The sequence below is a fragment of the Emydura macquarii genome, unplaced genomic scaffold, assembly GCF_026122565.2.
Source record: "Emydura macquarii macquarii isolate MOO-44397 ecotype Brisbane River unplaced genomic scaffold, CSIRO-AGI_Emac_v2 contig_2897, whole genome shotgun sequence".
NCBI classification, from domain to species: domain Eukaryota; kingdom Metazoa; phylum Chordata; order Testudines; family Chelidae; genus Emydura; species Emydura macquarii.
The window spans coordinates 56,429,945-56,950,739 of record NW_027133034.1 but is presented as its reverse complement, the minus strand read 5'-3'; the positions used below and the strand labels follow the sequence as shown (position 1 = coordinate 56,950,739).

At 42.0% G+C, this 520,795-nt stretch overlaps 5 protein-coding genes across 19 annotated transcripts; 3 read left to right on the top strand and 2 right to left on the bottom strand.

The window, feature by feature from the left end:
• Positions 1–36,428: 36,428 nt before the first annotated feature.
• Positions 36,429–108,815, bottom strand: ERCC8 (ERCC excision repair 8, CSA ubiquitin ligase complex subunit). Of its 3 annotated transcripts, XM_067568566.1 has the most exons (13): positions 108,678–108,815; positions 102,764–102,859; positions 102,489–102,590; positions 99,673–99,796; positions 93,085–93,166; positions 92,332–92,400; positions 90,446–90,512; positions 68,832–68,935; positions 66,455–66,579; positions 53,924–54,121; positions 41,172–41,258; positions 38,094–38,164; positions 36,429–37,532 (listed from the first exon to the last, which is right to left on the bottom strand). In XM_067568566.1, exons 1-13 carry the CDS (start codon positions 108,752–108,754, stop codon positions 37,523–37,525), a joined length of 1,212 nt encoding a protein of 403 aa, XP_067424667.1. In that variant the 5' UTR covers positions 108,755–108,815; the 3' UTR covers positions 36,429–37,522. The 3 variants fall into 3 exon arrangements, with proteins under 3 accessions (XP_067424667.1, XP_067424669.1, XP_067424670.1); XM_067568568.1 differs by lacking the exon at positions 38,094–38,164; XM_067568569.1 differs by lacking the exons at positions 36,429–37,532; positions 38,094–38,164; positions 41,172–41,258 and adding an exon at positions 51,314–51,726.
• A 205-nt stretch (positions 108,816–109,020) lies between these two features.
• On the top strand, positions 109,021–233,929 carry NDUFAF2 (NADH:ubiquinone oxidoreductase complex assembly factor 2). 2 transcript variants are annotated; one of them, XM_067568996.1, is made up of 4 exons: positions 109,023–109,294; positions 176,392–176,481; positions 205,427–205,467; positions 233,398–233,929. In XM_067568996.1, the coding sequence occupies exons 1-4, from the start codon at positions 109,168–109,170 to the stop codon at positions 233,650–233,652; spliced, it is 513 nt and encodes a 170-aa protein (XP_067425097.1). In that variant the 5' UTR covers positions 109,023–109,167; the 3' UTR covers positions 233,653–233,929. The 2 variants fall into 2 exon arrangements, with proteins under 2 accessions (XP_067425098.1, XP_067425097.1); XM_067568997.1 differs by lacking the exon at positions 176,392–176,481 and having other exon boundaries at positions 109,021–109,294.
• Positions 216,721–334,934, bottom strand: SMIM15 (small integral membrane protein 15). 10 transcript variants are annotated; one of them, XR_010923938.1, is made up of 4 exons: positions 334,845–334,934; positions 332,576–332,635; positions 244,388–244,479; positions 216,721–217,240 (listed from the first exon to the last, which is right to left on the bottom strand). XR_010923938.1 is itself a non-coding variant. In XM_067569002.1 (2 exons), exon 2 carries the CDS (start codon positions 237,138–237,140, stop codon positions 236,904–236,906), a length of 237 nt encoding a protein of 78 aa, XP_067425103.1. In that variant the 5' UTR covers positions 237,141–237,155; positions 244,388–244,406; the 3' UTR covers positions 236,507–236,903. The 10 variants fall into 10 exon arrangements, 5 of the variants coding, with proteins under 5 accessions (XP_067425103.1, XP_067425101.1, XP_067425099.1 ...); XR_010923939.1 differs by lacking the exon at positions 216,721–217,240 and adding an exon at positions 242,996–243,298; XR_010923942.1 differs by lacking the exons at positions 216,721–217,240; positions 244,388–244,479 and adding an exon at positions 330,177–331,237.
• On the top strand, positions 238,254–268,609 carry LOC137167040 (THAP domain-containing protein 6-like). Of its 3 annotated transcripts, none has more exons than XM_067568995.1 (6): positions 238,254–238,359; positions 260,245–260,361; positions 264,067–264,274; positions 264,977–265,096; positions 265,731–265,826; positions 266,712–267,112. In XM_067568995.1, exons 2-6 carry the CDS (start codon positions 260,282–260,284, stop codon positions 266,838–266,840), a joined length of 633 nt encoding a protein of 210 aa, XP_067425096.1. In that variant the 5' UTR covers positions 238,254–238,359; positions 260,245–260,281; the 3' UTR covers positions 266,841–267,112. The 3 variants fall into 3 exon arrangements, with proteins under 3 accessions (XP_067425096.1, XP_067425094.1, XP_067425095.1); XM_067568993.1 differs by lacking the exon at positions 266,712–267,112 and adding an exon at positions 267,483–268,609 and having other exon boundaries at positions 238,255–238,359; XM_067568994.1 differs by lacking the exons at positions 238,254–238,359; positions 260,245–260,361; positions 264,067–264,274; positions 266,712–267,112 and adding exons at positions 264,319–264,850; positions 267,483–268,609.
• A 377-nt stretch (positions 334,935–335,311) lies between the features above and the next one.
• ZSWIM6 (zinc finger SWIM-type containing 6) lies at positions 335,312–501,568 on the top strand. The gene is made up of 14 exons (XM_067568992.1): positions 335,312–335,870; positions 409,687–410,043; positions 436,767–436,915; positions 437,451–437,601; positions 454,803–454,982; positions 456,830–457,006; positions 457,276–457,422; positions 460,754–460,900; positions 468,948–469,208; positions 473,947–474,082; positions 480,339–480,496; positions 481,050–481,213; positions 496,710–496,791; positions 498,906–501,568. The coding sequence occupies exons 1-14, from the start codon at positions 335,360–335,362 to the stop codon at positions 499,766–499,768; spliced, it is 3,483 nt and encodes a 1,160-aa protein (XP_067425093.1). The 5' UTR covers positions 335,312–335,359; the 3' UTR covers positions 499,769–501,568.
• Positions 501,569–520,795: the final 19,227 nt, after the last annotated feature.

Sequence of the window (520,795 nt, the reverse complement as noted above, 5' to 3'; positions counted from 1 at the left end):
TGATGACAAAGAAAAGCTGCCAGAACATGCATCATGTGACATCAATCTGATGCTTGAAAATAGTCAGGTAGTATCATCATTAGCACCACCACATTCAGAAGGTTTATAAGAAGCAGGAGATGAATGGTGCTACAGTATCTGATTTTTGTCTTTTCAAAGATCAAGGCTTGTGGCCTGAAAACTAACAGATTCTATCCGTCAAAAAATTGTTCTATCTGGTGTCCCGACTTTTGAAGAAATGCGGAAGCTAGCAAAGTCAATGCCAAAAGATGTTGATGGGCATAATTTTCCTGAATTTCTTCTCAGATATAAGATTTCCAACAAGAGAGAAAAGATAACAAGAGACTGGCTTATTTGGAGTGCTACCAACCAAGAATGAGGGATTGTGGTATGTGTGTGGGAGGGGGCCCATGTTACAAGTTTGTACTGGGCCCAAAAAGATTATGCTTGGGCCCTGCAGACAGTAAGACAACAAATATCACAGAGCGACTATATAAATCTATGGTACACCCACACCTTCAATACTTCATGCAGTTCTGGTCGCTCCGTCTCAAAAAGAATATATTAGAAATGGAAAGAGTACAGAGAAGATGATTACAGGTATACAAAATGATTAAGGGTAAGGAACACCTTTCATATGAGGAGAGATTAAAAAGACAGGGACTATTCAGCTTGGAAAAGAGACTACCAAGGGGGGATATGATAGAGGTCTATAAAATCATGACTGGTTTGGAGAAAGTAAATAAGGAAGTGTTATTTACTCCTTCACATAATACAAGAATCAAGGGTCACCCAATGAAATTAATAGGCGGCAGGTTTAAAACAAACAAAAGGAAGTTGCTACAGTCACAGTCCACAGTCAACCTGTGGAACTCAGTTCCAGGGATATTGTGAAGACTAAAAGCATAACTGCATTCAAAAAAACTATATAAGTTAATGGAGAATAGGTCCATCAATAGCTATTAGGGAAGATAGTCAGGGATGCAACCCCATGCTCTGGATATCCTTAAGCCTCTGACTGCCAGAAGCTGGGACTGGACAACAGGGGATGGATCCCTTGACAATTGCCCCATTCTGTTCATTCTCTTTGAAGCATTTAGCATTGGCCATTGTAGGAAGACAGGATACTGGGCTAGATAAACCATTGTTCTGAACCAGCATGGCAATTCTTATGTTTTATTGCTGAAGCAGATACTCCTGCATTCAGCATTGCATCTGACTTTCTCCCCAAGTACCACTGTCATCTTCAGTGGCTTGTATCTGGGAAATAGTCAGGCAATTGCATGCGACAACTTCACTACTTAGGGTGAACTTGTTGTTCTGATCTGTGGTACTTTGGCCTGGGAAAAGGATTGCTGATCCTCTCTCTTCTTCTTTTTGTAATTTCTTTGCTGTGGGTCCAGAGGATGAAACAGGTTAAGATGAACAGGTGGAGGTTGGAATGGTAGCTCTCCTTCAGATTGCAGAGTACTATTTGGTTAATCTTTTAAATTGTTCTGGGTTTATTTTTTATAGGTTCCCCGCCCAGTATGACAAGTTTTGACACACTTCAGAGTAACCACAGGCAAAACAATGAATTGTGAGAACAGCCCTGCCAACAGTTGGCTGAAATTATAAAACCTTAAATATAGTGTTCTGGAGCTTTGAAAGAGGCTAATTCTTTAGGATTGTTAGTGTTAAATGAAATGTTACTTCTGCATTAGCCTCGGGCACCATATTATTATGTAGTAATACATAAATGCTGTTTTTCAGTGGGAGAGACTGATATCATTGAAACTTCTTAGTCAAGGTAGTAAACATCTAAGCAGTCAAGCAAGTACTGGGGGGCGGGGGCGGCGGTTCTTCCAGTCTTGGGGTTTCACACAGGTAGTACTCTGATGGCTAATGTGTGTAAAGGCCATTCTGAGCATGTCTATAACTGCTTCCAGGTAGCCAGATGAGCCTGCATAGAAATAAATAATTTTTGAATGCATTACCCAAGCATTGTGATCGTACAGTGCAGGGCAAATGTGATTATCCGATGAATGTAGGACAACTTTGCTCTTCAACCAGTTATACAGATTATAAAATCCTTTTCTCACACTCTTTGCTCTGGATCAGACTGTGGTGGGGGTGTTGGGTTTCTCTCCCATTTCTGCCACTTCCAACCCTTCCATTTTCCCCCCTCGCTACTCTTTCTCCTTTTTTGAACAGCAGCGCACCTGACTATTCCTCTCTGATTTCAACTCCTGGCTCTCTCCTCCTCCTCTCTTCCTCTCCTCACTGTCTCATCTTTGGTGACTTCAGCTTCTGTGTTGAATACCCAGCCACCCTTAGTTGCATGTTTCCTCACCCTCAGCTCTTCATTTGACCTGCAGCCCCGGTTCAACTTTCTCACTCATCAAAAGAGCCATTTACTCAACTTGGTCTTCATCAAGCTCTGCTCTCTCTTGCTGATTTTCCCCTCTCTGACCATCATCTGGTCTCTTTCAGCATTTCCCATAATCCTCCTCTCTCAATCCAGTATTCAGCCTTTCCATGACTTCCAGCCCCTCAGTGTTGATTTCTTGTCTGCTCTCTCCCGACCTCTTTTCCATTGATGCCATTGTTGATTCTCTCCATTCTCCTCCACTCTTGACTCTTTTGCCCTCTCTCCCATTGCAAGGTCTGCTCTGTCGACTCCCAGTTCTGGCTCATTTCCAACATCTGCTTCCTCTGCTTATGCTTTCGTGCTGTGGTACTGGGTCCTGTGACCAGACAGCCTTCCTCCATTACAAATCCATTCGCCCCTTATTCAGTTCTACCATCTTCCCAGCTAAAAGTCTCTATTTCTCCAATTTAATGGAATCTCACTCCTGCAATTCCAGCTGCCTTTTTGCCACCTGTGACTCACTCCTCAACCCTTCCCTCCTCCTGCCTCCACTTCTCTCTCTGCACAGGGGATATTACCAATATCTTTTTTACAAAACTGACAAAATATGATATGAACTTCCTCCTCCACTCAGTTCACCTTCTCTTCCCATTACTATCTCCTCCTTCTCCTCATCACAGATGAAGAAACTTCTCACCTGCTATACTCCTCTGACCTGTCTGACTTGCCCCAGTGATCCCATCCCATCTCCTGAACTTCCTTGCACCCACTCTCATTCCCTCCCTTGCTTTTTTCCTTAACCTCTCATTCTCTTCTGGCTTTTTCCCCTACAATATAAACAAGCTCTAGTATCTCCCATCTTATAAACAAAACAAAAAAACTCCACCCTTGACCCCACTTTTCTCTCCTTCATTTCTAAGCTTATTCAATGTGCTGGCTACAATGACTGTCTGGAGTTCCTCTCCTCCAATTCTATCCTAGACCCTCTCCAATGTGTCTTCTGCCCTTTGCACTCAATTAGAACTGCTCTCAGCAAAGTCTTCAATGGTCTCCTTGTGATGCGGTGTTCATCTCACACCAGCCCTGGGAGTGGCGGGGTTAAGGTGGCTAGGTGGGCCAATAAACTGCCTAGGCTGTGCCTGGAGGAGAAGCCTGGGAGCAATGAGCACTAATTAAAGGATGAAGATCACCTGGACAGGAAAAGATGGGGCTTGTATAAAGCCAAATAGCTGGGGGCAGAATGGAACTGCAGTGAAGAGGCCTGCAGTCGCTTTCTCAGAAGAGGAGGAGGAGCTTGGCCCAGAGGGAATGGCATACTCAGATGAGCGTGGAGCGTGGAGGCTGATAGAGGCAGTGTAGGAAGCAGTCCAGGGGAACAGCACCAATGTATGGGACAATGCTGACCTTAGCTGCTGATTGTAGGATACCTGGGCTGGCACCTAGAGAAGAGGGCAGGCTTGGGTTCCCATACCTGCCACGGGGAAGTGATACCACTAAGCGGCAGTGAATTGGAAGACTGCCTGGGACAGCTGGTTCAGAGAGACTTGAGTAAACACATGTAAGCAAGGTCTGAGTGTCTGAATAAAGGGGGGCACATCATTTGCATGGGCTTGGTATCTGCATGAGTACAATTAAGTACTTAGCATAATTTACCTAGGTGTGGAGCATAATGGGAAATGGTTAGCATGGCTGGGGTTGGGTTACAAACCACTGTGTGTTAACTGCTGGGGTAATGAAATGTTGTCCTGCAATTGTATGAACAGATGTCAGCAAAACTGGGTTTAGTCTGTTATGATAGAACACTTCACCCTAAGATAAACAGAGCTCCCCAAGGGTGGCAGGCCGACGTTTCAGCCTGAAAAAGGTGGAGGTGTCTCCTATTGAGATTGCAAGGGCCAAGTGAGAGGGCTGACCCAGGCAGGGAGTGACTCACCTCCCATTGTTAAAAGGTAGACTTAATGACTCATCTTGGAGTCTTTTGTCTCTTGAAAGCAGGGACATTTCCTGTATGACAGTAGAAGGTTTACCTATGAGCTGAAATCACTAAGAGCTGAAATCATTAGGAGCTGAAATCACTAAGAGCTGAACTTGCCTGACCACTAACAGAGCTGAGTGGGCAACAGGCAACTCTGGTGGGAGGCTAGCACAGTCGGTGCCAGCCCAGTCAACAAGGGGGGCCGGCACAGTTGGTGCCAGGCAGCCAGCGGTCGGCGGAGGGGCCGGGCACAGTCGGTGCCAGCCCAAGGCGGTCGGCGGAGGGGCCGGGCACAGTCGGTGCCAGCCCAAGGCGGCCAGCGGTCGGCGGAGGGGCCGGCACAGTCGGTGCCAGCCCAAGGCGGTTGGCGGAGGGGCCGACACAGTCGGTGCCAGCCCAAGGCGGTCGGCGGAGGGGCCGGGCACAGTCGGTGCCAGCCCAAGACAGTCGGCGGAGGGGCCGGGCACAGTTGGTGCCGGCCCAAGGCGGCCAGCGGTCGGCGGAGGGGCCGGCACAGTCGGTGCCAGCCCAAGGCAGTCGGCGGAGGGGCCGGGCACAGTCGGTGCCAGCCCAAGGCGGCCAGCGGTCGGCGGAGGGACCGGCACAGTCGGTGCCAGCCCAAGGGGGTCGGCGGAGGGGCCGGCACAGTCGGCGCCAGCCCAGCCAGCAGTCGGTGGGAGATCGGCGTGGTCGTTGCCAGCGGTGGGGGACTCAGTGAGGCCCACAGGCGATAGGAGACAGCGGCAGTGGGGGCCTGGACAGGCCTGTGTTGGACCGTTGCAGCCGACGGGGCGGAGTCACACCGGAGAGGTGGATAGTGCAACTACAACAGTCAGTACAGGGGCAAGAAGGAAGGGAGAGGCGAAGGACACGCCCTGTACTCTGGGATGGGTTTGGGCTCATTGAGTTCATGAACTCTGTTCGCACTGTTTCCCAAACCAGTGCGGTGTTATCTCTGTTTTGCTATTAAAAGGTTTCTTTCCACACTCAGACTCTGTGCTTGCGAGAGGGGAAGTATTGTCCTTTGGAGGGCGCCCAGGGGATAGAGTGTAATTTCCCAGGTGACTGAGTGGGGGCTCGAGCCAGTTGCTGTTGCATCATTTACAGGGACCCCTAGATAGAGAACCCGGCCCTTGCTGCGGCCGACGGGGTCTGGCAGAAGGGTTACACACACATCCCAGAAAGGGAAAATTACTGTGACCTGCTGAAGGGCCAAGCCGTGAAGAGAGAGCAGTCAAGTCCCAATAGAGAAATAGATATGGAGTGAGCACCCACAAGAAGAAGCATTGACTGGCAGAACAAATACCCAGCCATGGCGATCATGAAACTCCCCAGTGGTGACTAGAGTATCCATGATGCTCCTTTTAGCCAAACCTCAACCAGTACTCCAGTCTCATCTTCCTTGACCTGTCAGACACCTCTGACACAGTCAACCACAGTCTTCTTCTTAAACTCTTGTCCTCCTTGGCTTCCATGATGCTGTCCTCTCCAACTGCTCCTTCAGCAGGTCCTTTGGAGGATTCTCCTCATCCTCTCTCTTCAAATTTCTGGGAGGGTTCCACAGGGCTCTGTGCTTGGTCCCCTTCTTTTCTCCCTTATTTCTGGGAAATCTCATCCACAAACACAAATTCAACTACCATCTCTATGTGGAAGAATCACAGATCTATCTCTCTACTCCAGACCTGCTTCCTTCTGTTCAAACTAAAATCTCAGCCTATCTCTCTGACATCTCTTCGTGGACGTCTAGCCATCAACTCAAGCTCAATATGGCTATAACAAAACTCCTAATTTCCACCCTTCTTCCTGCCTACCTTCTTTCTCAATCACTGCACACAACAGTCATCATTCTATTCATCACATAGGCCCATAACCTGGGCATCTTCTTTGATTTGGACTTCTCTCCAGGTTCCCACATCCAGGCTATGTCTAAGTCTTGCAGATTTTTTTCTACATAACATTTCTAAGGCCTTGTCTATTCTACAGAATTTTGTCGACTCACGTTAACGCCGACAGTCAAAAAGTGCTTGTGGATGTTCACACAATACTCCTTCTGTCATTGAAGTGCGCCCACAGTTGGTGCTCTAACATCAACAGTGAGAGCAGTGCACTGTGGGTAGCTATCCCACTGTGCAACTCACCACCATCTGCAGCTAGGAGTTGTGGGAAGGCAAAGTGGATCACAGTTTGGGCTCAACAGCCCATGATGCATTTTTTTCCGTCCTAGCATTCCATGAGTTGCCAAATGCATTTTGCAGCAATTTTCAATGGCCCGTTACTGTGTACCAGCCATGCTTGACTGAAAGGATGGATCCTGCATTGCTCTACACTGTTGTGGTCACTATTATGAACACATCATTGATGGTCATACAAAATATCATGAACGCCCAATCTGAATAGGAATCAGAGGTGACTGACCTACTGTGTGGCATGCAAACAAACACCAGATTACTTGTGGCATTCACAGAGCAGCTGCACATTGTGGACCATCACTTTTAGGCATGAGAAACAAGCACTGAGTGGTGGGATTGCATCATTATGCAGATCTGGGATGAAGAACAGTGGCTGTAGAATTTTCAGATGCAGAAATCCACCTTCTTGGAACTGTGCATAGCTTGATCCAGCACTATGGTGCAAGGACACCAAAATGAGAGCTGCCATCTCGGTGGAGAAATGTGTGGCAATTGTCGTGTGTAAGCTGGAAACTCCAGACTGCTGCCAGTTGGTTGCAAATCAGTTTGGAGTCAGGAAGTCCAGTTGTGGCTGCGTTAACACAAGTGTGCAGGGCCATTAATCGCATTCTGCTATGAAGGCCCGTGACTCTTGAAAATGTGTGTGAAATAGTGGATGGCTTTGCAGCAATTGATTCCCTAACTGCAGCATGGTGATAGATGGCATGCATATCCAACTTTGGGCAGTGGACCATCTTGTGGCAGAATACATCAATAGAAAAAGATATTCACTTATGGCTCACCATGGGCATTTCACTAACATTAAGACAGGGTGGTCAGGGAAGGTGCATGAGGCATGCATCTTCAGGAACACTGACCTGTACAGAAACCTACAAACAGGAATTTTCTTTCTAGACCAGAAAATGGGAAATGTGATCCTGGGAGACTCCATGGCTCATGAAGCCTTATATGGGCAACCTGGACAGCAGCAAGGAGTGTTTCAGCAACAGGCTGAGCAGGTGCCGCATGATCGTAGAATGTGTGTTTGGCAGATTAAAAGCATGCTAGCGCTGTTTTATGGCAGATTAGAACTAAACGTGGAAAATATTCCCGTGGTCACAGCAGCGTGCTGTGCGTTCCATAATGTTTGTGAAGCTGAGGATGAAAAGTTTCCCCCAGGGTGGAACATGGAGGGGGATCCCCAGTGGCTAATTTGACCAACCAGATATAAGGGCTATTAAAGGGGCACAATGGGGGCTATGCAAATCAGGGAGGCTAGAGGCACCATTTTGACAATGAGCACCAGTAATGTGTCTTTCTATATGTCACTCTGCCATGGGCTTTGTTAACTTGCCGCCTTGCATGAAAATTTGGATGATTCCTGACCATGATTTGTACTCTGCAAATGATCCAATTGCCACTGTGTATTAATTTCAGCAGCAACCACCACATGTAGGACACAAATAAAGATTATCTTTCAGAGAATATGTTTTTATTAAATAACAATTAACAATATACACACAAATGCTTAGTGGGAAGGGAGAAAACAGTGAAGGGCAATGTAGGCTCTCACAGCTGTATATAAGTCCAACTATTATTTAGGAAGCTGTCCAATGGGGTGGAGTGAACAGGGTACTGAGATGGGCTGGGAGGTTGGAAGGAATGTGTGGGAGGAGTTTGGGGACAGCATGGCAAGTAGTTCTGTACCGGCTGCAGGGGCAAGCACGCATTAATTCTGTCTGCAGTGTGATTAGGGACTTCAACATCTCCATTTAGTCCTCCATCACTTTTATCATGTGCTCTTGATCCATGAAAATTCGCTCCTGGCTCTCCTTTCTGTCCTGCCTGTCCATTTTATACTTTTCATGTAAAGTATCTCTCAATGCCCCGTGTTCTTGTTTTTTGGCCTCTGAGGATTGATGCACCTCTTGAAACATGTCCTCCTTGCTCCTTCTCGGTCACTTCTTTATCAGACAGAGGTGCTCCGCCGGTGTGTAGGGAGTTCCCCTAAAAGCCATATCTGCAGAAACACAAGAAACAATGAACAGAAGCATGATTGTTATTGCACTCACAGCATTGAATCATTATAATAAAATACACCTTTTTCTCACTGTCCCCTGGCATGCACACAGCTTGGCGAACGCCCCAATATGGTGAGTTCAGCCCGAGGTGGGGAGTGGGTTCAAGATTGGGAAAAGGGTCTTGGTCATTTTCTAAGGGGGATCACTGCATGCAACTAGAGAAAATATTGTGAATTCTGCCACCATTTTCCACAGGCGGGGGGATCATAGAAGCCGATATCTCACTGATGAAGGTACGCAAGGGTGCATCTCCCGCATGTGAGCAGCTTCAGACTGGGTCCATATGCAGCTCACCTGTGTGTTGCTTTGTTCCCTGCACAAGTGATCGCTGATTGGCGCAGGAAAGTTTCCTAAAATGGGGGAAGGAATAAAGCAGCTCTGCCAAGGAATCTTCAACAGAGGATTGGCGAGTTTCTCCAGGAAAGTTTCCTAGAGACCTCTCTGGAGGATTCCTGTGAAATCTCGGTGTGCATTAACACACTTGTCTGATGCACAGGGGAATGTGAAACACATGCAAACACATCTAGTCTTGTACATTTCTATCCCTTCACCCACTTGTAGAACATAATAAAGCAAAGCACAGCTCTACCTCATATAACCAAGCAGCATCAATTAAAAAAGATCACTTACCAGAGCTCCCCTCTCTTGCATCCTGCATACCAGAGATGAAGTGCTGGGACTGGCTTGAACTCTCTGGGATCAAGAAGAGGTCCTGGTTCTCCTGTCACCTGTCCCATCTCATCCTCCAACTTGACTTCGTTGTCTATGACTTTGTCTTTGGAATTGTGTCCACTGTCTCCAGCCCTGCCAAAGTATCCATGGGGCTCTTGGCAATGGAGGCGAGATCGCCACTGAGGATGGTTTCCAGTTCCTTATAGAAGCGACAGATCTTCGGCGCAACACCAGAGCGATGGTTTGACTCCCCAGCCTTCTAATACGCCTGCCTTGGCTCCTTGATCTTCGCACAGCACTGATGCGTATCCTGTTCACAGTCCTTCTCCAAGATGCCTCAAGAAATCTGACCATAGGTATCGAAGTTCCGATAGCCTGCCCTGCCTCCTCTCCCCACATATTCAGCAGATCCAACAGCTCCAGTGTGCTCCAACCGGGAGAATGTTTGCTGTGTGGAGCCACCATGGTCAGCTGGGAAGATGCAATGTCATCTCTCCATGCTGAGCAAACAGGAAGTGGAATTTCAAAAATTCCCAGGCCTTTAAAGGGGGAGGGATGGATGCTTGTGTACCTGGCTGCAAAGCAGTGGAGTTTGAACTGCTGACCAGAGCGGCCAGGATGGGCATTGTGGGACACCTCCTGGAAGCCATTTACGGCAACATAACCATGTGCAGAGTCTGCCCTGACACTTTGTCGATATAACTTTGCTGCAAAAAGTTCTATGCTGCTGGTCGAGGTTGTTTTATTTTGTCAGCAAAACAGGAATTTTGTCGGTGGGAGAAGCATTGTAGTGGGTACACCTCCACTGTTTTGTCGACAAAAGCTGACTTTTGTTAACAAGACTCTGTAGTGTAGACCAGACCTAAGATATATCCTTTCCTATTCAACGGCCCAGCTGAAACTGTTTGCCAGTCTTTCATCATCTCAAACAGTCAGTCAGCACAGAGACTGAGTCACTGCAGGCTGTATTGGAAGGGTAAATCAGTGCAGCTGGGTTGTTGCTGCATGCCTGAGTGGGTATCACCACAGTTCTGTTGGAGGTGCACCTGAGTGAGCCACCCTAATTTGGCTGTGGGTTTGCCTCACGATTACAATTTGGTTGTTTAAAGTAATAGTGTGGATGTAATATACTTAGGCTTCTGTAAGCCATTTGACTTATAATTGCATGATATTTTGATTAAAAAAACTAAAATACAAAATTAACATGACATACATTAAATGGATTACAAACTGGCTAATTGATAGGTCCCAAAATGGAACTGTACATGGGGAATCATCATCAAGTGAGTGTGTTTCTAATGGACTATGCAATTCAACATTTTTATCAATGACCTGGAAGAAAACCAAAAAGGGGTTTGGTAAATACTGAAGAAGACAGGTCACTGATACAGAGCGATCTGGATCACTTGGAAAGCTGGCCACAAGCAAACAATATGTTTTTGAATACAGTTAAATATAAATTCATACATCTAGGACAAAGAATGTGGGCCATACTTAAAAGATGGGGGAACTCTGTCCTGGCAAGCAGTGACTCTGAAAAGATTTGGAGGTTGGGGTGGATAATCAGATGAACATGAGCTCCCAGAGCAATACTGTGGCCAAAAGGGCAAATGCAATCATTGAATGTATAAATGGAAAATCTCAAGTAGGAACAGAGGTTACTTTATCTCTGTATTTGGCTCTGATGCAAAATGCTGCTGAAATACTGTGTCCAGTTCTGATGTCCATAATTCAAGGAAGATATTAATAAATTGGAGAGGGTTTAGAGACAAGCCACGTAATGATTAAAGGATTAGAAAATGTGCCTTATAGAGAGAAACTCAAGGAGCTCAATCTATTTAGGTTAACAAAAAAGTTAAAAGGGGCGATTTTGATCGGATCTGTAAGTACCTACAGCGGGAACAAAAATTTGATAATGGACTCATCAGTCCAGAAAGGGTATAACATGATCCTATGGCTGGAAGTTGAAGTTAGGCAAATTCAGACTGGAAATCAAGTATAATTTTTTACAGTGAGGGACTGTTAATCATAGGAACAATTTACCAAGGGTCACTGTTGATTCTCAATTGCTGGCAATTTTAAAATCAAGATAGGTTCTAGTTCAAAGGAATTATTTGAGGAAGGTTCTGTGGCCTGTGTTTTGCTAGATGTCAGGGTAGATGATCATAGTGATCCCTTCTGGCCTTTGAATCCATGAATCTGACACATACATACAAGAAACAGCAGTGCCTCTGTAGGAAGGCGCAGTGGCCTTCCTTGGAGCCTGGGCCCGAGGAAGGGTTGTGACGCCCCTGCTGGGCAGAATTGGGCCTCACAGGCCAAACTATCTGGCAACAGGGGGGCAGAGCCTACACAGGAAGAAGAAGTACAAAAGGCCGGCATAGCAGCTCAGTAAGGGAGAAGCTGCTACCGGCGGCAGATGTGGTCTCTCGCAGGCTGCGGCCTAGGCCTGAGCCCGAACGAGCAGCCCATCAGAGCAACCGCCCCACGGAGTGGAGCCTCCAGGACCTGCCCGGCTTGCCAGGCCCCGGTGACTGGATAGGGCCACTGGGCCCCAGTGACTGGACTGGGCCGCCACACCCTAGCAGCTGGATCGAGCCCCCTGAGCCCCCTGGGAGGGAACTACCCCCCCCAGGCCAGTGCTGACCTGGAGGAGCTGCCTGACACTGGGGAACCCTGGAAGCTGAATGAGTTCGACGGACCGGGGGAACCACGGGAACCCTGTGACCTAGAGGAGCTGCCCTCCGCAGAGGAGTTCCCAGACCTGCTGCCGATCGACGAGGAGGGACTGGTGGGCCTGCCGCTTGCCGAGTACCCAGCGACCCAGAGGAAACGGGGAGCACTCAGGTATCTGGGGACCAGGGGGAGGAAGCTAGACAGCAGCTGAGCCAGGGGCTAAACCCCATCAGCGTGTTGTGGCTGGAGCCCCGCTGATTCAATGACAACAGCTGTGCCATTGACGGGGTCCTGGGATGGGACGCAGTGGAGACAGGTGGGCTTGCGTCCCTCTCTCCCCTTCCCTACTCACCCTGGGAAGAAGTGCTATCCTCTGCAGCTATAAACTGCTTCCCTGCCTCGCCCTGCCTGAGGGCCAGAGGCCATAGACAGCTTGCCAGCCCGCCCAGCTGGGGACCAGGGCTAAAGACTCGCAAACAGGCACTGATTATTCCCCCTTAAGGGAGGCGCTGGGGCCTTCCTCGGAGCCTGGGCCCGAGGAAGGGTCGCGATGCCCTGGCCGGACAGTACCACCAACTTACAGCCTTACATAAGCATAGCAGTGATGTTTTGAGAATCCCAGAGGCTAGGTGCTGAGCTGAACCTGAGCATTCAGTACTGAGAATAGATTTTCAGAGGACAAACACCATCCACATTCTGCTTTTAAATTCTCCTTGTTGTCGAAGTACCTAAAACTGAACCACACCTCCTCTGCTGAATAGCCAAAGGGACTTTTGAAAATTCCTCTGCACACCTCTCTGTGACTCAGTTTTCTCATTTGTAAAATAATAGCTATAATTATTCTCTATTAACTCACACAAATGTTGTGTCTTGGTCACCTTGTACTTTGGGTCCTGTTGTAGACATGCAAAGTATTATTATTGTTTTGACACAGGGCAGAAGCAGAACCGGCTAGTGTCAAGTGGGTCTTCACAGCCCACACACTAAAAGAGGAAGGTAAGGTCAGGAGAGCTATCACAGAACACCACTGAATGTTTTCTGTCCTTTCAACGTGGCTGCGGAAGTACTGTAGGAGGCTGTTTCCTATCAGTTCCTGACAATGCCATTCACCGGGTCCTATCTCCCTTGCTAACTCATTCCAGCGCTTAACTACCCTTTAATAAGAAAGTTTTTCCTAATATCTAACCAAAGACCAGGTCTACACTCAAAAGTTAAGTTGACCCAGCTATGTTGCTTCGGAGTGTGAAAAACCACACCCCGTGAGCAATATAGTTAAGCCATCTTCCTAACCCTCCCCCCCCCGTAGACAATGCTAGATGGGTGGGACTTCTCAGGGAGGTTGATTTACTGTGCCAATGGGAGAACACGTCCCATTGTGGTAGTGAGTGGTGACACTGAAGTGCTGCAGCTGTGCTGCTGTAGTGTTTCAAGTCACGTAGGATTGCCAACAGTCTCTTATTACAAGGGACATCCCTTATTTTTTCATCTCTGTATAAGAAGATCAGGAGTTGCTGAGAGCTGCAATAAGCAGCAAGACGTACCTGACAAATGTAGGTGAATATTGCTTCTTGCTTATTAGTAATAATAATGATGATGATGATAATAATAATAATAATATCAGGAGGTGGGGTGGGGTGTTAAGAAAACAGTTTCTTATTTTTGAAATACAATGTTGGCAAACATTGGTAGACAAGCCACAAATGTCTCTTCCTGCAGGTTAAGTTGATTTGCTTCTTGTTCTAGTTTCAGTGAGCTTAGATGATCACCATCCTCGTTATAACAACCCCAAGAACATACACAGAACTTTAAATTTGACCCCTTTTGGAGGGGCGCGGTCTACCCCTGGTTGGATCTCACTTTTTCCACCCTCCCTCCTTGGCCCAGGGAGGAGCTTGCTCTTCCCTCCCCCTTCCATCCTTGGCCAGAGCTCGTTCTTCCCTCACTCCCCACTCCCCATCCCTGCCCAGAAGGAGATCACTCTCTCCTCCACCTCCCCCACCCATGGTCGAGGAGTTCTGTGGCCTTGATGATTTTGGGGGGTGGGAGGAGTCCATGCCCCTGCTTACCCCCCCTTGTGCATGCCCCTGAACAGTTCTTAACATATTTGAAGACTTTCATCAGTCCTTCCTCAGACTTCTTTTCTCAAGGCTAAACATGTCTAGCTTTTTTAAACTTTCCTCGTAGATTATGCATTCTAAACCTCTTATTTTTTGTTGCTGTCCTCTGGATTCTTTCCAATTTATCTTTCTTAAAATGTGGCACTCAAAATTGGACACAGTACTCCGGCTGATGCCTTATCAGGGCTGAGTAGAGTGGTAACCATTTTCTCCCAGGTCTTACATATGACACTCCTGTTAATATGTCAGAATGGTATTTGCCTTTCTTGCAACTACATCACTTTGTCACATCTTCAAATTGTGATCTAGAATTACCCCCAGATCCTTTTCTGCACTACTACCAGCTAGTTAGTTACTGCCCATTTTATAGTTGTACATTTGATTCTTCTTTCTTAAGTGTAATACTTTGCACTTGTCTTTACTGAATTTCATTTTGTTGACTTCAGACCAATTCTCCAATTTCTCAAGGTCATTTTGAATTCTAATCCTGTCCTTCAAAGTGCTTGCAACCCCTCCCAGATTGGTGTCATGCACACATTTTATAAGCATACTCTCCATTCCATTATCCAAGGTATTAATGAAAATATTGACTAGTACTAGACACTGGACAGACTCCTGCCGGACTCTCTAGTTACAACTTCACAGTTTGACAGTGAACCATTGATAATTACTCTGAGTACCTTTTTTAAAATCAGTTGTGCACCCACTTTATAGTAATTTCATCTAGATCACATTTCCCTAGTTTGCTTATGAGACTGTCACATGGGATTGTGTCAAAAGCCTTACTAAAATCAAACTATATCACATTTACTACTTCCTGCCAGACATTCTGCCAGTAACCCTGTTAAAGAAGGAAATTAGGAAGGTCTGGCATGATTTGTTCTTGGCAAATCTATGTTAGCTATTATTTATCACCACATAGGTGTTGTGCATCATCAAAATGTAAGTCTGGGAGATATTAATTTAAACTTTGCTAGATACTAAAAATAATGGACTGAACAGAGACACAGGATTTATGGCTTATTACAACAATCTATAACCCATTTACCTTCACCCCCACACACAGCTTCCCCCACCCATGACTGAAGGGGTGTTAACAGGCCATTTCATTTGCATGATCCCTTGAAATATGTTAACTACTTATGCTAAACAATCTGTTCCACCTTGCATTTAGCTGTGACACTCAGTACATTTCCCAGGCCTGAAGAAGAGCTCTGTGTAAACTCAAAACTTCTCTCTCTCACCAACAGAAGTTGGTCCAATAAAATACGTCACCTCACCTGCCTTGTCTCTCTAACAGCCTGGGACCATCACAACTGTAACAACTCTGTGTACAGAAACTTATTGGACATTTTGTGTTCTGATGTATTGATTTTCCAACAGACATCTGGGTAGTCAAAGTCCCCCATTATTACCAGGTTTTGTGTTTTGGATATTTCTGTTATTTGCTCTAGAAATTCCTTCGCCACCTGATTTGGTGATCTATAATGGCCACCTATCATGACATCATCCCTGTTCCCTCCCCCAGATATTTACCCAGAGACTTTGAATTGGTCTGCCCTCTCATCTCCTGCTGGACCTCAGAACAAGGGTATATAGTCTTGATGCAACACCTCCTCTCTTTTTTCCCTGCCTGTCCTTCCTGAACAAACTATAACCCTCTATACCGGTATTTCAGTCATGAGATTTATCCCACTAATCTCTGTCATGGCAATTGCCATAATTTAGTTTATGTACTAATACTTCCAGTTCTTTCTGTTTATTTCTTCTACTCTTTGCACTTGTATGTACAGACATCTAAGATGTAGAGTAGATTCCTATTGTTATCCCTCTTGTTGCTCCTAATACTCTATTATCATTTTCCATCCTCACCTCCCAACATTTCGCCCTCTGTTAAGGTCATCTTTTTTTTTATATCTACCTGTGGCCTTTTGTCACCTTTCTCCTTTGAACTTCGTTTAAAGCCCTCCTCACTAGGTTGGTAAGTTACTGTGCAACTATGCTCTTCCCTTACTTGGTCAGATGGACCAGCTCCTCCCAGCAATCTTCCTTCCTAGAATAGCATCCCATGGTTAAGGAAGCCAAAGCCCTTCCCCATCTGCACAACCATGGACTCATCTCTAGGATGGGGATGTCCCTATCTGGGCCCTTTCCTTAAACCAGGAGGATGGATGAAACCACCACCTGCAACTTCACCGCCTTCATCCTCACTCCCGGTGGTCACTACTGATCTGCTCATGCTTGTAGCTGGCGATATCATGAGTGCCCACATGGAAGAGCAGCTTCGGGTGGAGGTCAGAGGGATGGATGAGCCTCAGTAACTTTTCTATAACATCTCAGATACGGACTCCAGGCAGCCACCACTCCTCCTGGGCAGAAGCTAGTTCAAGGCAACAAAACTTATGGCAGCAGTATTTTCCGTTTCTCATCCCAGTTGAGATAATCTAGGAACTCACACACTCTGCCAGACATGAAGCCTAACACTTTTGTACAGACATGTTTTTCTGTTTCACATATTTTCAAATTGGTACTTTGTACTAGAATAATAATTACTATGTAAGCCACTCCTGGTTAGTGTGGTACTCTGTCCCTCCCCAGTGACAGCTAGGCCAACTAGAAAGTAATGAGTGTGCTACAGTTTTGGCTAAGTGAGCTGGGTCTCAGACAGCAGCAGCTCATGCATTAAGATCCAGAGATCCCAGCTTTGATCCCCCCTGCTGAGGACCCACCCAGGAGCTGGTGCTATGAGTGGGTAGCCTGTAGTGAGAAGCCTTTGGAGCTCCAGATGTGCATTGCCAGGCAGGGTGTAAGTCATGCTTGTTCAGAGTGGGAGTGTCCTCTTCTAGTGGAGGCTAGGCCACCAAGAAATTAGTGAGCCTGCTACAGGTCTTGCTAAAAGAGATGGGCCTTTTAGCTCAGGTAGTAGAGCAGAAATCTCCAACTGTGGGGAATGTTCGAGGGATTGTAGCAGGGCCCAGGCCAGCCCCCCCATGGGGGACATGGAGGAAGCACCACACCACCCCACTCTGCCCTGAGCTCTGCTCTGACCTCAGCTCCCAGCCGCAGCCCTGGCTCCTGGCTGCAGTGTCTGGCTTGGCCACTGGCTGCTGTGGCCTCGCTCCCAGCCCCCGTTTTCCACTTTGCCCCCAGCTGCTGTTCCCCACTCAGCCCCTGGCTGCCGCGGCCCCGTTCTGAGGCCCTGCTCCCAGCATCGGCCCCCGGCCCAGCTGGGGCCGCAGCTTTGGCCTGCAGCATTGTCCCCAACTTCCAACCGCTGTTCCCAACCTGGCCCCCGGCCTCTGCTCCCAGTCTCAGCCCCTGACTGTGGCCCTGCTTCCAGCCACAGGCCCTGGCCTTGGCCACCATGGCCCTACTCCCAGCCATGGCCCCCGGCCCTAACCGTCGCCCTGTTCCCAGCTTTAGCTGAGGAGGGCAGGGGCGCAGATAGGGTAAGGGGGGCATGATGTAAAAAGTTTAGGGACCACTGTAATAGAGGCTCGCTCATGCATTAAGACCCAGAGGCCTCCAACCCATCCCAGAATACCAACATTAATAATTAATAAAACTGAGATGAGATGAAATTCCCAGAATCAAGGGGACCTCAAAGCCTTGCTTTGCTTGGTACTATTTCTCCCCAAAAGTCTAGCCATACTCTTCTGAACAGCTAAATAAAATCGGACGTAACTCTATTGTCATTAGATGTCTAAGTAGGTCTTTTGCATACAGAGATGATTGGCCTTTGCTGACTTGGAACAGAAATTCACACACCCATTCAGGGGGCTCAGGAATATCAATGTTCTCCAGAGCTTGTCCTGCCTGATAGGATTAAAAAATCGAAGTTGGTAACTAGACCACTTATAAGTCCCCTTGTCCCCCAGAAAAAATGAATGGGATATAGAAATCACTTCAACTGAATTTTGTGTGTATCTTACCATGACATGTGACGGTTTTTAGTGCTGCTCCAAGGGACATTTGAAGTGGCCAGTGTTTTTTTACTTGAATAAAATACAGGCCATTGATAAACAGTAGTGAAGTAAAGCAACCCCTTTCACGGAGTGGAAAATGTAACTTTTTATTATGGTCAGACACGAATGATCTCTTTCTTTATCCTTTCAAGGTCCTCCCAACCCCCACAGGGCAAACACATGGCACCAAGAACCTACTGTGAGCAAGGAGAAAGATAAGATGATGGGAGATCTTCTAGACAAAACAAATTGGCAGAAAAAGTTCCAGAATGACTTGATGGAGTATCAAAAGGATAAAGATGCACGCAGAGTGCAAAGAGAGACAGCAGCTGCACAGTGTGAGGGGAAACTAACTGACAGATTTATGGCCAACGACCGTAAGTTAAGGGAGTGTGATGGAGGGTTTACTCCACACAAGCCCAGAGCAGGTTAATGTGGGCCAGAAGTGGCCAATTAACCTGAAATGCTGCCCCTGGAGGGGAGCCAGGGATTGATAGCCAGGGATTGATAAGGTCTAATGGCAGAGGAAACCCAGCTTGGGGAGGAGCTGGGCTAGAATGATAAAGCCGGAAAATGAGAGCAGGAAGGAGGTTCGCAGTTACTCCCCTAGAGGGAAACAAAGTGGCTAGGGACAAGGAGGAAATCCAGGGATGGAGCAGGCCCTGGAGTTCTGCCTTGGACTAGGGAGTCTGGCAAGAGGGATGAAGTAGCTAAGGGCACCAGGGAGTCTCTGGTGGTAAACCAGAGACAGGCAAGGAGATAGCGAGGTGGGGTAGGAAGGAGTCCAGAGAAACCACAACAGGGTTTGAATGGAATAGACCAAGATTGCTTATCATAGGGTCCCTGAGCCAGAACCCAGAGTAACAGGCAAGTCTGGGTTCCCCTGCCAGACACTTGCAAAGTGGTACAGGACCAGGAGTTAGAACAGAAGACTACTGAGATAGCATATGAACAGCTTGTCTGCTCGGACTTTGTTACTCCAGAAAAAGAGGGGACTACATAGGGACCTGGCTGGAGGGTTGAGTCACAAAGACTCCCTGAATCACAGAGAAGGCCAAATGAAGGGGGTGCCAGATGGGGTGAGAACTAATTCCCAGATCCAGCCACAAGGAGGCGCACCTGAAATGAACAGAACCCCGTTACGAAGGGAGGAAGACAGCCCAGGGAAAGAGCTGTTCAAGCAATTACTTGCAGGCTCCAGTGCCACCTTCAACTCCTGCTTCTGCCTCCTTGCCGAGACCCCTTTGTGCTATCGTGCCCTGAAGACTATGCAGCCCTTTGACAATTCAGGGGGTGGCTGGACCATGGAATGGACAGATGTACAGTACCCTGTGCATTCATGCACTCCAGTGCAGTTGTGGCCTGCACATGCAAAATGCATGAGAAAGGCCAAAGAAAAGAGGGAGAAAGGACACCCAGGAATAGCTGGACATGTCATTTGTGAACACGGACCTTGGATTGTTTTGGCCTGGAGTTTGTTTCTTGTGCTGTACATTTTGATGGCAACTAGGCTCCCTCTCTGGTTCCTGCAATGGCATGTAAAATAAAATGTTAAATTTGAACACAAGGCTACATGAGCAAGTTTTATGGTATGTCATAGTAAAAGTGACACAAACAAATGAATGTTATCACATGGCCTTTTTCACTAACTTTCATAACAATGTACATAACAAAATCCATGAAGTGTGAGTTGCAGTACAGGGCCAGTATTGATAAAATGGATAACAGCATCTCTCTTACATTTCATGAAAGTGTTTACAAAATTCATAATAGACAGAACCAACACCTTTACAAAAATCTTACCACAGATGCCTCACCCACATACACAGCACAACCGCAACTACTATTTCATTTCCCCTCATGCATAGGACCATGCAAACCATTAGATGGGCACACAAAGCATCCCTGATTTCTGTTGCGCATAACAACATAGCATAAGTCCTGACTGTGCACTGGCTGGCTGTGTGTACCAGCTCAGATATCCAGCAGGGTCTTGGGTCTACTCCCGGTGAGAAGGTTCCCCCTTGTCCTCATGGACATTGGGTAGAACGCAGCAGCCCGCAACAACACGGACTGCACTGATGACATTGGTATCCAAATGGTTTTGAAGGCAATGCCAATGAGAGTTCCCTCTGCCAGATGCACAATTCTACCACCATCCTACTGTGTGTAGCTGAACTTTCTTTGGCCTGGTCCTCTGAAATCAAGATCCTGTTTCATGCCATGGCAACAAGGGGTGAGCAGTGTTCCCTTGAATAACAGTTGGGACAGTGACTCCATCTATCACAATGTCATTTGGTGGGAATAATATCCCAGCTTCTCCATGAAGGTAAAGTCTGATCTCTGGAACACCCTGGCATCATGCACCCTGCCAGAGTAGCATGATAGTGTCCATGAATCTGGCCCTGTGGTAGTCAAAGGCCTGCATAACAATGGAGTAGGACACTCTGCAGTATGTATACTCATGTGCTCCATGCGGAGGGGAAATTATAGGCATGAGTTCCAGCCATGGCGCCAATGTAGTTTGGAAAACCCATTCTCTGAAAGTCAACCACCTTGGCCACAGCAACCCCAACAGTTGATTTGCCAACTCCAAACTGGATAGCCATGAACTTGCGTTGTCTGCGGTAGCCAGTTTTCTGATGGCTATTGTGACCCACTTTTGGACTGGCCTGGTCTCCCTCATGTGGGTGTCCTGGAAATTGAGGGTCAGGGCAAGCTGATCACAAGCCTCCAGGAAGGTCTGTTTCTTCCTGGGAAAATTCTGGACCCACTGTTAGCCATCCCCAGTCTGCACGACAATGTGGTCCCACCAGTCTGTGCTTGTGACCCTGCTCCTTAAGTACTGGTCTACACAGGAGGAATCTGCGACTAAGGCAATCCTCTTGAGCATCATCAACTGGGTTGTAGCTGGCATGTCAGTATCCCCCTCTGAGGTGTCTTTGGCCGTTCCAAAACTGCCAACAAAGTGTTCACCTGCGTCTTGAAGATGCTCCAGCTAGACTCCCAAAATAGGGCTGATACATAAGGTAGAGAATTCCTTCCACTGGATTGTGACCCACATTGATGGCTGTGGCTGCTGGGAGTATGCGGCCACAAAATGGCTCAGGTGGATATGTTTGCAGGCTTAAACCACCCAAAATACTTCCAGTCAATACCTGTCGGATTGACAGAAAAGTTCTCCCACAGCCCACTCTGAAACAAGCTCTAGAGTAGCTTCAGCTGGCGTGGGTGCTAAGAACCCGGGGATCCAATAGTGTATGTTCACAGAAGCTGAATTTCTGACTCAGGTCTGCCTAGTCACATTGCCAGCACGGTTGTGAGATCCAGGATTGTGAACACTCAAGAGTGGGCTTGGAAACAAAGTCTGCGGCTGTAGGTCACACAGTCCTGGGCTTAGTGAGCTGTATATACACACACTGGATGGCTATAAAGCTTTACCAAAATCAAAATGTCTAACAAACTGTGGCACTAATAAGAGGAATGCTAAACATTCCTGCTCAGCCACATCACTTTTATTGTTTCCTCCTACCCATCTCCTTTTCCCAAATCCGTGTCTGTACATTTTCCATGTAGACTCTAAGCCTGTCTTAAGATCAGTTTGGTAAATGGAAGCACACAGTTGAAGGCTTCATAACAGTAACCCAGTTTCAGAGTACAATGACAGGCTGGAGTCAAGTGTAAGGCAAGATGTGTGGTTTCCCACAGAAGCTGACTGGATAATCTTTAACACTTACAATGGTTCTAAATCTGGGTTTGCAAGAAGCAGGGGTGAGGAGGGGAAAATGGGGGAGCAAATGTTCTAAAAATATGGAAGGGAGCTAAACTATGAGGGAACTATTGTGAGTAGATAGAGCAGAGCTGCTCACTACAAATCCCTTCAATTTTCCTGGATTTCTTTTAAAGAAAGTCTTAAGACTCAGGTCAAGTCATGGCAAGAAAATCAAGGACTCAGTCCTCATCCTCAACAGAGCTTTACTTTGGGTCGCTGAGGAAAGGGGAGGCAAAGGTGACTTTAACCCACCTTTGTGCCCCTTCTCCCACAATCTCCATGACTTGTATGGTCCTATTTGGGCCTCAACATAATTTAAAACAGCCTCAAGCTGCTCTGAGTTCCACCAGTTCCAGCAGCCTCTACAGGGGCTGATCTAGCGATGACTATAGAACAGCTCTGGTCACCCATTTTCCCAGATCTTGCCCTCCCTGCTGCTAGGGCAGGCCCCTTAGAGGGAGTGAGAGAGTTGCCTATGACAGTTCTATACCCAGGGAATCTGCAAATAGCTAGATCTGCTGCTTTGTGTTATCAGAGTGACACAGAGATGCCAGAAAGGGGTGTGGGAGTATGAAGATCTAGCTCTTTAAACCTCAGTAAAATTTACTCAACTATTATGCTTTTTCCAAATGAACAGAGAGAAGCTAATCTGGCAATCTTCTTACACAGTCATTGGGAAAAAGGCTTATCTTTTCTATTTAAGAGAAATAAACTTGTCTGACAGTCCTCTTGATGAATCACAACCTGTTAATCTATTTTACACATGATGAAATACAAACCAGTCGCAAGGAAGAGAGATGGATCTTAGGAACTAAGTCTGAAGTAATATAATGAGAGGAATACAACCCTCTTCCAGTGAGCGAAAACACCCAACCACCCTCTCCCAGAGACTTTCACAATGCGATTGTGGGAGTGTATTTTGGTGATTGAAAGAGTTGAGAAACAGGTCTGAGTCAGTGTTGCCTTACACTTTGTGAAATCACTAACAAAGTGGGTGTCTAATGCTACCATTCTCATCTGACAGTGCTTTAAGGAGATGTGAATAACTACACAGGGGAATACTGAATTAGGCCAAAAAGGAGCAGACGTGAGCCTAAAACAGGGACTAGAAATTGGCACAGTGAGGAGACTGGCTGCTTTGCTGATTGAGACCTTTGGAACACTTTCTTTAAGGAAATTCCAACAGCAAATATATTAAAACTGTCATGATCCTCTATAAATACCTCACACACACGCTTACTATATTGAACTCTATGGTTCTGCTTATTGAAACACAGGTATTTACTGGGTGAAACTGCCATGTTGACTTTCTATGCAATGTTTTCTTATGGGTAAAAGAAAACAAGAACAAGAGCTGCCACCACTATTGCAGCCTTCTTTCTGGGGAGAGAGAGAAATGGCTGCATTTCAGACCTGTATCTTAACCTGGGCTGTGATTTCACTGTCCCCTTCCTTGCACACGGTCTATATAAACCCTGATTGCTTCAGCTTTCTGCAGGCAAAGTGATTTTCTTTCATCTGTGCATCTTTGTTAGAATTTATGGCCTGCAGGAGAACTAATATCCAGGCTCCCTGTCAAATGCAGCTGGCCTGTAGAACAGCGACTGGCTCTCAACCTTTCCAAACTACTGTACCCCTTTCAGGAACCTGATTTTTCTTGCGTATCCCAAAGTTTAACCTCACTTCAAAACTACTTGCTTACAAAATCAGACATAAAAACACAAAAGTGTCACAGCACACTATTACTGAAAAACGGCTTACTTTCTCATTTTTACCATACAATTATAATATAAATCAATTGGAATATAAATATTGTACTTACATTTCAGTGTATAGTATATACAGCAGTATAAACAAGTCATTGTCTGTAGGACATTTTAGCTGTATGACTTTGCTAGTGCTTTTTATGTAGCCTGTTGTAAAACTAGGCAAATATCTAGATGAGTTGATTTACCCCTGGAAGACCTCTACGTACCCATCATTGAAAACCACTGCCATAGAAGCCTGTCTGATTGGCTACATTGCCCTGATTAGTTGGAAAGGTCATCTGACCAGCTTTTAAGATCAGCAGGTGAGTGGCTGCTTAAAGCATTTGGCTGTGATAGCTCCTGCCTTGCCTTACTCTGTGTAACTGGCTTCTGACCCTTGGGTCTGATTCCTGACCTCTGACTCCAGTTCTGACCCTTCACTCTGCTTCCTGGCTACTGCTGCCTTCTCCAACCATTAGGCACGTCCACCCACGTCCAATCTGTTAGTTCTTAGTGTAATAAATCAGTTCACAGAAATGCAATATAATGCTTTGATAATGTTGCTTAAGGTAAACATTTGATTTGATGTTAATTTGTCAGGCAAATGTTTATGTGTCTATTAAATCATCTGTGTGACCAATAGGTTTACTTTTTCAAGGCATAAATGGTATGATTATTAGTCTGATTTTACATGGTGCTCTAAGATGTGCTAGCTGCCTCATGGTACCAATAAGCAGACAAGGGCCCTGATGCAGTGAAGGCGTAACAAAATACCCAAGGGAAGAAGAACAGTGATTAAAACAATTAGATTACATAATCATTCAGTTCCAGAGGGGTAGCTGTGTTAGTCTGTATACAGCAAAAACAACGAGAGTTCTGTAGCACTTTAAAGACTAACCAATTTAATTTCTACAGGCATAAGTTTTCCTGGGCTGTAACCTACTTCGTCAGATGTAAGGAATAGAAATCACATAGGAGGCAATATATACATATCCAAGGGAAGTAACAACAATGGGGGAGGTGGATGAAAGCAGGGTCCATTAGGTAGAGTACTTGAGGCCTAATCACAACCATTGAGTAGGAGATGAGAATGGGTGATCAGAGGCAATTACTTCTTGTAATGAGATAACCATTCCAAGTCCCGATTCAGACCCAGTTTGATTGTGTCAAGTTTGCAGATGATTTCAAACTCAGCAGTTTCTCTTTGAAGTCTGTTTTTGAAGTTTTTTTGTGAGAGAATAGCAACTTTCAAGTCAGAGACAGAGTGTCCTGGGAGATTGAAGTGTTCTCCGACTGGTTTATGGATGTTATTATTTTTTATGTCTGATTTGTGTCCATTTATCCTTTTGCGCAGTGACAGTCTAGTTTGGCCAGTGTACATGGCAAAGGGGCATTGCTGGCACATGATGGCATGTATAACATTAGTAGATGTGCAGGTGAATGAGCCCCTTATGGTGTGATTGATGTGGTTAGGACCAGTGATGCTGTCACTGGAGTCGATGTGTGGGCAGAGCTGGCAATGGGGTTTATTGCAGGGATAGGTTCCTGGATTGGCCTTCTTGTAGGGTGTATGGTTGCTGGTGAGTATTTGCTTCAGGTTGGGTAGCTGTCTGTAAGCAAGGATAGATCTGCCTCCCACAGCCTGAGCAAGAGACGGATCTGCTAGGATAGGTTGTAGATCTTTAATGATGTGTTGGAGAGATTTTAACCGGGGACTGTAGGTGATGGCCAGTGGTGTTCTGTTGTTTTCTTTGTTGGGTCTGTCCTGTAGTAGGTGACTTCTGGGTACCCGTCTGGCTCTGTCAATTTGTTTCTTCACCTCTCCAGGTGGGTACTGTAGTTTTAAGAATGTTTTATAGAGATCCTGTAGGTGTTTGTCTCAGTCTGAGGGATCAGAGCAAATCCGGTTGTATCTTAAGGCTTGGCTGTAGACAATGGATCATGTAATGTGTCCAGGGTGGAAGCGGGAGGCATGCATAGCATGGTAAAGTGCTTATCAAGCATAACTAAGTGGGTGATTCACTTGTAGGCATGATGGCAGTACATCTTGAAAAATGGGTGTGAATCAGAGGAAACCTGCCTGGCAGATCACCTCAGGGGAAAATTTAATTAAAATGGCAGAGATGGTTATAGGAGAAGCAGACAAACAAGGCACTGATGGCTTTTTAAGCAGTGTGGGACTGAGTTATGCAATGCCTTAAAGGCAAGGACAAGAAGTTTAAAACGGGCAGGTGAAGTCAACTAGAGAGATGCAAAGAGGATGATGCCATAGATGCTATGCTAGGATTATTTTAATGGCTTTATTCTACATAGACGGGATGGGATGGTGATGTAGGTACAAATGAGAAGGCTGAAGTAATCAAGGTGTAAGAGGAGGGAATTAACAAAAAGTTTCTGGACTCACATGACAAAGAAAAGGTCAGACTTTAGAAATGTTGTGGAGGAATGGGTGGCAAGATCTTGACCCTGACTGAATATGTTGGGTATAGAAGAGTATAGGGGACTGAGTGACAGGAAGGATGCTGATGTCATCTTCAGCGATAGAAGATAAAGAAGTTTTGGTAGGAAAGTAAAAAGTGTACTCTTGTCCAACTTCAGTATAAGTTGACAGTGCACTCAGGAAATGTCAGAAAGGAAAAAACAGAGTTTGGATAGCAAGACAGGTCAGGCACTGAGAAGCAGATTTGCAAATCATTAGCAGAAATAATAGAGCTGATAGACATCTTTAATGAATTAGGGGTTGGGGTTTTTTTTTTTGTTTGTTTTTTTTAATTAAAAATGGTCTTTTTTGAAAATTCAAGTTCCTTATTGTCCTTGCTTCTGGGAGTGGACCCCGGATGACCTTGTCTGTCCCGCTGGTTGGCCGCATCAACCACCAGAGTTCCCAGGGCTGGGTGGGTGGACAGAAACTCGAACCCCTCGGCCGGGACATAATACTTTTTCTCGGCTCCCTTTGATGTAGGGGCGACCGAGGCAGGGGTTTGCCACAGGGCCTGGGCAATTTTAAGGACCCTGTCATGGTTGGGCAGAGCCACCCTTGCTGGAATCTCTGCCCCCAGCATGTTGAAGAGGGTATCCTCGTCCTCCTCTAACTCTTTAACCTCCAGCCGTAAGTTAGAGGCCACCCTCTTAAGCAGCTCCTGGTGTGCCCTGAAATCTCTCAGTGGCGCCATGTGGTCCCTGGAGTCTGCCTCGTCTGGGGAGGAGGAGGACTGTCAAGATGCAAGCTGTGACTGTTCCCCCCTCCGACGACCGGGGGCACCCGTAGAGGCTCCCTCCTCTGGGTCCAATTCCTCGTCCGAGGAATGGTCTCTATGGGCTTTGTCCAGTGTGGGAGGCGCAGACTGAACCCCCGATGATGGGATGGACTGTGGCCCCAGTCCCATCTGGATTCCCCATGGGCCCCAATAAGGCCATTGCTGCTGCCATTGACCATGTGGGGTGTCAGCTGGCCTTATTGGTGTCCCGATGGCTGTCCCCCTTTCGGGACCCTGAGCCACTGGAGCGGTGGCGCCAAGCCCGCCTCTGGCCCTTGGTGCTGCTTCATGCCGAGGACCATCCTCTCGATGCCCCCAACGTGGAGGACGATGAGGACCGCCTCTGTCTCTGTGATTGGTGCTGGGGAGTGGAGGCGCGCTTTGAAGAGCTCGATGTTGTTGAACGCCGTTTTGGCACTGACGACTTTCGGTGCCGTTTGCCCTTAGGAGAACGGGAACGGTGCTGCTGTGAGCTTCGCAGTGCCAAACCAAGCTCCGTTGACTGGGTTCTGCGTTCCCTTGAGAGCGACCGGGTTCTGTGCCGCATCAGTGCAGGCGACCTCCTCGGTGCCTGGCTCCCCAACAGCGACCGGGTTCTGCGCCACCTCATTGCAGGCGACTTCCTCCGTACCGGGGATTGGGAACTGGAACTGTCCCCGTGCCGCGCGGCAGGCCTTGAGCGGCGCCGCCTTCTCTGCATTGCCTCTGGTGTCAGCGACTGACGTCAGTGCCAAGGGGGGGACCGGCTCGACGAGGTCGACTCAGAGAGACTGTTAGGGGAGCGTCCTCGCTCTACCCCCAATGGCCATCCGGCAGGAGACCTTTCCACCCCTGCCGGGGGTCTCCACTGCCCTTTGGGGGAACCCACGCGAGTTTGCCCTGGGACACCATCCCCTTCTCCTTCATGGGAGGGAGGGGCGGAGGTGGCGTAGGCAAGGCCAGCAAGGCTTTTGCCGCCTGAAAAACCTCTGGTGTCAACGGCGTCGGCAGGGGCACTCTCCCACTCCCAGGAGTTGGGGGAGGCTCCCTGGTCGGAGATGCAGGCACTGGAGAAGACTCGAGGGCCATGACTGGTGCATCTCTGCACTCGACCCTGCCCGTACCAGTGGTGCAGGGGAGTGTCCACGCTCTGTGCGCTGCCGCTTCCTCTTCTTCAGCGCCGGGGATGTCTCTCGGCACCGAGTTGCTGTCGATGCTGGGGGTGCGCTCTGTACCGAGGACACGCTTGGCGCCAAGGTGGATCACTCGGGCGGAGCGCTGCCTCCATCAGCATGGCTTTTAACTGAATATCTCGGTCCTTTTGGGTCCTTGGTTTAAAAGCCCTGCAGATTTTACATTTTTCTTTTCTGTGCTCTTCCCCCAAGTACCTAAGGCAGCGGTCATGGGGGTTACTGAGTGGGAAAGCCTTCCCGCAGGAGGCACATGGCTTAAAGCCAGGTGACCCAGGCATGGCCCGGCCACGCTAAGCCCCTCTGGGCTTCTAATCTATCTAAACTAACACTACTTAACAACTACTTAACTAAGGTATTAAAAAGAACAATGAACGAAGTTCAAACAATGGGGAATGGTACTTGTGAAGAGCAAGGCTAGTTCCAGCAACTGTCACAGGCGGAAAGAAGGAACTGAAGGGGCATAGGGCCGGCAGTGCCTCATATACTGCGGCATGTGTATGGGACTCCAGGGAGCAACAGAGCCAGCCCTACGGGATCAGCTAAGGGGAAAAAAGTTCTGGGAACAGTCCACAGTGGCATGCACTCACCAATAGTGGAATGGACATGAGCAATTACTCGAAGACCAACTTAAATAACTCCTGCCCCTCCATGGTATTTATCCCTCTGATGTATTCATAGAGAGCAATCATATTTCCCCTCAGCTTCTTTTGGTTAAGCTAAACAAGCCAAATTCTGAGAGTCTCCTTCCATAAGGTAGGTTTTCCATTCCTCTGATCATCCTCGTAGGCCTTCTCTGCACCTGTTCTGGTTTGAATTAATCTTTCTTAAACATGGGAGACCAAAATTGCACATAGTATTCCAGATGAGGTCTCGCCAGTGCCTTGTATAATGGTACTAACACTTCCCTGTCTCTACTGGAAATACCTCGCCTGATGCATCCTCGGATTGCATTAGCCTTTTTCACAGCTGCATCACATTGGCAACTTATAGTCATCCTGTGATCAACCAATACACTCAGGTCTTTCTTCTCTGTCACTTCCAATTGATGTGTTCCCATCTTATAGCAAAAATTTTTGTTGTTAGTCCCTAAGAGCATGACCTTGCATTTTACACTATTAAATTTCATCCCATTTCTATTACTCCAGTTTTCAAGGTCATCCAGACCCACTGAACTCAGTGGAGCTCCACAAGGGTTTGTCTGGATTTGATTGCAGGATCAATCAACCTAGGTGATTAAATCAGCAGCTTACAAAGTTATATAGAAAAACATACCTTAGGGGAAGGTTAAGGTTGCAAAGTTAAACATTCAAATGGTAAGAAATACCAGCAGTGACATTGCCCGTGAAACCTTAATTTTTCCCCTCTGTGGCTATACGTTGTGATAGTTTTTAATTCTATAGTTACACACTATTTTTCTTTTAAATATTCCAGGTCTTGTTTGTTCCACATGCAGTTTCACATATGTTGCTTTAGCACCAGAGACCCTGGTTAGGATCAGAGTTAGGGTGGTAGGCACTATACACACACACAATAGGAGACAGCTCCTACAACTTGCATAAATGAATGCAAAGCTAGTAAAACTAGATTAGGTGACTGGAAAAAATATTTCCTTTTCCAAGAGTTTGTTTTCAATATGCTATAATATAGTGTACTATTATTTAAAAATAAAACACATACACCAGTACAAAAGTTAGGTGGTAATACCAATTATAAGGTCTAAATATACATACTTAAATGTAAAACACTATATTCAACACATTCCATCACCCCAAAGGTAATATATTCCCTTTTATTCATCAAAACATCTTATTTACATCACACTAGTAGAAAACATCTGGACAATGGCCAATACACACTGGGAGTAAATTAGAATCGTGTAATTAGTTTTAATTAAACATCATACTTCTGTAGATATCTAATATATTATTTCAGAACACAAAGGTGCAAAGCTAAGGTTGGGTGGTATGCATAATGTACATGAAGGAACAGTAGCTAAGGAAGTGGTTACCTCCCTTAATTATTCATTTCCATACTTGCAAAGGTTGGAGATTTTTTAGGTTATGTTGGTTTTTTTTGATGGAATATTTAGTCTCTAAAAATAATACATTTCTGTCTGTTAGGGAGACTCCATTGATAACACACTAAAAACCTTAACTAGGTCCTAAATTATTGTATACTAACACTAATATACACTTATAATTCAGTTGCTGTCTCAATGCTTGCTGGAAGTCGTCCAAGGGATTGTTTAACCAAGTGCTTTGTCAGTACTGCTAAAAATGTGAGCTAAAGAGCAACAGTGAAGAGAACTCTGCCTTGTACTTATTTCCTCTCCAGAAAGTCAGTCCATTAGCCTTGGGAGTCTGCAGCTGGGTATGACGACTACTCTCCATGGAAAAACTCCCCTCATCCCATCACCCTTTGCATAAGTTAATGCAGACTGACTTAAAATCACTGTTTTTATTTATTATAGTAGCCCCCAGAGGTCTCAATCAGTATCAGGACTTTGTTGTACCAGGGGCTGTACAAACACTCTCCCTACCTCAAAGACCCTTTACTATTTAAATTGGCAAGTGACATGCAAAAGATTGGGGAGCAAGGCACAATTAAATAGACATGATTATAAATTTTTTTTAAAGTGCAAATCTATATAAAAGTGCCATAGTGTTTCCTAATGCTAGCCAGCATTAAGAAGTTGGTATCTTACAAGCACTGCAGCAGACTGGTGTGGGAGGTGAAAGCAACGCTAATTACTTGTTAGGCAACACAAGACGTTCTCTCCCCACTGCTTCGGAAGCCTGAGAACACCCTCCCTGCAATGATCCTGCCATACATGCACCATCTAATATAACTTTTTTAAGGAAAAAAAAACCTTGCAATCTCCCAGGAGCTGAATTCATTATATCTTTGTGAGACGAAGAGAAGTGTAAGTGGACACGTAGTCAGAACAAGTTACTGCTACAGGTAGCACATATTGTAGACTCATTTTCTATGGCAGCACATGCAACATCACTATTCAGATTTACATTAATAGGGCATGAGCTCCATAAGTATTGACTTCAGTGAGCTTTGGATCAGGCCCATAGAGAATTAGTGACAGCTGCATCTTAACTAAAGGCTTAGTTTTTGACATTTAACCCTTTTTTCTTAAAATGGCATCTGACAGATTAAAAATTCTTCCAGACCAAGGATTACTTTGGTGTATGTCACCATAAATTATGTTTGTGGTGTTCAAAAACTAGCGTCTCTGCAGAGGCCCTGGTGAAATACTAACAGAGGATTAAGAATCTGCTTTAAAATTGTGAATATAACTGAGGTTTTGTGGCTGTCGGGTCATACCACTGCTAACAGTTGTCTCCACTAGACACAAAAAACCAAACAACCCCCTCCCTAATTTTGTCTAGAATTTTCACTAATTTTCCTAAAAGGGTGTACTCAGATTTGCTTAAAGATCTGACAAATAACAATTTCTTCACAATGCCAGTGAAGATCAAGCCCTGTCTTAATACAGGTACATTCAATCCTGTTAAGTGTTGAGTACCTGTTGAAGTCAATGGAAACTGGAAGCACTCAGTAGCTTGCATTGCTGGTTGCTTGGTAAACAGAAAGCCTAAAGGAAAAGAGGAAAAGTGTGTTTTATTGCAATGTTGTCTATGGTGAAAAAAACAAATGTGTAATATTTTGTGTTCTTGCTAACTGAATTACCTGTTCTTGCTTGCACAAGTTAATGTAATTTGCATTTTTGGTAATGTTTGAAACAGGATGGACCGATATTTAAATTGCTGATTTTAATTTTTCCAAAAGCAAGTTTGTCTCTTTCTGTGGGGAAAAATTACTACTAAAGCTCCTTAGTGTTAATGGAGCAGAAAAAACACTGTGTGCTCTCCCCTCAAAGAGTCAGGGAAATGGCCAGTGGTGTGATCTGCCAACTGCACAGCGCTAGAGCATCCTCCCCAGCACAGAAAGATGGTTTGACTTCTTAAAATTTCAAAACAGAATCAGTTTCTTTTCAAAGAGAAGTGCAAGAAATTAAAAAAAAAAAAAAAATAGGGCCTAGCACCATTTTTGGCTTATTGGGTAAGGTCTGAAAAGTTTTATTTAAAAAAATAGTCTATTGGTTTTTTTACTTTACATTTGGTATTTCTAAAGACTCATCTTTCCTGTTTTTGCTGCAAGCATTGTTGGGAGTTTCAGAGCATGCAATTTGAGCAATCAGACTTTAACTGAAGAGGTGTGTAACAGGTGCCTGGGCTATAGCCACACGGCCTGGGATGCCTGATCTGGCCGTTGGGCCCTTTGTGTCAGGGGTTGCTGGGAGTTGTACTCTTTCAGGTCACTTACTGGGAGAGTCAGCTAACCAAGCAACATGTGACTGCCTGCTGGAGACTGAGCTGGGGCATTCCTTCCTATAGTCTTGGGAAAATGAGGTTTGAGGAAAGAGCCTCAAGGAAGTCATTCATGAGGACCTAGCAGGAGGCCTAGGGGATAGCCAGGGAGCCTTTGTTCCCTTCCCAGCTTGCAGAAAGCAGGACAGGGCTCTTATAAAAGCCTTAAAACATACAACACTGGTATCTTCTGTTTATTAATAAAACCAACCCACAGGACAGGGAGTTGAACTTGAGAGTTTGGGTTTTATTTAGGCTACTATGACTGGTGCACCTGCCAATGAGCTTACATGATGACCATGTTAAATTTTAATACACCTCTTCCACAAAGTTCTTTAGTCATTGGAGTTAAATAGCAATTAAGAAAAACAGGCTCTCTAAAAATCGTCCAGCTTTGGTTCTTTACCCTTGTGATGTCATATTTGCATTAGTGCTCCAGTCACCAGAGTGTTTTTCATAGCCAGACAAGACTAGACTTTCAAAGTTGTATTACAGTAATGTCAGGAGGCTTTGATCAAGATCCCACCGCATCAGATGCTGGACGCACATAACAACACTGCACTGAAAAAATTACAGTTTAATGAACCTGGAGCCTTTAGGGCTATACTTACACTACAAAAATGAGACAAGGGTAAAACTCAGGCCCTTTCTTAAATGGTGTGGTAGCTCTAGCATATATGTGCAAAGCAGGTCAGCAACTGTAGCACTGGGTTAAAAAAAATAAAGGAAAAATGTCACAAGGGAATATTATAACTATCACTGTATGTTGTCAGATCTAACAATTTCCTGATCAGTCTTGTGATATTTGTTGCTTTTCTTAAAGCCCCAGCTGCTGGAGTTAACGGATTACTGAAGATTGCTGGAGATGAGTGAGATGAAAATCTCAGCTTTCAATAAAAAAAAAAAAAAATCTAGTCCTCATGATTGCAAGGAAAAGCTTGAAAACATGAACCCCAACAACTCAAAACAAGAAGACAAAATAACCCTGTATTTATTACAACCTAATGGATTGTAAGGGGTTTAACGCATCATTTTTGAATGCTTAGAGTTGACAATATTGATGGCTTCAAGCGACAATGCTGGCTCTTTGAACCTCAGGCCTGGCTGTAGGGAAAAAGAACCTGGTTTTCCTGAGCCTTAGATCATTCAGAAGGGTCCACTGCTAAACCCCTAGAAGACTCCTTTCAGTCCTCATAACCAAAAAGAAACATAAAATCAAACATCTTATCTGAATCTCTCTTCAGGCATAGTTCAGGCCTCATGCAGAGAAGAAGCAGGCTGTTTCCAAGGCTTTTCAAGCTGCCTGGCTTTTCAATAGGGCTGGCTCAATTCCCTCTCTGCACTGGAAGGAAAATGGAATAAGAAAGAACTTTAAAAGAGCAAACCATTTCCTTTTCATGTTTCAATACCTGCCCTGCTGAGTCCAGCTGGAAGACTTTTTTTAGTGGAAGTCAAAGCAACTTCTCTGGCCAGGGTAGATTCCTGGCCTGACTTTCTCTACAGGGAGTTAACCTGCTCTAAGCACGGGTGTGTACACCCTATTCCAGTACCCGCTGCTGTAGCAGAAGTACTCTCAGTGAACTACTTCCTTCTCTTTGAAACTACTTGCTTTCAGAAGCAGTAGACTATCCCTTTTGTAAGTTGATTTGTGCTTCCAAATTTCTTAGACTATCAGGCAGTGAGAAGAATAGGGCTGGAGTTGCACCTTTCCAGTATTACATGAAGATGCTCAGATACCAGGGAGACGGATATGGTAAAAAGAATCAAAGCAGAATTCATTTAAAAATGAGAGCTGAGGTCTCAGGCTTGAATGGCATACAGTATAGTTTCTACAATTCAATGTGCTCTATACCTGGCATCGTTTCAAATCCTGCTACACATCATTCCGTGCTGTCTTTGTTTAGTATTTGGTTTCTTCGGTCATAAAATAGATGGAAATAAAGTTACCTTGACAGTCCTGTTACATTTATATGGCATCTTTCACCCCGAAGGATCCTAACTACTTAATGCAGCAATGAACTACAGTAACTCTTGAGGAATGCAGCTACAATTTAAAAAACAATAACAATCCCCTATGATATTTTAGGGAAGGAAATAAATGTCAAAACTGAATCTTTAAGGGAAATCTAAACAAGCAATTACCTGGAATTTGGACAGAATTTGTGTAATAACATTTAAGATGCTGTATAAGTGTCCAGGTGTTTAACAACTTGGGAACTAGCCATATACTATGGGGCATTGCCAGCATGATGGAAGATTTTTGGCTGCTGGGAGGTAGGAGTGTGCCAGGACTTTTGTCTGGTGTCAGTGAATACAAACTGGCCTCCACCTTCCCTCCAACCAACTAAAGCCATGAGGATGCATCAGTAGCCAAGAGGTTCTCAGGCTAGGAAATAACTGGTACCACGGCAACATCATAAATAATGAAGGCAGCCAAAAATACTCTCAGTGCTCTGAAAGGGGGGGAATGGGAGCAGGTAGCTTTCATTTGGAAGAGAAAGGCAGTGCCAGAAATCAAGGAGAGAGAGTCAGTGGCTGTCAGTTTGGCACCCTTGCTGGAAAATGAAAACTTTTTTATCCATTTTTTAATTCCATTTGACAAATTTGAATCTTGTTACCTCCCATTTGGTATGGAACACAAAAACTACCTTACTTTTTTAAGTACCAATGTTTTCTATGATCACTGCACAGCTCAGGAAGAATTTATTGATATGTCATTTATTTCTCCTTTTGATGGATGACTCTGAAGTAATGCACAAATCATATGATCACTAAGGAGAGTGGATTAAACACAGGATCTAATGAACATTCCTCATAAGACAAAAAACAACCCTTTTACTAAATTTTGGAAATGTGAAGCACAAACAAATAATATATGCAGTACGTAGCATCTATATCTATAGATAAAATGTAACAAAAATGTCACCCAATAATGCAAATAGGTTATTTATTCTTGTACTAAAGCTTATTTTCATTAAGTTACCAAGAGTCCCTACATTTCAGAAGGAAAAGAACTAACAATTGGTAATTAAATGAAAGTTTCATCTTTGAGAAGCCAATTTCAATTAGCTATATTCTGTTACACTGACTGGGTCCATGCAGGTCTCGAACTAAGATTAAATGAAGCAATCTCCCTGCCCTCAACTAGTCTAACTTCATAACAACTTTAAGGGAGGCCAAATTTTGTGTTTCAGCATTTCTGGCAATTGCAAATGTAGTATTCTTTATATTAACACTTTTGAATTACTAGGATTTCCTTGAGTCTCTCCATGCCTCTTTCATTGGACTGGTGTCTGGAATAATAATATACAATTTTTAAAAACGAAAACAAGAATAGCACAAGATTTTTACACAGGTAATTCTAAAACGTGCACTAATTCTGTTAGTAACATACAGTACACAGGCGAAGTAATTTTCATCCAGTTGCTTAACACTTTTCCCCTTGCTGTTTGAATCCTGTCCTTAGCTCAGTCTTCACTACAAAAAGGATGTAGACAAGTTGGAGAGAGTACAGCGGAGGGCAACAAAATGATGAGGGGGCTGGAGCACAGGACTTATGAGGAGAGGCTAAGGGAACTGGGCTTGTTTAGTCTGCAAAAGAGAAGAATGAGGGGGGGATTTGATAGCAGCCTTTAACTATCTGAAATGGGGTTCCAGGGAGGATGGGGCTAGGCTGTTCTCAGTGGTGGCAGATAACAGAACAAGGAGCAACAGTCTCAAGTTGCAGTTGGGGAGGTCTAGGTTGGACATTAGGAAAACGTTTTTCACTAGGAGGGTGGTGAAGCACTGGAATGTTACCTAGGGAGGTGGTGGAATCTCCATCCTTAGAGGTTTTTAAACTGAGGCTTGACAAAGCCCTGGCTTGGATGATATAGCTGAGGTTAGTCCTGCTTTGAGCAGGGGGTTGGACTAGATGACCTCTGAGGTCCCTTCCAACTCTAATATTCTATGATTCACGGAATAGCAAGTGCTGCTCCTGTAACACACACAGCCCAGCACTGGGCTAGGCACTGACACTCCAATCTTCCTGCATGACAGTACAGAACAAAGACACCAGCCACACATTCAGTTGAAATGAAGAAGTTTTGAAGGACTGATTTTTACATTTCCATTTTATTCACATTTTTCTTCTGACATAAAACTTGTTAAATCCATAAGGATGCATGATAACCAAAGAGGGAATACACACATAGCACAGCCAGGAAACTCTCAGCTTGCTGAGTTTTCTCTAACTTGTCCTTCTGGGGAAAGGAGAACAGGTTTTGTACACCCAGAACAGGCAGGATCTAAATCACAGCACATTTCAGAGGCTCAGTGACTCGGCACCTGATTTCCCCTCCTCCTCCTCCTCATCCCAACTCTTTGGCTGTCACAGAAGCCAAGTCCCCATTCAGTGTTTGCCTGCTACTATCCAGGAATTCTCCCCTCCACCTGGGAGGGGTTTCATGCAGCAGTAGTCCTCTGATCTTATGATCATGTTAACAGGATCAGTAAAATTCTAGTCCATGTAATTTGCTTCAATTTTTCAATAGCTGGGAAAGGGTCAGATTTTAAATTGATGGGGGCTATACAAATACCTAGATAGATAATACCAGCCTTACTTCCTTCTAACTGGGAAGGCTGGATTCCATAATGCACCTGTGGAGAGACTTCTGTGAAATGGGGATGATTCAAAAGGAACTGGGACTTACACACCCAGCCCCAGCCCCTCTCCACACTCATCTTGTCCTAATCTGCCCCATTTAGGTCACCTGGAAATGGAAGGAATCATCATCAGGCCTCATTATTTTAGTGATAACATGGGGTGAACTAACATCTGATCTTCAAAAGTTTTGCTTTTCTTAAGATGCAGCTCAACAACTAGTACAGTATACCAAATTGCTGTGCCTGAAGTTTGGGGATGGATGGGAGGGGGTGAGAAGGCCTGGTGAAACGAAAGAATACTATTACTTGAAAATACAGTAAAAACACAGAAAAAATATTACAACAGTACAAGAAAGTAACTTCATAGGAAAATCTCATTTCTAAAAGCCTGAGCTTTAAGGAGCTCTACAAAAAATATTTGTTCAATTCTGCAGATAAAACCCTTCTTTACAAACACAGTGCATGAATGTCAGTTTTATATCAACAGTTAAATTGAGATTCATCCTTCATCGCTGCTGCTCCACCCATCTTCAAATGCTGGATTCAAGAATTGCTGAGATAGGAGATGAAAAAAATGCTATTAATAGTTTGCTTTTTAAAAATTGAGTGAAATATCATTAAGATGTAATTATGATTTAATTAATAAAGATTTAATTATTAAGAATCAAATATAAGGTCACCAGTCAAGGCATTTCTTACATTACTATCTGAATATAAACCATCATTTTCTTATTTTTACTGCATTTTTTAAACTGATGCTTTATCCATCCTGTAAATTAATATATTAGATGAAAGAGGAAATTATGAATGAAAGTAGTATCCTGCATAACCGACTTAGTCACATGGTTTCAGGCACATGGACTGGAATGGAAAATTTCTTATCCGATAATTTCCGCTAGCAGCATCTCCCACAATTCTGTTACATATGTCCTATTCCCTCCTGTCTGCAATTTGCAGAGGCAGTTCAAAGCTGCAGCAGAGCCAGTGCTACCCACACCCCTTTTCTCTTGCTTGCTGCCAGATGATTCATTCCACAGCTGTTAAAAACTTCTTAGAAAATTATTAATAACTTCAGTGACAACTAATGAATTATTTACAGTAGGTCACTGCCTACCTGGTGAGTATCCAAATAAAATGCTGACTCTTCATGGGAAGCCATCTAGGGCGGTAGAACTGTGAACGATCCTGCTACCAGACAGAAAATTATCAGGTAAGAATTTTCCCATTCTGCAGCCCAGCATCTCCCACAATTCTAATATGTATGGGAAGTAGCATACAATGAACTGGAATAGGGAGGAATAGAGAAGTGAACATAAGAAACAAGAAACACCTCACTTTTTGAGTTGTTCAAATGGCCAGGTTATTTCTGGACCACCACCTTCTTGCCAAAGGAAGCCTCTAGGGATGAAGAAACTCCATCCTACAGTATCTGATAAGAGACATTAGCCAATGACCACATGGCTGCCCTGCAGATCTCTGCAGTGGAAGTGCATTCTCTTTTGGCCCATGAGGTTGCCATGGATCTTGTAGAGTGAAGCTTGATTTTTCCAGAACAGGAACACCAAATGACATGTATACCTCAACAATGCATAGTTTGATCCACCTAGTAAGGGATAGCTTGGATATTAAGCCCTTGGCACCTTGGGATGAAAGGAAAATGAACAGAGTCCCATCTCCTTGTGGATTCTGTATGCTTGATATAAATCTTCAGCGCTCTTCTGACATCTAGGGTGCGCTACAGCTTCTTGGTCAGGTGCTGTGGCCATGGGCAGAAAGAACAGTCAGAGGCTGAAAGGGTGATTGGGTGGTGAGGGCTTTTAACACCAGCGGTAGGTCCCACTTAGGGAAGATCTGGCCAGTCTGATTGCTCCAAGGAATCTGCGTACCTGAGAGTTCTGCCAAGGAGCCCAAGAATCCTGCAAATAGACATGACTTAGGGCTGACATCTGGTGGGCTACAGTACTAGGTGGAAGGCCAGGATCTCCCCTGCACTCTTGGCATCATTAACTGAATCTGGTCCATATGGAGGAGTAGGTTTTCATGTGAAAACTCTCCTGGATGAGATAAGAGTCCTGATCACATTAAAAGACTGGCCAAGTGCAGCTAAATGCTTCCTTCTTTCAATAGCCAGGCTGTCTGCTGAAGACTATCTAGGTCTGAGTGAACAATGGGGAAAAAAGATGTCTGGTCTTGTCAGAAGCTGTGACAGTGGTTCCAGCTTTAATTTTATTAGATCAGAGTACCAGGGTCTCCTTGGTCAGTATGGAGGTCACTGTCACCCTTGCTTCTTCTTGCCTTATCTTTTGGATCATCTTCTCTAAAAGAGTGAAGGGTGGGAATGCATATAGCAGGCCTTGCGGTCATCTATGCAACAGGGTATCTGTCCCCGTGGGCTTGGGGTCTGCTTCCTACGTGAAGAATTTTGTCCATTTTGTATTCTTGCAATTGGCAAACAGGTCAACTGAGGGGAGACCGAATGTCTGCAAGATCAGAGTGAAGACTTACTGGTTCAGACATCACAGAATAGTTGACTTTGCATCTGCTGAGCCAGTCTGCTTTGAGGTTCAGCTCTCATTTTTTATGTATCACCTTTAGAGAAGGGAGAATCTTGTTTGTCCATTCCATTGTTTCCATCGCTTCTACATGTACAGCTACACTCCTTCTTCCTCTTTGGTTGTTTATGTCTGTAGCCGTAGTTGCCTGGAATGTCCAGGAATTAAAGAATAATCTTTAATTAAAGATTATGTCATGTGATGAAACCTCCAGGAATATATCTGATCAAAATTGGCAACCCTAGGCACTGCTGGCAGAGATTCTGGGTGGCTGTGACCACATTCCAGACCAGGAGGAGGCACGGAGGCTTGAAAACAAATAAACACATTTTAACTGTCCAAAAACCAGCTAAACATAACAAATATAAAGAAAAAGAGAGGAATGAAGCAAACCACCATGCGACTGCTGTTGCAGAGGCAGAAGATCTGGCAGGAAACAGAAGGGGTATGGCTTGTACAGGCAGTGCTGCAACTTTGAACTGCCTCTAGAAACCTGTAGACTGGAGAGGAGTAGCCAATATGTATCAGAATCGTGGTTGATGTTGGGCTGCTGAAACTCTACACAACTGAAATTACTTACAATATATCAAATATGGCACTTCAGTTTTGAGTCAGTGGTCTTAAAAATCTAGTTTAACCAATTTCAAAACTCAGAGGCAGTTAAAGGTCATACATGTGTCTTCGATGATGATGGCAATCTTTAGAGACCAATAATTGAAGGAAGCAATTTATATCCATTTGGAAGAGACTGTTGCTTAGGTTTTCACTTTGGAAGTTAAAGTTAGAGGTATGTTGCTACTGAGAAACACACACTAGTTTAGTTATCACAGAGTAGTTAGAAAACAGAAACAAACTAAAGACTTAAAAAATTTTACAAATATGCAATACCAACTGTAAATCATGAGAACAGGTAATAGATCTTCAGTTTAAAAAAAGGTGATGAAACTAGACCTCATTTCATAAACAGCTCCTAAGCACTGCTGGCAGAGGTTCTGGCCTGAATCTAGATTAACTTTACAACGTCTAAGAAATGAGACTGTTTAAAAAAAATAAATTCCAGACTTTGTGTAATAGGCTTCAGTGATCCAATAAAAATCTGTAGATGTATCAAAAGATTCTTGAGAACTTGACTAGTAAATACATACCTGCCCCACGTTCCTTTTGTCTCAGACAGACTCTTGAGTAACCTTCCTTAGAATTTTACTGATATACTTCCAGATCAACAATAATTGGATGTGAAAAACTGTTACCCTTAATCTCACTGTTTGTCTACTACTCTGTACATTTTTATTTTTAATTTTGTTGCTTAAACAAAGGATCTTGAACTATGGCAGGTAATATGTAGAATGGAAATTACAAAGGCTAACAAAAAAATCAAAAGGCAAATAGCTAAACAACATAAAAACAAGAAACACTTTAAATATAGGAGAAGCAGGAAGCCTACTAGAGAATTGGCAGATCCACTAAGCTACTCTGCACTAGAGGGTAAGCATATTGGAGAGAAAAGACAGCTATATGATTTCTGTGCATCAACCTTCACTGCAAATATCAATAGGCAAATATCTTCCTCACAGCTAATATTTTTCCCTTTGCTGTTTAAAAAAAAAAGGTACAATTTACATTCATAAAACATCATATACCTTTTCAGCATCTTCATCAGGAATTGGCTCTCGTAGAGCTGGCACCCATGCCAGGATATTGCAATCTTTGCTACCACTGTATAGTTCCTGTGAGAAAGAAAGCAAAAATAACTTCATTCAATGTTTGCTGGGTATTGAACAAGAGATGCTTATGGGAACTATTACATTTAAGTGACATTTAATGTTTAGAAATAAAGAAATATTCTTAGATTCCAATCTGCTGCAGACTTTAAAAAACATAAAAAGACAATAAGACACAATTGCTGCTAATTTCCATAGAGAGAGTTTTCCAAAATAGCATTTTTACCATTTAAATTGATTTTACTGTTAAATTTAACTTATTTCTCTTCTCCTGCAAATGTATTCCAAGTTTCTTCAGAGCAAAACTTTTTACTTTGATACCATAGATCAATAATTTAGGGCTTGTCTAATGTGGTCCTTGGATGTATCAGGCGAGGTATTTCCAGTAGAGATAGGGAAGTGTTAGTACTGTTATATAAGGCGCTGGTGAGCCCTCATCTGGAAATACTGTGTGCAGTTCTGGTCTCCCATGTTTAAGAAAAATGAATTCAAACCGAAACAGGTGCAGAGAAGGGCTACTAGGATGATCCAAGAGATGGAAAACCTGCCTTATGAGATTGACTTGTTTAGCCTAACCAAAAGAAAGGCTGAGGGGAGATATATATATGCTCTCTATAAATACATCAGAGGAATAAATACCAGGGAGGGAGAGGAATTATTTAAGTTCAGCACCAATGCGGACACAAGAACTAATGGATATAAACTTGATATAATCAGGAAGTTTAGATGAAATTAGATGGAGGTTTCTAACAATCAGAAGAGTGAAGTTCTGGAACAGCCTTCAAGGGGAGTAGTGGGGGCAAAAAACCTAGCTGGCTTTAAGATTCAGCTTGGTAAGTGTATGGAGGGGATGGTATGATGGGACAGCCTCATTTGGCAATTGACTGATCTTTGACTACTAGCGGTAAGTATGCCCAATGACCTGTGATGGGATGTTAGGTGGAGTGGGTTCGGAGTTACTACAGAGAATTCTTTCTGGGTGTCTGTGACTCTTGCCCACATGCTCAGGGTTTAGCATGTCATATTTGGGGTCAGGAAGCAATTTTCTCCCAGGGCAGATTGGCAGGTTTTTTGCCTTCCTCTGCAGCGTGGGAAACGGGTCACTTGCTGGTGGATTCTCTGGTGGATTCGCTGTACTTGAAGTCTTTAAACCATTATTTGAGGACTTCAGTAACTCAGTCATAGGTTAGGGGTCTGGTACAGGAGTGGGTGGGTGTGGTTCTGTGGCCTGTGTCGTGCAGGAGGTCAGACTACATGATCATAATGGTTCCTTCTGACCTTAAAGTCTAGGAGTTTACATGGACCAAATTAAGTCGAGTCAATTCTATTTGAAAATGCTTGTATACACCTGACGCAATCCATTGTAGTGTACTAAATCTGCATTTACCATAAACTCTGGAGTCTCTCTTCAAAGTGATCTAACTTTGCTGTGCACTGAGTTAGTTCAGTGTATTGTTCACGTGCATGCAATGCGGCTGCAAAACTACCTGGCAGTCCTCCAACAGCTATCCCACACTGTTTTGCAAGTAACCATGACTGACTTGTCTGTTTAACTGTGTGAGCTTTCCTGCTCTGGTGACTCAGGACCCTGACATCAGCCAGGTAGAAAGCAAGCCCAATTCCTACCCTGTAGCAACCAACCCTGATTCCCAGGCATTGACCTAGGCCAGGACTGAGGAAGCAGATCCTGTGGAGGGAACACTATAGAGCAGTTGAAGCCACAGTGTGACAGCTTCTGTGTTCCTGAGGAGGATGAAAATCTCAGGGAAGGAGAACATCAAGTTGGAATGCAGAGAAACAATCCAATAGTTGGAACCCTCCTTCCAGATGATGTTGTGGTAGCCTCTCACATTGAGGATACCCCTCCTGGGAATAGAACCCCGGTTAATAGGAAGAGCAGGGTAACAGCAATGGGGGATTCGACTGTTAGAAATATAGATAGTTGTGTGTGGGATGACTGCAATAACTGCATGGTACATTGTATGTTGGGTATGAAGGCCCCTGATCTCACAAGACTTCTAGGACAGAGTTACGTGCAGTGCTGCAGAGGAACCAGTGGTCATAGTACACGTAGTTAACAATGATATAGGGAAAGGTAGGAGAGAGGTGCCAAAGCCCAAATTTAGGCTGCTAAATAAGATTAAAGTCCAGGACCACCATTTCTGAAATGCTTCTGATTCCACATGCAGGGCCAGCTAGACAGGCAGAACTGCAGGGTTTCAATGAGTGGATATGATGATGGTTGAGAATAGGGATTTATGTTTAATAGGAACTGGGGAATCTTTGGGAAAGGAAGAGTCTATACAGGCAGAATGGGCTCCACCTAAACCAAAACAGTACCAAACTCTTGGCACATAAAATTGAAAAGGTTTTTTTTAACTAAGGTTGGGGGGAAAGCCGACAGGTGTGGAGAAGTGTATGGTTTGGGTGGAGACATTCCTTAGGGAAGAATTTACTAAAGGGAGAACACTTCATCCCAGTAAAGAAGATAAGAAAGTAGTTGGTAAGGTACAAATAGGAGCGAGTGAGGAATGGTTAAACACAGAAGAGTCCTATTTAAATATAACACATGAAGGCAAGCAACTGAATATTGGCAAAATGTACAAGTGCTTAGATTCAAATGACAAAAGTCTAAAGCTATGTTTACACTGACGGCGGCAAAATTGCCACTGCCAGATTGATTGAGCAGGTCTCACTGACCGCTCAATCGAGTCTGAAAGATCAATCAGGAAGTCGACTGAGTAAGTCCACCCCCTCAAGCAGCGTAGCGCTGAGTCGACGGGAACAGCTCAGCGCTGTGTGAACAGCGCGCAGAAGGGAAGCTGAGCAGTTGATGTCAGTTATGCAAACTACTCTGCGTAGGTTGCGTAACTCCCGTCGACTGCCGCCAAATTGCGCGGTCAGTGTGAACCAGCCCTAAGTCTGAGATGGATGAACTAGAGTGCCTAGCATTAAATAAGGATATTGACATAACAGACATCATGGAAATTTTGTGGAATGAGGATAATTAGTGAGACACAAAAATATCAGGCTACAAAATATGTAGATATAATACAGTACTTCACGCTGTTGGAGGGCTGGCGTTATACATCAAAGCATAAAGTCAAATAAAGTAAAAATCTTAAATGAATCAAACTATCATAATTTGATAAAAATTTCATGCTTGAATAAGATTACAGCAGTAGGAATATACTACCAACCACCTGACCAGTATGCTGATGGCGACTGTGAGATGGTCAGGGAGATTAGAGAGACTATTAGTGCATTTTCTACCTTTGCAATGGAGAATTTCAACAATCCCTATGTGATGGGATGCCTGCCTCTCACTGGCCTAGTAAGGTTTAAGAGGGCCCTTGGAGAGGCTGCGCGAAAGGTAGCCAATAAGAAGGGGTTGTGCAGCAGCCAATCAAGGACCAGGAGGTCAGTATAAAAGGGAGCTGCAGAGTAGAGCAGAGGAATAACTCTCAGGAGCTTGAAGAGGGAGGACTGTCAGCACTCTGGACAGACCAGTGGCTGGCTGCTAGGTCTCAGCAGAGCTGAATGTCCTGAAGCAAGGGCAGAGAAGGTACTGGGTCTATAGGGAAGTGGACCAGGGAAATCCCTGGAGTAGTTGTGGGGTGTTGCAGTAGAAGGCTGCCACACGCATAGGGTCCCTGGGCTGGGACCCAGAGTAGTGGGCAGGTTCAGGTCCCGCCCCTCCCCTCCTCTGATCCCCATTTTAATGGTGACCAGACTGCAGAATCCCCTGGAAGGAGGGGAACATGGATTGTGACTCAGCTAGAGGGCCGAGTCAAGAGAAGGAGGGTCCAGCAGAGACAGTACTGAGAGCGAGACACTGCAGAGAGAGGTGTCTGCCTGGATGAGAGCTGATTCCCCAGACAGCCAGCACGAAGTGCCAAGGCGGTGAGTTGAACCGTGTTACACCTTACATTGACTAGATGTAAGTCACCTCAGCAGAGAGAAAAATTTTAGACCCCCTAAATGAATGCTTCTTGGAGCAGCTTACCCTGGAACCTACAAGGAGAGAGGCAACTTTTGATTTAGTCCTCAGTGGTGCACAGGATCTGGTTCAAGAGGTGAACATAACTGAACTGCCAGTAATAGTGACCATAATGTAATTAAATTTAACATCTTTGTAGGGAAAAAAATGCCAAAGAAAGCCATTACTGTAATATTTAACTTAAAAGATGAGGAAACTAGTGAAACAGAAATTAAAAGGAACAGTCCAAAAGATGAAATACCAGCAAATTGCAAGGAGATTATTTAAAAACCACCATTACAAATGATCAATCTAAATATATGCCCCCAATTACATTTTAATAATAATAAAAAAAAAAAAAAACATTAAGAGGACCAAAACAATGCCATCATATCTAAACAGTAGCGTAAAGGAGGCAGATAGAGGGGAAAAAAGGCATCCTTTAAAAGTGAAATCCTATAGAGGAAAATAGAGAGAATAGAAAGGAACAAACTCTGGCAAGCCAAATCTAAATTATAATAAAGCTGGCCAAGAAAGAATTTGAAAAGCAACTAGCTAAAGACACAAAATTAACAGCAAAATATTTTTTAAGTACATCAGAAGCAGGAAGTCTGTCAAACAGTCTATGGGGCCACTGGATCGAAGTGCTAAACAACCACTCAAAGAAGACAGGGTCATTGCAGAAAAGCTAAATTAATTCTTTACCCTGGTCTTCACTGTAGAGGATATGAGGGAGATCCGGACACCTGAGCCATTTTTTTTGGGTGACATATCTGAGGAACTGTCCCAGAATGTGGTATCCGTAGAAAGTGGAACAAATTGATAAAAATTCAACAAGTCACCAGGACCAGCTGCTATTCACCCAAGAGTTCTGATGGAGTTCAAATATGAAAGAGCAGAACTACTAACAGTGGTATGTAACCTATAGCTTAAATTGGCCTCTGTACCAGATGATTGGAAGATAGTTACTCTAACACCAATTTTTAAAAAAGGCTCCAGTGGTGATTTTGGCAATTACAGGCTTGTAAACCTACCTTCAGTACCAACCAAACTAGTTGAAACTATAGTAAAAAACAGAATTGTCAGACACACAGATGAACACAATATGCTGATTTTGTTTACAGTTTTTGTAAAGTTAGGACCAGTGCTCTTCAACATTTTCATAAATGATCTGGAAAAGAGTGGTAAACAATGAGGTGGCAAAATGCGGAGAAAATACTAAATTATTCAAGACAGCTAAGTCCAAAGCTGACTGCGAAGAGTTACAAAGGGATCTCACTAACCTGGATGATTGGGCAACAAAATGGCAGATGAAATTCAGTGTTAATATATGCAAAGTAATGCAAATTGGAAAAAATAATGCAAACTCTATATACAAAATGATGGGATCTAAATTAACTGTTACCACTCAAGAAAGGAATCTTGAAGGCATCATGGATAGTTCTCTGAAAACATCTGCTCAATGTGCAGTGGCAGTCAAAAAGGTTAACAGAATGTTTGGAGCCATTAGGAAAAGGATTGATAAGACAGAAAATATCATAATACCACTATATTAATCCATGGTACACCCACACCTTGAATCCTGCATTCAGTTCTGGTCACCCCATGTCTAAAAGAATATATTAGAATCGGAAAAAGTACAGAGAAAAAGGCTACAAAACTGATTTGGGGTATGGAACAGCTTCTATACAAGGAGAGATTAAAAAAGACTGGGACTGTTCATCTTAGAAAAGAAATGACTAAGGAAGGATATGACAGAGGTCTATAGCATCATGAATGCTGTAGAGAAAGAGAATAGTTAAGTGTTATACCCCTTCATGTAACATAAAAATTAGGGGTCACAATGAAATTAATAGGCAGGTTTAAAACACACAAAACAAAGTGCTTTTTATATAATGCACACTCAATCTGCGGAACTCTTAGCTAGGAGATGTTGTGAAGGTCAAAAGTATAAATGGGTTCAAAAAAGGATTAGATAAGTTCATGCAGGATAGGTCCAGCAATGGCAATTAGCATAGATGGTCAGGGATGTAATCCCATGTTCTGGGTGGCCCTAAACCTCCAAATCATAGAAGCTGGACAACAGGGGATGGGTCACTTGAAATTGCCCTGCTCTGTTCATTCCCTCCAAAGCATCTAGCATTGGGCCACTGTCAGAAGACTGGATACTGGGCTAGATGGACCCTTAGTCTGACCCAGCATGGCTGTTTTGATGAATTTAGGCATTTAGCACCTATCTTTAAAAATTATTATTATTGTGCTATACTGCCGTGTTACCATCTGTTCTGGGTGCCTGATATCTGCAGCCACTGTAGGTGGATGCGAACTAGAAGCATTTCTGAGTACGAGACCCCACTTCCCTCTCTTACGTATTTCCAAAATAGCAGCTGCTTTGGCGAGGCAATCGGCTTCTGTCTCGTGCAAAAAAATGACTCTCAAATGTTTTTAGGCCCGCACCATAGAGGGCAGATGCCCATCTACCTATTTCCCTTTCCCGTTGCCTCATCTGCCTGCCCTTTTCCCCATCCTACAAAAATTTGTCAGCTCAAACTGGCAGAATGGCACAGTCGCAGCCTTAATTCCACCTCCCTCCTGCAGGAAATTTGAATAATGAAAACATTCTTTTGTGTAAAATGCAAAAGTTTATTGACACTGGTTATAGGAAGTTTGGTTAGTAGTCTCAGTTTACTTGAGGAAGACATGGACACTGCAAGCCCATAAAGCCTATATCTTCCTGCTGAGGTACAAATACCCATTAACACACACTTTAACAATACAAAAGCTTTACCACCGAATAGCAAAGCTTTTAGTGGGTTTTCACAGGCTAACATACAGAAAGATTGGTAACACTGAATGCTTCAGATAATTATTGCAGAACCCTATCTATTTTCCTTGCACTTTCATAATGTCTGCAGGGGAGATAAAGCAAATATAAGACTGAGAAATTGTTCAATCTTATGTCCAGATATTATGATGAATAGCTGTACAGTCATTATCCTTTGTACAGCTCAAAACTCCCTTCCACTCCGGTAGCACTTCTGGGGAGACAATCTTGGTAAGTAATTTCACAGCGTATTTCGCTAGCGTGCCCTTTGCCTTTTGAATAATGCCATTCTCTGCTTGCCATTCACCTGCCTCAGTGTAACATTATCCACAGTCAGGACAGCCTAAGAGGGATGTAGGGGGGGGTTTACTATCCACTTGCCCTCAGATGCCCCCTAATAAGCCCTCTGACACCATATAGGTACTTCCAAGGCATTCCAAAACTGCAAAGCCAAACTAGGAACATAATTCTCCCCCTCCCCAAGACCAGAAACATAATTATTGAAAACACCAGCCTCCAAGGCACAATAGCAAAGCTAAAGAGCACTCATCTCTGAAGTTCCGCAAGACTGGGAAGAATCTCAGGGAGATGAAGTCAGAAATGCATATTAAAGAAAGGCTGTCACAGTCTTTCTAGAACATGAATACTAACCACTTGTGATTTTTATTAATACTTCCACAACCATGGCACCTACACTGGCCATACCCTCAGGGACCTTATGAATGGTTGAGTAGATGGCTAACCTAAGTGTGAAAAAAAGAAAAATCTTGTGATATATTGTACCTCACTGCAGAGTTCCTCACAGTTCCAAGAAAACCCCAAAAACCTCCACTAGCCCAAAAATAGCAGAGAGGTGCAGGCAGTATTTGAGGATGGAGAGAAACAGTCAGGGAGTGCTCCAGAGGAATTGTGGGAGTGGTCAAGGACAGTATGGCAGTTGCTAGGGACAGCACTGCCATGGCAAAAGACAGCTCCAAAAAAGGGGCCAAAATGTTCTATTACAGTGCATATTGCTGTTAGGGTAGCAGGCATGGCAGACTATAAACCCAGCCATGTTATGCAGCCCCTGGATGACAAAGACTACAGGGAACAATTCCTCCCCACTGTCTCCCAGCAGCCATTCCCTTCATAGGGCACTGAGAACAGTCGGAGCTCGGATCCTGTCTCTCTTGAGCCTTCTAGCACTCCTGATATCTTTGAGTCTCACCACTAAATATCAGAACGCTGACAAACAAGAGGGAGATGCAAAATGTTTATTCACCTCTGACTTTAAGCCTCCCCATCTCTTGTGTTGTGCACTGAACTGCATAGTTGCACTTCAGTGTTTTGTTTCACTATTGTTTTAATTAAAGATATATTTAAAAATAATCTCTTGTCCAACAACTATATTGTTTCCTTGTTTAAAAATGTTTCATTTAAAGGTTTATTTTTGTTTGCTACACTATATATTGTTTTATAACAAAAACCTTAAACTTCATAAGGAGTCAACAAGGCATTTTACACAGAAAAGCATTACATTTCATATAATTCATATGGTTATACTAAGCAAAAACACAAAGTTTAAAAAAATAGATGGTCACAATGTTGCATCTCTTTTGTCCATAAAACACCACTGAACTGAACACTCAACCCATACTACCCCAGCCTCCTCTACAGGTTGCGAGGTGGATGTACTGCTGTACAGTTTCAGGCCTGAGACTCAAAATTAAGAACAACAGGAATCTTGGACAGAATTGCCCACTGTTTCCATTTTATATTGGATGCCTTGCTGGTTGCTTAAACCACTGAACAAGACTGTGCCCAAGCCTCCCACTTATCATTAAGGCTTTTCTCCTTTACTCTCACAAATACTGTGCAAAATATAACAACCTTTTTGTATGATGGGCATGCTACACTCTTTGGCATTCTTTTCCCTGCTGCTTCCAATCTATTCCACAAACAGCATCACTTTCCTTTCAAATGGCCAAATGCACACTCCACTACCATTCTGCTACTACTGAGACAGTAGTTAGACAGTTTGTTCCTTCTGTCCACGCAGCCCAAGTATGGCTTCATTAACCAATGAAGAAGAGAATAAACTGGGTCTCCCAAGGTAACCAGAGCAACGCCAACTCCATTATTGTCCATAGTACTCCTGGGGGCAAACACTCCTTTCTCCATTAAGTTAAGCAGTTGAGTTCCATTGTGTTTTTTCCACCCTGCTTTTATTTCTGTAAACCTGACATGTATGAAGAAACACTCCTTTCTGTTTATAAATTCTGATCCCTGATGGGGAGGCAATTAGGCACATAGGCCTCACCAATTGCCTCAATACAGTTTGGGAAACTCATGCATGCAAAGCCACACAATCTCCTGCGCATTACCAAGCTTTAATAAATTGGTGCAACAGTACCTTTTCCATGGCATCACATACCTGCATGACTGTTCCCAACAGCTGAAATTCCCATGCTGAACTGGTTCGCTATGGACTGGCAGCATTCAGGAGCAGCCAGTTTCTAGCTGGTAATGATAACCCACTTGTCCATGGATATGTAGCACCACACAGATATTCAAACAGGTTGCCTTCCTCAAAAGAAAATTCTCACCCTGCTGCTGATCATCCCAAGTCTGCATAATGACCCTTTCCAACAAATCCATATTAGTTTCCCAAGCTCAGAAACAGCATTGCACAGTGTGAAGCTGTTCCAGGAACCAGTCTGAGACTATCAACTGCTTCCTCTACCACTGAAGTTTCTGTCACAGTTGGAGGAGCAGCTGTTGCCACATCATCTCATCTGATCAGTGTGGCGAGCAAAGTTCATAGTTGAATTAATCCATCTTTGAGTGCTGAAATACAGCCCAAGAAGCTTCTGTACATTTGCTGTTGTCAACATAGCGGCATGGAGCATTGTTGGGTCCATGCTGGCTGACAAAACCTGGAAAATGGCACTAGTCCACCCAAAAAGAAGGTATAGGCTGGAGACAGGAAAAAACAGATTTAAAAAAAAATTTTTTTTTTTAACTTCCCTGGCTTCTGCTATGCATCCCACAATGCAGAGAGAGAAAAATCCCACAATGCACACTACTCAGCACAAAGCAAAGAAACATGGGATACTCTCCAAGAATGCCATGCCCTTATCATGCAGTAAGTCACAACTGCATGTACACAGAGATGTGCATTGAAAGAGGGCACATCATCCTGTGTGTATGTTATTAGTGCAGTTTATGTAATGCACATTACTTGATGCAAATCAAAAAGCTGTGGATTAAACTCCCCCCAATTCCCATATAGACAAAACCTCTATTATGCAGATGCCCATGACAGGATCTGATATTCATTTTATTTGTTTACTAATAACAAAAGATATGATTTCATCATGGAGATTACAGATTCTGTGACTTTAATGGATCTCTGTGACTTCTTCAGCTTCAGCTGTGCAGCAGAGCTCTGAGCTGTCGGCATGCTTCCCGCCCCTCCACCTGGCGGCAGGGTTCCAGGCTGTCAGTCCCCTGCTCCCCATGGACAGGTCTGTGAATTTTTGTTTATTGCCCTGGGCCTGCCTATGACATTTACTACAAATAACAGTGACAAAATCTTAACCTCATTAAAGACATAATGTACTAAAAAAAATTAACCAACTGAAAATATTCTAACTATGTCTTACATATGCAATTATGGGAGCAGTCACATTCTGTTCATGGGAAGAAAAGAAAGAACAGAAACATGATGTGAGGCTTGTATCATGTTAGAAAGGCAAACACCAAAAAGGCTGATTATTATTACTAGTCATGGTTTTTTATGGTATTATCTATGGACAAACAAAGAATGGGGCCCCATTGTGCTAGACTGTACAGAGTAGCAGACAGAATTTACAATCTAAGGCACCTTCAGTTTCTTCCCATTTTATTAAAAGACTTATTTTCCAGGCTGCTATCTATATGGATGCATAGAAGGATGTTGATATATGGTTCTGTCTCCAAATAGTTATTGAAGTGTTAATTATTTTGTTAGTACTGTTTCACAAAGCACATTTAAGATAAGAAATACTGCATGTTTAAACAGCTGGAAAGAAATGTACTGTGTATATTTTTTTGTATTTAATATAAATTCTGCTTAAAGCAGCATGGGCTTTTACACTTAGCTAGGGAGCTGCTAAGACACCTTTAAAATAAGACTCTTTAAAATAGCGAATTAATTTATTGGTACCTAAAATGGATCATCACTGCTCCTTCTGTCCAAAGGCTCTCTTTTCATATTATCATCTAAAATTAGTTCCAGTACCAGCTGAATTGATTAAAACCGGATATCCATTCTGTGGCTGCAATCCTGCAAACACTTGTGCACATGAATAACTTTTTAATGTGAGCTGTCACACTGGCCTCAATGGAACTACTCACGTGAATAAAGTTACATGCATAAATGTTTTTAAGATCCTCTGGATCCTATAATCCTCTGGATGTAATTGCTAAATAGCTTTTTTTTTTTTAAATGGATTAATAGGTGTATACAGTGATACACAGACAATATGTAATCTCTCTTAATCTTTCCAACAGCGCATTAAATGTTCTTCACATTTTTTTAAGGAGGAGACTGTAGACCAAGTCAGTCCTTATGTATACAAAGATTATAAACAATGCTAATTCACTAAGATTTGTTCTTGCCTACAGCTGTGATTATTCCATATGTATTGTTTTCACACATTATATACTTAAAAAAACAAATCTGTAAATCTCTTCAGTCTTTGGTAAATTGTAGATCATCACTAAGACTTTAAAAAAAATCTTTCCTTTGAGCAGTGTCATGGGACATCAATACATTTACTGTGAGCATTAGAACTATTTTGTCTTGCTTTCCTGTCCAAGGATTGTATGATTTTCAGTTAGTCTGATCTAGATGTTACATTAAATACAACTATATTAACACAAAACAAATATTTCAGTTCCTGAGTCAATTAGGAGCAGAACAATATGTAGATTGTAAAGCACCAGGCACAAATTAGACTGCAATAAACCTTGTTTAGTTTGTGGTTAACTTAATTTTTCTGTATACTTATTGACTTGCCAAATTACAGCAAGTCATCAACTGCCTTTGTAGGTTGTTGTCATAGATATTTGCTACACAATGAAGTTGCAATTTCTGACACATTAGTGACTCATTATTATTTATATTGTGCCTCAGGTTTGTGTGGCACTTTACAAACATTGTCCCCACTTCTGAGCCAGGAATTCAAGTCAGGTTTGTTATCTGAACATCTGACACTAAATGCAAACACTAAGCTCCCTACAACAGATTTCACAACCTGGCTTTCCTCTGCACTGCCTTCAAAATCATCCAAACCCCTCAGTTATAATAATGGGCCAAATCCTGCAATCCTCAGTACTTAATCAGGCTAACATCTCATTGATTTCAATGGGATATTTGTTTAAGCAGAATTTCAGCCAATAATAATACTGTACTTGTAGCATCTTTATACATCACTGAGATACTGGGAGAGAGTAAACATGAACTAAGCTGCACACCACCATTTGAAGGTGAGTACATAAGACGACAATACAAAGAAGGTAATGTTGCATAACTATTTTAGATCACTTTATGACTGATAAAGATGAATAGAAAGGGGAGTGATTAACTAGATAACCACTGGAACAAACTACCAAGGAAAGTGGTAGATTCTCCATCTCTTGATTGTTTTTAAATCAATTTGAAAAGACAGCCCATAAACAAACCCAAGTTACTGGACTCAATACAGGAGTATCTGGATGAAATTCTATGGCCTATGTTATACAGGTCAGACTAGATGATGTGGTGATCCCTTTAAAATCCAGCTTTAAAATCTATCAACTCATTATTTTATGAACATTCTAAATTCCCTTAAGTACTTCACTTACCTGAAAATTAGGCTGAAATACACAGCAGTCAACAGTACTATAATGTCCCCTAAGCATAGTTATCAGTTCTCCTGAGTAGATTGTATAAACAGCAATGGTGCTACCATATGGTATGAAAGCAAATTCTGGATCACAGCCATGAGAGATGGTGAATTTGAGTCCTTTTCTACTTTCATTACAGACTTTCCCATAGTTCACCTGTAAAATGCAAATTTAAGCTGTTAGATATTATTATACAAAGATAATTCTTGTGGTTTAAATTATTAAAATGAATTTTAAATTAAGGTTTAAATTCTCAATAAAACAAAGGTTATGCAAGCATCCTAGTATTTCTGAATTTAACACAATTGTAAGCTTCCCAAATGAATACACCTTATTTTTGGGTTTTATATAGCTTTATTCACTCTGATAACAGTGAACTTAAAAAATATTAACTGAAAAAAATTCAGAAGACGCCTATCAAAACACTATTGCACATTTACAACTGGAATTTACGTAGAACATTAAGTAAATCACCCTTTTCTCCAACACCAAAACAATGAAAGGCAAACAATAATACACATGAGGTTTCTGAAAAAATAAAAAAAATGGGGGCTTTTATTTGCTTTCTAGCTTTTAAGTCTTTAGGGTTCGTGTTTTCAAGCTTATCTTTTCAACCATGAGAGCTAGAAATTTTTTTTTTTAATGAAAGTTCAGAGGCTCTTGTAATCACATGATACCAGGAACTGGGCCTTTAAGAAAAACACCTAATATGGCAAGACTCGTGATAAAATCGTGAGTTGGCAACACGGTTGCTGGCACCTGACTCATCATTTTTGAATGCTTTGAGTTGGCAACACTGGTATTGCCACCTCCAACATATTCTGAAAATCCGTTGTATCTACACTTTGCTAATAAACTTTCCTTAGATATGTCCCTTCACTTAAAAAAACCCCCTAATTTAAACAATATTAATTCAAAATATTACTTAAAAACAAGAGGAGAAGGAGAAAAACTTTTCCTTTTTAAATGAAACAATATAAAAATGGGGTACTGAATATCTTAGGTACATGTAATAGGATATGGGCTCCCATCAGTTCAAAACAGATCAGTAGTGACAAAGGTTTCTGATGGCATATGTAAGAAGAGTTGGTGGTCTCAATCCAGTTCCTTTCAGAAAGCTCAATGCCACTGCTGGCTTACTTGGCAGGCTGGGAGAGGCCACAGAGTGACTAGAAATGGAACAGAATTATCTTTTATTATAAATGGACTCTCCAAATCAGACACGATGCACATTGGTAGGGTAATGTGTTAGAACCATCACAACATATGTATAAATTGAACTTGCTCAGTGGGTGCATGGACTTTTTCTGTCTCAAGGGCTGATAATCAAGTAGCTTTCATAACCATTAGATACAAAAAAAGTTTTTTGTACTGGTGCCCAACACCATATATATTACCCAAGCACATAACACCCTGTGGTGTGTTATTCTCAGGAGGATTTGACTATTTCACAACAGTACAGTCTGATAAATAATGGGTTGCTTCTTATTAAAAAGGCTAAGGCATAAATCCAGAGCTTGCAGAATACACTTTGTTACTCAATAACTGAATTTAGGAATTTGTTGCTGGGAAGTGCAGGTTGCTCTTTTGTTTTCTCACTCCTAGGTGTGGTAATGAAGAAAAGCAGCACTGGTCTGGCCAGCACAGAGCTGCCCCCCAGTTACTTCTCTGTTACTTCTATTCTAGGAAGCAGGAGTAGACAGTATAAGCAATATAATGGAAGATCCTGTGCCCTCTCTCTCTCCTCTAGTGAATTAGTGAGAAACTAAAGGAGAGAGGGAGTTGGTGTGAGTGAATGGAGGCTGGGTGGAAGGATAGGATAAATAAGAGATGAAGGAAAGGTTATGGGAATAGGACTATGGATAGACTGGTGAAGGAAAAATTGGTGGAGGGCAATTTCCCAAATTATTTGTCCTATACTAGCCAAGACTGATGTAAAAGATACTTATCTTCCAACCTCAGCTGGATAGGAAGCCCAACACACCATCTCCCCTGACAGCAGGTCGGAGAGAGGGATGAGTATTAAGACTTCTTACCAGGGCACTACCCTTGAATCTTATTGCAGTCCCCTGCAAATATTAGGCTTCTAGGTAATAGGTATGTGGTAAATGTTTTAAGTCCAAGCTTGCTAACTTAGTGAGGAGGGCTTTAAACTAGGTCCACCGGGGGATGGAGACATAAGCCCAGAGGTAAGTGGGGAAGTGGGATACCGGGAGGAAGCACATGGAGGATGGTGCAATAGGGCAGGCCTCCTGATTTGTACTGAGAAGGTAGGACAATTGGCTAGTTTCCTTAGGTGCCTATACATGAACACAAGAAACCTGGAAAAAAAGCCGGCAGAACTGGAAGTCCTGGCACAGTCAAAGAACTATTATGTGATTGGAATAATAGAGACTTGGAGGGGTAACTCATATGACTGGAGCACTGCCATGGATTGGTATAAATGGATCAGGAAGGACAAGCAGGGGAGAAAAGGTAGAGGAGTTGCACTATATGTAAGAGCGCAGTCTGATTGCTCAGAGCTCCAGTATGAAACTGGAGAAAAGCATATTGAGAGCCTCTGGGTTAAATTTAGAGGCGAGAGCAACAAGGGTGATGCTGTGGTGGGCATCTGTTATAGACCACCAGATCAGGAGGATGGGGTAGACAAGGCTTTCTTAAGACAACTAACAGAAGTTTCCAGATCACAGGCTCTGGTTCTCATGGGAGACTTCAGTCACCCTGACATCTGCTGGAAGAGCAATATAGTAGTGCACAGACAATCCAGGAAATTTTTGGAGAGTGCTGGGGACAACTTCCTGGTGCAAGTGCTGGAGGAACCAACTAGGGGCCGTACTCCTCTTGATCTCCTGCTCACTAACAGAAAAGAATTGGTATAGGAAGTAGAAGTGGATGGTAACCTGGGCAGCAGTGACCAGGAGATGGTCAAGTTTAGGATCCTGACAAAAGGAAGAAAGGAGAACAGCAGAATACGGACCGTGGACTTCAGAAAAACAAACTGTGGCTCCCGCTGGGAACCAATGGGCAGGATCTTTTGGGAGGCTAATATGAGGGGAAAAAGAGTCCAAGAGAGCTCATTGTATTTTAAAGAAACCTTATTGAGGATGCAAGAACAAACCATCCTGATGTGCAGAAAGAATAGCAAATATGGCAGGTAACCAGATTGGCTTAACAGAAAAATCTTTGGTGAGCTTAAACACAAAAAGGAATCTTACAAGACGTAGAAGCTTGGAAAGAGGACTAGGAAGAAGTATAAAAATATTGCTTGAGCATGCAGCGATGAAATCAGGAAGGCCAAAACACATTTGGAGTTGCAGATAGCAAGGGACGTGAAGGGTAACAAGAAGGGTTTCTACAGGTATGGTGGCAACAAGAAGGTGGTCAGGGAAAGTGTGGGCTCCTTACTGAATGGAGGAGGCAATCTAGTAACAGATGATGTGGAAAAAGCTGAAGTACTCAATGCTTTTTTTGCCTCTGTCTTCACAGACAAGGTCAGGTCTCATACTACTGCACTGGGCAGCACAGCATAGGAAAGAGTTGAGCAGCGCTCAATGGTGAAAGAGGAGGTTCAGGACTATTTAGAAAATCTGGACATGCACAAGTCCCTGGGGCTGGATGCAATGCATCCGATGGTGCTGAGGGAGTTGGCTGATGTGATTGCAGAGTGATTGGCCATTATCTTTGAAAACATGTGGTGATTGGGGGAGGTCCTGGATGATTGGAAAAAGACAAATATAGTGCCCATCTTTAAAAAAGGGAAGGAGGAGAATCTGGGGAACTAGAGACCAGTCAGCCTCACTTCCGTCCTCAGAAAGCTGGCTGGATCATTGAGCTCACTTAGGATGGAAGAATCCCATGCACTGCTACAGACTGGGGACCGACTGGCTAGGCAGCAGTTCTGCAGAAAAGGACCTAGGGGTTACAGTGGACAAGAAGCTGGATAGGAGTCAACAGTGTGGCCTTGTTGCCAAGAAGGTTAATGCCATATTGAGCTGCATTAGTATGAGTACTGCCAGCAGATCGAGGGAAATGATTATTCCCCTCTATTCAGCCTCCCGTTTGGTGAGGCCACATTTGGAATACAGTAGAACTTCAAAGATACAAACACCTCAGGAATGGAGGTTGTTCGTAACTCTGAAATGTTCATAACTCTGAACAAAACATTAGGGTACAGTACCCTGTAGTCAGTGTCTTCCAGCTGACGCTGGGAGAGATCTCTGCAAAGGTGGCACCTGGCAGCACTGCCTGGTTTGCATGCAGTCCCTGCCCTATTTCTGTTTCCTGCCTTTGGGCTGAACGGGGGAGGGTAAGCCTGCCCCGTACCTTGGCACTACAAGCCCCATCCCTCAGCCGCCTCTTCCCAGGACTTGCTCTGCTCTGTGCACTGCTTGCCAGGCTCCAGGGGCAGCACATGGCAGGGGGTTGGTGACAGCCCGCTGCCAGCGCCCCTCCCTTCCCTGTGCCTTGCGTTCCCTTGCTGGCAGGATCCAGGAGTGCAGCCATGGGCAAAGCTTAGGCTGTATCGGTGCACAGGCTGTGGCCCTTTAAAACTCTCCAGAGCATAGTGTGCAGGCAGCAGCTCTGAGCCTCGGACTCTGGCTCCCCACTCCAGCTCCAGGCCAGATTTTCAGTTCACTAGCTCTGTGTCCCAGAGGGTGGGAATGAAAACAGCTTCCCCCTTCCAGTGGGGTGAGGTGGCGGGGGGGGAGGAGGGTGAAAAAGCATCCTTGGCTTACAGGAAACAGCACAGACTCAGGCTGCTTCTGTTCTGCATGTCAACCTTTAAGATGCAATCCAGGCAGAGTATAGTATTTGCTTTCTTTTTTCTTTCCTCCTCCGTTGCTGTCTGATTGCTTACTTCCGGTTCCACATGGTGTTCGGTTGACTGGTCAGTTTGTAACTCTGGTGGTCATATCTTTGAAGTTATACTGTATTATGTTCAATTTTGGGTTCCCCACTACAGAAAGAGTGTGGACAAATAGGAGAGAGTCCAGCAGAGGGCAATGAAAATGATTAGGGGCTGGGGCACATAACTTATGAGGAGATGCTGAGGAAACTGGGCTTGTTTAGTCTGAGGAAGAGAAGAGTAAGGGGGGATTTGATGGCAGCCTTCAACTACCTGAAATGGGGGGAAGGGGGGGTGTTTCCAGGGAGGATAGAACTAGGTTGTTCTCAGTGGTGGCAGATGACAGAAAAGGAGCAATGGTCTCAAGTTGCAGTGGGGGAGATCTAGGTTGGATATTAGGAAAAACTTTCACTAGGGGGGTGGTGAAGCACTGAAATGGATCTTAGAGAGGTGGAGGAAGCTCCATCCTCAAAAGTTTTTAAGTCCCAGCTTGACAAAGACCTGGCTGGGATGATTTAGTTGGGGTTGGTCCTGCATTGAGGTCCCTTCCAACCCTAATATTCTATTCTATAAGTCATAGGTAGGTAGGTAAAGTGCAGTGCATGTAACGTAATGGGAATCTTCGGTGTTCATATTGAGAATATCTTGGTGGGAGATCTCATTTTAGTTTGTTCATTCTATGAGCTTAGAACATAAGAGGTTTGTACATGGGAAAAGGGCATTAACTAAATTGCGAAACATTACCTTATTCCTAAACAAATTTAATTCAAACAGAAAATATAGGCAATATGTAGAATCTCTACTACATATTAATGATTGGGAGCACCATTATAAATGACAATTTACAAATTAGTAAACAACTGAAAGAAAGATTAATATACCAAAAGTACTTTGTTCATTTATTTTGAGATGAGTAGGTGAGTTTTAATAATACCATAACTTATTAAGTGTACACTAGTATTTTTAAGGCAGTCTTAGCGTAAGACTTTATTGCAGCACTCCACTCTTAAATCTTTGCTGAAAAGTTCACACACAAACGTATGCAAATAATATGGTGTTTGGATTAGGGAGGTTCTGGTTTATTATATATCAAGAACCCATAAGAATACAGATCATAAAAGCAAATATTTGAAAATCAGAGTCAACAGTCCACAAAAAAGTCACAACTAGGACAAACTTTAGAAATGTTTAAAAACCAGTGACGGCAAATTAAGAGTTTTAAAGGTTATAGAGTAGACATTTTTAAAGACAAATGTCTTACTGGATCATTTCTCTTTGATCCCTTATATGTGCTTTGACATCCTATTATTGACTGGATGGAGGTAGCCAAAGTACAGCTATGGATCTGGGTGAGCCCAGGAAGGAGGGAGACTACCCATTAGCCTTCTACCAAAATAAGTTATTCCAAAATTATTAAAAATTAGAAAAAGAAAAATTTGAAAGGGATAAAAACCAGAACACATCTATTAACATTATCAAAAGTTTGTACAAGCAGAGAAACAATTTTGTTAGCATTCAGCCAGGCTAATATTTCTCATATTGAGATCTGCATTAAACAAGGTCCCCATGCAATATCCTCAACATCAAAGATTTGGGAAGATCAAATAAGTAGACCCTTTTTGGAAAGGAAAAATTTACCGCTAACAAATGTTTATCTTTTTCCTTCAAGTTAGGTATGCTTGCAGAAATATGAACAGCAATGAAAAAGTAGAGAAGGGCAGAAAGATGGGGGATATGGATCTTTTGACATAAATCAGTGCTAGAATTGATCAGTGAGTGTTACATGTGTGCTACAGCAATGAGGACTCTTACACCAAAGGCCATGTTGGTACATGCCTGAATATGGAGCTTAAGTATTCCATAATGATGTGATTATGGTATCAAGTAACCATCTTACAGCTTTTCCTGCCAACCCCACACACTCTGCTCTCAAAGATGCAGATGACCTAGAGGGATTTCTTTGGGCAAAAGTACTTACATTACATTGCATTCTTCTTTGATACAGTTACCAGTACACAGCCCAATAAAGATGATGCCTTTCTGAGGCTGCTGCCATGCATCTTATCTAAATTGTGCTTAAGCTTTTCCTTCTGGTGTTTTTAAGGTTCTCAACAGCATTTCAATCTGGTACTGGGGCTCAACTGACAAAGATTCCAGTTCTCTGAAACCCTTGAAGATGATGTACAAGTCACTGTTATGGTAAAGAAATACAAGGACATGGAATTTAACAGTTTACATGAAGGAGGCATGAGAGTCTGCAGTATTAAGAAGGGGCTCCAGATTAGATATTTGAAGATTTTCAGTAATCACAGCTTCTCTGCTACGTAGAAGAAATGAGGCAGACTGGAACAGTTAGTAACAGGTCCCTCTGTCTAAGAAGAGAATATTGAGTTTAGGGCAGAGATTTATAACTTTAAAGTGATGGCTGACAGGCCAACCTAGAAGAATTGTAAAATTTGGAGAATATGAATTACATATGGGATAGTATATTTCTGCATTGTTTCACATACTTACAGCATGTAGGGCATATACACTAGAAGAGGATCTTTCCTAGAGATTAGAGCAAGGTTAATTACCCCATTGTAGAAATCTGGTCATTGTTCATCACTGCTCAGCAGTCAGTCATACTGTTAAGCACAGGCTTTTTGAATATCAGTCACGGGTCCATGGAATAGTAGATCTTCCTGGGTCAGAAGGTGAATAAGTGGTCATGATACAAAATATTTGTTTTAATGTTTTAATTTGTTTTAATATTTGTTTAATGTTTTAATTTGTTTTAATGATTTAATGTTTAATATTTGTTTTAATTTGTTTTAATGCCAGGTTGTTGTTCTGCTAAATGTCTATATATCCATGATTTCTATAGGGTTTCAAAATAAATTCTCTAGTGTCCTGGATTATCTGATAGCAGACATACCAACAGGTTTGAAGAATGTGGATTAAAAATCCACCAATCAAACAGGGATTCCTGAGCTTTGGAGGACAGTCATACAGACTTGGTTGATATCACAAGAAAGATCAAATCGTGATGTGACTTTCTTCCTTAGAAGACTCCACTTCCATACCTTCTTCTGATGGATCTTGATTCTCTTCTGCTATATTGGTTGGATTTTAATTAAGAAAGGGGCTTTTGTTACAGTTATAGGGTTCTACTCCTTCCTTTGGCTTTTTCTAAGGAAGCCAATGATGCATGTTTCTTTCTAATTTTCTGCCATAATTTCATTGAGAGACTAATCAGGGGCATTCCTCTTGAAAGAGGGCAAAGACACTATCAATTGCTTCACTTGTTGGTCCACCATACAGGTGCACAGTCAAAAGGGTCTCCTTGCTCTGCGTCTGTACAGATGAAGAAGAAAAACTGCTTGTCATCGTACTGCTTGCCACTGTACCATTGGCAACACTAAATGAAAGAGATGAAAATCAAAAATGTTATTCAGTAGCATCCATACACGTTTACAATTCAACCAGAAGCGGTCTTGTTGGTGCATTTTCTGAGGAATGTTCTTGTGAAGTATAAAGCAAAGGTGAAAGATGGTAGGGTATAATCAGCATTGAATACTTCCTGAAGAGATAGATTTCTATTTTCTAGTTCACCTGGTTCCATTGTAATAAGTCATCTTTAATCAGACTTATGATCTCTTTGGTGTCAGCAGCTGTATGGCAATTTGGGGCACTTGTGCCAGAATTTGGTTATTCTTTTGGAATTCTGCAAACTCATGACTTCCCTACAGAAGTATCTGCCCTTAAAAAGCTGGTTACATTCTGATCATCACTGTCTTCACATTGGTTGGGATTCCTGGTTAATTTTTTTACACTGGTGAGAAAATATTTCCAATTTGGGTAATTAGCAAGATTCTCTTTGGAATCTTCCTCATGATCTAAACCAAACCACAGGCCACAAGTATTCTGTTGAGAACAGCTGGTCCTGGGTACTATGCTGAATTATATTAATCTGGCATCAAAAAATCTCAAAATATAAAAAGTCAAAAGGGAAGGAGTGTATCAGCTAAAAAAGAGGCTGAAGTCTCTTTAACAAATGCATTTTGGTAGTTTTGGATTGCTGAGTACTCTGCAGGAGAAAAACTCAGACTTCATTGAGGAGAAGCAGTCCTTTGCTCCTTGCTTTTAGTGTTGTTTTTTTTTTTTTTAATGTCTCAGTTTGGCAGTCTTGATGTAGTCAACTAGTGGAGGGGTCTTGGAGCCATACATTTGAGGCTCTGGAGAACAACTGGGGGATGGTTCCCTTGAAAGTCAGAGGAAACACCTACTTGTTTCCCCATTGCCAGGGCCATCGAGCATAACACCTATGGGATAACCTCCCTGGGCAAGAGAGAAGCAGGGGCACAAGTCATAGGAATCAATTAAGTGAAGGGGGAGAATCTTTTTTGTTTGCAGAGGGGAAGCTGCAGGAGGACTTTGTTCTGTAAGATTATTTACTTTTGCAGTACTACTACTTTTGATTATTGTAGGATCTGTTCCTGTTCCCCAGACACTTCTCTGCTCTCTAGTATGCTGCAGCGCCTGGCAGAACCACCAAGTGTCCTGCTGCTATATATAGTCACCTTTTTCAGGGTCTGTGGAGGGCTCAAAGCCAGGCCCAGAACATCCTGTTGATCTAGCTCCAGCAAGGCATAATCTGGAAGGGAACCCAGCCAGAAAAGGAGGCACTCAAAGGCTTTTAGTGAAGACAGAAGAGAGGCCTTGGCATTGAGCATAAAACTTTCTAATTGCTACCTTGGATGTGCTTGCCTCACCCTCAGGGAAGAAGATGATCCACCCTGCTCAGAGATGAGAAAGAGAAAAGAAGCCAGAGTTAGAGAAGACAAAAGGAGGAGACAAGGATAATAAAGTATTGCTGGGCTTCCAGAGAACTTAAAAGTGTAGAAAACACGTGAGCTTTGCAACTTCTACTTCACTGGAGACAGATATTTCTGACAGGAAGTTAATGGGTAGATTTCCCAGTTACCCAGGTCCACTATGATCCACAACTCTATATGCTTCCATCCAATCTACTGGAGAGGACCCAAGCTACATTTAAAGAATCATCAGATGTAGCCCACTTGAAGTAGAAAGTGGGCATTTCACCTCTAAATGTATGATGCAACATCTGAGTCAATCAAGAGAGTAAATAATAGGTATTCCAATGTTAGTGAAAACAGCATAATGAATAGGGTAAATTGTACTGAATGGAAGAAAATATGGGACAATGTAGTTTCTGTACTGTATCTGAAGCATTAAAGATCTCATTTCTTCTCATTCTGAATGGATGAGTGAGTTTGGGAAGTGGGTTTTGACTGGGATTGATAGGTGGTGTGTGCTCGGCAGGAGCTGGTTTAAAATCAAAATGTAAAGTATGAGAAGGTAGATTAGTTATGCTGGTTGTATTTTCTGGTTGGTAGATTGAAGATGGTTAGTAGTAGGAGCATTCATGGGATGGTATAACGGCCAGTATTAAGACTGTTTGTCAAACTTTAAATTTGGATTTCTGGCTTTCAAACATTTAATTTTTTCCAAAGGCTAACATCTGAATGAGGTTGTTTTAAGTTCAAGTATATGTCTTTTTGTCCATAACCACCTCGATTATTTTTGGTTTGATTTGTTTACATTTTTGATTAACTATCATGATGGCAATATGTCAAATATTTAAAAAATAAGTCAAGTAAATTGATTTCTTTCTGACATTATAATTTGGTAGTGATGCAAAACCCAATGTTGGAATTTTAAATTAATGCACACAGACTCTTTGATATATACTAATTTCTTTACCTACTGCCCATGGTATAATCAGTTCTCTGCAAAATCACTGCTGAACAAAATGTTCTGTGCAGGCCCTCTGATACAAAACCAGTTATTTTTCCCATGGAATTTACAAGTAACTGCTTCCACATTCCTTGAACCAGAACTATTTACCTTCCAGAAATTTAAAAGCTCCACCAAACGTGTCTGTAGATAATTCTTAAGTCCTTGAACCACAACCATGTGGCTAATGAAGTTTACAGACTCAGACTATTCCATGGAAGTTTATATATATACTGAAAGACCTATGAAGAAGTTTCTTAGGACATTACACATATGGCAGAGCTCTCAGAATTATATTTTTTAGTTACGTCAAAAGTTTTCACCTAACCTTAGAAAGCAATCCTGTAAATTTGTTCTTGCTGACTAAATGAATGATTAATACAAAATAAAATAAATGAAACAGCCACACAATTCTGGAATTTTTAAACTAAGCTATTCTTCAGATGACTATATAAAGAAGATGGATTTTTTTCCAAATGTTTCTTCTGACAACAGGAGCTTTTTGCCATTTACTTCAGTGGCACGAGGATTTGGCCCTCTCAGTTTGCACTTCTGGGAAGGGATTGCCATTTATACTTAGATAGGTTCATAATCAAATGTTTTTAGAGTGCTCTGAAACTTTCATTTTATACTACTAGAGTTGTATTTTCATTGAGACTGTATATCTAATATTCTCTAGGGAGCAGTTACAGAAGCAGTTTAAAACAAGCACGAGAGCACTGGGGGCAAGGGGAAGAGAGGAATGATGAAGGGATAAAATTTGTATCCATACTCAAAGGTTGTTGTGATCTGGGATATCAGGTATTAATTGCCCCATACTAGATGACCCGCTGCCTTGGTGCAATTTGCCTGGTGTCCTTTGGGGGAAAAAGATCTTTAGGAACTACCTAAAAAGGCCACTCGGGATCAGTTATGGATGGAGCCAATGAGAAGTGGCTCTCCAGTGGCTAGAAGAGCTGGGAGCAGGCAGAAATCAACAAGGGCCCACCAGGCAGCATAAAAAAAAGATAACTGCAGCCTGCTTCTTCCAGGGGCCATTTCTGAGTGAACCTGGGACAGGAAAGGAAGCATCTCCCTATCTTAACCCAAGAAATTTGGCTTGGTCAGGGCCTAATTTTGATGCACTTTTCTCTTTGAGTCAATGAAAAAGACTATTTTGCTTACTTCATGGAATGTAAGGCTCAGGTGATCCATCCTGAGTTGAATAATAACTTGACCGCTGTAGAACTAGGCAAGCTCATTTTGCGAGATGCTCCACTTGCTCAAGCAAGCCATTTATGGAGGATATTATTGGCTATTGGCGAGAGAAAAAAGGGTACCCTGCTGCTAAAGGGAAGGTTTTCCATCAGTGTGTCTGAAAATCATTTGGAAAGAGCTACCCCTAGTGACAAGAGATTAATTCAGTCTCCATACTTATTCAGTCTGTGGCACCACCTCTGCTGAGATTAATATTTGTGGGTTTTGTGGTATGGACACCTGCACAGTGGAAAGTAGACTGACAACCAATTTATTTCACACAAGCTGCCAACAGTCAACAGATGTTAGTACTTTTTGGTTACTGCTAACCTGATCTGGATTTGAGCTACTGTTGCAAATGAATGGTTTTATAGTCCCATTTTCAATCCAGTGGGGCATGCAGGCCTCTTAGTTACTAATTTTCACTGGACAAAACAACAGGAAAAGTTATTTTGATTAAAAAATATATAGCTCAATTGAGATTACGTAGCAGTGTCCTGCATGAGGTTTACATGCAAAACTGAATTATGTAATACGGCTGGATGACTGATCTATTACTCTATTAAATGCAACCAAAAATGTAACTGAAGGTCCTTTAAAAACCTTACCAGTGTGTTTTCCCCACTGGAACTATTCCAGAGTCTCATCCGGTCATCTGTACCAGTGGTCAGAAGATGAAGCCCATCACTTGTAAAGCATAAGCCATTAACTCTCCCATTATGAGCAGTGTTTGCTGTCAGGAAAATATAAGCCTGTTCAGTTTTTTAGTGAAGATTCACTATTTTATTTTGTAACTGGTGGTATTGAATGCACTATTTAAATACTGAATCCTACAGCAGTTTTGGTATTCAAACAGCTTGCACACAGAAATATATAAATGTTTATTTGAAAGCAACCAAGTTTCTTATAAAAATATATTGTAAAATCTTTGGATTTTGGTACTAGTGATGAAGTTCCTTATATATTAGGTTCTATATGGTAAATGTATTATGTACATTAGAAATTATTTGGCTCCAAATCAATATAAACGTACGGAAGTTTCAATGTCCTTTCCACTTCCTGCAGACATTAGGATGGTCAGATGACACTGCTCTTCTTTTGACGTTACTATAAAGTGCTAACAAAAACTTCCAAAAGGACCCCATCCTGTACTCCTTTCTTTGGCAAAACATCCACTATTTTAATGGTTGTTTTGGATGCACAAAGAATGCAGGATCAGACACTATTTTAAAGGTTTACAAGTGTTTCTGTTGAGAGCTTTTTCTCTGTCTATACTAAAAATATATTTCTCTTTTTACAGCATAAAATATAAGCTTTTTATGAAGATGTTGTAAAAGCGTATTTGTCCAACAAATCTTTTCTGTAGCACCCCACCACAAGTGAAGATTGTTCACAGCTACATTCTTTGTATATGTAAAGTCTTTTGCACATACTTAAGAGTTTTTACCTCCTAGTTTGTAATTTGGAGCTTTATTTTTCTTTGGTAAATCTGTTTCACCTGCTCTGCAAAGTTTTTAAAAGAAATGAATGATCTACTTATTTTTAAAAACCGTTCTGATCTACTATTTCACATTTTCTCTTGTTTTTTTCTTCTATTCTTCACAATTTCTTCCTCAGTTCATATTTTTAAAACACCAAAAACCTAACAGTTCTCATTAATCTATATACAACTCAAAATCTGTCCTGCCAGAGAGAAAAATATAATTAAGTGGAGAGCACAGGAATTAACTGTGTGTTTAAATCTCTAACATACAACAGTCATCCAAGAGAACAGATTCTTTTTCTATCTTTGGAATTTCTAAAGCACCTCTCTCCGAGTTATCTTTGTACTTTCATTAATATATTTTAAGACAACATACACAGAAGTCCATTTGCTGGCACCCAAAAGTTGTAAGCTATATTTAAAAAAAAAGTCTTATTTTTTTCCAGTTTTCTTGAATGTCAATGAAATTTTTAATTCTCAAAACCAAACATTAATATTCTATATATGCATCAGAGAACATGACACAGCACAAAGTTAAACCACAGCATACAAAACAAACTCAATGTTTTATGTATAAATCCACTGTAAGTATTTTCCTGAACACCCCCATGATTCTACAAAGATGGCTACAAATGCTTAATTTAGGGTTAAAGACCATAAGTCTTCTACTTAGTCAGTTTTTAAATAAACACCCTTTTTCATTTCAGAAGACACTTTCTGAGATCAAGTATTTTGGTTTTGTTTGCCCAGTGTACTGAACTTTGATCAACAATTCATCCCAACTAATTTCTGAACTGCAATTTAAAGTACTGTGTTGTTTCTTTAATTTAGTTTGCTTCCCAAATGAAGAAGTTGTGTTTAGCTGAATTCACATAAAATGTTAATAATGTTAATATGTTTTAACCAGGGCATATTCAATGTATTCCAGGACCTAGCCACATTTGCTAGTATTAGAGTAACAGCATAATTTAGCACTAATCAAAGTTAAAATTAAATTTTGAATTTTATAAATAATCTAATACATATATGTCTTGCTTAGTATAGATGAAGATATCTAATAATAGAGGGATCTTTAATCTAAAAGACAAAAGTATAACAAGACCCAGTGGCTGGAACTAGAAGCTAGACAAATTGGAATAAGGCACATATTGTTTAACAATATGGGTAATTAATCACGAACAACTTATCAAGGGATGGGGTCGATTCTACATTACTTGAAAACTTTAAATTCCCATTGACTCAAAAAGAGCCAAGATTTCACCCAGTATGTCTTTCAAAAAGATATGCTCTAGTTCAGTCACAAGTTACTGGGTTGAATGCAGAAGTTACCATGTGAAATTCTATGGCCCGTGTTATGCAAGATGTCATATAAGATAATCACAATGGTAATTTCTGTGCATTAAAAATTGTGATGGTATGAAATTCAAGAATTGCTTCTAGACAAAGATGTGGCATATCACCACTATCATATATTTGCACTATAAATATATGTATTTTATTACCTGCTTCAGAAGATGCTTTTGACTTCTCCCCATTGTGCTGATCAAGAGTAATCAGACATCCAGATGCTCTCCTCACATCCCACAGTTTTACTCTACTGTCAGCACTAAGAAAAAAAAAAGAAAGAAAGTAAGGATTAGAGAAACTACCTCCACCCATCCCATCTCTTGCTGTTATGGGTTCAGTAGGGGGTTCTCATTTTGGGCCAGATTCTGCCCTGACCTACACCTTGTATAATCACATTCAAGCTATTGAGTATGCATGGGGTGAACATTAAGGCAGACTTTGAGCTTCTTGCTCATCTAGTCAATATTTGAATAACAATAATGAATAGAATATGGTTGCAAAAATGCTGAGGAACAAAATACAAGTCTGTCTAGTCCATGGAGAAATCATATGCCTATGTAATTAAAAACAACAACATAAAAGCAGGAAAAGATTAATTGTGTTCCTATTCCGTAAACTGTAAAATAGGTTATTTTCTTTGCTGTTTTTCCCCTACAGTTTTCTGCTGCTAATGTTGCACACTGAATGTGTGCTGAAAAGATAGCAGTGCACCAAGTGAAAGTAGCAGCTTTTCATTTTGCTTAGGAATCAGTGTACCAAGTATTTCCAACAATATTTTCTGTGTAAAAATAGATTTGAATTAATAAAGAAGGCAGCATATTTTGCCTTCAGCTGACACTATTAAAAGAGATACTTGTTCAGGAGGAGAGACCCCTACTTGTATCCACTTTATACAATGCATATTATGTTGTGTGGCAGATGGCTGGCTTCACCGTATTGGGTCTCGCGCTTCCACCACTTGTAGTGGGCCAGGGCGTCACCAGTTACCCTGTCTCCCCAGGGAGGGGGGTAGGGACCCAGGCCCGCCCACTCCTCCGGGTCCCAGCCCAGGGGCCCTATGAGTAGCAACAATGAGCTGCTGGCACCATACTTGCAGCTGCCGTCTTTTTCCTTGGGCTACTTTGCCCCCTTCGGTCCTTCAGGCCTCTCAGGCCCTGCTTCCTTGCTCCCTGGACTGGGCTTCCCTACCCAGGTCCCTGTGCCTGGGGGAGTATCTCAGTCCTGCCAGGGGTGGGTTTCCCCTTCCTGGGCCCAGTATCTTTCTCTGGACTCCTCTGCTCTTCCACACAACACTGTACTCCTGTCTGCTCCTTGGCACAGCACAGCAACTCCTCCAGCTCATGCCCTGTCTCTCTGGAGCAGAGGGTTTTTAATCAGGCACCTGGCTGGGCCTTAATTGGCCTCAGCTGCTCCTAATCGCCCTCCAGTGACTCGGGCTAGTCTACCGGGAACAGAGCCCTGAGCATTCTGGGGCTTACATACCTCCCTTCCATCACTCTCCTACTGCCCTCACTATATCACAGTTGACACAAAGTCTACTTGATTTCATATACATACACACAACGGGAAAAGAAAAAAAAGGCTAACACCAAAATTAAACAAGAAAATGTTCTGCATTCCTGAGTGGATAAGATACAAAACCTTGGGCACCAATTTTCTCTGCAGTCCTTACGGAGTGTTTGTTTATTCTTCTAGACTTTATCTTCCCTATTCTTGAAGATAGGCCATATATTAAAGTTTAAAAAAATCTGTCTGGATTCCTATAATTTTAAAAATACTGTCCAGTCATAAAACGTGAATAAAGTGATACTGTTGAAGTAACTTTCCTGTGATCCGCCAGTGGGGCGGGGCGGGGGGGGGAGGGGGAAGAGAAAGGTCTTTTTAAAATGAAAATGTTAAGCAAAAAACATCAGAGCAGTGGTTATTTTTCTTAGATTCACAACCTGACAAACATACGCACTGCTGTACCTTAACAGTATACTTCCAAGTTACCCAAATTTTGGCTTTTTCCAAAATTTTTATTTCATCTATCTAAAAGTAGGCAACTAAAGTGTAGGCATCTGTAGCGCCACAAATTTGAAGTATACTGAATTAGAGTAAAGATAACAGGAACTGCAGGTAATCAGCTACAGGAAATTCTCTTCCCAGCAGAGAGCTCTCTGAATGCTTCTACGTCAAACTCAGAGAATCAGGTTAAATGTTATTCACTTCTGGATCCAGTACTGGTTGTATGTTACTAAATCTGGATAATTTCTCTGGGAACTGAAATCTTTGTGTTCATCTTTGAAAGAATCTCTATCTGAAAACATATATTTAAATGTATTCATTGTAGTCGCTGAACACCCTACAAGATTTAAGATACATCATGCACTACTAGAAGATAGTGCTTTCTTCCCTCTTCTTTAAACCTATTGCTTAAAGTAACCAAGTTCTGGCGACTGGCTCCTTCTGTGCTAGGTGTCTTACTACATGATTGCTGAGGAAATGCTTGTTTAAACAGGCACAGCTTGCTGCATGTTTTGAAGGGAGCGAAATTCATGATTAGCCCAATCTCCTGTAGGAAGCATGTTCCATGACTACATGCCCTTCATCAAGAATGCCCTGCCACAAACACATGTTGAAACCTGGACTCTATTTGTCACCCACTGAACACAGGAATCATTCAAATGACCTGAGAGACAGGCAGTTGCCAAGATACTGTAATTATGTTTTAGCTCACCGAAAGATTAAAAGTACAACAAGAACCTTAAATATGATTGGCAGCAACCATAGTAAGAAGCAGTAGTGTGATAGCTCAATGCTGGTCAGCTATGCATAAAAGGGGGGCTTCAACCACCCCAGCTTCTGGATGGCCCCTTGGGTTAATCTGAAATAGAGTAAGTATCAGTAGTCTACTCTGGAGGAGACAATTTGTGAATCAATGTTACAAGGTCTATTTCAGATATGAATGGACACAGTCAGGTAACCAGCTGACAGTGCTAAAAGTTATTTCTGGTCACAGTTGCTTCATTAATATTTATATGTAGTAAGAAAGTCAGCAGGACATAGACTGCTTAAACACTCTGAACTCTAGGAACAAGATGCCTTCAACAAGAGGTAAAGTTACTTTAAAAAGGCAACAGGAACCCGTGAACTGGCCTGAGATGGACTCATTTTGGAGACACCAATGAACCACTCTCCAAGATTTATTAATGTTCAGAACTTGACAGCTTTACCAGCTGAAATCTGATGGATCATATACATTAATTATTTTCTCTTCTCTGAAAAGCTTTTCCATTTCTTTACCTATAATCAGCCCCAGCGAGTGAGGCAGTGATTGAGTTTTTCTACTGTGGCTAGAAGTTCTTCACCAAATTTCCTACAAATAAGTGTTCCTGAAGGAAGGTGAAAGTTCTCTCTCTGTCTTTTGTAACTGTCCAGTGAGAAACTCACCATTAGCTGGTCATCCATCAAGGAACATACATAGATCATACCTTTGGTTAGGTTTCTCAAGCCCCACCTCATCTCTTTTGTCAACAGTGCACATCTAACACTACCATTTGTTTTCTTCTCCCTCTTATCTCTGTGCCTTCTTCTAGCTACTTCATTGCATGGACAGACATTCCACTCCAAGCATCTATCAGATGTCCAAATCACTTATAAAAAGACTTAAATCTTTGACAAGGTTCACAAACACTAATCTACACTAGTCAATTGCTCTCTCCAGCCCTACATTTTCATGAAGAGAAAAATAAAACAAAAACAAAACAACTCTAAATTAGTACCTGTCTCTGCATCTACATATGTATTTTTATCTTGTTTGTGACTTCCTTCTAAATGGCAAACTCACTGAGGCAGGTGTGTCAGTTCACAGCAACTGCACCCATATTTCCCCACAGTGGTTCAGCAAAGGCACTCATTCTCAGGCTTCCAGCTCCTCAGCCATTGCCTTTCTTGGGTGGAGACCTGCATCTCTTTCCCTTCTGACCAGGCTATTTCCTGGTTAAACAACGATTGTTTACCTTCAATGTGTTATTCTCAGCAAAATACTCTGTTAGAAGGACTGCTTACTTTCTCTTCAGAGACTAAATAGAGTGATTGCCAATAATTATAAAGTAATCATACAGCACTTTTCTATGCAAGCTTATTTTACTCTTAAGGTAACAGCACTACAGAGAAAACACATTAAACAAAAAAAGTACCTACACATGTTAATAAATTTGCCAGAGATCACCCCATCATTTCAACAAGGGTTCTGATTGGTGATTAGTCCTTCAAACCCCACATAGGTATTTCCTGTGGTCTTATGTTCATCACAGTCTCAGCTCAGAACAAGCACTCAGTCTTATGGGGCCCAGTAGGCCAAAGTCCTTCCAATCCTTCCCTAAGGATTGCAGCCCACCTTAGACCAGAAGTCCTATTGACTTGCTGAACCAGAAAAAAAGCCCTGAGATATCTTCACTGTGAGCAGGCTATCTAAAAATCCTTCCTCTGTCTGTTGGTCCCAGGAGAATCAGTTGGAATTGGTACATATGAACCTCTTTAGGGGTGGCTTCAAAGCTGGTGATAACTGGAGGAATTACATTAGCAGATCTGAAATAACACACAATCTCACAATAACACAAACACCTGCATTTTTAATACAATGGATTCCAAAGCTATTGAACTGAATTCAGTAATGTTTATCTTAAGTCCATAAGGTTTGTCCAGGATATTGTCGTATCTTTCACAGAAGGTACTACCTTTACTAGTGTCCTGTAAAGTACCTCATACTCTAGTGGCATAATAAGTAACAACAATAATAATGGTTTCTTCTCTAAGGTTAAAGCATTAAGGGCTAGCACAAGCTGATTGCTAGACCAAAAAGTGGAAGATTTATATTGAAAGTGAAGACTGATGTAAGAAAAAAAATGGAAGAACTTCCTCCTGTCAGTCCCTCTTAAGAATAACTAAACTTCTTTCAGAGTCAGATATATCACAAGTGCTAGGAAGAGATTGTTCCATTCAAAATTTTGCATTCATGGTATTATTGCTAGTACAGTTAGGGTTTATTCTGAGACCGGAGGGTCAAGAGAGTACCACAAACCCTCCAGATTTTTTTGTGATGATAAAAATAGTGAGTATAGTTCACAAACTCATCCTTAGAAAGGAACCTTCTTTATTGCTGCAATCTGTAAGAGATGATATACTGTCTCCATCATATTCTGTTTTTTCTGTGACGATACAAGCTTGGGTCTGGGAAGCTGATTCAGTGTGCTATGGAGTATCCCTGGTAAATTAATTATATACAGCCAGCACCCCAGACTTCTTGGTCATGTCCTTCTATTGGTCAGCAGAAGCTTAAAGCCTTGCAACAAGCAAAGGCACAGCCTCTAACAAGCCTTGGGATATTCTTCATCTTTTGAATCTGGTAGGTCTTGCCTGGTACCTTGCCTTTGATCAGTGAAATCTACAGGATCTACTGTTTTTGTGAGAATCTGAAAACATCTCTCCTCTGTTTGTACTGTGTGAAAGCAATGTCACTGCCACTGCGTGAACCACACCTCTGACTTCTCCTTTCACCCCCCCTTCTCTCCCTTCAGGTCTCAGGCCTCTAACCATCACCTGTGATTCTCCCACTCTCAGACCAGGTCTTGGGTGGCAGTCCCTTGGGATTAACAGTGATTGCTTCAGCTGGTCTGACTGGTCTCAGACCCTCCAGGGCAATGTCAGTGGTAATCAGAGGCTGTCATGGGGCAACTGGCCCTTAAAGAAGAGTCACGGCCTAGCTTCCCCATGTCCCTTCTGAGGACCTAGCTGGGAGTAACTTTTTGCATCAGGTGACTGGTTAACAGTCAAATCAGTAGAAAAGCACCCACACTCTATAGAAAAGGCTGCTTGAGTTCAGTCAGGGAGAGTGCTCTCAGGAGGAAGATACCTCAGGGGAGAAGAAGCTTGTAAGAAGAAGGGAGATCATTCCCAGAGAAGGAACAAGAGTAGCTCAGGGGAAATAACAAGGAGAGCTCCAGAAGATAAACTGTTTCCCAGCTTGAGAGAACAGCAATAGCCTGAAGGGAAGTGATCTGAGACTGTTCCAGGAGAAAAAGGAGACCAGTATTCTGGGAGAAGGAGCCAGAGGCTGTTCTCCAAAACTTGTTGGACTGACACTGGATGGCAGATGCCTCAAAGGTTCCTGAATAAAGTCTTGCTTATGTTATTATTATTTTCTGTTGTCAGTAAATGAGACTTTCTGAAGGGGGTGCTCTTTGATACACAGAAGAACTGTTTAGACTGGCGGGTACCCAGATGAGGGTAAACTAAGGCACAGCTTGCCCATGGCACCATGCCTTTCTTATGCAGCTGAAGGCAGAGAATCCATAGAAACCAAAAGTACCATTTAGAACAAAAGCATTTCAAAGAAAAAATAACAAACAATAAAGCAGCCTATACACATGCCAGTTTACCAGGTATCTAGCCACCTTCCACATGGGGACCCTGGAAGAACTAACTCCCTGATCCTTCTGCAGAGCCCCTCTGTGTAAACCGGTCTCCTTGACTCACTGATGGCATCTTGGACAGGCCCTGGCAACTCAACCCCTATGCGGAAATCAAGTCATTTCTTCAGTGTTTATAGCCCTTTTAATCTCTAGACACCTCCCTTTCCCCCAGCAAAACAGCTGGGTCACTTCTCTAGATCCTTGAAGGATGCCATTATCTTGTAACAGCCCTGAATGTTTGCTGGGAGGTTGCTTATTTGGGAACATTGTGTTGCCTTCCTCTATATTCTTCCCAATGTCCCCTATTAAGGTAGATCAACATATTCCTGGGACACTGATTCACCAACCTTGTGAGAAGGCTTTAAACTACATTCAAAGAGGACAGGTGACAAAAGCCTACAGGTAAGTGTAAACATTTTTTTTTTATCTTGATGCAGGGCTGGAAGTTGCAGAGGACATGGAAAATTACATTAGGGTCACAGGAGCTACAAGAGAGAAAACACTGGGGGAAATCTGCTCAACATCTTAGGTGCCTATATACAAATGCAGCAAATATGGAAGTCAGGGCCAGGTTGTGGGCAGTCTCTGGACACGGAGTGAGCTGCTCAATATTGGGGCCAAAAGTCAGATATCAATGCAGGGCCGGGTCAGGATAAAACAACAAAGTCAGAGTTCATTATCAAACGGAGTGCGAGACGAAAACTGGGGTTGAGCCAGGCCAGGTCTTTCACTAGGGTCAGCAATGGTCTTAAGCCAGACACAGTAAACCAGGATCAGGGTCAGGAGCCAACCTTAAGTCAAGAGCCGGAAGTCTGGAATCCAGTTGAGTGGCACTGAAAAGCAGCGAGCGGGGTGTAATGCATAAGCACACTGGAGGTCTGCACTGTTCAGTCAACTCCCAGAAGTGGCTTCCTGGTTTACATGGGGAATGTCAGACAATCAGGGAAAAACAGAGGGCTATTGCTCATGCCCTTTAGGGCAGGACATTACACAGGGCTTAGCATCTCCATTCTTCTCCGTGGCAACCCTGCATCTGTTGGTAACAAAGAAGCGGTACCTGACTCAAACCCCTCAGACCTTGATTCTAGACCCATTGGTTCTTACAATATCAAATAAACTGAAAGAACTGGAAGTCTTAGTACATAAGCTAAATTATGACTTAATGGGTGTTAGAGACTTGGCGGGATACACCCTATGACTGGAATATTGATATAGACAGGTACAGTTTGTTCAGGAAGGACAAGCAAGGAGAAAAGAGGAGAGGAGTTGTATTTGTATATCAAGAATGCATATACCTGTTCTGAGGTCCAGAAAGAAGTGAGAGGCAGACCAGTTGAAAGACTCGGAGTGAAACAAAAAGGGTGAAAAAAACATGGCAATGTCATGGTAGAAGAGGAGGTGGATGAGGCACTTCTGGAACAAATAACAGAAACATCCAAAATACAAGACCTCATACTAATGGGGACTTTAGCTACCCAGTCATCTGTTGGAAAAGTAATACAGCAAAACACAAAATGTCTATTAAGTCCAACATACAATAACTTCCCCCCCCCAATGACCAGGTCATATTCGCTTTTAATAAAATTATTACATAGCAGTATTCATAACATCAGCTCCACATCTGTCATAGGCTGTGGCAAATTTTGCTTCTTTTGCTGCCTCTGATGCAGACTTGTTCAACTGGCCTCTAAATAGCTTTCCCACTAAATATTTGGGAGATCCGACCATAAGGGGGGGACATGCTGTTTGGCCTAGAAGCAAGCATTCCAAGACCAGTGGTGTCTCCTTGAGGCAGCATTAATAGATATAAAATAAGCTGCAAACCTCAGAGAGATCAGTGAAGCATCCATAACAATGAAAGATGCTAGGGAGATTTTCTGTAAAACAACTTTATCTTTTTTCCTTTGATGATACATTTTCCATTAGCTCTTCTTTCCAAACCTGCTCCTCCTTGCACCAAAGAGCTCATAATTCTGTCTGGTGAGTGACAAAGTGGACAGTTTAGGAAAAACACATAGAACACGTCTCTTCTTTGACGACTTCCTAGAATAGCTGGACACTTGGTCATGTCCACTATTTATTTTTGACAAATAATTTTTCTATATGCAGTTATTTTACAATTGGTAATTCTATTATTTTGAAACATCATCAGGAAATCATAGTCACCCAGCAAGTTCAATGCTAACAACAAGAATTTCACATAGTGTTGTAAGAGATAGACTAGAAATGTTAGCCAGGAAACTGGGACTAAGTAAATGAGATTATATTGTCCAAATCTACATGCCATCTATCGTTAAAAGGATAATAGCTCCTCCAGTCTGCTGTCAGTGCATCATCACTATCTATCACCACCTAGCAGAGCAATTTGAAATACATCATCTCATACACAAACCATATAAAATCAATATTATCTCCCTCTTGTGGATTTGTTGGTATATTTCAAAATACTACTTCTGAGTGAAACTTTTACTATATTCTATACAGCTGCTCCTCTCTTATAAGAGTTTGCTGATATCTACACAAAGTTAGCTTGTAAGTACTGTCTCAAAAATGGGGAACATATTCAGTCCTAGATTTCTCTCTCTAAAAGAGCCAGTTCAGATTATCATGGTTTCCCTTTTTTTTCTGATGCTGACACTGAACTACTGCTACTAGAAGATGATAATTTGTGTCTCTCTTTCTTATTTCCTTATGCTTAGTTTGCACTTTTAGTATCTATTATTGCTGTTTATGGTGCTTTAAGAATGGTGGTGACTCTATGGCTTTAATTCTTGGAAAATTCTGGAATGCAGAGTTCAAAGAGACTTATTACTTGGAAGCAGTTGCAGCTAGCATTGGTTCAGAATAATACTAAGAATAAGTATGCTGGATATAGCTAGTAAAACAGACTCTCTCACTATGCTAAATTGATTTACTTTGTTGGTACTTTAGTTTGTTGGTTTTTATTTTAATGAATTTAAAGGTGTTGTAATTGAATCAGACAGCACAACTGGCTGACAGAATTTTGGGAAACATGTATGTACAGATGAATCAGAAGAAGAGGAGATGGAGAGAAGAAGATAATCAGAGAGGAAGAGGTAGCATGTCCCTCTTTTTTTGGACTTCAGCTGATCACAATGCCATAGATAAGGCTGCAGCAAACATTGTATTAGGAAGCATATTCTGAACCCCTCCCTCATACTTTTGATCAAAGGACACATTGATCTGAGTTGATCTGAGTTGTAATTAATGCAAGTGTGTAGAATATTTCAGAATAAGTTTAGAATGATTAATATTATATGCCAAAGACTCAATCTATGGTTTTAACCATCAAAAACCACCTCAATTTTTTCAGCCACTTAAATGTGACCACTCTTTTGCGGTAGAAGGCAGAAAATTCTTAAATATGGACAATTGAACACCATTGTTGTGACTGTCATCACCCATTTTTTAAAATCAATATTGGAGTTTTATACATATTCATATTTCTTTGAGTTAGGCAACAGCTCTGTATCAGAGATGACAGTGAAAATGCATTTGTTGACAAAACTGATTGTCATCTAGAGGTCAAAAGCTTTGCAAACAAATCTCATGATAAATCTGTTAATCACATCTGCAGTTTTAGAGGTGAAATGCTGGGTCATCATCTGAAGTGTTACTTGACTAAAATTCTGTCAACATTTATTCATCTGAAGCTTTGGATGACAAATCTTTTCCTGACTAAAACTTCTGATTGCAAATGAGTTTGGTAACAAATATATTTCTCATCTTCAGATGACAATGTTTCACCTGTAACCAAAATATCTACACTGCAAAAATGTACTCAATCACAGAGTAGGATTTCAAAATACAGCAACTAATAGGAATACTCATGTTCTTTAGAGTAATGTGTTGCATTCTGCAACACACCCTCCTTAGTGTTTTCCCCATTTCTATTATGTAAAGCACTCTAAAAATGATTGTCAGTACTGAGCTAATCTTAGCTCATGGAAACTTTGCATTAAATTTTCAGCATTGCCTAAATGACTTAAGAAATGTTGAAAATCTTATCCATTGCCTAAAAATGCATAGCAATTCAAATTTGGGATTACAGGAGAGTTATGGGATCTAGAAGGATAAGACAAGTAGGAGGTAGCAATACTCAGTTCTAATTTCTCAAACGTCATAATGAACCATTACAAATTAAATGATTTTTTTACATTAAAAGACACAGTGAATTAGACTTCCACAAGAGAGAACATCTACTGTTGTTTTTCAAAATTGTCATTATTTGCTCTGATATAACAAATGATATTGGATGTATGAAAATAATACATCTGCCACAGAGAAATGGTGCTGCACTGAATGACTTAGAAATAAAGCTTAGGAACAGGCTTGCAAAGTTGGAAAATGAAGAAGGGGCACACAGGCGATAACTGAAGGTGGGAGGGCAAGGAAGAAGATAAGAGCAGCTATACAAAGAGTGGATGAACCAAGGGAGATACCACCAAATAAGAGCCCCAGGAGGATATAGGGTGCTGCAGAAGATTGTAAGTGAGAACAGAAGACAAAAGGACTTGTAGCCAGAAAGAATAGGGGATGGGCCGGAGAATCGCACCGTCACCAGGAAAAGGCAGGTCTACGTGACTGGGGACTCCCTACTGAGAATGACAGACAGGCCTGAAACCAGAGTTGATCCAGAGAATATAAGGGCGTGCTGTTCGCCAGGTGCTAAGATATAGGATGTGGACTGAGGCTGAAGAGGATCCTAACAGGAGTGGGAAAGAATCCACCGATGGTTCTTCATGTGGGAACAAATGATATAGCTAGATTCTCGCTGGAACGTATCAATGGAGCCTATGCCACGCTGGGGAAGATTCTTAAGGAAATCGAGGCTCAGGCGATCTTCAGTGAGATTCTGCCTGTCTCTAGAGGAGGACAACAAAGGCGTGACAAGATTATGATGATCAACAGATGGCTCAGGCGGTGGTGCTACAAGGAGGGCTTTGGGATGTATGGCCACTGGGAGGCATTCAGGGACAGAGGACTGTTCTCCTGGGATGGACTTCACTTGAGTAGGGAAGGAAAGACTTCCAGGATGGAGGTTGGCAAAACTCATTAAGAGAGCTTTAAACTAGGAATTTGGGGGAGAGGTTGGGAGATGCCTGGATAATCTCCATGCCTGATTTTAACATTGAGAGGAAGCAAAATGAAGTAACAAAGAATACAGTAGTGGGGAGCAAAATGGACATTAAGAGGAAGAGTAGTGCAGACACCAGGCTAATAGGCAATACTGGCAGTAAAATGACTGTGCCAAATCAGGTAAGGAATGTGAGCGAAGCCAAACAGCAAAAATTAAGATGTTTGTACATCAAAGCGAGTAGCCTGGATAACAAAATGTAGGAATTAGAGCTACTTGGAGCTATTAGAGCTAGCAGGAAGTGAAACCAGATATTATAGGGATAACAGAAACATGGTGGAATAGTAGTCAGGACTGGAGTACAGGTATGTGCTGTTCAGGAAAGACAGAAATAAAGGAAAAGGTGGTGGAGTAGCACTGTATCTCAGTGATGAGGTAGACTGTAAAGAAATTAGAAGTGATGGAATTGATAAGACAGAGTCTGTCTGGGCGAAAATCACATTGGGGAAGAAAGCTACTAGAGTTTCCCCTGGGATAGTGCTTGGGGTACACCACAGACCACAGGGATCCGATTTGGATATGGATTGAGACCTCTTTAAGTAAATACTACTGGGAATTGTGTGATTATGGGAGACTCTGACTTCCCAGATATAGAGTGGCGGACAAGTCCTAGTAATAATTATAGGGCCCAGATTTCCCTGGATGTGATAGCTGACAGATTCCTTCACCAAATAGTTGCTGAACCAACAAGAGGGAATGCCATTTTAGATTTGGTATTGGTGAGTAGTGAGGACCTCATACAAGAACTGATTGTAGGGGACAACCTTGGTTCGAGCGACCATGAACGAATTCAGTTCAAACTGAATGGAAGGATAAACAAAAATAGATCTGTGACTAGGGCTTTCGACTTCAAAAGGCTAACTTAAAAAAATTAAAAGAATTAATTAGGGAAGTGGACTGGACCGAAGAACTCATGGATCTAAAGGCAGAGGAGGCTTGGAATTGCTTTAAGTCAAAGTTGCAGAAATTATCTGAAGCCTGCATCCCAAGGAAGCAGAAAAAATTCATTAGCAAGAGTTGTAGATCAAGTTGGATGAGCAAGCATCTTAGACAGGTTATTAAGAGAAAGCAGAAAGCCTACAAGGAATGGAAGATGGAAGGAATCAGCAATGAAAGCTACATCTTGGAGGTTAGAACATGTAGGAACAGGGTGGATAAAAATCAATGATTTAAAAAAAAAAAAAAAAAAAATCAAAACAGATTTTAAAATAGTAAATTTCTCTCTCATTTAAAAAATAACAGTTACAATTAAATCTCATCACAAACATGCTAAACCTACACTTACAGTCTCATAAAAATGGATTAATGGCTCTAGTCTGTCCAGCCTAACTACCAACTACTGTTTCTTGAAAATTCTGGGCTTTCAGTTTCTGAGCAGACTAAAGTCACATATGCAAACAAAGACACAGACTGGATAGGATTGTTGTTGTTCTGTGCTTATGTGGTGGTGGACCTGGGCCAAACAAGGCAGAGGATTTAGTTAAGACACTGTCTTAAAGACAGACAAAGGATGGAGGCAAAGTAGAAAGGAACAGTGGAGTGGACTGGAAAGAAAAAGGGAAGACATTATTCAGTACACACACAGCTTCCTATATTCTCCCACACTTTTGCCACAGAAAAACTGGAAGATTGCTCGGTTCATTTGTGCCACAAATTCTCCTTTTCGCATTGTTAATAATAAACACTTCATTGATATGGTTGAGTCCTTATGACCAGGCTACACTCCACCGGGTAGAGCAGACGTTGGTAGAAGATTGCTAAATACAGTGTATGAGAAGGAACTTGAACATTGTGCAAGAAATACTGAGGGGAAATTTGCCAGTTTAAGCCTTGATGGTTGAAGCAATGTACACAATTATCCAGTAATATGTGCCTGTGTGACAACAGAAGGTGGGGTTGCATATCTTTCAGAAACAATAGATATATCGGTAAATGCCCACACAACATAGTATTTAAAAGAAGTGGCAGTGAAAGCTGTAATAAACTGTGAACAAAAATTTAACTGTCACGCGTGCAGTTTTGTCACAGACAATGCTGCAAACATGGCAAAGATGAGAAGATACTTGGAAGAAAAAACAGAAGGATGCTCCTTAATAACATATGGCTGCAGTGCCCATTTAATACATCTTTTAGCCAAAGACATATTCTCCAGGAATAAAAGAAAATGTTGAAGTCGCAAAATACTTCCATAACAACCATTTTCTTGCGAACATTCTTGACCCCAGATATAAACATAGAGGCTAAACTTCTGAAGAAGACGCTGCTGCTATGGCATGGGCATCTTAAAATCACTCCTCAGTTATGCCAGTCATAATAAATTCAAGGGCTGGAGCAGAACCATTTAAACAGTACATGTTTACTGATGTTTTGAACAAAGTTACTCCCCTGAATTGGTGGAAATCATTAGCCAGGCATCTTGAAACAGAGTTCCTTCAGATGGTAAGTCAACTCTACACAGCAGTAGCTTCCTCTGCAGGCAGAGAGAGAATATTTTCATCATTTGGTATTATTCACTCAAAGCTAAGAAATCAACTGGGAGTTGAAAAAGCAGGAAAACTCATATTTCTGTTTCAGTCTATGAATAAAAATGACAGTGTGAGTGGGGAAGATGAGAGCTAGTTGTGGAAGTTTTAAGGACAGCGTACGTTTGTGATGACTTGTCTATTAGAGTTAATAAAATTTGAAAATTAAAAAAAAAGAATTGAAGGACAGCTGTCAGCCGGCAACTCAGGAGACCGCTGCAATTGCAAATGTGAAACATTTACATAACATTTAAGATTTATTTTAATAAAATATAAGTTCTATTGTGTTTTTGTGTGTGATTTAGTTCTTACCATTCCTAATGTACTGCTGCTGCATCTGCAGCTTGATACAGGTAATGAGTATTAAATGTACTATTTCCTAAATTAATAAAAATCAAGTTACCTAAAAAAATTACACAAAGTATACCCTCCTAGATGTTAAAATGCTGTATTGAGTTGTAAATTAATATGTTTTAGAGATCAGATTTGCACTATTGTTTAAGAAATATGTGAAATAGTATCAGTGGGAAACTTGATTTAAATAAATGATTTTATCTTGGTGATTTAAATCACCTTGATTTAAATCAATCCACCCTGCTTGCTGGTGGATTCTCTGTACTTGAAGTCTTTAAATCATTATTTGAGGACTTCAGTGACTCAGTCACAGGTTAGGGGTCTATTACAGGAGTGGGTGGGTGAGGTTCTATGGCCTGTGTTGTGCAGGAGGTCAGACTAGATAATCAGAATGGTCCCTCCTAACCATAAAGTCTGTGAGACTTGTGCTTCCTGATCCCTTAACTTGACTTCCTGGCATCCTGACCTCTTGACTCCTGGCATCAGACGTGTGATTCCGGACCTCCAGTTTGGCTCCTGCTTCTGACCTCTTAGTATCCTGACCCAGCTGACTCTTGTCTCGTGGCTGTGGACTCTGGCTCTGACTACTAGTCTTGCCACCCATGACCCTATGGGACCAAGCCTGGTGCACCACCACCACCTGGCCACCAGAAGCAACAGACTTGCCCAAAATGGGCCCTCCACCTCCAGGTGGATAATCAAGCACTGCAGGCCCAAGTTGCACAGCTGACCTCAGACAACTAGCGGCTGCAGAAGCAATTGAGGCAGCTCAGTGCCAACAATACTGTGCTGCGAACACAGCCTGTAGCACCTTGCCCTGAACAGTTAAATGGGAACGGCCAGCGGCTCCAGAGTGTCATGAACCAATGTTGGCTTCTGTTTCTGATGCATCCCCAAATCAATGCCTCTGCCTGCTGATGGAATGCGTTAGGCTGGGCCATAGTAGAAAGTCATAGCTCAGTGCTGTCAAACTGGGATGCCTTTCTCCAATCAATATCAACCTTCTTTGATGACCCACACTGAACTTGAATAGCTAAGGCCACCCTGAGGAAACTGGCAGGGAAGACACAGAGGCTCATTATGGAACGCACTTCTGCTGCCTCATAGCAGATACAGAGTGGAACAAAGCAGCACAGCTGTACCAGTTCCGGCAGGGCTTGCAGGAAGAAATCAAAGGTGAATTGACCTGAGTAGAGACGTCTACATGTTTAGATGCACTTCTGGATCTTACCATCTGCATAGATAATTGGCTGCAAGAACAAAGAGAAGAAAAGATGCCTGCATCCCCCATATCAGTGTGCCGTGACCTCATCTTCTGTATCACCCACTGAACCCATGCAAACTGATCTGGCTCATTGGCGACTCCCACCCGAAGAAAGAGAACAGTGCTGTCAGCATCACCTGTGCTTCTACTGTGGTGAACCTAGTCATTCCATCGCAGCCTGTCCAATACAAACAGTGAGGAGCTCAGGGAAACAAGAGGCCCAGGCATGGTGGGGGGAACCAGCCTAGGCCTTGAGAGAAGAGCACTTCCCCATATCCTAATCCTCACTGAGATGCACCTTGAGCCCCATACAGGGGGTTCTCATTTGCAGGTGCCTATCCAGCTATGCATCCCAAAGAACCCCTGACGGATTCCCCTCCAACAGGCCCTCATTGATTCGGGAGCAGTGGACAGTTTTACAGATGTAGCTACAGCTTGGGCTCTACAGATTCCCCTGCCACACGAGGCCATGCCCGACACAGCCAACTACCAACGGCTATCTTCCAGTCCAATTGTTGAGGAGACTGGACCCCTGGAGGCCATTATTATTCAGGGATACTGAGAAATAGCACAATTCGGCATGATCCACTCCCCGCACTTTCTCCTGATTCTTGGCATCTCCTGGTTGACTCTTCATGATCCCCTTGTTCAACTGGTGAGAGCCAAAGGTCAATTTCCCATCATATTTCTGCCAATAGCATGGCCAGGGACCAGTGAACGTTGCATCCAGACCCAAAAAGGCTCAAGTAGATGTAGACACCTACACTCAAACATCTACTGAAGAACTATGGAACTTCCTCCTAACTACAGTGATATCTTTGAGAAGAACGTAGAAAACCTCCCCCGACATCTGTACTATGACTGCCCCATAAAACATTAGCCAGGGGCAAAGATACTCTTTGGATGTATATGCAATGTCAGAGTCTGAAATGGCTATGTTGTGAGAATATCTCCAACAGTAAAGATACCCAAACTGTGGGGTGCACACCTCTAGTGGGATAAGGACAAACATTTGGGGAGGGAGGGGTGTGGCACAGCCCACACCAGTGCCAACGGGGGGCAGGGTGGCAGGGGAGCACCAGCCAAGCCCTACTCTGCCCCCAGCTCGGCTCTGGCCCCAGCTCTGCTTCTGGCTCTGCCCCCAGCTACAGCCCCAACCTCAGCCTGGCCCTGGTTCTGCACCCGGCCCAGCAGTGGTTCCACTCTCAGCCATAGCCCCAGCCCTGCCCTCAGCCTTGGGCCCTGCCCACAGCCCAGCTGTGGCACCACTCCCAATCCCAGTCACAGACCTATCCCCAACTGTGGCCCTGGGCTTGGCCCCTGGCATACGGCTGCAATTCCAGCCCCAGCCTTGGTCCCTGGCCCAGACTGTGGCCCCACTCCTAACCCCTGCCCTGCTCCTAGCTCCCAACCACAGCTAAAAGGGGAGGGGGTGCAGATAACGATAAGGAGGGGTGCAAAGTAAAAAGTCTGGAGACCACTGTCCAAGTGAATTTAGTCCAAGGATTCATTCGCAAGTTGACTTCAATAGCCAGTGCTGCAGTCCTTTTCATAAAAAAGGATAGCAACTTCTGCCTCTGCGTTGATTACCAACCCTAAATCACATAACAATCTGGAACGATTACCTGCAACGCTGATCCCTGAGTTGCTGGACCACATGGGTCTATCCACATATTCACTGAACTGGATCTCCAGGTAGCTTACCATCTCCTATTCTGTATCCAAGAGGGGGACATGGAGAAGACTTGACTGCCATTCGAACTTGCTATGGCCACTTCAAATATTTAGTTATGCTATTCAGAGTGACTAATGCCTCAGTGACATTCCAGCACTTAATTAATGACGTGCTACAAGACTTACTGGGCTAGTTCACAGTGATGTACTTAGAGGATATATTGATCTTCTCAGATGACCTGAACCAACATGCCACTCATGTCTGCGCACTCCTGAAGAGACTATCATAACGTGGTCTCTATGCTCAACTTCAGAAATGCACATTTGATCAGACCCCAATGGAGGTGCTGAGTTTTCTCCTGTCCCTGGAAGGAATCAAGATGGATCGGTACAAGGTCCAGTCTGTCCATGACTGGGCAGCACCACGGTAATGTGTATGACCTACAATGATTTTCAGGCTTTGCAAACTTCTTCCAGAAGTTCATTTCGATTTTCTCAAAATAAGCCAAAGCCCTCACTGCCCTACTGTGGCAAAACGCCCACTTCCATTGGTTGCCCAAGGCCCAGCACACATTTGAGCAATTGAAGCCTGCCATCATCATTGCTTCTGTATTGGCCCACCCAAATGTGATACAACTTTTCACTGTCGAAGCCAATACCTCCACTATGGCAATCAGGGCAATCTGCTCCCAAAGGCTTGGATCTGAGCAAATACTGCACTACATCGCCTACTATTTGAAGACGTTTACCCTGCTGAGCAAAACTATGAGATCTTGGACAAGAAGCTCCTGGCAAATAAAATCACCTTCAAAGAGGGATGAGCTACTCGGAAGGGGCCCATTATCCAGTCCAAGTGTTTATCAATCATAAGAACCTGGAGCCAAGGCAAACCAATGACAGCTCTGGTGGCTACCGCCCTGGAACCAAAAATGGCAAGGCTGATGCCTTGTCCCAAAGATATGGCTCCAACCCTGGAGTCTCTTCTCAAGTCCCATAATTTCCTGAATGCAAAATGCTGCTAGGACCTGCTTGTGCTCATCTGCTCCACCTCTGAACTTCTATCCGACCAACATCACCTGAGAACCACACAACACCCAGGAGGGAATCATGCTTTTAAGAGACTGCATCTATGTTTCCCCAGGATCTACAAGACTGATGGTTCTTCAACTGTACTATGACTCTACCCTGCCAGCACACCTAGGGAAATAAAAAACCTGACAATTAATATCCCACTTCTTCTAGTGGTCTTGAATGCACCCCACAATAGATACTTCTGTAGCTTCCTGCTAGGTGTGTGCTCACACCAACATCCTATGCCAGAAACCCTGCGTATCCTCCAACCCCATTTCAGCCTTGGGAAGCCATTTCCGTGGATTTGGTGGTACAGTGTAACTACTAGATTCCTGTGGTTTCACAACCACCGTGACAGAAGTAGATCACTTTTCCAAGATGGCTCACTCCATTTGCCATGCAGTTTTACCCTACACATAGAAAACTGACCAGCTATGGATTAACAACATAGTCCATCTTCATAGCCTCCCAGATCACGTTACCCCCAACCAGTGCCACAGTTTACTGAACACTTCTGGCATGAAGCCCTACATTTATTAGGTGCCCATATACACCTGTCCTCTGCCTGTCATCCTCATCTGAATGGCTCCTACTACTAGGTCTGGCCGCCCACAACCTGACTGTGACATAATGTTTGGAGACGGGACAATAGATGGGGAGGGCTCTGAGTTACTACAGAAAATTCTTTCCTAAATGTCTGGCTGATAGGTCTCACCCACATACTCAAGGTCTAAGTCAGTAGTTCCCAACCTGTGGCCCGCGGGGTCTTTCAAAGTGGCCCATCACTCCCATCCCTCTGGCTGCAGAAGGGAGCTGCTGCCTAAGGACCCAGGCGGAGAGTGCTGTTGTGGGGCTACAAGACCGGTGCAGGCTCCTTGCTGCAGCCAAGGTGATCGGAGATCATAGAATATTAGAGTTGGAAGGGACCTCAGGAGGTCATCTAGTCCAACCCCCTGCTCAAAGCAGGACTAACTTCAGCTATATCATCCCAACCAGGGCTTTGTCAAACCTCAGCTTAAAAACCTCTAAGGATGGAGATTCCACCACCTCCCTAGGTAACCTATTCCAGTGCTTCACCACCCTCCTAGTAAAAAACTTTTTCCTAATGTCCAACCTAGACCTCCCGCCCTGCAACTTGAGACCGTTGCTCCTTGTTCTGTCATCTGCCACCACCAAGAACAGCCTAGCCCCATCCTCCCTGGAACCCCCTTTCAGGTAGTTAAAGGCCGCTATCAAATCCCCCCTCACTCTTCTCTTTTGCAGACTAAACAAGCCCAGTTCCCTCAGCCTCTCCTCATAAGTCCTGTGCTCCAGCCCCCTAATCATTTTTGTTGCCCTCCGCTGCACTCTCTCCAACTTGTCCACATCCTTTTGGAGTGGGGGGCCCAAAACTGGACACAATATTCTAAATGCGGCCTCACCAATGCCGAATAGAGGGGAATAATCACTTCCCGTGACCTGCTGGCAATGCCCCTCCTAATGCAGCCCAATGAGATTAGTGCTCCCCTCCCACTGGCTGTAGCAGGGAGCACAGCAGAGCGCTCTGCCTGGGTCCACAGGCCCTGGGGTCCCTGCTGGAGCCAGCGGGAGGAGAGCACTGATCTCCTGTCCCCTTGGCTGCAGAAGGGAGCCACTGCCTAGGGACCCGGGTGCAGTGCACGGGGCTGTAGGATGTGTGTGGTTTCCCTGCTGCAGCCAGGCGGATGGGAGACCAGCGAGAAGGTCCTCGCTGAATTCCTTCAGTCTGGCTGCAGTTGGGGGAGGGGCTGTTGGCAGAGACTGATGGCCCTTCAGGGTTGTAAAAATGATGTCGGTGGCCCTCAAGCCAAAAAAGTTTGGAACTACTGGTCTAAGTGATCACTATATTTACCCCATTTCTGGGGAGGGAGGGGAGGGAGGGAGGGTGTGTGTATGTGTCAGTTGTACCATATCGTTCCTCAATTCTGTGAATACTTTCATATATCCTTACTTCACGTTCTTAAGTAGGGCTACTCATAGTGCATAAAGTTGTTAAGACTTTGCAACATTGGGGCCTACGACATTTGTGCGTCTAACATTACTCATTCCCAGTGCATATAAAAAGCACTCAATTTCTTCATAGACTCATAGATTTTAGGGCTAGAATGGACCATCACGATCTAGTCTGACCTTTTGCACGCTGCTGGTCCCAAAACCTCACCCACTCATTCCTGTAATAGGCCCATAACTTCTGGCTGAGTTACTGAAGTCCTCAAATCATAGTTTAAAGACTTAAAGTTACAGAATTCACCATTTACTCTAGTTTAAACCTCCAAATGACCCGTGCTCCACCCAGCAGAGGAAATCAAAAAAACCCCAGGGTCTTAGCTAATCTGATTTGGGGAAAAATTCCTTCTCAGCCCCAAATATAGCGATCAGTTAGACCCTGAGCATGTGGGCAAGACCCAACAAGCAGATACCTCACCCACTCATTGGATGGAATATTCCTAACCAGCTAAATTAAAAGCCTCCAAACATTTAAAAGTATGGAAATCACAAGGTAAGGTTACACAATTCTGAAATTAGCTCTCACACTCATTTCACAATCACAGACTATTAAATAGAAAAAGTCATTTTTCTCCAAATTACAGAAAGAAAAAGACATGCCAAAAAAACAAAACAAAACAAAAAAAAAAAAAAAAAAAAAGAGAGAAGAAACAACAAATTTAAACCAAAAAAGTAAAAGTTTGAAAACGTTATAAGAAATAGAAAATGATTCTTCGGAACGAAAATGCTGATGTAAACCTTCATTATAGGCATCACGACATAGCCACAAACTCCACCTATACCTATAGGGTATAGCCACATTCTAGAGCCTATACCAACTCAGCCCTCTAACATAGATGCAGCCTACGGCAAAAGGCGGTGTTTTTCTGACAATTTAAAAACACCACTTCCCCGAATGACATCAGTTACGTTGAAACAACTGTGTCTACTGGGGGTTTTCTTGGCAGAGCTATGTCAGTCAAGTGTATGTATTTTTCATACCCCGATCAACGTAGTTATGCCGACATAACTTAAGTGTAGACCAATCCTGTGTACACCATTTGGATAGTTCTGAAATTGAATTTTTTCCCATCTAGGATTTACAGTACCATGGTAGTATAAATATTATTACAGACCTTCAACTCTCAAATGCGTATTAAACTGCACAGATAATGTATGTCAAAATATTTTTTCTAAAAAAATGAGTTTATTTACATTATTTTCTGTTAGCCATTTTACTACTTAACAATATAGAAATACTTTTTACCTTGCAGTTGCCAAGACATATTCAGAACGCGGGGACCAGACCACTGCCAGCACTTCCTGTATGTGACCTAGAAATATGATACCATGAGAAATTTCATGTAACTTATTAACAAACAACTTTTCTGATGTAAGTAAATGTAGCATATATCAAAGAGAGATGCAATTGGATGAGTCTACCAATTTAAAACAATTATCTATATTGTAATATTAATTTGGAATGCATGGGAAGCATGTTCCTTAATTTGGATTATTGGCAGTTTACCTTTTTTCTTTGCTTGGGTGGGACTGAACTGAGCTGAAAGTGATATGAAGAATACTAAGTTTGCCTCTTTATACTTTGCTAGCCCAGATCAGTTTATCATTCTATAGCTATGCTAGCAAAAGAAGAGCACATACAGCTACGAAGACTACCCCATTACCGTTACAGAATATTTAACAGTAACATTTAAAGTACACACAGATAAAAAAATAGTTTAGTGCCATTTTTTATTTAGTTATTTCACTGTGTTCTACAGTGGAATTTTTTTTAAAATGTATAAATTTATTCAGCAGATGCTCAAAAGCTCTGATCCTTGATCTAGACTATTTATTCTACTCCTTATCAACATCCTGAATTTGAAGTTAAGTGTGTGTTTTCTTTTGGTCTCTTAGCAGCAAAATATTTATTATCAAACCATAAAGATGTTTGAGCTCTTCAAAAAGATGTCTAGAAAAACTGTAAGCAATAGGAAGTGTTAGGCAATCTAAATATAGGATTGGCTACTGTGCCTCCTATAATAAAATGGGTATGAATGAGTAAATAAACTGATTGGTGAAAAGTAGGTTAGATCATATGCATACACCTTTGGCCACATACCCAAGAGCTACTTACGCTACCTCCTTTTGTATACCTGTATCATTATACTCAACATTTCATCCTTTATATTTCCTTTATGGTATTTCATTTCAATTATAGACAACTCAAACATCGAGGCTGTCAGGAGCACAAAAACCCTACCATCTCCTAACATTATTAGATAAATGTGAAGATTCAGATACTGCTATCTTTATGTCGAGTAATATCTTACTTTCCAAGACACTGAAGCCAAAGAGTCTTAAAAGAAAGTACATCCATTCAAAAGCTCTGGGGATATTTTGTTTATAAACATTAAAAACTTTTTTTTTTTTTAAAAGCACACACACAGAATCTTCATGAACTCAAGTACAACATTGCTGGAAGTCCTAAAACAAAGCTTTAGCAAATATTAATCTATACTGGGTCAGAACATCAGATGGTGTAAATTGGTACAGCTGTGTTCATTTTCACCAGCTGAATATAGGGCCCATTATTCTGTAAGGATGCTGTATAGAATTTGCCTTTATATACAAAGGTAAATTAAAAGCCCCCACAAGTTTCTTAAAACTTTCATATCTCAAGAATTCATAATTTGTTTTTAAAGATAAACCACATTACTTAGATAACACTTTTGCTCAGCTAATTAATATTTTGATTAAGAAGTCTGAGTTATGCAAACAGAAATACGTTTGAACATGCTTTTATAATTTTAATTGTATAAACTAATTTTCCTCCAAACTGGTTTCAAACATGTGTCTCATTACACTAGTATGATTTAAGACTAGCTAGTACTCCAGAAATCAAGGTTTATTTATAAAAATTCCCATAGGTCTAAAATGATAGCTGTTCTTTAATTAATATTTGTATTCTCCAATTTAGTAGCACCAGAATAATACACAGAAGAACTTTTTTCACTGTATAATTTTCACAACTGGTACTAAACATATTTGTCACATTACTTACAAAAAACACATTGTTTATATGTTTCTTTACACTGCCTGGTTTACTCAAAATAGTTCTGTTCAATATTTATGTTTCAGGCTAAAAAGCACCTTGTAAAATTTGAGAACAGGATCCAGACTTCAAGTCACAAAGCTGCACTTTAGGGCTTTTGGTACCAACTGTAACAAGAAGAAAAAAAACTTTTAACAAGGAATAAAAAGTCTAACAAGTTTACCTACAAGAAATTATCAGCTTCGTAAGATTTCACACACATTTGGACAGATCAAATTGCTGTCACATAGATTTGTAGTTGCAACACATTTTTAAAATAGATTTGTATTTTCAAAGTCTCTGCATACAAGTCTACTGAATTTCCCACATTAACAATATATTTAAAAATTGTGGGAGAAACAAGATTGCTCTTTTTTCTAGATTTATGAATTAAGAAAACGGTCTCAAGCATTTTTTTTAATTAGTAGACAAAAGTAAATGATGCACTTACAGATAGCATATAGTACATGTTCAAATCCAATAGATTTCAAGACCAAATGCTGATTTAGCTGCATTAATCTGACATTTGTATTTAAAAACACTGCAGCTGAATCATGCAAACTAGGTGGTATGCTGTTTGCTCATTTCAGAAATGCAAAGAGGGTACTCTCCTTTCATAAGCAGTCTGAGGCCAAATGAAATTTAAAAATGACCTGTTTTATGAAGTCTTTGAAATTACTTGCTTGAAAATAGACAAGACTATTGCACAGGAAAAAAGGTCATGAAAAAGAAAAAAATACTAATTTGGAATCATCATTTGCTTCTTACAGTAACCCAAAATAGATTGGAACACCTTAAAAACATATACATACCTGCTATTAAGCAATGCTTGGTAGCAACAGGAGACATGTGATGGCTATAAATGGTTCCCTCAAAATTAAACACATCTGCAGGCTGGTAATTAAAAGAAAACATGTATCAGCTTTGCCCCTTAATAAAATGGGTAAAGTGCCTCTTTAAAATTGGGTAAGTGTTTTTCAAATTAGAGTTAACTGCTGGCTGAGTGCCTAATCATGCAAATATTCATGTTACCAGAACTAGACATCCAGCATTAGCAGGGCATGGAGCTAACATTGCAGAATACTAGGAAAGGCGTGTTTGAACAAAAGCATAGAAGAAAATGCTTTGAAGGGCAGTCACGAGGGGAAAAAAAAAAAAGAGGAAGAAGTAGTAACCAGGAAGAAGGTGGGGTATGGAAACTGAAGTCAATGATAATAGGAGAGAAAGAAAATGTCTTGTGCCATAACTAGCACCTCTTGTTAATCACATGCAAAACAGGCTACTGCAAAAAAAAAAAAAAAACCCAAAACCAAAACAAGCAAACAAGCAAACAAAAAGGCAGAAGCGATAGTGAGGGGCTAAACTGAAGCATCACCTAAACTTTAAAGATGGCCCCTTATTTTACATATTTTCCTTTATTTTCCGTTTCTGCTGGGACTCAAGTGCTATGTTGACAAGTTCCTGAAATCAACTCTGTTTCGCTGTTTACATATTAAAATATAAACCATTAAGTACACAATATGTGCAACAAGACTGAGTTAATATTACCGATAAAAACCTTGAGTTTTTTAATTTCCTCACTTGTATACTCATTTTTCAGTGTCAATGTTGCATTATTGCCATGGTTCCCAAACTGTTTAGTACTGTGTTTCCCTTACAGATATTTTAAAACTCAGTGGCTTCCCCCAACCAAATTAACTTTTTCTGCTGAATCAGGACACTAGATTCAAGAAGGACGTGAGTTTGGACCATTCTGCGATTTTATTCAACTACATACCATTTATTAAATAATCTGATCTAATCTGGGTTTTTAAAACTATAATTTGGATTTTTTGGCATGTTCGGACACAGCCTAAGATTTTATTGGGAAGAAAACACTGGTTTCAAACTACATAGTTGTGCAATGTTTGGTTGAATCTCTGATAGCACCAGCCATAAGCCATTTTCCAAATTTAAATTACTTCTATGCTTAGTTTTCACAGAAATCATTGCTGGAAACCCAGACTCAGCCGTGGTCTACACTTACCTGGCGATTCAGTAGCAGTTGAAAGGAGTTACGCAAGCTACTCTGCGCAGCTTGCGTAACTCCTGTCAACTGCTGTGCTTCCCTTCTACGCAGCATCTTCACTGCACTATGCCGATGGGAGCCACATTCCTGTTGACACAGCACTATGCCACTTGAGGGGGTGGTTTACCAATGTCGACCTCTGGATCGATTGAGCAGGTCTTCACTGACCAATCCAGATAGGTCGATCAGACGGTGGCGACTTTGCCGCCATTAGTATAGACATATCCTCTGAAAGAACTGGAAATGAAAGGAAGCAGTAATTTCATAGCAATATCACTGAGTTCTTTGTTCTCTCAACAGAAATCCAGAATTCCTGATTTATTAGATTTGAAAAATTCAGTCTTCAGCATACGATTTCTTGACAATTCCAATTTTTTGTAGCTGAGAGAGTTAAGGTTGGAATGGATTCAAGTGCTAGCAAGAAGAAGTTTCGAATCCAACTGATATCTGGAGATTCAAGTTCAATTCCAGGAAAAGATTAATCAAAATAGGAATATTAGTCCCTTCTAACCCTAAATTCTTCTTCATATGGTTGATGAAAATGTACAGCAACAACTATAATTTTACATTCAAATGATTAAGCCACACAATTGCATTTGGAGTATTGTTGTGACGCCTCCTCCATATTTGTGAATCAGGCATTGAGTTATATGTTCCATGGTCTGTTCTGGGTGACCACAGTAGCACACTTAAGGGTCTTTAATTTTCCATTTGGGCAGCAAGTATCTGCAGCTGCCATGGTTTGTGCAGATGTGGTTTAGTGTTGCCCAGGAGTTTTGTGGGAGTCTAAAGCCAGGAATATTTGTGTTGGGTCTTTCACAGGGTGTTTATTTGTGGCTTCTTGTGAACTCCAATTAGCTTTCCAACCTTCATCAAAGATGAGGTTGCACAGCTGAAGGTTAAACACATGGGTCCAAAAGGGTTTACACGACTTCAAGAGATGGTGAGGGACGCTATTAGTTTTCCACTATCCTCTGAAATTCCCCAAGGATTGCAGCATCATGGCGAATGGATGGGAAAGCAAAGTGCAACAGCACTGGCAGCCAAGATGCTGGAGTTGACTTGAGGATTCCAGTGATAGACCGCATTGCAGTGTTCAGTTGGACATCAACAAAGTCAAGTACGGCTACTTCTGGTCGATACCACGGCACTAAACTCAACTATGGAGTATACAAGGGCCATCACTGATGTCTGTAACACTGATGTTCCCCCACTTGTGTTTGCCAGTTTCTGGACCAGGTTGACCTTTGTCTTTGTCTTGGCAGCTACCTTCTTCGGATGGTTGTGGAAAGTTAGCATGCAATCTAGCTTCACTCCGAGATAGGTGAGAGTGGGGTCACATCCCACAGGATTGCTGCAGATTTATGTTATCAAGATAGAATGGAGTGACTTTTGTCAGGATTTGGCTTGAGCCTCGATTTCTGGAAATATTCCTCCATGGTGTTTAGGTTCCTGTTCAAGATGGACTTGATGTTGCTGAAGGTGGCTGCTTGCGTTGCCACTGCAAGATCATCCGCTTACGCAAATTTGCACAACTTCATTAGAGGCATGTCACTCGTGTAAATATTGAAAAGTGTTGGTTCAAATACTGAGCCTTGTGGCAGTCCATTGTTGAGGAACAGGGTGAACTGACTTCGCTGCCCAAGTGGACACATAGCTGCCTACTGCTCAGCGTTGTCCATAGCAGGCATAGTGTTTTGTGGCTGGGGATGATCCTTGCAAGCTTCAGCATCAGGTCTTTAATCCAGACCATGCTGTAGGTCGATGACAGGTGTACAAAGGTTGTGCTGGTCTTAGATTTCCTCTGGAATCTGGCCTCAATGTGCGTTACAAGGGCCAAATCTTGGTCACAACAACGTTTAGGCCAGAATTCTGCTTGTTCTTCAGCGATCATTGACTCGACAAGAGGACTGAATATCTGGAGGACGTTATGTTCTAGAAATTTGTAGGTAATGCACAGGAGTGATATCGGCCTATAACTTCCCGGGTTGTCAGTCAGCTTGCCCAGTTTGAGTATGGCTATGATGATTGCATCCTGCCAGGCTTTTGGGATGCACCCGGATTCCATGGTTTTGGGGTATAGTTTCAGTCACTGGAGTGCCATGGGGTTTAGTTGAAGATGACATTCCAAGGTGATACCACTTCTGCCAGCTGCCTTCCCTTTCTTCATTGCAGCTAAACCTTCTTTCACTTCATCTGTTCTGAAAGCGATGGGGTCTTGTGGAAGGATTGAAGTCATTGTCTGATGTAGCTGATGATGGATCTCTCACTTGGTGGTTTTGCTGAGTGGTCCTTTTGTGCTCTCTACCAATTTGGAGGCTATGGAGTTGGGTTGGAATTTTGAGGTCCAATATTCTGTTGAATTAGCAGCTATGGTTTTATAAATGAGTTAATGTTCGATCTTTAATAGCAGTTTGATCGCTTTCCCTCTGTTTGTTTAAAAAGTCTGATAACACTGGAAACATCTCAGTAACTTTCTTTTCAACATGGAACCTCCGAAGACAAAGCTTCTTCGTGAATCCCCCAATTATATCTTTCATATTTAGTATAATTTGTATTCCTACCTTCAAGTGTTAGGTTCAGTAAATTCAATTTGCCAAATATATCCACCAGGTAAGCTAATGTAGTCAAGAAATTCATATTTTACTTATGTTATCTACAAGCTCTGTTTTCCCAAGAAGAAAAATTCTGATTTTGTCACACAAAGATGCACTTCCCTATGTGACAACCAACTGACTTTACTGTGAGACAGAAGCTGAGTGTGGTTAGAGCCCATCTCTTTGCACACTAAAACACTGTGTTCACACTGACTGAGATTTTATAAAATTAACACCATACGTACTTTAGGTAGAAACTTTTTCAGTGCTGAAGCCTAATGACGAATCATGCAGTGTGTCCAAATGCAGCCACTTTCTTTACTTGTGCTCCAACTCCACTGTTCTTTCCAGTCATGACTGCTGTCTCATCAGTGCACAGTACCCCCACACACTGTCCAATTAAGACCTTCATTCACTAAGACTTTATCGAGGATCTTGAATATTTCCTCACCAGTTGCTCAGGCTGGGATTTCTTTGCGAAATAAAAATTCTTCAACTACTGAACCAGCTTTGACAAATCTCATGTAACACAGAAACTGAGCCATATTGGTCCGTGGATTCATCAAGCTGTGGTGCAAAATATTGACCGTTCTTCACTTGTTCTACCAACTGGAACTAAACATTTTCTGCAAGGTCATCAGTGCATCAATATGTAGTATTATTTGATATGGAAATGGTTTTCAGTGCCATGGCTGCCTGTTCCCCAACCTTAATTCTTCACAGGTCTATTGTTGCTGGAAGTGGAAGGGTCTTGCCAATGATGTATTTGATGTTTGCATTTTGTAATTCACATGGCTACAACATAAGATGCTCCTAAGACTTTTGAAGAACAGTGGCTTCATTAGACATGACTTTTTTGTTTTTATTCTTGTTTCCAAAGGAAAAATTTGCAGCTCTTGTTTATTAATTCCAGGGGTTTGGTTTCTAAATGTCTCTGTAGTTTCCCAGGCCTCATACTTTCATTTACTAACACTTGAAAACAAAGGCCACATTGTGGCTATGGACTTTCTGCAGTAATACTGAGACACAAAATCAAAACTGAGTATAACTATCATCATGTTCTTCTTTTTCTGTTTAATTTTAATAAAATCATCATTTTCAGCCAAACATTTGCTACATATAAGGCTTAGTACACTTGGTCAAAATCATTCTAGTAATAAAAGAAAAGACCCACCTGTCTCTCCCTCAACCCCTTTCCCCATTTGCTAGTGCTGGTGGAGTTGGCACAGGGAGCCTCTTTTTGCCTCCCTCTGCAGGAAGTCTCTCTGCTAAAAGTTCCCCAGCAGGAGCAAAGGGCACACACAGGCTCCCATGCTCAACAGAAGCAGCATAAGACACATCCATTTAAGCTTACCTTAATAAGCTGGTTTACAGTTTAATAAATGATTTTTAAGCCTAGTTAATAGTTTCTACACTCATGGCTCCCACATGAACCCTTCATGGTTTATCAAGGGAGCCACAGTTCCCAGTTTGGGAAGCACTGTTTTCATGTGAGATTTTATGTTTACTGGCATATTCTGTTTTTCTGTTTTAACAATTACCAAGTACAATAGTTCAAATTTGGGACTTCATCTTTAATGCTGTGGACAATGTCAGGTAATATCATTTTTGTTATGTTTCCTTTTTTAAAAATTGTTTAAATATTGCTTTTTATTTTAAAGAATTAACTGAAATCTTTTGGGAATGTACCATTTTGTAGCAGTTGGTACACCAATTGTCTTTTACATACATTTTACATTGTGTAACTCATTTTAAGTTGATGATCTAAAGCAGTATCTGGTTCTTGCTAAGCAGACAACACTCTTTAAACAACAAAAAGCCAACAACCACTGCCTTCCCAACAAAAAACACAATTATATACCTCAACATCTTACTTTTAAAAAATATAAATAATTTTCACATCTCATTTAGTCAAAGAAATATTGCCTAATATGTCCTTAGGATGAGAGAATCTCAGTTTTCATGATCTTCTCACCTTAATACATGAGGCAATATTCTTGGAAAACAATGTAAGTCCATTAATACATGAAAGAAAAGAGATTAACTACAGTCTAAAAATTAATCTATCAGTTATTAGATGAAATAATTTAGTAGTAGATTAATAGCCTGTAATGTGTAAACTTTATTAAAGTCATGACAAATTGGTTAGCATTTCTCTTCATAGTTTCCCTCGTTCTTTTATTTTAAGCTTACCAAATCCTCTCACACAAATATGCCAAGAGTTTTAAGCCATCAAAGGCAATGTTCATATTGTTTAAAACTATAACAAATATGCTCCCATAGTACACTACCAGTGCTATGCAAACAAGACAATAACCAACAATTAATATTCTGTGCAGCACCTCACGAAAAACAAATTGTGGCGGACAAATGTACATTCCACAAAGTCTACCATCACAAGTCACATTCCTGTTGGAAAGCTAAGCAGAAAAAACAAGGAATCAATAATCATGAATATTCTGAACTATCATATTATTGGTAACATATAAATGGTTTCTAAAACAAGGCTGAGGCACATTTGCAGGGATGGGAAAGCCTGAACTCCTGCCCCTGTACTCTGTACCTACAGTTTTGAATGCTATCAACCTGACATTTTTCATCCTTCAAAATGCTGTGTGCATCAGCTCTCACTGTGCTGAACTGGAACTGCGGGCACACTACACCTTAAAACAGATGCTTAGTATATAACAAGGCTGGGCCTGTAGAAGATATGAAAATAATTAGTAATTACTTACTTGTAATGTGTTTGTATCCCATATTTTCAGTGTTTTATCAAATGAACTAGATGTAAACATGCCAGTGTCATGTGGGTACCACTGAACTGTCTCTACGCTGAATTTGTGTACATCAGGATGGCTCCTATAATACAATAATAGAATTGCACTGGTTAGGGTCAGCAGTGTATTTTTAATTTGATACTAGTTGACCAAGGTCTTTTTATTATTTTACTAGTTTTTTAAAAAAAATACTAGGCCTAAATTTTCAAAGGCAACTAGTAATTTTGGTGATGACCAATTTGAACCCCCTTGGGGCTGATTTTCAGAAAGCACTGAGCATCTGCCAAGCTATTTTGAGGTTTCTCAAGTTGGGCACCCAAATATTGAGACACCAAAAACTGTAGTCACTCTTGAAAATGTAGGCTTTGATGTTTAAATATTATTTTAGGGCCTGACCTTAATAAACGGTTATGTCCTCGGTGAGTTCCACTGACTTAAATGATACTCCATACAAGAGTAACTATTATATGCGCAAATTGGCAGTATTGGGCCCTTTAACGATTATTTGCTACTGATGTTAGTTCATAACTAGAGTGTTAGTAGGAGTTACAAAATTTTACTATTTTAGTATGTTGCTAACCACACTGTCTTCATTCCAGTTGTAATCTAAGTCAGATCAAGATTTATTGCCGTTTAAGGTAAGGGAATCCAAATAGTATCTTGAAACAGGCCCTGTTTGGTTTCATGTTCACAAGCTCCTAAATACATTTCAATTTAACGAGATCCTGAGAACCAGTAAACTGTTTAAGATAACAGATCAGAATCTCAAGTGATTGGTGAGGAACTGTAATTGGATCTCTGCTCCTATTAGTATCCTTAACTCTGAGAGTCTTATCCCTTTCAGATGTTTCCAAAGCTCACTGTCATTACAAGTGAACTCTGGAAAATAAAATTGCAGGGATTGAGATTTAGAACAGTGATGAAGAGATGGTGAACTTGAGGATGTTAGGAGACTCTCCATCAAGTCCCTATGTAGACATACCATGGCATTACAACACAGAGGAGAATATCTGCCTTTGTTATAGATACAGCATAGAATCACTAAGGGGAGCTGTACAGACAATGAAGTGTAAAGTCAGAGATTCTCTCTCCCTCTGAAGCAGTCTCTCAGTTTAAACACTTAAGCCACTTAAACTAGCTAGGGTAAACACTTATCAGGGTTAACTCCAGATATCTTCATTATCTATAATTCATATAGATTTTTAATATATTTAATCATACAAAGCTCCTTGCCTCATTGTAATTATCTTTTGTAAAAATGAATTTTCTTTTATAGTCTAATAAATTAGATTAAGTTTTACTATTGGTATTTAAAGCTGTAAGTAATAAATCTGAGGAAGTGCTTGTTCTGGAAACAAATTGCCATCCATCTCACAGTACAATCTTGATGTGGCCATAAGCAGGGTCTTTAGCTGTGGAATACTCCACTGATTCTTGAGGCACACTAAGAAATATAATGATGGCAACATTCAAGGCTAGATTCAGGATTATTCTCATTTAATTTTTATGTTGCTAGTGTGCATTATGTAATTGTGTTATGTACGTTTCAGAATTTGTTCCAATTTGGTATTTATTCAGTTACTGTTAATTAGTTTGTCCAGCCACCCATAAGCATAGAGCCCTAGAGCCTGCTGGTTATTAACAGTATCTTCTGTTCCTGTACTATGTTTTGATTCATGAGCTATCATCTTTTCATTTAGGCCTTTCTGCTGTTGTAAGTAATCTTTGCTGCAGAAATCAAAGCTGTATTTCATTCACATATCCAGCTTCTAGGCCTCAAACATCTGGGCATGGGAATAAGGGGAAAGGGTAGCCACTAACTCCTGCATGGAAAGACAAACCCTATCATGACACACAGAAAAAGGCTTTGCTTGTGGGATGGGAGGATGGGCACCTTCTGTAGAACAATGAATACATAAAATGAACAAATCCTTATCTGAAGGGAAAGTCGTGAATAAAATTATGGCCTGTCTTTTGCCAGTAATATTGGAACTGTTCTCATTCAAGCATGCCTTTGGCAAATTCCAGATTATCACTGCATAACTCATTTATGTCTAGAATCCTCAACATTTTTTCAAACTTCATAAATAACTAATTGCAAGTATTTTAGATTCCTTTCATTCCACATATAGTGATATGTACATTATTGTCCTTATGTCTTGACATAGTATTGTACATCTCCATGGTTTCTTGGAAACCTAGTCATGAGTATTTGTGCAGCAGTCACTGAATGATTTTCATAGCTTTATTGCTATACCTTCAGCAATTTCAGTGGGGAATAACTTAAGAGAGTCAGAATAAGGAATCTGTGAGTTGAAAAGAGGAAAAGCACTCTTTTCTAGTGCTTAAAACAGGACCATGAATCAGGAGACTGGGCTTCTATTGCTGATTCTGCCACTGATGTTTTGTGAGATCCTAAGCAACACACAACTTCTATGATTCCAGTTTTCCTCTTGTAAAAATATCCAACATTTTAGAATATTGAACTCCTTCAATGAAAAGTTTTATATAACAGTAAAATCGGTAGATTCCTATTTTTACATGTATTATTACTATAACTTCACAATTGACCTATTATACTTTTAACTGTGTGTGTCACGGAACCTTGATATTACACAATTTTTTTTATCAAAGTTATCTGGTACTATACGTGATTAGGTTTTTATGTAGGAAGTAAAATACTAATGTGCAACAATTTGTGAATTTAAAGCAAAATACACAATAGAAAATGCTAACAATATTTTATAGGGATTTTTTTTTAAAACGGTACATACCTGCCCACAGAACAAATTGCTTTACAGGTATAACATGGTTTTCTGCTGAAGTTTTCAAGGTCATAAAGTACAATAACACCATCTGACCCACCTGATAACATGCTATAAGAACAAACATAACATTAGTTTAGATAGCCTACATTCACAATCTGTTCAAAATAACTGAAGGATCACAATCAGCAAAGTAGTTAGTTTTAATCATTTATGGTTATGACTAATTATTCAAATACATTCTATAAAATATACCTGATAATAAAATAGCATAATTTACTTACTATCTTCCCTCAACAGGTTCAATATCAAGGGTGTTAACACCACTCCCATGGATTCTTTCTACGTCTCTATCTTTGTTTAACTCCAAGCTTAGTACCCTTTAAAAAAAAACAGAAAATATCCAACTATGAGTGGTGAGAATCAGGAAGTTCTAGAATTTTACCTTTTCTTTAATACAACAAAAAAAGTAATATTTTTGCTCCTCACAATTCTCCTTTTATTCAATACATTCAATTATTACCCTTTACATTTTAAAGTACATTTTCGGACCTGATGAAGAACTAAAAATAAGAAAAAAGTGTGACTGGCTGAAATTGCCACACTGTATATTATTTGGGGCTGGCGCACTGTAAATCTTTATTTAGTAATTCATGTAAATAAATGTATAAATGAAAATTGACATATAATGCAATAATCAGACATATAAAAAAAGTTAAATGAAAAGCTTATATCCTTTATATCTACAATATTCAAAAATAAGGTAGTCTTCATTCCAACCACCACCATCTGGTAGAGAGTTTATTTAATAAAACTAAAGACACCAAGTGGACAGACCAGTTATTTTAGTAAATTAAAAAGTAATCTCTTTCATAGAAAATGAACAAAAAAAAACACCACTAGATGATAATCACAACTAAGAATTAAATATATTTGCCACATCTTTTATATCACTAAGACAGACATAAAATATGATGCACATTCTCAAGAAAATTATTTTTACAAAAATTCAAATTCAGCTAATGAAACATCAGAAGAATTCACTGTGTTATCGGCAAGATTTGTTTTTCCTCTCCTGATTTGTAAGATCATTCAAATCCAGCCCTTGGTAAGTGTCAACCAAGCAATTTCCTACTATTGTAACTGACAAGAGTAACTACATTTTCCCTCAACATCTGATGAAAGAGTTGGTCTTAAAAAAATTCAAATTAAGCAAAAAAGTATTATGCTGAGATCACAACACATTCTGAGTTTATTACTCAGGAAGAACCTAATGCTATATTGATGAAATGGCATGCAAAAAATAAAATAAAATAAAAACCCAGCATTTTATATATTCAGAAAAATACTACGTGTCATTTGACCAAAAGACACATGAATAACAAAATAAAATTCCTAAGAAAAATGTGGTGAGTTCTAGTTGTGGGTTTATTATAATAATATTACTATGACAAAGACCTTTCACATTTTCACTGATGTTGTCTATTTACAGCAAAGTGAAGCTTTGAACAAGAGGTGATAATAAGAAACACCTTTGAATCAATTCTTTGGTCCTCTGAGCTATGGCTCCTTTTAGTTTTGAAAATGTGATATGCACCAAAACCCTGCTCCTTATGTGGAGTTAGAAATCCTACTATCATATGAAAAATCTACTCTCTGAGCAATCTCATTTGCCAACAAAAGTACAGGAAAACCACAACTTATATGCACAAAATGAAAGGCCAGTCTACAAGACGCTGAATGCCTCCTGCAGTTGAAGTCAATGGGAGTTGGAAGTGCTCAGCACTTTTGTGGCTTGGTACTCAAGAGACTACTGCTAAAGCCAAAATGTAACTCCTATTCTTATACCATAAGCTATTTTATATTCCATGGCAATCTGGAACTAAATTCTGTGCTAAAACCCAGGGTGTAGCAGACCGGAAATCTCGCTGCAACTTCATTTAAACATAAAAAATTAAGGTTCTATTGAATTAAATACAGAAAATGAATAACAGTCAGATGTTTGAACATGCGTAACTGCATCAGAGATTGTTGGGAGAAGCTGAACATTTTGGCAACTGGGTCTTAGTACCTGAAAAAGTGCAGGATGTGGTTTGGGATTATGGAATAAAGAATAGTTGAACATTTCTCCTAAAATCATCATCAGTGAACCTTTTAACAATGTTGACACTAAAATTATCATCTTTAGGTTTCAGAATTAACATCTACTTGAGAGGAAAAGATAATACCTTGGATTTATTGTTTTAGGCTGTCTGCAGATTCATGAGGCTTTATTGTATTGGTTTTCACTTAGGCCTGGTTTAAACTAGAAAAAGTTCTGTTATAGCTATACCAGCAAACCATCCCTTAGTGTAGACACTGCATATGCTGGCATGAAAGATGTTTTGCCAGTATAGCTTATAGAAGTTTGGTGAGGAAAATAAACTATACAAACAAAAGCACTGATGCCAGTATAACTGCATCCACACTCGGGCGGTATAGAAATGTTGCCACAAAAAAAAAAAAAAAATGTACATGCGTAATTGATACTGCTATACCAGCAAAAGCTTCTAGTGTAGACCTGGCCTTAGGAGTCTAATGCCCATTTTCAAAAGCACTCAAGAAACTTAGGTGCTTTTTAAAATTTTACCTAAAAACATTCCTCATGCAAAGATTTACCCTAAGTAATAGTTTTGACTAAGAATAAAAAGTTGTAAATAAATATTCAACTTTTAAAAATAATATCCAATTACATTACAGCAATGTTTTAAAAGGTGTGGCTTTAACAGGAAAGTTTTGAAGAATCTTTTTCTATTACATAATGTCAGATTTATGGTTGCCTGTGCAACTTTAATTCTGTCCCTCATGCATCCATTCTTTGCACTGAACAAGGCAGAGGTCATGGTTAAAATAAATAAATAAATAAAAAGAATGTGATCATCTAATTAAAGACTGTAACATAAAGAATATGCAAGAGGTAACAGAACTAAGGTGGTAGACAACCAAAGATCTGGCATTTCCTAACTTTTGAATATTTGATTTTGCAAATTAAATAAAGCTCTTTTAGCCTTTTTTGGGGAAGGACACGGCGGGGGCAGGATGAAGTAATTTCCTACTTTCTTTAAAAAGAGAAATATAAAAACTCTACACATGTAACAATCCTTTATCCTACATCCTCATAAGTGTTATCTCAAAGTGGAGATGGATTGCTTGGCCCTGAGAGTAGTGTGATGTAAGCCCCTGCCTGATGTGCTACTCAGAGAGAGAATGGGTTGTTGAGGCCATATGCTGGATCTCACTGGTGGTTGGAGGGAGCATGGCTTGTCTCTCTCTCTCCACCCTGCACTCCAGCCCTATATCTTGCCCCTGGGCGGTAGGGGGAGGAAAGAAAAAATATAGAGTGATAGGATCCCATGCTGGAGCAGGTGGGGAGGAGCCCATCCCAGTTTCTATCCTATGTAACATACCCAGAGACGGAATAGAACATGTTCTGAGTTCAAGAGGAACCCAGGCTGGGTTTCTTCCACTCCTTCTTCAGTCTACTACAACTGCTCTGGAAGCACCCAAAAGTTCTCAAAATCTACTCTGTGACAGTATGAATGTTAGTGTATTTAATTACTATTCGTTATTTTGGTAAGTAATGTTTTCCTGAAGAACACAACCAGAAAAGAGAAATGGTGATTTTAACTGTTTATATTTCAAGAAAAATTTAACAGAATTTCATGGGACAAACAAAAAGCACTTCCCTAGCTGGAAGATGTTTACCCTACTGAGAACAATGGAAATGCAAAAGCTTCTCAAAGAAAAGGTTGCATGAATTCTTCATAATGCAAAAGTATTAGGCAACCTAAATTATAGTGGTTGCTACCAGGTCCCCCTTATAAAAATTTGAGAACGTTCTCAGTAAGATTGCAGAAATAGCATCTAGCAAATCCTATGAAGATACTGTGACTCCTTTTTTGTAAATCTAAAAGATAAGGAGTTGAGTGAGAAACTATAAGGGATAACTATTCAGGATTCTGACCACACAGGTGGAATATCAAAGTCTGCCCACTTGAATTAATTTATGAATAATCAAGTTGAATAGAATTCATATGTTGCTCTAAAATCTTTAAGATGATCACTAGAATTAGAAAACAAGATGCACATTTTGAAACCCCTTCTTCTCTAAACTGACAAACTCGGTTTCATTTAGCCCGTGCAGCTGTGTACAAGGTTCCAAGGTAACTTTCTTTTCATCTAAGATAGGGTGCTAATGTGCAACCTACAGAGTAATTTAATATGGCCCATGGTGTTTTAGAAGGCTACCACTGTAATTGAGATGATGTGTCACATGATGGGGACTTCTCACTTAAGTGGACATCATAATGCTAAGAAAACTAAGAATGTATGTTTAAAACAATTTTTAAAAGATGGAAGCTGAAGGCTGCGCCTTAGAATCCAAATCTACCATCAAGGAATTTCATAGAAGTTAATGTAATTCTGCATGGAAATAAAAGTTCGCCTATATATCCTTTTGAAGGGCCTGTGTGTGGACAATGAGTTGAAAGTAAATTACTAATGTAAGTTTCCCTAAAGTGGAAACATTTTGGGGTCTATGATCTAACCTTCCCCAGTCTAACAATAGTAGGATTGTTTTTAAAAAGTTGCCTGAGAAGAAGAGCTTTGAGAAGGAGGATAAACCACTAAATTCAGAGAATCATGACTTGAGAAGACCTGCAAGGCCCAACCATAACTCAAAGTGATTTATTTGTGACGTGTTCAGAAAGAAGACGCCACATAAAATTCTTTTAGCTATGAATCGAGGTACATTGTAGCCTCAAGATGTTCACATTAGTGTCTGCTAAACGGGTATAGAAAAAAAAACACTTTGGCGGGATGGAAATAAGCATGCCATGTTAATGTGTTCATCTTATAGAATGTAACTTAGGTTTTACAGTATCATGGGGTTTTCATATCATAACACAATGCTACATTTGAGCAAAACCATCATGTCATGAGGCATTTCAATGGCTATTTTGGGGTTGAGCATAATTCTTGTGTAATTTTAAAACATTATATATATGTATGCAGTTATGTGACTGCAGCTGAAATGAAAACACCTAGTAAGAAAATACACCGCTATATAATTAAAATATACATAACTTTACCCAGCCTAAACACAACAGGCTAGGTCACTACCTGCTTGTAGCCAACATTCATTTTATCACAAGTCTTGTAATATTTGGGGTTTTTTTTTATTCAAGCCCCAGCTCCATGAATGGCGTGATTACATGAGAATCTGTTTTAATTTTTGAAGACGGAAGTTTCTAGCTTCCACGGTTGCAGAGAAAAGTTTAAAAATGTGAAACCAAACATGAAAAATCCAAAAGTAAAAAGAACCTAACATAAACGTTTTTAAACATCTTATTTTTGAGCTTACATGAACATTGAATGCTTACGGTTGGCACTACTGCTACCTCCTCTATACTCAACTCCTATTCTAGAAAGCCTACTCTCAGAAACGACAAGGCCCCAAAACATCAATTAATATAATCCTTCACATGGGAAGACATCATTTAATAAATAGCCCATCCTCTTTTTCAGTTTTTCTTCAACCCAACACTGGTACCAAGAGTCGCCAGAAAAAACTGCATCACAAATGGGGAGGCAGAAAAAAGAGAAGGGAAGAAGGTAGAAATATGAACTAGAATAGAAATGGAAGAGCATGACCCTAACCTCCACCCACCCACTCTCAAACTGGAAAGGAGGACAAGATACAGAGAAGACCAACATGCCATGCCCGTGGTGCTCTCCCCAACAGAGCAGTTTCAGGTCCTGCCATCGCAGTCCAAATGCAAAGCTGTGGCGGATGTCTGGTGCTGGGGTCAGGGATGACACTGGCGTCAAGGCATCATCCCCAACCACCGTGATGACAACGAGGCATGGCCGCGGCTCCCAGCCCTGGCTCCCCCCATCCAGTGGGGACAGCGCGATGCGCGCCAGCGACGTACCCGCCACGACGGGTGGGCTGGGCAAATCTGCAGCCGCCTCTCCTGGCCTCACCCCCAGGCAGGTCTGACGCGTGCTCAGGCACGTGTAGCGCGCCTACGAGAGGAGGGAAATCCCCGGACTTCTCCGTGGCCCGCAGCGCACGGGCCAGACCAAGGGACCGGGCCCGGACCGCACAGTGCGAGTCAGGGCCCAGCTGAGAACTGCAAGAGCCCAGAGACTCTTTACCTCCGGGTGGACTCAGCCCGGCGCAACCGCAGCGGATCGTCGAGACCGGCCTGACGGGCCGAGATGAAGGCCAACATGGTGACGCTGGTGGCGGGACCGGGCAAGCACCAGACCTAGCAGCGCCGCCATGTTGTAAATAGGGTGACGCCGATTGGCTCAGTGCGAGACGGCCGTGACCAATGGGAAGCGCGGTTATTGGATAGTTCGCGGCCCCCACCGGAGAAGGGGGCGGGGGAGAGAGACCAAGGGGCGGGGCACGCATACGGCGCTCTCATCTATGGGCCCGGACGAGACGGAAGGGGCGGGGCGAGGTGAGTGTTTGAGCTCTCGGGCCCCGTGGGCGGAGTTGCAGTTTAGGGGTGGAGCTTGTGGAGCCGACGGGTCTTTCCCCTTCGTTCCCGCGGACCCATCGTCCCGGTGCCCGTCGTGTGTCACCGCGGCGGGGTGAGAAGCGGGTCCTAGCTAGGCCGTCCCGCCCGGCGCTGGTAGGATGGGTGGGCGCTGGCGGCTCCTACGCGCCCTGCGGCTCCGGCTCTTCGGGCCAGAGAAGGAGCATGTGGGCAGCGACCAGTTTGGAAACAAATACGTCAGGATCCCCAAGCACCAAACCTGGGCTGGTAAGAGCGGGGCTGCCACGGCCGTCTCCAGGGTGCCCGCTCGGCCTGTCTGTGGCCTCTGCTGGAGTCCGTCCCCCCTCCGCACCGCCCTCCGTACTCCCAGCAGCCTGGCCCGCCGTCCCCGTCCCCCCGCAGCCCCCGAGCTCCCTGGAGCCCAGCCCGCCTATAGCTTTTCTAGGGCATCCCCGACCAGTCCCTGCAGCCCCCGGGCATCCCTGCCTACACTCCTGCCCCCATCCCTGCTGTCCCCTGGGCACCCCGACCCCAGCCCTTTTGGCACCAGCCTCCCTCAGGACACCCCTTCTCGATTCCTTTCCTTGGTCCCTCTGCTCTGCTCTCTCTCTGCTGTATAGCTTCTTGCACTGTGCGGTGTCAGAGCTCTCTTCAGTAGTGTGTTAAGCAGCATGACCGACCACACGTCTGTCACATGTAGTTTGTTCTCTCATCTCCCCAGGTGAGACCTGTGTGTAGCAGAGTGACTTCTTGTGGTAGGATTTTTTTTTTTTTGTTAATAATCAAACGTGTTGCTATGTGCTTATATTAGAGAAGGCAAGGTCAAAGAAATGAGCCTTGCTCTTGGTGTGGAAAGTGGTGTGGTTTGTGATGGCCCTTAGTTCCCAGGGGAGTTCATTGCACAGCCTTGGACTACTCCAGGAGAAACGTCTGTCTCCTGCACAGAGGAGGTTACTCTTACCATTGAGAGTTCCAGTGGGCCAGAGGGGTGAAGTGGTCAAGGATGGTCTTTGTCCTTGAGCTTTGGACTGTCTTTCAGATATCCAGGGCCCAGGCCATGGAGAACTCTGAAGATAACTGAAACCTTGAACTTGCCCCCACGTTCCTCCCTACTCCTGCTAATAGCCTTCTTAGCTTACATCCTACCTCTTGCCAGTTTCGTCTCCCTGCCTACACCTTCTCAATAGTTGCTCTCTTCCAGCCTGTATGGTCCACTGCATGTCCATTGTTTTACTGTTCTCTTCCATAGACTCTTGCCTGCTTAACTATTTAGTCTCCATGTACATTGCCCAGAAACTCCCCTGTATGTCTTCTAGGCACTTCTCCTTCTTCTACCTAATTCCCCATCAACCCCCATATTCTGTATACCAGGGCTCAGCAACCTTTGGGAAGTGGTGTGCCAGGTCCCCCCTCCCCCACGTGCCATGGGCTTAGTGCCCTGGCCAGTGGTGTACCTTGGGTGTCCGGGGATCAGTATTTATATTTGTGCCCCTCCCATCAGCGGGGGGGCTGTCTGTGGGCCTGTTTCCTGCTCTTCCCCTTCCTCCACCCCCCCGCCACTGCGGGGGCGGCAGGTGCAGTGGTGTACCGAGGGGGCCATGCCCCTGGGCACTGGCCCGGCCTTGCTCTGAGGAGCTCACCCCTGCTGACGTTGCTGACAGCCACACCGAGCCGACCTCCTTGGTGGGGAGCAGGAGTGAGAGGGGCATATGCCCCCGGGCTGCCTGGTGGGGGGGGAGAAGGCTGCCTGGCCCCTGTGCGGCCATGGTTCCCACAGCTCCCTCGATGCACCCAGCGCGGGGGCAGAGGAGGGGCCAGGAGGATGGGAGGCTGAGGGGCTGGGTTGGTGCGGTCGCTGGCGATGTCAGCGGGGGCCGGCTCCTCAGAGGAGGGCCTGCCTGGGGCCCCCCACAGACTGCCCGAAGCAGCGCTGCGTGGCGGCTGCTCCTCCGCCCCTGCTCCTGTCCCTCTCCTACCGGACACGGGCACAGCGCCCTGGCCAGGAGCCGCTCCTGGCCCCAAGCAGCCGCAGGGCTTCTGCTCCCTCCTCCCAGCCCCGCCCCTTCCCTCCCTCTCCCACGTGACGTGGGCCCAGCGCCACCATGACGCATGCCACTCAAAATCATCTCACATGCCACAATTGGCACATGTGCCATAGGTTGCCAACCCGTGCTCTAGACTAAAGTTTTTCCTTGGGCTCCTAGCACTAGGTACTTTTAGCCTTCCTTCAACTTCGCCACTATTGTGAAGTTTGTACTGTGATCCTTTTCAGATCAGCTAGCAGCATACTGTATTTGGTAAATATTTTGATAAAGACAAAGGGGGGGGGTGTTGTGCTTCCAAACTAAATTTGTTTAATATCATTGTAAGATTGAATAAGGTTCATTACTTGTGGTCAGGTTTGACTCTGTTTCCCATCCTGGCGCTTTCCACTATACTTTAAATAATGCTGTTTCCACATGGTAGAGAGAAATTTTGTGAAGACCTACATTAGCCATATTAGAGGACTATGTATAAAAGAAGAAAATAAGTGAACCAGGCTTGAAAGACTAACCAGATGAATTTCATCTGTAATTGTTTTCACTATTTCTATAGCCTGTTAGTTTCCCATTTGCTAATGTACAGGACAATAGGGAAAAACTTTTTTTTTAAATAGGAAATGGGCAACGGTCTTTGCACATGAAAGTCATTTAAAAAACATATTGGATTTCAAATGGACTGTTATTTTAAAGTAAATAAAGATAAACCCACCCATCAGGTGATCTTAGAGCTTAGCTTTTACTTCAGTCAGACCAGACTGTCTGTCTGACTTCTTTTTCATTCAGGAGAAGTTTTAGGATATGCATGTAGGTGAATTCCTTGGGAAATTACGCACACTTAGCCTGACTTTCTTTGGCATATGTTCCCTAAACTGTATAAACTATCCCATATATGTTTCCAAATGTATCTGCCCCCATATAGTACACCTCCACACTTCTCTACAGATATTAGACTCCTTTCTTATATTGCACATATCACATAACTCAATCTAGGCAACTCATGCAGATTCTTCTCATCACTCCCCAGCACATAATTTTGGATTATGTCTGGTTTAGAGTGTGATATAGTACCTTTGGGGGGCTGGAATGTTCTGTAATTATGTTGAACTAATCTTAATTGTTTCATCAGATTATGTAGCTTTCTAATCATTATAGTTTTCTGTAGCCTTTTAAAGTGGGTCCAGCTATGAGCATTAGTAACTAATTTCCCCTGAAAATTGCCTCTGTAGATCACAACGCTAGTTTTAGAACAACTTTGTTTTGTGTGAATAATTTAAATTGCATGCTATTATCGTAAGTAGAAAATGTCTTCAGGCTTTTAGAAAGAGTATATTAAGGGAGATGAAAATAAACCTGTTTTTTTACTGGGGGGGGGAACATGAAAAAGGATTTGATGATTGTAGGGACTTGACAAAGTAAAGTTGCACTGCAGAAAACATTCACTCACTCATCTGCTGGTATAATTTATTTGTACTTCAGTCATTTTTGCACTATGCTTTGTTCACAATCTGTTAGGTACCGTCCAGATGAATAGTTAGATACAGTTCCTCTTCCAAAGATCTCATAATCTAAGAAAACTAACAGTCAAGTGTTAGAGGAGAGGGATAAAATGTACAACCAGTTTTAAAAACCAAAAACAAATGGGAAATATTTCCCCAAGGCCTGAATAACTATTACTAGTCAAGCGATTTCTTGTAGGAATGAAGTAAAAGTGTCATAGAGTTTAAGACGAGAAGGGACAACCAGATCATCTAGTCTGACCTCTTGTATATCACAGGTTGCTAATACCACCCAGCATCCACTCACTAAACCAAACAACTGAAAATAGACCAAAATATTATAAGACTTGAGAGAGAGAATGCTTGGTGCCACCTCAGAGCCCTGGCCTTCCCTGTCCAATATTTAATTTAAAAAAAATATGAAGGATTAGTTCAGAGAAGGGTCTTCCATATGTAAGGGGCAAAGATATTCCATAAGTAAGGAGTGGCATAGAAGAAAATGCAGTGGTGGTTGCAGGAGAAATGGACAAGCAGGTAACCAAGACTGGCATTATTGGCAGAGGAGAGGGAATAATAAGGGTGATGCAATAAGATGACAGGTAAGGAGAGAGAGACAATGTTGTGAAAGGTTTAAAGAAGATGGACCGGTTAAAAGCAAATTATGGTTTCTTCAAAAATATTTTGAAAAAATATGAAATCTGCATTTATGAACATAACTAGTCTACATAGTCAGCTGTTCTATTGTTATTGTGCTCATCTTCCTCCCAAATCCCCACCCCTTCCAATATATGATTCATCCATTTGTTACCTCTTATCTCTATTTAATTTGTAAATTCTTAAGGCTGGAGACTTAATTTTACTCTAGGTTGTGCAGCACTTTGAAATAATTAACAATAGTGAGGACAAGCAGCTTGACTTTGTTGCAGTGGAGGACAGGGAGGGAACCATTGGACAAATTCAAAGAGGAGGATGGCTGTTGGAATGACAGGCAAGGAAGATGATCTTGGCAGTTGCACTTTGTGCCCTAAAGAGGGGGTAGGGTGGTGGTGGTGATGTGTTTAGGATGTCACAAAAAAGGAAGTTATGGTAGTAAAGATGTGAGATGATGAGCGCCTGACTGAGAGTTTTTGCTAAGTGGACTGAAAAAGGAGTCCAATGCTTTTTTTTTTAAAAAAAAAAAAAAAAAAAAAAAAAAGGTTATAGAAGGAAAAGATAAATCTCTGAGCCATCAATGTAATGATGTTAGATGAGTCTGCAAGTGAATGAAGTCACTTGAGGAGAGGAAAGAGAAGGAAGGGAAAAGAACAGAGCTCTGCGAGACCCCCACAGAGGTGGAATGGGAAGCAGGAAAACCTGACAAAAGAAGGAACATCCAAAGGGGACCAGGGTCAGGCAGAGTCATAGAAGCCAAGGAGGATGAGACTTTGAGAAGGAGAGTGTGACTAACAGTAGTGCAAGAGAATTTATAAGGTTGTAGCAGTTCATTTTCCTACAACACAAATTATTCAAATGTCAGATGTAAATGAGACGAAAACACTCACATGTGGAATCGTTTCTCAGACCCTTGTGTTAAAGCGGAAACATTACATGATCCCTAGAAAATAAAGGTAAATCTTCCACAACACTATGCTGTTGTTTTCTACCAAATAAGATTACATAATTTAGAATATGCTACAAGTTAAACTTTTTCAAAGATTAGTAATAAACTGATGACAGTGATTAAATAGTACAATTTCATAATTCTTGTCTTGAGAGGAACATCCAGCATAATTCATTAACTCTGAGATTGCACTTCAGATGTCAGTCCTGGAACTGGATGTGATAGAAGCTGGGTTTGGACATTTAGGTAACAGTGATTGATGACTCTTTTTAATATCTCAACATATATTTCACTAAACAATGTAGCTTTATCTATGTAATATATTTATTTTTTTAACTGCATAGCATTCTGTGAAAGCATCACTACAGCTCTGGTACATGATGAATTGTTTGCTGTGCAACCTCTAGTGATTCTTAAACTACTCCTATTTGAGTATTTGCTAAACTTCCTCATACGGTTTATGGATTTTATTTAAACAGCATCTATTTCATAGGAGATAACTGATCCCATTTTCTACTGTAAAACTTTGTAAATATGAAGATTGTTAGTGCGTAGTTAAAGAGAAAAATTTGAGCTATGTAAAATGCACTAAACACTTAATATCTAACATATTTTCTAACTAATATTATAAATGGTGTCTTAGTGCACAACTTATTTTTCAAACTATGCAATAACTTCATTTGTACTGGCATTCATAGTTATGGCTGTAAGTTGAAATAATAGAATCATAAAACGGAAGGGAGCTCAAGGGGTCATCTAGTCCATTCCCTAGAGTGCCCATATTTCCCAAAGGGAAAATGGGACACCGCTTGGGCCAGCCCAAGCTTTCTTACTCCTCCACCTCCCTGTGTAGGGATGGTCTGAGACGCTCTCCTGAGCTGTGCCGCCCCCCCACTCCCCGCGCACAGGGCTGGCATTGCTGCTTGCCCAAGCACAGCCCCCCTACCCCATGTGAGGCTGGTGTCATTGCTCTCTTGAGTCCTGCCTGCCCCCCTTGCGAGGCTGGGGCTGGCACTGCTGCTCACCCAAGCCCTGCCTGCCCCCTGCCCAAGCTCTGTCTCTTGCCTTTATGGGGCTGGCATCACTGCTTGCTGTCCCCCCGCACGTTCCTCAGCACCCCCTTTTTTGACAAAAGTTGGCATTTGTCCTGTTTGATCTTGCCAACTTGATCGGTTGGCAAGAGCAAATGTGACAAATGCCCAATTTTGCCAAAAATTCAGGATGGCTGGGACAGGGCTTAAAAAAAGACTGTGCCGGCCAAAACAGAACATATGGTCACTCTACCAGTCCCATGCACTTATGGCAGAACTAAGTATTATCTAGATCATCCCTGACAGGTGTTCATCTAACCTACTCTTAAAAATCTCCAATGATAGAGATTCCATAACCTCCCGAGTCACTTTATTCCATTTCTTAACTACCCTGACAGGAAGTTTTTCCTAATGTCCAACCTAAACTGCCTTGCTGTAATTTTAAGCCCACTGCTCCTTGTCCTAGCCTCAGAGGTTGAGGAGAACGTTTTTTCTCCATCCACCTCGTAACAACCTTTATGTACTTGAAAAGTGTTGTTGTGTCCTCTCTGTCGTCTCTTCTCCAAACTAAACAAATCCAATTTTTTCAGTCTTCCCATATAGATCATGTTTTCTAGGCCTTTAATCATTTTTGTTGCTTTTCTCTGGACTTTTTCCAGTTTGTCCACATCTTTCCTGAATTGTAGCGCCCAGAACTGGACGCAGTACTTCAACTTTCAACTTCAATTTATCAGGGTGGAGAAGAGCAGAAGAATTACTTCTGGTGTCTTGCTTACAACACTCCTGCTAATGCATCCCAAAATGGTTTTTTTTTTTTTTTTGGCAACAGGGTTACGCTGTTGACTCATATTTAGCTTGTGATCCACTATGACCCTCAGATCTCTTTCTGCAGTACTCCTTCCTAGGCAGTCATTTCTCATTTCATGTGTGTGTGATTGTTCCTTCCTATGTGGAGTACTTTGCATTTTTCCGTATTGAATTTCATCCTATTTACTTCAGACCATTTCTCCAGATCATTTTTAATTTTAATCCTATCCTCTAAAGCACTTACAGCCCTCTGTGCTTGATATTGTCTACAAACTTTATAAGTGTATCATTGTGGCATTATTTAAATAATTTATGAAGATATTGAACAGAACCAGATCCAGAACTGATTCCACTCGATATCCCCTTCCAGCTTGACAGTGAACCACTGATAACTACACTCTGGGAATGGTTTTCCAACCAGTTATGCACCCGCCTTATAGTAGCTCCATCTAGATTGTATTTCCTTAGTTTGTTTATGAGATGGTCATGCGAAACAGTATCAAAAGCCTCACTAAAGACAAGAAGTACCATGTCTACTGCTCCCCCGCCCCTCCACAAGGCTAGTCACCGTGTCTGAGATGGCTATTAGGTTGGTTTGACATTATTTGTTCTTGACAAATCCATGGTGACTGTTAGTTATTACCTTATTATCTTCTAGATGTTTGCAAACTGACTGCTTTCTTTTTGCTCCATTCTCTTTCCAGGTATTGAAGTTGAGCTGACTGGTCTGTAATTCTCTGGGTTGTCCTTATTTCCTTTTTTATGGATTGGCACTATATTTACACTTTTCCAGTCCTCTTGAATCTCTCTTGTCTTCCATGACTTTTCGAAGATAATTGCTAATGGCTCAGATATGTCTTTAGTCAGCTCCTTGAGGATTGTGGGATGTATTTCATTAGGCCCTAGTGACTTGAAGACATCTAACTTGTAATGTTTAACTTGTTCTTTCCCTGTTTTAGCTTCTGATCCTACCCCATTTTCACTGGCATTCACTGTTAGATATCCAATTGGATATCTTTTTGGTGAAAATTGAAACAAAAAAGTAATTTAAAATTTCTGCCATTTCCACGTTTTCTGTTATTGGTGTCGTGTCGTGTGTGTGTCGTCCCCCCCCCCCCCCCCATGCAATGGGCCTACCCTGTCATTGGTCTTCCTTTTGCTTTTAATGTATTTGTGGAATGTTTTCTTGTTACCCTTTATGTCTCTAGCTAATTTACTCTCGTTTTGTGCCTTGACCTTTCTAACTTTGTCCCTACATACTTGTGTTACTACTTTATATTCATCCTTTGTAATTTGACCTAGTTTCCACTTTTTGTAGGACTCTTTTTTTGAGTTTCAGACTATTGATAATCTCCTGGTTAAGTCAGGGTGGCCTCTTGGTACTTCCTAGCTTTCCTGTGCAGTGGGATAGTTTGATCTTGTGCCTTTGACAATGTATCTTTGGAAAAACTGCCAACTCTCTTGAACTGTTTTTTTCTTAGACGTGCTTCCCATGGGATCTTACCTACCAACTCCCCAAGTTTGCTAAAGTCTGCCTTCTTGAAATCCATTATTTTTATCTCCCTCCTACCATTCCTCAGAATCATGAACTCTAATCATTTCATGATCACTTTCACCCAACCTGCCTTCCACTTTCATATTCTCAACCAGTTCCTCCCTATTTGTTGAAATCAAATAAAAAACCGCCATTGCCCTAGAAGCTTTCTTCACCATCTGGAATAAGAAAATGTCTCCAATACATTCCATGCACTTGTTGGATAATCTGTGCCCTGCCGTGTTATTTTCCCAGCAAATGTCTGGTTAGCTGAAGTCTCGCATCACCAACAAGTCCTGTGCTCTGGATAATTTTGTTAATTGTTTAAAAAACGCCTCATTCACATCTTTTTCATGGTTCGGTGGTTGTAGTAGACCCCTACCATGACATCACCCTTGGTTTTTTACCCCTTTTATTCTTACCAGAGACTTTCAACAAGTCTGTCTCCTATTTCCATCTCAACCTCGGTCCAAGTGTATACATATTTAATATATATGTCAACACCTCCTCTCTTTTTTTCCCTGCCTCACCTTTCTGAGCAAGCTGTACCTTTCTATACTAATACATGGTATAGAGCGCATGCACACAATATAAATGTATGGTAGAACCTGAGAATTACGAACACCTTGGGAATGGAGGTTGTTCATAACTCTGAAATGTTCGTAACTCTGAACAAAACATGGTTGTTCTTTCAAAAGTTTACAACTGAACATTGAGTTAGTACAGCTTTGAAACTTTCCTATGCAGAAGAAATATGCTACTTTTAACCATCTTGATTTAAAGGAAACAAGCCCAGAAACAATTTCCTTATCTTGTCAAATCTTTTTTAAATTTTGCCTTTATTTTTTTTTAGTAGTTTACTTTTAACACCGTACTGTACTGTTTGCTTCCCCTCCCCCCCTCCTTCCCATTTCTGCTGCTACCTGATTGCATGCTTCCGTTTCCAAATGGGATGTGTGGTTGACTGGTCAGTTTGTAACTCTGAGGTTCTACTGTATGTGCTCTATGAAAAATTCATTTGTACTTTCTAAGTTTCTAATAGATGAGGTAGCAAATCAGTGAAGGGGTAGGTAGTAACTTTAAAAAAATAGTTGTCAGTAATGAAGTATAAAAATAGCTGAAACAATAAAGGGCTTTAGAAGAACACTGAAGAATAACAAGTTACCAGATTAGCTGATTTCTACCAAGAGAGGGTGCTTCTCTGGGTATGAAGAAAATATTTAGGGTAGGATATGATCTTCTATGTAACTGAAGGGAAAATGGCAGATGAAGGGAGGGCTGGGCTGCAGTTCACCAGTGCTGGCAGCAAAGCAGCCGAGAGCACCCTCAGTAGTGTTCATAAGTTACTGGATATGCATTTGCCCAATATTGTCGGGCTCATGTGTCATGGGCCTATCATATGCTGAGCTTTGACTTGTTTGGTAGGAGTATATTCAGATATTGGGAATTAAACGAATAACAACCAACAGCATCTACTGAATAGGAAAGGATGTCCCAGTTCTTAAACAAATTAATTTTCAGTTTTAATGGTATGTAACACCACTGAAGTCAACTTAGTTACTACAAGGGATGAATTTGGACTTAATTGCTCTGTAAAAGTTTATTTGACCTGCTGTCAGTCTTTTTTATTGTACCTTGGTGCTCAAATGGATTATCATTTTTATTATAAAAATCAGTGGGAGTACTAGTTATGAAAGAAAGAACCCTGAATTACAGTCCTGCAAGGATATGTCCATACATCAATTAAACACTTGTGTCTGGCCTGATTCAGCTGACTTGGGCTTGTGGAACTTGGGCTGTGGAGCTGTAAAGTTGCTGTGTAGTTGCTCAGACTGGAGTCTGAACTCTGAGACCCCGTGAAGAGAAGGAGGGCCCCAGAGTCTGGGCTCCTGAATGTCTACACAACAATTTTTAGCTCCAAGCCCCATGACCTTGAGTCAGCTGACCTGGCCAGCCGTGACAGTACCTCAGGCCTTTTAGCGCAGTGTAGACACCTCCTCAGGCTCCAATCCTGCAATCTGATCTCTGTTTGTGGGTTCCTGTGCCTGTGTGGGACTCTGCAGGTCTAAGGTTTGGTTTGTGAGTGAGTGATTACAGGATCAGGGCCTGTTAGAAGAAAATGCTTGTTAATGAAATAACTCGTGGAAAGTCTGTATTGTGTGCACGCTTTTGCCATATGTACATATATAATTGTAACTAGATCTTTAAGCCTAGATCTTTAAAGTTTTGAAAATATTTTGTTTTATTTTGAAAGCTGCCTTTTTTTAAAAAAAATGTAGAGCTATAATTAAGAGGTCTGATTACCTTTTTTGTTTTTGTCTTTTTTCCCCCCTTGTTAGTGTCTCGTTATCATTTTAAGATGTCATTACAGTTCTGAGACTGATTGGTTAGATATCTTTTTCTGCAGAACCAGCAGAGGGAGCATCAGAAGTTGTTACATAGTTTTCATTCACTTTCTCTTAGACCAAAATGATTTTTTTTTTTAAAGTACATAAACCCATAAGTTTATCTGCCTGTTAAACTGTCCTATAGTGGGGAAATGTCCTGGGGATTTCAACTTAATAGAAAATGCTCATTTTTTAACTGAAGTTTTGTTACACCTGTATGAACTTTTTAAAAAATAGTTGTTTTTTTAAATAATTGATATAAAATGGTGCTACAGTTTTACAAAGCAAGATTACTTAATTTTTAATACATAGTAATTGCATGTAGACTCCATGATCTTACAGGGTTAAATTCTTAAACTCTCTCTAGTGTGCAGGACCACCCACATTGAGGGCTTAAGAAGTGTATAAGATCTAGTAGTATAAACTATTTCTACACCAGCTCAAACACATATTGGCATCTGAAGTTCTGTATATATAAAGGGACAATAATAGGTGGATTAAGTTAAATATGTAGGGAATCAAGTATCTTACAGAATCCAACTTTAATACAAATTTGTTAATGCATTTTTTAAAAAAAGTATTAATACAGAATTTCTCTTTGGATTTAAATATTGATCTATTGTATTCATGAGAAAGTAAAACTGTTTATTTTCATAGTAAAGTGCAAAAAGTAAATCTTCATAATGAAAAGCAGATCTTGAGAACTTGACATTAATACTTGCTAGCTAGGAGAAAAATATGTTCCCATACCCCTACAAAAACCATACATCCTACAATTTAAGGGCTAGATTCATCTTCCCATACTTTTAGTAGCTCTCTCCACACCACAAGTAGTCCTATTGAAATCTAATGTGAGTACATTACGGGCTTGTATTGATGAAGAGTTAGTGCAAGGCAAACCAGGGTGTAAACCTATAGCATACTGATATGCCACACTATAACTTTCTGTATGCACCACACTAAAAGTCCCCTAGTGTGCTTTGATCTACTCCACTTGAAATGGGAGTAGGTCAGTGTGTGCTAATAAACTTAGTGTGCAGCAAGGTCCACACAGAAAATGAGCATGTGGCATGCTACTGCGCTGTAGATTTGTACCCCAGATTGCTGTTCACTAACTGTTCTTCTAGACAAGCTCCAGTGTAAGTATGAGAGCTAGAATCTGGTCATAAAGGTATAAAATGTTTGTGCACAATGTATTGAGTGCTATACTTAATTGTAACATTGTTAATCAATTTTCTTTTTAAACTCTTTAACGATGCTTAAATTTGCTGCAATCAGATCGAATTAATCCGGTTTGATTGAGAGTCAGTGAAGACATGCTCAATCGATCCAGAAGTCCATCTAATAAAACCACCTCCCCAAAAAGCATAGCGCTACGTCGATGGGTATGCATTTCCCATCGGTGCATAGCAGTGGAGACAGCACGCTAAAGGGAAGTTACAAAGTCGATGGGAGTTATGCAAGCTACTCTGTGTAGCTTGTGTAACTCCTGTTGACTGCTTCCAAATTTCGCCAGGAGTGCAGACAAGGCCTCAGTATCTCTTACTTTTATTAAACCCTCTTTTCCTTTCTGGCTTTTCTTTTCTTCAGTAGATTGGGGCCTTCAACATCCAGGGACAACTCCCAGGAAAGAAGCCAATCTTCCCTTCTTACTCCCTCACCTCCCAAAATAAAATTTTTAAAAGGTCCATAAAGCTGCTGTGAAAGTGGAACGTGCTGAAGTTCTTACTGTGACGTTGTATCTGTGTTCTGTTCATGGGCTCTATCTCTGTAGCTTCCATGTCTGAAACACAGGGTGCTAGAAGAAAGAGAGAGCATTCTCGTTCTGTTCTCTCTTCCCAGCCAAATCCCAGGGACTTCTGGCTTTTGTAGTGTTGGTGCAGTGAATCTTTGCTAATGTGTCCTCTGTTAGCTCTTTTTAAGTCCCCTTTTCCACTGTTTGACTCCATTGCTGCCCATACTGTTCCCAAGCAGAGTGACATTGGCCTAATTCTTCTGTTTTGCTGCTGACAGAGTTCCCAGTAGCAATAGAGAACACTGACAAGGTTTTGATCAGTTGTTACTCTGGAAGCAGCTTGTGAAAGCTATAAGCAACCACAGATGTTGGGGCTCTGCCTGCAGATTTAAGAAAACATTGCATTGGTTTATTCTTAGTTCCCATTTGGAAGTTGCTTTACAACAATAAGAGCTAGGGGAAAAATTTAAATAAAAGGTTAGAATCTGTAAAAAATTAATAGTGCTTGACAGAGAGAGCTTCTTTCAAGTTTCAGGTTTTAGTGAAAATAAATGAGCTCTTTAAAAAAAAAAAAATTGTTACTCTAATCTAAGGTGTTATGGAAATTTAATTAAAATTATTTTTAAATGAACAGTGACCATTTAAAATAATTAAAGCAAGTTCAAAATAGTAAAGTGAAATTCCTTTCAGCAAAAAAACAAGAGAATATTATTGGAACCTGGCGGATATTTATTTTTTCTGTTATGAAAAATGTGTTGCCTTGGATTTTATGGAAAATAATTGACACTGTGGATTTGCCCAGAAGGAGGCAGCATTGTTTCAGAGACATTATAAACTGACAGTTTATTAAACGTAGTATGTTTACCTCACAGTTTATGGGACTTTAAAAAAAAAATCCTTTCACTGCAAAATAATTGGGTGTGTATTTTTTTTCTCTGAAAATAAACCTTGCATTACAAACTGCCAACTTCTAGGACAAGGATTCTGGAGTGACAGTACAGCTATTCTATGTGGGCCGTGTACTATGTACTGAAGCGGTTATATTCCAAGGAACTAGCTACAGATTGCTTTTCAAATATTTAGGCTTTTAAAACATATTTGGATGTTGACAATGTCATTTTTGTCTTCAATTAGCAGAAGTTGATTTTGGACATGATGTATTAATTTCACTGACTTGTAAATCATGAGTGGCTGAAGATAGTGAAGGTGACAGTTTTTAACGTATGCTTTGTTGCTATAGCCAAACCAGGCCTTGAGCATGTACTGAGTTCTATGTTCCTAGTATCAAGATTCAGTTAAACATACCAATGATTGTGTTGAACTGAGCCTGATGACAATAAACTTTCTGTGCTACGCATTCATTATCTTTTAATCACTTTCTTGCTGTTTTTGGCCCCAGAGCCAGTTTTGGTTCTCTGTCTTGTTCCAGTCTTAGACTGCCATTTTTTTTCTGGGCTATATTTTTTGTCTTAATTTTCTTGAATTTGTAGTTTTTTATATTTAGTGAAACTTGTATTAACAGTAAACTATTGTAGTCACCTGACCGAACGGCTGACACTTGCAGAGGGCTGAGATTTTTTTCCCCCTTTTTTGTCACTCATATTGCCTACACAGCCAACCAGCTAAAATGGTCTAAATAAAAATAGCTGTTTTGGTGGCTGTTACTAACATTAAACTGTAAATAGAAATTTTTAGATAGTTAAAATAACTGTGCAGAAGAAATGTGTGTCTGAATAAACCCTGATGAAGACTACTACAGCATTACCACATGTGCATCGAGATGGTGATATGATATACTGATACAAATCCCACGGTAATGCTAGCCCAAATGAGCCTATAGATGGAACTCTGGAAACAGGATAAGGACAGCCTTTGGGAAAGGAGCTGGCCAAAATAGGCCTATGCTCTGGTAGTACATGTCACTTTCCTAACTGGTATTTGTCTGTCACCCATACTTCATTCTCAGAACATGAGCTCTACTGAGCTGCTAGGGTGATGTAAACGTCATTGTCAGGTCTTGGCCACACTTTGCAGGTAAATCCTATTCTCTTCAGGTTCCATTACCCATGTAAAAGAAAAGATAAAATAAGATTGTTTTACCTGTTTCAAAAATGGAAAAATTCAAATAGGGTTGCCAGGCTATGTTTTTAACTGATGTCATTGTTCCTGCAAACTGCAATTCTGTTCTCAGAACCCATTATAAGAATGGATGCATTAAGATCAAAGTTGCAACTTTAACCCTAATTTGCCATTTTCGATAAAGTGACAGTGTAGATGTATACAGTTTCAGCACAATGTATGTCGGGAAAATTAAAAGCATGATTCTCTTGCTTGCTATTATGGGAATTTGAGTTATGCATTTAATTCAAACACTGAAAGTGAGTTTCCCAATTATATTTCAGTGTTTCTCTGTGCAAGTTTCCTGAAATGTGACTTTTAGAATACCAGTTTCTTTACTGGTAGTTTGAGTAGAAGTAGAATTTTAATTCTGTTGTTGAATGAAAGGGTGTCAGGCCTTGTCTACACTAACACTTAAGCGAGAAAAGTGTTGCCAGCATAGGGGTGTGAAAAAACACCCCCTTGAGCAACCTAAGTTTTGCTGGACATAAGCACTTGTGTGGACAGCGCTTTCCCGTTGACATAATGCAGCTATACAAGCGCTTATGCTGACCAAACTTATGTCGCTCAGGGTAGTGTGTTTTTCACACTCCTGAGTGACAAAAGTTTGCTGGTATAAGTGCTAGTTAGACAGGGCCTCTGACGCTACAAAATAATGTAACTGTTAAACTTCATGAGAATAGAAAACTTATGTATTCTTGCTAGGAATTTTTCTACTAAGTCTGCAAACTCAGACACTCATATTTTGTCTTTTGTTTTGTTTAGATACAAAGAACACTTAATGCCAGTCCTAAATTGATGGTTATAGAATTATGTTTTTGTTTTGTTTAGTGCTAAAAGATGCATTAAAATGTGACAGGAACTGTTAATTAGTAAATCTTATTTTGCTAAGTTCTGTTAACACACAGTATTTGTACTGCACACAATCTGTAGTAAAAATGATAAATAGCCCCTATCAGGAGCTATGGTTGCTTCTCAAAGTTCTATATTTGAATACAGTTAAGAGTGAAGTTTTAAGTACAATAATGTTTGGAGATGGCCTGAAACAATAGCTCCTCATTCATCTGAATGGGTCATTTACTCTGAAACCCTCAGCCAATATCATCACAGTGGGGGACTCTGGGTGGGTTTGTCTTCACTGCTTTGTTAGGTCAGGGTATAACTAAAGTTTTGCTTCTAACCTGATTCTCATCCAAACACAACTTGAGCTAGAGATTTTTAAGTGGTGCTTTATACTTGAGCTAGCTGGCCTGTTGGAGCGTGTGAGTTGAAGCTCAAGTGCTGCTGATGTTTGAGCTGGTAAAGCAGTGGGTAAAGCTGGTAAAGAAGCTCTGTGCTGCTTACATGTTGTTTGTTTTTGAGCACCTTTACATGCTGTTCAGCTGGGTGGGAACACAGTCCTTCCTCCAGGTGGTCCCCAGCCTTTCTGAAGACGTGAAGAAGTAGTTCAGGGAGAAGGGAGGCCCAGAGCAGATAGCGGCAGGAACCATCCACACACGTGCTACTGCTATAAACAGGGGTAGGGCCATGGAATAAAGCGTGCTTAGGGTTTTAGATTGCCTTACTCTAACCCTCTTCTTCCTTTCTATTCTGCTCCTCAAGTAGACAGGCAACCAGGCATTCAGTTTTGCAAGGGGATATAAGGAGATACCTGCATGAACTTCATGATCTGCAAAAGCTGCTGAAAAGTTCAGTTGGCTTGAGAGAGATTAGGACGCAAAGTCAGTCACTAACAGATGTTATAGGAATTGTTTCAGTGTTATGGTTGAGACAAATGTTATGGTGGAGATTTTCATAGTCACCTGATGTGGTCTACTTGCTTTTACTTGAAAGGTGATGACCTTTTCTAGTGTATTAGATCGAAATTGAAGTATAAATATTAGATGCTAATTTAATATAATCATCTGAATAGTGAAGTAGTCAAGAACTGCTTTAAACTTCACCTGAGCTAGTGTCTCAGGTCCTAGGACAACATTTTCTGCCTTGGTTTAAAAATTCCAATCTTAAATTGATAGCTGTATGAGTATTATGAAATTTTCAGGCAACGAGACATGACTTTGATAAGTAGTTTTTGTTTTTACCAGATAAAACTTCATGTTTAAGCTCTACATCTAATCAGTTACTGTTATGTTTTTCCCAGTTATCTCTATATAACTGTGTTTGAAAGTAACCTACTTCTAACATTTTGTCACAAAAAGTGACAAAATGAACCTCATAATTGCCCATGACAAACAGTGTAGTATTAAAATACTGGGAGCCACTGTACTGCAATTATGACTTTCCCCATTTTTGCCCTGACAACCAGCCTTGACAATTTTGAATAAAAAATGGATGGAACCTTGCTGGATGGAACCTAAATTGAAACCTACAAATACAACAGTATTTTCTATGTATCGTCAACTTGCATATGAAGATCTGGGTAGTTCTAGGAAATGATGTAGAAGGCCAGAATCCATTCTCAATTACACCAACATAACTCTGAGTAATTCCCATAGTTTGAAGCATCTGGGTTCTTTACGTTTATTTGCACCTACAGAATTACGAATACCTTGGGAAGGTTGTTCGTAACTCTGAACAAAATGTTATGGTTGTGCTTTCAAAAGTTTACAACTGAACATTGACTCAATACAGTTTTGAAACTTTACTATGCTGAAGAAAAATGCTGCTTTTAACCATCTTAATTTAAAGGAAACAAGCACAGAAACAGTTTCCATACCTTGTCAAATCTTTTTTTAAACTTTCCCTTAATTTTTTTAGTAATTTTCATTTAACAGAATACAGCACTGTATTTGCTGTTTTTTTTGGTCTCTGCTGCTGCCTGACTGCGTGCTTTCGGTTACAGATGAGGCGTATGGTTATCGGGGTCAGTTAGTAACTTTGGTGTTGGTAACTCTGTGGTTCTACTGTATATGTAAACAGTAGAGGTTTGTAGAATTCTGGTATTGTTTTATGAAGCTCAGTATTTAGATACATTGAAAAATGGTGTTGCTATTGTCTTACAAATTTTAGTACTGAATTTTGTTTTGTATATGATTACAAACTAGTCGGTAGCTGCTGAAGAAACAAGTCATAATTCTCATGTGATCTCTCTGGGAAAACGCTCTGTCACCTTAACGGTTTTGCTTCTTTACAAGATTTTTTTGTTTAAATGAATCTTGTTGCAAGTTGTTTGAACAACTGGAGAGCTGCTTATATGCTTTAGCCAAAATTTACATCCTCATTTGTAAAAGCTTAGACTTCTTAGGCCTACAGCTAGGTAATGTAACCAGGTATGGATTGAGGATATCATTATCTGAATAGATGTTACCAGCTTGTGGCTAGGATTCAGATTTGATGCACCAAAATTTCATGAGCTGTTATTGCTTGAATTCAGCCCACAATGAATGGGGGAGGGCAGAAATCGCTAACCATTTAAAAATTTTCAGGGCAACCTGAGCTCAATTTTGCTCTACACTCTGAAGAAGTATTGGGGGACAAACTGCCAGGGGGGAATGGAAATAAATGAACAATAAAAGCAATGTTGTTTTCCCTGCTGAGTGGGGAAAATACAGTGGGGCAGGTAACTGTCAGGGCTTGGTTTGCCTGCCCACCTTTACAGAGTGCAATAGGGCTTGTCAGTGCAGAAAACACCAATGCCATAGGCACATGCTGATTACTCTAGGCATGCATGTATTCCCCTCCACTCAATGAATTCTTTCTTCTTAGTAGAGGAGGGCAGCAGTCTAAACCAGAGTTAGAGAATCAAATAGTAAAATCTAGTTAAAACAAAGAACAAAATAGAGGATGGACTTTTCCAGGCAAGAGTGTACTGAGTATTGTGAAACCACATGTGGGAGGTCTTCAGGTGCCCTGTATAAGTGATAGCTATATATCCCTCCTCATGCACCCTGAAAAGGTGTAATGGATGAATAAGGATTTCCTACCACATCTAAAAGACTGGGAAAGTATCAAGTCGTTGTTCTCAGTGGCCATTGTGGGTCATCATCCCCTAATGTTCAGTTGATTGTTCACAGCTTCTGTTGTAAGTTGCCATGCCTCACTACAACTTCCATCTTTCACCTCTCCCCCCACCTCCGATGGCTGTGGGGTGAGGATAGATAGCAGCCCATATATGGAAGAACTGTGAGGCTGTAAGGGATCTCTTGGCTCACTACTTCTTTCATTCTACTGCACCCTTTCCTGGCCTCAATTTTTTTTAGTTTAGAAGGTTCCTCATTTTGCACCAACCAAAATTTAATCTAGTATCACTACAGAAAATAAGTATACTTATTTTTCTTGGAGGTCAGAGACTCTGCTTCAAACGGGATGATTTTTATTTGAAAGAGTGGCCTTCTCACTATATGCTCCTTCATTGGCAGCCAAGTGCAGGCAGGCATCAGTCCACTCCGTTTGGACATGAAAACAGATGGCATTAAGCCAACAAAAATACATAAACAAATCTGAACTTTCTTCAGACACCTTAAGGGCATGTCCATATTGCAGCAGAGAGTCTGTCTGCCTGAACTGGGAGGCTGACTCATGCTAGCGAGGCTTCAGTTAGTGTGCTAAAAATAGTGGTCTGGATGCTGTGGCTCAAGCCCCACTAGAGCTAGTCTATCTACCCATACTGAGAGGCTTGCTCCTAGCTGCATTGTAAACATCCGTAGCATCCTAGCATGCATACACTAGCAAAGCTAACGTGAGTGGACTGTGTTGTAGGTATGGTTCTCTCTTAGTCTTAAAATCACACTCTAAGGTCTTCTCCCTGGAGGGAAAGTGCAGCCTTTTGCAGCTGCGTTCCATTGCCTCAGAGCTATCTGTAGTTCCCCTAACCAGCCCTATCTGGAGTTAGATCCTGATTGGTGCCAGGCTGTTTTGGTTTGGGTGGAAAAGGGCCACCTATATCTTAGATCAAATGAGATCACTGTATATTATCCAGAGGCGGTGCCCTGTGGAGCTGTGCTAGAATTTCAGGAGTGGCATGTCCCATTCCCAGCAACCCATGGAAAGGCTTCAACATGAATAAAATCATCAATCCTCTACTTCATATCAGAGCATTTCAGTCCCCTCCCCATTGTATTTCTAGCTTCAGAGAATTGGGAACAGCCAGAGCAAGGCCCTGTGTGTGAACATCTAAATAATTTTCTAAAGGAGGCTTGTCTTCAAAGCATTTCCATTTTACCATCCTCAGACAAATCTTTTGTAAATGGATGGCAGCCTTTTTCTTTTCTCAACTTCTGTCATTACCATGTGATATTACTGTGCTCCCAAAGGGTCTCTTCAGGATCCTGGTAGGAATAATATTGGCTTCAGGGAAGAAAAATTCATTTAATCTCTTCCTGGACAGTTTTTTTTTTTTATCAGGTTTCTGTTCAGAAAAGCTAAAGCTAACAGAGATGTGGTTCCTGGAATATCTTGGATTCAGGACAGGCACGTAGCACCAGTGAAGTCAATCATAGGCCTGGGTTGAGGAAGGAAACTACTAGGTACATTGTCAAATCTCAGAAGAATGTAAACAGAAGATGAAGATGGACATAAATGGTGTGTCAATTAAAAATTCAATTATTGGAGCCAACTAGAAATTCTCTTCTCCTAGACAAATATGCTTCAGTAATCCAGAGTTCATATGATACCTTCCAGTAATTCCAGGTATTCCATCTGCGTCTCATCCTATCTCCTCCATTGGCCAAAGTAGCTCCAGTTATATATTTTCCATTGCCACCAATGGTGAATGCAGAGAATCAAATTTGTATTTGAAGGGATCTTCAATTCAGTGAACAGATACCAGAAAGCTGCATCCATCAGCTGAAACACAGTGCTTCATTGATGTCTCAGAAAACTGCTTCCTCCATGCGTAACAGACCTGTTCTGGTTGTGACAGTCAGTCTGTCTGATAGTGTTCTTCCCTATTATGAAAACCATATTCAGTCCAACCCCAGAAAGAAATTCTGTTCTGGGCAGAGGAAAGATTTCTATCTCTAGATATACTGCCCACCAAGGAGGAGACTGACACCAAGACTTATGTGGCAGAAGTCATATTAGCAGAGTGGCTCCTACACCTGGAAATATCTTGTTCATTGTAAGTCAGTTTGGTAGGCTGGTGATGGACCTCTTTGCATTTGGAAATAGTAAATAAAGTGCCATTCAGCTTCTCTGAGTTTCAGAGCCTGGGATGTGAGGGGGTGAGTGACCTCACTCAGAGCTGGGCAAAGTCCCTGCAATATGTCTTCTCACCTTTTTCCACTGCTCCCTAGAACAGTACAGATGATAAACATGAGACAGCAGCAGTGATGCTGTTTTGTCTTTCCGGCTGAAGAGGTTGTGCCTCTCAGGCCTGACTAATCTAGTGTTAGATCATTGGATGCCTCTACCTCACAGAGGCTGTCTGCCATTGGAAGACAGGTCCTCCATCAGGGACCAGAGATCTTTGAAAACTAATACTTGGCTGAAGTGATTATTTTTCTCATGGACTCCAAAAGAGAAGTCAACAAATATGGCTTATTCTATTGGCTGTGCAAAGTCCATAGTTTAACTACTATTCTAAATCAGTGAAATAGTGCCTTGAGCTCCTCCTGGGAGAGCTTTATTATGGGTTATAAGTGTCCAGGAAAAAAGGTCAAGTCTCTGTAGAATAATATTCTCTGTATATTTGAGAAAAGTAAGTCGCTTTTGTACATATCCCATTCTGCTCCTTACAGTACTACCCAGACTGAAACCCTTTGGGAATTGTCTTTATGCCTTTGTCCCATTAGAGTAGGCCTTCTAATGGCTACTCTGTCCAATAAGATTGAGTGTGTGTTTTATTTGAAATTGGGAGCTTTCTCTGAAACCTGGTATTGTGAAGACTGTCTGAATTCAAAATACAGCTGTCATAATTTTTGTTCCTTAGGTAAATTCAATAAATAATCCTCCTTCAGTTAAGCATCAAAATCCAGCCTTAGGAGCACTGACAATCTCAGGGCACAGTAGTCATCTGTAAAATTAGTAAATTTCTTTTTTTATTTTAATCTGAATTTTACAAATATCCAAATACATTTATTTGCTAAATACATTCAGCTCCCATTCTCAGATCTTAATATCCAGCCTGGAATAGAGTTTTACAACTGTGTCACAAGGCCCTTAAATAAGAGCACATAATAGAGATGCTAACACAAACTTGCATTACCTTATGGTAATCAAGACAAAGGATTCAGCAATTGAAGTACAATCATTTCGAATCTCGCTAAGTTTGAGCAAGGGAACACAATACCTTTAATGTTCCTAAATCCTTGTAGACCTCTGTATTTTCTCCCATGCTGCTCCACACGCTTGGGAAGCACTCCCCATAAATATCCTCAAAGCTATCTCATTATTCACCTTCAGATTCCTCCTCAAAACTCTCCTTTGTTGGGATATCTATTAAAAACTCGACAAGTTAGTCTGCTCGTGTGCAGAGACTACTGCCTATCATGCTGACCAATATTGTCTCATTGTTTCCTTGTAACTCCTCTGTCCTTGTCTGTCTCCATTTATTGTCTTTTATACTTTTATTGTAAGCCTCTTGGGATAGGATTAATCTTTTTGTTGTTTTGTATAATGCCTAGTGCAGGGGTGGGCAAACTACAGCCTGCGGGGCCACATATGGCCTGTCTAAGCATTTCATCAGGCCTCTTTCTCTCCCCCCCCCCCCACCCCGGTCTTTCTCCCACCACGTGGGCCCAGTGGTGCCTTGACTGGATCCGCTCCTGGCCCCAAGCAGCGCCATGTGGTGGCTGCTCCCCCCATGCAGCCCCGCCCCTTGCCCCCCTCCCACCACGTGGGCCCAGCAGCACCCTGACTGGAGCCACTCCCGGCCCCAAGAAGCCAGGAGAATATTTGTTCAATAGGAAGGGTATGACACAACTTGAAGAAGGAAAATATTTGTCTAAATACAAATGGGGAATTAACTAGAAATAATCACTTGTGTAAACTACAAGAAAAGAAATTGATATAGTTTTAATAGCATGTAGCATGGAAGTCAAAGGCAAAGTTCAGCTCATTTATGTGGTGCTTTGTTCTGTTTAACCGCAGACCTTGGGAAGCTGCAAATATGAGCCCTCTCCATGTAAGTGGGAGGATAAGTCATCTACAGCCTGGATTTTTTTTTTTTAAAAGGACTCCTGTTTTTCTCCTCAAGTTGGCACATATGATCTTGTGCTAAGTGTGGCTTAGGTGATTAGAGTTTTCGTGTGGCTATCTGGAATAGTTCTACAAAATACTGCTAACTAACTACATACCAATATTAGGCATTACCCTACATCATTTAAATGAACTCTTGTAGTGACCACACCATTCTGTTCTTCCAGAACAGCAGAAAAATGAAGACCAGTGTTATTCTATTTAGTGTGCATTGCAAACACTTCAGCTAATATCTCCACCAGTTTTCTTCTGTTAATGGTACTAAATCCTTTTTAAATTTACTGGTTAAAAAAAAAAAATGTGCTGTGCAATAAGAACTTTGCCTGAGGCTGTGTGAGAGATCTTGGCAAAGTTCTGCTTTCCTTCATGCCTTTTCTGCTTCTGTATTTCATAACACATCATTCCCCGTCATTAGAGCTGGATGAATAATTTTTTTCAGTTTGGTTCTGAAAAAGTTTGGAATTTGTCAGCAAATTGAAAAAGTCCTTTTTGGGCCAAGGTTAGGGCACTTGCTGGGGATGTGGAAGACTCAGGTTTGAATTGCCTCTCTGGAGCAGAGGCTTGATCTCAGCTCTTCACTGTCCCAGATGAGGATCCTAGCCATCAGGCTATAGGCTGTTCTGAGTTGGGTTGCTCTCAATTCTTTGTTGAAGGTGTTCCACTTTGTTTAAATATTCATTGGATCAAGGACAGAGAGAGAGAGAGGGAGAGAACGATTGCTTAACCTGGTGATTAAGGCATTCCCCTGGGAGGTAAGAGATGTTTTCAAACATTCTCTCTGTCTGAATCAAAAGAATGATTTGTGGTGAGGGCTGTGTGACTGTGGCAGCAAAGTGAAAAGTCACTGAAAATTCTGATGCATAGAAGGGGAAGTTCAACTTCTTTTCTGGTTGCTAAGTTTCAAGCATATGACATTCTGAATGGAACTTATGTTTCCCTTGGTATCTTTCCTGACTCCTTATGATGGGCAAATGAATCAGATAAAAACAAATCTAGTTAAAAAGTGGGGAAAATACGTCTGTTAAAAATGTTTGTTACAGCTACATATTAAAGTAGTGCTGTACATTTCAAAGTCCTCTACAAATGCTAATCTTCACAGCCAATCCACCCCCAGTGACTTTTCTGAGTAAATTAGTGTTAGCAATGAGATGAGTATTCAAGAGTTCTTGGCTGTGTGTCATGTTCAGTCCATTACTGGGGAAAAATAAAATGTGTTTAACATGTAAGCGCTGGAAACATACTCCTCTTTATAGAACAGACTGCTGGTTGGCAAATGTTCCAACTGCTGAATGGTGAATATAGTTGGAGGATTGATTCCTATACATCCAAATGTTTGGGGTCTTTTTCCAAACTTTCAGCCTCATCTTTTGTCTTTGCACATTCAGAATTCCCATTTAAATCTACTGGAGTTACAGCAGTGCAGAACTCAGCCCTTTTTTTGAGGATCCAACCCTCAATTCCTCCCAAACGTTGGTTCTCTCACAGTGCCTAGCCTCCTCCTAGTAACTCCCACATGACTTCCCTCTTAAATCCCACACAGTTTTGCTGGACAGTAAGAGTTTCAGGGAGAGTCATCTGCCTCCACCTCCCAAATAGCAGAATTTTCAGCAGGAGGATTGTGGTCACTTGCTCCCCTACAGAAACTGTGGAAGAAAGTGGTCATGCTTTTGGGCTCTGCCCCAGAGTTAAAACATTGCATCATCCTAGAGAGCACAACTTTAATTCAGTACTGATCAGGGCCCAGCTGTGAGAAAATAGTTTGATAAACAAAGTTAAGAGAATAAGGGTGACTGAAATGTGGGCAACAAGAGAATGAGAGGAGACAGTTGGAGGGTCATGAGTAAGATTAAGATTCTGTCATGGGTATTTTTAGTAAAAGTCAGGGACTGGTCAAGGGCAATAAACAAAAATTCACGGAAGCCTGAAACCTGTCCCTGACTTTTACTAAAAATATCATGTGGGAAGAGGAAAAACAGAGCTGCTGGGGCTTGCAGCTGCTCCAGCCCCACTACTGCTCTTGTGGGATGGGCTGACCACTGATGCTCTAGTTCCAGGTGGGCTGACCCAACCCCAGCTGCTGCTCTGGTGGGCTGGCCATTGGTCAGCTGTTGGGCGGCAGCCCTGGGGTGGACAGTTGCTCTAGCCATGCCACAGAAGTCATGGAGGTTCTGGAAAGTTGCAGAATCCGCGACCTCCATTTGAGCAGGGTGGAGAAACCACCTGTTTGAAGAGGAGAAATTAATTCTCTTTTTAAAGAACAAATTCTGAACATAATTTAGAACAACATTGTGCTCAAAAAAGAGCCACATTTTGAGAGTTTAGCGTGGAAAATGATGTAACAAGAAGATGACCATTTTGAAAGCTGAGCAGTAGAAAACTTCTGTCTGCAGTTCCATAGTTGGATGTAGATCCATTGTGTGTTTATATACAGCTAATTGGTGCAAGAAACTTACAAGCCAGGCCTCTGAAGTTGGTAGAGCTTGTGAGTTCCATGAACCAAACCACTACTTAGCATGAGTTTACAAATTCCAGTGACAAATTTGCAAGGCACATCACTCTGGATGATTTTTATGAATGTGCACTAGGAAATGAAATACAAAAAATTAAAATTCCTATAACAATATGTATGTGCATCCATGTGCACTAGTATTTCCTATTCAAATTTTTTCTTAAATATATAATTTGTTGCTTTCTGGATATTTAACCTGGAAAAACAGGACTGAGAACCACACTGCACTTTTTGAAGTAAGCTCATGATGAGGCAAGATCAAATTTTTGTTCTTCCTGACATTTTGTGACTTTTCAAAAGTGCAGTGTCTTGCACTTCTTAGCATTTGACTATATCCAAATCGGTTTACTGAACTCTGGTTCCAGTATGTACAGTTACAATAGGATACAAACTACATTGTGCAGAACATGCAGCTGTTTGACCTCTTCTATCAAAGATAGAATACTGCCTCTAAAATAAAAACCACTGCATTATTTGGATGCTGGATACACTTGGCCATTGGTCTTGTGTTTAATGCAGTGTATACTTGTTTATTTCACAGTGACACACCTTTATCATATCCCTTCAAGAATAAGAAATTAACTGTAGCAATATATTTCATATCTATCTATATCACAGATTAGTTAACCTCCTACAAGGCACTATCTGTTTTCCAACCCACCTCCTTTCAGCACAGCACAAAAATTTAAAGAGAAGCATAACTCCTCTGCTGCACAGAGCGCCTCCTCAGCAGTACTGACATCAGGGCCAGATTCAGACTAACCAGAATTGTATAATATTTAACCTGTTTTCCTTTGTTCCTGTTGGTGCTGCCAAGGAAGCACTGTTAAGCCTCATAGGCATAATCCTCCACTGGGGATGTTTTGAGGAGGAAGGCAAGAACAAACAAGAGGAAGATGTAACGAATAGATAAAAATAACGTTATTGAGAGAGACTCACAAACCTAAAGGAATGCTAGTTGAATGGCAGCACATCGAAGGTCAGAAAGCTAGTTTTTCCATTCAGAATACTGAGAAGTCTCTTCCTCTATAAGGAAGGTTTGCCTCATGGCTGTTAGTTACTCCCCCAGTCTGACTGAAGGAACAGCACTTACATGCACTTGAAGCTATTTCCAGCTCCAGTCAGTCAGAGGCAAGTGATCTCTGAGGATGTTGTAATATAGAAGAGAGGGACCCGAGGAATCAATGTGGTAGAAAGAAAAGTGAAGAGAGAGAAATCCATGGGAAGACAAGTTGGAAGTGAATGTAGACAGGCACCAAAGAGGAGGGAGGAAAAAAGAATGAAGTGAGTATCTTGTGAAGGGAAGATAGGAGGGAATACTGTTTTTGTGTTTTTTTTTCAGACACGAATGGCAGCTTTTCTTAAAATGTCTGCAGTCTTGTCCCTCATTTGAAGGAACAGGGGGTGAAAGGAGGTGGAACACTGCAGCAGAAAAAAATGAAATTAACCCCTTGCAAGTAGAAATAAATCCTCCTACATACAATTATTTTAAATTACTGCTTTCTGTAGCATCATCAGTGAATGCTCCCCCCTAATAATGATTCTTTCAATATACAGTAGTGATGAGCAACCATAGTTTGGGCATTTGTTTAGTTATTTCAGTGTTTGATTTTTTTCCTTCTTCCACTTCATTTAATTTTAATTACAAAATTTGGTATCTGCTTTCACTATTCAAATAATCCAGAATGCTAAGAGACAACAGCATCAGAAAAAATATTTATTACAAAACACTTTATAATTACATATTTCAAGAACTATTGCTAAAATAGATGCTACGGAGCATTACAAATTTCAGGTCTTCCTTACTGCTCAAAAATGTACAAAGAGTTGTGATCTCTAGGGCTAGGTGTGTACTCAGTACTGTTCATAATTCAAAAGGTTGATATGTGTACCTATGGGTTTTCTTTAACTGGATCTGACTCTTCATTGAACTAAAATCTATTCAGCCACCATGGGTGTTGGAAATATTTAGAGGATTTGTGGGGAGTTTCTGTTGGCTGGTGCTTACAAAACTATTCCTTGTAGCTTAAATGGCAAAACCCCACACAAGTGCTGTTTCTTAGAGGTGCAAGTAGAATCTAACTACTTTCAATAAACAAACATATGAATTCATGCACATGCTTGGTTATTGAGTGAGTAGTACAGTGACCTCTATTAGTGCTTGTATACAGTACATCAGAGCAATGACACAACCAATTCTAATTCTGCCACTAATTCTCTCTTGCCTTGTTTCCTTTTCTGGGGATATGTACCTACCTCCATAGATATGTTCTGAAGAGTGATTTAGAAGTTTTTCTAGGGCTTTGAAAATGTAAAATGTTATATGAATGCTTAGTGGCATAATTATTGATGGAAACTTACTAGCCACATTGGCTTCAAACTAACTTGATAATTATATAGTGCTTCACATGTTTGAAGCACTATACAGGTATTAACTAGTTAATAGTCACAGGGTATGAGGGTAAATGGATGCTTTTGCCATATTACAGATGAAGAAACAGGGTGAAGTGATTTTGCCCAAGGCCACACAGTGAGGCAGTGGCAGAGTCAGGAATAGAGTTTAAAGGAATCCTGACTCCCACCTCCGAGGTCATTCTTTCAGACTCCACTGCCTTCCTCTCAGCCTTATTAATATAATTATAGTACTATTAAGAGAGCCATTAGTGTACATACCTCTTTACAAACATGCTACATAGTCCCTTTACTGGAGAGCTAACAGTCCATTTCTGATATAGTATAAATAAATGATAATGCACAGAAATGAGAGTCGGTGGGATGGGAAAAGAGATTAGTGTTGAAGGGTGAAGCCAAAAGTGAATAAAGGAAGAATCTGAAGAGGAGACAGAAGTCACTTGGTGTGTGCATGGGAAACAAGAGACTGTTCCAACCCTGGTGTGCCATAAAGAAAAGGTACATGGTCAAGAGTGGCAGGATGCAAAGGGAGTACTTACAAAAAAATGACTGGCCAGAATGTAGGGCTCAGGACAAGGGATAAAGGAGATAAGAGTTGGGGGGAGGAGGAGGTGTTGGGGAGGCAGAATTGTGCATAGCTTTGCAGGTAAGGGTGAGGTGACTGAACTTGATGTGGAAGAGATAAGAGGAAGGCAGTGATAGAGTTCAAGGAGGGAGAAATGTGGTTAATGCAGGAAAAGAATATGATTTTCAAAGCAGCATTTTTGATAGATGACAAGGTGTGCTTGGTTTAAAAAAAAGACATGCTACAGTAGTCAAGGCAAGAGATGACAAAGACATTAATCAGATCAGGGATTTAGTAATTACTTAGGATGGTTGAGTAAAAAAAAAAGGATTTTAGAGAGATGGCAGAGGTGGAAGTTGCAAGACTTAGTGAGAGCTTGGATGTGAGACAGTGATTGACTACATTTCAGTCTGTCCGTGACCAAAGACTTTGAAGTAACGCACTAGTTTTGTGCTCCCACATTCTTCCCCCCACTAAAATCAACCTTTATGTAAAGGTGTTCTCCCCCACCCCCATTCCCTGTGAACTAAAAACAACATGCTGACATTTAAGGGAATCTTATTTTAATGCATTTTTTTCAACAGATATGATGATCTGCTGTCACATGGAGACACTATGCACATAAACGTCTACTGTTTCATCAGCAGTTAGACTGAAATATTGCATAGATGTACAGTATGATATAATATCAATTTAATCTCTGCAGCATTCAGTTCATTGTTTCTGGGGTAACACATCTCCTTTAGAAGAAGGGAGTAGCTTTCAGCTTCATTTAAATTATATTTTAGGTATCGGTCCAGTTAACAAAAAATGAAAAATTCCATCTGTTCAATTGTCATGCCGAGGAATGTTTTATCTCTGAAGCACATTATCTCATCTAAAATTGACAGCGTAATCTGTCTGTTGATTTTCCCTGCTTCTCTTGGTACTGTTTTGATTAGCAGGAGATAATTTTGTCATAACCTGCCTCAAATGACAGGTTGTCTTCTGCCTTTTCTACAGTGTCCGAATGGCTAGCGAAGCACTGATAGCAGAATACACAGAGAATACTATTCAGCTAACTTTTTTTTCCACCTAGTCCCTGAATTGCACAGCAACAAATGCACCTCTTAGTTTGCTAGTAAGACTGTACATGCATAGATAACGTTTCACCCTTATGAAGGTTCACTTAACTATAGTTGGCATTCCACTGAATAGGATCAGCATGTTTCTTGCCTCCAGATTTACTGTATCAACGTACGTTGGATATTCTGCATTCTGTCCTTTTTGAGCCTGATTTGATTAAGGTATCTGATGATAATGCCCCATTATCATTATGGTTTTTCTCTTACCAGGGAAAAGATTTCAACTTACAAATTGTTTTGTTGTTTAAAAGAAATAGTTATTGAGTGGTCTTTTATTATTGGTATCTCCCAAAAAGATTTAACTTCCTGTGTGGAATAATTGGAAAGTCAGAATTCTTAGTTGATGTTGACTCCTTTTAATTCACATTGACTTAATTGGTTAATTTTTAGCAACATTAAATGTACACTTAAAATTATTGTAAATGTGTTCAGTTATTTATTTGTATTGCAGTAGCATCTAGAGACCCCAATCGAGGTCAGGTTCCCATCATGCTAGATACTGTTACTGTTATTGCTCCCATAACTGCGTTGGTCGTTGGGGCACCATCATTGATGAATGATCAACCAATTATCTCCACCCTTGACAACTGTGTGTCAGCGTTTGAGTCTTTGCAAAGTCCCTTCCTGTCCACTCTTTTATGTTGCCAGTCCATCTTTTCTTCTGCCTTCCTCTTCTTCTCTTCCGCTGTACTGTCCCTTGGAGGATGATCTTGGCTAGGCCAGATGATCGTTACATGGCTGTATCACTTCAGCTTGCGCTTCTTCATGGTTGTCAGGAGATCTTCATATGACCCAGCACATTGGGTGGTGATGATACAAGCTTTTTCATTAGTGACATGGTCGAGGTAGGAGATGCCCAAGATTTTATGGAAGTATCTCATCTCCACTGCCTGTATTTTCTGTTTGAATTCTGCTTTAAGGGTCCATGTCTTGCACGCATACAAAAAAATGGAGATGACTAGTGCATGCAGCAATTTCAATTTGGACTTCAGGGAGATATTCTTGTTCCTCCAAATTGCCTTTAACTTTGCCAGTGCTGCTGCTGTTTGTGTAGTTCTTGCCAGAATTTCTGCTGTTGATCCCTCGTTGGTGGTGATTGCTCCGAGATACCTGAACTGTTTCACTGTTTCCAGCTCTTGTCCACTGACAGTGATGTGTGAGTTGATCCCATCATGTTTGTTTGTCATCAGCTTGGTTTTCTGTGCATTAATTTCCATGCCATACTTTGCAGAGGTTTCATCCAATCGATTTCACAGGGTTAGCAAGTTCCTCTTTGCTATCTGCCAGCCCATCAATGTCATCAGCAAATCAAAGATTTGAGATTGTTCGCGCCCCCCAATACTGGCTGTGAATATGTGATCTTCTAGAGCATCAGTCATGCACTCCAAGCAGATGTTGAACAATGTGGGTGAAAGAAGGCAGCCTTGCCGGTCTCCCAACAATGATGTAAAACCACTCTCCTATTGTGCCATTGACAAGAACTGCACTGTTGGCCTTGGCATGCAGCTGTTTAGTCGTAAGCTCATTTTTACCATTAATGTACTTCTTCATGGTTGCCCAGAGAGCTTTGTGCCATACTCTGTCAAATGTCTTCTTGAAGTCAACAAAGACATGGTAGATGTCCTGCTGGTGTTGTAAGTACTCTTCTCACATAGAACACGAAGGTTGAAAATCTGTTCCATGGTACTCCTTCCAGCACAAAAGCCAACCTGTTCTTCAGCAATGATATTCTCCACTTGTGGCTTCAATCTGTTCAATATAACTTTCGGCATCACTTTGCTGGGATGGCTAATTAAACTTATAGTCTGATAGTTTTGACACAGTTGTAGGTTGCTTTTCTTTGGCAGAGTAATGATTAATGACTTTGCCCACATGAAGGGCCACTCACCAGTTTGTCAGATCTTGTTACAGATATTGGTGAGTACATCTATTACCCTTTCTTCTCTGAATTTCATCAGTTCGACTGAGATGTTGTCAATACCCATAGCCTTTCTGTTCTTACTTGTGTCACTCACAATCTAAATATAAGACAAGAGACAACAGATAGTTATAGGTAGATAGAGGAGTACAAGAAAACAATGAGACAATATTGGTCAACCCACAGAAGTTCAGAGAACATGGCTGAGGTTGCTCAACACATGAGAGAAAATCTCAACTCTCCTTCCTCGAATGATAAAATGAACCAGTCATAATTCTGTGGTGCCAGTTCTCCTCTCACCCTTTGCTTTAGGCTGTCAACCCCTATCTCTTATTAAGCATTTGTACAGTACCTAGTCCCCCTGTGGGACTAGAATAGGCCCGCTGCTCCTCCTGCATGTTGTAAAAAGTGACTTAAACAGGAGCTGCCTGGAGAGGGTTGTGCTCCACCAGGTTAGAAACTTGCCCAAGACACACCATATGATGAAGAAATCAACCATGTCCATACCAGATCGGTCATAGCCTGGGTTAACAGTGACTGTGCCATCTGTCCCCCATCAGGCCAGAGGCGATAAGTATATTACTGGTGGAACGCCAACAAAGATTTGTGGAAGAGATAACATCACCATAGCCACACGGAATGTAAAGACACTGAGGCAAATAGGGAGGTTGAAAGAACTCGTGTATGAAATGGAATGATACACCTGGCACCTCCAAGGAATCTCTGAGATCAGATGGAAGAACTTTGGAGAGGCACTAGTGGAAGAAGGCCATGTACTCTACATGTCAATGGTGTAGGATTTCTTGTGCATAAAGGTACCAAGAACTCAATACTAGGGTGCTGCCCAATATCCAATAGGCTTATCTCCATCCGCCTAAATGCAGCACCGTTCAACATCACATTACACCCCTACAACAGACTATGATGATGAGGAAATTGAAGATTTTTTACAATCGGCTCCAAGACACCATTGATAAGGTACACAAGAAAGATATTCTGATTGTACAAGGAGATTGAAATGCTAAAGTGAGTATTGACACACAGGCAGATTGGTGAGATTATTGTGGCCCTTTCTGTAATGCAGTAACTAATGAGAGCGGACTGAGATTTTTGGAATTTGCCAGTTACAACAATCTGATTCTTGCAAATGCACAAAGCATTCAGGCGATCAACGTGGCATACACCTGATGGTCTGCATCATAGTCAAATTGATTACATCATGGTGCAAAACTGATTTTGTTCTGGGATCAACAGAGCTAAAACGAGCTTCCCCAGTGTTGATATTGAAAGTGATCATGACCTTGTGATGCTAAACCTTTGGCTGTGGTTAAGGAAGATCGTCAGGCCAGAGATTATCAGAACCAAGTTTGACTTAGAAAGACTCAATGACCGAAGCATTGCAGGGTCATTCCAAGCAATGATCAACGGAAAATTTGCCCCATTGTGTGCTCTAGAGGAAGGCATAGAAGCATTGACCAACCTTTTTTTAAGCTGTAATGAATGAGGCAGCAATGGACATCCTTGGGAAACATCACAGGAAGATAAACCCTTGGGTCACAAGTGAAATTCTACAGATATGTGACATCAGAAGAGAACTTAAGAGAGATGAGAACAGCACGGAGGGAGCTGATAAATACAGAGATTGGCAAAAAGATCAGAAAAGAAATGAAGGTGGCCAAGGAGATATGGATCGAAAACCAATGTTCTAATATTGAAGAGTGCATCAACAATAAAAATAGCAAAAGGGCCTTCCAGGCTGTAAAAGATCTGACATAGAAAAGATGGACCAAAGCCAAATCAATTCAAGACAAAGAAGGAAACAGTCTCACAAAAGAAAGGGACGTCATCAATAGGTGGACAAACTACTGCTTTGATCTATACAGCCACCAGACAAATGGAGATCCTAGTGTCCTAGATGGCCCAGATTCAATAGAGGAGTATGATAGATGTATTGAACTTGAAAATTTGGAGTGCCACTTCATCTTATGGAGTCATGTTATTGAATCAGTCTGTTTGATGCTGCATCGTTATGACTCTGTCATCATGCAGCAATGGAACATCATGATGTGACACTGTTGAGCTCTCGTTTTCACTTCTTACCCTTTGGCTACTAAAATGGAAAGTGTGTATTCCATCCTTCCTGCTTAGTGGAGGTGTTGATTAGCCAATGGTGACGGAAGTTTCACAGCACCGGGTTCATTTTCAGCACTCCTCTTTCTGTTCTTCTTTATCAGGATGGTCAGGCAGCATTGTGCTCCCTCTACCAGACAACAGGAACAGTGGAGTACTGATTAGAGCCTACAAGAGCCATATGTGGAGCCTTGAGCAGCCATGTATGTCTTGGTTTTCTGATGGTCTCTCAGATCTATGTGAGTCAGTCACTCCAGGGAGAGCCATTTATGGAGGAGAGGGAGTCTCAGCAGAGTGAGTTGTGGAATAGCTACTTTTTAAAAAAAAAAAAAAAGGAACTAAAAATAATAACAGAGGGTAGCTGGACTATCTGTACAGAAACGAGAGAGAAAATTAAATATATAAAATTATAGACCTAGAGCATGCCATCATTTTCAGGAGTGGCTGGAGGTGTACGAGGTGGTGTTAAGGCAAATGTTAAGAAGGACGAAGGGTTTAATTGTGAATATCTAAAATGATTTTTTTTGTAAAGCTGAAATGTTGCTGAGCTTTGCATCAACTTTGATAGCGTGTTCTTACTACTGTAACTCTCCTCTGTGCCACTTCCCTGCCTCAGCCCCTTCCTTCCTCTTGCTTGTTAATCACATGTTATATCTTGCCTTTAATTATATTGTAAGTGTCACGCTGTCTGAATGGGGGGGCCCTTGGGGTGCATTTAGGAGCTCTGATTACTCCTTTCTGCACCAGTCTTGCGTTGGGGGTGTCATGCTGGGTAGATGTGGGGGGAGAGCATTTGTTATTGTTTGACATCAATATGTCAAAATCATAATAATTCATGTGAGATATATCATGTCAGGTACTGTTAGGAAGGTTATAATATGCTAAGTAAGATGATAATAGTTACGTTCATGTGTAATGTGTGAAATGGAAGTTATAGATATATTTGATAGCACAATTTGAAATACAGATATATCTGGGTAACAACTCAGACAGGATGGGTGCAGAACAATAGCCTGCTTAATGGCCCATTAAGACACTCAGGGATGCAAGGGGGCCAGGAAGAAACTAAAGGCATACCTGAAGAGTTACTAGGGTTGGCCCATGTGACTCTGGACTCCACGTTAGTTCTTGTAATATTCCACAAGACCGCATGGCCAGATCCAGAGGGTATATAAGGCAGAAGCCTTGGGAATCCATTTTGTTGTCAGTCACCAGTTTTCAGCCAGGACTCAGCTTCAGGTACCAACTTTCCTCTGGATCAGCTCATCTACAACTGAACTGAAGCTGTGAAACAAAGGACTGAGACAAGCCTGCAACTCCACAATTCTCCCAGAAACCTGATGTATATGGGCTTTGAATCATTTGTATATATTTAATTTGCTTTGACCCTTTACCATTTCTCTTATGGTTTATTTATTTCCTTTTACAATAAACCTTTAGTTTTAGTTACTAAAGGATTGACTGGCAATGTGGTATTTTAGGTAAGATCCAAACTTATATTGAACTGGTACTGTGGCTGACGCCTTGGGGTCAGAGGGAACCTTTTTAGTAAAGAGCATAGAGTTTAAATAACTAGTCTCTTTACTGGACCTAGTGCTGATTTGGGAGCCAGGAGCTGAAATGCAGTAAAGGGGGCTGTGTGCATTTGTATCCTGGCTTCTGTGGGGATTCAGAAGTACAGTTTGTGGCTGGTTGGGAAGTCTGGCTTCAGTGCCACCCACCTGTGCTGGGTGTATCTGCTCTCCATTTGTAGTCTGCCCTGACCTTGGCATTTTCAGGAGGCTACTCTGGGCACGGGACGGGTCATAGTAAGATCCTTTGGGGTTGGTACAGTGTCTACCTTTGTGTACAGAACTTAGCATGGCCTCAGTCCAGGATGGGCTTTTGGAGACTACCATTTTATAAATAATTAAGAGTCTTGATCTAGAGGAAAATCCTTACAAATTTGTGGCATCATTTTGCCCAGAGTACTGTGTCTTGCAGAATTATAGTATGTGAATATGGGCCTTAAAAAGAACACTAATATATGAATATTATACAAAAAGAAATTAAGAGAATGTAGAGTCACTATGGCAAAGACTGTATTTTTCCTTTTTTATGGAGGGGTAAATTTAGCAAGTTTCAAGGGATTGTATTACATTATAATAGTCAGTATAACCCAAATAATGTTTTTTATAGAGTGCTTGAAATGTTTCAGTACATGTTTGAGAAGAAAAAAGAATTTTCACTCACTTTTTAATTTGCTAGAGCTTTACTTAGTTAACAGTACTATTTTAATCTGGTGGATGGTGGATGCTTAGATCCCATACTGCCTTCCCCACAGGCAACTGAAACAAGGTGACTATCTCGATAAATAGACCACTGAAAGTAATGGAAAAGGAGAGAGAAAACATAGGCACTTTGGTGAAAAGGAGCCCAGCACTTATAAAGAAAACAGTATTTTATTAGAGACAGTTGAGTCCCTGTTCCCTAAGCCTGCCTGACTTTCTTTTTTTCTTTTCTTTCCTTACAAGTTGAACTTCATGTCAGTTTTTAAAAGGAATTTTCAGTGTATGATGATTAGAGTAATTATCTTAACTTTATTTAAGGACTGTAATGTTACAAAATATACTTGATGATAAGAAAGTAATTGACAATTATTGAAACAGATTGGGCAAACCCAAGTCCTTTGTTTTTGAAAAGTGAGACTGGGGGTGAAAATAAATGTGCTTTGCCACATTTTGCAGTGCAGCTAGCTTTTTTAAGCAATGATCTTGTAGTTCTCGTAATAAAGTAATTTAACTTAAATTTCTTCAGCAAGTTAGCTTAGTAACAGGAAAAAAATTATCGATGTTAGGTAGTTATTAAACTACAGGACGCAAAACCAAATTAGTTGTGAATACTGCAGATTTCTGGACAGAAAAGTCAAGGAAGCTATGAAATGTGTAGGTGGCTTGTTTTTGACTATGGGACACAACAGAGGGCTTGTCTACACTTAAAATGATGCAGCAGCACATTGGCATCACTGAAACCGCACTGCTTCAGTGAAGACACTACTTGTTGTGCCAACAGGAGAATTTTCCTGTCGACCTAACGTTGTCTATGTCAGGGGTTAGGTTGGTTTAACAGCATCATTGGGGTGGAGGGGAGGATTTGTCACACCTCTGTGCGATAGTTATACCGACCTAATTTCTTAGTGTAGACCTGGCCTGATACACAAAAAATACTAGTGAGATTTTATTCACTTTAAACACTGCTGACAATTTAGAAGAAACTAAATTAGCTTCCTTCTAAATACAACTAACTTTTGATGTAATTTCTTTGGTTTCTCCTTTTTAGCTATATACAACCAAATTTCTCTTCTAATTTTTTTTACTTAAACTAAAATACCACAAAAATCTTTGTTCCGACAGTGATTAATTCTTTTATTTCTGTATATTCACTTTTTATGCTTAGGATCATTAGTAACTAATTTCTGTGTTCACTGTCTTCGGGGTTAGATTGAGAAGAAAAACATAAATGATGTTAATTAAATAGTTAATAGATAAGGGACCGGTAGATAGTGCTTGAGAATATGTAACATAGTTACTGGGTGTTGTAGGACCAATAAAACTTGTGCACTGCAGATGGCTTCCTTTTTGCAGCTCATTAATCAGCTCTTAATATTTTCAAATTGCATGTAGATGTCTACATTTCACAATACAGAAGTATTTTCAGTTTTGAAGGGAAGCTAAGGATTTAGCAGGTCTGACTCAGATAAAAAAATGCTAAACTCTCTACCTTCAACTGCTCTTTAGGTAGATGGAAGTTTTAAGCAACTTTCCTTTGGAATTGCTTTGATATCTGATCTAACAAAGCATAATGTCTCAGATCTTGGAGGATATGGTTGGAGTGGAAATAATTGTTTGATCTTCTTCTGATGTGAGGTGAAAATGATCAACAGAATAAGACACTACATAATGTTCTGCAGTATTCCAAAACAAAGAATTTTAAAATGAGCAGAACCAAGTGTCACTGTCACAAAGAATCAGAAAGCCATAGTTTCTTATTACATCCCTCCTCTCTTGGAGTTTTCAGCTAGCATCACAGACAGAAGTAATAAAATAATGTGATGCTTAAGATACTGTGGTAATGGCAGCCAATGTAAAACATAAAATTCAGTAAAGGCCTGTTTTGATGGCTACTTTGACAGCATCTGGGGCTAGACACACACTGAAACTAGTGACTAGGAGCTATGAGTGTGGCAATACACATGCTTCATTATTGTACGTGGTTTGTGTTAGAAGAGAATGGCATGTATTTTCATCATTCTGTTGAAACCAATAAATATGTAAGACCTTATCAAACTGAAACAAAATTCCTCTGCATCATCTGATCAGGATTTGTGATTTGATGGTGCAAAAGATCTTGTTAGTTGGAACAATAGTTTGAGCAGAAAATGGTTGTCATATCTGAGTGGGATGTTAGCACTTTAGTACTCAGTAGGGCATCAACGAGGGAATAGTAGACTTACTAAGGTCACTTGAACAGGTAACTCCTAAACTTTGCTGAACAGACGTTGTTCCTCTGACTTGTATTCTGTTAGCAACATGAGATTCATATTAATAGCCAAAATCCTGTTAGATGTCAACAAAATCTGTCTTCGTCACAGTTCAGGTCCCTCGTGAGCTAAAAATGTGATGTTTTACCCAACAAAACAGTTGAGGGATATTTAAAGATCAGCCAGTTGTGAAAGGTATATGGGCAGGTCTACACTACAGAGTTTTGTTGACAAAATCAGCTTTTGTTGACAAAACAGTGGAGGTGTACACATTGAAATACTCCTCTCACTGATGTAACTCCCCTACTATGCCGACATAATAAAACCACCTCAACGAGAGGTGTCGGGCTTAAGTTGGTGGTGTTAGGGCAACGCAGTGTCAGTGTAGACACTGCGTTCCTTACATCGGCTGTTGGCTGTCATTCTTGAGGGAGGCAGTCCTCTGGGACAGCCAGGCTTCCAGCAGGTAGCTACCAGTGGAGCTGAGAGCCTGCATTCTTAGCTCCCCGCTCTGCTCCTCTTAGGTCAGTGGAAGTGCTCCTGGTGAGGACACGCACCACTGGCTCAAGGAGGGTACTGTAGACACCAACCACCACAGTAATTAATGCAGTGGCTGTAAGTCGACTGACCTAACATAGGTCCTCTTATCTTTGTAGTGTAGACAAGGTCTTAGTAAATATGAGGAACTTGCAGTTTCTGCCAGTCCAAGCAAAGCGTGATGCAGTCAGGCTGATAGGAAAAGTAGTGTTAAGTGTGACTAAAGAATGATAGGATAACATTTTTTTATAAGGGCTATAAAACCTTATATTTCAGGCCATAAACCAGCAAAAACTTTCCTCCATGTGTAGTTTATTCCATATTTATCCACCATGCGGTTTTCTTGCACTTTCTTCTGAAGCGCACACAATCAGACAGGATGCTGGACTAGGTCATCTGAGTTTGGCTGTTGCTAATGATGGTAGCTGGTATTGGAGGCAGAAGTTCTTCATCTTGCAGTTTGGCAGAATTGAATACTTTAGTGGGGCAATATGAACTGTGGTTTCAACATTTCCTTGCCCAGTGACACCAATGTAAATTATTCCTGGGCATAATGGTATGGTAAGAGACACTGGTATTGTTTATCATGTTTCTGTTGGTCCATAGCTAATATTTGCTTCCATGTGGGGAAGGAGATATGCAAACTTTTTATATTGGTGGGGTGGTCCTCTTTATTCTAAGACAGTGGCTACTTCATTGTGAATGATATATATGTCGGTGAGGAGGTAATGAGAGGGAAATGTAATAAATAGGCTACTTAAAGTTTACCAGGACATATTGCAGTTAGCAAAACAACTTTTTGCATATTTCCCAGTAGTATCTTTGGAAGAGAAAAATGGCTGTCTTTCTAAAGTAAAATATTTGAGTTGGTATAATAAATCTTGTCTGTGGAACAATCTCTTTAAGCTATTGTAAGAATAGCAATTTGAATGGAAAATTGTATTTTCTTTTAGCTGCTCTCAAGAGCACAGTGAACTGTTCAGATCTATGTGCTAACCATCCTCGCCATTTAAATTAATTTTATATTTTCACTTTTCTCTCTCCTACCGTTTAATTAAAAACAAGATTTACACCAAAGAAAGAGGAAACAGCAATCATTATTTCTCTGAACTGAACCTCTCCTATTCAAATGTTTGACTATTTTGACACCATAGAAAATTCTTTAATTTTATCACAGCTAATTCCTGAATTTTCATCACTGCTAAATACCTGTAAAATGAATAGTGAAGATCAGAGATCAAATAAGTAACTCATTTGAAAACCTTTTAAAAATACATTGGGGTTCTTTATATCTTTTCTACTAAGTGGAATAAAAAATGTAATTTAATTTTTGTTTAAAAAAAATAAATTGGGTCATGTGTTACGGGTTTTTATAATTTAACTCTTGAATGGTAAGGAGGGATAATGAGGGGGGGAAAAAACTTGTCTCAAGCTAGTAGGCACTATATCTAGGCTAGATCTATTTTAGTGTAGCTGAAATTCATACATGAGAAAATTGCAGAAATTTACAATTCAATGTGTGTTTCATCAGGGAGAAATCCACAGATTGTTTTGACACGCAGTTAGAAATTCAGCATGAAGATGGACGTCTCCATGAAATTTGCAGCTGCTGATTGAATTTATATTTCCATAAAGGCCATCAATAGTAGCAGCCTGCAGGGGAAGAGGGGGAGGAGGGAATGACAAAAATTGTGAGGCTAGCATTTTTCCTCAGCCTTATAGTAGCAAATTACTTTTAATAAGGTCTTAACGCTGACCAGGATTAAAGAAAAATATAGGCAGCCAGAAGGGAATAATTCTCAGTTTAACTGATTTGAACTAAAAATGTCTAAATTTTATGTCTAAATATATGTTTAGTCATTTGTACAATAAGTAAAGTGCAGTCACAAATCAGAACTTAAACTGAAAAATAAGACTCTTACTGGTAATTAAAGAAGGCTCATCATACAGGTAATTTGATTTTGTAATAATTTCCCAAGACAGAAGACAAATGTTACAGAAACACACAAAAGTATTGTGGAGGGAGAGGGGAAAAATCTCACTTCTCTAGCTTTGTAAAAAACCCTGGATTTATTTTTCTGTGTGGCAACAATCCTCTGTATATTTTACATAGTAGAAAAGAAAAACACAAAATCAGATCTATGATATTTAAATACTAACAAAACAATTAGTGAGGACTGCCATTTATATAAGTGATATTAAATAATTGAACAGATTTATTCTTTTCTCAGAATGTAAAATGTTGTTTTCATTCTATGTTTCCATAGAGAGAGAGGGGAAATAGTTAAATGTTTTGTTAAATGTTGGCTTTCATAGTAGAAATATTTTCATTATCATCCTTGAGAGAATATAATTCCCTTAACAGCCAAGTTTCAAAATACTCACATATCTCAAGACTACCAGAAAGTTAAACATTTAAAGTTTTAGTTTCATCTCATTGAATAAGGATCTGTGTATGTAACTCCCCATGCATAGTGAGGAGGCTATATGCATTAAGTTGTACTCTGAGGGCTTTACTCTGGAAAATAAAGGCCTGCAGCCATATCAATTTGTGCTGTAATCTTGTCAGATCTCACAAGGGTCAGGATGGGCAATGTTTGGGTAAGAGACTTTGAATAGGCACTTAGATGATTCAGAAAGTGATGATGATTGTCATTCGTCAGTGCTGTTCTTAGTATCTGTACCAAAACAGTACTCTAGCATGGCCTTGGAGGTATTGTGCAACTGAAGGTGTCCCCTTTAAAATAAGGTAGGTGCCTGGAACACTCAGATCCTAATAGTTACAGTAACTCTCTAAGCGCTTTTTGTAAGAATAGCTATTTTAACCCTAGTGTTCTAGGCAAATTCTAATAATTACATTTTGCCTGCCTGAATTCCCCTCTACAAAGTGTTAGGAATTGTATTGTTCACTTGCTGTCCTAAATCACTGTAGAGTAGTTTTCCCATGTTTCATTGCAGTGTTTTGTTTGTGTGGTGAGATACAAGACCATAGAGTCATGTATCTCAGTGTAGCTTTTTAACATTTTGAAATACTTACGAATAAAAGGGCCTGTATAAATATTAAAATGCAAAGACATACATTACTCTAAAATTGTTATGAATCTAAATGCCCAAATTAGGAAAAGAAGACAAGAAGAATTCAGTTTAACGCATCAGTATTGAGAAAGTATAAGAAAGTTAACTCTACTATCTTTTGAGTTTATACTGTAAAGTTAACATTGTGATTGTAAAGTTTATAACTTCTGTATTTTAAAAATAAAACAGAAATACCTATAACTGTTTAAATTAGAAGAATTGTATGTTTTTTAAAATACCTTTACTTGAAATTATTGAATTTGCAGAGTTTTCAAATTTCACAATTTGTTCTTTCATTGATCATAAGCTCCACATAGAAAAGGCTCCCTTTGGCGGAGGTCAGAAGTTATACTGGAACCGAAAACTTGCAATATAAAATCACTTTCTGCACTGAAGTCTATATAAATGGAAGTTTCTACGTAGAGACTACGGAGCTATTGGTTATAGTAAGTGGTGCTGCAGTTAGTATCTTAGCTCCTGATATTAGCTAAGGTCACTACTACTACACTTGCATGAAAATTGGGTTTAAAACACTTAAACCCTCATTAGTTTTTATTTATATATTATGCGAGACACTAGTCCTCTGAGAACTGCTTAGCCTAAAAATTTCAAATTGTTTAGTTCAACTGCTCTTGAGCTGTGTAAGCAAAAAAAGGAGAAGTGGATACACTTTTTATCTTTGCCTAACTACAAAATGACCCAAGAGATTGTTCAAACTTGAAAAGAACAAATTAATCCCTTGGATGAATCAAGTGTAGAAAGTTTCAGTTTCCAAGCCGTGTTTAGTCCTTCCTCCTCCAACTTCCTGGAATTGACATCTTCAAGACAGACAGAGACATCACTCCAGTGGTCTTGGCTCTGTGTAGTTTCTCATTTTCCCACCCACTTTAATCCCAGCAGGGCCAAGAGCAGAAAAGGGTATGTCTGCATTGGGGATTTAATAAGAAGTTTTTTCATGCATGTCAGGTAATTTGCAATACACAAATCTCATCAATAGCATGCAAATGAAATGCCTATTTCATTTCAACTTATATTGGGTCAACACATGGTGGCAGTATGCTGTGAACTGAGAGAGAGTAGCATTCTTGAGGATTATCTGTGGTACTCTGTTTCACTGGTGAGCAGTGTGCATTCTGGGATTGTTTGTTTTCCCTGTGAATTTTTGTGTCTGTGTTTTTAAATCCCATGTTTCCACTCTCTCTGCCCCACACTTCCTTTCTGGGTGGGTTCACACCCTTTTCAAATTGCTATCTGCCAGCATGGACCCAACAAAACTCCACACCACAACAGTGACAAGCGCAAATTCATAGCGGCTGCTCGAGCTATAATACAGTAGTTAGTGCTGGGTGAATTTGGCATTGAATTTTGCCTGTCGCATCAAGCAGATGATGTGGGAGCAGGATAATGTTCTAGGGCAGCAGCAGCAGGAGAACACTTGGAAACAGTGGTAGAAGGGTGAGGAGGAAGGGGATGATGCGGAGCTGATGGAACTAAAGGACTGATTCCTGGATCAACTACACAGCATTCATTGCTGTTTCTCAGCCCAGGAAACCCACAATGGTGTGTGAGAGAGGATCCTTCTGCAGACCTGGGATGACCAGCAGTAGCGGGAGAGTTTCAGGATGGGGAGTGCTTCCTTTTATGAAATTTATACAGAACTGATCCTGGAGCTACAATGGCAGTCTATCAATATGTGATGCCTCATGGCCATAGAGAAATGGGTTATCGTTGCCATCTGGAAGTGGGTCACCCCATAATGCTACCGGTCTGTAGCCAATCAATTCGGTTTGGGAAGATGAACTATTGGGGTCATTCCCATGGAGGTCTGCTTGGCCGTTGATAAGGTACTGTCTAACTGGATCACAAAGTTAGGTAATGATCAGGAGATCAGCGATGGCTTGGCATGCATGGGGTTCCCAGACTTTATTGAACCTATGTTCATTACCCATGGGACTCATTTCCACCTCCTTTACCCTCCCCCATCTGCTGCCAGGGCACAGAATTTATTAACAGACAGGGTTACTCCATGATGCTCGGGATTGGTGGACCACTGCATAGGTTTAGACAGAACCACAGGGTGGTCTGGGAGGGTCCATGATGCTAGGATCGTTTGGTACTCAGTTCTATTTAAAGTGATGGAGAAAGGACTGTTTGCCCCCAGGACCACTGTGGACTTCAATGGTGTGGTGGTTGGACTGGTTATTGTGGGAGAACCAGCTTATCCCCTAATGTCCTGATGAATGAAGCCATATGCAGGCCACTTGAACAGAAGGAAGGAACATTTTTACTATATCACCTGAGCAGTTGCAGAATGGGGTGAGTATGCATTTGGATGTTTGAAAGGCAGGTGGTCCTGTTCATGAAATAGGATGGAAGCAGCAGGGGAAAAACATTCCAACCACTGTAATTGAATTCTGTGTTCTGCATGCTATTGTGCAAGCAAAGGAGAAAGCCTTAACAATGGGTGAGAGGCTGAGGTGCAGAAACTTACTTGGCAATTCAAGCATCCAGCATGGCGTCCCACAGAAAACACTGATACCGAGAGGAATATTGTGGGGGAAGCCTGTTGTTCATATTTTGAGCCCATGGAGGGGGATTGGTACGTCGCAAGTGTTAAGTGTGGTGTAGGGTTGGTGGAAGTGGAACATTCTCTGTGTACTTTTGTAAAATGCTACGAATTTATTTCAGCTTTATTTAAAGGATTTTGTGAATTAAATGCAGTGATGACTCATAATGAATTGATTTTAATTTTTTTTATTTTAGACAATAATTTATACATAAAAATATTTATACATTTATACAAAAACATTTATACATAAATATATTATTTATTAGACAACAATAACAAAACAAAATAAAGCTTTAATTGAACCAATGGAAAAATAACAATATTTTTGTATTTGAAAATATGTACAACAATCTATTAACTAACAAACTATAAGCAAACCTTTAACTAAAGCAACAGTGCAAAAAAAAAAAAAAAGAACCTCCCCACCCCCTCCAAAACCCCAAACAAATCCAAAAGTGTAACAATACAAACAGTGCAAACAGAACAAGATGTTGGGGGGGGGGCTTAAAGTCACAGGTGAGTATACACCTTCCCTCTGCCTTTTGTCAAAATTGTCGGGAGCACTGGAGGACTCCCAAATGCTAGGCTCCCAGGAGCCAGTGTTCCTGGTGCCCAGAGGCTGATCTGAGAGGGGAAGTGCCAGTGGTAGCACTGCTTTGGGAATACAGCGGGGAGGAATTGCTGCTGGTTCAGTAGCCAGTATTGTCCAGGGGTTGAAGGACATGGCTGGGAACCAAATCACGGGAGTGCTAGCCTACCAGGAATATGTTCTGCAGAAGAGCATTCTAGTTCAGGACAGGGTCCATGAGTTGTCTCTGCACCTACCAGTCTCTTTCTGTGCTATCCTTGGTTATTGCGATGCTGTACCTGACCACTGCAATGCTGTCCTTGGCCAATGTTATGATCTCATGGGACAGCTGCATTTCTTCTCCCTCTGGGTCCTCACGTACTGCCTCTCCTTCTCAGCCAGACTGGTTATCCTGTGGGATTCTGCCATGAGTTCTGCAAAGATCTCATCCCAAGTAGACTTCTCCCCCTCTGCCCCGCCAGGTTGGCTAGCTTTGCAGTGGTAGATTGAAGTCATGTCCTGGACTGTCTGGGTGCTGCAGGTGCTATAGATGTGGGAGATAGGAGAAAAAGGTTGCTTATTGTTCATGTATATGTGATTTTTTTTCCCTCCCTGACACTCTTCCCAGACTTGGGGGAAATCTCAGAGATCTGAGTGTGAGGAGGTGCTGTGTGCATTAGGATTTTGTCTCCTGTTGATGCTGTTTGTAAGGTGGGTAGTGGGGGAGGGCTTGTAATTATGTTCCCATTTTGGTTTTGCAGTTTTATTTGTGTTGTGAAGGAGCTTCTGTGGTGTCTTAGGAGTTAAGGAGGATTATGGGGGGTACCAGTAGTTGAGCCAGATTAGTAATCCTCTCTATATTCCCTTTTAGGCTGTTCTCACTCTCTGACATCACACTGAGGCAGCTGACTCAGACAGAAAATGGTCTTATTCAAAAAGAGAAAGGGCAGACCAGGAAGATATGCTGTAAAGTTATTTCCCAGGATAGTCCCTCCCACCCCGCAAGAAGCGCTGCAGGAGTGGAAGGAGCTGGCAAGCTATATCTGTGGGATGGGTTTGTGGCTATTCCCTATGATGTGTAAAACAAAACCGAGCAATTTCTTAGTCTTAGTTTCTGGTACATCTCCTTTGCAGACCTGGAGAAGGTGCAGAGAGAAATAGATCAGGTCCTGCAACGATTGTCCACTAGAATGCGCAGGTCATTTGTACCTCAACAGAGAGCAGTATTGTTTGTACCTTTTATCAGGCATGCAGTGCCCATTTAAAGCACTTGTAAACCTCGAACACTAACCAAACTATTTTTCCTGTAACCACGTCTCAATAAATGTTCAACTTTGCACAAATGAATGGCTTTGTTATTTAAATCTGCTACTGGAGTAAGGATGGGGACAAGACTGCGACTGCACCATGCTGCTGTCTGGCATCTTTCTTCTCATCCTCCTGTAGGTCTAGCCAGTTGTCCTCGATGGGGGTGGTTGGACAGTGCAGGCAGCAGGCTCCATGTGGTGTCTGGGATAGGTTGTACTATAATTATGTAGAATGCTATCCAGTTCCTCAGTCAGGGACAGGTCACATGTCCCCTGCCAGACTGGCTCCTTTTGTCCCTTATTTCAAAGCATTTTTTCCTGTGCGGCTTGCTGTTTTTCCAGCATTGATCAGCATTCAGGTCGTGACTCCTCACCGACATCTGCTCTGTAGTGTCCACAAAATCTCAAGTCTCTACATCTCACAGCATGGACACTCCGTGGTTGATCCCTCTGGAGCTAGCATGCTCGGAGCAGGTTAAGGAAGTCCTCCTCGGCAGTAGGAAACCCTTCATTAGGGCCACTTACCGTACCAAATGGAAGAGATTCTCAGTCTGGGCTGCTCAGAAGGACATCGAGTGCCACAATGGCATTGATCCCTACAATTCTGGACTACCTGTTGCACTTCAAACAACAAGAGTTGTCTGGGTCATCAATTAAGGTCCACCTGGCAGCCATTTCCATGTTCCACCCAGGGGAAGCAGGCTGCTCTGTCTTCGCTAATCCTGTGGTGGGGTGTTTTCTGAAGGGCCTCGACAGATTGTATCCCCCTATAAACCAGCCAATTCCACAATGGAATCTCAACCTGATCCCGTCAAGACTGACAGGACAGCCATTTGAGCCCCTGGTGACATGCTCGCTCCTCTATATGTCCTGGAAGCTGGCCTTTCTGGTGGCCATAACTTCGGCCAGCAGGATTTCCGAACTCAAGGCACTCACGTCAGAGCCTCCATATGCTATTTTCTTTAGGGACAAGGTACAAATTCGTCCCCACCCAGTCTTCCTCCAGAAGGTGGTTTCCCAGTTCCATGCAAACAAGGATATCTTCCTCCTGGTTTTTTACCCAAAGCCATACACTAATAGTCAGGAGTGTAGGCTACATTCGCTGGACATCAGACATGCTGTGGCATTCTGTATTGGAAAAACTAAATCATTCAGGAAAATAACGCAGCTCTTCATAGCAGTTGCAGATAGGATGAAGGGGTTTCCAGTTTCCTCTCAAACGATATCTTCGTGGATCACCTTGTGCATCAAAACCTGTTATGAGTTGGCGAATGTGCCTCTCCCCGAGTTAATGTCTCGTTCCACCAGAGTGCAAGCGTCCTCCGCAGTTTTCCTGGCCCAGATGCCAATTCAGGGTTTCTGTAGGAAGGCGACATGATCAAGTATTCACACCTTCGCTGCCCACTATGCTATTACCCAGCATACCAGGGATGCTTCTGCTTTTGGTAGAGCATTGCTTCAATCTGTTGGATTCTGAACTCTGATCCCACTCCTACGATCTAGCTTGGGAATCACCTACTTGGAATCAACATGAGTAAGCACTTGAGGAAGAAAACAGTTACTAACTGTCTGTAACTGTTGGTATTTGAGATGTGTTGCTCATGTCCATTAGAAGACCAATCCACCTACCCCTCTGTTGGAACCTGCCGGCCAGAAGGAACTGAAGAGGCGGAGAGTTGACGGGGCCCTATATAGAGTACCATGGAGGAGTTACTCCAGAGGGCACCAGAGTTGACCCTACAGGTACTACTGGTGAAACTGTGCACATAGCATGCGCTCGCCCACTTGGAATAGACATGAGCAACATATCTCGAAGAACAACAGTTACGGAAAGTTAGTAATCGTTTTTTCTTGGTGTTAGCTAATGCCCAGTGTTATTTTGCCAAGGCCATGCCTACTCTGGGTCACAGCCTTTGTTTCACACTTAATTATGCCTAGGGCTTCAGCAAGGCCTATAGAGGCTACAGTCCGACTGACTGTTACTGATCAACATTTTTCGTATATTTTATTGTTTCAGCTGAAATTGATATATCCTGATATCAATTTAAATCTAATCCTGCCTAATTACATATAACCCTTTGGGATTTAGAATATTCTAACATTATAGCATTTGTTTCTCTGGGGAAAATGAGATTAAAAAGGTCTGAATCAAATATTTGTAAAGCAGAAATCCAAAATGTTAACAATTATCTCCGAATCTTTTCTCCTGTTTATTTCCCCTATACTGTAAGCTTACAGTGTGGTGAAAGTGTTAAATTGTTTTGATGTTTGGTTATGTTTGTAGCTGCCTACTCAGGATCTTCAAAGGAACCACTGAACTGTACTCACTACTGTAATAATTATATAACTACGGAGGAATGGATGAATGGCTTATTTCTTTGAGTAGACACCAGGAAAAAAAAATCTAAATTTATTAGATGCACAAATGCGTATACCCTGAAATTATTATGCAGAACTATCTTGAAATACCTCAAAATTGTTTTCTTTTTCATGTGGTGAACATCTGTGGCTTACTGGCAATAGTTGCAGTATGGGAGATACCCAAGTTAAAAGTCACTTTATTGAACAGAAATGTAAGCTTTGAAGTTTGAAAAGCTGACTATAAGGAACAAATATATTTTAATTCATCAGTATAATAAATGTTCAGGACATAATATCAAGATTTTACTACACAGTTCTTTGGGTTTCTAAATCTTGATGTTTAACTGGTATTTAAATCTTTCATTAACTGTCTTCAAAAGGAGATCAGTATCACCTGAATGGTCATGGTGGGGGAGAGGGTGATGGTGGACTGAACATGTTATGAGGGTGCTAGCTGTAGTTGAATCCTTTTAGTTATAAGTTCATCCCCGTGGGGTGGGGGTTTGAAGTGCCAATCTTCTAAAAGGGTAAATAGGATGACCAAGCTAATTACAAGTTATGATGGGGCTCATTCACCTCTCCATGAGCGCCTCCTGTTGGTTGGGTGCAATCCTGTGCATGCACACACTCTCTCTCTGCCTGTCCCCGGTGTCTCCTGTCAGCTGTTAACCTCGTAAGGAGATCAGTGGCCCACCCCTCCAATGAAGTCACACACAGTCAATATGCACAAACTGTAAGGGTAACTGTGCTTCTCCCCTGTGCCCTTGTTGAAGTCTTTTGCCCTGTCTCCGTGCTCAGTCCTCAGCCTTTCTGAACTAACTTTAAGACCGTGCCTCCAAGGCTTTCTTTCTGGAGACTCTTTGCCTTATCGGGTTTTTTTGCCCCAGCTCTCAAGCCAGGTCTCTCCAAGTTTAATCCCCTTTTGGGGGGAGAAGGTGGGTAACAAAGTTCACCAAATGTTTGGCCCTCTGCAGCCCCATCCTTGAGCCTTTAACTTCCAGCCCTGTGCTTGGGCTTCTAAATGAAATGTTCCAGGGGGTAGCCGTGTTAGTCTGTGTTTAGCAAATCAACAAGAGTCCTGTGGCACCTTAAATGAAATGTGTTCCCTTCTCGAGGCATTGGCCTCTTCGTCAGTGCCCACTGGGGGGACCTGGGCCCACCCACTATTTCAGGTGCCAGCCGAGGGACTCTACAAGTAGAAGCCATGTGCTGCTGTCTTTTATGGTTGCTGCTATTCCCTGGGCTGCTTCCCACGTAGTCCCTTCCTCTTCACCCTTACCTCAGAGCTGAAGTTCTCCACTCCTCTCCTTCCTCACCGAATTCCAATGCCACCAAAACCGTCGTCTTGTTTTCCCTTGAGCTCCACCAAGGAGCACACTGCCTTACCCCTCTGGTTCCAGCCGGGAACTGACATGCTCATGCCCTGCAGCTCCTTTTGATTGAGCCTACTGGGCTCTGATTGGCTATTTCACTGCAACCTTTTTAGGCAGGCCTTGGAGGAGTCATCTTCACTGCTCTTTTTCTGAGGCAGGGGATGGTAGGACCACGAGGCCTCCAGCAGGGGGGCATAAAGGGCCCTGTACATCCTGCCATGCAGGCCTATCATTTTGACATTGATTCTGAGCAGGATAATGGAGCTGTTCATATGGGACTTGAATAATAAAGAATTAAAGGAGGATGATGTAATTAACGCCAATCTACATGGGTTTATGAAACCAACCTGATATTTGTTTTGATGAGATTACAAGTTTGGTTGACAAAGGTAATAGTGTTCACATAAAACATTTTTATAAGAGATTTGACTTGTCTGTGACACAGAGCCCAACTGGTGGTTCACTATTCTGTCAGCAACTCTTGAAACTGACTTGCTATGATTATAATGCCTATGTAAAAGGAGTCATGTAATATGTCATTGGAAAACTAATAACTCACTGATCATTAGTATGCTCCTGAGATGTATGAACAGGGTGTGTATTAAGAGTTATGGATATCTGCTAGAATTGTGTGTGTTTGGCAAGCAATGCATAAGCACAGTCTACCCTAGACAAAGAAAAGTGTATTTGTCCAGTCTAGTCATCAGGCAGAGACGACGAAGGACCATTTTTAAAAAAAGTGAACAAAGCTAACAAACTGGGGAGAAGGCAGCATGGCGTCGAACCCCCAGCAGGAGAGAGAAATTTTATCAGGGCTATAAAGATAGGGCATCTGAAGCACATCAGTAAATAAGACTGGCCATACTGAGCCACACCAATGGGCCATCTTGTCTAGCATCCTGTCTTCTGACAGTGACTGGTGCCAGATGCTTCAGAGGGAATGAACAGAACAGGGCAATTTATCAAATGATCCATCCCCTGTTGTTCAGTCCCAGTTTCTGGCAGCCAGGAGTCTAGGGACACCTAGAGTATGGGGTTGCATCCCTGACTATCTTGGCTAATAGCCATTAACTTATCTAAATCTTTTTTGAACCCAGTTATACTTTTGGTCTTCACAACATCCTCTAGCAACAAGCTCCACAGGTTGACTGTGCATAGTGTGAAAAGGAACTTCCTTTTGTTAATTTCATTGGCTCACCCCTGGTTCTTGTGTTACGTGAAGGGTAAATAACACTTCCTAGTCACTGTCTCCTCGCCATTCATGATTTCATAGACCTCTGTCATATCTCCCTTTAGCAGTAGTCTCTTTTCGAAACTGAACAATTCCCATTTTTTAATCTCTCCTCGTATGGAAGCTGTTCCATATCCCTACTAATTTTTCTTACCTTTTTGGTACTTTTTTCAATTAATATATCCTTTATGAGATGGGGCGACCAGAACTGCATGCAGTATTCAAAGTGTGGGAATACCATAGATGATATAATTGAATTATGATATTTTTGTTTTATTACCTATCCCTTTGCTTAATGGTTCCTAACATTGGCTTTTTTGGCTGCTGCTGCATATTGAGTGGATGTTTTCAGAGAAGCTATCCACAGTGACTCCGAGATCTCTTTCCTGAATGGCGACAACTAATTTAGACCCCACCATTTTGTGTGTATAGTTGGGATTGTGTTTTCCAATATGTATCACTTTGCACTTCTCAACATTGAATTTCATATGCCATTTTGTTGCCCGGTCACCCAATTTCGTAAGATCCCTTTGTAACTCTTCATAGTCTGCTTTGGATTTAGCTATCTTGAGTAGTTTTGTATCATCTGCAAACTGTCACCTCACTACTTACACCTTTTTCCAAACCATTTATGAATATGTTGTACAGTACTGGTCCCAGTAAAGATCCTTGGGGGACCCTGCCATTCATCTGTCTTCACTGTGAAAACTGACCATTTATTCCTACCCTTTGTTTCCTGCATTTAATCAGTTACTGACCCATGAGAGGACCATCCCTCTTTTCCTATGACTGAGGAATCAGTTTAGTTACCGAGGTCAGGGGAGTCACTGATTTCTTGACTTGACCCAACCTCCGTGACTTCTTCAGCTTCAGCCGTCAGCAGCTGGAGCCAGGGGTTGTGCACCTCCTCCTCCACCCCCAGCATTTGTGGCCAGCTCAGAGCAGTGAGTCCCCTGTGGCTTCGGCCAGGTCTGGAGTTGTGTGCCCTCCCTCCCCACTCCTGACTCCTTCGGCTGGGGCGCTGGCTGTCATCCTGCCCACCCCGCGTGGTGGGGCTACAGCTGTCAGCCACGAATCCCTGGTTTATTTTTAGTAAAAGTCACAAAAGTCACAGGCTCCCATGAATTTTTGTTTATTGCCCGTGACCTGTCCGTGACTTTTACTAAAAATAACCATGACAAAATCATATCCTTACCTATGATTGCCTACTTCACTTAAAAACCTTTGATGAGGGACCTTGTCAAAGGCTTTCTGAAAGTCCAAGTCCACTACAAAATCCATGTTGACTCTTTTCCAGCCTGTTATGTTCATCTAGATGTATGATAATTCCATTCTTTACTATCATTTCAACCAGTTTGCCTGGTAATGAAGTTGGGCTGTAATTGCCAGGATCGCCTTTGGGGCCTTTTAAAAAAATTGGTGTCACATTAGCTATCTATCGTCATCTGGTACAGAGGTTGATTTAGGTGATAGGTTACATACCACAGTTAGTTGTTCTGCTATTTCAGATTGTCCTGTGGCCCCACTGATTGTTTGGCAGGCTTCCTGTTTATGGTGTATTTAAAAATTAAGAGCAAACTTTTTTGTCTTTTGCCAGTTGCTCTCCAACTGTTCTTCAAACCTCAAATGATAAGTAATTGAATTAGCTGATTGTGTACAGTATTACAGAATTATAAAAGTGTATCAGGTAAGGTCTTTGGTGAAAACTAATGGCACACTGGTGATTAATATCATTGTAAAATGTATGTATTAACACTTTGAGGAATTATGAATACTCACTGATGATATGCTTTAGTCTGTTACCAAACAAAGGGAGAAACAGGTTTTCTTTCAGAGAGGAGGGAAAGCAACTATCTACTTGTCTATGGTGAAATTAAGCAAGGTGTGATAAAAAACCATGGAAGCCCTATTTACATATGAATCCACAAGGGAATGGAACATGTCCAGAAAGGACAGAACAGCATGAGGTTATCCTGAGTTTGGGGCCAAAATAATGAGTTTGGGAAAATATAAAGAGAGAGAAGAAGCCATCTTTGTATCCATCTCTAGACAGACACCGGGACCAGAGCTCATGCAAGCTGAGAAAGATGGGTCCTTCAGACAAGGAGGTTGCAGTCTCTGGAAATGGAGTCTCGGAGAACCCTAATTAGGGAAAGCTCTTTCACCTGGGAAAACAAGGGAAACCAGAGCCTTGTACTTCTGTGGAAGATCCTGACTGGGAGGAAGTCAGACATGTCTGGAAAGAAAAAAATTGGAAATCTACCTTGAACCAAGGCTGTAACTTGTTAAGTTAGATCTTCGCAATTAGAAAGCATATTTTTACTTTTATTTGCTTCTAACCACTTTGTCTTTATTCCTTTTACCTGGTATCACTTAATCTATGTTCCTCTGTTAATAAATTTTTCTTACTTTTAATCTAAAACAATCCAGTGCTGTTTGACTTAAAGTGATTAAGTCCAGTTAAAGTAATAAACTGTGCTGTTGTCTCTATAAAGAAGCAGTGTATCTTATTAGTTCCCTAAATGTTCCAGGAGAAGGCCGGACATTTCAGGATAGATAGTTTGAGGACTGGAGGTATGTTGAGGTCACTTGGGTAATACTCACCAAGGCTGGTGGAGACCAGAGAGTGGCTGTAGTATAACAAGCAGGCTGTTGGATTTAGAGTTTCTGAAGCAGGGCTTGTACTTCAGGGTTTGCTCTGAATGCAAGTTTATATGCTGTCTGCAAGCATAGAGACAAGGAGCTACAAGAGCAGAGCATTTTAAAACACGCGTGGTTACAGGGCAAGTGGTGACACAACCTGTTACTGATCTGGATTTTGCCCCAAAACGTGACAGTACCGCATGAAGTTTTGATTAAAACTCTAGAACAATATAAACTTAACATGGCACGTGTTAAATGGATTAAAAGTTGGCCAGCTGAGAGGTCATTTCAAAATGTAGTTGTAAATTGGGAATTGACGCGTGTTTCTAGTGGGATCCCTTGGAGATTGATTCTTGGCCCTATGCTGTTTAACATTTCTGTCAATGACCTGGAAGAAAACATGAAATCATTACTGATGACCCAAAAATTGGGGGTGTGGGAAATAATGAAGAGGACATATATCTGACTCAGAAAAATCTGGATCATTTGATAAGCTGAGTGCACGCATACAATGTGTGTTTTAATATGGCTAAAAGTGTGCACCTAGTAATAAAGAATGTAGGCCATACTTTTAGGGTGGGCGACTTTATCCTGGGAAGCAGTAAACTCTGAAAAAGATTTGGGGATTGTGATAGATAATCAGATGAACTAGCTCTTAGTGCAACACTGTGGCCAAAAGGGCAAATGTGGTCCTTGGATGCATAAACAGGGGAATCTCAAGTAGGAGTAGAGGTTATTTTACTTCATTATTTGGCACTGGTGCAACCACTGCTGGAATACCGTATCCAGTTCTGGTGTCTGAGATTCACAAAGGAGATTAATTATTCTCATGGCTCTTCTTTGAACCCCCTTCAATTTATCGAAGGACTGGAGAACATGCCTTACAGCAATAGCCTGAAGGAGCCCAATATGTTTAGCTTAACAAAGAGAAGGTTAAGGATGACTTTATCACAGTCTGTAAGAACCTACACGGGGAACAAATATTTGATAATGGGCTCTGCTTTCAAGCAGAGAAAGGTGGAACAGGTTCTAACAATGGGAAGATGATGCTAGACAAATTCAGACTGGAAATAAGGTGTACATTTTTATCAGTGAGGATAATTAACCATTGGAATAATTAATCAAGGGTAGTGGTGGATTTTCCATCGTTGGCAATTTTTAAATGAAGATGGGATATTTTTCTAAAAGACACAATCTAGGAATTCTTTGGGGGGAAGTTCTATGGCCTTTGTTGTAGGTCAAGCTAGATGATCACAGTGGTCTCTTCTGGACTTAGAATGTATGAATCAGATTTTTAAAAAAAAACCCAAAAAACCCCTTCTAAATCAACTTTTTGTACACAAGGGAAAAATGTCTGAGTAATAGCCAAGAACGTGTTATCTCATTTTATATTTAAAACAAAAAGCAACCGGTCATATCTCCCCAATACTTTGTCTAGTAAATTTTCTAGGAAGTAATTGCTCTGGAAATTTCAGGTGGATTGTCTGTTGATCTACAAAGTGTAGAGGTCAAAACTGGCTTTACAATAGAAGGCTAGCTGCAATTTATGGAGGAGTCTAACATCTCTCCATTGTGGGGAATCTTTCTCCCATCCAGAACTCAGATGTATCATTTAAATGAAAAAACTCAAAACCTTTGTTTGAGAAGTTCAACCTTAACTACTAATTCCTGACTTTCTAACAGTTTGTTTTTAACTTTAATTTTCTTGCAAGTTAATATGTACGCTTAATATGTACTTGATACTTTTTTTTTATCTAGGACTGTACTTTAAGGTGGCTTATTAGGACACAATTTTTATAGTTAATTCTAAATTTTCAATTACTAGTATTTTTTCTGGAAATGATTTTTGCTTAGTGATAGTGTCTAAAGGCCAATTAAAAGGAATGCTATATTTTAGTTTGATAGTGACTATTTTTAAATGATCAAATTCACTTCAGACAAAAAATACATTGTTGGGAAAAGGAAACATCCAAAATATTACTTTAGATTAAATCTTAGTAAAATTATTTTAATTTATATAAGAAATTCAAAAGTAATCTCATGGAAAAAATACTATTTCCTCAAAAAATAGTTCTCTACGCTGTGTATCTGAAATAGGTGAACTAAAAAAATCTAAATTCTGCCCTCAGTTGCAGAATTGTATAGAATAACAATATTAGTGCTAAAATGTTGTACATTCATAGCTGTGAATATGTAATAGCTGAACACATTACTGAATTTCTTTACAAATCTCAAACTAATAAACCACTTTTTATAAAAAGTATTAACATTTGTTATAAAAGCAGAAATAGGTTTTGTTCCTTGAGAATGTTTGTACAACCTGCTTTAATAATTGACTTTATTCTGCAAAAGTAAATTGTTAAACAAGTCTTTGCAAATTATTTATAAATTGAAATGAAATTAATTGTCCAAACCAGACCATAACACTACTGTGTTTGGTCATATTGCTTAATTGATGTTCTCTGCAGCTGTAACTTTCTTTTCATTTCATTTACAATTCATACTCTCTCTGTCGTTTGCCCATTTCTCTTCTTTGCATGACTGCCTTTTTGTTTATCTTCATACATTGTGTCTTTATTTATAGACTACAAGGTATTGTAAACCTCCTCTCTGCTTGCTAAATTCCTTTTATACATGCTAAATCCCCATTTTATGCAGGATTTTGATAAATTTATAGAAAACATTCAGTATTTTAGTCTTGAATTTATTCAGACTGTGACAGTAATTGGTAGAAAACTGTTTCTTGCAGCTGATAGGCAAGCAAGGGGGAAAAAAAGGCAGTTGGGACAAAGCTATCACATGCCAGAGTACTGAGGATCCATCAGGATTTTAAAAAGTGGCATTTGTACTTGCATTATTTAAACCTCTGTTGGAAAAGGAATTGTAATATTGTATGTTTGTAGTAAGCATATTATGGAATTCATTTACTAACAATGATTTTTATGTAAAAGGTGTAGTATCTATTAGGCTCAACATTGTTCTTTCGGAGGTGGAATGGTATCAAAAGCTTTCAAAGAGCAGAAAACTGCAAACACTGTGACTTACATGTTTGAAAACTGGATTTGAGTAGCTTACTGCATTCCAAACAAGAGCATGGCTGCGAATAGAAAGACAAGCAGTCTTAACAAAGAGTTTTTTGATCTCATTGTCCACTGAGGGTATTTGTGTCTCAAAACAAAATACAATAAACAGAATTATTACTTCAGTTTAACCATATCAGTGCCTCCTGTATACAGCAACCTTCCTGAAAAGCACTATCTCTGTGTGCCTCCATAAAACTCAAGAACTTCAGTCCCTGATGCAATCACCCATTCATCTTTTACAGGCAATAAATTCACATTTAAAAAGCACAAAATATTACAAAACATGACATTGGTGTGAACAAAGTTCTGAAATGCAAGTGGCTATTTCTCTTTTTTGACTGGTTAACATCTTGATATAATTATTTGCAACATTCTAAATACATTGTAATAAGTCACTTATGTGTTCAGTACAAAACTAGAAGTACTTGGGCTCTTTTCTGACTGCGTATGAACTAAAAATGTTGACAAACATTATATCAAGAAGCAAAGTGCAAATTCCAGCATAGGCTGATGGTTAAAGTAACAACCCCTTTTAAATTGAGAATTATGTTTAGGTCAGTTGTGTTTATATTTACATAGTAAACCTGAATCTATGCAGTTTCCAAAGGCATGGTGCACACAGGATGATTTTCACATCCCATTCACCTAATGGATAAGATCTGAAATGAGTTTCAAGGCAGATAAATCCAAGAAGCCTTCCTAGAAGGCTTTCAGTGTGTCACAATATTATCTCCATTGCTCTTACTGTAAAGAGTTCTTAAAAAATTAAGGTGTCTAACTACTGGAGTATTGTTCACAACAGAGAATATAAAAATGCAACCTTGTATTCTGATTACCTAAATTATATGGGGTGTTGTAATTAACAAGCCCTTCCCATAACAGTGCCATAACACTGACTATACAGGTAAGTTATCTTGAAATGACTGTTTCATAACAAAATTGACTGGACTTTCAACATGGACCAATCTTATGGTTCTCCATATCAATTCAATAGATGGCTTGAATTTGATATCCTGTCTGAACAAGATCTGTCTTGACTCAAGAGCAAGGCTGGGGTTGACTTCATCTTCTGTTAACTGCAGAGAGTTTCCGTTTCCAAAGCATGATTATTTTAGAGTGTAAGTGCAGCATGCATCTCTGCAGGCCAGAAAGCTAGGACATGATGTAGCACCTGCCAGTCCTCTTACTCACATGTTTGAGGCCTAGCAACTCTCTGTAAATGGTAGAAAGTCATGTTCAGTTACAAGCTCAGAATAACCTCAGGACATGTATCCTGTGAGTATTGTCCAGAAGCTACATAGTGGAATTGATATAAAAACATGTATTGCTCATAGCAATTTCTTTTGAGCTTGAGGTATTCAAAATGGAATGTGTAACAATTATCTGCCTACTCTTCATGAAAGCCATATATATATATTGGCCAATGATTCAGTCAACACATAGTGATTCTTGTCTTCTAGTGAAATCAGAATAAGGAATAGCCACGCCAAACATTTTAGAAGTCTGCTCATATATGGATACTACACCAGGTTCAGTCTACAGATGGGTCTGCCTGTGTGTCTGCTTGCTATTTGTTTTACAAATTCATTTATTGCACCAAACTCTGGATTGGCTTCCCAGTATCATAACAATGGAGTGTCCCATCCTCTTTACCTCGTTTTCCTGTGTAACTTTAGGTGTAGTCTGTGCACTTAACTTCATTGTGTATCTTACTGTAACTATCCCTTTGAAACATGAACAGCTGTTTGTACAAATAAATAAAAAGTCATAGTCTTGTACTAGCTGTAGAAAGATTTAATGGCATTGTGACATACTGGGTTGCAATCCAGATCATTGAGGGGTTGTGTGACTCCTGCCTGCAACCTTGGGTTGGACCCCCCCGTCTTGGACATATGTACCCCAGTGTTCTGCAATGGGACACTCCACAGTGCCTGCACCAGGGCCTCAGCCTTCCTGAGCAACAGCACACCTGCCTCCACCATGGCCCGATGCCGTCACCATGGAGATGGAGAGCCCACACCGCTGGTTAACAGATAAGTATTAGTCTTAACAGTAAGACTAGTACTTATCAGTTAACTATTTAGCTATTTAGTATTTTACATCCCTACTCCTAAGAAGAACTCTCCCTACATATAAATGTAAGGGAACTCAGGGTGGTACGCTTAGCTCGCCAAGTGTTCCTTCCCCAGATCTCGGACAAGGTCCTTACAGACAGCATTGCATCCATGTTTTACACCAGCAAGCAGGGAGAAGCTCAATCTTCGGCTTTGTGCCAGGAGACACTGCGGCTGTGGGACTTCTGCATGAAACACACCATTCACCTCAAGGCAGTACATCTCCAGGAGCCTGAAACGTGCTGGCAGATCATCTCAAGCAGAGCCTTTTCCTCTCACCATGAGTGGTCTCTTCATCCGAAGGTCGTCAGTGTCACTTCCAGAGGTGGGGGCCTCCCCAGGTGAACCTCTTTGCCACCAGGCAGAACAGGAAATTCCATCAGTTCTGCTTGCAGTACGGGCACAGCAGGGGCTCCCTCTCTGATGCCTTCTTGCTCTCGTGGGTAGACCATCTACTGTATGCCTTTCCTCTAATCCCCTTGGTTTACAAGGTTCTCCTAAAAATCAAACGGGACAAGGCAAAGGTTATCTTGATAGCACCAGCATGGCCACACCAGCATTGGTTCGCTCACTCCTGCACCTTTTGGTGGCAATGGCATTCCTGCTCATACTCATGCTCTGCCTGGACCTGATCATGGCATGTTGCTTCACCCAAATCTCTCTTCCCTGCACCTGACTGCAAGGTTACTGCATGACTGAACCCTGAAAAGCAGGCCTGCTTGGATCAGGTTAGGCAGGTCTTGCTAGGTAGTAGAAAGCCTTCCACCTGGGCTTACCTACTTGGCTAAGTGGAAACATTTCACTTGTTGGGCCTCTGAATGGAATCTCTCTCCATCCCGATCTTCTCTACAGTCCATCTTGGGCTGTCTGCTCCACCTAATGCATCAAGGTCTGGCTTTCTCATCTATTAAGGTTCACTTGGCAGCCATATCAGCCTTCCGCCCTCCAGTGAATGGCAGATCATCTCCTTGTGGGAGAACACTGATCAGGTTTCTCAAGAGGCTGGAAAGGCTCTACCCTCAGGTTTGCGAACCTACGTCCCCCCTCATTCCAAAGGACTTAAAACTGTTCCTGTGGAGACTCACGGGGCCCCCCTTGGAGCTGTTAGAATTGTGCTCCCTGCTGCTTCTTGGAAAGTCACCTTCCTGATGGCGATGACCTCAGCCAGACAGGTCTCTGAGATCAAAGCCCTTACATCGGAACCCCTTTATACGATGTTCTTCAAGGACAAGGTCCAGTTGGACCCCTATCTGGCCTTCCTACCAAAGGTGGCGTCACAGTTCCATAATAACCCACATCGACATCTTTCTACTGGTCTTCATCCCAAAACCTCACAAGCCTACTAAAGAATAGTGGCTTTGCATGTTGGATGTTAGGCTTGCCGTCATCTTTTATATTGAGAGGATTAAGCCCTTCCGCAAGTGCAGGCAGCTCTTTGTAGCAATAGCAGAAAGGATGAAGGCTATCTGTGTCATCTCAAAGAATCTCATCCTGGATAACCACCTGTATTCAGACTTGGTAAGAGCAGGCGAATGTCCTGCCTTGGGCAATCGTGACCACCCATTTCACAAAATCCCAGGCTTCGTTAGCAGCATTCTTCACACAGATACCAATCCAGGACATCTGCAGAGTTGCGAGCTGGTTGTCAGTTCATACCTTCACATCCCACTATGCTGCTATCCAAAGGCTTGAGATGATACCAATTTTGGGAGAGCAGTGTTACAGTCAGTATGTCCATGAACTCCGAGCCCAACAACGGGGGTACTGTTTTTGAGTCATCTAGCATGGAGTGGACATGAGCAAGCACTCGAAGAATTAAAAACTGTTACTAACCTTCCATAATTGTTGTTCTTTGAGATGTATTGCTCATGTCCATTTCGTGGTCTACTTTCCCTACTCCTCTGTCAGAGTTACCGGCAAGAAGGAATTGAGAGGGTGTGGGGCTGCTGGCGCCCCTTATGTTATTGCATATTGCGTGTGGCTCCAGAGGGCACTAAAGCTGGCCTTACAAATACCACTAAGGGAAAAATCTCCACCAACGTGCATGTGGCATGCACACACCTAGCATGGAATGGATATGAGCAACACATCTCGAACAACAGTTAGAGAAGGTAAGTAACTATTTTTTCTTACACTCCAATTAATGCAGTTTCTCTGTCCAATGACTACTTTCATGCAAAATTTTATATGTATTATTTATGTATCATCCAAATTATGATGAGTGCTTAGTTGAGATGTAGGAAGACAGATCTCTGTGCAGAGAACTTGATGTCTAAAGCGACAACATGCAGAAATAGGTGAAAGGAAGCAAAGCAAGATTAAAAAAATAAATTAATTTACTATTTTCTTTTAACTCGCTGTTTGTATTTAATTATGGTAAATAGTTAACCCTCTTCCCCCTTCCCCCCCCCCCCTTCCTAGTTTAATCCTTAATTATGTTCCTCCAATTTCATTGATTCAAATCAATCCTTAATTACCCAGCCCTTCAGAGGTAAAATTTTTCTATGAATATCACTGTTACATTATGAAACATTGCAGTAATGAGTACTGTGTAAATGTCAGAAGCTTGATTACATAGTAGGATTTGATATAGGAAACATAAAAGCTTAAACAATTTAATAGATAAATAAAAGATCTGAGGTACCTGAACTGCAGTTCTGCATAAACTATTTTATGTAGTTTTCCTTTCCCCTAAATCATAAATTTTGTTGTCTGGGGCACGCTAGAAAAATGTATTACAAATATGAATGACTGAATTTATAAGCAAAGAAAAAGGAGCAAAATACATTGTATAGGCCCTGCAAGGTATGTTGTGACTTTAAACAACTTCTGTTAAGTTAGTTCTACACATTTGTTTAATTGAAGATAAAGGCAGTTCAGTCATTGGGAGAGAATACAGCTGTTTCCTGTAATGCCTTCCAGTTATCCTTTTGGTTTTTGAGGAAGCTGAGTAAATCACTAAGAAACAGTTACAGTAACTGTGGTTCTTCAAGGTGTGATGCAGACATGTATGAAGCAGAGGGGATGGAGGGTGGGTCATAGAATAAATGTCAGCATCACATCTTGAAAAATCACAGTTACAGTAAGGAACCGTTTCTTCTTCTGTGAGTAGATACAGCTGTGTATTCCACTTAAGTGACTGAAAAGCAGCACCCACAGCGGTTGGGGCTTGGAGTCTATTTAAACAAGGCGTGCAGAACTGCCGTCCCAAAGTTTGCTTCTGCTCTGGATGCTGTGGTAATGGCATAATGGTTTGTAAACATATGTATTGACCATGTAGCAACCCTGCAAATGTCATGTAAAAACGCTGTTGACATAGTCTGTGCTCTCATAGAATGAGCTCACACCCGTAGAGGGGGCATAGCCAAAGCTGTTTTTTATGCAGTCTTGATGCAGGAAGTTATCCCCTTAGAGTGCGTCTATGAGGAAACTGCCTATCCCTTCATATGGTCTGCATGTGACACAAGCAAATGAGGCAAAGCCCGAAAGCGTTTAGTCCTGTCCAGGTAGAAGCCCAGACATTGTCTGACATCTAATGTGTTAAGGCACTGTTCTGAGGAGGAGGAATTCGGCTTAGGAAAAAACACAGAGAAATATACTGCCTGATTCAAATGAAACTGAGAGACCACTTTAGACATGAATTTTGAGTGTGGCTGCAATGTCACTTTGTCTTTGGGGAATTACATTTAAGGAGACTCCGCCATCAAAGCCTGCAACCCTCACACTCAGCATGCAGATGTTGTTAGTACGAGCAGTGCAGTTTTTTGACACGAGGAAAGAGAGATGCCGCCAGAGGCTCAAATGGAGGTCGCATCAGAGCCACCAAGACTGTTAAGGTTCCACAAGAGAAACAGTTCCCACACCAGTAGACGGAGGCAAAGAATTCCTTTTAAGAATCTCTGTACTCATCGCATTGGAAAATACCAATCTTCCATGAATGGGCAGATAAAAGCTGAGATTGCCTCTTGATGCACTCTTAATGTGTTAAGCATAAGGCCTGATGACAGAAGATACAGCAAATACTCCTAGATGTCCTGTATACAAGCCAGCATTGGCTGAACTCTGCAGGCCAATGACCACATAAAAAGTCACTTCCATTTTGCCAAATAAACCATTCTGATAGAGGTTTTTTAGTACTGAATAGGACCTGTTGAATAGCTGCCAAACATCACTCTTTCTCCTCATTTAACCACAGAACAGCCATGCCATAAGCTGCAGGGAGCTCACTATGGGATGCAAAGTGGGACCGTGGTTTTATGTGAGCAGGTCAAGTGGGGAAGAAGAGAGATAGAAGGCTGAATCAATAGAGTGAGAAGGTTGGGAAACTAACGCTGCCTCAGCTATGCGGGGACAATGAGGATGAACTTAGTCCGATCCACTTTCAGCTTGAGGATGACTTATGAAATGATGACCATCGAAGGGAAAACATACAGGAGAGTCTCGGACTTAGGCCCCCTCGAGAGCAGAACGGATGATATTTCCTGTTGTCCCTTGTAGCAAACCGGTCGATCATTGAGATACCCGAAGCTGTGAAGATGACTGTCAGAACACTGGGCTTCAGGGACCACTCGTGACTCAGGGAAAATTCCTGCTGAGATGGTCCGTGAAATGATTCTGGATCCCAGCAAGTGATCACCTATTGGAGTGATACTCTCTTCAATGCAGAACTGCCATAGCCAGATTGCATCTTGGCAGAGCACCTGAAGTGTGCGTTCCCTTGCCTGTTCATATACTACATCATGGTGGTATTGTTGGCAGAGACAGCGCGTGGGGGGGGGGGGGGAGGCATGTGGGGTCAAGTGCCCCGCCCAGATATTTGCTTGGCCAGCCGGGGGACAGGGACACCCCCAGCATGTGTGACCCCTGTCCGTGGCAGCTGGGCCCAGGCAGGGAGCGGAAGAGGCAGAACCGAGCCATGTTGCCCACTGGTTGAGGGTGGCCACTCCAGGTCGCTGCTCCATGCAGCGTGGTGGCTGCCTGCAAGAACTGAGCTGGGGAGGCAGCAGTGGCCTGCCCCCTTTGCTCCCCACCAAGGCCCACCTGCTGCAAACGGCCTGAGCAAGCCAGAGTCCCCCCTACATCTGGCACATTTCCGGCTCATTCAGCTCTTGTCCCCAGCAGCCAGACTTGGGCAGGGAGCGGTGGGCGTGGGCTGCTATCGCCTCCCCAGCTGGGCTCTCTCTAAGGCAGCCGCTATGCTGCACAGAGGAAGCAACCATCCTCAGTACTCAGCCAGAATGAGAAGCTGCTCTGTCCTGCTCTCTCCATTCCACTCCCAGGACCAGCTGTCGGGGAGAGCAGCCACGAGGCAGTAACATGCTGGAGGGAGGTGAAGTGGGAGAAGGACAGAGGTCCCCGTCCGCCACAGGTAACTTTGGGACGGGGAGAGCATAGTGGTCTCCGAGCTGGGTGGGGGATCGCTGGGGAAGATGATGAGAGCAGGTTCCCTGGTCTCTGCTCAGCCGGAGATAGGGGCATTGCGCACAACCCGGGCCTACCCTGCTGAATTGTTCACAAGCTCTGGGGAGCCAGTGGTTCTATGAGTTTCCCCGGGGCTGGGACTGGCCCCAGCTGGGCCCAGTTGCACCTGCTTCCTGCTGCTGTTGCCCCAGGAGCCGGCAGAATTGGCTGCCCTGGCTCAGGGAGTTGGGGGGCTGGAACTTCCTTCCAGAGGCAACGTGGGACGGTCATGTGTCCTTCCCTTTACATTGTGCCTCCCCAGTTAAATAAATTAAATAACCCTAATTTAGGACACCTCAAGTGTCAATTGGTTATTTGTGTTTAAGATCTATTAATGTCACACGAAGATTGGGTTCCTTTTGAAATTTAAACTATAGCATATTAAACTGTGACACTTGAGTGGGTATTTGCGTTTACTTCACATATGTGTCCTTCAAGGGAAGTTTCTTGAACAACCATAATGAGGATCTCATTACAAATTTTATGTGAAAGCATGTTAGAATCAAAGCCCAATTTCATGCACAACAGAATGGATCTGAACATTACTCCTGATTCATTCAAAAAAAAAAATAAATAAAAGATTGTGCAAGCAGGCTTTATATTAGGAAATAGAATAACTTTAAGACAGTTTATGCCAACCCCCCTCCCTCAATATCTGATTATGAAGAAGCACCTGTGTAGCCTATAAAAGCCCTTAATTTAAATACAAAAGCCTTCTGTATGATCTTTCTTCAGTAGATAAATGTATGTGAATTACTTGTGAGCAAAAGTCGGCTGAAGGAAATCTAAGGGACAAGACAAACCAGACGGTTATTTGTCGTTGATTAGCATCCTATTCACATCATAAATGCAGAAAAGATTTAAAAGCCACCAGCTCAACGGCATGATGATTCCTTGAAATAATACTGTTGAGAGGTAATTTTCAGAGTTTGGCAGGCTGTGATTCCTACAAGACTGGCCTATGTTGTTCACAGGATGAATACTGGAGGAAGGATCCTCAGTATGCCATTACTTTTATTTGTTTTATGAAAGCATGCATCAGAATTACCAAATAGAAGGAACACATTTAGTTCAAAATGCATATTTCGTCATGTATGTAATCTTTATATGGCTATATAAAATACATTAATCACATATAGGCTGGTGATATCCATGTGCTGAATTACTTTCATTATGCATCTTTCACTGTCTTCTACACACAGCCCACTATTCCATCTCTACCGGGACTGCAACATCTCTGAGCAGCTTCTTCTAAAGAGCTGTCATTTTAACAACAACAAATCACCAATACCTTCAATGAGGAGGAGGAGGAAAATATTTTCAATCCTCAGAGATACAGTGGCTCAAGCCTAATATCTTTTCAAGAAAAAACAAACAAAAAAAAGCACCTTATGCTTTATATCAGTGAAGGTTTCTCTCCTCATGTAACATATCTACCACAAAAACAAAAACATTAATACTCTCCTCCACCCAATGACGAGTATCACTAAATAGCGCAACCACCAACACTACATTCAACAAATTAAAACCTTAAGTCTGTCCCCATGCAGATGCTATATTTTCAGGACCTCTTCCCCAAACTTGCTTCCTTCCACAGGTCTCATATTAGTCAAACTGATTGCATTTGTTATTGTATGTAGAATTCCTGCTTATACTCAACCTTTAGAGACGTGTGATGGCTTTTCATCCCTTCTCATTTCCACACCATTGGAGATAGTGCTCCATTTATTTTATATGGGGAAAAAATATTTAGCAAAATGCTCCTTCTGCCTCTGATGAAAGTGTTATGGAGGTTACCTCTTGTATGGCATGCTATGGCCTGCCTTCTAGGCAAATCTGACGAATGAGAATGAATCAGAGCACATCATACCCATGATCTGTGCTGGCTTCCCATCTGATTATGGAACCATTTAAAGATTCTGGTCCTTGGCCATTAAGGGCCTTCACGATATCTGAGTGTGGCAGATACAATTTATAGGAAAGCTGCAGCAGATAGTCCTCAAGGTGACATTCTTAATGCAAGGAACTCTGCAAGATGAATTGATATAGAAATACTATGTTTTCAAATGTATTTGTTGTTGCATGATCTATGAATGATTTGGGATCTTAACTTTTAAAAATACATATAAAATGCTTAGGAGTTTGAATTGTAATGTCTAATGACAGTCTTTGCCCTCTGCATCATAATTCTTCATTTTTAGCCTGGGGGGGACTGATTTATACTTGTGTATGTAAAATGTAACATTCTTTCAAATGAAAGCATATGGGATGGGGTGTTTATCCCCACACAGTGCTGTGAAAGGGTTAATATGGGCCTGAGAGGCCAATTAACTTGCCTGCTTGCACCTGGAAGGTGGGCCAGGCCTTATTAGAAATAAAGCCCAGCTGGGGAAGAGCAGGGCTTGTTTCCATAAAGTACTGAATGAACCCAATTGGGGAGAGGAAAAAACCCAGAGAAGAGGAGTTACTGGAGTTCCCTTTCTCTGAGAAGCAGCCTGATGGAAGGCTGAAAAAGAAAAAGGAGCCGGGAGGAAGAAAAACAGATGGGCTTTTCCCGGATAGAGAGAGAGGCCTAACTGGAGCCTATCCAGAACCCTAGTTAAGGGGATGAGTGTGCCAGCCCTGGATCATGGGGTGGATGGAGATACAGAAGGACAGTGCACAGCAGCAGAGGCGCACTTACGATGAGGTGGCTGCTAGTTGAGCCCAGGTAGGCTGAAGGTTTGGTTTTTGTATATATTGCAGTCCTTTATCAAAGTCCTGAAGTGTGGCCCTGGAAAAGGCACAGGACTGTAAACTGGTCTGGCCAGAGGAAGCCAAAGAATAATAGGGGAAAACTGATCCAAGAGTGCAGCAACACCACAGCTAGCCAAGAAGGGGGTGTGTTGGGGCAGCAACTTTGCTATAGCATAATCTGTGTGGCTTTTAATGTTACATAGGTGCATATTTTAAATGTAATCGTCTTTATTTATGTTAATAGGACAGACTATTCCAGAGAGAAGACTAGTAGAAGCTGTAAATCAAGAGGAGTACAAGTATGAAGTGGGGGACATTCCAACAGAATGGGAAGGTAATTGGGTTTTTGTTTTTATTTTCATGTAACCTTGAAAGTACAAAATGCTGAAAATCAATTCAGTGAAATACCTGACTACATGCTTACTTGCTCTTTCCTGAGATCTTTTCATTTTGAGGCATAAAGACTAAGCAACCATATCCAGCCATTGTGAATTCTGAAAGTATCTGCTTTTAAGCAAGAGGAAAATGATGTGCTTACTTTTAGGAAATGAATCAGTATGTCAAAATGTATATATAGTTTGTATAACTATGACTGTGATTTCCTCTAACCGACTGAAAATATTTTGAGAGTGAGGGAGCCGTCTGACAGAATGAACCTGAGAAGAACGTATGTGGGCTAAAACCTTTTCAGGGTATGTCCTCGCTGCAGAGTTAACTTGAGTGAGTGGTGCCCACAAGTGAGCGGCCACTCTTGAGTTTCTGGGTCTGCATTGGTGCTGCACTCGCTCAGGTATCTTGCTAGAACTTTTGGGGGCACATCCCGTAGTGCTTAGCACTGCAGTAAGTTGATGCTCTATGATTCTTTCCCAGTGATTTGTGGGACAACTTGACTATCCTTCTGTGTCCACAGAAGGAATTGTAGGAGTACATTGGAGGACTACCAGCATTTAAGTTGCTTAGCCTGCGTCTCATAGCAAAGGGGACAGGTTACCAGCTGGAGTGAAAGCAGCTCTTGGGCTTTACCCTACACCTAATATTGGCCTGCTCCTTTGCATTGAAAATGCAGTCTAACTCAGGTCAGGGGGTTTATGTGTGAACAGAAGCCAGGTTAGGGACAACACCTGAGTAAAAGCCGTAGTTAACTCTGCAGTGAAGATATATAATTAGAGATGATTTCCAACATTGTCAAACCAAGGGTGTTTGTTTAACTTTCTAGCTCAAAGAAAAAATGTGTGGCCACTCACATTTTTATTACCAGCATTTGCATTTTTAACATCACACTTTCTCATCCTTGTAATTACCATAAAAAACTTTTGTGACGATGGCAGCATTCAGTTGGCAGGATGCATGAAGGAAAGAGAAATGGGGAAAAATGAATAGGTAATAGTAATTTTCTTTTTAAATACAGAGCTTTTCAGGGAATAGGAAGAGCAGGTTCAAACCGCTTTGTTTCCAATCCATTATTTGAGCAGAAGAGGTGTGCTGTGCATCTTGTTTGTTTGACAGATAAAGCTCAAAAAAATTCAAATAACCCAAAATATGAACAGCGATGCCAAGTGGCTTTTTCAGTGCCATGTCAGTTGAAATGTTAACAGCTGAAATGCTGCATTGTGGAACTGTGGATGACTGAAATAAACAGAAAGGGCTAAATCCTGACTCCTCTAGCATAGGTTTAGAGGGCCCTTTACCACCACAGGATCAGTGTGGTTTTGCTACGTTGCAGGGGCTAGATTTGGAAAGCCTCTGCAGGAAGCCATGAAGTTCAGTTCCTCAGTAACTTCCTGTGTATCTATAGCGAGGATTGGATGTGAGTGGACAAGGGCATGGGAATGCTGGTGCATCAGCCCCTGCACAGATTGTTTGGTCTTTCCGTGTTAAGTGGCATCATGGAAGCTAGTGAATTCCTGAAGTGAAGCAGAGCCGGATTAAGATGGTGTCCTAAATCCTATTATCCCATTTACATGTGTGGTTCCTCCTTTGGGGGTGGCAGTAGCAGGGGATACTCACACAGCAGCTGTCTGCTTGGTTGGAGGGGGGACTGTCACCCCTTCTTTATGTAGGCTGGGCTCTCCCTTCAGTACTATGGCCCTCTGCTCCCTGTCTTCAAGAGTGTTGGGGTCTGTTTCAGAGAAGGGAGGTCTCAGTCCCTACTCACCCAAGCAGAGGGCCGCAGTTGACACCACTCCATCAGAGCCACAATGAAGGCTGATAGTAGGGGCCACATCACAGAGTCCTGTGCTGCAGTGGTATTGGTAAGGGATCCCCAGAGTGGCAAGCTTAAGAGTTAAAACCAAAGGGCACTTCACATGGTTGAAGCTGTCATTTCAAGCCATCTGCACACTTGGCACCCACGGCTGTGAGGCACCTCGCTACCATCTGTCCTTAGTGTGAAGACGCCTCATCTGTGCCTGTTGTGGGTCAGCTCCCAATTCCACCTGCCACAGGCAGCACAAGCCCTCCCCTCTAGGCCCACACAGGCCCCCACTCTCTACAGGTTTGCTATAGGAACATTCCAGCGTCCAAGCATCTCCCTGTAGTGTCCAGCCTCTGTGTCACTGGATATTTGCAGATTTCAGAGTCACTGCTTTCAAAAAAGCAGAACACCCCAGCTTACCATTTTCACCTCAGACCTCCACTCCTCCTCACACCCAGCACTCAGATGTGTTTATGGTCAAAACAAGTGCAAGTTTATTAAATAAAGTGTAGAGATTCAAGTGATAGCAAATAGAAGTATTGGAAACAAATTCTTACATATAAAACAAAATCATAACATGCATGCCTAGACTTATGTAACTAGATACTTCCATATCTTCTAGAGCAATGTTGATGCAAAGTCCAATGTTTTTAGAACCAAGCTTGGCAGTGATCATCCATTCATGAGACAAGTCACGCTGTCGGCTTGCTTTCTTGGTGAAAGCTGCAAGGGGTACCTCTGCACCCCCACTTATACCCAATAATCCTTTGTCTTTACTCATAAACAGGATACCCTTCTGCTGTTTATTTCTTCCTATAAACTTGGTCTCGTGAAGATTTCACAATCTCTTGATTATAATTTGGTTCAGTATGCAAAGGGGCATCCATTCTGAGACATAAAATGGCCAATACACACATGACCAGACAGAAAGATAAGTGTCTGTTACCTCCTGCTTGAAAGGAACCATGATTTTTTTCACAACCATGAAAACTAAAAATATTTAATGTATTAGTCATGGACCAGGATCTCATTACGCTAAGTTGTAACTGATCCAGCTGCCTCCTGTGCACCCCCTCATGGCGTAAGGTCATGCTGCTGGCAGCCTGCCTCAGTTTTTCCTCTTGGACTGTTCAAATAAAACATCCCTGCAGGTTTTTCTTGATCAAAACCACCACCTCCTTAGGGACTATGTTTATTGATATAAAATAAACTGCAAATAAAACAAAGTCAATTCATAAATCCACACAACACAAGGTTATTCTTCGTTCTCCCAGGCCTTCCTGCCTGGGGCCTTTGCAGTCTCGCCCTTGCTTGGTCAGTCTTTCCCAGTCCTCCCTTGCTGGGGTAAATCCCCTGGTCTCAGGATTTTCCCTGCAGCCTTTTCTTGCTTTCTGCAGATGCTGTCACAGCTTCCCCCTTCACTGCAGCCACCTGCTGCCCTTTATAGGGAATTACCTGATTAACTCAGGTGTTCCTCACTCTGTAACCATAGTTGGCTAGTCCCAGCCCTGAAGGAGCAAGCCACCTTGTTACATAGGTCCTGTACAAACACAGAGCAAAAACAATCCCTGCCCCAAAGAGCTTTTAAAATGATAGCTGAGATGCTGATGTAATTACATGACTTCGAAGACTGGGGCCTTAGGCATGGCCCTGTGGTGACTAAACCTTAATTTGGTCCCCAGACAGAAGATTCCTGACCCCTCACCTTGTCCCCTGGGTTTCCTCACTGCAGAGCCTGTTGGCTTGGGCTGTGCATTAGGAGAGGATATAAAAGCACAGGGCATGTGATGAAAAATATTACGCTTAGAATAATGTGTAAAGAGTTTAAGGATTCAGTCTGCTATTACTGTGGCCACCTCTGAACCATGCAACGCACAACTAGTGTTCCCTTTGGCCAAAGTGTGTCTTGTAGGTCAAATGTAGCTGACAGTGTTTTACAGTTTTGCCTGCAGCCATTGCCATCTCTTCTGTGAACATGTGACCCACAGAGGTGGTTGGTGCCAGCATGAAATGCGCAATCTTTATCTGAGCAACCCAGCTGTATTCCATGCTGAAAGCTGTAATCTCTATGAATTGCACCTCTGTTCCATTTATGAACCAGGTGCAAGTCATAATCTTCTAATAAGCAGCCAATACAGCCGCAGTTTGAGAATAGAGCTGTGTCAAGAAAGGTAACTTTGTTTTGTGGAGGATTTTGATATTTTGAGAATTTGGTTTAATTCCAGTTTGGAACAAAACCCCAAAATGTTGAAGTCTCTGCAAAAGGGAGTGGAGCCCTGGCTGTGAGGCTATCCACAGACCCTGGAAGCTTTGAGGTCCCTGTCTTCAAGGCAGTCTGGTGGGTAGGCTGACAATAAGTAAGGTGAGCGAGTTGGCAGGGTATCAAAACCTGCCTGACAGGCAGGGTTTGTTAGACCCTTGTGTGGGTTCTGTCAGATCTTTGTCTAAATTAAGCTGTCTCCATGAAACGTTTTGCTTTACACAAATCAACAAATTTTGACAAAAATGTTCCATTGGCTTTTTTCTTATCAGCTGTCTTTGGGAACTAAATAGACTTAAGTACTTGAACTCTTGTACAATTTTAAGGGAGCAAGGTTTGGTAAAGTTCTTTCAGTTTAAGATTACATTTAGTTTACATTGTTTAGGAAATATTTTAGCAATTTAGTAGTTAACAACAGCGCCTGAAAACATGCTTGAAATATTTGAGTATATAACATTTAACACTTTTAGCTACAGTTATTATCTCAGCTCTGGCCAAACTCCCCCTGCTGGACACTCATCAGCTTGCAATGTTTTGGGCCCCACACACTGGACATTTGTGCTTTTAAGTTCTCCTTTGTCACCGGGCAAGCTGCAACCACCGTCTCTGGTTCTGGCTTTTCTGGCACGTGTCCTGGGCACCAACTCTCTGTCTGGTTCCCCTTCTGAAAGTGAGATCCCACAGGCCACAAGACCAGTGCTGAAACCAGTCTTCCTTTCCTCCTCAACCCGCCCCAAAGATTCCACAGTAGTAGCTTAAGAACACCCTTTCTCTCTCTCTGTCTCTCCTGGGCACTCTGGTTTATAGTTTACCCCTTCAGGACCTTGTGATAGTTGAAGCAAATAAACATAGATTTTGCAGAAGGATTTCTAAAAACAATCACTCTTTACTTTAGACATCACAAGAGAGATACAGATCTAGCCAAAACAATAAACTCCTGCGCACCAGTCCCTGCCTCAGTTTCCTCGAGTGTCCTTTGGGAATTGGGTTGTGTCCTTTCAGGATTCCAGGTCCCCTCTGCTGGACCTCGCTCCTTCAGCTTATGATTTCTCTTCCAAATCATGGAGTGTCCTCTCTGCCCATTTCCTTCAGCTTTGATTGCTCTGGTAACCAAAGAGTTTCTATAGAAGACTTCTAAAGAAGACTGCCCCTGTGTTCCAATCTCTGAATTTCTCACCTCTGTGGTTTTAAAGGACTGTACCAACACCTCAGTCTCTCATATCCTCTTTTGGGTATTTTCTACTTTTTCTCCTCTAGAGAACTGGAGAGAGCTGGCTTCATCTAGGTTGCATCTCCCTTTGTTCTGCCAGGACCCAACCTCTTCACCTATTGATAGTCCTTAAGGATGGTTTCCTTCAAAGACACACATTCAAGCACTCCTCCCTCTCAGCTTAGCACAAGGAAGGTCTCTGGTAAGAAGTTAACTCTTTGAGACCAAGTGGGTAGCAATATCACGGTGCATAGGTAAACTGAATTACATAATTTTCATAAAAATAATATAAAACTTTCCCATATTCTCCACAGTTATCAATATACTTCTAAATGTGCAGTGCAAGCCACTTTTCCACATCTGGAGTGAAGCTTCATGTTTCAGTCCTGAGGGTTACCTAACTCTGTGATGCTGATGCTTTGCTCCTGCTGAGTTCCTTTGCAGTTTTTTTCCCCTGCAGTTCTTAGTTTAGTTTAAAAGCTCCACAGGAGTAAATCTCCCAGCTGCTTAAAGCTATGACTTTTACAAAGGTTTTGAATGTCTCCCAAGACCTGTGTACAACTGAGAATTGCTTGATATTACAAAAGTAAAATCAATATCTCCATACTCCTTAGTCCAATATTAGTTATTTATACACACAAATTAGAGCCAAGTTTTGTTACAAAATGAAGCCTTGTATTGTACACTTTCATGTGTATTATTGTTTTGAATTCATTTAATGTTGGTATTAAAAGAATCCATGTCGACAATATAAACATAGATAACTTTGTGATTAGATAAAACCTTCCTGTTATATTACACATTCCTCCTTTTATATAAGGAAAGAAAAGGATACATTTTTTCCTATGGCAGTGTCTAGTGGATGCAGACAACTGATGACCATTCAAAATTACAATTACAGAAAGGTTATCTACCCAGTCTAGTGATAGAATATCTCAGTTACCTCCTCAGTTCATGTCAGCAGTGCTCCTGAAAGGATATCAGTCCTTTTCAATACCTTTGAAGATTCAGGGAATTGCATGCTTCATGTAGCATTTTACTGCCTGCGTGTTCTAGGGTTTTTTTGATTGGTAACATTTAGTGATTAATGGGAGTCTTAATTTGCATGCTCACTTTTACACTTGTTACAGTGCATTATGTGCCAGTAGGAGTACTGAAGTTCAATGAAAATCTCATGCATACTAATGAGAATGCAAATGAGTGCTGGTGAAAGAATGCCAAAGTCTCAAGGTATGAAATGTCCAGTTATCTTGCAAATTTGCACTCTGACAAAGGTAGCAGAATAATGAGCACAGAATGTAGAAAGTACCATATAGATATAATTATCAACAGCAACATAATTAGACAATTTGAAATGCAGGCAATCTATTCATTTTCAAAAGCTTTGCAGAAAAATCCTCCTGTTTTGGTTGCAGTCCATGCATACCTGTATCACCTCCTCCTCCACTTTGCTATACCTAACGTTTCTTGAATAAAAGTATGTGAAAGTATTTTGCTTTGTTGGGTGAGGGGAGGGAAGGGGAGTGTGGAAATCTTTCTAAAGGTAGCCTTCACTAGCCGCTTTTTTTTTTTTTTTTAAATAAAAAAGGTAAAGGAGCACCATTCCAATAACAAACATTAAAGCATCTATCATACTTGTTCCCTTCAACAATAATACTTAAATGTGCTGGAAATCTCATTGCTTCAATCATTTAAAACTGCATTGGACAAAACACTAGAGGAGTATTTTACAGGTACAAATGGGGATGGACTAGATCAGTGGTTTTCAACCTATGGTCTATGGATCCCTGGGGTCCGCAGATTACGTCTAAGATTCAAAATTTTGAAGGGGTTTGTAAATGAAAGAAGGTTAAAAACCATTGGACTAGATGATCTTTTCCATCTCTAAATTTGGGTGTGGGGTGTATTGGGATAGAGAATATAAAATGCTGTATCCTATCTTGGGTACATGATTTTCGGTTGGTTTTTGTTAAATTAGAAAATTGCTAGTCATCTGTTTATACACACATATTTTCCTTTAAGTGCTGATGGTCTTTTCTCATCGTAGTCCATTAATTGTGGCTCTGATCTTGCAAACAATTAAGTACATGCCTAATTGTACTCATGTGAATAAAGTATATGTTTATACCCACATGCATAAGTATTTGTTTCATAGAATCATAGACGATTAAGGTTGGAAGGGACATCAGAAGGTCATCTAGTCCAACCCCTTGCTCAAAGCAGGACTAACCCCAACTAAATCATCCCAGCTAGGGCTTTGTGAAAGCTTTGTCAACCTTAAAAACTCTAAGGATGGAGAAAAGTTCCAGAGGGGTAGCCATGTTAGTCTGTATACAGCAAAAACAACGAGAGTTCTGTAGCACTTTAAAGACTAACAAATTTAATTTTTGCAGGCATAAGCGTTCGTGGGCTGTAACCCACTTCGTCAGATGTAAGGAATAGAAATCAGATGGGGTGTGTGGGGGTGGGTGGGTGGGTGGGTGGGTGGTGACAGGGTTAGACCTGATGGCTACAGGAGGATAGTAGAGGGGGTCTATATTAGCCCCAGAATGAGCAAATCCCTGTTCCCTGGGTGATCCAGCTGGGGCTACTCTGGGGCAGTTGGGCCAATTAGGCCAGCTGGGGCCAATCAAGGAGCTTGCTCCCAGTAGTTAAAAGCCTCCCTGTCAGGCAGACAGGGGCAGCTGGAAGGGAGTTAGGAGAGGGAGTAGAGCGGAGCGGAGCATAGCTGAGCGGAGCTGCTACAGGATTTGGAGCAACCACTGCCACATAGTAAGGCCCCAAAGGTACCAGAGATGATCGGGGGGGGGTACCTGTCTGGCTGCGGCCGGGGACCCAAGGCACAGGCCTGAGGGAGAACCCCTCCCCACCCAGTTCTGGGAAGCAGACGGCGAGCAGTGGGGCCAAGGAGAGGCGACCCAGGGAAGGAGTAAGTCACGGACGTTTGAAGGCTATTCCACACATGGTCCCTGGGTCGGGGCCTGGGGCAGAGGGCGGGACCGGGCCCCCCCCTGCTCCCCCTCCCCACGGTGCGCCGTGGTCGTGGCCGAAGAGGGCACCGTACCCAAGAGAGGGCTAGACTAGCCGCCCCCGCTACAGTGGTGTCAGGAGTGGGATCATGGGTGCCCAGCGGCTGAGAGAGAGAGAGACACACCAAAAAGAAAAAAGACACGAGAGGGGAGGGGACATTTCTTTTCCTCTGTTTACCACAATGGAAGACGTTGTAAAGGCCCTCGTACAGGCCACGGCAGCCCAGCAAGAGGCCACCAGGGTCCAGATGGCCACCCTACAGGAATCGGCGCGGCTTCAGCAGGAGACCAACCAGTTGCTGATCAACCAGGCCAACCAGGATCGGGATCTCTTGCGAGAGGTGGTGGCCCACTTGAAGACCCTGAACCCCCAGGCCCCAGTACCTGAGGGAACATGCACACTATGGGCCACCAGGTATTTACAGAAGATGACAGCTGAGGATGATATCGAGGCCTACCTCCTTACCTTTAAAAGGATAGCTGCACGTGAGGCTTGGCCCCTGGCCCAGTGGGCTGGTATTCTTGCCCCCTTTCTATGTGGAGAAGCCCAAAAGGCCTACTATGACCTACCTGCAGCAGCGGCAGCTGACTATCACCAACTGAAAATGGAGATCCTGGCTCGATCAGGAGTGACTGCAGCGGTGCGGGCCCAGAGGTACCACAGCTGGAGGTATCAGGAAGGCAAGGCCCTGCGCTCGCAGCTGTTTGATCTCGCCCACCTTGCCCAGAAGTGGCTGCAGCCAGAGGTTCACCAACCAGAGAAAATCCTAGAAATTCTCGTGATCGACTGATACACGAGGGCGCTGCCATTAGACCTCCGCGCTTGGGTAGGGCAGAATGACCCCTCATCCTACGATGAGTTAGTTGCCCTAGTGGAGCGATGGGTAACGGCCAGAGGCTTTTCTCGGGCAGCCAGAGAGGACTTGCCCCGGGGCAAACGACCAATCCCAGTTCCTGGAGCCCAGACTCCCAAGAGCCTGGGGAAGACCAGGTGGAGGACAGGGGAGACGGAGGGCCCACTGGGGCCTATTAAGGAAGGGAACCACCTGGGCAGGGGAAATGGAGGACAACCCCCTAGCCCTAAGGACAAAGTGGTACCCCGAGCCCCCTACCGGTGCTATGCCTGTGGGGAGTGGGGGCACATAGCAGCCCAGTGTCCCAATGCAGAGGAGCCCATGCAGTGTAACCTGGGGCACGGGGCAGACTCCTGCAGCCTGATTCACCTTGTGGGGGTGGCCTTAACCCCACATAGGTATACAAGGCCTGTAAAAGTAAACGGAGTCGAGACTCTGGCATTGGTGGACTCCGGGAGCGCCATCACCCTCATTTCAGGGAAATTTGTGAAGCGTAGTCAACTATTGCAGGCCAAGCGCATGGGAGTAACGTGCGTCCATGGGGCGGTTAGCTATTACCCAACTGTCCCAGTGAATATTGAGGCTCAGAAAGGGGTCACAAGGGTGATGGCGGGGGTAGTTCCCCGGCTCCCGTATCCCGTCCTCATAGGAAGAGACTTTCCAGGGTTTGGAACTTTACTTCCCCCAGAGGGCTCGGAAGAACGGGAGGGTCCTGGGTCTACTGGACTAGCTCCTCCCGATAGCAAACCCCTGATATTCTCTGAGTTCGCCCAGGATCTATTTCTGGCCCCTGGGAGAGGCCGAAAGACCAGGGCAGAGAGGAGGGCCGCTAAGAACCTGGGTACCAGGATTTTGTCCCAGGGCATAAAACCTTCCTTGGTAGGTAGGTGGACACGGGCCGCAGTTAGAGAAGCTGCCCCAAGAGAGGAAGGACCCGAAGCAGGCCCCGGGCTAGATCTCCCCACCCCGGAGGAAAAGGCGGAGTCGGGCCTACCAGAGCTGGGACATCTCAACCCAGTACAAGGGAATTTCGGCCATGACCAGGCCGAGGACCCCAGATATAGCAATGCCCGAGCGGAAGTGGCAGAGATAGAGGGGGTGCCCGTAGAGGGAAAAACACGAGGGCCAGGGCCATACTTCATGATGAGAGGGGACTTGTTGTATCGGGTCACCGAGGTGAATGGAGAGAAGATACCACAGCTCCTGGTGCCCCAGAAGCACCAACGGGCCGTGCTGAACTTGGCCCACAGCCACCTCTTTGGGGGACATTTAGGCGTGGAGAAAATCCTGAGGCGGTTCTTTTGGCCCGGGGTACACGAAGAGGTTCGGCGCTATTGTGCAAGCTGCACCGAGTGCCAGCTACATAGCCCCCAACCCCACTTCAGGGCCCCTCTGGTGCCCCTCCCCATCATCGAAGTCCCGTTCGAGCGGATCGCCATGGATCTGGTGGGTCCCTTGGAGAAGACGACCCGTGGGCACCAATACATCCTCGTTGTCCTCGACTATGCCACCAGATATCCGGAAGCCGTTTCCCTGCGGAATACTACCTCCAAGGTGATCGCGACAGAGTTAGTGAAGATTTTTGCCCGGGTGGGGCTACCCAAAGAAATATTGACGGACCAGGGGACCCCATTTATGTCCAGGCTGATGAAGGACTTATGCACTCTGCTTCAGGTGCAGACCCTGCGAACTTCCGTTTACCACCCACAGACCGACGGCCTTGTGGAAAGATTCAATAGGACTCTCAAGGTGAGTCGAGATGGCAAAGACTGGGATGCCTTGCTACCATATCTCATGTTTGCCATCCGGGAGGTTCCCCAGGCCTCCACAGGGTTCTCCCCCTTTGAACTCCTGTATGGACGCCACCCCTGGGGTATCCTGGACATCGCCAGGGAAATTTGGGAAGGGGAGACCACCCCAGGGCGGAATATCATTGACCACGTGCTCCAGATGAGGGACCGAATAACCCAAGTCACCCCCATCGTACGGGAACATTTGGAGAAAGCCCAGGGGTCCCAGCGGGTCCACTATAACCGCCACGCCGTGGTTCGGCTATTTCAGCCAGGAGACCAGGTGATGATACTGGTACCCACTGCGGAAAGTAAGCTCCTGGCCCAATGGCAGGGGCCCTATGAAGTGATCGAGCCCGTGGGGGAAACCAACTACAAGATACGACAACCAGGGCGCCGCAAGGAGGAGCAAATCTACCATGTTAACTTATTGAAACCCTGGAAGGCCAGAGAAGCATGTATGACCCTACCCCAGGCAGTAGAACTACCCGAGCAAGTGAGGATATCCCCTGACCTAACGCCGAATCAAAAGGCCGAGGCGTCAGGGATGGTAGAACGGAACCAAGATGTCTTTTCGACTAAGCCGGGTCGGACAACAGCGGTTTTCCACCAGATCATCACAGCCCCCGGGGTCAGGGTCACGATGAGGCCCTACAGAGTTCCAGAGGCTAAGAGGAAGGAAATTAAGGCAGAGGTAGAAAAAATGTTGGAGCTGGGGGTCATAGAGGAATCTCATAGCCAGTGGGCTAGCCCTATCGTGTTAGTGCCTAAGCCTGACGGCACTACATGGTTCTGCAATGACTTTCGCCGACTGAACGAGGTTTCACAGTTCGATGCATACCCCATGCCCCGCATAGATGAACTCGTGGACCGATTGGGCAAGGCCCGGTTCCTGACCACCCTCGATCTGACCAAGGGGTATTGGCAAATCCCTCTAGCTGAGGAGGCAAAGGCAAAAACCGCTTTCTCCACAACAGACGGGCTGTTCCAATACACTGTCCTCCCCTTCGGACTACATGGAGCCCCCGCCACCTTCCAGCGCCTAATGGACAAGTTGCTACGGCCCCATGCTGAGTACGCCGCGGCATACCTGGACGATGTGGTCATCCACACCCCAGACTGGGAAACCCACCTAAGGAAGGTGGAAGGAGTCTTGAACACCCTGAGACAGGCCGGTCTTACAGCAAATCCTGCCAAGTGTGCCATAGGACTTGCCGAGGCTAGGTATCTCGGATACGTCGTAGGGCGGGGTGTGGTACGGCCTCAACTAAGCAAGCTGGAAGCAATCCAGAGCTGGCCCCGGCCTAATCGAAAGAAACAGGTCCGGGCCTTCTTAGGGGTGGTGGGGTACTACCGGCGGTTTATCCCCCACTTCGCCTCCTGAGCCAGTCCGCTGACTGACCTGATAAAGGCCCGAGGCCCAGACTGGTGCGATGGACCCCCGAGGCAGAGGAAGTCTTCAGGGATTTGCGGACTGCCCTCTGCAGTGACCCCATCCTTCTCGCCCCAGACTTTACAAAGGAATTTATTTTGCAAACAGATGCCTCCGAAGTGGGCCTGGGGGCAGTCTTGTCACAAATGGTGGGAGATGAGGAGCACCCGATAATGTACCTCAGCCGAAAACTGCTCCCGAGAGAACAGAAATATGCGGTCGTAGAAAGGGAATGCCTCGCCGTCAAGTGGGCTATGGAAGCCCTCCGTTATTACCTGTTGGGGCGCCACTTTACCCTCGTGACTGACCACGCACCCCTGCAGTGGATGCAGCGGAACAGAGAGAAGAATGCCCGCGTGACCCGGTGGTTCCTGTCCCTCCAGCCCTTCCGGTTCACGATACAACACAGGGCTGGTAGTCACCATGGAAATGCGGATGGCTTGTCCCGGGTTCACTGCATGTCGTCCCATGTTGCCCAACCCGGTGGGATTGAGCAGGGGGGGAGGATGTGTGACAGGGTTAGACCTGATGGCTACAGGAGGGTAGTAGAGGGGGGTCTATATTAGCCCCAGAATGAGCAAATCCCTGTTCCCTGGGTGATCCAGCTGGGGCTACTCTGGGGCAGTTGGGCCAATTAGGCCAGCTGAGGCCAATCAAGGAGCTTGCTCCCAGTAGTTAAAAGCCTCCCTGTCAGGCAGACAGGGGCAGCTGGAAGGGAGTTAGGAGAGGGAGTAGAGCGGAGCGGAGCATAGCTGAGCGGAGCTGCTACAGGATTTGGAGCAACCACTGCCACATAGTAAGGCCCCAAAGGTACCAGAGATGATCGGGGGGGGGGGGGGGGAAGGGTACCTGTCTGGCTGCGGCCGGGGACCCAAGGCACAGGCCTGAGGGAGAACCCCTCCCCACCCAGTTCTGGGAAGCAGACGGCGAGCAGTGGGGCCAAGGAGAGGCGACCCAGGGAAGGAGTAAGTCACGGACGTTTGAAGGCTATTCCACACAGGGTCCCTGGGTCGGGGCCTGGGGCAGAGGGCGGGACCGGGCCCCCCCCGCTCCCCCTCCCCACGGTGCGCCGTGGTCGTGGCCGAAGAGGGCACCGTACCCAAGAGAGGGCTAGACTAGCCGCCCCCGCTACAGTGTGTAAGGTAAGGAACAACAATGGGGAAGTTGTCTATCTCCCTAGGTAAGGCTTTCCTGTGCTTCACCACCCTCCTAGTGAAAAAGTTTTTCCTAATATCCAACCTAGACCTCCCCCACTGCAACTTGAGACCATTGCTCCTAATTCTGTCATCTACTACCACTAAGAACAGCCTGGCGCCATCCTCCCTGAAACCCTTTTTCAGGTAATTCAAGGCTGCTAGCAAACCTTCCCTCCCCTTCTGCAGACTAAATAAGCCTAGTTCCGTCAGCCTTTCCTCATAAGTCATGTGCTTCAGCCCCCTAATCATTTTTGTTGTCCTCCACTGGATTTTTTCCAATTTGTCCACATCCTTTCTCTAGTGGGGGGCCCAAAACTGGACATAATACTCTGAATGTGGCCTCACCAGTGCCAAATTGAGGGGAATAATCACTTCCCTCAATCTGCTGGCATTGCTCCTACTTATGAAGCCCAATATGCCATTAGCCTTCTTGGCAATAAGGGCACACTGATGACTCTCATCCAGTTTCCTGTCCACTATAACCTCCAGGTCCTTTTCTGAAGAACTGCTGCCTATCCAGTCGGTCCCCAGTCTGTAACAGTGCATGGGATTCTTCCATCCTAAGTGCAGGATTTTGCACTTGTCCTTGTTGAACCTCATCAGATTTCTATTGGCCCAATCCTCCAATTTGTCTAGGTCACTCTGTATCCTATCCCTACCCTCCAGGATATCTACCACTCCCCCCAACATAGTGTCATCTGCAAACTTGCTGAGCGTACAATCCACCCCATCCTTCAGATCATTAATGAAGATGTTGAACAAAGTTGGTGCCACCACCGGCCCCTGGGGAACTCTGCTTGTTACCAGCTGGCAACTAGACATTGAGCCATTCATCACTATCTGTTGAGTCCGATGATCTAGCCAGCTTTTTATCCATCTTCTAGTCCATTCATCCAACCCTTACTTGCTGTTAAGAATACTGTGGGAGACAGTATCAAAAACTTTGCTAAAGCCGAGGTGTATCATGTCCACCACTTTCCCCACATCCACAGAGTCAGAGTCTTATCATAGAAGGCAATCAGGCTGGTCAGGCATGACTTTCTCTTGGTAATCCATGCTGACTGTTCCTGATCACCTTCCTCTCTTCCAACTGCCTCAAAATGGATTCCTTGAGGATCTGCTCCATGATTTTTCTGGGGACTGAGGTGGCGCTGACCACTCTGTAGTTCCCGAGATTCTTTCTTCCCTTTTTTTGAAGATGAGCACTATATTTGCCTTTTTCCAATCATCTAGGACCTCCCCCAGTCGCCATGAATTTTCAGAGATAATGGCCAACGGCTCTGCAATCACATCAGCCAACTCCCTCAGCATCCTCGGATGCATTGCATCCGGTCCTATGGACTTGTGCATGTCTAGCCTTTCTAAATAGTCCTGAACCTGTTCTTTCACTACTGAGGGCTGCTCATCTCCTCCCCATTCTGTGCTGCCCAGTGCAGAAGTCTGGGAACTGACCTTGTCTGTGAAGACAGAGGCAAAAAAAAGCATTGAGTATTTCAGCTTTTTCCACATCATCTGTCACTAGGTTGCCCCCCCATTCTGTAAGGGGCCCGCTTTCCCTTACCACCTTCTTGTTGCTACCATACCTGTAGAAACCCTTCTTGTTGTTCTTCATGTTTGCAGGATTGGGGTCTTACATTCAGTATCATGTCAGATACACAAAACACTACAGGTACTTGTACTGCTTGAACTCATGAAGACTTTAAAATTTTCCATCTGAAATAAAATGTCCTGAAGCCTAATGGGGAAAATGGGTGAGAATCTCCTAATCCTTCTCCCCAAAGATAGAAGAATGGTCTGGGTTTTAGAAAAATATGGGAGTTGTTTTTGAAAGACTATTAAATCTATATAAAACTGTAGATCATTGAAAGCTTGTCCATTCAGAGGATAGCTTTGTTTGTGTGTCAGGGAGGGATTCATCTCCGTAAAACATTTGAAGTGCACTTTGTGCAGAATATTTTAGGAATGGGTTTGCCCAGAGGAAACAGTTATACATAACAGATAACTGGCTTTGTCATAAGACCTTAGAGAGACATTTTGAGAGTTTTGGTACAATATTCTTTCCTCTGCTGCACAAGAATCACTTGTATCAGGCAGCAAAGGAATCACTTGTATCACAAATTCATGATTTTTCTAATGAAGCTTATTACAGATACTAAACTGAATTCAGCTGTAACTGTTTGGAAAAGTAGTATCTAGTACTGTGTTTGGATCAACAAATTAATTGTAAGGTTCTGGCATTTAGTCCAAGGAAAGAAGGGTGGAACCATCACTAAAACTATAAATTCAAATGTTGGGTTTTTTTGTAGGTGGAGGGGGGGGAAAAGCATAACATCATAAATGTTTTTTCTGTGTGTAGATGGGAGTAACATCATGATGTAAGGTTTGATATGAGAAATAACTTCATAAATGAGGGATGACATCACTCCATCAGTATTTCAGCAAACCGAGGGTCATCTCTAATGATTTAAAATATTTATTTTCACTTCATGTTTTAAAATTATATATATATCATCAAATTTATTTGACTTTGAAAAATAAAGTTAAAATCCTTTCAGTGTCCTGTGTGGAGTGTTGAGCTGAAGCAATTAATCAAGTAAGTATCACTTCATAAAAATACTCCATTCAGCTGCAAATCTCTAATCAAATAATTGGTTAAGAATCCAAGATGGCAACGGGAAGTGGGGGCTGGGGGGGAGAAGCAACCATTGAAATGCTTGTATTTCAGCAATCACTTGCAGCTGCAGATTAAACCTGGTATGATTTCAAAGGTCAGTTTATGCAGAACCATGAATTGGTGGTAAACTGAAGCTGAAATACAGCTGTGAAGATGCTAGCAGTCTAAGAAAACAATAGCAATTTTACCAAAATGGAAATCAAGTTATAGATGTTGAGGACTGAGGAATCAAAGCTGACTGTTCGGTAATAAAAGCATTCATAGAGAGAGCAAGACTTTTGAAAATAATCACCTTTATAGTGTGAGTTTAAAAACTGCCTTCTTTATTAAACATTAAAACTGCCTTCTCTTTGCATGTTTTCCTGCTGCCTCCCTGTTGTGTTGTGTCTGTTGTACAGCTTTCATTGTGCTTCTAACATGTCTACTGCTTTGTCCCTTTTTCCTACACCACTAGAACTGCTGCTGGTGATGGTCCAAAGATGATCTCTGATAGAAGAGAAGACTTGTGTGTCACCAGCTTCTCACTTGTTCCCTTACTAACACTCATGAGTCACTTCCTTCTCTAGCCTCTTTCTGGTGTTTTTGCAACTATAAAATACGACTTTAACCTGTACTTTATTCAGTGCCCTCAGATGAAAAATATGACAGCTTCATAGCCAAGCTGTGATCTTTCCAAATATTGCAATGGGGAAAATCCTATAAAGTATAAGTGCTGAAACAAATAGCGTTCCATGGAATTTAATAGAAAATCACTTTATTTTCTTAACCAGCCTATAGAATGGGATATAATTTTCTTACTATTTTCTATTTGGTGTGGAAACTTTGTGTACAGGTTAGTGTTGCCTGTTCAATTCTGAAAGACTTCTCCATAAGGGCAAGGTTTGGCCGCCTGAGTATCAGAATTGAAAGACCTCCAAGGAAATCTAGACACCTCAGGGAATAGGTGTGTTTCATAGCATACAAACAGAGAAATTACATAAAAATATAAATATTTTTGCTGGAAGGTTGCAGTGTTAACACAATATTATATCTTAGAATTCAGAGCACACCAGAACACAAACACACACAGTTAGAAAGAGGCTGCTCCCACTAGGCTGTAAGCAAGACCCAGAAACCAGGGTGGATAAAAATCAATGATTTTTTTTTTATTTAAATCAGATTTTTTTTAAATCAATAAAATACTAAATTTCTCTCGTTTAAAAAATAACAATTACAATTAAATTTCATTACAAACTTGCTAAACCTACACTTACAGTCTCATAAAAATGAATTAATGGCTCTAGTCTATCCAGCCTAACTACCAGCTCATGCTTCTTGAAAGTTCTAGGCTTTCAGTTTCTGTTTCTCACCAGACTAAAGTCACATATGCAAAGAAAGACAGAGGCTGGTTAGGATTGTTGTTGTTATGTCCTTATGTGGTGGTGGAGCTGGGCCAAGCAAGTCAGAAGAGTTAGTTAAGACACTGTCTTAAAGACAGACAAGACGGAGGCAGAGTAGAAAGGAATGGTGGAGTGGACTGAAAAGAAAAAGAGATGATATTATTCAGTACACAAACAGCTTCCTATATTCCCCCACACTTTTGCCACAACTGTAATAAACTGGGAACAAAAATTCAATTGTCACGTGCGCAGTTTTGTCACACACAATGCTGCAAAGATGAGAAAATACGTAGAAGAAGAAATGGAAGGATGCTCCATAATAACGTACGGCTGCAGTGCCCATTTAATGCATATTTTAGCGAAAGACTTAAGTATATCTTCTCCAGGAATAAAAGAAAATGTTGTTGAAGTCACAAAATACTTCCGTAACAACCATTTTGCTTCAGCTTCACTGAAGAGAGCAGGAGGATCCAAACTAATTCTCCCTCAAGATGTTTGATGGAATTCTGGGGTTGATTGTTTTGAACAATTTATTAAGAACTGGCCTATTGTCATAAAACTTTGTGAAGAAAACCGTGATAAAATAGATGAAAGTATCGCATCCAAAGTATCGAACACTGGATTAAAGAGGAATGTAGAGGATATGCTCAGTATACTGAAGCCTATATCCATAGCCTTAATCAAATTTCAGAGAAATTGTGGCTGCATTGGTGATGCTGTCAAAATTTGGAAGGCACTTCAAGAGACATTGAAGAAAGAAATACCTCACCAGAAAGTTAAACTGCAGGTAATAAAGAAGCGAATGGATCAAACTCTAACTCCACCTCATTTTCTTGCGAACATTCTCGACACCAGATATAAAGGTAGATGTCTAACTTCTGAAGAAGATGATGCTGCCATGGCCTGGGGATCTCAAAATCACTCCTCAGTTATGCCAGTCATAATAAACTTCAGGGCTGGAGTGGAACCATTTAAACAGTATGTGTTTACAGATGATGTTTGAACAAAGTCATTCCCCTGAATTGGTGGAAATCATTAGCAGACACCTTGAAACATAGTTCCTTCAGATGCTAAGCCAACTTTACACAGCAGTAGCTTCCTCTGCAAGCACAGAGAGAATGTTTTCATTGTTTGGTATTATTCAGTCAAAACTAAGAAATCAACTGGGAGTTGGAAAAGCAGGAACACTTGTATTTCTGTTTGTCTATGAATAAAAATGACATTGGGAGTGGGGAAGATGAGAGCTAGTTGTAGAAGTTTTAAGGACAACGTACGTTTAGTGTTGTGATGACTTGTCTGTTAGGGTTAATAAAAATTTGAAAATTAAAAAAAAAAAGAGTTTAAGGACAGCTGTCAGCTGGCAACTCAGGAGACTGCTGCAATTACAAATATGAAACGTTTATGTAACATTTAAGATTTAGTTTAATAAAATATAAGTGCTATTGTGTTTGAGTGTGTGATTTAGTTCTTATTCCTAATGTACTGCTGCTGCATCTGCAGCTTGACACTGGTAATGAGTATTATGTACTATTTCCTAAATTAATAAAAATCAAGTTATCTAAAAATTTACACAAAGTATACCCTTCCGGATGTTGTAAAATGCTCTATTGAGTTGTAAATTGACATGTTTTAATGATCAGATTTGCACCATTGTTTAAGAAATATGTGAAGTATCAGTGGGAAACTTGATTTAAATCAAAGATTTTCTCTGTGATTTAAATCATGATTTAAATCAATTATTTAAATAACCTTGATTTAAATCAATCCACCTTGCCAGAAACCCCTATCTGCTCCTAAAGCGATAGTTTGCATTTCCAACACAGTCCTCAATACACCACAGGAGTCATGTTGGTAAATGAATTGGTGTTGTCTGTCATGGAAGAAATGTAGCAGTGTGGTGTAAAGAAGAAATACTGCTTTGAAGGTGACATCTTGTAGACTGGGGGCAAAAATTGAGGCCCTGTCTACTTGTCATTAAAGACACCTTAGTATTAGCCTTGAGTTAACACTATTAACTTTGGAGTCCTGACTAAATTCCAGATTGAGTAATTTCATTTTGCCTATCTTAATACTTCTCTCATTTTAACTGGAGATTTGTTCTTCCTAACAACTATTTCATGGAATTGCTGGAGTAGATTGGCTGTCATATTTTATTCCAGAGGTGGCTGCATTTCAATGATGAAGTGAAATGATCTCAATATACGTAGCTTGCAAAATGCTCTTGTTCTTTCTATGGAAGTGCTGTGTGAATGTAAGATAGTATTAGAAATGGTAAAGATTGGCATGATGTGCGCCACAAACCATCCTGGAATTTTTATAGACACCAGCAACTCATACCAAGAATTTTTAACATAATTAATTGACTTTCACTTTTAATCTAATTTTCTAATACAGTAGCAAATGTTTTAATTCTCTGGACACACGAGAACATTTTGCTATATATGTATATGTGGAATTAGTTGTTCTTACATCTGCCCTGATGCTCTCTATTGACCACTTGCATTTCTGCTGCTTGTTGTGAAAAATTATAGTTAGATAGAGAGAATATTTGCAGGATGTACCAAACATACATTCCTCGTTTCTGTACATTGGAAGCTCAAATAAGCTAAATGCTAGACCACTAGTGCTTCTAAATGCTGACTAATCTGGATGTATGTATGGACAGTACCAGAGTGGTATCTGTGATGGATTTGAAGTGGCCATTAATAATTCATTAATCAAGTGAAGTGAGATCTAACATGCAACTTGATGGCATTTTTCTGTAATGCAATAACTTTAGAACAGCTTATCTGATCAATACCAAAAATTCTGGGAATATTCAAGGCATTAGTGGGCAAAGCCTATTGAGTTCGGTGCAGATTGGAACACTGGAAAAGCCTGATTCACAGGAAAATCAGAGCTCCAGATTTTCTGGTGCTGCAGGCAAAGAAATCTCAACTGCTGCTCCCTACTGCTGTGTACACATACTAGAAGCAGCAGCTTAACTTGAGTGTGGATTTGTCTGTACCCTGGACTCTAACAAAAATAAGAGAGCCTTACAGGGAGTGATTGTGGAAAAAAAGGACCTGGTGGGGAGTGGACTTGGTGGTTGGGCATTGGAAACAGGGAGCCAGAATGGGGGTGAGGGGAACAAAGCAGGGACCTTGCAGAGTAGTGGGGGGAATATTGGTGTTGAGAGAGGCAGGGACCTAAGGAACAGGGGGTGGTTGTAATATTGTCATGACAAGCAGAGATAAACCATTTATTATGAACAGAAACTAAATACAGAAAAGGTAACAGTTCCTATTACTCTATGTAGCTGCAGCCAGCAACTGCCCTGTCCTGGTCTTACAGGACCTGTATGGCTCCAATGGTATGTTATGGTAATCTAATCTGAACACCATCCCAGGTACTATGAGTCTAAATCCAACCTGGGCCAGAAATTTGAAATTAAATAAAGGGGTATCGTGCTCCAATCTGCCTGTCCTGAGCTTCTTTTGTTTCTACCCCAGCAGGAAGTGTGTCACAGGAAACCAAAGACTGCATCTAGAAGTGTGGCATCTCTTCACTTCCAGGAGGACTTACAAAACACTATAAAACTAACAAACTATAATAAATACAATAGCTGACTTCACAACCCTTCAGGTTGCTTTATCACAACCTTAACATGTCTCGATCATGCTCATAGAGCATTTCAGCAATCTTCCCAATGTGCTATATTGCAAACCCTCTTAAGGCAAATCCTCATCTGTAGAAGACTGTTTAGCCTCCTGGTCATTAACAGGGTCAGTTTTGTGTATTGTTTTCAGAAAGCATTTGCTCTCACTTCACTTGTCTCAGCCAAGTGGTCAGGTATCTTAAGCAGATGCTTAAGATTCCTTCATAAGATTTTTGCCTTCATCTTTGGTCACTGAGTATGAGCAAGGTGAGTCATCTTTGATTGCTATCACTTTGATTGGCCAGTGCCCATCTGGCCAAATTCTCAGTCTTTTTGTTTTTTAACTATGGAAAAGGTCTTGTACCTTTTATTGTAATATTGTCTTGTTGTACTTTCCTAATCTTTTCCTCACTATCACAGACCCTTGGTCATCCTTTTGGTTTTGGTCCTTATCAGGTAATTGAGTATTTATACGTTCCATAGACTCATAGGCTTTAAGGCCAGAAGGGACATCATGATCATCTAGTCTGACCTGCACATTGCAGGCCACAGAACCTCACACAACCACTCCTGTGATAGACCCATTACCTCTTGTTGAGTTACTGAAGTTCTCAGATCTTGATTTAAAGACTTCAAGGTTACAGAGAATCCACCATTTACTCTAGTTCAAACCAGCAAATGACCCATGCTCCATGCTGCTGGGGAAAGAGAAAACCCCTCAGGGACTCTGCTAATGTGACCTGGAGGAAAATTCTTTCCCAACCCCAATATGGCAGTCAGTTAGACCCTGAGCATGTGGGTGAGACCCACCAGCCAGACACCTGGTAAAGAGTTGTTTGTAGTAACTCAGAGCCCTCCCCATCTAGTGTCCCATTTCTGGCCGTTGGAGACATTTGCTAATAGCAGTCATGGATGGGCCATATAACTCTGTAGGCATCTCCTCCATAATCTTACAAGCTCAGTCTTGAAACCAGTTAGGCTTTTGCCCCCGCTACTCCCCTTGAGAGGCTGTTTCAGAACTTCACTCCTCTGATTGTTAGAAAGCTTTGTCTAATTTTAAACTTAAACTTATTGATGACCAGTCTATATCCATTTGTTTTTGTTGTAGAGGAGTTCAACAGGTGACTTCCCACATTGCAGAGCTGCAGCTCGATTGCTGGGTAGTGCTAAATATGGATCTTTTCTTTCATCTATTGCTTTTTTAGCATGTTCTTCATTATATGTATTCCACATACAGTTATTCTATTGGCTTTGAAGACATCTAGGACTAGATGTCTTTTGATGAAAGTTGCACATTTTAGCGAAGTCCAGGAATGCCCTATTCTTGAACTGTTATCTGTTGTCAGTTATTACTGTTCTTGGAATTCCATGAGGTGCAAATACAAACTTAATGTGCCTGACAACTGTTGCTGCTGTGGTATCTTTAGCTGTGACTACTTTTGGGAAATTAGTGAAGTTGTCCATTGTAACCAGCTGATCATGTCTCCCAGATTGAACATATCAATTCTAACTTTGTCCTATGGAAATGAGCATTTTTTATGTGGTGCCATTGGTTCTTTCTTCTGGGAATCTCTGTACTTCTGACATATTCTGCATCTGTTCCCCATTTCTTCAATATCATTAATGATCTGTGACCAGAATACAACTTCTCTAGCTCTCCTCTTTGATTTGGTCATTCCCAGCTGCCCTTTGTGTATTCTTTTCAATACTTTCCTTCTCATCACTGTGGGACCATGAGTTTGTGTCCCCTTTAAGAGCACTCCTGAGATCACTGAAAGCTGACTTTTATAGAGGGAATATGCAGATAGGAAATGCTTGATTTCCTCCCCCCTCCCACCCTCATATTTGCAGCTTATCCCTGCTTGCAAAGATTCATTTTTAGCTGTTTGTCTCTTATTCATCCCATATGCTTGGAGATACAACACATGATGATTTTATAATCACATGTATGTTTACAGTTTGTTCTACATTATCAGGCTATGTACTATCAGATGGAGCATAACCTCTTGAGAGTGTGTCTGCTATTACTAAACAGGATACAGATTGGAACTCCAGGGTCACATCTGTGAATGGAGGCAGCAATCGGGAGAGTTTTGGGGGGAGTATCTACAGACTCCATGCTTGGAGGTAGCAGGACTTGGTGAGTGGTGTGTGTTCCATCTGTGGGTTGTTTGATTGACTACTCTCTGTGAATGGGCTGCATAGCTGGGCAATGGGCCCCTGGGTAAGCAGAGTGCCTTGTAAATCCTGTGAGGCTCTAGTCCTTGGAGCTTTGTTTACCCCCATCTGTTTGAAGCCTGGCTGGGTAATTGCTCCCTGATGTTGAAGGGTAGAGCTGAGCTAAGCAGGGAAGACTTGGTATAAAAAGTCACTTGCTAGGCAAACATGAAACCTGCAAACAGAGGCAGCTAACGAGAAAGTTTTGAAGGGAGTTTAGAGAGGCAGCTTGAGAGGCTTTGCTTTCGGGTTCAGCACTACATGTGATATCAAGATGTCCAGCAATAGAAAAGGGGGGTTTAGTAGATGTGCTGTATTCTCTTTCCTACCTGCGGACAGAAGGGATCTCATGTGCATGAAGTGGAAGATGGCTGAGCTGAAGAAAAAAATTCTTGGATTGGAGGGGCAAGCTGAAATGCTACTGAGAATCAGAGAAACTGAGGCGTTCCTAGACTGCCAGGTTGGAGAAACACCACCCAGTACCTCAGATTCAAAGAAGAAAGGAGCTAGCCATCAAGGAATTGGAGAGTGAGGAAGTCCGAGAGTGTAGGTTCATACCAAGCTGACAGGAGGCGCTCATGAGGGTCAGTGCGCCCCGTCACGATCTTGTGAAGGAGATATCTTTGAGTTATGCCACCTGTACAGTTAAGTATGAATTTGCTGATGTAATTTAACATGCCTAGCAACATTTGAATCCCCTTTTTATCTTCAGATCTCAGCATGTTCAGTACTGCCTGAATTTTTGATTCATCAGGCAGAATTCTTTTTGAGCTGACTCTCTCTCCCAAGTATGTTACCCCCATTGTTTGAAATTGACATTTGGTCACATTGAGTTAAGGTTATTAGCTCTTGCAATTTCCAGCACTCTGTTTGGTAATTCCTGATGTGAAGTGGCAGTGCTGCCCCAAATTATGTCATCAATGTACCCTTTCATGTCTGCTAGGCCCTCTAACCTCTGGCTCATTGCGTGGCAGAATACATTTGTAGAGGAACATATTCTGAAAAACCGTCTTAGGAAGTAGTATCTGCCAAATGGTGTGTTGAAAGTGCAGATCTTTGAGCTCTGTGTCCAAGATCCAGCTTATGCATCTAATTTGCTGAAGAATTTGGTTCACTTTTTGTGAGTAAATGTAAGTGTCCCCTTATATTTTAGTTCAGCGCCTTAGGGTCAGTCAATACGCACTCATAGCCCTCCTCCTCCCCCTTTTTCTGTACCATTACTAAAGAGTGAACTCTGTCTGTTGGTTCTTCTATTCTCCAAATGATATTATTTGCTGTCATGTTTTGCAGGTGTTTGTCTTGCTTCTTTCAAAAGGCTTGTGGAAATTTTTGTGTAGTGTGTACCACAGGCTCTGCATCTTTTCTTTATCTTATATGTTACTGAGAGGCACTCATTACCTGTGAATAAATCTTCATATGAAATTATTAATACTTTCATAGCTGGTTCTATGTTGTCTTTCTGTCTCTATGGCAAACATTCTCTTAACAAGACCAAGCACCTTACATATGGGAAGGCCCAAAACACTTTATTTGCTTCCCTCTGACCACAAATTCTTGTTTTATTATTTTCCCATTACATTTAAGTGTCAGTGTGCACTCATCCACCGTTGGAATTGTTCCTTCATAATAGTCTTTCACGGACACTTTTGGCTCTTCCAATATCATGTGCTCCTTACATTTCACTATTTCACTTCCTGTTATTCCATTCATATGTGCCCCGATGTCTATCTTATAAGTCACATATGTGCCAGCTATTTGTTGACATTTTAATTAACAAGTCTTCTCTGACTCCTCTATTATTGTGCTTAATAATAGATCTTCCTCTACACTTGAGGAATCCCATGGACTTTCCTGCCTTCTCTGCACATTATTGAGTTCATTGCAGTTTCTACATATTTACCTGAATGCTGGGCATCATGGTAGCTATGTCTCTGCATTTGTTTTCTGTTTTCCATGTTTCTGTCCTTGGCCAATTTCTGAGAGCTTTTCCCTTGCTGGTTTACCCATAGTATTCTGTCATGAGCTCTGTGCCTATCTCTATAAGCTTTTTATTTGTGTTTCTTTTGTTCTGCTGCTTAGTATGTACATATTGCCTTTTCTGGCATCCGATCCATTGCCTAGTAATTGTTACACCCCAGGACAATCTGATCTTTAATGAAAGAGATTTTTAATATTACAAGACTCACTTTTTAGTTTTAAGCCTGACAAACTCCTCTATTGTTTCCCCTTCGTTCTGTGTTCTCATTCTGAACGTAGATCTCTCATAAGTAACTTTTTTTTCCCCTAAGGACACAATGATCCTCAAACACTTTCATTATTTCTTCAACCCTTCTTCTGTTCCCCCAACACCCTCTGTAAGGAATACATTGTATGCATCTAGAGCTTCTGTACCTGCCACTATTAAGAGCACAGCAATCTTTTGCTTATTCTCTGGTTTATTTGCCCCTGGGCTTTCATATACAGTTAAAATTGCTGTCTGAACCTTTTTCAAGCATAAGCAGAACTTCCCTAGATTCTCAGGGCTGGTGGGGAATTACTTACAGTTGCATGGGCTCAGGAGCAGCTATTGCAATGTGAATTCTCACTGGGTCCTTCAGCATGCTGTGCCTTCCACAACTGCTGCCATGTAGTATCTGCCTGATAAACAGAGTCGTGTCAGTATAAACCTTTATTAGGAACAAGAACTATATACAGAAAACAAGTAACAAAACTTCCTACTGCTTTGTGGCTGCCCTGCCCTGGACTACTTTTGTTTCTGCCATAGCAGGAAGTTGTCATTGGGGAAACCAGATGCTGCATTTAGCTTGTACATGAAGCATTACATCTATATGCGTCCTAGGAGACTTACTGTATGGCACAAGAAGGAACTGGGTTGGGTGGGTATGGAAACAGGGACCTAGGTTGAGGGAGTGGAAAACCGGGACTTTGGGATGCCAGGTGAGGAGGAATGGAAACCCTGCCATTGGGTGGGGGGGCATGCAGTGATCTTTGCAAGGGGGAGAGTATGCAGGAGCCTGGTATGGGGGGGCTGCACAGAAATTTGGATATGGGCAGAGGGGAGAATGGGGCGCATACAGGGTCCCTGCCATGGGTGAAAGAGAGGAATAGGGTTGTTGTCATATCTTCCCTGCCATGGAAGGGAATGGGGCAAAATGGTATGAGGAGAGGGGAACACACAAAGCCACTGGTATATGGCCAGACTCTCCAAAAGCTGTTCCAGGCACTAGGGCAGAATAGTCAATGGCTCACCTTGCCCCCAAGAAAAGGAGGGCTGAGGTTTACAATCATGGGCAGCAGGTGAAGCTTCCCCTCAAGAAGGCTAGCTCTCCACCCCATCTCTTTCGCCTGTGGCCCTGCCCACACTCCACCCCTATATTGCCTCAGGCTGTGCCCGCTCAGCCTCACCACTCACTGCATTCCCCTCCCTTCCACATTCCCCTTTCTCCGCTTGGCCTCCCAACCGCCGCGTCCCTCTTGTCTGCTCGCCCCTTCACCACTGCTTGCTATGTCCCTCCTCCCCTCCCTCCCCCCCCCCCGGTCCAGCCCCTCCACAGTCGTTTGCTGCCTAGAGGGAAGGAGGGAGCGGAAGAGAGGAGGGGGACCGAGTGGGGGTGGAGTATGTGCAGGGCCTCAGGTGGAAGAGGCGGGATAAGAAGCTAGCCTTCCCAAGGGGAAGCTTCACCTCATCTATCCCGTCTGCCCTGACCCTTTTAAATTGCCAGGCCCCTGGGCATTTACCCCGTTGGTGGGCCTGCATGTGGCAGAGGGGGAGACACAGGGTTCCAGGCATGGGGTGGGTGGGGGTTTGCAGGGAATCTGTGAAAGAGAGAGACGAGAGGGTGGTATACAAGGAGCTTGTGGGCAGGACTGGAAAGATGCAAGGAGTTCCTGTTGGTTGCAGTGCAATTGGCCTACAGAAGCTAGGAATTGTGTAACCCCCTAGTGAATACTGTATCTTGATCTGGTTATTGGAATATTTACTGTATGACTACATTGGATTAAATCAACAGCGCTATTGGGAAACAAATGTGACTCGAGATATGACATCCTTCAACAAACTCGTGGGAATTATTACACAACACCTGAGACAATGCATGGGCCTTTTGCTTTGATGCTTTAGCTTTGCCTGTGCAGAGCACACCAAACTGGTTTTGGGCACAAGGTCCAAGCATGTGAGCTAAGAGAACAAATAGGTTTGTCTGCCTTTAAAGACAGCTCTCTTACCCATATCCTTGAGGGACATAGGGCATGTCTACACTGCAATTAAACACCCATGTAGGAAAGAGTCCAGAGCCTGGGCTCTATCCCAAGCCCGAACTTCTTCACTGCAATTAAACAGCCCTGTAGCCAGAGCCCTGCAAGCCTGAGTCAGTTGACATGGGCCAGCCATGGGTGTTTAATTGCAGTGTTGACATACCCTAAGACTTCAGAGGTTGGGTTGTCTGGAAAGTTAGACCTGCTAGGTCTCCATGTTAAGGATGGTAGAACTCCATGTAAAATAGACACGCACGTAGACCTGGTGGGTGGTGTTTTTTAAAAACCTTTTCCTCTTACATTATGCTTTGTTCCAATGGTTAAGACTAAACAATATTTGGTTTTCAGAAGGCTGTTTTCAGAAGACAGTAATCCACTGGTCACAAACTCCTACAGGGAAGAACTGTCGGTTCCGAACCTAGGCATACCCTGTTTGGATAAGAATGGTTGATTGCAGGTTACTGCAACCCAGGGAGAACCATTTGGTTTTGTTCCAAGAGAAGTAAAGGCATAAAGCTTGATATCTGTAGGAGTGTGCTCAGAGAGACTAGAGGGGGGTTGGAAGTGCAGCTAGCCTTGTGATCATGACATCTATCACAGAATAGGCCAGATTCTGCTACTGGTACTCACCAATGGGACTATCTGTAGAGCAAGGATACTACCTTAGCTGTGAGTGTTTCACAATACCACCATAAATCCTATTTGTCACATTTTCATGAGTAACTTATAAATTTTTGGACTGCAACACCTTCGTTATATCCAGGGAATCCTTTCTCCAAAGTGGTATAAAGCTATTGATTATACCCATCACTGAAGTGTTGTTTTGTTGTTTTCTCTGGGTGAAATTCACTGTTGTTCAGAGAGCTTCAAAAAAGGCTTGTGCTACTTGAGCCCTACTTTGAAGATTTAAGTAGGATATAGATCTTGTTCATGCTCTCTAAACTGAGAGGGTGAATTTTTCCACCTCTGGAGATGGGGGTTTTGGGCAAGGGCAAATAATTGCTTAAAAATTAAATACTATATTTTGGGGAATTTGGTATTATAGTCTTCTGAAAATTTTACTTGCATGTGACTGTGCCTTTTGTGAATTCATAGTATCTCTGAGGTGTAAGAATTGTGTGCCTTCTTTGAAATATTTTAATATTTTTTGCAGCTTGGATTAGAAAAAGAAGAAAGGATCCACCCACAATGGAGGTAAGAACTGAAATGCCGTGTCAGTTGTAATTCCAGTTTAACTAGATCTATTAGTTATGTTGCTCTGATTCGTCCAACCATTTTAGAGAGAGAATGTGAATTGTGCTGCCTGCCTATTTTGTATTATGTAAATTATATTCAGTAGATATATAAATTCTTTTAGAATTTTATAGTACAGGGTTAATGTCAGGATCTGGAAGTAGAAATGAAATTCTTGCATTCTTTATATATCTGTTACATAGAATTTCTCTTACATAGAATTAAGATACATTATGGTGTAACCGTGGTCATTCAGAAACTTCTTAATAAGAGAATTCTAAAATGGCTATTATGAATATCTTTTTTAAATTAGACCCTCTATATATCCTAGTATGATTTTTTTTCATGCCAATTGACATGAAAATGAAGGTTGCCAGCATATTCATCAGTATAGCAAAAGATAATTGCATTAACATTTTAAAGTGCTAATAAGATGGACTTTTTGCATTCCTGACTCTTTTTAAAAGTGTTCTTTAACAGAATAAAGCTGTGAAATATTGCTTACTCTTTTATGCTGACAAATGTGTAAAGAATGGAACAATTCTGACTATTAAGACCATAAAAAAGAAACCCTAGCCACCCCCTAAATTTGACCAAAAAAAGTTATTAAAATTCAGCAGTTAGCAATGAATCTATAGATTACAATATGAGTTATCACTAACGGCTCAATCCAACGGACTATGTCAGTAAGTAGAGCTCTATTGACTTCAGTGTCGCTATGTTGATTTATATCAGCTGAGGATCTGGCTCTGTACTGGTGACCTCCTGAACTGCGCAAGCTATAGATTTGGTTGCATATTAAGATGACCTATTCAGGGTACTAGTCAGATTGTGATTTCATACCAGCACTTTTTAAAAAGGCACAGAATTGTAGAAGTGAGTTCTTACCTGCACACATCTCTTTCTATTGGTGTCTCTTCTACTTTCCCTTCCCCACACCTTCCTGGAGTTACATAGGCAATAAGGGCTGTAGTAAACCCATGAGTGGAACTAAAATGGAGTTAAGTGTATGTTAGAGGCTAATGAGGACCTTAAAACAAAAATGCTTGTGCAAAGGATGATACGTCTTTGCTCATATCCCTTCCTCTCTAATCACTCTGAAGGAATGGGAGTGCTTTCCCCCCCCCCCCCATTCTTGTTGTGGAGCTTCACAGATCAAAGTGCTGTTGGGGGCAGAGGGGGAATCTTCAGCCCAATGAGCTCTATCTCTTCTCCCTGGCTGAACTTACCTCACCGTCAGCTAAATGTCAACTTGACTCATGATGCCTCTTCAGTATTTCTTTCCTTGCTGAAAATATACCTCCTGTGATACATGGACATCGGTGATGCTGAGTGTCCCCTCCCCCTCCCCCAATATCACTTCCATGAATCAGATTGCCATGCTTAATGGGCTGGGTAGAGTCTGAGACTATGCCCCTGAAAAGCAGAGTTCGTTTGTGCAGCCATGTCCACCAAAAGAAACATAAGAGCAGAAGTCATGTCCCCCGCAGATTTCCCTCCCTTCTCCCACAGAATAATAAATTCTGCTGGGGACACTGCAATTAAACCTTTTGGCCACCAGGAGCTACTGTGGCACCAGAAGAGAGGTCAGCTGGCTCACCGCGGGAACAGCCAGCCATGGAGAGTGGGGGGCACTTAAGCCTTAGCCCCCCACACTTCTGCAAAGGTTCTGGCACCCTTGTCCTTTTGGAACTGTTGGTGTTAAGGCTGCTTCTGGATGGAGTGTGGGGGCAGGTTGGGCAGTGGTCAATAGCCCTTCAGAATAGGGAGCAAGCATCCCCTGCAGATGAGCAGCTATAGAGGCAAATTTGATCATTAAACCCCTAAATTTGTTACATTGTAGATACAGTGAGCTGATGAGGATGAAAGATTATTGGAATTAATGGCACCTTTGGAGTCATAGAACTACTCATGCCTTCAACTTCATGAGGTTTATTAGGGTCTGAAAAATTATTTAGTGGCTAGGTACTGTACCCTGCAGGGCTGTGCATTGACCTTATCAGAGAAGAAATGATATACTGGGAATATGAAAACAGTTATTTTTTTTGTTGGAACTAATCCTTAAGGTAGTTTTTTCCTTTTATGTAATATGAGTGAAACTAATACCCATATATTAAGAACTCTCAAATAGTCTGAAAATACCATTATTGTAATATATATAGCATATGCAAAATATATGATGGTGTGGGGTAATGATTTTTTTCAGCATTCTGTTGGGATGCATAATCCACTTGCCCTGATAAAGTCTTTATACCACAACAGACTACGTATTCTATCATCTATCAACACACACCCATGCACAATATATAGAGATAGACAGATTGGAATTTTTTCTGTTTTCCCAGATAGTACTGATAGCTTTATTTTTGATCTAGAGTCATCCCTAGATACCTCTGCTGGTTTGTATTCTGTATTATACTCTCTTTTTGACACTAATGTTGATACGGTAACTGCTATTTGACAGTTATGGAACTGGGGAATATTTGTGACCATATTCCACATTGAAACTGTTGTATAACAAATCTCCTTGTCTCTCACCCCAGGAGAAAGATGTGAGAAAATCTCCTCAAAAGGCTGTAGTGTGCACAGATTTTGAGTTTCATGTCTTTGCAACATTGCACTGTCATATCACTTTGTGACTCTGCATCATCACAACACAATGCAAACACTACACTTCTTGAAGCTTAAGCACCTGGAGCTCTACCTCTGCTGTTTTGGTAGGAAACAGATGTATCCTGGCAAACTCCTGCATGTTTTTAAACATTGCCCTTCTCTGTAGCCCCTTGCCCATCCTTTCTCTTCCCCCCCCCCCACTCTAACATACATTGTCCTTTCTCTTCTTTCCCCTCCTCCATTCCGCCCTGTTGGCCTCCTGTCTCCCTTTCTCTTTCCTCTTAGACCTTGTCCTGTCAGAAAAAATTTAGTTGACGTAGTTGTGAACAACAGAGTTAGGTGACACGATGCAGACCATCGCTTCGTGATCAGCATAGACCGGCAAAAAGTGTTCAACATCACATTGATGTTTAATCACAGTTACTGACATGCTGCTAAACATGATTTGTCTGGCTCTACACTGATCACTAAACTGTGGTCAGCATTAAGTCATCTAACTCTGTTGTTCAGAACAGTGTTCAAGCATGATACACATTTTATAGCACAAACAAGGCCTTTCTTCAGTCCCCCCTTCACTTTTGTCACCATACATTCTGAACAGATTTTCATCATAATGCTTTAATTCAGCCCTTTGTGGGCTGTAACATGCAAGAAATTTAATTGATGTTCATCTGTTGGTATTGTCACTACATTTAGTTTTTCTTGTAGTGGAATCCTGCAATAATAGCTTCTATTGGGCAACTACTTGTTCATCTTTAAGGTACTTCACATACTTGGTGTTCTTTTTTTTCCTCTTTTCCCCATTTTTGGAGGACAATTACTTAGAACAACACCACATTTGCTTGGCAAGTCAAAACCCAAGAACATTTTTGTCCTGTCAATTATGTCTAATCTGGCCAGTAATGGAAAGAATGTCAGTGGTTCACAGGCTGGGGTTTTACAAAGTAAGCCTCTGGGATGCTGAGCCACAGTTGGTTGCCTTTTGAATTTATTCCAACTTGAAATATGCCAGATCTCCTCCTTAACTCGTGTATAATGTTGGTGATAAAACACAGCTTGATCTGATTCATTTGCGAAGCAATCTGATGTTAAGCATACACTGTTCCTACAGTAATAAGAGACTCCATTTAGATACAGATTTTGGGTCATATCCTCAGCTGATGTAAATCAGCATATACATCAATTTATACCACCTGAGGATCTGGCCTCGTATAGCTATATCATTGCATCCTCAAGACAGTAACACATTATGTATGTTTGAGCATACGTAGTCTGTTGAGACAAATTACTGTTACATTGAAATGTTCCTCAACCATTATAAAAGACACAATAAATTAAACCTTTACCAACAGAACAAGAGATGAATGAATAAATATCTTGGAACATTCTGAGATTAGGCAGTACCCATCTTTTAACTATGTGTACAGGCACCAGAAGTGAGCATGGACCTTTCCAGACTACTAAAAAGACAAGTCCCTGTCCTGAGGAACTTACAGTCTAAATTAATCAGAATATTTTAGTCTACAGAAGTTGCAGCTTTAAATCAAGTGCTATTCTGTCAAAGGAGATCTGGTAAATTATTACATTACATGCAGATCAGCTTATCTGATAACTAATTGGGCTTCCATAAATTAAGTTTGGGTTATCAAAAGTTGTCTTCGGATATACCAGTGGAGTACTGTTGTAGTAATTGGGCCTACAGATTTATCCTGATTGTGAGTTCAACTGTGAAAAGTGAGTGTAAGTTCATAAGATGTCACAATAACCTAAAATAACAAATGTTAGTAGGAACAGGTGCAAGAAAACCAGACAGAAAACCTAAATTAGTCTATATAAAAAAGCCTACTGATATAACTCCTGGACTGTGCTGAGATTATGCGTGGTAAATAAGAAAATGTGAGTCCAAAAATTAATGAGCCAAAATTGGAGTGTCAAAATAATGATGGAATGGGCTATTCCACACACCACTCCCTTTTTGGATCCTTAAAGAAAGATGATTTAGTGGGAGAGGTGGGAAATAAGAACAGATGAAGACTACTGGAGCAAGCATCACCATTATAACTGCTACCCCCTCCATCTCCTGGGTCCCTTTCCTTTGTCATCCTGATGCTGAAAGAGATCTTGACTAGACCGTTCCAGAGAAAGGGACCCAGATGACATCACCACTTCTTCTGGTGCTGGCTAAATTCCCACTGTCTGAAATAAAATGGGATTGTACTTTTAACAACAGCTCCAGACCAGCTCAATTAAATTCTCTTTTTCCCAAAAGAACAGTTAACATTTTTAATATAATCTAAGAGACTCTCAGACATGGGGATTTTCCTTCTAAAGACTTTCTCCAGCTAAAGGGAAAAGGAACAAAAAGTGTTCTAGTTCTTTTTAATGAAAAACTTATTTAATATTTTACATTTCAAATGTTTTAACTGTTCTTCCTTCTTTTCTTTATCTATAATAAAAGGGACTGGGTTATGTTAACACCTTTGGCCATATATTCCATCTAAATTAATAGGCACCCATCATGGGGCCTTCATACATATTCAGAAGCTACACCCTGGCAAACAAACAATTGTTTTCAAAGCTAGCTTAAAACAAATGTTTTTGTTTTTAAAATTCTTGGACGTGTTAAGATTGTTTAAAATTAGCATGCAAAAAAGTTAATATTTTTGCTTTAAAAAGAGGGGGTTAATAATTGTTATGAAGTTATTAATTTTTAAAAAATAATTAACAAGTGCTTTATTTCATTTTTCTTTTATTTTAAAGTTTACTTTCTGTAAATAGTAATAATTTTAAGTTCAATAAATATTTTTAAAAGCAAAAAATAAAAACGAAGTTAAATTATGAAAGGTTAAGTTGCTAAACAAATGTTTATTAAAATGACATCTTAAATAACCTTCTTATTGACAAAATGCTATCTTAATTCAGGGATGCTACTGCATTAATTGTAAATAAAATCTCAAACCGTCAAAACCAAGGGTTCTTGCAACACCAAGCTTTTGGTAATTTTTCGAATTGCTTTATTTTTGCAATCTTTTTTTCCTCTTGTTTTTGCCGTCTTTGAGTGTTGCAAATGACTCGCGAATGCAGAAGAGGTTGCAAAAGAACATTGTTACTTCCTTTTTAAAGTAAAAGTGCTTTGGTAAAAATGCTATCAAAGCTAAAATGTTGTTGGTTTTTTCCTCCAAGTGAGCAAGCTTAACCACTACTGCATAAAATTTTCATGGTTTTGTGTAAATGTACAGTGGGTGCAGCAGGATGGAGACCTCAGCCTGGGAGCGTCATAAGGTCAGAATTCGGCTTGCAAAGATCACACGGTCTCACCCTATCACATGAGCCCAAGGCCCTTGCCAAAATCCCAGGTCTTTTACCTAAGGGAATTGTTCATTGTTGTTCTCTTAACGGCCCTGGAAACCAGCCACAAGTTGTAATGAGTAAAAAACGCTACTCCAGTATCTCAGTTAGGCACCATGTGCATTCCTACTTAACCCACTGTGGCTTGAAGGTGCAACTAGGAAGGCAAAAAACTCCCTGCTTTTCCACCAGTTGGCCCATGTGAGAGAAAATTCCTTCCTGTCCCTAAATAGGCGATTGGCTAGACCCACTGCATCTGTCAGGCCGGGTTCCCATTTCTAATTCGGGTGGGCAGGGTGGGCTGCTGGAATGGAGCTGAAAGAGGCTCCACATGGACCCTGGGAGCTAGAGAATGCTGGCAAGACAACATTCATCTCCCCCAGTTGGTCAATGGGTGCCAGAGACTCCCAGGGGAAGCTACCTGTTGTCCCCTGGCAAGTGTCTCCTTTCCTTGCTGCTGGGACTGTCCCCTTTTCTCTGCAGGCCCCATCAGTTTCCCCAACCCCTTGATGTGGGTGGGTGGCACTTCTCCTTTTGGAGTTTCTTAAAAGGAAAAAAAAAAAAAAACTTCTTTTAAAGAACATTTTCTTTCTCTCATCTCCTGTCGCACCTTGCATCCTAGCTCACCATCTCTTCCTGAACCCCAAGATAGAAGAAGCAGACCAGACAAGAAAAACTTTCTTCCAGGAAGAAACTTAAGAAACTTTATTTTAACCTGTGAGTGCTGAAAATCATCATGTTATCATGACATCCAGTCCCCAGGCTATCAGTGAAATACCTAATTGCCAGCATTTCAGAAACACGCAAAATACTATTTTGCTTCTTGCCCTATTTTGCTGCTTTTCTCTCATCCTATATATCTCCCTCTTGGCATTTCATTGAATCCTCAAATCAACTCAGTTGCATCCACACAGATAACATTGCCACCTCTGCCAGCTTCATCTAAATTCCAAACACCACCTAAAACAAAATCGCACTTTAATGACAACAGCTTCAGCGCATCTCAACTAACTTGTTCTCTTCCCCCCAAAAAAAACCAGTTATTACCATCTTTAATATCTTAACTCCCTTGTTTGACAGTTTTTCTTCTAAAAACTCAAATTTTTTTTAAAATAAGCTTTATTTAATACTTTACATTTCAAATATTTAACTTTTTCCTCCTTTTCTTTATATTTAATTAAAAAAATGAAAAAAACCAGGTTTGCCAAAATACTAAATAAACCATCTATATACCAAACCTTGTTTAACACTGTTTAATGTTAAATAATAATTAAGTTATAACAACATCTTTAGCCCATATATTCCATCTAAATTAATACAACGGTACTACGGGGGTAATGTATTCATGACAAAAGATTTCTCCTCAGTTGTTCTGCATGTCAACCAAAGATAAGGAAAAGAAATAATGGGCCAAATTTGTAGCAAGGGAGATTTAGAGATTAAAAGAAAAAATTTCTAACTATAAGGATAGTTAAGCACTGAAACAGGTTTCTTAGGAAAGTTGTGGAATCCCCATCATTGAAGAATTTTAAGAACAGGTTAGACAAATGTCTTTCAGAGATGGTCTATGTTTACTTAATCCTGCCTTAGCATGGGAGGGTGGACTAGAGACAACTTGAAGTTCCTTCTAGTCCTCCATTCCTGATTTTTTGTGATCTTTCCCTACAGTTTTTCAAGGCATTATCTTACTTAACTTTTTAATAGTGCCACTTGTAAACACCACTGTAATTAATACTAAGCATGTTATCAGCTACAGACTGTATTCTTACAGTTTCCCTGCTGTCTGTAAAATCTACTCCAGGCTGAAAACTGGCACTCTTCATAGTCTCAACTCCTATAAGTTATCTATTGGATTTTTTTAGACTTAAGCTTAAAAGGGACCAAAAAAAGATATTTTAAAAAAATCCTTCAGGGTCCTTCTGGGATCATGCTTCCATTGCATCGCCAGGTACCCAAACGTGAAAGCTCTTAGGTACCGAGGCATCCATAGGAGCTTATGGGCATCTCTCAATTAGTGCTTTAGGCTACTTCCTGCATCCTAAATTCATTTTCTTTTTACTGCAGTTGGGAAGTAACTCCTAAGACCTTGCAGCGCTTTGGTGATCACTCAGGCTTGCAGTGTTTTTCTTAAGCTTCACCGCATTCTACTCTATCCTCTCTGGGTCAGGTTCCTATTTTTTTGTTTTTAAAGCAATGTTTCTTTTTTGTTGGTGTTGTTCCTACTTAAGCCAACATCCAGTTGCATCAAAAGGTACTGCAGTGAGGAGTTGGGACTCTTCTATTCCTCATCTTCTTCATGCAGGTTTTCCAGGGATAAATTAAATCATAGATACACTGGACCTTCACCTTTTGGACTCCTCAGTCTGGACCTTCTTAGGAACTAAGGGCCCAACCGAATCAGACCAAAGATCTACCTAGTTTGGTACCCTGTTATCTGGATAGTGATCAGTACCAGTGCTTGGTTTATGTCCTGGTGGCAATGCCTAGGTTACTATAACTCATGCTCACCAAATAAGTGTCATCCCTTCTAAAATGCTGCACTGGGCCTGGGTTGCACATATCTCCCTATTGCAATTCCATCCAGTGCAATGGGGGCTGCTGCCCTCATTTTGGAAACAGTTCATTCCAAATGCACCTGCAAAAAGCCCAGGAAAACAAAAATTTGAAGGGAAAACTAAGAAATGAACCTCTGTAAGTTGGTGTGCCTCCATGAAGAAGAAGAAGGAATGGGGCAAAGGTGTTCTTCCACTCATCACCGCTGACTAATCCTTCCTTCATTACAGTGCCAGAGTAGTCTATGAATCTTGCCCCTTTCTGGTCCATCTTGGAGAACAGAAAAGAATGATCTGAAGGTGGTTCAGCTTAGTTATATGACCTATTACTAGGGTGAAGTCTAATGGCAATGAAAGTCTTTCATACAGCAGCCTATAACAGTATTCAAGCCTGCCAGACTTGCTTATGAACCTCCTCATTTAGGCATGTCTGGAGGGAAGAGGATACCATCTGGCTTTTCTCATACAGCTTGCAAGTCCAATAGGTAAAATGATTTCAGCCCTTAATAAGAATCATACTACCTGAAATCAGGTTTGTACATCCACCCCTAATTCGCTGTAATGTAACTTTGCACCTGGTGAGTTGTGTGCCTATTCCTCCAGGCAGGGACCTCTGTCATAGACTATTCATCCCTTCTTCCTACCACCACTGCAATCACACCATCCTACCGTGCGGTCTTGAAAAAGACCCTGTAGCTCCAAATGTCCTCCTCTGACACCTTTCTATCCCAATTGCCATTTTATTTCTACCCCAAAATGACACATGAAGTCACCTTCACCAATTCTCTTCTAATAGAGTGAGCGTGGTGGTGACCCACAAGGTGTGCTACAGATTTGCTGGGTGTGGCTCAAAGTAAATTACTTAACCTCTGTTTCCTTTTCTATAAAATGGGAATAAAAATAATCCCCTGGTCCATTCTGGTGCACTGGTAGAGCATGATAAGAAAAACCAAGTAAGGTTCTTGGGAATACACATCAAGCTACTGCATCAGAGAGGAACAGGGATTCATCTCTGAGTCTGAGGCCATGTCAAGTCGCCTTATTTACTTACTTTCAGCAGCCGATTTTTAGAAGTCGCAGCAGCATGTACACACCACGCTGTTTGCACAGGTTTTGTGTGTCCACACTCACCACAATTATTTCGACTTTCAAAGCAGTGCACTGTGGGTTGCTATCCCACAGGGCAACTAGCCGTGGTGGCTGTTGGGACGAGTGTCATCATCCCATGATGCAACGCTGCTTCCCCCTCCCTTCTTCCCCCAAACAAACAGGAAAACTGTTTTCACTCTGATTTTTTTACTCTGCGCGCTCGCCATTGCTGTGGAGACATTGAGCCAGCTCAACTCTCCAGTATTATTGTGAGCGTCACAAATACATCGCGACTTATCATCGAATATTTTCGAAGTAGGGCAAGAAGCCAAAGCACACACAACAGCGATGCCACCCAGGATGCCCTGCTACAAGCCATCGAGCAGAACAATTCACAATTGCTGCAGGCTGTAATGCATCATCTGCAGTCTGTGGAGCGCAGGTTCTGGTCCAGGGAAACAAGCACAGACTGATGGGACTGCATCGTTATGCAGCTGTGGGATGATGATCAGTGGCTGTAAAACTTTCATATGTGAAAGGCAACTTTCCTCGAGCTGTGCTCGGCGCTGGCCCCGTCTCTGAAGCCCGTGAATACTCGCTTGAGACAAGGTGTGACGGTGGAGAAGAGAGTCTCCATCGCTCTGTGGAACTGTTACCGCTCAGTTGGGAATCAATTTGGAGTCGGTAAATCTACAGTGGGCACCGCCGTGATTCAAGAATGCAAGGCCATCAATACACTTCTGCTACAAAGGATAGTGACTTTGGGAAATGTGCAGGACATAGTGGATGGGTTTGCCATGATGGGGTTCCCAAACTGCCGGGGGGGCAATTGATGGGACGCAAATCCCTATCTTAGCACCTGCCCACCTAGCAACCGAGTACATAAACCGCAAGGGGTACTTTTCCATGGTCCTGCAGAGCCTTGTGGATCACAGGGGTCGTTTCACCAACATCTATGTGGGATGGTCTGGGAAGGTGCATGACGCACGTGTATTTCGGGGCTGTTCTCTAGTATGCATGTGGGCACTTTTTTCCCCCGACCAAAAATTCACATCGGGGGTGTGGAAATGCCCATAGTGATCCTGCTTACCCCTTGCTCCCTTGGCTAATGAAGCCGTACACCAGGCACCTTGTCAGCGACAAGGAGTGTTTTAATAACAGGTTAAGCAGTTGCAGAATGGTTGTTGAATGTGCCTTTGGGCATTTAAAGGACAGATGGAGGAGTCTCCTCACTAGGCTGGACATGAGTGAAAAGAACCTCCCGTCGGTGATATCTGTGTGCTGTGTTCTTCATAATGTGTGTGAAGCGAAGAATGAGAGGTTCCCCCAGGGTTGGGCTGTGGAGGCAGAAAGACTGGCTGCCAATTATGAGCAGCCAGATGCCAGCAGTACGCCGAGAGCTAACCACGGAGCGCTTTGCATTAGGGAAGCTTTGAAAACCAGGTTCTGCAATGAAATGCAGGACTGACTTCTGTTCCTGTATGTTGTTTGCCTTTGGTGAACACCCCCCAAAATCTATATCTGTACCCTCCAAAACAAGATATGATTTAATGAAGAAATGTGTTGAAATTATGCAAACTTTTATTTATGATCATTCAAGTCATGCGGGTAGAGGGGGACTGTTCATTCACTGTCTCAAGGGGTAGGGTGGTAGCTTGCTGGCCAGCTGTCAGTGTGTCCGCCGCTGCTTTCTGTTTGCCTCCACCAAGGTGGAGGTGAGGATGTACTGCAGCTTGGCCAATCTCCTCTGAGACCTCTTGGGGGCGGGAGAGGACAGCAAAGTCCTCGGTTGAGGAGCATCAGGGAGGGGCTGCAGTGGGACTCTGTCCTGCCACTGCTCCTCCTGAAGCTCCACAAGCTGCTGGAGCATGTCTGTCTGGTCCCACATGATTTGCAGCATCTCCTGCGTGGTACTGCGATCATGCTCTTGCGTTTCTCTGCGACTCTCCCTGTCCATGTCCGTATTCTGGGACAAGGTCAGCCACCACACTCTGAGCTTGGTCTCGGCAGCCGCTGAGGCGTTCATGAGCTCGCCAAACATGTCATCTCTTGGGGGTTTTTTTCCTTCCTCTTTCTAATCTGCGACAGTCTTTCTGCAGCATTTCTTCAGGGTGGGGCCAAGGCCGAGGTGTCTACAGAATGAAAAAAAATTCACAAAGTAGCCACTGTTAGCAGAGTGAAGAAAATGATACAACTGCTACAATGTAGACAATACTCCCCATGCAGTGCCCAGGGCAAACACAGACCCTCATTCCATTCCTGACATCCCAGAGGGTCTGTTTGCTGTGCCCTTACATAGAGGATCTGCAGACAGCATTTGGAGGGGGAGGGGGAAATATAGTCTCTGCTTAAACCAAATAAAAGTAATCAAAGTGACTTGGTAGGACACTATAATGGGGAATACAAAGGTACAGGGCATCTGCTGCATAGCTCTGGTATTTTAAACATGCACCGTCTTCTCTAGGTGACCATGAGTGATATCAGTCTACTGAGGGTCACGCACAAAGAAAGGGAAGATTTGCTGCACGCAGTGGGGTACCAGCCATGTTCCACCATGATGCAGGCTCCCTTGATTGCAGCGTGGTGTGGCAAAGTATCTTACTGTGGAGGAGGAACAAGGCAGCCCTCCCCATAAAACACTTGCAAAAGATAACAGATTACCTACATGAAAGTTTCCGTGAGATATCAACTGATGATTATTGGAGCATATCTCATCATAGAAATAAACTGTTCCCTGGGTAACCCCCCGGTACCGTCACTGAAATGCCTGAAATCCCCTTCCTGCCTCCCTCTCCCCGCCCTGTGTAAAAGGACAGAACTGCTAAGATGAAAAAAAAAACAGATGTGCCTTTCCCGGGATCATTAGTGCTGTCCTCTGTGCTGCTGGACTGCTCTGGGGTCAAGAATATGTCCTGACTTTCAGGAAGAACAGACACCCCGCTCTCATGCACCCTGCTCTCCTCAGCCACTCCTCCTCCTCCTCGTCCATGGATTCCTCATCATTGTTCATGGACTGACCTAGCGGAGGTATCAATGCTGCGGCACGACACCATGGTGGGATCGCCACCGAGAATTGCATGCACCTCATTGTTAGAAGCAGCATGTTTTGGGCGAGGAGCCAGAACGGCTGTTAGCTTCCCTGGCTTTCTGATATGACTGATGTAGCTCCTTGATCTTTACACGGCACTGCTGCGCATCCCTCGTGTCCCTTCTCCAGCATGCCCTGGGATAGCTTCCCATAACTGTCCAGATTCCTTTTGAGCTGAGCCAGAACAGACTCCTCACCCCACAGACCGATGAGATCCAAGACCTCTGGTCGACTCCATGCTGGAGCACGTTGGGCTTTGCAGTCGCCATGAGGAGTACTCTTTCCATGCTGGCAGCACAGGAAATGAAAATTCAAATCTTCCCGTGGCTTGAGGGGAGGGGACATTTCCTGGTAGGGTGTCCACAGTACAGCACAGCGCGAATGCCCAGAGCGGTCACAAGGGGCCAGTGTGGGATACCTACCGGAGGCCAATAAATTCAATTTATGTGAAGTTGTGTCTACACTGACACTAAATCGAATTAATAAATTCGAATTAGGCACTATGCCACTTGCAGAGGTGGTCTTATTAAGTCAACTTTTGCCATGACTTAAGTCGACTTAACAGTAGTACCAGGGGAGACCCAGATGTTCGGAGATCCTCTGTCACCAGTGTACACCAGGCCTGGCTTTCTGATACCTCTGCAGCAGCTGGAGAGCTATCAGTAGTGGAGCTACTTTGTGCCAGTTGCCATCTTACACCAAGTGTCACAGTGAGCTAGGTTCCAGTTAGTCAATCCGTCATCACTGGGGTTCACCAACAGCATTTTCTGTTGGATGATTGGAAATGGATTTAGCTCAAAATGTCTGCAATTTTCTCAGTTTAAGTTACACCCTTACTGTTCTGACATTTTTGTGTGTGTGTTAATATTTTATGAGAGATTAAGTAGGTTTGTATGTTTCTTTAACTGGTGTAAAAAGCCTGAAAATGGTTTGGAATAGAAAATACCATAGTAAATGGCTGCTTTTCATTTCTAATGCATTATGTGCTTGATAAGCAGTAATAAAACTAAATGGCTTCTGAATTGCACAGTTGGATACAAGGTGAAATGTTAAAAAGAAAAAAAAATTTATGACAGCTCCTGTCTTCTTTCAAACTATTTCTAGCATTTCCATAATTATCTGTTTTGACAGCCTCCTTGTCAAGGGAGGAAAAAATGTACTTCAGTGAGTAGTAATAAGCATAAGGTTTCAATAATAGTTTTGCCCCCAAAAGAGAATAATTATACTGAAAATTACGTTCTGTTTAGTTACCACAAAGCCTACCTGCTTTTTCCTTTTATTTGATCATAAATATTATTTATTTCAGAGGTGTTATGATGAAAACCAACTTCAATCAGAAGGATTAGTTTGCATAGAATTCAAATTCCCTCACCAAAATGATATGCAATTTAGAAATATTCTTTATTTGACACCGTTTGAATCTCACACTTTATTTTTGGTTCTGTCTCCTTTCATCGTCTTCAATTGAGAAGTTTTAAAATGGAAACTCTTCCATGGAGAACCTAGTATATTTCTCTCTGAAAACCCATCGTACTTGCACAAAGAATAGGATTTGAGCAAATCAGGTTTTTGTTACTGAAACCACAAAAATCTGCAAAATAAGGTTTACAGCATTGGGATATGGTGTGATAAGAGACAGAGGAAAAAGAGATCTTTGGAACAATATACTCTTTACCAGTGTTGCTCAACATCACTAATAAGACCGGAAACCCTGGCCCGATTCAGGTGCCTTACTCACATTGTCTTTATTGCACCTTACTTCAGGAGTCAACATGATTTCAATGGTACTAATCATGGAATAATGTGCTACTCAACATGTATAAGGGTATTGGAATCTGTTCCTACAGCAGTATTGAGGCTGGAAAGCACTAATCAAAAGGCAGTGATCTCTGTCCTTAGTAGTCACCTGCTGAGGAGGGGAAGAAAGTGAAGAATCCAACCTTTTACATATTCTTCTCTCCTTGATCCCATTTAATTGTTCCTTGGTTTGATCATAAATTGGCTTAGGAGCCTGCACAGGAGAGTATTGGGAGAATAAGGTGCTCCCTTATACCTCTGTGCTGGCTACATATATCTCGATTAACAGCACAGTAGGGGACAGCAGCAGCTCATGGTCTGCCACTCCCTCTCTTGCACATGTAGGAGGGAAGTGGGTGGAACCTTGGCTGTATCCTCTAGTGCGCCAGTCAGCACAGCGGAGACGTGGAGGGGGAAGTAAGCTGTGCCTGGAAAAGGACTGGTACAGATTACATCATACACTGAGTAAGGAGAGGAGCAAGGACTAAACTGTGACTCAGAGTCACAGTTTAGTCCCTGCTCTGTTCTTGGAGCACCTCAGCTATGCACTGTTCTTTATTCAGGACAGAATGCTAGAGGTCCGTGCACCCTGAATGATTTTAGTGTTCTTATTCCAACAGCTTTGTCTTTGGTACATGAGCATATATTTGACTTTCTATAACATTCCACTTACTTTTCTTGTCCTGTCATTTGTAAAAATCAAACTTTAAAAAACTCCGTATTTCCATGCTACTACTAAGGTGTTGATAAGGTTGTCCCTTTCTAATTTCTATACATTTCCTCATCCTTCTCCCCCTCCTTTGAAAATATTTTTGCCAAGTTCACTGGAAAAGAACTTCAACTGATACAGTACAGTAACTCGTTAAAAATTTCAATCACATTAGTCTAAACTGGATTTAAACTAGTGTTCTTGCAACTTATAGAATTAGTGCCTATTCTACTAAGCCCTGAAGTATACCAACAGCACATTTAAAACTCTGTACAAGACTGTTATAGATGCATGAGCTTATATAAGCATATTCCTAATAAGTTGGTTTAGTACGTCCATGTTAAACTTAAAAGTGCCCCTAGACATGATTAATTGCAGTTTTCATGCTGTTATCAGTTCATATCAGGGTATTAGCACTCCTCTCATTAAAAGGGTCACAAAAATGACATAAGCACCATTTTCACAGAGTATAATCAAATGCTGACCTTAGTAGAATATCCTGAAAGACATCCGCTCAGTTCTGTTTCCATTGTAGGAGAATGACCTTCAATTTTACCCTTTTAAGAACATGTGCTGTTAGTATAATTAAAGGTCTGATTCTTTTGCTGCATATGTTAGAGGCTGGGTTAGGTTGTAAATGAAAGTTCTACTTTTAAAACAATTACTAACTATTTTAGCTTAATAATTAGTTAATTTGGGGATTTCAAAATTACTTTGGCTTGTGTTCAAAGAACAAAACAAGCTTTCAATCAAAAATCTCTAGCCCGTAAAGAATACAAACAAAGCATGGAATTGTCCCCAAATAAGGAAGACTGTTCAGATCAATTTGTTGCTGAAATATGCAGAATACACAAGCTCATAAAAGCGTGTCAAAGTAACAAAACAGTCCACATTTTAATCATTATAATTGATCAAAAGGTGTTTTCAGTAAAAACTGAATCTAAATAAATTACATATGACATTGATTTGGCAAATATTTACTGTTGGTTGGCAGGAATACTTAGAAAGCACATCTTATGCAAAAGCATTACTTAACTAGCCTCTGTTCGGTTTAAAGAGATTTCTGAGCAAACCCAGATTTATCTTTCTAATTTCAGTTCTCTTCTGTCTTTGCACTGCACTGAGACAGCCCTTCATTTACCTTTTTAGTTACTAGTCCGAGATAAGAATGGTTGGATTAATGTTCAGTTGCTGAGCTAGAAGGAACTGCTTGGGTCAGAACATTCGGTGCTTGCTGGTGACCCAGAGCCCTTCTCTTTCTCCCAGATTTGAAACATAATGACCTAATGGATTATTATGTCATCTTGACTATGTACTTGTAAAACCAAAAAATGCATTTAATTAGCCAGTTTGGCAATACTACAGAAGTGAGCCTATCAGTTTAACTTTTATCACATTACTAGATTTTAATTATTTCTCCTCAGCTAGATTTTGCCATTGTGAAATGAATGCTAAACTTTATTAATAATGTTTCAAAATAGCTTCCCTGTGTCCTTTCTGTTCACTAAATGTTATAGAAATACGTTTCTGCTCAGATGTGCAGTCTGACCTCCAGGCCACAGAACTTCCCCAAAATAATTCCTAGAGCATGTCTTATTTAGAAAAACATCCAGTCTTGATTTAAAACTGGTTAGTGATGGAGAACCAATCACAACCCTTGTTAAATTTTCCCAATGGTTAATTACTCTCACTGTTAAAAAATTATGCCTTATTTTCAGTCTGTATTTGTCAGCTTCCAGCCATTGGATTGTGTTATACCTTTCTCTGCTAGACTGAAGATCCCATTTATTAAATATTGTTTCCCATGTAGGTATTTATCAAGTCCTTTCATAACCTTCTCTTTAGTAAGCTAAAATCAATAGAACTGTTTGAGGCTATCACTGTAAGGCAGTGATCCCCATACTGGGGGGCACGCCCCCCTAAGGAGGTGCAGAAGAATGTTTGAGGGGAGCGTGGCAGGGCCCAGCCCTGCTCTGCCCTGAGCTCGACCCTGGCCTTGGCCCCCAGTCCCTTGCCCTGCTCCCATAGCCCAAGCAAACCTAACGGGCTATTTTAACTGCAGTGTGGACATTCGGGCTCAGACTGGAGCCCAGGCGCTAGGACTCTGCGAGGTGGGAGGGTCCCAGAGATTTGGCAGCAGCCCGAATCCAAACATTCACACTGAAATTAAACAGCCCCGTAGCTTGAGCCCCAGGAGCCTAAATCACCTGGCACGGGCCAACCCCAGGTGTCTAACTGCGTATGTACACCTACCCATGGATGCCTGTGACATTGAGGAGATAGACATTCAGAAGTGAGGGTTGGCCCACAGGGGAAATTTTATAGTGTTGCTAACACTTGTGATTTTATTGAGTCTCACAATATACATAGGGGTGAGGGGTTCCTGAAAGCTCCACCTCCTGGAGTTAAGTAATTTTGTGAGAATTTCAGCTATAATTTTATTTAAGTTGTTCTGCTTGATGAAAACGTTAGTCAAGAGAACTCTTGAGGCTGAAAAGTGAAAAGGCACATAACCATCCTTTCTCCCTCCCCTCCCCCCCAATTCATTATTTTCTTTTAATGTCATGATTTTGGGGCCTGATTCATGATTTTTGAACTTTTGATGGGAAGCGCTGGAAGAACTGGTTGGCACCTGAAAAATTTGGAAACCTCTAAGTTTTCAACTCTCTAGAAAACTAAGCTGCTCAGCTGCAAGGCCAAGGTGCCAGTGGGTTTGTACAGCAGTCCATTTATTGTCCACTACATTGACCCCCAAGCTTCCCCTCTCACCACACCTCACCTGAGAAGATCACCATCGTTCACAGATGAGCTCTAGCAGATGAAACACACAAACTGAGATGTAGAATGCCTATGGCATGAAAAAACAATCTAAATCCATCTGCCAACACTGCAGTTTTTCCCCCTGGCCTATGCCACCACTGCAAAGGAAGTAAAATCAGCTGCTTCTTCGAGTGCTTGCTCATGTCCATTCCGTTGTAGGTGTGTGTGCCTTCGTGCATGGTTACCAGAAATTTTTTCCCTTTAGCAGTACCCATAGGGCCGGCTTCGGCACCTCCTGGAGCTTCGCACACATGCTGCGGTATATGAGGTTCTGCCGGCTGTATGCCCCTCAGTTCCTTTTTTCTGTCTGTGGGGGTTGCTGGAACTGCTTTGGCTTGCATTGCAAGTGCTCAGTCCCTTTATCGTTTGTTGTTTGTCTTAGTTAGGTAGATCAGACCTTAAGTGTTGTTAATAGTGGTAGTTAGTCACTTAGGATAGTCCCAGCTGGGACTTTGAAGGGAGCAGGGCATGCCCGGTCACTGGGTTTCAAACAGTGTGCCTCTTATAGGAAGGCCTTTCCACTGAGTGACCCCCATGATAGTTGCCTAAAGTGCCTGGGGGAAGCTCATCATAAGGAAAAATGCAAGATTTGTAAGACTTTCAGACCTCGGACCCAAAAAGACAGAGACCCGCTTGAAAGCCTTACTAATGGAGGCAACAGTCACACTGGCCTCCAAACCAACCCATTCTGCTTCGGTACTGAGTGTGGCATCGGTGCAGAGCGTGCCATCAACACTGGTCCTGCCTCAACACCGGACTTCCTCCTCTCTGTCAAGGAAGAAGCAGCGAAAGCAGCACACAGAGCGGGGATGCTCCCCTGCACTGTCCAAGAAAGGGAGGATGAGCACGAGGCCACACCGAAGCCAGACAGTGGAGACTCACTCACCACCACCGGAGGCTGTCTCCAACCAGAGAGCCGTCCCCAACTCCTGGGAGTGGGAGGGTGTGTCTGCACCTGCTAGCACTGTTGATACCAGAGGCGTTTCAGGAGGCACGGACCTTGTTGGCCTTGCCCCTGCCCCAGCCTCTGCCCAGAGAGAAGGGGCTGATGTCACAGGGGAAGCCTGCGTTGGGACTCCATGGTTGGCTCAGACGATCCCCGGGTGGGGAGGAAGATCTCTAACAACCTGGTCACTTCAGGTGGAGGGATCAACATGGCGCCACTCCCCCAGAAGTCACTCCAGGTCACGATTGCCAGAGCACCCCGCATTAGCAGGGCATGGAGTGAGGTCGTCCTCTCGGCACCGGTCACGATCCCCAGCACCGGGCAAAGTTAGTTCCAGGAGGCGGCACCTGTCTGGGTCGCCTGCAGGTGGCCACTCCCCAGAGGGAAGTCAGCACCGCTCCCTGGCACTGAGGAGTTTGCCCACACCGATGTGGTGCAGAATCCAGTCGCCAGAGGCTGACTCGGCACTGAGAGGGAAGCGGTGCTGTAAGTCATTGGTGCCCAGGTGCTGCTCCGGGCACTCCAGTTCACAGTCGGAGCATGGTTCCCTGCGTCAGAACCGGTTGCGGCACCGGGTCTTGTCATCATCACAATTGACAATGTCAAGAGACCGTTCTCCAGAGCACCCACAGATTGGGTCGTCGCTCCCCCACCACTCGGCACCATATAGCGGGAGCCTCTGAGGCAGCCCCACCATGGTTGTCTAACAGTGAATCGGTGTCCCCTCGAAAGTACGGCCACTGGGTCGTCATCACCACCAGCAAAGTCGTCACCACCAGCAAGAGATGCCGGAGCACCCTTCGGCTCAAGCAGCCAGGATGGCCTCAAGGGCAATGGCCACCCCAAATGGTCGTATTGGGTTTCTGGGGGTTTCTGGTCAGGCTAGGTCCACAGTCGCTGAGGTCGTCTGGAGTGCAGTCTGCACCACGGGCACGGGAGAAGGGCCATCATTTGGCCTTTAATGACAATTCGGACCCCGAGGAAGGGACCTCTGTTGGGGCCCCTCATCAGCAGTAAGGGATGCCACCACCTACTGCGCCCTTCCAGTTCTCCTCTTTCCTCAGACAAGGCAGTCACCCAGGGACACTCGGCACCTATGGATGATTTCAGGGCACATCAAGAGCTTCTCAAGAGGGTGGCTTCCAACTTGGGGTTGGAGGCAGAGGAGCTGAAGGAGGTGTCAGACAGCCTCTTTAATGTCCTGGCAGCTGCCACCCCAGCCCGGGTTGCCCTCCTTGTGCATGAGGGGGTATTGAAGATAGTGAAGGCCTATGGCAGACCCCTCCTTCAGTGGCCCTAGCCTCTAAGAAAAAATATTATGTCTCGGCCGAAGGATTCAAATACCTTTTCACCCATCCTTCTCCTAATACCGTGGTGGTAGATGCAGCCAACTAATGGGATAGGCAGGGACAGCCCGGTTCCACGCCAAAAAACGATAACAAGAAATTGGACCTGTTCAGGAGAAAGGTATATTCGACGGCAAGCCTACAATTTCGAATTGCGAATCAGCAGGCTCTCCTGGGCAGGGTACAACTTCAATCTCTGGGACTCGCTAAAGCACTTAGCACCATCCTGGAGGAGCGTATCATGGTGGCCAGAGCAGCGCTGCAGGCATCTTCGGACGCAGCAGAGCCTTGGCCTCCCCCATCTGCATGCACAGGTGCTCATGACTGCAATCCTCGTGGCTGTCCCAGGAGGTCCAACAGTCCATTCAGGACCTCCCCTTTGATGGGTCAGCCTTGTTTTTGGACCAGACGGATGCAAAGTTGCGTGATCTGAAAGACTCGAGGGCCACTCTTCGCTCCTTGGGTCTTGATACACCTCAGACCTCCATCCTCAGGGCCAGGAACAGCAGAGGTACCAGCCACCACGGTTCATGTCCTACAGACAGAGAAACAGAAATAGGGGTCTAGAAGATGTCAGTCACGCCAGGTCCTCCTCAGCCCCCTAGCAAGGGTTGTCTAGGTGATCCGATAATCAAAGGAGGTCATTTTGAAGGTGCGCCCGAGGGTGGAATTCCAGCCTGTTCCTTGGATCCCTCCTGTCCCATCTTGAACCGCCTAGCTCCCTTCCCTTCGAATGGGCCAAGGTCACTTCAGATCACGGGTCCTTGGCATAGTTTCGGCAGGCAATGCCCTCCAGTTTGCTTGTCCCTCTCCCAATAACCCTCCCTCCCTGTCCCTCTTCAGGGACCCCTCTCACGAGCAACTCCTTATGCAAGAGGTAAAGACCCTTGTCAGCCTGGAGGCTGTAGATGGGGTTCCACTGGACATGAGAGGAAACGGGTTTTCCTCATCCCCAAAATGAAAGGGGATCTCAGACCTATACTAGACCTACATTGTCTCAACAAATATCTCAAGAGGCTGAAATTTCACATGGTCTCCCTTGCCTCCATCATCCCATCTCTGGATCCAGGAGACTGGTATGCCGCCCTCGACCTAAAGGACACATACTTCCACATTTCTAGCTTCCTCAGCCACAGGCATTTCCTCCATTTCATGGTAGCTGGCTCCCACTACCAGTTTGCGGTGTTGCCCTTTGGCCTTTCCTCGGCCTCGAGGATGTTTACAAAATGTATGGTGGTGATGGTGCACCTGAGGTGCAGAGGAGTCCAAATTTTCCCCTACCTGGATGACTGGCTTATCAGGGGCAGGTCCAGGGCCCAGATCTAGAGCAGTATAAATCTGATATGTGCCACCTGCTGCTGCCTGGGCCTGCTAATAAACGAGCAGAAGTCCACATTAACCCCGGTGCAGTGGATAGAGTTCATCAGGGCGGTCCTGGACGCATCCCAAGCCAGAGCTTTCCTAGCCCAGCCACACTTTGAGGCAATGTCTGCCATTATTGCTCACCTGCACCTCTGTCCAACGACAACAGCCAGTCACTGTCTGCAGTTGTTAGGCTACATGGTGACCTGCACTTACATGGTGAGGCTGGCTCACCAAAGACTCAGACCACTTCAGTTAATGGCTGGCCTGGGTTTATGCCCCGAGCAGACATTCCCTGGACGGGATGATCACAGTTCCCCCCAGATCTTGGCCACACTAGACTGGTGGCAGAGCCCCCGGGCAGTGTTGAGGGATGTGCCATTTGAAGAGCTAGTCCCCTCGGTCACCCTGGTATCGGATGCCTCAGACTTATCATGGGGGGCCCATATCAGCGCCAACCTCAGCACACAAGGGATCTGGTCAAGGGAGGAGAGGTGCATGCACATCAACATGAGAGTTACGGGCTATTCGACTAGCATGTGGAGTGTTCCTCCACTTAATTGCGGGCAAGGTGGTGCAGATATTGACAGACAATACAGCAGCCATGTATTATATCAACAGACAGGGGGAGCCCGTTCTTCAGCCCTCTGCAAGGAAGCCATTTGTCTGTAGGACCTGGCGGTTGGGCACAATTTTCACATAATAGCCTCTCATCTCCTGGGAGTGAGGAACGACGAGGCGGACTGCCTCAGCAGGTTGTTCTTATCCTGCCACAACTGGTCGCCGCATCCAGGTATGGTCTCTCTGATTTTTCCAACGGTGGGACTCTCCCCAGGTGGACCTGTTCGCATCCGCATGGAACAAGAAATGCCTGCAGTTCTGCTCCCTCCACGGTCTGGAGGTCAGGTTGCTCTCCGACGCCTTCCTTCTGCAGTGGTCAGGGAGCTTCATGTACGTGTTTCCGTCCATTCCTCTTCTTCCCAAAGTCCTGCTGAAAATCAAGAGGGACAAGGCTGATGTTATCTTAATTGCACCAGCCTGGTCATGCCAGCACTGTTTCAGCATGCTGCTGGACCTGTCTATGGCCCACCTGCTGGAGTTTCCGAGATGGCCTGATCTCCTGTCCCAGGATCACGGTCGCTTGCTGCTCCCGGACCTGGACTCCCTACAGCTCACGGTGTAGAGGCTCCATGGCTGAGCGCAGATGAGTAAGCCTGTTCGGCACAAGTCCAGCAAATCCTGCTGGGTAGCAGGAAACCTTCCATGCAGGTCGTGTATCAGGCTTAATGGAAGTGATTTACCTGTTGGGTAGAGTCCCAGGGGATTTTGCTTGGGTTGTTGCCGATACAGGCGATCCTGGAGTACTTGTTGCAACTCAAACTCCAGGGGCTAGCCATGGCCTTCCTGAAGGTCCACCTAGCAGTTATATCATCATTACACCAACCTTTGGAGGGGAGATCAGTTTTCTCCCACTCTATGACAGTTATGTTCCTGAAAGGGGTGGTGAGGCTCTACCCGCAGGTCCATGACCCAGTGCCTCCCTGAGATCTCAGCCTGGTCCTCATGGCTCACGGGGCCCTCCTTTGAGCCCATGGTTACATGCCCTTTACTGTTGTTGTCATGGAAGTGGCCTTCCTGGGTGCCATTACCTCGGCAAGAATGGTCTCCAAGATTAGGGCACTGACGTCGAAGCCTCCTTATATAGTGTTCTATAAAGACAAAGTTCAGTTGCGGCCACACCCGGCCTTCTTGCCTAAGGTGGTTTCCCAATTTCATTATAACCAAGACATTTTTCTTTCCGTGTTTTTCCCCAAACCGCATGGTTTGGAGAAGGAGAGGAGGTGGCACATGCTAGACATAAAACAGGCATTAGCATTCTACACTGAGTGCATGAGACCATTCTGGAGATCTACCCAACTCTTTGTCATGGTGGTTGATCAGATGAAAGGCTTACCTGTTTCCACCCAGCACATCCCATCATGGTTAACTTCCTGCATCAAGTCCTGCCATGAGCAGGCGAAGGTGTCGCTTCTGGGGATAATTACAGCCCCCTCAACCAGAGCTCAAGCTTTGTTCCTAGCGAGATTGCCTGTTCAAGACATCTGCAGGGCTGCTACCTGGTTGTCCGTTCACACCTTCACATCCCACTGTGCCATCATCCAGCAGGCATGGGACGACACGGGCTTCGGCAGAGTAGTGCTGCAGGCAGCTCATCCGTAACTCCAGCCCACCTCCCAGGTATTGCTTGTGAGTCACCTACAATGGAATGGACATGAGCAAGCACTCAAAGACTATTACTTACCTTGTAACTGTTGTTCATCGAGATGTGTTGCTCATGTCCATTCCACAACCCACCCCCCATCCCCGTTGCCGGACTTGGCAGCAAGAAGGAACTGAGGGGGCGTAGGGCCGGCAGTGCCTCGTATACCGCGGCATGTGCGTGGGACTCCAGGAGGTGCCGAAGTCGGTCCTAAAAGTATTGCTAAAGGGAAAGAAGTTCCGATAACCGTGCATGAAGGCGTGCACATACCTACAATGGAATGTAGATGAGCAACACATCTCGAAGAACAGTTACAAGGTAAGTAACCGTCTTTTTCTACTCCACAACCACTACTGCAGTAGAATCACAAGCAGCAGAACTTTCCATAGGACAAATTGGTTAATCAATCAATATTCAGCATATAGCCAAGACGCTGAACCCAAACTGTGAAACGCATTTCTCTAACTTCACTGAAAAGATCAACCAGATATGAATAGAACAAAATAAAAAAACTCCATTCATCATGTGCTTGTATTCCCTAGTCTAGTGGTCCCCAAACTTTTTGGGTCCACATCCCTCCTTACCCAATCTGTGCCTTTCCAGAATTCAGGGGCTGGAGCTGTGGGCCAGGAGCAGGGCCATGGCTGGCAGCGTGGCAGAGGCTTGGGCCAGGACCCGGCAGCATGGTGGGGCCATGGCTGTGGGCCACAGCCAGGAGAGGGACATGGGTGTGGCCGGGGGCCGAATCCAGGAGCAGAAGTGGGGCCAGGAGCTGGGGGCCAAGGTTGGAGCCTATCTGGGGGCAGAGCAGAACTGGGTGGTGCTCCCTCACTGCCCCACGTGGGGGATGGCCTGAGCCCTGCTGCACCCCCAAAACATTCTTCTGTGCCCCTGGATGGGAGGGGTGCCCCAGAGTTTGGGGACCACTGCCCTAATCCCACCACCTTTCTCTAACTTTGGCCCTGTCATACTTGCCAAAAACCAAGAAGCCCTTAAAAAAAAAATTAGAGGTGCACACATGCAACACAGAGAGCAAAGACTATGCCTCCTACTAACAACAGTTACCTGTGACACCTTCAGAGTGGGTCTCCCTCATCCTCAAGAATCCAACAGTTGACTCAGGAAAATCTAACTACTGTCCTACTTCTAACATCCATTCTTAGTCACAATCGAGAAAATAGTAACTACCCAACTCCATCATGTGCAGTCTATCATCTTGGATGCCTTGCCTTTGGGCTTCAGACCAGGGTACAGCCTAGAGACAGCCTTGGTAGCACTAAAAGACAATTTCCTTATGGCCATGGGTATGTTAAAATTGCCATGGTCATTGTACTGGACCTCTCTGCAGTTTTTGGCACAGTAGACTGCAAGGTACTGCTAAATACATTAACATACAACAGAGCTGGAGTATATGGCACAGCGCTACGTTGCCTCCAATCATTCCTTTCCAGCAGAACACAGAGAGTGGTGATGGGTAACTGCTCCTTCTCTCAAAAGAACTTCACCTGTGGAGTCCTGCAGGGAGCCAAACAAAAATCCTCTCTTCTCTTCAATGTCTGTTTAAAGGCAATTGGAAAAGAATGAGTTGTCATGGACTGTACTGCCAACACTGTGTTAATGACATCCAGATGTATATCTCATTCTTCACTGATGCAACAACCACTGTGGAGGATAGATCCATTAATAGCTATGAGCCAAGATGGTCAGGGATGCACCCTGCTCTGGTTGTCCTGAAAACTCTTGACTGCCAGAAGCTGGGACTGGACAACAAGGGATGGGGATCACTCACTATTCCCTCTGAAGCATCTGGCACTGGCCACTGCTGGAAGACAGGATACTGTGCTAGATGGACCATGAGTCTATCTCAGTATGGCTGTTCTTATGGTCACGGTCACTAAGATGTCAGAGTGGTTATGAGAGATCATCTTCTGGATGAAAAGCAGCTGGCTCAAACTCAAGCCAGGCAAGGCAAAAATGATGCTGGTTGACAGGAGCACTGCTTTGGAGTGCTTTGAACATTGTTCCCCTGAACCTTGCCTTCCATAGGCGGGATATGCATTAGATGCATTAGAGCTGTGTGAAGTCTCTGGGTCCTCTTCTGTTCATCATCAAACCTAGACAACTATAGCCTCAGTGACCAAAAATGCTTTTTTTTTTTTTCCACATCTAGCTTACTAGCAAACTCTGCTGCTTCCTCCCAGATGAGAACCTTGCCACAATGATCCATGCCTTTTTCACCTCCAAACTGGATTATTGTACAGTAGAACCTCAGAATTACAAACACCTCAGGAATGGAGGTGGTTCATAACTCTGAAATGTTCATAACTCTGAACAAAACGTTATGGTTGTTCTTTCAAAAGTTTACAACTGAACATTGACTTAGTACAGCTTTGAAACTTGACTATGCAGAAGAAAAATGCTGCTTTCAACCATCTTAATTTAAATGAAACAAGCAGAGAAAGTTTCTTTATCTTGTCAAATCTTTTTGTAAACTTTCCCTTTATTGTTTTAGTAGTTTACGTTTAACACAGTACTGCATTGTACAGTATTTGTTCCTTTTTTGGTCTCGGCTGTCTGATTGCATACTTCCGATTTCAAATGAGGTATGTGTTTGACTGGTCAGTTCATAACTCACTCTGGAGGTTGTAATTCTGAGGTTCTACTGTAATTTCACTGTATCTGAGGGTGAATGTCTAAACAATGTAAAGATTCTAGCTACTGCAAAATGTGGCTACCTGTCTCCTTCACGGTTAGTCTTTTTTATTTCAACTAAGGGAATTTTTCTCCTGAGTTCTGCTCTACTCTTAGTAATAAAGAGCACTTTCAGCATTCTTCAGACATCATGAGAACTCTTAAATTCTACCTACCTCCAGCCCCGTTCCTGATTGTGGCCCTACTCCTGGCCGTGGCCCCTGACCCCAACTGCAGCCCCACTCCTGGCCGTGGCCCCTGACCCCAGCTGCAGCCCCACTCCTGGCCACGGCCCCAGCTGCAGCTCCAGCTCTGGTCACAGCTCTGCTCCCAGCCACTGCCTCGCTCCCAGCCAGTGCCCCTGGCTCCCGACAGCAGCCCCAGCCCTGACCTTGGGTCCCAAGGAGGCACGGATCAGATAAGGGATGGGGTGCAATGGGAAAAAGTTTGAGAACCAGTGTCCTATAATCTAAGCATTAGGAAAGTTTTGTTATTGATATATATATATATATATCATCATCTAGCGTATGATATATCTGAGCAGATAAAGAAAAGACCAGTCAAAACTCAGTATTTTACTATTAGCTATTTTTCTTGTTTTCAGAGTCTTGGCACTATTTCCCCATTTTGTTTTATTTCCACTCATATCTATTTTGGAATCTTTCTGATTTTCCTCTCAGCAAGATAGTAGGGTCCACTAAAATTGACTCCCACTGTGATAATAGTTTTTGTAAAGGCTGTTACCTGAAGCACCTAGTTCATTCTGTTCTGTTCCATTGGATCAGTCTTCTGTCACAACTGCATTAGTGCCAGGATTATAAAACCAAATCAGGTCTTTTTGAAGACTGTGGGTGCTTCATTTTATTATTTGTGTGTATAATAGGCAAATGATTATGTGAAGCAACTGTGTGATGCAAGGTCTTATATGGGATGTGGAAGGTGCAGCTAATTTTGTATATTTTTCATATTTTGACAATAAGTGTATTTAACCAGCCTTCCATTTTGATTTAGTATCAGTTTTGAATAATGCAATTCAGCTCTGATTTGACAAGATGCTCCAATATTTTGATTATTTTTTTAATTATGACTAAAAGTGCAGTAATCCAAAGCAATGAATTTTAGGGTCTTTATTTTACAAGTGCATATGAAGAGAGAGTGTAAAATTAAGTTTAAGAAAAAAAATGCCTATGGGTTTTAATTTGCTATTTCACTTTTGTAAATACATTGTCTCCTTTAACCACTTTCCTTCTTGCATGCTGGCTTTTTGCAGGAAATTCTTAAGAATGAAAACTATAGAAAAGAAATAAAACAGAAAATCATAGATGCTTCTGAAAAGGACAACCTCCTTCAGACCAAGGAATACAAGAAAGGACTTGTTGCTGAACCAGTTCAAACTCAAATTAAAGGCCATGCATCAGCCGCTTACTATGGAAAGAATGAGCCTTCGCCAGACCCAACCAGCACTGCAAAAACCTTTCAGCCGGGTTCCTGGATCCCACCGGATAGCAGTAGCCATAATAAATAAACAGTTGAATGTAAAAAATCTTGCCAATGAATTGCAGAGGTGATTTCTTTAACAGGCAACATGACTGAAGAAAACTGGTTTTTGCTTACCAACTGTTCTGTGAGAAATAAACTGCTATATTAAAGTTCATTTTCACTTGTTTTTACAGAACGAGATCTTAGAAATCATTGACTCCTTTCTGTGACTGAGTAAATCTTAGTATAAAAAAAATCAACTACTGCTACTTAATTTGTTGGGTTTTTTAAGTAACTTAATTTGTTGGGTTTTTTTTGTTATTCTTGAGTTCATTCTATTTTTCATTGAGGTAGGAAAATGTCACAATACACTCGTTTGACAAGCATTTTTCCTTAGTAACAGGTTTTTTGGGTTTTTTTTATAACTATAATCTGGCCTCTAACATAATGACTTTCACATATCTTATCTGTAGACATGAGCCTTAGAAATGAACTTTGCTTCATCAACTCTAGATTTTTTTTTTTGCTTAATAGTTATGTGTTTCTGCAGAATCCTCAAGAGTTCCCTGCCTGTTGTTCCATTTTAATATGGTCAATACTGTTGGCTCCCGTAGGTGACTGTAAGGTCTGTTTGACCCCATTAATATAAAGCACCTTAACAATATAGAGATTACATTCTTTGTTAATTTTAGGGGACTATTTCTTGTAGCTGTATTAATAGATAGTAAAATCAAAATATTTAAAGTGCATGTCTTGCTGGCCATCTGTAAGTAGTGAAAAGTGCTATATAGAATCAGTGAGTCAAAGAGCAGAGTGTGGAAGCACTTTCTTATTTTCTAGCAATGGTACTAAACATTTCAGAACAGGCTCAAGAGATATAGCTGCAGCCAGCCCTCCTTGCTCACGCAGAGTCACTAGAAATCAGTGGTGGGAAAGGCTAGAGGCCAAAATTGTTGAAACATGAAAATAATACCCAGGCTAAAAACAAATTTTAAGACCTCCTAGGCATTGTGTACACCAATAAAATTCATATCAGGATTACAAGTGCACCTCCATCATTGATAAGTGTAAAAACTAGTGTAAACAGAATACAGGCTCTTTCTCCTCCTTTCCCCCCAAACTATTAAAACCTGCTCTGTCTGCATTTTCATGACTTGGTGGTCAAAGCACCTGAATTCTCTTTACTAGTTCCTTAGCACACCTCATAGCAGGAGATAATGCTGTGGCTAAATCTCCATAAAGGCTATGGCATGCAGGCCCTAAATTCTGTGCTGAAAGTATCAGATTTGTGTGATTCTATAAACTAACTAGACTACAACTGCACCTAATTTAGTTGGTATGCATGCTGAGATCCTGCCTTCCCCATCCAACACAAGACAAATGTTCCCGGTCAGGACGCATCACCTGGTGAATAAATGCCTTCATTTGGAGATTGAGTCCATTACATCAGCCACACACAGGTCGTTATGCCTCCTATAAGAAACAGCAGTGTATTCTGGTGCTGTATACAATAAGTCATGCCACTTACTGGATTTTGCCTAGGAATGACTTAATTTAGACTATTTTCATTTATCACTGTATGTTGAACCCATTCTCCTTAAAACCCTTTCTTTAAATCTATGTCTACAATACTACTTTAAACAGGTTCCTTTCCTCTACAGCAACTGCTTACACATTTTTAGAAGTCAAAATGAAGAACATGAACTTTTTAAGAGTATCATATTTATTTATGCAATGTAGTTTGTTTTGAGTCTGTTCCAGATTTTTAAACCTTTAATATCAACACTGTATAAATACCATGGTGTAACCATATTGAAGACTAACACTGAAGTTTTAATCCAGTAATTATAAAAAGGTGAAAACATGCTTTAAGTTCTAACACTTGTCTTGAGCAACAAATCAGAGAAGAAAGCCAATTTACTGGTTACACCTTAAAGTTTCACATCCAATTCTTAACTAAGACATCCAATTTTTAAACTAAGTGATTTAACAAAACTCTTTGTTTGCATTGGTATTTTATTATCTATTCACTTCCTCCTTTCAATAATATAGATAATGCATTTGCCTTCATATGTGTTAACCCTTTACATACCAAAGAAAGGGCTACACACAAGAATCCTGTATGAAAAGGCACAACTCTATCCACACGGATTAAAATACATTATTGGAACAAGGCCTAAAATGTGATTGGTACTACAGGATCAGACCCAATGGAACTAAATTAGTAATAAAAATTAAGGTTTGCTAAAGCATGGTATTAAACTAAAAATCTTTACTATTATTCTTTGGACAAAAAAATATGAATAAATTAAATTTGTTAGCCTTAACTCCAACTTACTTTGCAACGTTTACAACAACACTAGAACCACCTCTGGCTTTTGTTTCTTTTCACTAAGTCATCCTTTCAAAACTGGCAATATTCAAAGCAGTTTCTCTGCTTCTCCTGCGTTACTGTTGTAGTCACTAAAACCCAGAATATTTAGTTATATGCCAAATAGGTCTCCACATTCATTCTGCAAAGCATGTTGTACGCAAGAGCTGTTCAGTGGGATATTTTTAAAATGAAGTGGGCAATTGCCTACTGCTTGGTTCTAAAGAGTTTCCTTCTGGGAACTATCCAAAAAAGGCTCAGTGGACTTCTTGTAGTCCAAGCAAGCAGATTTTGACAACCACTCATTAAGAATTTAGTGAGTTAGTGTGAACTGCTAAAACTGTTCATATAATAAGACAAACTCCTGAGAGTACAAAAGAGACAACGGGTGCAAAAACAAGGACTGCTATTCCAGGGCCAAGTTGAAACCACAGAAAAAAATTCTTCTGTAATGGAAACAAACCATCAGTAGAAAAAGGGTTGTATAGAAACAGTTACCTAAGCATCTAGAAAACCAATGACTGCAGTATTTTTAGAAAGTCAAACATTTTAATTTTTTCTTCCATAATTTAAATATTGACACATTTAAACAATTGCTAAAGCACAGATCCCATTTAAAAAACCAAAATCCCCCCCACATGTATTCCTTTTAGTGTATGGCATGTAAACATATAAAAGTAAACTCATCAGAAGTGAGTATCTGGATGAAATACACACATCAAATGCCATTGCAGATTAGACAGAGACTTCAATACAAATTGTTTAAGCAGAACATGGATAATTTCAGGAGTTGAAACTTCATAGTTCAAGATTTATACATGGTCAACCATTCTTGAAAAATAACAACATACTAGAGATACAAGTGTACAACAGTGCTTCATCAAAAAGATAGCACATTTTTGCACAAGGAAGGCATTTTGTCTCACTTAATCCTTCTTTGTCTGTTTAGCTTTTGCAATATTTTCCTGACGTTTCTGTTTCTTCTTTTGTTCTCGCTCCCTGGCCTCAATCATTTTTGCCAGTTTCCATGATAGCACTGCACTCGCTAGGAACAATGGCGTAAGGGCCAAGATCACAGTGGTAAGAAAGCCATATGGGTCCTTTGCAGCCCATTCCACAACATATTCTGCCCAGCCTTTGATATCAAACATCTTCTCTGCCATCCTATTGGGGAAACCCTATACAAGAATCGAATGATAAAATCTTTTCATTATATAGTCACAAAAGTACTGCAAATTAGAGTGCCTATGCGATGCAGTATCCTATCCATATCTGTCACCATTACCTAGTTATTCAAATTTCAGAGCCCTTCACATATTATTTAGATACAGGGAGGCTAGGAAGCAGCTGTTACTTCTCTAACACACGCTTGCCACCAACCTCTCACCTGCGCTTTCTGAACTTCCCTAGTGAATAACGGACGGATGCCAGGGGGATTGTTTTACCCAGCCAAGCTACAGAAAGTTGGAAACTCTCGCTCCACCCCCGGAGCGGGCGGGACGCTCAGGGTTAAGGTTTCTCCTCCCTCCCGAGAGCCGCGGGCCTATCCTATGCCAGGTTCACACGGGATACACGGCGATGCGGTGGATGCAGAGAAAGCGGCCGGGTTGCGGCCAGGGCACGGGGGGAGGGGGAGCCCCGCGCTGCACCGGAGCCTGCGGCAAGGCCCGCCCGCTCAGTACCCGGATCCGGGGCAACAAGCGGGGCAGCTCGTCCGCTCCGGCCGTCTGGGCCGGGCCGGGCCGCGCCGCACATGGCCGGCAGCGAGCGAGCAATTCACCGCACGGGGGGCGGGGCCGACACTCCGCTGCGGGCTGCGGAGCCCAGGGCGCCCCACTCCCGGGCCGGCCTTTTATCCGACCGCTCCCGGGTCACGCTCCCCTTCGCCACCCCTGGGGGTGCCGCAGCGGCAGCCGGGGGGCGGGTTTTACGGGCCGAGAGGGAGGGTCTCCGGGCGGGGGTCCCTCGCGCTAGAAGTTCCCGCCCAGCCCCCCAAGCCGCGGGGGAGAACTGACCCCTCCCCAGGGGCCGCGCCGGAGCGTCCGTTGCCGGCTCCAACAGCGTTCCACGCGCCGCGAGCAGGAGACAGACCACAGGAGGGACGGAGATTGGAGCGAGAAACTCTGTCACGGGCCAACCGGAAATAGGAAAAGGAGGGAGGCAGTGGCGGGCGGGACTGCTCACGCCAGTGCAGGAATAGAGACTGCCTCTGGAGCCGGCCAGAGTGTCCCTCCCGTCAGCCAATCACGTGACTCCTCCCTTCCCCGAGGCTCGGAGTTGGCGTCATGTGATTATTGCGGCCGGTGCGGTGCTGTCTGCCATTGCTCTGTGGGGATAGAGTGCGTCCGGACGGTGCGGGGGCACTTCCGGGGGAGCCGGGAGGTAAAAAGCACGCGCGCGCCGTGGTTGCGTCGCTTTGTTCGCCCGTCAGCCAGTGCACGCGCGAGCGGCAGCAGTTAGTGGTCGGCTCGCGCCGTGGGCTGGCTGCGGGCCTAGGCCGCTGCCGGCAGGAGATGGGGATAGGAACCGGCTCCGCGTTGGGGGGGGCGGCGCAGACCCCCTGCAGGAGGGATCTGATGGCGGGGGGGGGAGGAGACAAGGTCCCCTCAGCGGGATAGGCGCGGGAGGGGCGCAGAGTTCCCCGCTCCCCCCACCTTCACATAGTCTGGTAGATAATAAGGGGAGGGAGGGGGCTGCACCGCTGGCTCCGGCCCTGCCTCAGCCCTTTGGAAAGGCGCTGCTCCTTGGGCAGATGATGATGGCGGCGGCGGGGCCCTTTGAAGCTGAGCCTGTCAGAAACAAATGCCCAGGTGCTGTAGGTGGGAGGCTGACGGGTAAATCAAAAACACCCCAGAGTCCGTGTCCGGCAACCGCCCGCAACACCCAGCTGGCTGGTGAAATTGGAAACCTCCCGTACCCGTTGCCCCACTGCAAATGGCCCACCCTCCCTCTGACTTGGAACGGCAAGGAAATAAACTTGGTCTCCCAAAGTCCCCAGGCCCCTCAGAGGTGCAGTGTGGAGGGACGTTTGTGATCATTTTAGAGGGGTATGTGTAAATAGCTTGTTTTGTAATTGAACAGCCTGTATTCTGCTCTGTGGGGTTCTTAGACCACCCTCCTAGCCTTCCTGTAGCGCCTGAAGCTATGGGATGAACATCTGCCATATGTTTGTTCTCTCATTCTCTCCTCTGCGGGAGGAGTGTGTGCAGAAAAGTGGCTTGTCTTGGAATTTTAAAAAAATCTGTATATACAAAATATATATAAAATTTGTTGATCAAAGAGGCTCCGGTCTCCATAAAAAAGAAGCATAACAGGCCTACTGCTGGACCTCCAAGTTAAGTTATGAAGAACAGTTGAACTTCCTTGTTGTCTTGATTTGGGTCAGAATCCTAAAAGTAGTAATGATTTTTAAATGCATTTAAAATGGATGCAAAAGTCAACAAGGGGAGAGGTAAAATACATTTACTTGGAATATTTTTGATACAATAAAAACCTATAATATTGTTAGATAGCAAAATGTGTTAGGCCCCACTCCTGCATACACTAACACATGCTTTATTTGACTACTGTGAGTAGGCCCGTTGATTTCCATGGGACTGTTCATGGTAGTAAAGCTCTTGTGTGTCCAGGATTGGGGCTTTAGTTTGGTGGATTCAGGGATCTTGCAGTTACTTAAACTAGACTTCATCTATTCAGCAATTTCCATTCTCAGCTTTTGTGTGCGTACTGTTTCTCAGACCTACTTGTATTATTCAAAGGGCGACACATGAGGAACAAGTAGTGACTGCTTTACCAAAGGCCATAGAAATTGGCAAGAAATCTGATTGATCTAAAATTCTTTCCACTGCGTATGGGTTATTTATTAATTTGTGCTACATGCAGATCTTTATTATGGGATAATTTATGTATTCATACAAATTTAAAATGTTCAAAAGCTGTACTGTCCAGGCTATGCCTATAATATCCACTGAAAAGAACAGTCTCACTTCCTGTATTGCTAAACCATTACACAATATTGGAATCTCTCAGAGAAAATGTAGGTCTCTGTCTCCTTGTAGAGTAAATTCTTCTACAAATGTCAGCAAAACGCAGAACTAATCTAAATCAATTATGTGACTATTATTTCTAAGATATTGTATTTGTTAGTGTTATTGTCAGATGGTTTTACAAACTGAGTTATCTAAATTAATAGTTTGTTATAGCAGGGGAACTATCTGTTTTTTGGAAATTTTGGATACTTTAAAATGAACAGGCTATCCATGACTAAATAGTGTGTTTATAATCAGATTTCCTGGAAAACAACACAGCACTATCTCCTTTGATGACACTCCTGGAAGTACTTACTGGAGATAAATTAAAGAAAGTGGCAGCCTAAGAGTACTGCGTAATCAGGCAGGCAAGTCAGGCATTTTGGATACCCTTAGGTAATCTGGCAGATTACATATCTATGACCCCTTTCTGGCTTTTATTCAATTAATTTATCTTTTCTCCATTATAGTGATGCTATGCTATCAAATTAAAGTACACAGTACAAAACAAGAACTGGCCAGGTCAGCATCACAACTTTGTACAGAGTGGAGGCCACGTAGGCTCACCACATTCAGAGCTAAATGCAAAACCCACTTCTAGGCCAAAACTTTCTCACCTCACTACCCTTATTCATACCAACATACATGCTCTTCTATGTGATGTATTGATTTAAAAAGAAAAATGTCTGTCTCTTTCTGAGAAATGGTGAAATCAGGGGTTAGTGCCTCTGCAGTGGAATTATTGTGGGAGCTGACATATGTTTTCATCCCCATGAGCCATTCCCTGTAAACTGCAGATATGCAGAGGGAGAGGCAGAGGAGAAAGTGGGACCCAGAGGGCCTGGTGCAGCTGCCATGGCACCTGGAATCAGGCCTGGGAGCAGGTAAGAACTGCTCGTCCTCTCCCTGACACCCCAACTTCCCATACAGAGCACCCACCCTGACTCCCCTTCCTATTTCTGACACCCCGACCTTCCCCTGCTGCTCCGACTCCCCTTATTTCACTGTCCATGCAGAGCACCTTTGCCCTCCCAGTCAAACAAGCTTCTACTGCTTCTGCTCTTTCTGTCAGAAAAGGAAGAGAGGGAGATCGGTGTTGATATTATTTTTACTGTTGGGAGGTGCTCAGTTGCTACTATGATGGATGTTAATGTAAGTACCCAGATAAACAGGCTAGATTCTGCAAAGTCCAGCATCAGATCAGATAAAACAGGATAAAGCTATACTACACACCACCATAAAGCATCTCTGACTGAACTATAAGCATATTTTTGTGTTCAATCAGAGTGGTAACTTGGGAATTGCTTTGCAAGTCTCTTTCAATATGCCAGTGCCCTTTTTCTGAAATCCCCATCTAGAATCCTTTAAAGGACCCTGTGTGAGTAATTGTTCATATTTTTTTAAATGAGTTATGAGAGAATGGAAGACCCTAGGATGGAAAAGTAAGGCACACCTGGGTGAAATATCATGACCCCATAAAGAATGGTCTCTGTTATGCACTAAGCATTGTAACAGTTTTACTGACAGACTGCAATCCCTAGAGAGTGATGCTATTAGGGATAAGGGTCAGGAACTCTGGAAAGAGTTGGGTATCAAAACTGTATGCAATAACTTTAGGGTCTTAAATGTAGTCTACAACCCAAAGGACTACTAGGTCAGCACTGGGATGAAATCCTGGCTTGTTTTAAGTCAATGGGCCTTAAAACCACCATTGACTTTAATGGGGCTTGTAACAGAGTGGTCTGCTTCTTTAAGGAACTACTAGAGCCCTGGGCCAGGCAATCCTGGTCTGTGGCAGAGCCCCTTTAAGGACAGATGTTTGGTCCTGGTGGAGGAGGGAATTATCAGACCCAGCTGGTAAAAGGGCCTGGTGATTCCTTCAGGGGTGGAAAGAGCTGGTAGGAGAACTGGGGAAGAGATTTGTTTTACTTTGTGAGTTTTGTATTTGAAGAAGAAATAAAGGCCTGAGAAAGGGGGCCTGACCATGTGTTGGATATGGCATCAGTCCTTATTGAGCTAGAGTAACAGGCCAGCAGCCCTACAGGGCCAAGATTTCACACTTAGTATCTTTGGGAAATGAAAATATTTGGCTTTTCAGTGATCACCAGCACTTAGCAGTAACATCTAATGAAACGGTATCACTAAACCATCAGCAATATTTTATAAACCAATTAACTTCAAAAACATTTAAAAACTGGTGGTGATTTAATCGTTAACATACTTGAGAAGCCTTTAAAGGTTTCTTAGGATGGAACCTTGAGTGAACTGATACTGGAGCAATCTACCAATATTGTCCATTGTCAAACTGCAAAAAGAGTGGGTGGACAAAGGAGTGAAATGAGGGCTACCAGGTGCCCAAAAACCTCCAGCCATAGTAGAAATAATTGATAACGCAGAGGAAGGCATAGTAGTGTTGAGAGTGTAATTCTGACATGGAAAATTGAGAAATCATTAATGAGTTGAGATGAAATTTTGAGTGTATATGCTCTCAAATACATTTGTTCATTTTGCTGAGAGGTAGTGACATGTCATTGGTCTAGAATCATTATGTACAAATCCAGTGTTAAATATTTCAATCAGAATTTAAATGCTTCTCTCATTGCCTTTGTATCTTGCTACTTCGAGGAGCAAATTCAACCCTGGTGTAACTCCATGAATATGTCTCATTGTGTCCATAAAAAGGTAAGTTGATTTTCCCACACAGAGAATGATTTCTTCAAAGTTCTTCATGTACTATGTAATTTCATAATTTTCTGGACTTTGTATATTCCACCCGCTGAATAAAATTACTCTTGTTTCTGGATGACATATATGCAGTTTCCTTACATTGCATATTGGTAAGCATTTTTTGAAGAACTATAGAAATTAAATTTGTCTAGTGCCTTTTTTCCAGGTTGTAAAATCTCTAAGCTGTGGATTCCCTATCAGCACTTTCTTGGCCACACATGACACATCTACTGTGTATGCAGACCAGTAAGCCTTCTGTTTCGTATAGCTATACTTGAGACGACAAAATTCCTTTGTACCATTGGAGATTAAAACCTCTGCTACAAATCTTTCTTTGAAAACATTGGTGTGTTATGCTGAAGTGGACCTGCAGAACATCTTTATTCCCTAGATTGCATAAAGAGCCCCTTCCATTTGTACTTTTGCTGCTGTTCATACAGCTGGATCGGAACACCTCAGAAGAAATCATCAGTAATTCTGATAGTGTGCTCAATCCATTTCCATATCTGTGTAAACTCTTCTTAGACTGTAAGCAGTTTAGGGCAGGCACTGTGTGTGGCCGATATCTAGCACATTATGGAAGACAAATAATAATGAGAATATTACATTTTGCTATTTGTTTTTGTAATAGTGAGTTTTATATCTGGCTTTTAAAAATTTGATGGGCAAAAAAAGGTATGCATGTTTGGTCTCAGATTAAAGTATGGCTGAGTACCTTCATCCTTTAAAAAGGACCCACAATTATTTTTCTAGCAACATTGTTTTTCTTCTCCTTAGAATGGTTTGGTACCCTGTGTTTTTTATCAACTTTGAACCATATTTAGCCTTAATCTATCCCTGGTTGTATCACAACTTTAACTGCCTTTTTATGAACAATCAGTTTTAGAGTTCACAACAGGAAGTCAATTGCCCACAGAGATAGAAAGGGAAACTGGATTACTTAGGAGATTGATGATAGGATATGTAGCCTTCCATCTCCTTGGTCCCCAGTTCAAATCCATCCTAATATGGTAATGACTGAAATGGCTGTTTATTGGTTTGTTTTTTTATAAATGGTGAAAAAAGAACCTCAGCACTGCTATAGCTTTTTTAAATCTTCAAAGAACTTTACAGAGGCACCTTATTCTAGAAGTTAGAATAAGGGTCCAGGAGTCAGGAGATATGGTTCTTTTCCCAGCTGGGCCACTAATTCACAGCATGTCCCTAGGAAAATCACCTCAGTTTCCCTATCTGTAAATGAGGATAATGGTTATCCTTGGATAATACTCATCTTTGCAAAGTGGTTTGAGATTCTCTGTTGAAAGATGCTATATAAATGCAAATTATTAGTATAATTACTAAGACCCAGAGCCAGTTTTTCCCCAATTTTGTAGGTGCTAGGGTTTAGGATTCCAGTTGCAGCCCATATATAAAGTTCGCTACAACGATGAAATTTGGATTTATCGGTGGACTTTCCTCTAGGTTAAGGATGAGGGTTGATGGTTCAAATTTAGAGTTCTGGTTCAGGCCTATTTCTGCTATATTATTACAAATACTAACTACACAAGATGATGGTCTTGATTCTTAGAAACCACCATCACTGTTGGCACTAGCAGGTATACTTGTTGACAGCCTCAGTACAGAGGCCAAGGATAAAATGACTGAGATTGAATTACCTTTAACTCCTAGAAGTATTTTCAGAATGGAACTGAAGTACAGGTTGGTGTGAAGAAGCTTGCACTGCTACTGTCTGTGTTCTCTACTTGCCCTGGAAAGAAATAGGACCATAGTCATACTTCTAGCTAATTCATGAGATCTCACAAGCAAAACAGGGTTGAGTGTGGTCAGTATTTTTATAAAAGACTTCCAAGGAGCACTTAGGAACTGTGAGAGGCCGTGGGGTTGCTTCACTAAGTGGTCCACTGTCTGTGTTATAATTGAACAAATGCCCCAGAATGTTGCTTGGAGGAACCACACAGTATGAGTCATTTTACTCTGGATGACTTGTAAAAATGAGCTCCTGACCACTTCCAGTAATAATACTTGGTGTTTATATAGTGCTTGATGGCTTCAAAGAGCTTTACTAACAGTATTCTTGTGGTCATTAAATATCTATAGCACCTGCCCAATAGTAGCAATATTAACCCTAGTGTCTTGGCCAATTATATTCTGCCTACCTAAACTTCCCCTTTAGTTTCACCTGGATACTATATTCTTCCTGTATGCCGCTAGACTTCTACCTTGTTCCACCAAGACATGGCTATAGTTTAGTGGCAGGCAAAATTATCTGAGAGTGCCGAGGCATCCTTTGGGATAAAAAGAGAGAGAGATTTTTATATATAATGTAAGATTATTCAGCCTTCACTACTTCACTACTGTCTAGCTCCTTTCATGAGCACTAAATTCACATATAGAAGTAAGGCACAGTAAAAGTAACTGAGAACTAGAAGATAACTGCTACTGCTGATTTGCTGTACTAGTTCCTGCTCACACTCCTACTGAAGACAATTTGACATCAGTAGGAGGAGGGGTTTGCACCTTACTTGAATTCTTAAACCTACAGTACAAAAGTGTATGCCATGTTATAGGTGCATGTGTATCCCAGCCTTCCAAGCAGTGCCCCATTTTTAATAAAATAAAAATATGTCCTGGGTTGCTTCTACCTAGTTTACATGCTATAAAAAGTAATTAGAGAGGGGCAGGAATATATGTAAAAGCTTTTAATCATAGGAAAGCACGCTGACCTAATTTAATGGACATTGGCAAGACTACTAGGCCTAAACATGGACCTAGCTTGACACAGATCTCTTGATCTGAAAATTCTGAACTTCAGGAGTGCACATTTAAATGATGATGATGATAAAAAAATGTTCTTATACAATGATCTTATAATTGCCCTCGCTACTGTTGTATCTTAGTTCCTGAGTTGATATTTGTCATGACAACATGGGTCAGTTTTTGTCATAACCAGGATGTGGGTGGTCTGGCCTAGTGGCCTAAGCAAGAGTTGGGAGCCAGAGGGCAAGCGGGGCCTGGTTACCAGGAGACCTGAATCTGAGGCAGGCCAGACCAAACAACATTCAGGAGGCAGGCAGAGTCCCAGACAGGCCAGAGGGCAGACCAAGCATCAGGAGGCAGGATAAGTCAAGTTACCATGAGATCAAAGTCCAAGACTGGCTAGACAGTGGACTGGGTCAGGATCCCAGAAGGTCAGAATCAGGAAATAGGAACAGGAGGGACAGTCCTAAGATGAAAAAAATCCAGTTACACAGATGACTTCTTGTTCCTCTACTTGATTTAAATAGAAGCAGGAAATCAATCAGGACTCTTGGAGTTTTGCCAATCAGATCGCAGGACTGGAGTGTCCTCTGCCAATGTTGACCTTTGAGTTCTGGGGATTGTTAGCAGATCAGTGGTGGTGGGTCAGAAGACATACTGACTCCTAAGAGTCCTAGGGACCAGTGTTTGGGACCTGTGACCCTGATAGTTTTGCAAAAGGTATGCACTCTTGAAATTAACCCTTCCTGATGGGACTGCTGTTAAACTGGGTAAATGAGTGCAGCTATCCTCTAGAGTGCAATGTCCTTTCCTAAATTACATAAAATATGGGGCTTACACATTACACACACAAAACTGGCAGTTGTTAGCAAAACATAACTAAAGTTACTTGGGATTTAGAGCCTAACAAAATAGAGTAGTACGAACCAAATTAAAATACTTCAGGACCAGCTTGGCAACCTAGTTTTAGTGTAGCTCAGAACGACCTGTGGTCAGGCTGTGGGCTCATGGTGCTGAAAATTCCAGCATCAACATACTCTGTCGCTGGGGGGAACAAGTCTCTTGCTTCTTTGCAGCTTTTTTTTTTTTTTTTAAATGCTGTTCCAAGCAGCTGTAACAGGCTCTGGAGCACTCATCCAATATGCCTCTTCTTATCTCAGTGACAGGCCTTTTGGAGAAGGGTTGAAATTTTTTTAGAAGGGTGAAAAATATCTTCTCTACATTGTTATTTAAAGGCTCTGTTATTCAATGTTGGCATCTCTTTCAAGGAGTTTGCACTGTGCACTCTCTGCAAAATTCCAAAGTTTTGTCTAGGAGAGGGAGGTGGTGGATGAGGTATGCTTTGTATTCCACTGTGGATAAGGCCTTCAGATTGGTTGAGCTACATGTGCAATCAGAGTCTTAAGAGGAATGATGCTTGCATTTATCAAAGGAAAGCCTGCAATGTTGTCTTTGTGCTATTATATTATTAATTATAATTTGTATTATAGCACCTAGGAGCCCTACTCATGGGCCAGGCAGCCCTACTTATGGGCCAGGACTCCATTATGCTAGGCATTGTACAAACAGAACAAAAAAGACAGTCCCTGGCCAAAGAGCTCACAATCTGTGCTAATGTTTGACCCTTTGTGCTAATATGCTTCACATGGTCCCCAGTAACGATTCAGTGTGGTTTGGTGACCCCAGAGAATTTCTTGGCAGCCTTGCAAGAGCTCTCTGAACCAGACTTCCCTCATTTGAAAAATTAAATCCAAGTATCTGAGAACCAAAAGGTATTTTTATGAATTAGTACTATCTTAGATCCTGATCATGTAAACACTTACTCATATGAGTAGTCCCATTGAGTTCAATTGACTACTCGTATGCCTGAAGTTACTCTAAGTTGTAAGATAAGGGCCATCATTGTTGGTCTTGAAAAAGCTCTTATGTTTCTTTCTGGAATGGTCATGATCCTTATTTTAAGTTTTTATCATTCCAGCCATGATGAAAATCAAATAAAGTTGCTCTTACCGGTTGTGAAACAGAAAATATACCAGTAATAAAGAAGTTCACATGTTATACAGGACTAATAACTGTAATGCTAAAAAAGATGATAATGACAACCAGTATGATGATGGCACTATATATATATGTGTATTGAACCCCCATAAAGAAAAACATCTGTCTCCTGTAGATGATTTACATTCCAAATAATGTGTAATTGTATTAGTATCATCTTAGAAATATTTTATATCCGAAGAATTTTACAGCTTCAGTCAAGTCATCCTCAATATCAAGGGAGAGGATGTTGTTGATACTCCATCTTCCTTTTCTTTGTTTCCCAGTTGTAAATTTATAAATTCTTTAATCTTATCTGGATGGCTATACCTATGACAGTTATAAGTGTGCCCATGATCATGCTATCACGGCCTCCTGGAGCCTTTGTTCCATTTGCTTTACCTGCTTGTGCCGTGGCTCTGTTGTTTTTTCCTACTATATAGGACTTACCCTGATTCACATTAAATCAGCTACGCTAATTGGTGTTCTGTTTCCGTCCAGGTGTGTCATAACCGCAGCTCAACCTTTGTGGGACAAATGGACATTGAACTTCTCATAAAAATGTAGGGATGGAAGGGACCTTGAGAAATCATCTAGTCCATCCCCCTGCACTTAGGCAGGACCAGGTATACTTAGACCATTCCTGACAGGTATTTGTCTAACATCTTAAAAACCTCCAGTGATGGAGATTCAGCAAGCTTGGTCAGCAAGATTGGAAGCTTGGTCCAGTGCTTAGCTATTTTTATAGTTAGAAAGCTTTTCCTAATGTCTAACCTAAATCTCCCTTACTGCAGATTAAGCCCATTACTTCTTGTCCTAGCTTTAGTGGACACGGAGAACAATTGACCACCATCCTCTTTATAACAGACCTCACATATTTGACAGGTTACCAGTCTCCCTTCAGTCTTCTCGAGGTTAACCATTCCCAGTTTTTGTAACCTTTCCTCATAGATCAGCTTTTCTAAATCTTTATTATTTTTATTTATTATATTTATTTATTTATCTTTATTATTTTTGTTGCTTTCCTCTGGTCTCTCTCCAATTTATCCATACTTTCTTAAAGTATGGTGCTGACAATTAGACACAGTACTTCAGCTGAGACCTCACCAGTGCGAAGTAGAGTAGAATAATTACCTCCTGTGTCGTATGTATGACGCTCCTGTTAATACACCCCAGAATATTAGTCTTTTTCTCATCCACATCACGTTGTTGGCTCATGTTCAGTTCAGTACAATATAACCCCAGATCCTTTTCAGCAGTACTACCGCCACGCCAGTTATTCCCCATTTTGTATTTGTGCATTTGAGTTTTTTCCTAAATGTAGTACTTGGTACTTGTCTTTTCTGAATTTCATCTTGTTGATTTCAGATCAATTTTCAGATTTGTCAAGGTCATTTTGAATTCTAATCCTGTCCTCAACACTTTAATTAAAAATGACCCTTTCAGCATAATTCATTATTATGGGGTCTGTGAGTTGCCGGTCTCGTGCTGTGTAAAAAAGAGGCACTGCATAAATGGGGCTACTTTTGCCCCCTTCCCCACCAAAGTTCTGCCTCATTCTATAGCTAATTCCTCCCATCCCCCCAAGTCACTTTTTTAAGGGGAAGTATTTTGCCCCCTTGTCCCCACCACACGTTGGTTACTAGGGAGATCACAGCAGTCTGTTTTCTCCTAGGCAATATTTCACTGCATCAGAAATACCAAGGAACTGTTCCAAAAACAGAAGGCACATTGCACACTTTTTTTTCCATTTCAAAAACATTCCTTCACATTAATCACACTGCCTTGCCAGGCAGAGGCAGGGGCCCCCTTTTCATCAACAAAACATTTTGAACTAAACAAGTACATTTTCACCTAGTCCCAAAGTTTAAGTAGCACCTGTTTGTTTTGCTTATTTAATTGGTCAGACATTTCCACAGGAAATTCCACTCTCTCCATTCTAGAATAGAGAATGTAAAAAGCCATCAGTTCTAGCTAATGGTTCTCATAAAATGCTCCAGTACTTACATTGCTCCTTCTAGCAGTGGCAAGAATGGAACTCAGACTCCTTAGATGAAAGATTTTCATGAACCTTTGACTAATGCTGCTGCTATTGAAGTTGCTGCTGGTGAAGGTTCCATTAACTTTATTGGCAGTAGGATTAGACCCTTAGAAAAGACAGCAAGGAGGAGGATATAAATCTGTCATTTTAAAATTATTGTTAAGATCTGTGGGATGAAGCCAGAGTTTGAATTGTTGGCCTTTTTAAAACAAAAGAAAAAAAAACTTGTTTCTTAACTTTCCTCCATTAGAACTAGAGAACAAAAACTTAAAGAAGGAGCAAGGGAGTTCATGTATCTTTAATTCTTTAGAGATTTTTTTGTGCTACATCCAAATGTGGCCTACTGGTTTTGGCCTACTGGTTTTGGTTCCCTGCCTCAAGGAATCATCAAACTAGAATTTAAACATGGCACAACTAGAGAAGGGGAGTGATCTTTGGGCTGCTCTAGCTTATACTGTGCTTCCCATGGCCCTAAGAAATAGAGAGTTGCTGTAGTGCAATGCCCTTTAGCTATGTCATCTGCTTCAGATTCTGGAATAGAGCCCCCACAGCTAGCACTACACAGGTTGCAGGAGTACCCTTGCAGAGTGGGGATTCTCAGGAGGCCTTTACGATGCCAGAATAGCATAAAATGGCCTTTGTATAACTGAAAATCAGGCCTCTAGATTCAAGACTGGTTGCTTCTCTCTTATAGTAATGACTAAAATTAATTTTAAACATTTCCTTTAAAATACAATTTTATTTTGAAAAATTGCATATATTAAATATTGTTGCCCCTCTGCCAAGTGGTAGCAAATGTCAGGGCATTGCACATCAGTTTCCCATTGGAGGAGAAATCAATAATATGGACTCTGGATGTTTTCTTAGTATAACTTACTCATTTACACTATATACACCAGTCCTTGGACAGAGGTGGTCACAAACACCACATGGGATATCCTCCCTTCATGAATGTCAGCCCAGACCCCAGTCAGTTCCCAGGAAGCAACTCTGTACTTAGGCCCGGCCTACACTAGGAATGTACATCAGCAAAGCTATATCTCTCAGGGGTGTGAAAAATCCACGCCTATGAGAGACGTAGCTATACTGACCTTCCCCGGGGTAGACAGCAGTAAGATTACCTACTCAAGGGAGAATCACCTGTTGTCACTCTAGGCAGTCTCAACACTGAAGTGCTCCAGCATCGCTGTATCATGTTTTAAGAGTAGGCATACCCCCAAGAGTCTAGAGCCTACTCTAGTTAGAGAAACTCCCCTAACATCTCCCCCGAAAGAATATATATCACAAATACAACAAGAATATAGCATTCCTTCAGCCTATATACTGACCATTTGCAAAGAACAATAATTTACAAAACTACGTGACAGTGACATTTGGTGACTTTTACTATTACTATTTATTACTTGTATTTACCATAGTGCCCAAGAGCCCAGTCACGGGACAGGACCTCATTGTGCTAGGCATTGTATAAACTTCTGCCAAAACAATATCTTGTTTAGCCATGATATCATATGGGCGATCTAGGTGTGAGTCCAGCTCTTGTTGCATTCATTGTAACCTGGGAAATTAGATTAAAAATCACTAGCCTTCAGTCTTACTGCCACAAGCTGGAGCTTGTCTTTGCTCATAAGATTGGTCCAGAGTGACCACTTGTATTGTATTTTAAAGGATGTTCCTTATGTGGCTCCTAATGCTCTGCATCCCTCTTAAATCTCAAATACACTTTAACCTGTATATAGGCAAAATATCATACCCCAATTGTGTTCTGTTGCATGACTTAGTAATACAAAGAAAATGTAGTATGCTTTCTCTTGAAAAGAAACTGTGCCCATCTTTTTCCATCATCTGTCCTTTAGCTCTTTGAAACATAGTTCATCACCCTACCTGGTCAGTAGACATGGAAGACCTCTGAGAAATATGTTGTGTGTATTAGAGTGCATCCACTCTCTCATTGCTTATGGAAAGTCTTTAATTAGATTGCATTTCCCTCCTTTTTATTGAATTGGGCTAGAGAGAGTGGCTGCACTGACTCCTGCTCAGATCTACGCATCCTTCCCTGTCTCTGCCTTGCTCCTGAGGGGGAATACTTTTTCCTACAGCCCTTTACGAGGCTCTGCATTTGCTCCTATTCACTCCAAACCAGTTTGGTTGACCAATGTGTTGGTGGGGAGGAGCTCCACCTAATCCCCACCCATTTGCTTGGCAGGAGAAGTAGCAGCTGTGCGTTGACTGGAACTGTGATCTGAGGGAAATGGTGACTTAGCAGTCCTTGCATTTAGATCTCCTGCATGGTACATAAAAGCAAGCAATAATCTTCCCTTTGATGTTTATTTTTCATATTTTAAAAAACTCTTTTAAAAGGAAGTGCTGTACAGCAATATATGTTGATGTATTGTTAAGACTATATTAATATTACAAAAGATATGTGTCACACTGTTTGGAGTGGTTCACAGCTGTGAGTGCCGACCTCAGGGCAGACTGTCAAAAAGCAGGGCAGACACCCCAGACTGGGAGTATGTTCTATAATTAGATTTCACTCAGGCCCCGGAGCCAACCCGACTGCCCTCTCCTCCTCGGGTCCTGCCCCAGGAGATGCAGTGGCGGAGATGGGGCCCGGCTGCATGTCTGGGCATAATGAGGGGGCCGCCCCCGCATCCCAAGCAGAGAAGGAGACAGGCACAGGAAGAGGAGGAGGGGCGGCTACAGGGGCTGGGCGGTCAGGGTTGCCGGTGGTGGCAGGGCCGGCGTCTGTCAAGATCTCGGGGGGCCCAGGTGCTCCTCCGTGCCGGGACAGGGGACAGGCCCTCCAGATGGGCCTCGTCACCCAGCAGAGAAAGCATTGGGCCTCCCCTTAGGAGTAGTGTATCCTATACTGGGCCCCTTGATGGGGCACAAGGAAGGACCCCTCCAGAGTCTCCCTGTCATGTGCCACCACCGGTAGCAGCTGGATTTGGACCTGCCAGCGGAAGGACAAAACGTGACAGAGGGGTCCTTGCAGCCCATCAGGAGAGGGCTGACAATGGAAATAGGCTTCCCCAGAGTGGTGAGGAGGGGGAGCAGGGCGGCGTTAGGGAGGAAAGGCGGGACGGAGGTGAGGACCACCCATACGCCAAGGTCCCCAGGGGCTCTAAGGGGACATAAAGGCCCCCCCATCGCCAGGCCCTTCTCTATCACTGCCTGTGTGGTGGCCTCCGATGCCAGAAAGAAGACGACCTTCCCGTACATTAGAGACCGCGACAGTGGCCGAGGGCCACACCACCTGCACCAATGCCGGCACGTAGGTCTCCACATGGGGCGAGGTGGCTGCCAGGAGGCAATGGACACTGTGCTTCCTGGTCAGGGTGGGGAAGGGACCCCGGTCACTAGAGATGTTATTTGAGGAGGCAGCAAGGGCAGATGACGGGGGTATGGCTGGAGGGATGGCGGCTACCTGGACGTACGCTCTGGGGGCTGAGGCAGGAGCACCCCCAGAGCTGGTGGAAGGAACGGCAGGGGAAGGGGGAACTGTGGCCGATGGCGGGGAGAGGCTTTGCCTTCCAGGCAGGGCTCTTGTCCTTCTTTTTGCCCTGGCTGTTTCTGCCGGTCAAGGAAGTTGTAGCAGCAGCTGTGAAAGTCCCTCCTGTGCCTGCCGTTGCTGGTGCCCCAGTGGGAGCAGTGGTGGCAGTAGATTCAGCAGCAGCAGTCAGAGTGGTAGCCGCAGAGATAAACAAGAGCAGGCTGTGGGGGGGGAGGGGGGAGACAGGGTTGACTGAGGAGGTCTCCATGTCCATTTGGGGGAATGGACAGGAGAAGACAATGGGGGATGAGCAAGGGCAAAAGGGCAAGTCAGGGATAACCGCTCCTCCCCACTAGGCTGCAGGCGGGGGAGGAGGGTCCTAGCAGGGAGGGGTCTCAGGGACAAATGTCGAGGGAAGGGGGGGCTAGGAAAGGGAGTGGTGGGATGGCTAACCTCTCCTCCCCACTAGACTGCAGGCAGGGGAGGAGGGCGCTGACAAGGAAGGGTAGCAGGGGCCTTACTTGGGGTGGGTGTGGGGGGTGCAGGTTCTATCAGCTGCACTGGGGAAGGACGGGGGTTACAAGAGCATGAGGGGGTGCAGTGAGCAGGGGGCACAACAAAAAACGGGGGGTTGTGGAGGTTCACAGGCGCTTCGGTGCACTGAGGAAGTAGGTCAGGGTGGGGCAGGGTCAAGTAACTAAAAGGGGGGTGGGGATGGGTCTAGCACAAGCCAAGGGCAGAACAGGGAAGGACAGAGGACTCCCAGGGACTGGAGTGAGGCAGGGAGAGCAACAAATGCAGAGGGGTGTGGGGGCAGGGTAACTAAACAAACCCTAAAGGAACCCAAGGGAAAAATAGGAGCGGGGGGACAAAGTGGGCAGCAAGGGGTGGGCGGGGTAGGCTGCAAGGGGAAAAGGGGTGTAAACTGCCTCAGAGAGGCCAGAGGGCAAAATAGAGGGTGGGGGGGTCCCTCCAGCCACACGTAGCTGGGGGGGGGAACACGTGCGCCCAGGTGGTGGCAAAAGTCCTTGCTGCTGCAGCAGTCCCAGGTGTGTAGTTTGGACATGGTCTAAGGCTCCTTTAAAGTGAGTATAAATGTAATTATGTTTATGTCCACTTTAAGGCCCTTTTATTCTACCAGAGTGGCGTAAAGGGATCTTAGTTCATGTGAAAATCAAGATCCATCTCTTTCTTTGTGGTTAAAAACTCAAGCTTTCCATTTTCTTGGGTTTTTTTAAGAAAGCATAATAATATGGAATATTCTTATTTTTACGTTCCAAAATAATTTTATCTTTATTTAAACCTGTAGCACCAAGTACAGTGTATAGGAATAGGTTAGTATCTCTTTAAATAGCATGTGAGCCTTCTAGGGGCACTCACTGTGTTATATGTTTTGAAAAGCCACCAGAAACCAGTCAGAGCAGCGATATGGGTGTAGCTAGGCTTTGTGTGTTTGTGTATATTTAGTAAGCACAATTATTTGGGATCCAACTGTGCTGTGTGGTTTCTTCATATTGTTTTTGTTGTGGAAAGAGCAAAAACCACAATACTGAACCAGAGTGCTAAGCTCCTCCCAAAACGTAACTCGCAAAGTTAGAAATGTTGAGTACAATGTTTTAGTTTATCAGGTTTTCCAGTTACAAATGTTCCAGTTGACAGACTCTCCCACAAAAACTAAAGACACTTTAGGCAGCCATATTATGAGACCCCACCTCAATTGTTTTTTGTTTTACAACCCCTCCACCTATGTGTTCGCAATGTCCCTGGATGCTTGTGAGATAAGTTGGGCTTTGCCGCATGCCTGGAGTGGTGCTAAATCTAGACACTTAGGGACCAAGGAGGAAAGCAAATTCCAGAGCCAAGGGCCTTGAATGAGAAGTTCCCTTCTTATTCCTGAACTACCGAATATTTTGGAGAGGGTTCAAATTTTGGGACCTGGCTTTGGCCCATCTCACCTAATACATATGAAATAATAAAGTATTTGAAGAAGATGAGAAATATATGGTCCATCTGAACAGAAATCACATAGCACCTGTAACCCAAACACATTTAACTCTGCCGCAGAGAGAATATATTTACCACCTCTGTGTTTTGAGGTTATTAAGTATAAGTTAATTAAACTCTCTGAGCAGCTATCCAAAGGGATGGGGGGAGATTTTAAATGAACTGTAGTATAAATAAATCAGTGTAAAAAGGGAAGTGTCTATTTAAGTGCAGCTGTGATGTTTTCTGTTGTAAAATGCTGAGATTTTTTACTTTTGGCTCTCTAGAGCACACAGTGTGACAGTGAGATCAAAATCCTTCTTCCCACACACTACTTCAGTACAGGGCATGTGTCTAGGGGAGATGTGGCGTAGACCTTCTCTGTGGTCACTACTATAGTCACACAGCTGCTCTGCTTGCCTCCCCTCTCAGTGCCTTTTGGGCGGTGGAATGGCATAGCCTTGAATGCCCCAAACCGCCTTATTCCATCCAAACCCTTCCTCCATGCAGGAATGCATGGAGCCTACACAGAGCTAAGTACCATTGTGTATATAGGGTCTGAACCCCACGTACAGGCACAAGGAATCCTGGCCCATCCATGGAACAGAACACCTTTGTTCTGCTATGTCCGGGCCCAATGGGAGATGGCATGGGGGTGGGCAGGATTGGTGTCTAAATTAACAAAGAGCAGTGTAAATGCATCAGTTTACAAAGCACTGAAATGCATTCCACCAGTCACAGCAGAGGAGATGGCATTCTAAACACCCTTTTTCTCCAAAAGCAAAATGACCTTAACTATAAAATCTTCATGTCTAGATTAGACTTGCTCCTCATGCTACATATATGCTACCAAAAAAAAAAAAAAGATTTTCTCTTTGTTTACAGAAATAAACGTAGTTTTACATTTTCTCTCTTAGTCTGTGTTTCTGTATAGTTTTGAAGATTTGTGGTGCATGCCTCTTTCCTGAATGACAATGTGCTGATTGGGCGGTTCTCAGAACTACTTGGTATTACCCAAACAGCTCTGAAAGTAATTCATAACACCAGAATGTGACATGCAGGAGAATTCTTGTAAATATACAAGAGGGTCTTTTCATTATATTTAGAAATTAAAAGTTATTTGTATTGAGATTATGTGGCAGAACTCAGGCAAGTGAAAGAGAAAATTTTTAATATGCATACTTGGTTTGTGTGTTTGCCTCTAGAAAAGAAGTGCCAGTAAGTGAAGCAAAGATTTATGATATATAAATGCAGGGCACAGTTATCCACCAGTGAGAGTCAGTTTAATGATGACACCATTTTGTATGTAAATGTCTGTATGAATTTGAGTTAACCATTTCAGGCCAGATAAAGGAAGAGTATTCTGGTCTCTTAGAGAAAATTGTGCCCTCCCACACAACAAGGAAATTAAGTGGAAAACTCAACAGCGTCAAGACCATAGAATTCCTTCTGATGGGAGGGAGTTGGGTTGTGCCCTTCCTTTGATCTTCTTGCGTGGGCAGGGGATATTACCCATCTAACCTGAAAACATCCTGAGTTCTATAAGAACATTCCTGGGCTGTCAGGGCATCCACTCCAGCCCAAAACATTTGTATAAAAGGCCATTTCCTCCACACTACTTCCCATGATTCCCTTGGTGGCAGCACAGCTCCCTGGTGAGCCATACTCCCATTACTTTCCCATCCATGCTTCAGCCAAACCTCTTTTCTGTTATGGTCTAGTCCAGTGGTTTCCAACCTTTTTGGCTTGAGGTCCACAAATATAATTTTTACAACCCTGAAGGGCTGCCAGTCTCCACCAGCAGCCTCCTCCCCTCCCCTCCACTGCAGCCAGAGGGAAGGAGTTCAGTGAGCAGGATCTCCCGTCCCCCTGGCTGTAGCAGGGGAACTGTGTGCTCCACCTGGGTCCCTAGGCAGCGGCTCCCTTCTGCAGCCAGGGGGACAGGAGATCAGTGCTCCTCTCCTTCTGGCTCCAACAGGGACCCAGCACGTAGGGACCCAGGCAGAGTGCTTTGCTCTCTGCTGGAGCTGGGGAAGGAGAGCGCTGATCTCCCATCCAACCAGCTGCAGCAGAAAAACCATGCGCTCCACCTGGGTCCCTAGGCTGTGGCTCCCTTCTGCAGCCAGGGGGATGGGAGATCAATGCTCCCCTCCCTCTGACTCTAGCAGGGACCCCAGCGCCTAGGGACCCACACAGAGGACTTTGCCATGCTCCCTGCTACAGCCAAAGGGAGGGGAGTGCTGTTCTCCTGTCCCCTTGGCTGCAGCAAGGAGCCTGCGCTGGCAACACACTCCACTGGGTACTTAGGCAGTGGCTGCCTTATGCAGCCAGCAGGAGGCGAGCCACCAATCACTCTTAAAGACCCTTCAGGCCACTTTTGGGGATTGGAAACTGGTCTAGTTTCACTTTTTATTATTAAATAAATGGTACATTGTGCATTGAAAGAGTGTTTAATTGTGAAGTTCTTTGAGTCTGCATTACACACAGTAAAAGCAAAAAGAAAGAAATTAATAAATACATCAATGATATTGCTGAGAACAGTTTTCCCCAGGCTCTGTCTTCTTCCCACCCAGTCACTCCCGCTTCCAAAACCAAAGTGCACCTGTGAAGAGACTGCACGTATGTGCAGAGTGTGTGTGTGATCATGATGATGCATCTTAAATAACATTTTTGCAGATATTTGTCTTCTCCTGCCTTTTATTACTCTCCAGGAGAGTCAGCAGCTCACTTTGTAACATCCTTGAGGTAGCCCGGAGAGATATTTCCAAAAGTAGAGTATGTTCCCAGTGTGTATCTTTCTTGTATAACAAATTCACTTGCCTCTTTTTGGCTTTTAATGATTATTTCTCAGTTTTTAACAAATTTCTTTGCTTGGTCCCTCTTCTAATAACAGTGTCTAGAATATTAGTTCACTGAATGGACTGTGGAGGGGAACACTGATTGCATAATGTGGTTATCAGCTTTGGTAATAACCCTAATGGCAACTTTTTTTTCTTATTCTAATCACAGAGCTGATGATGTATCTTTGGTGTTTCTGTGATATTTATTTAGCTATCATGTGAAAGAAGGAAAACCCACCTTTTCATGTGTGTCTCCAAATTAGATTGGAGTTAGCATTTCACTATGATTATCAAATGTATTTGCAATCCTCTGACACAATATAAAAGTAATAGAATTATGAACAAAGTATGTAACTAGCTGATGTACAGTTGCTTCAGCATTTCAGTGTGTGTTGTGATAATTCACCCTTATATTTCAGATAATTTTAGACTTTGGTAATAGTTCCCTTTAAAAAGCTCTATAATATATATGTTTCCTTTAAGCATGAATAAAGATCATATATACAAAATACTATTTTTCCGGTTGCCACCAGAGTAAATGAGTGCAAGAAACTTGTAAGAAATATAGATGATTTAGTAATAACAGATTTCTAAAGATGATGACAAGAGTCCTGATCCAGTGCCCACAAAAGTCAATGGAAGGACTCTCATTAAGTTCCATGGGCATTGGATCAGGTCCTAAAACAAAAGGAATGTGTGCTCTGTCCCTTCTCCGACATGTCTTTTTAGAACTTGGCCTGATTTTTGTATATTCAGGCCTGATTATGCAAAATGGAGATAGTTGTCTTCCTGTATTCAAGGGTTTCATTCTTTACCATTTTAAAGAAAATAAAAAAAATGTGAACTGGCATTTTCTCCTGTATTTACTTTGAATAGGTAGGTATATGCTTAATGCAGTTGATGTGGAACACATTCCAACTTGTCCAAAGAACGATATTTCCATAAATAAAACAGCCCTTGAATTATAAATTAGTTGTTCAATTTTAGCCAGAGGGATGATGCCACGTTCTATGAAATTGTGGTAAATACATTTCAGGCATTAAATATTCTAGGTGTACTGTTCCAGTATAACAAAGCCAACTGCAACCTTTGAAATACTTTTTTGTTTTTGTGGGTTTTTTCTTATCTGTTTTTAAGAGAGATGAAGTGTTGTACTATGTCACGTTGCTTTAAGTTTGTTCTGAAGTCTTAGCTGGCAGGAAACTGTTTTTTTCCCCTGTTTGTTTGTTTGTTTTAATTGCCTCACTGAGACTTTTATGCTAAGGAGGTACAATACTTTCCACAAAGAACAAATCACAAATTCAGCACTGAGCACACAAAGAAAACAACCTACTAAGTTTTGCTTTTATTTATTTTTCCTGTGTTTATTTTATAACTTGCTGTACTTCTATGTATAGGTTAACACCTCACAATACACCCATTCTCTGATTCTGTGTCCTTTCCTTGCCTATAGAAACTGGCTCCTCTATGCCCGCATCCCCTATTAATGGACTAATTTAATTTCTCAGCTTTCTTTTGGGAGCTGAGGAGTAACAATGGATTTGTATGGCTACTGTGATGTAACTTTCAGAATGATCTGACATTTTGGATGTCTTGCAAATGCCATTGTAGCTGTTTTTCTGTTTCTCTGAGCTGCAAATTTCAGGTGCTGTTTAAAGTAATGAAGATTGTTCTTATTGAATACACTCTATTGGAAATATATATATATATATATATATATATATATATATATATATATATATATATATATATATATGGAAAGCTGTCACAATTTCAGTTAAGTACAGTATAATGGTATTAATGATGTCCCAAAATGATTGCCCATTGTATTATCAGCTTTCAGAATGATGATAAGCTATTTTTCTTTTATTTTAATAATAAATGGCTGTTTTTCTCTGTGAATATGCATGATCATTTATACACAAAACTTGAATTATTGCATTTTACTGAGTAGAATAATGTCCATAATATCAACATACAGGTATATATCTATCCAGTACTTGTTTTAGCATACTTATATAACATCATGGGGAGGAAGAATGTCATTTCCTTTATTAATTATTATAATAAATGTGCTTGCAAAATATTTTTGCATTAATTGAGTTGATGATTGGTATCACTGTTATTTCTGTGTCGTGTAGCTAGATCGTCTGTTCATATGGAAAGACAAAACCTGCTTTACATGGATTACTCATAATTAACTATGTAATAAAAGGTAGCAACTACTTTTCATTCTCTCTTCTACTTTCAACCTTCCAGTTGGACAGGTACTGCAGAAACTGTCCATTGATGCCCTTTCAGCAGATGTTACCTCTAAATATTAAATCATGTTCAACATCTATTCTCTTCTCATTACAGCACTGAATGCAGTAACCATCTCTGAGGGGGACTTATCATGGTAAAATATTGTGCAGCATATAACTGCAATAATGCAGACACAAAGTTAAGTCGGAAGCAGGGAATAACTTTTCATAGGTAAGCATTATACATGTATTCTAATTGCAGGTATTACAAACATTGGGTGGAATCTTGGGCAAAACTCCCATTGACTTCAATAGGGATTTCATCCTCTAAATATTTCAACCAAGTAAACCTCACAAGCCTACTATTCTGGAGTGGCACTCTGATGCCAGTAGCTACTCCAATACAAGCCTTTTCTCCTGGCTGATGAATTGGACACAGCACTTCCTGTCAGGAATGGGTAAGAAGCACTGATTGAGGAGTGTCATTTCAGCATACAAAAAAGCAGCAGCACAGCTAAAGGAGCTCTGGAAATTGTAGTCCTGGCTTTCAGTGTGGTGACCTGATTAAAAGTAATATCCAATAGATGAAATACAAAATCTTATTTAATTTAAAACAAAAAGCATATGTACAATGTTATTAATGAGGAAATGTGTTAAGAAAAGAGGCCATGTCTGACAAACAAAAAGATGGGAAGGGCTGTGGGAGAGAAATGAGGGTTGGGACGTGTTAGTCAAGCCTTTAAAGTATGTGGAATTGTGTTTAGTTTTGTACTCCATATTGCCCACTCTCATTAATTTTAGCCTCACAATAAATGACCTGAAGAAGGGAACTGTTACTATCTCTGGTTTATGACTGCAGGTGGGGGAAGGGGATGAAACGGGCAACAGAGGGGATAACACCCACCTTTTCAGAAGCATCTTTACTTCTAGCTGCCATAATTTTTGGGTGCTCAGCTTTTAGCAATTTAAGGCTTCAAATGCAAATACCCCTATTGGCTGTAATGAGAATTTTAGGTACTTGACACTTCTGAAGATGAAGTCTGCTTTTGAATGTTTGGGTCTGCATAGACTACACAGTGAGTTAGTGGCACTGTCTGAACTAGAACTATGGTCTCTTGACTCTCAGTCATTTCTTGAAGCACTAGTTCTCATGCCAGCCCATGCTATTTCACACATTTTGGCGACTCGTCTTGACCCTATTTATACATAGTATTTTATTATTAATTTAATTATTTAATATATGGTCTTCAAAAGCTCTTAATTAAACCTCAATCACTTTTTTTACCCTAAACCTCTGAGGGCTCAAGCAACCATTGTGGAACATATTGGTATATTCTTCTGAAAATACTTGCACCTATCTCTATTTACCAGTAATTTGGGTCATGTGCACACAGCTTGGAGAATATAATCCCCATCTCCCTTGCTTCTACCTCCTACTTTCTGAGCATCATGTCCCTCCTTCACCTTTCAGATTCTTCCTAAAAATCCACTCCTTTCATGAAGCATTTCCATTTTCCTTCTCACCCACTGCACATCGGTGCCTTTTTGCTTTTCTATTGTCCATTGTGTTGCCGAAGTCTGAGTTAGATGGAAACCTCCTCTAAGCTGGCACCTGGTCTATGAATTTTTAGTACAGCATCATCTACACTAACATTGTTATGATTGCTCCCTTGGAATCCTTGAAAATTACTATGCCATTTTAAAAGCATAATTGATTCTCTGTATGTGGAATCTATGCTGCTCTGGGAACTGAGTAATTAAGTAGAACTGGGTTTGTGAATGTGACGTGCATATCACAGAAATTAAGAAATGGAAATAAGCCTATTAGGTCATCTAGTAAATTCCCTGAAGCTAATGAGCAATTGTTTTCTGCAGTATACTCTTTGGTGGTTTGTCCAGTCCATTTAACATGACGTAAGTGATGAGAATTTCACCACTTACAAAGAACATATGAGCACTGCACGTGTGAGATTGTGTTGTGAGTGGCTTAGCGTGTATCTAGTGATCTTAGAAGATAAGTATACATTACTTCTTTCCCTCTGACTTTTTATCCAACTGAACATTTTAATAAGGATATCTGTATTTCTCCCTGAGTATCACCCTCACTAAATACTTTGCAATCTTTTAGCTCCTTTTTTTCTAAGTGTCTTAAAGTGATTTACAAACATAGGTGAGCATTTATTATCCCCAATTCTCAGAGGGGCAAACTGAGACACACAGAGATTGTCACTTGCCCAAGGGCACAGGTGTCGTCTGTTGGAAAATTGGGAATTAAATCCAGGTCCCCTAACTCCCAGTCTATGCCATGTCTACTGGATCACGTTGTTTCTCTCTCTGGCCCCAACTCAGCAAGGCAGGGCCCTCATATGGGGGGGGGGGGAGAAGGGTACACTTTGCCAAGGCCCGGAGGCCCTGGGGGGCCCAGCCCAGGCTGCAGCCCCATCACCATGAGGAAAAAACTGAAGCTAAATTGTAGATCATGCCAGAGGATATTTATAGAAACTTATTTCCCTGTATCTATGTATCTATTGTCCAGATCATGTGAGATTTGCTGGAGCCAGTCAGAAGCAGTGTTAGAGCAGTCTAAAGCAATATTCTGAGCAGTGAGTTGCTGGGCCTGCTGGCCCAGCCCAGGCTCTTCTCTAGAATAGAGAGTGTGTGCTTGTGTAGTTAAACTAGGACTTGTAGTTTGAGACTGAGAGACAGAGATATTTGTGCTCCTCTCTGTGACACGGTCTACCATATCAAGATCAAGAACTACCAGTCCCAGAGTTCCTTGTGCAGAGGCAGGAGAGGGATGGGCAGCAGGTAGGAGGGACAAAATATATGTGAGTGTCAATTCACTCACAGTCACACACACACACACACACACACACACACACCCCCGGGGCCCCTCACTGCCATGTCTGGTGGTGATTATAAATACAAATCAGGCAGCCAGAAATGTAAGGAGGTAAAAGAAAGGGAACTAAAAGAAGCTAAAGGACACCAATCTATCCTCCAGTTTTTCAAATCAGACAAGGCCTTTCTGTAGTCAGGCAATATACTAACTAGGGAAGCAGATGAACAAAATCAAGATGAAAATTATTTCAATATAGAGACTGTGACTGTGGCAATTGATGACAAAGAAAAGCTGCCAGAACATGCATCATGTGACTCCAATCTAATGCTTGAAGATAGTCAGGTAGTATCATCATTAGCACCGCCACATTCAGAAGGTTTATAAGAAGCAGGAGAGAATAGTGCTACACTATCTGATTCTTGTCTTTTCAAAGATCCAGGCTTGTGGCCTGAAAACATAATAGATTCTAGCCGTCAAAAATTTGTTCTGTCTGGTGTTCTGACTTTTGAAGAAATGCAGAAGCTAGCAAAGTCAATGCCAAAAGATGTTGATGGGGGGGATGATAATTCATGATTTTGCAATGAAAAAGGCCAGAAAAATAAAGCTTTAAAGTTAATTGGCCTTATTATCAAATGTTTGCTGTCACATTGGTCCATTAGAATAAAAAAATCAAGAAATTGACAGGATATAATGAACAAAAAGTTTCAAAATAGTCAGCAAACTTGTAGGACTCCCAGGCTGTGTGTTATGTTAAACAAAAATAGCAAAGGGGAGGCATTTTTCAGAAATGTAGAATATGTAACAGTAATTTCAGAATTCAAACTTTTGTCATGGCTCATGAGATTGTATGTATGGGTTGAGGGATTGTGGTATGTGTGTGGGAAAGGGTCCGTGTTAAAAGTTTGTACTGGGCCCAAAAAAATTATGCTTGGGCCCTGCAGCAAGATACTTAAGCAAATGCAGTTTTAGGCAGGTAATTTATCCCATTGATTGTAATGTGCTGTATGGGTAACATCACCCCTTAGTAAAGTATAGTTACTTAACACAACCCAGTTGATGTTCTTTGGTATGTGAACTTTGTCATTTCTGTTTTAGGTTTCCCAAGGATAATAAGAAAAAGCACCAATGGGCCCAGGCAGTACACAGGGCTGACCCTGTAACTGGTAAACTCTGGACACCATCTGAATGGGACATGATTTGTTCTCAGCATTTCAACCTGGAGTGCTTCAAAGAAATTAATGGAAAGAAATTTTTAAAGGAAGGGAGTTGTCCTTCTATATTTTCCTTTCCTGACAATTTTCAGGTGACACTGTGTGATTTTATTAACAATAACTGCTTCATTATCAACTGAGGTATATGATAACCACCTAAGGTGGGAAGTTTTTGGAGTGACATTTAACCCAGGGTGCCATACTGTTACTAATGTGCTAATAAACCTTCATTAGGTCATGTAAAAATAGCTTTAGTAAAATCTTGGGGGTGGAGGGTATTGAGGTATCAGAGACAGTGTATGTATATCGGTGGTTAAATTATGCATTCTAGAACTGTAATAACCAATTTGTTTTTAAAGTAAAAGCAAAAGCTGTGTCCTTGTGTCCTTAGTAGGTTGTGGCCAATTAGTTCAGATTCTTTCAGCCTATGTTATTTCTGTTAAATTAAAGACTGGGTTTGTTAAATTTGTCACAGTATGGATCACAGCTCAATAGAAAGAGTTTCTCATGAACAGTTTTTCTTTCTAGTCACTATTGCTTGGAACAGCTCCATTCCCATTCGCACTGATGTGGACCAGGTCTCACCATCTTTGAGGCTGCTTCTACAGTCTGCTGGGTTCTCTTGTAACAATGAACCTGATCTGATGCCTATAGAAGCAGACGTGGAGGTGGAGTCAACACCTGATATAACATTTATAAAACCTAACTTTGGTGATGAAAACCCCATTGGCAGCAACCTTAGTTCTGAGAGCTGAAGTTCTCTCCCAACTTTAATTGCATTCTTTGTTTTGTAGAATCCAGATAATTCTTTACAGAGATCAGCAAAGAATTCCAAATGTGCTGGCATATTTCTAGAAAACCCTCCCCTTGAGGCAGATCCCAGTGTGGTGTATGTTACACCAGTCACAATAACGGTAAGCACTGCCCATATTAATGACCAATTCTGTGTCAATCTGAATAGGACAAATACTTTCTTATTTTAGCATTTAAAAATAATCTGTGATGCTGTGTAATGCGGTACTTTACTGGTCTTGGGACAATGATTAACATATAAGCTTACTGGAGAACAGAAAAATACGGAGATGTAAAAACGTTGTCAAATGTGCATGTGTAGGGTTTACAGTGAGGCAACAGACGTCTGCCATGAAGTGATTAAGATACATGGAGTGAAAACCTGGTGCCGTTGAAGACAGTAATAGTTCTGGCACAGGGTAGGACTGTTGGAAAGAATTTTGAGCAGAATTAGATATCAGAAAACCCATCTCTCCATCTTTCAATAACTTGACTAATGTGCAACAAATGAATGTTCTTCACATTCAGCCATGAAGCATCTGTGTCATGAGACAATATCTGAGCATATATGAACTGGCATGAAAGAGGGTGTTTGAACTTCCAAGTTTATTCAGAACTCCTATTTCTCACTGCGGCTAGAGTGAAAGAAAGGCAGAAATGTTTTTTTAAAAGCTGTACCCTGTTGTTTCTTTTCATACTCCATTCGAGCATTCATGGGGGGAAATTAAATTCCTCTGATGATGTTTCCTTTTGTAGAAAACAGCTAACACCCTAAAAAGATTAACAGAAAATCTCAGCTGTCCTCCTGAGGTAGACACCAATGGGTTGTGTAATACACAGGACACAATAACGGTGAGCATTAAAACGACAATGGCTAGCCTTTCTCCTTTTACATTCTGACTTTCTATTTTCAGCTTTTAAAAATGTTCTCTTGTTGACACTGAGTCCAATCCTAAAGCCCTTATACACTCAGAACTCCTAGTGATTCCACACTATCCACGAGAATCTTAGTATATTGAAACATAAGATCTAAGGCTTAGTGATTTTAAGTTTTAAGTGTTTTGTTCATAGTTCAAGATAGCATTTGCCTACAGTTAACCAGATAGTGCTGTAGGAGATGGTACTGCTTCCCCTTATATTTAGGAAAAGAAATAAATGAATCAACAGCTACAAAATATTTAGCAGTAGCCATTGTATATGAACTGAGTAAATACTTGCAGTCCAGTTCCTAGTGGACCGGTGTCTGTATCTCAAAAGCCACTGTCACTATTGCCACGGTTGTTAACTATTTCCATAGAGAAGCTCCCAATATTGATTGGACATGGAGACAGAACCTTCCTCTCAGCATTACAGATGGTCCCTTTACCAGGTCAAGGTGCATTCTAGGCACTAAACTACCTTTGGAACTGAAAAATAAAAAATATTCAGAAAACTGCAGAAGTAGGTTCTACATCCAGATAAGCTAGTTCAGGACCAAATGCCCAACTGGTCAGAGGAAAAATGACAGTTGATATGGAAATGAGTTGTCTAGAAGGTGTAAATCTCATCTATGTGAACTTGATTCCTACCCTGGCATGCTACATTCAGGGCTAAATTGCTGGCACTTTCACTTCTGAGCCAGGAACTCAAGGAATTGCTGATACAGTAGTGCAGCTTTAGGGAAATCAATGGTCTCCTCCTTTGGATGAGCCATTTTATCACACAGTAGTTCCCTTTGCTAATCTGATGTTTTTTCAGGTGCATTTTAAAGATTGCACGGTACGTTTTCCACAGAGCAGAGCCTTGATGTTTTGGTCAGCATCCCCTGCTTTTGTACAGCAGGCTGTAATGTTCAAGGCAGTGGGTGAGTTATTGCTGGGTCCATAATTGCAAAAGCCCCCAAAGCAATGGATGGGCACCTTTTAACAAATCTGAACGAATAATAGCTGCCACATTACTTTACACTGTCACTGCACTACTGTTACACAACTCATTAAAAACTCTTAGGTGCTGAGCCAGACCCCCCTTAATATATCCTATTTATTAGACCATTCAGTGGACTCTATATCGTGTGTCCACTTCTTATAACTTTTTGGATTCTCCTGTGGGCAGAAGTCAAAGTAGGCCTTTATATGGCAGTACAGCATATTAGCAGGTGATTCTTCCACTACAGTCTCTAAATCAATGGAGCAGACACCCAAGGGTGTCCTGTACTTATGCCTGGCAGATGAGGTCTAGCTCCCCATCTTCAGTCAGATCTGCTAGCATGGCTTCAATGGAGCTCTGTATGGGCACAAAGACTCTGTGCAAGTGGATCTGATTGTAGATTTGTATCTTACTTTCTTTCCCTGCTCCACTGCTTTGTTCCATGTTGTTATGAGTTCCTTGTCCTACTCCCAGTTCCACCATGGAGCTGCAATTATTGAGGCTCTTTTGTTTTGTTTTGGTAAATTAAGCCCCCAGTTAGCTCTGATTCTAACAAAAATAGCAAAACCCGGGAATTGTTGCTTTCTTTTACCTTTAAATTAGACAGACCACCATTACCATATCACAGACAGTCCAAAAACTCTGAAGAGGAAATTGGATGAACTTTTAGCAGAGAATCACAAGCTCAGAAGAAAATTAAGGACTGCTTCTGATCAAGAAGAGAGACTCAGTAAAAATGTGGAAAACTTGTTGGACAAGCTGCACTCTAAAGACGTTGTCGAGGGAAGTAACATGATTGCTAGATGTGTGCAAAGGGCATGGTCTGAATGATGAGTCTTCTCTCTCTGACTGCAACCAGCTGTTGGTGAACATTTCTTAGCCAATGTTTATTGCTATACATATCATTTTTGAATCTCTGTAAACAATATTGAAGTTTTTCATATAAAAGCTAGAAACTTCAAAGTTAAGATTGGCACTTGTGTTATTGAGGAAGAGAATGTCAGCATTATCTTTTAATTCCATCTCTGCATTGTCCCACACTGTGATCATTTTTAGATATATAGTTGCATGGAGGGTGGATGGGAGTTTTACCAATTTTTTAAAGTCTTCTGTAGACTTTTACTAAGTGGGTAGTATTTACTCAAGAGACAGCCATGGCTTTTTGGAACATTTTAGTATATTATTTAAGTAAATATTTATAAATTTCCTCAAACCTGCTAGGTTAGGAAATCTCTAGTCAGATAAATATGTTGCTGCATTTATGAAAAATTTTATGTTTCATATTATATCTCTTTATATTTAACCAGTGTATTAGATTAGTTTGAGGTGTGAGAACATTTTGAATGGCAAGACCTGGAAAAGACCACATTATGACATAAATTTCTTATGCAGCTCTCCCATAACTTCTAGCAGTAAAAACTTCACAGCATCTCCAACCATCACAGGTTTTGCTTTTAGCACCTACTTTATTCATTTTGTCTCTCTCCCTCCGCCCCCCCCGCCCCCTCCACTCCCCCGACATCTTGTGCCTCCTTTTAAGTGCATTAATTTCTTGAGATGCAATGGTGTCATTGCAACATCCATCCACAAGTGTACTATAAAGTCAGTTTACATAATGGTTTGAAATCTATACCATGTTTTTGGTTTTTTTTTGAAAGACTGGAATTTACGTTAACTATCATATTAAATCTTGTGATCACATATGTAGTAAAATGTGTGTGTGTATAAAAATAAATAAAATTTAATATTGTTTAATTGATCCAGACTAATTCTAGTCCATTGTATCAATATGCATTTCTGATGTCTATACTGCATGCTACAACTGAACATACTAAAATTCATTATGAAAAATAACTACTGTGTATGTGCAGAATTGAGTCTTCACATAGGTTGCCCTCTCATGTAGTGGCCTACTAAGGGCAAGAGGAATGGACAGAGCACAAAGCATTCCAGCTAATCTAGGCTGCAAATCTAGCCCAGAAACAGCCATGCAAGGCTGCCATAAATTATGCAGCCCCAAGGACTGCTCAGGCTTATGCCAGGGATTGCACTGGTCTCCAGAGCAGTCCAGAATTAGGTAAATACAAAGATGGTATATTAGTCACCTTTGCCCTTCCCTTGCTGTGGACTGCGCCTTCTGCACCATGCCTCCCAAGTGGCACAGTGTGGAATTTGTCCCTATTTGTTTAGATATTGAGGGCCCTACCAAAAGGCCTTTAAAGGTAATGGAAAGGCTTTCCTGACTTTAGTGGCCTTTGAATCAGGTTCTGCATGATCCAGTGATGATCTTCAAACAATGATCAGAGGGATGTGCACTTTTTTCAGACTTACAGTTTTCCAGATATACTCCTGCAATTAAAAATATTAATTAAAAAGCACCAACTAAAACTATTGCTTTATACAAAAAATACACAGCAGGTGAGGCGATCAGTGCATCACACTGGTCTTTTATTATCTATGAACAGAAGTTGTCAGAACATTATACAAATACCAAACTTCCATCAAAATCAAAAGGAATGTTGTCTTCTGATGAGTTCAGTACCAAGTGCTTCAGAGGTAAAAAACCCCCAATGGACAATTTTGCCATAAGGTAAAGCAAAAAGGGCACATGCATTTTTGCATTCAGGCCTGTTGTGGTCTCTTTTGAAAACTGCCCTGAAAAAGATGTGGAAGTTTATAGCTGTAAGATTCCCATTGAATTTCATAGCCATTGCATGGCTGAAACCCCTGCACAATTCTTAGCATCCAGGGTGCAATATACAGCTAGTTATAATTATGCTATTAACATATAATTAGACCACAAGTCACAACCTAAACATTTAGGCCATTTAGAAATGTGTACAACTGAAATTAAACATGAGCTCAGTCCTTTGTTCTTTAATGGGCTGGTGGAGATGTTCTGGGCAACAGCACAAACCAGTTTGAGATAATATAAATGTTGCTGCAAGGTATTTTTTATGGGTGCAACAGTGACTAAACAAGAATTAGGGGAACAAATGAAACATCTGACTCAGCACAGAGCTGCAAGACAAACACAAAAAACATTCTTCTAAAAACTAGAGAATAAATTAAGATAATACAATAATTAATAAGGTTACTTACCTTGTAACTGTTGTTCTTCGAGATGTGTTGCTCATATCCATTCTCAGTTTAGATGTGTGTGCACCATATGCACTAGTACTGGAAAACTTTTTCCCCTATTGGTACCCGTACAAGCCGGCTCCTAGCACCCCCTGCAGCAGCATGCACATGCACCTGCACATAGGCGCCGCCAGCTCTCCCTCCCTCTCAGTTCCTTCTTTCTGGAACTTCAACTGAGGGGAAGGAGGGCAGGTGTGACATGGACATGGGCAACACATCTCAAAGAACAAGTTACAAGGTAAGTAACCTTTCTTCGAGTGCTTCCTCATGTCCATTCCCAATTTAGGTGACTCACCAGCAGTGTCTCCGGAGGTGGGCAGGAGTTCATGGACATGACACTTGAAGCACTGCTCTGCCGAAGCCAGAATCATCCCAAACTTGCTGCATCAAGGCATAGTGGGACGAATTGCCCTGAGCTCTTTGATACTGATGTGCCCTGGGTCTTTAGGGAACCAATGTAAGCACCCCATCCCAAGGCCGAGGTATCGGATGTCAGTGTTAGTGACGGCTGGGGTGCTTTGTAGGGCATTCCTGAGAGGACGTGACTCAGACTCGACCACCATACCAGGGAGGTAAGTATTTTTGGAGGGACCGTGAGTATCTTGTCCAGGTGGTGTCTGACCAGAGAATAGACTGACACCTACCACATCTGGAGGGGTCTGAGGTGCATTCTGGCCTGGGGAACCACGTAGGTGCAGGCCTCCATGTGGCCCAGGAGGCTGAGGCACACCCTCACTGTTGTGAGGGGGCGAGTTGAAATGCAGGTTATAGTATCTGTCATTGCCTGAAACTTTTCCTCTGGAAAGAATGCTTTGGCTCTGGACGACTCCAGCCTCGCCCCAATAAATTCTGTTCTTTGTACAATTTACACCAATTTCTGTTAGTTTATTAGGAGGCCCAGCACCTGACAAATGATTCGGGTGATTGTGATGCTGGCCTGCACCTGAGACTTTAACATGCCCCTGATGAGCCAGTTGTCCAGGTAGGGGAACATCTGCACTCCTCTCTTCCTGAGGTAGGTCGCTACCACTGACATGCAGTGCTATGGAAAATGCGTTGTTAATGCACTGGCACCAGTGAGCGGCATGAGGAACCTGAACAATGGGTGTGACGGGACTGGCTCTTATCCTTGGGCTTCCTGTATGGACTAGACGAGTGGGTCTGCGGTGCTGGAGAAACGTGCCATAAGTCTGGCACCCTGCGTCACTCCATGCTTCTGTAACAGTGGTTCGCTTGGTGCCGGTCCTTCAGAGAGTGGTGGCAGGAGCCCAATCTAGCAGTGTCCTGACCCGGAGAGCGTGGCCTCAACTCTGGGGACCACCTACACACCGGTGAACGGTGCCTCGGTGAAGGGGACTGTTGAGCAGATCTGTCTCTCGATAGGCTGCCCCTAGGCGCTGGTGCCGGATCTCGGTGCAGTGCTCTGCCGTTCTTCAGCGTTTTTGATACCGGCAGCGCCAGGAGGTCCTTCATCGCTTGGAAGGCCTCTGGAGTCGACGGCACCTGGAGTCGGTGGAGGGCCCAGTGCTGGGGTCGACGCTCACAGCGGCAAGGGATCCTTCTGAGGTGGGGAGGATTGGTGGCCCGAGATGGGTCTCACCTGATCCCCTTTCTTTTCCACAGGGGAGCGTCCCCACTCCGTGCGAGTCTTCTTTGGCCTCTTCTTTGGTACCGGGAATGGTGAACAGTGCCGAGACGAGGAAGAGGGCGACGGAAGAGCAGTGCACACCAAAGCCATTGTGCTCGGTGCCAAGTCCAATCTGCTAGGCTCTGACACTGGTCTAAGTGCCGACTCCATCAGGATGGCCCTGAGATGAATATTTCATTCTTTCTTAGTCCAAAAGCGAAAACTTTTACAGATTTTGCACCTCTCACGGACGTGCGCGTCTCCCAGACACTTTAAACAAATTTGATGCTGATCACTCCTCAGCACAGGCTTTTTACACGAAACACAGGGTTTAAACTTAGGGAAACAGGGCATGCGTCGACCCTGGGATTCTTACAACTAACTGTAACTAAACTATTAACTATATGCAGTAGAATAATGAATAAACCACTAGGTTTTAGAAAGAGAACTTGTGAAGGTAAGAGACATAACATCACTGTCACTGGCGGCAAGAAGGAACAGAGAGGGAGGGGGCGGCACCTATATGCGGGTGCATGTGCGCGCCACTTCAGGGTGTTAGAGACGGCTCCTATGGGTACCATTAGGGGAAAAAGTTTTCCAGCACCGGTGCATGTGGAGCGCGCACACACCTAAATTCGGAATGGATATGAATAAGCACTCAAAGAAAAAAACAAGGTTACTTACCAGTAACTGATGTTCTTTGAGATGTGTTGCTCATGTCCATTCCACTATACCTGTGTGCACGCCACTGTGCATGGTTCCCGGAACCTTTTTCCCCTTAGTAGATCCCATAGGGCTGGCTCTAGCGCCCCCTGGAGCCCGTGCACATGCCACGGTATATTAGGTGCTGCCAGCCCTACGCCCCCTCAGTCCCTTCTTTCTGCCAACTCCGGCAGTGGGGACAAGGGATGGGTTGTGGAATGGACATGAGCAACACATCTCGAAGAACATCAGTTACTGGTAAGTAACCTTGTTTTCTTCTTCGAGTGCTTGCTCATGTCCATTCCACTATAGCTGACTAACAAGCAATACCTTTGGAGGTGGGTTGGAGTTACTGGTGAGCTGCCCTCAGCACCGCTCTGCCGAATCCTGCATCCTCTCTCGCTTGCTGGACGATGGCATAGTGGGACGTGAAGGTATGCACCGATGAACAGGTAGCAGCTTTGCTCTCCAGCTTTATCTCTCCAAGAAGGCCGTAGACGAGGCTTGAGCTCTGGTTGAGTGCGCTTTGATGGTTCCTGGAAGCAGCACCCTCTCCTGCTTGTAGCAGAACTTGATGCAAGATGTAATCCATGAGGAGGTGCAATGGGTGGAGACAGGTGAGCCTTCCATCCGGTCAGCCACTGTGATGAAGAGCTACGTCGATTTCAGAAACGACTTTGTATACTTGATGTACAAGGCCAGTGCTCGTCTCACGTCCAGCGAATGCCATCTCCTCTCCTCCTCCAAACTGTGCAGTCTGGGAAAAAACACAGGGAGAAAAATAGCTTGATTACAATGAAATTGGGAAACCACCTTGGGCAGGAAGGCTGGATGCGGCCTCAACTGCACCTTATCCTCATCAAATACTGTATAAGGGGGCTCTGAGGTCAAGACCCTAATCTCGGAGACTCTCCTAGCTGAGGAAATGGCCACCAGGAAGGCTACCTTCCATGAAAGCATGAGCAGAGGGCATGAAGCTATGGCTTCAAAGGGGGACCCCGTGAGTCTTGAGAGGACCAGGCTGAGATCCCAGGTTGAGGTCATGGACCTACGGATAAAACCTTTCCAGGGTGAGGAATAGAAGAACAGGGATCTCCCCTCTAGCGACTGATGGAAGGCCGAAACGGCCACCAGGTGAACCTTCAGTAAGGCCAATGCCAGACCCTGGAGCTTTAACTGAAACAGGTACTCCAGGATTGCCTGTACAGGCGAAAGGCTGGGCGGGATGCCCCGGGACTCCACCCAAGAGGTAAACTGTTTCCACTTAGCCTGGTACACGACCTGTGTGGAAGGTTTCCTGCTGCCAAGCAGGACTCGTTGGACCTGGACCGAGCAGGTTCTCTCTCCCTCCCTCAGCCACAGAGCCTCCAGGCTGTGAGGTGCAGGGAGTCCAGGTCCGGGTGCAACATGCGACCATGGTCCTGGGAGAGAAGGTCATGTCGCCTCGGGAGCTCCAGGGGTGGGGCGATCGAAAGGTCCAGCAGCAGACTGAACCAGTGCTGTCTCGGCCAGGCCGGAGCGATGAGTATAACGTCCGCCCTGTCCCTCTTTATTTTCTGCAGGACCTTGACCAGGAGCAGAATGGGCTGGAATGCGTACATGAGGGTCCCTGTCCAGTTGACAAGGAACACGTTGGAAATCGACCCAGTCTCGCAACCCTGGAGCAAGCAGAACCTTGGGCACTTCATGTTCCAGGTCAACGCGAATAGGTCCAGTTGGGGAACACACTACTTCCGGACATAGCCACCACCTCTGGGTGCATCAACCAGTCATGGCGGGGTAGATACGACCTGCTGAGGCGATCCGCCTCATCGTTCCTCACTCCTGGGAGGTGAAAGGCAGTCAAGTGTAAATCGTGCCTCACGGCAAAGTCCCACAGATGGGTAGCTTGATCGCAGAGGACTGAGGAGCGCGCTCCCCCGCCTGTTTATGTAAAACATGGCTGTTGTCCTTCAGCACCTGCACCACTCTGCCTGTCAGGAATCGGAGGAACACCTTGCACGGTAGGCGAATGGCCCTCAGCTCCTTCATGTTGATGTGCAGGAGCCTCTCCTCCCCCGACCAAAGTCCTTGAGTGCCTAAGTTGGCACTGATGTGGGCTCCCCATCCTACATCCGAAGCGTCGGAAATTAGGATGACCGATGGGACCAGTTCCCTGAACGGAACGCCTTTCATCACTGCCCTGGGAGTCCGCCACCAGTTTAGGGAGGCTAAGACGGGCGGGGGAACTGTGACCACCCAGTGCAATGGGTGTCTGCTCAGCACATAAACCAAGGCCAACCATGCCTGGAGCGGTCTGCGCCTCAGGCGAGCTAGTCTCATTACATATGTGCAGGCCGCCATGTGGCCTAACAGCTATAAGCAGTGCCTGGCAGCTGTTGTGGGGCATGGGTGCAGCTGGGAGATGATAGAGACCATTGCCTCGAAATGTGGCTGAGGCAGGAAGGGTCTGGCCTGGGAAGCGTCCAGGGTGGCCCCAATGAATTCTATGTGTTGCACTGGATTTAGTGTGGACTTCTGCTCGTTTATGAGCAGTCCCAGCCTGCTGCACATGGAGCAAGTGAGGGTCATGCTCTCCTGCACTTGGGACCTGGACCTGCCCATACAGATAAGGGAAGATTTGTACACCCTTTCGCCTCAGGTGGGCCGCTGCTACCACCATGCATTTGGTGAACACCCTTGGAGCCAAAGATAGGCCAAAGAGTAGGGCTGTAAATTGGTAGTGGAGCCAGCCACTGTGAAACGAGGAAACACCTGTAGCTGGGGAGGATGGACACATGAAAGTATGCATCCTTGAGGTCTAGGGCGGCATACCAGTCTCCTGGATCTAGGGAAGGGATTATGGAGGCTAGGGAAACCATACGAAACCTGAGTCGTTTGACATATTTGTTTAGACAACGCAGGTCTAATATGGGTCTCAGACCCCCCCTTTGCCTTGGGGATGAGGAAGTACCTCGAATAGAACCCTTTCCCTTTCTGCCTTGAGAGACCATTTCCACTGCTCCTATGTTGAGGAGGGTGTCCACTTCCTGCAAGTGGAGTTGCTCGTGAGAGGGGTCCCTGAAAAGGGACGGAGGGGGAGGGTTGTTGGACGTAGCCCCCAGAGACTATCCCGAGGACCCATTGGTTCTAAGTTATCCTTGCCCATTCGGGGTAGAAGGGCCTTAACTTGTTTAGGAAGGGGCAGGGCGGATCCAGGGGAGCAGTAGGGGTGCCACCCTCGGGTGCACCATCAAAACTGTCTCCTCCGGTTGCCCGACCCCCTGGGGAGCTCTTGCTGGGGAGCTGAGGATGAGCTGGGGGGGCTCATTTCTCCTTCTAAACCCCCTATTCCTGTCCCTATTCCTATAGGGTTCAAAAGGCCTGGGCGGAGGCCTTGGCTGCTGCTGCGCCTGGGGCTGTGACTGACGCCTGGAAGCCTGGGGTGTGTATAGGCCCAGGGAGCGAAGCGTGGCCCTAGAGTCCTTCAGACCATGCAGCTTCACATCAGTCTTGTCAGAGAATAGGGCCAACCCATCAAAGGGGAGGTCCTGAATCGATTGCTGCACCTCCTGGGACAGGCCCGAGGATTGCAGCCACGAGCACCTTCTCATGGAGATGGCAGAGGCTATGGCCCTGCCCGCTGAGTCAGCAGCATCACAGAACGTCTGGAGTGCTGCCCTAGTCACTGTGGTTCCTTCCTCCACAGTGGTGTTAAAGTCTGCGGCTTGGTCCTGGGGCAGGGCCTCAGCAAACCGCCTGAGGAAGTCCCACAAGTTGAAATTATATCTACCCAGGAGGGCTTGATGGTTGGCAATCCTGAACTGCAGGCTTGCCGTGGAATAAGCCTTTGTCCCAGACAAATCCAGCTTTTTGTTGTCTTTGTTCATGGGAGTAGACCCTGGCTCACCTTGCTTGTCATGCTGGTTAGCCGCATCTACTACCAGGGTTCCCGGGGAAGGGTGAGTGAACAGATACTCAAACCCTTCGGCCAGGACATAATACTTTCTCTCGGCCGCCTTTGACGTAGGGGCAACCGAGGAAGGGCTTTGCCACAGGGCTTTTACAATTTTAAGGACCCTTTGGTGGACTGGGAGGGCCACTCTCACTGGGGCAGCCGCTGCCAGCGCATTAAAAAGGCTATTTTCAGCCTCATCTGACTCTTCCACCTCCAGCCCCAAGTTGGAGGCCACCCTCTTGAGCAGCTTCTGCTGCGCCCTGAAATCCTCCAGTGACGCCAAGTGGTTCCAGGAGACTGCCTCGTCCGGTGAGAAGGAAGAGGACTGCCGAGGTGCATCCTGCATGTGCACTCCTTCCTGGTGAAGGGATGCACCTGTTGAGGGTCCCTCCATGGGGTCTGACTCCTCGTCCGAGGAGTGGTGTCTATGGGCCCTCTCCTGTGCCAGAGACACGGACTGCACCCCCAATGACAGGATGGATTTGGGCCCCGGCCCCATCTGGATACCGCATGGGGCCCAATAAGGCCATTGCTGCGGCCATTGACCCTGGGGCCGACCCAGGGCTGACTGCGCCCCAGGCTGTGATGCTGTGTGGGGGTGTTGGCTCTCCTGAAAGCTGTCCCCCCTGGGAGATCCCAAGACAGTGGACCGGCAGTGTCGTGCACGTCCTCGGTCCCGGGCGCCCTTCCACGCTGGGGACCGCCCTCTCAACTCCTCTGACCTGGAGGACGACGAGGACTGCCTCCATCGCCGCGAATGGTGCCAACAAACGGAGATGTGCTCCGAAGAGCTAGAGGTACCAGAGTGTCGTCTCAGTACCGGTGACTTCCGGTACCACTTGCCGTGTGGCCCAGCAGACCCTTTCAGTGACCAAGGTAGGTGCCACTCCGAGCTCCTCGGTGCCGAGCCGGACTCTGGTGACCAGGTTCCGTGTCGTGGACTGCACAGTGCCAGGTCCTCCGATGGTGACCAGATTCTGCGCCATCTCGGTGCGGGCGAACTCCTCGGTGCCGGGTCCTCTGACGGCAATCAGGTTCTGCGCTGTCTGGGCACGGGCAAACTCCTCGGTGCAGGGGAACTGAGATGGGAGCTGTCCGAGCGCCGCCTGGCAGACCTCGACCGGTGCCGCCTCCTGGCTTGCGAAGCCTCTGGTGCCAGGTCCTGAGTCGAAGCAGGCCGGCTCGCTTATGCCGACCTGAAGTGACTGCTGGGGGAGCGTCTCTGCTCTACCCCCAGTGGCTGTCCAGTGGGAGATCTTCCTTCCCGTACCAGGGATCTCCACCATCCTTCGGGGGGAACCCAATGTGGGTTTCCCCTGTGACACCAGCCCCTTCTCCCTCAGTGGAGGGGGGGGGGGGGCAGAGGTGGCGTAGGCAAGGCCAACAATGCTCTTGCCGCCTGAAAAGCCTCCGGTGTCGACGGTGTTGGCAGGGGCACCCTCCCACTCCCAGGAGTCGGGAGAGGCTCCCTAACCGGAGATGCAGGCACCACAGAAGACTCAAGGGGCCAGGTCTGGTGCATCTCCGTACTCGACCCTGCCCGTACCGATGGCACAGGGGAATGTCCGCGCTCCGCACGCTGCTTCTTCCTCTTCAGTACCGGTGATGTTGCTCAGTGTCGAGACAAAGCTGGTGCTGGCGGTGCATTCTGCACTGAGCTCACGCTAGGTGCTGAGGTGGAGCGGGCCGGCTCGGACGCTAGGCGGAGCACTGCCTCCATCAGCAGGGCTATTAACTGGATTTCTTGGTCCTTCTGAGTCCTCAGTTTAAAAGCCCTGCAGATCTTGCACTTTTCTTTTCTGTGTGCCTCCCTCAAGCACTTAAGGCAGCAGTCATGGGGGTCGTTGAGCAGGAAGGCCTTCCCACAGGAGAGACACAGCTTGAATCCCGGCGACCGGGGCATAATCCGGCCGCTCTAAATCCCCTCAGGGACTTGCCTTATCTCTAACTACTCTTTTTAACAACACTTAACAACTACTTAACTAACTAAACTACTTAGAATAACAAACAAGTTCAAAGAAGGGGAATAGTACTTGCTGAGAGCAAGGCTAGTTCCAGCAACTGTCATGGGTGGAAAGAAGGAACGGAGGGGGCATAGGGCCGGCAGCACCTAATACACTGCGGCATGTGTGCAGGGCTCCAGGGGGTGCCAGAGTCGGCCCTACGGGATCTGCTAAGGGGAAAAAAGTTCCAGGAACTATGCATGGAGGTATGCACACACCTATAGTGGAATGGACATGAGCAAGCACTCGAAGAAGAAGAACTTAATACTGATGATAAACAGAGTGATTGCTGGAACCTTTGCCTCTCCTCACCCAATCTTCTCCCTCCTATTTGTTATTCCCAGCTGTCTATATTATTCTGTAAATTCTTTAAACTGTAAAAATTCTGTAAACATCATTCTCTTTGTGCTAGATGTTTTACAGGATTTTTGGGGTACAGTATAAATAATAACTAAAAAAGGAAAAATACTGTCTGAATAGTAGAGGAAACTTCCTGACTTAAGTCCTATTAGCCTATGTAGAAAGGGAGGTGGCAGATGAAACACTGTAACACATTTGAACCAATTCTGTACTGCCAGGAAATGGACTAGATGAGCTAATCAATCTTTTCCATCTCTAATTTCGATGATTAGCTCATGCCCATACTTCACCTACAACAATACATGAACATGTTCACAAGGAGGGTTTTGTAGACTTTTCTGCTTCTGGGTGGATCTAGAGAATAGCTCAGTGATGGAGCCAGGCCTCTGTCCTGGCCCTCAGTTGAAGATCACAAGAGAATCTCCTTCAGCTGTTACTTCTTAAATATAAAGCAAGCTTTGGGACTAGTTTGAGTGGAAGTTAAGTACACACAACTGATGCAATAATCAGGTCCCCTGTGTTTGTTGGAAGTATCTCCTTCCTCCACTGTAACAAAAACCAACCCTCATTATTGAATGTTGCAATTTCAGTGTATGGATTGGATGAGAACACAAGCACTTCTGTTGCAGATATTTGTTCCTGCACATTTAAAATATGCTTTTTTGCAATTATTATTCGCTTTCCATAAACAGTCATGCCAGTAAAACTTAGTAACATGGTAGTTGACTGGATGCAACCCCAAAAGTGCAAAAGCATAGCTGGAATGAATTCATTTTACAATTGAAGCAAATATGTGTGGGGCATTTTCACAGTATTCACTGAACATTAGTTGTGATTATCATCATCCTCATTTTAAAAGCTTATTTCCTGCCTCACTGCAGTCTTCTATTTTCCATTTAAAAATTTTTTTTAAAAAATTAAATATTTGAAATTTTTAAAAATACCCTATTTAAGAAAATAAATAGAAGCTACAATGCAAGACCGGAATGTGTAGCATTTGCATACAGAAGAATCACAAAAATTTATACATTGCTGGCCTTCCTTTTGGTAGGAAAGCAAGAACTGACTTTTACAGAAAACAGCAAACACCTTTTTTTTCCCAAAAGGGCTGTGGCTTTCTTTGTTTCTCAGCTGCTGCTGCCTTTTTTCTTTTTATTATTTGCAATTTAATTCTCCTCAGTGCATGTCTTTTAGACTAAACCTGTGTCCCAGTCGTGTAACTTATATATGCTTTTGCTTTGAAACCACTTGAACTGGAAAGGGAAGGATTCTGATTGACTTGGAGCATTCTAAAAGGGGAGGCTAATATTTCAACTCAGCTGAAATGGCTGCTAATTTTAAACTACCAGTTTCATCTTTCTCTAGCAGAAACACACATTTTCCCCTACCATAAAATTTTCTCATAATAGAAATGAGACAGTTCCCAGGGGCGTGGTTATCAAAAAATAATCTTGCCCCAATCTGATTAGAGGCATGAGGCTCACGCCTCAAAATGCTCTAGGGTGTGATTATTTTATGATAACCATACCCTGTATCATGGCTTATTGATTAATTAATAAAACTTCAGCATTATTATTCAGAAGAGGGACTGAGATATCAGAGGAAGAGCTGATTCTGAAATGGGAAAGATTCTTTCTGGCTAACCAAACTACCTCTCTCTTGCCCTGAGTATAACCTCTGTGTGAAATTACAGGGTCAAAGGATACCAGTTCATTGGTGATTAGCTCACTGGGTTATTAAAATTGAAACACACCCAGAAACATACTTATTTAAAGACAATTTTCACTAGACTGTTCCCTTTCCATTTATATTGCACATAAGGGCTACAGAACAGAATACGATTTCGCTTGCTAGGGCACCTGTTGTAGTCAAGGTACTAGAAGTGTGTCATACAATAGTTAGTTAGATACTTGCATAGCCAAGCATACCTGCAATAGCTCTTGCCCAGCCTGGAACTTTAGAACCTATTTTAATGAGAGCTGCTATGTTAGACTGGTCACTGTGGTAAACACCCTGTTCAGGGCAGCTCTAAATTATGCTTGCTGGTAATGACTCCCATTCTGAAAGACTATTATGCCCCCAAGGGATCATTTGAGAGCAATGCACTTTTGCCACAGCCCCTCTTTCTCCTTGTGGACCCTAGGCCAAAGGGGGACAAAAAGGAATGGTATTGAGCCAGCCATGCCTGCTCTATACTATCTTGGATTCCCCCACATTGGAGGGCTCCTGTTCTACTCATTCAGTGCAACTGTTTGGCCCTTATACACCAACAGAGTGGCACAGCCATGTCAGAGTGTGGTCTAGAATCTAGCCCTTGACTCCCAGTCCAGTGCTTTAATTACACAGGATGCAGAGATAAAGTTTCTGAACACCTTAAATGATTGCTCCTTGGAACAGCTAGTCCTGGAACCCATAAGAGGAGAGGGAATTCTTGATTTAGTCCTAATTAGAGCACAGGATCTGGTTCAAGAGGTGAACATCACTGAATGATTTGATAATAGTGACCTTAACATAATAAAATGTAACATCCCTGTGTGGGAGAAAACTGCAGACCCCCACGGTAGCATTTAATTTCAGAAAGGAGAAACTTTACAAAAATGAGGAAGTTAGTAAAGCAGAAATTAAAAGATACAGTGCCAAAAGTGAAATCCCTGCAAGCTGCATGGAAACTTTTCACCATAATAGAAGCTCAATTTAAATGTATACCCCAAATTAAAAAACATAGCAAGAGGACCAAAAAAAGTGTCACTGTGGCTAAACAACAAAGTGAAAGAAGCAGTTAGAGGCAAAAAGGCATCCTTTAAAAAGTGGAAGTTAACTCCTATTGAGGAAAATAGAAAGGAGCGTAAACTCTGATAAGTGAAGTGTAAAAATATAACTAGGAAAGCCAAAAAAGAATTTGAAGAACAGCTAGCCAAAAACTCAAAAAGTAACAGCAAAAAAATTTTTAAGTAGCTAAGAAGCAAGAAACCTGCTAAACAACCAGTGGGGCTATTGAACAATTTAGATGCAAAAGGAGCACTCAAGGAAGATAAGGCCATTGCAGAGAAACTAAATGAATTCTTTGCCCTGGTCTTCAAGGCTGAGGATGTGAGGAAGATTCCCAAACCTGAACCATTCTTTTTAGGTGACAAATCTAAGGAACTGGCCCAGATTGAGGTGTCATTAGAGGAGGTTTTGGAACAAACTGATAAATTAAACCCTAATAATTCACCAGCACCAGATAGTATTCACCCAAGAGTTCTGAAGAAACTCAAATGTGAAATTGCAGAACTTACTAACTATGATGTATAACCTATCATTTAACTCTACTTCTGTACCAGATGATTAGAGGATAGCTAATGTGATGCCTATTTTTTAAAAAGGCTCCAAGGGCGATCTTGGCAATTACAGGCCGGTAAGTCTAACTTCAGTACCAGGTAAACTGATAGAAACTATATTAAAAAACAGAATTATCAGACACATAGATAAACACAATTTGTTGGGAGAAGAGTCAACATGGTTTTTGTGAAGGAAAATCATGTCTCACCAGTCTACTAGAATTCTTTGAGGGGGGGGTCAACAAGCATGTGGACAAGGATAATCCAGTGGATATAGTGTACTTAGATTTTCAGAAGGCCTTTGATAAGGTCCTTCACCAAAGGCTCTTAAGCAAAGTAAGCTGTCATGGGATAAGAAGAAAGGTCCTCTCATGGATCAGTAACTGGTTAAAAGATAGGAAACAAAGGGTAAGAATAAAGGGTCAGTTTTCGAAAAAGACAGAGGTAAATAGTGGTGTCTGCCAGAGGTCTCTACTGGGACCCAGTACTGTTCAACATATTCACAAATGATCTGGGAAGAGGGGTAAACAGTGAGATGGCCAAATTTGCAGATGATACAAACCTACTCAAGATAGTTAAGTCTAAAGCAGACTATGAAGAGTTGCAAAGCGATCTCAGAAAACTAGATGACTGGGCAACAAAATGGCAGATGAAATTCAATGTTGATAAATGCAAAGTAATGCACATTGGAAAACATAATCCCAACTATACATATAAAATGATGGGGTCTAAATTAGCTGTTACCACTCAGGAAAGAGATCTTGGAGTCATTGTGGATAGTTCTCTGAAAACATCCACTCAATGTGCAGCGGCAGTCAAAAAAGCTAACAGAATGTTGGGAATCATTATGAAAGGGATAGATTATAAAACTGAAAATATCATATTGCCTCTTTATAAATCCATGGTACACCCACATCTTTAATACTGCGTGCAGATCTGGTCACCTCATCTCATAAAAGATATATTGGAATTGAAAAAAGTACAGAAAAGGGCAACAAAAATGGTTAGGAATATGGAACAGCTTCCATATGAGGAGACATTAATAAGACTGGGACTTTTCAGTTTGGAAAAGAGATGACGGAGGATATGATAGAGAGCTATAAAATCATGACAGGTGTGGAAAAAGTAAATAAGGAAGTGTTATTTACTCCTTCTCATAACACAAGAACTAGGGGTCACCAAATGAAATTAAATAGGCATCAGGTTTAAAACAAACAAAACAAAGTATTTCTTCACACAACACACAGTCAACCTCTGGAACTCTTTTGCCAGAGTATGTTGTGAAGGCAAAGACCATAACAGGGTTCAAAAAAGAACTAGATAAGTTCATGGAGGATAGGTCCATCAATGGCTATTAACCAGGATGGGCAAGGATGCAATATCATGCTCTGAAGTGTCCTTAGCCTCGGTTTGCCAGAAGCTGGGAATGGGCAACAGGGGATGGATCACTTGATGGATTATCTGTTCTGTCCATTCCCTTTGAAGCACTTGGCATTGGCCACTGTCTTAAGGCAGGATACTGGGCTAGATGGACCACTGGTCTGACTCACTATGGCCATTCTTATATTCTTATGTACAAAATCATCTCCCCATATAGTTTCAGACCTGTATAGAAACCCACAGCTAGTGTGGGACTTGATCCCTTAGCTAATCAAGTCTTTGAGACACAGCAGGCTGGATTCTGAGTTCAGTTATACCAATATAAATCTGGAGTTATTCCACTGACTTGAATGAAACGAGTCCAGGTTTACTGAGGCATAATTGAGATCACAATGTGGCCCAGCACTTGCAAAAAGGACTTAACTTTAAAAAGTTGTATCTGTTGTGGCACAACTTCCAAACTACTGGACACATTTACAAACACATATAGCAATTTAATGTCACCCTCACTTAAATTTGGACATGTCATTGGAAACAAAGGGTAAACCATTATGTATATTTATCCTCTTCTAATACTTACAATAAAAATAATTTGATGATTGTGGTACTCGGTGTGTTGGTCACCGATGTTTATCAGTGTAGGCTGCGTGCATGTGTCCCTGTGTAGATGCTGTCCCAGCTCTGGCCAGGAAACTGAGACGGCACTCACGATCGAATGAGTCGACACGACCACAGATTAGCTGAGCAACGAAGGCGCCCAGGCCAGGTTTATTGCGTGCGGCACAACGAGAAATGACTTACAGAGTATCTCTGGGTCAGTTTCATATTGGCGGCGTTACAATGGTCTCGGCCCAACGGCGGGACTTTCCGTTATCCCCTAGATCGGACACCGGTATTCCCTCTGACACCCTCTTTTATACACTGTTACATACACTTTCGGTCTGCCCCCTTTCACGTAGGTAGTTGCCACCCTCCTGACGTAGTCTAATACCACCTTTTTCCGTTGATTGGCTGATTTGGGCACCGCCACTCCATGTATCATTTCTATCCATAAAAGTGTCATTTCAGAGAGTTAGTATCTTGGTACGTCTTATACCTACTACATATTTTAGTAATATTTTGGCAGTCTTACAACCTTGCAGAATCAGCACTTTCCTATACCAGTCTCAGTTAACTTGAGTGACCCCTTATACTTCTGTTCACTCGGCTTTTTCCATTTAGGTCTTAGCCTGTTTTACAGGCCTTAAGCTCTCACTTCTTACTACAATGATAATATAAAGTAAAGAAAGGTTTGAGCAAACCCTTCAAATTGGGTATGTGCAATGCCGGGCTAACCGAGGGATCATTATACCTACATCAAACTAATCCCCTTTCATGAATCATCTGGCAATTTCAAGAATCATTTGCTGCGTCTGTTTTGCCACCATACGCTCTACTAATGTTTGGTGCTAACTTCTTTAACTAATCACAGAGTTATTACCCTACCTGTTCATGCTGTGCGGCAAAAATCTTCCACCATTCCTCACACCAGTGCAGCTCCATCTTGCTGGTAACAGAGGGAGTACTAGAGTAGATCAGGTTCCTGTAGCTGCTGGCATTTTCAACACCATGTCACTTAACCCTACTTAGGGCAGGTTTGCATAGCACAGCGTTAAATAACCTGCTCTACACTGGCCCTCCCAGAGTTCTTTCCACCTGTAGAGGTGAATCAGTATTAGCAATGATGGGAAAATTTTGCTAAAAATCCCTAGTGCAGAGAAGGTGTAAGATGCTACCCCATATATTCCTTATTCCAGACTGTTCATTACTAAATCTCTTTTTAACTGAGCATTTGTGAATGATCAGTTCTTTCTCATGACATTGCCTCTCCAGAATCACATGGTAAGTGTTGCTTTCCACACCCATGACCTTTGGATAGTGACAATGCATATCCCTTGAGCCTAACATTTAACTATCTGGATGCCAGCCTCATGCCGCCATGTTCTTATCTCTAATTCTTTGATGCATTGGTTCTCTAAGAAGATTTCCAAAGCCTGCAAAATATACAACGCACAATGCAAGACCCCTCACACTGTTCTCTCTCTCTTAATTGTTCTCTCTCTCAGTTCAGTGTTAATTATTAATATTGATGATGTGTTACATGATGTGCAAGATTCATAATGAAGATGGTCACTAGCTTGAAAAGCTCATAGTCCAAAAGACAGAAATGGAGAAGACAGGATGCACTGGGAAGTCCAAAAGAAGAATATCTATCTATCGCTCCAAACATATATATGGAGTGATATAATTCAAGATATTTTATCCTTCCTCTTTGTCTTTGCTTGAATATTCATTACTTTCCTATGATAATCATAGCATTCAAACACACTTGTTAATTTTTACTTTTTTCCATGCAAATATATTGCTTGCACAAAATGTCCAGTTGATTGTCCTATTGTATTCCTTACATTCAGCATTATGGGCATGGGCTTGGTCTCAGTTTAATCAAGAGGAGTTTGGCAAGGAGACAAAGAATTAGCAGTCACTCTGTGTAAAGCAATACAATGACTTTTCCATTAGTCATGACCACTCCCTAGTGAACAAAACATAAGGACCTCCAGAATAGGAGAGGACCCTGATGACTTCCGAAAATGACAGGTAACCAGTTTTCCCTTGTATAATTACACCTCTTACCTTATCTAAGAAAGAAATCTCTTTTCCAAGTACATATATATTTCCATAAACAGTATCATTTAATTCTTTGTGGGATCCAGGCCTGTATTCTTTATACTAGTTATTTTTCAGAACTCTGACTGTGCTGCAGAGATGTGTGAGACTAGGCAAGAAGCCTTGAAAATGTTTATTTTCCTCCACGTATTTAAATATACCTTCTTTCCTTGCACCCCAACACTGTACTATCAATTCCCTGCCAGTTGTCATTGTCAGCTGTCCCCCAGATTGAGGCTATCAACATCTGAGTCAGGAGGAACTGAGAACTGTGTAGAGACGCATAATGCACTTCTAGAGGATAAATAATTTCACCAATATTCTTCCCCTCAACATCACTAACCAAAACAATTGTTTAGAAGGATCAGTTGTCACCAAGACCAATAGCTACAAGCTAATGTGGAGTGTCTAAGATAAACCATTTTGGAGTTTTCATATGCCAAATAACTGGAAAATGTTCAGGAATTGATATCACCTCATTTTTAACCCTCACATCTCTATAACTTCTTCTCCAATTGGCTGAAACATTCTATGAAACTTCCACCCCAGCATAAGATCATGTCTATAAAATTCCATATAGATTTCTTTATGGCAATTTTAGCATCTCTCCATAACATAGTATATAAGAATATTTTCATTGTCTCTTACCCAGCGTATAACACTTAAGCATATAAATGAAGCATATAAATCTAGTATTTTGGTAAATATGTTTTAGGCCTGTGTAAAAGAAAGAAGCAAAGAGTCTTGAATAGAAAAACATTAGAATTCCTGGTCTGCTACTCATTTAACTGTAAGGTATAAAACTAAAATTAATCATGAGGGTTTGTTTTGTTTTTCACTGGCATTATTCTAGATAATGTATTGTATTTGTTATGTGGTTAGAGAGGAATTCTTGTCACTAAGGTTCAGATTTCAATAGTGTTACTAATATTGACCAGTATTTTATTCCATTAAGTAGGGTCATTGATTTCAATGGTAATCACAGAATAAAGTACTACTCAACACTAATAAAGAATCAGAACCTGGCCCTATGTTGATTGGAATCTACTTTTCTCTGTTGAATGTTGGAGAGTAATTTGTTTTGAAATGTATATTCTTTTCCTCCATGCAACAGGAAATGCAGCTTCATAAATCAACATAAAAATGTAACCCAGGGACTAAGACTTGGTGCCAAAAAGGGAAAATAGATTGACACTTTCAACCTTGCATAGTGTGTTCTTTATTAATTTGGGTGTTTTAGGAAGATTTTAATATTTATAGACCACAAAAGTGTTGTTATTGTTGGGTAAAAATAACAGCTGCAAGGAGTTTGAAATCCTTCCTGAGATGACAAAGAACAAAGGAAAGACTTTGCCTTAAGATCGGTTCCAACCAAATTCTGCTGTCAGCTCAGCAGGCAGGGCTCCCATTGAAATAACTGTGTGTTCATGCCATATTGCACATCGAAGGACAGAATGTGGCCCTGAGTGACTGATGTCCAAGGCTAAGGGCCAACAGCCGCTGAGTGAATTGTCTTTCCATCCAAACCATCAATATGTATGGCTAATACTAGTGGGGGACTCATCTGTGAGAAAACTACTGTAGCAGTTGTATCAGGGCTCACACAAGGTCAATGAGATGATTGCAGTCCTGGACATCACATTTCATCTGTTAACCATACATAGTAGCAACTCAGAAGGGTAGGTCAATGCCTCTGGACAGCAATCTTTGTACTCAATCAGTTCTAGCCTTTGAAAAACAGAATGGGGAGAAGATGTATAAAAATAGCTAACCCTCTCATAAGAGAAAAGCCATGCTTTTCTAGTCCTGTTGGAAGGTGACAGCAAACCAAAGGAAAGTACATTGTAACAATTGTATCTGCCAAACACAAGGAGGTTCTTTAGCTCAGCCCGCCTGATGACCCTGTCATGGTGGAGTGAGTGTGTGTAATCCTTTTATTTATTATAGGCTGCTAATAAGTATCACCCCATCCTAAAGGCAATATGCTAGTGCAGACACTCAATGAGCCCCAGAGGAATTGTACAGTAGAACCTCCGAGTTATAAACTGACCAGTCAACCACACACCTCATTTGGAGCCAGAAGTACACAATTAGGCAGCTGCATAGAAAAGAAAAAAAGGGGGAAGAAAAGCAAATACAATACAGAACTGTGTTAAACGTAAACTGCTAAAAAGATAAAGGGAAAGCAGCATTTTTTTCCTGCATACTAATGTTTCAAAGCTGTATTAAGTCAATATTCAGTTGTAAACTTATGAAAGAACAACCATAACGTTTTGTTCACAGTTACAAACATTTCAGAGTTATGAACAACCTCCATTCTCGAGGTGTTCAAAACTCTGAGCTTCTACTATATTCAATTACCTGCACCTTTGCTATACAAAGATGACAACTAAAGGAATGGAAAGTGCCTGCAGAACGGTTATTAGAGTGATGAGTGTAAAATCGTATATTAACTAGGGATCGGAAAATGAATGATATTTCTAAGGATCAGTGAGGCCTTTTGTTTCCACCAAAATAAAACTCCTGGTCAGAAAGAACCAGGAGCCTTTGCGTACATGAGAATTAGGCACAGAGTATTTATTCCAGGGACTAGACAAAGTGGAGTCATATAATTTCTGAGTAAGTTAACGTATAAATTCCAGTAGGGATTTTGATTGTGCAGCTTGTCATTTCTATTGAACCTTAGTTTTTGAAATGTCATTTACTGTTTCTATGATGTCTCTGAAAGCCCTGTATGTGCCCATTCCTGCTGCCCTTGGAGCCAATGGCAAATCAGCCTTTTACTGCACTGGTGCACAGCTGAACTCTAGGATTGAAATTCACCCCCATGCAGAGGGCCAGTGCAAGGCCTATGTACCATTTACATGCCACTTAAGTCCTCAAAGTAAGACTTTAATGGGATCTAAAGTGGTGCATGGGATTGTGGGCCCTCTGTGCAGGGGCAAATTACACCATAGGTGAGAAGAAATGAGCTCTTTCAGAAATAAATTGGCATCTCTTTTGTTATGCCTTAAAACAGTAGTGCATGTAGGAAGCATATTATGTGTCTGGCCCAGCTCTCCATCCATACAGTGCTGTGCACACTTCTGGTGCTATACAAATAGTGAATAAAGTTTGAAAGAGCTTTTGATGAAGACTAGCTGCATATGTTTGATGTTGTGGTTAGCACTATGGCCAGCCAGCTGTCCCTCAACATCCCGTCTAGTGCAAGCATGTAAAATCTAGCCTGTGTAAAGGAATAGTTCTGGTGAAATGATGTTTTCTATATTTAGAAGCTGATAATATATTGAATTGCCTCTGGTTATTGCAGCCACACTATGATTTGCATGGTTTAAAGGCTTTTCTCCACCCCAGAATGAAGGAGGAACTGAATAGTTTCATGTTAGACATTCTCCCCCTCTGTAAGCAACTTTCAAGTTATATTTTAAGCACAACCATATGCTTTCTTGGTTAAGCCTCTGACTGGGCAATGTGGACCCTTATTTATTTGGTTTTACGTTTTACAAAGCCATAAACATAAATCATACAACCAGATACTAGAACTAAGCAAATAGTGTGCATGTGAGAAAGAGAGAGGATTTATACCAATAGTTGTTTGAATCTGACAGTGAATTTTGATTTGATCATGTTTCTGACCCTTTGTATTTGCTTCCTAAAAATATTTGAGCACTCAGTAATTACAAAAAGGGAATGTTAAGGCTGAGCATTCACCAAGAGCAATTTCTGAATTTTTCACGGGATTGCAATCTTCACAATTCAAATTGTGTTCTTAAAAGGTGCATGAACCTCTTAGGGCTTGTGAGAAGAGCCCTTTGTGGCCCAAAAGCACCTTGATTTTGTTTCTCAAACCAAAACACCAAAAGAAAAAAAGAGGCCACTAGATAGCATTAACAAAGCACAAATGCTTCCTTCCTACTACTCTAATTGTGAGATAATGGAAAGCAGCTGTGCTCTTACCAGATTCAGCCACCATCCTTCCAGGCAAGGTGATCAGGTGGATCATGTTATTTCAATAGTGGTCATTTCACAGAAGGAGAGAAGAGACTAGAGAGAAAGTTTTCCCTGGATGGCTCAAACCTAAAGGTATAAGTTCATTTGTTGTCATTTGAGTTGGATATAATTTTGCTCCATTCCTTGCAACTGGATCTTCCTATGTGAATCCAATTGCAGAATTGGGGCCCCTGCTTGTTATTTGGAAACAGGTTGCTTCAAGATCTAAAACTTTTGTTTAACTGGAATTAACTATAGAGTGAACCAAACCCAGGAAAGGAACTTTCTATTGGAATCTAAAATGGATGTAAACTAGCTCCCTTTCTCATGCCCCCACCCCCTTTTTGCTGTGAACCTTGGACCTCTTATTGTCAGTCACTTACATAAATCATCCAATCAGGAAATAGAAACAATAACATATGACTTATATAGCTAACCAACAGAGAGTCAGTTAAGAATATTTACACCTAACTGTTTGCAAACCGTCTGCAGGTCAAGAATTACCTGCTGAAGAAATCCAGATAATATCAAACAAAGTATACCCGCAAGCTTTTCACAGTCTGTTTGTGGAAATTTGAAAACAAAGTCACAATCTGAGGAATAATTTAGTGACAAAAATCTCCAGCTCCTGTAAGGGGAATGGAAGGGGCCAGGTTAGACTTTTCCCCCTTCCTCCCATGGGCCCAGACTTGGCCTCAATGACCCAACCTCTTCCCTTTTCTGGGGCCGTAGTGGGTAAGGCCACACAGATACTCTAAGTATTTATATGGGCCCAGCAGCAATGGGTAGTGACATGAGAGATAGACCTTCCCATACAATCTCACCTTTTGATACTATGAGCAGGACACCAAAGGCTTTCCTCTGTGATGTCATCAGTAATGACAGGAGAATAAATGGAGGATGCTTAAAGAGAGATTTGGGTTTGCCATCTCATAAATGGATTTGGATTAAAAGGCCACTGTGGCACAGGGTGGGAATTTTGTATAGACAATCTAATATAATAAAGTAATAAACATCAATAATTTTAAAATCAAACTGTTCATAACTAATTTTCAGATGTGTAATAGATGGGCTACAAGTTTAGTTACTAAACAGATATTTGGCTAGGGATAAGAGTTAACAAAAATGAACTAACGAGCTTGATAGAGAGGCTGAGAGATAATACAAAAAGAGAAATAACATAACGTAACATAACGTGCCTGTCTTTCTTCATACACTTTCTCCCACCTCTCCATCTTACTTTATTTCATTTAAGACTAAAAGATCTTTGACACAGGGATCATCTTACACGTTTGTATGGAACCTGCAATGATGGAACTCTATTCTTCACAGGGGCCTTTTGGGCACTATCATCATTACAATTTACTGCCAGCTTCCTCTCACTGCAAAGAGGTTCTTCATCATGACTTCAAGCAAAAAGAGGTTGAGCATTTCCTACAAGGTGCTGAGAGACCTCATCTCCTACCAAATCAACAGAAATTGAGGGTGCGCCTTGCAGGAAGTGTTCAGCACCTCCTTAGCGTAGAAACTGAGGGCAATCCTAGAATCAGATCATAGAAATGTAGGACTGGGTCAAGAGGTCATCTAGTCCAGTTCCCTGGAATTCTTGTCCTTCTCTACTACCTGCGTCATGGAAAGGTGCCTCAGACTCTCTGCAGCACTTGTGTTTGACAAGGAAGGAGGCCCTACAGATGGTGCTACCTTTATGTGACACGCGCCCCCAAATGCTCTTCAGGATGGAGGCGTGAAGGACAGTTTGGGCATGAGGGATGTGACGTGGAATGGGTTTTGGTTGGACTGGGTTTGTAGAGGGAAAGAAGGAGTGACACTGTATGAAGGAGGGACTGCAGTAGAGAACTTATATCTGAGAGTTTGAAGTAGCTGCTAATGATCCCCTTTTTTAGTCTCTTAGGCCCAGAAATCAATGGGAGTTAGGCCTCTAAATACTGTGGAAGATCTGATCCTTGCTTCCCAGCAATTTCATTTCAGTGTCCTTATAACTTTGGTGTCCATCCTGTGAGGTGCTGAGTGCTATCTTAGGAGGCACTTACCATCTTGTAGGATTGGGTTCACAATAATGAATATAAAGCTAGCAATGCTTAGCGTGGTCCCAGATACACAGCATGAGTTTTGAAATGGTATTTAGGTGCCTAAATCCAATTAATTTCACTGGGAGTTAGGTGCCTAAATACTTTTGTGAACTCCACCCACCCTATCCACAACAATGCACTTATGTGCTGAAATACTTCCCATTTGAAGCGCCGAAGGCTGTCTGACGATGTTGCAGATGGCTGTCAGGTTGGTGCTGCATTCAGATAGCTAAATAGAAGGAAGTTGTGCTGGAGCCCTCTCATTCTTGGCCTGCACCCTGCTCTGGAAGTCAACAACCATGTACAGCAGTATCTGTTCATGAGCATCCCCTCCTGTTCGTAACAGGCAGGAACTCTAGTCCCTATTGCCTAGGAGGATGGCTTTTAAGGAGGGAGCCTGCTGTTCCTGCCATTTATCCCTGTTCTGCTACCTTAGTCATTTGCCCGATGATCCTCTCCTGCTAATTCTGCAGGTGAAAGAAATTGTACTGTGGTTTATGTCTCTGAAAGCAAAACAACACAGAGATGTAAGCGACTCTTGTGCTCTACGCAATGATTATCAGTTGTGGTCAAACTGAGATTTCAAAAACTTCAAGTTTTAGCAAAAATTGATTTGAGTAAATTTTCCTGCCATGCTCACTTGAGCCAGCTCAATCTAGTGCCAGATCTCTCTGGGCATTCCCTCGCTTGATAAAGAAAACAGTTAAAAACTGTTAGATATAGCGTCGCCTGGGCTAGCCAGACTGCAGACTTGTTTCTCTCTAGTTGCCTGCCACTCAGCTATCTAGACAGGTTGTCAGCCACCCACAGCCCCAGCTTTGCCCCAATTTTTTTAAGCCCTACAGCATTGTCATTTGATGTGTCTGTTGAGGGAATTAAAGTAGATGAAGACTGAGGATACCACTCCCTTAGGTAATGATATATTCTGATTCCCTCCAGCTATCTTGCTGACAACCCAATCCTTCTTCACCCTGGTCTTACTCCCCTATATTAAGAACTAAAGAATAATTAAAACCCCTCTTCATAAGGTGTGGCTAAATTCAATATTCAGTTTAGATTATGTTAAAAAATGCTTGTGACAGATGGAGTATGTTATGTGCTATGGCAATATGTTAGTTGACATGTAATAGCCAGCAGGAAAAACAGACAAAGATACCTGGGTATGCAATAGCCAGCAGGAAAAGCAGACAAAAATACCTAGTGCTTTATACCTTTGAATCACAACCTTCAGTAAACCCTCATGGATTTAAACAACAATTATTAGGTCTTGATATTAGTATTAATCTTATATGGGTATTGCCTGTTCATACAGCAAAGATAAAATGAGTAAATGTTACAAATGTATGTTTTGATCCATCAGGTACATAAAGCAACAGAGGCTGTATAGATATTTCAGGATCCCAATATCATCATAAGACATGGGAGTTTTGACTCTAAAGTTAGTATAATCTTGTCAGAACTGCCTTCCCTGGACCTTTTTGGGCGGAGAAGGGGATTTTTGGATAAGGATCACCAACAGCTGCTTTGATTCCCCTAGCCTCTAAAGTTTGATTTTTAGAAAAACTGCACATTTCTATATACATATACAAACTTGGGCCTTGATCCTGTAAATGCTTATTATTAAAGAGTAGACCCAGTGGCTTTCATACAACTAGCCACATATATATATTCAGTGGTACTCATTTGCAGGATAACCTTTGGTTAGATTGTTATCTATAGATACTACTAGGTTTACTTCTCTATCAGAGATCATAGGCTAGGGGAGTCAAAGCAGCTGTAAGATACTCCTTCTCATCTCCCCCAAAGAGTCCACACCCAGCAATTCTGATGAGATCATATTAACCTCAGAAGCAAAGCTCCCATGACTTGTAATATTATCAAAACCTTGAAGTGTGCATACAGCCTTATTTTTTTTTTCTTTTTTCTTTATATACCTGATAGATCACATAATATCTTAACAAGAAAAACAGGTTTGATGAAAATCACATAAAACTAAACATGCCAGTGAACAGTGCTCATAAGCTTTACAAAACATGATTGGGGGTCGGGGGGAGACAACTTTTTTCTGTCAGAACAGTACTAGCTACAGGAATCTGGTATGGTTTCCTTGACATGTGGACAAAGATTTGTGTTCCTGAGAACCAATTTGGAACTATGTATAAAAATATGCTACAGATTTCCAAAATACTATTTTGTAGCACAGTTTCACTGTCCCAGTTCTCAGGTGAGGAGCTATATCCCAGTGTGTCTAAGTTAGGTATCTCTAGAGCAGAAACCATTCTGGTATCTAATCACCAATGCTCAGGAAATGCTGGTTGTGACACTTTGGGGAATTTATGTAAACCTATAAATTCCATTCAGTTTTATTAATTCTATTTCTGATTATTACCTTCAGTTTGGATTAAGCTTCCACTTTCTGGCAGAAAACAGAAAATGTCTGAGAAACTGAAACAAGATCATCAGGAACTGAATAGCCTTGCCCTGGCAGAACAATGGAGATTATCTGGTCAAGCTATTGACTGTTAGTCACCCTCTGCCAGCAGTCCTGCAGTGGGTCAGGAAATAGAAAAACTACAGTGGAGGGACAGAAGGAGCACAAGGTATTAGAAATTGGTTTTTAAACGAGACTTTCTGGCCAAGAAATGGGAAAGGCCAAATGGGAAGGCCGAGCAAGCAGAGAGAGGGAGGAGGAAGGACCTGCACACTCTGAAGGATGCTGACCAAAACTCAAAGAATTCTTGTGAGTGTTGAGTACCTTGGAGGGAGAGGTTTGCACTCAAGTGTTTGTTATTTTTCCATAGATCTTAAATCTCTTGTGATTTTCAATGAGTAAAATGTGTGTGTTTAAGAAATTACTTTGCCAAACCTGTCTGTGTTCTTTACCTTAACTATCATGTAGTCCACAAACAGTTAAATGGTAAACCACCGAGCCCATGCAAGAGGGACTCCATGGAGAGCTGCATAAGCTACTGGGGAGACTTGGGGAGGGCTCAGCCCTAGTCTCGGGGTTGCCAGGGTAGCTGGTCAGTGAGGCTCCATGTCCCAGAAGGCACATCAGGCAGGGAGTCTGTCTGAGAGACCAGACTTAGTGACATTGTTTGGATGCTGTTCAGACCAAATTGGCTTGAAAGCACCAGGGATCCAAAGACTGAATCCAATACAGTAGCCTGGTAACCATCCACAAGAGGGCTGTAACACTGTAAACATGGTTGTAGCAACATGTTCTGATCCTGACGGAGACAAGTCCTTAATGTTTTGCAGTCCTGTTGTTTGATTTCAAAACCTTTATGAGCAGCTCATTATTGGGTGATAGGCTTGTGAGATCAGAGGTTAACTCAGCCAATCATTATAAATTGTGTTTATTTGCATATGCAATCCTATAGGTTAAACTGCTGTCAAAATAGGCTGGCTTGGTGATATAACTATAGACACCAAAGAACTGCCACCCCAACCTGTTCTCCCTTGCACGCAGGTGTTGACAGCCACAACTAAGTTATAGAAAAGATTAACTCCAGAGTGATGTTAGCTCCACGGTTGGATTGGGTGTTGCCACTGAGTGAATGTGATGTTCACACTCCACACAAAGTTAGACTAGGACGGACTTGGCTAGTGACAGAAGAAAAGAAAGCAGAGGAGTGTCCCTGCTGAAGAGAACTTGCCTCAGCTGCTAAATTGTGAGTCTTCCAGCTGTGCTCATTAAGAGGAAGATATAGACCCTCTTATTAGGAAAGAATGGTATGTAAGAGAGGGGTTCCAGGAATTGGGGCCTGCTCAGGATTGCTGAGAAAGAAGTCCTGAGCTAACTGCACTGCTACCTAGGGTTAGCAATACTGGAGACTGTTCTCTTACTTACATTTGCACTTGGCTTTGACATTTGCCTGGCCAACAGCCTTTTTGCCCACGTGGGACTCAACAGAATGATGTTGGAGCTGTTTTACAGGCTAGGGCTGTGGAAAGCTCTGTCAGGGATGTGGGCAGAACCTTCATTTCCTTAGTTATGTTTATCCATCATAAAGACTAGGAAAGCACTTTACACTTTATCTGGCATCTGCGTATTTCATAATGCCTGGGAAACATGATGAGGGCACTGAGTGGGCCAGAATCTGGCCATCTGGCAAAGTGTTCACCACAGGGGGGAAATGAAAGAACTACTCCACCCTTCAAAATTGTACAAGTGGCTTTATTATACACACAGGGGCCCAATACATGTCTGAGGAAAATATGCTACAGCAATGTATCCTTCCAGTTGAACAACCAGCAGCTATAATTATCACTATTGTGGCTAGTGACTGGCCACATAACCAGAGAAGACAAATCAGAAAAAGGTTTTTAAAAGAAAAATCTTAATATAGTACTTAAGCTGACTTTCTAGGTTTTTGGTTTTTTTTTTTCTAGTATGGTAAGACAGGATTAACCTAAGACTTGCCATTTCACAAGAAATGCCTTTTAAAATATGTTAAACCTTAAATTTATAATATTTCCAATTTTCCCGGCAAGTCTCTAGAGTTAAGCACAGCACTCTCAGGATAGCCTTCAAAAAAGACTCTTTTCAGCAACTAGCTGTAAAGAACGTTGCTATAGTTTTTCTAAACATGTATCTGGATATGTCTATTTAAATATAAAATGAATGTTGAGAATTCCTCCCACAGTATGAACTTGGTAATGCACATCCTGTACATTTTGTTGTATATAGTTAACAACAAACTAATAGGCTATGTTATATCTTAAATGTAACCAAGAAACCAAAGAGAAAGTGCTAAATACAGGCAACATAGCTATCAATAACTAAGGCATCCCCAATGGTATATGATCAACATTCTAAACCATTCTAGTTACTTTCGTAGCATATCACAACACATCTAAAGCCAGATGGTTTGTAGATTTGCCCACCTGCCTCTTCCTCCCCTCCCATCTCCCTGGCTATATTTTCCATGCTTGATTCTTCTGCATTATTCCTGCTCCTGCTACTCCCTCACCTCCTGCCCAGGATTATGCAAGCAACCTCTCATCTCCAGTAATCTTTGTCACCACCTCCTCCTCCTCCTCCTCACCCCCGCCCATCCGAGGCCTGAATTAAAAAAGTAAATATAAGAGTGATGGGGTTAAGGGCTCTGCCAAAAGTGAAATATAACATATTTTTGGGCTTGATCATGAGCACTTTGGCCCTGATCCTGCAAAGCACTTAAGCAGCATGATCACATGTGCACATCAGCTATTTTAAAAATTGGGAACAATCCTGTAATATAAAGCCTCTGAGTTCACTTGTATTTACAGCTTTGCTCGATCTGCACCTCCCCTCTGTTTATTTATTTGTCTCTGCATGGTGAAAAATCATGAACACTTTAAAACTTTACGCCTCATAACAGAAGAGTGACAAGAAAGTAAAGGCACTTAATGCAAGTTGGAGTGAAAGTGAACAAATGATAAGAGAGAGCACTGAAAGTTCACTAATTTGTGATTGTGGTGGGATGTCCACCACACACAAGGCCTCAAGGAGTAAATTAGACCAACTAACCCCTAGGCCACACCTAGAGGACAGCCAGGGTGTGCTAAGGCCTAATTTGCTGATGAAGTCCAACTGGGGGAGGAGATGGGCTGGGTTTATAAAGCCAGGAACTCTGCAACAGCAGGGGGCTGTAGTTAAGTAATCTACAGTCTCTCCCTGAGAGAAGGAAAGGTGTGTTGGTGCTATAGAGAGTAGCTTACAATTACTCTGTAGGGGGAAGGAGTTTGAGCTGGTACATCCAGAGGTGGATGGAAATGAGAAGCTGTAGGAAGGAGTCCAGGGCAGGAGTAACAAGGGTTGAGGGAAAATGGAACACAGTTGCAAGTATAGGGTCCCTTGACTGGAACTCAGAGTAATAGGCAGACCTGGGTTTCCCTAACAGCCACTGGGGAAGTGGCACCATCAGGACAGGGCTGAAGAAGAATGCCTGGGACTCTGTGTGGAAGGACCCACTAGGGGAAACTATGTAGCGACCTGGCTGGAGCACAGGGTCACAAAGAGGAGGTTGTAGGTCCTGGAGCAAGAGAGGCTGCAGGGTGAGACAAAATGGCTGAAGACACCATCAGAGGAGGGTGTAATGCCTGGCCAGAGCTAATCATCAGGATGGCCAGGAGGAGGCATCACCTCCAGCGAGTGGACCGCATTAAAATGAGGTATGTTATATTTTCCTAGCATCCGAGAGGCATTTGGAAAAGCAGAGCTATTACTGATGCATCTCCAGAGAGATGGTAAAACCATGAACTTGAATGTGTAAAATGCTGCTGAAAATAATTTTGAAACCATTGTAAAGAAAAATGTTGGTTGATCATTCCATGCCTCTTTTCTTCTAATCTGGATCTTAATGCTGTCATCAAAGCCTCTTAAGGCTTTTGCAATGAGCTTTACAGAGGGATACACCTTAGGGATCATCATTTATTCTAAAGTCTCTTTGGAATTGCCCCCAGAGCTGTAATTATTGCAGGTAGTGTTAGTTTTCTTCTTTTTCCACCATGTCCCCAAACCACTTACAAATATATTTTGAAGTATATACAAAATACATAGAAGAAGAGTGGCAAAATAAAGCCTAGCTACAGTAAACCCTGTGCACCTGAGTATTCACCCCCCCCCCCCCCCCCCGCAACGTTCCTCTCCTCCCCGTCTTATTAAAATGATAGGTTGAGGGCTATGCTTTTTTAAAATTGGTCAGAACCATGTTTCCATTTTTCAAGAAGTCAGTCTTAGTAGTTTCTGTAACACTGAGCTAACAAATGTATGTTTGACCAAGTAAACCAGCAGCCATGCACCACCCCTGGAGGCAAATGGGTACACAAATGGGTACACAAATAGCCCTGACTTTGAGGCAGAGGGCATAATCAATTGTAAGAAATTGCTGGTATTTTTCAGGCAGAGAGATAATCAGGTCTCAGCTCAGTCTTTCTCCACCTTCCAATGCTCTGTAGTAACTAGTACTGTAGAAGCCAACCGAGCACTGAGGAAAAATTTGAAATATTTAGCCATCACTATGATGTGCTATTGGGTCAGAGGCCTCTAGTGTACTTTTTGGGGGGCGAGGGAAGGGGGAAGAGATGATATAAGAATTGCATGTGTGAAAGGGTACTAAGAGCTTGCCTATGTGGTGGTGTAATGTGCTCTACAGGGGTGTAGATTTTTAAAGTGTTGTGTTTTAATTGGTCTGTGTAGATACTGCTGGTGCAGACAGAAGGTTTCCCAGTGCACTTTGACATAGTACTATTTCAAACAGCACTATGTCAAAGAGCACCAGCAGGGTCGATGTGGACTAATAATATGCAACACATTAGTGTGGTTTAGAAATCATACCCCCATGGAGTGAATTACTCCTCTGTATTGACAAGCCTGAAGTAAAATGCCAAAAACACCCAAAACCCAAACACCAACCCTTCTCCTTCCTAATTATCTCTGTCTGCCTTATCACCTCTACCTGCCTAATTAATAAAATCTTACGCAATCACTGTGCAAATATAAAATCAGTGTTACAAGCAGGTACTAACCCTTACTGCTTGCATTCAAACAATGAAACATGACACTGGAAAATAAGAACCATAACAATTCTACTGTTTAATAATTATTTATGCCTCTGGGACACTAACGATACACAACCACATGTTTAAACTAGCTGGTGTAGACAGAACAAAGCAGCCCCAATCTTGTTCCATCCCTACCAACTACAATAAACTCTGCAATGGTTCAGAGTCAGACAAATGCATGAGGATGTGCAGTATATTCTGGAGGGCTGTAAATTCTGGCAGACCACCAGAGGGAGTGAACAACACAGCCAAGGACCCTTCACTGAAGACCCCTCATCTCTTTGTGTCAAGAACGAACACCTAAGTGCAGCAAAAGTGCTTTAGCTAATCTTGTCTCTCCCATCCTCAGTCTCCAAAAGTAGCTAAGGGCCATGACTAATGATTTTCCACTATGTCTTCTGCTCCATTTTCAACAGGGTGAAGAAATGCAACAAAGTAATAGATCCAAAAAGGTTACAAAACTGGAGGGGGGGAGGGCAGTGCTCTCCTTCCACATGGTTTTACCTGGGAAGAGGTGCACATGGGCTCTGAAGTTTGTGTGAGGTTGTGCTATCTAAACACGTGATATTCTGCATCTGCTTAGTAACAATATTGTTTAATCACTAGAATACAAAACAGGCCTGTATTACATCTTACCCACATCCCATATAGCAAATAGGAAGTCCCTTTAACACCGCAAGATCGTAGGAAGCATGCTAAGAGTCATTCTTCCTGAAAATAGTATTTCATCAGCTAGGGTAGGTTTTTGTTTTGTTTGTCTGTCTTTAAATGGGGTTCCATTTTCATGGCCAACACTAGGTTTGTTGGCCTTGAACAGGAAAAAAGCAGTTACAGAAGCCTTCCTTTTTTAGTTGCTGACAGTAAAATTTAATAAAAAATAACTTATTCTCACATAGATCCTTTCCTCTCATGACTCCACACAACCCATCCCAAGTCAAGAGCTTCTCCATAGAAAAAAATGGATTCTCTATCCATAGTAGTTTTCATGAAAACTGTTCTTAAATAAAAAATATTTGCTCTTATGGAGCAGATTTTCAGTGCACTGGAGCTACACTGATATATCAGTTGTGTAGCTGGCCCTGAATATTTGACAAAATGGAGATTGGAAATGAATTACTTTTAAACGTATTTGTTTATTAATGAGATTGAACCTACCCCACAAATAACTTTTTTAAAAGATATATATATATATATATATTTAGTATCAGAAAAATGTATTAGATTTTTCTAAATGAGAGGTGCAACCTTATTATAACATGGTGATTATAGCAATCTTAGTCCAATTATAGCCCAATCCTAATCTGGGCCTTTGGGTACTAGGGCAATACAAATAATGCTACTCTGTGAGTCAATTTGGAAAGAACAGGTAATCCCTTTTGTCATATGAGGCGAGGGGAGGATAAATCATTGAGTGCCAAGTTTGCTTATGACCACACATAAGAAGGTAAGCACTTCATGCTATTCTTTCTGCATGTTCTGCTTAGCTCACCAGAACAGCAAAATACTGACAGTTACAAGAACGAATAGTTCAAATTCAGGAGTGGTTTGTGTATTGTTATACAATTAAGTTTTGTGATATCAAAGAAACATTTTTCTTATCTCTATAGAATAAACTGTAGTACATTTCTTGCATACTATTTTTATTCTAGGAAACCTGTTCTATTACGAATATTATACTGTCCCTAAAAATCACTAAGTTGAAAGAGAAGAGGGACGACACTATAGGTATATATGTGCTCACTTTACATGCATAAACCCCAAAAGCGAAGCAGGGGCATAAACCTGGATTCTTTACTCAGGAAAAATTCCCATTGCAGTCCATTCTAGTTTCTATTATAATACAAAATAATAGAAGCAATGTCAAGATTAGGACTGAATTCTACTGGCTGCTGCATAAATATGTGCAAAAGAGCCAGATCCTGCCCCCAAGAACTCCCAATCTAGATTTATTACAAGGTGTAACAGTTACAAGGTGTAAATGATGCATGAAACAAAGATGGGTTGGGGGGGGGGGAGCTCAAGGGAAAAGTTAACAAAAAAACCCACCAGTTTGCACTGCAGGCAGGTATCTCAGCTCGTCATCTGCCTAACTATTATCAACCAGCAGATTTCTTGTCGGCATCTCTTACAACTTCAATACTCATGACAGTTTCAATTATGACATATTTGAATTACTCAGAACTTTCCAAAACTCCTGGTCTCAGTCAAAAGGTGAATTTTTGGCACTATATTTAAAGCCAATAATTTTGCAAAAAAACATTCGGAGGGGCAGTATGGTGGAATGACACTGAATCAAAATAACATTTGAATTATGCAAGGTTGGAATACAACAATCACCTCAACTTTGTGAAAATCCTAAAAATGGATGACACACACATCAGACTTGATCCATCGCTCTGTTACAGTTTTCTAAGGACAGATCTCTATTTACTGCAGTGGAGTTACAGTGGAATAAAGGGGGTGGAAGATCAGTGGATGATCTGTATTCATTAGATTGCAGTAATTCATTTATGTCCCGACCATACACCATCTCCTACATTACTCTTTCCCTAGCACGCCCATTTCCCCTTCCTCCCTCACACTTGCCAGTGCTCACATAGTGCTCAGCAATGTAACCAAACCTCTGTCTAGCCTCTGCATACATGTGTTGAGCAAAGAGCACACACTGCTAGCATTCTAGCTCTCCACACTTTTCAGCCTACATAAGTGACTCCTTAAATAGTAATGCTAAACTTAACTTCTACAAGTTCTCAAAGAGACAGTAAAATCACATTAAGAATGTGTTGCCTGTGTAACTAATAGCATTACTATTCACAATATATGCTCCACTTGGATGGTGAAACTGGACTGCTCAGTTTCACTTGCTGGTTCTCCTTTACAAGCACAGTATTGCTGCATTTGTTTTCAACACTGCAGATTAAAATTTAAATTTAAAAAATGAATTTTTCATTGCGATGGGGTGTCTACCCCACACAGGAGTGGAAGGGGTTAAGGTGGTCAGGTAGGCCTATTAACAGAGGATGACCAGATAGCAAGTGTGAAAAATCAGGATGGGGGGGGAGGGGTTGCGGGGTAATAAGCACCTATATAAGAGAAAGCCCTGAATATCAGGACAGTCACTATAAAATTACGACAACTGGTCACCCTATATCAGTGGTTCCCAACCTTTTTGGCTCAAGGGCCACAAATATAACTTTTAAAACCCTGAAGGGCCACCAGCAGCCACCCTTCCTTCCCACTGCAGCCAGAGGGAAAGAGTTCAGTGAGGAAGATCTCCTGTCCCCCCCACCTGCAGCAGAGAAACAGTGCTCCCCTTCCTCTGGTTCCAGCAGGGACCCAGTGCCAAGGGACCCACGTGGAATGCTTTGCCATGCTCCCTGCTACAGCAGGGGGAGAGGGTTGCTTATCTCCCATCCCCTTGGCTGCAAGCAAGGAGCCTGCACCAGCAATCTGCTCCACCTGGGTATTTAGGCAGTGGCTCCCTTCTGCAGCCAGTGGGAAGGGAGCCATGGGCCACTCTGAAAGAGACTTGCGGGCCACTTTTGGTCCAGGGGTTGGGAACCACTGCCCTATATTAACACCACAGGCTGCACCTGGAGGGAGAGCCAGGGAGCAGGAAATTGATTGCAAGCTGGCTCAGCTCTGCAGGAATAGGCAGGGCCTATAAAGTCAGATGGCTGCCAACTGACAGCAAGAGCAGTCACTTCCCCGGGAAGAAGGATGAGGGTTTGGAGCTGGTACGCCCAGAGAAAGGGGGGAGAAACCAGGCATGGTAGGAAACAGTCCAGGGAAGGAGCCGTGAGAACTGGAAGAGTAAAGCTCAGAACTGCTGGGTTGAGGATCCCTGGAGTGGAACGTGGAGTAGGGGGTGGGTCTGGGTTCCCCTAACACTTACTGATGGAGTGGCTCCTGAGGCAGTGAATAGGAAGACTGCCTAGGGCTGCTGAAGGAAAGACTTTGATATACCCTGGAATGGGGTCTGGGGGATGCTGAGTGACCTGGCCAGCAGGCTAAGTCATGAGGAGGATGCTGTGGTTCCAGGAGTGAGAGAGGGACTGCAGACCAGAGAGAGATGGTGAGATGGTGTGCAACCACGGAAAGGGATGTTGGCCTGATGAGCAACAGAGTGGCCAGGAGGAAGTGCCAGACATGCAGTGAATGGTGTGCCCTGTCACAATCATGATAGATTTGTGAAATAACCATCACCCACCCTAAAAATATAAAAAGATCAAGCCTAATTGAATCTACACTATCTTGACATTCTCATTAAACTTTGGTAAATGCTCCATCCAGAGTATCAAATGTGAAGAAATAAAATAATTTAACTTGCTCTTCATCAGATTATATTCTTATTGAACTTTTTGCTCTGTTCTGTTGGCTAATACAATTTTCGTGCCTCCCTTGGCAGGTTCATTTTAGATATTTTTAGTAGGTTTCCATAGCTTTGCCCGCATTTTTGTTTGTAAAACTAGCAACTGTTTATATAAATGCTGTGTCTTTTGATGAGTACTGTAAATATGGCCCTAGCATATCAGGTAGAACCAGAAGTGAGAAACAATGTTGGCATAAAGATATTCTATATTTTAATTAATCGTTTTGATTCTGATAACATCTTGTAGCAATCAGAGCTAAAGTCGTTCTCATGAAATTTTCCACAAATTATCTTGAGGCAAGTATGTAGTAATTGGCTGTTTGGCAAAAATGTAATGTATCAACAGCTCTAGACAAGTTCAGTCTGTATTACCAAGGAAGTTGTAACATGTAAATGCTTAATGTGCATCTTTGTAATGTAATGATACATAAATTCCTACCCTAGGCATCATCAGCAATCAGCCAAAGAATGTCTATTGGCATGGGTGGAAAAGTTTTGGTGATAGAAAACTTTTTGCTTTTTCTCTTGTTAAAATGAAATATAGCAGTAAAAATACAATGGGCAACTCATACCTGATTTAGATAATTTCAAGTAAAATAGCCAGTCCTGTAAATATTTATGTACTACTGAGCATTATTTACTCCTGTGAGTGGACCCATTGCTTCAGTGGAATTACTTGTGGTAGCAGCCATTTGCAAGATCCTGGGCCTCACTTTGTATAACAAATGATATGGTTTGGAATTACCAGAGATATAAAACTCCCCTGGACTTGAAGATCAGGCCCCAAAACCTTGAGGCTACCACAGACACTTGGGTTGCCAACCGATATTTACTGACTATTGTTTTTCAAAATCAAACCAAAGCTAACAAGACATTAAATATTGTCAGTGGCCTTTTTTTTTTTTTTTTTTTTTTTTTTTTAAAGGCATCTTGTTCATAAACATGTTAAGAGTGGTAATGAACTGTCTGTCTGCCATCTTTACAAGAATATAAAACTTCAAAGATGGAAAAAAAAGTCTTAGTAAATGAAACAAACCCAGCAAATAAAAATCATAATTACAAAAATTGCTGTCATTAAAAAGGAAAGACAAAAGTTGATACTACCTTGACTGATCTGACAAATGTCTCCAGCTATGAGGCTCTAGAACGAAAAGCAGCACATAAGAAATGTGTCCATAACCATAAGGTATCAGCTTGTCATGATTTTCTCCCACTAGAGTAGCACTACAGTTGAATGGAACACAGCTGCTTTCAAAGCACAGCAAAGATGATGATTTTTAGCATTCTCTTCCCCCAATGCGCACACTATATAAAATACAGCAGTACTCCACAAAGATGATGTGGACATTGGGAGTGGGAAGTTTCTCATACTTGGACACCTGTTGTAAAGCAAAAGACTTAGTTCTTGATAAATGGAGAGTCAGCACAAATCTTCACTTAAAAGTTACTAGAGTTTACCAGAAAAACAATTATGGATTTGGCAGTGCTTAATTTGTAATGAAAAAGGTGCCAGGCTCAAGCAACAAGATGCTGGGGCTCAAGCAACTTTTTTTCATTCTAAACTGAAGCAGCAAGCTGCCAAGCCTAGAGGTGCTGGGGCCCAGCCCTGGCACAAATTAAGCACTGGGATTTGGTTTGACAATGTTTGGATTGCAAAACACGCTTTGGAATGATACATTAATTGTCACCCCAATATCAAAATGACAGTCGGTTTTGCCACTCTGAAACTCTTCTTTGTGGAGGGTGCCACAATAAAAGATGTGATGTGCTTATTTTCCAAGGGCAGATGTAGGCCAATGTATTTTTAATTCATCCTTTGGAGGCCAATCCACAAAATGATCTGGGTGCAAGTCTTGTCAGCAGATGCTTGCTTACTTCCCAGGCTGAAGTAAAGTGCTGGGAATTCTCTAATGTATGGGCTTGTTTAAGTGAAACAGAATAAATATGCATTCTTTTCTTTATTTTGTAACTTATTTACACAGGAAAAATCAATTTAGATGCAACATCTGTTGTTGTTCAGTGATATTGCTCCTGAATTTACCCAAAATAGTTGTTGTCCAGTGATATAGCTCCTGCATTTACCCAAAAACATCAAGGGATAACTATGAATAGTGAGCTCAAACTCACATTGCAAATAGTGTATAACACAGAGTGGAACCTAGAACCAAAATCCTAGATCCTACTATGAGACCACAAATATGTCTATAGTGCAGAGCTTTTATTGTACTTCTAGTGCAATAATAATTCCTTATGGAACAGTTAGTGTCAATGGTGTTTACAGACAAGATCCTTACCTTGAGGAATTTACAATCTAAGGGTCCCTATCTGGCAACCCTTAATCACAGGAGTAGACTATTATGCTACCTGCATACATAAGTACTATTCCTATAAAGAAAGAGTTGAATGATTGAGCCCTAAATTATTCAGACCACTGCTAAGTAGACTGATAGGTTAGGAGGGAGACCATTAAAAGTTGGGAAGGCATCATATCAATTTTTATTTTAAAATATTCGTATTGTTTTTCTCTAGGTGGGCAGGGAGCATTTGAATTTTGTTTTTAAAGATGGTCAGGCAATGGAAAGCCAGCCTACAGTAGGGCCTGCTTCTGCTCTCCTTCAGCTTTTACACCAGTGTAATTCCTTTCACTTCAATGGTGGGTTATTCTTGTTTTACACCAGGAAATGAGAGGAGAAGCAAGTCTTGAGAAGAGATTTGAAAGAGGGTGTTCGGCAGACAAAAAGGGGGTTATTAGGTGAGTGAACTATAGGTAGTAAGACTTCTGCTCCATGAGATTACTTTAAGGGAAATATTTGTTTCCAATACCATAGAATTTTAAAAAACAATTAAAAACTAAATTTGGGAGGATATTAAAAACAGTTCTTATGTTTCACTATCATTCTGATAGAAATCCAAATGGAAGGCACTATCATAGGTAAGTCTAAGCTTTGCACTGCACCTGAGGCTTGTGCACTGCAGTACCAAGAACCTTTTTTCTGTACTAAACTTCACACTATGGAACAAATACTGCTCACTTTATCTAAGAGCCAGAGTAATATATTATGACCAGCTTACAACATCTCAAGCCAGCCTGTACCCACTTCTCTGCTATAGATGCCATCAAACACTTACTGTTTTACCTCTGCATTATTTTGGCATTAGTTTTTAAAATAATAATTTACCTTTGCCGCTGTTGCTTTTCATCTTTTCGTTTTATGTTCCATTCCCTCCTTCAAGTATAAGTGGTATCTCTTTTCATCATCTGTGTTCACTGAATCTTATCAATACTTCTCTACTCCCTCCCTTCCATATCTTGTAGTATTCTCTTCCTCCTCCTCACTACATATATCCTCTCCCATCCTCTTCCTCCCTTATGTCCAGGCTTTTTCCCCCACCTACACTTATTTCTCTGTCATTCAATGTCACACACCATGACAGTCACTCTCCATCTCTTTCCTAACACTCATCTGTGGCCTCCACCCACTGAGTCTTCCTGTTCCAGGCCTGAGTCAGGGGTTGCACTAGCAGAAAAATTTTCACACATTTCTTGCCCAAGCGCTGAAGGTTCTTCATCTCTTCCAGCTCTAGGCCTGAGGGGCCCTACCAGAAGGATCTTTGCTGCAAGGAGGCATTGGGAAATGTGAGTGAGGACCTTTGATCTGAGCTCTGCTTGCTGTCCCTACTGTGAGACTAGCAGAAAGTAGCATTGCCAGCCTCAAGCATTCCGAACCAAAATAATGATTATAAATAAGAAACATGGGGGGGGGATGACAGCTGAGTTGTGTTCTCAAGCTTTTCTTCACAACCATGGCTCCTAGAAACTTACTTTACAAAAAAAAGGCTGAAATTCACCTGTAATCCCATGATTCCACGAGTTGGGGCCCTATGAAAAACACCAAATATTCCAGGAAAATCATGAGATGGCAATACTATTTTTCAGCAAGTGGAATAAGGCTCAAAACCTTGGACTAAGCCAAATGCTTTTTTTTTTTTTTTCCCCCCTCTGAGCCCCCATCTGAGTAGTCTCACTGATATCAGCTATTTTTAAAATCCCAAAAGCAAATTTCTAAAAATCTCCATCAAAAGCATTTTAAAAAGTTGATACAGTTTTGTTTCATATGGACAAGAGCAAGTTACATATAAAATTGAGGAGAAATCTTACAGATTGCTAAGGCCAACCCAGGGCTCCACATGAAGCAAAATTGGTGCAATTCCACAGATGGAAACAAAAAGGGGCTAGATCTCCGAGGGTGAGGGAGGTGTGACACATTCTAGGCATCTTTGAGACTACTGTATCAACTTTATAAATGTTGTATGTATCTGTATGGTCAAGGGTTTATATTCTAATTACATGGGGGAGTTATGGGAGTCTCTTGCAGGAGGTAAGATCAGCTGGAGGACTTCCTTTAGGGGAAATTGCGTCCGAGTTTAACGCTGTTCAGGAGACCCTTGAATGGAAAACTGTATGAGGTGACCTCCATGACATGGGGAGGGAAGTCACTCTCACCAGGATCAAGAACTGACGTGAGACTGTGACCAAGCAGGACAGACTCTGTGAAGAGGGCCTGAAGGACTTTGAAACCTGCCAGTGCCTCCTTGTGTAAGATAGGTGACTGCCTGATAAGCTACAACCTTCACATAAGCTATTTATTGGTTTAGGATATGTTTTCTCTGTACTGCTTTTGTTCCGGACAGGCAGTACTTTATGAAGGCTGGCTGGTCGGTCATTGGTTACCCTTGTCATTGGCCCTTAGAGAGCTGAGCAAAGTTGCAGGTGCTGAATTAAACTCAGACCTGCTGGGATAATCACAGTGAATTGTAGGAGGAATGGCACCCTAAGTTCACAGTCTGGAAGGAGAAGACTTGTGGTCCTCCACCCAAGCAATATGATAGTTGGAGGCCTGGGATGTAAATGGAGTGCCCTGACAGAGGCCACAGAGGGGTCAGAAGTGCAGTAATCTTGGGACCTGTGACGGGAGGATTCCTCACCTCCCGCACATCACAAAGCAGTGTGATGTAGTGGGGTCTTTCTGAAGCCACTAATAATATGGAGTAGGATGAAAGGTGGTGTGGGTATTTGATGTCAAAAGCTGTGCTGAAAAACACTGGGAGACATCCTGTAGGTCCTTCTATACACACAAGTAGTACAGTCACTTTTGAGTTATTACTAAGAGAACACTATCTCTGTTGCAACCACATATGCCTCTCTGTGCTCCTGGCTTGTACTTGTACTATAACACAATAACAGCCACAACTACCAGAACAGGATTCAAGATCACCAGTGCCTAGTCACAGATGGAACAGATTTAAGGTTATTTGGTTTATCTTTACATTGTGGCAGTTCCACAGTTGATCATGATGTCTGTACGTCTCCCTTATAGCAGTGGGTACTGAAACTGGGCATGTCTCCCAGAACACTGGTCCTTGCCCCGGAAGATAAAGGAGAGTTTGTTGTTGTAGTACTAACGATGAGCCCTCTCTTTTCCCACTGTAATAAATGGTAAAAATTCCTCTGTAGACCAGCCATTAGATGACCTGCTCATGCACACAGAGAGGGCTGCTGTACTCATCCTCACAGGATGTAGATTTCTTGTTATAATTACGCATACCTACAGGAGTGATGTAAATGAATGTCTTATCTACATTACATAATAAATATTTAACTTAGTTTTTATTGATCCCTCTCACTGCATTATTTTCTTTAAAGGGTGTGTATAATTAATTAGAAAATAATTACTGTAAAAATGTGACTGACAAGTTCAGTTTGTTTATTCATAGAAGTTTTAATTTTTATTACATTCATGGAAAATCCAATGGTCATATTACTTGTATTTAAAAAATAAAATCTGACCAGACAAAAGGAAACTTTTAGCCCTACCACCATGGTTTTGATCTTGCCAGAATGCTCAAACTAAAGGCCCAGTCCTGCAAACATTTACTCATGTGAGTATCTTAAACCCCTGGGAGAAAAAGGGTGCAGGACCTGTCCCCAAACCTGGGGAGATTAGGGCCATCCACACTAGCTTGCCTCCCAGTGCCTCCACCCCCAAATGTCTGGTGAAACCATAGCAAGACCTGGTCATGGCCATGTAAGAGACTGTACTGCAAAGGTAATGTAGCTGTATTACCTTCTCCAAAATATGTCCATAGACCTGCAATGGCAATATGTGTCTTCCCCCTACCTCCTTTCCTCACCCTGTGACCAGCTCCTCCCTCAGTCTGGACTCAGGACACAAGGAGAAGGCTGTAGTGGTTCTGGTAGGATAGGATGATTCCACATAGGCAGCTGAGTTCCCTTTCCTTGTGAAAGTGTGTGTGGGGGGGAGGATAAGGGGGCCAGGGAGAGGGGGTTGGCAGGGCGAGTAGATTTATATCTGGCAGATCATTCTATGTATGGATCAAAGGACTGGAGACTACCAGGGGGTGGGGGAAAACCCTTTGCTACTGCAGGAAATGTGTGTCAATTCAGTATGTGGCATGCCTCAGTCTGAGTTAAGACTGAATCAATGTTCCAATACAATGCTAGGGCCAGCTTTGCTGCTGGAGATGCCTTCATTTGCTTAAAAGGTCCTGACAGGGTCACTAAAGATCCCTAGAGCTCATGAAGTGCAAGCTAGGTAACTACAGTCTACCCATCTTCTGTTAGATATGGTGCTTTTCACTTCACAGTAACATTACTGTATAGTGTTAAACAGTTGCAGCGTTCCACTTCAGGGGCAACTGGATTTCATGGATTGGTGTGTATATAAATTAGATGCAGCACATGGGTTCTTTTAGAATGAAAAATACTGTATAACTGTAGGAGTATGATTAGTTTGTGTGGGACTGGTTTGTATTTTAAAACTATTACACTTTGCTATCTTGCTGCACTTATCTCTTAGGATTCATAAGAATATCTCTTGAGATTCGTCAGATTCATAACAGCCTGAGGGGGCAGGGGGGAAATCTCTGTGAAAGGTGCAGTTCTGAAGTAAAGTCTAAATAAGGGAAGATCTTATCTGGACAGTAAACTTAGAGAGATGAAAACAGTTTATGAAGGAGAGCCAGAGCACCCACTCCAGTAGCCATAAGAATCATGCATTAGTAATCTCAACTGGATCAGAATCCAAAGGAGAAAATTACACAGCTCATGAATCAGAATAAGGCAGTGCCTCCAATAAAATGTCACTTCCTCTGTAATAATGCCCCATTTCTCTCCTTCATAGCCCAAAGATCCTACAAATCTGAATCTCTTATGTTCCCAAAGCAGCTGAGCCTGTTTATTTTCCTTGCCTTCCTACAGCGGCACTGATACACCTTAGAAGGTTTTGAGTGCTTCTCCCACTGAAACGGACAGCCTTCTGGGACACACCAGTACTGCTTCAGGCTCAGCTAGATAGGCAGCAGATGGAAAATAAACTAGTTCAGAAGCACTGGGGACATTAATGATGTACCGTAGCTAGCAATGAAAATAAAAAATAGAGGGTGAGCGTAACAAATGCCATTTAATCCTTGTTTGCACTGCCTCACACCTTTCTGCTCAAAGGCTTTTTTTTTTTTTTTTTTTTTTTTTTTTTTTTTAAGTTAGAGAAAACAGTTCAACGTTTTATTCCCCCTCTCCCCCCCAAATCTCTCCATCAGAATATAGGCCCACATTCAACCTTGGTAACTATGGTTTTAAATTGAGTTTGGATTCTAACATACGTGACAAGTCCAAAGCATGTGACCAAAAAAAATGAACTCATGAGAAAGGATTGTTTGTGTTAAACTTGTAGTGACCCTTGATATATTAGCATTATCTTATTTAAGGTTTGGGCTGAGCTAACAGACAAAGAAAACATGGTTGATTGGGTACCAGGTACAGTAAATAACTGATTTGTTTAACTTATTAAAAAGAAATGCTTACTTCAATAGTTAGGGAGAAATATAGCAAAGTGAAATAAGAAGAAAACCTTACAGTCTCATCTTGCTTTAGCGAAGGTCCAATAGCCAGCATGGCATCGCTTACTTGTTATAGTGTATACGAAGACAAGGATTTTAGAGGGTTTCTTTGTCAGAACTTTTCTTTACCCTTCTAGAGTCATGCCATGACGGGAAGGTATCTCCTAGGCTGATCCTGTTGTACATATTTTGGCCTATACTTGTAAATGTATTGCAGGGATATAGATTAAACATGTATATGCTTATATTTGTATTTTGGGTGTAAACACCAAGTGGCCTTTGGACTAATAAAGAATGCTTGTATGGAAACTGAATCATAGTAAAGGTTAGTGAAATTACTAAGGAAATTATTTTCAACACCCTAAACAACAAAAATAAACAGGTCTAAGGCCTAAAGGCAGGGCAGGAGAGAGAAAAATTAGCAGGGAAATATCCCTCAGAGCTACCTTTGAGTGTCCCTCTGAATATTGTTAATGCTTTGATTGAATGCTAAGCCTTTGAAAAAAATCAGACTTCATGTACTACCAATGATACCAATTATTTTAAGCACTTTTTACAAACCATTAGAGCAAAGGCAATCTGCACTGTGCTGTGCATGCCTCATTTAACTACTCTTATCTCCTTAGCTCTCTGAATTACTCCAAACTGGCCAGGTCCTACTTCCAAAAGTCCTTGCCAAACACTGAACCTTATAAAAGGGTTTGTGTTGCTTTCCCTGTATTGAAGTTTTGTTGTTGCAGTCCATTGAAGAGCCCATGATGTTTGTAAGCGTAGGGGGGCCTGCCCTTCTGACAGCATATCAAGTTTCCCTTACCTCTGCAGTACCACATCTAGAATGCTGATTGGCGGCTGCCATCCAGTCAGAGTGCAGTTCCATGGTGATATCTTTCTATAATATATAAAGTGCTTTTGGGTGAAAGATGCTGCATAACTATAAAACAATTTAATAGCACATTCCAACTCAGTGGGAACCAGTATATCAGTACAGTTGCTGAGGCATCACCTTGGAAACTTCATTAGCTAATGATAATGAAAACTAGTAACTGTTGCTTTATCGGGGCAATATTAGTGTTCATTTTACCTAATACCATGCTGTTTAATGGTGATGAATCTAGGGTTAAACAGATGTCATATGTTAGCTCTGATTTCTCAGTATAAATGTTACCAAATGAAGATTAAATTGATGGGGGGTTAAAAAGGTATTTTCCCTATCCACAACTTTTTTCTACAGGTGTTGGGTTTGTTTTTCTGCACCTTCCTCTGGTCCTGTCAGAGATGATACTAGCCTGATAATATAGCAAATCCTCTATCCAGTGTCCATGCCACAACCTACATGAACCAGCCACATTTTCTATTTAATTGGAGTTCTTAGATTAAAATATACACATTCAAATATTTAAAGGCAACATACACACTACAGCACCTTCAATACTCAAAATGCTCGTAATTATACCTTTTATTATCACAGGTATGTTAGAATAATTCTCAGCAAATTGAATTTACTTAGAGTGTGTGATAATGAATTCTAAGCTAAAATGTCCAATAGTGCTTACCTTTAATCAGTAAGTATAATCAGTAATGAGTACAGCTGTGGAACAACCCAATTAACGTTTCCTTGATATGTTGTAGTTAGCCGCAATTAAATATGTACCACCACCAAGGAAATAGCTGTTCAACTTGCTCTGTAGGACATAAGGTTTTTACTACTGTCACTATCTGAATAATTCTGCAATGATTAAAATACGTCATTAAACATAACATCTATTTTACTACGAGTTTCCATACAGTAGCTTAGCTCTCTTAAACAATTAAGATACTCCAATACCAATGGAAATGTATCCTTACTAAATTCCTTTAAGCAAAAACAATCAATGAGACAAACTTTGAATTAATGACTCTGTGAAACTAATATTGTGAAAATCTTATTCATTCAACATTATTGGATGGATTATGTGGTAAAATAGCCTAGAATCAAGAGTAAGAGAAATGGAAAACTTTTTAAAATGCTGTAAGCTCTAAATAAAACAAGACCACTTTGGTGAGGTGGGGGAAACATTACACATAAGTCTGTTTGATATGTGGCATATAATTACAGGAAGTTTGTAGAAGGTGCCATGATACCTGTCAATTATCAGCAGGCAGAAAATGCAGATAATACATAATTCATCAACATACTGCCCTTTGTTGTTAAACTGACTGATTTAGCTACATAACTGCTTATTCAAAAAAAAAAATTTAAATTCAAATAAATTAGTTTGAAAATGTGTTCAGTTATTCAACTGATTCAGATGTATATGTTTGTGTTGCTAAATGTTAGTAACAATAAGTACAGTCATAGAGAATTATTTGCATGCACACACATCTGTTATGTTATGAGGCAGAAAGACAGTGCTATTAATAATGGAAAAGTTCATCATTACAGTCTTGCACCCTGGAATGATTTCTTCTAAGATAGTTTTTAACAAACAAACTAGAGAAATTTAAATGATTTTAATAAGCAATGTCCATTTTATTTACTGTTTCATATCTTCCCCATAGCATTTTTAATAATTGCAGTGATACTTTAAAATGAATATAAATACACTACACATTTTAAGATCCAGCAGGATTCTAAAGCCTGTATGTAGGCAACTTTCAGTGTATTCATAACTTCAACTTGATTTCTTCTGGTACTCTCTTGAGTTGTCACAGCTTGGGGACAGATGAGTCTTTACAGAAAAGCCAGAATCTAGTTAAAAACTAGCAATGGGTTCTGATCAGCATATAGAAGGCTTTTAAACTTTGCTGTAAGGATCCTCTCACCTGATATACTGTGCTCAGCAATACTGATTTTTTTTCTTCTTTTTTTAAATAAAAAGATAACATAGTAGAAAAATTTAGTCTGGATAGACTTTTGTATGAAGAGAAATTGAAAATACTGAAGCTGTTTAGAGAGGAGACTAATAAGACTACATGATAGAGGTGACATGATGATGAAGGGATAGACCCTCCTATTTACTTTCTCATAATACAAGAATAAGGGGATATTCAATTAAATTGAGAGGCAACAAATTTAAAACCTAAGAAAGGCAATATGTGCTGCATTTAAAAAAGTTGTGGAATTCACTGCTGCAAGATGTCACTAAAGCAAAAAGCTTAAGTAGGATTTTTAAAAAAGAGCTGGACTCCTATGGATGAGAACATCCAGAGTTATATTAGCAGGATATATAATATAAAAAGATGGGATAGAAACCTCTATGCTACAGGGCCAAATCCATCCACTAACTGTTGGGAGAACTTCCCTTATGGGCAGGCTCCTTGCACTTTCCTATAATGTGTCTGCTACAAGCCACTATCAGAGAGAGGATACTGGGACAGAGGGATAACTGGTTGGCTCTAGTATGGCTGTTCCTAGGAAAGTCATTTTCCTGTAGTGTCAGTTTTTCAGTATAGCTTGATTTCTTTTATTGCGGCAATTTTGTAGCAACTCTGGTCATGTAATGCCCCATATCCACATTCACAACTTTCATTGGGGCATCAACTGTACTGCCCCTGATCTGAACACACCATTTTTATTGAAGGTAGTGGGATCTTTGGCAGTAGATGGAGTGAGATATAAGCCCCCATACATCAGGTTCCACATTCACCTAGAGTGACATACATGGTTCTTAGTTTACCAATAGAATCAGTCTAGCTTAAATTTGAGATATTTGGCATGCAGAAAGCCTATGTTTAATATTAAACTTAAAATTAAAAGAAAAGTAGAGAAAAAATGTTCATGACTTTTCCCTATGGCAGTATTTCTTCTTTTTCTAAGGTATACTGATATTAGAGAAGGCGTGATGTATTAAGTATTTATACAAAATGTAAGGTGTGCTCAGTGCTTTATAGCTCAATCAAACACATGGTCCCTGCTTGAAGAACTTCCAGTCTAAATAGAGAGAAGCAAAGTATGGGAAGGAAAGATGAGGATAAGATTACAACATGCTGTTGCTTAATCTGTTATGCATCTCTCTGAATGGAATCAGATGTATGGGTTATTTGGGATTGAAAGAGGAGTGGGTGAAATGAGAATGGTGTGGAAGGAATGAGTTTTAGGACTAAGTCAAAAGGAAGGGTGTCAAAGGAAGAGAAAGGAGACATGGTGGACAAGAAAAGGGAGGTGGGGTAGTAAAGAGGTGGGGTGGGAAGAGAGAAGGACTAACAAAAACAGCAAAAGAGTCCAGCGATCATTTAGTAAATCAGATGACCTGCAGGGACTGTTGTACTGTGAAGGTGACCTGAGGGGAAGGGGGGAAAAAAGTAGAATGACAGGTCTGAAACTTATTCTCTCATGTCTGCTGGAGCTGCTGTTGCTGAGCATAGGATAGAGGTTCTTCAAGACCATTCAGAAGCTCTTCACAGGTGGTGCAAGCTTCTGAGTGGAGTGGAAGCTCCTGGAACTGATCAGGAGCAGAGGATGACAGGCCCTTGACTTGTCTCTTGCAGCTGCCTGGAGTAGCTGCTAAATTCCAGAGGGCACTGCTTTACAGCTTACAATCCTTCCTGATAACACTCCATTCACTTTCATGAAGCTACTACAAGAAAAAAACATTTTGGAGAAGGAAAAAACCAAAACTGGCGTCTACTTGTTTTAGAGAGATCTTTATTTAAGGCCCAGTCCTGCAAACCCTTACTCGGACATGTAGTACCTATCTACTCACACAAACAGTCCCATTCACTTCAGTGGAACTACTGTAGCCATGGGAGTCAAGACTACCCAGATAAGTCAGGGTAACCAAAGCAGATACACCTACGACTTCATCCCCCAAATTTGTAAACAGTAGGCTTACCTGGCCATAGGTTGTGGTCACTCTAAACTTTCTGCAGTAATTATTGATGATAAAAAATAAAGTAGGAAGTCTTGTTCATAAAAGGTTTATTCCATACTCTGATACTTTAGGCCATAAAACTAGAAAATATGAAGTAAAAATCACGTGCTGTAAAGATTTTTGGCAGCGTGTTTACTGTTATTTCTTGTTTTGTTATCCCCAGCAGCTATTGATTATATCCCAGATTGTGGGTTTTATACCATGGGTGATGCTTCAACAGGTGTTCTCTGTGATCAACTCTGCCTGCCTCAGCCTACCTTTTCCTGGGGGTCTCTTGGGCAGCACACTGGAACCTCAGCCTGCCTTTATTTCAAATGGACACAACTTGTGCTTTCCTCCACAATTGCTCATTCATGGTCCCAGACTCATCCCACCCTTTTTCAGATAATTCATATACATAGGAAGCAGTGTCTATATTTCAGCAGGACTGGCCTTTGCATGACTACGAGGCACAATTCCAGCTTACAGGAAAGAGGCATTGTCCTCGGGTTAAGACCAATATAATTTTGTACCCTTTTGGAAGAGGAATACATTAAACATTTTGTCCACTTCTTCCTCATTCATTTTGCTACAGAGAGAATTAAAAATGCTGTTGCTCTTATTTTCGTATGCACAGCTGGGTTCAACTCTGTGTGTTTTAATCATTCTAATTCTCAAAATGGAGAGGTGGCTGGGCAAATCTACACAATTATTCATTTTCTGCTTTGTACTTTTAGTATGGTGTCTGGAACCAACTTATACCTAAATAGTTGAAATATCCTTTTGCTATGTGGTGGGAAGTCACATCACATTTCCTATATCAGCCAAATTCATTGCTGCCATAAGAAGGTGCAATGCTGGTAAGTCAACAAAGCTGTTTCTATTCACTCCAGCAATGAATTTATTCCTTAAAGGTGAATCTTCGTAATCACTATCAATTTTTAAATCTGGCAGTTGGGGTTGGCTGACCCTTAATTCAAACGACATTATTAGCATGCCAAATAAATATTCCCATATTCATACTCACACAGAAGAGACAATATCTATCTGCCTATAGTAGCAGAAAATATAGTAAGCAGCCTAATCCAAAGCGTGCAGAAGAAATACCTCATTTCTTATATGGAAGTGAAGCTGTACAGAAACAAACATGCTGCATATACAATGAATATGCTGTATACACAAACATACAAATAAGAGCATAAAATGGCCTCACTGGAAAGGATGTGATCAGGATGGATTCAAACATCTGGGACCTACTGTAAACACAGTCAGTTTGCGTCCCCCATACAATCATTCATAGTTCGCTCTTAGCGAGAGTTGGGGGGGGGGGGGGTCGGGGTAGTTGGAAAAATAAAATCTGTTCCTCTAAACAAGGACAGGGTGATGAGGATGGGTATGGGGCGAGAGGAAGGAGTGCAAGGCCAGGAAAGGGAAGCTGTAGCAGCAGCCTCAAAAAGGGGAAGAGGCCCCCATTAAGGGGGATGAAGTTCTCACAAGAGACGGTAGCTGAAAGAAGCCTCTAGGCAGGAGCAACAGTAAAACAATATTCGTGGGAAATATTCGTGGGAAAACAAAGAGCTTTTGGGAGTTTCTTGTTAAAGTTTTGCCACCACATTGGAGGTAAGTTTTTGGGATAATTTCTGTCTCTGATAGAGTTTCTCTACTGCCCTCCCTCCCGCCCCAATTCAGCAAATCATGCTATGGTAAGACAACATCTCTGGCAAGCATCAAAAATACATCTGGAGGACAAATATTTTGTCTTTAGAATGAACCAGATTGTGCTAGGCCAGGGGACAGATATTTTAAGACATTACACAAGATGTTTTCAGAGAGCTATCCCCAATGACTTCAAGATCCTTTTCTTGAGTGATAGCAGCTAATTTAGACCCTCATCATTTTGTACGTATAGCTGGGATTATGTCTGCCAACGTGTATTTCTGTACATTTATCAAAACTGAATTTCATCTGCCATTTTGTTGTCCAGTCACCCAATTTTGTGAGATCCCTTTGTAACTCTTCAGTCCGCTCTGGACTTAATCTTGAGTAATTTTGTACCCTTTGCTTACTTTGCCACCTCCTATTTATCCCTTTTTTCCAGATCACTTATGAATATGTTGAACAACACTGGTCCCAGTTTAGATCCTTGAGGGACTCCACTATTTACTCCTCTCCACTGTGAAAACTCACCATTTATTCATACCCTTCGTTTTCTACCTTTTAACCAGTTATTGATCCATGAGAGGACCTGCCTTCTTATCCTATGACTACTTACCTTGCTTAAGAGCCTTTGGTGAGAGACCTTGTCACAGGCTTTCCAAAAGTCCAAGTGCACTATATCCACTGGATCACCCTTGTCCACATGCTTGTTGACACCTCAAAGAATTCTAATAGAATGGCAAGGCACAATGTCCCTTTACAAAAGCCATATTGACTCTTAAACAAATGAACATGATTTGGGTGTCTGATTGGAACTATTGTAAACAATAGAATTCTCAGCTTTCCTAGTAGTGAAGTTACTTATCAGCCTGTAATTGCCAGGATCGCCTCTGAAGACTTCTTTTAAAAATTGGCATTATATTGGCTATTCTCCAGTCATCTGATACAGAGGCTGATTTAAGCAACAGGTTACATATCACAGTCAGTAGTTCCGCAATTTCATATCTGAGTTCCTTCTGAACTCAGATGGTATTCACCCAAGGTCCTGGTGACTTACTTTCTATTTATTTCATCAGTTTGTTCCAAAACCTTCTCTGTTGACTCCTCAATCAGAGACCATTCCTTAATTTGTCACCTAAAAAGAATGGCTGTGATGCAGAGAGAGATCTCCCTCACGTTCTCTGCAGTGAAGACTGTTGCAAAGAATTAATTTAGCTTCTCTGCAATGACCTTGTCTTCTTTGAGTGCTCTTTTATCAGCTCAATTATGAGGTGATTTCACTGATTGTCTGCCAGGTTTCCTGTTTCTTATATACTTAATTTTGTTTTTCTGTTAGTTTGTGTCTTTTGCTAGTTGCTCTTCATTCTTTTGGGGCCTGCCTAATTCTACTTTTACCCTTGATGTGCCAGCGTTTATGCTCCTTTCTGTTTTCCTCAGTAGGATTGGACTTCCAATTTTTAAAGGATGCCTTTTACCTCTGCTTCTTTTACTCTGTTTAATCAAAGTGACTTTGTAATCCTCTTACTATTTTTTTTTATTTGGGGTTTACATTTAATTTGAGGAGAAATCTTAAAATGTTGGTCACCTATTGTTAAGGGCAGCAGATGAATCCCTGGTCAAGGATAACATAAAGCTACCAGGTATAGAGGAAGGCTCAGCCTGGGCAGCAGGTATGCAGAAAAAGACTGACTCCTTCATAATCAGAAAAATCAAATATTCACTGCATATTAGTGCTTCTCCTCATGTCTCATTGGGAAATGGTACTCTCAGCTCTAGAGGTAGCTAAAGTCTTGACATGGTAGAGGGATAGGTAAGCCTGGGCCCAGGAGACTTGGTTCTGTTTTCTGACTTATTTCTGACTGACTTATTAGTTGGTGCAGGATGAGAAGAGTATGATCAAACGTATGCCACTTTGTCGAGGCCCCTTGCGAGTAGTGAGACTTGGGGCTACACATCAATGAATGTGCTTGCTATTACCCATAACTTTCTAGTAATTCTGTTAGACCATAACATCTCATGCCTGGGAATTAATTACCTTGTGCTTAGCTTTCATGTTGTGCAGAAAAAGGAAGTAAACCCTTCAGTTTTTTAAAAGATATTCTACTTAATAATTTTGAGAATCAATTTTTATTCTGAACATTTGCATTATAATTGTGGATGAACATTAGTAGTAGTTTGTTACACCCAAACACTATGGCTGTCATGCTGCCATCATTGGTATCTCACTACCTCACAAAATCAGGACACTCAATTCTATATAAATGGTTATCTTCCTACAACTTATTTGCGTAAACAAACTTCGGTGGTGTTATTACTGGAAGACTAGGTTGAGGAAAACTAGGTTTTGCAATTTGCTTGCTCTGAAGGTACTAAGGTTTATGGTCATCCTGATCTTTCCTGAAAAACAGCTCCATATTCTCTGGCTACTTGCTGTCCCGTGCAAGTTTCACTCTCTTCACGAGCAGTTCCATATGGATTATAGTGCATGTCATGATATGTGTTATAGTTATAATCCGTTTCATAAATATGAAACAAAACCACATTGGATGGCAGTAATGCAGTTTAGACAGATGCCAAGGTTCTTTTTAAATGATTCTCCATTTCTTTTAAGTGTTGTTAATGAATCACCACAGGCTGCAGTTTCACTTTCAAACTGCCAATATTGAGAACTCCATTCCTTTCAGAATATGCTCCACCTTAGCAAACACTAGCTTTTTGTTTCTTAGAGTGTTCACCATAGGTAACACAAGAGACTGGAAACCAACAGGGAGGATACCCTGCTTCCCTTTCTGTAGCTGAGCTGGCTGACACACACAGCTATCGCTACAGCATCATTTGTCTGGGGGGCAGGGGTGGAGGAAATGAACTTCCTTGAGCATGAGAACAGTTCGAGGAGGAGGATTTTCCAGATTTAGAACTAATTTAGAGTAGACCCTTATTCTCCTGCAATAAGTGCAATTTGCATGGTGGAGTTGTGGGAAAGATTGGGTTTACACACTAAACTCTCCTTCCACCCTTGCTAGCCTCTTAACATCCTCCTCCTCCTCTGTTCTTCCATTCCTTGTCATTTTCTTTATAAAAATCAAAGGGACAAACCCACTCACCTATAAGTCAGTAAGAAGGAGATTCTCCAGCAGTTATTGGCTGTTTGTTTTTTAAAAAGTATGTAGCAGTTTGCAAACCACTGTCCAGCTGGGCAACACTGAAACCATAAAGAATCAAGTCAACTTCACGCTGCTGTTCATGGCAAAGCATTGAGCAGAAATAGGCACTGGGGCTATTAACTAGGAAGGAGTTAAATTTAGTATAGTGGCATGACACTCCACGCCCTTTCAGTAGACTGAGGAACCATAAAATAGCAAGGACCCTTCGACCCTTGTAGCAGCCAGCAAGAGTCGATGAACCCAGCAGATACTTCCATCTTCTTGGATAGGATGGACTGGACTCACTGCACTTCTGCCATACAGAGACCTTTGCTCAGGTTCAAGCAGCTGGGCTCTTGGGTTACATACTGGGAAGACCCCTGCTACCACCCCTGCCTCTCCACTAGGTAGAGGAAACATTCTCTTAGTGCCCCTATGATCCCAAGGGGAGGAGGGCCCCTGCTGTTGCCTCTCTGGGATGAGAAGGGAACCTCTTGCCACTATCACTCCAAGTGGAGAATTGGACAGGGCCACATCATGGTGTGACTAGAGCTCCAGATTGCCTTTACAAAGCTCTGATGGCCAGGTCTGTGGTGAGCAGGAAAACAGAGAAAGCTCCTTTCCATCAGGTCAGGCTTCAGATGCTGACTAGCCATGGGCTGGTATAAAAGATAAGAGCCCCCACGAAAGATCCATGGACAGTGCTGCCATAGAAATGCCCCACTTTCCCTTTCCCAGTAGATAGCGGAAGACTGGCAATGCTGCAGGACCCCATCCCTATGTGAGAAACCAATCTTCCCTAATCTAACTTCTGTATATGGTTTAGTCCTCTGGCAAAGGCTCTGAGGTGCCTGGCAAAGTTTCCAAGGCCCTATGTGGAAGGGGAGGAAACGTGTGGATATGAGACACTGATAAGATAAGCTAGAAAAGAAGTACAATGCTGAGAATTGTGCACAGGAGAAGATGAGACTGGTTGTGGTAGAAAACAATGTTGTACAAGAGAATGGGGTGGGAGAGAAGAACAGGAAACAAACAATGAAGACAACATGGGGGAATATATGCCATGACCTATCCTAAGAAAACAAAAAGTGGCATGAGGACTGTTTCCAGAGTTTTGTTCTAGGAAACAATTGTAATGCTTTTGAGCTTATATTAGATTTTAATGAAAGAAAGTGCTTAAAGTTGAAATGGACTTTTAGAAAACCTAACTCCAGCTCATGTTCAGACTCAGATATTCACTGATTTCCTCTGTTTGCAACGTAAGGAGATCTTTGTGTAAGTCCTAGAAAAAGTGATATTTCATTTTCCTCACCCACCTTCGCTTCCCCCCACTTTCTGGGTCTCCTAAATCACAGCCTGTAAAGATGGACCAGTTTCCAAAAAGCAAACCCTGTGACAAACTGCAGGAGCACTTGCTACTTAATTCAGTTCAGCTTTCCTCTCCCACAGTACAGACATTTTGGCTGGGTTTGTGGAGATGGTGGAAGAAGCTTAGCGCTCACACCAGTACATCTTAGGACAAGGGTGAAGTCTAAGTGGGAAGTCTTCCTGATTTTTTGGTTAAGTTAAGCCACTTTCTTGTAATTACTGACCTCTAAACCTCAAAAATAAGTCTTGAGGCAGAGACTTGCTGGGGAGTAAGAGGGGAACTTCTTGCGGTGGAGCCACTGTACCAGCACACACACTTCCACTTCATGAAAAATATGCATATAAATATTGTATATTTAGAAAGGCTCCTATAGCTTTAACATTTTACTAATGTTATTTATATAGTGAATTTTCTCCCCACCCCAGTGCTTCATTTAACGAAAAGTTTTCTCCATGTCAGTTACTTTTTCTTCCTCCTGCCACAGAGGAATAGTTGAGCAGACTTCTGTGGCTGATATTACTGGTTTGAAGCTTGCATGCCCTTCAGATGCACTGAGTTTCCTGCTAAGAATTAATATGCTGCTTTACTCAGCACAGCAGCTATTGGGTGGGGTCTAATGCAAGGAAACCTAAAGGGCTGATTTAGTTATTTAGGGGGAGGAAGCTGGGATTCACAAAAAGGAAACTTCTTTTAGGGAAAGAGTTAATGTAGTCAGAATATCACAAGAAGCTAATCCAGTTAGTTTAGTCTAGTACTGCCATACAGACTGTCATGAAGATAAATAGCTTATTTAACTATGCAATATTTGAGCTTTGTGTAACAAAACCTCTTTAGAAAGATGTCTCCTAGATGATCTTACAGCTTTCTGTACACAGTATATTCTGAAGAGTAAATTTCTATACTGATACTCCCTAGAGTTTGGAGGAGGAAGATAGCTCATGAACTGGACTAATAAAATGCAAACTTGCACTGATTACACTGTCACATTTCAGGGAGGATGGCTGACAGGAATAGGATAAAGTTTGAGGAAGGTTTAGGCTACGTCTTCACTGATGGCGGCAAATTCGCCACCGTCAGATTGATTTCTCTGAATCGACTGAGCGGTCAGTGAAGACCAGCTCAGTTGATCCAGAAATCGACATATTAAGACCACCTTCTCAAGTGGTGTAGCGCTGCGTCGACGGGAATACTGTTCCCACTGGTGCAGAGCAGTGAAGATGGCGCAGAAGAGAAGCAGAGAAGTCGATGGGAATTACGCAAGTTTTTTGCGTAGCTTGCATAACTGTGGTCTGATGCCGAATCTCGGAGGTAAGTGTAGACAAGCCTTTAGTTAGTATTTCACAAGTAAACTACCAAATTGCTTGAAGCTGTTAACACATTTAAAAGTACACAGAAAAAGTACCAAGAAGGAAAGACAATACTTTTAAAAAAAATATATAGAAATTCTTGCAATGAATGTCAAAAACATCTTTTCCATATTGGTGCTAGGAAAACAAAACCCTTCCTTCCTAGAATATTTTTAAACAAAAATATTGCTTTGGCTTTCAGTAGAGAGTGTAATATTTTCAAGCTCAGATCTATGGGAAAGGTCAAAACAAGTTAGGTTAAATCCAGTTTCCTGCCAGGCATAGAACTTCTGCAAATATTCAGAGAACAAACTAAAACTCTGATAGAAAGTGGAATACAGAAATGTCACAATCAAAAATTTTAGTTTCTCAAGCAGATCTAGTGGGTTTAGGCAACTCTTTCAACATGTACAACTTTCTGATTTCATTGCACATTCACTTTACCTGTATTTAGCAATGACTCTTTTCTTAGCTATAGTAAAAGCAGTAGTTAGCTAGGTTACCACACCAGGACAACTTAACAATCCTAGGCTCCTTATAAGGAAAACAGGGTTACTCACCAGTAACTGATGTTCTTCAAGATGTGTTGCTCATGTCCATTCCACTATAGGTGTGTGCACACCTCCGTGCACGGTTCCTGGAACTTTTTTCCCCTTAGCTGATCCCGTAGGGCCAGCTCCGACATCCACTGGAGCCCCGCGCACATGCCGCGGGATATGAGACGCTGCCGGCCCTACGCTCCTTCAGTCCCTTCTTTCTGTCAACTCTGGCAGTGGGAACGGGGGGTGGGTTGTGGAATGGACATGAGCAACACATCTCGAAGAACTTCAGTTACTGGTAAGTAACCTTGTTTTCTTCAAGTGTTTGCTCATGTCCATTCCACTATAGGTGATTAACAGGCAATACCTTGGAGGTGGTCGGAGTTACCGGTGAGCTGCCCTCAGCACCGCTCTGCCGAATCCCGCGTCCTCTCTCACCTGCTGGACAATGGCGTAGTGGGACGTGAAGGTATGCGCCGACGACCGGGTGGCGGCTTTGCAGATGTCCTGCAGGGGCACTCTCTCCAGGAAGGCTGTAGACGAGGCTTGAGCTCTGGTTGAGCGAGCTGTGAGTCTCGAGAGGACCAGGTTGAGATCCCAGGGAGGCACCAGGTCATGGACCTGCGGATAAAGCCTCTCCACCCCCTTGAGGAACATGACCGACATGGGATGAGAGAACAGGGATCTCCCCTCTAGCGGCTGATGGAAGGCCGAAATGGCCTCCAGGTGAACCTTCAGCGAGGCCAGCGCCAAACCCTGGAGATTTAGCTGGAGCAAGTACTCCAGGATCGCCTGTATAAGTGATAGGCTAGGCAGGAAACCCTGGGACTCCGCCCAACAGGTAAACTGTCTCCATTTAGCCCGATATATGACCTGTGTAGAAGGCTTCCTGCTGCCAAGCAGAACTTGTTGGACCTGCACTGAGGAGGCTCTCTCTCCCTCTATCAGCCACAGAGCCTCCAGGCCATGAGGTACAGGGAGTCCAGGTCCTGGTGCAACAGGCGACCATGGTCCTAGGAGAGAAGGTCGTGCCGCCTCAGGAGCTCCAGGGGTGGGGCGATCGAAAGGTCCAGCAGCATGCTGAACCAGTGCTGTCTTGGCCAGGCTGGAGCAATCAGTATAACATCCACCCTGTCCCTCTTTATTTTCAGCAGGACCTTGACCAGGAGCAGAATGGGCGGGAATGCGTACCTGAGGTTCCCTGTCCAGTTGATGAGGAACGCATCGGAAATCGACCTAGTCTTGCGACCCTGGAGCGAGCAGAACCTTGGACACTTCGTGTTCCAGACCCACGTGAACAGGTCCAGTTGGGGAACTTACCACTTCCGGAAGATCATGGCCGCCACCTCTGGGTGTAGCGACCAGTCACGATGGGGTAGAAATGACCTGCTGAGGCGATCCGCCTCATTGTTCCTCACTCCCGGGAGGTGAGAGGCAGTCAAGTGGAAATCGTGCCTCATGGCAAGGTCCCACAGGCCGGTAGCTTCCTCGCAGAGGGCTGAGGAATGTCCCTCCCTCCCCCCTGCCTGTTTATGTAAAACATGGCTGCGGTGTTGTCCGTCAGCACCTGCACCACTCTGCCTGTCAGGAATCGGAGGAACACCTTGCATGCTAGACGAATGGCCCTCGGCTCCTTTCACGTTGATGTGCAGGCACCTATCCTCCTCAGACCAGAGCCCCTGAGTGCCTAGGTTGGCGCTGATGTGGGTTCCCCATCCTATGTCCGAAGCGTCAGAAATTAGGGTGACCAACGAGACCAGTTCCCTGAACCGAACACCCTTCATCACTGCCTGGGGAGTCTGCCACCAGTTTAGGAAGGCTAAGACGGGCGGAGAACTGTGACCACCCAGTCTAATAGGGTCTGCTCGGAACATATACCGAGGTCAACCATGCCTGAAGCAGTCAGCCTCAGGTGAGTTAGTCTCACTACGTACGTGCAGGCCACCATGGGGCCTAACAGCTGTAGGCAGTACCTGGTTGTTGTCGTGGGACATCGGTGCAGCTGGGAGATGATAGAGACCATTGCCTTGAAATGTGGCTGAGGCAGGAAGGCTCTGACCTGGGAAGTGTCCAGGGTAGCCCCAAAGAATTCTATGCATTACACTGGGGTCATTGTGGTCTTCTGTTCGTTTACAAGTAGCCCCAACCTGCAGCACAGAGACCAAGTATGGGTCACGTTGTCCTGTACTTGGGACCTGGACCTGCCTCTGATCAGCCAATCATCCAGGTAAGGAAAAATTTGCACACCTTTTTCATCTCAGGTGGGCAGCCACTACCGCCATACACTTCGTAAACACCCTGGGAGCCAAAGATAGGGCAAAAGGCAGGGCTGTAAACTGGTAGTAGGAGCCAGCCACCATGTAGCAGAGAAAGCGCCTGTGGCTTGGGAGGATAGACACATGGAAGTATGCATCCTTGAGATCAAGGGCGGCATACTAGTCTCCTGGATCCAGGGAAGGGATTATGGAAACTAGGGAGACCATTTGAAATTTGAGCCATTTGACATATTTGTTTAGACGACGCAGGTCTAATATGGGTCTCAGAACCCCCTTTGCCTTGGGGATGAGGAAGTATCTCAAATAGAACCCTTTCCCCCTTCTGCCTTGAGGGACCATTTCCACCGCTCCCAGACTGAGGAGGATGTCCACCTCCTGTAAGAAGAGTTGCTTGTGAGAGGGGTCCCTGAAGAGGGACAGAAGGGGGAGGGTTGTTTGGGGGAGGGGGAGGTAGATAGAAACTGCAGGGCATGGCCCACCAAGACTATCCCAAGGACCCAACGAGCTGAAGAAATGTTTGCCCATTCGGGATAGAAGGGCCTGTTTAGGAAGGCACGGGGTGGATCCAGGAGAGCAGTTGGGGTGCCACCCTGGGGTGCACCATCAAAATTGGCTCCTTTGATTGCCCAACCTCCTGGGTGCCCTTGCTGGGGAGCTGAGGATGAGCTAGGGGGCTTCTTTCACCTTCTAAACCCCCTATTTCTATCCCTATGCCTATAGGGTTGGAAAGAGCCTAGGTGGAAGCCTCAGTTGCTGCTGCGCCTGGGGCCGTGACTGACTCCTGGAAAACTGGGGAGCAAAGCTTGGCCCTGGAGTCCTTCAGACCATGCAACTTCGCATCGGTCTGGTCCGAGAACAGGGCCAACCCATCAAAGGGGAGGTCCTGGATAGGCTGTTGCACCTTCTGGGACAGGCCCGAAGATTCCAGCCACAAGCACCTTCGCATGCAGATGGCGGAGGCTATGGCCCTGCCCGCTGAGTCAGCAGCGTCAGAGGACGTCTGGAGCGCTACTCTAGCTACCGCAGTTCCCTCCTCCATGATAATATTAAAATCTGCCGCCCGCTCCTGGGGCAGGGCCTCGGTGCACTGCCTGAGGGAGTTCCACAGGTTGAAATTATATCTGCCTAGGAGCACCTGATGTTTTTTCTTTTAGGCATGAACATAGGACTTGTATATTAGTACTAAAACTTCCCTTTGTTGGTTGTAGTCATTATTCTAATCTTTTCAGGTCACTTTGCAGTTTGGTTCTGCCCTCCTGAGCATTTTCTCTAACTTAGTGTTGTTATTGTCTACAATACATGCCCCAAAGACAGAAAGGAGTTGTAAAGGTGGTTGATTAATTTCAATAAAGCCTTTGGAATTTAGTCATGGATTGCACTACAGCTAGTAGAAAGTAACACTATCTGAATACTAGAAAGATGCTTCGACATTGACAGACACAACTCAACAGAACACTGTTTTAACGTTATTTTATGAGTTGCTATGAAATGTAGCCTCTGGCTGAATAAACTTACAAAAAGTAGTGAAGGTGGACTTGCTGCTGCTCTTCAATATGTGTTGCTCCCTGTATCTTTTTGGAATATGGGCCTTCTAAAACCTGAACTCTAACAAAAATCCCCCAGGAACTGCTCAGTTAAGGTCTCCCCGCATATTCTCAAAAATATTTGTTAGAAGAAAACAAACCTCAAACTTACAAATGCAGTTAAGGTTCTACAAACATAACACAAACCTCAATCTCTTGACCCAAAGATAAGTTACTTCTAGTGGGGGTTAAATGATTTCTATGGAGCAGTACTGCCAAGGCTAAAGAATTTCATGTTAAGGGGGCAGATTGTTGCTGTAAAGCTACTGGCTGCAATGGGAATGGTACACGGATTCACCACCCCAGAGGGAGGAATTGTACCTGCTGCCTCAGGCATAATGTCAGGAGCACAGCTGCTCCTACATCCTTCCTTCTAAGTGGTGTGGCATGTGCTCTGCACCCCTTCCCTCCTCACACAGTAAGGAAAAGAAATGCAACTCTAAAGCAGCAACATATATAATAGCAGGAATAGATAGCTATTTCTGGACATAATGAAAAGTAGCTGTTCCTGGTAGGTGGCAGATGGATAGACTATGGTTTTCTCCATTCGTTTTTCTATTTGTAGGATTTTTTAAATAGCTTGGGAAATTTTCCAGGTTTAGTTTGAAATAACCTTCATATTTCATAATCTTTCTCACTTGCTGACTGCCTTTGTTTGAAATAGGAAAATTTCTTCCTGGCACATTTGTCACTCTTCTGGTTTTTGAATCTTCATAGTGGAACTAGTTCATTGGACAAATTATTTTCCCCACTGCCATGAGGAGGGTTCTGTTGCAGTGGGTAGCTAATATAAAGCAAAGTGTGAACCATTACCTAAGTTAGATTATCTTGCGGTTTGCATGTGCAGGAGCTAAGGAGAATTATTTGGACTGACTCTGGCCAGATAACTTAAAATCGGTTTTAAAATTTTGCAGCCTATTAATGTACCAAGTACCAAATTATATTTCTCACTTTAGCATTGTAATTTCTTAATTTAGTGTGTTTTTTCTGTTTCATTAAACTAGTGTCTCACAAGCAAATACATCTCTATTGAATTTTATACTATATCCCAAGACACACAAGTGGTTATTTTTCAGCTTTTATCTCTACTAAAAGTGTCAAAGCTTTTTCAAAATTTGGCAAAATGCTTGTGCTGTCTCCCCTAAGAATTTCCTGAAGATTTTCCTCTACAGGTACATTAAAAAGCAATCCATGTCTCCCAGATGTATTGCTTGATGCTCTCAATTTAAGTTTGTTTCTCCTGATCTGAAAATTTGCTGGAGATAGTGTTGTAGTTAACAAAATAGGGACAGATCATGCTGCTGATTATTAGGCAAATTCCCCATTGGTTTGGGGAGTTCTGCTTACTCAGACTAAATTGCAGATTTGTGCAACTTTTGAGCTTTGTTTGGATGACCTTTTTCTTAGTCTCAGTGATTGCATGTGTTAGTTTTACTGAGCTTTGCATACTTTGTAATCTCAAAATGACTCCCCCATTTTAGAAAGTAAATAAATATTCCTAAAAAGTGATTGACTTATTCAGAAGCCAAGTATGCCTTTACACATTAATGGTAGTGAGATAGGAAGGGAATAGAGTGGACAAAAGAACAGCCATCTGGTAGTAACCAGTCCTGCAAGTGTGGAGTTTATAAAATCTACATGTAGGAATCTGCAGTTGTAGGATCAGGGGCTTCCTGCTAATGGTTAACTCCTCCTGCCTGGGAAATGGGTACCCTATTGAGAGCAGCTTCTCCCCAGCAGAAAGTGCAGCATCTGCCACAAGATCATCCTATCTTGACTCAAGTGGAAGTAGATTCCCCTCCCCAAAGTGGGCCAAAATTGCTGGTCTAAAATAGGGGGTATCAATCTTACTCTGGACAGGGCCATTTTTAATAGGCAGAAGGTAAATATTTAGGATGACATGCTTCCCTCAAAGCACAGCTGAATTCCCACTGATGTCAAAGGAAAGTTTGCACAAAGAATAAAGGTAAAATATTATGGTCTTTATGGAATAACTAAAATTTTAGTTATTTGTTCAGTACGTGGTCATCTTCACCATCACTATGAAAAATGCTTTCTTGTAGGCCCACCACTATTTCTCTCTCTTCCTTCCCTATTCTTTTTTCTTTTCTCCCTCTCCCATCTGTCTTTTCTATGCATATCTGTCTCTGTAGCAATGCTCAATTCTCCACCCCTGGTTTTCACTTTCAGCTCCATTTCATTGCTAAAATAAGCAATGAAACAGTTAATGCTTACACATTTAGGCATCTTTAAAAATCTCAGCCAAACAGTGTTTAGGTTCCCAACTCCCATTAAAATTCTAGGGTGTTCAGCATCTAAATCCCTTAGGTTCCTTTGAAAATCTCTGCCTAAAGTGTTCTTAGGCTTTAGAATTAATGTCCAAAGGAGATTAATGGGAGATGTGGCCTTCACACTTCTTTAGAATAGAGGACTCATGCTGTCTGCACACTCATGAAGATCACACTCCATCACTTTACACTCAGATCATATTTAGAAGATATATTCTTCATGCCCCTGAGGACTAGAAAATTAAAAAAAATAAAGCTTAGTATCTATACATAACATGCAGGACACACATGCAGGCATGAGCCAATCCATGGGCTCTGTTTAATTTTAGTCAAACATTTATTTAATTTTACTGCCACTACAATTTGTTCTTGCCATGCTAATTTTTCTATGGCTATCTATATCTATATTTTTTTAATTAAAGCAAGGTTATTTAAAAAGAAATAAAAACATTTGGTATTTGGTGTGTATGTATATATATATATATGTATATATATATAAAAATAAATAAAAATAAACTTTTAGACACTTGCATAACTTAATGTCTTCAGATTTTCCATTGATTGTTTTGACATTTTTTAAAATAAGCAAAAAAGTTTACTTCAGCTGATTGCATTTTACATTGATGGAAAATTCCCCATTTCTGCAGTTTACCCTAACTCAAAATTTTTTGGTTTGTGGAACCAAACTGAAATGTTTCATTGTAAGTGAGTTCAATGTTAATTTGCGTTTGGCTAATCTGCCCTAGTACCTTATGCCCCCCATTCTCCTCCATGTGCTAGACTATCAAGGGCCTACATCTCCCATGCTGCACTGCCCTCTGGTTGAACTGACAGGAGCCTTGCCCTTAGAGGAGAACAGAGACATGAAGCACCTCATCTATACTCCACTGAGACAATCCACAGCAGCTCAGGCAAATGCTGTTCAGTGTTGAACCGAGTCAAAATGAAACATTTCAATTCAAGTGTCCAAGTGTTTTGCTTTGACTGAAGATTTTAAACACAAATTTGATATTGAAATATTGTGAAAGCTTAAATTTTGAATTGTGAAAAGTTTCAATATTTTGACTTTTCATCCTGAGTTGTTATGAAAGAAGTTCAAATATCAGAATTTTCCAGGAGAGAAATTCCAATTTTTGATCAGCTCTAGTGTTTACACATCAGTACTATGAAAAAACTGTACACGTTAGATACAGTTTCTGCCCTTATTTACATCTATGAATCCCCACTGACATTAAGTGAGGTGAGGATAGACTTTGATCTACTAAGTAGGTAGCTGATATCTTTCTGCTACTATTTGTGAATAGCAAATTCCAGTTTTGAGCCTGCTCTTGCACATTATAACACTTGTTCCAGAGAGGTTATTTCATTTGACTAGAGAATACAGTTTTGAACAATTTATTTTAATGAATAGTGGAAGATATTTCACTGTGCGCTATGGGAATTGCAACATTAACATTACACATTAAACCATTTGCTAAAAATTAACCACAGCAGATGGTTAATACCAGTATTTTCATAGATCCTTTTCAACACAGTGCAAACATAATATTTTATGTATCCAATTTACTCACCGTGGGTTCTGGCATCAATCCTTTTCCTTTTAGGGTACCAGAGCTTGACTGCAACTTGGGCTATATGTGAAGAAGGTTTACAGCTGTAACCTAACCTTAATCAGCACAAGTGTGCATCCTGGATTTTGATAGAAAAATGGTTGCAATCTTGATCTCTTAGGCTAAAAGGGTCATGGAACAATATAGGTTCCCATACCAGTCATCAATGAAAGAAACAAGAGCTCTCGTCCAAAATTAGATTATTTAAATCTGATTCTATAATATACATACTCATTCTTCAAAATATAATCCACCTATTTTCCCAGGAAACGCTTTTCCCTCCCTCTTTAACTGTTTTTAAATTAAAATATCTTAAGTGAGGTTACAGGTGTTCTTTTCTCTCTGAATGTGAAAAATGTCTTTAACAGAAACATATCCTCTTCTCTCCCCCAAAACCACTCATCCTGCCTAGAATGCTTTAAGGAAATTCTCGTATATGACTTAGCTACAGCTAAAACCCTCCACAAGCCAATGTGCAATGAGAATTTCTGTAATATGAAACATCATGGAGAATAGTTTTAGGAGTGACTGATATGTGGTAGGTCACTTATGTTTGTACTTACAACATTCCTTTCTGGTCCTTATTAGTGGGTTTTAAGGATTAGAGAGGAAGAACATTCTGTAGGTAACAATTTTGCTTTAGGAAAAAGTTAACCTCTCTAGTTCAAGTCTCTGACATCCTTAATTTGTACATTTATAGGCACACACAACAGCAAGACAAGGATGTGACAGCAGGGTCCCATGTTATACAGGCATAAGGCAAATCTAAGGGAGGAAGGTCAGGTGTGTCTTACAAGGCAGAATCCAGGTCTTTTTATAGTTAGGCTTGTTTTTAAAAAAGGTTATTTTCTCTCCTTGAGAGCGTTTCCCCTCTGGGGCAGATGGGGTGTGTGTGTGTGTGGGGGGGGGGGGGGGGGGGGGGGGGAAGAGGGCTCTCTGTGCTTTGGCACTCAAGGCTGAGGAAAACTGAAAGACTGACCCACTAGCAGCATGTTATGACAATTTTCCTAACTGAGGAGAACCCGTGGAACAGGCAACAGCCGTGGTTTCACCGACCAGGCCACTAGGTCCTGGTCTCGCATTTGTCGTCTTTTGCGTGTAGCTTTTTAAATCATAAGCTAACAGTAGCCTTGCAAGTTTCCTAGGGAGCCTAGGAAAGCGGCCCTACAGTTCCAGCGGAGGCTAGGAAGGGGGAGGGGGACAAAGCTCCCCGGAGGGAATGCTCAGTGTCACAACACCTTCACTCGAATACTTTCAAACAGTAACAACCCGAGCTGCAGCTAGGAATCTGGGTCAAAGCGCACAGCTGTCTCCAGCAAGGTAATTAAGTCCAGGACTCTGCCCCAGACTGGGATTTGCTGCGCATCGGGTCGGTGGTAACGAGCGCGCGTGCTCGGGCTGCAGCACGGTTACTCCGGCGCTCTCGGGGAGCAGCAGACACGCCACCCTCAGCCGCGTACAATAGGGATTGTTCAGCCTCCACGCGCGCGGAGCAGCCTGTGCCTAGCGCGGCCTGGCTTTGTTGAAGCGCGGTTTGTTTTTCCCCTGCTCGTGATGCCACACTGACCCCAGGCCCAGTCCCGTCCGCTGCCGCGCAGGGCAACCAGCGGCAGGAGCCACTCGGCAGACTTCTTCCCACCAGGGAAGGGGGCGGCAGGCGCCTGCCTCAGGTTCACCACAGTCCAGGAGCGTGTCCTGCCGTCCAGGGCGGCCCGGGCTCTGCCCAGCCGCAGCCCGGCCGCGGTGTCTGCGGAGCGGGAGGGCGGCGCTGCCGCCGGGCTCGCAGCCTTAGCACTGACCCGAGCCCGGCTGCGGGGACGGAAAATGTGCAGCCGGGCTGGGCAGGCGGACCCAGCGCGGGTCGCCCCGTATCCTGGCCATAGCTCCAGCACCTCCGCCGCCCCTCTGGCATGTGGCCTCCAGCGCAGGTGCTTCTGGCTGGCGGGTCCGCACACGCTGCGGGACCGCAGCTCCAACGCATTTACCAGCCACCCGCTCGGTCGCGCTGCCCCGGGCGACCTGGGGCTGCCCTCACCTTGCCCTGCGCGGGCAGGCGGGGCTGGTCGCTCCGTTGCGTGCACCTTGCCGCCCCGGACTGGCCAGGGGAGTAGGAGTCAGGCCGGCGGGTGGCTACTGCCGCCGGGAGCCCGGCGGGGAGCTCTGGCTGTCACGGCTCTCAGTGGGCTGGGATATGCGCAGGGAAGCCCAGGTGCACCTCCATTTCCATTACCGTATTTCTCTGATGCGCTCAGTGCCGCTCCTTCTCAGTCCTTCCCCCGCTCCCTTTCCCAGCTGCTGCGGTGACCGGGTTGAGCAGGCCACGACGGCCCCGCCCCCACCATTCCATTCCCTAGATGGTGTCACAGAGGGCGGTGGCGCCTGCCCCGCCTCTTTTCCCACCACGCGCACACCCGGTCCGAGGGGCGGGCCCAGGCTTGTGAATATGACATCGCCAGGCGAGGCCCCACCCATTTTCGCAAACAAGATCTCCTCGGCTGCGATCCCCCGCCCCCCACCGCTGGTGAGGAGCTGAGCACAGGGCCGAAGCCGGGCCCGTTCTATTTATGTTTGTAGGCGCTGATTTGCATAACCCCGCCCTGTGCTGGGCGAGGCAGCAGGCACCGCCCCCTTGCCCATAGATGGCGGCGATGGGCGGGGCCGCCATTCCGCCTGTCGGTCGCTCTCTTCCTGGTGCCGTTTATAGGGTACAGCCACTTCCGCTGTCTGCTTAGAAGCGGCGCGATCATGGCGGAGCGCGGTCAGCTCCCTCCCCCCGCTAAGCGCCTCTGCTGCAGACCTGGCTACGGCTCGGGGTGCAGGCCGGGCCAGCGTGCGGGCGGCGGCGGACCTGGCAGCGGGGCGCTCTGTGCCGGACCCTCCTCCGCGGCCGCCGCTGCCGCCGCCCTGGGGCTGCTGCCGCTCGGCAAGACTCAGAGCCCCGAGTCCCTGCTGGACATCGCGGCTCGCAAGGTGGCGGAGAAGTGGCCCTTCCAGCGGGTGGAGGAACGGTTCGAGCGGATCCCGGAGCCGGTGCAGCGCAGGATCGTGTACTGGTCCTTCCCCCGCAGCGAGAGGGAGATCTGCATGTACTCCTCCTTCAACACCGGCGCCGAGGACCCCGCCGCCCCCGGGGGGGCTGTTGCCAGCGCCGCCCCCGGCGGGGCCGCAGACACCGCCGCCGACGAGAACCGCCTGCCCTTCCGCAGGGGCATCGCTCTGCTCGACGGCGGCTGCGTCGATAATGTCCTGCAAGTCGGTGAGTCAGTCACCGGGGAGCGCTCCGGGAGCCGAGCTGGTCATCCGGAGCCTGGCGCCGCCTAATCCGGGCCGCAGCCCCCCTTCCGCACCGCTGTAATCCGGCCCAGCGGTGTCCTCCGGGCCCCTCGCTAGCCTGTCACCCACCTGTAATCCCTGCCCAGGCCACAGCGCCCCTCCGTCGTTATTGCCCTCGCTCAGCACCCTGGCCCCACAGCCAGCCCTCGCACCTCTTCACCTCTGCTGTCCTCTGACCTAACCTAGGCAGCTGGCGCCTCGTCCCCCGCAGCCCCCCACAGCACGGGCCTGCAGCCCTCCTCTCCCCCCGTGCCCCCACCAATTCACTTCCTACCACCCCTACACTTCCACCCAGTGATCCGGGCCTTGTGATTTCCTCTCTCCGCCCCCTCCCTCCCCCCCCCCCTCTCTCTCTCTCTCTCTCTCTCTCACACTCACACACACACACACACACACACACACTGTATGTATGACTCCTTCACGCCTCTCCTCGGCATCCAAGGCTAGGTTACGGGCTGCTTCTGTCTGCCTGGCAACTGCCCTTCAAATCTGCCGTCTCTTCCCATTGATCTAACCCACCTAACGCCTGTTTACTCTCCACCCCTGGCAAATAAAGCGCTTCCCGGTCCCGTCCCGTCCCTTTAACTCTCTTCACACTCCTCCCCCCGCCAGTCCCCACTCCCACCAGTAATCCCCACCGTGTAATCCCACCTCACTCTGTCCCCTCCCTCCTCGCACCTCCCACCCTCCGTAATCCGGGTCATCGTCATCAGACCCTGGGCCACAATAGAGGAGATGCCTCCTCTGCCCCAAAGAGCGGGGGGCGAGGAAATGAACCAGCAGAAGAAGCCCCCGTGAGGGAGGGAGGGGGCAGGGGCAGGAATCGGTTCCCTAAGAACCCCAGGAGCGAATGTGCGCGGAGAGATTCGGGTCTCTGAACAAAGGCACTTGTAGGAGAGCAGCAGCCGCGACGCACGGGCGGGTTGGGATCTGCAGCAGACATTGCAACCTCAGCCTGGGGCTGCCGTTGAATCACCTCCCGGTTGGTTTCGGAGGTGGCTTTGTGGGGTGTGTTGCGGGGGGGGCGGCGGGGGGAACTGGAGAGTAAAGCTGCCAGATAACGGATCCAACTCGGGCTGCCAGGGCGGAAGCGGGGGAGCTGCTGTGTAGGGAGGCGGCGGTACATGGGGTGCTGCCAGTTGCTTGGGATGGAGCTGTGCTCCTCGCTTCATGACAACAGCAAAAGAGGGAAGTGCTGTTCTTGCTTCTCCTGGAACAATACTCCCCCCACCCCACCCCCGCTGCTGCGCCTGCTGCTGCTCTTCACCCTCTCCAGGAGATAGATCTCTATATTTAACTCCTCCCTTCCTAATTTAAAAGGCTCTGGAGGTGGGTCCCCTCCTCCCTTCGAAGGGATGAAGGGAGGAGGAAGAGGAGCTCTGTGTTGGGGGGAGGGGTTAATCCCATCAATAAGAGTGCTGGAGGAGCTACACGGCTGGCTCACATTTTCCTGTGGGTCTTGGGCACAACAAGGGAAGGCAGGTTATAGGCTTTCCATCTTTCTTGTGTTGAATGGCTTACTCTGAGGGGAGAGGATGAACCTCCCCAACCACCATCACAAACTGGGTGGGGGGAGGCGGCTTTACAGACCTAGCAATCCAGGCCCCGCTGCAGTGCGAAAGAACAGGCAGATGGGTCATAATTTCCCTAATAAAACTTACGTGCAGGGTGATGTTTTCTTCTGCTGGAGCTCTCATTTTGTTGTCTTTAGCTGCCTGTATTTGCCACTTGCACATCTCGAATCGCCGTGACGCAATTCCCTTGGTGGAGGCGAAGGAAGATCTGGCACTTTGTTCTCATTTTCATGTTTATTTGTGTCCTTTTCAGTTTTCTTCCAGCCCCCGAAAAGGGGAAGCCAAACAAAAGAGTCTCTTTATTTCTTTTCACTGCCTGCAAAATAGTGAAGATTTGACAAAGGGGAAGAAGGACTGATGACTTAAAGCTGCACAATTCCATTTTACCTCAGACTTGCATAATCTTCCCCAATATGCAGTTTAAGCCTGAGCTTTTCTCTTCCCTGTCAAGCTATCAGTTTTTGAGCATGGACGTGATGATATTTTTAAATGGACTGAAACCAACAGCACGACAGTTCACAACTCCCTCTCCTCTCCCACTCCTTCCAAAACACTTAAACAAAAATGGTTCAGCTTTTCCTTTTATTTGTCTTATTTTCAAAGATTTGAGGGTGTGGAGTTTCTGGGCCCAAAGGTTCAGTGGATTTTAAGGTCTGTTGCATAGTTTTGGTTCTGATGTAATTTTGCTTCACTGCCACCCTTCAAGAGAACTCAGAGTTGTTTTAATTCTGTCTGCAGTTAATTTGAATTCGAATACAATCTACAAATGTGATGTTTGCATGGTCATGTATTTTTCCAAAGGCAGACACTGTTGCTTTTTCTGTAGGCTTAATGCCCTTCCCTTCTGCGGGGGAGGGAGGAGAGGGGGTTCAGCATTGAGACTTAATTAGATTTTTTTTAAAAAGTTTCATCTTCCTTTTGGCTTTCTGTCTTTCTAAAGGATTGAGGCACATGTATGGTTCCTCACTGGTGGCAAAACCAGAACTCTGTCTTTTTTTGGTTTGGTTGGCAGTGCTGAGAATTTTTTTCTCTTGCCTGTGCTTGATTCTGCTTGCATGCTATGAGGAATGACAGGAGTGCACATAGGGAGGGTTTCTTGGCTGATTACATTTAAGCCAGGAATTCACTGTGAAAATAAAGCCAAGGGGCGATAAATAAAAGATGCAATCTTCTCTTGGAGACAGACACCCAGCATGGGCTTTGCTTTGCTTGTTTTCAGCAGTAGAAGAGGTCTCAGTGAGTAGTTGTGAAGGGTGGGGGGAAGTAACTTTTTGTATAGCCTCAAAAGGGGAGGGGCATTGAGCAATGTTGGGGGGTCGGTGTGAAGAAAGAAAATATACATAAATACAATTTAACTTTTGACTGCTGCTCCTGGAACACTTAAACACCTTTCAAACACATGCTATTATACAAACTATTGAAAATATAACACTTTTGGGGAAGCTATTCAAAACTAGCAATGTATCAAAAAAAAAACAGTACTTGAAACATAATGTTAATTGTTTTGGCAGGGTGGAGTTTTTGTTTCCGAGGGCATAGTAGTAGAGGAACATTAACTTTTTTTAAATGGCTGGGTATCCTCATAGAGAAGTACTTGTATAATTTGGGAACTTTGTGTCATTAGGGCTGGTAAGGGTTTTGTGTTTGAAATGTTCCTTCCAGAGCAAAAAGATGCAAGAGCACAAGCAACTCCACTGCAATGAGTTTTAGTGGCTGGAGAACAGAGTTGGCTTCATGTAATGTAGCAGGAGATGTATCATAATACTGAGCTTCTATAAGTTCGAATTTAACTGTGAATGTATATCTGTGCAGTATGAGTAATAGAAACTTTGTACATTTTTACAACTGTGTTTTTGGGAAAACTTAGCTATTGGACAAACCATATTTTATTGCGTATCAGTTCTAATTGTCTTACCTGCAACACTAGTATTAATACAAATGGGTTGGAGATTTGCTAAGCAAACTACATAAATTTTATTTCAGTGCTAATTAAATGAAAATATTTGCTTCTGAACTTTACATTTTTAGATAAACTGTAGAAACATTAAGCTGAAGGAAGCTTAATACTATGGCAACTTGTTTTTGAGCTATATATATATATATATATATATATATATATATATTTAGAAGCATTCGGTCTACACTATTCTTGTCTTTTTAAAATTACTTTCCATTAGGTTCTTTATGAAAAACATATTTTTGCAGCTCCTTGTCTCACATCTGTATTTTAAAGGGCTAGTTTGCACAACTACATATTTTGTAAACTGTATAAAGAATTTTTAATAATTCAAGCAGAAATCTCGAGTGTCTCTTAGCGTATTTAGAAGCTAACTTAAATTATTCCAGTGTAGTTAGTTTCGTTTATAAGCATAACTTATTTCAAAGGGATTTTATTAAAAAGAAGCTGTCAGTTTAAAAGTCAAACTTGAGTCAAGAGTGAGTGTGAGAGAGAATGTGAGAGCTTGTGGGGGGGGAGGGATGGATGGCTTAAAAACAAAACTGACGAGAAATGAAACATTTTTACTTCAAACAATTGTAAGCCTCTAAATATTGCCCAGCAGTGTTTGCAGTCCAAACATTGCAACGTTTTGTAAGGTGTATTAAAACCCGTAAGGCAGATTGACTGACTGCCTAGAAAATGACAGTTCTTACTTGGCCAACGTTATAGATATGCCAAAGGTGAGAAGAAAATATAGATGGTGAAATGTAAATTTGATTTCTAAATCTGGTTTAATCTAAAGTCAGTTAAATGTCTTCACTGTATAAACCTACATCCTTGCTTGCTCATACTGGCCTCTGTTTAACACATTACAATAATTTCCTCAGCAGCACTGGGTCACATAATCACAGTAGTAATGCCTTTAGGTATGAAAGGCAGGAGGATGAGCTGAAGGGAAGAATCTCCTGGAGAAGAAAAGATAATGGGAAGGATTAAATGATGGATGCTTATCACATATCTAAGATTTGTTTAATGTTGCTATTGTAAACCAGCAATCCAATTTATTTTTCTTTTGAAGAGGGTTGTTTCAAGCCATGTAGCTCTTCACTGCAGAACCTGGGGTTTTAGACAGTGAAACATAGTGAGATGCAGTTGGAGGAATGTAACCAATTTTCTCCAGAGAAACTTTATTTTGGTTTTCTTAAGTGTAAAATAACCTTTGGGGTGCGCTCTCTCTCTCTTTCTCTTTTTTGGTTGGATTCTTAAATTAACTTCAAAGGTCTGCTGTTTTGTTTTGTTTTAAATTTTCTCTTACTGAGAAGAAATGTTTTTCTTCTGACTCAGATGTGCTTTTATGGTCAATTGTTTTATTGTTAAGGCTTAATCAAAAACTACAAACCTGAGTCCAAGTTTCGTAACTGCTTTCAAAACTGCGAGTCACTGTTTTTTCACCTGAAATGGAATGTTTCATGAGACTATAGTTGTAACTTCTTTCTGTAGAATTCTGGTTAAATATAATTGCATCCAGCAACTTTCAGATGCTTTTATGGATCTAATGGATCAGAATCTTTTTTTAATTTTCTATTTTTGACCAGTGTTTCCAAAACACAACCTAAAATTCATAGATTCTAAGGCCACAAGGGAGTTGTTGCCATCTAGTTCAGCCTCTTGTATAATACCGGCTACAGGACGTCTCTGAATTTATTCCTGTTTGAACTAGACCATATCTTTGTTTATTAAAAAAAATAAAATAAAAAAAATCCAGTCTTGATTTAAAAATTGTCAGTGATGGAGAGAGAATCCACAACAATCTGTGGTAAGTTGTTCCAATGATTGATTACCCTTATTTGTTTTAAAAAAACAACAACAAAAAAAACTTTTTAACTTCCAGTCTGAAATTGTCTAGCTTCAGCTTCCACCTGTTGGATCCTGTTATACCTTTTCTATTAGATTGAGGAGACTGTTATTAAAGTTTTGCTTCCCATGTATATAGAGCCAGTTAAATCACAGAGCCAGACAGACAACAAACTTTAATTGTTTGAATTTTAACTTTTTCTGTGTTGAATATCTTTTTGATGAGAGAGGCTATGTTGAATATTTTATTAATAAAGTTTATTTATTTATTTATTTTATTAATAAAGTTGACAACCAGACCTTGTGCATCCCTCTGCAGACATGAGGCTTTTCATTTAAAGAAAGTTGGCTGAAGCAACAATATTTAGCTATTTATGAAACCTATAGTTCCTTTAGTTTAACTAAGTCTCTTAAATTTCAGTAACTGTAAATCATAGTTATAGTTAAATTGCAGTTACTGTAAATTCAGTAACTGCTCAAGTAAGACCATCCTTAGCATGGAACAAAGTGCTTATGTTTCATTAACTCTTTTTGATTGTGAAAGTTCCAGCATTGTCTTGGTATATGTACTGACTCTTTTTTTAAAGCCAGGGAAGGGAAGAGCATGTTAAATTACCCGCTACCTTTTTTAAAATGGTGTTTCTCTGCTGATATGCCAAAAGACAAGCAGGGTTTCTGTAGCAGTCAGCCTGATGTTGGGGTTTTGGTTAGGAATGTATGATTAAAGGAGCTAATCTATAGCTTATTTAATGCAATAGTATGGTACAGAAGTAAACGTGGTGTCTGATTTTTTGTTTGTTTAGAGCAAAGATTACAATTAAGTTTGGAACATTAGACTTTTTTCAGTAAATGTCAATTTCACTGTACATATACAAACAGATGAAAAATATTTCCATAGATGATGGTTGAAATTTACAGATAGGCAAATTAAGAAAAATGCTGCTTGAGAGTTTATTGGACTAAAACTTGAGTGATTTAGCTTTTTGAATTAGACTGGTTACAAATGGACTAGCAAGCAAATAATAAAAACAGGTATGATTTGTTGATTTCAGGATATTTAGTTTATATATTTTGACATGTGATGTTGACCATATATGTTTTAACAGTGTATAAAGCTTTAACTTTTTCTGTCATTCAATAACTCTCTCACCCCATAATTTCCTGCAACTGCAAAAATTTAAATAAAAAATACCTTTAGTAACTCGAGTTCTAACTCAAATAGTAGTGGCCAATATTTTTGTGTACAAGAACACAAACCAATTAACTAACTTTTAAAGAAATTTCTGCCTCAAGGGGAGAAAAATCAGAAAGTATTCCAGTTTCCTTGTTTGATTTGGAATTGAATTAATTAGTTAGGGAACAATGTGTGTGCATGTGTGTGCGTGTGCGCACGCGCGCATTTTTTAACATGTACTGCCTTTAACCTTGAATTATTTCTTGTAAAAGCATTGGTGTGTACCATTTTCCAAAATGATTACTAAATGTGGAAAACTACATCTTTATTGTTTTGAGAGTCATGTAAATTATTTGAAAGACTGTCTAAAACCAGTTTTTTTAAGTCACTTTTTGAAATGACAGTAACTCTTTGCCCTGAAATAAAGCTTACTGTTTATTTATAATGTAAATATTAATGGTGCAGTACATGTGTCTTTACACAAAAGTAGTGACACTGTCCTATTAAAGACAAAGTTCAAATACTTTGTTTTTATACAAAAACAACTTATACAATTGCAGTTTGTGTGTAACGTATTTCCATTGAACATAATTTAAAAATACATAGACCAGTTTTATAGCAATGTACTTTATTTGCATTGACCTTATGAAAACATTTAACATTCAGTATAGCTTAACATTCAAAGGTTTACTTGTAATAATTCTTTTCTCCTTCTTCCCTGGCACTCCTAATACTGAAGAATCATTCGACTGCAAATGGACTTCGTACTTGAGATTTTATAAGCAGAACCTGACACTTGCATTGATAGTAAAATGTTTCCCAAGCTTGAGTATTTCTAAGAATTCCAAGAAAACAATTTTCATTTTAAAAACTTGCCATCTCTCTCAAATTGTATTTAAGAAAATGATTCCAGTTCTGCATGTGATCAAATGTTTTGGTATGTAGCAGTTCTTGAACTACAGCCAATTGTCGTGTCAGCAGCTGATTCATTTTTTTTCTCTGCAGTCTGACTTTCAGAAATGAGAAATTAAAAGCTAAATGTGTGGCTTTTTTCTGGGGCGAGCGGAAATCAAAAAGCTATTGAAAAGCTAGAGGGCTGGGTAAACTCATTTCCTTGAAATTCAGTGACTTTTAAAAATGGTTTGTTCCGTATTTGTTTTTCATGTATATAGCCTGATAAAATGGAACATGTATAGAGGTTTTTAATTGTACAGTGCCAGAAATCCCCATAGTAAACAGGTCATCAAATACAACAGTGAAATTGGCTACAGGTATGAAGAAGGATAGTCCATTTTACAAAATGTTTCTACATAGCAGTTAGTGTAAGAATGTTATCTACCTAGCTGATACAGTTATTTATGCAACAACGATCCTTGATTGTTAAAACAGTGTTTCAAAATACTGGTGAAAATTTATGGTAAAGAAATTGGAGAAGTAGCTGACTTTCCAACTTTTTCTTTTAGAAGTTATCCTGGGGGGAAAAGTTTGACTACCTAAAGACTGGGCAGTAAATAATAATGAATCCACTTTCAGATTATGAATATGCTGTCTATGTATGGAACTTGTAAATTTTAAAAAGCTTCCATGCATAACAAAGGGTACTGATTAAATGTGAATTCTGGTTGCCTGGAATGCAGTCAGCCTGACAGCATGCAAATACTTGAGTACTGTCCAATAACTGTTCTCATTGTTCAGGGAAGTCTGTCTTGGTGAACCTTCAGTTTTTTCTTTGTTTGCTGTCTAATACTATATGTGCATTTTAATCTTTCTTTCTTTATTGGATATGTATGTTTCACTTGACATGGCTTCATAACCATCATTGACTTGGATCACTGGAGATGTCTGCTGGTGCTGTATAATGCAGGCTTGCATTCTCCTTCTAGCTATATGCCAGTTAACATGATTTACGTGATGTCCTCATGATGCATCACCACATCTTTTTGAGATTATGTTGCCATACATGTAGGCTTTGGTTTTGTTGGCTGGATTGTTAAAGTCTGAGGTGCCTGGAAGATTTGTAATAGTAGTCACCAACTTTAAATAATTGTATTCTTATTTAATTTCACAAATTGTATGAACAGACCAGATGAGCATAGTTGCTAATAGTAACTAAACTGTAGAGAATTGCTTTGTGATTAAGTCAGTGCTGATAGAAAAACCTTTTGCATGCCTTTTAACTTCGCAATTCAATGTAGTTTAGTCTCACGTTATGTAGGCTTTCTATACTCTAACTTGAAAACATATCTCTTGAAAATTGGAGAACATAAGTCTGAAACACATACTGTGGAAGAGGAAAATCACGTTTAACTTCATTTAAAGTATATTTTCAGGAAATAATTGTGAAGTGATCTGCACCATCACACACTTTTAAAAAAGCTTAATATTTTTTACTGAGGCCTTCTACTTCTTGTTGCAAGTCAGTGCACTTGACAGTCTTTGAAATAGTTGGACATTTTTGTATTGGAAAGCTTGGGCAATGGATGAGAAGGTCTGACTTTAATTGGAAGGATGCAGTAGAACCTGTCAGTAAGTTTAAATTCATACTGGTAGAGCTAGCTAATCAGATAAATCAGAAGCTCATTTATTGAATTAATGTGCTAAAAATTCAGGTGATTTACCTCTTGTCCTGCTTTATTTAACAACCCAGCCTATTTACATAAGTCATCTTTCATTGTTAATTGGTGTCAGACCTCCTAATATGTTCAGGAATTGTATGAAAATACGTTTGGGGGGGACGGGACGGCATATAGAATGAAATATCACAGAAGTAGGCATTAATATATCTTTATTGTATCTGCTTCTTTTTTGTGGTTGTTGGCAGCCAATAGTTAATTACATTCAAATGATCACTTTGGTGACTGGAAAAATCAAACTTGCATAGTGGTGTGAATTCTAAGAAATAAGAAACACAAACATATGCCAAGTTGAACTGCTAGGTGGTTAATGACAGCAGCCAGTAGTTATGCAAATACAGTGCATGAATTGTATTCTGCATATACAGCTGATTACGATGCCTAATTTATATCGACTAATGAAATAGAGAACATGTAGGTATTTAAATAACTGGCAAAGTTGTTTTATAAAACCTGAAAAGTAATGGGATTATAATCCACTATGGATCAGAATGAATTGGTTTACCTATGTTCTAATTATTCTGATATTTTTATTTAAAGCTTTTATTCATAGCAATTGGTATTGGTTGTGTCTCTTTCATATTTTTAAATACTAACTCTGGTTGTCAAGGTTAGAACTTGTGTATTTGGTTCCTTGTGGTGTCTGACACTGTTAAATTAACATTTTCTGTTTCTCTTGCAGTAAATGTTGTTGTGTTTTGCACCTACATGTAAATGATTGGTCACGTACTCTGGGCATAGTTCATGCTGCCGCTATGTTCAGCAAATAAAAGCAGCTCATAGCTTATCCTTGTCAGTAGCAGCTGTGGATTTTATTAGTATTAATCTCTAGATTTAGGCCTTATAGTTTGACCAGACTACAGTTCATATAGCATCAATCCATATTCAGCAATAAGTAACTTGGCTTATATTCCATTAATGTGAAGTGTAAATGCAAATGTTTCCTCTAGCTTATTTTACAATTTTATGACTTCAGAGCTTCAGACACCTTCGTCATTAACCTGCAGTTTGAACAGAAATGATGGTGGAAGGAACAACTTTAACGACTAATTCAGAACCAGTCTTTATTGGACATGTCTACAAATATTCTTCCTGGAAATTATTTTGGAAACTGATAGTCATTGAAGGTTTATTACAAGTATTACAGTAAGCTATTGATTACTTATAAAGTAGTAGCTGAAATACAGTACTTACCTCCTTTTGCATATCTGAGAGACCTAATGCATCGATGTGGGAAGGTGAGAAAGTGAGTTTGTTAAAACATTAATTTACATTTTAACAAAATTGGCCTAGATTACTAGAAAGAAAAGTCAAATTAAACATCGCTGATCTCTATACTAAAGACACATTCTGCTGAATCCACTGTTCAGACAAGTTCAGAATTAGAGAAACTTGGAGATACAGAGAATATTGTGTAATGCGCTACTTGAAGTAAAATTTGAATCTTAATATTTTAGAATAAAGGCTGATTGTGTTTTGACCAATCACTAGTGAGACAATTGGCTGTGTTGTAGTTGCAAAAATTAGTTTAATTTCTTCCATTGATTTGGCTTGTAAACTGAAACCACAAACTAACTATAATTATAGTGTCTTGAGGATAGAGTATCAAGTCCATTATGTTTTGAATCAGTTTCTGGACTTGGTGTAGCTATGTTGTGTAAAAGCTTGAAGCATCACTTTGACTCCTGTGCTTGTTGGTACAGATGGATATGGGAAAAAGAAAATGTACAGTTTAGCTTTTGTTTATGGCAGGGCATTGTATGTCTGATACTGTACTGATCAGTATTAAATTTGTGCATTCAGTTGAATGGACTACTTAGCTGAATGTACTACTTAGGCAGAAATGGTGGTCAGTGACTGGAAATGGGAAGCAAGACTTAACAGATGGTTTGGTGAGCCTGATCGCATAAGGCAAGCAGAGCGTAATCTGGTTAGTGCTATTTAAAAATTCTATATACAAAAAACTGTTTTGATCACTGAAACCTGTCAGTTAAAACTGTTACTTTGCAATGCTCACTGTGTGTCTCGGCAGTAATATTATTATGGGCATCGAAGGATTAGTAGTGAACCATGATTTGTTCATTAGCAGGATGGGAGTTGATGGAAAGAAAGGTAGGGAAGTGTTGGACCTTTTATAGAGAAGTAGTTATGAAAGTATGGGATGAATGGTGATGTCTGCAGTAAGGGAGTAGTCAGAGAGGGGGAATTTATTAATTGAAAGATCCTAGAAGGAGTTGTATTTAGTGAGAAGATTGAATGAGTGACCACTTTGGTGAGTGGAAGAGTTGCTCTGCAGTTGATGGCCAAATGAAAAAGAGACAGCAAGGAGGCTAGTGTGTTAGATTTTTTTTTTGTTACAAACAAAACAGGCTTTTTAACACCAAGAAGACTACAAACTGCACAATAGTTACTTTATGTTTTTATAGGTTTATTAACATGTCTTTCCTTTCTATTTGTAAAACCACAATTGGATTGAAGAAACCTATTTTCCAATCCTTCATAATGTACTAATTTTAGTTTAACTTTACTGTGATTTGATAGCCAAATATACCTTTAGTTTATCACAAGTGAAAACAAGGCTTGTATTGAGTTACAGGAGGGACTCCTCAGTCAAAATTGTAAAAGAAATCATTAAGGCCGTTTTGTTCTAGTGTTTGACACAGAGCTTTTTGTAGTGAAATGGACATTTTATACTATATGGGTCTCTAATACATTCAGCTCTATATTCATCTCCCTTTTCAGCAGGTTGGAGTGAATGGCTTAAAATATTTATTTTGAATTTAAGCTGTAAAGGTAGAACAGATGAAAATGCTGTTTCCCACCCTCTTTGTCCCACTTATTCTCATTTATTTGTTGTAGTAAATATTATTGTCGTGCCCAAATGCCCAGTTGGTATGGTGGAGGGAACTGTTGTGCAGTGCTCAGCATAAACATAGAGAAATCCCTTCCTTGAAGAACTTCATAGACACAAACAGACAGGGGATGGCAATAGAACATAAGTAAAGGAATATGGGAAGAGTTGGCACAGCTTTACTGGATTCAAGTATTGTTTACTTTTTTGGCTGTGGGTAGAGGTGGGATGTAGGAAAAGTCACATCTTAACACCTGGCCACCCACAGTCAGCAGGGTAGCTCTTCTTAGGAATTACGACAGAGGACAAGGTAGTGGCTGTTTGGATTTTATCAGTGTTTTCTGCATGCATAAGAGGTAGCATGGGAGAAAGTATGGAGCTGTTTAAGGGAAAAGCTGACTGAACAGTGAAGGCGGGGGACTGATCTCTTAGTAGCTTACTAGATCAGCAAGGTAGGGTAATGCTAAGTTATGATGGGGCTTAAAGGTGAAGATGAAAAGCTTGTACTGGATGCAGAAGTGAAGGGCAAAGGACTCAAAGAGGAGGTTCATGTGGTCAGAGTGACAAGCAAAGACTATCTTGCCAGCAGTAATTAGAATAGACTTGAAAGGAGCAACATGGCAGTAGTGAAGGCCAGAAAACTGGAGGCTGTTGTACTCATGATATTAAATAAGAGCTTGAACAAGAATCCAGGCTGCATGGACAGAAAAGAGGCTGGATTTTAGAGATGATGTGTAAGGAAAAAGTATAAGATTTAAAAATGGCCTGAATGTGGATCCAGTGAGAGGGCAGAGTCAAAGGTGACACCTAGGTGATGGGCCCCAAGTGATTGGGAGGATGGTGTGAGGTGTCCACAGTGATGAAGTGAGAGAGAAGAGATCAAGAGCTTAATTTTGGTCTTAGTCTCTTTGACTGACATCCATGAAGAGATGTCACAAATGAGATGCTAGATTTGATAAATGGAGACCACTCCATCAGTAGTGGTGGACATGGTGAGTCATTGGCATAAAATATGTAGTTAAAGCCATGCTTGTAGTGAAAAGCACTTAAAGATAAAGCAAAGATGAATGTAAGGATCGGCCCTTAAGAAACACCCAGAGAAATGGGGTGGGGAATGAGGATGCCCCCCAAAATGAGATGCTAACAGTGATTAGGGTGGTGGGAAGAGAACCACAAAAGCCAATCAAGGTCCGAATTTTGAGAAGTTATGATCAACTGACAGCCATTGAGAGGTCCAGGGGGATAAGGATAGACTACAGCCCTGAAAGTTGGCCAACAAGAAGCTGTTGGAGACTTCAGTAAGAGTAGTTTCAGTGAGGTGTGGAGAGTGGATGCTCGATCGAAAGTCAGAAACTGAACTAGAAGAAAAGCATTGCAGATAGTGATTGTAGATAGCATGTTTGAGTTTGGAGATGAAGGGGAAGAAAGGGGTTGGGTAATTTGTGGGAATGATGGGGAAGTCAGAAGGATTGCAGGACTTCTGCCAGAGATGCTCAGAAGCATGAGACCAAGAGCATAGAAAATGGATAATGGGGGCAGGGATTTGTGTGTGCCAGAGTTAAGGACTGGTTAAGATGGGAGAGAGGTGCACAGGAGTCAAAGATGGTGGAGAGATTGTTGAGGAGATTAATCAATGACTGAGGGGGAAAAAGAGAGCAGAAGAAAATCTGTGAATACTAAAGGATTGAAAGCCATGAGAAGAAAGGGGGCAGGCATGTGAGTAATGTTGGAGATGAGGTGGTCAGAAGGGGGGAAGCAATAATAAAGATTGTTGCTCCTTCAGTTTTTAGTGAAGACAAGATCAAGTGTGTGGCCTGTTTGGTGAGTAGGCGAGTTGATCCATTGCAATAGGTCAGGCAGTGCCAGTGCGAGGCATAAGCAGAGTAAGCAATTGATTAGGGCCCCAAGCGGCTCAAGGGGAGCTTTTATTAATTATTAGTATGTGGTGTGTGTGGTAGGGAGGGGAGATATTTCTGCTTACAGCCCCCAACGGGCTAACACTGGCACTGTCAGGCGAAGAAATGGGACACTCAGGGATTGGATGAGAGGCTGGTATCAAAACTGAAGAAACCAAGGATGACGGTGGGGGTTTGGGATGCAAGGGAGAGCTAAGAGTTGAAGTGGGAGAGGACAGGGGATACTCTGTGTATGTGATGTGGTCAGTAATTGCAACAGGGAGATGAAGAGAAGTGGTGGAGGGAATAGTCTGATGTTTTGGTTTTTTCCAAAGGAGAAAAAGAAATGAGAATAGGGAGGAAGGAGGATTGACAGTAGCAGGATCATTAGAGAAGCCGGATATCTCCAGCATGATATTAGGAGGATGATTTTGGGGTAGGGATAGGGAAATGGAGGAGGCTGGCTGCAAAGACAGTGTTGGAGGAGGGAAATCAAGCTCTCTGTCAGAGCCAGGTGGAGAGAGAGAGAGAAGAAATCATGAATGACAGGTTGGTTTGTTTTTGTTTCAATATGGAATGAGAATTCCAGAGGAGTCGGGGGAAAGGAGGAGAGAAGACTGGAGGCTGGGATCAGATCTGAGGTTAGAGAGGGACCAGTGGGGATTGAGGTATGAACAGGTTGAGACAGATCTTGTGAAAGAGAAGGAGGCAGAAGAGGAAATGAAGATGGTTTTGGATTTGTGCGGGCAAAGAGGGAGAAAAGGAGGAGGGCAGTTGGGAAGGTAGAGCTGTGGGAGGAGTAAAATGGGAGAGCGGGAGGGAAAGAAGAGAAAAATTAACTTCAGTAGTTGGTGGTCCCTTTAGCCTATGTAATGTGCAGTAATGGACAGATAATGTTATGCACAAGGCATAACTTTGGTAGGGTCAGAAACTATATATGCAGTTATTCTGTTCTAACACAAACCCAAACATTACAATGGCTATAGGTGTATGTTTTTTCTTTCAATGTGATACAGGAATTCAGCTTAATAACCAATTACAAAATAAACCATAAAATGCCATCTGCTTTACAGGATTGAGGATCTTGTAGAGTGTTTCATAGCAGAGGGGGTGATACATCCATACACAAAGTCTTTATGACAGTAAAGATCTTGCTCTTGGCAAAACTTAAAATGAACCTTGGACACAAAGGTTGCTATTACCTTTAACTTTAGCAGACAGCTTGAATCATTAGAAAGGAACTCGGAAAACGTTCTTTTTAACTCTTACACCTTACAAGCTTTTCTTTGATAATATATGGACACATATTTCCAGAGTTACGGAGAGAAAAGGAGGAGAATCAAATGTCTGCAAGAGAGCAAAGAATCCAGGCACCTGTCTCCTTTTCCCCCTGGCAACTTTCATCAAATGTGATCTACAGTAAATAGTGGATTGCAGTATCCTCACAGATAACATTCTTCCTCTGTTTCCTTCTCCCTGAGGCCTTTGCATGGAGATTGTCTGGGATTGGTTTCCTGTCCCTTCTGTGCATAAAGCTAGTGGATTTGTAGGAGTGTTCTCTCCCCTCCCTTATTGTTTCATGTGTAGCCAATTTCAGGGTGTCTGCCTCTCCCCCTATGCGTGGAGTCAATCTGAGCATGTTATCATCACTCATACATGCATTGAAAGGTGGTTTGGCAGGTGGTCTCTTGTACATGTCTCTTCCCCCCTCACCCCACAGCACTTGTGCACTTTGTGTCTGTTGTAACCACTCTCAGTTCTTGTGCATAGAATTGGTTTGGTTGGGGGGGTTTCCCTCTTCCATGAGCAGGTAGCACTATGAAAGCTATTGGACACTTTGCACTTCCAGTACATCTAATACAGGTGAGCAGAGAGGTTTTGTAATAGTATGTGCTTTTGATAATTGTGATACTAATGCTGAAGGTTGTTGTGATCACTTGAGTCCCAGGTACTGAAAGCAGGTGCTCTCACGAATATGGAGGTGGACTTCCACTAGTTCAAAGGTACATGTCAGCAGTTCTGAGCCTGTTACAGTGGCACAAAAGTGATGTACTGATCAAGGACTGGGACCAATACCTATGGTGTTTGTAGCCCATAAATATCCTATTATAAGTTTAAAATTTCAGCCTGATACAAGTTTCAACACAAAAAAGTAATCTTAGTTTATAACCCATTAGGCAACCTCTGTGTGCTCGAAGTCTTTACTTTGAGAGAACTTGAAACTGTTTTATTTATTAATATGCCCTCTAATTTCTCTCCACCTCCCCCTTTTTCTGGTGAGGGGGCACATTCTTCACAGAATAAGCTCAGTGATTTAAAGAAATATGCTGATATGGCAACAAAGCATGGTCAGAACACTTTCTTGTGAACTCAGATCTGTTAGGCCCCAGCAGTCCATTCCAGCAGACTTGCTTCCCATCATCTATCATTAGATGAACTTTTCACAGTAATGACTATGAAACAGGCATCTCAAAAGAAATTGATTCCACTTTGGAATATTTTAGCCATTCATATATTTAAATGAAGTAACTGATTCCATCCTTGACCTATGCTGTGCCTGACTGTAATCTGATGCTGTATTATCAAACCTGTATTTTCACGAAGTTCTTTCACAAGCCTCCTTTTCTAACTTGGGTCCCTAAATATGGATTTAGGAGGTCCAAAATGAGGCCCAAATGACCACTGACCACTTCTGGAAAGGGCAGAGGAAGAACCCTGAAGTCTGTTCACAGCTCCTGGGAGAGATAGAACCTGTTAGTCTCTGCAGTTTCCTCTTCCGAACTAGAGTGCTTTAGAAAAGGGTGAAAAGATTCTTAGTGACTGACTTAAAGTGGCTAGAGAAGGCCAGTGGAGAAGTCCCTCTGTGTTTGGGAGCTGGCAGAAATGTGGCAGAGGCAGCTTTGCTGCTTCCCATATTGACCACCTCCCTTTCCCTAGTGTCAGGGGAAGGAATGGCTCCATCAGTCTTCTGCGGGTGGGCAATAGGTGAGATAGTTAGAATGAAGAGTGTAGCACTGTATGGCTGCTACACCTGATCTTCCACTGATGTAAGTTGCACGGCCCATGTGAACTGTAACATTTGTAATGGGGCCAGCTGGCTCTGAATAGAGAAGCCATAGCAGGCTCTCTGTAGGCCCTCCCTCTTTGCTCTCTGAGCAGAGAGGCAACCCCAGAATTCCTAACACTTCCCCTGGGTCTCATGTCCTTTTCACTGTTACCTTTCTAATGGGGAGGGGGGGGGGGGGAGAGAGAGAGAGAGAGAAAGAGAGAGAGAGCGCGCATGCTCTGTTGATAATCATGCTACTTCTCTATCCCTCACGGCTGGCCATTCCGAGTTCTTTAAAGTCCCCAAAAGATACAATACACTTCTGCCCATTTTGAATCTGAAGTGAATGAATCAATTTGTGGAGTACCAGAACTTGGAGTTCCTTTGTTTTATATAGGAGAGAGTGTCCATTGAGCTCAGACACACGTGTGCACAGCTAGTTCCTCTGTTCATCAGAAATTGCTTATGTTAACAGCTCACAATTGTAACTTTTGATATGTTTGCATTGTAACATTTGCACTGTAACGTTTTCATTGCCCTTGAACTCTCACAGTGATCATGGCCATGTAGCTGTAGCCTTCAGGTATAACTGTCTGGGTCATCCAAGTATGCGGTTTTTTTCAGGAACCAGCCAGTGCAGTCATTGTCCTTGTGGATATTTAAAAGACCTGATGATGATGGTGACTCGGAAAAAAAGCTGGTTGACAAGCTTTCCTGCCTCCTTTCCCCTTAAGATGCCTTCCTTTTAGGGCAGACATAGACATGAGCGAGGAAAATGTTCTTCTCCAACTGATAACATTTTTAAGAATAGTCCAGCACTTAATAGTCCTCTGTTTAGCGCCTGGTTCATAAATAAATTGAACATTATAGGAGCGGGGAAGAGGTGTGTATAATTCTTTGACATGCATAGTGTGCTTTGCCTCAAAGCAAATAACCAGTAAGTCTAGTTATTACTCATTTCCTTAATGCCAAGCACTGGAGGCTTTGTGCCACCAGAATGATCACTGCCTGTGGTTTACTCTGCTTGTAGGTAGTAATTATTTTATGTAACATTTGAATTCGGGGTGTGTGTGGGCGGGTGGGGATGGGATATTCCCATCTGGCTAATGTGTGAACGTCTAACATGAAACTGTAGAAATGGTTCTCCTTGTCTTTTCATCTTACCTGGGTAGTTCTGGGGAATCAAACTATATCAACCACTGCAAAAGGCCAGGCATTTGAGTTGTGTGGTGTTGTGTGGCACACTCATTTCTTAATGGTGTGTGTGTTCACCTGGAGTTCTCTTGGTTTTCTGAAAAGGCCATAAATTTATTTGTTTAGTCTGAAAAAACAAATACTGTTAATTTCCAAATATTTCCCATTTTTGGTGTGGGAGGGGAGGATGCAATATATTGTTTTCAGACTGTTCTAATGATTCCTCAATGCTTGTCTTTCCTCCGCAGTAACTTTTTAACTGAAACTTTGCAGAAACCTTCTACTCTGCTGGCTAGTGGCAAGCTTCCCTCTTTACTTTGGGAACTGTTTCTTCCTCCATTTGGAATGTGACATTGTTAGCTAAATTTAAATCCCTATCATGAGATATTTTACCATACAATGGAATGGGTGAAAGAAACAGTCATGTTGCAGTCCATGCAGAGATGCATTTTCTTTCTTGCTACAAAAATTTCAATGATCAAGGAAAAATCTACCCAAGATTAAAAAAACAAACAAACTTGAAATGCCAAAGTGGAAGCCTATGATTTGAGCATCTAAGTACTTATGAGTACAGCAAGTAGAGGGAGAATGTCTTTATGCTGAGCATGTGGGTAATTAGTCTTATATTAATCTAGAGAGGAAAATACTCTCGTCCCAATGTGTCAGATGCTTTTTATACTTGAAAGTACAAATATAATCGCTTCCTATAAAGTATTACTGAAACTTAAGCATACTCACACAAGAGTAGACTCTTTTTTTTGAGATAATTTTGTTAAGCTTTGATCAGTTGCTCCTCTGAAACCTCACTGAAGGCAATAGGGTTGCATGAGTCTAACAGAGGCACTATTTAGCTTTCAGGATCTTTCCTTCTCATACATTACAAGCAGTAATAAACAGCGCAGCATAACCTGTAGCTCTCAAGCTAAGTTTGCAAAGTTGGTAGTTACAAAAATAATCTTATTGCTTTGTAAACTTAGCACTTGATATGAACCTCATTGAGACGCTAAAAATGGCATTGTGGAGCTCCACTTTTATTACTACTTTTTGAAGTAGAACTGTGCTTGAACAAAGTGTTGTATATCAGGCATAGTATGCTATGATACCAGTTTCTTTAATATATGCTTGGTAAATGAAGACTAGAATAAAGCAGATACATAAAAATATGGAATAGAAGTTAAAAAGGGTGTGCTCCAGTTCAGGTGAATGTAAGCAACACAGAACAAAGCTTTACTGAAGATTGGATGGGGTGGAGTGCATCAGGAGCCTGGCTTTCCACTTGCACCTTCTGCAAGACCCTGGCACAGCTGCAGTTCCTGCACATGGGGGGCACAGCATCTTCTCTTTGATGCACCAAGGCAAGGGTGGGGAAGAGGCATGGGCCTGGAATTGCATTAGCCTGCACAGCATCATGCACTGGACACTTGTAGTGTGGGAGGTGAGAGCTCCTGCTTGGCTCTCTTCCCATAAGAGTGTGTTGCAATTTGGCACAAGGTGAGCTTGGTTTGGGTTGCTCACACTTGCTGGGAGCCCTCCTGGAGCTCCCCATAAGGTAAGGTATTTTCACTCTACACTGACTCCTTTAGTCTGTGAGAGAAACTTGCAGATATAGCCTCTAATACATAATAGTGGTTTGAGTTTGCCAGTATATCTTTTCTTTCCATCTTCTGCTTATGGGGAGCTTGAATCATCATCAGCCCCAATAGAACTGTTTAGTTTCTTTTTCTAACTTCTATGAAGTGTGTTACTGTCTACAGCTATATATATTACTGTTTTCTTGGTTTCTAAACCAAATGTTTCTTGTTTTGGGGAGAGTAAAACTCTTCAGCCTATCATCTTTCTTGCTTCATCACTGCACAGCATTGGCTGGCTAGTCCACTAATTTATCTGGCTCTTCCCATAAAAGCATATTTTAGGATTATTACGTCTGTTTGACATTATAAAATATTTGTATGGCACCCACTAGGATTTATTTAGGGCTGACTGTTTAAAGGACCACCAATTTGAAATCTTCCATTTTAAGAAAATTAAAAGTAGCTTCAGATACATCATCTGCCCTCTAATTCTCTTGCCAACTTGTGTGGTTTTACAATCAGATCTTATTTTTTCCTCCTTTTTTTGCTATGGTGAAGACTGACTCACTGTATGGGAGAACAGTGAAATTAACTATACCCAAACTACTATGACATACAAAAGCAAATAGGAAAAATGGAGAAATAAACTGCAGCAAACTTAGCGGTTTGCAAGAACAGGTAAGAACTTTAGATAGACTTTTTTTAAAGTTGACAGTATCTCTGTTCCTCAATCAAGCTTCAAACTTAGCATCCCAGTACTGTGCCAGGAAGGGTAAAAAGCTCCCAGATCAAGTAACCTACAAGGACTGATGATAAATGAATAGAACAGACATGGGCTTTTTGCCTCTTGTAACTATTAAATGACTATTTGCCATTTGTTTAGTTTCTGGCCTGCTGACTGTTTAACAAATACTGAAATTATCATCCTAGTATCTTTAACCCCTGTGAGTCTGGTTGACTTCTGGGCTCAGAACTCCTGTCTGATACTATATTATTGGGATGGCAGATCTGGTTCATCCAGTTGTCTCTTTATACATAGGCATTTAAAAAAATTGTGCAAAATAGATTGGAGCAGAAACTGTGTGGTAAATTCACTTTCTACTCTGTGATAACCAGTCATATGGGACTTTTCATGCCTTCTGTATTAAGTCTTTCCAGGAGATGCTTAGCTAAGGACTTCTATAGAGACTTAAGGTTAGTCTGCACCATTGTCCTTGCTAGAGCTCAGCAAAGTAATCACTTTGGGGTGCCTCTGAGAAGATGTGTTCTGAGCTTTGTCCATACAGGTAACAAAGTCACAGATTTAGCAACTTAAAAAACTTTTCTGTAATTTGGATACCACCTGGCATTAAATAACCAATCAATAGATATAGACTTTCTCACACTGATAACAGAAGACAAAAGGATGATGAAGGCAGGTGGTCAGCCCCTTTCACCTAGCAGAAGTGGTTAAAACACTGTCCTAAATATGTGGTAGTTATTCCCAACCTTCATAGACCATAGTGCTTACAAAGTGTGCAGGTTTGCTAGGTTAATGCATTTTGAGGGCACCCTGCTTTAAAGAAAAGGAAACACTACACTGAGGAATAAACTACAGTAAATATCTAATACCACAACATAGCTCTTCATTGGAGAAGAGCCTCTCCTCTTGAGGAGGAAAAGTATCCTCTGACTTCCTCCACCACTCTGTTTTCCTATTATGGAGGTTCTGATTTTGGATGGAATGGTATGTCTTACTTGAGTGACTTATGCTGCATCATCAGAACCAGCTTCTTCTTCAAAGACTGCCTTCTGAGCCATCATGTGGGAGTGATGTCCTTTTTGCTCAGACAAAGGGACCTGTGAAGGAATGTATTAATTGCACACAATCAGCCTCCTCCCCTTTCCTTTCCATGCAGTAACAAAGTAAAGACAAAAACAAACTATCCCCGTGGCTGCTTCATCATTAAAAGGTAACTGAAAATGTATTTGAGGAAGCAAGAGGACCAAACTTGGAAGAGAGCATGAAATAACTTGTTTAATTTGAAAGGGTTGCCTCTTGAAAGCAGAAGGGAATACTTCATCTGCACTAAAGGCAACCAAGTCACAAATGTTTATTAAATCTTTCAATTTTTGTTCAAACCAGTAAATGTTTGAAATGCATTCCTGACAGCTTATCAGGAATCACTTACAAGATGTTAGGAAGTGCATTCCATCTCCCCCCATTTCCCAAAATTACCTTCAGAGTAATTACCCGCATGACAGGCTTCATCAAATTACTAGTGGGATTTTGAAGATGTACATAGTGCTAGCAGGAATAATTAAAGTGACAAACCCAAATCTTGATGTGATGAGTATACATTTTTTGTAAACAACTAGAAAGACTGAATGAACTGCAAAAATCCCTATAGAAAACATCGTAGTTGTACTTATAGGCAGCTTTAACTGAACTACAAGCAGCATGATGCTGAAATTTAACCTGAACTAAAATCCCATAAACTTTAAAACTACACCCATATTCACAGATTGTTTTAAAAATTGAGAAACATACAAATGGTTAAAAGGAATCTGCTTATTCTGACTTGGCATTTAACCATTCCATTCAAAACATTCCATTCCTAAAACATTAAACTCCTTGCTCATACCTCCTAATGTAACAGCCCTTTTTCTTTCTGCTTAATCATTCAGAATTGGTGTACATCTATTCAGTGCAATAGATTTATGTAAAACACAAAGTAGGCTAGGACTCAGAGTGGGAACAAGACTTCTAAGACCACCTTCATTAACCTCTATGTGCCAATAAGTCCTTCAGTGCTCTCCCTGCCAATATTCTTGCGTTTCACATTAGCACTTATCAGTGGGGATCCTGTTTTTGGCACCAAGGGCTTAATTAGTTTGACTGTCAGGCCTGTTTACATAGACTCAGTTTGAAGGCTCTCATAGGTGTGGGAGATGAAAAACCTTTCAAATTGTATGTAAATTCCAATTTGTATTTTGGAGAACTCTTGCACGATAAATGCAAGAACTCACTGCCTACTCTAATTTTCAGCCAGTAGTAATGAATTTTCCATACATGTCAGCTGTTTACCATATGAACAGCTGACAAAAGTTCCTGAGGCTTTCAGAGGTAAGGTGAGCTGGCTCTTTGGGTGGAACAAAGGCCTTTGGTGGAGAAAAACTGCTTTTATAAGGCACACAAGTGTGAAAGCAGCTGGCAGCACGAGTGTTGCAAATCAGAAATATATCTGGAAATGTCAGTATCCAGGGTGTGTTGTGGCTTTTAAGTGCAGGGAGTTATTTTTCCCTCTTTAAAAATAACCTGTACATGACTGCTTTTTAGGGATTCAGAGCTCCGTAATTCGTCTCGAACTCTTCAGTTCAAAGTCAGTGACGCAACGTTGTTTTTTTGTTTTTTAAACTGTATTAAAGAAAACATTTCAACCACCCTTATGATGCCAATCTGATTTCCCTCAACATGTGAACTTTATTTTGGAACCCCTTGGCAACAAGCTTTCAGGATAATCAGTGCCTCATGTTTGGGAGCCCGTATTTTGATTTGCTTGCTTATTTTTAATACCCCCCTTTTCTCTTCACAGCCATAGTACATAATACGTAACAGCTTTACTAGCACTTTTTCCTTCTGCTTAAACAACCTGAAAAATACTATTTTATCCTTTTCTACAATGTTTTTTCTTAATTTAAGATCACTTGTTGCTGTGTGTATCTGAATCATTGTTTCACCTCCAACACCTTGTGTAAAGGGTTAAAGAGTACAGCACTTCTTTGTTTTTCCTGCCCCACACAACATGACATAACTTTAGCAGTACTCAGAAACACAAAACTCTTTAAGGAGAAGTGTAGGTCTTGCTCAAAGATATAGAACTTAATATATTTTCATTTGATTTAATTTTAGGGGAAAAAATTCCATTTGGAGGGGGAAGAATGCTTACCAGGACAAGGGAACTTAGTAACAGTTCTCTGAAGTGTAGGAAACCCACATACAACAACAGTATGCTACTACATGTGAACCATCAAGCAGTCTAATTTCACTGTCCTATCTAAATGAGTTGCGGTGTAGAAAGTAAACTTTGTACAAATAGTGCAAGGCAGCATTGGAAAATTCTACTTGTCCACTTGCCAAAGGCAAGTAACTTTATTTTGGCTGATCAATAAAATGTCTTTTATTATAACCATTGTAGTAAAAGGTGAGCCACTGGACTTTAAAAATAAGTTTTTTATAATATACAGTACTGTTAATTACACAGGTAACTTCTAGTATATGACTTTATCTAGACAGTGTCCTTTTTAACATATGTACCACCTCGGAGATTTATAGGAAGGGGCTTATTTAACTAGGTGACTAGCTTGATTTTAGACAAAGTAAGACTTCAGTGGTTGATTTGGTTGTTGATATTTCTGAACTCTCTGTTAAGCGTTATAACATATAGACATTTAGTTTCCTAAATCTATTAACATATCCAAATAAATCTTATTAGAATATATTATGCTGAAGTATTTTTAAATGTTTTGTATTTTGTTCAGTCCTGAACAGCTGTGGAAAATCTCCCAAAAATAATGCACAGTGCTACATCTGTGTGTAGCATGAAATAGGCACTAAGCTTAGTTGCAACAGTCTTTAGCCTTGAGAATTGCTTTTACAGAGGATAAGATTTAATGTGTTCAGTGAACAATAGAAAGCAATCTAAGATTGGTCACAGCCATTTTTTCCTAAGCTCTTTACATTGCTTTGAAATTACTCTACTTTGCAATTATTCAACTATACCGTCCATAAACTGCAAGAGATATTGTCACGTTTTAGGATCCTTTTCATAAAGGGTATAGTGCATACTTGCAAAGCTGTTGACTTAGAATAGGTCACCGGCTGATGTACATAAGCTTCTCAAAACACAGTGTGCTTAGCATTAAACCTTTGCAATAAAGATAACTAGAAAATTCAAAATACTGTCTTACAGAGGAGGATAAAATTGAGCTGGCTTTGACCTAGAGAGACCAAGAATACTAAGCTGTTTTTTTTGGGTTGTCGTTTCTCCCCCCCTCCTACCTTCTTCAATCCAAGGAGAGCTTTACATGCTGCAGAGGCAACTATCCCTATACATTGGGATAGGTGAGACTTTTGGCATTTGGTAGACACCTGTTAAGTTATCCAGAGCAGTATTACCTGGACTCAGAAGAGAGTTCTGTGGTTCCATATACTGCCAATCTAGGCAGATACTCTTTTCATACAAACATGTTCTCTCAACTCTGGTCTTCTGACTCCCTCCAGTTTTTGTGCTGACCCCGTAAACTGCTGGTGCATGGGCAGCTTACCTGTGGGGTGGAGCAGGACCTTACTTGGTGGTTGGGGTGGCAGTTTGGGTAATGGCAGGTGAGGATCTAGGGATCAGACACCAGTCCAGAGTTGAAGCAGAAGTCACGGTTGAGGGGCCAAGCCGAAGACCGAACCACAGTCAGAAGCCAAAGTGTAAGCCAGAGTGGTATTCAGAGATGTCGCCAAGGATCAGCGCCAGGGGTTAGAAACCAGAACAGAGCGGGTACAGCCTGGATCAAGGACTGGAGCAGGAAGGGGCAATGAGAGCAGGATAAGCACAGCTGTGGGCATGGTACGCATTGAGCGGCTACTATGCTGCTGCTAGCTCAAGTAACAGAGGCTGACTCCCCTGACCAGTCAGGAAGTTTGGAATGGGCTCACTGGGCCCAGCTGAACTTGCGAGTTGGCCTAGCGACTGAGAGCTAGCTCTGCCCTGACCATCCCAGGTTCTGCACCAGCACAAAGGAATACGCAAAAGAATAAGGCAACAAAAAGTTCACTGTCTACTCTGTATTCCCCATTAAAGGAACTTCCCGCCTGATGTTTACATAAGGCTTTGCCCACCATGCTGGACAGAAAGGGTGGGAGAAGTATCACAAGTATTCTCCAATATTGCTAGCTAAATTAAAACTGAGACTGCATCATTTTGGAAATGAGAAAAAGAACTGCTCTGGGTGGATTGAGTCTTGGAACATAGCATGAAAGCTCTACGCATCTGAGAGCCCTCATGATCCAAAACAGCATATTCAGTCCTTGAACAGTCATTGCCAAACAGTTAGCATATAGTAGGACAGAGTATAGAGCTAAGAGGCTTCTCTATCTCTTGCGGCCTGATTTTGGGTTACATTAAGGCTGCTTTACACCAATTGGCAATGTTACATTATCAGAGTGGTATAAGGCAGTCCTACTGTAATTGAGAATCAGGCTCTTAGGATAACATTTTCAAAATCATCTAAGTGGCATAGGAGCTTAACTTTCATTTTCAGGAATGACTTAGGCACTTAGGGTCACATGCAGCTAGATGCCTAGTGGGATTTCCAAGAGTGTCTAACTCCCATTGAAATCAGTGGGAGAATCCCAGTAGGCACTTATCTGCATCTGGGTGCTTAAATAATTTTAAAAATCTGGCTTGAGTGGCTGTTTTGCTACAGAGGTAGCTGCTTCATGGGCAGTGAGCATCTGTCAGAGATTGGGGTGGGAAAAATAAAACAATCCCCTTCTGTCCTCTCTTTCCCCTTGAGCCTCTGCCTGTATTTCACCAGGCACTTCCACCTTGATACTCACTCCTTGCTGGCAGCTACATTAAGCTTTAGGGTTTTTTGAACAGTTATCAGTGCTGTTCGGGCCTGTTGTCTCCCTTTTAATAAGTGACTAGCTGATAGTTGAAACCCACAAGCTGGCAGTCTGACTGACTGCATCCCACAAGAAAACCATTTCCCAGTAATTCTGTTTCTAGGATTCTCAGCCATCAAGCAAGACTGATAGGTTTCCCTGCCAATATTTGTCAAACTGAGATGTCAATACCTGTAAAAGTCTTAGGAGTCAACCTTTCCATCAGACTCCTTCCTGAAATTTCTGCCAGTTAAAACCTATGGGCTGGAAAATGATGGTAACAAAGGTGCATGTCTGCATGTGGGAAGGAGAGTAAGGCCTTCATAAAAGCATGGGCAACCAGAAAACGTTCCTCCTTTCTCCATTTCCCAAGTGCAAGGGGTGACCCAGATCTTGATGATCTGCCTAATTTCCCTTATCTGTAAGAACTCATGTCTGTGGGAAGCTTGTGCCACATAGAGTAAGGCTAGTCAGCAGTATGTGGTGTTGTAGAAACCTACTGCTGGAGGGAGGTGGCCTTAAATAATGGAAGTATGAGAGACAGCTCGTGACATCTTAACTTTTTGGTTTGGAGCTGAGTACTAGGAAGTGAAAAAGATTAGAGCACCACAATCGTTCGTGATGACACAAAGTTTTATGGGCAGTTACCAAAATAGTATGTGCTACTAGTTGAAATGAAGTTCCTGTATATATTTCCTCAGGTGATGTGTGGCTATCTGCACTGAAGGCTGAACGTCAATGAACAGAAGTATACAGAGTGGGTACTACATCAGACCTTGAATTGATTTATACCTGGGCATGAAGCAGTCAACCTATAGCACATACCATCAGTAGAGAAAGCAGCAGCATGTCTCCTCAAATGGTCACCACGCACGCATCAAACCTATCCAACATTCAATACACTGGCTTCCCATAGAATGTAGAATCAAATGCAAGGTCTTGGTCCTTCTCCTCAAGGTGCTTAGAGGTATAGTCCCAGAGTTCCCAAAAGATCACCTAAACATCTGGGCAGAGGACTGGTTGAGATCTCTGCTCCTTGGGCAAAATAGAGCAGTCTGCAGTTCTGGGAACCTCACCACCTTTGGTTACAGATGCAAGGTGCATTACTCTATATTTTTGCCTTGCACAGCAGAATTATAATTAAAAAAAAAAAGTTTTCAACAAAACAAAAACCTACACATGCTACTTCTCTCTCCCTGGATGGAAAGGGAAGAGTGGAGATAGGAACGGGGAGAATCACACATACCTGATGCTAGTGATGTGTCTTAGGCATCTCTGGAAGGCACTAAGATACCATGGTAAGGACTGCAGTCCTAAAAACTAAAATAGAACTGTGGCATCTGTAGCAAGGAATTCCAAGTGTTAATAGTTTTGATAGGGATATACCTGATATAGTACATATGTCATAACTATGCATTGTAAACTAGATGTCTTCATTCTGTCTTCTATTTATCAACAGAGGGTCTTATTGATGTCTTCATACATTAGTCACTATTTAAAATAATATGGGGGTGGAGGTACTGCCTCCCCAAATTTTCATGTTGCAACATTTCATATTACCCTATTAGGGCAATTGGCTCTCTTTATATGGAGAATACAATAAAGAACAATTTTAGAAATCACTCTCTTTGGTGCAGGCTGAAGCAGTGTAAATCAGGATGATTAAAATAATTGATCTTAGTGAATAGGTGTCCATAATGCTTTTTGTCATTTATTTAAATCAGATTGAGGCTTTATTAAACTAATTTGAGTAGATATGATACTTCAATTTTAGATTAAAATAAATTATAAATCTATCCACTTAAAAAAAAACTACCGGTAAAGTATCTCAACTGTTTTACAAAAGTGTGTATAGGACCAGATTTTTACAAAAGCATTAAGGTGCCTAAAGTTATAGATAGACATGGAAGGAGATTTACAAAAGCTTCTATGCAAGTTAGGCACCTAACCTGCTTAGACGCATTTGTAAATACCACTAAGAATCTATTTGTAACGTTAGGTGCCTAAATATCTTTGTAGATGTGGCTTCTTGACACCCGCGCGCGCTTCTCTCCCCCCCCCCCTCCCCCCCAAAAAATGTAGCTGCTACTTCAAGTGCTTCAGCAGCTACGTAACTTAGCTCACAGGAATAGTCCAATTGTAGCATCAGGAGTCAAAATGCTGTTTTTATTAAACTTTTCCCATAGTGGCATAAAGTCTGTCACCTCAAAGCAAATTGCTTGAGGATTAACCGTGGAAAAACTGTTTAGGTTTTAAGTACGTTAATGCAGGCATTGTGAACTTTTTATACGTTAGACAACATTTTCAAAATTAGACACCAAAGGCACTTGGTGTAGAGGCTGGCCTGAAAACAAGAATTCTGTTTTGTGAAAACATTTTGTGGTTTTGAAATGTTTCAAGATATTTTGATATTCTGAAGACAGACACGTATGTTTGCCTGATTCAGAGCAGGGACTTGAGCTTGGCTCTCCTACATCCCCAGCAAGGACTTTGACCACCAGACTACAAAGTTAGTCTCCTTTTGACCCACTTAATATTTAATTACTTATACAAAGTGGAACAGCTGAAACAGGAGAGATTGAGAGAGGGAGAGCCACGAGTCTGACTAGCTGGGTGGTTGGGTTGTGGGAGAGATGGGTTCTCAGTCCCTGTTCCAAATCAGGTAGAGCAGGGACTTGTACTTTGAACTCGAAACTCAACATGGATACCATCCTGGCCCTGAGAAACATTCCCAACACAAGTTCAACCAATACAAATGCAATTCTGTGAAAAGTTTTAGGTTTAGACAAATAAGCATTTTTGGATTAAAAAAACACTTCATTTGAAGAACATTTTAATTGAAAAATTTCTGACTAACTGTACTTGGAAGTCAATGGGACTTGTGCTTCTACCTGGCAGACCTTGATGGAAGTATTTTAGTTTTCTTGACTTGTAGATGTTCAGTATAGCTGAAGGTGGTGTTGGTCGCAAATAAAACATGGGCTGTTTGCTTATCAATGTTGTGTTTTGAGTTTGTGGTGGCCACTTTAAGAAAGTTAATGAAGGCCTGGACTTGTCATCTTTATACAAAAATGAGCATTATAAAGGTGAACTTTCTTAAAAAAAAATCTAAGTAAAATATGAAACACCACTAATTAAAGAAACAAGTGGAAGACATCCACTTTTTCAGTTTTGTAGACTTAAATTGCTAAAGAACTAGTAACACTAGAATAAAAAAAAAATCTTATTTAATTTTTTTTTTTAAAATCATGATTTATCTGCCACGCTGTCTGTATGAGAAGAACAGATATGTCCACAACTCTGAAAAAGGTAGAATGATTCTCCCACCTCAAAACTTTTATGGTACTACATATTGACTACCTTCGAGCAGAGAATGGGAGTCAATTTGGAGTCAACACTGCCCTTTTTCATTTGGATGGGCATTTGAGTAACTTCAGTTGGTTGTAGTCTCTCCTCCCCAATGTTGATCATGCTGCCTTCATGTAATTTATGCAAGCCTTGGTAGTAACTGGTCTACACTTATCTTGAAATTTGGTAGCAGTTGATGGGAGATACGCAAGCTATGTAGAGTAGCTTGCATATCTCCTGTTGACTTCCTAAATTCTAAATAGCGCGGCATCGCCACTACGCTGTTCCGATGGGAAATGCCTTCTCTTCGATGCAGCGTTACTCTCTTTCCGGGGGTGGATTTATTCGGTCAACTTCTGGATCGATTGAGTGGATCTCCACTTCTGTTCAATCAATCCTGAAGAATTGATCTGATAGACATACCTCTGTGATGAAGAAAAACAAAAGCAATCCGCTATTGATCTTAGCTTGTTAAGTCTACTGCACTGCCAGAGGGTCAGCCAAACTTGAAATGAGAGGCTTTTCCTGGTTTTGAACAAGCATATCAGACAATTCCTGACTACAGTCTAATGCAGTGACAGGAGAAACCACTTGGTAGTGCATCTGTTGCTGTACTAGTTGAAGGGATGTAAACGTCTAGTGGTCTGTTTCATGTTGAATGCTAGTAAACTCCTAAAACAAAAACAAGGCTTGAAATTTATTATCATATTCAAGGAAATAATTTATTACTGTTTTTAATGAATTCAGTGCTTGTGAAAAGTGCTATATTAGTCACTCTAATCACAGGAGATAGAATATTAGCAATGGCAAAATAAGCTGCCTCACCTTTCTGACGACCTCTAGAAATGAGAATAATTTTGTCTCCGTTGTTTCTTTATTGAGACTGCTAACCAAGGGTGCTTGCTATAATGGTTATGCTAATATTTGGATGACTGTCCACTAGAAACTAGGTGGTGGTAGGTGGAAAAGGGAATTTTTTTGTGGAGGTCTCTTTGAATATTTCTCTTCTTAACTTCCTATTTTACATAAGTAGAAAATAGAGGTTTTTAGCAAAGTGCTTTTAATAAGCCTTTAGAGAGCTGTTCAGTAGCCTAACCCCATGGAGTTATTTTTAATCAGGGGTTGAAACTGAACAACTGATCTAGATGTAAAAGGCTTACCTTTGTGAATGGACTATAGTAATCTAGGTAGATTATGGCAGTATTTCTCAACCTTTTAAGTAGCAAGTATCCCCTAATTTCTGAAAATGTTAATAAGTACCCCAACACTCAATTTCCCACAGGATTTTATATTTACAGACTAATGTAAGCCATATGTTGGAAGAATGGCTGAGTATATAAGGCTGTGATATGACAGATGTAAGGTCTAGTGTGGGTATGGTTACCACCTTTACACCAGGGGTGCACAACTCAAGTATGTACCTGAGCTAGAGGTGATGTTGGCCAAATCTAGGAGGCTTTGAACAGCATGCCAATGCTGGGGAATATAAAGCACTGCACCACATTTTTTGCCGTAGATTTGAGAGGAGGAAGGGGTGAGACAGAGAGAGACAGGAAAAGAGGGTAACTGGTGAAATCTGGGGCTGTCATAATTGACATGTTTTCTGGGCACTGGGCTTTGAGCCGGGAGGGGGGCTGCCACCTGGGCAAGATTCAGGCAGCTGCTGCCTGGTTGCCAGCCCAGGAGGTGGGTGACTGCCACCCAATACAAGCTGGGGCAGAGGAGGCTTTCGTGCTGGCTGGGACCCAGGGATGTGGGCAGGTGGCTGCTGCCCGTCTTCAAGCCGAGGTGCTGGAGGCTGTCCCTCGGCTCGGAGCTGGGGCGCAGGTGGCTGCCACCCAGCTGCAAGCCCAATTTACAAGACGAAGGAGGCTCCCACTTGGGATCTGGGACCCGATGGGAAGCGGGAGGCTGCTGCCCACCTCCCCCAGAAACTAGCAGCTGCTGCCTGCCTTCCAGCTGGGAGCTGGGACCGGGTGGGAAGCAAGGGGCTGCAGCCCGGCTTCCCCAGAAGGTGGCAGCTGCCACCTGCCTCCCTTTCACTTTGTTTTCCCTGGATACCCCCTGCCTGTGTTTCGTGTACCCCCATGGGTATGTGTGCCACAGGTTGAGAAACTATGGATTATGGGGCAGGGTATGTATATGGTCAGTTCTCAAACCTTTGAGCTTTAACTACCTTCGTGGTAACTACAGGCTATCTTGTTACATCTGTGAAGCTTTGATTATATTTTCTCTGTATGCGAATATTTTTTTGCATGTCGTTGTTGATGTGGGTATTATCAAGCAGCGTTTTTGCATTCTGCCTGTGTACTGTAACTTAATCTATCGATCAGATTTGATTGTATCATTTTTAATTCCTATAATCTGTGTTCAGATTAAATTCTTTTAAAAAAAATAGTTCAGATTCATTCTCGTTAGAAATGTCAACTGAATTGCAGTAATCTGTGCAAGACTAGAGACCAGTTCATATTGTGTATGACAAATAACAAAGCAAGCATTTGCAATTACTATGAATTAAATGGCTAATGTCACAGCGCAATTTTTTTTTTTTTTTTTTTTTTTTTTTTTAAACTGCTCCTGAAAGTGCTGATAGTATTGGGAATACTAAAATATAATGGGGAAGGCAAATGATGCAAGTTTTGTTATATGGCTATGTCTATTATTATTTGTATTCTCATAGTTCCTAGAAGCCCTACTGATGGAACAGGACCCCACTGTGCTAGGCTCTGTACATATAAAGTAAAAAGATGGTCCCTCCCCTAAAGAGCTTACAATCAAATTTAAGACAAGAAATATCAGGTGGCTACAGACAGACACTGAGTACAAGGAACCAATGCCAAAGTATTTGGTCATCATGATAAGGAGAGGTCTCTGCACAGGAGCAGCCTAACCATTGTCAGATTTATTAGAGGCATCATGATAAAGGAGAGTTTGAGGAGGAATTTGAAGGAGGATAATAAGGATATGGTACTTTTATGAATGTTTATGGGGTGCTCCTCTCACGCATGAGTGCCAGCAGGGGAGAAAGCACAAAGGTGCTAATTTGAAAATGTAACAAATGGATGATGTACTTTGACTTGCAGTGCTAATTCATGCACTGGCCCTCTTTCACTAGAATACTAATCAATAGTTTTGAGTTGAGTTTTGGCGTCTTGTGAAGATCTGTTTACATCACTGAAGACTTGACTGAAATCCCCATACATTTTTACTTGAGACCCAAATAGAGTTAATTTATGGTGAAGACATAGCCTCCATCTATTTGTCCTATAAAATCACTTTTGTTTGGCTTATTAATGTAAGGAGACTCAAGCTGATTCAATACTCTTTACTGTAAGCCTACATAGGTGCTCACCAGGACTTTCTATGGCAGGCAAGGGAATGGAGGTATGCAGAAAGATGAATCTTTTGTTTGAGTTACCTGGTCTGTCTGGAATACTATGTTTAATGTTGATTACAAGGTCATGGGAACCCTCCTTTGCTTTGAGAAGGGTGCATCATAGGATATGACAGGCAGAATGTTTTTGTCTTATGTTATGAGGAAAGACACAATTGGTTTTTTTTCTTGACTGCATTAAAGAAGGCTTCATGGTAACTTAATATTTGTGTACATAATCATGATAGTTGGTTGAAATACTGTGTTCATCCTGGTAGAGTTCAAGAACTAAGGGTCAACCTACACTATTAGGTAATCTTTTACATGCATCCTGAAGAACCACTTTTACATACATGGCATTAAGAAGTGAGGTCACTAGATATTTGCTCACTTTTATTTTTTTTTCAATAGGAAATGTTCCCCCATGCTGTGAATATGTCACTAAATGTGTAATCTTACTGATGTACAATCACTGTTCTTTCCATCTCTCCCATCCCCTTTACTGTTTTGTTACCTCCTTTGATGCATCTTGTCTAAAACTAGACGGTACACTTTTGGGGGGTTGAAACAGGGATGTTTATCTGTATTGTGAAGGTCTAGCATGCTATAGGTAAGGCTATGATTTTGTCATGGATGTCATGGTGGTCACAGAAATTGAATTAAGTCCATGAAATGGCCCCAAACTGAGCGGTGTTGTGATCTGGTCTGGCTCATAAGGTTGCACTGCCACTCAAGTTCTGTGCATCTGTTCCCCTGTGTCCCTTTACAGAGGGGCAGATGTGCCAAACCTGAGTAGCTTTTTGTCCACATGGGTCAGGTTGCAGCACCTGGAGCAAGGAATTGGGCCTAACCCTTGGGGACAGGAGCCACCACTGCGAGGTGAATGCAGAGTGAGCTCACTCTCCAACTCTCCCCACTCCCACCCTTTTCTGTGACGCATCATTATTTTCCTGCACCTCTGCTGTGAAATTTATGAAAAATTGGCGCATAGCCCTAACGATAGTTTCTGTGAAATAATCCTCATGAAAATAGGAGTAAATTAAGAATTTTACTTATTTGTTTAAAATATTTAAACTACAATCACATTTGCCAGAAATTTACAGAACAGTATAAGAGTCAGAATCTAAATGTCTATCTGGAAAAGGAGGGGTATAGTGAAAAATTAAATAGCTAGGATTGACTGGAAAAAATTGGAAATGAGGAATTTGTGTGCTGGTTGTTATGACCTGTCTAGGGTAGCCCACCTGAAAATGCTGAGGTCAAGGGCAGGCTGCAAAAGGAGAGCAGATTCTCCCAAACTGGTGGCCAACACTGCACTTAGATTCACCAACCAGTCACAAACAATGCTTCTGATCCCCCACATTGGTTATCAAGAAGCTAAAACAAGAAGTTACACATTCCCCTTTATTGCATTTCAGTCTCTGCTCCCCAGTTAGCAACTAGGCCCAGTAAAGAGATTAGTTATTAAAACTATTTTCTTACCTGATTCTCAAATGGTCAGCCACATTACCAGACCGATATAGGTTTGGGTCTTACTCAAAATACCACGCTGCCACCCAATTCTTTAGTAACTAAAATGAAGGTTTATTATAAAGGAAAGAAATAAATAGGAAGAGAGAGAGAGACATACAAATTACTTCAAAGTCTATATATATCAGATTCTTAGCAGGACTGTGGAGTTTGCAGGCTTGTACAGTTCCTCTGGTGTACATCTAGAAGCTGAATGGGTCTCAGTCATTTGTTTTACAGTTTCAGTTGTAGATGAGTTGGCCCAGAAGTAGGAAGCAGGAATGATGACAAGATGGAGATGGTGCCGCTGCATTTTATAGTTTTCATCATGAGGCTTGTCCTTCCTTTGTCCCAAACACAGCCACACCGCACATGGCATGAAAAAGGCACTTGCAGTCCCCCTGACCACAGACCTGTCCCTACATCTCCTGATTACTCATAGGTGCCATCCTGTCTTCTCTCCTTGGGGTCATTGTAAAGATAATGGTCCTTGATGAGACATCAGTGCTGACACTACTCTACCTAAAGGGTGTAACCCAGTAGCATAGCAGAAGTGTTATAGTACAAAGATGATACACATAAATAATATCATACAGCAAATTATAACTGTTACACCATGTCACATACCATTGGATCTTGTAAGAATCATTGCAACTTTGTCATATTGGTATTAAATAATATTATTGGTCACCCCAATCCATACAGCGTCACAGTTGTTACCAGTGCGAAACACACAGATATTACCCCTTGTTTCTTGACAGGCAGGTCAGAAACTGACAATCTCTAGCTTTGTCTTCCACTAACATGCTGGTCATGTGCATGGTCTTACTTGCATCAGCCACATTGCTGTTCTTCAGCAACTTCTGCTGATTTTGGCTCTTCAGTGGAGCTTCTGAAAGCTTTTTCTTCAATTTTCCAATATATCTTGTAAAATTAACAATGACAATGGAAATTGCCAAGAACAGAGACTGTAAGTGTACAGGGTGAGATGGCATGATGTAGGTCTCTTTTGAAGGTTCCTTCCACTCTAGTGAGTTTTCTGATCAAGTGTGCAGATAAAACTTCTGGCAGATGTCTTAATCATCAGGTTACCTCTATACTACTAATGGCTAGTTCGTCCCTGGATGTCTGCAGCCCAATTCAGTGCCACTTCAGATTCAGACTCTCTGGTAAGCCTCTGAGGTCCCAATGTGGTAGAGAATAGTTTTAAGGGCCTCCTCCTTTACAGTGGCTTTATATCAGGTAAGCAATATTTTGTCCAGTGCTAATCCCATGGATCCCATAGATGTTTAGTAATGCCATTGGAGTCTTATTCCTCCCCACCTCACATTTCTTATAATTCTCCCACCTGTTTCAGTAAACCTACCTACAAACATCTCACTGGATTCTGTCTTGGAACGGTTTCTAGTAAGCTCAAGACAATTGCCTCTACTTGTATCTCCATTTTCCCCTCCTTACCCCAAATGAGAAGAGAAGTCATATTGTTCAAGCCAATACCAGGCCTTCAGGAATTGTCTTGTTTGAGGGGTGGTTATTAAGAATCCCACAGATTTATGCAGCCTGTAAAATGCAGCCTGTGTAGAAAAGGAAGAAGACTCTTCCTTTCTTCTACTTATGGAGGAATCAGAGGGAGAAAATATTCCCAATCTCCTGTTTGGGTTAGAAAGATAAAATACTTCCTTGGGGTTCCAGGTGTAGACCTTACTCTAGCTAAATCTATGAAAGTAAGCATAATAAGTTAGCCAAACACATTGACGTCTTCTGGCTAACTGCTCCCAGGCTTGACCCTTCTGTAGCGTCTCTTAAGTTCTTGTGTATTCCATTAGAAGCCAACACCTCTCCCAAAGATTGTAAAATGGAGTGAATTTTCAGTAGTAATTTTGGTTTGAATGTGGCCTGGGTATGGCAATCTATGCCCCCTACATTCAGAGTAAATGTGGTATAAGGTTCTCTGATCAAATCTGAGGTAGTGTAGTCCTACCAGAGTTAGGGAAACCCTTGAACAATTCTTTCTCAGCAGTTATGTCTGGTAAGGACTTTGTACAAGATTCCCTACAAAACTCCACTAACGTTGCTACTTCAGTGTTAGTGAGGCGGGCCTTTCAGCTTAAACCTTTAGGACATTTTTCTCACAGTGAAATTGATAGCCGTTCCCTTTGAGCATCTACTCTTTGGGGATCACTTGGATTGTATTCTCCAAGACATTTAAGAGAGAACTTATTCTGTGTTGAATCTGTTTCCACATCACAATCCTATAAGGTTGGTTCCATTAACTCTGACCAGATTTCTCTATCAATAAGCTTCCAATCAAGCACTCATAGCCATGTTCACTTATTAGTCTGTTTTGAACCCCATCCAAAGCTCTTCATAGCAAATGTTTGCCTATTCACTAGGGGAGGACTAAATGGAACTCTTTGGGGCTTCAGTGTTGCTTTCATCAGCTAGGGTAATCACTGTTAAGTGACAGGAAGACACACATAAAAACTTAACTTGGGAGCAAATAAAACCTTTGTACATCACAATACAAACCAATCACCCCCTCCCCAGTGGCATCACTGCAAGGATATTCATCAAGAGTTAGAACTCTGAGGTTCAAGGTAGAGCCGGGTGGGAAACTATTTTCTAGTCGTAGTAAAATTTTTGAGATTTCATATATTGTCCTGCTCTTCATGGGGGTGAAACCAGAGACCTTTTGAAATTATTTCTGAAAAACAAGAGGACCCCACCACAGAACAGCTGAGTGGGTAGGGAACTCCTGTGGGATCTGGGAGATGCTAGTTCCAGTTTCTATTCTGAATCAAGCGGAACAAGGACTTGAGCCTGATTCTCCCACATCCCAGGTCTATTCCCTGTCTGTTGTTTTGACCAGAAATTTCATCCTGGACCTGAGAGCTTCCCAATGAGAATTTAATTGAAACTGATACATTCTTGTGAAAAGTTTAGTTTTTCATTAATCTTTATTTTCTGATGAAAAATCATTTAGTCTGATTCCCTACAACTTTGTTGGTAATGGCCTCATAGGCAGCCTTGTTGCTACAGTCTTTAACATCTTGCAAAGTAGTGTGTTTGGAATTTAATAATTAGTTGTTAACTTATTTTCTGAAATGTTATCTTCTCTTGGATGCTGTATGTGATATTACCCATCTTTTTGTCATTTGCTTATGTACTGTCGAGTCCTTAAGACCTCTTAAGCTTCCCCATTGGCAGGCCACTGCAGTATTTCAATGCACTTGACACTTTCTTCTAGTGGGTGAAGTTTTTTGCCTGTGTTGTACCACTGATTAAATAATCAGCTTTTTTTCTCTTGGTGCAAGTCAGAAATTGTAAAATGTACATCCCTGTTCCATAGAAACTCAGGTACAAGTGACTACTTCTAAGAAGAACATATGTTTTGAATATATAGTCAAATAACCACTTATGAATGATAACTACTCTCAAGTTTGTACGAAAACAATCCATTTCCCCTCAAGTCCTTTCTTTACCTGATGGTTTCTATACATAGTATAACTGTTTCTAACCCCTGGTACATATATCAGTACAAATTTCCACACCTATTTTATTGATGGAGCTTCTGTGCTGGGTCCTAGCATGCTGCTGCTGCATTCCTGCCATTCATTTGTGCATGAGGTTGTGCTGCTTCAAACCCTAGTCTTGCAATTCTAAACAGTCAGCATTTCATTGCAGGTTAGAGCATGCACAATAGAATGGGTGGTGCCAGGCAATGGCAAAAACAAAGGTTTTGGTTAGTCTGATAAACTAATATAGTTTGTATAAAGGTTGGAAAACATCCTGCAGAGTAAACTGCAGGGTGTACAAAAGAAGTTGGTTTTGTCTTTTTTTTCATATGGGCTTGACATTTCAGAAGAACGGTTTTAGCACTCAGTACAGGCTTGTGAAACTATTATTTCTAAAAGTGAAAAACCAGCTGTTTTCCCTGAAACAACTCATAATGAAAGTTAAGAATTAGAACAAGATAACTTTACCCCCAAACTAATAATGTATAGTTACATATGTTCAAACTATTGTGAAATTTCACAGGGATAGTCTTTGCAGTGTTGTGAGTCTTAGCCAAAAAAATTCACAGTAGGAGTGCTAAATACTTGTCTTCATGCCACACCAGCAATTTAACTGTGAACTGTGGGGTTTTTTCTTTAACTTGAAAAACCTCTGGTCTATTATGAAAGTACAAGGGAGAGAGGGAGGACAAAGTCCAATGTGTAGTGTTTGTGCTCTGGTTCAGCCAGTTTTATTTTGAGCTAAGTATTCTTAATTTGATTGTACATGGTCTAGGAGCTAAAATTAAATACTGCTGTAAGCGGCTTTCAGTGTGCTTTGCCATCTATTGGGTAGTGGGGGAACCCTCAGCACTTCTTAAGTCTTAATATAGTGGGCTGAGTTGTTATGGATCGCCAAATAAGTTAAAAAATTCAGTAATTCTCTGTCTACATGATGCCAGTTTTGTCACCTCATCTACCATTAACAGAATGTTTTGTTTCCCTCCTTCTCCTGCCATACTAAGGCAGGAATCTGTTTGTTTTTAAATTTTTTTGTAGCAGGTTGCAACCCTGAGCTGGCTTCTCCCATCTGGCCCTTTACATTACTTCCCCCCTCACTAGACTGGCTGAGCAGCCTTTGAAACAATAAGCTTCACAGTAGAATACTCTTTTCTCCCCAGCTACCTGTTCTGTGGGTGTTGGTTTTCTAGTGTTTTTTCAGTTTGGAGACCGTCAGCACAATTCAGTGAGACAAGGTGGTGAGGTAATCTTTTATTGGACTAACTTCTGTTGGTGAGAGAGACAGAACATTTCAAGCTACACAGAGCTCTTGGTCAGGTCTGTGTGGCTCAGAAGCATTTCTCTCACCAACAAAAGTAGGTCCAATAAAAGAGATTCTCATCCACCTTGTGTGTCTCTAATCTCCTGGGACCGACATGGCTACAACTACACTGCATAGCACAACTCAGCCTCATTCTGACTGGCCGAAGTCAGTAAGCAGTCTTCCTTTCTACTAGTCTCTCTTCTGGTTATGAAGGAAGAGGCAGATTATATATGCTGCCCTCCTTTCTCTCTCTTTTGGCTGAGAGGAGCACTGCTCTTCCCTGCACTATACGGTTTGTGATTCCAGGACCCTAAAGAGAACAGTAGCCTCTCTTGTCCCGTTTCCCCCATCCCCCTCGACACCAAATGTTACCTTGAGATCTCTTCCCATTTCTCAGCATCTGCCTTTGGTCATTTCCTAAGTCCCTGCTTGCAGAACTCCTGGAACACAGGGTAACTTGGCTTGGGCCAGTTGAGGCTTTCCTTCTTCAAGGGCTGAATGCACCTACCTACAGGCCCAGGGAATAAGGCCCAGACTGAGTTCATTTGTCCCAACCATTATTTTGTATTTGTGTTAAGCTCATGTAAGAGGTCCCAATAGATCCCATTGTGCTAGGCCCTGTAAAAACTGATAGTTTGAGACAGTCCTAGCCCCAAAATACTTATATTTGAAGATATAACACAAGTGGATGTAACAAACAATGGGAGAGGACTAGTGGAGGACAAGAATAACAAGTGATATGAATAGGGGGTTACACTCTAAATATGTGCATATTTAGATGGTATAAGTATTGTTAGCACAAGTATTCAAAACAGTCAGGTCTCCCAAAAATCATGATTAGCTTTAAAAGCATCTGATTTTAAAAAATATTTTTTTTGCCTCTGTTTTTTAATTAACTGCTGGTTTGAGCCATTTGGGTTCACACTTTCACACTTTTTTCTGCAACTGTATGGAGAGAAGCTTGAAAATGTAAACCGTGAAAGCTCAAACCACAAGTAAACTAAAAGAACCCCAAACTTTTTTTTAATATTAAAGTTGAGGTTCTTTCAAACATGCCTCCAGGAATCGAAGGGACTTTAAGGAAATGCCAAATATTGCAAGACGTATGATAAAATCACAAGAGTTGCTAACACTAGTATTGAGACACTTTTTTTTTTTTTTTTTCTTTTTTTCCAGTGAATGGTAAGCTGGTAATAAACATACAATAGGTAATAGTAACCACTACTGTGAAGTCACTGAACCAGCCATCCCTGAACGTTTAATTACGCAAACCATCTATTTTAATGAAACTTAGCTTGTCCTGTCTGATGGATATTTATAGGAAATACTGTTAAATAGGTAAAATCTAAAATCTCTGGAAATTCCAAAATATAGGTATGAAATATTATTCTTTGTGCTGGATTCCCAAGGGATAATTATTCTTTCCCATACAGCATTGGAACCGAGAATTTCATATTTGAGTATATCCAAGTTTGGTTTCTAGTATTCGTAAACTTTCTTTACCAAATTTTTCCAGCTTCAGTAAAATGTGCTTAGTGCTTCCATATGTAATGCTAAGACGAGAATACGTGAGTCAAAATTTCATGGACCAAAATTTCAAATTGGCCTCAACTATGCATCTCCCTTAAAAGGGGAGAAGAGGCAAAATATATGAAATCCATTGTGATTCTGTCTATGGCCGATTTGCTGTTTATATGGAGGGTGCTCAGATATTACAAAGATGGACAACAACTCAAAACTCCAAGACAGGCTCCAAGATAAAACTCCAGATTTGTAAATGAATTATTTGTTATAAATGGAAAGAAATAATAAAAATCAAAATAAAAAATTGTAGATTTCCACTCTTGCATTTTAAAATAATTGCTAATTTAGAGAAATATAAAGTGTCAACTAATATGGTTTATGAAAGTTATGAAGAGATCTAAAAAACTGAATTCATAGTGTGCCATCTAAAAATGTGAAATGTTTAGCTGAATTGTTCACCTTCTAATCATTTACCAACAAAGATGGCTTATAACTGTAAATAAATACAGGGAATAAAGGAAGTGGGGTTTGTGGGAACTATTTTCAGTAGCATGTGGAAGTACAACAAAAAGTGATAGCCTAAAACTAGGGGAGGAAAATGGAAGCTCAACGGTAGAAAGCACTTTATAATAGTGATGTCAGTTACCCTGTGGAATAGCCCTTTAACTAAGTTTGTAGAATTACCTTTATTAGATGTATTTCAGGCAAGATGCCACAGCAAATTAATGATCATATATAAATTTATGTATCCTATTCTGCGGTGGTGCAGAGAATAGATTAGATGAAGCAACAGATAATCTCCGACTCAAATATCTATTAAATACCAATTATATAGCTTTCGTACATGTTTCGTACAAAGCCTAAACCTACTTCTTTCAAGTCAAGAAATCCAAAAGTTATGATCCTCCCGGCAAATATAACTCTGCCCCGTGTGTGTGTGTTTTTTATGTTGCTATATATGCTGATAAATCTTGCCTTAATATATGTATGTTGTGGCAATTATAGTAGCTTTGGGAAACTCGTATATAAATAAATGCTATGGTGCCTTTGAAGAGCATAGAACTCACTATATTTACACCTACCAGCATCAGTTGCACATTCAGATAAAATATTAATTTGTAATAGTTGATCTAAACAAATTGAATGGATATTCAGATATAATGTGTGCAAGCTATTTGGAGTCCTGAGGATTGTTACCTGGCTAGCTATCAGAAGTTTTAGTGCATGAAGTTTTCTTAATTGTGTGGGGTATAGTGAGATTTTATTTATTAATAATAATAATTAATGAAGGGGAATAAGAAACCTTACTGGCTGCTAAGATGACTACATAAAAATAAAGGGCTAATAATGTACAATAGAATATTTTCAGTCTCCTTTTTTCGATACTGTAACTAACCCATCAATTCATCTTGGTAGAAAAGAAAAACACAATTTGTTTTAATAATTTTGAGTATTTAGTGTTATATTTCTGATATTTAGGTTAATTAAGTTGAAATGTGTATTTTAGTGCAGTAACAAAGCAAAATCATATGAATAGAATTGTAACCGTCTGGATGATTCAATGTACGTTGTCCTATAAGCTTTGCATATTTAGGCCAAGATTTTTCAAAAACAAGTACCTGTATCTTTCTTTGAATGTGTAGGCCTTTTGGCCCTTTGGTGAATGGGAGTGACAAGTTGACCTATTCACAGGAATGTGTTTGCATTAGTGGGTTGTGTTGGGGATCTGAACACTATGCTGGTTAGAATAGCAAAGTAATAGCCTGTTTTTTTGTACATTATACAGAAAATATCTTTGGCATTAAATAAAATCACTCATTTATCTTATGATTTGGAACCACTTTTGAATAAGCTTTAAAATAGCCAACTGCTCTGTTTTTGTTTTTTATGTATAGCAATCTCCTGGAGGAACTCTTCTGTCACAAAAACGCTTAGATGAGATCTGACTTGAAACTGTAGGTTTGTAAACATCCATAATTAGGATAAACCTGATGGTGCTGAGTGTATTTCTAAGATCTGTAAACATAGATTTAATACAAATGTTTTTTAGGATGACTTGTATTATTTTCTTTGGCAATAAAATTTAAGCCAATTTTAAAATTAATGGCTGAGTGGAACTACATCTACGTATAGAGGTTGTGGGTTTTTTTAAGTGAATAAACGCCCTCATGCCCTATGAAAGTGTTTTGGTGTGGCGCACAGTCAGATACAATATTGAGATGAGAGTTGTGGAGATGTAGAACAGTTCTCTATGGTGAGTATGTTGGAAAATCGAAAGTTGCAAATATATGCTGTATACACACATTCCTGACACACGCTTGCTGCTCCTGCAGATGCCTCTCACTCCTCACAACCTTAAATTGTTTTCCATTCTTCTCATGGTTTGTTCTATTTCCAAACAGATTTAAAAATGATAGTTTAAAGTGGTATAAAGCTCATTAGGAATACCAAAATTTGACTTAACATTTTCTTGTCTTGCATTTCTTGGTGTTAATTGCAAAATAAATCTTTTTCTATGAAGGAGAAAGGTCAAAATTTGAAGAGTTTTGTAATAACAATGTGATTGTAATGGAAGACTGTAAGCAAGGTTCAGATATCTAAAAATGGACTTCCCTTTTAATGGGATTATAAAACAGTGCAGGTAGAATAGATTAAGGGAATTTACTTTAAAACCCAGGATGATATCATGAGAGAGGTAAGAAACATCTAGTCTCAAAGTATTTTTTTTAAAGACTATATGAATGAAAAATTGAAATTCAGTCTACAGTGCATACAGAAAACGTCTTGCATTAATTCTAATTTTTAGTGAAAATTAGAAAATCATTTTGTAGAGCCTGATATGTGACCATCTATTATCACTACTGTCCTTGGCTACCTCTGACCCCCTCCACTCCCCCCTCGCGCCGCCGTTTGTTTGAACCACTTGTTTTGAATCTTCTCTTAAGTTGGATAGTCAGCTTCATCAGAGCAAGGACCACATTTTCCTCTCTGTATTGGGCACAGTGGGACTCTGATCCTGACTGGGAGCTATGAGTGCTGCCAGACTACAAATAATAAGGCCATATATTTTTCTGGGTTAACTGATGCAACAATATTGTTTAAAGTGATGTTTTCAATGTGACTTGATGAAAAATTCAGCTTTCTGCAGATATAATTCCGGGGGGTGGTAGTACAGACTCGAAAAAACTAAATGGAATTAGGGCTGCCTTTATCTTCAGAGCAGTCTTTGTATGTTAATTTTCACATTCTTTGGCATTTCTTGAAAGCAAAAGCATCAGATTATTTTTTCTTGGTGTTCTACATTTGTTTAGTTTTGTGAGACGTGACTTGGGTTTTTTATCTTCCTGTTTGGTACCTTAAGTTGCTGCTTGTGTTGTGAGAAATTACTGGACTACATAGCATGGACTGGTGACATGAAATAATCTTCATTTTAAATTTTAAAAATCAAGTGAAATTAGGTAAAGGAAGGGTTAAAGGTGGAATTGGCTAAGGCATTATGCAAGCTGTTAAGTAAAAAGGAAGTGCATTACAAAACGCTGAGCTCAGTAGTCTTGCTTCCAGCCAAGCCTTTGCCTTCTTCACTACAGCTGAGGGCTTTCTAAGCTTCCCACTAGTGGGTTTGTCTGAACTGTTTAGGAATGCTGCCTCAGTCGCCAGCTGACGTCAGTGCAGGCAGTTCAGCTGAGGGCCAGGCCAGACTGACAGTACGGATGGGAGGGGCTTTGTGTGGGTGGCTGTGTTCTCGGCATGGCTGGGGGAGGGGTGAGGCAATCTGGGTTTCCTTTGCTGTTACTGAAATGAAATGGCTGCTTTTCAATCTGCTTGTGTTTTATATTAAAAACAATTTTTTAAAAGTTTGCTTACATATCCTTTCTCCACCCCTCCTCGGAATACTGTGATGGACTAAATCTCTACTTCCAATTTTTTTTTAAATAAACTTGGAAAAGGGAGGAGAAAAATGCATTCAGCTCTATTTTCAAATGGTCTTTTGTGGGTGGGTAGGTGATGGCAGAAATGGTGGGGGTTCTTTGAAGTGCCCTATCTTGTTTAAAGAGATGACTTGTGAGACATGAGTTGCAGTCAGACGAATTGGAACAGTTTTTTTTTTTTAGTTACGTCAGCATGCTCTGATCAGCACTGCTTCTGTCTCCTTTAATTAGGAGAAAAATCTGTACAAACTAATTTATGTGTAAGATTACTTTTTTTAAAGTCTGCTGCCTCGTCAGGATTAATTTTACTATTTAAAACAAATTTCATGCTTTACTTGCCAATTCAGACCTGAATAGTTCATGAATCTTGTTGTTTTCAGCTCTGTGACCCAGTTCCGGAACATCAGTGTGGGGGTTTTTGGTTCCCCCCCCCCCCCCCCCGAAGAGCTATGTGCATTATTAGATCATGAGTGAGAACAAGTAATAACATTTTCATACTTAGAGAAAAGATTAGATTGTAGCAGAGAGTAAAAGAAGGCACATTTCAACTTCAGTTGTGTAGATTATCTAGGTAAATTCAATATTACTTTTAAGGTTTCACCTGATTTTGAAGAACCCTGTTGATTGCAGAGAGTTTTATGATTCTGGTATTGGCGTAGCCAATTTTAAGTCATTTCCTTAAGCCTTCTTTCTTTACCCTTATTCCTGGACTTCCTTGCATTCTGTATCTGGTCTTGTAGCCCTTGCTTTAGGCTGACCTCTGCAAAATTGGAGGGGCAGTGTTGTTCAATGCAGGACTCTGCTCAGCGCACAGATGTGATTAAACAAAAGTTATGCTTATGAGGAATTGAATGGTAAAGAATACTATAAAATATTCTAGTGGTATTATGAAAAGTAGTGGTACGTCCTCACTTGGAATATTGTATTCAGTTCTGATCACCCTAATTAAAAAAAAATATAGTGGAATTAAAAGGGTTCAGAAACTGGTAATGAAAATTATAGGCATAGAAAGCTCTACGTGAAGACTGAAAAGACAGTTTTCAGAGAGGAGATAAGGGAGGACATGGACATAATGAATGCTATAGAGAAGGTAGATGGCATCGGTAAATTCACCCTTTCTCAAAATAAAAACAAGAAGACAGGTAGTGAAACTGAAAGACAGGAAATATAAAACTAATAAAAGGAAATACCTTTTCACACAAGCACAACTACCTGTGAAGCTCACTGTCACAAGATATAAATTAGGTCAGCAGTTTAGCAGGAGCAAAAAAGACAGATTTTTTTTGTATGTAAAAAAAACTTATCTCAGAGTTACAATATAGCAGGAGGCAGCATAGCCTTGGGTAGGGTATTGGTCTGGAAATCAAGAGACATCAAGATCTTCTGTTATGCTGTGTAGCCTTAGTCAAGTCATTACACTTCTCTGTCTCTTCCCCTCCCACCTTTTGTCTGATCTGTTTAGATTGTACACTTTTTGAGACAGGGGCGCACTCCACAGTGATATAAATTTATTATGGCTCAAGGTCCACATTCATTGGCTCTCAGTGAGACATCCCAACCTGCTTGTGTGATAGAGGTCAAATCTGCCTTACAGTGGTTTTGGCAGTGAAGCATCTAGGTTGCATGTATGGGTGAGACATCTGTTTTACACCTCTCCCAGTATTGTACTCATTATAACATATTTCCTTTTTGGCTATAAAATGACACAAAGTATAATTAACATAGTGCAATATTGTAGAGTAGGATGTATGAAACCAACTTTTGACACATTCACACTGCCTATAACACTGGTATATTATATACAGGGTTAGACAGTGTCCAAGTACCAGCAATCACAGAAGCAAGTTTTAAAACTTTTCTCTTGCAGAAAGAGGAGCATGTAAAATTTTAAGCATCTGTTGTTCTGTCCACTGAAATTCACCTTGTTGGAAAAAAAGGTTGTTTAAAATGGGTGGAAATGGACTGAACTGTCTGCATTAAAAAACAAAACACAACCACACCAAAAAAAAAAAAAAAAAAGGTGTGTGCTAGGACTAAAGCATGTATTGTTTTGGAGCTTTTTTTATTCTAGTTATAATGTGCTCTTGGGTCCTGCCTCCCACAGAGAGGAATATCTCCTGTTGAGTTCTAGGCCTTCACCAATATTTATAAGAGACTGATTTCTGTCTCCTCCCCTGCACCCTCACATACACTTGTTTCACTTTGTCTTTGAAGCGGAGAGTCTAAATATTCATGGTTCAATGCATCTTGTGCCTACATCATGAAGTCCCTTGTCACAATGAGTCATTTTGAATGACCTCACAGGCTGTTTGTTGGGAAACAGGTGTCTTCCGCTGTAAGCATAGGAAACATCTTGCTGCAATAAAACCTATCCAGGAATCCTGTGCATTTTGTTAAGTTAATTAAAGGGGAAGGAGGGTTAGATCTTTCTATGTGACTAAAGGAACTCAGGGAGTGAGTGAGTGAGAGAGAGAGAGGGGCGCACAGCTGTGCTTTTACAAACTTACCTTAAGCAGGAGATACTATCTAACCTCGGTAACTTTTGGCATTGTCAGTTGGTCTTTTTGTCTCTGGAGAAAAGGACATGATGGGAGGATCCACAGAATGCCTCAAACAAAGAATAATGCACACATGGTAAGTTCAGTGAGTGATCTTTTTCTTTGTCACAGGAATGGCCAGTGTCTCCGCATTGGGGTTTTTTGTGCTGATCAGTATTTTAAAATGCTAAAATTGTTTCTTAGTTTTGTTAACACTGTTGAAGTTTGAAACTGAAATCTGTCCTAGTATCTAGTTTTTCTGTTTTTGTGACTTTTTTTTTTTTTTTTTCTAGAAAATGTGAAAGCCAGCTTATTTCCTGGTTCATGTATCATATACTCCTTCCTCCATCCTTAAAGAACACTGATAGTTTAACTATTCTCTTGTGCTGCTACTTATGTGACTATATGTTAATGCTTAATAAAGGCATTAATCCTACATATTAAGGCTTAATTACACTGGAAAGAATGGATCCCCCTCCATTTCCCCTTCCTCTTTCATCAGCAAACACTTACGTCTCAGCTCCCCCAAGTCCAGGTGATTTTTAATGGTAAAAGGGCTGTTCAAAATGGGCTCAGATCAGAATTCTATCCAGTTTTCCCTTAGGCCTCAATTAATTCTTCAGCCTAACAAACTTCTACCATTAGCTTTCATCACAGGGAAACACTGCCAGCACTTTTACAACCGTAACTGTCTCCTTGGATGTAAGATTAGGAAGACTGTGATCCCTCTTCTTAACAGTTAACTTATAGGAAGTAGCCAACATGTTCAAGCCAGTAGATGTTTCAGTCTTTGGGGCTGTCCATCTGAATTCGCTCAACAAGATAGTTGGCAGCAGCACTCTCTCTCATATAGCTAGCAGAGATCCAGTAAGAACAGCTATTTGGTTAGATGAGAAAGTAGCTGCACTCAAAATAACTCATTGTCTGAATGTTGCTTGTGTGGCTGACTGTTCTCCATTTAATATAACTAAGCTGTCCTCCAATGATGCTCAATAGAATTTACTTCTAAGGAAGATAAATTTTGGGACTTGACAAGTTAATTGTGCTGTGACAAGTGAGGCAAAATGTAAAGCATTTTATTAGTGATGAGGTGGGTTTCTCCTTGGTTACCAAAAAGGCAAAGAGTTGATTCCCCTCTCCTAGAAGTGGGAAAATGGGGGTGTCTCCTCTAGCTCAGGTTTGAGCAGCAGTGTTAGTGGAGGAGTAAATGTTAGTTTGCTACCACTTTGAGCCCTGTGGACAACCCGAAGAACTATTTTGGACAACACAAACATGCCTGTGGGTGACTAGTTATCCATTGCTGCTTTTAAAGGGACAATTATTTAAACTAACTCTTAACATTTCTAATACCAGTACAATAAGTGTACCTGTCTGAGTTTCCCAGCAGTTCTGCAACTCAATGAGTGAGTCAAGCCTTTGTTAATTTTTTTTTTAAGTCCTTGTAGCTACTGAAGGCAGTGAACAATTCTATCTCTTCTGACCTCTGGAATATTTCTATTTTTGGCATTAGTTTTAAACTCAAACCAAGTCCGTTCTGATTTTTACTATAGTCTTCAGATTTTTAACTGTTTCTTAAGCACTAAGATATGAATGGCACAATGGATTAAATCATTATCCTTCCAGCTCAGTTGAGCAGATCTCTTGTCTGCATCATAAAAATCACCATGCCATTTGGCATATTTCACAGTTGTCTGCTTGTACTGGTAGGAGTTCCAGTACCATGGCTCTACTACGTCAGAATGGAGTTATGTTGTCAGAACTTGGTAAAGAAAGGTTTGTATACTCCTTCTGTTAATAGTTCCTCTTTATCATGAGCAATTAAGCCAAAATTGGCGTAAGGAAATGCCATTTCTTGCAAACCAGGGTATATTGTTATTCTTCAGCTCCACCCTTCAAGTATAATACAGAACTCAGGATTGGCTGCTGAATTCACATGTCATAATATGATATTTAAGCCCCCATAATATTGTGTTCACACACTGAGATACAGTGTCATGTGGCTATAATGAATTTGCAGACTCCTCCAAAGCTCTGGGACTCATAACATCTACAAGGGCAGAAAATTGTTTTAGTGAGTACTTCAGATTGTGTTTTTGAAATATGCACAACTCTCTGTATTTGACAGTCTTGCTTTTATAACACTAAGTCTAATATTTAAATAAATAAAACCACTTTAATTTACCATGAGGTGACACCTCTTCCTGGTTGCAAAGAATGTCTCATATTTACCAAATTGACATTGTAAATATCGCCACACTGTTTCCACCGATATGGAATCTCACAAAGAGCATGCAGTGAAGTCCTGCAATTTCTCTCTTCCTCCTCTCTAAAATAATCCTGTTCAAGTGGGTGATGCCCTAGTAATACTTCCCCATAACCTCTTCTAGTAAAACTTTTTTTGTTGTTGTAACTTCAGTGCATGGTGAAGAAAGAAACTAAGCAACAGTTTTCACAGGCATATTAGTTTAACTTTCTTCTTACTGCTCTCTATTCATCGTCATGTACTGTGACAATCAGTAGCTTTACTTACCCTTACCAGCAGATGGAGACAGTTACAAATTTTGACTTTTCTGCCTTTTCCGTAGGGATCTGTTGTTTTGAAACCACTGTTTTTCCTGTCTGCAAAAAATGGTAACCACTGTTTGTACTGGCAAATTAGAGATACATTTACTACCAGAATATAAGCAGTCTTTTTGCCTCTGCAAACGGTTCTCAGAGGCTTTGGACTGACAGGTTCAGTTAACGTTGGGTGATTCAGTAGCTTCTCCAAGATGTGGAGTTGTGTACATGTTTTTTCTTTATCCTCATGTAGTCTTTAATTCCTACTTGAGCAAGAGGTTGGTACTCCAACCCTCTTTATATTCTGCTTCTGGCACCTTAGATGTAACAAGGACATGAAGAACTTATTTTAGAGGTTCTCTTTGGCTACAAGACTTGTACAGTTCACTGAAAGTTTGTAAGTAGGGTTGATTATCCTCATGGATAAATAGGTTTACAACTTTGTTTTCAGTCAGGGAGATATATTCCCAAGTGAATCCTGGATGACTCTTGCTGCAATGTAGAACTTTTCCCAGGCAGATTGCTATCTAGAATGAAACTTTTTCCAGTATAAACATGTCATCCAGTTACCTCAGTCTCCCATAACCTCTGCTTTTTCAAGTTAATGCAAAGTTGTCAGCAACCTAGTGTGACACTGTTTTCCTGTATGCTGCCGTAGTTAGGCAGGTGTTACAACTGTAGGTAGTGGTGGGTCTTGGTTATTTGTTTCTTGTACTTTAAGTCCCACTAGTAATGATGGTATTTGAGAACACAGTCTTAATAATTTTCTTTCTCAGTGTCATATACAACAACTCTTATCTGACTTATTTTGGTGGTGATGGATGGCCCATTTGATTATAACTGGAATTCTGTCTTCAAGGTTTACTGCTTAAAGTTTGCATCTTTTGAGGTAGCAAGACCCCTGTATGCGAAGGGGTGACACCACCAAAAGTTTGTGTTCCTATCTCCCTCTGCTGGTAGAAAGAAATATATGTAGTACAGATATATGGGATTATTTGAAGGAAACAAATTATTAGGTAAGAAATTGTGCTTAGAAGAATTTTTGAGCATTTGTGTGGACTTCAGTTGTGGAAATAGACTTTCAATTTTATGAACATTTATGGCTGTAAGTATATATAGTATTTAATCTCATTGTACTGGACTTCATAGGACATATGATAGTCCTACAGGTTATTCAAAGACCAGTGGTGGTTTTGGAGCTTTCAGGTAGGAAGAATTAATGCCTAGAAATCATCACCCCAAATACTTATGGCTGTCTGCATCTGGGAAAAGCAAGTATAACATATCTGTGCCTCGGGTTTTCATTTCTTTTATTAAAAAAAATACAGAATATTACTCATGTTTTTGGCTAGGAACTTAGCTTTACCAAACCAGGGCTTTTTTTTCATAAGGTGTAACTACCAAACATATTTTTATTATTTATTATTTTTAAAGGGTTACAAGTCTGAAAAATGTATTTGGGAGTTGAGACTATGCTGTCAGTGGGGATTTCTATTTGTGAATTCTATTGCTGGCCTTGGGGTTGGAGGGGTGAACCTTATTTAATGCTTTATATGATGTGCCAAAAAGTCCTTCTCTGGTAATTAAACAGTAATTTTCCTTCCACACTGTTTGAGTTTGACACCATTTCAGCTAGTCGCGTAATTCTTGTGTTAAGAACGAGGCTTAATTAAGATATAGTGAGCTTGTGTTGACATGGACATAAAATCAATGCTTTGTTTGCCTGAGGAAAAGGGTATTTTCCTTTTTGGGGGCCTGGCTAGGTCTTATTTATTTATTTAATGCATTATCAATTCAGAGAGCAGAAGCAAATAGCCATTTTTAAAATTCATGTCCTCAAATGTTAATTTGATGCTTTGAGGCATAAATGACCTTTCTAACCAGCCCAAACTTGTCAGACAAAGGAATGATAGAAACAAGCTGTTGTTTGTTCTAGTATAACAGCCTGCTTTTCAGAGAGAATTTGAAAACAATTTTGCTTCCCCCTTCTTAGCAACATTAAATTAAACTTTGAGCCTGTGCTACGTTTGAATTTAGCAAAAGAGAACTGGCTGAGTATGCATCATTGGATAGATGGTAATGGACTCCAGACAACCTCTGCAGGCTGAACCATAGGCTTCAGCTTGTGAAGTCCAAGGGATGTGAATAGTGCATTCATCCATAGCTACCCAACCTAGTATTACTTTGTGTGGTATAGTTGGTTTGGGTGGGAGAGAAGAATTGAAGCGGGATTTATTATTGGTTTCTTAAAACTGATTTTTTTGGCTTTTTCTTTTTTTCTTTTCTTTTTTTCTTTTTCTTTTTTTTTTTTTTTTTTTTAAAGTTATGCATCTCAGGGCCTGGGTTAAAATTAACTTGTGTAACAGTAGCATAAGGCTAAGGTGACAGTAAAAATAAGCATGTGTAGTAGAATCATTTTGTGTTCTGTTTGCTCTCTGCCTAGCCAAAATAATAGTAATTAAAAAAACCCCCAAAAACCTAAGGTTTAAACCTCAACATGCACCCAACCCCTTCTTCCCCCAGCCTTTTAGGCTTATAGAAGCCTCTTTTTTAACATCCTGTTTTGATAGACTATTGTTTTATTCAATGCAGCCTTTGTAGAGTGATGCAAGTCTGAAGCACAGAGCAGAGGAGTAACCTTTTGCAATTATTTATGCTGAGGTGTTAGGCTAGGTAGCAATAAACTGCTTTTGTATTTTGTATACCTTGAACATAATATTTGTGTCTCTAGTTGCATGTGGACAAATGGGAAACTATACAAGACACACCTTATTCCTGAACTGCTGTTTTCAGTTACATGGAAATGAGGCAAAAACCAGTTAAACATCCATATTTGTCAATTGTCAACCCTTTCAAAGTTATGCTTAGCGTATTCTTCTGTATAACCCATTTGTTTTTCCCATTTAATAAAAGCATAAGACAACCATGGAGTTCCCCACTGGAGAGTGAGAAGAGGGGGGAAGATGGTGCCTCTTTACTATTATGACTTTGAGCATCAGCACCCTTCTAATCTCTCCTACAGCATAGAAGTCTGGTATGTTAACTTTGCCACACCAGGCTGCTTGAAGCTTTTCTTTTAGGTATGGAACACCTGGATGTAACACGAAAGGAATTGTGGGCAGACCTACTTTTTTGCTTCGAGATCTTTTATTTATTTATTTATTTATTTATTTATTTTTAAAAGAGAGAAGACAAAACAAACCCAAATCTTGCAAAGGATTGGGAAGAAAAGGTAAATAAAATTACCTTGTTGGTTTATCTTCCAAGACCTGAGGTTACTGAGCATGGTGATAAAGTCCCGTATGCTTACTGTCCTGAAAGACTTCAACATCCCCTCAGATGAAGGCCATTTACTTTGACCACAGACCTGCTAATTTCCCGGTCCGTGACAAGCTTGTCTTGGTTAATTGCCTGACTTTTGGCCTGGCTGTGAACCCAAAGGGCCCAAGAATTACATCATGTTTTACATGAGCCATTACTTTTTTTCTAGGTGGCAATCAGAATTCACATAATATCCAGGCAAGAGGAAGGTCTTACCATGATGGTCCATGTGTGAAATATCTTGGACCCCAGGCAATTTACCGAAAAACTCAATCAAGAGGCCAAGGAATGGTGAAATTAGTGAAACACTACAATAAGACCAGATGCTGTCCACTGTTATTCACACAGGCTCAGAAGCACTTTAACCCTTCCAGGTTGCCATGGTTATCTGACGCTAGTCAAAGATAACACAAGAATGAAAGGTACTTGAGCAGTGATGGCAAAAATATTTGTAAAACACCAGCATACGTGGGCAGACTGGCACAAGGAATTCTACAAACCTTTGCCATGGCTGTGAAAGAGATCAGAGGTCATTCTCTGCCACAGTGGCTCCAAAGTTACAGCCTTCAGAGCTGTTCAGAACTGTAAAGGGCTTTATCAATCTGGAATGTTTCCATTCATCTCCAGAAAGCAGCAGACACTTCTGCAAGGAACTTTTACATTAAATTGGGAGAAGAACATGGGACTTCAAGGGCTCAAATGCCAGCAGCATGTACATAATAGCAGGACAAGGACATAATATAAAGTGCATCATCTCAAAGTTATTGTAGCCTGTAAGTGAAATGAGAATCTTTTAAGAGCAGTTGTCTGAAGTTTAAACATGGTAAATATAGAGATAAGACAAACCTTAAAATACTAATTGTTACCTTAACATTAGCCTCTCTCCTATCAAAGGTGTCTGCCCTCTGATTATAAAGATGACTTGCAGCCTCAGTCCTCCTGGATGCTTCATTCCTACTGGATATCCAAATAGTGACAACTGCTGAAAAGGCTTTCATCCTCCCATGGCTGACTTGGAGATTATGCCTTGGGCTATCATGCCAACTTAGTCACAATGATTCTTTACATTTGTAACCCCCAAGCCTAATTATTCCAATGCACTGTGCCTAGGAATGGAAAAAATATAGATAGGAGCTTTTTCCAAACTTAAATTCTGATTGCTCATGGTATTTCCTCCTTCCTCCCCACTCTTCCCAATTTCCATTGTGCATTATGTTTCAGATTAATCTTAATTAAAACATATGTAATTATGTGGGGACATGATCTTTTATCCTCTTGGAAATAATCCCTCTTAAGTCCATGGAAGTTGTCAGCATCCAGCACCTCTCAGAATCTCCAGCCCCTGATGTTCAGAGGAGTTGATTTGAAGCTGGGAGGTTTTTATAAATATTACCTACCCTGGATGGTACTTCAAGGTGTGGCTTGAAGCCGCATCTCATGGTTTCTGTGTACTACTAGTTTTACAGTATCTGTGCTCATCCAAGAGGAAATTACATATTCCATAACTGAGGTTTACCTATCATTTAGCTTTTGGCTAATTCTTGAGTCACTGCTCTTTTCTTTCCCATTCCTTTCCTGCTTCAGTACAGGTAAAATATATTGTGTGGAAGCAACCAAAACAGTATGCAATATACACTCAACGCTATCTTTTCCCTAGGGTCTAGTATTAGTTTTAGTAACTGATCCTGTAAATATAGACTAATGCACTATGTTAAATGTGTTAATTTGTTTTTCCTTGAGAGTTGTAACTTAAACAAATGGAGCCATTTACAATTTTTGACTACAGCTGGTGCAGAAGTGTGTGCACAGCTACTGTTGTGGTAAACATAGCCTTGTAACCAGATGGTAGTAATATTTAAAAAGTTGAACGATATGGGTTTGGAAGCATCCAACTGGAATATGCTGTGCTTTACCTAGGTACCTTAGATTTAGTACACAATGGATGAGTTTGAGTGTTTTTTATCACTGCAGTGGCTTGAAAGAATAAATAGACTATTATGTGGAATACAAATAATGCTTATTAAGCTTTGCAGTTGATTCTTTCTGATAGATGATCCAAATTACTGTCAGAGTATATTTACTTACACATAAACAGATGTGCTTTTGCTCTAAATCAGGATAACTATTCCAAATGGAGTTATGCATATTTTAAGCAACTGTTAAAGATTGTTTTAAAATAATAGTTTCTGGTTTAATGAGCAAACTTATTAAGTCATTTGCAGAAGGTTCTGTTTTTCCCTCTTTGAAGAGGAAATCTTTGTTTATTGCCCAACTGGTTAAGGTTGGAAGAACCAGTATAGGAACAATGTTCCTGAATTGCAGGCTATGAATATCCAAGGCATTTCATTTGTATTCTTTTGTATATTGTTTGTTTACCCGGTGCATGATTATAGCTGAACTAATTCATTTTGGATTCTAAAAGCAGTATATTAAACTAGGCTGAAGAGGGACTGTAAAGCCTCCATAATTACTACAAAACGTTTTGGAAGATAACGGGCCAGATTCAACTATAGGTGGCGCTAAGCAACGGGGGAACATTAGTAAATCTGGTCCAATAGTTCTAAAATACAAAAGTAAAGTTTTCCTTTTCAAGTTTAGGGCATGTACGCAGAGTGGACAATGAGTGAATTTTTTCTTATCTTTATAAGCTACTTCTGGAGGAAACCTACGTTTATTTATCTCTGATATGGGGAGATTTTTTTCCTACTGAAATAATTAAAATAAACAAACCCACTTAAATTGCCCGTTGTCGTTTGTCGACAGTTACTAATTAAAATCTAATCCTTCCAAACCTGCTTATTGTGACAAATGTTGATTTCACTGTACACATACAAATGGATGAAAAAATATTGCCATTGATGATGATCAAAATCTACAGCTAGGCAAAGTAAGTAAAATGTTGCTTGAGAACATATTAATTTGATTTTAAGGATACTTTGTTTATTTTTGACATGTGATGTTAACGATTTGTGTTTTAACGATTATAAAGCTTTAGCTTTTTGAATTTCAGCATCTGTCATTAAATAAATGCCTGAACTCCCCCTAATTTCCCACAATTGTGAAAATTTATATTGATTAAAAATTGGACAAATGCTAAAAATAAGCATAGCTATTATCTGTTGAAATTATAAAAATAAATAAATAAATTGAGTTCTACTATGGACTGCTCACTCCACCATAAGAGGAGGAAGTTTGGCTCTTCTTTCATCCTTTGAGTTCAGGCTCCATCTGCTGGACTTCAATGCCATGCTCTGACCCCAGTTTTCTCTGCTTCCCTCCAAGAGCAGTAGTGTATGAACTTTCTTTTCAAATGCTGCAAATTCGATTTTCAGTCATTAAAACCTCTCATCCCTTCTTCTGTAGAGTCTGAGCATCCTGTGTGCTAAACCGGCATTCCTTCCTGCAACCTCCCAGAGTTTTTATGGTGTAGCCCAACTGCCATTCTACCCATACCTTGCACTGGCTTCTCAGCAGCTCAGCAGACAAATTTAGATATTTTCCTTGCAAGTTCCGGCTATTTAGATTGTTTGCCTGGACAGGGCAAGTCCGACTTCCGTTCCTCCATGGGCATATCAGAGCTGCCCAGTCTAGGGTTACATCTACACTGCGCCACAGTGCAGACCATAAGAGTGTGAATTGCAGCGCACACCATACTGTAGTACTGTAATTGCCTCATGTGGACACTGCTGGTACAAACTAAAACATGCCTAATTCATGCTAACATGATTCTCTTTGAACAGGACTACCTCAGCACAAACTAGTTATCTTTTAGCTGGTGCCAGCAGCTCCCACAAAGGGCTGTTACAGCTCTGTACGCTAGTGCGCTCTGCAGTTCACACACCCATAGTCCCAACTGCAGGGTCATGTAGACAAGCCCTTGGCTGCCACCTTGAGCTTCCCTGCCAGTTTTCTGGAAAGTATTGAAGCAAAGTGATCTAGTAGCTTAACTGCTCGTGCTATAAACTTACCAATGCTGGTGGACAATCCAAATGACTGTAAAGTCACTGGAGCCTGTCAGCATACAGAACATACTAGAATAAAGGACACATCACATATGCTAATGATCCTGTCCATCTCTTTTTCAGTCACCCACAATTTCATCCTCTGCTTTGGTGGAGGTGGTTCCTTTTTCTCTTCAAGGCGGTCATGGATACCGGGTTAACAGTGAATAGCTGTAGAAGTGTTGCCATTATTATTCTCTGACCCCAAGGCCTTTTGAGTCCTTATACCTAACTGAAACGTTGGAGGCAAACAGGGACCTGGAGGATTGCACCCTTTCTCTTGCACCCTTTTCCACCTTTGGGGCAGGTCAAGGAGAGTGTTTATCTCAGATTTCTCTTGGCTTCTGAAAAGGGAATTCTCACAGTGGAGACATGCAAGCCAAGAGCTCTGAATCCAAGTTTCATTCTAAATTCAACAGAATTGCTTATAAAAAAGGAAATAAATCACTTAACTGTATTTCTTGCTGTCACCTCTTACCATTGTAGTTTTCAATATCACCTTTCAAAACAACAAATGTAAATAAAAATAAATAAGTAATAAGAATTTCTGCTATAAATTAGGGGTTCATCAGTTGGAAATGACAGGTGAGGAGAGAGATCTGTGTGTGTCAGTTGCTGGATGAGCCACTAACGTGGTGTGGCCCTGAAAATGGCAGGTGTGATCCTAGGATCACATGAAGTGAGGTGTTCCCAGGGAAGAAAAGTAAGGACTATGTCACTGTACAAGGCACTAGTAAGACTCATTTGGAATACTCACTAGTAAGACTCCTTCTGATCATCTGTGTTCAAGAAAGATTAATTCAAACTGGAAGAGGTGCAGAGAAGAGCAACCAGGATTTTCAGGGGAATGGAAAGCCTAAGAGCTTGGCTTGTTTAGCCAGCAAACAAAAACTGAGAGGTGATATGATTGCTCTCTGTAAATACATCAGGGGGTAAATACGTAGGAAGGAAAGAGCTATTTAAGATAAAGGATAATGTTGGCACAAGAACAGATGGGTATAAACTGGCCAATAATATACTTAGGCTGCAAATTAGAAAACAGTTTCTAATCATCAGAGGAGTGAGGCTCTGGAACAGTCTTCCACTAGGAGTAGTGGGGCCAATAACCTAACTAGTTAAAATGGATCTTGATAAATTTTTGAATGGGATTATATGATGGGGTTGCCAGGGACTGGATGGGATAACCTAGAAGGGCCCTTCCAGTCCTACATCCTGTGTTCCTATGTGCTGGTAGCAGAGAAATTGAAGCTAAACTAGGAGTTCTTTGATTGTCTGTTCAACAAGTGGTTTTCTCTTATCTAGACTTATTTGCAACTTAGAACAACAGGAAGGTATCAATATTTTGCTCTTGATAATGACATCCCAGGCAGCTTGTGGACATGTATTCATATATGCTTATTCCCAATTTCTTTTTAATATTGAAGTGATTTCTAGAATATAATCTGAGAGTAAGGGTCTGTAATCCTCATCACAAATGTTCAGTTTAGATCAAGTGAATTATGGTTCAGTTCATTTAACCTCTGAATGTGAAAAAGGGTGTAATTAAATATCTTCTTCCTATGATGGAGGAACCCTCCAACCAAAGGCATATTGTTGCTTCCTTCAAAGCAAGGCAAAGTTATTTTTTCCCAGAGGACATCATGAGCTGGAATTGGAGTGTTCTCATTCCCTTTGGTGTGCTGGCTTCCCATTGCTTCCAGCATCAGTTGGTTTCGAAGCAAGTGATTCATCTCACTAGTTTGACTTGGAATTCCCACATAGGTAGCACTACTGCATTTCAAACTACGGGGCTGTCACTTTTGTGTAATTTTGTAATCTCCAGAAATAGCTTTGAATAATACCTAAAAATAAAAATGGAATTTTGTGCAAGGGGTGTTGGCATTTATTGGTTTAATAGGAAGTTAACGGATTAGAGATAGTTGGTCACTGTGTGTAATACCCACAGCAACATATTATAGTGTATCATAGTGTAGCTGATAATTAATAACCATTGTGAATCCCGGGGGAAAAAACTCACATCAGGAAAACAGCATATTCCCATTTATCTGAAACTCCTATTATCCATAGCACCACATTAGCTGACTCCCTTCCTTGTCCCTCAGCATGAGAGAGCTGAGATAAATGCCCTCTCTAGCATTCATCTCGTACTGGGGGACAAAGAGGAGGTTTGGATAATGCAGAGGTTCAGATAATAGAGCTAGGTTTGTGAGGCAGATGATGAATCCCTGCCGGGGGGGAGGCCACCCTGCTGCTGAAGGGCTCCTGCACCAACATAGGATGTCCTCCGCAGCCCTGCGGTCATGGGAGTGAGTGGGGACCATGACAGCAGAACTGCAGTGGATTCTCTGCACTGCTGAAGGGCCAGTGACACCTGATCCCTGTAGGCACAAGGTGCAGGGATGGCTGCGTTCCTGGGAGAGCAGAGCAGAGTCCTGGCTGGTGGTGTCTGCTCTACCCCACTCCACCCCCACACTTTGCAACTGCAGGGATCAGGTGTCACTGTCTTTATGGCAGCACAGCAGGCAGGAAGTGAGTGGAACAGAGCAGACACTCTCAGACAGGACTGTGAGCTGGACAACTCCCTTGTTGGGGGGTAGGCCGCCCTGCTGCTGAATGGCTTCTGCCCTCCTGATTATCTGAACTCCCAATTAGCTGAATAAAATCCATGTCCCTCATGCTATCCAGATAATTGGGAGTATGCTGTATTTATATTCCAGGGGCAAGAACAACTTTAGGGCAGGTTTACCAACAACTGTTGAGACATAATTCCCTGCATTCCTTCATGTAAAAACTACATAAGGAAGTGAGACCTAGAATACAAAATACATTGGATTAGCAATTGCAGGCCAGAAACTTGTCACATTTGATTACCTCACTCTGAATCACGTTTTTGATCTGAAATAGTCTGCAAGCCACTCATTTGGGGGATCTATTACAAAGAACACTGGGGAGGAGTCCTAATAAAAAGTACAATGTTTTTCAAAGGGAATGATTTAGAATAATGCTCCTTAAGAGTGCATAATATCAGAACAAACAGGCAATGAACAGCATATAATTCTGCACATTATGCAGCAGCATTAAATATACATATTAGTAAGGTAGCAGATGCTTTCGTTCTGAAATTGACATGTAAAGTAGCAGCCTTTCTCAGCAGGGTGCTGCTGTATGTGAGGCTCCTTCACATGTAATGAATAGCTAATTTCAGCTCTATCGTCCATGAGAGACTGAAGTGGAATGAGGAGGAGAGAGCATATGAGCAACCAAAACCAGCAGGATGTGCAGAGATGTGCTTTTAATGGAGGAACATTTCAGAACTCTTGGGGGTAAATTCATGAAGAGGTTTGCTCATTTGTTACTTTATATTCAGAATGAGAAATTATTCTTGTAAACGGACAAGACAGCATTTGGCTTGTATGCTGCGGTAGGGAGAAAGTCTTGCTCTGTAAAGAGAATATATACTGAAAAATTGGTAAGCTTTTCTTAGCCCTTATTCAGTGTCTGATCCACCATTTCAGGCTGCTCTGTCATACATCCAGGAAGACTTAGCTAGTAGGTAAATCTGATATTGACATGCATATTTTTCATGGACTTCCCTACCACTAAGATGATGAAAAATCGGATTTCCTTCTGAATAAGCACGGTGCTGAGAGGCTTCTGGTGCTCCCATATTTCCTGTCGGTACATTTTGTTTAGAAGTAGTTCTCTAGAGGGGTAGATTGAGAGACCAAATATATGTATAGGTCAGTTACCTAGTTAGTCTTGAAACTACTGCAATCCATGTGAGGAACCGTCCTTATAGAGCACCGTTTCTACAAATTGGGACTGTTGAGACTTGCCCTATAGTGCCTGCTGTACATCATCTTCTTCTAGGCATCCGTCAGTTCTTCCTCAAAAGATTGTGGTTGCAAGGGGGAAAAGCATATAAATGAAGTGGTTGGTATGGTTTGCAGTTCCTTGGTATCTCCCACATACATTACCAGTGGAGGAAGCCTCATGTTTGGCTACTTGCATGGGAAAGGCCAGATGAAAAAATACTGTGATACCTAGAAGCCTTGTGATGCATACCTTCTTATGGTATACAATCTGTTTAAACCTTTTTTCAATAGGTAAAAATAACCTGATCGTATTGCAGTCACAGAACTTCTTGCCTCTCTGTATTACTCCAATCTAAGTTACACAATCTCGTTTGCTTTGTATTAAAAGGAGTAGAGTGTTGTTTTTTGGGGGTGATTTTGTATGAAAAACTGAAAACTTCTTGGCATGGGGCCCCGATCTTTCTTCTGAATTATACTGACAGAGTGAAACTAAAGGGGATGATTTCCAAAAGAGGGCTGGATCTTTTTTTGTTCTTTTAAGTGATGCCTTGAAGATAAAAGTACCATTTCACAATAAAAAATACAGTGAAATTAAGGGAAGTGGCTCAAGGAAAAGGAGATCTCTGTTTAGAGGCCTGATTTTTCAGAAGTACTGAGCATTACAACTTCCTCTGAAATCAATGGAGTTGTGGTGTTGACATCTCTACATTTTAAGGGCCTGATTTTCAGTTCTCTTACTACTAGTCTATGATGAAATTACAGAAAATGGCCCTACTGTATTGTCACCCCTACTCCATCTGCCTACCAATGCAAGATTGTTTTCTACACTGTTCTGAGATTATTTTGCTGTAAACTTGACCTTGAATAGACTTGGAACCTCCATTGAACCTCTTAGATGTTGTTATACAAGACTGATCAGTATTTCATTTTAAACTTGTCTAAACCTGGCTGTTGAAGTTCATTATGAGAACACAGTGTGATACAGCTGATATCAATATAATGGAAAAATTCCAGTGTCCCATATTCTGATTGTATCATATTTTAAACTCGTATTCAGTCAGCTCCCGAATAACCATACTGAAGCAGCAACATACTGTTTATTCTTAAAACTCTTTGAGGACGCACTATTCAGTATCATGGCAGTGGAGAAAAGATGTTTGATCTAATTTTCCTGTGAGAGAGAAATTCCTACACCTTCATATTCAATTTTTAAGTCTATATAAATACTTTTTTAAGGCAAACCAGTTGATCATTGTAGACTTTTTTTCCTCTGAGAACTTGGAATGTTCCTTGATTCACTTCTAGTTTCCTTTAGATGTATAATTTGTTTTACTTTTAAACTGCTTTTTTGGTTTAATTTCCCAGTAAGTTTTTGGTGTGTTTGGTTTTTTCCCCCATTATTAAACTCTTCTTTTACAGAGTCTTGCTCTTGCTAAGCCACAGTCTGCAGAGAGTTTATATTTCCTGGTGTGCACTAATGAATGAAAAATACATTGCATTTTATTGTAGGAGCCCTAGACCAGCTTGTTATCAAAGGAGTGTTTCACCAGCATAGTATGCTAGGCATTCAAGTACTGTGATTGTGGATTATGTATAAGAACCTGAATAGGATAAATTGGAAACTTTCTTGTTCTGAAAAGGAAACTTGCAAAGTGGCTGTGTTTTGGCTCTCTTCTCTGTGGAACTGGGATTACTTAACTGCTCCAATTTAGATTGTACTTCAGGTTTGAGTTTTGAGTCACATCTTATAAGCAGAGCAGGCTGATATGTAGCTACCATTGTCCACTGTGATTTGTGACGATGTATAACAGACACTGCACCTCCCAGGGTATTTAAACTTGCTTAATAGGTTTTAAAGAACAGCAAATAGGCCAGTAATTCTATGTCAACTTGGGCAAATCACTTGACTTTGATTATGATTATAGCTAGCTGTTTTTTTCCCCTTTGTGGTGATGTGAGGAGGAAAGGGATGACCTAGAATCTAGTCCTATGGTAGTCAAAATAACTGATTCATTAAGGTTTGGGGTATCCTCAAGTAGAGGATGTATGTGCTCAGGATTTCTTGCCACTGGGCAGACAACTCAGGTATGTCAACTCATTCCAGGCATATAAATGCCTGATTTTTTTTTTTTTTTTTTTTTTTTTTTAAGAAGTGGTCAGTCATGGAGCAAAGCCATTGAGAGTAACCTGAGTGCTAGGTGGCTGGCTCCTGTTTACTTCTTCTGAATTAAACAGCTTAAATCCCTTCTGCAGTGTCTAAGGAGCAGTCTTGAGTTGTGACTGGTAGCGTACCAGCATGGGAGAATGGCAGGAACATTTTGAGAGGCCTAAATTTAGGGAGTAGGGGAACAAATGTCAGAATACCTTCCTAGGAGGGATAGACTGTTGTACCATGCTTTGTGGCTTGACATTGTCACGCCAGTAAAATTTAAGGCCATGTCTGTACTAAAAACTTTGAGAGACACAAGTTATGTTGGTGTACGGCCACTGTGGTTAGTATATCGCTTGTGTGCATGCGTACTTGGCTGCTTATGTCAGTGCTGTGCATACTCACCAGGAGTGCTTGTGTCAGTGTGAAGTGCGGTGCACCATGGGTTGGTATTCTGGTGTGCCCTGTGCTATTGTCCAGCGCAATGCCTTCTGGGAAATTTTAGCAATGTGTTGTGAGGTAGAAATTACTTGCCTAGGCATCTCTTGAAGCTGGAGGTCTAGCTCCCATCACTCAACTTTCTCCATCCCATAATGCCATCCATATTCCATAATTTTCATGCCTTTTTCAAAAATCCCACAAACCCATGTGACCTGTTTTAGTGTCTGCCATCTCTAACAGAAGCCTGGAGCCTGCAGAACTCTGCATTTTCATGACTGTTGCAAGTATAGGACACATGGTTCTCCTGTATTAGCAGACGCAAGAACACAGGAGATGATCATTTATTTGGGGACAGATTGCTAAGGGACATACAGAAAAACAATTTCAGATTGTTGGTGGCATTTATGGAGCACCTAGAGACAGTACAGTGCTGCTTCTGGGTCTTAGAAATAAGCACTGTCTGATGAAAGCGCGTTGTAATGTAGGTTTGGGACAAGAAATGGTTGTAGAACTTCTGGAAGCAAAAGGCCACGTTCCTAGATCTGTGTGTCAACCTAGCCCCAACCCTCCAGGCAGGATCACCAGAATGAGAGCTACACTGACAGTGGAGAAGTGAATGGATATCACACTCTGTAAGCTTGCAGTGCCAGATTGCTACCCGTCAGTGGGAAATGATTTTGTAGTCGGAAAATCCACTTTGGGGGCCATTGTCATGCAAGTTTATAGGGCCATTCATAGTTTCCTGCTCCATAGGACTGTGACTCTCAGCAATGTGCAGGATATAGTGAATGGATTTTTGCACCAATGCAGTTACTGAACTACAGTGAGATGATAAATAGCATGCATTATCCATATTTCGGAACCAGCCCACCTTATGACAGAATATATAACCAGAAAGCACTACTTTTCTATTTTTATGCAAATGTTGGTGAATTACCAGGGATGCTTCAATGGTAACAGTGTGGGCTGTTCAGGGAAAGGACCTGACATTTGTACGAGGACTGTTCAGAAAGTTGCAAGCAGGAACGTTCTTCCCTCACTGGCAGATTACCACTGGTGACATTGAAATGCCAGTAGTGATGCTGTGGGACCCAGTCTACCCCTTGTTCCCATAACTCATGAAGCTGTGTGCTGGCCACCTCAACAGCACCAACGAAAGATTTAGCTACTGTCTCAGCAGGTGCAGAATGACAGTTGAATGTGCTTCAGTAGATTGAAGGGGTGCTGGTGGAATTTACTAACAAGATTGCATCTCAGTGAGAAAAGTATCCCAATTGCTATAGCTGCCTGTTGTGTCCTGCATAATAACTGTGAGGCAAAGGGGGAAAAAGCTACTGTCAGGGTGGAAGTCGAGTGGCTGTCTGCTGAGTTTGAACAGCTAGACACAAAGGGCACTATAAGAGCTCAGTGTGGAACTTTGCAGGTGTGGGAGGCTTTGAAAGAACACTTCAGTGATCTGTTACAGTAATGTTCTGTGCTGGACTATTATCTGGGCCTGGAGCTTTAGGTTCTGCAAAGAATTGCATGGTGCTTTCTGTGCATTTATAAATACGCCCCGGTGTTTTCCTGAAGCTGTGTATTATGTGATGCATGCTCGGACATTTACAAGTATTATTTGCTTTGAGTATTGCCATGCTGAGCATCTCCTCTTTGGTCCTTTTCTTTCCTTCTCTTCCTCAGGGTCAGGTGTTCTGCAGGTGTGGAGGGGGCACCCCGATGTGATCACCAAGGTATCAGGTGCTGATTTAAAAAAAACAATGGTTTAAAAAAAACAATGATTTAAAAAAAAAAGTCAATGGGAAGGGAAAGATAAGTTTCAAATCACTCTTCCCCTATTCCCATAAAATTTTTTAATGAGACAAGCTGTGGAGCACCTCTGCACAACAACACTTCCCAGCCCCAGCCATGCTGAGTACGGCATACCAGGGGCAAGGAGGGGGGAAAATAAATTTCAGTTGCATAAAAAATAAATTTTCAGTCCCTATTCCATGGGTAAGGGCTATAGGGCAATGGCACTGAATATTGTACTATGTATCATGGACGGTGGTAGTTTTAGCTGATCTCACTCCTGATGGCCACAGGGGCACCGAGAGCAGCATGGCTGCTACTGGTGTCCTGAAGCCATGTGGGCCCAAATGGTGCTATCATCTTTACTGTAATGGTGCCAACCGAACTCATTGTGGAGAAGTGTCCTACCAAGGATGAAGAAATCAGGCAGCCATCCCTAGAAACCTTTGGGAGAGAATTGCAATCTCTATGAAAGTTTCATTGAGATCTCTTAGAAGGATACATGGGATGTCCTTATGTACATAAACAAAGGGCTCCGCCTGCCCTCCCCCCACCTCAACAGCAGATACCAGCTGATGAAAAGCAGATACCAACTTCACCACTGTTTGTTATACTTCTACCTCTTGTACAAATAAAACAGAGAGTCACTCGTGTGGTGTTAACTTTGGGATGGGCTAGGCACCATCTTTAAACTTAAACACGAAGGAAAAATGCTGGCATGCATTTACCTGAGGCTTCTTCCTTTTCATGGGGCTCATCCATGCTTGGCTGGCAGAACTGGATATACTGGCATGGAGGATTGAACAGGTCCTAGCTTGTGGCACAGTTGGATCCCTTCCCCACATCCTCTTCCCCCTCCCCACTTCCCCTGCTATCTATGGCAGGGCTCTCTATCTTGGCCTCCTCTAAGTTATCCACAATGGCCAGTGGGGTGCTGATGGGGTCTCTGTCAAGTATGGCATGCAGCTTTTAAAAGCCTGCAGCTCAGCACCAGGTTGATTTTGTTGGCCTCCTTGACCTTGTGATATGCCTACTACAGTTCCTTCACTTTCACGTGGCACTGCTGATAGTTCCTATCTTACCCTTTTGCATGCATTCCCCATGCAATCTTTTTGTAGATGGCCATGTGCTGGTCTTTTCCTTGCACTGTCTGCTCAAGACAGGAGATCATCTAGTGCATGGTGCCATCATTGCCAGTTGGGTAGTTGCACGTGACAAAGGAGAGCTGCTAGGTGTGCTTGTCGATGTGGGCCTTCAGGAAGAGACATCTCAAAAATATGCAGTGATTTTAAAGGGGTGGTTGTCTTCCCTTGCCTGACCGCTGGGCAGTGGAGTTCCCAGTTGTGACCAGAGCAGTCACTGTTGCAGGGAATGGAACATTGTGGGACAGCTGCTAGAGGACCGTTAGGAATGACGTAGGTTACGCAGTATTTACTTCACATTGTGTCAACATCAGTAGGTTGACTGGCTCAACGTCATTCAGGGAGATGACTTTACTGCGTCACTGTAATGGGACACTTATTGTCAGCTGGAGACAAACTTGAGTGTAGACATGTACAAGTAGGTTGATGCAAGGTGACTTACATTAACCTAATTTAGTAGTGCCGATCAGGCCTATGTCTCTTGTTCTCCAGGCTGAAAGCAGTACCGAGGAAGCTGCTCTCCTTGCTCAGAGGTGACCATTATGGCTGGTATGGCAGTGTATACAAAAGTCATACTTGTTACCCCGAAGGTAAGGAGTGGAAGCTGGAAGAATCCTAGAGGGTATGCACACAGAAGGTATAATAGGTTCTGAGAAGAATGTGAAAGCCCTATTGGATATGAGGATTTAGAGAAATGACAGTTCTGGTGTGTGCACAGCTGTAGAAAACAGCATCTTAACTTAGAAATAAGAGCTCTTTTTAGGTGTAAGGCTAAAACTTTATCAACAGCTTTTAGAAAAGTTGTTGAGAAGTCATGGCAAACTTTGTTTTATTAAAGGCAAACCTTTAGTGTGGTGGTATTTTTTTTAAAAAAAGGCTATTCTGAGTTTCACTGTAAGTAACAAAAATCAGACACTTGCTCTGTAAACCAAGGTCACTTTTTTGAACAAAGAAATGCCACAGTCATAGCTAACAGCCCTGTAATGCACCTTGGCAGTTGTACAATTCTCAGACCTGGAGGTCTCAGCAGGTAGACTTTGAAGAAAGTCTTGATAAAAATAAAGTCACTTGCCAAATTTTGCATACACCTGGCTCTCTAAATAAAAAGGAAAAACCTCACGATACTGGGGTAAATAAAGCTTGCTTAAAGTCCACTGATGTAGTCGTTGTGTTAATGTTGTTACTGAGCTGCCATACTGACTTCCAAAAAAGCTTTAGGATGAACTTTCAAATTCTCAGTGAAGTGTGTGTGTCACTATCTACTGTTGTAATCCATCCTCTTAATTGCATGCAAAAAATCCCAACATGTCAAATCGTAACTATTTTCTTTATATTTTCTGTAACAAAAATCCTCCTTTAGTGTGTATTGGGTGCAGTTCTGTAGTGATGCAAAACTTATTCTAGAGAATATGTACTTTCAAGACATAAGCTACCCGAGACTGAACATTTGAAGCATACAGTAAGCATGTTATGTGCTCCTGTTTAGTTTCTCTTCCTCTCCAAGTTACCTATATGCCAGCATGTTCAAGATACTATGGCTGTAAGGAGTTACCATTTTAAACCAAAACTTTCTCTGGTTTATAAATTGTCCATTTAAATTAACTTCATGTGGATGTTTGGTATACAAGTCTTTAACTTGGAAATTAAATTTGTTTCTTTTAAGATACATTAAAGTTCACAAGTTTACTTTAGGAAATGTCTTTGTACTCTTTAAAATCATTTCCAAATTAAGAGTACATTGAACAGGTGGTGAATATTGTCTAAACTCTTGCTTGCCCTGGAAAAAATAACCACCACTGATCTACTGAGTTATTTTAATAAATGGCTAATGGAGACACCCAGGAACTCCTTTCCATAAGGATTTATAGTAGTTTCAGAGGGGTAGCGAAGCAAAAGCTTACTTGTCATGTGCTTTTAGTCCACATAGTAATGAATGTGCCAAGAGATATAGTATTCATGTCTTAACTGGCAGCTCAGTAAGTTAATTCTATTTTAAATGATCACTGGAGATGGATGATATGATTCTGATAAATCCACTTGAAAATTGCTTAAGAGAGGATTCTCCACATTGGGCTTACTCTCAAGAGAAAATCTGCATTTCTCAGATCAGACTAAATTCTTCCTTGCCTTTACTGTTACTTTTTCTGTCAGAAAGAAGGGCCTATAATAAGTAACTGCAGTGCACATTTACTACCCCTCTCCCCTACCATCCCATTCGTCTTCAGAAGTGTGCGCAGGGATTTAGCCATACATCTTCTGTTTACAGTTATGGAAGCTATGTAGATAAACTTTCTTCACCACTTGGAAACACTTAGGGGTTAACAGATCAATTTTAGGAATAGGCTGTGTTGTCCAAATGCTGTTGCTGGTACACTTCATTTCAGTTTTAAGATAATGAATGCATATTGGACGCAGTGTGATAGTGTTCTCTGGAGGCACATTACAGCAAGCTATTCAAAATCACTTTTTAACTTTAGGATATTTCAGTAATCCAGTTCTGACATTCGTATATTTTCTGCAAAGAATAAATTACACCCAACGGTGATTTCTGCTTGTATTTTAATCAAAGGTTTCTGGTAACTGCATAAACCAGGCAAGCGAAGCTTAGACTGGCTTATGACATCAGAATTCTCGATTGTAAAGATATATTTTTAATCTGTATGATTCAGGTGTATTTTTCTCTTGTAATTGGACTGAAAGCATAGCTCTCCCCTCAAAAAAAAAAAAAAAAAAAAAAAAGGGGGGGGGGGTAAATCAAACATGTTTTTAAAGGGAAAATGTACTTAAAACTGTAACATTTTAGCTTGATGTGATGTTATTTATAGATAAGTGTGAATATGGGGCTCAAAAGTTAAATAACCAGTGATTACCTGAGACAATATTCTTCCAGCAAATATTATAAAGGAAAGCCAGTGTAGCTGTGATTGTGTGTCATCAATTAGTGTATCCTTGCCCATTTGGAACAGGTAATTTTTTTTTTTTTTTTAATTTTAGATATTTTCTTTTTTGCCTGGACTGGCACCATTTTATGGTAACTCTGCAACGCTGAGCTCTACTATGTTGTGCATGTAGAGTTTTCAAAGCCTTTTAATTCTAAACTAATTAAAGATTTAAAAAAAATAAAATAAAATAAAAACTGCAACAAATTCCTTCCCTTTCTCTCTGCCTTTATCTACAATCCCACTATATCCTTGAGCAGCAACAAAGTAAAACCCACCATAAACTTGAACATATCCATTCAGCAGTTTATATCACTTGCTGTTCAAACATGGCTTTTATTTTCTACAAATTTATTTTTGTAAACACAGAATATCAAATTTGAGTACATCAAAGGATACTTCACCATAATATGGTAGTGGAAATTATTTTTAAATTTTAGTTTGAAGTGAGGAATCATCTGAAACTCAATGTTTGCTATACTACTCTGTTTTGTAAGGATGTGTTAGGTAAGAGTATATGATACTAACAGTTATAAACTGGCCGCTGCGAATTACTTTGTATCTTTCAGTGATTGCTTAACATATTCATACCAATGGCACAGTTCTCTTTTAGAAATACAGCACCTGAAAACTTCTTATTTAACATCACTTGCAGTCAGATAGCTCCTTGTTTGTTAATGTTTGTCTCTGAATGAATGTTTAAACAGAATCAAAATTACTTAGCAAATGAGCCACATTTGACATGTATCTAAATGCTTTAACTGCTTCCTACGCACACATTTAAAAACAAGACTTTTGCAGATTGCAAAATGTCAGCACAGCTTTAACTGTTGGTCCAATGTTATTGTTGAAGATACTAAAATACTAAATTGCAACAGCTGAAGGGAAAAGGTGAAACATACTTGTTCAAATAAATAGTTTATCTGTGATGAACTTAGACGTCTTTGCTTCAAACCCTTTTGTCAATAGATTGTGACAAACAGGCTAACAATATCAATGATACTATTACAGTTTCTGTATTATATTTTCTAAAAACATGTAAATAAACATTTAACATCAAGGAAGATACAAAAACTTTTTAAAGGGAAGTTTCAAATTGCAGCTTTAGAAGGAAACACTATGAAGAAGTATAGGTTTGTAGCCGTGGAGGCTTTCCATTCATCTGGGGCTCAAAAGACAGTGAAATGTCAATATCTTTGAGTCCCAGTGGGGAGTAACTGTCCCTTGGTCTTCTCCAAGGAGTATGGACATCTCTTTCTGCCTGCCAGGCAATAAATTACTGCAAATGAAAAGCTGTAGTAGCTCTTCTTTCCTCAACAAGCATAGCAAGTCTGTTTACTTCTGCCACAAACTGTCAATTAGATTTTAGTACTGTGAGTGTGATGCATGATATTGAATGGCTAGTTTTTAAAAGGGTGTACTTGCACAGGAGGGGAAAATGGACCAACGAAGCCATTTCATTGTTAATATTCTGCATTGCTGCGGGACACCTTCCAAAGGTAATACTGAGCGACATTTGGTAAATTTCTTACAGCCTAACTGTATTTCTGATAGATCTTGCTGTGTGTAACTTTTTTAGACAGTGTATATTCAACTTCTTTCATTTGCTGTTAATGTACTAAGGGAAAAGAGGGGAAAATATTGATTCATAACTTAAACACTTGTATGTTAAGACATGGCTAATTAGGAACTTCTATATTTTAGGCGGCAATAAAATGTGTTTTGTTTGTTTAAACCTGTTGTCATCCAAAAGTGTAATGTATTACTATATTACCATTGTTCAGACCAGGATCTTATTACTAATTTTAGCATTTATAGACTTTAATTGGAAAAATATGACGATGTCCTTTAAAAAAAAAAAAAAAGTGCCTTTTCTATGTCTGTCTACCGTGAGTAGGAATTTAAATACCGTTTTTTATTTTTAATCCAAATATTTCCCAAGACACCTTTGCCTTTCCAAGAAAACTATTTACATTTGAGTTAATTACTTGCTGGCAAAGTCTAACTGATAGCATTAGGCAAGGTCATACGTAGCACAGGTTTTTCCAAACAGCTCTGCAGGCCATTTTACGCTTGATCTTATCTGTTGACATTGATGATGGTTTTGCAGTTGATGTCAGCAGGAGTAGGATGGTATCTCATAAACCTAATCTGCATCATTTTAGTATTCAAGTTCTAGATCTTTCCTAAGTACATAGATGCAGACTGTAGCTCCAGAGAAGATAGGGAACTTGATAAAAGAATCTCAATTAAAATCAGCTGAGATCACTGATCTAATTTGTATTTACTTGTGGTGAAGAAACACATCAAGCTGAAATACAATATTTGAAACTAATTCTTAACCATTATGTTTTCTGTTAGGGCACCTTTTTGAGTAATATGTCCTGAATAATTTTTTTTTATTTAAAATTACAGTGTTTTCTACTCCCCTTCTGTATTTAAGTGGCTTAGGGTTGATTCAAGAGTAACAACACAAAACATATTTGAGGCCTGCTCCGTGTCCCTCCTTTCTTTTCCACGCACATTCCATCTTACTATCTCTTCAGTTTCAGTATCAGCTCTGCTACTGCTGTAAACTGGCAAACATCATCCTGCAAGCCTGGGTTAGAGTGTGCATGTGACACTGTGAGGAAGGCATCAGAGTAATGCAACTGAATGTAACCCAAATGTTGACATTAACTGTGTAATGTGATGTCAAATGTGCAGTGTAAACAAATAGAAAAAATTGGGAGTGTTTCTTCTAATCTTTCAGTTCTTGTAATTTGAAGGGTTTCTTGTAACAGTTGTAGGTACAACATTGTTGGTCAGGGTTGTGATTTTTCCAGCTGACGTAGTGTCCCTTTGGTGCTGCAGCTTTGCTAACAATTTTTATTTCAAGAGGAATGTTTATTTGAAATCAGTTTTTAAAATTTGTTTCAAAGAGTGTTTGATATTTTTCCTCATCTGTAATAAATCTGTAATAAATGAAAAAATAAAATTTTTCTATTGCTCGTGCCAGTATATGCCATTTGATATTCAATATATCCCACTTGTCTTGGAGAAAATTTACTGAGCCAAATTTACTGATTACATTGAGTGAATTCCATTATAATGGAGTCCCACCTTTTGTTTATGCTATTGATTAATTTGGCTCGTCGCACTTAACACCCATTTCCATGCTCCTAAACAAAACAAAAAACTACAGAACAACATAAAGGAATAATGAAGATAAAATGTCAACAGATTAAAAAAATATCTTGTTTTCATGAGGGGTAAACAAAGTTGGGTTGAGTACAGACTCTCAGAAGTACAACCTTTGTTATAATGAAATACTGATGCAACAGGCAACTTGGGGATGGAGGGGACTTGCTATCTATTGATGCAAGTGTTTTTCCCCATATAAGACTTCTACCCCTTTCTTCCAACACCGTACAGAGGAAAGTGAGTTCATAATGTAAATTTCTAAGCCTTTGAATATGTTAATTCTAGCACAGAATTAGAAAGATATCTTTTCATATATTTTAGCAACTATAGCACTTTCCATCTCCAAAATGCAGTGCAAACATTAACTCATTTTACCACATCATCCCTGGGAGGGTAAGTATTAACTCCATTTTACTGATGATGAAACGAAGACAGAAAGATTATGACTTGCATAGCAAGTCATTGGTAGAGCAAAAATTAGGACTCGGGCATTCCTGATGACAAGGCCTGCGCTTATATAATTAGAGAGCACCTTTCTCTTCTTACTTATTAATGGCATGTTAAAACTTACTAGGCGATTGCTGTCTGTACCTGTGGAGTTTTTAAAAAGACTGCTGTAAGAACTTCCAAGGGTACTGGGGAGACTTAACATTGGAGTGATCAGGCTCAGCTCTTTGGTTCTATGTTTCTTTTGCCAGAGTGAACACTTAGTTGATTACCAAGCTTTTATGAACATTTATACAAAGGGCAAAAATGCTTGTTGAAAAGCTTTTTAACTGCTTCAGTAGGTTTTACTTGGGTGTGAAAAAGGCATTTAAAAACAGTAAATAACTTATTTTGTATATGTACCTATGAAAGATAGTTCCCTTAAAAAAAATGCATTGCGTTTCTCAAAAGTAGATAATTGCTTTTCCTTGGGTTTTTAAGTACTTTGACAGTGAGATTGTAGCATTTTACTGAATAATGTAAAGTCTCCTTGTTTTCTTGCACAGGTTTCCACTTGAGTGGCACAGTGACAGATCCTGCAATGCAATCGGAGCCAGAAACAGTTTGCAAGGTAGCTATCAGCTTTGATCGTTGCAAGATTACCTCAGTGACCTGTAGCTGTGGAAACAAGGACATATTTTACTGTGCCCACGTTGTGGCACTCTCTTTATACCGGATCCGCAAGCCAGATCAGGTCAAACTGCATCTTCCCATTTCAGAGACACTCTTTCAAATGAACAGAGACCAACTACAAAAGTTTGTACAGTATTTGATCACAATGCACCACACAGAAGTTTTGCCAACAGCTCAGAAATTAGCAGATGAAATTCTTTCTCAGAATTCAGAAATCAATCAAGTCCATGGTAAGTCTAGCAACTGTTTTTCCTTATCTTCTTTTTGTTCCCCTTTATCGTTTCTTCAACTTTTTTTAAGTATGGAGTTGAGAAAATCAGTAATGTATGTAAATGTGGATCATATTCTTCCAAAGCGTTGCTTTAAGATGGCTTGAAAATAAGCCTGCTAGTTTGCAAGAGAAACTATATATAAGCAATAAGAGTGATCTATATTGTAATATCTTATAACTCAATTGGTTTAGCAATGTCGTCTGATCCATATTATAATTATATATTTGTTCCAAAAAAGATGTTCGCTCTTCTTTCTACAGCCATTTTATTCAAAATACCTATTTTGTGGTAAACTTACCAAATACATATTTTCATATTTTCTATTTATAGTTAATCTTTGAAATTCTGCTTATTGGTAGCTTCATTTCTAAGGCACTAGTGGAAGAAGCAGAAAAACAAATACAGTTAGTACTATTTTTTCTTTCATTAAATTACGTTTTCTATGATCCTTTTGTTGGGTTTTGTTCTGCATTAGAGTCAGGACAGGAAATGGGAAAGGATAGTATATTAAAAATATACTGCCAATTGGCAAAAAACTGTTCTAGCATGACCATTGCAGTAACATTAGGTGCAGTTTTTCAGTAGGGGAGGATATTTGACTGACTTTGTTCACTAAAATGCCTCTTGTTTTTGTTCTACTGTAGTGCCCAGTGTGTATTAAGGACTTTCCAAACATTTAAGAGGATTGGTCACTGCTCATAGGAGCTTGCACTCAAAAGAGAAACAAGTACACAAATGTCAGAGGAAAAGAAATAACAATAGGCAATTTGTATATACAAATCAACTTGATTCACTGTAGGCAGTACTGTAGGCATTCACTGTAGGCAGTACAGCACAAATGGAGCTTTCAGGTGGACCTAAATGCTGGTATGGGAGGACCTTCCAGATGAGTTTTAGAAATCCCCTATTGCTTATAAAGAGTCACATAGAAGACAGCACTGAGTTGGTTGTTGGACGAGGGTACTATCATTGGTGTCATCTGGAGTCCTTGAATTTCCTCTTCCTTTCTGTTATGTAGCTTTTTTTTTTTTAAACGAGATGTCTGTGGTTTTGCATACCATTGACCATAGAATCACAGAAATGTAGGACCAGAAGTGACCTAATCCAGTCCTCTTCACTGAGGCAGGACGCAGGGAATGTCTATGTTTAAAATGCTACAGTGGCACAGCTGTGCCACTAGTGCCTCAGCGTAAACGCTACCTGTGCTGATAGGCGCAATTCTCCTGTCAGCATAGGTATTCCACCTCCCCAAGAGGTGATAGCTAGATGAACAGAAGAATTCTTCCATTGACCTAATGCTGTTTACCCAGGGACTTAGGTAAGCTTAACTACGCCACTTGGGAAGTGGATTTTTCACATTTCTGAGCGACATAATTATACCTGTATAATTTTCTTGTGTAGACCAGGCCTGTGTATTACCTAGACCATCCCTGACAGGTGTTTGTCTAACCTGTTCTTAAAATCTTCCAATGATGAAGATTCCACAACCTCCTCGGATAATTTTGTTCCAGTTCTTACCTGCCCTTACAGTTAGGAAGTTCTTCCTAATGTGTAACCTAAATCTCCCTTGCTGCAATTTAAACTCATTACTCCTTGTCCCATCTTCAGTGGTTAAGGTGAACAATTTATGCCCTTCCTCTTTATAACAACCTTTTATGTTCTTGAAGACTATTATATCCCCCTCAGTCGTCTTCTTCAGACTAAATAAACCCAGTTTTTTCAGTCTTTCCTCGTAGGTCATTTTTGTTGCTCTCCTCTGGACTTTCTCCAGATTGTCCACATCTTTCCCAGAACAAGGCCAGTTGAGGCCTTATCAGTGCTGAGTAGAGTGGAAAAATTACTTCTGGTGTCTTGCTTACAACACTTCTGTTAATATGCTCCAAAATGATGTTCACTTTCTTTGCAACAGTGTTACATTGTTGACTCTCATTTAGTTTGTGATCCACTATAACCCCCAGATTCTTTTCTGCGGTACTCCCTCGTTGGCAGTTATTTCCCATCTTCTATTTGAGGAATTGATTATTCCTTCCTAGGAATAATACTTTGTTTTTGTCCTTACTGAATTTCATCCTAGTAATTTCAGGCCATTTCTCCAGTTTGTCAAAAATCATATTGAATTCTAATCCTATCTTCTAAAACACTTGCAACCATTCACAGCTTGATATTTCTGCAGACTTTAAAAGTGCACTCTCTCTGTCATTATCCAAATGATTTATGAAGATATTGAATAGAACGGGACCCAGGACAGATCCCCCTGGGACCCCACTTAATATGCCCTTCCTGCTTGATTGTGAACCACTGGTAACTACTCTGAGTACAGTTTTCCAACCAGTTCTGCACCCACCTTATAGTAGGTTTGTCTAGGCTATATTACTCTAGTTTGTTTTTGAGAAGATCATGTGAGATGGTATCAAAACCCTTACTAAAGTCAAGATATATCACATCTGCTGCTTCCTCCCCAGTCCTCCATCTACCAGGCTTTTTACTCAGTCAAAGAAGGGTGTTAGGCTGGTTTGACAAGATTTGTTCTTGACAAATACATGTGGACTGTTACTTATCGTCTTTATTATCTTCTAGGTGCTCAAAAATTGATTTGTTTATTTGCTCCATAATCTTTCTGGGTACCAAAGTTAAGACAACTGGTCTAAGATTTTCTGGGTTGTCCTTATTCTCCTTTTTATAGATAGCTACTATATATGACCTGTCCTGGAATTTCTCCTGTCCTCCACAAGTTCTCAAAGATGATTGCTAATAGCTCAGATCTCTTCATCCAGTTCCTTAAGTATTCTAGGATGTATTTAGTCAGGTCCTGCTGACTTGAAGACATCTAACTTGTCTAAGTTAATTCTTAACTTGTTCTTTTCCTATTTTAGCCTCACAATATTAGTTGTCCAATCACAGGTAATGTTTTTTTTGATGAAAACAAACAAAAAGGTATTTAACGGTTCAGCCATTGCTGCGTTTTCCCTTATTGAGCAATGGGCCTACCCTGTCTTTGGTCTCCCTCTTGTTTCTCATGTATTTGTAAAATATTTTCTTGTTACCCTTTATGTCCCTAGCTAGTTTTAATCTTGTGGTTTTTGCCTTGGCCTTTCTAATTTTGCCCCGACATGCTTGTGTGTGTTGGATTTTTTTTTTTTTTTTTTAATTCATCCTTCATAATTTGACCTAGTTTTCACTTTTTGTCTGACTGTTTTTTATCTTTCTGGGCATTGAAGATCTCTTGGTTAAGTCAATGTGATCTCTTGCCATACTTCCTATCTTTCCTTTGGGATAGTTTGCCCTCGTGCCCTTAAAAATGTGTCTCTAAAAAACTGTCAATTCTTCTGAACTTGTTTTTCCCTTGATACTTGCTTCCTATCAAATCTGTGAGTTTCTTAACGTCTGCTTTCTTGAAGTCCATTGTCCTTATTCTGCTGTTTTTCCTCCTACCATTCTTATAATCATGAAACTCTATCATGTCAGGATCACTTTTTCTCAAGTTGCCTTCCACCTTCAAATTCTCAACCAGTTCCTCCCCATTTGTGAGAATCAAATCTAGAACAGCCTCTCTGTTTCTTTCTCCATTTTCTGAAATAAAAAGTTGTCCAAGAACAAGTTGTCATTCCAAGAACTTGTTGGGTAATCTGAACACTCCTGTGTTTTCCCAATAGATATCTAGGTAGTTGAAGTCCCCCATCACCACCAAGTCCAGTATTTTGGATGATTTTGCTTAAAAAGGTCTCATCCACCTCTTCTTTCTGGTTAGGTGGTCTGTAGTAGACACCTACTATGACATCACCCTCCCCCCATTTTTTTTTAAACCTCTTTTACCCTTACCCAGAGACTTTCAACAAGTCTGCTTCCCAGTTCTAGCTCAACTTCAGTGCAAGTGTATACATCTTTGATATAAAAGGCAACACCTCCTTCCTTTTTTTATCTGTTCTTCCTGAAGAAGGTGTACCTTCTGTACCAATATTCCAGTCATGTGAAATATCTCACCAAGTTTCTGTGATGTCAGTTATGTCATAAGTGTGATCATTCACTGGTATTTCTAATTCTTGCGGTTTATTCCCCATAATACTTGCATTAGTATTCAGACATCTAAGATGTTCATTAGATTTCCAACTCTATATTCTCTCTTCGAGAGTTGCTCATATGCATTCCATGTAGGTGAGTGCGCGCCCCGTGCACGAGCCTGCGGAAAACTTTTCTGCCCTAGCAACCCAGCGGTCGGTCTCGGCGCCCCCTGGAGTGGCGCGCGCATAGCGCGGTATATAGGGCGCCACCGACCGCGCGGGTCCCCAGTTCCTTCTTTCCGCCCGTGACGGTCAGTGGAACGTCTGCCCCTTGCCTCTTCAGCAAGTAGCAACCTCTTTAGTATTGTAGACAAGTTCTTTATTGTTTTTATAGTATATAGTTAGTGTAAAATAAGATAGTGTATATAGTTAGCCCTTAAGGGGCTCCCTTAGGAGCCATGCCCGGCTCCACCGGGTTTAAATCTTGTGCGGCTTGCGGTAAGGTGTTCTCCGTCAGCGACCCCCATGATCGCTGCCTTCGGTGCCTCGGAGAACAACACCGCAAGGACAAGTGCCGCATATGCAAGGCATTCAAGCCGCGCACTCAGAAAGATAGAGACGCTCGCCTCCGGGCGATCTTGATGGAGACGGCACTTCGTCCCGACTCGGAGCCGTCCAGATCACCCGCGGCACCGAGCGTCTCGTCGACACGAAGTGAACCATCGGCACCGACAGCGACACCATCGGTACCGCCCAAGCCGGCACCGAAGAAAAGAAAACGGCCAACGGCCGTATCTATGGACTCCCCCCTGCGACCGGTACAGCAGGGGGTGATACAGGAGATGCCCCAGCCACGTGCCGTTGAAATTGTCCCGGCACCGGCATCTCCTCGTAGAGAGCCTCCCCCGACCCCGGGGGGTGGGGGAGCGCCTCTACAGGGGCCGTCGACGCCGGAGGCGTTTACAGCGGCACGAGCCCTCATGGCCTTGCCTACGCCTCCGTCCCCCCCTCGGCTGAGGGCATCAGGGACAGCGTCTCGGGGTAAGCCCGCGCTGGGCTACTCCGGTGGGAGGTCGAGACAGGACTCGGTGTCTCCCCCCAGACGGTCGGGGAGAGGGAGAGCAACATCCTCCTCCCCCTGCTCCGACCGTGAGTCGTCGAGCTCCTCCAAGGCACGGCACCGTGGGTGCTCTGGAGGTTCCCAGGAGAGCTCCGCGTCCGATATAAGAGCTTCGGAGCCCTGGCACCGCTCAACACGGCGGGAAAAGACCTGGACGTCGGAGCCACGGCACCGCTCCCGCTCATCTTCGGGCTCTCGGCACCGCTCTTCACCAGCTCCGGTGCCGAGACAGGCTACAGATCGTTCCCGATCATCGGAGCGCAGTCCGGTGCGGATCCCGGCGCCCCAACCACGGCACCGGTTTCGATCCCCGGCAACATGTGAAGAGAGGCAACGGGACACTCCACGCCGGGCCCGTTCGCGTTCCCGAACCCATCCCGCTGTTCGTCACGCGACGCCCCTTCTTCAAGGGCACCGAGGGTCCGAGAGCGGTACCGACGCGATTCAACTAGTCCGGTACGCTCGAAGGCATCAGGGCAGACATCTCGGCACTACCACAGTTCCCGATCCCCGGTACCGAGAGACACCACACGGTACCAGACTAGATCGAGGTCGCCAGCTCCCTCTCCGACGCGGCGTGCGGCACCGAGACAGGACGCGGCGCACCAAGGGCGTTCTGAGGGCTCGTTACCGAGGGAAAGCCGGTACCATCAACGCACGCAGCCCCTCTCTCGCAGCCCGGCGCACCGCCATCGCCGGGAAATCTCCAGATCTCGCTCCCGTAGCCCCAAGCGAGCCTCGGCACTGGGCGCCTCGGCACCGGACGCCTCTCCGGTACCGCAGCTTACCACGGGGAAACGGCGCTCGAGAAGCCCTAGGGGCCACGCCGGCAAACGCCGCTATAAATCGCGGAGGTACTCCTCCTCATCCAGCACGTCTCCCCGATGCAGCAAGCGCCACCACCGCTCTCCTGTATCGCGTAGCCCATCTCCATCTAAGGGGCAACGCAAAAGGAGGCGGAGATCTCCAAGCCCGGCTCATCCATCTATACCACCTTACCCGGCACCGGGCCCGGTACCGGCATGGGGGCAGGTCCCATGGCAGTGGCCTTATTGGGGACCCTGGCCATCTCAGACAATTCAAGGGACAGGGTCACTCCCCTCCTCCTCAAAACCTCAGCCACCTCCCCCACCCCAGGGCGCACCGCAGGAGGAGCGCCCCCAAGAGGAGGAACAGTCGTCGGAGTACGAGTCCGACCCTCTGGAGGGGCCAGTCCTCCTCCTCTTCCCCCCCTGATACAACATCCAGGGACCAGAGGACCCCCTTGCCTGATTTTAAGGCGCATCAGGAACTCCTTAAGAGGCTGGCGGAGAACCTTAAAATAGACCTTAAGGAGCTCTCGGAGGAGGAGGACCCCATATTTGGTACCCCGGCCTCTGTGGGCCCATCTAGAGTCACGCTCCCAGTACATGACCGGGTGCTCAAACTGGTTAGGCCTATCTGGGAGACTCCTGCCTCGGTGGCTCCAACATCGAAAACCGCGGAGCGAAAGTACTATGTACCGCAGCAAGGGTTCGAGTACCTTTACAATCACCCAGCCCCGGGCACCTTAGTGGTAGACGCCGTTAATCAGAGGGAGCGGCAGGGCGCCCAGGCTAATACTCCCAAGAATAAGGAGTACAAAAAATTGGACCTTTTTGGGAGAAAGGTGTACTCGACCGCTGCTCTTCAGCTCCGCATAGCAAACCACCAGGCACTTTTGGGGTGCTATAATCTGAACCTTTGGGCTTTGCTCCAGCGGTTTACGTCGGCCCTTCCTCAAGATCTTGCACTGGACTTTACCACTGTGCTTCAGGAAGGGTCAACGGTAGGGGGCGCTACACTGCAGTCTGCCAGCGACGCGACCGATGCGGCAGGTAGGGCCATGGCGTCCGGCATAGTGATGCGCCGGTCGTCCTGGCTACAGTCCTCTGGCCTCACGAATGAGGTACAACAGGCCATTCAAGATCTGCCTTTTGAGGGCACAGGCCTGTTCTCGGACAAGACGGACAGTAAACTGCATGCCCTAAAAGACTCTAGGGCTACTTTGAGATCATTGGGGTTGTATGTACCGCAAGCGACGAGGCGCCAGGGTAAACAACAGCCCCAGAGGCAGCAGCAATCCGCTCCTAGGCTGCCCCCCGCCAGCCTCAACCTAGGAGAACCGGGGACCGTTTCAGGCAAAACAACCGCCGAAATCGCTCCGGGCCAGCCAAGGGCTCCCAATCAGGCCCGCGCAAGAACGGCAAGCGCCCTTTTTGACGAGACGCTCGGGAGCGGCACCTCTGCCATTCCAACGGCCCCCGTGGTCGACCAGGATCTCACCCTACCCTTCAAAGACAGGCTTCGCCCTTTCCTCCGAGAGTGGCAGGGCATAACCTCAGACCGCTGGGTGTTAAGTGTGGTGCGGAGGGGTTATGCCTTACAGCTCTCGGCTTTCCCACCGGACTCTCCCCCTACCCCGTCCCTCTTCAGGGACCCCTCTCACGAGCAACTCCTCCTTCAGGAGGTCCGCTCCCTGCTCCGCCTAGGGGCAGTAGAGGAAGTCCCACCTATGGAAAGGGGCAGGGGGTTTTATTCCCGGTATTTCCTTATTCCCAAGGCAAAGGGGGCCTCCGGCCCATTCCGGACCTCCGCCGCCTCAACAGGTTCATCAGGCGGCTCAAGTTCCACATGGTCTCCCTAGCCTCCATCATTCCCACACTGGATCCTGGGGATTGGTATGCCGCTCTCGACTTGAAAGACGCATATTTTCACGTGTCTATTCTCCCTGGCCACAGACGTTTCCTACGGTTCATGGTAGCTGGTGGCCACTACCAATTTGCAGCCCTCCCCTTTGGCCTTTCCTCAGCGCCCAGGGTCTTCACCAAGTGCATAGCGGTGGTGGCGGCCTATCTGAGGCGCAAAGGGGTCCAAATCTTCCCCTACCTAGACAATTGGTTACTTCGGGGGAGGTCCAGACTCCATGTAACAAACAGTTTAGCCCTAACGTGCGCAACATGCAACAGACTGGGACTGCTCATAAACGAGCAGAAATCCACGCTGACCCCAGTACAGCGCATAGAATTTATTGGGGCCACCCTAGATGCAGTACAGGCCAGGGCCTTCCTTCCACTACCTCGTTTCCAAGCTATGACAGCCATTATACTCGAGCTACAGACATTCCCCACAACAACAGCCAGGCGCTGCCTTCAGCTGTTGGGTCACATGGCGGCATGCACATATGTGGTAAGGTTGGCTCGCCTCAGACTCAGGCCTCTGCAGGGCTGGTTAGCGTCAGTTTATGCCCCAGCCAGACACTCTCTGGGCAAGGTGGTCACTGTCCCACCCCAGGTCCTAGCGTCCCTGAACTGGTGGACAGACCAGAGACAAGTAATGGAAGGAGTTCCATTTGCAGACATGGTCCCCTCTGTAACATTGATCACAGATGCCTCCGACATCGGATGGGGGGCCCACATTACCCACAACCTGAGTACTCAAGGTCAGTGGTCAATGCAAGACAGATTGCTCCATATAAACATTCGGGAGCTTCGAGCAGTCCTTCTAGCCTGCAAGGTTTTTCTCCGCTTTCTCAAGGGGCGGGTGGTACAAGTCCTTACGGACAACACCGCCACGATGTTCTACATCTACAAACGGGGGGGGCGCGCTCCTCGACCTTGTGCCACGAGGCGCTGCAGTTATGGGACCTTGCGGTGAGAAACGACTTCCACTTGGTGGCATCTCACCTCCCAGGGGTGAGGAACGACGAGGCAGACCGCCTCAGCAGGTCGTTCTTACCCCGCCACGAATGGTCGCTTCATGGGGAGGTTACAGCGTTTCTCTTCCGCAAGTGGGGAGTTCCCCATCTGGACCTCTTTGCCACGCTACAGAACAGGAAATGCCTGCTATTTTGCTCCCTGTGCGGGCGCGAACAGAACTCCATTTCGGACGCGTTCCTGATAGACTGGTCTGGGCCACTTCTCTATGCGTTTCCACCGATTCCACTGCTCCCCAAGGTGCTCTTGAAAGTCAAGAGGGACAGAGCGGACATCATCCTGATCGCACCGGCATGGCCGAGACAGCACTGGTACAGTATGCTGCTCGACCTCTCCATCGCCACACCGATCCCGCTCCCGAGACGATACGATCTCCTCTCCCAGGAACAGGGTCGCCTGCTCCACCCAGACCTAGACTCCCTCCACCTGACGGCATGGAGGCTCCATGGCTAACGGAAGGAGAGAGGGCTTGTTCCGCACAAGTCCAAAGCGTCCTGCTGGGGAGCAGGAAACCTTCCACCCAGGTGGTATACCGGGCAAAGTGGAAACGCTTCACTTATTGGGCACAGACACGTGGCATTTTGCCTCTGGACTCAACTATTCAGGCCATCTTAGACTATCTCCTACATCTAAAGATGCAGGGCCTTGCCCTGGCCTCCCTCAGGGTGCATCTGGCGGCCATCTCGGCCTTCCATTGCCCAGTGGAGGGGAGGTCTATATTCTCTCACCCGATGTCCATCAGGTTTCTCAAGGGAATAGAGAGGTTGTTCCCACAAGTTCGTGAACCTTTGCCTCTCTGGGACTTAAATCTAGTCCTCACTATCCTCACAGGTCCCCCATTCGAGCCCATGGCTACATGCCCGCTTCTGGTCCTGTCATGGAAGGTAGCCTTCCTGGTAGCCATTACATCGACTAGGAGGGTCTCCGAGCTAAGAGCCCTAACCTCAGACCCTCCTTACACGGTGTTTTATAAAGATAAAGTGCGACTGAGACCCCACCCGGCCTTCCTGCCTAAGGTGGTGTCCCAGTTTCATTATAACCAGGATATCTTCCTCCCTGTGTTCTTTCCCAAACCACACGGATCGGAGGAGGAGCGGAGATGGCACTCACTGGACGTCAGGCGAGCCGTAGCTTTCTACATAGACCGGACCAGGCCGTTCCGGAAGTCCACACAGCTCTTCGTCGCAGTGGCGGACCGTATGAAAGGCTCACCTGTCTCCACCCAGTGCATCTCCTCCTGGATCACCACCTGCATCCGCACCTGCTATGAGATGGTGAAGGTACCACTCCCGGGACCGATTAAAGCGCACTCAACCAGAGCCCAAGCCACCTCGGCGGCTTTTCTGGAACGAGTGCCCCTACAGGATATCTGCAGAGCTGCAACCTGGTCATCGGTCCATATCTTCACCTCCCATTATGCCATAGTACAACAAGCAAGAGAAGACGCAGCAGTTGGCAGAGCCGTACTGAGAAGGGCTTCGCGCCACTGACTCCTTCCCACCACCAAAGGTATGGCTATATAATCACCTACATGGAATGCATATGAGCAACTCTCGAAGAGAGAAAACAGGGTTACTTACCAGTAACTGTTGTTCTTCGAGATGTGTTGCTCATATCCATTCCAAACCCACCCTCCGTCCCCGCTGTCGGAGTCGGCAGAAAGAAGGGACTGGGGACCCGCGCGGTCAGTGGCGCCCTATATACCGCGCTATGCGCGCGCCACTCCAGGGGGCACCGAGACCGACCGCTGGGTTGCTAGGGCAGAAAAGTTTTCCGCAGGCTCGTGCACGGGGCGCGCACTCACCTACATGGAATGGATATGAGCAACACATCTCGAAGAACAACAGTTACTGGTAAGTAACCCTGTTTTCCTCCTTGTCTGTTCTTTATCCCTTCTGTGATGGCCCATGTTTCCCCCAGATTCCTACCCTTCACCCAAGTCTCCATGTTTTTGGACTTACCTGTGGGCTTTTGTCTCCTGCCCCATTGAACCTAGTTTAAAGCCCGCTTCAGTAGGTTAGCCAGTTGGTATCCAAAGATACCCTTCCCCTTCCTTGATAGGTGGATCCATCTCTGCTCAGCAGTCCTTGTCAGAACAGCATCCTGTGGTCAAGGAAGCTGAAGCTCTCCTGGTGGCACTACCCGTACAGCCATGCATTCACGTCCAGGTTGTATCTGTCTCTGCCTGGGTCCCTACCCCTGACCAGAAGAATTGATGAGGACACACCTGCACCCCTGAAACTCTTTCACTTTTCCACTGGTCCCTACTACCAACTGGGAAGCGGGCAGGTGGGCTTCAGCTCCCAATGTGCAGCCATCATAAATTTGGGGGGGCAATGCCCCTCATGTCCCTTCCCCCGAACTCCACCCATGATTCCCTGGGTGAATGGATGCCCCTCAACCTAGCCATCATCTCCTGTAGCTCTCCCACATGCTTCCTGAGAGATTGTAGCAGTAGAAACCTCTCACAGTGGATGGTCTACCCAGCCTGGTTTTCCGTGTTGGGGAAACACAGGCCACAGTCTCTGCAAATCCACACCAGGACCTGGGTAGAGGCATCCATGGTCAGATTCTGTGTCTGAACGCAGATGGAAGTGGAGGAGCCAAGAGCAGTATTGGCATTGGCAATGCTGCCTTTCTGTACCATGCTAATTTTTATTCTTCTCCCTCCTACAAACTCCCTCTCAGAATTCTCTGTTCACTAGCTCCCCTTGGTCACTCAGCCTTGCTTTTAAGTCATTCTCTCCTAAATCAGCCCTGGACCCTCATTAACACACAAGGGCAGGGTGATCATAAGGATGATCAAAGAAAAGGAGGCTAGAGCCTTGCTAGTGCTCACTCCTGCAGCAGGTAGGAGACCTCTGGCCACCACTTTTAACACGGTCCCCTAACACATAATCCCCAACAGATCACACTACAAACTTTAAGGAAGTCAAAAGAAAACCCAAACAAACACACAAGCTCACCACTCACCCCAATAATTAGTGTTTTTGTTCCTTTTGCAGCAGCGGATTTCCCTCTGACTCCCCTGTTTGCATAACAACAAACCAAAAAGGTTTGTTGACTCCCTTGTAAACCCTGGCTAGGGTAGATGGAATATTTCTGCAGTCTTTCTTTGCTTGCCTTTCAGAGAGGATGAGTTGAATAATTGTTCATCTGCTCCAAATTTTGTCTCACACAGTATTTGGTGGATTTGTGTTTTGCCTCCTCTCTCTGTTTAGAATGTGGATGGGAGAGGCTGCTGGGTGAATTAGTGAAGTGATTTGGGTCTCAGTGCCATCAGTATATGGGTGAAAAACTGCTCTTTCTTCCTCTTTAAACCCAAATGGTATGTCTGTTCTTCAACTGCCTGGCTGAAACTCAGTCCAGGCAAGACTAAGATAATGCTGGTAGGACAGAGGAAGTAACAGTAATATGGTGTGGAAATCAGCTGCCCCTGAAAAACAGGTTGTGAGGGGATGCTCAGCCTTTGTCATTGATGTCTGCACTTTGATGTGATTGGATCACACACTATTTCAGGATTCTCAAGTGGCATTAGTAGCCAAAAGCAGACTTTAGTCCATCTGATAAAAATATTGTGACCATTTCTGTGATATGGACCTTGCTACAATTCTCCATGTCCTTGATTACCTCAAAACTGGATTGCTGTGGGGCACTATGCATGAGGTTGGCATTGATTTTCAGGTGATCTTCTTGGTTGAGGCAACTGTAGACAAAACATCAGTCTTCTGAAGTCTCCCCTAGCTCCCTATTACCTTTAGGTTGCATTTCAAGGTGCTGATGCTGATCCAGAAAGCTGAATGTGATTTGGATCTTGGCTATAATAGAGACTGTTCCTCCTTTTTTTTCCTATACCATCGCAAAGGTAGAAATAGCTGGAACACTCCTGCTAAAAATCTTTATATTTGAATGGTTTGGAGTAGAACAGTCGTAGGTGATGGATTCTCAGTTTTGAAATTAGTTTCAGGTGGCATGATGCAATCAATCTGAATTTCAGGGCAGGCTGTAAGACCTAACTATTTTCTTGAGCTTTTGAGTAGTGATAGAAGGGTGATTGAGGTTTAGGGCATGAGTGTATGTTGTTGTTAATCATTTATCAGTGTAAATTTTCATTATGGTATGTGCCCAAGTGTAGCGATAGGTTTCGTTTTTACTTATACAAGATTACAGTCAACTAACTAATCCCATTCTTTCTTTTCATTATCCTGTCTGTTATGCTAACTTTGCTGAGACTGGAAAAGTAACTTCTTTGAGTGCTTGCTCAGGTCATTCCATGCTAGATGTGTGTGCATGCCACATGCACAAGTGCTGAAGATTTTTTACTTTGGTGGTATCCGTAGGGCTGGCTCTAGTGCCCTCCACAGTGGCACACACATGTGCTGCTATAAGGGTGCTGCCAGCCCTGCCTCCCTCTTAGTTCTTTCTTACCGCCATTGATGGTGCTGGAATGTCCTTGCCTTGGCAAGCCTTTAACCAGTGGTTGTTTGTGTAGTAATGTAAATAGGCGTTAATCAAGTTCATTTAGTTAGAGTTAGTAGTTTAAGTGTAATTTATTCACGGGGACTTAGCCCCAGGGTCGGGACATGTCCCGGTCCCTGGGCTTTAAACCATGCACTTCTTGTTTTAAAAAAACAAACAAACCATGCCCATGAACGACTCTTAGCAGAGCTGCTTGAAGTGCGAGGGTGAAACCCACATTCAGGACAAGTACAGGATCTGCAAGAATTGAGATCCTGCCCAAAAAAGGATTGGGACATCAGGCTAAGAGCACTTCTGATGGAGTCAGCCCTCAGACTGGTTTCTGAGCTGGGCTGCTCGGATTCAGCACCCAGTACGTCGGTGTCTACCCGAAGTGCTACCCCGGCATGGAGTTCATCTCAGCATCGGTCACCTTCACTGTTGCCAAAGAAGCAGCACAAGAAGATGCATGCCGGGAAAGGGTGCTCTCTGGCACCCAAAAAGGACAATTTGGGAGTGGGGGATGAGACAAGACCCACGCCAGCCTGCTCTCTTCTCCGGAACTCAGGTCAGCTGCAGCATCACCCCTCAAAGCTTCCAGTTCACCTCAGCACCCACCTTCGACTCTGGGCAGCAGCAGGGGCCCCCACCACCTCACAGTGCCATCATGCCTGAGGTCTTTCAAGCAGCCAAGGACCTGCTTTCGCTCCTGGAACCGCCTACTCCTCGGGATGATAGACTCCTGCCAGGAGAGGTTCAAGGGACAAGCCCATAATGGGTGCCCCGCACAGGTCCCCAATGCCACGGCGCCGCTCACATCCCCTCGTTGTTCGCTGATGTCCTGACCGTGGTCGCCAGTCTCTCACCAGTCCCCTGTATCCCTCTCTGGACCCTCATTATCAGTTGCTAGAGCACTAGCTTTCTATATAGAAAGAACTAAGCCCTTCTGGAAATCCACACAGCTCTTCATTGCATTTGCTGAGCGAATGAAAGGTTTACCAGTTATGTCACAGAGGATTTCCTCTTGGATCACCTGCATCCATACTTGCTACGAACAGGCAAAGGTCACACCTCCTGCCTCTGACAGCGCACTCAACAAGAGCATAGGCCTCTTCAGCAGCTTTCGTAGCCCAGTTCTGATACAGGACATATGCAGAGCTGCAACCTGGTCTTTGATTCACACCTTTTTGTCCCACTATGCCATCATGCAACAAGCTGAAGACGATGCAGGCTTTGGCAGAGTGGTATTGCAATCGGGAGGTCTGTGAACTCCTGGTCCACCTCCAGAAGTACTGCTTGTGAGTCACCTAGCATGGAATGGACGTGAGCTAGCACTCGAAGAAGAAAAGACTGTTACTAACCTTCTGTAACTGTTGTTCTTCGAGATGTGGTGCTTATGTCCATTCCATGACCCACCCACCTTCCATTCGATCAGAGTTCTGGCAATAAGGAAGTGAGAAGGCGAGGGAACACTTAGGGTAGTGCTGATGGTTCAGTAAGTGGCTTCTTCTTGGTCATTATTGCACTAATACCATAAAACTGTTTTGGGAGCTCATACCTTCATACCCTTATACCGGCACATATGTGTGCCACTGAGAGGGTATTAGAGCCAGCCCTATGGATACCACTGTGGGGAAAAATCTCCAGCACCAATGCATGTGGCGCACGCCCACCTAGCATGGAATGGACATGAGCAAAACATCTCAAAGAACAACAGTTACAGAAGGCTAGTAACCATCTTTTCATAAAGCTAAAATTGGATATAACGGAGAATTTTTTTTTATTATGAGTATTAGTGAGGATTACCTCCAGTTGGAATAACGATAGAACAACATCCAATTCACAGAGTTGATCAGCTTAAAAAAAGAAAAAGAAAGTGAGACATTAGTACGTGGCAAAATCTAACTGCAACTGAAAACACAGAAGTCCCTTCCCACAAATGCCAGCTCCAAGGCAAAAATCCTCCATCTGCTTTATACCCACCATCATAGTGTAATTTCTATTTTAAAATGAACTCTGCGTGATGGTATTAGTGATTGGGTTATGTAGTGATTAGTGTGGATGTCTGGAAGACACGCAAAAATACAGACGTTTCATTACTTACATGTAGGGTGACCAGATAGCAAGTGTGAAAAATCAGGGCGGGGGTGGGGGTAGTAGGCACCCATATAAGAAAATGGCCTGAATATTGGGACTCTCCAGTAGAGGGATTCAAAGAAGTTGAGGTGGACATGGTCAGAACAACTGATCCAGGAAGATAATTTTGGCAGCAGCACTTGGAATGAATCGGTAGGAGACAGCATGGGTATCAAAGGTAAAAAGGCTTCAGTTGCCTGGAGAAGAGGGAGGAGTTGCCTGGAGAAGAGTTCTAGCAATGTGGATAGAGGAAAGATTGAATTTTGGAAGTCTAAATGGGTAGGAAGGATCAAAACTTGGACATGGCCTGAATATGTGACTCTACAGAGAGCAGAGTTAATGCGCAGGTTATGGTTACTGGCTTTTATCTTGTCAAATCTCGTAATCTAAGTGTTACTCATCAAACAAGCTCCCGTTTGTGTAATAGTTGACAGTAGGGAGTGAACTGATGACCTTTGAAAGCACAAGCCCCTACAGTTTGAGCCAAACAGAGAGGCCCTGTAGCAGAGGGCTGTAACAGACTTGTCCATTGTGGTTTGGGCAGAAGGGAGAGCACACAATACATGCTAACCAATGGGTTACCTGACTAGGGTCAGTACCAGGCTGTAAGGCTTTCAGAGAACACTTAGGGTAGTGCTGATGGTTCAGTAAGTGGCTCCTTCTTGGTCAGTATCGCACTAATACCATAAAACTGTTTTGGGAGCTCACTGTACTGTTTGAGGCACTGTCCTATTAAAATGAAGCCATGTCTACCCTAGGCATGCTTTGCTGGTATAGGTATACCAGCAAAGTGCTCCTAGTATGGATGCATCTCATACGAGCAACACAGTTAGTTCTAGCGTGCCCACTCTTTCTCCCGCAAGGGAAATAAGTTAGACCAGCAAAAGTCCAGTTTTGCCATTATAACTGTGTCTATAATAGGGGCTTTTGCTGTCACAGCTAGCTATAAGGGTTGCAAATCACACCCTTGACCAACATAGTAATGCAGGCAAAGTTTGTAGTAGTAGACATGGCCTGGAAGAACTGAGGTCCAAGATCTTGTATACCTGCCAACAGTTCTCACTCAGTCTCTCTCTCCCCCCCCCCGCCCCCACCGCCATTCCCCCCCCCCCCAAAGTGAGCAGAACAAATATTTTGCTTTTTAAAAAATAATAAAAAATCTTCGCCTCTTGAATAAGCACAATTAACATGTTAATGCTACTGTCATAGTTGGTTCTATTTGGAGAACTATATATGGTTTATCTGTAACTTCCAAGTGGACATATGATATATTTCGCTTCCTGTCCTAAACCATATAGGAAAATTCTTTCTAGGTTCAGATGATATATACCCAAGAGTACGGAAGGATCGTATCAATGGAAAAATAGGAAAAATTATGCAATCTCATTCAAAAAAGCTTGACTGTACAAAAGGATTGGAGGGTATCATATGTTGTACCTGTATTTTATAAAAGACATTAGCAGCATTCCAGAGAATTACAGACCCGTAATCCTTCTGTACTGGTAAATTGGTTGAAACTCTAATTAACAATAAACTAAACAACCATACCTGGAAAATGATATAGTAGGATCTAAGCAGAATGCTTTCTACAAAAGAAAGTTGTCTGACCAATCTGATAGAATTCTTTGAATGTATGAATAGGTGGCTAAAGAAGAACCCATTAACCAAGATGCTAATTAATAGTAGTGTGGTAACCTTTACAGACACTAAGTAGTCATGGGTGAGGGATAAAGTATTATCCTGAATAAGAAACTGGCTAACAGACAGAAAACAAAGAATGGTCATTTTTCACCATAGGGGAGCAGAATGCCAACTGCAGGTAACTTGAGTTTTCATACTAGGACTGATATTATACACAACTAGACTGTGGAACTCATTGCCACAGGATGTTGCTGTGGCCAAGAACCTAGCAAGATTTTGAGAGTAATTGGACAGGTATAGATAACATGAATATCCAATTATAGTAGTATAATGTGGGGAAAGTGTTTTGGAAAATGTATGTAACCATGCTTCAGGATTTAAGACTATTTCTGTCAAAGGTTAGAAATATGACTTTTTGGTGGACTGATTAACCCGCATCTGCCTACTGTGGAGTTTCTTGCAACTTCTTCTGAAGCATCTGGTGCTATATATTTATCTGATATAGAACTGGATGGAGCCACAGGTCTGATCCGGTGTGGCATTTCCTGTATTCCTGTGGTACTGTGTATGGTTAAATAGGTATAAGTGTTCATCTCCAAAGGTGTTTGAAATTTATTGGCAGATGAAGTGAGTCAGGTATAAATTGGAAGCATTTAGGGCTCAAAGACAATATAATTGTGACGGTTAATTTGACCATGTGTGTTGATTTTATATAATTCAAATGGTACTTCACTTTAATTCTGACCACACTTCTAAAAGTTAATTACCATACTGTTGTCAGTAAGTGTACAGTATCCCTGCACTCTGATAGGCTGAAACAATTCCATTTTTGCTCTACTACTAATTTAAAACATGCTTTTATTTGAAGTTTTCTTTCTGTGCCGCCTTCCCCTTCTCTTAATGCTCTCATTGGATGACACTTAAAGGTTTAAATGATCTGCAATTAATTTAATGAATATTTTTACAAATTTAAATGTATACATGAAGTATGAAGAGTACTAAAGCATGGCTCTGTCTAAGCGATTTTCATAGGTTTTACTGAAGATAGAAACATCGTTAGATTTCAAAAGTGAGGAGTGGGGGAAGTGTACAGTTTTAAAACAAATACTGTTTGTAATTAAATTTGATGGATGGTAGTTCCTGAGTAGTCTGTACTATACAGGTTTCATTTTTTCCTTTCCCAGCATCCATAAAGTCACAACCCCAGTAAATGCAGATTTGAAAGAGAAGTCTTAGCTCCTTGTTTCACTCTCACTTTCAGGTATTGTTCTTTGAGTGAAATTTGTACACTTACATTCTGTTCAAAAGCTAAACTTTAATTCAGATACTCAAACCAAGTTGTTTCAGATGTTTTAAGTAATGTCAACGAGAAAAATGTCTTTCAATAGTATATACTTTTTAGAAATTTAAATAAAAATAAAAATGATCGTTCAGCTCGGAACTTGAAAATGGGTTATTTTTAAATGCAGCTTTTCATTATTATTATTATAGTCTGAGGAGACAAGCACCTTTCTGAAATAATTTGGTTCATGGATATCATAACAAATGTTTGAAAATGGCATACTGGCCATGCACACTATTTTTAATTATATAAAGCATTTTGCTTTTCAGCCACTGAAGCAGAAATAAAAATGTACATCCTTATTCATGTACTGAATGTCTGTCTGTGTATACATAAATGAAAAATGTCCATAAGTGCATTAAATAAAATCTATTTTAAAGACCAGTCATGACAGATAAGTTAACTAAGCCTGAGGTGAGGAGAGAACAAATATGGGAGTGTCTAAACTGACACATTTAATTACAGGTTTTTTATATTTCATATAATTAGATAGTGCTTTTCACTTTCAAAGCTCAAACATATGCTAATTCAGCCTCATGACACCTCAGAAGCTCATAAGTAATATTTATCCCCAATTCACAAATGGGGAAGGGAGTTGGTGTTGGTGCTGGGATTAAACTCAAGAATTTCTGGCTCCCAATTCCGTGCTCTTTCCAACAATAAACCATACTTCATTAGAGATTTAGAACTGTATGTTCAGGAGGTATATTGAATCATAAGAGAAACATTCTCTTGGAATTGAACCTTTATCTTTTTCTGACTTTGAATTTGTTCTTTCCTGCCAATGGTTGTCTGGGCCTTCAGCTACTTAGGCAGATATACAGCTGCCTTTATCTTTATAAGCAATAGGAACCATGTTCTTTGTCTTAAACTCAGTTTCTGCTACTGCTTTAAACTAATACTCTAGCTAATAAAAATAATATCCATTGCTGTCATGAGGTGGGTGGGGAGGAAGGGGTACAAGACATTGGGTCTATGAAAAGTTTACTTTATTATGAGTGAATACATAATGCTGTTGAAAATTAACCAGTTAAGAGCCCCAGAGAAAACTCTTCTATTTAGCCACAGAACTAGTGTGGCATGAGTAATGACAATTCAGGTTTCCCCACACTGCACTACCACTGTGCTCCACTCTTGACCAGCAAGGACTACTTCTTGAGGTGAGAAGGTAGCTTAGACTCCATGCCCACTCAGACATTGGCCTCCATGCCTCTTTAGTCCATGACCACTGACTAAGACTGCCAACGGGTTGTTGAAAAGTTAGTGAGTTACAACTGTAAACTTTCTTTGGTGGTGGGGGGGGACGCCCTGTTGCCAAACAAACAATAAATACACATAAGGAAATTCCTTTAATTTTGTTTCTAATTAAAAAAAAAAAAAAAAAAAAAAGTCTGAACATACTGAGCATATAACGCATGCAGCTTTCTGAGAGAGGAGGCTCCAGACACTGGATGAAGTCTCTGTGATGTTAGGCTAAGCCACGTTTGTGAGCAGACCTTCAGCTTGGTGTCTTTGTCACCAGGGCTTGTGGCATCTTACTGGCAACAAGTGATATTGTGGAAAACAGTTTCAGAAACAGGCTGAAACCAGAACGTAAGAAAAGCCATATTTCCCGAATCAGACTAATGGTCCATATAGCCCAGTATCCTATCTTTTGACAGTGACCAGTGCCAGATGCTTCAGAGGGAGAAAGCAGAACACGGCAATTTAATGAGTGCTCCATCCTCTGTTGTCCAGTCCCAGCTTTTGGCAGTCAGAGGTTTAGGGACACACAGAGCATGGAATTGTGTCCCTGATCATCTTGGCTAATAGCCTTTGAAGGACCTATCCTGCATAAACTTATCTAGTTTTTTCTTGAACCCAGTATACTTTGGCCTTCACAACATCGCCTGACTATGAGTTTCACAGGTTGAATGTACATTGTGTGAAGAAGTACGTCCTTTTGTTTGTTTTAAACCTGCTGCCTATTAATTTCATTGAGTGATCCCTGATTCATGTTTATGTGAAGGGGTAAATAACACTATCCTATTCACTTTCTCCACACCTTTCTTGATTTTATAGACCTTTGTCATATCTCCCCTTAATTATCTTTTTTTTTTTTTTTTAAGCTGAACAGCCCCAGTCTTTTTACTTTCTCCTCATATGGAAGTTGTTCCATACCCCTAATCATCTTGTTGCCCTTTTCTGTACTTTTTCCAATTCTAACACATTCTTTTTGAGGTGGGGTGACCAGAACTGCACACAGTGTTAAAGATGTGGGCATGCCATTGGTTCGTATAATGGCATTGCAATATTTACTGTCTGATTATCTATCCCTGTCCTAATGGTTCCTAACATTGTTGGCTTTTTTGACTGCCACTGCATAGTGAGCAGATGTTCTCAGAGATCTATTCGCAATAATTCATGATGTCTCTGAGTGATAACAGCCAACTTAGACCCCATCATTTTATATGTATAGTTAGGATTGATTATTTTTTCCAATGTGCATTACTTTGCATTTATCAGCATTGAATTTCATCTGTCATTTTGTTGCCCAGTTACCTAGCTCTACGAGTTACTGATCCATGAGTGGACCTTCCCTCTTATTCTATGACTGCTTACTTTGCTTAAAAACAGTTGGTGTGGGAAGTGGTCAAAGGCTTTCTGAGCGTCCAAGTACACTATTATCCACTGGATCACCCTTATCCACGTGTTTGTTGATCCCCTCAAAGAACTCTAATAGATTGATGAGGCATGATTTCCCTTTATAAAAGCTTTGTTGACTCTTCCCCAACATACTGTGTTCATCTATGTGTCTGATAATTCCGTTCTTTACTATAGTTTGAACTGAGTTGCCTGGTACTGAAGTTAAGCTTACTGGCCTTTAGTTACCAGGATTACCTCTGGAGCCTTTTAACAATCAGTGTTAAATTATCTATTCTCCAGTCACATGATACGAAGCTGATGCAAGCAGTAGGTTACATGTCACAATTGGTACTTCTGCAATTTCATATTTGAGTTCCTTCAGAACTCCTGGGTGAATACCATCTGGTCCTGGTGACTTATTTCTGTTTAATTTATCAATTTGTTCCAACATTTACTCTATTGACACCTCAATTGGGGGCAGTTCCTCAGATTTGTCATCTAAAAATAATATCTCAGATATGGGAATCTCCCTTACATCTTCTCCAGTGAAGACTGATGCAAAGAATTCATTTAGCTTCTCTGTAGTGGCCTTGTCTTCCTTGAGTTCTCCTTTAGTGCCTCGATCATCCAGTGGCAGCTGCTTCCTGTTTCTGATGTACTTAAAATTTTGTTACAGGTAGTTTTTGTGCTTTGCTAGTTGTCCTTCAAATTCTTTTTTGGGATGCCTATTTATACTTGATTTGCCAGTTTGTTCCTTTCCATTTTCTTCCGTAGAATCTGACTTCCAATTTTTTAAAGGTTGTTTTTTTGTCTGTCTGTAAATCCCTCTTTTAATCTGTTGTTTAGCCAGGGTGGCATTTTTTTGGTCCTTTACTGTGTGTTTTTTTTTTTTTTTTTTTTTTTTTTTTAAACGTGGGGGTATACATATAGTTTGAATCTTTATTATGGTGTGCTTAAAAAGTTTCCATGCAGCTTGCAAGCATTTCACTTTTGTAATTGTTCCTTTTAATTTCTGTGTAACTAGCCTCCTCATTTCTATGTAGTTCCCCTTTTTTTGAAGTTAAATCATACTGTGGTAAGTCTCTTTTGGCATTTGCCCCCTACAGGGATGTTTAATTTAATTACATTGTGGTAGCTATTACTGAGCGTTTCAGCTCTTGGATCAGATCTTATGATCCACTTAGGACTAAACTGAGAATTGCCTCTCCCCTTGTGAGTTCCATGACTAGCTGCTCCAAGAAGCAGTCATTAATGATGTCTAGAAATTTGATCTCTGTATCCAATCCTGAGGTGACATGTTCCTAGTCTACATGGAGATAGTTGAAATATCCCATTATTATTGGGTTTTATTATTGTAGCCTCTCTAATGTCCCTGACTATTTCACAATCTCCATCACCATCCTGATCAGGTGGTTGGTAGTATATCTCTACTGCTATACTCTTATTATTCAAGCATGGAATTTCTATCCATAGAGATTGTGTGATATAGTTCGATTCTATGCTTTCTTTCACACATAGTGCCATTCCCCCACTAGCATCATCTACTATATCATTCCTATATATTTTTTGCCCTGGTATTACCGTGTCCCATTGATTATCATCTTTTCACCAATTTCTTTAACACCTATTACATCAATATCCTCATTTAATACCAGGCACTCAAGTTCACCCATCTTAGTATTTGGACTTCTAGCATTTGTATACAAACACTTATAAAATTTGTCAATATTTAGTTGTCTGCCTTTCTGTAATGTAACTGAATTGTACTCTTTCGTTTGCCTGTTTCTCTTCAATTCCTACTTGTACTTTATAAACATCTGTCCTCTCCTCTTTACTAGGATATAGAGTATCCCCTTTAATAAGTCTTCTCCTAACTGGATGCCTCTTGCGCTTCTCCACACGTGTCAACACTCCCCCCACACTTAGTTTAAAAACTCCTTTTTTGACCTTTTGAATTTTACATGCCAGCAGTCTGGTTCCATTTTTGTTTAGGTGAAGCCCATCCTTCCTTTATAGGCTCCTTCTTTCCCAAAATGTTCTCAGTTCCTAATTAACCTAAATTCCTCCTCCCAACACCATTGTCTCATCCATGCATTGAGACCCTGCAGATGTATCTAACTGGCCATGCACATGGAACTGGAAGCATTTCAGAGGATACTACCATGGAGGTCCTGAACTTCAGTCTCTTACTGAGCAGCCTAAATTTGGCTTCCAGAACTTCTCCCCTACCTTTCCTTATGTCATTGGTACCTACATGTACCACAGGCACTGGCTCCTCACCAGCACTGCACATAAGTCTATCTATATGTCTTGAGAAGTCCGTAACCTTCTCACCTGGCAGCCAATTCACCATGTGGTTCTCACAGTCATCACAAACCCAACTGTCTACATTTCTAATACTCTAATTCCACCATTACTATTACCTGTCTCTTCCTAATAACTGGGGTCACCTCCCTTGGAGGGAGGGAATACCATGACATCGTCTGGAAGGAGGGTCCCAACTATGGGATTATTTCCTTCTGCTCCAGCTTGCTGTAGTCCTTCCCTGAGACTTTCATTCTCCTCTACAGCACAGAGGCTGCCAGACTGGGGTGGGACTGCTCTGTTGTGTCTCCAAAAATCTCATCTTTGTACTTCTCTGTCTCCCTTAGCTCCTGCCATTCAGCTCCTTTGGCCTCATGAGCCTGTACTTGTCTCTGAGGGCCATGAATTGCTTGCACCGAATACACATACATGCCATTGTACATGCTGCATTCAGTGCAATAAACTGGATAGCTCGCACTCTGTTGCTGCACTTCTTCCTGCATTATTTTTACTCTTGTAGGGTTTTGGTTTTTTTGGGGGCGGTTGTATGTTTGTTTTCTGGGGGGACTGGGAGGAGTGTAGAGAGTGTTTGGTGGGTGGAGGGAGCAATTAATGGCATAATTTTAGAGAATAGTTATTAGGTGTATCTGGCTCTCATGCTCCTTCTCTAACTTCCCTCGCAAAACTTCCCTGTTTGCTGCTCCTGTTCGCTAGCTCCTCTGGTTGCTTAGAAGCTGCTTCTTTTAAACCCCTGTTCTCCCTGAGTTAGCTCTGCCGCCTTGTCAAGGGGTGCTAAAGGATTAGGGCTCAAAGGATGGTAGGCTAGACCCTGATTGGGAAGCTGTCAGTCTTGCCTGGGAGGCTGCTAGGCCCATCAAACAGACTACAAACTTCAAGCAAGCAGGCACATGACAACAAACTCACCCCAAGGGTCACATAGTCGCTCCTCCTTCATCTGGAGAACTCCCTCTCAGAACTGGCCTGTTCATTGTTCCTATATTGGAAAATTCTGGCAACGTTGTTGTTACAGTTGTGGGTTGATCTGATACCAGTGTTCCAGTGACAGAATGTCTTTACGAGAGACTCTACAATAGCCTTGTCAAAATTCAGCCTTCTAGCACAAACTGATTGAGCTTTTGATAAAATGTAAACAGTTCTAGAAAGTATTTTGTTTTCCCCAGATAGGGAAGTTTAGCTGTGACATATTACTAAATTGTTTTAATACAATAAAACTAACCCCAGAAAGATTAATTTAAATGATAATTTATCAGAACCAATTTATTTAAAAGCAAGTTTTATGTATTATATATTTTATAAATAACCAATGCGATAAATAGTTAACTTTGTGTGTTTTGGAGCAATGAAATATTTAAGCTATTTTGCAAGGTGATACAACAAACTTGAGTTAGTGCAGCAGCTGCACTGCCTGTTCTCATGTGGCTTGATTTCCCTTTTTATCTCATTTTCTGCAACTGAAGACTTATCGACATTTGTTTCATGTAGCATACTGGACTGAAGTCTCTCTTTACTTTGTTCAATTTAACGGGAAGCACTTTTAGAGTGAAGTTGTTCATTCCTTAGTTTTCCTAATGTCTTTGGCTCAATTTTTATTTTCACATGCCCTTCACAGCTTCCCTGGAAGTCAGTGGGAGTTGTATGCACATGTTCAAGGTTACAGTTTTTCTTTCTTAATTAAAAAACCTGTTTGAGGATACAGTCGACACAAGATTCCCTTCTTAGGGTCTCAAGCATTAGGAACTCCAGCTCTAAGATTTTTGGCTCCCTCAGGTATTAGTGGTTGAGTATGAGAGACCTCTGCTCCTCAGAATCTTTCAGTTGTGTCTTGACTAGTCAGAGAAGGAGCTTGCTGCAAGAGATTCAATCACATTTTCAACCACCTGTAAGCTTTCTCTGCATGGAATAGCTAGAATGGTGAAAAAAATGATTAAATCTGTAGAATTGAAGAAGTGATTTTTAATTTAAAAAACTCTGGAGAACTTTCTGTCCTCTTTTTAACCCGCTTAGCACTCACTGAAAAGTACCTGAATTGATACTTTCTTTCCAATCAATGCACTTTATTTATTTTTTGTATAGTGTTGGTTACAGAAGATACTTAGGATATGTCTACACTGTATTTAAAAACCTGTGACTTGCCTGTGTCATCTGACTCAGGTACACAAGCCTTGTGTACCTAAGTGGCTGTTTAATTTTGGTGTAGATGTTTGGGCTCTCGCTGGAGCCTCCCTTCTCGCTGGGTGTTGTGTTGCACCAAACTCGAATTACATCCACATACAGAAAAGCGTGAGTGTGGTGTTGCTTTCAACTAGAGTTGGCTTGCATTAGTACAACTTGTCAGCTGCTAATCACCTCTGAGGTAATCTAATTGTTCTGTGCAGCTTGGGTGCTTTTACACAGTGTGGCTGTTCAAGCTAGGCTAACTTAAAAGATGTTAAGTCTAGTTATGTATACTCAAATTAATTTTGCAGTGAAGGCCTAGCCTGTATAAAAATTCTTCTTAATCAACAGATCCATTCCCTGTACATGCTTGCTAACTGATGAGTGCTTCTACTGCATTTGTGTTTTTGTTTTGTTTTTTAAATCTTGCTGCAGAGCTATTACAGCTAAGAGGAACTGAGGTAATGTATTCCTTAGCCATCAGCAGAATTGTCCACTCAATCACTTACATCTGTGCAAGATTATTGAAGACACTGGGTGTTGTACAGGTGTCACAGAAGATACTATTTGAAGGCACTTTGGTTGAAAAAGTACTACAGGAAACATAATTTGGCTTGCAGAATCTTTTCTTAAAAGGACTAGTGCACAAGAAGGGGAATGAAAAAACAGCGTGGCTTTAGTACCCAAAGATGGTTTAGCAGTACTGAAAAGAAAAAAAATCTTGTAACTGAAAATGTTTGATTTTAAATTTCACTTAGATCATAAACATGGAACCCTTAGAGTAGAGCCATACTTTAAATTTTCCAAAATAGCTTTGTTTTAGGTCGTGCTGTATTTTTTATGAGAAACTGACACAAAACATCATACTGCAGAAACTGTTCATTGTAAAACCTCTTGTAATTAAACACTGGATTTTTGTATTTAATAATTAACTATTACTTGAAGCCCCTTTTTCCTCTTCTCAGAGTGATGAGTACTGCCAAAAACCTTTAAAATATTTTTAACAGGGTAAAGTTACAGTAGCTAAAACAGGAGAAATCCCAAATCCAAAAATTCCTCTGTACTTCTGGCCTTCCTTTCCTTCATTTCTCCCCATGAATCTATAATCTTTATTTAAAACATAATGATTTTTTCGCTGCTGTTTGTAGGTGCTCCTGACCCAACAGCAGGTGCTAGCATAGATGATGAAAACTGTTGGCACTTGGATGAAGAACAAGTCCAGGAGCAAGTTAAACTTTTCCTCTCCCAGGGTGGATACCATGGATCAGGGAAGCAGCTCAATTTGCTTTTTGCAAAGGTAGGGGTTGTGTTTGGGTATTCTAAAGTCTCCTTCCTTTTTGTTTTCCTCTATCCAGTCCATATTTGACGAGTTAATTATTGAAATGCAGTCATTTTTAAACCAAATTTAGCCTTATTAGTACAGCATTATGCTACTTAAAATTCTCCAGCAATGGAGTATATATAACTTGATGTGCTTTAAAATCTACTTGTTTGTTATTACCAGTTTTTCCCCAAAAAGTTTTGGAAAATCATGTGGAGTATTCTTGGGGGGCATACGTTTTAATGTAAGTCTAGATTTCTTATGGAAAAACTGTCCAGAACAGAAATTGCAGTGGGACATTAGCAGTGATCTAAAATCATTTTTACTGTTGAAGAACAAACTCAGTGTAGTAAAGTTCTCATTTAAAAATTTTTGAAAGGTGAGATTTTCTTTTTAATATTGTGTCACTCAAAGAGGGAGGAGGAAATAAATAGAACATAAACTTCAGTATGTCACTAGTATTATGTGGCTTCTTTTTTCAAGCTCGTATTGAGACCTTTTTGTTTCATAGGTGCGAGAGATGTTAAAGATGAGAGACTCTAATGGAGCTCGCATGTTGACATTGATAACGGAACAGTTCATGGCTGACCCTCGTCTGTCGCTTTGGAGACAACAAGGCACTGCAATGACTGACAAGTATAGACAGCTCTGGGATGAACTGGGTAAATGCAAAGAATTAAAATTATATGGTGTGTGTATGTATATGTTTCATGGATTCCGAGGTCAGAAGGGACCATTGTGATTATCTAATCTCCTGTATAACACAGGCCATAGCACTCCTCCAAAATCATTCCTAGAGCATAGCTTTTAGAAAAACCTCTAATCTAGATTTATTGTCAGTGATGGAGAATCCAGCACAACCTTTGGTTAAATTGTTCTGATGGTTAATTACTCTGTCAAAAATTTATGCCTTATTTCCAGTCTGATTTTATCTAGCTTCCAACTTCCAGCCATTGGATTGTGTTATAGCTTTCTCTGCTAGATTGAAGATCCCATTGTTAAATATTTGTTCCCCATGTAGATACTTGAAGTCTGTAATCAAGTCACACCTTAACCTCTGTTTGTTAAACTAAATATCTGGACACAGTTTTCCAGTAGCAGTCACACCAGTGCTAAATACAGAGGTGAAATAATCTCTTTACTCCTACTCAAGATGCCCCTGTGTATGCATCCCAGGATCACATTAGCTTTTTTGGCCACAGCATCACACTGGGAGCTCATGTTCAGCTGACTATCCACCATGACCCCCAAATCTTTTTCAGAGTCAGTGCTTCCCAGGATAGATTTCCCCCATGTTGTAAATATGGCCTACATTCTTTGTTCCTAGATGTATACATTTACATTTAGTTATACTAAACCACATATTGTTTGGTTGTGCCCAGTTTACCAAGCATTCCAGTCAGTAATCTGTCCTTTCCATTATTTACCACTCTCCCAATTTTTGTGTCATTTGCAAACTTTATCACTGATTATTTCATGTTTTCTTCCAGGTCACTGATAAAAATGTTAAATAGTGTAGGGCCAAGAACTGATCCCTGCAGGACCCCACTGGAAATACTCCCACTTGATGAATATACCCCATTTACTGTTACGTTTTGAGACCTATTAGTTAACCGTTTTTAATCAATTTAATGTGTGCCATGTTAATTTTATCTCATTCCAATTTTTAATCAAAATGTCATGTGGTACCAAGTCAAATGTCTTATAGAAGTTTAAATAAGTAATGAAGGCACAATTGGACATTTAAAAAAGGCAAGCTTATCAGGATACTGAGTAAAGCTGAAACTGGAATTCTCTGCAAACTTAATTGTTCAATTTAGAAGGGGCTGTAACTGTTGTGATTTTCTGGTATACAGCAAGGAGGAAAATGGCAGCTTGAACATCTTGACTTGATGGGGGAACAAAGCACCTTTTGCTAAAGAAAAGGACTTAAGCTTTAAATGAAAGTAACAATTTAGCTATATTTAAAAGTAAAAGATTGCATACTTTGTTGCTTATGTGGATTAAGCTAGTAGGTGGTGAGATGGGCTATCCTGGAACCTGTTGCAATTTTACAACTAAATTTTACCACTAAAAAAGCTAAATTTTAATAACCAGTCTAAGCCACTCCTCCTCTTCTCTTCATTTTCAGTTTCATATCAACAGTTTTCTCTTGACAGTGCCCATTTGATGTTGCAGGCAGAGAAGCCTGAGAAGTTCCATTGTGACATCAGAGGTAATTCAGGCCTAGTCTTCACTTAAAAATTAGATTGCCCTAACTATGTTGCTCAGGGTTGTGAAAAATTTTGTGCCCGGAGTGCCATAGTTAGGTTGATGTAATGCCAGGTGTAGATGCGACTAAGTCATCTTCTTTCGACCTAGCTACTGCCTTTTGGAGAAATGGATTAACTACATCAATGGAAAAATTCCTTCCTTTGATGTAGAAAGTGTCTAGTCTACAGTGCCATAGTTGCAGTAGTCTAGTGGCTGTAGTGTAGTCATACCCTGAGTCAGTCATTACTTTCTTCCTGTAATAACACTAATCCTCACCCTGCTGCCTGTATTGGCCATGTCACCCCTTGGCAGTGCCCATCTGGTGCTGCAAGTAGAAGAATCTCTCTGGCTGCAGCACCAAATGGGACACTGCGTAGATGAATTAAAACAGTCTGAAAAAAGTCAAGTGATCTTGTCTGCATGAGTCATAGTCATAGCAGTCACAGTGGAAATCTCCAACCTCATTTCTAATTAAGCATGATAGCTCCTGATCTGAAGCAGTCTCTACTATTTCAGTCCTGAACCCCGTACTCCCTCACCTATCAAGGAATAGAATCATAGAAGACTAGGGTGGAAGGGACCTCAGGAGGTCATCTAGTCCAGCCCCCTGCTCAAAGCAGGACCAACCCCAATTAAATCATCCCAGCCAGGGCTTTGTCAAACTGGACTGTAAAATCCTCTAAGGATGGAGATTCCATCACCTCCCTAGGTAACAGTCCAGTGCTTCACCACCTTCCTAGTGAAAATGTTTCCTAATATCCAACCTAGACCTACCCCACTGCAACTTGAGACCATTGCTCCTTGTTCTGTCAACTACTACCTCTGAGAACAGCCTATCTCCATCCTCTTTGAAACCCCCCTTCAGGTAGTTGAAGGCTGCTATCACTCTTCTCTTCTGCAGACTAAATAAGCCTACTTCCCTCAGCCTCCCTCATAAGTCATGTGCCCCGGGCACTTTAGTCCTGACCTGCAGTTTTATTTGCTGACTCAACTAATGGTATTGAAGTATGCAAATGAGCTGGAGTGAGTGAGTGATGTGTGGCTGAGTTATCTCTGATGTCATAGTGCTTCTCTTCCTGTAGCATGAAATGGGCACAGTGTGGAAATCAGGCTTTTCCTGTTTTCTGATTGTCACCAAAATCAATAGGGCTGTTCCTATTGGTGCCTAGAATGATTCCTAAAATTTTGGAATTGATCAGACAGTGCTTCCCCATAGTCTTTACCTTAACCTGCTGACATGTGGAAACTACAAACTGCCCTGTTTTCACTAAGGGTTTTACTTCAAGCGAGTTTAACTCAAGTTGAGAATATACCTATTTCAGAGTAAAGACACAGACCTGACAGATAAATATGAGCATCAAAGGAGACAAGGATGTTAGGAAGCCCAAAGGAAAAACAGTGATCCCCAGCATGAAGAGTAGGGTGATACAGAAGACCAGCTATTTGGTGAGAAAGGAGAACTCATACAGATGCTGCAGGGTAACAGATTTGATTGTACCTCTGGAAGTCAGAAGCATGTCTGATTCTTTTCCTCTAGGCATGCTATATTTAAGGGTAAAACAGCATTATTTATCTTTTGTCTGATCAGAGTGATCTGCTTTGAGACTGGTATACAAATTAGAATATTCTCCTTAAATCTATGAATTAAATGCTTGCAATGTTGTTAATCATAGTCAAATGGGGTTTTTAATATTTTGTATTAATTAAGCTCTTGATTATTTCATGGATTATTTCATTATTTCACTTTTGTATTGTAGTTATGAAAGATTTTAGCACATGTAAAGTGTAAGTATGGGTTCTGTTTAATAAAGATTAGGCATATGGGCATTTTTTCAGTTTTATCTTGGCCTATATTTTTAAGCTTACTGTAATAAGCTTCATTCCCTGACTGGGTCACTTGAGTAATGAGCTTTTCATTAAAACTTAACCAATGCTTCCTGCAATGCAGTGGGTACTTTCATGGTAATTGGAAAAATAAGCTAGACAGGGGGGCTGCTCCAATTTGAAGTTTATGGTAAAACTCCCCTAGACTTTAGCAGAAGCAGGATTGGGCCTTAAATGTGGAGGTGTTAAGCAAGACAATTTTTATTATCTATCCTGGCATCCATTGTGAGGCTAGCACCATCCAAAGGAAATGATACAATGCACTGGAAGGGTCACTTAGGTAATTTCCACTTGGAAGTTCTAGAATTAAGCAGCAAGCTATGTTTTAAAAACTTAAAAGGAATATGATGAAACCAAAAAACTCCTGAAGTTACTCTCCAATGTAACTAAAATATGTTCTGTTAGAGAGGTCAAGGTTGCAGATATGGCATATTAAGAGTAGAGTTATTTACTTCTGTTGATGCTAGAGACATTGGTAGTGCCTATAGTGACTTGTGTGAATCATTACTAATACAGGGTAGTTAAGCGCTGGAATAAATTATTAGGGAGGGTGTGGAATCTCCATCATTGTGGATTTTAAAGACCAGGTTAGAAAAAAACATCTGTTAGCGATGGTCTCAATAATACTGAGTCCTGCCTTGAGTGCGGGGACGAGACTAGAAGACCTCTTGAGGTCCCTTCCACTCCTACTCCTCTATGATTACACTCACATGTTCCATAAACCCCACAAGCTGCAATAGTATATGGATAACTTTTTCAAGTGAGCTAGAATTCTTCACATTTATTGCTGTTTATATGGTATTCAGTAGGTAAATATCACATGATGATAGTAGAAAGTTTAACCCTCAATTACCATTGATCAGAACTGAGAAACTGTAGAATTATTAATTATATTATGAACCCCTTTGGACTGCCATTAAGTTGCATTGATAAATAGAGGAATCTGGAGTTGATTAATATCCTGTGAAGTAAAACTGTGCTGGTGCATGTTGCACTGAGTTCTCTGATTTCAATAAAAGGTCAGTCAACTCTCTTTCTGCTCTGAAAAATGTATCTGTATCTGTAGGTTAAAAAGTCCATGCAGTTTGACTTCAGTAATAATTCTCTAATATTCATCCATCAAAAATTAAATAAAAGTTGCTTCTGAGCTACGAAAGTGAAGAGAGATTCTTTCTTAATAAAAGGGGGAAATTTGACTTTGTGCCCCGGCACAGGGATCACATTGCTGCAAGGCTTTGCTTTGGAATTAAATGCTGAGCACTGCCAGATGCCAGGCATCGAGAAGAAGCTGAGTTTTGTTGGCAAATGGGATCTGCAAGTTAATTGGTGTTTTCTGCAGGCTTCTGGCTGTGAAATGAAATTGGAAGCCCGTTAGCCACATGGATAATACAGAACCTGAATACAAATGTCACATGTCACCATCAGGGCCCACTGTGAGACAATAGTGTTCCCACTCGAACACTACGCCATTACAGATCATTTAAATATGGGGATTACATTTAAACTAAAAGCCCCATTTGCCTTTTACTGCAATTTAAATGTCCTCTTAGCAAAAGCTAAGTGACAAATTAAATGAAAAAAGTGCCCACATTTTTAAAGCTGTAATGCAAAACAACCTTTTATTGCTTCTCATGTGCCACGAATGAATCATTATACTTGTCAACCCTAAACCAAGCCATAATTGGAGCAGCTACTGTTATCAAAGTGGGGCCGCTCTTGTGACAGCTTAATAAAGCTGAAACTGTTAAATTAAATCCCAGATGCTTAATCTGATGAAAGCAGTCAAGTAGAAGAATCCAAGACAAGTATCTACTGCTTGGTGGAGTGATGGAGCCCAACAGCTTGTCAACACGTAGATTACAGGATCAGATTTTTTTTTTTCTGATCTACCATTTTCAGTATCTTTTTCCACTGTCTTGCCTGCCTTTGCAGTAAAGAAACTTCACACAGTTTGCATGTTTCAAAACAAACATTTCTAGTAGATTCCTCCCTCTCCCCCCCCTTTGATGTTTAAAAAAATATTTAGTTCACTTTATCTACAAAAAGAATAGTTTCTGATGGAGCCAAAGGCAAGATGGCTCTTCACATGTGCCTTACTCTGGGGAGGACGGTCTGCCAAGAGGGTTCTCACTCTCACAAGATAGGACAATTAGGACAAGATAGGTCAATTAAGATGCTGAAATTTTACTCATTTGGATTTACCTTCTCCATACTATGGCTCTCTGATCTTTGAGGCACTTTTTGAATGCCCTCAGTTCTCAGTGACTTCAGCAGGAAGGGGTGCTCGCAAGGTCTTGCTGTATCGGCCCCACCCTCACCTACCCAGTTCAACCACACTCCATTGACTAATATTGTTAAATACAAAGCACTCCTGTGGTGTCACTGAGTCCTATAACAGTATAAAGCTTTCCTGGGAGACACCTCTACAAGTGTCTCCCAGGAAAGCTTTATACTGTTAGGATCTACAATCTCCTTGATCATACCTAGCGGAAGCTCCTGCACATGTATCTCTTGTGTGGCAAGACCTTTTCAGCTCCTTGCCTAATGGATTTGCCCTTTAATTTTTACTCATGGATACTATTTTGTGTTCAAGATGGGTTGAGTTTTTTAAAACTTTGATATGCTATAGCTAAGCTAAATTGTATTCATATTAACTTTCTGTTAATATTCTTATGTCCATTTTCTCAACCATAGTGGTACATAATATATATATTTTTATATTGTGAACTATTAGGAAAACTTGCTAACTTGAAGTTTGTGCTTTTTAAAGATCATTTTCAAATTCTTATTTTTTGAGTAAATTTATGCTCCCAGTCTAAAAGTTAGTTTAAACACGTGATTGTAATTAATTGTGATTTAATTACTGTTTTACCTTGGGAAAACAATTGCTTCAAGGTGTTAAATAACATTTTCCTGACTTCGAAAGTACTTTCATTTATTCTGAGAGAATCTTTGTGTTCCATTCTCAGACATATCAAGTTGGATTTTTTAACCTTAGCTAAATAGAAATCTTGAATTAGAAAACAGAAGGGCCTGCAGTGGTTCTTCCCTTTGCAATTACAGGAAAAAAAATGTACAGGATATGCCAGCTATTCCAAACAGATGACCTCTCCTCAGTACTTCAGAATAAGACACAAAACAGCTATGGTTCCTGCCAATATGCCCCAAGAGAAATTCCTCCCTGACCCCAAATTTAGCAACTACTTAAATGCTTCCGTGAACAAGATTTACCATAGCTTAAACGGTCCTTCCAGTTTTTGTACTCTTAACCATTTTTCGGCAGCTGCATATTAAAATAGACACTATCTTTTTTTTTTTAAAGGTACTTGTACACTGCAGAAATATTCCCTTCTCTCCTATATATTTCATAGTATTCTTAAAATGGACAGATGTATGCCATAATTTTCAAACCTGAGTGCCTAAATTTAGTTGCCAAGTCCATATTTAAGCACTGGATTAAAAGCGGCTTTATTTTTCCAGAGGTGCTGGGCGTCTGAAGCTCCCATTGACGTTTACATCCTTCGAAGTCCATGAGCATTGTTAAGTGCCCAGCACCTTTGGAAAATAAGGCTACTTTTGATTAGGTGCCTAAATATGGATTTAGGCATCTAAATTTAGGCACTTGAAAATAGACTGTCAAATTCATACATTCCTAAGGTGGTCAGGAGTTTTACACTATATTCAATGCATTGTCTTCCCTTGAACTTTTACAACGGTGTCACTTCCTTTCTCTTATTTATAATTCAGTGTTTGATACGGCATAGTATCCTTTTGGCCATTCTTTTCTGCAACTGAACAAAGTGCTAACATGAATTGATAAATCTTTCACTGTCTATAATGTTGCAGACCATCACCCACTATTAAATTGGTTCTTTTGCAATTTTTGAATTAAAAGAAAGTCTGCACATTATGTACTTCTATTAAATTATACCAGCTATTTCACTGAATATTGTGCTCATGTGTCTTAGGTTGATTTATGCTGTTCAAGGTACTAAATTAACAATATTTCTGACTTTATTGTCACAAATAATTTTTTGCCACTTGAAAGGCATAGCTTTGGATAACTGCTTTTATGAGAAATTGAACAGCAATGACCCTACACAGAATCTCAATTGTCTGTGAAACTTCTCTTCCTTGTGACTGTCATTACCTTTTGCTTCTGCTCTTTGTTGGCCAGTTCATATATATTTCATGTTCGAACTGACTGCTGTAAAATTAAGGATTTGTGGCACGAAAAGTGTTTTGAAACCTCAGATTAAACTGATTTTCAAAGACACATTAGTTTTGTTTTTGTTTTGTCTCATGTAAGTACAGGATGGAGTTATGGTTGTTTGGGTTCCTTAGCTATGCTTTTCCTTGCCTTATGTTTTGATTTCTCTGAGTTTAACCATATCTCTGAGTTTTCTGGGTTTGGAATACATTTTTTTTAAGGGTGTGGTGCTTGTACTTCCCTGTGATATGTCCCCCTTAATTAGTGGTATGTATTAAACTTTAATTCCATTTTAACATAGGCAGTTCCCTGATAAGAGGCTCTTTAATTTAAAAAAATTCATATATAAACCCTAAACAAAAATCCTAAATACATTGTTGCTGTGGGTTATATCTTTAAATGAATAGAAATATAGTATCAACCTTAATTTTTAAAATTTGTTTAAACTTTTAGGAACACGTTCACCAGTATATTCTGAAGGCTTTAGCCTGCTGTCGAGCAGCCCAAAGCAGTCAGAATAGACTGGCAAGTTTCTCTCCACTTCTAACTTCTACAGTTTCTTGAACATCACTTCCTACTTTTCCCCTTTCTGTTGCTTAGGTGTGGTGCAACAGATAGTTCTCAAAAAATTCTAGGATTAATTATGATGATTTGCTCCAGATGATATTAACTAAAAATTTCTTCTTCAGCAGAAGCTGTTGAAAAATGTACTAATACAGAGAATTCCATGAATAACTTTCTTCTGTCAAAATGGCTATTGTGTCCTATGCTCCCATTGGGATTGAAGCCCAGATGCCCCTGAGAAAGATGGAGGTCACCCATATTTCCAGAGAGCAGTTTCTTCTCACTTTCATTAGGAACAATGGAAGGCGGTGACTATCTTGAAAGAGGGCATCTTAACTGAGGGCATTTATGGCCGTAGTTCCATTAGCATCTCCTATTGTTTTAGCCATTTTGAATGAGGATGGTTCTTTCAGTTTCCTAGAATAGAAAAGTATTTGTCAGCTCCTACTGAAGAAGCAGCTTTCAGTTATGAAAAATAAATGGCAAAAACTACCATTTGTTACCATTAACAAAATTACTGAAGTGTAGTCAATGTGCAAAATTTCTGTGATTGGTTTATTTATTAATTTGCTATTTGAGAAGTTTAGAGTCCATATCCCATTAAGATTATTCAGGACCTAACAAAAAAGCTAGATGCTGGGTGCTATACTTCTTGACAAACCTATTTTAAAATAATTTTAATTCTTAAACAAATTAACTGATTAACTGTAAAATTTCTGAAAATTCATTCTGTACTAAGAGTAATTTTGTACTCTAATTTTGAGGCTATTCCATAATACTCTTTATATATAGCTAAGTGGTTGAATCCCTGCTTCAAGTGCAAAACTCATTTCATTCTTCTCTATGAAACCATGACCAATGCTTCCATAATTAAGTGCAGAATTTGACTTGTGACTGAAATTAGTTGCTGACCTATATTTCATGGAGCACACGTTCCCCTTTTTTTAAAATATAGGAGTAATGTGAGCTATCATGTAATCTTCATATATTACCCTCAGTAAAAACCGGAGAAAGTAGATTATACATGCCTATGGAGTAGGGTGACCAGATAGCAAGTGTGAAAAATCGGGACACTTTTTTGGGATGGGGTGCGGTATAATTGCCTGTATAAGACAAAGCCCCTAATATCGGAACAGTCCTAATAATATCAGGCATCTGGTCACCCTTCTATGGAATGGTTGCATCTTCAGTGAGTTCTAACATTCTGGGATCCAAGTCATCAGGCCCTAGTGATTTTCTTCAGGTCGCTTCTTGTTGAAGTGTACTGGAATCCTGTCCCATGACAGCTTTTGGAATACTGTGCCCAGTTTTCATGTACACTAGGATGTAGATAAATTGGAGAGGGCTCAGAGAAGAGCCACAAGAATGATTAAAGGATTAGAAAACATGTTTTTATAGTGCTGTTCAAGGAACTTAAAGAGAAGGTTAAGGAGTGATTTGATCACGTAGTCTATAAATACCTTCACAGGGAACAGAAATTTGATAATTTAGCAGAGAAAGGTATAACAAGATCCAATGGCTGGAAGTTGGAAGCTAGATAAATTCAGAGTGGAAATAAGGTATGCATTTTTAACAGTGAGGGTAATTAACCATTGGAACAAATGACCAAGGGTTGTGGTGGATCCTCCATCACTAGTAATTTTTAAATTGATTGGATGCTATACTTAAAACTATACTGTAGTTCAAATGAATATTAATTCAGGGAAGTTCTAAAGTCTGTGTTATGCAGGAGGATGGACTAGATGATCACAATGGTCACTTCTGGCTTTATAATCTATAGGTACATCTACACTTATGCCAGAGTGTAGCATACCGACACTGCTAGCACAGCTGTAAATAGCACTCTAGACTGAGCACTGCTTAGGTGAATAAAGTAGAATGCCCTTCCCAGCTACTCTACATGACTCTCTACATGCCCAAGCAGTGCCTCCCATGTCTACACTGCTATTTTTAGCTCTGTAGTGTCCTCCTGTCTCTCCACTTCCCAAGCCTTTCACTGCTGCTTGTAGCTGCATGCACTGCGATAAGTGTGGGTATAGTCTGCTTTTCACTGTAGTGTTATAGCTACATCTTTAGTGCCTGTATTCTACATGTTGCCATAGATAAGGCCTATGTGAATCTGTGGTGGTGTTTTTCAATTGTTACCATAATGCTGGTTATCATATTGCTTTTCCTGTCCGCTCCCTCTGTGCATCTCCTGGTGATTTTATCTGGGTGTACGTATCATTCTTTAATACTAATATATTTTCAAGAACTATCCTTTATTTCATGAACATTTCCCTTTCAGTTTTTGTGCTGGAACCCCTTGTCCCTCCCTTTTCAAGAAAGTTGAAATGTTGTAGAAAAAATTAGTTGTTTAACATCCCTGTGAGGTAGTGCAATATTCACAGTGAACAATTTATCTGACCAATTTCACTCTTTTTCATTCTGAAGACGATCTGCAAGCATGTTGTGGTTCTTACAAAATTATCTGTAATGGTTAAACTGTTTGGAAGAAATATTTAGACTGTGCTTTGTCAGAAAGAGTCCCATTTTCTGTTCACAACTTACCTGTGAATATAAGTAATTATTTGAATTTATTATGGGAATAATTAAAGTATATATTTTAAAAACAGCCATGAGCACTCTAGTGAGTTTTAATACCCATTTGTTTGCACTAGTAATAGCAATGCTGTTAATTTATCTTGAATGTTTGTGAACAAGGAAATAAAAGGGGTCATGAATACTAGGAAAGTAAATCAGTGGGTTTCTTTTAAAACATCTCTGATGTATTCTCCCAGCTCTGTAGTATTAATGATAAAAATGAATAATTATTTATAAAGAATCATAAGTAGGTATGGCACGTAACTGACATTTGATAGATATAACTAGTTTCTGCCCTGAGGAGATGACAATCTGCAGTCCTGATCTTGCAAACTGCTCTGCTTGAGTGGACCCCAGCACTTGTGCAGAGCCCTATTGGCTTAGTCAGTGGGGTTGCACTCAGCCACAGTAATTTGCAGACTCCGAGCCTAAACTAGGTATAATTTGATAAGGGATGAGAGTACAAAGAACCAAAAAAAAAAAAAAAAGAGAGAGAGAGGACAAGGGATATGATCATGTTCAGTCATGAGATGCATTTTGTTTACATCTTAATGTATTAAAATTTGAGGACACTGAAAATGAGGCTGGAGTGAAAGTCAGCATTACTTTATATATGCACAGAATAGTTAAATGACTTGTGCAAGGGTCAGTGAGTGAGTAAAAGAGCAGAGCATAGAACTCCAATTCCCATTTCTCTCCACTAGAACACACTTGCCCCTTGACATTGGGAGTGTTGGTTTTTGAATGTAACAGTTTTGGGAGAAAAGGAAGGAAGTTTAAGGAAGTAGAAATCTATGCATTTTCCCCCCTTATGGAACCTATGCTCCCCCTAACACACATACAGAATTTAGTGTGCAGAAGGGCAATGATTCCCTCTTGCCATCAGTGCTGCAGGTAATCTATTGCATTAATCAGCCAGCTAGTGTGAAATGCATGGGGAGTGATTATACTATCATACACAATACGATCAGCATGAAGCACTTGTCAAGACCAATACATCAAAGTTTAATTCAGTAATAGAATGAATTAGAGCAAAATGAAACATTCTGTTCTCCAAGAAACACAACACACATTGCAGGTTCTTTCTGAAAGCTGTGTAGAAAATCCAGAGTGCATTAAGGAATTGTTTTTATGAGTAAAATTGCTACTCAGATCTGACTAAATACTGCAAGTACTTTTCCTTGGGGTTCTTATGATGGACAATATGTGCTTACTCTATCTTCACTATTCCATAAAAACAACTGTTTAATTGGATCCATTCTCCAGTGGGGCTTCTGATTACTTTTTGTTCTAATGGAGACCTCTTATTGCATGTCGGAAGGAGGTGGTTTTACCAGTGACTGTGAGGGGGGGACTTGCCCTTGAGGTTGGGGGAGTAGTACACACTAGACTGTCTTCTTATAAAGTTTATATAATGCTGTTTAGTCATTTATATTGTGAAACACTGAACATTTTTCTTAACATATCATAACAGCCACTTTTGACACTATGGTCTCTTTTTTTTATTTTAAAAGCTCATGTGTGCAGTTTTCTAATCACCCAGGTGGCATATATATAACACCTAGATGTCATAAAACAGTGTTTCCACAATAGGACCAAATATGGAATGATGACATGTATGCAACAAATGGTGATACAGTGTGACTGACATAATCCCACTGTGCAATAGCTACTCTTAACCAAAGAAAACTGATCCAGGCGATTAACAGTGAAAATACTAAATGTGGCTACTCTCTTGTAGTCTTAGCTGATTGCATTTGAAATTTCATTTTTAAATGGAAGTTTGAGTTATGCTAGCATAAAATCTTCTTTGTAAATTCATAAACAGCAACTTGTGTATAGATACAATGTATACTTTAATTTTGCAAATGAGAATTGATTTAAATAAACTTTTAAAATATATTCAAAGTTTCACCAGACTAATACCTTATACCAAATTTCAGCCTGTACCAACGTATTACGGCAGTGTTATAAACCACTGAAAATAGTTATTGTGAAAATGCTGGTACACGCTTCTCTATATACCATTGTTGACAGGGCATCATAATATTTTTAAAGAAAGCAGATTTCTTTTGACTGGTATAATCAGTCTTGAGTTGTAGGCTGAATCTTCAATTTCTCATGTTGTTTCCACCTTCAGTAAAACTAGGTGGGGTTTTTCCAGTTGTTGGGGAAGGGGTGAAATGTAATGGATTTATGGGAACTGTGTAATACTTAATCTCCAAAGAGAGTATATACATTCCTTGTTGTTTTTTTACGGTTTATGAATACATGCATACTGAGAGTGAGTGTGTAATTATTACAGCACCTGCTGTTACAGTTACTGAGCACTTTAATAATGCTATTTTCCACTTGTTTAAATCCTGAGTCAGCATGGACACACTGTCCCTCTCTACAGCCTGGGTTCTGGGGTAGGGTGTCTGAGAGAATATAACTTTGCTAATCTTTGGCTGTATGTGTAAGGAAACCACACATTACGGAGAGCGGTGATAAAATACATTTTCTGCAGGATGAGATATATTGGAGACAAATGACAACGGTACATCTCTAAAGATATGCTGTTTGAACCAAAGGTCTGTTGTGGCAAAGCTAGCTTTTAAGGTCAAGAGGATTATTGGGGAACTAGAATAGACGATTCCTCACTGAGATGTGACAGTTTTAGTATTTGTTCCCTTGTGAAATTAATATCAAATTGCAGTCACAGCATGAGTTATCATCCAATTATCTTCAGGGAAAAATGAAATTTGCATATTGGTTTGTGATATTTTGCCTTTGCACTGTGAGGCTTTTCATATTGGAAAGAGGAGGGACACAGTCCAGGATCTGAATCCAAACTTTACTTTTTGTTCAGTAGTGTATGGATTTGGGGTGTCTGTTTGGGAGTGTATTAGAGGGACACTAGTCTGGATCAAAATGCTTCCAAAGTTTTGGGTGAAAGGATATGGCAGCTGTTTTGGGTGTTTGGCTTGTGCGCATTTGTAATACTATATATTCTGACCAGGTTTTTTTTGGACTTTATTGGGGCAGTTATTTATGCTGTGGGTCATGTTGCATTTAATTATGTCAAATTGGTGAACTTCCCTTCATACTGTGACTGTCCTTTTTTAAGCACAAGAGTGCTCTTTTAGTACACACTATTTTGTGCATAACAATCTTCAAGTTTAAGGAGTCGGCTGAAATTTTTCTTAATTCAGAGTTAGGTTTTTCCTGATTCTGGGATGGAATAAGATAAGTTTTTTTTCACTCAAAAGGTAGGTGTCCTTAATTTTTACCTGACCCTTACCTGTAACAAGCAGTGGTTATGGCCAGTAGTTGCCCCATATAGGAACCATTATTAGGCAGAAGGTAGTTGGGAGTTTCAATGAACCCCATGTTCAAAACCCAAATAAGCCCTGTGTTTTGCTGTGATAACTAAGAGGATGCCCTAGAGCTTGTCCATAGCAGCAGCAAGAGGTAGACTAGCTGCTGCTGTGAAATAGGAAGAAGGGCTTCACGACTTCTTGCAATTGGCCGATGGGTGAAGGATGGGCATGACCAAGTATCTCCTTCCTTAGAATCCTGCTATAATTGAGGGTTAAAAGACTGGAACCAGTGAATTTGAAATACCTAGCATGGAGCAGATGCCCCAGAGTAACAATGGAGGTAAAAACTCAACCCCACCAATGCACATCCCCTTCTCTTTCCCCCCTCTCCCCTCCAAAAACACACAAACACAACATTCACGCACTTCAAAAAAAATTGGTGGGGTGAGGAATGGGGTCATCTCTTTCCCCCAAAATACTATCCTTTTTTTAGCACTGTGGATATGGAACCTTAGGCTCTGTCTGCTCAACTCTCTTCCAAATGGGGAATTCTTTCTCACACTCCTTTTGAAGGGAATCAATTAACCTTGAAAGCAGTGTTAAGGCCCAATCCTGCAGAATTTATAAACACACAAATCTCATTGTCAGTGGGAGTCAGCATTTTAAGTGGCACACGTGGGAGAGTTCTGTATGTGGGTCTTAATCAAATTACATAATATAATCTCTATTTGGTGTAACACATGGATTTCTGTGTAAAGGGTTTAATATAATAATTAAGCCTACAAAATTGTCTTTGTGTTTTAATTTAAATCCAGTGGCCTGGCTTTCTGAGAATACAGCTACTGATATAATAGTTAAACTCTCAGCACAGATGCCCCCCTTGAAATTAAGTAGATGCTTGAAATTAAATATTTTGATATTCCATCTCTCCTCCTCCCCCACCCCCAATTAAGTGTAGTGTATGCATAGTAGGCCTTCACTAACTTTTTGACATTCCTCTGCTTTTCATTGACTCATTTGACTGCTTTTTGCATTCCTGCATACCATACATCAGTTTGTAGTGGGACATTTGGTAATTGTCAGTGCTGTATATGTTGCCTTGCTAAATAACTTAAAGTAGTCATCCAATACAGTTAATTTTGTACTTGACCTTGGTTTATTTAGCTGCTATTCTAGAATCCTTGGAAATCCAGTTACAATGTGTAAAGTTGTATTAGTCTCTTTATAATATAGAGGGTTGCATTGTCATGCTCTTCAATGCTCATAAGTGGCCCTGAAAGAAATAATTTAAAAACTCAAAGTCAGCCATTTCTCAGGGCTTCTCGCTGTGTCCTGTCTCTTGTTTTATCTTGTAGATTGCAAGGACTATCTTCATTATATGTTTTGGGCCAGTGCTGAGCACATTGGTGCTTAATATTGTAAAAATAATCAATGAATGTCTTCAATTTTAGTCTGTTTAGTACGGTTGTAATACGTTAAAACCATTGCACAAAGTGTCTAAAGGAAGTTGTAAGAGTTGATTAAAAAGGGCCATAGAAAAGAGTACTTGATTTCCAGTTTCAGTATGTTTTCCTGTATACATTTCGGCAAGTTTCATTTCTCCAAGTTTCATCTTCTAAAACAGCTCTCTTTAGTGTGTTTAACCATTCCAAATAATCACCTACACTATTCTAGCGACACCTTCTATCCTTTGCTGCACCCTGTCTTATTTTGTAGTGTCTCACAGATTTTTTTTTTTTTTAACTTTCCTGTCCCCATTTCCAAACCAGCATCTAAGGTCTACCTTACAGGATCAAGTCCTCAGTTTCCACTGGCTCATCATGGAGTGGTATTAAGAGTATGCTGAGATACTTCTAGGAATCAATGTAGTATGATGGCCAATGCTCCCGTTATGCATTTTACTTTCTTAAGTAGCAAACTATTATTTGGCTACTAGAGTTTAACCACTCTAAGTGAGCCAGCTGCATCTTTATTCTCTTTTCTGAGCATTTTCATGCAGTTTTTAGGAGATTCTGCAAATCTCCTGTAGTGTGTAAAGTACATCCTTAATGAACAAATGAAGTGTTGCTAAATAGCACTTTCATACATTTTCATGCTGCTGTCAGAGTTCACACTGGTGAAGAGACAGCTGATTTAGAGAGAAATGTTGCCATTTGAAAATTGTTGTCACAGACCCTGAAGTATTTATGGATGCCCTGTGATGCAGTGTCAGGGAATTAGATTCTGAATTGACGGTGTGTGTGAACTGTCAGCCCAAATTACTTTTCTCTTTGAGTTGTGTAAAGAGAGAATGTAAAACAAATTTTGCAGTTTAACCTAATTACTGAAATAATGGCAGTAAAAATAAGTCTTTGTATTAAAAAGTGCTGAATCTTGATTGAATATTAAATCTCTCAAATCCAAACGTGATTGAAAATGATTTTGAATGTGAATTAGGGTTCTTTTGATAAGTCCCGAGGATGTGGAAGTAAACATTTACAGTGTGTATATATACTTGTGTTAAATATATTAAACTTGATTTCAGAATAGTTTTACTGTAATGTAATGTAAAACTGGGAAATAAATATAAATGCATTTGCTGTGTAATTCTTCTGCAATTTCTTTTTTGTGTTGTTTAAACTTATCCACTTGCTTCCTCTGCAAGAATTAAAACAAAAGAATGAGTCTTGGAGTTATATAATTTGGGTATGGATTCTTGCTCTTTTCACTTTAAACTGATATTCCTGTCTGACCAACTCTACAGTGGGGGCTTTATATTTTATAGTATTTTGTGAGAAGTCCCACTTTTTTTTTTTTAATGTTCAGTTTCAATAGAAAGGTTGTTCTCTTCTAATTAAGTTATTTGGGATGGCTGAAAAAGGCCACGTTAACCTCGTGATGCTGAGTCAGGAGTTCACGGTCTGCTAGTATTAAACTGCAATTGGAGGCTAACAGTGTGGCTTTGAAGGGGGAAAAACCCACTATAGTATAAAAATACCATCAGGTAAAACTCCATAGGTTTTTAAAATTAGTCATTGGCCATTGCTCTTTTAATAGGAAAGATAATCGAGCAATTTTTTTAAATCAGGTGCTCTGTGGATGTGTATAGTCTTAAATCCTCACTGCAAGTTGGAGCAGAAGACCAGTTGGCTAAAACAGCTGAAAAAATGGAACAGTGTGGATGTTTGTCCCTGGGAAGATGGAAACCATGGAAACGAGCTGCCCAATTTAACCAATGCTTTGCCTCAGGGTGCAAATGCTAACCAAGGTGAGTCTGAACAGATGCACTAATTGTAACATACGATATAAACTATATATTAATAAATCCCTGAAAATTCTTTCTTTCCCGGGACAAGTAACTTTCTCTCTTTTGGGGATGAGAGGCAGGATGGACAAGTAAAGTATCAGATGAAAGGAGGATGAATACATTTTTGTAACAATAGTTTTGTGAGGGGTGGAGGTGGGGGTTTAAATGTATTTACTAAATAAACTGTTTCAAGACCTAGTCATCCTAAATGTTTCCAACCCATTTGTTTTATAAAAATGTTAGTCTTATCTATGCTGTATGTATCTATATTTAACTTCATGAATTATACTTAAAGTATATTATGTTGTGTGGTTTTGTTTTTATTTGCTTGCTCTTTAGGTTGCTATTACCTCTGATGTACTTTTCTGAGCTTTTCTGTATATGGTTATCTTCAGTTATGAAGTTTTCAATAGCTATTTAAAGAGACACTATTGCAACTAAATGAAATTAGATGTGTTAAAATGAAGTATCTGTTAGTGGGATCACCCCTGTGGTTAACACTCTGCACTGACAAATGAGATTCCCAGGTTCTATTTGTAGGCTGGGACTGCTGCAGAGGCAGGATGCTAGCTTTTTGGAGAAGGAGGTGTCTTGTTGATCTGCAGCAGTCTCTGTGGTTAATCTAGGAGAGATGTTCAACTTTGAATAAAGTACCATCCAGCCCTCCTTGGGCAAAGGATGCCACTTTGTAAAGGACCAGGGTAGGGAAAATGTACTCCATTTATACAAGAGCTCTATTTATATAGAAGTATAATTTTGCAATACAGAAACATGGATCTGGAAAGCCTCATGTCTACAATATTTGGAATACATATTGATTTCAAATGTATCTAAAATGAAGCAAAATGTAATGTGTGCAGAAGAAAAAGATCAAAATTTGGGCTGGCGAGGTGTCTCCCTTGAGTCACTTGAGGTCTCTTGAAAGATAACCTGTGAAAGGAATTGTCAAATTTCATTCACTTCTAGCTTAAACTCCACCTATAGCCAGGGAAAACTGGGACATTCAGCACGTAACTCCTTACAAAGGCTTTTCTTGTTGGATCCCCTAATGCTCAGTCCAACTTGTTGTTATACTAATTTCAGCTCTGACTGACATCTCGGCATATGCTGATGTATCAACAACAGCATTCTGTTGCCACATGGAGTTGTTCAATAGTAATTCAGATCAGTGCTGTGATTTTTAGTATACTGTGTTTACTTTATTCAAAGTATTTTTTTACCTTTTAAAAAATTATTGAATATGACAAAGGTTACAAATATTTTAAACTTTATAGAACCATACAATGCCGCCTTTTAAAAACAAAATAAAAGGCAACACTTGTCTGAGCCTTGACCCAATAGGCTGTCTATACTCCAGCAGAGTTACATGGCTGAAGTGACATGTAGGAGCTGATGATACTAGCAGGACAGGACCTCCCAGGATTCAAGAAGAAAGTGAGAGTGTTTATGTGGGAGTGTGCTGAATGCCCTCTTAGTCTGTCTAATGGGTGTGTTCAATATACATTGCTAAAATAGGAGATTTGACAGCTCTCTTTACATAGCACTGTTTAGCATTAGTTTTAATGGATGTAGATCTTTGTTTTCTTTTTTTATGAAGGAAAAGTGAATAAATGGATTAAATGTAATTTGATTTATCTAGTATTTAGGATGTGAAAAATGTCATCTACAGTCTGCTACTTGAGAAGACAGGGTACCACGAGTGTGAGGGGAGGAATTAGACAGCAAGACTGAAAAATATTGTGAATGATTTATTCAAATGTGAATGAATAAAAGCTGATAACAGCTTTCTGTATTTGTGAAAATGACAGATTCATCAAACAGACCGCATCGGACGGTGTTCACTCGAGCTATCGAGGCGTGCGATCTCCACTGGCAGGACAGCCACTTACAGCACATTATCAGCAGTGACTTGTACACCAACTACTGTTACCATGACGACACTGAAAACTCACTCTTTGACTCTCACGGGTGGCCCCTTTGGCATGGTAAGTGGCTAAACCGGAAAGACGTTTCCATGACTTGCTGCTTTGTTCAGATTCTATGGCATTATTTTTGGAGGATGGTGGGAAGATGAATGAAAGGCCTGGAAATAGGAACAGAGCCTCCCTTCAAATGCTGGTTCAGAAATAACCTTTTAAGTCCTTTTGCATAGCTTAAAAATAAATAAATAAACCTTTTGAGCAGCCTAGTAAAACAGGGGGCGTTACAGACATGGATCTGCTGTACTTTTTTCCAATTATTTTCTCTGTTTTAGAACATGTTCCTACAGCCTGTGCGAGGGTTGATGCATTACGATCTCATGGATACCCAAGAGAAGCACTGAGGCTAGCAATAGCTATTGTTAATACACTAAGAAGACAGCAGCAGAAACAGCTGGAAATCTTCCGGGCTCAGAAAAAAGGTAAATGTAGGGAAGAGAGAAGGGCAAAGGACATTACAAGATGACGGTAAAACTGGTATGGAACTTTGCATGAGGAAACTCTGTTAGAAGCTAAAGCAATGGAGGTGATCTTTATTAACTCTTCATTACCAGTTTAGTTGGCCAGTGAGAAATGTAATGTTTTGGATATCTAAGTCTTTTATTAGATTGTAAGCTCTTTAGGGCAAGGACCGTATCTTCCTGTCTCTTTGTAGTATACTTAGCATAACTGGGTTCCTGATCCTGGCATTACTGCAATACAAGTATCGCTTTTGTGTAATCTTTTAAAAACGGAGGGGGTGTGTGTGTGTGTGTGTGTGTGTGTGTGTGTGTGTGTGTGTGTGTGTGTGTGTGTGTGTGTGTGTGTGTGTGTGTGTGTGTGTGTGGGTTTGAGTTTTTTGCAGGTTTTTTTTTTTTTGCTCCTCTCTCCCTGAGGAGAATTGAGCTACATATTTCTGAGACAGAAAGGAAAACAAAATAATTGAAGAAATGTCTTTGTCCAAATTTCTTGTGGAGTTCAATGTATTTGTGCAGTGTAGAATGAATTTCTTGAAATAAGTTTTAGTGCCTGTGAAGGATGCTGGATTAATATTATTGGAAAGAAGTTCTGTAATCGCTGCTGTTGTCTGTGGTGTAACTGTCTCTGCACTGTCTTGCCAGTGTATGTCATTCTTATTTTTGAAGGAATTATCTCGTAAGAGTCCAGTCTCCAAAGGATCTTCCAGTCCATGGCTTCTCAAATTAATCTAGCATTAAGGTTAGAGGTAAAGAGGTGATCTGGATCTGAACAGGCTACCTCATGTACAGAGAGGAAGGGATGGTCTTGTTAAGGCACAGGAATGAAAGTTGGGGACCTGAGTTCTATTCTCAGTTCTTCCAAGGAGTCCAGTGTTAAAGCTTGATTTTTAGACTCTAGCCTCCATTTTTGGTCGCATACACACCTGTGCATTGCGGGTGCAAATATCTGTATATGGTGATGTGTTTAAACTTTTAAAGCATGTGAAGGTGTTTTGTACAGGAATGAGTGTGTAAGAACATGTGCAAGGACCAGGTAGACACCTGGGTGAAAATTTAACCTTTAATCTCTGTGCCTCCGTTTTTCTAACTGTAAAACCAAGCTAACAGTCATTGCTGACCTTCTATGGGTTCTGTGAAACTCCATTCCTTAATGTTTGTACAGTATTTTGAGATCCTTGGATAAAAAGCTCAATATGAATGCAAAGAACTGTTACTATTACTTGTCAGAATTGTCAGTGAGATTTCACTGTGTAACGCATCTTCACTCAACATCCCATGGCTTTGCAATTTTCTGAACTGAGGGAAGGGTGTATGTGTGAGAGAACCAGCGGTGCTGTATGGAGAACCTGCTGGTGGTCTGCAGGCAGCTGACTGATCACATGGTACTGGTACTTCTCATTTCCAGCTGCTAAATTGCCCAACTAGATGGCTAAAATACACTAAATTATTTTCTAACATTACTTTTCCATGTAAGCAATTGCTGCAGTTGCCATAGGGATGTTGTTGTTGTCCATGAGACAGTTGCTCCAGCATGTGGTCCATGCTGTGTAAGAACAGCTGAGAATGCTGTTTTAGTTTGATATGTTATTTTTCTACATTGCTGCTCTTGTTTTTTTTCCTGTGAGTTTTTTATTTAACGTTTTAGAGCACCCAAACATGTGCTAGATATCTCCCATATGTACACGTGAAGATTTGACTCCTGCCTGTAGAGTTTAGTTTTAGACCCCAGTCTCACAGACACCGTATTTATGTGCATAGGGTTATTCCTGCCAGTAATCCCATTGACTTCAATGGGATTACTCACATGAGTAAAATTAAATGTGTGTATATGTGATTGGAGGATTGAAGCCTTTGTCTGTTATGACACAGCAAGTGAAGATCATAAACAGACAAAAATAGGTGTAATCAAGTACAAGGATGTCATTCAGAAGGCAGGGAGGTTACTCATGCTGGCATGTAGAAGTTTTGATTGTTACAGTAGTCGTCTTTGGTTTAATCTTTACTCTTTCTCACATACACTACTTGTTGGTGAAATGGTTGTTGTATTTTCATTTTATTTTCTTGCTATTTTATTGATTACAATAAACATATCAGTTGAGTCCCCAAAAGCCCTCCTGGTAATATTTTTCAGCTTGAAATTTTTAATTTCTATGTTGTAGCTGTGCTTCTTCAATAGCTCCACAGATCAGATAAGTAAGAAGCAATCTTTCCAGAATTCTAAAGCTTGACGATAAATATTAAGCATGATCAATCTTAGAGATGACACTTTTCCTGTGAAATGGGACAAGAGGGGTTGCATCTGCAAGGGTGTCTGGAGTGAGTGGAGAAACAGAGCACCATTATTACACTCAAGTGGGTTTTTTATACAGTTAACGTTTTTTCACCAATATGGCCTCTAATCTCATGTGCTTACACAGTACATACATGTCCAGGGAACACGTAAGTTTAAAATTGCAGTCAAAAGGAAGCTATTGTCATGGGAATGCCTGCTCGTAGAAAAGGAATTTGGGGACCCTATAACCTCTATTATCACAGCTGTACTTCGTTCAATTCACTGTGCTAAACAATAATTTTTTTCATGCTGAGATTGATTGAGAGTTGACAGCTATGAAACAAAGTATCCATGAAGGAATTTGTTGCCTTGAATTTCAGAATGACAAGAAACCCCATTTTGTCAATTTAAAGGGTAGCTTTTTCTTGTATACAATACCTTACTTAAATCCTTGACTCTGTTTTTTAAAAGAAGCTGTCATCCTGAGTTTATTACTTTAATAAATATTTAGATGCAAGATAAGCTCATATTTTATTTATGAAAATGAACACTTTAAAGTATTTTTTTTTATTTCTCCCAGCTCTCAGATTCACTTAGAATATAAAAATGGTGCTGCAACATTTCTGGATGAGGAAACTGAAATGGCTATCTGTTTTACAGAAGTGTTTCCTCTTTACTGTAATTTTCAACAAAAATACTTCTTTCCTCCCCAAAGGACTTCATGGCTAACAAGTAACAGTTTTAAAAAAAACACTAGGGTTGGAATTTCTCACCCATGATGCAGCCTTCTGGAGCATGAGTGAGGTTGGAAAATAGAACTGTGGGAGAGCTTCATTGCATTTCCTTTACTTGTTTATGAAGGACAGCAAATAAGTAGTAAGAAAAGTATAACTGTTTATTTCTGAACACTAACTACTGTGAATTCTATAGATTTTTGGACAGAGTGCCCAGGATAATGACTTGTTTTTAGTGTTAATTGCTCAAACTTACTTATTTTATATATCTTTAATTTTCCTGACGTAGAACTTCTCCACAAAGGAGTAACCTCAATAACTAATCTTGAAGGCTGGGTGGGGCACCCATTGGATCCTGTTGGCACCCTCTTCAGTAGCCTTATGGAAGCCTGCAGGGTGGATGATGAAAGCTTCCATGGGTTCTCAGACTTCACAGGTAAAACTGTTTCTAGGTCTATCTTCAGAGAATCATGGGACTAGAAGGGACCTCGCAAGGTCATATAGTCCAGTCCCCTGCACTAACATGTTTCTTGAGTAATTTGGAGCATTTTACTGTCTTTCCTCTTCGAATTAACTTTAAGAAAACATTTACTTCAGAGCCGAGCATTTCTTATGAAAACATGGGAGAAAGTGCTTGAAGTAAATATTATTTTTAATTTCTTTTAACTGAAAACAACATTAAACATTGAGGACCGTTATTTCAAGCTTGAAGAATGCATGTTTTTTATGCTTGAAATATAAATTGAATAATACTTGGTTTGTTGCTTTGGATAAGTAAAGACTAGATCCTCGTTCTAAGGCATTACTAGAAGAATTTTAAAATGGTGGTATATCTAATGTAATACATGCCGGTTTATAGGCTATTTTATAAAACGGATATAATCCGTTATATCAGCAGTAGAGATGGGCAAAATTTTTTTTGGGAAATAATAAATTTGAAGAAAAATGCATTTTTCTGTGCACATGGATTTGTGTTGAATTTTGCAAATAGTTTTGGACAAAAATCCTGCAAAGATTTTTTTCAGAAAAGTTGACATTTCATTTTGATGCTTTCAGAATCAACCATTTCAATATTTGTTTTAGAAATGTTGATTCAAAATGAATTTTGATTTTTCATATAAATGAGAAAAATCTAAAAAATTTAGTTTAGGTTAGAAACAAAACAGATTTGTATATGGATTTTTCAGTTGAGCTAATTTTTCTTCAATAAACTTCTAATCTTTCACCATCCAGTTCTGGAAAAACTTTAAATATAGAAAGGTAAAAATATAACAAATACGTTTAACAAAAAAAGCACTTGCCCAGATATGCTTTCTTATAAAAATGGTCTCCCAAGAGCAGTCTCCTTTCTCATTGCTACAGTTGTCTTCCACTTTCCTGTAACTGTCTTTCACGATCTGTTTTGTGTCTGATTTACAGTAGAACCTCAAAGTTACAAACATCTTGGGATTGGAGGTTGTTCATAACTCTGAACAAAACATTATGATTGTTGATTCAGAAGTTTACAATTGAACAGTGACTTAATATAACTTTGAAACTTTACTATGCAGATGAAGAATGTTGCTTTTAACCATCTGAATTTAAATGAAACATGCACAGAAACAGTTTCTTTACCTTGTCAAATCTTTTTTTTTAATTTTCCCTTTATTTTTTTTTAGTAGTTTAACACAATACTGTGCGGTATTTCCTTTTTTTTTTTTTTTTTTGACCCTGTTGCTGCCTGATTGCTTACTTCCAGTTCCAAATAAGGTGTGTGGTTAAACCAGTCAGTTCATAACTCTGAGGTTCTACTGTAGTTTGTAAGCTCCTTGGGGCAGGGACCATATTTTGTCAGATGGTCTATTTATGAAACTCCATGCAAATCTTTGGTGCTATCTAAAAAAATTATAAGTATAAAAACCACTGTATACAAATGTAATAATGCATTTATTTATAACTTGTTCAATATTGAAATGTCACATGTTGCCTTTGCTAAGGAACAAATTGAGTTTAAAGACATTCAGAAATATAATTTACCGTATCTTAAATAATTGTATTAATTTTTTTTAAAGTATAAACAGACACTAGCAAACATATGGATGGTCAAAAAATCATTAAGACAGTGACTCTGCTAATGGATTTGCAAGAACAGACCCCACATGGAGTCTACTAACTTCCTACTAAAATCTGTGAAGATGTAAGGGTCCTCTCCTTACCAGTCCTTTGCAGGATCAGGGCCTTGGGTAACTCCTGAATGGGGTGAAAATAGGGAAATTCGAAGTGCAAGCTGCTATTTAAACCTTATGAACACAAAGTTGGGACAATTGCTTTTTTCATAACCACATTACTTAAATATGGAAACTCTCATTCTTACCTGAGTCTCCTGGCTTTTGGAAGTTAATTGTAACCTTAATGTGTTTTCAGTATAAATATGTGGCTTTCTTTTTAAATTGACAACTGCATGCATTTCTGCCCTAAAGAATTGAATGGAAGCTCTCTGTTGATATATGAGAGGGCATTATTCTTTTATCATAATCCTTAAAAAGATATTTAAAAACAGATAGTTGTTCTTCAGTAGTGTCTCTATGGATGCTCCACTGTAGGTGTGCTTGCATCCTGCACTGCTGATTGGAGAACTTCAGTAGCAGTGTCAGTTAGGCCTGCATTATGTGCTGTCTCCCTATGCTGTGCCACAGGCTAGCTAGCACGCATGGGCTAACCTGCCTCAGTTCCTTCTCAACTACCCCTTGCGAGAGAGGGAGCCATTAGCAGTCCGTTAAGGCTATAGTTTTTAATTTACATATTTATAGTTAATAGTTTCCTAGTTACAGTTCTAGTTGTTTTTTCTTTTCTCTTTTCTTATTTATCCTTGGGGAAAAAAGGGAGAGAAAAGAAGACTTTATTTTTCTTTCTGCCTTTTCTCCCCCATCAGGGACCCTTTCCTCCAATAGGGTATGCCCGATTTGTCAGTCTTCAAGAAGTGCCTCACTTGTAAAGAAGCGATCCTGATTGCGGATAAGCATTCTCAGTGCATTCGCTGCCTTGGGAAAGGCCATGTACAACAGAAGTGTGGTCTTTGCCAACCACTCCGACCAAGATCTTGCAAAGACAGAGCACTCCACCAGAACATCATCTTTACAGAGGCAGCTCTCCAGCCCCAATCACATGGTAGACGTGAATCTTCCCCACAGCCTTCTACATCTAAGGGTGATGAGTCAAAGAAACAGGCTGTGGACCCTCTCATAAATCATCTGAGACTGGGAAGCCCCTCAGTGAGCCCCAAGATAGCAATAAGCAATCACATCTCACTTGATATCTTCAACAATGAGACTATCTCAGTCCAGCACCCATGACTCACGGAGACTGACAGCAACTGGTACCACTGACAGGCCCACAGACCTGATGGACATAGGCACTGAGTCATCAGTACCAAAGGACAGGAGTAAGCACTCTAAAAAGACACTCTTGGTACGCGAGTCCAGATTGGTACCGCCAATGACAGCTCGCCCGGCACCAGAGTGACCAGTACAGACTAGATCCCCGGAACTGCTGACACTAGGATGATCAGTACCAGCAGAATCCCACCATTCCAGAGACCTCCAGATGCACCGGAGTCCTAGCCTCTCAGTACCAAAACCTCTGCACCGAGCCTATACCAAGCACAAGAAGTATCTCCTCTGCCATGCCTTCCCCCTTCGCTCTCTAGTGAAGGTTCAGACAGTGAGCTAGAGGACTTAGTGTCACAGTACTCTTTCCAAGTTCCATATGGTGCTCACTACCAACAAAGTTCAAGGGCATACTCCCATGGCCCCACCACTATCATCTTGGTACGGCCACCCATGGGCATCACTTCCAGGCTGGCTCTCTGCCATCACCACCACCCCATATTTGGGACTCTTAGGGAGTGCACCAGGAGCACATCTCTTGGGCGTCAAGCTTCGTCTGAGAACCCTTGAGGCATACCCCCTCAGTTGAAGCATCCAGGGCTTTGGAACAACCTCAAGACATGTAGGAAGTAACACCAAGGAGCTATATCCTCCTCTTCTCTGGATGAAGCCATCATGTCCCCTCCACCATCTTTGGCAGACAACTTTCATCTCTTCCAGGAGCTGGCAAAGAGGGTGGCAGATACCCTCCACATATTACTGGCGGAAGTCAAGGACACCAACCATCAGCATCTTGACATCCTCTATTCTTCGTCCTCCTCAAAGATTGCCCTCCCAATCAATGAGGCCATTTTAGACCTGGCAAAGACCATGTGGCAAACTCCAGCATCAGTGGCACCAACCTGAAAGTGAGTGGACAAAAAATAGTATGTCTCTGCCAAGGGATCTATTTTCCCACCCACCACTCAACTCCATAATGGTGGATGTCATCAACTCCCATGACCAACACCACCAGTCAAGGGCTACTCCTTACCATAGGGATTGGAAGCACCTTTGACCTTTTCAGTAGAAAAGCATACTCCTCAGACACTCATTTTGTATTGCCAACTACTAGGCCCTCATGGCAAAATATGATTGCATAAATTACTCAAAACTGAATGACTTTATTGAAAAGATGCCAAAAGCATATCACGACTCATTTAAGGCCATTATCCAGCAGGGACAATTAGTGGCAAAGGCATCATACAGTCTGCCCTCGACATAGCCAGCACAGCAGCGAGGTCCATCTCCACAGCTTCCTGAAAGAGGTACAGTCCATGGTTGAGGACCTTTCCTTTGAGGGCACAAAGCTCTTTGCTGAAAAGATCAACGTCTCCCTTCACACCCTGAAGGACTTCAGGGCTACTCTCCGGTCACTGGGTATCTATACAGGACAAAAGAGACAGTTTAGTCTGCAATCCCAGTATAGACCACACACATCTCAGTACTAACCTCAGTGCCACTGTGAGCCGCAAAGAAAGAAAGGGAAATGTAAGAACAAACCACCTGGCCCACAATCTTCATCCCAGCCCTCTACATCTGAGCACCACTTTTGATGGGCAGGTTGAGGTGCCGTTAGACCACTCTTTCTTCCCTCCACCCTGCCCCTCCATCCCCCGAGTGACAGCTGACCATCGTTCCACCCCCATTTGACCAATGATTAACAGCATTCCACAGTGTCTGGGAATGCATAACATTGGATCAATGAATCCTAGAGATTCTTCGAACCAGGTATTAGATCAATTTTACCTCCCTTCTTCATCCCTGTTGAGGGACCCTTCTCATGAGAGTTTGCTATGACAAGAGGTGGATTGTCCCCTCCTGTCAGGAGCCATAGAACCAGTACCTCACCATCTATGAGGCAAGGGGTTCTACCCTCATTATTTCCTAATACCCGAAAGGAAGGGAGATTGGAGATCCATATTAGACCTCAGAGCTCTCAACAAGTTTGTCAAGGCTCAAAAGTTTAAGATGATACCTTATCAATGATCATTTCAGTGTTGAAACAGGGAAACTGGTTTTTGGCCCTTGACCTTCAGGACACACATTTTCACATCTCAATCCTACTGGCTCACAGATGATTTCTCAGATTCGCTCTGGGACATGACCACTACCAATACAGAGTATTCCCCTTCGAGCTATCGGCCCTAGGAGTATTTTCCAAGGTTCTCTCATCGGTGGCCCCTCATTTACGTTCCCAAGGAGTAATGATCTACCCCTACCTGTATGATTGTCTCTGGAGAAGTTGATCTCTCGGAGAGTCTCACCAAGTCAACAAAGCTATGATGCACTTGTTTACAGAACTGGGCCTACAGATCAACACCAAAAGTCAATCCTTGCTCCAGTGTAATGCCTGGAATTCATAGGGGTGGATCTTGACTCGTTACAGGCCTCTTGCCTCAACACAGGTTCCTATCCTTAGTCATGCTCATAGACGCCATTCAAAATAGCCCAGAAATATCATCTGGATTCAGCCTTCAACTTTTGGGGCATATGGCAGCAGTACAGCGGTGATACCATATGCCAGGCTTCACATGCAATGCCCCCAAATGTGGTTCAGCTCAGTTTACAGACCAAACAGGGGTAGACTGGACAAGTCCCTGTCACTTCCCATCAGGATCAAAAACTCCTTAGAGTGGTGGAAGGACCCAGCCAACATTTGCAAAGGGCTCCCCTTCTTGCAAACTGTCATTCCTCCTCGCCACCGACATGTCACTCATAGGGTGGAGCATGCATCTAAATGGCCTCGTGACGCAAGGCAAGTGATCACCTGTGGAGATGTCCCTCCACATCAATCTCCTCAAGCTGAGAGTGATCAGGAATGCCTGTGCCCATTTCCTCCCACTGATCACAGGATCACACACGAAGATCCAGCAGACAAAATAGCTTGTATGTACTACATCAATTGACGGGAGGAGCCAGGTTGCCCTCCCTGTGTGCAAAAGCAATAAGGCTATGGAATTGGTGCATCTCCCATGAGGTCACACTGTCTGTGGCTTGTCTCCTGGGCACGCAAAACTCAATAGTGTACAGTCTCAGTCACAAATTTCCACATGACCACAAGTGGGAGATAGACCTGGCAGTACTTCAGTCTATTCAGGTGCTGGGAAACACCATCCACAGACCTGTTCGCCATTCACCTGAACAGGAAATGTCCACACTACTGCTCCAGAGGGAGAATGGGTCAACATTCCCTGGGCGATGCTCTTCTCATCTCCTGGATTGGGGACTTTCTCTACACCTTTCCTCCACTTCCCCTATTGTCAAAGGTCCTGCTGAAAATAAAAAGAGATGGAGCCCATGTCATTTTGATCACTCCTACTTGGCCGAAACAGGTACCCTTACCTGTCACAGCTCATGACATCTTCCAATCCCTTTTCTGGTCATTCCACATCTCCTCTTGCAGAACAGAGGACCCTACATCCCAACTTGAGGACTCTCCGCCTCAACGTATGGTTCCTGCTTGGTTCCAACACCTAGAAAACTCCTGTTCAAAGGAGGTACAAGAGGTTCTGCTGCACAGTAGAAGGTCCTTGACCCGATGTACTTACCTGAAAAAACAGTCCAGGTTACAGATTTGGTGGTGTTCTCAACGAATCTCCCAACATACGCAACTCTTTCACATATCCTAGTGTATGCATTGACCCTAAAGAAATCAGATCCATCTCTAAGGTCTCTGTGTCCACCTAGCGGCTATAAAAGCTTTCCACCAGCCTCTTCAGGGATATACTCAGTGCTGTCACACTTGACCACTACAAAGTTCCTCAAAGGTATAGTCAACCTCTTCATGCAACCTCGATGACCCATTCCCACTTGTGACCTAAACCTGGTACTGAAAGGCTGACTAGGCCTCCCTTCGCACTCATGGCCACCTGTTCACTGACGTACCACTCCATGAAAATGGCTTCCTGATGGCGTTTGTCTGCCAGAAGAATAGGGGAGGGATAACGGACCTGATGGCACATTCCTTTGCCCCCCACATGGTATTATTTCCGGACAGTGTTACACTCAGGCCTCACCCAAAATTAATCCTTAAGGTAACCTACCCATTTCACATCAACCAATTGATTCACCTTCCAACCTTTTACCCCAAGCCTCACCAAGACAACAGGGAGGCTATACCTTACATACCCTAGATCTCAGGGGAGCCCTAGCCTTCTATCTGGACAGGCCTAAGACCTTCAGGATGTCCCCTATGCTTTTTCTTTCTGTAGTGGAAAGATCCAAGGGATGAGCAATATCAGCCCAAAGGCTCTCGAAGTGGGTCTCAAATTGCATCAGACAGTGTTACCAAGTTTGGAATATGACTTCTTCAGATTCTATTTGTTCACAGTTCATGAGGTTGATCTCATCTGTCACCTTCAAGAATGTCCCTATCTCAGAGATCTGAAGACTGGTGACATGAGTGTCAGTCCACACTTTCTCAGAATGCTATGAGATTAGTGGGGCTCCACTTCCAATGACATCTTCGGCTCCACAGTACTATCATTTGTAACTGACCTGACTCCAAAATCCCACCCCTCCAGAAGAGTAGTACTTGGGAGTCACCTACAGTGGAGCACTCATGGGGACACAATTTGAAGAAGTTACTCACCTTATGCAGTAACGATGTTTCTGCAAGATGTATGTCCCTATGAGTGCTCCACAACCTGCCCTCCTCCTCTCTTCTTTGGAGTTCTTGTCAATGACTCTGCAGTAGAGAAGGAATTGAGGTGGGTTAGTCCCCACACACTAGCTAGCCCCGTGGCACGCACGAGGAGAGACAGTGCATGTGCAGACCTAACGGACACTGCTACCAAAGTTCTCCGATCATCAGGGCAGGACACAAGCACACCTACAGTGGAGCACCCATAGGGACACACATCTCGAAGAACCATCGTTAGTGCCCAAGGTGAATAACTCCTTACCAAAACTGTAGTGATTTTTAGTGGCACCTTTCAAAGTTAACATAGTAATTCATTTTAAAAAAATTCTTAATTAAAATAACTGGTAAAAGAGATGTTTGTGAATGTGAGATTGCAGACCAATTATTGAGGAAAATGGGTTGTGATATATTATTCATTTTGTAATCCTTTGCAGAGAACATGGGGCAGTGCAAATCTCTGGAGTACCAGCACCTGCCTGCACACAAATTCTTAGAAGAAGGGGAATCTTACTTAACGCTGGCTGTGGAAGTAGCATTGATAGGTCTGGGGCAGCAGCGAATAATGCCAGATGGCTTGTATGCACAAGAGAAGGTTTGTCGAAATGAGGAGCAGCTCATTTCTAAGCTACAGGAAATTGAATTGGATGATACGCTGGTGAAGATCTTCCGAAAGCAAGCAGTCTTCCTATTAGAAGGTAGCTTAAAATAGATGTTAACTGTTTCTTTAAACTTTTGTAATGAAAAACAAGTATTTCTGTGGAAGTTGTCTTATTTACTGATTCTAAGACTTTTTTAGAAGTATGATAGTTCGTTACAGATCTTCCTTCAAGCCTCTAATTATAAAATCTAATGTGCTTCAAAATACTGCATCACTGGGGAGAGAGGGCATCTTGCTGACCTATGGTCCCTTGTTTTTCATTTTTATTGCATTTGTACTTCAGATTAAATTTTAAGTTATTCATAGTTTTGGTGTCCTAATGATGCAGGTCAGGCTCACAAATGATAGATAAAGGTATTGATTATTATCAATTGTTTTCTGGTAGCAAGGCTCTAAATATGTCACTTCCAGCCTGACAAAGTACTGACAACCTTGTAAATGTACAAAGGTTTTATCACTATCCAAGACTACATGGTTAAATGATTCATTTAAGACCATCAGTGCAGGAACTGAGTATTGCACATATTCATATTTTGGATATAGCGCTGAGAAAAATGCCTTATTCGTAAGTTCATATAGTGCATAGCCAAAAATAAAAAGTATTAGTATTTAGGGCTTGATTTTGAAAAATAACCTCTGATTTTTTTTTGTGACTGAAATTTGGTGGAGAAGAATAACTGTATGTGCATTTTGTATCACTTAAGTATCATAACTGGGTTGAAAATGTAGATAAGGGCTGGAAAAGTGTGAAAAGTTGCATACACATTTACTTGATGCTTTGAGACTAGTTTAGTTTTTAAAAAGGTCTAAAATATCTACTTTAAGCTTCTTTTTTAGTGATCAGTGTCATGGTTTTTGTACTTGTTGGGCTTTTTTTTAAGAGGAAGAGTCTCAAAGTAAATCCTAGAAACATAGAAATGTAGGGCTGGAAGACACCTTAAGAAGTCATCAAGTCCAGCTTCCTGCGCTGAGGCAGGATCAAGTAAACCTGGACCATCCCCGACAGGTGTTTGGTCCAACCTATTCTGAAAAACCTGATGAGGATTCTGCAACCTCCCTGGGAAGTCTATTCCAGTGCTTAACTACTCTTTTATATTTAAAAAGCTTTTCCTAGTATCTAATCTAAATCTCCCTTGCTGCAGATGAAGCCCATTACTTCTTGTTCTATCTTCAGTGGACATGGAGAATGGTTAATCAGCCCTCTTTATAACAGCCCTTAACATATTTGAGGACTGTTACCAGGTTTTCTCTCTTTTCCTAGGACTAAACAGACTAAGTTTTTTAACTTTTCCTCGTAGTTCAGTTTTTCTAAACCTTGTATCATTTTTGTTGTTCTCCTAAGTGTGGTGCCCAGAATTGGATATGGTACTGTAGTTAAGGTCTCACCAGTGCCAAACAGAGCAGGACAGTTACCTCCTATGCCTTACATATAGCAGTCTTGTTAATGCAACCCAAACTGATAGGCTTTTTTTGCAACTGCATCAGTGTTGACTCATTCAGTTAATTACGATCCATTATAACCCCCTAGATCCTTTTCAGCAGGACTACCACTTAGCCATTTATTTTCCAGTTTGTAGTTGTGCATTTGATTTTTCCTAAATGCAAAGTACTTCACTTATCTTTATTGAATTTCATCTTACTGAATTCAAACCAATTCTTCAATTTGTCAGTCATTTTGAATTCTAATTCTGTCCTCCAAAGTGCTAGCAACCCCTTCTAGCTTGGTGTCATCCGCATATTTTGTAAGCATTGTCTGTACATCCAAGTCATTGATGAAAATATTGAATAATACTAGACCCAGGACTGACACCTGCAGAACCGCACTGGATAAACCCTCCCAGTTTGGCAGCAAACGATTGATAAGTACTCTTTGAGTACAGTCTTTGAACCAGTTGTGCCACCCACCTTATAGTAATTTCATCTAGACTGCATTTCCCTCGTTTGCTTATGAGAATGTCATGTGGTACTGTCAAAAGCCTTACTAAAAATCAAGATGTATCATGTGTACTGCTTCCCCCCCATTCACCAGGTCAGTAACCCTAACGAAGGAAATTAGGTTGGTCTGGTATTACTTGTTTTAGACAAATCCATGCTGACTATTCCTGAAATCCTATTCTCCTAGGGACTTACATATTGATTGTTGAATACTTGAGGAGTCAGAGGATGGTATGAATATTCAGTGTTTGCAGGAAGGAGTGGTGGTTAGAGTTGAGCAGAGTTTTTTTTGGATGAAACTTTTTTCACTGCAAAATGTATGTTTGAATAGAACAAAACACTTTGTGAATTCTAATTGGTTGAACTGTTTTTGTTGGAAAATACCCCCAAAATTTCGAAAAGTCTAAACATTCCCTTTGTTCATTTTTTTTGACCAAAAGGTTTCAGCTACTAGTTTGAATCTTAATTTAATTTTTGAAAAGGTAAAAAGAATTCAATGTAATGAAGCATTTCATTTTGGTCAGACCAAACATTTTTGTTAAATCAGAAACACAATATTTTTTTATTTCTGTTTGTTTAGTGAACCAAAAAATCTGTTCACACAGCTCTAGTGGTGATGGCTGTAGGGGAAAGGTCAGGGCCAAATATTTAAATCTGGGTGCTAAATTCACTACCTCACAGAATGAGAAAAGCTTTTCATACAGATAGTAAGCAAGTATGTCTCTTGAAAAATACTTAGGAGGAATTCTCGTGTGTAATCTTTCATTCGGAGACTGCACTAAATCCCAGTCTCGGACAAGCCAAAAGAGCCAGAATTGTTCCTGGCTGATTCTGGAATCCTCTCCCCTCCCTATGGCTGTGGAGCAGCAAAACTACTGGCTGGTCCTTGGATGTAGTAACAGGAGATCTGTTGAGATCTGTGACAGACCTGGTTGTACTTCCTTTACAGCCTTCCCATAGCTTGGACTCTGAACAGTGGAACTATACTATTTTCTTAGTGCTGGGACTTTTCGTGGAGAAAGGGTCAGGGTTTTCCCCAATGACAAAATGACTTCTCAAGCTTTCCCTGGTGTCTGTTACACACTTCTGTGAACGAAAGGATGGACTTACTGATCATTGTTTCTCTTCATGATTTCTGAAAGTAACAAACCAGTGGTCACGGAAGGAGAAATCTGCAAAGGTTAAACGAATAGCAATATGGTTGTCTAGCACACAGTTACGAAGAGTGGGTATGGAGCTCATGTATTGGTATGTGCTGAGAAATCCTGACTGCGAAGAGTTCAGTACAGTCAAACAGTGTCTACACAACTAATGTCAACACATGAAGAAAAACAGCAGTGATTTAAGATTATAATCCCATCAATTGTGTTTAGTGAGTCTTTCTTCATAATTAAAGCATTATAAGTTTAATAAAGAAAAGTTAGTAATGCAATATAAAGATGACCTTTTGGCAGTCCAATGTAGATTAATTCACATTTTATGTAGGTACCATGTGAATGCATGGAAAAGCAGGAGACTAAAATTTGTTGCAAGGTATATTCTATTTAACTGAAAGTCTAATCAGTGTTGCTAACTCTTGTGATTTTTATCATGAGTCTTGTGATATTTGGCATCTGTCTTGGTCTCCCCTGGTGGTATCATGAAATTGCATGAGAACCTTAGCTTTTATTTAAAAAAACCAAAAAGTTTCTAGCCTTCAACGTTGTAGAAAAAAGATTGAAAATGTGACCCAAGTTCACAGTGCAGGCTCAGAAATCACAAGCAAATAAAAAGCTCAAATTTTAAACCAAAATTAGACATTTAAAAAGAATCTCATGATTTTTGAATGACTCAGGTTGGCAGTACTGAAATTGCATAAAATCTCTTCTGCCTTTAATAATGGAGACATTTTGCCCACTGCAAATAAAAATTCTAAGGACACCTGCTTATGCTTAGGGGGTCGACAAAAACAGTTGGTTTGAAATTTGATATAGATGGACATAATCCTCCGTGTGGACTAGAGCCTTTCCTGTCTACACTATAATTTTTTGATGAGTTTCTAATGGTAGCAGAGGAAGAGGGCATGTAGGGATGCTCACACAGCTAAACCAGGCAGGGGCAAAGCAGGAAATTTTCCTAGAGCACTCTCATTTAATTGTAACCCTCAGCCTTATTTTTCAAAAGAGAAATCAGACCTTGCTCACTGCAGCATTTTGCAACTGCGCGCACATAGAATAGCATTTGTCACCCTGTAAGATGAAAAACAAAAATGATCAAAATTAGTTTTTGATGGCTGCCATCTTGCAGAAATGAACCTCAACTGGAAACTGATGTTTTGGGGACTCAGTAAAATGTGTTTCAGTGATAGTGCTTGAGAAGTATTTGAGAAATTTGAACAGTAACTTCTTTCTGTTGTTGACTATCATTCTGATATTGGGGAGGCCCCATACTTGGTGTGAAAAATTTACTTTTCTGTAAGATGGCTACTGCCTAATGTAGCCTCACTTAAACTGCAGATTTTAATTATAAAGTTTAATTTAAAATTGGGAAAAGAATCTATAAATTGAGAAGAGTTCTGTGACCCATGGACTGTCTGAATCCTTCAATAAGCCCAACAAGATACCTCTTCTTTTATGTTTTTATTTAGCACTGACAATGCAGGAGCTTAGATCTGATCATTAGTAAGACCCTCACCCTTCTATGATTATTAGTGTATTTCCCCTTTTGTTAGATGTTTTTCTTTCTGGGCATAATAACAATTTATAATTTAAACACTTTTAAAAAGGTCCAAAAATTGTTATTCTTTGACAAAATGTAAAATCTGTGGTGTCTCCCCTTCCCCCTCCTTCTCTCTCTCACAGCTGGACCATATAGTGGTTTAGGCGAAATCATCCATCGAGAGAGTGTTCCAATGCACACATTTGCCAAGTATCTCTTCACCTCTCTCCTACCTCATGATGCTGAATTGGCATACAAAACTGCACTGAGAGCCATGCGGTACGTATTCAGACCTCATCTAGAAAGAGGAAAACAAAAATCCCAGTCAGGAAAAATTGCTGTAAACTGATTAACATCAAAGAAGGAAAGCCTGGTGGTTAAAGACTGAGAGTCAGACCTCTGTTACACTTAGCACAAGTTACTTCAATCGTTGTGCCTTGGTTTCTTCATCTGTAAAAGCAATTAATATGTACAATAATTACTGCCTACCTCAGAGGTGTTGGGTTAAATCAGATATTTGTAAAGTGCATTGAAATCCTCACTCTTGGGGCACGTACTGCAGTGTTGCAAACACAGAACCATCTTTTTAAAAATGACCACTCAATGACTGATGCATGTATGTTCTGTGAAAGATAATTGCAGGCGTCTTGACTCCAACAGCTCAAAGTTACGTTATCGTCGAGGTGGCAGGTCTCAGGGCTGTCTTCGCTTTAGTCTGTTCTGCAGAACTGTTTGTTCTCCCAACCACTTTATTATTTTACAAATTCACTTTATGGAGTAGTTTTTAAAATACGTATTTTTTAAAATAATAATCTATGCTGCTGTGTAGTCCAGACCAATTTTTTTTGTCTGCTTCATTACAAAGCAATCTCATAGAGATCCAGGTAGAAGATAGGAATAAGATTGGAATTAAATTGGATGTCAAGCAGCAAAAAATCTGAAGGAGCAGTATTCCAGGTGCTTTCAGTATTTGGGAGAAAGGGCATGTCTAAGGAAGTGCTCAGTTTGCACTGGCTTTACCTCTTAGGGCAGCTGTGAGTGTGAATGGCTAAATCCATATTCTCCATTCTTAGTGCAGTGAAGGAACTGGCCCCATATGGATTGCCATGGATCCAATGCTACCTAGAAGTCTAAGTAACTGGCTACAGGAAGTAAAGCCTATGAAGAAATTTAAGCACTGGTTCTTACAAGTAGAATCTGAGGATACAATTCCCAGATTGTAACCTCAATACTATAGCTGTATTTTTATGCTTTTGGCCTCTGGATCAAGATAGTGAGAGTTGGATGCACAATGTTGAAGGCCACAAAATCTAAAGGAGTAACAAGTTATTTCAGCAACCCACACGTTGACTGGTTAATTATCATTCTGGGACATGGTTTAGAGAGGTTTGACACAATAAATGCTTGTTGAAGCTAGTTCCAGAGTGCACAAAAAGAGAGGATACTCTTGATTTGGTCCTATGCAATACATATGAGTTGGTTCCAGAAGTAAAACAAAGCTGGAAGGCAAGCAAAAAAGTGTATTGGTGACAAGCTGCAAGAATTTACTTTAACCAAAAAGATGTCCTTCAAAATGTAGAAGTAGAAAGGAAAAGAAACTATTACAGGTAAGTCTAGGTTGGGGATTGAAATGTCTCAGAAATTGCAGAACAAATTGCCAGAGACAAACCTACTCATTCTGAAGTGTGATTGAATTTCATTCTTAGATTGTAAGGTCTTCAGGGCAGGGACTGTCTCTTCTTGTTTGTACAGTGCCTGGTACAATAGGGCCATGATTCTGACTGAGGCCTTTGGATGTTACCATGTAACACAAATACTTTAATAGTAATTAGAAGTATAAAGTCTGCAAAAAACAAACAAACAAACAAAAAAACACTGGGTATGTAATCTATCATAAGTCTTTTGTCTAGGTAAAGCACTCGGATACTTTAACTACCTAAAAAAAAAATCTGGGGGCAATATGATGGTGTCCCAATGTGCCTGTCCTTTTTTTGTTTTGTGCAGACTACTTAGAGATCTTCCCTTGTGTAGATCCCACCATGTTGTTTATTTACAGTGTTTCAGTCCACCCCTTTTTATATACGTGTGCAGTCACAGTATTTATATACCCCCCGCATTACTATCCCTCCTCCAAAGGGTGAAGGAAGGTGTCTCCTCCCAGATAACTCCCTTTGGTTAGGCCAGCCTTTTCTTTCTTTCTGTCTGTCTGTCTGTCTGTCCCCCCTTGAACTTCCTTCCTGCGCTCTTTTATCCAGTCTCTTTGTTAATGGGCTAATTAGATCATTCATTACCCAGCCCCAGTCTAGTCTGTAATCAGGAACTACTCTCCTTGATCTGGCTCTCCCTGGGATCTAAATGGTTAGACAGTGATCAGAGTGCTGATTCAGTCGCTGTCTCCCAGTACTCTGTAATGGTCTTTAATTTCCAGGGAGTTGTACTAGGCTGTACCATGTTAACCAGTTAGTATAGTTAAAGACAGACCTATAAAACTAGATGAACTCAGTTAGCAAGGGACAAGCCAAGAAGACTTTACTAAAGAAAATCACTTCATCAGTGTATTGGAATTCCTTGCAGCTATGAGATAAATAGGAAAAAGAACCTATTCACAACAATGTATTTGAATTATCAAAAAGTGTTTGACAAAGTCCCTCATAAGATGCCAGTGAAGCTAAGTGGTCAAAAGATGAAATGTGAAACTTCTGACATAGATTAAAAGTCAGTTAAGAGAGAGAAAACTGAATATGATTGGTCAGTTTTTAATATGGAATGAAGGTAATATTGGGATGCCAGGGGATTCATATTAAGATTGGTGCTTAACATATTTATTAACAATCTGGAGAAAGGGGTGAACTGTGAAATGGCAAGAATTGCAGATGACAAATTTAGTTTAGAGAAGACAGGAATGACAGGAGGCTGTAGCTAAACTAGATGGCTGCTTAACTCTGACAGATGAAATTCTGACTGCATTCCTCATCACCTTTCAGGAATTCCTTCATAAGAAAATTCTAAGACATGATATTTTTTTCTCTAATCAACCTAGAAGCCAAGGAAGCACCTCAGTGGTATAAAGAAAAATATTTGTAACTCCTGATAGAAACCCAAAGAGAGAAGCTTATCTTATATTCACTTGATAAAAACAAATATACTTACCTGAAGGGTTAAGTTTCATGTGGTGATGCTACAGCTATGACTCCTTCGATAAAATAGAAGGACTAGTTGAATAGCAGGTAGCCTCTGGGCCTAATCCACTAGGTTTCAGATGACAATCATGACAGAGATGAAAATATTTCTTAATCTTGAAATCTTTAAAGCTGCTACATAGAATTCCAGTCACACCTTCATGCAACGCTGCTCTCAATTTAGGAGTGCAGTGTTATTCAAGAGAGCTGTGCTCCATTATTCACTAAAGCCCTGTCTCTAGGTGGTATGACTACTAGTCAGTCCCCCATGCACAAATGTCTTCACAGTCAGTTCCAGATAGAAGGTGTTACTTGCCTGTAACAGGAGTTCTCAGTATCCTGCCTCTGCATATTCACAACCACCCATTTTCCTTTCCCATTTTCTGCAGTTCTCATTTAACCTACTGAATGGATAGAAATGAATGGAGGGGAGTTGGGGCCAGAGTTCGTTCTATATACTTGGTTCTGCATTGGATTGTATATGCTACCCTCAACAGCCACTGCTGTCTGGTTAGTTTCTCAGTTTGCAGCACCTAGCTATATAGCTTAAGAATATGGTTCTGCAGAGACAATCTACTTGGAGAACTCAAACTGTGGGCGAGTTAACCTCCTTTTAGTACTTGCAGCACACTTTCTTCATTTTCTTTTTCAAAGGGCATTATGAACTTTGTTTGACTTCACTGAGTTTTCTGTGCATAGTTAGGGCAGAAATTGGGCCCAGATTAGGAATAGATTTTTTTTTTTTTTTGTGTGGGGTCTGGATTTTGGGAGCAGTCTATTTTAGGCCATGTTTAATCAGAAGGCAGTTTCAGCTGAAATCTTGTTAAATAATTCGTTGCTTTTTAAAAAATGAGATTTGAAAAAGTAAAGAATAATAAATATGATTGATTGAATCTAATTGAGTTCTTCAGATCTGCTGCAGTTTTGACTGTTGTTCTGATGTTTTATAATCCATCAAAAATAACATGTAAGCACACAATTCACCTTTTTACTTTGGGCTTGCAGAGGGGCCTGGAAACTGGGTGGTGTTAGTGAAGTATAAAGTGATCACTACAAGATTTCACAAAAGCTGTCTGTTTCATGCTCTTTGTCTGGTTGCTGTCATTCATAATCTATTAATCAGTTCCACCTTTTCTGCATGTAACAGTTGGGAGTACTCTTGTATACCCAAGCCATTTTTCCTCCTTTCTTTTCTCCCCCTTACCTGACAAAATTTACTAACTGAAGAGTTTATATATAAACACACAGTGTAAATACTCTTGAGTAGGTTCAGGGTGACATTTTCCATTCTTTAAGACTCTTGAAGTAGCTCTGTGTTTCAGGAACCTGTAAAGAATGGAATGACCCCAACGGTTTTACAAATAGATTCTGTATTCCTTAGTGAGGAAACAAAATACTCTGCTGCAATTACCTGAAGAACAGAGACTTTTTTGAACCCAAAAGCTTGTGAATGATACCGAATAAATTGATTCAATATGGAATGTGTTACATCACCTAATGTCTCAGTGCAGTGGATTTCAAAGATTCTTTCCTGACCAGAGAGAGCGCCAGTTTCCTTACTCCTCCCATTTCATTCCCTTCAAAAATAAATAAATATCCAATTGAGTATAAAAAATAGTAACAACCTTGAGCCCAGAGTAGGATGATCAGTTTTTTGGAGCCATGAACCAGTACATTCTTAGGATTATTGGAGGGAGTCTGTGCCTGTTGAAGGGGAGATTGGACTGAGGTCCATGTTTGGTGATGGTTCAAGCATATCTGATGTCTAGAGGGAGGTGGATAGGTTGATCAGATGAAAAAGGATGACTTAGTTGGGGTTGTTTTGCTGGTGGGAGGAAGGCATATCACTTGTCCTGCACCCTGCCTGCCTTAATGGTGACTGGAGTCTAGCTGTGTCTGCGAAGAGCATTTCCTGAATAGAGACAGGGCATTCCAAATCACTGAGATGTCCCATATGCTTTTGTAGTATTTGGAGAAGTTTAAGAAGCTGGTCAAGAGGGAGACAGTGCATCAAGGCTCAGCACAGCCACATCTGGACCTCAGTTGCTATTCAAGTAAAGAGGACAGAGTGAGTGTCACGGGAGGAAAAGGAATAGATGGGGAGCTGGAAAAGGGGGAATATAAGGAAAGAGTTGGCCGATCATTCAGTACAATGACATTGAAAATGGAACAAAATCCATTGTTACTATAAAGGATTGAGGTATCAAGACTGCCTCATTAAACCAGGATGTCTGTTAACCCTTGTCAAGAAACTGATCTTTTATGAGAGGCTTTGCTTCACTACATTCTTTCTGTGGTTATCGTTTCTTATCATGTGGTTACATTTTTTCTGTGGTTAACATTATTTATCGTGTGGTTAACATTTCCTTAGCTTTTCACATCTTGAATATACCCTTAATTATCATGATCTGGAATGCCGAAAAGAGAATAAGTCTTTTCCTTCAAGGTGACTACAGCCTAATCTTTTCTAATGGTGGTTATCTAACATACTGTTTTTTATTGGGGGAGGGATGGCGGGTGATCATTTCTGTTATAACTAGTCTCCTCATCCTTCCAGCCAGTCTCCATAAATAGAACATGGTGGTCACTTTTCTGCATGTAAATACTCCTTTGTTAGTGAGGTGGTTCTAGATTAGGGTAAACCCATGGAAATTCTAGCCTCAGGATCAGGCATTGGTGCCAGAGAAGTAATTTCAAAAGAGAGAAATGACTACCAATTACTGCAAACTAGGAGCTTTCCGCTACACATGCAATTGCATAAAATGTTAGAATTTCTAGCCCTCTTGTGCCAAGAAGCAAAATGAAGAAAATTGTTGCATTGTAGTTGAGAAGTAAAATGTCTTATTTTCTTTTGAATTTTGACACTGCCTTGAAGTCTGTTCAAGTATCCCTGCCATTCATTACACACTTTGTTTTCTAGTCGGAAGCCCACATGCAAAGCAAATATAATGGAAAATATTTGCATGCTTTCTGTGTCACTGCAAATTTCTCCACTTTCATTTCTGAGAGCTGTGATTCAAAAACTGAAGTAGAAGGGAAATATTTCAGCCCCTTGGAACACAGAGGGAATAGCAACAGTCCTCAGTAATGAAGAGCTTGAGTTGCATTCTAATTTTTCTATTGATACTTACGCAGGATCATGTGTCAGATTTGGGTGACTAATGGTTAATTAGGATTTTGGCAATCCGACTTTGAATGTCCTAGTTGAAAGGACATGGTTTGCTACAACTTTTACATCTGAATAGGCACACTTTGTACATACAGCAGCCAAAGTGCTTTCGTGGCTTTGTGATTGCTCAGAGCCCAGTTATTATGATAATTAAGTGAAAAGAGTGTGTGTTCTTTTCTATTTTCAGGTTGCTAGTATTGGAATCTACAGCTCCATCAGGAGATATGTCCCGCCCACACCACATTGCATCAGTTGTTCCAAACCGCTATCCCCGTTGGTTCACGCTAAGTCACATTGAGTCTCAGCAGTGTGAGCTGGCATCAACTATGCTAACAGCAGCCAAAGGTAGCGTTGTCAGTAAAGCTGATATATATTTTTAGTAGATGTGCGTTTTCCAATATTGTATTTCCTACACAGAGTAAAGTTTAATTTAAAACTGCTGTTTAGGAGTCTGAATTTTGGTCGGAAAAGCACTTAAGGAAGAAATAACTAACTGAACAAATTTAAGTCTCTCACTTGGTTTTCTGCTAGCACTGCTGCTAGACCAGCTGGATAGTAGCTAGACAGATCAGGTCTGAGACAAGTTATTTGTTTTGCAGCGGCATAATGTGGAGGGCAAGACCCAGCAGTGGACAAATCAGTTCTAGAATTCTAAAATTAAGACAACTTTTTAGCATTTACTGAGCTAACATCAGCAGGCACTGGAGAGAGATTTGATGTCTCATGTTTTCTGTTCATATGTGCATTTAGTTAGTTCTTTCTAAGAGAACTTGTATAGCTGGAACTCGCTTATATTGCTGTAGTTCTGACACATGTAGTTGTAACATCTGCACATTAGTGAATGTTTTTAGGTAAACTAATTGTTTCTTTGTTTTGTGGTTTTGTTTTTACATTGCAGGTGATGTTCGGAGGCTGGAAACAGTGTTAGAATCCATCCAGAAAAATATTCACTCCTCATCGCACATCTTCAAGCTTGCCCAGGATGCATTTAAAATAGCAACACTCATGGACAGTTTGCCAGACATCACTCTTTTGAAAGTTTCTTTGGAGTTAGGCCTTCAGGTATTCCCCAAATTAACTATTACTACAGTAGGAGACTTAGTTTTTGGACAAATTCAGTCCTGCAATGGCGGGTGCAGCTCCCTTTTCTTCATTGATTTGTATAGTACTCTGATTTGTACAGTACCTAGGGCACCTATTTCAGCCCTTTTACACCATACAGGTGGTGTTACAAGACTAGAACAGCCTTCTAGGGGACTCCCCCAATTACACGAGACTAGTGTAAGTAGCCGCAATATAGGAGTGTGTGCAGAATGAGAGGAGGAATGGCCAGAGAGCTAAATGCTCTGGTTATCCTGGGCTGCAGAGAAATCAGTAGGCAGACTTGCATGTCTGTCTAAATTAGTGCAGCCAGTCCTTGTGGCTGCTCAACATACATGTTGGGAGGCTGCATTGGCACTCAGACCAGCCCAGAATTAAGGAGGTGAAAAAATGCCCTAAAGCACAGAGAGGCAGTTGTACACTTTTATTCTAAGACATGTCTTCACTCACAGCAGCACTGTCAGCGCCGCTGCATCGATTCTTCAGGATCAGCTGAGCGGCAGTGGAGACCCGCTCAATAGATCCGGAAGTCGACTCAATAAATCCACCCCTGCAAAAAGATTAACGCTGCATCAACGAGAGGGCATTTCCTGTCAGCGCAGTGTAGTGGGGATGCCGCGCTAATTAGAATTTAGGAAGTCGAGAGGAGATACGCAAGCTACTTTATATAGCTTGCATATCTCCTGTCGACGGCAGCCAAATTTCACCGTGAGTGTAGACCAGGCCTAATCAAATGATTCTTCATTGCATTGTGCTGCAACCTAAAAAAATTTTCTTCAAGGCACTTGAGACTCCCATCTGCAAGGGACTGCTTCTTTAAGAAGTTCTGTTTGCAAGCTATGTGCATACATTTCATTACTTGAAGAGAAAAAAATATTTTCTTTGAGTGGCCTCTTTTCTTTCCTGCTCATGGGAGTGCACAGATGATGCAGCTTGGACTGATGGAACCTTCTAGTAGCAGTGCCCACTGGCACTCTTGTGGCTCTCAATGTTAGGATGACAGGGCAATAAAACGGACCGGGGGAGTGGGGCGAGACGGGCAGATGTTCTCAGAATCTTAGTTCCTTTGAACTACAGTAGTGTAGAGACTGGGATCCTTGCCAGGTCCTTGAACCCAGATTTGTTGGAACAGACAGTTCAGTACCACTGCAGCCTTTGTTTAATTAGCATTTAGATCTTTTTTTATTTCATTTCTTTTTTCTTCTCTTGGATATTTTTATTAAGAGGACTTTAGTGGCCTGGCACAGCTTTTTTATTCCAGTATGTCAGAACTGAAGAAAAAGAAACCAAGGTGCAAGTGATACACCTGTCAGCTTTCTACTTTTGCACAAAGATGTGCTTTGTCTGGCCCATTGGAGGAGTGGGGAAGTCATTCACCTTGTTGCTGTATTTGCGACCCCCATCCTCAGGGCCTGAAAGGAGTATCAGAAGGTCCCCCCAAGCTATGCTGTTGCAGTAAGCATTAGTGGCTAAACCCTCAGACTCCCAAGTGCAGGGATGCAAGTGCTGGGAAACTAGCCTTCACTCCAGTCCCCAACGTGGTTTAAAGAGCCTGACAAAGTCCCAGCTCTGGTGTCTGCCTCCTTGACTGATGCCAAACCAAAGGGGCCAGTCCATGTAATGGCTCTAGAGATCACATCCAACAAAGCAATAAATGGTTGGCCTTGTAGGTGTCAGCCTCTGCTAAAAGAGCCAGTTCTCCAGCCTCTGAGAATCCAGGACTTCCAATTCTTCACACTGAAGTGCAAGTGCATGTCCATAGTGCTGTGACCTCGAAGTCAGAGCCACAGCAAAGAGTGGTATTGAGGGCCAAGTCTATACAGGATCACCCTGCCCCAGATCCATTATCATCGGTTATGTGCTTGAAGCCTGATAAGGCACCTGATGCTTCCTGACATCAGAAGGGGACCTTTGTGCAGCACTGTATATATTATTCTCTGTAACTGAAGATAAAGGTAAGACTCATACAGCAGTGGGACAGGTTCATCCTTCTCCAGGAAAGAAAAAGAAATCTTGCAAGGCTGAACCAACTTCCTTAGCTACACAAACCTCTCTCGAGATATGGGATCTTCCCCCATGGACTTCTACTGGTGCCCCAGGGAAACATCTCTCTCCCCTCTCAGCTTTTCACTTAAGCAAACCATAGTCACCCTTGGAAATTTCCTCAGATTCAGAATCAGGCCACGTCCAGCCAGATAGCTTTTTTTGTCCTTCCCCTCACAGGGAAAGGATCAGGGAATCTAGAGGCATTATCAATACTCTGTTCCAACCTTTCAGATTGTAAGCTCACTCTCCCTCACCGAACAATTATACTAAGAAATTCCTAAATGGGTACTGGCAGAACTGGGAGGTACCACCTCGGGCAGTGTGGCCATATTCTTCTTTGAGTAGTGTCCATTTGGGTGCTCCAATGTAGGTGTATCTGTGTCCCTGCGCTGCTGATTGGAGAACTTTGGTAGCACGAGGTTAGCCAGCATGTGCAGGTGAACTTTCCTCAGTTCTTTCCCAACCGCTCCTGGCTAGAGACGGAGCTATAGCTGGCTGTCTGTGGATGGTTAACTCTTTTAGAATAGCTAATTGTTAGCTTCCCTTGAAGCTTTTTCTTTGTTACTTTGTATTTTATTTAGCCAGGCCTTTTAAAAAAAAAAAAAAAATGAGAGAATTAAAAAAAGGACTTGTCTCCCACCAACCAAGGTGGAGGGGATCTCCCTGGACAAAGGTATATCTGGCTTCCCGGGCTTCAAAAAGTGCCTCAGTTGCAAGGAATCTATCCCAGTGACTGATGGACACTCATAGTGCTTTCGCTGCTTGGGAAAGAAGCACATTCCACAAAAATGTGGCTTGTGTCAACTGAAGCCCAGGTCCAGGAAAGACTGAGCTGAAACTCAAATACATACTCGTGGAGTCGGCCCTTGCACCTCCAGAGTCCCAGCAGGACTCTACCACAGCCCTCTACTTCAAAGGGAGGTGAGCACAGAGAGTCAAATCACTCATGTAAGGCCTCTAAGAAAAGGTCTGAGAGTCCCCATAGCAAGCCTCGATGGATCCGAAAACTATCTCCAGCTTGATCAGTATCATCAGTACCAACAGCACTGAAGCCGTCTAAATCTGGTACCCAGGGCATGCATGGTACCGAGCTGATGGAGCAAGTCTGACTGCCATAAGACCCAATGGGTATGGGCAAAGAAGCGCAGAGTTGACCCAGAGCCCTGGACTCACCAACGTCTTCCTGCTGTGCACCGACCTTCTTGTCATTAGAGTCATAAAGAGAAGAAGAGGACATGGGTTCCTGCCACTCTTTTCACCCATCATATGGGGCTCAGTTTCACTAGAAATATCAGGCTTATCGTCCACCTGAACCACAGCCTCCCTGGTTTGGTCAACTGCGGTATCAACCACTGGGCAGAGGAAGTCACTCCTCAAGCCCCTCTTCTCATCATCATCACCAGATGAGATGGTGATGCCACCTCCGCCATCGATGGCTGATGATTTCAGACTATTCCAGGACCTGGCACAGAGGATGGCAGAAGCCCTGCAAATACAGTTACAGGAGGTGACTAAATCTCACCGCAAGCTGGTGGACATTTTACATTCCTCCACCTCCTTCATGGTGGCCCTCCCTATTAATGAGGCACTCTTGGTCCCCGCCAAAGTCATATTGCAGACCTCTGCAACAGTCCCGCCAACCTGAAAGTAGGCAAACAAAAAGTATTGTATGCCAGCAAAGAATACAGTTTCTCTTTTCCCACCTGCCTCCCAATGCAATCATTGTGGATGCAGTCAACTCTAAGGGCTGCCAGCATCAGTTCAAATCCATCCCTTATAACTGGGACTGAAAATGCCTGGATCTGTTCAGCAGGAAGGCATATTCCTCAGCCACTCTCCAGTTCCATGTAGCAAACTACCAAGCGTTGTTGACAAAATATGACTCTAAGAACTACACAAAACCCTGCTCTTTTATTGAGCAACTTCCTGATTCTCATAAGCAATAATTCAAGGCCATAGTCAGCAAGGGCCAATTGGTGACTAAAATGTCCGCCCAGTTCATGCTAGATGCAGCTGACACAGCGGCACACTCGATTTCCATGGCCATTATGATGAGATGTGCTTCATGGCTTAATTTATCCAGATTCCCTGAAGAGGGAGGTTCAAACAACTTTGTCCCTTCGGTCCCTCCACTGCTGAGAAGACCAACACGTTCTTTCACACATTGAAGGACTCTGGGCAACTCTTCAATCCCTTGGGATCTATACTCCTGCCTACAAAAGAAAGTATGCCTCTTCAGCTGCCCTTCAAGCCCTGGTCATCACAATAGTTATCTCAGTACTTGTCTTGGAGATCTTATGCACTGCAGAGGAAGAAGCTTAGGTTCTCCAGGCAAAAGCAATTGGGACTTCAACTTCCTCTCAGCCCTCTACCTTGAAGAGGCATTTTTGATGGGTTAGTCAGGGTGCCCATAGAACATTCTCCTGGCCATCTCACACTGGAAAACCCCACCCAGCCCTTCAGAGACAGCTTTACCCCATTCCACACTACCTGGGAACAGATAATCTCTGACAAATGGGTGTTAGCGATCATCCACGATGGACACCTTCCATTTCTCCTCCCTTCCCCTTCCCAAACACCCATTCCTTTCCATCTTCAGGGACCCTTCTCACGAGAGTATTCTACATCAGGATATAAACCATCTCCTCAGAATAGGAGCCATAAAGCCTGTGCCTGCAACATGTAAGAGGCAAAGACTTATTTTTGCTACTTCCTAATACCAAAGAAAAAGGGCATTTGGAGACCCATACGGGATCTCAGAGCACTCAAGAGATGTATCAAGGTGCAGAAGTTCAAGATGGTCACTGTATCAGTGGTTACTCCAGCATTTGAGAAAGGAGATTGGTTCTCTGCCTTTGATCTCCAAGATACGTACTTCCACATTTTCATCATATTGAGTCACATTGTTACCTCAGGTTCACACTAGGCCAAGACCACTACCAGTACAGGTACTCCTCTTCGGCTTCTCATCAGTCCGCAGGGTATTCTCCAAGGTCCTCTTAGTAGTTGCGGCCCACTTACACACTCAGGGCATTATTGATGCCCATCAAGTCAAGCAATCCTTGGACTGATGGAAATAACATATGTACAGGAATCCCATTTGTTCAGCCTTCCCCATCGTTACTCCTGACCACCGATGCATCTGTCATAGGATGGGATATGCAGCTCAATGGTCTCTCTGTGCAAGGCAAATGGTCGCCATCTGAAATGTGTCTTCACATCAACCTGCTTGAACTCAGAGCGGTCAAAAAACACGTGTGCTCACTTCCTCCCACTGATCAAAGACGTGCACAACAAAAGTCATGATGGACAATGTGGCCTTGCATGTATTACATAAACCATCAGGGAGGTGCCAGATAACACTCCTGTGTATAGAAGCACTAAAGCTATGGAACTGGTGCATTTCCCACAATGTCATAATGGCAGCAGCCTACCTGCCGGGAGTACATAACATGAGAGCAGACAATCTCAGCTGCAAATTCCCACTCAACCACAAATAGGAAATAGTCAGTAGTCCTACACAACATATTCGGCAATGAGGGATACTGACAATAGACCTGTTTGCTACTTACCAGAACCAAAAATATCCACAGTACTGCTCCAGTGCGGGGATCAGACGATACTCCATAGGGGACGCTCTTCTCCTCCCATGGGAAAAGGGTCTTCTTTACGCCTTTCCCTCATTTCTTCTCATTCTGAAAGTCCTATTAAAAGTGAAAAGAGACAAAGTAAACATGATTCTGATTGCTCTCACCTGGCCTAAGCAGATGTGGTACCCTGACATGTCACGGTTGACATGATGTCCACTGATGATTCTTCCAATCACGCGTGCCTACTATCACAGAACGAGGGATGCACTCTCCGTCCCAACCTGCGGATTCTGCGACTCAAAGCCTGGCTTCTTCATGGTTTCCATACTTTGGTACAGGAGGTATTGCTATACAGTAGGAAAGGAGCTACTTGTCGTACCTACCTACAAAAATGGAAATATTTCAAATTTGGTGTCCCCCCAAAGGCATCATCCTGAATGCAGCCACCTTACCAGTAGTCCTGGACTACCTGTTGACTCCCAAGAAATTGGGTCTCTCTATCAGCTCACTAAAGGTTAACCTAGTAGCAGTTGCAATCTTCCACCAGCAGGTAGAAGGATACTCAATCTTCTCCCATCCGATCATGAAGAGGTTTCTCAAAGGCATAGTGAATCTCTTTCCCCAGCCCAAACTTTCCCACTCCTCTGTGTGATCTCAACCTAGTGTTAAAAGGACTGACTAGACCACCATTTGAACCCATGGCCACTTGTTCAATAACTCACTTTTCAATGAAGACGGTGTTCCTGATTGCCAGAAAGAAAGATAAGGGAGATAGCAGCTCTAATGGTGCATCCCTCCCTTCACTGTGTTCTTCCAGAGCAAAGTCAGTCTTAGACTGCTGCCGACGCTCACTCCCAAAGTGACTTCTGTTTTTCATATAAATGAGCTTATTCAACTTCCAGCTTTTTACGCTAAACGTCATCAGGATAATAGGGAAGCCATCTTTCATATGCTCAACGTGAGGAGAGCTTTGGCCTTTTATTTGGCCAGAACAAGATTTTTCAGAAACTCCGAGACTCTTCCTCTACATTGCAGATAGGTCAAAAGGTACAGTGATTTCAGCTCAAAGACTTTCCAAATGGGTTTCAAACTGTATCAAGCTCCGTTACTTGTGACTTAATTAAAATTGGAAACCAAACTTGTCCAGCCTTGGTGTGTGGCACACAGAATAAAGAGAAAAGGGCCATTCATACTGAGGAGAGTAGAAAATATGGACAGAGCTGACTCTTGAACACATGCAGAGAGGTAACGGGCCCCCTACATTTTCCATAGGACAAGAAAAGCCTCATGAGTCAGGCCACGCCTCTGACTTTGTTTTAAAGAGAAAACGGCAGTTAAGACGAAACATGAGCTAGTATTAAAACAGTTTAGCCACATACACTCAAGTATTGCCCAAAAATACCTATAGGTGATAAGTTGACCCCTCCAAGGGCAGAGTGTTACACACAGTGACTACATGAAAAAACTGACCAGGTTGGGACCATATGGGATGGAATAGATGACAAAATGGCTCTTTCCCTATCTGCCATCTCTAAAGTACTGTCTTATCAACCTTCAGTACTAGAGCAACCCTCCAACTGCAGAAGACTGAGATAAAAGGATAAACAGGGAAACGAAAGATGTTTCATAACTAGGTGGTGGGCTTTCTCTATGTTCATCTCTAGATATGTCATGTCTTCCCTTCTCATCCCATCCTGTAGTTGCATGCATGTAATAACATATGTCCTACAGCCGTATCAACATTTGTGCAGCTCTTTTTCATATTGAACTTGGTGTTTCTGCTTATGTTAGTGTAACTAGCCACCCAGTTTTTCAGTAGAGAGCTTTACATTTACTTTGTATAACCATACAGAGTGGGAGGGCTGTGCTAGCACTAGGAGTCAAGGATCTCTTTCCTCTCTCATTAGCACTCCTGCAGAAGAGGCAGCCATAATGCTTCAATGTTTCCCGTGTGGAAATAAGAAGCCATTCATGCTTAGCAACCCAGAGAGGACATGTCTACAAGGGCCTGTCTATGACCCTGCCTCTTGAACAGCAATAGGTCTCAAGGAGCTCAAATGATACCTTTCTGAAGAAGCAAGAGAGATTGGTGAGCACACTGCTGCAGGAATCTGAAGGGTTTTTGCCCTGCTAGGAGTAATGCGTCCATCCACCACTGCTCAGACAATGCAACTTCTTTCCTCCCTCCAACTTGACCTTGATTGTCATTTTCATTATGTGATATAGTCCTTACATTATGTCCTGAGGAAGAGATATGTAGTCTAGAAATTTCTCCAGACTCTCCATCCTGCAAGTGAGACACTCAGTATTGGAGTATATATTTGTCTGTAATTCTTGATGCTCTCCAGATCAGTAAAAGTACATCTCTCAACCATCTTAGCTCATCACAGCCTAGTTTAGCAAAAGACGGTATTTAGACATAATATAGTAAAAAAAAATATTGAAGAGCTTAATAAATGGTTTTAGCTTTATATTGAGCACCCATAACTACATGGTACTTTATTCTAGTATTTATTTAGATCATGAAACCTCCCTTTGAAGCCCCTGGAGACTGTGTTCCATTACAGCTCTCAGTTCAAACAGCCTTTACTGTGGCTATTATGTCCACTAGGCTAGTGAGTATGCTACAGATGATAATGGCTGACCCTCTTCTTACCAACTTTCACAAAGGCAAAGTGATCCTTCAGCCACACCAAAATTTCTCCTTGAGGTGGTAGCAGAATTCCATGTTAATTAGTCCATAAACTTGCATGTAGTTTTTCCCTTGGCCTCACTTTCATTCATAGAAAGCTAAGCTACACATGTTGGCATCTGAGAGCATTTGCTTTGATCTAGATAGGGGAAGTCACCTAGATTCTCTCTTATGGGGAAAAGCATAAAGGTCAAGCAATCTCATCCCAAAGCCTTTCTAAGTGAATTAGGCTCCATACTGGGAAAGTGTTTATCAATGTACATCTGTATCTCTTCCAGAAGAGTTTAGAGCAAAGACTGTTTCCATGGCCTGTCTTAGACATACTTCCATAATAGAAATTTGTGGAGCTTGGTTCGTACTTTCACAAGACATTATTCGTTAGGTCCAGCATCTAGATAGAATACACAATTTGGTAAAGCAGCATACAATCCTTATTTAACAAGGTCTCCCCTTCCCAGCACCCAGTGGGAGTAATACTGCTGCCAAACTCCCAAGATCAGGAATGTGTGGTGGTCACTTCAAGAAATTAAGGTTACTTACCTGTAATCAGAGTTCTTAGGGAAGACCGCTGCACATTCGTACTCCCCTCTCACCTTCCCCTCGTGTTTGGAGTCCTAATTAAAATTTTGGACCAGAAAAGATGATGGGAAGGAATTGAGATGGTCAGTGAGCCATATCCCCTGTTTTAGAGGCTCGCCTCAAAACGTTTGAGAACAGGAAAGGGAGGGGAAGGAAGGGCATGGGAGCGCTCCAACAGACACTGTCACAAAAAGGTTCCACTAGTCCAAGTAGCTATGAGACACATCCCAAGAATATGAATGCTCTTCATTTCAGAGGTCATTTCAGAGATCTCTGGTTACAGGTGAGCAACCTTCATTTATGTCCCCTATATTCATATTTGTTTGCAGTGTTGTAGCTGTGTTGGTCCTAGGATACGAACAAAACAAAGTGGGTGAGGTTGTACCTTTTATAGGACTTGCTCAAAAGCTTGTCCCTTCCACCAACAGAATTTGGTCCACTAAAAGGTATTACTTCACCCACTTTAACTCATTCAGATTTATATACTTCTCAGGGGGGAAGGAAATGCTGGATGTTATTTTCTCAGTGATATTCTCATTATATAATGTGACGGACTCCTAGATTTCTATCAGAACTACACAATTAGCTGCAGCAACCTTTCTGTACAATTTCCAGTACTGAAAATTACATACGTTACTTCTTCTTTGAGTGCTTGTCCATTCCCAATTTAGATGAGTTTGCACGCCACATGCGCTGGTGCCAGAAAACTTTTTCCCCTACTGGTACCCACACAAGCAGGCTCTAGTGCCTCCTGCAACAGCACGCACGTGTGCCCGCATGTAGGCGCTGCTGGCTCCTCCTTCCTCTGAGTTTCTTCTTGCCGCCAGTGACGGTGCTGGAACATTGTTTGCCTTTGCAAGTTTTTCTCTGTCTATCCTCCTGGTTTATTCATCATTTTAGTATATATAGTTACTTCTTTGGATACAGTTAGTTCTAGTTTGTTAGTTATTAGAATCCCAGGGTCGGGGCATGCCCCGTTCCCTGTGCTTCATATAAGAAGCCTATGCTGAGGATCGACCCTCATCAAAGTTGTCTAAAGTGTCTGGGGGAAGCCCACGTCCATGAGAGGTGTAAGATGTATAAATGTTTTCGCCTGCAAACTCAGAAAGACTGGGACATCCGTCTCAGGGCCATTCTGATGGAGTCAGCTCTTAGACCAGTCTCAGGGCCCAGCAGGTCAGACTTGGCCCTGAGCACGACAGCCTCGGCGCACTGTGCCCCTTCGGCACCCTCTTTCTCCGCTTGCCACTGTTCTCCCTCCCAGGTTCTGAAGAAGATCTGCATGGAACAGGGACACTCTTCTGCAGAGATGGCTAAGAGGGTCGTGGCATCAGGCCGCCAACCCTTCCCACCTCAGAAGTGTGCCTCACCTCAGTGAGCATCAACCCCGGCTCCAAGCCCTCCTCCGACTCTGGGTAGTGGCAGAGGCCTTCATCAATTTGTGGTGCTCTCAATCCCAGAGGCCTTCCAAGTGATGAAGGACCTCCTGACGCTGCCCATACCGCAAATGCCAAGGGATGGCAGAGCACCACACCAAGATTTGGCACCGGCACCTCAGGGCAGCCTGTTGAGGGACAGATCTTCTCGACAGTCCCCAACACCGAGGCACTACTCACTGGTGCTCAAGCAGTCCCTGGAGTCAAGACCTCATTCTCTGGGTCAAGATACGGCCAGTTTGGGCTCCTGCCATTGTTCTTCAGGGACCGGCACTGAGCAGAGTACCGCTATGGAGTCATAGGGTGACGCAGGTCACCGGACTCCTGGCACATTTTCCCAGGCACCGCGACCCTGGTCTAGCCTATATAGGAAACCCAAGGACAAGAGCTGGTCCCATCACACCCAGTATTCAGGCTCGTGCCGCTCACGTGATGCGTTCCAGCGCATCAACAACGCGTTTCGCACAGCACTGCACAGTATTCGGAGACCGCACCACCCCGGCCGTCGGATAGCAGCACCTCATTCTCGGACAGCCAAGACATTGTCCAGACTAGACAAGCCCCAGCGCCAGTGCCCAGGTTCCTCATAGTACTACCAATGGGGGCATGGCTGCAAGGCCAGTGGCCTGAACTGTGTCCGTACTGTTGGGGGTTTCCCTCTGGGATTCTGCAGGCTGGTTCCGTGAGAGGAATGTCAGTACCACAGTCCTCCATCTCTCGGACCGTGGCCCCGCAATTGGACATGGACTCAGACCAGGAAGGTTCGCGCAGCTAGGGCCCTGGAGGTTCCACCCCACCCAGAATAGAGGCCCCTCCCCCAGCTCAGATACTGGCCTCTTCCTCACGGGATCCTCATCTGTGGCGCCGATGGACCACTTCAAGGCACACTAGGACTTATTAAAAAGGGTCACCTCCAACTTGGGCCTCAAAATAGAGGAACTGGATGAGCTGGTCAGCAAACTTTTCAGAATATTGGCCTTGGCAACTCCTAGTAGAGTGGCCCTCCATAAGGGGGTTGCTAAACTGGCCAAGGCCCTGTGGCAAACTGCAGCCTCCCTACCCCCTATCTAAGAGGGCAGAAAGTATTATGTGCCAATGAAGGGGGTTGAATACCTCTATACCCACCCTGCGTTGGGATCCCTGGTCATCACAGCCGCCAACAAAAGGGACAGATGGGAAAGTTAGTTCAACCCCTAAACATAATAACACAAAGAGACTCAACTTATTCAGATGAAAAATGTATTCCACCGCCAGCCTGCAGCTACAAGTGGCGAACCAACAGGCGCTGCAAGATAGATACCACTTCAATATCTGGCAGTTGCTGGACAAGTTCGCAGACTCATTGTCCTACCCTCCCCCTCCCCGCCCCCCAAACAGGAATTCGAGGCCAATCTAGAGGAGGGGAGATCAATGGCCAGGGCATCCCTGCAAATGGCTTCCGACGCAGTGGACTCTGCAACCAGGACGATGACCTTGGCAGTATCGATGAGGCAGGCATCATGGCTCCAATCCTCAGGTCTCCCATCAAAGGTCCAGCAGTCTATCCAGGCCCTCCCTGTCAATGGCACGGCCCTCTTGGCCGAGCAGACAGAGTCCAGACTACATGGCATGAAAGACTCGAGTGCATGTCACTGGTAGCGACCTATCTCAGGTGGAGAGGAGTGCAGGTGTTCCCCTACCTATACAACTGGCTCATCAGGGACAGGTCAAGATGTCAGGTCCAGGCCAGCATCACAATCACTCAAAGCATTTGTCAGGCACTGGGCCTCCTAATAAATGAACAAAAATCGGTATTAGACCCTGTACAAAGAATAGAATTTATCAGCGCAATGCTGGACTCATCCAGGGCCAGAGCATCCCTTCCAGAGGAAAGATTCCAGGCAATGAAATATATTATAACCTACATTTTGGCTCGTCCCCTCACAGCGAGGGTGTGCCTCAGCCTCCTAGGCCACATGACAGCCTGTACCTATGTGGTTCCCCAGGCCAGAATGCACCTCAGACATCTCCGGAGGTGGTAGGCTTCAGTCTATTCTCCGGTCAGGCACCACGTGGACAGAATTCTCACAGTACCTCCAAAAATACTTACCTTCCTGGTATGGTGGTAGAGTCTGGGTCACGTCCTCTTGGGAATGACCTATGAAGCACCAAGGCAGTTGGTAACTCTGGTCTCCGATACCTTGGACCTGGGATGGGGAGTTCACATTGGTTCTCTAGGGCACGTGGACCTCAGGGGAACTGGGGTTATACATCAATATCAAAGAATTCAGGGCAATTCATGTAGCCTGTGCAGTTTTTCTACCACATCTTGCCAACAAGGTGGTACAGATTCTCATGGACAATACAACCTCCGTGTATTATATCAACAGACAAGGGGGGACCAGATCCCCTGCTCTATGCGAAGAGGCCAGGCACTTCTGGGACTTTTGCATCAGTCACAATATTCACCCAAAAGCAGTTAATCTCCCAGGGGTCAACAACTCTTTGGTGGACCGTCTCAGCAGGTCCTTCTGCTCTTACCATGAGTGGTTGCTCCATCTGGAGGTGGCAACTCGCATCTTCCAAAGGTGGGGTGGGGCACTCCTCGAGTAGACCTCTTTGCCACCAGGGACAACAGGAAGTGCCATCGCTTCTGTTCTCATCAGGGCCTCAGTGCAGGCTCCATCACCAACACCTTTCTCCTCTCCTTGTTAGAGAGCCTCCTGTATGCCTTCTTGCCGATCCTTTTGATCCACAAAGTCCTCCTGAAAGTGAAGAGAGACAAGGCACGGGTCATCCTTGTAACACCAGCATGGCCCTGACAGCATTGGTTTGGGATGCTTGTAGAACTGGTGGGACACAGGCATTGGACCCTGCTGCTGCACCTGGACCTTCTGTCCCAAGATCAAGATCGCCTGCTCCACCCAGAACTGGCCTCCCTCCACCTGACGGCTTGGATGCTCCATGGTTGAACCAGGAGAAGCAGAGCTGCTCAAACCAAGTTCAGCATGTTATCCTGGAAAGCAGGAAGCCATTGACCAGATCGGCCTATAGGGCAAAGTGGAAGCGCTTCACCTGCTGGGCGACTGAACGTGGCATGTCCCCGATACAGGCGTCACACCCAGATTGTTGGGATTATCTGCTCCATTTGAAACAAGAGGGATTGACCTTCTCGTCAGTCAAGGTCCATGTGGTGGCCATATCTGCTTTCCATCCTTTGTTGGAAGGTAGAACAGTCTTTTTGCATGAGATGATGACTAGGTTCCTCAAGGGTCTGGAAAAGCTTTTCCTATCAATAAGGGAGCCTTCTCCTCAGTGGAACTTAAACTTGGTCCTTCCCAGACTCACCGGATCAACCTTCGAACCCATGGCCTCGTGCTCCCTCATGTACCTGTCCTGGAAGGTCACCTTCCTAGTCGCTATCACATCTGCCAGGCGAGTATCGGAGATCAGGGCATTAACATAAGAGCCACCCTACAAGGTGTTTTATAAGGACACGGTCCAGCTACACCCACACCCGGCTTTTTTGCCTAAGGTGATCTCCCATCTTCACCTGAATCAGGAGATTTTCCTACCTGTGTTTTGCCCCAAACCGCACAGCTCCAGTGAGGAGAGATGTCTGCATTCTCTCGATGTGAGAAAGGCCCTGGCTTTTTACAAGACTAAGCCCTTCCGTCATTCCATACAACTCTTCGTGGTGGTTGCAGACCGGATGAAGGGTCTACCGGTTTCCTTGCAGCATGTTTCAAAGCAGATCACGGCCTGCATCCAAGCCTGTTTTGAGCAGGCTGGAGTCGCACCTCCGGTATCCTTGACAGCCCACTCAACGAGAGCACAGGCGTCATCTGTGGCCTTCCAAGCTAATGTCCCCATATTGGACATCTGCATATTGGACATCTGCAAGGCAGCTACCTGGTCATCAGTACATACCTTCGCGTCCCACTATGCCTTGACGCAGCAAGCTCAGGATGATGCTGGCTTCAGTAGAGCAGTGCTTCAAATGTCACATCCATTAACTCCTGCCCGCCTCTGGAGACACTGTTGGTGAGTCATCTAAATTGGGAATGGACATGAGCAAGCACTCAAAGAAGAAAAAATGGTTACTTACCTTGTAACTGTTATTTTTCGTGATGCTCATGTACATTCCACACCTGCCCTCCTTCCCCTCAGTTGAAGTTCCAGCAAGAAGGAACTGAGAGGGAGGGAGAGCTGGAACTTGTGTGCGCTGCTGCAGGGGGCGCTAGAGCCTGCTTGTACGGGTACCCCTAGGGGAAAAAGTTTTCTGGCACAGATGCATGTGGTGGGCGCACACACCTAAATTGGGACTGGACATGAGTAACACATCTCGAAGAACAACAGTTACAAGGTAAGTAACCATTCTTTGGTTGTACTAGAATAATCCTTTACAAAATTAGTTACAATTCTGACTGTAACAATCACATTTAAAATAAAAAATGAGAGAGAAAGAAACAGCCTATTTGCAAGTGGATTGGAAGTTAAAAACCAAATAAGGCACCTTTACTAGAAATTTGATCCTTAGCGTTGAGCTTCTTCAAATTGAGATTTCATTCTGATAGATGAGTCAAATCATTATTGATTCTGAAAACAGAAATATCCACTGGAGGCTTGGCAGAGTCAAGCAGCAGAGCAGATCGCAATAAGCAATAATACAAGTATGTATCACAGCAGTCAAGTGAAAAGCAATACTAAGGGTCTAAGGAAAGAAGTGCATAGCTAGTCTACTCAAAATAGGCATATATTTAATCATCCCTTTGTTTTAAAACACCACTTTTGCTACTTGAGGACCCTAACTCTTATTTTTATACTGAAGCATTTGGTTATTTTTGAGGGAAAATAAAATATTTTATCTGGCCTTAAAAGAGCTGCAGTTTTAATATAAATGTGTGATGTAGAATGGAGTTCTGAAAATAATCTGTTTGTCCTTCCAATAGAGCTGGTCAGGATTTTTCAAATCTTTGAAATTTGAACAAAAAATGACCATTTTTGGTAGATGTTTTGCAGTTTTCCAACCAGTTCTATAACCCAGATTCTTAATTGTTTGTGTGCTGTCTCAACTTTGTAGTAAAATTCTTTTGTCTTAAGTTTCTATCCAAAATTTGTTTGTTTTTAAATAGGTGATGCGGATGACATTGTCAACATTGAATTGGCGGCGGAGGGAGATGGTGAGGTGGTTGGTAACATGTGCAACAGAAGTAGGTACGTTCTGCAGATTAATTTGTCCAAGGAGTCCTGTCTTCATTAGCCTGTCTTAAATGGTTTGATGGTTTCATTTTGTTTGGCTGTGTATAGTTACTGAAAATGTCAATTACTTTCTGTTGGTTTGTAGAAATTACTGTCTGATTAGAAGCTTTTAATTATAGCAATAACAAGCAGTTTTTTTTGAGCACATAAAGTAACAAACAGAGTCCAGTTGAAATGAGGACTGAATAGTTTGGCATACTTCTGTCTTACAGGATGTAGAATGAAGCAGTTAGCCTTTACCACCACATATGTCACTGTTATTTGTGGACTTGTGGTCACAGGCTGTACACATGTTGAGCAGTGTATTCCACAAGTAGTTCCATTGATTTCAGCATAGAGTAAGGTACTACTCAACAGGAGTATGGATGATAGAATCTAACCTTGCAATTAGAGTTGAGAGAGAGGTTCTCTGGTGGCTAGGGTGGTAGTCTGGGCTTTAGGAGACTCAGGTTCTGTTCCCTGAATTGCCACAGACAACTTATGTGAGGTTTCGTGAGTCATGCAGTCTGTGTGCCTCAGTTACCCACTTGTAGAAGGAGAAGGATAATACTTCCCAACCTTACAGGAGTGCTGAGGATAAAAAACTGAAGTGCTCAGCTACTGCAGTAATGAAGGTACTATATCCATCAGAGATAGCAATTTTAATTGTCATTAGAGTTGCCGCATTAAAGCACATTTACCATCTTTGTTAACGTGTTCCTACTTTCCATGGGTTTGAGTCAGATTCAGTCTAGTAGACAACTGAGACCACTTTGTGTTTCAGAACTTAATGATCTCACTTTTCCTGTTCAGGATTACTTTATACTTTGCCGTATGCCTATCTGAGAAATTAATGCTGTTGATAGCTTGGAAAATATAGCTTGCCTTTCCTATGCACTCAAACAAAAAGTGATGTGTGTCTGCAAGTTTTCATGCAGTGGTTCTGTGTTTTATTGCTTTTATATGTTGATTGAGGTAATTATTACCTAGATTGTGCTATAGGTACTAGAACATAAATGTCTTATTTTGTTCACTTGCCTGTCTACAGATGATAAGACTTTTCTCATGCCATATTAAATTAGTTCACCTATGCTAGTAGAAATGTCCAATAAAGAACTTATAATACCATGCAAACCATTTCTGAGATTTAATTGAGTTTGTAAAGCAGGGACTCTGTTTATTTAAATGAAGCTCTGGCATTCTCTGGTTGCATGGAGAATCTCTTGCACATAAATAAGGGGTGCACAAGAAATGCCAAGTCCAACAGAGGCAATAAGGACCTCTGGGTGTGGTTTAAGTGAGCTCACATGCGTGTGTAAATTATGTCTAGCCATAACAAGTTTCTCTAGTTGCCTATAATCTCCAATTTATGGAGCCCACCAGTGATTGTTGTCTCCCACAAGAGCAATAAAATGGTACTAAAGAACACTGCACACTTCAAATAGGAAAAACAGTAGCACGTATTGCTAAGAGTATTTCCCTATGAAGGAACTTCCTATTCTGGTGTTGTGAAACATATCAGTTTGGTATAACATTATTCTGGAAAGCATGTTCATAATTGAATACTCTAGTAGCAAATACAGTGGGCATTTTATTACATGAGCAGTTTTGAGATAGCTTAAAGCTTTTTGCCCTGCCAGGAGGTGGCTGTTGACCGTAGAGAAAGGAGGTTAAATGGTTCTAAAAATAGTGGATTTTGAGGGTTAATTTGAGCTACTTGGTCAGATGCTGAGATTTTTTAGTTTTGTAACTGGCCTCACAGATACAAGCAAAAACTTACTATCCAAAATTTATTATCTTAAACAACCAGAAAAACAAGATATCACACCCAGGAGATTAAAACTTTATCATGGGACTTTTTCAAATGCTCTTAACAGTTTTAGTGACTCTACAAGATAGAATGCATAACAGTCTTATTTTAATATGCAGTTCCCATCATGTTATCTGCATTAAGTTTGTTTGCACAAATATCATGTGGTTGGATATACTAGACTTAGTTTGAAAAAAATCAAGTCATGATGCAGAAGTCTGTTTCTGGTTGAATCAGAGTGATTGTGAATTGTTGACGATCCTTTGTCTGTCTGTCACAGGTGTTTATGCACTGGATAGCATCATGCAGAACTGGTTTACACTTTTCACTCCAACTGAGGCCACTAGTATTGTTGCTACAACAGTGATGTCCAACAGCACCATTGTCCGTCTGCATCTGGACTGCCATCAGCAGGAGAAACTGGCTGGCAGTGCTAGGACGCTTGCTCTACAGTGTGCCATGAAGGATCCTCAAAACTGTGCCCTCTCTGCACTGACCTTATGTGAAAAGGATCACATAGCTTTTGAGACCGCTTACCAAATTGTTCTAGATGCTGCTACAAAAGGCATGAGCTATACGCAGCTTTTTACTATAGCACGATATATGGAACATCGTGGTTACCCTATGCGGGCTTATAAACTGGCCACTTTGGCCATGACGCATCTCAACCTGAGTTACAATCAGGACACACACCCTGCCATTAATGACGTTTTGTGGGCATGTGCGCTCAGCCACTCCCTTGGGAAAAATGAGCTTGCAGCTATAATACCTCTGGTGGTCAAAAGTGTCAAATGTGCAACAGTACTGTCAGACATTTTGCGTAGGTGTACTTTGACCACACCTGGGATGGTGGGGCTTCATGGAAGGAGGAACTCTGGTAAGCTCATGTCACTGGACAAAGCCCCTCTAAGGCAACTCCTGGATGCCACGATTGGAGCCTACATTAATACAACACATTCACGACTCACACACATCAGCCCTCGACACTATAGTGAGTTTATAGAGTTTCTTAGTAAGGCCCGAGAGACTTTCTTAATGGCTCATGATGGACATATTCAGTTTACACAGTTTATTGACAACCTAAAACAAATTTACAAAGGCAAAAAGAAACTGATGATGTTGGTTCGTGAACGGTTTGGTTGACGAAAATGTGTGAGGGATGGGGGGAGGGAAAGGGGTGGTTTGTTTTTACTTGAGCCTGCCTTTGTATCCTTTTTAACTTAAAGAAACAGAGCCACACCGGTATTATATGTGTATAGTTATATTGAGTTTGCAAACTAAATTGTCATGTTGTGAAAGTTTGTGTGTTTAATTTTTTTCCCTTTTTTTTTTTTTTCTATTTTGTATGAGAGAGAGGTTAAAAAAAGGTTTGGTTTACACTGAGTATATGTTGTCAAGTGGCAAAAGCCCACATAGCTCTCCTGTTCTTTCTGTATACGTTCACAGCCTCAAAAACAAAAAAATATATTGCAATGGCTTTAAAACCAAACAGAACACCTCCATCCTGTGATAAGTACCTCGAATGGATCCAGCTTTACTCCTTTGTAACTCATCCTTACATTTCAGCATATTTAAACAAACCAACAAATGAAATACTAATAGTTAAAGGCTGACCACGTGGCTTTGCAGTGCTGTTCATCCAGAAGCATGGCACACAATGCTTGTGCATGTGGAAACTTAGCGACTGTCAACATACATTCTCAGGGATTTATCAAAAAAATTAAAAAAAAGAATGAGAGCATTTATTGTACTGTATATATATTATAGTATATGTCTGAATATTGAAAAATATAACATTAACTAATTTATAAAAAAAAATTCTATGTAATGCAAAATACTTGAAGCTGCAGTAGCTTGGTTTTAAACAAAAAAAAAAAAAAACCTATCAGAAGGACTAAAGTGCGCCTTGCTTCGGGTTTGGCTCAGGTGGTGAACTATATGCTGGGCATCTATGCAGAGCCACCTTTTGGATTGCATGGTTGGACTGATACCTGTTGGGGGAAATTTTATATATATATATATTTATACAACCTGTGTATACATATATATGTATATGTATACACACATACATACATGCTTGTAACAGGCACTATAGTAAAGAGGGACAACAAAATACACAGCCAGAGCAGCAAGCCTTAGCATTAAGAATACAGTATGCCAGAATTGGGGTTTGTGCCTCCTAGCCTAGAAGACTTAAAGAAATATCCTTTTTGACACAGAACGCAAAATGTTTTCCAAAACGATTGACATGATACATTACGCCTTTGCAGTGAGCTAATAATAAGCTTAACCTTTGTGCACAAATAACATATATACATATATATATATATATATGTGTGTGTGTGTGTGTGTATGTATATATATATATATATGTGCTGCATAGGTATTTTGACTTTGTGCAGGACAGAAAGTTGTGTAGGTATGACTGTTCTATTTTTCAGTTTGTTTTTAATATATTTTATTTTCTCTAGAATTACTCAAACAAAAGCAGCCTTCTATCTTGCCTTGTCTTAATGCTTTAAAATAACCAAACTGGAGATCTAACTACCAAACTGTTCATTATATTATTAAATACCAACTTTGGTTACAGTATAGTGTCTTTACTTTAGCTGATGGTTCTGTATCCTTGTGCTTTTTAAAGCAGTTTTTATGTTTTGGTGCAAAAGTTGTCCAGTGTCTCTTGTTCCCTTCATTAGAGAACATGCTAGAGGTATGTTTGTAGGTATTTTTGTTTAGAGAAACTATTTCATGCTCTCCATTTTATTTATTATACTAGGTAAAGAGGTTGTACTTCATCACCCATGTAAACATGCTCATGAAGTTGAAAGTAATTCAGATTTGATACACTGATATCAATTTATTTATGTAACTAAATCACTGTTTTATAAACTTGTTAATGATCAACAATTTTTTGTTTTGATTAAAATTAGTTTTTTGAAAGTTGATTCTGCTTCCTTTATGGTGTCTGTTACTGCAGCTGAATTGTGTTAAGTGTAGCTTATACATCTTCCATGCCACAGCTTTTATGCTTGGTATAACACTGTGCATTAGAAATAGCCATTGAATATCTTAATCTGTACACTGGGAAACAAAACCTTAGTTTTCCCAAAAAACAAATTTGTGATTGGTGATTTTCAAAAATTTAAATTATTACCCACTCTAGCATAAAGGCTGAAAGATAAAGTGATAAGGGATCAGGGGAAAGTGTTAATGCTGCTTGCTAATAAACATGCCTGATCTGTAGTATAATAGATCCAGTTCAGACATTTCGCCCAGTATGCAAAGTAGAGCTTGTTGATGTATAATTTTCATAGAATGGCATTAATCAGATTGACATGAGAAATTTGAAAAATCCTTGTATATGTGACCAGACAGTACTTTTTCCATTTATTTTCAGTTTACTTGTATATTTTCTGCATTCTGCAATATGTAGAACAGTTCATTCCATACAGTATTATGAATCACTGCCTTCTCACCCACCAGTCAACATCCAGGATCCTCCAGTTTTCTGAAGCACTCCATTGTGAAGTGGTCTAATACAATTCTCATGATCTTAATGAATCCTAATACGTATGGCTAGTTATCTTTCTGGGAGTTGTGGGAGGGAAATGTTCCACTGTAACAAGAATGCCCTATTCTTAATTTTATATCCGCTGCAAAACAAAAAAAAAACCAAAAAAAAAAATTGGTAGGAGTTTGAGATGCACGGGAACCAGACTACACTGGAATGTCCCCACATTTGTAGGACAAGAGCGAGAATCTGGTTGGCTTCACTGTAAGGTTCTCATCTATACCAATCCTGAGTCAACACTTGTATAATAGAAGGTGCCAGTGACGCAAATTAACTTGCAAAATAGCACATATTAGATACGTCAAAACTGTCCTCTTGTATGTGTATGATACTTGGTGTAATGGAGCCTGCTGTTATAGCCCATAAACACTTAACTTGGGCCTAAACATGTTTTCTTCTTTGTACATATGTGGTACCAGCATATCAACAATATCATGAAAAACAGATATTTTGTACACTGCTGGGCTGAAATCTTAACACCTTCAACATAAGCCATCTGTGCAGATGCACATCCTGTATTTTCTCTGCACTCTTCCAAACTCTGAGGCTATCATTGAGTATTTTGACACCATTAATAATGAATGTGTATGTATATAACACATCTTGCAAATTAAAACGAAATGACTGGAAACACCACAGTTACTCTTTGCAGGGAGAGTCTTGTGCTCTCATTCTAGGATTTGCTTGATTTAGACAATTTGCTTTATTTTCTAGTTACTCGTTATTTGCTTTGTTTTGTGAAGTTCTGATCCTTTGTTCAATCTCAGACCTGCCAGGCAACGCTTTTGCCATGCAATAAATTTAGACTGTATACTCTGAACTCCCTCACTTGACCTCCCTCTGATTCTTCCATCCCCTTGTTTGGATAAGTTTCAGTATCTTAAAATGAAAGGAGAATTAGCAACTAACAAACAAAAAATGTCAGAGCATTGCCATTGTGCCCCCAGATCTGCTGTACTGTGAGGCTTGTGCTAGCTAGATGACTAAGCGGGGAAAAGTCTGAGATTTTTGTGCAGCATCTGATATAAAACGCATGTCTGACTACCAGCCAAGCCAATTAACAGTCAAGCAGTCATAATTCAACAATATCAGCTTTCTATAGGCTCTACAGGTTTCGTCCCTTCAGGATCATCCTCTTTTTCATCTTGCTACTTCCTCTGCTATGCTAGGATAGTTCTACAGGCTTCATGAAGATTTATAGGGGATTCTTGAAAAATAAGAGGGGCTTTTTGGCAATAAGCACAGACTCCAGTTGAGGACTTGAAAAGTTCCCAACTCCTCTAGTGAGGATGAAGAATATTTTTAAAATAAAAGAAATATAAGTCCAGTGCTGAGGACCACAAATAAGACTTATTCTGACTAAGAGCCCTACTTTTAAAAACAAAAGACTTTTTTTTTATTTTAGAAGAGGTGTAGACAGAATGCTGCACTTACCTGCCCCCCAAAGCTGAACTGTGAGAGTCAGTCACCTAGAGATGAGATCCTTCACCAGGAAATGTGTGCCCCATTGCTATGGACCATGAAGAACGAAAGGGAGAGAGAATTGGATCTGGCCTTAGTATGTAGCTCAGTGGTTGCCTACCTCCTCAGGTGGGTATCCTTCCTACACATGATTCATTATTGTGAACAGTGTAAACGGCAAAATGGAAGCCTATTTAAAGAGAAACCTGAAAACCTTTAGGGTTAAAATTAGGCTTGACATAAGTGCAGGCAACTACCAATAATTTCAATGGGAGCTTTATCCTCTTTCTCCAGTACCTAATTTTCCATCTAATAAAGCAGGCATTTCAAGTATCATAAGGTGAGGGCCGTGTTAGTGTGAACCAAGAAGGATATGAACTGTTTGTCAATAGAAGGCTTAACTTGGAGCCCATGAAAAAGGAACATTGATTTTGGAAGACAATACCAACATGGAGTCCATGTGCTCAAATATGTGGCTAAAAGGATGTTTGTTTCTTCTGCATCATAGCTCCTTGATGCCCATGGTCACTACTATGAGAGCCTCACTACAACCTTGTGAGATAAAGAGGGAATCCTCTGTTTTACAGACGAGGAACTGAGACTAAGTGACTTACCCAAATGTCACAAAGGAAGTTGGTGGCATAGCAGAGAATTAACCTAGATTCCGTGTCATAGGCTAGTTCCCACTGGACCATCCCTCCACTGGTAATTTAGGTGAAATTTCAAAGAGGTGATATTTCTCTCTCTATGACCACTTCTGAGAAGCTTGTCTGGCAGCTTGAACCCCTCGAAGCTTTTATTTGTAGCTTTACTCTCAATTTTGCCTCTCTGCCTATACATGTTCACTGTCTGAATCTGAGCTAGAGAGAGACTATTTCTCAGTGATATTGGGTCTGTCTTCATTTTGCTTTTTAGAGATTTTCAACACTTATTTTATTTCCACATCAGGTGGTGGTTTTGTTTTTTCAAGAGACACAGTTGGGCCTGTGACATTAAACTTCCAGGATAGATAGGGGTACATTAGTCTTATGGACAAAGGGATCATTGTCATGTAACTGTCTGCTCTTCATTTCTTTATCACAAAATCTGTTTCCTTTACTGCTACAGTTTTACTCCAGACTTGGAGCATATGGAATTGGCAGAGAATTCATAGGAACACATGAGACTGAGCGAGAAATTGAAAAGTAAGATGCATGTACTATTTCTATTGGTAATTCAGGTCTCAGAACATAGAGTCTGATACTGTAGATCACCGTGGATGTATCTTACAGTAACACATGAAATATAGCAGGACAATAAACCTGCTAATATGTGGAATCAGAGATTTGATTTAGAGGTTGATTGACTGTTCCTGCAATAGAAAGAAACAGTGCACATATTCAGGAGGCCTGCATTTTTGATACTACTGAGTTTTATTTATTTATTTGTATTACGGTAACATCTAGGAGCCCTAGTCATCAACTAAGATCCCAGTGTGTTAGGTGCTGAAAAAAGAACAAAAAGATGATCCCTGGTCCAAAGAGCTATAATGTAAGACAAGAGTAGAGTTGGGTCTTAAGTAATTTAACTATGAACTTTTAAGTACAAACACATTACTCCATGGAAAACGCATAATGTTCCATCACTACTCTCATTTCATTGTATTCATAGAAACTTACTCCCGTTGCTAAAGCAAAAGATGGTTTAGTGCTGCAAGCTTTCTAAAGTTGTCTTTGAAAGACAGTTGTGGAAAAAAAAACCCTTTTTTGTTTTGTTTCTGAAGGGTTTTGTCAAATTATAGAGGTTATGAGCAAGCGAAAAAAATTGCAGATAGAGGGCCAAATTCAGTCTTCATGTAAAGGTATAAGTTACATGTCAGTAAGTGAGTTACAATTGGTGCTTTGCATATAAAGGAGTTTGGAGGCATTGGTCCTGCCAGTTTAGATTGACTGGGTCAGATTCATCCCTGGTGCAATTCTATCGAAGCCAATGGAATTGTACCAGAGGTAAATTTGGTTCACTTCCTTAGAATCACTTAAAGTTATCTTCAAATTTGAGACAGAGACTGTTTTACAAATCCATCTCTGTTGTACAGCCAGTATCTCCAACCTGAGGCGGTTGCTCTGCTCTCCTACTGCAGGATATAACTCAAAAAGTAACTATGCCTGCTGCAGAACGCACCTCTATTTTAAAGTTCAAGTGCATGCAGTATTGGGTGGGGAGCTGTGAAACCACCGTTGTGGTAACAGGTGCTGAATTCTGCTGCTTTCTCAGCCTGCAGCTATGGCTAGTAATCTCAGTAATAGCACACTGTGTCGTGTGCAAACCAATCTATTTAAGCATGTCCATATAAAGAGTGTTTGCAGGGGTTTTTTGGTAGCTCGAGCTGGTCTGGTTCATGCTTGGAGCTTGTGCTATTGCAAAGCACAGTAGATGAATGTTAGGGGATACTTCATTGTGCTACCTGCAGTAAGTGTAGTTTCTAGGATATTTTACTGGGATTCTTGACTCAGAGTAGTAACAAGGCTTTCAGCTGAAACATTTCTGATCATTCCCAAAGGTGGTGTCAGACACTTAGATTCTGGGAAAGAAAAGCTGCCCTTAAGAGAAGATTATACCAGCTGCTGCTTCTTCCAGCCAACTGGAAGGTCACAGGCTCAGAATACCTATTGACATGTATCAGCTAAAACACTGAAATTTAACATCAAAACTCATAGTAATTAGCATGTTTGTACAGCACCTAGCATGATGGGGTCCTGGTCCATGACTGGGGTCCTAGGTACTATGGTGATATAAATCATAGTAATCATCTTGCTAATATCAACTCTGATATCATTAGTATGGGAGCTCAATGGAAGGAAACTTCTCAAATTAGTTTCCTTTGTTTATTAACTAATCCAGACATTTAATGCTTACATGCTAATGGTACTTTTACAACTGACTTGAAACATAATATCTGGAGTGCTCAGTATTGAGAGGGTAGACTATAGCCATTTATTGATAGTGGATCCAATGCTTCTGGTGTCCCATGATGGGACCTTTCAGGAACATCAGTTGAATCAAAAGGAGATGCAGAAATGTCAATGTCAAAAGCTTTCAAGTCAATTATAAGTGTCATGATTTCTGGGATTGGGCTGCCCCTTCGGTCCAGATGCAATTGATTGAGCAGCACCATGTACACGACTTTGTGTCAACTGTGGTTTTCAGTATTGTTCCTCTTTCGTCTTTACCTTAGAAAGCTGCAATTTTAAGAAGCTTTATCTTAGAAAGATGTTCAGCTGGAATGTGTGTGCACGCCCACTCATGCATGTACACCTAGCATTCCCCAGGCGTGACATGACCATGTGAATTGAGGAGTGTAAATAAACTGTATGCATCACCAGCCTACAGTGTTCCCTAGCTGAGTTCTTCTATTGGGTGGGTTGGAAATGTCTGCAAACCATCAGATAGAGCAGAAAAGAGTGGAACTTCTAGTGATTCCTTTCTTGTAGATGAGAGGAGATGAGATTAAGTCCTCTCTGGAACTGGTTCTATCTGCCTAGGTTCTTATATGACCCTCATCACTGTTGCATCCAAATTCTTGCCCAAAGCCCATAGAATACATTTTTTTCTGGTAATTCAGATTCTGGAGGTAAGTGTCCCTGTTTTGACAGCCACTTGGAAAGGTGAGGCAAGAAAATAAGGTGTGTGCTTAGGGATATGTTAAATGGTTTATTTATAGATATAGGACCAAATTTCCCCTTGCTGTAACTCTATGGTGTCAGTGGGATTACATGAAGGATGAATCTGGCCCATGCTATGGAAGCTCCAGAGGGAGGAAGAAAATAGGAACAGCAGTGATGGAAGAAGTGTTGCCAAATGCTTGTTGGTACCTCTGCCCACTTGATAGACACGAACAATGATTTTGGACTGGAGGCCTCAAATCCCAGACCATGAATTAGTAAATAACAGACCTGGAGTTTAACCAGAAAGTTTTAATTATCTCCATTTCAAAGTGTTCCTATATGTTAAAATAAGAGCAAAATTTAAACTTTTACTATGCCATGGTTGCAAAAGGAAAGTAGCATAATAGATCTGTTTTGTTCTATTAGTGTAAAGCAATCATAGGAGCTGTATTTTTAATAGGTGGAAATATGTGGTCATGAGGAAAACATGATTTTTTCTGTGCATCTAATTGACATTTTAAGCATGTTAATAGATTACTATGGTAACTAAAAGTATCCAATAATAATGTCAAAAGCAGAAGACATAGTGCCTGTCCTGTTCATGTTATTGTAGGAAATACATTTATTTGAAGAATCTCTTTACAATCAACCTCAGGTAGACACAAGAGGAAGCTGTGACAGGCAACTGCTATTGAAAAGGCCGTACCAGCCATCAACCACTGGGCTTCTTTTGACTTTTTGTGCTTTACACCTCTCCAATTGGTATGACCCACTTTTTCCTACTCTGCTGTAAGAACATAACCAGCTGCTAATGTCTAGGTGCAGGGGCAGCTTGGAGGAACAACCAAAAAGCCCCTACCAAATATTCAATACGTTGTAGACCTTTCGTAGACCTTATGGGTGCTACATCAATACAAATGAATAATAATGTGTCAGGACTGCTGCATTTCTCAGCTTCTCGATACCTGTTGCACTGAGCTCCCTGGTTCAGTTTTTCCCATCTGCTCCTGATTTTAATAATACAGAAATATTGATCCACTCTCCAGGAAGTTCACTAATGTATCTAATGTTCTTGCTGAGAGAGTTTTTTTACAAGACTGGGGGTGGTACTTAAGCACAGATGCAAGGTTAGTTTTCAATGATGGACACTGCCAGAGGTCACCACAGTATCTCTAACAAACAAGGGGTACCTCTGTGTTTTGGGGACAAGGTGATGTGACTGTGAAGGTGGTATTCTGACTACCTTATCCAGGTTAGTCATCCCCAACTATTCAAAATGCATGAGATTTTTTTAAAATAATGAATTTTGAGTTCATTTTATTTGCCTTCTAGTCTTTGAGCCTTTAGGATTCATGCTTTCAAGCATTTCTGTACATCCATGAAGGCTAGAGCCCTTTTCTTTATGAAAGCTGAGAGTTTTGTATGATCCCATGATTCCAGGAGCTGGGGCTTGGGAAAAAAGCCAAATATCAAAAGACTCATGATAAAAATTGTGAGAGTTTGCAACACTGCTTACCCATAATATGTTCATTTCAGGAGCAGTTCCGGTGTTTTATGTCTAAATATATAATGGGCACCTGGGCAGTCCAGTGGACAGTTTTGGAGGTAAATGTGAGGTGGGCTACAGTATAACTCATTAACATTTCTCCTTTGGGTTTTCAAAGACTCTGAGAGCCCAGGAAGAGGTGATCATGGTAGGAGGTATATGTGGATTTAAAAGGATTTTCATGCCTATCTGAAATCCCTGTTCTTTTGAAAGGCATTTTTAGGCCTACATACCGGTGGGTAACTGCTGCACAAGTACGGAGGCTGCTATTTAAAAGTCAGCATTTGCCAACTTAGCACACCAAAAGGATCTGAAATACCTGACTGTTTGCCTTCATGTAAGCCACTCACAAGCCAAGTGATTTGTATAATAATGTGCTGTTTATGGTTTAACATGGTAAATACAGTGTGTTTTTATCCCGTCAAAGCCTTGAGCCTTAAACTGGTCAGTTCCTGTCTCTTACAGATAATTAAGGTCCCTACACATTGTTCTCAGCTGAAAAAGAAATGAGGGTGCTTCACAAGGAAGTGATATGGTGCTATTCTAAGTTTTATGTCATTCATTTTGTGAGTGTATCAGTTTCCTTAAACAGGAAATGCAGGCTGTAAAAGACTACTGCTAACAAGCAGCAAATTCTCAATATAAAAGAAAAGAGGCCTTTCCAATGTCTGAGCTTCCATCAGAAATTAATTACTTAGGAAGCACAATCATCGTTATTAAGTATACATACTGCATCAGTAAGTGCATATGCTGCAAAGAAATTAGCTCCCTATTCATGGAAAAGTCCAGACATCAGACAGTGGGTGCCTTGATCTTTATCTGCATTTTGTTTTGTACCAAGTTGGTCTGTTTAGCTGGGGGTATGGCAGATGATCTAATTGGATGCATTCAAATGGCACTGCCTCTACTTATCCTACTGTGAAACTGCTGGTTTATGCACCGGTTTACATAGTTCATCCTGTTGAACTGGAGAATAGCAAGTTGCGTTTCTGGCATACTTGCCACACTGGCAATCTCACAGCACTATTTGATTGTTCATTCCAGGATATTTACAATATATCTAGGTTATCCTGTACCAGCAGCAACACTGGACCCCCATTTCTTGGTGGAATGGGATATGAAAAACACCTATATTTTAATATATGATAGACAGGCAGCATAGTTTAAAGCACAAAGCATAGGATTGGGGATTAGAAACTGCAGAGTTCTAGTCCTGTAAATGATGTTGAAGATTAAGACAGCATAGGCCAATGAATAGGGCATGTGACTGGAAGTCAGCAGACCTGTATTCTATCCTAGGTTTGCTATTGCCTCACTGTGACTTTAGAAAAGCTGCTGTGCCTCAGTTTCCCCATATATAAAATGCTGCACTATTTTGTGACGTGCTTTGTTAGCTACAGATGACAATGCTATAAAGTGCTAGGAATTATTATGACTTCATTTAATATATGCAAAAATGTAAAGCACTATATAAATGCTAAATATACACTGAAGCTTAAACTAAATTCAACAGAAATAAAGGAATTGGGATTCCGTGTGAAATGTGTTCCTTGACTCGGCCTCTAGTTTCTTGATATATCTGGATTTTCAGACCATTGGGTGGTGTTTGCATAATGTATTTGCTGCAGTAACTAACGCGCGGCACAATGGAGCTGGACAGCCATTGCAGCATTCGGGAAAGCAAATCAATGAGACTTGTGTATTTCTGTAAGCTACAGTTCTTCTTCGAGTGCTTGCTCGTGTCCATTTCAAGTAAGGTGTGTGCGTGCCATGTGCACAGTTTGCCAGAAGGTTTTTCCCCTAGTGGTACTCGTAGGGTCAGCCAGTGCCCGTGGAGTCACGTGCCTTCATGGTGCCATAGATAGGGCCGTTCCGACCCCCCCCGCCACTTCAGTTCGTTCTCACCACCCCGACAGTGCTAGAACCCTGTTTCTCTTGCTTCGCAAGGTCTTCCCATTGTGCCCTTCAAGTTACCTGTAAATAGTGAGCATTAGCAGTTTATTAGTTTTAGGTTGTTAATAGTTGCTCCTGCTTATCGGCTAGTTTGTCTGTTCCCCTCCTTGTCCTGGGGATGGGGCATGCCGTGCTTCAAGCCTAGTTCCTGGAAGCAGACTATGCCTGGGGACGATACGCACTCATCCTGCCTTAAGTGCCTTGGAGAGTTGCACCAGCGGGATCGTTGTAAAATCTGCAGACTTTTTCGTCTCAAGATCCAAAAAAACCGAAGCCAGAGACTGAAATTCCTGCTTATGGAATCTGCCCTTGAACCCGTGGAGCAGAGCCTGGCAGAGCAGAGGCCATGTACCTCACCATCGGTTTGGAGTGCACCATGGTCAGTGAAGGAAGCAGCACCAGGAGGGACTCCATGCCCAGAGAACCTCGGCACTGGCACACTTCCCCGGCATGTGGAGAGCAGCAGCACCATTCCCACTCTCTGGTGCCCCAAAAGAAGACAGGCCAGGGACGCTCACTGACGCCTAAGTTTTCAGCACCGAAGGAAGTGAGCAAAGTGAGACCCCGTGCTGGGCCATTTAAGCCCTGAGCCTGAGAGTACGGCACCGTTGACTCTGGCCCCAAGGAGCAGTTAGTCAAGTCCAGATGCCATGGACTCCCTGTGGAGGGAGAGGCAGGAGGAGGGCCTGCAGTTCCCCTCTACTCCTGAAATCTTTGAAGCAGCAAGGGAGCTTATTGAAGAGATGGCCCCTCCACCCCCGCCTCGGAGAGACTGGGACCAGGGACCAGTACTGAGAAGATCCAAGGTGCCATCCAAGGGAAAGATGGACGTGATGGCCAAGTCACGTTCTCCCCAGCACTGCTCCCCTGCACTGTCCAGCACCGCACCTTCGTGATCTCCAAGGAGTGAATGGTTTTCCTCTGACTCGGAGGCAGAGTCTATCACTTTGGGGAGCTGGCCCCCCGGCAGACACCAGAGGGTAGATGCAGTGCATTCCCTCATAATGCCATGGCCTTCTCAGTGGCAGATGCCCTCACAATGGCCATTCTGGACCCCATGGACATAGCATCAGGCCCAGGGATCCCAGTCGGGCAGGTCGTATTCCTTAGCCTTGGAATTCAGACCCCAGCCATCCCAGTCTGCCCACATAGCACCTGGGAAGGCTCCAAACCTGGCACAGGGCATGACACCAGTCAGGACCCCGGCACCAAAGATGAGGATGTGGCACTGCATGACCTGTCTGGTGCCAAGGGGAAGGAAATATCAGCACCTATCAGGGCATCTTCCTCCTCATCCCCCAATGATGCTGTGGCAGGAGCAGCACCCGCACCTGTTCCAGATGACAGCAGGGTGTACCCAGAGCTACTTTGCAGGGTGGCTCAGAATAAGGGCCTCCAAGCAGAGGAGGTAGTGGAAGAGGCAGACTCTATGGTGGACATTCTGGCCTTGGAGGGTCCTTCTAGAGTCAGTCTGCTGCTAGTAAAGACTATCTGGGAGACTACAAAAATATTATGCAGACTGTGGCCTCTCTACTTCCTACAGCGAAAAGGGTAGCGAGGAAGTACTTTGTACCCTCAAAAGACCACAAGCACTTCTACACCCACCCTCCACTGGGATCACTCGTGGTGGCAGCTGCCAATGAGAGGGAGAGGCAGGGGTAACAAGGCCCCATGCCAAAGGCTAAGGATGCCAAGAAGTTGGAGCTCTTCAGATGGAAGACGTACTCCACCAGGGGGCTCCAAATTCAGATTGCAAATCCATAGGCCATCCTTAGCAGGTACTCCTTTAACTGGTGGCAGTCCATGGAAAAATTCAAGGAGTCAATACCACCAGACTCCAAGACTGAATTTGCGGCCAGGGTTAAAGAGGGTAAGATGGTTACAAAGATTCTGTTTCAGGCAGCCTTGGACGTGGCGGATGTGGCAGCATGCATCATGTCATTTGGTGTAGCTGTGAGAAGGAACTCCTGGCTCCAGGCCTCGGGCCTCCCTCACAAGGTCCAATTGACCATTTAGGACCTGCCGTTTGAGGACTCAGCCCTGTTCTCTTCGCAAACTGACTCCAAGCTTCGTAGCTTGAAAGACCCTAGGGCCACACTAACGTTCCTTGAGTAGCATACACCAGCACCCCAGAGGAAACAGTTTAAGCCTCAGCCCATGCTTCATTTCTACCAAGGCCAGTCGAGGCAGGATTCCAACTGCAGAAGGGGCAGGAATAACAGAAGGAGGATGCCCCAATCTTCCAACCAGCGCCCAGGTCAAACAAGGCATTCCTCAGAGTCCAAGCAGAATTTTTGAGGGTGCACCTGAGGATGGCGCACCAGTCAGTGTCTCGGATCCACCCCATCTTTTATTTTCAGACCAACTACCACACTGCCACCAGGCATGGTCCAGATCACATCAAATCAATGGGTCCTATGCACCATAAAACTGGGATACTCCCCCAATTTTCATCGCTCCCACCTTCGCATCCCCTATCCTCCCCTCCCTCTTCAGGGATCCCTCTCACAAGCAACTTCTTCAAGAAGTGCAAATTTTTCTAAGAGTAGGAGCAGTGGAAGAGGTCCCTCAGGAGTTAAGAGATTCTACTCTTGCTACTTTCTAATCCCAAAGGCCAAGGACAGACTTAGCCCCATTCTTGACCTGTGAAACGTCAACAAATTCATGAAGAAACAGATTCTACATCAGGGGTGTCAAACTCGCAGATGGTGATGGGCCAAATTCACGTAACGTGCCCTTCGCAGGGGCCATGCAATACCGGCCGTCGAAAAATTCGGGCCACCTTCCCCTTTTTGGCGGCGCAGCATGGGCCCTTTTCGGCAGTGGAATTTCGCGGGGGACCCCGCGACTCACTGCATTGCCGCTTTGACATTTCTACAATCAATACCCTCCGCCGAAAAATTCTGCGGAGGAAGGTATTGCTGCTTTAAGACTTTCTTAAAATGGCAGTGTCCAACGATGACAAATTTCTTAAAGTGGCAATGCCATAAGCAGAGAAACTTTCGGTGGCAGCACGACTCACTTACACTGGCTGAATGTGGGCCGGAACAAAAAGGTTTGCGGGCTAAATGCGGCCCGCGGGCCGTATGTTTGACACCCCTGTTCTACATGGTCTCCCTGGCCCCCATCTTTCCCTTTCTGGATCTGGGTGATTGGTATGCCGTCCTTGACTTGAAAGATGCATATTTCCACATAGCCATCTTCCTGGGCCACAGGAAGTTCCTCCGATTCGTAGTCAATCAGGCCCATTACCAGTTCACAGTCCTGCCCTTTGGACTACCTATGGCCCCCCGATATTCACCAAACATATGTCAGTGATCACGGCTTTTCTGAGGAAGAGGAGAGTACAAGTATATCCTTACCTCAATGACTGGTTGGTCAAAGAACACGCCAGGGCACAGGTGGAGGCAGACGTGAGTCTGAGAAGGGTTACCTTTGGCAGGTTGGGCCTTCTGATCAACAAGCAGAAATCAATGCTCACACCCTCCCAGAGGATAGAATTAATTGGAGCTGTGCTGGACTTGGGTTAGGCCAGGACGTCCCTCCTGGAGGCTCATTTTCTGGCCCTTTGTGGCATAATAGAGGACTTGAAATGTTATCCACAGACCGCAGCTCAGAATTTCCTAAAGCTGCTAGGCCATATGGTAGCATGCAAGGTTATGCTTCAGGCCTCTACAAGCATGGATAGCCTCAGTTTACCACCCAGCTCAGGTCGACACAGTCTTAGAGACCCTAGACCTATGATGCAATCTTCACATATGTTCAGGAGTCCCCTTTTCAGCACCCCGGCCCTCACTTTGTCAGCATCAGTGATGGGTTGAAGAGGACATCTGGGGAGACCTCAGGATCCAAGGTCTGTGGTTCTATGCAGAATTTTTACTTCATATCAACATGAGGGAACTGAGGGCAATATGTTTGGCTATCAAGCCTTCCAAGGTCACCTGAAAGGCAAGATAGTTTCTGTCCTAACAGAAAATACAACAGCGATGTTTTATCTAAACTGACAGGGTGTAGCTCGCTCCTTTCCCCTGTCCCAGGAAGACTTCAGACTGTGGGACTTCTGATCAATACACCTGGAGCTATCTTACCTGCCCGGAGCTCAGAATGCATTGGCCAACAACCTCAGCAGGTCTTTCCTCAGTCATGAGTGGTCGATCTGCCCGGATGTGTTGAGTAGCGTCTTCCATTGGTGGGGTGTTCCCCACGTGGGCTTATTTGCCCCAAGACTCAACAGAAAATGCTTGTGGTTCTGCTGCTTCCATAATCACAGCCTGGGGTCCATCATGGACACCTTCCTCATCCAGTGGATGGTCCAGCTGTTTTATGCCTTCCCACTGACCCCACTCATCCACAGGTTCTTGCTGAAGTCAGGAAGGAAAAGTCTGCCGAGATCCTGATCTCACCCACTTGTCCTCGCCAGCATTTGTACACCAAGCTCCTCGATCTTTCAGTGGACACTCTGATCACTCCTGCTCCTGGACCTGATTACTCAGGAGATGGCAACTTTTGACACCTCAATCTTGAATCACTGCACCTCCCTGCATGGAATCTCCATGCCTGAACCCTGTGGAACGAACATGCTTGGAATCAGTCAGGGAAGTACCCCTCGGCAGTAGGAAACCCTCAACTAGGGCCATGTACCTAGCCAAGTGGAAGAGATTTTCGGTCTGGGCTATTGAGAAGGGCATACAGCCCATGCTGCCATCAATTCCAACAATCCGGGACTACTTATTGCATCTCAAACAACAAGGAGTATCTGGGCCATCAGTCAAGGTCTACCTGGCAGCCATTTCAGCATTCCATCCCTAGGTATCAGGTCATTTGGTTTTTGCAAAGCCTTTGGTTTAGCGTTTCCTAAAAAGTTTGGACAGGCTGTACCCACCTACATGATTGGCAGTCCCCCAATGGGACCTCAACCTCGTCCTCTCAAGGCTGACAGGACTGCCTTTTGACCCTCTAGCATGTGCTCGCTTTTCTACCTATCCTGGAAGGTGGCCTTCCTAGTAGCCATAACTTCCGCCAGGAGAGTATTGGCGCTCACATCAGAATCTCCTTACACAACTTTCTTCAAAGATAAGGTTCAACTCTGTTCTCACCCAGTTTTCCTTCCAAAGATGGTTTCCTATTTCCATGAGAACCAGGACTTGTTCCTCTTGTTCTTCTATCCAAAACTGCACACTAACAGTTGGAAGCATAGCCTGCATTTGCTGGATATCGGGCAGGCCTTGGCCTTTGACATCGAGAGAACCAAACCATTCAGGAAAACAACTCAGCTCTCTGTAGCAGTAGAAGATAGAATGAAGGGGGCTATCTGTTCTCAAAGGATTTTGCCATGTATTACTTCATATATCAGGGCTTGTCATGACCTGGTGAACACGCCCGCCCCAGCGATAATGGCCCATTCCACGAGGGTACAAGTGTCGTTGTCAGCATTCCAGGCCCAGGTCCTGATTCAGGACACTTGTAAAGCAGCAACCTGGTCATCCATTCATACTTGCGCTGCTCACTATGCTATTACCCAGCAGGCCAGAGACGATGCTGCTTTTGGCAGAGCAGTGCTTCATTCTGTGGGGCTTTGAATTCCGTCCCCTCCTCCTACAGTTTAGCTTGGGCGTCACCTTACTTGGAATCGACATGAGCAAGCACTCGAAGAAGAAAAACCTCCTGGAACTCTTGTTCTTTGGGATGTGTTGCTCATGTCCAATTCAAGACCCACCCACCTACCCTCTGTCAGAGTCTGTCGGCAAGAAGGAACTGAAGAGGCAGAGGGGTCGGCAGACCCTATATAGGGCACCATCAAGGCGCGACTCCAGGGGAGAGTAGAGTCAACCTTAGGGGTATTACTGGGGGAAAAGCTTCCGGTGAACTGTGCACACAAGCGCACACACACCTCACTTGGAATGGATATGAGCAACACATCTCGAAGAACAAGACACAGAAGGTTAGTAACCGTTATTTTTTACCCCCTGAAGGTTAAATATAAAATTTCAGCTTCTTTGACTCTTCAGTTTCTTTAGTAATTTTAGTGCCATGAACTGACTTCTAATACAAATATTCACAGCTGATGTCTGGGATGCTTAAGGTTTGTAACCAGGTGTCAATCTGGAATAACGTTATAAAAGCCCATTGTAAACAATTAATTTACCACTGGTTTAGGTCCTGGATCAGTGAGGTACTTAAGTACATGTCTAATATTCTGCACGAGTGGTCTCTTTCGTAGGTCAGCGGTGCTACTTGCATGTTTTCAGTACTTCGTTGAATTGGTGTATTACATGGACTTAACAGAGCAGAATTTGGTCCCCCTCTTAGTTCATCTGTTGGTCAATGAAGGTTGGGCATTCTAAGTGAACAGCATGGTCTGGCACAGTGTGGGCATCATGGTTTCCTAACACAATTTAATACTGACTCCCTTCTTCCTCCAGTCAATTAAAATCTAGTTCTTCTTGGCTGAATGAAGGGGGAGACATGCAGCCTCAGTGGTGTGTTCATTAAAATATGAGAAACACAGGGATCCTCAGAGGTTCAGAAACATACATGAAAGATGCACAGGGGAGGATGGGGAGAGAACAGCAATGCTATCTTACATGGAGAGGGTTTTCCATTTAAGTCCCTTGGTTTTCTCTTTAGTAGCTTCAAATAAACAGGAGTGAAAGATAAAACTTAAACAAATTGCTTCTTGGTAGCTCTATTTCACTTGGTGTTTCGCAAATGCATTAAAATGCACCAAAACGCTTTGCAGCTCAAAATATTTTTTTTTTAAATTCTATTTTAGAGGTAACCTTTATAAATACCTTTATTTATTAATAACCTTTATTTTAGATTATTTCTTGTTTACCATATAAGCCTAGTCTAGGCCTGTTATATAAAAGTACATGTGGTATGGGCGCCTGATTCCACTGTCCTTACATGGGTAAAACTTCCATTGCAGTGGTGTTATAATTCCTTCGGAAAACAGATGCAGGCAGTGCATAGGAAAAACTGCTTTTTGAAGGCTGAAGAACAGACTGGAATAGACTGGGATCTCAAGTCTGCAAAGGTAAGTGGCTATGTCACAGGCGAAAGGCAAATTATTCTTTTGGTTTAGAGCAATTTGGGCTACAGAGGTGTATTAAAGAATAAAATAGCATATTTCCATCTTTGTGTGTATGTCACACACACTTTTAAAAACCACTTGTATAAAAACAGATGAACTCAGTCCTGTATGCCAAGTATAATACGTTTACAGCTGAGTTATAAAACACTGAAAAACAGGGGCTTATAATGGAAACACTGACACATCCTTAAATTTGTTGATGCTAATGGGCACTGCTGTAATAATCCCATAGGTTTTAAAAGATATATGTGTTGTTCTGGAAGAGGATATATTGACTTCGGCTTAAAGCGAGGCTTGTCATTTCTATTCTTCAAATCATTTGAATCTTCAGTGGCATGTGTGACGCAGGGTGGAAAATGAATGACCAGTCATAATGTTATTGTTCTCAATCTTGCAAAATTACAGTAATTCGTACGAGATATGCCATGTCAGGCACAAATGGAAAGGTTATAATTCGCTAAGATTGATAAGCACATTTATATGTATGTATTAGTGTTGTATTGAGTTCTAACTATGTAATACGTATGATATATCTGTATCCAGACACTTGTGCTGTGTTTCTGAATGACACCACAGACAGGATGGCAGCAGCACTAAGCCTGCTTAATGGCCCATCAAGGGAACTCAAAGGTAGTGAGAGAACCAAGGGGCTACACCTTATGAGTCACCAGGGCATGTAAGAACATGCATAAGGATAGGGGACTCTGAGGCTTTTCCATGCCATGTGCTGTGTGGCTGTGTTTGGGATAAGCCACATGACAAAAGAACATAAAAGGCAGCTGCACCATCCCCATCTTGTCTTCATTTCTGCTTCTTACCTTTGGATCAACTCATCTGCAACTGAAACTGTGAAAGGAAGAACTAAGACCCATCCAGGTACTGGATGTACACCAGAGGGACTATACAAGCTTGCAAATGCCACAATTCTGCTAAGAATCTGATATGGACTTTGAAGTTATTTGTATATATCTGATTGCTTTCTTTGACCATTTAACGTTTCTCTTATTGTTTATATCTTTCCTTTTATAATAAACCTTTAGTTTAGTTTCTAAAGGATTAGTTGGCAGCGTGGTATCTTGGGTAAGATCCAAACTTATATTGATCTGGCAATGTTGCTGACCCTTTGTGGTAAGGAGAACATTTTGGTAACGAGAATAAAACTCTATCTCGTTACTGGACCGAACTGTTGACTGGGAGCCAGAGACTGAAATGTAGTAAAGGAGTGTGTGTAATTTTGTTTGTTTGTGTTAGATTCCTGATAACCAGTGTGGGGAATCAGAAGCACCGTTTGGGGAATCTAACTGCAATGTTAGCCATCAGTTTGGAAGAATCTGCTTCCCTTTTGCAGCCTGCCCTGACATTGGCATTTTCAGGTGGGCTACCTTAGGCACGGACTGGTCATAGCATGTAACTAGCCATGAATTATATCTAACATTGCAGATGTTGCCAGCACATAGCAATGTGATGTTTTGGGTACCTAATAATAGCATTTCCTTTTACAGCAATGAAATTTCAGTACTTTTTTCTGAATGTAGAATAGTGGAGCTTTGTCAGGTTCACTCACTGATCAAGTAGCCTATGTTTGATAAATCATGTAAAGTCATTCTGGCTTATTCCCTGTTTCTCCTTTGTGAGGATAATTCCATTATGGAGTAACCATTTTAGTCCTTTGTATTCTGAATGGAATTATCAAAGTACTGCGTTTGTTACAAACTTATCTGGACAAAAGCTATCTTGCTATTAACTTTTTTCTTAGTTATTTACTTGCTAATTTTAATGGCTCTGACTTTCCTGTGCAGAGAGAAAAACAACACGGCATTAGCTAAAGGCACAATGTAGTATTAAAATGCTTTGCATGCTGTAGTGCCTTTCATCTGAGCTCCTCAAAGCACTTTACAAACATTAATTAGACCTTACATGACCCCTGAGAGGTAGGTAAGGGATCTCTTCATTGTCACCACTGAAATGCAGCCACCTCTGGGGCAGAACATAGCAGCTGTTTAACAGAAGACAGACTGTAACATTACACAAAAGCTCTAGGGCAGATAGTGAAATCTACCATGTTGAAAACAGCAAGGAGAGTTAGGCAGGCTGAATGTGATTACCTGATTTGGAATTTAGCCAAGACACCAGGGTTAACTTCCCTATTCTTGAAAGCAGTACACCCAGGAAGAGAGTAGATTGAATAATGAATAAGAATGCTATTATCTTGTTAGAAAGCTTTCTCCAAAGTATTTGCTGCTTTGATGAAGCCAGCCTACTCCAAGTAGCTAACAGATTTCCCTACTGTGGCAGCTGGAACCACACACTTAGGCCTTGTCTACGCTAGGAAGTTTTGTCAACAAAAGTTCTTCTTCAAGTGATTGCTCGTGTCCATTCCACCACAGGTGAGTGCATGCCACTGTGCAGGGTTCCCAGAGCTTTTTCCCCTTAGCAGATCCCATAGGGCCGGCTCTGGTGCCCCCTGGAGTCCCGCGTACATGCTGCGGTATATGAGGCACTGCCAGCCCTACCCCCCCTTAGTGCCTTCTGTCTACCCATGATGGTTGCTGGAACTAGCTTTGCTCTCTGCAAGTTTTATTCCCCTTTGAACTATTGTTATTCAAAGTAGTTTAGTTAGTTTTAAGTAGTTGCTAAGTGTTCTTAGCATAGTTAGATAAGAAGTCTCTCCAGGGAGTTAGAGTGGCCGGGCTATGCCCCAGTTGCTGGGATTTAAGCCACGTGCCTCCTGCGGGGCAGGAGAGGCAGCTGCACATCAACGTGAAGGAGCTGAGGTCCATTTGCCTAGCATGCAGAGTGTTCCTCCGATTCCTGACAGGCAGAGTGGTGCAGGTGCTGACGGACTACACCGCAGCTATGTTTTATATAAACAGGCAGAGGGGAGCACACTCCTCGACCCTTG

Bases quoted from the DNA above. Each gene is read 5' to 3' on its own strand.
- ERCC8 (XM_067568566.1), bottom strand. From the start codon at position 108,754: ATGTTGGCCTTCATCTCGGCCCGTCAGGCCGGTCTCGACGATCCGCTG. The intron at 93,167-99,672 runs GTAAGTAATTAC...TTTAATTACCAG, and splicing joins GGGATACAAACACATTACAA to CCTGCAGATGTGTTTAATTT. The intron at 54,122-66,454 runs GTAAGGTTTTTA...TGCATTTTACAG, and splicing joins CCAGTGGGGAAAACACACTG to GTGAACTATGGGAAAGTCTG.
- SMIM15 (XM_067569002.1), bottom strand. From the start codon at position 237,140: ATGGCAGAGAAGATGTTTGATATCAAAGGCTGGGCAGAATATGTTGTG.
- NDUFAF2 (XM_067568996.1), top strand. From the start codon at position 109,168: ATGGGTGGGCGCTGGCGGCTCCTACGCGCCCTGCGGCTCCGGCTCTTC. The intron at 176,482-205,426 runs GTAATTGGGTTT...TATTTTTTGCAG, and splicing joins CATTCCAACAGAATGGGAAG to CTTGGATTAGAAAAAGAAGA. The intron at 205,468-233,397 runs GTAAGAACTGAA...GGCTTTTTGCAG, and splicing joins AGGATCCACCCACAATGGAG to GAAATTCTTAAGAATGAAAA.
- ZSWIM6 (XM_067568992.1), top strand. From the start codon at position 335,360: ATGGCGGAGCGCGGTCAGCTCCCTCCCCCCGCTAAGCGCCTCTGCTGC. The intron at 436,916-437,450 runs GTAGGGGTTGTG...TTTGTTTCATAG, and splicing joins TCAATTTGCTTTTTGCAAAG to GTGCGAGAGATGTTAAAGAT. The intron at 457,007-457,275 runs GTAAGTGGCTAA...TCTCTGTTTTAG, and splicing joins CGGGTGGCCCCTTTGGCATG to AACATGTTCCTACAGCCTGT.
- LOC137167040 (XM_067568993.1), top strand. From the start codon at position 260,282: ATGGTAAAATATTGTGCAGCATATAACTGCAATAATGCAGACACAAAG. The intron at 264,275-264,976 runs GTGACACTGTGT...TTTGTTTTGTAG, and splicing joins CCTTTCCTGACAATTTTCAG to AATCCAGATAATTCTTTACA. The intron at 265,827-267,482 runs GTGAGCATTAAA...CCTTTAAATTAG, and splicing joins ATACACAGGACACAATAACG to ACAGACCACCATTACCATAT.